General features: G+C 42.8%; 2 protein-coding genes across 21 annotated transcripts; one reads left to right on the plus strand and one right to left on the minus strand.

The window, feature by feature from the left end:
* The first annotated feature begins 26980 nt into the window (after nt 1-26980).
* PHACTR1 (phosphatase and actin regulator 1) lies at nt 26981-453255 on the plus strand. 12 transcript variants are annotated; one of them, XR_005594204.1, is made up of 17 exons: nt 26981-27034; nt 29138-29264; nt 41220-41366; nt 157101-157169; nt 284015-284179; nt 353856-353936; nt 369653-369817; nt 373123-373329; nt 385178-385508; nt 399248-399456; nt 402872-403028; nt 420196-420251; nt 426164-426225; nt 438052-438192; nt 443323-443399; nt 448236-448306; nt 452627-453255. XR_005594204.1 is itself a non-coding variant. In XM_039525218.1 (16 exons), the coding sequence occupies exons 2-16, from the start codon at nt 29201-29203 to the stop codon at nt 448249-448251; spliced, it is 1947 nt and encodes a 648-aa protein (XP_039381152.1). In that variant the 5' UTR covers nt 26981-27034; nt 29138-29200; the 3' UTR covers nt 448252-453255. The 12 variants fall into 12 exon arrangements, 11 of the variants coding, with proteins under 11 accessions (XP_039381152.1, XP_039381154.1, XP_039381153.1 ...); XM_039525218.1 differs by having other exon boundaries at nt 448236-453255; XM_039525219.1 differs by lacking the exon at nt 26981-27034 and adding an exon at nt 27851-27911 and having other exon boundaries at nt 448236-453255.
* Nucleotides 453256-469585: 16330 nt separating this feature from the next.
* Nucleotides 469586-500051, minus strand: LOC120398677 (TBC1 domain family member 7). 9 transcript variants are annotated; one of them, XM_039526227.1, is made up of 10 exons: nt 499911-500011; nt 498511-498887; nt 498135-498236; nt 494111-494230; nt 493237-493317; nt 489505-489692; nt 488224-488361; nt 478012-478157; nt 470640-470769; nt 469586-469836 (listed from the first exon to the last, which is right to left on the minus strand). In XM_039526227.1, exons 4-10 carry the CDS (start codon nt 494220-494222, stop codon nt 469750-469752), a joined length of 882 nt encoding a protein of 293 aa, XP_039382161.1. In that variant the 5' UTR covers nt 494223-494230; nt 498135-498236; nt 498511-498887; nt 499911-500011; the 3' UTR covers nt 469586-469749. The 9 variants fall into 9 exon arrangements, with proteins under 9 accessions (XP_039382161.1, XP_039382163.1, XP_039382165.1 ...); XM_039526229.1 differs by having other exon boundaries at nt 498511-498639; nt 499911-499929; XM_039526231.1 differs by having other exon boundaries at nt 498511-498571; nt 499911-499927.
* Between the last annotated feature and the right edge of the window lie 23774 nt (nt 500052-523825).

The following is a 523825-nucleotide window of genomic DNA, read 5'->3' on the forward strand; positions in this document are numbered from 1 at the left end:
TCACAGAGAAGATAGACACTGTGCTTTCTCATTACCACTTTACTTCTGCTTGGTCTGTTGTTTCTGGTAATCCAAAATGTCTTTGGGCTTGACAGTGTGTACATTTTCTCTAAGTGTATGGGGAAAAATTAGCAGAAGACTGTCTGGAGAAAGAGAAGGAGCAATGAAGGTCTCATCTTAAAAATTATAGAAAATGACATCTGTACCCTTATGGAAAAAATACAGAAGGTTTCCAATTTATTGAAAATTAGGAAGAACTTGCAACCTATGTTTAGAAGCCAGAACATTGTTAGGCAACTGGTGTGCTGTGATGATTGTTTACTACACTAATCATAATCACCTCTGGCTACAACAAAGGAAACACCTGTTTTTTCTCATCATGCACTTAGGCTCTGATCCTGCATCACTAAAGTCAATGAGTGTCATTGACTTCAACGAGCATAGGATCAAGCCCTTAGACTGTAAACTCTTTTGGGGCAGCATCTATCTTTACATTGTGTTTGTACAGTGTCTAGCACAATGGGGCCCTAATGTCTGGTTGTGCCCTTTAAGCACTACAACAAGACAAATTCTAAAAGAGTAATAATAGTAGAACATAAACTATAAATAATAGTAGAATTTGGAGACAAACATTATTTCAAAACACCCATTTCCTAAAACTGGTGGGAAGTACCCAGAATGGCTTTGGGAAAGGGCCTTATCCATGCAACAGTGTATGTGAGCCAAAATCTGTTACTATCTAAATCAGTCAGCGTTTTGCCTCTGTCTTCAGGCAGATGAGGGTTTAATCCTATCAGTCTATCAAGTGTACAGTAAAATATAAAGATTTATACCAGTACAAACTTGACTATAATTTTCATTTAGATGACTGGACCTAAGAGAAAATGCACTTTCATGGAAACAAATGTAAAACCACAAACCTGAGGATGTGAACACAACAAAACAGAATGTACATTTTAAACAGAAGAGACATGCAGAATACTTCCCAAGAAAGGGATTACTGGAGGGAAAAAAATCTTTTTTTTTGGCATAAAAGGATGGAAGGCTCTAGGGTTAAGTGGAATTAGCTGTTGTTTGGATGGCATGCTTTATTGAAAACTGGGATAAAGATAGAGGAACAGGCTACATTTTTAAGAGGTTTGGAAAAAACTTTAAAACCTGGTTCGTACAGTTAGAATAATGTGCCTCCTTCCAGAATCAAGCTGCTCATTTCGGGGATAACACAGAAGCAGATGGGATGCATGTCTCAAAAGGGAAAATGAGTCATTTAAAATGTGGCTATAACTCTGAATAGACTGAAAACTTTTTTGACAGTGTTAAACTATTAGGGAAGACTTATTTTTCATTCCAAATTTATCAACAGTAGTTAGTCAAGTGTCTGCATCCTTAAGAAAAAATGTGAAAGGGCTTTAGATCAGAAGCAAAAGCAAAACTCACTGGTTCTAAAGTCATGATGCATTTAGAGCAACATTTCTCAAATATCAACAGGGTAGCCATGTTAGTCTGGATCTGTAAAAAGCAACAAAGAGTCCTGTGGCACCTTACAGACTAACAGAAGTATTGGAGCATAAGTTTTCATGGGTGAATACCCACTTCGTCAGACACAAAGTGGGTATTCACCCATGAAAGCTCATGCTCCAATACTTCTGTTAGTCTATAAGGTGCCACAGGACTCTTTGTCGCATTTCTCAAATGCGGCCACTAGGGACTTTTTGTGAGGCCATGACAGCATCCTGGCCAATGACGGGGAGGGGGTGGGCAAAGCATCGGCCCCTCCCTCTCCCCCTCCCCCTCCCTGCTTGTTACTCCTGGATGTACCGCCCTGCACTGCCCCTGGAGAGAGGTGGGGCACAATGCTGCAGGAGCAAGGTGAGTTCTTGACTCACCTTGGGGGGAGTGGCTTGGGTGGCAGGCTCCAGCAGCGGAACTTCAGGAACCTGGCCATGTGGCCCCAGGCTCCGACCACAGGGCAGCGGGTACTGACCCCCCCAGCTCTGGCCATGCGGCCCTGGCCTCCAGCTGCGGGGCTTCAGCCTCCGGCCCCTGGTTCCAGCTGCATGGAAGCAGGCACTGGTTCCCAGCTCCAATCCCGGGCTTCGGCTGCAGAGTGGCAAGTGCTGGCCACAGGCGCTGACCCCCAGCCGCACGGCAGCAGGCTCCAACTGTGGAGCTTTGGGCACCAACCCCTTGCTCTGGCTGCAGGGGTAGCAGGTTCTGACCTCCAGCCACGGAGCTTCAGTCGGCCTCTGGTCCCCAGTTCTGGCCATGTGGTGGTGAACGCTGACCCCAGGCTCCAGCCACACAGTCCCAACTCCTGGTGCTGATCCTCTGCCCCAGCTGCACAGCAGCAGGTGCCTACCCACAGCTCTGGCTGTGTGGCCCTAGCCCCTGTCACTGATCCCGATCCCCAGCTGCATGGCAGCAGGCACCAACCCACAGTTCTGTTCCCAGGCTCTGGCCACACGGTGGCGGGAGCTGGCCCCGGGTGCCAACCCCTGGCTCCGGCCGCACAGCAGTGAGTGCTGGCTCTGGCCATGCAGCAGCGAGCACTGGCTCTGGCCGTGCACCCCTGGGCTATTGCACCCACCTCCAGACTCTGGTTGTGCTGTGGTAGGCACTGGCCTCGGGTGCTAACCCACAGCTCCAGCTCTGCGGCAGCAAGCTCCAATCCCTGGCTCTGGCTACGCAGTTCCTGGCTCTGGCTCCTGGTTCCGGCCATGGGCACTGAGCCCTGGCCCATGGCAGCAGACACCAGGCCCTGGCTCTGACCACATGACAGTGAAGCTCATCACCCACCCCCATCGCCCCTGGATCCTGCTGCCTCCCCCAACCCCACATCCATCCCACCATTGCCTCTAGCCCCTCTGCCTCCCCCTTCACACCCCCTCCAGGGCTTAATAGGTCCTGGGGCTTGCTGAGAAAAGTTGTTGTACTTAAAGTACTGCACAGGATCTTTTCAGGGGGGGAATAAGGCAAAGCGCCATATTTATTGGTAATACATGTATCAATCAACACTGTATCATATGCATATGATATATATTCCACTCATGCACTCACATACACACACAAGCATACTCCGTCTTGTTGTTGTTACCAATTAGTTGCTCCCCTTAACTTCACTGGCCAGGTGAGTTAGATGGGGGAGGGGTGGAGCCGGGCTTCTGCCGATCCAGATCGATGCTCCCATGTTGACAAGATGAGACACAGGGTCCTCTGCAAGACACCTCACATTTATAGCAGCTTCCCTCTCATGCAAATCTATACCAGATTCAAAATCTGTATCTGTGTCCATTGGTCCTTTGTGCTGCTTCTTTCTGGGTGTTGTCCCAATGCTGCTCAAAGAGGGTGTTTTCAAAAGAAGGTGCTCGCTTCTAACCCCCAAGGCCCTCAATATGTCTGCTCTTCTTTAGTGAGCCCACTTGACAAGTGTTATTGTTCTTGGGTCTGGCTTCCATCCCCTTTCCAACTGTAGCAGCTGTCTGGAGGTGCTTGCCTTCCATGCCTTTACTCATTCACCTCCTGTTCATTCAACAGGGCAATTGATTAAAAGGGAGATGGGGAGATCTTATTCTACTCCTAGCAAAAAGACTTTTTTTAACATTATACCAAGGCTCAGTACAAAGTTTTCTATATAAGGATCTGATACAAAGTTGTATGAAAATAGAGGTATACTACCAAGTCATATGAAAGTTATGTGAAGATGCTTAATGCAGAGATTTATCTACAAAGTGATATTAACAAACATGCAAGTATCTCTCTTCACAGCAGACTTACTAGCTATCTGTGAAAAGTTATACTTGTATGTTTGTTGATATCACTTATCATAGCCTCCCAGGTAGCTACTAAGTGCTACAATATTAACAAATATACAAATATCACTTTTCACAGCAAGCCCCAGAACCTACTAAGCCCTGAATGGGGGGAGGGGGGCTGAAGCAGGAGGCAGCATTGTTTTTTTTTTTACTGAGTCTGCCAAAAAAACTACAAATATACATTTCAATGATTTGGATGTGAATCTGTGCATATTTAATTGTTTTTCCTAAAGTTAATTAAGTATTTTAGAGGAAAAAGTGTCAGTGCAGCCATCAGTGAGAGTTGGTGGCCGTACTCTGAGGCCACCAAAAAATTTGTTGCGAGAACCCATGATTTAGAGTTTTCCTTACTGTTAGTATGCAATGTCTCCATCATGGAAGGAGAGTGCTGTGGCTTCACACTCATGTAAAGATGGGGAGACAAGCTTCACTCTATTTGTTTCCTAAAGACTATTAAAGGCAGAGATGCAGCGCACTGAGTGAAATCTCTCTGAAAAACCCAGATCTACTGAAACTGAAAAGAATACTACTGAGATAGATTTGTCTCTGCCCATCACAGAGCAGGGAATCCACCCACTTAGTTATTTCTCAGTTACGCAATTCCCTGCACTCTGGCTGTGGGAGTGTGGTTTGCATAATGACAATAAGAGCGTTTCTCAACAATAGTATAATATGCAAATCTCTTTACCCTGTCTCAGGGCCTTTATTAGCCAATCAGAGATTTGAACAATTATTGTATGGCTATTTCTCCAGGGCCGGTGCAAGGATGTTTCGCGCCCTAGGTGAAACTTCCACCTTGCACCCTCCTCCATCCCCGAGCCCCCACCCTGAGATGCCTCCTCCCCCCGCAGCAGCTCCCCCCCCCGCCTTGAGGCACACACCCCCTGCGGCAGGTCCCCACCCCTCACCCTCTGCCCTGAGGCACCCCCCAGCCCCAGCTCACTCCTGCTCCCTGCACAAGCATTCTGAGCATGCCATCGCTGCTTCACTTCTCCCGCCTCTCAGGCTTGCGGTGCCTAAGCTGATTGGCACTGCAAGCCTGAGAGGTGGGAGAAGTGAAGCAGTTCACCCCTGCTTCACCTCCTCCCCGAGCTCGCCGACACTGCTTCACTTCTCCTGCCTCCCAGGCTTGCAGCGCCAATCAGCTTAGGCGCCGCGGTTGCTGCCAAAGAAAATGCTGCCCTAGGCGACCGCCTAGGTTGCCTAAATGGTTGCACCGGCCCTGTATTTCTCCAGTGTACAGGTATTTTCCTTTCACTCTGACTGTCTACAGCTCACTGAACTCTGGATCTATCTGTCCCCTTCAAACATGGCTGCCTTAATTTCTGATTCTGTGACACCCAACCCTGTCACCCTACCTTAACTTCAGATATGGAATATACTTGAATAAATAAATTACTTCAGGGAGGGGAGAAGGGGAAAGAAGCCATCTGCAAAAGGAAAGAGGAGACGATATTGACAAGTCTTGGTTAAATGAGGGGTTTGAAAGGTGAAAAGGCCTTGTTTCATATGGACCTGTAGAGGTGGAGTCCTGTGAGCAGTAGACAAGCAAAGTCCCTAGTGTGAGGATGGAAAGCACATTTCATTATTACAGTAATAATACTTTGTAGTAACAGAAGTGTTCTTTAAATTAAATCAGTAGGAGTGGTATCTTGGTCTAATGAGCTCTTTGGCCATATTAATGAGGAGCAGCCCAACACATTTAGTATTTAAATAAACTGTGTTAAAAACTTCATCGTCAAAGTGGAGAGACATAAGTAAAAGTTTAGAGGGAGAAAGACAAGGTTGGGAGAACAGAAACCTGAAGAGTCTAGAAAAGTATTTACTCAATCTTTACATGCTTCTCAGTGGCCAGTATGTGGCCTTTGTGCCACATCTAGTTCAGAGTCTGTGGAGTTACATGTATTGAAACCAGCTGAGGATCCCAATGTGTATGATGAGCATTTTCAGCATGTGTAATTGCTCATCTCAAAAAGGTTTCTTCACCAGGAAGAGTTAAGTCAGCCTTTCAACCTTTTCCCTCTATTTCCTCCCTCCCAAAAAAATCTCGGGTCATTGTGGGTGCCTGTTTTTTTGAAGAGTCTGAATACATTATTTCAAGATGAACAAATGACTTGTACAATAGCATCATGTCTTTTGATTGGTATGCTGCCCTTTTATTGATGTATGCCAGCATGCTGCTTGCCTTTCATCCTTTTATGCCTTCAAAGATTTTTTCCCCTCAAGTAATCCCTTTCTTGGGAAGTATTCTGCATCTCTCTTCTGTTTAAAATGTGCATTCTGTTTTGGTGTGTTCACATCCTCAGGTTTGTGGTTTTACATTTGTTTCCATGAAAGTGCATTTTCTCTTAGGTCCAGTCATCTAAATGAAAATTGTAGTCAAGTTTGTATTGGTATAAATCTTTGATATCTTACTGTACACTTGATAGACTGATAGGATTAAATCCTGGTCTGCCTGAAGACAGAGGCAAAACGCTGACTGATTTAGATAGTACCAGATTTTGGCTCACATACACTGTTGTATGGATAAGGCCCTTTCCCAAAGCTATTCTGGGTACTTCCTGGCTAGGAATCTTTCTAGTAAGGGCCATTAGTATGTACAACCACCCAGTGCTTCCTGTTTTCAAGCCAAATGAGGTCAAGTATAAAGCTCTCTTTTGATTGGATAATATTCGCTTAAGGTGGGCTCCATTATGGTTTTGCCATGAGCTGCTAGTAAAGGGCAGGACATAGCTGCCCTGCCCCTTGTGCAGCCCGAGAACCAGTTTGTGACTGAGTCACAATCTGATCCACAGTTACCCTTTGGGTTGGACTGGCACTGCAGAGAGAGGGAGGCAATCTGTGCTGGCCCTATTCTTGGCAGAAATTACTTTTCCTGTTTCACTGTATCAGCTGCTCTAGCCTGTGAGCTGGGAAGGCACAGCAGACTCAACTCCCACCCCACTCCTTGGGAGTAAGGGGGCACCTTTGTAACATGTTTTTGTATAAAAACAACAAGGAATCTGGTGGCACCTTAAAGACTAACAGATTTATTTGGGCATAAGTTTTCGTGGGTAAAAAACCTCACTTCTTCAGAAGCATGGAGTGAAAATTACAGAGTGAAGCATTATTATACTGACACATGAAAGGAAAGGAGTTACCTCACAAGTGGAGAACCAGTGCTGACAGGGCCAATTCACTCAGGGTGGATGTAGTCCACTCCCAATAATAGATGAGGAGGTGTCAATTCCAGGAGACAGAAAGTTGCTTTTGTAGTGAGCCAGCCACTCCCAGTCTCTATTCAAGCCCAAATTAATGGTGTTAAATTTGCAAATGAATTTTAGTTCTGCAGTTTCTCTTTGAAGTCTGTTTCTGAAGTTTTTTTGTTCAATACAGACTAACATGGCTATCCCCTGATGTTTTGGTATATTAAATAGCGATTATAAGTTGTTTTGAGCTTTAAAATTATGGATAAGTTATTCTTTATGCCTTTACATTTGATTAAGGTATTTGACCACGTATTAGATATGGAGTCTGAAGTTCAAAATGGCATGCCTGCAAAACAACAGCTCGACTCCATCTTTGTTTAACTTCTTGTTGAAGTTTTCGCGCCCTTTTGGAACTTTGGTGGGAAAAGCAGCTAGCGGTCAGCACGGAACTGGTTCAAACAGGTTCCAGCAAGGGAGCTGCCAGTTTTACCTCAGAACCTTGGCGTGCTTGTGCCTATATAAACTCTGAGCGCCCACTGCCTAGTCACTGTCCGTCCTAGAGACAGCCACAGTACCGTTGTATTTGCTCGGCAATGAGAACCAGAAGATCAGCATCTGAAGAGATCAGCATTATGAACTGTAACTGTGCTTACCAATCCCTGAACCCCACATCATTTTCAGTGAGAGGTACAGAGGTCCTGTTGATCTCCGTTTAAGAAGTGGTTGAGACCCAGGATCCATCATTTGCCTGTGACAATGGTGTTGTACCATCTACTGCCTATCAACACCAAGAAATGGTGCAGTATCTGGGGTATTTTTGTTTTAGGTTTATTTGTTTATTGCCAGAGTACCTATTTGGTTGAGCCTGGGTTAAACCCCAAACTTCCAAACCACATCTCACTTTTGTTTCTTATTAAGTTATCTGTTTAAATAAAAGCTGTTATATATTTACTTTATTCTTTTCTCTTCTTTATCCATTTGCATCACGGAATACGGAGGTACAGTATCTTTCCCTTCTAACCCCCTGGTGATAGATACCAAATAAGGGTCCAAGATCTTGCTAATTAGCTGCAAGGTATAGCTGGCCTATACCATCCTCACCAACATAGTTAACCTTACAGGGTTAACACCTTCTGCATGTTTACTCATCCTTGCAGGTGCATAGCCAGTGGTACAATCTGGCCCTATGCTCTTTGGCAAATATTGCTGGGTTTTGTCAAATTTATTAGACAGTTTTTCTGGTGGCATTCAGTTAACTGTGTATCTGTCTGAATCCTATTTGTCTCATAACTTATTTGGCAGAAGATTTTTTTATTCAACTGTCCTTAATCAAGACCTTTTACCCTACCCGGTAAACTTCAATCTGGGACTCAATCAAATAAGGATTTGTTGTATCTTCCATTTGTCTTCATTCTGTATACAAATCAGGCCATGTGGACAGTATTCAGATACCAGTATGAACTAAAATACAAACCAAAACCCAAATCCAAATAGCAGATACTGAAGATGGACACATCATATTGGGGAGAGGGGAGAAAGGGTCAGCTGTTTTAAAAGAGAGCCGTCCCTATCCACCACTCCCACCACATACAAAGTCCCACCTCTTGCCTTAGCCCGTTCCTTCCTTTACCTCTTGTGTTCACCATCTGTCTGCTGTGGAGAGACATTTTCCAAATTAGTCCTTTCTTAAAGGCTGAGTCCCACAAGGTACCAAGCACACATTAATTTCCCACTGAGTTCAGTAGAAAATTCAGCTGCTTAGCAGGAAGGGGTCTTTGTTAAAACTAGGACCTCAGAATCTTTGAGCCACACCATGGTGGTATATCTGCTTGCATGATGGTGTAAGAGATATTGTGGGTGACAGAAAACTTACACAAGAAAGTTTTAAAACAGATTCTTGTATGAAAATCTAAATATTTAGGGCCAGATTCTCAGCAGGGTAAATCAGTGTAGTCACACATACATCAATGTATGCCACTTGTGGAAGCTGCACTTCCCTGGCCAATCCTGGCAGAAATATAACAGATACACCAAACCCAAAATGACCCAAGTGTTCATCTCAAGTACCCCAAGAAGTGTTAGAACAATATGGGGACTGTTTACAACAGGAGAGGGCCACCCTTTCGGTAGGTCAGAGGTATGGCTCTAAATTAAATACCTACACAGGGACAGGCCATTTCATAAATTGGCCCCTACTGAGTTTGCCAACAAATTAACCCAGTCACCTTTGAACTCAACTTAAGCAGTTCTCTCCAAATATACCCTCTTTTGCATATATCATTCCTGAAGCCCCAGGTTCAGGACCCATTTCCTCACCGTTCCCAGTAGGGTTATCAGACATCCTGATATTATCAGAACAGTCCTGTTATTTGGGACTTTGTTTTATACAGGCACCTATAACACACACACACCCTGATTTTTCACACTTGCCATCTGGTCACCCTAGTTCCCAGGCACACACCTCTACTGGTATGCATTCAAGATCACAATGAGCATATTGTCCATGGGATCCCTGACACCAGAATAAGATGAGATAGACTCTGGTATCTCATGGATTGGAAAGATTATGGCCCTGAAAAGAACTCCTGGAAATGTACGGAGAATGTGCATGTTCCTGCCTGGTAAACTCTTTCCACAAAAATCACCCCAGAAAACCTGGCCCACCACCGCCCAGAACGTGGGGGGACTAATGGACCTGGTAGCTCACCAAGGGCAAAGCTCCCAATTGGGAGAGATCTCTGGTCCCATCAATTGGCCCAGACACATTACTTAAGCCAGAAGGAGGCACTGGATGGTGTCTGAGCAACTAGGTGAATCCCTGGCTGGCTGCCGTTATGGACTCTGCCTACTCACCTGACTTTTGGGCCCTGCCTCCTAGCCTGCTGGTGGTTCTTGCCCTCCTTATCCCAGATCCCTGCCCACCCCGGTTCCCAATTTTCTGATGCTAACCATTAAGCATGACCACCCACGCCCCAGTCTGTACATGGCATTGCTACAGTATATTAATGAAGATGCACAGTACTTCAATTGCATGGATCCCATTTTAAATATAGTACATATTGACTTTTTTATTTTAGTAATTTAAATGAAATCAATCTCCCTTCATATGTTACATTCCAGCTGAATTGTGTCACTCTCAAAAAACTCTTATCAGCATCAAGGGGGATTTTCAGACTTGCTCAATACTGGTTTTTATGACTGACTTCACTGGAAGCAGAATTCGACCAACACTGAATAATCTTGAAAGCCCTACTATTTGAGTCTATTTGTTGTGCTGCCCTGGGGTCACTGCAGAATCCTCTTCCTCATTAGCATCTGCATTTGTGGCTATGAATATTAAATATGAGCATACATTTAACAAAACTGAGCAGAATTACCCAAACTCAGATACTATTGTATGCATATTACCATATTTTGCAAGTGGATTTAGACTCAGTTTTGTATACAAGATTTATAACTGACTTTAGATTGAATTATTTATGTGCTAAGGTTCCCTTGGATTTTTAGTGACTTGGAAGCTGGCTGGTACCATATGCTTAAAATCTGTCCAAGTTTTTAGACTGTGGAGTGTTCATATAGAAACTCATCAATGCTTCCTGTACATGTGTCTGTGCAATAGTAGTTCACTATATTGCCTCATCTCTGAATAGCTTTCAATGCTTCATTAAAGGGCTTGATCCTGCACTGTGCATATAAGTGCCATGTAAAAAATGATGAACAAGATATAGTGCCAGGATAACTCACTCCTTCATTAATGACAGTGTTGCTGCACAGCTGTCAAATTACTTCTGCCTGGTAGCAGAAGTATGGCCTAAGAGGGGAATATATATTATAGCTAAGGGTTCTCTTAGCATGGGGAGGATTGCACTTAGGGTACGTCTATACTACCCGCCGGATCGGCAGTTAGTGTTCGATGTATCAGGGATTGATTTATCGCATCTTGTCTGGACGCGATAAATCAATCCGCTAATCGACATCTGTACTCCACCTCGGCAGGAGGAGTAAGTGCAGTTGACGGGGGCACCGCGGCAGTCAACTCACCGCCATGAGGACGGCCAGGTAAGTTGAACTAAGATACTTCAAATTCAGCTACGCAAATAGCGTAGCTGAAGTTGTGTATCTTAGTTCAAATGCCCCAGTGTAGACCAGCCCTTACTTTCATGTCTCCTCAGACATGCTTATTCTCTGTCCACAGCCTGCTCCTTTTTTACTCTACACATTAAAGGGTGTGGGAAGCTCAGTGCAGAGGGCTATGTGTAGTGTTTAACCTTGCTTTGGCTTTCAAATCACCTCTACTTACTTTGAAATACAACTATCTTGTAAATTGTGCAAGGACTTGTAGGCTCAAGGCCTAATTGAAGTTTCATTGTGGAAGATCTAATCTTCATTCTCTCCTCCAGTTCCCTTAACTTTATAGTAGCTCAGTCTTTTAGACGGTACAGCAGCATGGAAATTGTTTCCAGAGAACACTGTTAGCATATGTCAAGTACATTATGTTGCATGGCTTGGGTTTGTTAGTTTGTTTAAATTTAAACAAACAATCAGAAAAAAAACAAAGCATGTATGCTACATCTTGAGTTTACAAAGTTGTTAGAGACACAAGAATTGTATTACTGATATGTATTCCCATGAACTCTGACATAATAAAATGCACATGATGACTGTAGTGTTATTTGACAAGACAAATATTTACTAGCAAAGACTTTATAGTCTATGGGCAGCATTATCTAAATAATATCCAATGTTTGCTGAGACTTCAGGATCCCCAAAGCGAATAACCTTGAATTCCAAATGCTCATTATTTTTTGAGGGACACAAAAACAAATAAAAATGCCATCATGTGTAGTTAGCCTAAAATGCTGGAATGGGACGGGGGGTTGTTAGTTTCCAGGGCTTGTTCCTAACCCACAAAGGCAACAAAAAGATTCTCATTGACATTGGTGACTTTTGGATCAGACCCCAAGAATACGTAGAGAGTTCCATACATGTTTCTAGTGTGCCAGATCCTGCTCTTATGGAAGTTAATGGGAAAACGTTAATGGTGCAGAATCAAGTCCTTTGTCAGGAGTCATTTGTATGTTGTACAGTAGTCACTTCTGAAATGCTAACATTTTTGGTTACCAAAGTTATCCAGTGGCCCTTTGTATTGAATGATCTGTAATCAATTCTTCAAGGGACAGGAGGCTGGCAAACAGTATAGCTGGCATCCTTCTCACTCTTAGGCTTGACATGCACAATGCTCCCAGCATCTGATAGCCCTAGGCCTGGATCACATACTGTGATATGGCACTTGTGTCTCTGGGATTTGTAAGTTAAAAAAAACAAACAAAACACTGGATTGACTGTAAAACAGGGACTTGTTTTAAATTAACTTCTGCTATTTCCACTAACTATGTATAAAAATGAAACTGACCTGAAAAAGTAGGTCTAACCAGTTTTATTTTATTTATTTAAAATATGTGCAATGATACTTGCAGGAAACAAGTTACCACTGGTTACTATCACTGATGGTTTTTAAGCTCTTGCTGGGGATGGGGAGAGATGGAAGAAGCTGGCCTCATAATGTTGCACAACTGGAAAAGGTGAAGCTCGGAGCAGCTGTGGGATTACAAATCCTGGAGTTGCAAAGACAAATGTATTGTAGAGGTGGAAGTGAAGGTGTTGACTGCTCTGTTAACAGCCTCCTTTGTCTGCTAGAGAAATATCACTTTAATTTTTTCTTCCTTTTCTATTTAAAAAAGTCTTCAAGAGCAATAACAACTCTCCACAATGTTTTCTTTTTAACACATCCAAAGTATTAGAAAAAGATGTCATTTAAGACAAATTCTGCCCATCCCTATGGCAACTAATGGAAGCATTTAATACTATATATACAAAATGTAATATGCTTCCCCGTCATTCCTAGCTATACTTTTCTTTTTATGCTAAAATTGCTCCATGCCACCCACAATGTTTTGAAAATGCTCCTGAAGTGACATACATCAGAGGTGCAGCGTCACAAAAAGAGAGATCAAATGACCAATTAGAAAATGAAATACTGATCTTGAAAAAGCAGTTGAGGAAATTAACAAGTGCTAGAAACATATACATCTGAGGGGTCATATTTGTAATTTTAGAAGACTCAATATTAAAAACCAGTGTTATTTCTGTGTGAAAAAGGTATCTAATGCTAAAGATCAAGTCAGTAAAAATGACAGTATTGAAAATATTCCTATTCAGAAATCAGATCAGTGTGCCCTGGCAGGTAAAGAGTAATAATCTTTAAAAGCTACTGTACAGTATAATTCTTTGGTTGCAGCCTCCTGAAACCCCTTCTCTTTCAGCACAGTACAAAATAGCACTAGAACTTGAATTCAGCTGAATTAGGTTATGGCTTAAATATGAAAATGGAAGTGTGAAGGTAACGTGGCTGTTTCATCTCCCTTCCCAGATTGAGAGAGATGAGGAGTATTCATTATGTATAGTTAAGTGTTGTGAAGCCACTGGTGTAAAGAATACAATGAAAATTAGTGCTCAACCATGCAAAATATATGCCTTTTATATTGTTGCTCTCTGTATCTTATCTGTACCTGTTTCTGATTCAGGCTGATGCTATTTGTTTCGCAATATACAGTAGAACGTATAATTATTTAATTCAAGCACATAATGAAATAATTCCTCCTACATCCCTCCACTTGAAATTGTGCAACATGCACAAAAAGCAGAAACCCAATTTCAAGTTGGGGTAGATTTAAAAAGAAGGCATGACAGTGGTCAAGGAGCTATCATAGCATTGTTAAGAATAGGAAGATTTTGCAGTAATGGCCTTTAGTACATTGTTGCAATGATGAAAACATATATAGATATTTTTAGGAGTGGGTTCTTTGTCTGTTAGTGTGGCGTTATCTTAACTGAAGCATCCCAGGCATCAGAGAAGTTCATCCCAGTAATTTTTGAGCATATTGTGCCACTGTTGCCTAGATTCCTAAGTTCTTTTTCAGAACATTGTGCTCTCTAAACAGGAGGTCTTGTGTAATCACCAGCTAGCAGGACATCCCACCACTCCACAAAGGACCGCAAAGCAAGAAGCTACAGAATGGTTAGCTTAATAGCAGACAGAGTAAGTAAGTAATTAGGGACATACAATACAGGCTAGTGAGAGTAAGGTATTAACAACTAATTTCATGGAAGTTTTCTGCCAGTTCAGGGTTGCTGGATTGTGGGAAGTTGCAGGTAGCTCTGGGTAAAACTGAGGGTGGAACCGATATTTTGAAGAGTAAAAAAGGGCTTTTCCCTATAGAGTCATGTTCTGCATTATTGTACATAAACTGTTTCTGAGGTGTTCTGGTGGAAGTTTATGTAGCACTGAAGATACTGCTCCAGAATGTGGTTGGTTCTCTCTGCTTGACAGTTTGTCTGAGGGTAATAGGCAGAGGAGAGACAGAAGCAGATGCCCAAAATCTGGTGAGCTTCTTGCCAGAAGTGGGGGAGAAATTGCTCACCACTGTTGGAGGTGATGCACTCCAGGAGGCCATGAAAGCGGATGACTTGATCCACCCAGAGCCAGGCAGTTTTCTGGCAGGAGAGTGGGTCAATGCAGGCAATGTGAGTGATCTACACCTGTCAGAAAGGTTTCAAACCCATGGGGCTTGGGTAGTTCTACAACAAAATCTAGGGCAATGACTGTCCAGGGTCTAGGTGGAATCTCGATGGGTTGCAGAACTCCAAGGGTTTAGTGTGCGGTATGTTGGAGCAAGCACGTACATTGCCAGAGGTCACATAGGCCTACACTGTGACCTGCATGTGTAGCCAGAAGAGACGAGAGTAGGCCTTGATTTTTAAAGCAGCCAAAATATCCTGCCAGTAGAATGGAGTGATGACACACGAGTAGGGCTGTACTCCTTGGTGGTCCCAGGAGAACGTATATATGCCCTTTCACATAGGTTTTCCTAGCTCGGACATCATGGGGTTCCCTCCTTGTGGCTTCCTGCTGATCAGAAGGGATCTTATGGGCCAAGACTGATAACATGAGGGTGAGCAAGTCTTCTTGGGGAGCTGCACCCATAGACTCAGAGACTTTAAGGCCAGAAGGGGCCATCATGATCATCTAGGCCACATTGCAGGTCACAGAATCGCACCCACCCACTTCTATAATAGACCCACAGGCCCTGGCTGAGTTACAGATGTCCTCAAATCATGATTTAAAGGCTTAAAGTAACAGAGAATCTACCATTTACTCTAGTTTAAACCTGCAAGTGACTCATGCTCCATGTTGCAGGGAAAGGCAAACCCCCGCCAAGATTTCTGCTAATCTGATGTGGGGGGAAATTCCTTCCCAACCAAAGTACGGTGATCTGTTGGACCTTGAGCATGTCAGCAAGATCTAACAAGCAGGCACCTCAGAGGGAAACTCAGAGCCCTCCCCATCTAGTGTCCCATCTCCGGCTGTTGCGGATATTTGCTACTAGGACTCACAGATGGGCCACCAGCCATTGTAGGCAATCTCATCATACTTCCCCTCCATACACTTATTAAGCTTATTCTTGAAGCCAGTTAGGTTTTTTTGGGGCCCCACTACTCCCCTTGCAAGGCTTTTCCAGAACTTCGTTCCTCTGATGGTTAGAAATCTTTGTTCTTTGCCCAGAAAGTTATGAGGCTTGAGGCTCCAGGAGGTTTTAGGGTCCTTTAAATCAGCGTAATAGTCTCACTTCTGGGACAGAGCATCAACCGTGCTATTTTTGATTCCTCAATGATAGGAGGTTACGAAATCAAAGCGGAAAAAGAGTATGTGATCCTTGGTTAAAGGCCTTGGCTTTATGCAAATATTCTAGGTCTTATGATTGATGTACACCAGGCCTCTTCTGGATAGTAGTGTCACTTTTTGAAGGTGGTCTTAATTGCCAGGAGTTCTGTCTCCAAAATTCATAAGGTGTGAGTTTACTAGAGTAAAAGGTGCATGGATGTAACAACTTTTAAAGGACTGTGCCTTTTGGATAGCACTGCTCCAGTCACCAAGTGGAAAGCCTTTTGGTGATGAAGGCTTGCATGATATCTAGGTGGACCAAATGGGACTGGTGATAAATGCGAGTTTTAATTGCTGGAAGACCTGCTGAGCCTCAGGAGACTAGAGGAATCTGGTGTTTTTGTGAAGAAGGGCAGTGAGAGGAGTGGTCCACTTCCAAAACCCCAGAATGAACCACTGATAGAAGTTTGACAACTCTAGGAAATGTAGCGCATGAATGTTCCGTAGCATTGCCCACTTGAGGACTGCCTTTACCTTGCATGGATCCATTTCAGTACCCGCAGGGGATAGGATGATCCCCAGGAATTCTATGGTGAACTAATTAAAGGTGCATTTTACTAGTTTAGCATAGAGGCCATGTCAGCATAGCTTCTTCAGACATGCATGGTGTGGTGTTTGGCATTGTCCAAAAAAAGTGTCACCCAGGTAAACTACCACGTTGGTCCAGAATGTCCCAGAATACTTTATTAATAAATGATGTTATGGGTGTGTTTTTCAAACCAAAAGGCATCACAAGATAATCAAAGTTGCTGTGATAAAGGCGGTTTTCATTTGTCCCCAGCTCTCACACATACTAGGTTGTATGCCCCCACCATAGATCTAGTTTTATGTATAAACTGAGCAGCAACCATGCTGTCCATTAGCTCAGGGATTAGTAGTAGTTACCATATGTCGGTTTCTAATAGTGACCTGATTCACCGCCTGATAGTTCACACATAGTTGGAGGCTGCCATCTTTTTTTTTTTTTAACAAAGAGGACCGGCGTCCCGGTGGGTAAGATGGATTTGTGAATAAACACTTTAGCTAAGTTCTCCTGAAGGTACGTGTGTGGAGTGGCTAGTTTGTGTTTGGATATGGCCTGAAAAGAATGTTTGCCCCAGGTTGTAGCTCAACTGGGTAATCATAGTCCCTGTTAGGGATGTGGGGGTGACATGTTGTCAGTGGATGGCACTGACTAGGTTCCATCAAAGAGAGACTCTTTGATCATCTCTACTAGGTCTGGAATGGGCTTGAGCTGCAGGAGAATCTACAGTGCCTGGGCACCAATAAAGTTGTCTGCTGTACCTGAGTCAATGAGGGCCTGCTGTGGAGGGAGTGGTTGGAGGTGGCTGGGATTCATAACTCAACTGGCACTTGTGAGTGCTGGTTAACAGGAACTGGCGTGTGTTCCAGTCAGGACCTCAGTTTGCGGTTCAGGGGAACACTGTCAGAACACCCAGATTATCCCCCTTCACCAAGCAGGTCTGACTTGTTTTCCAGGTTCCTTCAAGATGGGTTCCTTTTGGGGCAACTGGAGATAACATGGCCTAGCTCACCACAATAGTAACACAGATTAAGTTATCACTGGCACTCTAACTCATCAAAGGTGAGTTGCCAGCAGGCCAGGTCTAACCTCCATCAGCTCAGTTGGTGGAGTGGAATGAAATAGCAGGGGCACAGTTGTGATGTCCCTTTTCTTTCGTCCCATTGCTCACATATATCATATGTCGATCCAGATAATAAGATCTATGAAGGTGTCCATAACCTTTGGTCTCATCTTGGGCCAGTTCATCCTTGACCTCATCTCACAAACTCCATCAAACCTGAAATAACTGGGCCGCCTCATTCAGTTCCATGTCCAAAACGAGACAGCAGAAGTGAGCAGCATAAAAAGTTGGAGGGGTTGGAGTTTCTGTTGTTTCTGCAAGGCAGCATCAATGGAGCAGGGTGGTTGAAGATGGTTGATATCACCTTTTGGAAGGCATCCCAACAGGGCAGAAGGCCTATTCCAACTCCTCCCCAATCAGCAAGCAGACTAACAGGCCTACCTTGCCCTGAATGGAAGAGTGTGTCTAAGGTTAAAGCAATAACAAGAGGTGGCACTGGTTCAGGAAGCCTGGGAATTAGGAGCAGCTCGCATCAAAGTGCCTGGGCAGAGGAATAGCAGGTCCCAGCTCAGATGACAGCACGGCTGAATGGGACAGGTACACAATGCTGTCTTCTTGGAGTTGATGGGCTTTCTCCCACAACATCTGATTCTCAGCAATCAGCTGTGTGTTCTGTGCCTGCAGTGGTCTGTTGTCCGCCTGGAGTCAGCACACCTGATCATGCAGCACTGATGCCCCTGGGGGTACAGGGAACTCTGCAGAGTCCAGCCTCAGCTGGGCACACTCAGAGGAACAGGTAGTGGTCCAAGAATGCTGTAAGGACTAGGGCATAGGTGGTCATGCCTAATGGTTAGAGTTGGGAATCCACACTGGAGACAGAGTCAGGAGTCAGGCCAAGGGTCAAAGCTTAAGTCAGAGTTAGGGGGCAAGCCAAGGGGCAAACCAGAGTCAGAGTCGGGATTAAGCCAAGTGTCGGAGCCAGAGTCAGTAGCCAGGGGTAGGGCAAAGAAGTAGGGATCTGGAGCAAGGCAGGGAAGCAAAAACTGGGGCCAGAAAGGAATCTTGGATAAGGAGGGCAAGGAGCAGGCTGAGAAGCAGGAACCAGGAGTCAGGCAAGTAGACAGGGTCCACAGTGCCAACCAGTCAGGGATTCACCTAGTTGCTTGGACAGCTTCCTTTGCCTTGTTCTGGCTTAAGTACTGCATCCAAGCCAATTGCTGGACATCTCCCATAGTCAGGAGCTTTGTAGGCAGAGACATTGGTGGGGATAGAGCTCCACTAGCCCCCTTCTCCATTGCTTGAAGTGGGCTGCTGGGTGATGGCTGCAGTCTGAGCACTGCCCAGTTTGAGGCCCACAATCCCTCACATGCTGCTGCATTGCTGAAAGCCAGACTGTAAGAATCTCTTTATTTTTTTCTAACCAGATTGCAATTTGTAGATTATCAAACGTAAGCATGTTACAGTACTTATGTCCAGATGCTCAGTCATTTCAAAATTGCTTATCCTGTGTACTACAGGCCACTTGCTAAAACCAGAACTGTGCACATTGTAGCTTGTCATATATGTCATTTGGACCCTTCTGATGCCATATTTCTACTGTACTTCATTGTGTTCCCTCCGGTGTGAAGATGAAGATTGTGATCATTAATAATTGCCTTGGTATATTTACTAATGTCAAATTAAAGGCATCAGTGTATTGTATTATTTCATAAAATGATGTCTCAGTCTCATCTACAGACAGGAAGAGTCTGCAGATGAGACTGAGATCCAGTGACTCTCTCTCAGTAAGGCATGGAGGTGGGGATCTGTGGCTTCATAGGTTGTCTCCAGCTCCCCACGTTCCCTAGGAAACGTCTGAAGTGTCTCTGCTAGAGAATGAGCTCCAAGAGGCTTGCAGAAGGGCATAGAGCAGCGGTTCTCAAACTGTGGGTCAGGACCCCAAAGCGGGTCGCAACCCTGTTTTAATCGACAGGGCTAGTGTTAGATTTACTGGGGTCTGGGGCTGAAGCCAAAGTCAAAGCCTCACTGCCCAGGGCTGAAGCCGAAGCCGAAGCCCGAGGGCTTCAACCCTGGGCAGCATGGGTCAGGCTTTAGCTTCAGCCCTGGGCAGCGGGACTCAGGTTACAGTCCCCCTGACCTGGGCTGAAGCATTCAAGTTTCTTCTTCAAGTTCTGTCCCTGTGTGTGCTCCACTTCAGGTGACGGTGCGTCCCGACGCCATTGATCGGAGATCTTGGGTAGCAGTGCCTGGTCGGGACGCATGCACTCAGCTGCTGTCTAGCGGTCTCGTTAGGGTATGCATGCACCTCCCGCACCCCCCTCAGTTCCTTCTCAACTGTCCTCGGCTGAAGACGGGACTCTGGGCAGTGCTGATCTTCTTCCCTGGTCTCTGAAGGAAACAAATACAAAGACATAGAAATAGTTAGTTAGTAACATCCTAGTAATTTCCCTTCCTTTAGAATAGTTACATAGTTTAAAAAAAAATTTAAAAAAAACTTTTTTCAAGTTTGTCTCCCGTTGAGACACTCTCCTAGTGCAATAATGCCAGGGTCTTCAGGATTTCAGAAATGTGCTTCCTGTCAAGACTCTATACCACGGTCCGACGGACACTCACGCTGTGTGAAGTGCCTTGGCGAGACACACATCCCTGCCAAGTGTGTCCATTGTACCAGCCTCAAAACCAGGGCTCGTTGTGACAGGGACCTGCGGCTGAAAATGATCCTGATGGAGAAATCCCTACAGGCATCTATGGAGACGGGCAAAAGCAAACCCTTTCCCTCACGCTCCCTGGCCAGGTCTGAACCGATCGGGAGCGCGGCTTCACTCTCTCATGCAAAGAGGCAGGAAGCCCAACTGTCTCCATCCAGAGACTTTCAAAAGGGTAAAGGGTCTCCTGCGAGATCCTTACCCTCAGTGCTGACAGCGCCGAAGGCAGGTGCCTCCGACCGTCCCAGCACCTCAACCATGGCTCCCGCAGAGCGCAGAGGCAGGGACCCGACTTCCCAGCAAGGTCTCCTCGGCACTGGTCCCCTCAGCACCAAAAATAGACCTGGTGCCGACAAGAACATTGGCACCGAGCCTGCATGGCACTCCAGCAGCAGCACCGGACCCTCCCTCAGGGCACCTACCAATGGCCTGCGGCACCAGAGAAAGCAAAACAGGAGTCAGTGCATGCTTCTGAGCACAGATCACGCTCAGCAGGATCACAGCACAGGGAGCAGCAGCAGCAGCAATTCTTAAGTCAGGATGACATCTCAGTGGCCCCTCAGCCTGACTCTCTGCTCCTTGACACACAGTGCTCACTCTTTGACCAGCCGCTTTCCCCACCTGACCTGGCTACCTTCTCTGACAGTGAGCCTGATATGCAGCAGCAGGTGGAGTTAACCCCACCTGCCTCTCCTCCTCCACCGGAACCTTTTGCACCTCAGGTCACGGCTCACAACCACCAGCTTCAGTTTCCTTACTTTGCTCCCCCATGGGCAGACCTAACTTCTCTTACCCCATGCCTTGGCGTCAGTGGTACCCTTGGCCAGCTCCTGCTGCCACTTAACCTCATGCTTCTTCCACCAGACCACAAGCTTCTTCTGTGCCTCTATCTCCATCTCCGTCTACTTCTAGAGTACCTGAACCTCACCCCCCGAAGAGGTGGGCTATGGACCATACCCTGATTAACAGACTCCTAACTCCATCAGCTACAGATAGAGTCCTCATGCCTCCGCCTCCACAGAATATGGACGACTTTAAACAATTCCAAGAACTTTTCAAGAGGGTGGCACTCAGCCAGGACATCCCTTTAGAGGAGGTCCAGGAGACACAACACAGACTCCTCAAAATCCTCCAACCCTCTGCGCCCTCAAAGATCACGCTCCCCATAACTGAAGCACTCCTAGAACCAGCTAACACCCTCTGGCAGACCCCAGATAAAGTTACCCTGCGACCCCACCCTAAATTTCTCCCTAAGGTGGTGTCCACCTTCCACCTTAACCCACCAATATACTTACCTGCATTCTATCTCAAACCTCATGAGACTCCACATGAAGCAGCTCTACATACCCTCAACATCAGACAAGCAATCACCTTTTATCTAGACAGGACTAAACCATTTTGTAAATCCCAACGGCTATTTGTCTCCACTACTGAGAGATCGAAGGGTGCGGCTATCTCTAAGCAACGCCTTTCCAAGTGGATCTTTGACTGCATCAGATCCTGTTACCGCATTCAGAATGCCCAACCACCCAAATAGGGGTAGCCTAGTTAGTTCTGATTGTTAGTCAGAGAATCTTTGCCACCTTATAGACTAACAGACGTTTAACAGCATGAGCTTGTGTGGTGAAAACCCACTCTTCGATGCATGAATACCCATACCTTGCACCGAAAAGAAGTGGTTCACCACCGAAAAGCTGCATGCTGCAAAACGTCTGTTAGTCTATAAGGTGCCACAGGATTCTTTGTTGCAACCACCCAAAGGCATCAGAACTCATTCTACTCGAGCTATGTCAATATCTGTTGCCTTCTTCCATAACGTACCTATTCCTGATATCTGTAAGGCGACTACATGGACATCTGAACACACATTTACCAAACATTATGCTATCACGCAGGATACCAAGGCAGACACCATAGTAGGCCACACAGTACTGTCTACAGTCATCACTGCCGCAATTCCAAAGTCCCACTAACCATAGTGGGTACTGCTTCACATTCACCTGGAGTGAAGCACCCACAGGGACAGCACTCAAAGAAGAAGAGAAGGTTACTCACCTTGCAGTAACTGAGGTTCTTTAAGATGTGTCCCCCTGTGGGTGCTCCACTCCCCGCCCTCCTCCCCTCTACTTTGGAGCACCATTCTGACTTCTCCACAGTAGAGAAGGAACTGAGGGAGGTGCAGGACACACACGCTCAGGCAGACTCTAATGAGACCGCGAGACAGCAGTTGAGCGCATGCGTCCCAACCAGGCACTGCTACCGAAGATCTCCGATCAACGGCGCCGGGACGCACCATCACTTGAAGTGGAGCACCCACAGGGACACACATCTTGAAGAACCTCAGTTACTGAAAGGTTAGTAACCTTCTCTTCGGCTTTGGCCCTCCTCCTGGCTTTGACCCCCACCATCAGCCTGGGCAGCAGGGTTTGGGTTTTAATCCCTCTTCCTGGGATTATCTAGTAATTTTTGCTGTCAGAAGGGGGTCATGGTGCAATGAAGTTTGAGAAACCCTGGCACAGAGCAAGGATTCAGCTGCTGTATGTAGCCCTCTATGGTTGCTATGTGTTGCTTGGGGGAGTGCCGCCCTTCCCATGGACCCTGCTGTCTCACGCTGGTCAGGTTTAATCACCACCTAATCAATCTGCATCCCCCACCACCACAAACACCCCAATATTCATTTGTGGGGGTGAGTTAGATGAAACTTGTGGAGTTGTCTGTCTCCTCAGGCCCTCTCCTGCATGTTTCTTTCTGGGAGAGAATGATCTGACCCTATGATTATGATGATGAAGAGACCTTTGAATTCAAAATAACTTCTGCCTGCATAAGGACTGCAGGATTTGGTTTATTAGCATAGTGCACACCATGTGAACTTCCCCAGAATCTCTCCACACTAATGAGTTTATCAGATACACATCTCTTCAGCCTCAGTTCACGAAAATAAAAGTACACTACACTGCCACATATCACTGTAGCCTGGACGGCTCTCAGACAGAATATCTACTGCCATAGGACCTCTTGGGTTACTGAGACCTTTCCCTGCTGTCACACGCAACCCGGTCATATAATCCCATTCATTGCCCTACAGTCTCCATCTCAAGTATTTTAAGATCTTTTGAGACATCATCAGGACTAAACTATAGGGATGAAGTCCTGACCCGACTGAACTGAATGGCAAAACTCCTATTGACTTCAGTGGGGCCAGAATGTCACCCAAGATATTTTTATAGTTGAATGTTTACAGGCTATTGACTTTATGGTTAAGGTTTCAGAAGTATCTACAAATTTTGGAGGCCTCCAATTTTAGCTAACCATCTTGAAACTCACAGTTGCCTTGAGCAGGGCATCCCGACTGGAATCATCCAAAATTCATGGACACTTTTGAAAACATTGTCGGTAATATTTTATATAATTGTAAAGTGCTGTGAGACACTGTTGTTTGAACAGTTCTATGTATTTTATTGCATCCTTTATTTATTGTAATGTCTCTCTTGTGTTAGGGCAGGGATGGCCAACCTGAGTCTGAGAAGGAGCCAGAATTTAACAATGTACATTGCCAAAGAGCCATAGTAATACGTCAGCAGCCCCCCATCAGTTCCCCCACCCCCGCTCCCAGTGCCTCCCATCCACCAGCAGCCCCACCAATCAGCACCTCCCCCTCCACTCCCCACACCTCCTGATCAGCTGTTTCGTGGTGTGCAGGAGGCTCAGGGGAGGCAGGGAGAAGGGGTAGGAGCGAGGGCATGGCAGGCTCAGAGAAGGGGGTGGGAAGGGGTGGAGTGGGGGCAGGGTCTGTGGCAGAGCCAGGGGTGGAGCAGTGAGCACCCCCTGGAACATTGGAAAGTTGGCACCTGTAGCTCCAGCCCCGGAGTCGGTGCCTATACAAGGAGCCACATATTAACTTCTGAAGAGCCGCATGTGGCTCCAGAGCTACAGGTTGGCCACCCCTGTGTTAGGGGATCAAAAACAGAGAACATATCCCAATTTTGTTACTAGTTCTTTCTTTTTAGTCCATCTAAGCCCAAGGTTAATAATTATAATAAAAAACTATTCTTCATAGCTTAGTGGCTTTAAACTTTTATATTTTTCCTTTATTCTGAATGTATCCCTCAGGAAACAACTCCCTGTAATAATCACCTTGCCTACACTTTCTTCAGTCACACATTACATTCTCTCTCCCACTTTCTTTTGGGTTAATATTAGTGTTTGTCAGCAGCAGATTTTTTTTCAGCCTGTGAGTCATTACATTCGCAGTTATGCTCACAATAGAGAGTTCAGAGTGGGGGGAGGGGGTAAGCTCTGTTGCCTACATGTATCTGACTGCTAGAAAACCATAAGGCTACTCTTGTCTTGTAAATGCCAAGTGTTCAATTATTCTCATGTTCTTGCCTTTGGAAAAAAAATCAAATGTGATGTAGTAGGTTATTTAAACTTAACATTTAGAAGCCTGGACTCAGATTTTTCCAAGTATACAAATTTTTATCAAGTATCTCTCTAACATAGGTTTTAAAAAAAGTGTCACAAATGAAGTGAGTTTCCTGGTTTCCTCTAGTCCTGGGGATACATTTGTGCACATTACAAAACCGTTGCATTGATTATCATGATTAGAAATCTGTGCTCAGAAAAGGTCCAGTACTTCCATAATAAGTATTTTGCTGGTTGCATTGATAGAGCTGTGGGGATAAGTTTGCCTATTGCCTTCCTGCACTGTTATGGCTCTGTCATTTTATCCCGGGGGCGCCCTCTGAAACTATCATCCCTGACAACAAACAAATTCAGAGTATTTCCTTCATTAGCACAACAGCTGTGCAGATCTTTTGTTATGAGTTTCCAGACCACACAAAATTACTGAGTTTTGGGTTCACACACAAACTAGAACCAGTCCTTTTACAGTTAAACATTTTTCTAAGCCTGCAAGCCTTTCAGCTGAGCTAGAGATAATTTTTCCCCCTCTTAGTGCAGAGAGGTCTATCTCGCTAAACTGAGGGTCAGATCTTGGCCCATGCTATAGCTCAGGGTCCTAAAGCTGCCTAACAGGGCAGGTGAAGATTCTCCTAGAATAATAGGTGCCATATAACAATCTAGATAGATAGATGTATTAGCTATAGATAGGTACCATTATCTTCCTTGCTGCTGCCCAACTCCAAATTGGACAGTTCTTTTTCCAGTTGTCACAACTTTTGCATTGCAATTTAAAGTCAACTTCAAAACCCCAAGAGGGACTAAGCTCTCATGAAAGGTGCTCGATGCCAATGCACTGGTCAACAGAAGTGATGATGAGTCAAGTAACTATACTTCTTGTCACTCAATATAGATAAGGACTATGAAGTTAGTGAAAGTCATGAGAAGGAGGAGGAGGAAGACATATTAAAATCTGATGAGGAGGTGTTAATATATTATTCTTAAGCAGGAATGGGGCAGAGTTTGCCATGTTTTCCTTCTCGCCCATGTACATTCAGAGTTGTGCTGCAGATGAGGAATTCAGGAATTGCTATACCAGACCTGGCTAGTGATCCAACTAGTACAAGATCTTGTCTCCGACTGTGGCCAGTATCAGATACTTCAGGTGAATGTGTAAGAAACCATGAAATGGAAAATTATGCAATAACCTGCCCTTCGGGGAAGTTAACTTCTAACTATGAGAGTTAGAAAGTAGCTTATGCCCTGTAGCATCCATAGTGAGTGACAAGAAGTACTATCACTTGAATCATCGTCTCTGTTGACGAGTGCATTGGCATTGAGTTCCTTTCCTGATAGCTTAGTCCCTCATGGGATTTTAAAGTTCATTTTATTCCCCTCCTGAAAATGTTATGCTATCCAGTGTAACGATCGAGCTTCTCATTATCCAAATAAATGTCTAATCCTTTTGTGAATCCCAAGTACTGAGCATCAGTGATATTTTGTAGCATTGAGTTTCAGAGGTTATACCTGCTTCCTTGAACAGAATTTCTGTGGATATAGGAAGAGTAGGCTTGACCATGTTTCCTGACCTTCCTCCCACCTTAAAGTGCAGGAAGAAGAAGGGTGAAAATGTAGAGTCTACCAGTCACCCCTTTCTCCTCTCATAGATCAGAAGCAACAGGAGGATCCCAAGACTTGTTGGAAGGAGTGGGGTCCTGACTTAGGTTCTGGGGACAAAACCAGGTGAAACTCAACAGCATTGGCTAAGTTTCCCTTTCGTTCCCTGGCTTCATTTGAACCTCAAACTTTGTGAAGATTCCCCAGGGGGATTAAACAATATGAACTGGAACCAATCAAAATGTATTTTACAATATCTCTACTAAATATGTAAGTCCATTTCAAAAACAGAAATAGCCTAATATTATTGAAAAAACATACAGTGGAAAAAATATTCAGTTTCCAATGTACATGGATTTGAATATTGAAGTTATCAGGAGATGAAATAGTGCCATTTGAGTTGATATATTTATGCAAGCTTTGACTGAGCAGTTTTGCTACAGTGCACTGCTATTTGGAGGAAAAATCTGAAACTGCATCAGACAACCACTCTATTTCGTTCTAGAAAATAACTAGCAATTATAATTATTCACAATGTTTTCTGGCTCAGAATAAAAGTGGCATTGCACAAAATCATACTGAACATTCATCGTGATTAGAAAATACTCCACACCTTGAAGAGCAGTGAAGCCATAAGAATAATTTTAAATGCAAATTAAATTGAGGGGGTAGCAAAGGGAACAGAGAAAAGACAGTAAAACAAAGCCTTTCAATTTCCTCAAATTAGCAGGCTAATGTAATATAAAAAGCAGTTCCACTCAGATCTGTACTAAGACGTTTCATTTCATCATAATATAAAACAGCAGATCTATCACCTTTCTCTACTCTGTACTCTTGATTTCGAGGTTGAAGTGACAATTTGAAGCTGTTCGCTCTGGCTCACCAACTGGTTACATTGCTTAGTCTTATTTCAAGCCAGTAGGATGGAAAGAGATCAGTAATATTGGTAAGTACCTATCTGCTAACCTGAGCTTTTATTTTTATTTTTAATTCTTTTATATAGTGCCTTTGCTCTTTAGCAATGTACATCTACTGGGAAAAGCTTCATCATGTATTTTGCACAAAGCTACATACTATATAGAAATGTGATGATTCCTAGAGACTATTATATGCATATATCCCACAGAGAGTTAATACAAAAAAGTAGGAATATCACAGTGTGAGAGGCTTCTGGATAACTTGTGGCTTTTATGGCATCCTTGGAATATTTAATGCATTTAGTGCCTTTCTGAACTGTGCAAAACAGCCTTACCCAACACACAGCACCAGATAAAAATAGGAGTGATCTCTGAACAGTCTCATTATGACATTATTATTCATCTTACATTTACTGTAAAATACTTCATAGTCTCATTACTCTTGTGGTAAATAGTGAAAGGGGGTCCAGGTCAGTAAAAGTAAATTATTAGACAAAACAAAATGCTTCAATGAATCATTACAACACAATTCAGGTTTTCTGAGCTTCTGAAGGGGAAAGTGATCAAGATAAGAGCAAAAACCAAATTAATAAAGGAACTTGATATAGGATTGGGGTTTTTTTTGCTTTTTTTCCTTGGGAAAGTTTTATCAGGGGTTTATTCCTTCAGTGTTGAGGGTGTGGGGGAGTTGATAGTAGTGTCACCTTCTGTTGCTAAGTAACAACACCTCCTGGCCATTTTTATCAGATAAAGGAAGTCCAGTTGACGTTATGCATTATTCATCAGAGTTCCAATCAAACAATAAAAATTGTTTGCTTACACTGGGGACATTTTAGTAAGATCAAGGAAGCCCTCCCTGAAACTACAGGAGCTTCCACCACTGGCAGGCAGCTCTTGTTATTTGCAGTAAGTATCATTTGTTGTTCAGAATACTCCAATGAAGTGATATGTTGAAGAATTTTAGAAGTTTTCTCATTAGTATAGGTTTGTAAATTGAAAATGATTTCACATGTTGTTCCAAACAAATAGATTTATACTTTGGAATTCAAGACATTGCATGAAGTGAGGATCATTCTTTCACATCACCCTAAAAGAAATGCTCTGAAAGAGGAAGGACTATTGATCTCTTTTTTTAAAAAATGAAGGTTATTGGTGATATTTATATAGCTGCTTATACATCTATGCACACATGCTGGGAAAGATGCAAAGAAATGCCAGTGTATATATTTTCTGTACTGCTGGACTTTAAATATACAATATATATAATTGCTGTGTGAAGTGAAAGAAAATGCAGGAGGCAACAGGAAGGTAGGGAAAGGTTCATGATAATTGACATGTCAATGTGTGTCACACAAGAAACACCGTATTGCAGAGGAGAGGTTAACTCATAGACTACATACCATAAATGGGTTCAAGGGAATACTGCAATGAAAGGGTCAGCCAAGAATCAATGCTAAGAGTGCTTGACATTACACTGACAATACCTGTTATCAAACATGTTAAAAGCTGATGGTGTGAAGTTCTGCTGCTACTTTAAGTCAATGTAAGAAGGGGGCCAGGGGGAAGAGTTGGTTTTCTTGCCTTTCGGTGGAATGGCATACCTGCTGAAGTGCAATCTCTTTCCGTCCTGTCTGGTGAAATGTTTGTGTTTTAAACATAAATATTATTATCATTTGTTTTACTGTAGTGCCTAGAGGCCCTAATCAGGTTGGGATCTTGTTGCGCTAGGCATTATACAGCCATAAAGTAAAAGACGGCCACTGCCCCAAAGTCCTTACAATCTTAGCTTAAGACAGGATGCATCAGGTGGGTAAAACAAGTGTATGTTGTGGCGGGATGGAGGCTGTGGATGGGATATCACTGATAATTCTAGGAATCTTGTTTGTGTTTGGTATTTCTATTTTCCTCATATTTTCTTCAGCTGGGGATATGAAAAATTATTCTTTGAAACTAAAATCTGTGGTTTAAAAATATTCTATGCATGATGGTTTTAAATGCTTTTCCCCAGATGCACTCTGATATGCCAGATTGGGATGTTTTTTAAATACTGCATACAGAATTCTTTACTCAGAAAAAATCTGTGATTTTTATTTATATTTGTATGTTTGATATTTAGTTGTTTCCCCCCCCAGGAATTTGATTGATCACATCGCTTTGAAAAGAAAGGCGTATTGGCAACAAAAAGTTCCTCCAAGATGGACTATTTTTTGGATGTTGAGTCTGCTCACAGACTGATGTTATACAATCAAGGAGCTCAAGGTAAAAAACTTGAGATAGAAAATCAGAAATATAATTGTGTTACATATACCTCTATCCCGAAATAACGCGACCCAATATAACACGAATTCGGATACAATGTGGTAAAGCAGTGCTCGGGGAGGTGGGGCAGGGCTGAGCACTCCAGTGGATCAAAGCAAGTTTGATATAACATGGTTTCACCTATAACACGGTAAGATTTTTTGGCTCCCGAGGACAGCATTATATCGAGGTAGAGGTGTATATGGGGTCAAATTATGGCTGTTCGCTTGTAGGTGAACTGTTGAAGGGTAAGAAAGCACAGGGACACAAGACAGCCCCAAAACAGCGACACAAGAAGCCCAGGAAACAGTAAGTGGGTTGATTTTCTCCCTCTGAGCCTAAGAGCGATCCATTAAAGCAGCTGGCAGCACCATCAAAACCAAAGGGTTGAACATGTTTGGTGATGAGAGATCTCTCCCTTGGCACAACAGGTAGTGCAGGGAAGGTAGGGCTGAGATTTGTGCTACACCTCTTGTACAGATGCATCAAGTCCAGCTGCTGTGTATGGCTTTCTCTGGTCCCTTGGACTCATGAATAATAGCCTCCTCCACTCACTTCTTAGGCGTGACAAGTGCTTTCCCTCTAAAAGTGCCTCCTTCCTTCCAGTGCTCCAAATGCTATGCGATTAATACTTTGGTGCATAATCTTATTTCTAAGGCTCTAGCTGAGTAGCACAAATTATATAGGAAAACTCCAAAGTGTTCCACTGTACAACTTCCAAACAACATATTTGTACTAGTTCATTAACATCCGTTACAAAATGTGGGCCCAATAGCATAGCGACAGTAGAATAGATACAGGAGTTGGGTAACATTTTTCAAATAGATGTTTTAGTTGAAAAAAATTACTTTTTTTTTCAAAAGCAAAAACTTTTTAATTAAAAAACATTTTTTCTTAATTTTCTGCATTTTCTATGATACCTTAAAATTAAAAATTGGGGGTGATTTTAGTTTATACCTTTTTCCCCTTTTTGTCAGTGGCAAAATGGAAAACGGGGGGGAGGCAGAAAGAAGGAAAAAAGTAAAAGGGGAAGGAAGAGGGAGGAAATAAAACAAATAACTCAGGAGATGTTCCTTTTTGAAATCTAGGGTGAAAAAAGAACACTTTGAAATGTTTTGTGAAAAAACATCACCATTTTCCCACCATCTCTAATTTTTGGGAATCCAATGAGGATACCAAAGAAAGCCATTTACTGGGGAGGGACGGGGGAAGTGAAGGGGCGAGAGGCAAAAATATCTTCAGGAATAATATTTTAATAGTATAACTTAAAGGCATTATAAAAAACTGTGAGGTTGGTAAATGTAAGGTCCAAATCAGTGGTTCTCAACCTATTTACCATTGTGGGCCGCATATGCTACTCTCTTTGTGTTATGTGGGCTGCATCCACACACTATATATACCTCCTGTACGGCCCTGATGATGTCACATTGGCCCAGATGTGTGCTGATTTGGCTGCAAGCAGCTCACAAGCCACAGGTTGAGAACCCATGGTCCAAATAGCTCCATCCAGTTTCAGCCTTATTTTCATGTATTGCACTTTCACTTGAAAAGAAAGTCCAGGTTTTCTGTAACAAACTTTGTTCAGCTGCTAATCAAATGTACAGTTGTCAGGGTTCCCCACCCACTCTGAACGCTGGGGTACAGAGGTGGGGACCTGCATGAAAGACCCCCTACACTTATATTCTACCAGCTTAAGTTAAAACTTCCCCAAGGCACAAATTCCTTTCCTTGTCCTTGAACGGTATTGCTGCCACCACCAAGTGACTTACATAAAAATTCAGGGACGGGTCACTTGGAATCCCTATTTCCCCAAAATATCCCCCCAAGCCACTTCACCCCCTTTCCTGGAGAGGCTTGAGAATAATATACCAACTAATTGCCTTAGTAATGTGAGCACAGACCAGACCCTTTGTCTTCAGGACACTGAAATCAATTAGGTTCTTAAAAGAAGAACTTTATTATAAAGAAAAAAGTAAAATAATCACACCTTGAAAATAGGACGGAAGGTAACTTTACAGGGTAATAAAAAGATTTAAAACACAGAGGATTCCCCTCTGGGCTCAGCTTCACAGTTACAAAAAAGGAATAAAACTACCTCTGTAGCATAGGAAAAATTCACAAGCAAAAACAAAAGATAACCTAATGCATTTCCTTGCCCTACTTACAATTTCCATGGTTTTAGATGGATTATTCCAGATATATTTTCAGGAGATGTTATACCTGCTTGGCTTCTCCCTCCATCTGGAGAGGGAACAAACAAAGAGAACAACAAACAAATCCTCCCCCCCCCAGATTTGAAAGTATCTTCTTTCATCATTGGTCCTTCTGATCAGGTGCCAACTAGGTTATTTGAACTGCTTAACACCTTACAGGTAAGGTGATTCAGTACAGCTGCCAAGGAGGGATTTTATGCTACTGCATATATAAAGGTTGTTACCCTTCCCTCTATATTTATGACAATAGTCAAACTAATAGACACTGTACGCCACACCAGGTTAGATTTTTTAAGGTGAAATGCACTTTCCACCTGCATAAAACCCAAGCATTCGTGCTGTACACAGATGTGCACTACCCTCACCCCAGGATGTAAGTGTGGCACTGCTGCACAGCCAATTGCAGCTGCTATTCCAGTCAATGGGCTAGAATTTCATCTGCACGCCACCTACACAAGATGCACAGGGAAACCATTTAAAGGTAGATCTGCAGCTGTTCCCTTGTCCCATTGTAGCCTTCTGCATCAAACAGTGGTAATTCGGGATCTTAAGCACCTAGTAGGACCAAGCAAATAGATTGAAAGCTCCAAGGGCCAGAGGCCTGTTTTGTTGTGCTTTTAATTACTTCATCTCTAAAGTGCTATGCACACCTGAGTACTGTGATAGAAATAATAATAATAATAAATCATCCTGCATCAGTATGAGGACAGACCCCTTATGACTCCACAGAAAGGAAAACTGAAATTCAGAAATCTGTAACTTGCCTGACTTATTATCTTAGATTTCCATACCAATTGACAAACATCCCATGCACTGAATGGGGCAGATGTTCTGTGGAAAACAGTGTATCATAATGTATATGCACAAGAGGACCAAATTAAGATAGCACAGGCATTTCTTAGCTTCTGAGTGCTTGATTTTGAAATCTTAACTTTCCTTTAACATAGATTTTGTATGTAATTTTCTAACTTTTTAAAAAACAAACTAAAAAACCAGAACTTCCATCATGAAGAATTATCACCACATGGATCATCAGCAGGGTGGTGACCTTTAGACCCACCACACAGACCTCTATCCTTGAATTAAGGAAGGAACTGGTAGTGGTAGTAGGGTGTCTTCCTCTTTGTGGACAAGCACCAGTGGATTTCACAGCTATGTAATGACGGTAGAGGTATTGCGAGACTCAGGAATTCTGGGTTCAATGCCAGGTTCTGACAGGAGTGTGCTGATATATAGTGGTTATAGAACCTTCTGCCCTCTCCCCACCAGATCTCTGCCCTATTCTCCTTCCTAGACCCATGTCCCTTTGTCTGTCTGCTTTTATGCACCTCCTTGGTACCTGTCCCTTTCCTTCTCCACTTCTATTCCACTTGTTCCCCTCTGCTCCTATCTCCACCCTTCACCCAGGCTCCTGTCCTTATTATCTGTCTTCCACCCCATGCTCGTCAGATCTCTTCCCCACAGCTTTTGTAACCCTTTCCCCACCACCACCACCACCAACTTTTCCTCTATATTTGTGTAAGGCTGCTTGCTCCTGCTCCTCCTTTTCCCTGCCTGAGTTCCAGTAGGGGGAGCAGTGAAAGCACAACAGAAACAGTCTTGCCACTCTCGGTTCCAGTGACTGGGGCCACAGCAGTCTCTGGCAATAGCAGGGGCAGCCCTTGCCACTCTGGGCTGGAGCATGCTCCATCACTCTGTGGGGATGGTGCATACACATTCTGGTCAGCAATAGGAGCTGAGGGATGGAGCATTCCAGGTGCAGACAGAATCCTCGGAGAATTTAGCTGCCAGCCTTTAACAAGCTGCTATTGAGCATGAGTGAACTGAGATTTTCAGAGGTTCTAAATGTTGCCAATCTGGGCATATTGCCACAAACGGCAAAGAGAACATTCCCAGCACTAGGGTACCCCTTGCCAAATTTCAAGTCTGTCCTTCAAAGCATGGAGGCACTAGAGTTTCTCAATGTTACAGTTGTATGGTTTGGGTTTTGGTTTAATCCTGGGCAAAATAATGTATTTTTCCTTTACCTCATTCTTGGAAATGGCTAAGCCATTTTAACTGAAACTTTCTTTAAAAATTCAACCTGAAGCAGGCACCTAGCGTGAACATTTTAGTTCAAACAGTTAAAGTTTGGCAAAGTTATAAGCAACTGAAAACAGAATCTTATAATGGAAAACATTACACAACTTTAACTAGAGGTGTTGCTGCCAAATTCACCTAGAATGATTGCACGATGTTAAAATTTTGTCTCAAATCATACAATCAAAGAGTGTATTTGTATTTTTTTTAAACTGCATTTTGGTCAAGTCAAAAAGAGATGGCCATATTCTGTCAATAAATACACAGTGATCACAAATTAAATTATTACAGGTATTATTTTATTATTATTATTTTGTCTTATTTAAGTTATTACATTATAAACTGTAAATGGAGCGTACTATAGAATCAGGGCTTATTACTGTGAGAATATACGGTATTTATCCAGGAATCTTATGTATGTAAAACATTACTCACATATGACCAGTTATGCTCCTTTCTAATGCTCATACACATTCTCACTCTTTCTTCCCCTGTTAACTGCCCCTATTTCTCTAATCCTTAACATATTGTTCTTCAGAATTTGATTTTAAAAAGGAAATTAAAGTGAAAAGACAATAAATCAGTCATTCCACTCTCCATAATCCACATGCACATATAATCAGCAACTAATTGAACCCATAGCTTGCATGTGGCCATAGAAAAATACTCATAATTTGTATCTTTAATTTTTAAGTTCTTTTTAGAAATTCTTAGATCAAAACACAAAGAAAACTTCTGTCTGTGCTATGTACAGCTATTGTGAACTCTACACAAGGGGGAAAAGTGGCAAAAGGAGAGAATGCCAGTGATGAAACGCAGTCTAAGTGCAGCCAAACAGTTAATAGGCTCTTATTCTTACCTAATGAAAATTAGTAGATAATTATCCCATTCAATCAGCATCAGCTATATCCCAATTAAAATCAATTCATATATGTTCCCAAAGAAAAACTTATTTAAAATTTGCCCTACAAAATCTGTTTTTCCTCAAAAACTTAAGACTTCAACACAAAATATCATATATTTAGGGCAATTTCCAGATCACTGAAGTTTCTTTCAGTTATATACATCAAAAACACATCACTTTCTGTACAGTTAAAACTACACGGTTCAAGCTAAATATGTTAGTACATTGAGAAAATATTAGAAAATAAACAAAACAACTCAAGTAAGCTCCTCTGCCATTAGGAGATAACACAGCATTTTGCAAGTAATGATTCCTGAAGTCTTGTTGGAACAGAAATCAGAATGGTAGGTGTATTGCAAATAAATATTCATCTTTAAAATATTGTTATTAGAGCTGGTTAAAAATGAAAAAAAAAAGCAGTTTCACAAGAAACTTCAAACTTGTTTTCATTTCAAAAGGCTTGAAATGGATTGATGACTTTGGTGGGTGGTAGGAAATTTTTGTGATTTTTGTTTTTTAATTCCTAAAATTTGTCTAAAAAAATAGCAAAAATGTTATCAACGTGAGTATTAAAATTTTGTGTTGATCAAACACCAAGTTTTCAGTAAACAAAAAACCCAATAACATTTTGATAATTTCTAATTACAGTTTTGAAAAAGTCAAAAAGGCACAGCATTTTTCATGGAAAATGAAAATTTCAACAAGTCAACAACATTTTACAAAACAAACAAAAAATTGTAAAGGCCATTTATCTGTCAGTTCAAATAGATTGGTAAAACAAATCTGACCAGCTCTAATTGTAATTTAACATACTGAATTTAATCTTTTAAGTAACCATGAATGTGCAATATCTAGTTTCAAATATGTCCCTCTGCCCTTCCCAATGTTTCTATGTGAAGTGCTTTGAAATCATGGAGGAAAGAGTCCATCTAATTTCTAACTATATATGTCCTGGATATAGGGACATTTTTATTTAGAAAACTACTAGCATTTATTAATTTAAAAATTGCTCCCTATGAATATTTTCCAATATTTAATTAAATGCCATTGTTTCCATGAATGTTCCTGTCAGTAAATTTGTTTACAAAAATTTGCACAGAAGAGCTGGAAACATGGTAGATGCAAACCATTTAAAAATTTGAATAAATAGTCAAGGAAACATTTTTTGTAGTATTTACCCAGCTGTAGTCAAAGTGAATATGCGCCAGACACAAGGATTTAGAGCTAGCTAGGCAAAAATTGAATTCCAAACAAGTGAGCAGAAAAGCCCACATTTTATTCTTTGTTTACAATAAATACAAACTCATCTTTGGACACATCTTTCCACCTCCATCCATCACTCAGTATGTTAACTGCAGCAAACAGATTCCATCTTTCAGCTCTGTAAGGATGGCATCAGCAGGAAATTATTTAATGAAGGGTCTGATTCTGGAAGATGCTGAATGTCCTCAACTCCCACTGAAATCAAAGTTGCAGGCTCAGGCCACTAAGTTGAACCTTTGTTTAGTGTGTTGTTTCACCAGATGAAACTATGCTTACTATAAAATAAAAGTTTTCAATGGTCTCTAAGAATGTGATCCAACTCCCACTGAAGTGAATGGGAATAATTCTACTCACTTTCCAAAAGTCATGCCCTAAATTTGTTTTAATGACTATTTTTACAATGTTTATTTTGCAAATGAAAAATGCTTTCCTAACTGAAGAACTGATGATACTGTATACAATATTTCCAGCGCAGAGGGTAATTTTCTTTCATCCTCATTACTGTTAATTCCTGTTGATTGGCTGTTACAGTTTACAGTCCACTACAAATGTTTGCTTTATCATAATCTAAATGTTTGAAATTACTAAATATATTCCAACTCTTGACTTATGCTTTGATCTTACAAATCAAAATGCTCGATTAAAAATTGGCATGAAATTTGAAAAGAACATATTTTTTAAAAAACAGCTCGGCCCATAACAGAAATAGATGCTACTTTCATTGTGGTCGGCCATATGATTCTGTAAAATGAACTTATACTGTAGCAGCTTTTGTTAAATTTAGTTAATAATGTACTGTCATGGCTAAACCTGATAGTTATTGGACATTTGAGACTTGCTGATTGACAGACATTAAATAGAAACCTAGCATTAACTGCTGAAGGAAATAATATCAGCTAGAGGACTACAGAATTGGCCCTAAATTGCTAGTGATCACATTCTCAACCAGCCAGTAGAAAAATGCAGTTTTATTATTAGTCATTTGTAATATGGTAGCACCTAGGTACTCCAGCCAAGATGGAAGAGGACAAGTGGTGGGTACATTGTATTAGGCTTTGTCCATACATACAGCAAGAGTCATCTCAGACCTGAAGTGTTTAGAATCTAAATAGACAAGACAGGAAGGGTCAGAGGGAAAAAAGTATCATTATCCATATTTTAGAGATGGGAAACTGAAGCACAGATAGATTATATGACTTGCCTTGGTCATATCAGCATCAGGGCAGCATCAAGAATCTCCACCCAGGCCACCAGGTCAGGCTCTTAGGGACAAGATGGATAATGGGTTTTCCCTAATATATATATTATGGAATTCATGGTGTTGGTTTGTTTTTTTAATCCCCTAAATGATTTTGGATTTTGTTACCTATATGCATCTCTCCCCAGGATATCCTGAGATCAGCAGAGACACTCAAGCTGGAGTTCCCTCAATATATACAAGAGTTAATCTTCTTCTGACTTTTTTTATTCTCTGTTTTGCTTTGCTGCTAAAGAAAAAAGGGGGCTGAGGTACATGTATTTCTGGTATGTTATCAGTGTTGTATTTGATTTTTTATTTGATGATTGATTGAAGAGAGGATAGGCACTGCATCTTATATGTGCATTAATAATGATAAAATGACATTAAAAGTATTATTATTAAAGTTATAAATCAAGTTTTGAGTTAGCTTGTGCAACCTTAATTTGATTCTCTTGTGCATGTGCATTATAATACAGTCTTTATTAACGTGATCACATACTATTTTTCCACATTTTCCCACCCCACCTGCATCTCTACAATCAGTGCACACACAGGACAGACAGTGCTCAATGAGCAGCTATTCAATTTTTGTGTTCTCCTCATTGTTTTGTTAATTATGCCTTATTTATTATTATTATATTATATTCAAGCCCTGCTTTGATATTAATTATTAATATCCTCATGGGCTTTGGCACATTACTATTACTATAGTAGAGTCCTTCCTTCCCATTAAAAAAAAATAATTTTTTTCAATTGTCCCTGTTAGGGTATATATTATTATTCCCAGTTTATAGATTGGAAACTGAGGCACAGAGAGTAAGATCCAAGTATTCACTAATTTTGGGGGCCCAATTTGAAACAATTGGGATGTGATTTTTCAGAGTGCTTAGCATTATATAGCATTCTATATCTTCAAAGCACAGCCCCTACTGACTTCCATTTCAGCTCTGAGTGCTCAGGGCTTCTACAAATCAGACCCCGGGGTACCAAATTGGGGACCCTCAAAATGAGGAACACCGAATTAGTGACCATGTCTGAAAAGTTGTGTCAAATGACTTACCCAGCATCACACAGGAACTCTGTTGCAGAGGCAGGGACAGAATCCAATTCTTTGGCACAGCTTTCAACTGTCTTAACCGTGAGAGCATCTTTTCTCTTCCCCTGCCTCATTTACTACTATACATGTTCCAAATTCAACATCAAATGAGGCAGAGGTTCTACTGAGAATAGCCTCCTTCTCTGCACAACCTTGCTCTACCCCCAGAGCAGATCTGTCCTGTGCACTGAATGAGACAGGGCCAACTTCTACTGGCGAAAGAGACACCAGCATATTAGCGAGACAAGGTGTCTCTTTCGCCAGTAGAAGTTGGCCCAATAAAAAATATTATCTCACCCACGTCGTCTCCCTGATTAGCTAGTGAGAGTCGATAGGATCACAGTCTAAGATAATATGGTTGCACGCATTGTCAGATAATACCACTAAACCACCTCAGAAATATTAAAGCTCTGTGTCAACATTTATTAGATTTAAGACTATAAGATAGTCAAATATCTCTTGACTATACCTAACAGTACAACCATGGAAAAGTGTTCAGAGTGCCTCAGCATATTAATAGCATCTACTGCCATGAAGCGTAACAGACAAGAACAGTTTGTATTTTCAGGGGTGAGTGAAGGAACTGTCCTAAAATAACTTAACCCTGCTAAAGTCATAATGGCTGCCCATAGAGCTACTGCTACCCTGACATCTTTTGGAATTGCTGTCACAAAGAGCAATCTTTAGAACTACAGATGGGCACAAGCTGTGAAAGTTGGCATCTGGTTCTGAACTTCCCAAAAGTTCAGGAGCATTCAGACTTGGGTTCGATTTTCAGCCAATTATATAGATAGGCTTGAGCCACAAAGAGAGATTCAGATTTCTGTCTAGGCTCAAACTTCCCAATAATTTAGGAGTAGGTGAGTTTCAGATCTGAAGTTCAGGTACATGCCCATCTCTATTTTCAAATTCCTGTGCATTTTGAACAGAAGGAAACTGAACAGCACGACTTGTTCTATGACATTGGTATTTGGATAAACTATCCTTGTCCTACCTCACTGCTTTGGAAGGGATGGGGGAGACTTAAAACACAACAGGAAAGTAGGTTTTTGTTTGGTCAACCATACCAATGACTAATTCAGAATAAAATAATTTAGAGAAATGAACAACTTACTGGCTACAAGTAGTTCAGATACTTTCTTTGAGGAAAGATGGGTCGATTGGAATGAACTGACCCAATAAATAATAATATACACCTCTACCCAGCTATAACGCTGTCCTCGGGAGCCAAAAAATCTTAGTGCATTATAGATGAAACTGCGTTATATCGAACTTGCTTTGATACGCCCAAGTGCGCAGCCCCACCCCACCTGGGACATTGCTTTACCGTGTTATATCCGAATTCATGTTATATCGGGTCGTGTTATATCAGGGTAGAGGTGTACATTTTATAATAACCATGTGGATACCTACTGTAACTCAATTCAACTCCACTGAATTCCCTCATCTTTCATATTTCTCATCTCTTTTACTATTTATGTGAGAAAATAATTTGTGTGGTCTATTATTCTGTTTATCTTTAATGATGTTAGCATTTGTTATTATTATTATTTTGTTTAAAAGTACCATATAGAGATTCCAACTGAGATTGGAGAACCAATGTGCTAAACAGTCTAAGAGACAGCCCCTGCCATTTAAATAGACAAGACAGAAAAGAGAAGGAGACAGGAAGTATTCTCTTTATTTTACAGCTGGAGAACTGGGTCACCGATATTTGCCCCCCGCCACAGAGAATGTTTGCAGCAAAACTAGCAATTAAACCTAGATCTCCTGAGTCCCAGTCCAATGCCTTAACCACAAAACCATTTGTTGTTTCTAAAAATAAGATTAAGGGCATTTATGCTTTATAGATACAGAGCAAAATATTCAAAAGTGCCAAAAGGCTGTAGAAGCCTATATCCCAAGCTATTAGACCCAAATCCCAAAATGTATTTAGGCACCTAATTCCCATTGATTTCAATGGGAGTTAGGCATCCAAATACCTTTGAAGATCTGGGCCTAAGTCACTTTTATAAATGAAACTGAGGCTCCTAGGTCACTTAGGCACTTAAAAATATATTACCTATAAATGGTTCCATTTTTGTCAGTGTGTTTGTCCACAGAAAGGAAAATTTATGCATACATAGAGGTTGGGGAGTTAAGCAGTTCAGTCTTGTGGCAGCCTTTCCAACAATGAAGAGGGTCTTAGTTCGATATTCCCCAAATCTGACCTTATAAACAGAACTTTCAAGGAGCTTTGCACATCCCAAAATACTGTCAAAAGTTTTCAACTACTCTAGGAGCTGGTGCATGTTGTGGTTGGTCCTCACATTGCTGCTTTTTCTTTCCCCACTTACAGGAAGGGGGGCGGGGAGGTGTGGAAGAAGCAAAGTTTTCTTTTCATATTGAGGATTATATGGAACGAGCATAAATATTAGAACACGAACTGATTAAGAGGAAAAGCGAGTCCCTCTCCAGCAATTGTAATGTCAGGTCCCCTTAGAGTCACAGCCTGTCCTGTTTCACCGCCTCCTCAAAGCTGTACTAGCAGCCACCGGTGCTGTCATTCCCACCTCCGCGTGCCTCAGCAGCCTGGCCGCTTGCCCGGGGAAGAGGGGTGTGTGTGTGTGTGTGTGTGTGTGTGTGTGTGTGTGTGTGTGTGTGTGTGTGTGTGTGTGTCTCCCACACTTGCACCCCCTCGCTCCCCCAAGCAGACACTTCCGTCACACAACGCTCCCAGCCCCGAATCAATGGGGCGGTGCTGAGGTTCCCTCGCTACCCCACTGGCCATTCCAGTCACCAGCCAGTAATTGTTGGCGATAATCAGCTCACGGTAGCCCTGGGACATTGCCCTCCCCGCTGGGGGGGCGCTGTGCGGCGCCTGCAGGTGACCCCTGGCCCTGCCCCCTCCGCCTGTGCTGGGGCTGCAGGGAGAGGGGCTGGCAGGGCAGCGTTTCCCGATCTCGCTGCTCCAGTCCAGAGATCCTTAACGGGTTTTCCCTCCCTCTCCCTCTTTCTCTCTTTTCCTCTCTTTCCCCTTCCTCTGCTCCCCCTCCCCCTCCTCTGTGTGTGCGCCTCTTCCTCTTCCCTCCCTCCTTCTCCTCTTTCCCACCCCACCTCGCTCGCCTTTCTCCCTCGCCAGCTCGCCGGGCGACCCTGCTCACCGTACCCACATTAATGGCGGCATCTTCCGAGGAGGAGATAGACCGGAGACCCATCAGGAGAGTCAGGTCCAAGAGTGACACCCCTTACCTCGCAGAGGCCAGGATCTCCTTCAATCTTGGGAGAGGTAAGAGCGACCCCTCTCCCTGTCCATCCCCCCTCCCGTGCACACACACCGACACACGCCCCAATGCTCATCCCTTCCCTGGCACCCACCCCTTCCCATCCTGCTGCTGCTGCTGCTGCTCTCCACTCTGCCTCTTTGTGTCTGCTGGGTGCAGGGCGCTGCCGAAGGTATGTGAAACCCTGACATGTCACGGTCACACAAGCATTTCTCCCCTCCCTTCGCTCCCCAGCTGCAAGATACTGGTGCAATACAAAATGAACTGGCGGGAGGGGGCAGCATGCATGGGCAGGAGGGGAGGACTAAGACGTGGTGGTGGCAGCGTTCAGTTCCTGTCATGGAGTAAGCAAGCAGTGCAGTAATTTCCCCCTCGAAGTTTTTTTTTGGGGGAGGGGGGAGGGAAAAGAGACCTACACCGTACCACAATCACCCCTAATATATCTTTCCTCATTTATCTCCCATTTGGGTCTAGATACCTAACTCTCCCCAGACATTCCCTCCATCTATCCTCCTCCCAGCTTTCCAGAATGTCCTCTCTTTTCACACCTCATTCTTTCCCCAGACTCTTCATTCTCTCTTCCCTTTCCCCCAAAGACCTTATTCCCCACCCCTTTCCTCAAACTCTTCCCTTTTCCTCTATGCCCCTTATTCTCCCTCCAAACCTCTCACTTGGCCCCTCAAACCACTTAGTCTCCCTATCCTCTGCCTCCAAACTACTCTCCCCGCAAAAGCTGCCTCCTCTTTCTCTACCAAATAGCCCTACATCCCTCATTCTTTCTTCCTTTCCTTTCCCCAAACATCCCTCCTCCTATTACCATGCTCCTCCTTCCCCATCTGTCCTCCAACCCTCTTTACTCCCAAATCCCCCTTTCCTCTTCCCTGTCCCCAACACCTATTTCCCTCCTCCCAAATTTCCTTCTCACCTCCCTCTCCCTGCAAACTCTCATTCTCCCTTCCCTCAAGCCCCTAATTCTCTTTCTGTCCTCTCCAATAATACTCTCTCTCCCCGCAACCCTACATCTCTCTCTGCAGACTCTTCATTCTATTCTTCCTTTCCTCAACCCCTAGAATCCCTTCCCTTTCTCATAGCCCATCATTCTTTTCCCTCCCCGTCAAACTACTTTTCCTTCCGCCTTCTCACCAGTCTCCTCTTCTGCCCAAATGCATTCATTCCTCCCCTGAAATCACCCCCATTGTCCCATTTATAATTCCTCCAGTCTTTCCTCCCATGCCTCTGTCCCCAAGATTAGTCTGAAACTTACACTTATATCCTTCCCACTCTCTCTGCCCCATGAGATCCCATGTTCTCTCACAATCACCCTGACATTCCCTCTCTCTGCCCCTCAATGTGTCACATCCTTCCTATTTGCTCCACCTTTCCCAGGTCTTCTCTCATCCCTCCAGCTCCCCAAATTCACCCCTCTTCTTTCTGCATCCATCCTTCATCTCTTCCCCCCACCCCCGCCACATAGACACTGCCCCCAGAGCTGCCCTCCAGCTCCTTTTTCACCTCTCTTCTTTCTGTCTCCCTGTCCTTGAGGTCCTCCAACATTATGCCTGTTCCCTCCCAGATCCCCTTTCACATTACTCCTGCCATCCTCAAGGTCCTTTCCCACCAGGCCTGTTCCCCTCCCCTCTCCATTGGGCCATTCCTCTCCTCAGGGTCTCCTGCCCATGGTGATCCTCCCTTTACCTGCCCTCAAAAGTGAGGAAAGGAGGAGACAGCTGCTCCTGGGTGGTTACTCAGTTTCCTCCAGACCAGACCAGGCTCCCCTTGCATAGGAGAGAGGGAATTGAGATAACTTTAGAGAGGAATCTCAGCTTCAGTCTCCTGACTTTCCCACCAGGGTACACTGAAGTAACCCTACTGGCAGGATCCGACAATGCAACTCCCTTTTTCAGAAGAGTCCCTCAATTCAACAGCTCACTGTGGGAAGAGAGTTTGACTGAGAGCTCCTGCTTCCTATGTTGCAGTCTCTCTCCCTTCCTCCTCAGCAGGTTGCAAATTGGAGGTGATAAAGATGTAGTTGTTTTCTCCTCCAGACTGAAAGTTGGTGCGGGACAGATTCATCCACTTTGTCCTCACTATAATTACACCCTTGGTAACTAGTAATATGCAGGTTGTGTTTACCATTGACTGTGACTGGTTGATTATGTTGTTTGCAGTATGATTATCCCTTTCTGGTCATGATTAGTTTTTAAAAAAATATTATTCAAGCTTTAGGTTGGCTGGGTGACATTTCAAGGCAGGAGTTAGAAAGTGATGCCAGTAGGTGGCATTGATTTTAAGGAACTGAAAGTGAAAACAGACAAGACGTAGGGGTGTGGGGAGGGGTTGGTGGAGTGTAGGAAGTGATGAAGTGTAAATGAAAACAGGCTGTGCATGGTTACTTGATTTCTGAAAGTAACTCCATGTTGGCCTTCACTGTCACATAGATAGATTATCAGTTGAGAGGAAGGTACCTTCAGGTCACCTAGTGCCTCACATTTCTACACAGAGTTGGACTTGCAGTCATTACTACAGCAAGTCCTGGAAGGTCAGGTAGAATGCTACTCTTTCTTTCTTCTGTAATTCCTATGAAAACTGGATAAGTACATTTAGTTCCCTTTTTAATTTCTGTGTTTTAAAGCTCCATTTCTAACATCTCAGGAATGGACTTCCTTTAAAGGGAATAATTCAAAGAAGTAGCACTGGAAAGATTTGTGAAGAAACAGAATAAAACTGTTTAAAGCACTGCGAGTGGATGTTTTCATTAATCCATCTGGCACTGGGTAGTTTGAGTGTGTGTTTAAAAAAAAATTGCTTAGCAACCCATGTTTAAGTTAGTGAGCTAACTCAGTGAAATATGCCAGTGATATCTGCTCCATTGTTGAGCTTTTGGTTTTATTTTTGTGACTGTTTTCCAAGAATGCATAAACCAAGGGCCCTTAATTTCAGAAGGACCCGTACTCCAAAGAACCAGTTTTATTTTAAAGATGGTTAAACTTCTCCTGGATCTGATTATGTTGTATGGTGTAGGGTTAGGTTTTGAAAACTTCTTGTTTATAAGGAATGGTGTGTTTGTATATTTTTAAGGTTCATATAAATTGTTTGTGGCGAAAAGTATTTCTGAACTTGTCTGCTGAATTTTAGGTTTAGCAAACAAACTTTGTGTGCATTTTATTAAGAATTACTTTGAATATTTTATATTTTTAGAAAGTATTGATACAATAGTTATCCCTTAAATTATTGTATGTGTAGCTTGCATGAAACAATTAAAGATGCAATTAAACAAGAACACTTAATTCATAGCTGGCCCCCCAATGAACCTTTACTTTGTATACTTATTGCTTATTCAGGGTAAGAGCTGTGCTCTCTGGTATCAAATGGTATTCACTGCAGAAAGTAGAAGCACTTACTGTATGTTGGATGGAGCTCATTTGGTATCTATCTGGAAATAGATTCCCCATTCTGTATCTCTTCTCTTTGTGTCCATTGTTAGTACTGTTTCTTAATTGTGAAACTACCAGATATTACTTTTTTCTTATTTAAAATGTAATTACTGCACTGGTGTAGAGCTGAGAGGTTTAGGGTCAGGGAAAGACTCCAGAGCACATATGAACATGAGGAGCTGTTCATTCCAGGTGGTGCTGAATAGAATGTCTGTGTCTTACCAAGAAAAATGGACTCTAATAATTCATTGTTTAGAGTCTCTCTCTCTCTCTCTCTCTCTCTCTGCTTTGTATCTGCTGTGTTTTCCTGTATGTCCATGTGTGTGAGCTGTGTGTTTCTGTGCGAGTGCGTATATAACTGCGTCCGTGTATATGGAGAGGGGAAGCGAGGTGGAAATGAGGAAGGAATGTCATTTCCCCTGCTCAGTGATGCAGTCAGGACTAAAGTGATGCTTAAGGCACAGGAAATATCTCTTTCCCTACACACCTATGGGTTACCTCCCATTTAATGCATTTCATGTGTACACTCCTGCTGCTCAAACACAGCCTATAGTGTTTTTCCTGCCAGCTGCTACAAGCAGGGTTGCATCCCCTTTTGATCCGGTTATTGTCTTGTTCCAGGATACTCACTGGGATAGGATGCAGAGTGCTGCTGCTTTGCTTTATTTGAAGTTTAAATCCATTATTATTATCTATATGCAGATGGAGTTAGTGCTACACTTCTCCACCCTTAAATTTAATGGCAACCACTAGTTAACAGCAAACAGTCTTATTTATCTACTTCAGCTGCAAGTTATAATTATACCATTACTGCTGTTATCTGTATTGTTGCCAGATTGCACACACAGGCAATTACATAATTTGGGTAGAGCAAGGAGTTGGTATGTTTCTCAAAAACAATTTATAAACAATGAAGCAAGGCGAACTTTATCTGCCCCTCCAATCAGATTATATTAATCGTTTATTTTTCACATTACTTTCTTTAATTAGTTTTCAAATAAATATTTGTTTATTATGTTTGTTTCCAAATACTGATCAATTATAGTATTATAAATATTCCTTACTGTGAATTTCCAAATGCTGTTCAATTAGTATACTCTATCATATATCTTATTCAAGCCTTCTTGGACTGATTAAAAAGAAACAACGCTGTTTTCCAAACTAAGAGGACTATTCTCCCTACTGATGTACACATGCCAATCCTAGTAATCACAGGTTTCAGAGTAGCAGCCGTGTTAGTCTGTATCCACAAAAAGAACAGGAGTACTTGTGGCACCTTAGAGACTAACAAATTTATTTCACCATAAGCTTTCGTGGGCTACAGCTCACTTCTTCAGATGCATAGAATGGAACACACAGACAGAAGATATTTATACATATAGAGAACATGAAAAGGTGGAAGTACCCATACCAACTGTAAGAGGCCAATCAATTGAGATGAGCTATCCTCAGCAGAAAAAAAACCTTTGAAGTGATAATCGTGATGACCCATAGAAGGTGTGAGGAGAACTTAACATGGGGAAATAGATTCAATTAGTGTAATGACCCAACCATTCCCAGTCTCTGTTTAAACCTAAGTTAATTGTATCTAATTTGCATATTAATTCGAGTTCAGCAGCCTCTCTTTAGAGTCTGTTTTTGAATTTTTTTTGTTGCAAAATTGCCACCCGCAGGTCTGTCACTGAATGACCAGACAGGTTAAAGTGTTCTTCCACTGGTTTTTGAATGTTATGATTCCTGATGTCAGATTTGTGTCCATTTATTCTTTTGCGTAGAGACTGCGTATAGAGATTGGTTTGGCCAATGTACATGGCAGAGGGGCATTCCTGGCACATGATGGCATATATTACTTTGGTAGATGTGCAGGTGAACAAGCCCCTGATAGCTTGGCTGATGTGGTTAGCTTCTATGATGGTGTCACTTGAATAGATATGTGGACAGAGCTGGCATCGGGCTTTGTTGCAAGGATAGGTTCCTGGGTTAGTGTTTATGTTGTATGGTGTGCGGTTGCTGGTGAGTATTTGCTTCAGGTTGGGAGGCTGTCTGTAAGCAAGGACTGGCCTGTCTCCCAAGATTTGTGAGAGTGAGGGATCATCTTTCAGGATAGGTTGTAGATCTTTGATGTGCTGGAGAGGCTTTAGTTGGGGGCTGAAGGTGATGGCTAGTGGCGTTCTGTTATTTTCTTTGCTGGGCCTGTCCTGTAGCAGGTGGCTTCTGGGTACTCTTCTGGCTCTGTCAATCTGTTTTTTCACTTCAGCAGGTGGGTATTGTAGTTTTTAAGAATGCTTGATTGAGAACTTGTAGGTGTTTATCTCTGTCTGAAGGATTGGAGCAAATGCGGTTGTATCTTAGAGCTTGGCTGTAGACAGTGGATCGTGTGGTGTGTCCTGGATGGAAGCTGGAGGCATGTAAGTAAGTATAGCAGTCAGTAGGTTTCCGGTATAGGGTGGTGTTTATGTGACCATCGCTTATTAGCACAGTAGTGTCTAGGAAATGGACCGCTTGTGTGGATTGGTCTAGGCTGACCAAAAATCCATAATATTACTGACTGCAAAGAAAAGTGGGTTTGGTCTCTGGACAGATATGTGGAGTCAGCAGGTGCTGCTCTTGAAATAGTGATTAACTCACACAAAAAAGCAGCATTAAATCACAATTTGCAGGGATTGGAGAGGTCAGGATAAGGAGGCTGATGAACAGCTAAAGGAGCCAGAAAATTCTCAGAAGAAGCTGTTTCTGTGGTGAAGAGACCGGGGATGGGACATGAAGTGGAACAGCAGTGAGTGTTGGCCCATCCTTCTTCAACTGAATCCTTCTTTAGTTGAAACCAAAGGGATCTTATGTTTTCACATGCAGTGGCATCTTTCCCACAAACTTGGGCGAACAACTGATTATTTTGGTTCTCTGGAAGTTCTGAAAAACCATGGAGAAAGAATTGTTTAACCCCAAAATTTTGGCACATCAAAAATTCTAGTTTGGGTGTCATTTGACCTGAAACGTTTTGTTTGGAGGCATTTTTAAACAGCTAGATTAAAAAAAAGGCTGGAGAAGGAAAGTTCCATCTCATAATTTTTAGCCAGTAGGAGAAGGATGGTGGTGGTCTCCTTATAATTGTTAGTGTAGTGATTATAATGTTCACCTGGGATGTGGGAAACCTGGGTTCAATTCCTCTCCTTTGCCTGATGTGGAAAAGAGACTTTAACTTGTGTTGCAAATACTGTAGGTGAGTGCCCTAACCACTGGGCTATTCTGGTGTGGGTCTCTCTTGTTGAAGCTATTCCACTTCTTATAAATAACTAATTAGTCATTAGAGCAGGGACTTCAGCTTGGGTCTCCCACATCCTGAGTGAGTGCCCTAACCCCACTAAGTAATTCTCACTGTCTCTTTCTCTGACAAAAGGGCTATTCTTTGTCATTTTGTGGGCTACTGGGAAGGGCACTATGAATGATGTTTTTCAGAGGCTAAGTTGATGTACAGTTTTTTTTCTTTTCCAGTGAGAGGGTAGGCTTTTCCCATGGCATCCCCCTGCACATCGAATTATATAGAAGGATATGATATGATTTTCTGTAGTGGTCAAGGAACAAGTTTCAATAATTATTTTCAGGTACTTATCTTTTCATTCTGTAAAATAAGTCATATTGTTTATGAAACCATTTCAAAGGCTGTTTAAAAAAATGAAGTGGCTTGATGAAATTATTGGATTTTCCTGGGGAAATCTGCATCCCATTCATTTTTAATTCTTTCTAAAGCTCATCACTTGATTTGAAAACCTTGTTTGAAGTCTTTTGAATTTACCCTTTGGCCACCCTTAAATACAGCATTAGGCCACTAACCCAATTAATCAACACCTTAGCTATTTAAAATGTTATTAAATGTCCTCTTTTGGGTTGTTGTAAAATGTAAAATCCCCAAATACTATATAGGAATATAAAATACCCTGGATTCAGGGTGTTAACAGATTAGAAATGAGATAAAGGGGTAACCTAAAGGCCAGATTTATGTTTTTCAAGCTACTGTAACTGTAATCTTAGGGAGATTGGGGTTCATGAGAACAATGAAGAAGTAGCTAAAATAATGCCCAAGTAAAGGCTTTGCGGGGTGTGGGGAGGTGTTAATATGTATTCAGTTTTGTTTCTTTCTTAAGCAATATTAGGCAAGAATTCCTACCTGGACAAATTCCACTTACTTTGCCACAATTTCCACACTCTCTCCTGGCTTTACTGCCATGGAGATCCTCATGAGCCCAAATGACAGCATTTGACTACACATTACTGTAAGAGATATATTTGTTAAAGGGCTTGTGTGAATGGCCACTCCTTTGCCATCACAACTTGCATCAGCAAAATTCATGCCTGCATTTTTGCATCTTCAATTGATTTATAAATCCAGTCTTAGTACTTCTGCCTTTAACTGTCTAATTTGGAGCACGACTAAAGGTGCAAACTCTGAAATTTGCATGCACAATTCATTTTTTGTGTCTGTTTCACACCAATAAACAGGAAGACAAGTCCCTGGTCTACTGAAAATATACACCTAAATTCAGGATAAATATCATAGGGAGAATATGCCTTTTATGATTAAGGACTATTGGCCATATCCAGAGCTCCGTGAAGTAAATAGAAATACTCCAATTGACTTCAGCAGTATTTGGATCAAGTCCTATATTCTGTTCTGTGGCGAGGAAAGCTCCAGAGGGGCAAAAGGTCATGGGGCGCATGTAAAGGGAAGATTTGCCTGTGCTATATCAGTTCATATAAAAATAACAACTCATCATCCAGGCCTTATGCCATGTGCTGGGAGAGCAGGGTGTGGCTTTTCAGAAGTGGAGAAACATGAAGAAAAATTACACACAGTAAGTTCCCCCTCAAAGTCCTGAAAATGTCGGTGGAAATAGCTTAAAGCAGCTTTAACTTTCACTACATTCCTGTAGCACTCCATCAGAGGGGTCCTGTGAGAATGTCAAATAGTACTCCACCCTAGGGGGTGTGAGCTACTCCATCGACATGGTCATGTGAGCATATTCATGGGGCAGTGAGTCTATAGAATGAAGTGGGTATTCACCCACGAAAGCTCATGCTCCAAAACATCTGTTAGTCTATAAAGTGCCACAGGACTCTTTGTTGCTTTTATAGAAGTATGGTTACTGAGCTGCCATTGCTGTAGACTAGGGGTGCTGGGAATCATGAGGAAGCAGGACACACACACACCTATGGTCAAGAGCCACAAATTTGATGGCTTTTACTACAGCTGTCTGGTTTACACATGATTTTCAGGGTACAGTTCTGCTCCACTGCTGCTCTCATGCTTCCAGGAAGATGTGGCAAAATTTGTCTCTTTAAGAAACCAGAGTATCCAGCTGTAAATGCCCACTTTCTATGCTTTTATGTGGAAAGGGGTGATATGACTCTATATGATCCCTTGGCACAAAATGAGTACAGATGTATCAGTTAAAACTTATAAAATTATTTGTGCAACAGTTAAAACCCAGTGCTTTGGAAAAATGGCTTAAAAATCATTAGATTTAAAAAAATACATTTGGGGATTCTATTTACTTGACTTCTGTTTTATGAGCCTTTGGGGTTCATGTTTTCAAATGTATCTCTGCAACCATGAAGACAAACTTTTTTTTTTTTTAAATGGAAGCTGAAATTTTCACATAATCACTTGCTTCCAAGAACTGGGACACCAAACACACCAAAAATCATGAGACTCCCAATAATATTGTTAGAATTGGCAATACTGTTAAATTGTGCATATTAACAATAAGTTGGGAGGTAATTCTTAGCAACACTTATTGTTGAGCATAATGCGTAACTACTCTGAGCAGACTTATTTGTTTAATGGGGTCTACTCATAGTGATACCCACTGTACCTGACAGTAGGTGTAGCATCAGGCCTAAAATGTGTAAGCTTTTCTAAATATACCTGAAAATTATTGATGTTGAAAGAATATCTCGGGTCATCTACCATCAGATCACATACACTTTTGGTACTAATGAGGTTTGCCGTGATTATGTGTATGATAACCAGTTCATTATGCTTAAAAGTTGTAATTTTAAAATGTTAATCATTTCTAACTTAATGGCAAAACAAAAACAGATTTAATTTTATACTGTCTTGGTAATGAATATTCATGGCAGAACATTTCTCATGTATAAAATGCATCAAATCTCAGCAAAGTGTCATTTGTGACATTTAAATTACATTAATTTAAAATAGATTTTACATTATGTCAGGAATCTCAAAAATCTTTAAAATTATATTGTCATAGTTAACAAGAATGTTTTCTATATCCAGAATATTTTAAAGGTAAAATTCTTTCCTTAGTTATAATCACGCAATTCCATTGAAATCATTGGGATTGTAGTGATATATCTGAGGTAGAAATTGGTCCTTAATATATGCCTTCATACATTCACAGATTCCAAGGCCAGAAATGACCACTGTATCACACAGGCCACAGAACTTGCCCAAAATAATTCCTAGAAAGAGGTTACTTAGAAAAACAACCAATCTTGATTTTTAAAATTGTCAATGATGGAGAATCCACGATGACCCTGAGTAAATTGTTCCAATGCTTATTCCTTTCCTTCAACTAGATTTCATTTGGGTGCTATTATTGGATACCTTAATAAACATAAGTATTTGCATGTAGTGCAGACATTGCACATGGCATCATAATAGTTTCCATTGCTTGAAATTACAGTTTAATCTATATGAAATGAAATAAATCAAATGAGATGAAGATGGTTCCTGCACCAGAATTTTAATGAGTAGCACATTGAGAAAGAAAAAAGGAAGCGCACTTGAAAACTAAATTGACTTTGGGCTAGAGCTTGTATTCCTTGTGCACCCCAAAGGCATATTAATTTCACTTGGTTTATTGGGTGTACAAGAAATGCAAGAGTGAGTCCCAATTGTTCGTATGTTGATATATTATATTAACACCTACAAATGTACCTGACATTGTAACTATTATGGATGACAAGAACATACCCCAGTACATTTCAGTTAATGATGGAATTATGCATAATTTATAATACAATATGACTTTCTGAATGTAACTTGCATTATTTGGACACAGATATTTGGTTAACAGATTTTAAGCAAACTAAATATCTGATACATTATTAAAATGATATTAAAACTTTGTTATGTCCAAGTCTGCATATACCTAATGGTAGAATGCTTGAAATAGTTTCCCCATTTGTTTTATAACAATAAACATTACATTTGTAACACAAATAGATCAGGGTTTAAATTTGTAAAAATTGTAAATAATGTTTATGTTAAGAGTCAGAAGAACGTTCACTTACTCAGAAAGAAACAATATTAATCACATGGGGCTCAATCCTGTGAGATGCCTGGTGCCTTTAACTCACACTGATTTTGATGTGAATGAGGGTACTCAGCCCCCTACAGCTTAGGGACTTTGCTGAGAAAATATTTCCAGCTCTGTTAGTCTAGCTCCAGTTCTGTTAAATAGCTAGACTAAGTTTTAAAATGGAAATCGAAATGATCTTTAAATGTTGTTAGTTTTGTTAAAAATGCATCCCCTACATTTCAGCTCTTATTTTGTAACCTTCTTTCTGGGTCTGAATGCCTTTCATAAGCGTTTAAGTACAAGTTCAAATACAAAGCTACTATAAGGGGATCTTGCCACATACAGAACTCTCTTTGAAGTCCATGGGCATGTTGTTTATGTGAATCAGTCAATCTGGCCTAAGTGCTAAAATAACATTAGGGACAAGGTTAAACCATCAAAGCACCCTTAAATTCAGCCTAAAAAGTCTAAAGCTTGTCCTATTATGCCAGAGCTTTGCAGTATAATCTATGGGGTTTTTGTCAACTCAGAGTAAGATATGTCAAAAATTATGACGGAACAAGAAATGAGCAATTGCATCATACTGTTCCTTGAAAAAGAGAGTACTCTGATTCCATGCCATGCTCTCCTCTCTGACGGCATATATCAGTGCAGTTTTCATATATAATTGTCTTCCCTAACTTCCTTTGCTAGAAAAATACAGAAAAGAAATGCGGAGATTTGACATAACTATGTTTAGCTGTTAAGGAATCCTCTGAGCCTCTGGCGGCCCTTCTTCACACAGAGCCTTCAGTCACTGGCATCCCACAGCACATGAGCCCACGGAACTTATTTTGTAGCTTGTTTCCCTCAACAATATTGACCAGTAATGTTGCTATTGATATCTCTTGTTTAGGTGATGTGGCCAGCTTGCAAATCTTCTATTTTCACTTTTTTCCATTATCCAATTGTGCTGCCATTTCTCCAGAGTTTTCCACAACATACCCTGAATTACCCTAAGGTTCAAGTATCAGAGCAGTAGCCGTGTTAGTCTGGATCTGTAAAAGCAGCAAAGAGTCCTGTGGCACCTTATAGACTAACAGACGTATTGGAGCATGAGCTTTCGTGGGTGAATACCCACTTCGTCAGATGCATGTCGACGAAGCTCATGCTCCAATACGTCTGTTAGTCTATAAGGTGCCATAGGACTCTTTGCTGCTCCTAAGGTTCAAGACTTTTGGGGCCTGACTTTCTCTGCTTTGTTCCTGACCACTCCACCATTTCAACAGAGTGCAGATGTCACGTGTTGCTGTTATACTGCAATGTTTCTCCTGATGGTAGCATGCTGCTTGCACATTTGTAAACAGTGCATGGGGTTTGCTGCCTTTTTTTGTTTTAACTTACTAGATACATATTCTGCTTGTGCTCAGCTGATATGAACATATAGCCCTAAGTGATCATCCTGTGTTTTAAGGCCCCATGATAAAGAGCCATATAATCTACAAGATCCTTTCAAGAACCCAGTTAAGTGAATAATTCCACAGAGTGATTACTTCTACTGTCTGCATTCTGACTGCTCTCTGTTTCCACATTATTAAAGATGGTTTAGTGGAAACGTTGGGGTGGAAAGGTAAGAATAGACTGATTTTAACTAGTACTGAACAGTGCATCACTTCTATTTAAAACAGTCTGGCGTGTTCATCCAATCATGAACAATTTTCATTTTGTCTTATCACCATGTTTGTTCATCAGGGCATTCCATAAGGTTTGTTCTAGTGCAATCTGAAAGGAGCCTCCATCGGCAGAGCTGTGAATAATTTTCAAACAATGTAACAGCTTGTTTCAGAAGCAGTGCATTATATAGAGTTGTATGTCACAGTGTGGTATATTATTTATACCTATGTCAATCAATCACTTTGACTTACTGTGTACAGACCATGATAATAGCTTGGACCACTTTAAAATTAAAATTATTAAACCAACATATAATTTAAAAGACTATGGAAAACAAGTGTTTAGATTTGCTTTAATCTGAGCCAAAGGCCCAAAGCAACAAATATTTCTACCAATTGAATGATGGGTAATTTAGGACTGAGAAAGCATCATGAACAAACTAAACTGTGAATGTTGCTTTTAAAAAGTACATGAGTGGTTGCTGGACATAATGGCCCAATCCTGGAAACATTTATTTGTGGAAATACACCTCTACCCCAATATAACGCGACCCGATATAACACGAATTTGGATATAATGTGGTAAAACAGCACTCCGGAGGGGGGGGGGCAGGGCTGCACACTCCGGCGGATCAAAGCAAGTTCGATATAACGCGGTTTCACCTATAACGCGATAAGATTTTTTTGGCTCCCAAGGACAGCGTTATATCAGGGTAGAGGTGTAGTCCTTATTCGTATGAACAGTCTCATTGACTTCAGTGAGGTCACTCGCATAAGACTAACTGTGTGAGTGAAGATGTACAGATTTGGACCCTTAGGCATGTTTAGGGAATATAGTCCCCATTAATAGCAAGGAGTGCTTTAAAAGTATACATTGAAAGTTGTTACTGCTTTAAAGCAGTAATGCTATACAAGTTACTGTCTAATGACATTTTCTGGGAACTGTTTTATAATGCTTCATAGAGTTAAGTAGCACCATGGACATAAACCACAGAAAGCAGTGGTTTAAAGATATTGGGTCATTGTGATGCATACTATCTATAGCAGACCAGTCACACAGGACTTGTTAAAATTTTGGGTGCAGTATCTGAGCAAAAGTTGCTACATTGTAATAAATATTTGGTTTGTAAATGTAATTACAATTATGGCATGCAGCTTTTACTTTATAGTCTAAATAAGACACATGGTCTGGGAAAAAGAGGAGGACCCAAGATTAAAGCAACCTAAGCCCCAGGATGCCATCAAAACAGCATGGCTTATTGTAAAAGAACTGATTCGTCAGTTACGGTTGCCCTAGACATCAGTAACCTACTCTCAGCAGGCTACTCACCTAAGTATGCTACAGATAAATAGATAAATAGATATGTGTCATTAGCTTTAGGAGCATGCAGGGACCATCTGTTACCAGTGTGGGTTTGAAGGGCTCAGCATGGACTGGAAGGGGGTCATATTTAGAAGATCTATACTTACTAACTCCTGGCTGTCTAAGCCCATAGCAGATACGCATGTCGGAGCAGTGCTACATGGCTCTCCCAACATTGATTAATTTAACCATGCTTACTGTCATTTTTGACTAACTGGGTTGTGAGCTGGTGCCATGGTGTTTCACAGAGCACCTCATTTCATATAACCTTTCATAGATATGTCCTCCTTGTGCACTACCTGACCCCACTCAGGAAAGGATATCATCATATAGTCCATTGTGTGGTGAATAAATGAAGGCACTCAGTAAAGCTAATAACAAGAGGTAGAAGAATTAACAGTAGGCAAAGTGGAGAAAGGTATGTACATTACGCAGGCAAATTCAGCATCAGTACTAGGTGCAGTAAATCCAATATCTTTTTAGCAAAGAAAATAGTGTTCAGTGTAATGAAATTGATATATCACTATAGAAAGTTACATAGAAACACAGAAATGCATTTGTTCCTCCCCTCCTCACTGAAGTTTTTATGAAGCAAAAGCATTTACATCTAATAAATGTGCTAATGCCCTTAATGTATACATTTCTTCTGTGGTTGCCTTGTATCGTAGGTGGCTTAAATTGATAACCAAATGTTTTATCACCTTTAAGACTTTGTGCCGAACTTAAGCCACAGTCTTAAAGTGGATTAAGCATGGAAGCGTCAGCTGCGTCTCAAATGAGATGTTTCCTTCAGCATAAATTAATATTCACGTTTCTGCTGAGTTGGTGGTTCCTTCTTAGCAAAGGGCCAGCACTGAACAAAAGGGAGGCTGCATTACAACTCATCTGTCCATAGTGTAGTTTAAAAAAAAATAGTGTCCTTAACTAATATGGCACTCTATAAACACAGGAGCAGACCCTAAAGTGGTCACTCTGGCTCCAACCATGTACTTGAAAATGTATGAGTGAAGAAAGTCCTTTTGTGCATGTATACTCTTTCCGCAAGGAAAAGGACCTCAGGAGTTAGATCGGAACAGAAACTTTATATACCCAGTGTTAGATAACCCCCCTTTTAGGGGGATTCCAAAGAAAGCCATTATTTTGGGGGAAGCCCTGGCAGGGAGAGGCATATGACCATGGGTTCTTGCTGATTCCTGTGAGTCTGTGGGCTGGTCTGTTCCTATGGCAGGATACTCACCTCCATGATGGAATGACTGGAGAGAGAACTCCATGAAGGGGACCATACAGGGATTTTTCTACCCTTCAGCCCCCTCTCATGGTGGGTTTTTTTGTTTGTTGGTTAGTTTCCTGGAGAGGATGATCCATTCTTATTCAGTCTTTAGGCAAGACTCTCAGTCCAGTTAATAAGCTATTCCCCAAGTAGGGACAGAGCTAAGACCTCTAGATTTGACCCAAAGATTACCTATCTCGGAGCTTACTATGCCAGCCATCACTGTAGTATCCAACAGTCAAACCCTGTAAAATCAACTTGCAGGGCATTGCCCATATTCGACTCAATAACTAAGATACATTTATTTCTCCCAGAAAGAACAGTGACAGATTGAGGAAAGATGTTTGTTTGCCCTGGAGTCGAATATGGTTTGTTTTTTCTGCCTGCTGAGTTTTAGAGGACTTTATTTTTATTTCTTGTCTCTTAAAACTGCACATAAAACATTAGCCAAAACCTTGCTATCAGTCTACACACACAATGTTTTATCTAAGTCATAACTTTTTGATGGAACTTTTGTACCTTCTTGGTACAGCTGTACAGATATTTATGTACATCCATAAAAGCATTTATTTTCTATCAGCTAAAACGAGCCTGCTCTTGGATACTAAGTACTTTTCTCCTAGCTGAGTTCTTTGTGCTCCTTACAGATTCCCCAGGAATCCCCATCTTATTTTTCACTTCACTCCCTGTTCTTTTCCCCTCCACACCTAAAAGTCCATGTCATATTGATCATTCTTCTAAAAGGGGAGGACAAGATGCTGTTTCTAATAGAGGCTGGAAATGTCACTCCTTGAGCTGGTCAGAGAAGTGACTCTAAAGCATTATAAGATTTTCTTTCAACCCAGCAGCCTGTAAACTGACTCCTCAATACTCCCAGCCCACACTGGCCCAAGTCTAAGGGATCAAGCTTTTGTTTCATACTCAGAAACTCTGTGATTTTCCATTAACTTGTCAATGTAGTGGCATGGTTGGTCCTGGGAAAGTTATGAAGATCTGCTCATTATCATGAGTACAGTTGGTCAAAGTTTTGCTAAAATTTCAAAATTATATATAAAAAAAGATTTTTTTTGCAAATTATTTAATTTCTCCCATTAAGAGAAGCTCTGATAAATCAAAATTTATCATGTCCTTATCTCATTAACACAATTTTAATAAGTTTAGTGTAATCTGAATACAGAAAAAAAATTCAGAATCGATTTGTCTGACTAATTTCATTTTATGACATTGCATTTAAACTAGGCATATGTCAAAAGGCCACTTGATATAACTAATTCACATCTATTGGAAAAATAGCCTCTGAAGCTCTAGTTACTTTAAAACTATATCAGAAATAGTCTCCTATAAAACTTTTAAAGGGGTAGAGGAAAATTAAGGTTCACTGATATCAAGTGAACTTATATGGCTTATTTAAATAATTTCTCTCTAAGAAAGGACTGCTGCATCATATTTTAAATCCCCTCGGAGGAAGATAATAAAATGTATTTTACAGCAACTTTCATATGATAGGTAGGCTGGTGAATATTTCTAAAAGATAACACCATACTGATAAATCACCAGTTAGGTATCCTGCTTCAGCTAAATAAATACATATTCTATTACAGTGTTATAGCTAGCCATGGAAAAGCTATAAAACCATAAAAACTACTATGCTGAATTCCCAGCCATTTCCTGCTTTGTCTCACTTTAAGCTCCTGCAACTTTAGGCCCCAGTTCAGAAAATATTTAAGAGTGTATTTAAGTCCAGCCCTCTTCAAGACAGCATTTAAAAACATGTCTTGGGTAGTGGTGCGTCCTGGATCTGGGCTTTATTTGCATATGAAATTCAACTTTACTGAAAATGTCAGACAGAGAAAATCTTCTGTATCATATTTCTGTTTCAGAAAAGATTTTCAAACCAGTGGCTTTTGCAAACAAACAAACAAAAAGTTTGGTCAGAGTCACCCTTGCTGCAACTGCAAAACAGGCTGTTGTTTTTCATTGCCATTAAAATTATTTCATAAAAAGTAGTGGTTTAGAGGGAGACAGTGCAGAAGATGAGAACAGCCTCCTTAACAATTTATATTTCTTATCACAACAATAAACTTAGGTACCCTGATCAGGATCAGGTTTGTGTGTTCATGCACAAAAGAATCAGACAAAATAAACTCAGGAAGTCAGTCATGAAGGAGGACAGCCGCTCTCCCCTTTCTGTTGTTTCCCACAAGCATCCTGTTTTCCCCTGTTATGTTAGGCCTATTTTAAAAACAAACAAACAAAAAAAAACCTAAGGAAATCTCCAAAGTGAAATTAAGTTTGAAAGCATTTATTGGTAACATATGGTTGAAAACTAAAGCCAATGGAAAACTGGGAAACCAATTTAGTGAAAACTTCTGAAGTTTTCATTTTGCAGAGTTTGAAATTGACCCATTTTTTGGGAAGGTTGACAAATTTTTCATGACTTTTTAATCAAAAAATTATCCCAATTGTATTTAAATTATCAAAAATTCTAAAACCAGATTATAGACTCCTTTGTGATTGCCGGATGGTGGGCTGCTCTAGCAGAGGTATGGGCCCCTGCTTGCTCTAATTTATACACCCCTCCCCCTTCCTGGTCTCTGCTTATGGACTGTTCCATGGTTCTCCCCCTCTGAGAATCCCTGTAAATTGCATATGCTATGGGGGCTCCCCTCCTCCTCCACCACAACCTCTTTTGATTTGGCTGTAGCCCTGGCATGCACTGACAAACCTCAGCAGGGCAGCCTATGCCTGACTTATGCAGTGTCTGCAATGGGAGAGATTTTCCCAGACTAATTAGGGTTTTTTATGGCCCCTATTCACTGCTATGGCTGCATACAGTCAGCATAGCAGGAGGGAGAAACTCCCCACTGTTTCTCCTCATGTGCATACTAATAAATGAATGTATTAGTAGAGATTGCTGGGTTAAATTGAAACCAACTACTATAAAAGTCCCTTATTATATAGGAATTACCATATTGGATCAGACCAGCAGTCCATCTAGTCCAGTATCCTGCTTCTGATAGTGGCTAGAACCAGGGACTTCAGAGAATGGCATAAGAACACTTCAGGAGGAAGATGTAATTATTTGGTAATATTAATCTCAAGTCCACATGACCTATATTTAGCATTTTGTTGAAAGTTCAGAGGCATAAAATGTCATAAGTAAGGGCTGTATATTTGCCATGGAAATCATGGACACTGATTTTTTTTGTGTGTGGTTTTTTCTTCATACGTTCCAGACTCCTGAAATGTTGGGACTTTGCATTTGGGCAGACGAATGTGATAGTAACAGGTGAGCCAGTTACATTGAGGAACTGAAGAGCTGCCAAGTTTAAAACCTGCAAGGCCTCCAAATCTATAAGAGATCAGGAACTCCACTAATCAGGACAACTGATTTGTCGCAGGGTGATGGATTCTGCTGTTTCCCTACTTTTATTAGGTTGGGGAAATAGCATGGCTTACGCTGATGGTTTATAGCCTAATTAAAAGCCCTTTCAAGTCAATAGAAAAGCACCCCGGTCCTAATTCAGCATGATACTTCAGCAGGTGCCTAGCTTTAAGCATGTGAGTAGTCCCATTGATTTCAATGAGGCTACTCACATGCTTCAAGCTAAATGCTGATTTGGGGCCCCCCACTGATTTAATTGGGCTTTGGATCAGGCCCTTAGCATAGTCTATATAGTGCTGCTGCTTTTGCAAAGGCTGAGGCAGGAAAGCAAAACTGAAGAAGGCAGCAATGCCTCTCTCCAACCCACTTCTTGAATGGTTGCTGTTGTGGCTCTGAACTGACAGACACTGAGACTGTGATTTTTAAATGGGGTTGAAGCCAGACTCTGTTTTTTCCCTAATAATTTGTAGTGGGAAGCCCATAGCCCTTGCCATGAAAAAAAAATTTGTTTTTTACTAATCTTCACTGTTCAAGAAACACTTTCAAAGATTTTAAGCTCCAAGCATTATGTACTTCCAAAGTTATTTGTCATTATGAACTTGGAGGTCAGAATTCCAACAGCTTTTTTTCTTTTAAAGTAATAGTGATTGACAGGGAATGCATTACATGGCAGCTAAGGGCCTGTTGTAGTAGCAGAGGATCCAAAACAAAATTATTAACTGCCAATAAATGTCAAACCCCACTAGTTGTTACCACTTGCATACACTCTGAAAAAGTAAAAACAGGAAGATAAAACTAAGGGCCAGATTTTGCTATCCTTACTTGTATCGAGCAGCACCTGTCTCCCTATGCAGTCCTATTGAAGTCAGTGAGGCTGATCGCAGGGTGAGGTACTATTCAACATGAGTAAGGCTGGCAGAATCTAAACCTAAGTCATTACAGTACTTTCTGTATGCTGCCTTGAGAACTGTGGGCAGCGTGCTTGGTTCCTGCCCCTCCTCCGTCCCTCCCTCCCTGCCCAGGATCAGCTGATGGCCCTTGCGAGGGTGGGGTAGGAGCAGAGTCAGGATGCTTGCTGCTCCTAGCAGAGGAAGAGAAGAAGCGGGGGCAGGGCCTTGGGGAAGGGGGTGGTGGAATTGGGGCATATCCCCTCCAGCCCCCTACTCTGAGAACCCCCTGACCCCAGCCCACACCCCCAGCCCTCTGCCCTGACCCCCCTCACACACATGCAGGCCCCTGCTCTGAGCCCTGCAGCCCCACACACACCCCGAGGCCCTGTCCTGAGCCCTGTACCCTGCTCACACACACCCAGCCCTCTGCTTAACTCCTTCACCCCCCACCCAACCCCAGCCCTGACTCTGGCACCCCCACACATACCCAGGCTGCCCACACCCCATGCCCTGACACCTGCACCCCCACACATGATCCCAGCCCTCTGCCCTGACTCTTGCACACACCCCACATACCCAGTCCCCCGTGCACCCCCCACATCCCCACCCTGAGCACCAAACAGGAGCTCCTGCCCCCACCACACACATTCCCACCTGCACCCCTCGCACCAAATGAGAGCTTCCCAGGTAAGTGCTCCACACCCAAATCTCCTACTCCAACTCTGAGCCCCCTCCCTCATTCTAGCTCCTGGCCAGACCCTACACCCCAACCCCCAGCCTGCTCCTTTACCCCCAGCCCTGTGCTCAGTGCACTCCCACCCTCAGCTCAGTGCAGAGAGAGAGGAAGAGAATGAGTCAGAACCAGGGAAAAGGTAGGTACCCACTGTATGTGGGCAGGGCCGGGACCCCAGGCTGAGCGGCTCAGCCTACTGCTGGTCTGGGGTCCCGGTCGCTGGCCCCGCACAGCCTGCTGCCGGTCTGGGGTTCTGGCTGCCAGCCCCTTGCCAGCCAGGGTCCCGCCGCAGGCGCCGCTCAGCCTGCTGCCGGCGTAAGATCAACATTTTAATTTAATTTTAAATTAAGCTTCTTAAACATTTTGAAAACCTTGTTTATTTTACAATACAATAGTTTAGTTATATAATATAGAGACTTATAGAGAGACCTTCTAAAAAACATTAAAATGTATTACTGGCAAGTGAAACCTTAAATTAAAGTGAATAAATGAAGACTCGGCACAGCACTTCTGAAAGGTTGCCGACCCCTGCTCTAAAGTATCATAGCAGCAGACACACTCTTCTTATGTGTCAAGGAGGAATTTCCCCTGGTGTGATGCCAGGTTGTACTGCTACCAACATCCTAATTATGTCTTGAAACCACAATTTTGAACTGTAAAGTACAGTAACTCCTCACTTAACGTTGTAGTTATGTTCCTGAAAAATGCGACTTTAAGCAAAACGATGCTAAGTGAATCCAATTTCCCCATAAGATTTAATGTAAATGAGGGGGTTAGGTTCCAGGGAATTTTTTTTCACCACACAAAAGACTAAACACAGTGTGTATATATACACACACGCAGTATAAGTTTTAAACAAACAATTTAATACTGGTACACAGCGATGGTGATTGTGAAGCTGGGTTGAGGCAGTGAAGTCAGAGGGTGGGATATTTTGCAAGGAATGCCTTACTGCTAAAAGATGAACTAGCATTTGGCTGAGCCCTCAAGGATTAACCAGGTGTTTATGTAGCCTCACTCTACAAGGCAGCAGGCAGGGAGAGAGCATAGGAGACAGAGACACACACGGTGTGTCTGAGAGTGAGAGATGCACATTTCCCCTTTAAGTAGCTGACCCCAGTCTTAAGTACACTGCCTTGTTAATTAGATCAGTTTGCTGAGACAGCAGCTGCTGCCTGGAAGCTCCCTCCCTCCTGAACCCTGTTGTGTGTAGCCCCTGCTCTATGGAAATGGGGTAAGCAGGGTGCAGGAGCAGGGGGGGAGGGGGACACCCTGACATTAGCCCCCCACTTCCTGCCTTCCCTCATACAGCAAGCAGGAGTCTCTGGGAGCAGCTCCAAGGCAGAGGGCAGGAGCAGCACATGGCAGTGGGGGAGGGACAGCTCAATGCCGGAAATGGCTAGCCTGCTGGGCAGCTGCAGCACAGGGAACTTAGGGGAGTGGGAAGCTGTTGGGGGGCTGCCGGTCCACCCTGATTCCAAGCCCCCACCAGCTAGCTGCAACGGGCTGCTCTTCCTGCAAGCAGTGGACAAAGCAGGAGGCTGCCAAATGACGTTAGAAGGGAGCATTGACCAACTTTAAATGAGCATGTTCCCTAATTGATCAGCAATGTAACAACGAAACAACGTTAACCGAGACAACTTTAAGTGAGGAGTTACTGTATAAAATATCACCCTAAATATTAATTTGGCCATCGGTTTGGAAAATGCTAGTGTTTTAAGGGCCAGATTCTGTTCTTAGTTAATTGATGCAAATCAGGAGCAACTCCACCGCGTTTAAACCAGTGTAAGTGAGATTAGAATCAGACCAGCAGAATTTGCATGTGCACTCTGGAGAGCTGAAACCTCCTTCCATCCTGTTGGTGTGCAGATGAGACTGAGTGACCAAGATAGGTGATGTGCAAGGTTCTTTTGTATGCACAGTCCATAAGGTGAAATAAACTGAATGTTGCAAGTTATGCAGGTTGTCAAGCTAATAAGAATACTCTCCAATACACATCATGCAGCACTGAGCAGCTGGCTGTGAAAGATTGTGTTCTCTTCCCTCACAAGAATGTCTGTGTCAGCACGGTGACCCTGCTCTCACTTTTTCTAAGTGCAGCTTTTAAGCGCACTCGGGTGAGCCACTATTCCTCACTGGCAATAGGAACAACTGAAAATCCTATAATCCACCATTTACATTCACTGAATTGCATTTGAATGGCCCAGTTTTATGTGCACTCCTGCATGCCACTTTGTCTTCTACTTGCTTATTCTCAGTTCAGTACATGTGTAGTTTCTTGTTGCTCTGCTACCTGTGAGCTCCTTTGCGTAGGTGCTGAGGCAATGCATAGCACTGATCATTAGCATTCTGGTATCACAAAGAAGGAGGGGGCTCATTGGATCTTCTTTCAGTAGCAATCGGCAGCTTGCAAGATGAAGTCCCAAAGTGCATTCACAAATCTAGAGGTCAGATTTGAAAATTTGGCCTTGAACATCATGAATGAATACTAAAATTTTGAGTTTCCAAATTCAGCCACTACTGTGTGTCGCAGTACTATAGTATTGCCAGTTATTACCACTACATTTAACAGTATATCACTATTTACAGAATAAATTCCCAGATTTTGGCCATCTTATAAAATTCAGGTCATTCCCCCCCCCCAGCTAAAATGGCAGTTTTCTGTTTCTTCCTGAACTTTAGGGTATGGCTACACTTACAAATCTGCAGCACTGGTCGTCCAGCTGTGCAGGGCCAGCGCTGGTGTGTGGCCACACTCACAGCTACCAGCGCTGGTGTGTGGCCGCATTTGCAGCACTGTTGGAAGTGATGCATTATGGGCAGCTATCCCAGCAGTCAAGTGGCAGCAACGGTGCTTTTCAAAAGAGGGGGGTGGGGTGGGGTGGGGTGGGGCGTAGTGTGACAGGGAGCGGGGGGAGAGAGAGAGAGGGGATTTTTGGAGCCAACACTGTGTGTTACCTTCCTGCCTTGAAAAATCAGAACATGTTCCCGATCCCTTACCCTTAACTCTTAACTGCAAACAGCCTGCAGCCAACACAACTCCCTCTCTCCCCTCTGCCCCCGCTGTTTCTGTCAAGCAAACACTCACTCCCTGCCTGCCTCATTATCTCATTTGATTGTTCACAGATTGATCACAGCAAACAGGAGCTGTGTTTGTAGATAAGCAGCTCCGGGATCAACTACGGAGCTCGGAGTTCACAACAAAACAAAGAGAGGCTGCATAACAAAACAAAGAGAGTAATTTATAAAAGCATTCTGGGATACATCCTTATACCCTGGAGGCCAATCACAGCGCTGGTGTGTGGCCACACTTGATGACCAGCGCTGCAGCACCAGCGCTGGAATCCTTATTCCCCATGCTGAGCCAGGTGTACGGCCAGCGCTGCAGCCAGGGAGTTGCAGCGCTGGAAGTGCCCTGCAGGTGTGGCCACTTACTAATTGCAGCGCTGGTGGAGGCTTTCCAGCGCTGCAACTCGCCAGTGTAGCCATACCCCTAGTTATCTGTGCAGCTCTCTCGTGGTGGGTGCTGCAATCTGAATGCCAACTGCAAAAGTCTCTCCCTGTGTCTCACAGCTTCCTACGTTTCTGTCTGAAGTTGCTTCCTCTGGGGACTGTAAAAGAAAGTTACTAAAAATGATTGGTGTGTGAACACAGTAGAGGAGGCCAGATGAAGGTGAAGATAAGTTACTCATGAAGGAAAGAAGAGTGGGGCAGAGCCACTGGGGAGTCAGGAGGGAAAGAGGTAAATCAGAGCAGGCTATTGATTCAGCTCCTGCTTGTTTTAAAAGTGAAAAAATGTCAGGGGACAGTATTAATTTTTCAACCTGGCAAAAGAAAATGCAGAAACAATCTATAGAAATTGTAGACACCTGGAAATTAACATATTTAGTGAAAATGTATTGTGTTTAATGAATGTATGTGCTAAAACATTATCATAGCCCTAACCTGTAGATCCTAACCTTGGAATAACCCTTTAGGACTCCACTCAGGGGTCTTGGATGTGACCAAATCATTGACAAAAAAAACTTCTGCTCCAACCTCTCTTTTAACCATGGCTTCCCAGACATGCACAGAAGTGCAATCATCAGGCAGATTTCGCCTCTAGCCCATTTGCTAGACATTTTTCAGTGTGTGTCATGATGGTGCTGAGTTTATTGTTATCAAAATGAAGAGAGAATGTGTTTTCACCCCCTATTTAATGTGATTTTATTCCTAGAATATTAATACAACATGAACTTTTGGAAAGTATTTTATCTTCTTCAGAGCCATATGCCAATAACAAGTTATAAAACAACCAACTCACACGTTATCATTTTGATACATGGAGCTTCCCAACCTTTAAAGTTTTTATAATGGAATAGAGTCTTATTATTGGAGACATTTTAGTATTCGGTGGGGGTGGGGGGGTGGGAAAGAACATTCCTCCCTTTATTACAAATGTTTAAACACTAAAAAAACAAATATTATTGAATATGAGCAGTTCAGGCCTCTCCATCTCTTGGGAATATAGCAAATATGATATTAATGAATGCATATTTGACCAATCAATTAAATAAGTAATTAGTCTCATGCATTTCCATGTTGCTGTTAAATAGCCTATCACTGATAAGTGGAACTGATGGTAAACTGTTAAAATATCATTTTGAATGTTTTTCTTTCAAAAGTTTAAAAGTGGCAAAACACTGGCAAGTTATCTTGAATAATTTGAAATTTGGTTTGTTACTCTGAGTAGAAGAATTTTCTGTAACACAGTATTTATTTTTCTCTAGAAAACTGAAATATAAAATGATACGCTTCTTTGGAAACCTGTTAACTTCCTGAAATAAGTATTTGATGCTTCTTTAAATGAAACATGCTGCTGCTTTTAATATATTTCTTTGAAAGCACATTTAGTTCTGGTGAGACATGCTGGATTGACATTTCTGTAGATCCAAGGCCCTTATTTTAATACAAAAAACATAAGCACAGTGTGGGTAGCTCACCTACTTGACAGGACCACTTGTAAGGTGAGAAGGGAGTTCAGTCTCCGTGGTCATTCAATTCTTAGCCTATCCATTGATAACTCCCATCAAGGCTATCATTTACTGCCCCCCCCACCCAAAATAAGCAGGGCTTTAGTATAACTTTTTTAAATGTACTCAATCAGAGTTGTTTTGTGTATGATACCAATATCACTGCTCCATTGGATTTTAAGAAAGGAGATAATAAGGAACTGTCAAAAGCTTCACTAAAATCAGGATATGTCACGGCTATAGATTCCCTACCATCCACTAGATTATTGGCCTGGTCTAGTGAAAGACTAAATTCAAAGAGTAATTATTAATGGTTAGCTGTCAAACAGGAACAACATATCTAGTGGAGTCCCACAGGGGTCTGTCCTGTGTTCAGTACTGGTCAATATATTCATTAATGACTTGGATGATGGAGTAGAGAGTAGGCCTATAAAATTTTTGGATGACTCCAAGCTGGTAGGGGTTGCTACTGGTTTGGAGGACAGGATCAGAATTCAAAATGACCTTGATAAATTGGTGAATTGGGCTAAAATCCACAAGATGAAATTCAAGAAATCAAATGCAAAGTACTACACTCACAAAGAAAAATCAAATACACAACTACAAAATGGGGAATAACTGCATAGGCAAGAATCTGGGGGTTATCATGGATCACAAATTCAATATGAACCAATAATGTGATGCAATTGTGAAAATGGTTAATAGCATTCTGGGGTGTATTAAAAGGAGTGTAATATGTAAGACACGGGATGTAATTGCCTCACGCTTCTTGGCACTGATGAGGCCTCAGCTAGAGTACTGTGTCCTGCTCTTAATATCATGCTTTCAGAAAGATGTGGACAAATTGGAGAGAGTCTAGAGGAGAGCTAGGGTTGCCAACACTCCAGGCTGCTACTCTGAAACCAAAAATTTATTTAAGATTTAGAAAACCTGACTTATAACCTGATCTATAACCTGAAAAGGTTATAAAAACTGAGGATGTTTGGCATTGAGATAAACAGCTGGGTTGTAGGGGAGGGGGACACATCAGTTATTCTCCGTGTCCACTGAAGGTAGGACAGGAAGAAATGGGGGCTTAATCTGCAGCAAGGGAGATTTAGGTTAAATACTGTATTAGGAGAAACTTTCTAACTATATGAATACTGAAGCACTGGAATGGGTTTCCAAGGGAGGTTGTGGAATCCCTGTTATTGGAGCTTTTTAAGAACAGCTTGAACAAACACCAGTCAACAATGGTCTAGTTATACTTGATCCTGCCTCAGCACAGGCCCCTCTCAAAGCTACCTCTCAAGGTTCCTTCCAGCCCTACATTTCTATGATTCTATGATCCAGAGCTTTAATTTGAAAAACTCTGTTTTGCTGTTCTTCACCTTTTTCTTCTTGGTCCCAAGATGCCAAATATTGAAAAGTGAACATGTTTCATACCTTTTTGATGAAACCACAAACAACAGAACACACATAAAAGTTCCTAGGGGTTTCCATGTTCAGTCACTGAAAATCTTGGCTTTTCATTCTATTTCATGTGCCTGTTCCAGTCAAAACAGCACACCATTTCAGATGGAGCTCACTTACTTTACACCTGTGTGGCTGAATTTTGTTGTTTTAATTACTACATATCAGATGCACTTCATTTATGTTAAAATCTGTTTGTTTATTCTGTATGGAGATGCTGGAGATTAATGTTCTCCCTGCCCTCCTGAAACCTTTAGCTTAGACAGGAGTTTCTTCTGCTATGACCTCTCGCTCTAGTCAGCAAAAGGAAATTGGTTTCACATCTAGTTCATCTTTCATAGCTAATTAATATTGTCTTTCTGCTGTTTCATTCTGAGAAAGAACTCATTTTTTGTCTTGTTCATATCGTGGTATGTCACTTTTAGTAGATTTCTGAATGGTATGATGATTTTCTAATGTATATGCATCACTGCATTTGCTCTGTAAAATCCATTGCAAACTGTTATCCTCAAAGGAAAAATAAGATCTAATAAGAAGATAATTCTTCAGTTCCACTGCCCTACCAGTTGATTCTAGAGAATTTCTTCTTGGCACTTCCCTGAATAATATACCAGTGCTGTGTCCTATCATAGGACCTGACCCCAAACCCATCATAGTCAATGAAAAGACTCCCATTGACTTCCTTGATCTTTGGATGAGGCCCATAAGTTGGATTTTATCATGTGTCTCCAGGAAACCAGTGGGGCAGGAGCCCCTCGAACAAGGTTTAATAAGATAGAATTCTGGGCTTGTGGCAGAAGATTTTAACTGATACATAAACTGTTTGGTTTTTTTTAAACTGGACAAATTTCTATCCAGCCTTATACTAGACACTACCATCAAAGTGCAGTTGTAGCTGGAAAAGTGATTTTGTAAAAATTGAGTTTCCAGTATTTATTATTGCTTATTTGCTCTCAAGGACTACAATAAAAAGCCCATTCAGTTTATAAATCAAGAGATGATTTTTATATTTGGGTACTGCAAAGTCAAACAAGGAGCAGAAAGCAATGCTGGGATCTTTCTGTTTCTCACATCATCACCAACGGTAAAGATGCTGCAGTTGGAGCTTAACTGTCAGTCTGTCAACACATGAGGCACAGTAGATGTAGCTCATTATTTTGTGGTTTTATCAGCTTTTTATTGGCCTGGTAACTCAAGTGATCTGTGCTTGTCTACACTACCCACTGGATCGGCGGGCAGCGATGGATCTAGCAGGGGTCGATTTATCGTGTCTAGTATAGACGCGATAAATCGACCGCTGAGCGCTCTCCCGTCAACTCTAGTACTCCACCAGAACAAGTAGTGCAAATGGAGTCAACAGGAGAGTGTCAGCTGTTGACTTACCGCAGTGAAGACACTGTAAGTAGAGCTAAGTACGTCGACTTCAGCCCCGCTATTCACATAGCTGAAGTTGCATATCTTAGATCGACCCCGCGTGATACTGTAGACAAGCCCAAAGTAAACACACATATGCACGTATTTGTGGGAGTGAGAGCTGCAGCATCAGTGCTATAGTGTGGGCCAAATATTGAAAAAGTATGGGCAAAGCTATGCACGCCCAACTTAAACACACAAATGTTTCAATGTGAGCACATACGTTCAGTCCGATTTATACACGTGCATTGAGGTCTCTGGGCACCTAACATGGATGTGTTCAAATGTGCATATGCATTTTTGTGTCTCCACTTGTGAAGATTTGGCTCTTTTTAAGATGGTGCTGTTTTCATGGTGCACATTTACTCTTCTGATTCTAAATTTATTTGTTAATCTATCAGTGAGTCTGATTACACTCAGAAGTCTTTGTCTACAAAAACCCCATCAGGTATCCATTAGCAGAATATAGTTTATGGTGATAGGGCAAATGTGTATTTTCATTATTAGAAAGAACGTTGCTAAGTATATAAAAATGACCTGCTTGATTATAATGAGAAACAAAAGACAAAGTTAAAAATTTGATAGATGTGAGAAAGGGAGCCCAGGGTCTAAGCAAAGTATCAGTTAAGCAGAGCTAAAGACGCCATGAAGACTGCAGTTAGGATCTGTACACAGGCCACTGTTTCCCAAATGGCTTATCGGATTTCTTCTTCCAGGACTGCAGCCTTTGTGCAAAGCGTCTGTTTAATCTTCCTGTTGAACTTGCAGATTTTTCTGTTTTGGAAATAGTGTTGATCAAAGAAGATACTGAGACAGTTAAAGCTGTTAAATCTATACCATCACCTAGTGTTTCACCGGCCTTGGGCAGCTTCTCCAATGCTCAAAACAACATACTTTTACAGTTTGCTGTTATCTGTTTCAGTGGAAAGGCTTCCCTCTTCCCTATGTCTAGTTGGCAGCCGGTATCAAGCAGAGTGCCCCAGGGGTCAGTCCTGGGGCCGGTTTTGTTCACCATCTTTATTAATGATCTGGATGATGGGATTGATTGCACCCTCATCGGGTTAGCAGATGACACTGAGCTGGCGGGATAGATAGATATGCTGGAGGGTAGGGATAGGGTCCAGAGTGACCTAGACAAATTGGAGGATTGGGCCAAAAGAAATCCAATGAGGTTCAACAAGGACAAGTGCAGAGTCCTGCGTTTGGGAAGGAAGAATTCCAAGCACCGCTACAGGCTGGGGACCGACTGGCTAAGCAGCAGTTTTGCAGAAAAGGACCTGGGGATTACAGTGGACGAGAAGCTGGGTATGAGTCAGCTGTGTGCCCTTGTTGCCAAGAAGGCCAACAGCATATTGGGCTGTATTAGTAGGAGCATTGCCAGCAGATCGAGGGAAGTGATTATTCCCCTCTATTTGGCACTGGTATTGCATCCTTTTTTGGTCCCCCCACTACAGAAGGGATGTGGACAATTTGGAGAGAGTCCAGCGGAGGGCAACAAAAATGATTAGGGGGCTGGGGCACGTGACTTACGAGGAGAGGCTGAGGGAACTGGGGTTATTTAGTCTGCAGAAGAGAAGAGTGAGGGGGGATTTGATAGCAGCCTTCAACTACCCAAAGGGGGATTCCAAAGAGGTTGGAGCTAGGCTGTTCTCAATGGTGGCAGATGACAGAACAAGAAGCAATGGTCTTAAGTTGCAATGGGGGAGGTCTAGGTGGGATATTAGGAAACACTATTTCACTAGGAGTGTGGTGAAGCACTGGAATGGGTTCCCTAGGGAGGTGGTGGAATTTCCATCCTTAGAGGTTTTTAAGGCCCGGCTTGACAAAGCCTTGTCTGGGATGATTTAGTTGGTATTTGGTCCTGCTTTGAGCAGGGGATTGGACTAGATGACCTCCTGAGGGCTCTTCCAACCCTAATATTCTATGATTCTATGTAGATTATTTGAATTGCAGGGTTCTTGAAAGCTGCTCATTGATGGAAGCTGTACCTCCAGTGTTCCACTCTTTTCACTGCAAACATCATAATGATATCCTGGACCAGTGCTACATCTCCCTTAAGAGGAATGTGATGTCTGCCATCTCATTAACCCAGAATTAATAACAAATACATGTATTTTTGACTTTCATGAAAACATTATATTCATGGAATTAAAAATAATAATTTTCTTTCTTTCTGGAAAAGAAATATTTCTATGAAGGAAAGTTAATTTACTCCCAGTATTTTTAAATCTGGAAAATTACTCGCCTCTTTTTTTCAACCTGATTAAACCTTCCTGAAATATTGCAACAGTGGGAGCTTGCCTTACTTGTTCCATAGTTAAATGGAGGTGGAAAAAAAATTCCCCCAAACAGCATGAGGCTTGAATTCATGCAATAAATCCTGAAATTTAAACCTTTTAATTGACATATAATCATTGCTGAAAATGAGATATATTTGTGTTTCAGGATACACTATTCAAATTGAAGCCTAATACTCATATTTGTTAGATAAGGCAAGCTTTCTTTAGTAAAGCTTTTCAGAATTAAAATTAAATAAATTAAATTTAAATAAAGAATTGTGGAGTCTGGCTTAAAAAAAATTGTTTCAAAACCTAAATCCTTGAGGGACTGTGGGTTAGAATTAAGTCATAAAACCATGACAATTCTTCTACATACAAGTGGAAATGTACTCTTAACTCTGTAACTTGTGAAATCTGATGTGAAGCTGGCTGTAATCTCTCTCTCTCTCTCTCTCTCTCTCTCTCTCTGCTGTGGTACAAGAGACCAGATTTGGACCAAGGTCACATTGGTGTTAACACAGAGTAATTCAACTGACTTTATTTGATTTGATATAGATTTACACTAGTGTAATTGAGGTCACAATCTCGGCCAAGATGGATAGAAAGATATAACAGCACCAGTTACTATGTAAAAAGTAGCTATAGTGGTATATTCTTTCATAAGATATAGGCAACAGTGTGGTTATTAAATGAATAATTAAACCATACCATACTGGGAATCTGATTTTTTTTTTTTTTTGGTCTCCCTGGATCAGACCCAAAAGGCCTGATTTGGGTATCATACCAATTTTATCCCACTGTAACACCATTGATTTGAATGGCATTACACCTATTTTAAACCAATGAGATCAGAATCAGGGACAAGTGTTCAGATTAATCCTTTATGTAACTCCATTGACTTCCAAAGAGGGTGCAATTTGAGAAGATATATCTAAATTATGCAAACATAATCCACAAATAGACTTGAAATTAAAAATAACGTACATAACAGTTATCTGCATCATTTCATATACAGTAATATAATACTGCATTAAAAAACTTATGAAGGGTTTCTGGTGGCAATGTTAAACCACAGAGCAGAATTATATAATCTGGGCTACTAAATATAGCCTCTCTAATTCATCAGCGGGTACCACATATCCAGTAGTGGCAATAATATTTGTTGATACTTTTATCAATATGTTTTACACAATCTCTTCTGAGCAGGTTTCTTAAGTAAACCTAAATATTCTTCAACTGTTACTCCATGCAGGATGTTAAACTGACCTTAAGGCCCAGATTCAGCACAGTGCTTATAGAAATATTTTTATAAATGTTGGTAATTGTGGAAATCAATAGTTAAGGAATCCAGACACTACTTTCCCCTGCTGTCACATAATTATTTATCTCTTGCTAGCACCTGATCTATTTTTTACACTTCAAGCAGATGCTTAACTCCCATTGACTTCTATAGGATTGAAGCACATACTTAGGGCAAATAGCAAGGTCACAATCTAACCCTTGAGTGAAGGAGCAGCATGTAGTTGTGCTTCCCAGAAGCAGAACTTCGTCTCCTTCCCGATCACCCTTGAATTAAGCTGCACCAGCGATCAGCCCTTTTCTTGGAACAACTTACTCCCCTTCCCTGTCAGCTCATGTGGGATGATTGACATGCTGGGAAAAGGGGAGACACTCCTTGCTCCTGTCCATTCACTCCCCATCCACCAGCATAGGAGGAAGGAGGAATAGCCCCAGGGAGGCCAATGTGCCCTGTTATTCCTCTGAATGGGCATGTACGTCAGCTCATGATTGAGCCTTACATGCTTTGCTGAATAGACAGAGACTTACATCTGGTCTAAGCGTTACAAGTTATACTGGCATAATGACCTTGGTTAGGGATGTGATTTTTACTTTTATTTTATTTTTTTTATTTTTTTTGCCAACATAGTTATAGCAGAAAAAGCCTTAGTGTAACTGCAGTTATACCCGTATCAAGGTGCCTTATATCAGTATAGCTTAGTTTGCTCCTTAGCTGGAATAAGCTGTGCAGGTATAAGCGCTTTTATGCTGCATCCACACTAGGGGGATTTTGCTGCTTTGACTTGGTCACCACACTTAAAGGCCTGGTCTACACTAGGGGGCGGGGTCGATGTAAGATACGCAACTTCAGCTACATGAATAGCATAGCTGAAGTCGAAGTATCTTATTTCGACTTACCTCCCGTCCTCACTGTGCGGGATCGATGGCCGCGGCTCCCTCTGTCAACTCCGCTACCGCCGCTTGCTCTGGTGGAGTTCCAGAGTCGACGGGAGTGCGTTCGGGGATTGATATATCACGTCTAGATGAGACGCGATATATCGATCCCTGATAAACCGATCGCTACCCGCCGATCCGGTGGGTAGTGTAGACATACCCTTTAAGTGGCAAAACTTTTAGGCATAGACAAGCCCTTAAGGATGTGCTTATGTGTTTTGCTGAATCAAGATCCAAAGACTGTAATCTTGCCGCAACCTCAACTTTTAATTAACTAATTATGTAGAACATTTTATATAATTTCCAAGCAAAAAAAAAAAAATGCTAAAGAATGGAGCCCAGTTAACCATCCTGCATGCACCACACTCCAAATACACTTTTTAAACAAAAATTATGTCTATTTTTATAAATGTTGGAAATTCTGGAAATCAAGAATTAAGGAATCCAGACATTTCACTTCCCCACTGTTATATAATCATTCTTTCCTCATTATCACCCCATCTGTTTTCCAGCCCTAACAACCCAACCTTATATTGCTCTCTAGGTGTGATTTGTAAAGGTAATGTGCTTTTGGATGTATCCTCTTGTTTTTCTGTATTGTTTATTATTGGTGGGATTTTCAAAAGCAATCAGCGTTGACACACTGTACAAAACTCGCATTGACTTCAACTAAAGCAGTTGAGCCTGTGCTAGGTGGCTTTGAAAATCCCAAACTAAATGTGTAGTAAAGATTTTGAAAGGACTGTAGTCTCAGAGGACATTGTGATGTGAGAATTCTATGTTTTTTTAACAGTGTGATGTGTTTGGTGAACTAGAAAAATAGTTTTATGAATTCAAATGAAATAATTGACCAAATGGTGCTATGAAACGTTCTGATGATGGGCTGTTTAGAATCAGATTAATTAGAAGAAAATCTTCTTTTATGTTACAGATTTAGTATAAATTAGGGCAGTTATTCCCAGTATTTGTGTTTGATGTTTGAGACAGTAACAGGCCCACGCTCTCCTACCTTACACCCTAAGTCATCAAGGTACTTTAGCAAGTGCCTAACTTTAGGCCTGTGAGTAATTGCATTGAACTCAGTATATATAATCTCACCTGTAACATCAGTTTGGCTGCTCCGAACTTGTCTTAGGCTACATCTACACTACAAGCTAGGGCTGTGATTCAAAGCTCGTGTAGCCATACTCATGCTAGCTCTCATTCAGCTAGGACACTAAAAAGAGAACTGTAGCTGCAGTACCATGGGCAGTGGTAGCGATGGCACAGGCTAGCCATTCCAAGTAGGGACCCGTGGGGGTCAGGTGGGTTTGAATTCAGGGCAACTAGTCAGTGCTGTTGCTGCTCGTGATGCCATGGGTACAGGGGCGGCTCTAGAAATTCCGCCGCCCCAAGCAGGGCGGCGCGCTGTGCCGCTTGCGCCGCCCTTCCCCGGTCCCGCAGCCGGGGCAGAAGTGCCTGAGGACGGTCCCGTGGTCCCGCGGCTCCGGTGGAGCATCTGCAGGCATGCCTGTGGGAGCTCCGTCTGACCCGCGGGACCAGCGCACCCGCCGCAGTCATGCCTGTGGGAGCTCAAGCGGAACCGCGGGAAGAGGGGAACCTCCGCAGTCATGCCTGCGGCAGGTTCGCTCGTCCCGGGGCTCCGGTGGACCTCCCGCAGCCATGACTGCGGAAGGTCCGCCGGAGCCAAATGCCGCCCTGCCAGAACAATGCCGCCTCACGCGCCTGCTTGGCGCACTGGGGTCTGGAGCTGGCCCTGCATGGGTATGCTACTACTTTTTAGCATGCTAGCTTAAATGAGAGCTAGCTACATGAGCTGGGAATCACAGCCCTACTTTGTAGCATAGATGTAGCCTGAGAGTCCAGTTTTACTGCAGGTTACAACATGTACTATTGAATATAAGGCAGTGGGAAATGGCTGGTATTGCTGAGATATTAATCTGGGGAAATTATGCAATTGTCTGAAAAGATTTCAAAACATTGTATTAAGAGGAAGTCTGTAAACTTCTTGGGTCTAGGGCCATGTCTTTCTATCTGTCTAGAAAGCAATGAGCACAGAATTCACATTCAAATAATAAAGTTAACAAACTATATAATATACAGGTCACCACTATAGTAAAAGTTGTCAAACAGTTTGTTAAAAACCTCTGTTTTAAATTACACAAAACTTTTCAGTAAATTTGCCATTTGGATCATAACCTTTTCCTAAAGCTGATTTATTTTATTTTTTAAATTGGAGCCAATTTTCAGGCATTTTCCAGTTGTAGGAGGGTGCAAATGCAGCCTGTTTCCTATTCTGTCCACCAGGATTTGTAAATGCAGAGAACTAAACTATGGTAGAACTTTAATACCCATATCATGGGATTACTGTGTCTTCACTGAACTGTGTGGGGACTTGCTAGGTTTAAAAAATTAGTTTTTGACATTATAAAGTTATGACTGAACAGAAGTGTTTTCGTGAGCTGAAATTTTCTCTGGTGCTAAGGCCCCCACAAAAATCTATGCACTATTTCATTCTCTTGCTGCTGAGAATGAGAAAGGAAGGACAAGAAATATCAATTTTACTCATTGTAGACTATTCTTCATTTCTCCTCCTGAGCATCTCTCCCTTCTTACTTACATAAACAGATACAATCCCACCTAGGCTTGCCAACATCTGAAAGTTATAAAAAGGGACATTTGTGAAGAAAAAATAGGGGCAGAGGTCCAGATTTTTAGTTAGTCTTGTAAATACCTGATTGCATTTACTGAGCAATTACTCATGTGTGTCAGTAGGGCTACCTAAATATATGTATGCCACTGTGCAAACCTAACTTTGAAAATCTACCCTGCACCTTTCAACTCTAGGGAAATATATTGGACTATGGGAGATTTTTGAAAGGACCAAGTATAAATAATTTTGCTGAAAATGCCTTCTAATTAGGAATGATTAGCAGGTATGTCTCACACACCAGGTTTTTTTTGCCCCTGACCAGATGCTGGTGAAGGAAAGGTATCCTAGTCACTGTTCCAATTAAGAATTTTAAGAGCTTTAGTTAAAAAACAAAACAAAACACTGACAAGGCTAAATTATCCACTAAAATGAATGGTAATTATTTTTTACCCAGAAGGAAAGCCAAAATCGGTAACAACCTCATTGTAAATAGTGCCTTATCGTGCCAGCTTATCATGAAGCACATAACAAAAATATATATAATAGTTACTGATATAGTTTGCAGTGCCAGGCTAATGACTGAAAGCAGAGGGAAAACAAGTGAGTCTTCAGTTTTCATTTAAATAGTTGTTTGTTTTTTGTTTTTTGTTTTGATTCAGAGAAATCTTGAGTCTCGCAGTTAAATGGAGAGACTGAAAATTATACCAGTGGTTTTGTTGGTTCATTTAGGACAGCCCAACCAAGGGCTACATTGGCAATCTGGCAGGAGCTGGAGCACTGCACCTGATTCTTTAAATTGGGGCAGATTACAGCCACTGTTATCTTTAGTATGGAGGTGCAGCCTATGGAGACTCTGTAACATGCTTGCGAAGTGTGTTGCATGTCCACTCCTGGCTGATGCACAGAGGATATCGGTCTTCTACTAGTGCTATATATAATGAAGTTATTCCATTAGCACAAGTGGTAGAAGTCTGTGCTTTGAAATTGGAGGACTCAAGTATAACTGATAATCCCAGCATGGGTTATTGTAACTACAGTACAAGTATGGAACTAATAATTAATATATAGATATATCAACTCCTAGAGAACTGAAGGACCTGAGGTTATCAAGTCAGCCCCTGCCCCTGCTAGCAGGAGGAATTTTTTTTTGCCCCAGATCCCCTAAGGCCCCCCCCTCATTTGACTCACAACCCTGGGTTTAGCAGGCCAATGCTCAAACCACTGAGCTATCCCTCCCCCCAACTACAGTAGAGGTCCAAATAGCCAACTTCCTATATCAAGATGGAGCGCTGGTATCTGGGATTTACTTGGACAGCATGTCCATCTTATATATAACAGCAGCTCAGGTTACATTTTATAATTCTATATGGCACACCCCTCATCTATACATCAATCCAATTTACTCCCAACTTTATAGTAAGTACATTAAGAAAACAAGGTTTCTGCTACTAAGCGATTGGTATCAGAAGACAAATATTCCATATTTTGAGTTTAACAGCCTATTTTAGGCTCGTCAGCAAAAGCATCTGGCAGTGCTCAAAGTTAAAAAAAAAATTATCACTTCTGTTTAGAAAATGCCTCTTGAAAAGATACTAGGGTTTCAATAACAGTATACAGAATGAGGGAGCAGCAGTGGTGGCATGCCTGCTGGTGGGAACAGAGAATTAGCCGTCCGGACTCCTGGGTTCTGTTCTTGCCCAAAGCCTCACAGCAAATCAGAAGAGACAAGTCATCTGAGTCCTGATTCCCCTAACTTTGGTGTAATAGCAGTATGACTTTGTCAGCTTCATTGTAGTTACTCCTGATAGACACAACTGTGAGACCCAAATCTCTGCCTCAATGCATCCAAGAGCTAATAATACTTATCCATAGATTTGGGCCATGTTCATGTTTGTTGTATTCATGAACATCAGCACAGGGCTGCAAAAATGTCTGAATATGAGCTTTGACATTCCTAAATTTACACAGCTCTCCTGAAGCCAAACCCAGGGCTCAGCTACATTGCCCAGGGGCTGCTCCATCCAGATCGATAATTCACCAATTTTCAGAGTCCACCAGGTAGCCACTTCCCCTTGCAGCAGATTCTTCAAGTGTCTGTCCAATAAGGTCTACTATCCCCTCCCCACCATTCTGCTAGGGGCTTCTGAGAATCAGAATGCGGTGAACCAAGAATCTCAGTGCAGCAGACGCCAGAGAAACCCTCCCACTTCCTTTGTTAGCTAGCTCCCTTAATGAACTAAGACAGAAAGAGTCCTAATTCCTACCACTTGATCTAAATAAGAGACTAGGCCCCATATTAACTGGACATTGTTTCCATAGCCCTACAACACTAGCAATCTTGGAGCATCTGTCAGCCCCTGGTCACAGAAGAAGCTCCTTGATAGCAAGGGTTTCCCCCATTGGTGCATAGTGCCTACAGAAGACCTAACTGATTGAGGACAAACCCAAAGATCCTGCTGGAGGGACACCCTGAAGGTACGGAAGGGGCCATACTTGTGCCAGGTTGGAGCCAGAGGGGCTGGGACAATCAGACTGCCTTCCCCCCTCATCACCTTTGATGTCTTCAGGGGAGAGGGCTGGCTGTGATTAGCTGGCTAGAGGGGAAAGGATTGAAATGTTCCCCATGGAAATTCACATTAATTTAATCTGATCTTCTAAAGTGAACATGCAGGGGGTGGTTTGCTGTCAGCCCCTTCAAATCAAGCTGTAAGGATCAGTTCATAAACCTCCCACGCTAGCTCTGCTCAGAGATCTCACAATAGCGATGTGAACCTTTAACCAGTGTTTGTGAAGTGCTTCAAGATCCTCAAATGAAAGGTGCTGTAGACATGCAAAAGATAATCTTTATTACATTTTTATGAGAAATAAAATGTTTTTTCTTACATTTGCCATGCAGTGAAACCTTCCGAATATAGTGCTCAGAAATTAGGCATGATCCAGAAGCCAAGAAATCACAGGGCTGCTGCTGGCTGCCACTCAGATAATTTTGTGTGATTTAAAATTAAAGAAAATGTATGTCAAGTGGAACTAGTGAGTCAGAATGTGGATGACTCATTTCTGTGAGAGGTATTAAATGACAGGCCAGTGCAGCTCTGGTGCTGCACATCTCTAAGTGACAAGGAGAGCTGAAATATTATCGGCATGATGAAGTGAAATTTAAATTTACATTAGCTAGGTGAGGAACAATAAGTGAAACTTTCATTGATTGTCCAATTCCACTTTTAGCCTGGCAATATTGCACTGGACTCTTGTTATATCCTCCCATTGGTTTGCTTTGGGTCTAGTAGCGTTTTACATAGTACACTAGTTTTCTGAAATTTGAAAATTCTAGTGGTTTTTATTTTTTTAAGAACTGGTTTAACTCTGTCTTTAAACATAGAATCAAGCACTGAAATGTACCACTGTTACTGTGAGGGATATCTAGATAATGAATTGTTTAGCATGTACACATATTGCTGCCCTCTACTGGATGGAATCAGACCTGTTCAGCTGCATGTCATGGACTCTGCATAGGAGATTCTCCTTTTTCTCAAGCGCTAGGCAGTTGTGCTTTTGGAGCAGGAGGATCTGAGTATTATCGCTGTGGTCACCAAAGTTCCAAATAGCCATAAGTACAAATGTGAAGTCTAACAGGCCTTAGCTTTAGTTACAAGATTTTTTTCCCGCAGGCAGGAGAAACAGTTATAAAAGAGGGAATGAAAGGGAAAAGAAACAGCCCTTCTGATTCAGCTTTTTAAAAAGAACATCAGAAAGCAATTTGGATGCGATCACAAGGACAAGGCTATGGGAACCTGTTAGCCAGTGATGCAGGCAGAATGAAAAGAAAGAGAAATCACCACCCACCCAAGCCTTTTGTTGGTTGCTTCCAATCTAAAATAATAATCCAATCAAATCACCTTTTCTGTTTTCTGATGGAAATGTTTGAATTGGTCTCGCCTGGCAAGCTGTTGCACAATGTGAAGGATTCTAATTCAAGTCCCCAAAATGATTCCTTGGCTCTGAATTGTGTGAGCTAGTACATGCTGCCGAGGAAGTGCACTCAGCTCCCTGCAGCAAATTCATAAAATGGGGAAACCTCACAAAGGACTTCAAACAGCAATCCAGACATTGTAACATATTTAACAAATGCTAATTCAAACAGCGGGAAAGTATATGACAGGTTCTGTTCAGGCTGGGAAATTGAGTATTTAGACCCAGAATGCAGTTTAAAGAGGGGCAGATTTCTCTGGCTTTTCTATCTGCTAATCACTGGCTGTCAAATGATCCATTCAAACTAATCCAGGAGCAATTTGGGGTGGCCAAATTTCCAATGGCTGGACTCTAAGTTACTCCTGTAAATTTTGTCCATGCTGCTGCTGTGTGTGCCTGTTTCACACAGGAGTGAATGCTTACATTTTTGTATATGGAATTACCCATGCTCTTTATACCAACTCTGTGGATTTTCTAAGACTCCTATCACCATAGAATCTCAATGCCTGTTTGGGTACCCAAAATTACATGACAGTGCACATCCAATTTTTGGAGGCAGTTTAAGCACCAGTCTTTGAGCAAATGTGATTTAATGTGACTGCCAGTGTCTAGGTGGACGTGATATTCATGCTTTAGCCTTGTGCATAATAAAACACCCAAAGTGTGGCAGTAATACAGCCACAACGCATTCACTGTGGGTTTACCTAAATACTAAGGGCTCTATCCTGGGAGCTGCCAATCACTTGTGGAAGTCAATGGGAGGTGCAAGTGCTCAGTACCTTTAAAGGTTTGGCCCACAGAATTTTACAAAAAGAGCATCTTCTAGAAGGCAAAGGGATGCAGGATTAGCCATGGCCGAGCAGATCTTTGATCCATCTAATCCAACATCATTCTTTTTGCACTAGTTGATAGGGGGATTTAAAAAAACAAAAATAAAAATGTATAATGCCTCATCTAATTGTGCAATGGTGTACATGGGGGATGGAAATCCTTCCTGAGCCTGCAATCTACTGGCCTCGACCTTAACACATGATTCTATTTATGACTGTTTGCTTAACAACATTTTTTTTTTTGGCCAACAGATTTAATACAAATATTGTTCTTGCTAAACTCTTCTGCATGCTATATCAATCCACACACTAACTAGATATATACCTATACATCTGGAATTTTTATGATATCACAAGCCATCAAAGCACCTCTGACTACTTGGCCTTTTCCCCATAATGCATAGCCTCAATAAGTGCTTCTCTGAAGAAGCCAGCAGTCAAAGCATTTCAGAAACTTTCAGCCTTGACTGTTCCTACTCATTTGCTATTCTTAGCAAGCACTATCTTGCAGTCAAGGATCTAGCTGAACTTCTCACTTACAGACAATTTTTAAAGATTTCTTTGATTTATTTTTAGAGCTTCATTTTCTTGTTATAATCACATACCCTCTTTTTTTCTGGAGAAAAGTGTGATTGTTAAATACTGTAAAAACTATGGTATTCAAGTGGCTTGCTGACAGATTGTATTTCATGAACGCATTAGGCTTGAGAATGAACTTTTCCTACTGTTCTTAAGCTGCACAGAGGGCAATGTTGTTAATACAGTAGAATTTCACTCAGTTTCTTCAATAGCATTATGAACACACAATGTTATGCCCGTGCTTAAATGCTTTGCTGGATGGGGGCCTACTCTGCAGTAATGACTGGGAAACCTGTTGCAAATTGCTGAAATTTACATGAGTGAGTGAACCAACACCATCGCAGAAACAAGCACATTGCATCACAAAATGGCTCCTTCATTATTGGAAAATCCTAGTTTGGTTTTCATAATTGGTCACAGTATTCCATAATGTACTAGTGAGGGCTTGATCCTGCACAGCATAGGGAAGAAATGCGCATGTATAAACACAAGGGAGAAAAATGACAAGCAAGTGAGACAAGAGAACATAGGGAAACCTGTTCCTGCCTTAACGAGACCGTTGCTGCTGGCTGTAGAGATAGGGCTGACAACTTTCTAATTGCTGACAGATGGAACTCCGAGGCCCCGCCCGCTGCTCTGCCTCTTCCTTGAGGCCCTGCCCCAGCTCACTCCTTCCCCCTCCTCCCATCACTTTTTGCTTATCCTTCCCCCTCCCTCATAGCTCCATCCTCTCCCTTCTTCCCCCTGCTGGGCTCCCTCTGCTTCAGAGCTGCAGCCTGACATAGAACCTGCCTGCCCATAAGATGTAGGTAGGAGGCAGCTGCGGCTGAGCAGATGCTGGCACGGATTGCTCACCCAGCAAGCTCCCTCCCACTCCCATCCACGGTAACCAGACTTTTGGTGTCCAGTCAGTACATCTGATCAGACACTGTCAGGTTCCCTTTTCAACCGGACTTTCCGGTCAAAAACTGGGTCCTTGGCCACCCTAATGGTTGCTGGCTCCCCTGCGTAGTAGCTGGAGTAGGTCAAAAGGGGGCATATAGCATTTATTATGAGTATACAGCTGGCAGTGGTACATGCTCAGCAATGTACAAGACATAAAGATCAAGACAATTCTTCCCCTGAAGCTCTTGTGATTTTTAAATGTCAGCCAAAGAAAAGACAGGAGACCCAGAGAAAGGAATAATGTAAATTTTTTATTGTTTGTATTTTATTTACTGCTAGCAGCAGAAGTGAATTTTATACTCTGGGGAAGAGAGAGAGGTTGCGGGGGAGAGGAAAGTTCTGCAAGGATCACCTTGTGGTGGTTTCCACATACTGTTCCTGGGGTTTTAGCTCTTACAGAACCTAAATGGCACTTCCGGAAGCTGTGTATCTGAGGAAATCTGCAACAGATTAGGATCATCTACACGAAGTCCCTTTTCCTCTTTTCTGTGACGGTCCCTGGCTCCCTTTAACTCTTGGACATTGTGGTTTCATTTGCTGCTAATGGTTACAGACAGTCTCCTCACCTTAATGGGATTTGTCAGTGCAAAAAGGCAGGACCAGTGCAAAAGTCAGTGTTTCTGAACTGGATTTTCTGTGCAGTTTTTGGGGAGGAGGCGGCTGGGCTGGGCTGATGCCTATCTCCTAGCTCTCCCCCCAACACTGTAGAAGACTTTCTGCAGCATCTGAGGCAGGAGGCGACAGTTTCAAAGAGGCAGCTGGCCCATCTGCCTCATGCATCAAACATTAGAGCAACTGTTGGACCCTGCAGGCCTGATTCTCACACCTGAACTGTCTCCTTTGCACTACTTGAGTGACACAGGGGAGGCAGATTCTGGCCATAACTGTTCATTTGAGAATTCTGTAGCCCAAATGACTGAGCTGACAGTAAAGCTATTCTGAATGTTCTGAACAGGGTCTGCTTGTGCTGCTAAGTCATATACTGATGCGGGTGAGAGCTGACTCTTGCACCAGTTGCTTCCATCCCCATATGTAGCAGATGAGTCAAAGCTCCACTCTACCAATCCCCTGCCTAGGGAGTGTGTTTTGAGGTGTGCCAAACCCATCCCCAGCACGGGGATTATTGTGGAGCTTCGCTAATTCAATCTCCAGCTGATGTATGGAAGTTTAGGAAATAAGTTAGAGCTGCCCTTATGCTACTCTGACTCATGCCAGAGTTGGGGCTTGAGCAGAGCTGAGCAGACCAGAGATATTCTAGTTTGATTGAATGCACTACAGAAGTGCAATGGTACCTTGTAATCAAGAAGCTAGCATTAATCCATTACCACTTATGTTTATTTTGCTAAGACATCATGTAGCACAAAGCAGGGCCAGGGCAGCCAGGCCTCCTGTGGCTGTTCTGTTCCCTGATAGTTTTCTGATTTACCTAAAAGATGCAGTAATTCAGGTAAAAATCATCAACCTGGGTTTAGTGCTATGGAGTAAATGTGACCTGATATGAAAATGAGCTGGGTATTAGGACAACTGCCAAATCAATGATAAAAGGATTAGATATGTTGGGAATACAAGGGGCACTACATGCATCTGAGACTATTGAGAGTGAGTGATAAAATGCGTAAACTTTTAATAGATCCCTTTAAAATGTGTACTACTTTTGGAATGTTTAAAGATTAGAGCATGGCAGGTTTAAATTATTTTTTAAAAGCATAACGAGACTAAGCAGGAAACTATAAAATGATCCCTATCCTGCACTCTGCATATAGGCCAGTAAGTTTGAAGAAAATATTAAAAGCATAGGCTGATTAAAGAAAGACGGCATGAAGTCAGACCAAGATGGTCATTCAGGCTAAACTAGCCTGCTGAAGTTCTTTGAAGATCTCACTGCCATAATACAGTGGGTGTTAGTATGCTTAGCGATGGGTCCCTGGCTACTGAGAAGCTACTAAAATCAAAGCGCCAAGACTCAATATCCCTCTCCCACACTGCTTCCTGCCGCCACCAAACTGTCCCGACTCACCAGAGTGCTTACCCTGGCGAGCCGCGTGCCAGAGGTTGCTGACCCCTGAACTAGGGTTTTATTGATCATGCCTGCACCATATGAGTATTCACACAACACTGATCATACTGCTCAAAGTCCTGTCCTGGAATGAATTGGGATCAGTGTAAAACCTGGGATGGATTCCATAGGGGCCACTTGTCTTTGGTTATTCTCATCAGGAATCTAGAAGCAATACATTATTTATTAATATATTTAACAATGTTCCTCATCAGTATATGACTCAGCAATATAAAAAGACCCTATTCAGAAAACTGAGAATGTCTTTGTCTGCTCAGTTACTTGTGCTTCAGACTAGCTACTGAAAATATGATTGCAGCAAATATTATGCCCATAAGCAACTAATATTCCATGCTAAAATGTACTTGATAGTATTATATTAAACATACTAATACCTCTGGTTTTATGCCCAGAAAAAAATCAAGAGAAGGAGGTGCAGTGCATAGTGTGCACATATTTTGTAAGTAAAACTGAGTGGTCATTCTGACTAGCCAGTCCTGGAAAATGAAATCCTGTATTCACCCAGAGAACAGGCATACCATGTGAAGTGGCAGTGTAGCCCCTTCCAAATGTGTCTCAGTCCTGACCTGGAAGGACTACCTCTAGGGGCAAAAGGGAGGTTTAGCGTCAGTGCCCATTAAATCCTGAGCACCTCTGTTGAGACTGCAAACAAGGCTGACGTGGATGGGATGGAGATGCAGACATCTCTCCAAGCTAGCAAGTAGACTGAGACCACCAACTCCTTTCACATAAGCTGATGAAAAGCCACTAGATCAGTGGTTCTTAACTTGGGGTGCACGCACCCCCTGGGGTGAAAGATGCCCTTTCTGGGGGTGCGAGACAGGCCAGATTTTTTTAGAAGGTACATCATCGAAAACACAAATTAAGCACAGGCACATAAGTACAACTACTTTGTTTCATCAAACCTGTGTACTAACATTATACATTTGTAATGATTACTGTAATATACAGACAAATATATCTAGGTTTAAAGAACTGATCTACTTCAACGATTTTTGATAAGGGGTACGAGAATATATTTTGAGAACCAAAGGGGTGCAGGCTGCAGACAAGGTTAAGAACCAGTGCACTAGATGGTAATGACTTTTAGTCACTGCTGTTAAACTAGAATGGATCTGAACTGGTGCCCTTCTGGTGAAAGGCTCTGTATACCATTTCCAGTCCTCTGAACATCATTTTGTTTCCATGGCCATGCATTTACTGAGTAGCCTATACAACAATCTTGGTGAATTGTTACTAGAAGAAGTCTTTTAAAATGTATGAAGTGCTACTTTGCTATCTGCTGTAGATTATTCTGCATGTGGCCCATATGTCTTACGGGCTGGTGTCTGCACAGCCAGCCTTAGAAATGATGTCTACCAGAATTGCATAATGATCCAACAGCCACAGATCTGCTGAACTTAAACATCTGTATCTTGCATTGTTATATGCAAACACAGCTAAACACAGCTAAAACAAAGTATGGAATAATTCATGTCCTACTGTTTGCATTTCCCAGTCATATTGGCATGTTATTTCTTTAGATGCCTGATAATGACTGTGTTATAGGTGTTTGGAATACACCAACCCTGCTGACTTACCTCCACTTCAGTTCTTCATAAGCCTCAAAAGAGGTGCCACTTTCAATTAAGCATCAGAAGCTCAGCAGTGTTTTGAGCAAATTGAATAAATAGCTGTTTGCATCCCAGTGCTTGCTGCATTTGACCCTTCACTGTCAACTATTGTCTGTTAACTAAGGCCCTGTCTACACTACAAACACAACCTTAGTAGCAAACCAAGTTACAACATGATTGTGCCCTCATAAGATTACAAATAGGGTTCCAATTTGTATTATAGATTGGAACTTAACTATGTTTCATTATCTGTCAAAGTATTACTGCCTGACACACTCTGTGGACCTGGAAAGAAAATCAAAGGAAATCTGAAGCATGGATATGTGTGTATGCAAATTGAAATATCCTTTTATGAGAAATAATAGTGAACAGGAATTCCTGTTCACAGGGTGGCGCGCTGCGCTGCTCGCGCCGTCCTTCCCCGGTCCCGCGGACGGGGCAGAAGTGGCTGTGGACGGTCCCGTGGTTCCGTGGCTCCGGTGGAGCATCCGCAGGCATGCCTGCGGGAGCTCAAGCGGAGTCGCGGGAAGAGGGGACCCTCCGCAGTCATGCCTGCGGCAGGTCCGTTCCTCCCAGGGCTCCCGCCGGAGCCAAATGCTGCCCTGCCAGGACAATGCCGCCCCACGCGCCTGCTTGGCGTGCTGGGGTCTGGAGCCGGCCCTGATAGTGAATATATTAAATCACATGTTAAATGAAGTAAAGTTTATGCTAGGGAGGCAGATCATTCAACTACAGACACTGTTCAGCTTGTTGAAGAGAGAAGGGGTAGGAAAGAGAAAGCAATTAATCAGCTGGCATTTGCAGACCATATATTTTATCTGAGGCTTGTTATAGACCGAAATGTGATTAAGTACAATAGATTGCCTGGATTTACTTTAGACATCAAAAAATATGTGAAGCAGTGGCAACTGGAGCAGAGGAGGATAGTTATTAAAGCCAATGATGGTTTGGCTATGCCCAACGTTTAGCGCTCTGCTCTGTGTAGCACCAGCCATTCTGTTAAATCTGTGCAAAGTCTTGTCTACTACTGCTTTCTAAACACCTGAGACCCATTATCTGTAAGGCAGCTAAAATGCAAAAGAAAACATTTTAGGGCTACATTTAAAATAAAATAGATTACTATGTTACACACAAAATATGTGCACATGGGCCCAGAGCGATCAATGTAAGCACAGAATATTCACTCCTACCAGTGAGTGGCTTGCCATTTTGCTTTTTTCACAAAAGCTGCTGTACTGCCAGCTCTGGAGAATGAAGTCCTCTCTATTCACAGAGGACTGTACAGCATTAGTAGCAGCAGTGCAGACTTACCCAAATCTGTCTCCCCCCTGACCTGGAAGGGACTATTTCTAGGGACAAGAGGGTAATTGAGCTGCATACTTTTTGCTTGAAATTATTGGCTTGCACCCACTCTCCTATATTTAGTGGTTTGACTGTTTTGTTCAACTGTACTTTTAAATTCACATTTCCCATTTGTTAATTTCAAAATCTTGTGGAAATGAAATACCAAGTTATCACACTCCTCCCCCATTAGTCATTTTGTTTCTTCCTTATTTTAGCAATGTGTTAAGCAGACAAATTCGCCATAGGTGGAAAGCAGGTGCCGTTTGATTGATGTTAAGCCTCTGTAACTCCACTATGCCAGTTGCGAATTTAAACATTCAGGAGTAGATTGCAGCTTTACAGTGTGCCCTGCCCTGAGGAAAAGGCAGCATGTAACCACACTGACTCAAGAGCAGATCACACAAAAAAGTGTGACTCAAGCAATCAGTATTCCTTCCCCGCTCCCCACTCACTCAGAGATTGGAATAAGTTACTTTACCACTTTTCATGGAGCAATTTACTCCCCAGAGCTAGCTACTCTGGCCAGTTAACAGGAGTGTGAAGTCATGGCTCCTCACACTGCCTTTCCTTACCCACACTCTCCCCATCCATTTGCTTTGGCCAGCTAGTGGTGCTATGGGGAGCTAAGGCTCCCTCCATTCCCTGCCCCACCCCCCCGTCCCATTTGCTTGGAGGGGCAGTACCAGGTGTTTTGTTCCTCATGTCAGGGCAGGAGTCACAGTCTGAGTAGGGATGGGGATAATGGGTCCTGATCCCCTCTGACTTCCCAGTTAAGGGCTGTGACATTTTAGTCCTCAGAGAAAACTTGGTTTCCAATTGTGCAAGGTGCTGAGTGCCCCCTGAGACGTGGTGACTTCAGGGGGAATGGAAGCCCTCAGCACTACTCGGGAGGTGCTAAGCAGGATCAGGTCATTGCTATCAACATAAAGAAGATTATAAAGGTTCTCTTGGCTATGCATTCAAATGTATGCTCTTATACAGTACTGTATGGCATTCACCCAAGAGTTCTGAAAGAACTCAAATGTGAAGTTGTGGAACTATTAACTAAGATTTGTAACCTATCCTTTAAATTGGCTTCGGTACCCAATGACTGGAAGTTAGCTAATGTAATGCCAATATTTAAAAAGGGCTCTAGAGGTGATCCCAGCAATTACAGATCAGTAAGTCTAACGTCAGTACCGGGCAAATTAGTCGAAACAATAGTTAAGAATAAAATTGTCAGACACATAGAAAAACATAAACTGTTGAGCAATAGTCAACATGGTTTCGGTAAAGGTCGTGTCTTACTAATCTATTAGAGTTCTTTGAAGGGGTCAACAAACATGTGGACAAGGGGGATCCAGTGGACATAGTATACTTAGATTTCCAGAAAGCCTTTGACAAGGTCCCTCACCAAAGGCTGTTACGTAAATTAAGCTGTCATGGGATAAAAGGGAAGGTCCTTTCATGGATTGAGAACTGGTTAAAAGACAGGGAACAAAGGGTAGGAATTAATGGTAAACTCTCAGAATGGAGAGGGGAAACTAGTGGTGTTCCCCAAGGGTCAGTCCTAGGACCAATCCTATTCAATTTATTCATAAATGATCTGGAGAAAGGGGTAAACAGTGAGGTGGCAAAGTTTGCAGATGATACTAAACTGCTCAAGATAGTTAAGACCAAAGCAGACTGTGAAGAACTTCAAAAAGATCTCACAAAACTAAGTGATTGGGCAACAAAATGGCAAATGAAATTTAATGTGGATAAAAGTAAAGTAATGCACTTTGGAAAAAATAACCCCAGCTATACATACAATATGATGGGGGCTAATTTAGCTACAACGAGTCAGGAAAAAGATCTTGGAGTCATCGTGGACAGTTCTCTGAAGATGTCCATGCAGTGTGCAGAGGCGGTCAAAAAAGCAAACAGGATGTTAGGAATCATTAAAAAGGGGATAGAGAATAAGACTGAGAATATATTATTGCCCTTATATAAATCCATGGTACGCCCACATCTCAAATACTGTGTACAGATGTGGTCTCCTCACCTCCAAAAAGATATACCGGCACTAGAAAAGGTTCAGAAAAGGGCAACTAAAATGATTAGGGGTTTGGAGAGGGTCCCATATGAGGAAAGATTAGAGGCTAGGACTCTTCAGCTTGGAAAAGAGGAGACTAATGGGGGATATGATAGAGGTATATAAAATCATGAGTGATGTGGAGAAAGTGGATAAGGAAAAGTTATTTACTTATTCCCATAGTACAAGAACTAGGGGTCACCAAATGAAATTAATAGGCAGCAGGTTTAAAACAAATAAAAGGAAGTTCTTCTTCACGCAGCGCACAGTCAACTTGTGGAACTCCTTACCTGAGGAGGTTGTGAAGGCTAGGACTATAACAGCGTTTAAAAGAGAACTGGATAAATTCATGGTGGTTAAGTCCATAAATGGCTATTAGCCAGGATGGGTAAGGAATGGTGTCCCTAGCCTCTGTTTGTCAGAGTATGGAGATGGATGGCAGGAGAGAGATCACTTGATCATTGCCTGTTAGGTTCACTCCCTCTGGGGCACCTGGCATTGGCCACTGTCGGTAGACAGATACTGGGCTAGATGGACCTTTGGTCTGACCCGGTACGGCCGTTCTTATGTTCTTATTTCAAAAGATTATTTTCTTTAATATTTGCCTGATGCTGTTTAATGGTTCAAAATCAGGGGTCCTTCCCCTCCAACCCTAATTAATATGCTGCCATTCACAATCAGAAAAACATTCATACACCTTTGCATAAATATTGATAGTACTTTTGCCTTGCAGATCAAACTGAAAATATTTCTTAGCTTGTGTGTTGTTAATATATTTCAAATATAGGCTGGATGACAAATCCATACTTTGCCGTACACACACCTGTTTTTTAAAAGGTAATATTCCTTTTTTTTTCTATGTAATTTTGCATTCTGAAATCAAACATGAACATTCTACCTTCTTACTGTTCTTCACATTTAAATGTCACTGAAGCAGACCTTAAAGCCTCAGGGATTAAACCTATTAGAATATATAAAATATTTATTAACTAGTGGAAGTGGTACCCATTTCTGGAATGGGTATAATAGAAACAATGGACGTTAGTGTGGGTTTTGCCAGTATCTGGTCAGTTATGTTTTGAATTTATAGAGTTGGAATATAGAGTATATTTTTAAGTTTTTCCCTGCTTACTTTGATAGCACTCAGAAATAAATATATGAGGCTTTTGATAGTTTATGTAATTCTTGTTCTGCTTCCAAGCTTACAGGGGAAATAAGAATTTACTGTCCCAAATTGGTTTGTTTGTGTGTGTGTGTGTCTGTCTCTCTCTCTCTCTCTCATTCATATATGTATAACCATCCACAAAGCCAGCACAAACATATTAAAAACTAGTAATGATAGACCCTCTACAAGGTTTGGAGTTGTGGTTTGATTTGGAAAAGCGTCTCGAACTCTGGATGCTTATCCACCTGTTGCAACCTTTGAAGACCGCAGGCAAGCTCCTCAATGGAGCTATCCTGATTAACATTAGTAAAAGTTCTGGCTGTCACAATTCCACCTGTGCCAGTAGGATTCATTTTCTCTTCCTAAACAGGCCATAAAACCAGGCACAGCTCACAGACCACTATGTGTCACTGGCATTCCCATACCAAAGCAGGGTGATTGATGGTCTTGGAGCTCTGTTAGATGAAAATCCTTGTGCTTTTCAGGCTCAAGATTTATGTTCTCTCCCTACCTGTCCCCCGTTTGTAGGGTGGAATGTAGACGGGGCAGGTTTGGTCCATCTTCTATATCTTTAAAATGCCCAGTAAAAGATTAAAATCTGAGATCTAATTGCTAGTCTAATGACAATGAGTAATCTTTGCAATAACATGTGGCACAGTATGCAATTAATCATATGTTCATACAGTATGTTTCAGAATCTTGAAATTAGATGCTGTATTTTATCAGTAACTTCTGGAATTGAATCAAAATTTATATGTATAATGCTTGGGTGACTGTCCTCCCTAAACAAATAGAAATTTGAAGTCCCTTAAATATAATCTAGTTTTCCTCTATTTTTTCTTTTCTCTTTCTCGCGCTCTCTCATGGGATAATTTCTTTGTTTCCAGTATTCACGTGCAAAATTAACATGGTAATCACATTTACAATCAGGTGAACAAAAGACCCCAGAGGACATCAGGCTACATCTCCGAGATCATATAATGTCTTGCACTAATGCCTGCCAGATTGCTAATTTTTAATTCCAGTAAAATTTCACTGCAACTGGCCCAATTTGGGGTAGGACTGAAAGTGAATGAATTAACTCTTATAACCTATAGAGATCTGATATTGGATTTTCTGCTTGTCATTGAGAAACTTCTGTACTGCCTCAGCTGTGCCTCACTGTTGGATTGATAAAGGATTTCAGTTTCCAAGATCAATTGCATACATTCAAAATGCACAAACATGAATTCTCACAAATATTAATTGATGAAGGTGTCATGGAAGATGAACTCTCCAGGGAGAGCATCAGAACTTTGTCAGTTTGCAGATTACGTGGACACCTCCCAACCATCTCCCCCAAATTCCTAGTTTAAAGCTCTCTTAATCAGTTGTGCCAGCCTCCATCCTAGAAAGTCTATTTCCCGCCCTACTCAGGTGAAGTCGATCCCCAGAGAACAGTCCTCTGTCCATGAATGCCTCTCAGTGGCTATACATCCCAAAGCCCTCCTTATAGCATCACTGCCTGAGCCATCTGTTGATCATCATCATCTTGTCACACCTTTGTTGCCCTTCTCTAGGAACAGGCAGAATCCCACTGAAGATCACCTGAGCCTTGAATTCCTTAAATGTCTTCCCCAGCATGGCATAGTCTCCCTTGATATGTTCCAGTGAGAATCTAGCCGTTATCATTTGTTCCCACATGAAGGACAATCAGTGGATTCTTTCCCGCTCCCGTTAGAATCCTCTTCAGCTTCAGGTCCACATCCCATATCTTAGCACCCAGCAGACAGCACACCCTTCTGTTCTCTGGATCAGCTCTGGTTACAGCCCTGTCTGTTCTTCCCAGTAAGGAGTCCCCAGTCATGTAGACCTGCCTTTTCCTGGTGATGGTGCGATTCTCCGTTCTATTCCCTGTTCCCTCTGACTGCAAGTCCTCTCAATTCCTATTCTCTCTTGCAATCCTCTGCAACCCATCCTGTATCCTTCTGGGGCTCATATTTGGTGGTATTATCTCCATTGACTCTTCCCCTCTTCCTATAGGACTTGCTGCTCTTCTCTTCTTCCTTGCCCTCTCACCTTCAGTGACCACCTGCTGTGCCCCTTCTTCATTTTCCAACTCCGCAAACCTGTTCCTGAGTTGTATTTCTCCTTCACTAGCCCGTCTTTTCCTCTGCCTGGTTCTCTTAGTCACATGCTTCCATCGTCCACTTTCCTCACCCAGCAGTCTTCCCTCAGAGTTCTTTGGTCCTGCTTCCATCTGCAAGTCTGAGGTTTTCTTCTCAGCCTCCTCATGTCTTTGCTCCATCATCTGCTCGAACCCTCTTCTAAACTCAACCAGAGTTTCCACCTGCATCTCCAATCCTTGGATCTTTTCTTCCATCACCTCTATCAGGAGGCACTTCATGCAGACGAAACTCTTTTCAGGTACCCCCTCCAGGATAATGTACATACCGCAGCTTCGTCATTCAATCATCATCATTGTGTCTCCCACTGCTTGGATTACTACCACTGCTGCCTCTGTATCTGTCATAGACTTCCCATCTAAGTCCTGTTAGTCCGGGAAACACAAACCAAACCAAAACACCGCCACCCACAGCAAAACAAACCCACATCGAGCACCACAACACTGCCAGAATACTACACAATCCCTTCACTAGCCTGTCTGTTCCTCTGCCTGCCTCTTCTAGTCTTCCCCCCAAACTCCCTTTGCAAACTCCCCTGTTTACAGCTCTGTTTGCTGGCTCCTGTGCCACCAGATTTTAACACTGAGAGGGAAAAAAATGAAGTAAGAAAGGATACAGCCGTGAGTAGGAGACTGGACATAAGGAGGAAGGGTAGTGTAGATACCAGTCTAATAGGTGATACTAGTGGTAGAATGTCTGTGCCTAATCGGGTAAAGAATGTAAGCGAAGCAAAATAGCAAAAATTAAGATGTTTGTACACCAATGCAAGGAGTCTAGGGATCAAAATGGAGGAACTAGAGTTACAGGAAGTGAAACCAGATATTATAGGGATTACAGAAACATGGTGGAATAGTAGTCATGACTGGAGTACTGGTATTGAAGGGTATGTGCTGTTTAGGAAAGACAGAAATAAAGGCAAAGGTTGTGGAGTATCATTGTATATCAATGATGAGGTAGACTGTAAAGAAATAAGAAGGGATGGAATGGATAAGACAGAGTCTGTCTGGGCAAAAATCATATTGGGAAAGAAAGCTACTAGAGCCTCCCCTGAGATAGTGCTTGGGGCGTGCTACAGACCGCCAGGATCTGATTTGAATATGGATAGAGACCTCTTCAATGTTTTTAATGAAGTAAATACTAATGGGAATTGTGTGATCATGGGAGACTTTAACTTCCCAGATATAGACTGGAGGACAAGTGCTAGTAGTAATAATAGGGCTCAGATTTTCCTGGATGTGATAGCTGATGGATTTCTTCACCAAGTAGTTGCTGAACTAACAAGAGGGGATGCCATTTTAGATTTGTTTTTGGTGAGTAGTGAGGACCTCATAGAAGAAATGGTTGTAGGGGACAACTTTGGTTTGAGTGATCATGAGCTAATTCAGTTCAAACTAAATGGAAGAATAAACACAAATAGATCTGTGACTAGGGTTTTTGATTTCAAAAGGGCTAACTTTAAAAAAATTAAGGAAATTAGTTAGGGAAGTGGATTAGACTGAAGAACTTGTGGATCTAAAGACGGAGGAGGCCTGGAATTACTTCAAGTCAAAGTTGCAGAAACTATCAGAAGCCTGCATCCCAAGAAAGGGGAAAAAATTCATAGGCAGGAGTTGTAGACCAAGCTGGATGAGCAAGTATCTCAGAGAGGTGATTAAGAAAAAGCAGAAAGGCTACAGGGAGTGGAAGATGAGAGAGATCAGCAAGGAAAGCTACCTTATTGAGGTCAGAACATGTAGGGATAAAGTGAAAAAGGCCAAAAGCCATATAGAGTTGGACCTTGCAAAGGGAATTACAACCTATAGTGAAAGGTTCTGTAGCCATATAAATACGAAGAAAACAAAGAAAGAAGAAGTGGGACCACTAAACACTGAGGATGGAGTGGAGGTTAAGGATAATCTAGGCATGGCCCAATATCTAAACAAATACTTTGCCTCAGTCTTTAATGAGGGTAATGAGGAGCTTAAGGATAATGGTAGGATGACAAATGGGAGTGAGGCTATGGAGGTAGATATTACCACATCCGAGGTAGAAGCCAAACTCGAACAGCTTGATGGGACTAAATCGGGGGGCCCAGATAATCTTCATCCAAGAATATTAAAGGAACTGGCACATGAAATTGCAAGCCCATTAGCAACAATGTTTAATAAATCAGAAAACTCAGGGGTTGTAACATATGACTGGAGAATTGCTAACATAGTTCCTATTTTTAAGAAAGTGGGGGGGGGAAAGTGATCCGGGTAACTACAGGCCCATTAGTTTGACATCTGTAGTATGCAAGGTCTTGGAAAAATTTTTGAAGGAGAAAGTAGTTAAGGACATTGAGGTCAATGGTAATTGGGACAAAATGACAACATGGTTTTGCAAAAGGTAGATCGTGCCAAACCAACCTGATCTCCTTCTTTGGGAAGGTAACAGTTTTTAGACAAAGGAAACGCAGTGGATCTAATTTACCTCGATTTCAGTAAGGCATTTGATACACTTCCACATTGGGAATTATTAGCTACATTGAAAAAGATGGGGATCAATATGAAAATTGAAAGGTGGATAAGGAACTGGTTAAAGGGGAGACTACAACGGGTTGTACTGAAAGGTGAACTGTCAGGCTGGATGGAGGTTTCTAGTGGAGTTCCTCAGGGATCAGTTTTGGGACCAATCTTATTTAATCTTTTTATTACTGACCTTGGCACAAAAAGTGGGAATGTGCTAATAAAGTTTGTGGATAACACAAAGCTGGGAGGTATTGCTAACACAGAGAAGGACCGGGATATCATACAGGAAGATCTGGATGACCTTGTGAACTGGAGTAAAAGTAATAGGATGAAGTTTAATAGTGAAAAGTGAAAAGTCATGCATTTAGGGATTAAGAACAAGAATTTTTGTTATACGTGGGGGACGCATCAGTTGGAAGTAACAGAGGAGGAGAAGGACCTTGGAGTATTGGTTGATCACAGGATGACTATGAGTTGCCAATGTGATATGGCCGTGAAAAAAGCTAACGCGGTCTTGAGATGCATCAGGCGAGGTATTTCCAGAAGAGATAAGGAGGTGTTAGTACCATTGTACAAGGCACTGGTGAGACCTCATCTGGAATACTGTGTGCAGTTCTGGTCTCCCATGTTTAAGAAGGATGAATTCAAACTGGAACAGGTACAGAGAAGGGCTAATAGGATGATCCGAGGAATGGAAAACCTGTCTTATGAAAGGAGACTCAAAGAGCTTGGTTTGTTTAGCCTAACCAAAAGAAGGCTGAGGGGAGATATGATTGCTCTCTATAAATATATCAGAGGGATAAATATCAGGGAGGGAAAGGAATTATTTAAGCTAAGTACCAATATGGACACAAGAACAAATGGATATAAACTGGCCATCAGGAAGTTTAGATTTGAAATTAGATTAAGGTTTCTAACCATCAGAGGAGTGAAGTTCTGGAACAGCCTTCCAAGGGGAGTGGTGGCAGCAGAAGACATATCTGGCTTCAAGACTAAGCTTGATAAGTTTATGGAGGGGATGGTATGATGGGATAGCCTAATTTTGGCAATTAATTGATCTTTGACTATTAGCAGTAAATATGCCCAATGGCCTGTGATGGGATGTTAGATGGGGTGGGATCTGAGTTACTACAGAGAATTCTTTCCTGGGTGTCTGGCTGGTGAGTCTTGCTCACATGCTCAGCATTTAGCTGATCGCCATATGTGGGGTCAGGAAGGAATTTTCCTCCAGGGCAGATTGGCAGAGGCCCTGGGGGGTTTTCGCCTTCCTCTGCAGCATGGGACACGGGTCACTTGCTGCAGGATTCTCTGCACCTTGAAGTCTTTAAACCATGATTTGAGTACTTCAGTAGCTCAGACATAGGTTAGGGGTTTGTTACAGGAGTGGGTGGGTGAGATTCTGTGTCCTGCGTTGTGCAGGAGCTCAGACTGGACGATCATAATGGTCCCTTCTCACCTTAAAGTCTATGATTCTATGAGTAGAGAATTCTCCCATTAGGATTGTGCTTTGCCAGACACTGAGTTTAGGGGCCTTCAGAGGAAAATGTAGGACATATTTACTTGGTTTGGCATTAGATTTCGTTTGTGTTTCATTGTGGGTAGTACTGTATTGATTTTTCATTTGTATTTGGATTCCAAGATAAAAGATCATGTGTACATTAATTAAAAATAAATTAACAGCAATAAAAGTGTGCTTTAGATTTAATGAGCTCAGAAGTAACACGTCCTTCTTCTGAATCAGAAGTTAGCTGTAACACGCCTTTGCAGATTCATGAATACCATCCCACACACTTAAAGTATAACATCTGGTGATTAAGTGGAGAAAAGATTATAAGTTTTGAGCAGTGAGTCAAACATAAAGATGAGAAAAATCTAGGGTACCAATTTAAACCGATAGGGAGGAATGCTGGAGGGAGAAATACACTGATGCAAAATCTGTGCAATAAGATATCCTGTCTAGGTATTTCAATGCAAGCCCTACTTTTCTGGATGTGTTGCAAAGCCATAGCAAACTGCTAAGTGTCTTCTTCAGTTCATTCTTCTGGAGTATACATAAGGCTATACATTTGCCTCAGCTATCACAGGACTCAAGTTGCAGATTCTCAGATTTATGTTTATTTGGGTTTTTTTTTAATATATCCAAGACTTTTGACATTGGAAGTTACCTAGTATGAGTGGATAGGTAAAATGATGAGCACTTGAATTAAATACACTGATAACCTTGAGAGATGACTAGTTAAACCTTGGGTAGCATACAAGGCAAATAGAGAAGAAGAGCTCAGTAACAATACTGTGGTGATGCAGAGGAACAGAGTAGTGTTGGAACTGAACCAGAGCCCCAAAACCAAATTCCTCCAAACTTTCAGAAGATTTCAAACTTGGACCATCTGTGACGTGCACAACTGGTCCCTAACTGTGAAACAGGCCAAACCAAAACTCTGAATCCCATGCAAAGTGTTGATCACAATTCAGATCCAAACTTTGCAGTTTTTGCCCACCTCTAGACAAGGCCAACAAGTTCTCAGATTCATAGCTTCTTAGATTCCAAGGCCAGAAGGGACCACTGTGATCATGTAGTCTGACCTCCTGTATAACAAAGGCCATAGAACTTCCTCAGTATAGAGTATATTTTTTAGAAAAATATCTACTCTCGATTTAAAAATGGTCAGTGATGGAGAATCCATCCCAACACTTGGTAAATTGTTACAAGGGGTAATTATTCTCACTGTTAAATCTACATTTTATTTTCATTCTGAACAAGGCTTGGACTTCCAGCCGTTTTCACTGAGAATTGTATTCTGCGGAGGGGTAATGAGGGTTTTGCCTCTTCAATTTTCTCTTTTTCCCTATTTGGAGAGTTAAAGTAGGCTTAAAATGACATTTCTGGCATGTGCACGAATCAAGTTAATATCTTCCATGTTATCACAGCACAAAGAAAGTTCTAGCTGTTTGCACTAACAAGAGGAATAAAGAGTATTTGAAATGCAAACCGATGTCTGACACTACATAGTTCTTAATACTGTGTTTGCATGGCACTTTCCATTTTTATATTGATCACCCAGTGATTCTTCCTTAAAAAAAAAAAACCCTGCTAAAAATAGCTCTACTTACTGCATGTAAATAACTTGCAAAATTTATTTTGACTTCTCATTAAATGCAGGAGATGGGTAGTGGTTTGAATTACCCAGACTTCCTGGAACCGTAAGGTTTGAATCTCAGCAATGTTGACCTAGTACTTTATCCTAAGAAATATAAATTGAGATCCACGTACTTTAGTATGTTCAAGTCTATCAGATAAGATCTTAGAAATCAAGATCCTATCTAGAACTGGGAAAACACCACTTTAAAAAGCATTTGTTGGAATAAAAGCCACAAATTTCCTTTGATGCTATTCTTGATGCTTTACATTCATTTTTCTTGAATATCATACAAGTGATGTTTTGCCTGCAAGCATATTTTGTATAAGTAATCTGATTTGTGTTTCCTCAATAGTATTTTAAACACAATAACAATTGCTAGTGCAAACAAGCTCTAAGATTTCTCTACTACATTTTATAAAAGGTTTATCATCTAGTCAAGGAACAGATAGAGTGACCAAAGTACACCACAAACACTCAGACAATGTAAATAAATAGTTTACAGGCTATTCATATACTGAATGGTGCTTGTATTTGAACAATTTTGAATAAAAAACTAGGAAAAATCAGTCTGCTTACAAACAAAACTTTTTCAAAATACTTGCAAAAAATAGCTCCACACACTTCTGTTTCTGTGTGGTTTAAATGGGTATTAAAATCTAACAGTATTTTTTGAAAGTGTAGTGTTTTGTAGAGACATGTGAATAACCGATTTTTTCAGTCGAGTGGCCAAACCGAAAAATCAGGAGGAAAATTTCATTTTTTGAGTTAACCCAAAATTAAAATGTTTTGAGTTTTTCAGCAAACTGAAAAGGTAAGAAAAAAAATCATTTCAGGTCTTTTGTTTGACCAAAACAAATCATTTGTGTTGTCTTTGAGGGGTGTTTTACTCTTCTGAAAAACAAAAGTAAAATTCAAAATGAAAAATTCTGGATTGAATAGTCAAAAACTTTGACTAAATGAAACATTTATACTTTTCAGAATTGTTCTGTTCTAACATAATTTGTATACAAATTTGCCAAATGTTTCAGTCAATCCAAATCTGTATTTTTTTTTGTCAAAAATAGTTTTGTCCAAAAAATACTGTGGTTCATCACTGTCCTTTACAGAAATTCACTCCCCACTTGCCATTTTCATACTGTGAGGTAGTTGGTTGCTATAGTCTATCCCAGGGGCGGGCAAACTTTTTGGCCTGAGGCCCACATCGGGTTTCTGAAATTGTATGGAGGGCCGGTTAGGGGAGGCTGTGCCTCCCCAAACAGCCAGGCGTGGCCCGGCCCCTACCCCTATCCGACCCCCCCTGCTTCTCACCCCCTGATGGCCCCCCTGGGACTCCTGCCCCATCCAACCTCCTCTGTCCCCTGATGGCCCCCCTAGACTCCTGTCCCATCCACCCCTCTCTGTCCCTGGACTCCCTGCCCCTGACTGCCCCCCCCCACTGCCCCATCCAACACCTCCTCTCATTCCTGACTGCCCCCCCCAGGACTCCCGCCCCATCCAACCTCCCCTTCTACCTGACCACCCCCAGAACCCCTGCCCCTGACTGCCCCCGCCGCCCCATCCAACCCCCATCTCCTTCCTGACTGCCCCCCGGAACCCCTGCACCCATTCAACCCCCCTGTTCCCCGCCCTCTGACTGCCCTGCCCATGACCACCACCCCGAACTCCCCTGCCCTCTATCCAACCCTTCCCCTGCTCCCTGACCCCTTACCGCGCTGCCTGGAGAACCGGTGGCTGGTGGCACTACAGCTGTGCCGCCCAGAGCACCAAGACAGGCAGCCCTGCCACCCGGCTGGAGCCAGCCACGCCACCGCGCAGCACAGAGCACCGGGTCAGGCCGTGGCTCTGCAGCTGCACTGCCTGGCAAGAGTGCGCAGCCCCACCACCCAGAGCATTGCACCGGCGGCGCAGTGAGCTGAGGCTGCAGGGGAGGGAAAACAGGACGGGAGGGGCGGGGGGCTAGCCTCCCAGGCCAGGAGCTCAGGGCCAGGCAGGAGGGGTCCGCGGGCTGGATGTGGCCTGTGGGCCGTAGTTTGCACACCTCTGGTCTATCCCCATTTCAGTGCTACTCAGTACAGTAACTCCTCGCTTAATGTTGTAGTTCCTGAAAAATGCAACTTTAAGTGAAACGATGTTAAGCAAATCCAATTTCCCCATAAGAATTAATGTAAATGGGGGGGGGTTAGGTTCCAGGAAAAAAATTTCACCAGACAAAAAACTATATTATATAGATATACACACTGTATACATTTTAAACAAACAATTTAATACTGTTCACAGCTATGATGATTGTGAAGCTTGGTTGAGGTGGTGAAGTTGGAGGGTGGAAGAGCGAAGGATATTTCCCAGGGAGTGCCTTGCTGCTAAATGATGAACTCGGCTGAGCCCTCAAGGGTTAGCACATTGTTGTTAATATAGCCTCTCATCAAGGCAGCACGAACAAGAGGGAGGGGCGACAACATGGCAGACAGACAGACACACACCTTGTGTGTGGGAGAGAGAGAGAAATGCACACTGCCCCTTTAAGTAAGCTGACCCACTCGTAAGTGCATTATATTTTTAAGTGGATCAGGCAGGTGAGGCAGCAGCTGCTGCCCCAAGCTCTCTCTGTTTCTCTCTGTCCGTCTCCCGTCCCTGCTCTATATGGAGAAGGGATAAGTGGGGTGCAGGAGCAGGGGGGAGGGGCACACCCTGACATTAGCCCCCTCCTTCCCCCCCCCTTCACACAAAGCAGGAGTCTCTGGGAGCAGCTCCAAGGCAGAGTGCAGGAGCAGCACATGGCAGTGGGGGAAGGGACACCTGGCACAGCCAAACCAGGGGATAGACACTATGTCAGGTATGGGACTAGTGCAGGGGAGGAAGGGACAGCTGAACTGCTGGGTGGCTGCAGCACAGAGAACTTAGGGGAGCAGGGAGCTGATAGCGGGAGCTGATGAGGGGCTGCCGGTCCACCTGGGTTACAAGCCCTCACCAGCTAGCTCCAACGGGCTGCTCTTTCTGCAAGCAGTGGACAAAGCAGGCGGCTTCCAAACGACATTAGAAGGGAGCATTGCACAACTTTAAACGAGCATGTTCCCTAATTGATCAGCAATGTAACAGCGACACAATGTTAACCGGGACAACTTTAAGTGAGGAGTTACTGTATTTTCTGTTTAGGTTCTTATGCCATAACCATCACCACTGTATACCTGAGTGCATTCCAATGATACACTAAGCAATATATACAGTTTATTTCAAATATTAAGTGACAGTTTCATGTTTCTTCAGTGTCTTGAAATAAATACACTTCTAGCACAAGTGATTAAAAGCTGAATGAAGTTCAGATGCTTAATTGTCAGATTCTTTGGCACTTCCATGGTGTTTTCTCTCACTGGATTTTATGACTCTGTGTGTGCTGCCCTCTAACAGCATATATTGTATTCCAGCTACTGTGTTTAAGTGCTTTGATAACACAGTACAATCTATAAATACATCAGATGCCTGGCAAACAAAAATTCTTGAGAGAGAAAATCATTCCGTTTGTGGTTGAGCTCCTTACTCTTGGTATCATTCAGAGCCTCTTCAGCTGCATTCCTAGCAAACCACTAATATTCTCCCCCTCTTTATTTGTGCATTTGTTGCTGGATAGATTTTTTTGTAGTGTTGGGGGGGGGGAGAGGCTTTTATTTGTTTATTTTTTGGAAATGTCAAGTAGACCATCAGCTATGCGTCTGTTGAGTGTGTTTTGTTTTTTTTTAAAACAATTGAGCTCTTCTCTCTGCAGGCTTCTGCTGCACATATGTATTGCACTCTGGCTCCCGTTCTGCAGCCGCCTGCTCATATCTTTGAAAATGGAGGGCACTCCAGGTATTGCAAGATCAGGCACTGAACTATGACACTGCAGTCTTTATCTTAACTACATCTCCCATATTGTAGCTCTCATCTCACACTGGAACCTACTTCTTGCATTCCAGCTGATCTCTCTTTGTATTAGACTGCTTAGACTTCACAGTGCAAAGTGCTCCTTAACACTTTGCCCAGCCAGGCTGACATCTTCCTTTCTTGACCTAAGTTCCTGTGAGCTGAGGTACTCTCAACCCCCTTGAAACCAATCACATTTTGTAGGAACATGCAAACATTCACTACTGGGATTAGTGCTCGCACTCATGGTAGTAAGCTCTAAGCCCCATAGGTTAGCAAAATCAGGATCTCAGTGAACAGACCATCAATAGAGCCAAAATGCTAGTATGTAGCTTCCATGTGGCTATGAAGGACTCTCTGAGAGTTGCACATAATTCAAAAGAGTTCAGAAACAGCATAGACACTTGCAATACTTTACTTCCCTATGGTGTAAGTAAAGATCATGTGAGCCAGCTTTCAATGTGACGTATTTGGCATCTCACACATTGCCAACATGTTTCCTTCTAAAAGTGAGTCTTGCAATTTCATGCCAAATTTTAACGTCTCTCTCTACTACACAAGTGAAATACTGATTAAAAAATCATCTATATTTGACAAGGTGCCTCTCTGAAAATGTAACTTGGCTCTTGGAAAACTTATAACTTATGTCATTTATAACTAAACAGATTGAAATCCTTTTTAAAATAAAAAATCATCTCATCAGACAGGAACCAAATGCCCAGTTTTCAGGTTTTTTCATTCAGATTTGGTTTTTAAGAGTTCTTTTAAAAAAAACAAAAAACAAAAAAAACTAAGGATGTTTTTTTTTCCCCAACTGAATACACCTCTACCCCGATATAACGCTGTCCTCGGGAGCCAAAAAAATCTCACCACGTTATAGGTGAAACCGCATTATATCGAACTTGCTTTGATCTGCCAGAGCACATTGCCCTGCCCACGCAGAGCGCTGCTTTACCGCGTTATATCCGAATTCATGTTATATCGGGTCACGTTATATCAGGGTAGAGGCGTGCTACTTATTATTATTATTATCTAGCAGCCCTGCATTTTATCTGTACTGGGAGTCTGTCTTTTTGTTTTACATAATACAGTAAAGATGGGTATTGATGCTGGAGCTACAGCACTGAGTGTGCTAGAATTGTTCTGAACAGAGGAAGGCCAAATGATGGCTGGGATATGTGGGGGGGACAGAGAGAACCCTCCTCTCTCTAGTCACAGCGCATCTGCTCAGGAAGCAGCCGTAGTTAGGCACCAGCTGTTGGGTGTATAGCCAGCTAGTGCTGCCAGCTCCAGAGATGGAGTGTCTGGGCTGGGAGGGCCCCTGTGCTCCAGCAGCACGGCTACTTAGGAAGCATTGGCTACACCTATTTGTTCGTGCCGCTCAGTGCTCCCCTCCCCAATGCTTTTGGGGAGGCGTGAGTGCAGGCTCTGCAGCTTGGGAGGCACACCTCCTGCTCCCTTCTCCAGCTCAGCCTCCGCAGAGGTATAATTGTGTGGCAAGCCTTCAGAGGATACTGTAAAACTACTGTATAACATGTAATTGCAGTCTTTTGACAGGATGCTGCCTGATCTTTCTATTGCTGAAGGTTGCCTTCATTTGCTCCTATTATTGTGTCAGTTACTCATGTTTTTCTTGTTTTTAAAGTACTTCATTTAAAAAAAACCCAGCTTTGCTCTATGAAAAGGTAAAGTTGCTGTTCCCCATCCTAATTTTTATTGTAAGGAGCTGAGCACCCTCCCCCTGACATCACCCAGCTTGTTGCAAGAGGTGCTGTGCATTTCAAAGTATCAATCCTCTGTGACTGTCACACAGTCTAAGACTTTATTTGAAACCAAATTAGGCAAATACTGATTGCCAATTACAACACACATCCTGGAAAACTAGCTGTTGTGAGTAATTCAGGTTCATGTAGGTAAAATGCAGAGTGACAGGACTTGAGTTTCTTTTCAATGTCCTTCAAAGGGGCATTAGGTCCATTGCTAGCATGAATCTTGTTTTCTCTTTTGCCCCAGTCATCCAAGCCAGTGTTTCTCAAACTGGGGTTGCCGCTTGTGTCAGGAAAGCCCCTGGCGGGCTGGGCCGGTTTGTTTACCTGCCCCGTCCGCAGGTCCAGCCGATCACGGCTCCCACTGGCCATGGTTTACTGCTGCAGGCCAATGGGAGCTGCTGGAAGTGGCGTGGGCCGAGGGATGTACTGGCCGCCACTTCCAGCAGCTCCCATTGGCCTGCAGCAGCTAACTGTGGCCAGTGGGAGCCATGATCGGTCAGACCTGCGGACGGGGCAGGTAAACAAACTGGCCCGGCCTGCCAGGGGCTTTCCTTACACAAGTGGTGACCCCAGTTTGAGAAACACTGATCTAAGCTGTTATGAAGCTTTGTCTCCTCTTCTTCCACATCATCAAAAATAATCCTGTCCTTTGTAAGAACATAAAGGTGAAAAATGTATTAATATTGAACAAGGACTTTTTGATAAATTGTTATATAGCACTTTTAATCAGTAGATCTCAGTGCTTTACAAAGAAAATCAGTATCATTCTCCCCATTTTACAAATGGAGACACTGAAGCCCGGGTCGGATTAACTTTTTGTGGGCCCAGTGCCAAAAATATTTGTGGGCCCCCCGGGGAATGATTTTAAAGGGGGCTGGGGGCAAAAGCACAGTGGGGCGGGGGCTAGAGTTGGTCCTTGGAGCAAGAGATGGGCCAGGGGTAAACTGCAAGCACAGCAGGGCTGGGGAGGGGATAACAGGATACCCCCCCTGCCCCTGTCCACATAGAGCGGGTACCTGCCTGGTTCTAGCCCATTCTCTTTGTCTCTCTCTGCACTGAGCTGCCCCTCCTCCCGCAGCAGCAGGACAGGTTCTCTTGCAGCCCTCTGGGGTGGGTGTTGAGAGTGGGAGGAGCAGAGGCGAATGTGGTTACTCCTATAACCGGACTTTTAGTTTCCAGTCAGCACGGCTAACCGGACTCTTAGGTCCTGGTTTCTACTAGAGTTTCCAGTCTAAAACTGGGTACCTGGCAACAGGGCTGCTGGAAAAGCCTGGCGGGAGGGAGGACAAGCAATCATTTTTTAAGTGTTGGGGGGGGCAAGTGGTGGGTGGGCTAGGGAGTGGAGAGGAGCTAGTGGGCAGGGCCATGTCTGCTGTACTGCCCAGGTAGGTTGGAGACTGTGGGGATCAGTCAACACAGCCCAGGTGACGTGACAGCCAGTGGTGGATTTAGAGTTAGTGGGGCCCCCCGGCCCTGTGCTCAGCTTCATTTTTGGGGCCCCTCCTTGGGAACCAGCCAAGAAAAAGAACATTCTCTCTTATCTCCCTCCATCCCTGTTTTTCATTCTTTTCTTCCTCCTCCTATAAGTAAAAGCAAGTAAATGAAAATAAAGTGAGGTATCTTGATTGTTCTTGTAGTCTAACTTATTTTTCCACAGACCACTTGAAAATTGCGGAGGGTCTCAACTGACCACTTAATTATCTTTCTAAATATTGTTTGTACTGTTAGCTAACTATTGTAAAGCGCTTTGTGAGGAAGGTGCAGGGGCTGAGTGTGTGTGTGGGGGGGGTGTGCGGAAGTCAGGGCCAGGGGCTGGGGAGGTGTGAGGGGGGTGCCGGGGTCAGGGTGGGCAGGGGGCTGGGGGTATGGACTGGAGTCATGGGGGTGCTCATGGCAGGGGGCTGGAGGGGGTATGCCCCAATTCCAGCCCCTTCCCCAAGGTCCGCTCCCACCTCTTCTCCTCCTTCCCAGAGTGGCGAGCGTGCTGAGGCTCCACTCTTCCCCCTCCCCCCTGCCAGCAAACAGCTGATCGGTGGCAGGGGGAGGGGAGGGAACATGGCACCTTCCGGGGGCGGAGCTTGGCTGCCAGCAGAGCCTGCCCTGCTGCAGCAGGAGCCAGTTGCATCAAGCTTTTGCCCCCACAGGAGAGAGCAGGGGGAGGCGGAGAAGAGCAGGCCAGGGCCCCTTTGGACTGTGCGCCCGGCACCATGGTAAATCTGATACTGACTGAAGCATGGAGTGGTGAAGTGGCTGGCTCAAAAACACCTACCAAGCTAAAGGCAGTGCTAGGAGTAGAGTCCAGATCTCCTGAGTCCCAATCCAGTGATCTATCCAGTAGGCCACATTGCCTCCCTTTTTAACTAACAAATTTCCCATACCGTATTTTCCATGAGCTTAGGAATACTTAGGTTGCTTTACCAAAATGCAGATTTGGCAATTCTACATTATGTTAATCAAAAAAGAAATAAACAATGAAATTTCAGAAAAGTTTAAATGACACTATTTGACAAAGTATCACTGAATTTATCTTACAGTAATGTATTTACCACAGAATGTTAAAATTTAAACAATCAGAGTAACAGCTTGAAATCGATGGCTTAGAACTAAGTGGATATGTATGTGAGTTCCATAGTATTCTGGGTAGGTAATTTTGATGGTTAACATGGAATTATTGTGGATCTTTTATCAGTTTGTCACTGAAGCTTGCCTGTCAGTTAATGCTTGTACAAATTAAGGTTTTTGGAAGTGGCAGTTCAACCCAGGTAATTCTAAAATTATAAAGTTTAGGAATTTGCATAATTGCTCAATTATTCAATTTGATATTCAAAATGCTTTCCCGGGGAAAAAATCTATAATCTCTGGCCAAATCTTTTTCTCACACAAACAAATGACTTCATCTGAAATATGCAATCAACTAGTTCCAAAATTATTCTAATTTATTTTGAATTTCCAGCTGATACTCACTGATAACTTATCATTTTAACCCTAGTTTTAATATAAATTACACAGTTATTTCAAGTGATGTTAACCCAGTGGTAAATTTTCTTATCATAAAATCCATTAACATCAATTCCAGAAACTATCTGTTCCTGGATAGCAATAATGTGGCTGATCATTACCTTTGGTCATGGTACTTGGTTGTCAGGCATGTAATAACATTTTAATAGGTAGTTGCTGTTGCTGCATGTAAACAAGGTTTGTTTCTGTGCTAAAATGAATTAATCACTAAAACATTGGTATCTTCAGCCTCACCACTCTTAGCCACCCTTTGACTTTAAAACTGAAGCTGAAACTTATTTCCAAAACACGAGTAAGCCTGTAACCTTAGGTATACGCTTTCAGAGGACTACATTTTGGCTTTGTCGCAATCCCTGTGGATGGGACAACATGTAGCTGTGCTGCCCCAGCAAACGGACAGTGATTCAGAGAGTTTTCCCCCTGCTGTGGGGGAGATACCCTGCACTAGTCCCATACCTGCCATAGCGTCTGTCCCCTGGTTTGGCTGTGCCAGGTGGCATGTCAGTGGGGGAGAACTCTTAACTCCACCCATTCCCTGTGCATTTATACAGGAGGGGAAATAGCAGTTCTGTGAAGGCTGCCCCTAATGAGGGTAGCGTTGAGTCCTCTTCCTCCCATATGCAGCAACAGTAGATAAGCCATGAACTGGCGCTAAGAATTTAAATTAGAATAACCCAGTCATTGCTTGAATTAAAAAAACTACCTGTGAAGAATGTTTCTATTACTTTGCTAGTGAACAGCACAGGTTCCAGCCCAGGTTAGCCAATGCCTGTGATATTCACGTAGGAGATAAGAAATGTTTCAGTTCAGCACTGGTACAGTACAGCTGCCTGTCTTTACTTTCTCCTTGGTAATGCAACAGACCTTTTCCTTTTTTGTTCTTAAAAAACAGGGAGTATTAATAATTCTGGCTTTGGAATCTATGAATAATGCTTAATTTTGGTAAATTTTAGGATTTTCTAGTGTTCAGTTTCTCCAGTCATGGCCAGCATTTGGTGGGTCCTGGTGACCTTTTTTTCAACATTATATTACAAATTTGCAAACATGTTAACTCAACGTAATTAACATACACGTTAGAAAAAGAGCCGTCAGTTTATTTTTCCCTACCTATCCTTCTTTGGGAACACAAATTAACAAGCTTCATGTTCGATTTGTTTGTTTTTGAATGTGTGGTGCCAATAAATTCTACATGCTTGGCATTAATATAAACGCCTATGGGACAAATGCTCAAAAGAGATTTTGAAAATTCAGTTCTGCTAGCTGATCTACCTAGGGGGCTTTATGTGGACACAGAGGTTGCCTCTGAAAACCACTTTTTCAGCATGAGGGCCAAAATTTGTATGCAATTGAATTACGTAAACCCACTTTTTGGTTCCTGAGTTTTTGTGCTTCTGAAAACCCATATCTGAATATACCAAATACCATTTCCTTGGACATATTGAATAATTAGATATCTAACCAGCCAATTTCCATGCATAAAACAATATTTTTATCATGCATAAACTTGGGTGCTCAAAGGTACATACACATAAAATTTTAGCATACAAATTCAGAACCTATTTTGAACATTCAGCATTGAGTTATGATATCTATAAATGCACTTAATTCCATTTCACATGTATAGTTTGTTGCCACATTTTCACAGTGTGTCTCCCCTAGGGAAAAGGGCTTGATAGTCAGAAGAGTGCTAATACTGTAGTTCAAAAAATATTGCCATCAGCTCTGAAACAGCTGTTACTATTTTGAGCAAATCAATCTAAAATATCATGCCAACCTCTTAAATTGTTTTTTATTGCTACTTTTTATTCTATAGATAAAACTGAAGAGCAGGGTTTTCGAACATGAGTGCCTTAAACTGGTTGCTAAATCCTTATTTTTAGGCACTGAGATTTGAAAGTTTTGGCTCAGATATGTAGGTTGCATGTGTATAGGGTTGGTTTTTTTCATGCATAAAGGATTGCTAGCAAATCTCATATATTAAGCAGTGATGGTTCCCCTGAGTATTACTAATTCACTCACACATACAGGATTATATTGGTGGAAAAAAGAAAGCAGAATTAATAAAATTGCTATCTGTTGCTCAGATCGCATGGCTATAGGGTGTTTCTTGTGATGATATGGAAGTGATCATTCTTCTTTACTCATCTTTTTGTGAAAGTACAAACAGAATCTTATATCTGAGCTGAATATTGCAAAATGGAATTGTAATTTTAGTGACAAGGCAAATTCTGAAGTGATGTCCTATGAAGTGATTGAACAAGCTTAGGTATTTGAGGCCATTTAGTTTGCTCTTTTTGAAACATGTGGCTACTGCTCTCCCCTCCCCGCCCCAGCCCCCTTAGTTAGCCATATAACGTTTTGCCACCTGCACCATTTTGAACTCGTAGGTGAGTTTTATGCTGTGTGTACAGTAATGGAATAGAGAAGTATTGCTGTTTCCTGTAATTATCTCAAATGAAGATGTTTGTAAATAGGCTACGTGCATTTAAAAAATGCTCCTATGTAAAGACAGATCAGGATAAGTCCTTACATAGATGCACAAGGAAATTACTTCTGGTGGTCACCAAATTCCTATTGAAGTCCCGAGTATCTCAATGACCTGTGAGCCAGAGATGTGAGAAGAAGATTCACTGACTCTGGCAGTAGCTACGATTGCATCAACGAACCCTCTAGGCCTTGTCTTCAGTTCACATTGGGAGCACTATGGGGAGTGTTGACAAACAAACAAACATTTTAATCACTATGCCACTTAGACCCGCTATGAGCAGGATTAGATAACATGCTGGTTAACAATGCCAGCACCTGCCTGGAACTTTGTCTACACTAGCGCTCTCACTGGCAGAGCTATAGTAGTGGTAGCAATAATTGTGGTGGTGGGGGAGGTGGGGGGGAGTTTAGCGTAGAAACAGATGTATTTTTAGCTTTTCTGTAAATTTCACAAAGCCCAACACAAATATCATAACTGAATCTGCTTAGTATGATACAACCATGTTTATGCAATGAAGGAAAAGCTATAAGAAAGGCACACACAGCTAGGAAATGTTAAATACTTGTGTTACAAACTGAAGTGTGTGCTTAGTATTTACAATCAGCAAAATGTTCACGGACATGTAAAGTTAGGTCTGATCAACACACAGTTGATTTAATTAATGGTGTGATTTTTTTTTTAACCAGCATAATTAAACAGGTGCAAAACTAGCATTGCAGTGCAAAACTGATTTAGGGGCATAAGTCTCATTTTGAAAAGTGACGTAGGAGCCTAAAGGACTGTCTACACACTGGTGTAATGCACACTATGGGAGAGTAATTTCTAAAACTCAGTAACATGATGTTTAATTGAGTTTGAAATGGGGCTTTTATAGTTCTGAGAGCAAAGTACAATCTTCTTTGGCTAGAAAACTGCTTAGTTTACACGCAGAAGTTACACCAGTTTACTGAAATAAGTTCAAAAAGTGTTTTTACTTAAAGCATGGACACACTACATTAGTTTAAAACAGGTTACATGAGTTTAGTTTGCTTTTGTAAATTTACCAACCAAATTAATAAACCAGGTTTGAATTAAATTAAGAGTGAACACATAGAGCTTTGCACTGATTTAACTATATTGGTTTAAAATCACACCATTAGTTAAACCAATCAGGCCTACTTTAAGATTCTTTTTGGTAAGGGATTTGAAAGAGGACAGTGAAATTGCATGGTATATAGGATCAGGAAAAATATTCCTGGACTTAGGGTCAGCATCGTCAAAGGCGTGCAGCTGCTTGTGAAAGGACACTAAGCGAGCATTGAGGGGCACAATGTTGACAAAGCAAAGGTTGCAAGCAGAAGAATGGCAAGTGATGAGATATAAAAATAGTTCCTTCCATGCTGCTTTATTTTGGTAAATGAACTTCCATGTTTCAAAACAATAAACTTAAAATTATACTTGTTACAAGCGTTTTTCTATCACCTTTCTGCCACTTAATTATATCGGCAGCCATATTAACGTGTCACTTTTTTGTATTTGAAAAACTACCTTGCATTTGACTTAGAGAGGAGGGAATATTTAGGTATGCAAACTGCCTCTTCAACAAATGATTTTTCAGGGGGAACAGCAGAAATGAGCAGAAGTAAAGTACATTTATTAGTGATTTGACTGACATTTCCCTCCAGGCCCCAAATGGTTGCTAAACTTCTGCTCACTTTCATAGGCATATGCTATAGCTGTCTAGAGCTCATATATTATACGCAACGTTACTGACTATGGAGAGCAGCAGTAGAGCAAGCTTCTTCAGAGCTTTTGAAGTAAATGCTCAATAAGGATAGATTCTACACATGTGAATGTGCCCATTTTATGCTGTAAATCAGAGTTTGTGCTCTAATACTGTACATAGTGAAGATTCTGGAAGCACAGCAATGATACAAGATGTAAGGACAGTTAGATCTACGTGGTTACCCTGGGTTCTGAGAATAACCTCAATGTTTTGGTAATGATTTGTTATCTCATTGCAGTGAAGTTAGGTTTATTACAAGAATCCTAGAGATTTTGAACCTCAGATTTTATCCCATGGAAGTTTTAATCTTGTTTAAAAACCATTGTTCTACTCTGTTTAATAGAACTATTGACATTTCTTCCACTTTCTCTATAGCTGTGTTTCCCAAACTTGGGATGCCGCTTGTTTAGGGAAAGTCCCTGGCGGGCCGGGCCGGTTTGTTTACCTGCCGCATCTGCAGGTCCGGCCAATCGCGGCTCCCACTGGCCGCGGTTCACCACTCCAGGTCAATGGGAGCTGCTAGAAGCGGTGCAGGCCACGGGATGTGCTGGCCACCCTTCCTGCAGCTCCCATTGGCCTGGAGCAGCGAACTGCAGCCAGTGGGAGTCGCAATTGGCCAGACCTGTGGACGGGGCAGGTAAACAAACCGGCCTGGCCTGCCAGGGGCTTTCCCTGCACAAGCAGCGTCCCAAGTTTGGGAAACACTGCTCTATAGCGTTCTTAGGAACAAATACACATTAAGAGCTAAAACCTGCTCTCACTCAAGGATCTGGAAAAACTCTCATTAACTTTACTGGTGCAGGAATCACAGGTACTGTGACTTCTCTGTCCTATTTCACACTTCCAACAATCAACTTTTAAATGGTTCAAATCCAGAATAGTCAGTAGAAGTCTTGCCAGTGATTGTAATGTGAGTAGAACAGATTCTGTGTGCAGAACAGCTGCTGATTTCAATAGGCGCTCTGAGCGGAGAGTTCTGTAGGCAACATCTGAGCCTAGTCCATTAAAGTTGTTGCCAAAATTCTCCATGGTCTTTTCTGATGTAGCATCAAGTCCATAGGGCATTTTCAAGAACCATCTCAAAAGATGTAACATAAATTCACACTTCCACAAAGGTATAGAGCATCTATTTTTTGCTCTTCTCTAGGTAGGTGCACTGGTTAGCAAATCTTCATTTTCAGGTTCCCAAGTCAGAATTGTTTTAAGGTATACAGTTCTGATCTCCATCACTACTTTTATAGAAGCTTCTTCAAATTATCTTAACTGATTACAGAGTACTCTTTTTGTAATCAGATCAAGTTGAACAGAAAATCCTAACTCAGCACTGGTTCTCATTAAAAAATTATGGTACAAATACTTTAAATAAATTGCTCACAATTCCATTCCCAGTGATATTGATACTCACTATCAGGATGTTCAATTGACTTTTTTTGTGTCAGATTTAACAGACTGCAATAATGAATAGTGAAGTGGCTGAAATCAAAGCACTGTTTGTTTTGCTTTAAAGCCTGTGTAAGGGTTTTTCATAAAGAGCCTCCTCAGAAATCAGAAAGAAAAGAAGAATAATTAAGGCTGAAGCTATATAACTTAAAATATTATAAATTATATTTTCCTGAAGGGTAAAAATCTCATTTTGTGGTTCTTGATTTTTTTGTTGTGAATATGTTGCATAATCTTAACACATACTTCAACTTGTTCTACAAGGTATCATTACACATATTTACATAAAATCTAAAGATTAAAAACCTCATCATTGTTTTTTGTATTGTTTTGTTTTTAAATGGAGATAATTTAAACAGTATAGAGAAAGTATGTGTTACACAGATGAATGTGGATTTACTTTAAGTAGGAGGAAAACCTCTTTCAAGCTTTTTTTTAAACTATTGATGAGACACCCTGTTTAGAATATTCATGAGGATTATTGAGGAACTGCAACAGAGACAGATTTAATAATTAATTCATCAGGTCTATTTATTTCTCTAATATATTGCAAAGCTTTGTCATCTAGATAGTAAAAAACAGTCTTGATTTTGTAAAGGCCTGTTTATCACTTAATAGGTGATTTTCATTATAAACTTTAAAGCTTATTCTGGACACTAAATATCTAACCGTTCTACTTTTTCGTAATTGAAGCTTAATTAAGATTTAAATGGGTCTTTGTTAAAGTATTGAGAACAGAGTGCAAGCTTCTTTAAGTAGAAGGCTATTTTAAAAGACCATCTCTATTACATGATTTATTCAGCACCTGGTGCTATAGGACAGCATTATAAACTCTCCCATTTTAACATGCACTGTTGTATAATGTATACACACAGAGATATGCTTTGCTGAAGTAGAAATAATATTTGAGATGTGTGTATGTGTACCTGTTTTATAATTGCTGGGAGGAAAAGAAGAAATGTTTTAGTCAATGAATACAGTGTATTGAAGAATCAGAAAGTACCCACTTGGGTTTCATTAGCTAAATATTCCAATGAGTCAGAATTGCCAACTTTCAGACTTTGTCCTCCTAGACAAAGTCATAAAAACATGATGTGGTGATATTTGCAGCATAATGTCTTGACATCCCAGGGTTGTGACTCAACATCATGATATCACAGTTAAGAGTATTTTTCATAATACACAGTTTTGCATGGTGTTTTATTAAGTTTACAAAGTAAGGGAACCAGGTCAACCTCAAAGATGTCAGGACTCTGTTTTTCTGAAGTTTGGTAAACCCTACTGACTGGAAGCAGGGGGATGACCCCAAAATTAACATTGTCCCCAGAAAGGGTCCAGTCTGATTTCTAGCCTTCCTTTGGAGATTCTGATTTTTATCATCATGAAAGATCTCCAGGTGGGTTAAGGATGCGATCAGCTGGCCCTTTATTCATGCTGGGGATCTTATCCATTTTTGATTGATCATGGGTTGTTTGTTTCAGTAACTACTTGTTGGTGTGTCTGGAGCTATCCTACAGTAGCATCATAGAAGATGGGACTCAATCAGTAGTGATGTGTGTCTATGTGAATGTGTCATTATCAAGGGTTTTAAATGCAGCACCATTCAATGATCTGTCCTCTCTCCCATATTGCTCACTGTATATGAAATCTCTTGCTGAGCTGCTGTCTGAACACTGACTATAGTATCACCAGTGTGCTGAGAAGTAAGGGTCCATCTTCTCTTCCTGGAACCTGGAGTTTTATTTTTTCGTTACTTGAATGGTATTGTCAGCTGGATGCAGCCAAACTACCTCATACTCAGACCCCAGAAAACTGAGATCCTATTGACTGGTGGCTATTATTAGCAAGGAGGCTCTCTCCTCTTTTGCTTCCCAACTTATTGAAAGAGATTCATCTGGAGTCAGTTAAAGAATCTTGGGGCCTGTCTCTATACCAGTAACATTTTCTAACTGGTTTTAAGTCTTGTCCGGGTCAATTGATTTTAAAGTAACCTGATCCTTTTTTTAAATTATTATTTATTTATTTATTTATTTATTTTTACTCAAACTGCTTTCAAATCAGTTAGAAAATTTCTCTAGTACAGACTTTGGGGTTTCTTTCAACTGTGCCTGCCTATAGGGGAAAAATGTTTGAGATGTAGTTCAAAGGATTTTTTGTTTATTTGTGCAGTTTGTGCTGGTTTCACCCTTATTTAGCCCACAATATCCTTGCAAAGTAACATATATGCCCTCTTGATGACGAAGCCTGTGTACTGTGTAATTGCCTTTAGCAGAGCTCCCAGTGATGCTTCTCCATTTACTGTAATTTGTTCGGAATGAAGCAGAGCACTTGCTCATAGTTGGAACAACTGAGATCATGTTACGCTTACATTCCATTCTTTGTTGCCTATAGAGTGGTGGATTGCTTTAAATTCCCACTGTCTACTTTTAAGTCCTTTAATGCCACAGGCCCTGACTGTGTTTGAGGCCTCCTTGAGCAATGTCCTGAAGGATATATGTGCTCATATACCATCCATCTTTTAATGATCCTACTGTAGTGTCTTAGGTCAGCAGAAGACTGGTCTCAATTAATCTCTCCTCTCTTTTAGACTCTTTTAGATTCACAAAAACTGTGAATGGCTAGCCAACTACAAAAGCAGTTTCTCCTTCCTTTGGTGTTCACACCTCAACTGCTAGTAGAGGGCCTCACCCTTCCTGATTGAACTGACCTCATTTTCTCCAGACTGATTCTTGCCTGTATATTTATACTCGGCTCTGGAAATTTCCATTACATGCATCTGACAAAGTGGGTATTCACCCACAAAAGCTTATGCTCCAATACATCTGTTAGTCTTTAAGGTGCCACAGGACTCTATGTTGCTTTTTACAGATCCAGACTAACATGGCTACCCCTCTGATACTTCCTCTCTTTTAGTCTCTTTAAAAGTCTCACTTTTTTTCCCCAGAGGGGTTTCAATATGATCACTGTTGGTCCCATATCTATTACTTTTATTCCCACTCCCACTGTCTTCTTTTTATAGCCAAACCCTCAACTTGTTTTGTTTTCAATGCTAATAATTATTAAATGCAGGAAACTTTAATTAATAGAACATTAAGGTTACTTATATAAATACACTTTTCCCATAGCAATGTTACCTTGACCACACTGCACAGAGTGCATGAACACATGTGGTAGCATTACTGATGTGTGTTAGTAATGTCTCCATCTTAAAGATGGAGAACCTGAAGCAAACCTGCCTCCAAAATCTACTGTTTTTAAATGAGCAAACTTCCATTGAAGCCGATAGACTTTTTGCTCACATAGAGAATTTAATACTTAGCTCATATATATACTGCCCTTGTGAGTTGTTGAAAACATAAAGGAAATCTCGTGCAGAGCCAGAAATAGAACCCATGTCTATTTATTCTCAGTCCTATAATCTAAACACAAGCTGATCCATTCCCTTTCCTTGATTTTTTTATTATACTATTGTGCTGTATTTTAGAATACACCACCCAATGTGCTTTATAAATATAGTTATTGGCCCTGACTCAGGAAACACTTGTGCACATGCTTAAATCCACCTCGATTAAATCTATTTAAGGCTTAAGTCCTACAACCCAAAGATGTCTTCAATTTCAAGGGGGAAATTAACAAATAATATAAATCCAATTTTGCAAGCTTTACTCCCTATGTAGTCTATTGGTTTCAACTGGAAAAAAAACCCATTGGCTCCACTTAGCTGAAATTTTTATTTATTTATTTATTTTTACTTTGCTATTGGGCAGCTCTCAGTTTTCTGTCTGTGAAATGAGGAAGATTTATGTGTGATTTATCTGCTTTAACTATTATTATTGAAATAACTTGAAACTATATGGGATCTTGAGATTTTGAAAAGGTTACAGCTTATGTAAAATACATTTACAGATTTTGTATTCTGCATGGTACAATAACAGCACAAGTGATACCCAGTCTTTTTGCCAAATTATATATTTACCCGAAAGGCTACAATGGACCATTCAGGTCTTTTTGTAAATATTATGCACTTCATATGCAGCAATAAAAGATGTACTAGTCATTATCTAAGTTACAAGCACATCTGAAAGCATTCTTGATGCTTGTAATAAATTGCTCTTAAAATTTAAAATACATGTCTCTTTAAAGGTGATTTCAAAATAAATGGAAGTGCTGAAATACTCCAAGGAAAGCAGTTCTTGTGGAGTTTTGGCTGAATCTGTGAAATTTCCAGCCACATTTTGCAGGGTCGAGGACCTTACCTACACTAAGAAATCTTGTATAAAATTCTCCTGCAGTTGCAGCTCCACCAGTGATAGCAATGTTAAGAGTGCTAAGCTGAGCAATGGTGGGAAATTTTAGAAAAAATCCCTGTGTGTATACAGCCAAGAAGTTCTAATCATTTTTGTTGAGATGTGGAGAAGAATGAAGACTTTCAGATGCTTCCAGCCCTTCAAGTGAACTTGCAAACCTCTAATGTTTGCCTATCAGCAGCATAGGTAGTTTAAACCAGTAAATTTGATTCAAGTGCACATAAAAAGAAAGAAGTTTTGTGCTATTCTGAAAGCTTCAAGGGAGGAAATTAAACAGCCACAGGAAAGACTTAATTAAAACTATCTGCCAGCTGTTACTTTCTTCCTAGTTAAAAATGTCTGCATTTAAAACATAACAAAATGCAGTTTTGAGTGTGAGCAAATGCAGGGTAGCTCATTACTGGTCATCAGTTTTAGTATCTCATATAATCGTGGGTGGACATTATTTAATTTCTCTTTAATGGACCAATATCTTGTTCTCATTTACTTCTAAGGCAGTGATGTGCTGTCAGTATTTTAACAAGGGGCCCCCACAAAAATGTTTCCTTCGGCTGTAATTAAGCTCCAGGTACTCACAAAGAGGAGGATGAGGAATCCATTAACTTGTTTTCCCATTTAAACAAAAATCCTTTCTCCTAACCATAAACCAAAGAGGGAGACTGCAGCACTGTGCAAATGAACATATTAAATGTGTGTCCTAGAAATGCTTATTCTGCAGTACTGAAAATGTGTGGTGAGCAAGTTAAGAAACAGTGTAAAGTAAAGTAAACAGTGTTCAGCTTGTGGAATTAGAAATGCAGCATAGGGCTGAAAGTGAGACCATAACCTCCTAAGCCATTAAAAAATATTTCTGACTAAACGTTCTGAGTGTGTTTACACACAACTGTATACACCTGAAGAATATTTTGTTCAAATAAGTATTTAATTTTTTTCTTTTTACATTCAGACATGTGTAAGAGCCCTGGTGATTATTTAGCAATATCCAGCAAGGGGGTGAACTTCCCCAGGGGCAGGGAAGCATCTAAACTCCCCTTTCAGTTTGGCGGCAGAATTTTGAGCAAGCAGCTCCCTGGAGCCCTCTCAGCACATTACTGTGCTAAGGGCCATCCCAACACATGCACAAATTGCATAGCACACACCTACAAAACCTTCTGGCTCTGGCCAAGTAGTGAATCAAAACTGTTACATCTCTCCTGCTCTGCGCCTGTGGCACACAATAGTTTAATGTCCTGAGAGTTGTGGTTGTTGGGCTTTGTATGGAGGTGGCTGGCTCATGTTGAGTGGTCTTTGATATACAGGAGGTCAGACTAGATGATCCGTGGTCCCTTCTGGCCTTGAACTCTATGACAATTTAGGCTCACTTCTAAGTGAGCTTATCCATATTCACACTCTCTCACTGCTGCCCTTCCCTCATCTCTGCATATTGCCAACTCTCCTACCCCTATTTCAGAAAGAGCTGGGATGTCAGATAGGGCAATACTGAGCTTTGGGTAGGAAGAAAAAAACTGCTGCTAATATAGTAGTTTCAGCAGAGTCAGGACTTATCCACATAGCCAAATATGTCGGGAGACCCCTTTACTACCTTGTTGTCCCTTAACACAGTTTGATCTTGCAGTGTAGATGGATGGGTTCAAGACATGTTTTTACTGGGCCCCTGAATTGTATTATAGCCCCAGACCAGGGGCGGCTCTAGCTTTTTTGCCGCCCCAAGCACGGCAGTCAGGCTGCCTTCAGCAGCGTGCCTGCAGGAGGTCCTCCAGTCCCACGGCTTCAGCATACCCGCCGCCGAATTACCGCTGAAACCGCGGGACCGGCGGACCTGCCACAGGCATGCCGCTGAAGGCTGCCTGACTGCCCCCCTCGCAGGGACCGACAGGCTGCCCCCGCGGCTTGCCACCCCAGGCATGCGCTTGGTGCGTTGGTGCCTGGAGCTGCCACTGCCCCAGACAGAGCCGGGTTGTGTGGGGTGCAGTGATATGGTTAAACTATGGTTCTGCCTTGCCTATGCTGCAAGACCAATCAGTTTTTCAACCATCTTGAACAGCCATGTTGTAACCAGGTCTGTTGACCAGGTTGTTTTTATAATGTAGATGGGCCCTAAAAGAGTGAAACAAATGAGATTCTGGAGGATGCTGATCTGGGGTTACAAAGGGATTTCACAAAACTGCATGACTGGGCAACAAAATGGCAGATGAAATTCGGTATTGATAAATGCAAAGTAATGCAGATTGGAAAACATAATCCCAACTAAACATACAAAACAATGGGGGTCTAAATTAGCTGTTACCACCAAGAAAAAGATCTTGGCATTGTTTGGGTAGTTCTTTTGGAAACATCTACTCAGTGTGCAGCGACAGTCAAAAAAGCTAGCACAATGTTAGGAACCGTTAGGAAAGGGATAGATAATAAGACAGTAAATATCATAATGCTACTACATAAATCAATGGTACGGCCACACTTTAAATATTGTGTGCAGTTCTGGTGACACCGTCTCAAAAAAGACATACTAGGATTGGAAAACATACAGAGAAGGGCAACAAAATTTTTAGAGATATGGAACAGCTTCCTTATGAAGAGAGATGAAAAAGACTGGGACTGTTCAGCTTGGAAAAGAGATGACTAAGTGGGGGCATACGGTAGAGATCTATAAAATCATGAATGGGGTGGAGAAAGTGTTATTTATCCCTTTGCATAACACAAGAACCAGGGGTCACTCAATGAAATTAATAGGCATCACATTTCAAACAAACACAATGCACAGTCAGCCTGTGGAATTCATTGCCAGGAGATGTTGTGAAGGCCAAAAGTATAACTGGCTTCAAAAAATTAGTTAATGGAAGTTAGGTTCATCAGTGGCTATTGGCCAAGATAGTCAGGGATGTGACCCTATGTTCTGGGTGCCCCTAAGCTTCTGACTGCCAGATGCTTGGACTGGATGACAGGGAATGGATCACTCAGTAGTTGCCATGTTCTGCTCATTCTCTCTGAAGAATCTGGCATCGGCCATTGTTGGAAGATAGGACACTGGGCTAGACTGACCATTGGTTTCGCCAAATATAGCCATTCTATGTTCTTTGACAGATTCATCAAAATCCTAGCAACTTTCTGTTCACAGGTTGTTTTGAGTCTTCAAGCGGTGGCAGCCCTCACAGGAATAAATATAAGCTTCATAGATCAATGGTCAGGGATGAGGGAAATCAGCTTTGGGTCCCTCATGAATGTAGGGACCCAAAGCTTATAAGTATATACTTTTTTCATCACTTCCTTTTTCTGATTGGTGTAATTGCAGTTTTTTATTATATCTTTCTACCTTAGGAATCAATCTTAAGCTTCCTCTCTACTGGATCTGCATTGAAGTGACACGGAGAACAATGGACTCTTAATCATTTTGTTTCATTATCTCATTAAGAGATTTTTAAACGTGTTTTTCTGTCATAGCTTTGGATTCCTATGTAATAGTTTAATCACATTGTGTGGGCTTTTTTGTTTAGTTGTGGGGCGAGAGCCGTTTGATGATCAAAATTTGCAAATATAGCACTTTCCATCTCAAAATGCTTCACAGACATTATTTCTCTCCTCCTCCTCCTCCCTGCAAATAAGATAAATAGAATCATCTCTGTGACACAGATTGGGAGTGCTGAAACACAGAAAAATTAGCATACTGCCCACAGTTGCACAGAAAGTCAGTGGTAGAGCTGAGAGCAGAGAATCCAGGTGTCTAGACTCCCAGTCCTGTGATTTAACAACTGGGTTCCACTCCCTCCCTTATAAATAGTTAAAAACACTCAGACCTACTTAGCTCTCGTTCATCTTGCTCTTTATTACTTTACAAACGTATATATGTTCCTAAATACATTGATTATGTGTGTATAATTTGCTCATTTTATTTAATTTTTTTCATCCCAAGTTGACATTATTTTCATTTGATGTATCATTTGCTTTGAACTCCTCCTTCCCAGTGTGGTTTGTTTTACTAATAATTGGAATTAGTTTACCCACCTGGCTTCACCATCACATGTGCATATTTGGCAAAGTAGAAATAACTGATTCGTGGAATGCCACAACACTTTTTCTGTTCCATGATTTCCCTTCTGCGATGTGGATGGTATTTTTACTTCCATGGTTAGGACAATCTTTCCTTTTTCGCGTCATTTAAAAAAATCTATTTTAGCTTAATTAATGTGCTTTTGTATTCTGGAATCTGCTAGTGAGCTCTCCTCAAATGTTTGCTATGACCAAACTCTAATCTCAGTTAAGCCTCTCTAGTGTTATTGAATTCAACCCTATTGAACTCAGTAGGACTGAACTGGAGTAAATGACAACATCATTTGGCCTAGTGTCACTATACTTTGTTGAAATGTAAGACTAACAATGGGTACCACATTGACCAACGGAGGGCTCCAGAGATCTATACTAATATGGATGTTATTGAATATATTTATTAGCGAGCTGGAAAAAATGGAATACAGCAAGATGGGAAAACTTGCAGATATCTTCATTATATGTAGGTTAGTAAAGACTAGCAAGGCGGGGTGGGGGGGAGGGACTGAAGGGACATAAGAATGGCCGTACTGGGTCAGACCAAAGGTCCATCTAGCCCAGTATCCTGACTTCCGACAGTGATCAATGCCAGGTGCCCCAGAGGGAATGAATAGAACAGGTAATCATCAAGTGATCCATCCCCTGCTGCCCACTTCCAGCCTCTTGCAAACAGAAGCTAGGGACACCCTCCCTGCCCATCTTGACTAATAGCCATTGATGGATCTATCCTCCATGAATGTATCTACTTCTTTTATGAACCCTATTATAGTCTTGGCCTTCACAACATTCTCTGGCAAAAGGTTCCACAGGTTGACTGTGTGTTGTGTGAAGAAATGCTTCCTTTTGTTTGAAACATGCTGCCTATTACTTTCATTTGGTGACCCTTAGTTCTTGTGTTAAGGAAGTGTTATTTACTCGTTCTCATATTTACTTTCTCCACAGCAGTCATGATTTTCTAGAACTCTATCATATCCTCCCTTTCCAAATTGAGAAGTCCCAGTCTTATTAATCTCTCCTCATATGGAAACTGTTCCATACCCCTAATCATTTTGTTGCCCTTTTCTGTAGCTTTTCCAATTCATATATAATAATATAACAAAGCTAGCTGAATTGGCAGCACAATGGTAAATGACATTCAATGTTGGCAAATGCAAGGTAACGCAAATGGAAAGAGAACATTTGAACTACTGGTATACATAGTGCTGGATTAAAAATTAGCTGTATCAACTCAAGAAAAAGACATGGGTGTCATGGTGGAGAGCTCAATGAAAACTTCTGCTTGTGCAGTTGTGGTCAAATGAGTAAACCAAATTTTCGGAAGTAGAAAGAATGAGATAGAAAATAATACTGAAAATATAATGCCATTGTATAATATCGATAGTGCATCCTAACTTGGAATACTATGTACAGTTCTGGATTCCCCATCTCAAAAAAATTAAAGCTGATATCAGAGATGATCCAGAGATGGGAGGAGAAATGGATGGAGAGACTTTTGTATGAGAAAATATTGAAAAGATTAAGATTAGGTCTCTTTTTAGCTTAGAGAGGAAATGAATAAATAAACAAATAAAAGGGCATGTGACAGAGCTATATCAAATACTGAAAGGTATAAAGTAAATTGGGTATGTCAGTTTACTCATAAAACAAGAACAAGGAGACATCCAGTGAAATTGAAAGGCAACGTGTTTAAAACTGATAAAAGGAAATATTTTCTTACAATAAATCATTAAGCTGTGGAACTCATTGCCACAAGATACTGAGTCCTAGAACTTAGCAGGATTTGAAAAGAAGTAAATATTAATATGGTATTGAAATGATCCATAGCTCAATTCTGAGAGGACAAAAATTGGCAAAGGCTATAAATTCTCCTGTTATACCACATAAACCAACCATTAATTGATGAAGGTTAGAAACTTCCCCACTGGGCAGATTCCTCAATAATTATCCACTACGTGCTGTTTTGCACCTTCCTTTGAAGCATTTGGTACTGGCTACTCTCAGAAACAAGGTACAATACTAGATGGACAACTGGTCCATTGATTATGGATACAGCTGAAATTCATATGCATTCATTCATAATCATTCATGTATAAATTTTCAAACTGAGATGGCCCTGGAAATTTGTTGACTTTGACTTTACTTAAGTAAAGGTCCTAACCAAAAGCTGATTAAACAACATAGAAAGACTCCCATAGACTTCAATGGCTTTAGATCAGGACTTAACTCATCATACATGCTGTATGTTTGCTATTTTTATTCTGTTGCAGTTGTGCGCTTCAGATTTTATAAAGGGAGGGGCACAGTAGTTGGAACCAGATATATGATGTGCTGTGCAAATAGTGATTAGTATGCAAACAAATGCCAAAGAGAAAAGCATAATTCTTAAAAGTGAATAAACTATTTTTTGCCAAGAAGTCTTTTTTTTTAAAGAAACTAAAAAATTTCACAACTTTTTTTGCTTTGTTGTTTTTTTATTTACAAGGTCTTCTCTTGTACCTTATTTCTCAACGTCCTTTTATTTCCATTTTGTAGAGTCTTTTGGAATTGTTTAATCTCTTCTAAATTTAAGGGAGGACCAAAACAGGTTCTCTGCAAATCCCAAACTTTCATTATCTCCCCGATCTTGTGCTAAATTGAAAGTCTCCTAGAATTTGTAGAGAGTTTACAGGCTGATGCATCTACCACCACTGAATCCATCTGCATCCAAACATTTTTACCTCTTTTTTTTTTTTTAACCTATTTACATTTTTACCCATTTACATCTACCACCATCTGCATCCAAACATTTTTAAAGGATAAATCTCCAAATAAGACATAAGGCTGAGAGTCCCGCTAACATCAGGTTCTGAGTGCATTCTGGTGAATTTTAGTTTTTTTCCTTGTATGAATATCAATTATAAGAGCCTCATCACTGATTTTTTCGAACTCTTCTTGCTCTCTTTTTGTTTGCTCCATGTAGCAGTGCTATAGATAGCTCCAAGCCCCAAAAGTCTACATATGGATTTTGAATACCCCCAAAGACTGGGATTTGAATTTGATTCATTATAACTTTTTTTACAAAGTTGTAATCTTCCCAGGCAAACTTAATTGCTCTTTTTTAGACAGCATTGCAACACAAGTGGATGAAAGGCTTGATCTTATTTAACATCTTTGTTGTTAATGACCTAGAACAGGGAATAATTTAAAGTAATTAGATGATACTAAACTGGGATGAGTTATAAAAACAAGTAAGGACAGAGAACTAATACAAAGGAAATCAAAGCAATTAGAAAGATAGTCAGAAAATAATAAATTTGTTCTAGTGTGCCAGGTTTGGTTGACAATTAGGTTCTCAGTGCAAAAAGATTTTGACCAGATGGATTTCCTTTGGAAAGATTTCATATTGTTTCATCATTTTTTTTATAAATTGGATGTCAGTGTGTGTAACAGACCTTTTTGTAATAGAAAGATATAATACCTGAGTGTGTGTGTGTGTATATGTATGCACACACATACACATCTGTCATCAGTTGCTTATACAGGACAGTTAACAAAACAACTAGCCTTTCTGTATTAATAATATCCTAAAACATTGTACTGATATATCATCATTCATCTACGTGTCTCTAAGTGCTATTAAAATAAATGAGCCTTGCAGTGTATTTAATGGTGGTATTATACCCACTTAGAGCGTAAAATGAGGTACTAAGAGATAAAGTGATTATCTAGGTCACACAGTATGTCAGTAGGAAGAGAACCCTTTAGTTTAACTCCTTGGTATGGGCTGTTTCAGTGCACCTAATCCCCAAAATGAAAGCTGCAAATGGAAATCCAACCCTAGACTTAGAGATGTTAAAGTGAGAATTAATTACAGTAAAGAAAGACCATAAGGGGATTTTTCATTCATGTGAAATAAATCCTCCTCGCAGTGGCTGATCTAGCTTGATAAGCTTATCAGAGTGTCTGCTGAACAAGCACACTCACTGTTGAGGCATTTCCAAAGCAGTTTAATTTTGTCACTGGGTCTATGGAATAAAAGGCCAAAAGACACCTATCATCTCTTTCTTGAAAAGACTGTCACTCAAACAATGGACATCTTTCTGCAGCACGTACAAGCATAATGAGGCTGTCAGATTTCTGTCCATAACAGTGCAAAATAAAAATTAACCAAAAGTCACCTTTTTATGCTTGAGAGGCTTGTACAGGAGAGGCCTTCGAATGATGTCAGTAGGATGTTCTTAGGTTATCGCATGTAATACAGTAGTAATAATAATTAGCACCCAGAGAGTGCTTTTCATCTTCATAGTGCTTTACAAACAGTTAATGTGTTGTCCTGTTTTAGTTCAGCTGTCATTAATTTGCCTCTTTAGAAGGGGGAAACTTAATTTTCAAATATGGTGGTCAGCTTAATAAGAGCTAGAATTATCTGTACAAAGAAATAGCTGTAGGTTTTGGCTAATTAACTCAAATTGCCCAATGACAGTATGCTGAGTAGTCATGCAGTACAGTTGCAGTTCTGTGATTGTGACACTACATGTGATGGCAATGCAGCAAAGAGATGTGTTTGCAGAAGATTATTAAGATGTTGTGTGGTAGGAGGATTTAAGATTCTGCCTTTTCTTGGAGGTTCTAAATAGGAATTATTGGCATCTTTTGAAATGTAATTATATTTAAAATAGGTAATACAAGCTTATAGTACAACCTATGTATCAGTCTGTGTGTGTTTATCGACAATGCACAGAACCCTTCACTGCTATTGAGATTAGTCCTGGAGGCTCTTTCCACTTCGCAGGATCAGGGGCATACTGAATAAGAGCAAGTAGACGTGTATATATGTGCATTACTATACAGAGAGTGAGCAAGCTGTATAACTTTTATGTGTACGTCAGTCACATGCTCCCCTTTTGAAAAAGTCCCAAGGAGTGGAACAGAGAGAGGAAATCTTTCCATAGTGGATTATTTTGGTGTGGGTGTGGGGGTTTCTGTAGTATTTTTTTAAAATATCATATACGATTGAATAGTGAATTATATTCCTGAGGTAGACTTCTAGAGGGTACTCCAAAAGCATATAGAAAAGATATCCTTCTCTACTGAATTCTATGAGCAGATCTCCACCAGCTGGTTTAAATTGGCATAGCTCCATTGACAGATAGTGCTATTCCAATTTACACCAGCTGAGGATCTGGCTCCAACAGGCTTTTGCAGTCATTTCTGTCAAATCTTATTGGGTTTTGTAGTTCTTTTCCATAAGGGAATATTGGGGAAAGAATGAATACCTGTGTAATTAAACAGTCATTATTTCAACTAGGAAACATTTTTTCCCCCATTTTCTCAAGGAGCAATGTTTTTCTATCAGATCCTGAACACTCAGGTTGACAACTGATTGATTAAACTCTTTAGAGAGCTTGAATTCTGCTGGCCCAGCATAGACAAGAGAAGATTGTATGACAGTGTGTGTATTTGTGCATGTCTTTAGCTCCTAACATAAATGTAAATTTAATTGATTTGACCTAATTTGATGAAAGTCTTTCTGCCTGGGAGTCTGAGATGGTTTGGTGCAAAGATGAGGCTTGACTCAATGCAGCTTACTGATGGGGCCCATGATTACCAGGAGAGAAAGTGTGAAATGCTCACAGTATAAGAAAATGTGCAGCTATCTAACAGAGCAAAATTGATTTTTTGCCATGAATATTTAATGTATAATAGAAGGGAGCTCTGTTTTATAGCGAGAGAATCTGGTTCCCAAGTGGATAAACTGCAAGACTCAGCAATTTATCCCACTAAGGAATCAGATGTGTGGATTACTAGTGAAGCAAATGGAACAAATCTTCAGTAATAATGATAATTAATAACAATTTGTACTTCAATATCATCTTTCATATGATGGTACCAAACAGGTTTACAAATATCTAATGAATTTGCTGAACACCCATGAGAAACGGGGAACTGATATTAGGCCTATTATACTGATGAGGAAACTGAGGCACAGGTACAGTAAGTCACTATCCATAAGTGCAATAGCAGTTTTTATTTGATCACACTCATAGCAATGCCTTCTCACTTACCTCAACTCACTGTTCCCTCAATCTTGTTAAACCCAGTTACTTTATTTCTCTTTATAAATAGACTAAAATTCCTCTTCTTTCCCGGTCTTTATATAACATGTTTCTGAAACCAGTTTATACAATTCTAAACCACTCTGTCTTCCATTGTCACTAGCCCTGCACCACGTTCAATTTATCTTTGTGCTTCATCACTGAGCTAGCTCAGAATCATGTTAAGGTTCTCTGTTTATTCACCCCAGGGATCCTTGTTAGTCTGGGACCTCTCATCAGACTTAAACTCTCTCAAAATTCAAAAAGAGCTTTCTCCATTTCTCTGGTATCTGCTCTAATGAGGTTTTTAACTATACCTGCTAAAGGTTTCCAGTCTCCATGAGCACCTGGACTTAGTGGTGGATTCTGTCTGGCCCTAGTGTCTTTTTGATTCTCAGTCAGAACATATTCTGACTTAGCATTCGCTAATTCTAGCTTGTTTCTGATTTCCTTCAGCGTCTCTTCTTCTCCTGGGAACTGTACGTCTGCTTCTGGCATCTGTCCCCTTTTCCACTGTGAAACAGTGAGGCAAATAATCCATTTGTAATTTTTTTTTTAACGGTGCTTGCCACTTCTGTCAATAAATGCCTTTGCTGAGCCGTAAAGGTTCTGCATTCCGAGAACCTTAAGATTCCTAAAGGAAAGGAGTGTATTTTCATATGAATCTGTGCTGTCTAATGGAATTCACACTGCAGGGCAATAAATATCTCTCAGAACAATGGTGATTTTCAGGATCCAGGTTCCATCACTTACAATGATTTCTCTTTATCTTATGTTTGTATCCAGTTGAAGATCCTCTGGAGATTAGGTAGGAACATTGCCAGGTTTTTGCAGAGAAAATGTGGCACTGTTCAGTTAGTAAATGTTAGGAGAAGAGTCTAGTTGTCTTGAAAAGACAAGTTCATGATTTCTGTGCATCTCATTAAGTTAGATGTGCTAATCCTGGTACAAAGGTGTTTTGTTTTTGTTTGTGGAACTTTGCTCATGCACTGTGCTTAGCCTGTTTTGACCTTGTAGCAGAAACACATGTCCTCATGATCACAAGGTTTGTGATCACAAGGTTTGGTTACTGTAATTCTCTCTCTCTCACACTAGGGCTATCCTTAGGGGCGCTCCATCAGTTGAAGGTTGTTCAGAATGTAGCTGCTTATGTATTCACTGGTTGGAGTCACACACTAGCTGGCTGTAGAGTGAGTGACCTGAGTTTATTCTGGCACTGTTGCTTTTCAGAATAGGTCCTGGCGCTATTCAAGATGTCGTCGTCGTCCTCCTCCTCCTAGTACCTTTTCCTGAAGGCTATCTGCACACAGCCATCATATACTTTTAGGAGATTGCATCACTGTCAGCAAACATACATGCTGAAGAGAAGACTTCTGCAGTGGGTTTCAGAAATGTAATGCACATGGGGATAACAACGGTGTGTTGCCCACAAACAGGGTCATGGGCAATGGATTGATGTACAGATGTGGCCCAAAATCAGCATAAGAGCTAAGTAGCTCTGTCCTTGGGACAGATCTGATTGCAACTACCAGGGCAAGGTCACAGAGAAAGGAATGAATAATCAAGTAGTTAGGAACTACATTCTGAAGGATTTATTATACATATCTCTTTTAGGGATGAAAGCATATAAGGAGACCTGGGTTTTATTCCTTGTGCTGTTACAATCATGAGTCAGTCATTTAATCCCCTGATTTAAAAATGAAGATAATACATGCATCATAGGGATATTGTGCTAGTGTTGCAATTGACTAATGTTTGAAACTGCTTTGAGATCTTCAGTTGGAAGCCATAGTATTATTTTACACTTAGGCCACAAATTTTATCCTTTGGCATTATTATGAATATGCTGGACTCTTGTTTTAGAGAATCAATCTAATTGCTGCACATCTAACAGTTGAGTCTGAGATGAGAACTCAGAAAATAAAGCAAAGAGAAAAGTTGCCCTAGAACAGTAGCTTTCAACCATTTTCATTTGCGGACACCTAGAAATTTTCAAATCGAGGTGGGGATACTTTTGGAAATCTTAGACATAGTCTGCAAACCCCCAAGGGTTCATGGACCACAGTTTGAAAACTGCTGCCCTAGAAAGAACATTTGAAATGGTGAACATTAAAAATACTGCCAATCGACTGTATCCACTTAAAATCAATCTCCTAAGGATGTTAGGACGTTGCTTTTCATTTGGTAGTGTTACTTATGACAAGTTAGATTGTTAGAAGACTTAGATTTGTCTCAAATTATGATTTTATTGCTAGCTATTCAACTGTTCATTAATATCTGGAAGCTCTTGCCATGAAGAAATAGTTTAATTTTAGAAAATGTCACAGGAGTAAAATTTCAAGCTATTCTTTTATAAGAGTTAGTTTGCGACATGGCAGTTGACAAATGGCTCCCTGGATTGTGGAAGTTAAACCCATTCATTAAAATATCTCTGGAGACGCTTCTCATTTTAGGAGAATCAGTTTCTCTAGTCAAATACTTACTGCTCATTTTAAAAATGATAACTGTTCCTTAATCCAGTTTGGGTTTTAAATAGTGTAAGTATGAAAATTGTATGTACGCACTAGCTCCATTTCCATGTGTTTTGGTATTAGGCCTCACCAATACCAGAATCAGAGCACAAATATCCTTATGGCTAAATCTGGTCATGATATGTAGATAGTGGCATGACATCAAAGACAGAATCTTATGTGGAAAACAGCTATTACAGTTGGCACTATCACTGTTAATCATTGGCATTCCAGTAGCACATAGATACCCAAACCACGATCAGAGCCCCACTGTGCTAGGTTCTGAGTGAACATATAGTGGAAAAAACAGTCCCTGCCCCAAAAAGCTTGTAATCTAAGTAGACAAGACAGAGAAAGGGTGGGAGAAAGGAAGTGCTATTACTCCCATTTTATGGTTGGGGAACTGAAGCACAGAGATCAGGGCCCAGATTCTTTAAGATATTTAGGCATTCCTGTGCTCAGCTTTTCAATGGGATTTTGACTCTAAAGTATCTACACCCTATCTACACTCCTACATCAGTTAAGTATTGAAACACAGTGCAGCAACACTTTTTTTAATACCTTGAAATATCTGGGCCTAAGTGATTAGTCCAAATTCTAGCAGGCAGTCTCTGGCAGAACCAGGAATTGAAGTCAGACATCCTGAATCCCATCCCGCTGCATTAGCCGCAAGATTATCTTTCTTCCTTGGTGTCCATGGGGTTACTCATATATGTAAAGTTAAGCATATGCATAAGTCTTTGCAGGATCAGAGCCATACACTGCCACTGCCCATGCTATACGTGTCCTAAGGATTACTTAGTCATCATCAATTTATTACTTTTCACCAGCACTCAGCTAACTTAAAAAATTTTAAAAGATAATTAAGTACTTAGATTCCTTTATATTACTTGCTTTTGTCAAGTAAAGTTTAAAATACTAGGGTCTGCGCATATCAAACTAAGGGGTGAAATTCTAGTTCTACTGAAGTCAATGGCAAAACTCACATTGATTTCAGTAGGGCCAGAATTTCACCCAAGATCTTTTATAGAGCTGGCTGGGGAAGGTGACAATTCCCTCTGACAACTTTTGAGGTTCAAACTTTTCTTTTCCTTCCATAATTCAATGTTTCCACAAACTGAAATTTTGTCAAAATATCCATATTCTAATCAAAATGGTCAGGCAGGCTTGCGCGCTTGCTCTCCAAAAAGTCTGCTCTGGACCTGAGAAACGGCCTCATTGAAACTGCTGTCCAAATCAGTCTGTCTTTTTGAAATGTTTGTGTCACTGAAACTGCACAGTTTGATACAGAAATGTTTAATTAAAAAGTTTCCAACAGCTCTAGTCTTTTTCCTCCACACCCAAATAGTTTTCATATTAATAGAATACTTATTACAAGTTGAAAACGCTAAAAAAGAAAGAGTTGTAAACTACTTTTTTACCTTATTGTGACACTGCTAATGTAGATACTGGAGCTTTGGTTTCTATATGAGTTATGTTATGAAACCTACAATAAAGGAAACAGTTGTAACCCAGTCTTAATGGAACCTGAAAGAACATTAATGGTAAACTGTTGTATTTTTAAGTGAATTTCATGCTAATGAAAGATGCAAGTTTGACAGCTCTGGATATTTAAGCTCTTTTATTTATCCATAGATTAGATATAACAGAATAGACAGCGGCGGTAAATGCTTACCTGCAGTTCTGTGCCGATATGTTTCAATCCTAGCCTGGAAGAGCCACCTCTTAGGGTGAGAGGTTAGTTCAGCATCTGCACACACAAAATTCTTGTCTATGCTTGTCATGTTTTGCAGAAGCTTTCTCACTGTTGCTGCTGCCAGTTTTGTTCCTCTAGTCCGTATCAGAGGTGGGAGCACAATTGTTGATCGGACACCAGGCTGTTTTTTTGTTTTTGTTTTGTTTTTGTTTTTGTTTACCAGTGTATCACATGCAAAGTTGAATCAGTGATGGCAATGGTGGGAATTTTAACTGTTATTTTTGTATCATTGGCCAATGTAGACAAGTCCTCTTGTTACTGGCATCTAGCCTAAGATTTCCAAAGAGTATTAATTAGTGCAAAGTATGGTGGTGATTTTTGGTTTTATGTGCTGTTCTTAACAAGCAATGCAAACCCTTTTCTATCTCTTCCTCCTACCTCCTTAATCCAAATCTTTCTCTCTCTTTGGTGAAAACACTTTGTCCTTTCTGTTTGACTAAAATAAAAGCTAGCGGAGCAGCAGAGGATAAAAATCAGAATGTGAGTACATTTTGCCAATTAAAAAGACTTCCATTTACACAAATTGGCAATATTAGTTGGATGGAGAGATCTATTCTCCTTAGTCTGCTTTACCTTAAGTCTGTAGTTGAACCAATTCCAAAGGGACTAATTTAATCAAATTACATGCTGAGTTTAAGCTCAATTATGTACCTGAGCTAGCTTCAATCCAGCTGACTCAAATAACAGTAGCAATGAAGCTGTGGCAGCACAGGATAGGCTCTATAGTACATACCCAGGGTATTAGGCAGGTGCTGTCACAGCTTCATTGCTATTATTATTCAAGCCAACTAGGTCAAAGCTAGCTCAGGTTTATCTTTACATGCTGCAGTTACACCTTTGATTGCAGTGTAGACATACCCAAAGTGCCCAGACTATGTCCTAGCTGGACCCTGAGAAATGATATTGAGGAGGAACTGCTTCCTCACCTCCACATTAGCATAGGTTTCCTGGTAAGGTGTTACTCCACTTGACTAAGGGTATCTCAATATTGTGCTAAATAGACAAGTCAGACAAAGAATAATAGACAGGTAAGGCATCAACAAAATGTCAGTGTGTTCTTAGCGCTCTTGTTTTTTGGAGTCATACGAAAGGGACATAACAGCTAAGATGTCAGGTTTTCTTGAGTTGTGTGCATTTGGGGAAGGCAAGATTTTTATACAAAACCATAAGAGATCAGTTCATATTAAATTGTCACCTTTTTCTAAATCTTGTACCTACTTTTTAGGAGCCTAGTGGCCTTCAAATATGAGCACCTTATAAATATATATATATATTGTTAATTCAATATATCTACAGCGTACCATAGCCACATCCTAATAGAAAATCTTTTCCTTAAATCTTTATAGGTAGTCTCTTTTACTCCCAGCAAGTCACAGGGGAGCAGGGGGAGGGGTGAATTTGCTTGTTTGTTTTTAAATCTGAGCAGGTAAAGAAATACTTTCATGAACCTTGATATATTGGTTATCATAATATATCATATAGATATAAATAGTATCATATAGAACTAATAGAGAACTCATGAATAGTACCTACTAGAAATCCTAGAAATGCTACTATTTTTCACTGGTTTAATGGTTAAAAAATAGCTCTATGTTTCACTGCGGAGCCTTACAGTCAGACGGTTGCCTCTTTGACAAGGTGCAGAAAGCTGTCAAGCAACATGGCATAACTGTATTTCAGGACCCCAAAATTCTACTGTGACACATTTCAAAATGATTTTTTCTAGCAGAGAATTGTATCATATTTGTATGCTAAGCCTGTTGTTTGGAGAGAAGAAAAGATAAGCCCAATGGCTAGGGAGAGCAGTAGCACTCCACTATTGATCAGCAATGTTCTTCTTTGCAGCATTTATTATAATTGCAGTAAAAAAGAACAATTGCTGTACAGCTGCCTGCTTTGACTTTCATCTGTGCAACATGAAATACTGAGTGACAGGATAACATCATAAAGTATGAATTACAAACTAACTCAGAAAGAATGAAGCATCCTTTACGAAGCATTATTTATTTATTTGTTCATTAATTGCAGTTTAGACTTTTGGGGTCAGCCTTCAGCCCGGGCTCTAGGACCCTGCAAGGTGGGAGAGTCCTAGAGCTCGGGCTGCAGCCTTAGCTAAATTGTCTACACCGCAATTAAACAGCCCCTTAACCAGGGCAGGCTCCAGGCACCAGCAAAGGAAGCAGGTGCCTGGAGTGGCCAATGGAAAGGGGCAGCACGTCCGTCCATTGTTGGGGCGGCTCGTCCGGGTCTGCGGCAGCAATTCAGCAGCGGGTCGTTCACTCCTTCCCTCCTCTTCGGCAATTCAGTGGCAGCTCAATTGAATTTCTCTCTCTCTCTCTCTCTCTCTTTTTTTTTTTTCTTTGCCGTTTGGGGTGGCAAAAAAGCTGGAGCCAGCCCTGTCCTTAACCCAAGCCCTGTGAGCCCAAGTCAGCTGGCACAGGCCTGCAGCAGGTGTCTAATTTCAGTGTAGACATACCCTCAGTTACCAGGAGCCCAGTTCCTCAGAGGGAGAGGAAAATTCAAACTAACACCTTGAAAAATGATGGAAAACCCACAACCCTTAAGATACTCAAGTGCTTTCCGTATTTATGCAGTTACTAAAAAACAGTGACATAACCAGTGAAGGCAAATTATCATCCATAATGACTCCCAACTCACAGGTCTTACCCCCATAACACCCACACCCACGCCCGCAGACTCCTAATTTCTACTCCGTATCATATTTAGCGTATTACTTTGCATAAAGCACACTCCCAATTCATCAGCATCTCAATCAAATATACAACTCTGAGTTCAGTGAAAAGAAAATATCTTCCTGAGAGGCATACTTTTATTTTAACCTGGCATATTTTGTTATTTCCATCTAAACAATTCTGAGGTCAGAGTCAAGAATGTGGTAGAGGTGGGCAGCCTGTGAGTGTGTGGGTGTTCTGCTGCTTGGGTGCTGAGATGTGTGCATGGTTTCAGGTGGCTGTAGCTATTAGTGTTATCTTTACTGGTGGTTTCTTGAATCATCGGTGATTGCACTGACAGGAAAGACGTTGTACTACACAGCCCCCAGAGAGACTTATTAATTGGCAGCAGTCACAGCTGGGGTTGCAATGGAGACAAAACCCAGCATTGAAAGGAGACTGGATGTAGTTGTAGAACAGTGTCACTCTGCTAACTTGTTTGATTTTATGCTGTTACTTTGTATCTCTTATACTTTAGTTTGTTCATAATAAATAAATATTAAAGTTAATTAAAAAGCCACATTTAACTAATTTCAGGAGTGGGAGATGTGACATGTCGTGTATTAAAGCCAAGTCCTGCAGCCCTTATACTTGTCCAACTCCCATAGATGGTGATGTGAGTTTTGAGTGTGCACTGTACTCATTGCAGGATTTAGTCCTGAAAGCTGCAAATATAAATGAAGGGAAGACTGGTCTGCTTCCTTCTTTGGCCTTGTCTACAAATGAAAATTATACAGAGTTAGCTAAATTGGATCATTATCATTTATTTATTAGTTGTATTGCGGTAGTGCCTGGGAGCCCCAGCTATCGATCAGGAAACCAGAGTGCTAGGTGCTGTACAAACACAGAACAAAAATTCAGTCCCTGTCCCAAAGAGCTTACAGTAAACTGAAATAGTTTATCAATGCAACTGTCTTGTGTTGATACTCTTATCTCAATTTAAGTGGCCCTTATATTGATTTGATTCCTTAGCAACTTAGGCTAAATCAACATAAGGCATTCTTAAGCTGAAATAAGAGTTTTGCGCATAAGAAGGTTGCATTCATTTAACTAATTCAGTTACTATAAATCAGTTTAGTTAAATTTGGTACAATTTTCTCAAGTAGATAAGGCTTCAGTCTCCTTTTTAATAACTTTACTGTACAAAATGTCATTCTAGCACACGAATGTCCATTGGACAAAAGACTCCTACATCAAGGATTTGGTATACTAGAAACACAACCATCAGAGCAGCACAGTAAAAAAACCAACACTGCCTCAAACATCTCCAAACATCTCAGCTTTGCACTGATGTTTCATTTTGATAAATACTCTGCTTTATCTCGCCATTTTTCCATGAATAGGAAATCATTATCATGTGTCAGTGTGCTCTTCTGCTGACATCATAGTTTTTTTCTGCTTGAGTTTGTTTCAAATATCTGTGGTTTTTAGGGCTTCATTCCAGAAATGGAGGCAGTCTCTTAAAACCACAGGTGTGTTGTCCTAGTGAGATCTACTTCAGGCACTTGACTACATGAAGCAGATAAGGACTTAGGGCTTGGCTACACTTGAAAGTTGCAGCGCTGGGAATTACAGCGCTGGTCGTGCAGCTGTGTTGGGACAGCGCTGGTGTGTGGCCACACTGACAGCTACCAGCGCTGCATTGTGGTTACATTTGCAGCATTTGCAGTGCTGTTGGGAGCAGTGCATTATGGGCAGCTATCCCAGCGTTCAAGTGGCAGCAACGTGCTTTTCAAAAGAGGGGGGTGGGGTGGGGTGTAGTGTGACAGGGGGTGGGGGAGAGAGAGAGAGTGGATTTTTGGAGCCAACACTGTATGTTAGCTTCCTGACTTGCAAAATCAGAAAATGTTCCTGACCCCTTAATCTTAACTGCAAACAGCCTGCATCCAATGGACTCCTGTTCTCCCCTCTGCCCCCACTGTTCCTCATCAAGCAAACACTCAACCCCTGTGAATGAGACAGGCAGGGGGGTTTCTCATTTGATTGTTCACAGTCAGGTACAGATTGATCACAGCAAACAGGAGCTGTGTTTGTTTTTTAGATAAGCAGCTCCCTGTGCTCCGGAGCACCGCGGAGCTCCGAGTTCACAACAAAACAAAGAGAGTAATTTAGTTAAAAGCATTCTGGGATATCTCCTAATACCCTGGAGGCCAATAACAGCGCTGGTGTGTGGCCACACTTGACGAGCAGCGCTGGATCACCAGTGCTGCACTCGTTATACCCCAAGCAGACCAGGTGTACAGCCAGTGCTGCAGCCAGGGAGTTGCAGCGCTGGATGTGCCTTGCAGGTGTGGACAGTTACTAATTGCAGCGCTGGAAAGCCTCCACCAGCGCTGCAACTATCAAGTGTAGCCAAGCCCTTAAACTGATTGTGTAGCACTTTAAAACCAAGGTTTTCCCATTGTTCTTCAGTTGGAATCATTTGTACCTTTCCTGCATTCCCACAGGGTGAGAGAATGCTTACTTAATGATCTGATAATTAGAGTACAATGCTGTAATAGCACCATAGAAAAATGTGCAAAAATGAACTGCTGTAGCAAGAGTTAAATACATATCGATAAGAATGCAAACCTTTCCCTTTGTACAGCATCGAGTATAAACCAGAGAACCCTGGGGCCAGATCCTCAGCTGACATAAGTCAGTGGAGATCTGTTGATTTACACAAGCTGAATATCTGGCCCCTCATCATTTTGAGGATGGAATTGGATAGAGGGAAACTAGAGATGGATGGCTAGATGCCTCAAGAGACTGGAAAGGCCTGGCACAGAGTGAACTTTGCTTCTAGGTCATTGATTTAAATCCAGTTCAGGTTGGAAGTGACTGAAAGCTGTTTCTATTTGATGACTATACAAGAGTTTGTTTTTCTTAATCCAGCTCCCAGTGGACAAATCCACTTACTCCTACTATGCCCATATGTCACAAATCACCGGCAATTGGCACCATTGTAATGGCGTTCTCAGCAGAAAGACCAAGACCTAAATGAACATGTAAACCAAACTACATTTCGCCTCTAGAATGATTCCTCCAGCTCAACCCTGAGGGACATTGGTGGGAAAGTTTTGGACTGCTTCTGTGGATGCTGTGACTACTCTGAGAACGGAGTATTTCAGTCTCCAGAGCTGCTAATCTGGTACCTTTTCAGAAGCCATAAATTCCCCCATGAATTTGTATGGTGATGCGGAGAAATGTATTGATATTAAAACATGCTTTCCTGAAGAGCTTACCACTCTGAGTGAGAATTAACCTGAAAGTATAAAACACAAAAAAAAAGTTTTAGGGGAAAAACAATTGCACTAAAACATGGCATCCCTCACTGTATGCAGCTATGTATAAATCAACTAAGGAAAACTCTCTAGCTTTGTTGTTTCCTGTTTGTTGCCTTGTTTTGTAGGTACTGAAAACGCTGCATAATTAGTGCTGTGATGGTATGAGTTAATTTAATTCCAGTCACTAGATTTCATACTGTGGATCGTGTTTCAGGTGCTTTTGCCACCATATGCAGTACGTATTTTCCCAACTAATTGTGTACACCTCAGCTTGATATTAACTGAAGTTTGCACACTAGAAGAGAAATTCAGGAAAGACTGCCTATTTGGGAAAGCATTAAGACAAGTGTATAGCATTGTGGATGTGCTTGACTCCTGTCCTGAAAAAAGCATGGCTTTAAGCACATGCTTAAGTGCTTTCCTTAATTGGAGTCTTTATGAGGAATGAAATATTTTTATTTTAGGAAAATATGGATATTTTTAGAATTTTTACACATCGTCATCTTCGCTTGTGCATGTGTGAGCATAGATCTGAATAATCTTGAGGGTACTGTTCTTGTTCAGTTGGAGACGTAGCACTCCGATGTGCAATGACTTGAACTTGCAGAAGATGATTTTTGAAGACCATTCCTTGATGATGATTAAGCCGATTCCTCCAATAGTTCCTGCCCCTATGGAAGAATTCTATCAGGATCTCAAGGAAATCCTTCCTCAAAAATCCACATAAACAATTGTGATGGGAGATTTCAATGCCGAAGTTGGAAGAGGGAAAGAAGGTGAAAAGTTAATTGGAAGGTATGGCATTGGTGAATGGAATCCAGGAGGAGAGCGACTGGCAACTCTGGCAGAGATGAAAGAAATGTTCATTGGTAACACCTGGTTTAAGAAGAAGGCCACGAGGAAGTGGACATGGATTTTGCCCAATGTGAAGAACAAGAATGAGATTGACTATATTCTGATTGATAAGCAGCGCATTGTACAAGACATCTCAGTAGTACCATCGTTTAACTTTGGTAATGACCATCACTTGCTCAGAGCATGGCTTAACTTCAATGAAAAGGTGGAGAAGAAAGTGCTACAGATGGCAAATCAGACACAGGAGCCAAAAATATTCAATGAGACCGTCTTGAAAGCGAACATTTCCAAGGAAGACTGGAGTCTTATAGATAACTGTGATGAGGTTTATAAAAACTTCACCGATAAATTGAGGCAATGTATGGCATTAGCTGAGAAAGAAAGACCAAAGGGAAGAATCTCAGAGAAAATGTGGAACTTGCTAGAGAAGCGGAGGAATATGGAGCAAAATGATGGTGACAAACTTGAGTACTCCCTCCTCTGCATGTTGATAAGAAGACTAAAGGAGGACTTTAAGAAGTATCAAAAAGAAAGGCTCTTAAAGACAGTTGAAGATCACAGAAAACTCAAAAACTGCAAAAGGGAATTGCCACTGTACAGGTCAACAGTAATGGTGCTGAAGAACAGGGACAGAAAACCAGTAATTGACAGAACAGGGTTGGAAGCGGTCTGCAAAGATTTCAACATTGAACTGTTCGCATCTCAGATAAATGTCCCAGTAACAACACTTCAATAGACCAACAAGCATATGCTCCCAGTCCCTGTCAGCAAAGTTCAACATGCAGTTCACCAAATGAAGGAAGGGAGATGGACTGACAATCAAAATAAGAGCTAGAGGCCAAGACCTCTGGGAGGTTTGCTCAGAGGTTTAGCCATTACTTGGAAATGCAGAAGATACCATCTGGCTGAAAGGAGTCCAACACTATTCTGCTGTACAAGAAGGGAGATTGTGAAAATCTGAAGAACTATCGTCCAATATGCCTGTTCTCACATGTCTACAAGCTGTTCACCAAAATAATAAACTGACTCTCACAGAGTCTGGACGAGCATCAGCCGAGAGAGCAGGCAGGCTTTCAAAGGAATTTCAGCACAATGGACCATATTTTCACTATAAACCAGCTATTGGAATGCTCAAGGGAATACAAATTCCCTTTATGTATTGCCTTCATCAACTGTGAAAAAGCATTAGACAGTGTAGAGATCAATGCAGTGTTGAAAGCTCTTGCAAAGCAGGGTATCAACACAAACTAAATCAAACTATTAAAGGAAGCAAATTCTGACTGCAGTACAGATATAACTTTATTTAATACCCCTCTTCGCATCCCAGTTAACAAAGGTTTGAAACAAGGAGACACAGTTTCACTGGAACTCTTCACAGCCTGCATCAAAATGATGATGAGGCATATGAAATTGAAGGGTGGAAGCAACATCAATGGAAAGCAGTTAAACCATCTCAGATTCGTGGATGATATTGTGTTGATTGCCAAAAATACTATCAAACTGCAGAAAATGCTGCGAGAACTCAACACAAAAAGCAGCCAAGTCGGACTGAAAACTAACCGTTCCAAAACGAAATGTATGTGGTCTGATACCTGGCCAAAAGCCCAAATAACAATCAAGGGAGAACAAATAGAAGAAGTTGAGTAATATGTTTATTTGGGCCAAAAATTAACATGCGCCACAATCAGAAAAGTGAACTCTTGTGAAGAAAGTAAGCAGGTTGGTGTGCATTCAATTCTGTCAAGGATATTCTCCAAGGAAAAATCAACAAGGCAACACGTGCCAGCCTCTTCAAATCAACAGTACTACGAGCAATTTTGTACAGCAGCGAAACATGGCCACACATGGAGAAGGAAGACCAGGATACGAGAATAATGGAAGACGTGTTGTGATCAGTGCAATCTATACGGGGGCTGAAGGACCAATCAATCAAGGTGATGGATATTTGTTTAATGGTACAACTTTACCCAAAATGGAATGCTGGTGTCTTTTGAGCAATTAAGACATAAGTATGGTGTTCCCAACAACTGTTTTGTCAGAATTTTTCAGGTTATATATATGCTGCAGTGCAGCATTGAATGAGGGATTATCTGTCACCGTTAAGTGGGAATACTGGACAGAGTTAATTTTTGGTATTATCGTTGGGATTGCTGAATATGTTTCATATTTTGGATCATTGACTTTCTTCTAAATCCAATTATTAGTCAATCCTATTTTAAGTGTATGGATTAAAGAATTTTCTGACACTACAATTTAATATTAATGACTTTACCAGTTTCATTTCTGAACTTTTAAATGAAATAGTCTTTCCAGAATCCTGTTTCTATCTGAAAAGGACAGGGCATTTACTTTAGAACTTCTGTGCGGGCTCTTTCTATCAACTAATTTGTATTTTTGTTTGAGGGGTCAGGTGTTTTCTTTCCTGTCCATTTTAAATGAAAACCCCCTGTTCTTTCTGGCTTAGGAATGTGTATATGACAGTGAGAAGAGGTATGTGACAGTGATGGGGAGCTAAAATAATCCTAGCAACAGCATGTGACCCAAAACAGGACATTCCCCCTTCTATAAGACAATCACAAAACTAGCCTCCAGCAGCCAACCTACCTGCTTCTATGAGGTGACTTTAGCACTAGGGCACCATTTATATACGCCAGGCTGGCCTAAAAAAATAACCACATAAATGCTTAAGAAACTATGTATAGACAGAACTAAATTTAACATATACTCTGGAGAGAGAGTGCACTTTTCACCCACCACATCAGATGTACTACTGGTGTCTCCAGAGAAAAGCTAACCAAAAGTGATTCAGTAAATAGACCTCAAGTATTTTATTTGATCATGCCCTTTTGATTCCTAGATGGCTCCAGAACTCTGACAAAGCCCCCAAAAGTGGAGCTTGTTTACAAAGCTTGTTTGTATGAGAAAACTGTTGGGTTTTAGATGAATCCAAAGATACTACAATGACTGTTAGCCATTCCACACACATTATAGGAACAGGACCTATTTAAACTTACATACAGAAGGTGGGCAATAGCTCATTTTGCAAAGAGAGGAAGAATGTTTGTTTGAAAATGAATATAAGAACTGAATGCACATTGATAGGCACGTGAGTAGTGTGCTGCCCCACTAAAATAATACTAGCTCACGTATTACAATCCAGAGGAAAACTAACCACAAAAAGCACCATCAGTGTTTGAAAGAAAGACTATGCCTGCTGAGAGTTCTCCAGAAACTGTGATCATAAAGGGTGAGAGGATTACTGGAAAAAATGGTAAAAGAGCAAGGAGAGAAAAATCAACATTTTCACTGTGCAAATGAAAAGAAGGAAAAGAAACAGCAAACTGAATAAAATTAATGACTAATTGAAGGAATGCTGTCAAAAATTCTATGCTGAATCTCAGAACCATTAAAAAGGTCTAGCAGCTCTGAAACAGTACATGCACATACTGCAATTAACAGTGCTAGAGAAATAACAAAATCCATTACACCCTCCACACACCCCAAACCTGCCCCCAAAAAAAACCCCAGTGCACACACCCTGGAGAAAATGGACTTCTAGTTGTGTTCTACAAAATAATCATAGAAAACTGGCCCCCATGCTGTCAGATACCTTAAATATGCCATGAATCAAGGTCACCTACAGTGTCATTGCTTATGAAAAATGCTATAATAGCATCCAACTTTTAAAAAGCAGGAGACCCTGAATTAGAGGGTTGCTGAACTGTGATTTTAAGATTCTAACCAAGGCTGATAGTGTGCTGAAGTGGAGTCGGGGGGCTCCTGGGAGCCCCTTGTTAAAATGTTGTCCAGAAGCTGAAGAGAGGATGGAGTGCTCTGATGGAGTTCATTCGCCTGTCTGGAGACTGCTAAATCATCGCAGACAGATGACAGCCCTGAAATTCATATAAATACTTCTGAAGAGCAACCTTTGTCTTTGCAAAGGACCAGCAGGTTCCAAAAGGCCAAATGTTTTCAAAATATTCCCAGGTAAGGAGACCTCCAGACTCCTCTGACATCTTGACTGTGATATGTGAATGGCAGTCTAAATATATTCAGCACATTATTAATTTATTATGTAATATATGCATTACAGTCAGGACTTTGGACATAATCCAGATCAGCACCCCATAGGGCTAGCTCTGTAGAAACACATAATAGGAGACCACCCCCTGCCCTCTTCCCCTCCAAGAGCTTACAATCTGTGAGGCCCTTATTTTGTTTATCAAATGGGTTAGCCACCATCCTGGATCTTGATCGTAAGAATGTTTGTTTAAATGGGGAACAAATTAATAATTTTTTTAGCCTCTTGCTCTTGGTCTCTGCAGCATATACGCTTATAGGATTTATCTTGGATAAAGCGGAAAATATTTGTGGACAACCCTTGTCAAAATATTGATAGCCCATCACTGGCTAAGCTCTGTGGCCTTTTTATACCACACTGTAAATGAAGTGGGTTTAGATGAAAGAAAGCCTTTTTTTGTCTTTTTTTAAGAAAGTACTTGCAAATTACTAAATAGATTATCATTGGCATAAGACCTGTATTGCTTTGAATTTGTCTCCTTTGCTAAACAAGGAATACCTTTCATTTATCTTGCTGTATGCTTCTCCCTAGACAAAATATGGCCTGGAAAAGGAATGTATAGAACTGATTACAATTTACAGTTTCCCACCTCTGCAACAGCTTATTGTTCAACAATAACCCTTTATGCTGAAGAGGAACAGGCTAGTCTTCCCCTTAGCCCCAGAAGATTGTGTGTGCTAGCTATAGAACCTCTGGTACAATACTAAAACAAAAGCAGATCTACAGAAAATATCTACTGGGATGAAACAATATAAACTCAGCATGTATCTCAGCATGTTTGTGCAAGACAGACAATGTTAACAAATGATGGAAAGGAGACCTGACAGGTGGAAATGTCATTTCTGAATGCCCCATCAAAGTAAGCCTCTCTGGAGACCTGTATCCATAATGCTAAATAAGATGTTTGTTAAACAAGTTGCAAATTCCTAGCACAATACAAATTGCCAAGCAAAGGAAATGAACTTACCCATGCTGCAGCTGGATACATAGCAAAGACCTGAAAAAGCTTCTGATGTCGTAGACTGATACAGACACTTGATATAGTTAGAGACTGTGGGCTTATCTGTGTCTCGCTTACTTATTTGACACTAGTTTCACTGCATTGACTTCTTTGGAGTTCAGTGTTGCCCAACCCTCATGATTTTATCATGTGTCTAGAGATAGTTGGAGTTTTTCTAACAGGACCAGCTCCTGCATTTGAGAGTCTCTCAGCTTTCATTTTAAAAAAAAATGTTTCCAGCCCTAGTGGCTGCAGAGACAAGGTTGAAATCATGCACTTTAAAGGCTCAAAAGCTAAAAGACAAATAAAAAGAATCCAAAATTCATAAGATTTTAAATAATCTCCTTAGTTTCAGGCTGGGATTTGCAGTACAGGGAGTTACGCCTGATCAATGCCAGTGTCACTCAGCATAGAATCAAGTCCTCTCATTCAAACTCTGCTTGCAGTTAGGCTGGTGTAACTCCAAAGTAGTAGTAGTAGTTATTATTTGTATTGCAATAGCACCTAGGCGCTCCAGTGATGGATCAGGCCCCCACTGTTTGGCACTGTACAAATACATAAAAAGACAGTTCCTGCCTGGAAGAGCTTCCAGTCTGAGTAACTCCATTGACTTATGAGTACCACTGAGTTTCTCTGGGTTTACACTGATGTAATTGAGAGCAGAATTTGGTCTTCTAGCTAAAGCACTGAACTTGGAAAAATTTAATGTCAAAAGCAGAAATGGAATACTGGTTTTGTACAGTGCCTAGAATAATGGCGTCCTAGTCTGGGACTTGGGCCCATAGGTGCTACAATAATACAAATAATAAATATTAATGAAAGGAATGAATAAGATTACATGCAAGACAAGAAATCAATGGCCAAAGGCCTGAAAAAGTTACCTGAAAGCTAGCGGTAACAAATATTTCATATAAAGTTTGTTCAGTGTAGGAATCTTCAATATGAAGCCCTCTTTGTTGAAACAATAAAAATGATGTTCCCTCTTCTTGAATTTAAACCCCCCCCCCCCGCTTCTAGGAAAATCTGCATCTCCGTTTTATTAGCAGTCAGTCCTGAATTAAATCAGCCTTCTCATAAATGGAATATACAGAAAAATTATCCATGAGGTTGTAAGATTAGATGGTGTGATTTGTATAGGAGCTTTAGTAAAGTACCATCACATTTCTTCCCCAGTCTGATGATGCCTGTGCAGCTGCATTGGACATTGTGACCAAAACAGTTAATATCAGCACTCAGCCAGATTGTATGGGGTGCTTGCGAGCACTGCTCTTTGTAATCAGGAACTTTAAAACCAGCAGAATCAAAAGGAAAGGGTGTATTCCCTTTTTGCCTCACAGCTGGTCAGATTGTGGTGACAGAGTTACAGGGTATAGTTACATATTGTTTTGCTCTTAATGCATTGTAGTCTGTTGCATTTTCAACTGAAAAGTTTTTAAAATATAATATAAATCAAACAAAAGTAAACAGACTGCTTTTTTAACATTTTATTAAAAAAAAGTTTCAAAGTAGGAAAGAATTCATTATTTTGTTTCATTCCTAAAAATTTTCCCAGGGGAGAATATCCTCAGAACTCTCCTAAACTAGCTATTGCTTTTGGCACTCAGCATGACCGGCCATTCAGATGCCTGAGGGTGAGAACATATGACATGCCATTGTACCTCTGCTCTATCAACCCATTGTTTTTCCATAAATAAACTAACAGCTTTAAGATCTCTCATATTTGCTGCAAGAAGGGAAGAAAATCCCAGCATGTATTGGGTAAACATGTTAGCATGGCATGAGATTTTGTTCTAACAGTCTGAGGATGCTATAGTTCATAACCCACAGCAACAAGAAGATAAAAGTAATTTTTAGTGTGCCTCTGAACACCCCAAGGTGCTCTCTTCACTTGACATATATTGCACTGAAATTTGATCAAATATACTGAGCCAGCAGATGCTAAAGCACAACCCTACAGGCTACTGGGTATATAAAGTGATGGCTTTCCAAAAATAAACACAGACAGTAACAGTTGCATGTTTGCACAAGTGTGTATGTGACAGAGAGATGTGTCTTATAAGTCAGTTTCATTAATAAGAAATTGGTATGCCCATGTTCCATATTTTATCTGTTATGTTTATAAACCATTAGTAGATTGGGATTGATTTTTTTTTAATACACAGATTAGGCCTGGCATTGTCCTAGAGAAGGAAGTAAATTATCTGTAAATGTAAATTAATATTATTGCCATATTTAGGCTGGGCATGCAGGCAAACATAGAACAGCATTCCACCACTGATTATTTAATCTCTATGACCAGGGCAGGGGAACTTTGGGGTGAACCTGAACCCTGGTGATCAATGATTTGATTCTGTTCTATCTAGGTTATTCTTTCAGACATTTCAAACAAAAAAAAGTAAAAAGTATTAAATTATGGCTCCATGACATCATCTTCATTAGGCCACTGTTTCGTGTTTTTAGGTAGCTACTTTGGCACTGATCCAGAATGTCAGTTGTTCAAGTTACTATGACACAGTACTAAATTCAGAGCTGAAAGCACATTCTAGGGTGGTGGTGATGACACATAGTAAGTCTCTTCTCACCCCCTGCCCTTCATCAGCCCATTTATCATGTCACTAATGACAATGTAAAATGATCATTTTATCCAAGTAGAGGAGCGCTGCTGCTGCTGTGGGATGTGAACTTGTTTCTTTATGACCTGCTAAAGACAAAGAGCCACATTATCATAGCTCCAGTGGGCTTGATCTACCCAAGATGAAGATCTGACCCAAAGGATCCAGCCAGCAAGATAAGACTTTTCTAAAGCTACTTATCCCTTTAAAATTTATTTTTGAATATTTTAAAACTACAGATATAGAATCTAAAATAAATAGTGGACATCACTTCAGATTCTCCCTTAACAACAACAAAGGAATAATAAGTGGTTACAATGGGCCCACATAACAAGCCCAGGAAACAGTAATGAACAGAATGAAGACATGACAAGACAATATGCACTGGATGATGGTTACTGAAGAGAGGCCATGGAAGTAAGGAGTTGCTGTAGTGCCTAGGATACTTTAAAGTAATTTCTTTTACAGTGGCAGATGCTTTTGTATAGCTCAGATGGCTTTGTTTTGCATTTCCTATTTGTGAAGATGAGTGCACACCAATTCCTCAATTTGGGTTGAATTTCTTAACAATAAGCTCTGCATACTGCATCAAATGTTTCTTTGTATTTGCTGGCATAGTTTAGTTCTGATCCTAATGAAGCTCAAGTCAGCAGAGTGGGATCATGTTAGCTTAGGGAGTTTTATGACTGCATTTCAGGTGTGAACCCAGAGATAAAAGGACTGAAGAAGAACTGTTTATCATGACTAATGGCACTTAACAATTGAATTAGTGAGAGATGCAGTTTTCGTTCATCTTCAAACTTTTTCCTGGTGTGAAAGCTTGTTATTTTCAACATTTTTTGAATAGCTCCAATAGATTTGCTCAGGGCATTGTATTAACTGGGATTCAAGAGTTTGATTGACACCCTAGTGAGAATAAGCTGTGCCACAAATGACGAGCTTGAGACATAGCTGGCTAAAATAGACCTTCTTTGTGAAGTACAAAAACAAGCATTCTGCTACTCAAATGAAGCAATCACCACAAGAAATAAAGATGTATCCCTCCATAGGTGGAGTAGTGTAAGAAAATATGATGGTGCTTTCGTAATGGAAAAGGGCATCTGCTTGTGTGCATTGTGCCTGTGTCTTTTAAAGGCTTTTTAAAAGATCAGCATGAGCAGTCAAGTGGCATGGAGATGTATTGAGAATGAAATACCTCTAGCCTTGTTCCAGGCATGGATGCCCCAGCAGCATCAGGGAGCTAGTATTTTTGAAAACCGGAGAATGGCAGGGAGCAGTGACATTCTCACCTGTTGTAAATAGGTCCAGTTCCATTGAAGGCAAGAGGGATGAGCCAATTTATACCAAGTGAGGATCTGGCCCAAAAGTTCCAAAATTAAGTCATGATGTTACTTAATCATTATCCTTGCTACAAAATATATTCCCGAATATGTTCAAAACTCTGATTTCTATCTTCCCACCAACCCACCCCAGTAAAGTCATCTTCCAGGGCAAAGTGCACTCCAACTCATTTTCAGTGGTTAAAAAAGCAGGTGTTCCTTGATGAAGGGTTTATTTCCCCTATGCCATTTTTGACCAAGCTTTTGCTAACTCGCTTGGAGCTCTGTACAAGACAATCATTCATCTGCATTTGATGTCCTGTTTGAATAGCTGGGGTGTTCCATGGGCAATGAGTAATCAGCTTTTTTTTTTCTTGCATCTATCTTTTCCAAGTAGGGATGAATAGGTAGCTTATAAAATTCACTTGCCCGTATCTCTCTCCTTCCACTATACATCCCATCATGCCATCTAAACCCCAGTCAATAACATTTTGAAACTTTTTTTCCCCTCATTTTTTCTCTCCAAAAATGGGGAGTCTGCAACATTAAAACTAGTTTCAGCCTGTTTTTTAATTGTGAGTGTACAACTGTGTACCTACTTTATGTGCACACCGCTACATAAAAGTACAGAGATCACTGCCCATCTGGGTGTGCACAATCATTAGTACAATCACAGAATAGGTTCCATTGTGGTCATGCAGTTACACACACACACACATTCACACACATAATAGTGGTTTTGAAAAATCAGGCTAATTTTTTCCACAATAATAATGAAAAAGTCACATCTGGACTCAGTCCTGGAGTCATTCCAGGCTGATGTGGTTTAAAAGAGTTGATATTGGAGACACCAGAAAAATCAGGATAATAACTAGAAATACAAGTTCAGTTGCAAGTAGCATTGAAACAGTATGAACCTTCTTGACAAGTATAATTATCCAGTGCATTACAGTGGCAAAGTCTTATTTCCATTCTTTCCTTCAGCAGACAAGGCAGGCTGTGTGTCTTGCCACAGGAAAGGGGGGTGGTTCATTATCACCACTTCATCTGTCAAGCATTCCAGCAGTGCTCGCACACTTCAGTTTCATAAAAGTTGTCTGCAGGGATTATATACAATATATTCTGGAAAGCAGACATCCAGTGGCTTGTTGGTTTCAGAGGGAGATTTTCAAAGGTATACATAGGAGGTAGGTGTGCAACTTCCACTGACTTTCAGCGGGAGCTGGGCACCTAACTGCCCTTTATGTCTTTTGTAAATCCCCCTGGCAGCCCATAGAGACCAAATCAGAATTTCTTTATCCAAACATTATTTGTGATTATTTATTGGAACTTGCATCAGAAACTTCCTATAACCTCTGTGCTGGTGGACAGAATAGATTCTGAACCTGCAGTAGGTATAAAAATGTCAAAGATGAAGCTGCCTTTAAAAACTGAAATGACATTAAATAATTGTCAGAGAAAATGTGGCAATACTTTGTGACTGATCTATGGTTATTAGCTATTCATATTTTATTTTATTGATAATCCACTGTAATTTTTAAGCTGATGTTTCTTTCAAAATAGCTTCAAGGGAGAAGTACTTCAGTCACAGTGCTTTGATTTAAATCACTAATTTTAATCATGATATAAATCAGTAAGCAAGAAACATGGATTTCAATAATTGATTTTAATCTTGGTTTGTATTTGTACTTTAGCTATTTTCCTAAAGAAAGTTTAATTCTCATTGGTTGGTATAACCATTAAAATGTGTCCGCTTGCAACTAAATACAGCCTTTAAACTAAATTTTGTACTTCTTTTTGCTAACCAGAATATGCTATATCTATAGGTGTTTATTTAAGTAATTATATAGGTTAGCATATTTATTCAGATCCTTAATTGCTACAGTATTATGTTAGAAAATGGTGAATGACACATTTCCTGTTAGTGGTTTATGAAGATAATTTAGTGGTGATTTGATAAAGTTTTTGGCAGAAAATTGGAATTCATTAAAAATGCACAAAAGCAGCTTTTTAAAATTGTTGATTAGTTACATAAAACTACCTTAAATTCCAGGGTATGTGGGGGAAAAAAAGGTTGTTAATCAAAACATGCTTTGCATTTTAAACTAATTGAATCATTAAACAAAGGAAGCATTAACTGTAGTTAGTGGATTGTTTCTGGTTGCTATGGTCGCGAGACGCCTATCTTCATCTTTAGGTGCCTAAATACCTTTGAAAATTTGTTCCCATGTCCAGCAAGTGTTTAGAAATAGTAGATCTCATCTTCTCCTGCATTATTTTTATTCCTAGATTGGAAAATAAATACATGCTTTCTTGCTTTTTCAACTCCCAATTGGTTTCTCAATATTGAATGAATTAATCCTGGATTGCAGTGGAGAAGTGCACATTTCTAATTACCAATGCTGAGTTTAAATGAAATACTACATTTTTTAAGTCTTGCTGTGCAGCATCTGGTGCTGGCAAGTGTTGGGGTACGTCTACACTACGGGATTATTCCGATTTTACATAAACCGGTTTAGTAAAACAGATTGTATAAAATCAAGTGCACGCGGCCACACTAAGCACATTAATTCGGTGGTGTGCGTCCACAGTCCGAGGCTAGCATCGATTTCTGGAGCGTTGCACTGTGGGTAGCTATTCCATAGCTATCCCATAGTTCCTGCAGTCTCCCCTGCCCCTTGGAATTCTGGGTTGAGATCCCAGTGCCTAATGGGGCAAAAATCATTGTCGCGGGTGGTTCTGGGTAAATGTCGTCAGTCACTCCTTCCTCTGGGAAAGCAACGGCAGACAATCATTTCGTGCCCTTTTTCCCTGGATTGCCTTGGCAGACGCCATTAGCATGGCAACCACGGAGCCTGTTTTGCCTTTGTCACTGTCACCGTATGTGTACTAGATGCCGCTGACAGAGGCGATTTCAGCAGCGCTACACAGCAGCATTCATTTGCTTTTGCATGATAGCAGAGATGGTTATCAGCCATTCTGTACCATCTACCATGCCATTGTAAATTGGCAATGAGATGACGGTTACCAGTCCTTCTGTGCTGTACCATCTACTGCTGTCATAGGTGCCCCTGGCTGAGATCGGCCGGGGGCGCAAAAGACAAAAATGGGAATGACTCCCCGAGTCAATCCCTCCTTTATGGTACCTAAAAATAGAATCAGTCCTGCCTAGAATATGGGGCAAGTGTACTAGAGAACCAGTGTATCAGAGAACCAGAGAGCACAGCCGCTCCGTGTCAGATCCCGCAGAAATGATGAGCTGCATGCCATTCACAGGGGGTGGCCCTGCAACAACCCCACCTTTTGATTCCCTCCTCCCCCAGCCTTCCTGGGCTACCGTTGCAGTGTCCCCCCATTTGTGTGATGGAGTAATAAAGAATTCAGGAATAAGAAACAGTGACTTGTTACTGAGATAAAATGAGGGGAAGGCAGCCTCCAGCTGCTATGATAGTCCAGACAGGACATTAAGCAGTGTGGGGGAGAGGAGCCCAGCATCCCGCTGCTATGATAGTCCAGGCAGAACAGAATATTTTCTTTACACATGAAGGGCGGGGGCTGATGGAGCTCAGCCCCCTGTTGCTATGATGAAGATGGTTACCAGCCGTTCTGTACCATCTACTGGGAATGATCAGGAGTTTTTTACCCAGGCGCCCCCGGCCGACCTCACCGGAGGCCAGCCAGGAGCACTCACGGGCTGATGATGAGGACAGATACCAGTCCTACTACACTGCACCATCTGCCACAAGGCTGATGATGACAATGGATATCAGCCATATTGTACCATCAGCCACCAAGGAGGGGGGGCGAGGATGCTGCAGTTGACTGCTGCAGCATCGCGTCTATCAGCAGCATTCAGTAAACATAGGGTGACATTTAAAAGAGTCAAGAGAGGATTTTTTTCCCTTTTACTTCTGGGCGTAGGTGAGGGGGGTAAATTGACGAGCTATGCCCTGAACCACCACGGACAATGTGTTTGAGACTACAGGCATTGGGAGCTCAGCCAAGAATGCAAATGCTTTTCAGAGACTGCAGGAACTGTGGGATAGCTTAAGTCCTCAGTCCCGCCTCCCTCCCTCCATGAGCGTCCATTTGATTCTTTGGCTTTCCATTATGTTTGTCACGCAGCAGTGTGCTGAGTCCCTGCTGTGGCCTCTGTCTGGAGATTTTTTAAAAATGCTTTGGAATTTCGTCTTCTGTAATGGAGCTCTGACAGAACAGATTTGCCTGCCCATACAGCGATCACATCCGTACGGTCCATGCTGGAGCTCTTTTTGGATTTTGATTTCGGACTGAATTGCCACCCGTGCTGATCGGAGCTCCATGCTGGGCAAACAGGAAATGATATTCAAAAGTTTGCGGGGCTTTTCCTGTCTACCTGGCCACTGCATCCGAGTTCAGATTGCTGTCCAGAGCGTTCAGGGGTGCACTGTGGGATACCGCCCGGAGGCCAATACCGTCGATTTGCGGCCACACTAACCCTAATCCGATATGGTAATACTGATATTAGCGCTACTCCTCTCGTTAGGGAGGAATACAGAAACTGGTTTAAAGAGCCCTTTATATCGATATAAAGTGCCTCTTAGTGTGGACAGGTGTGGCGTTAAATCGGTTTAACGCTCCTAAAACCGGTTTAAACGCGTAGTGTAGACCAGGCCTTGGAGACAATATACTGGACAACATGGACTTTCGGTCTGATCTGTTCTGACAATTCCTATGTTCCTGTCATCAGTACAGATTTCTTTCTCCCCCCTGTATGCATGTACACACACATGTATAAACACACTTTTCATTTAAAGGTTAAAAATGTCAGAAATTCTTTCAACTAAAGCCTGAAGTTGTTGGTCAATATTTTTAATAGTGCAATATTAATAACTCTGTATTAATTTATCCACTTGTTCTTCATGTCTGCACTCTTTTAAACCATTAGGATTTTGGTGCCTATAAATGTCAGTGTTGATAAAATATGTAACATTTATTTTGGCCCATAATAGTAACATAAAATATTAAATGTTTCTGGCATTAAGACTCAGACTTAGGGCTAGTCTACACTTACCTGCCGGGTCGACGCGGTGAGTTCGACTTCTCGGAGTTCGAACTATCGCGTCTAATCTGGACGCGATAGTTCAAACTCCCCGCGCACTCCGGTCGACTCCGGTACTCCACCACTGCAAACGGCGGTGGCGGAGTCGACCTTGGAGCCGCGGACTTCGATCCCACGGCATCTGGACAGGTAAGTAGTTCGAACTAGGGTACTTTGAGTTCAGCTACGCTATTCACGTAGCTGAACTTGCGTACCCTAGTTCGACCCCCGCCCTTAATATAGACCTGCCCTTAGTAAAAATAAGATAATCTCTCAAGCTTCATATACATCCCACTCACTTGTAATGTCACAGTAGATTTTTTTGCAAACCTTTGTAATAGGTCATCCTTTTTTGCAAGTTTTGATCATTGGTGAAATCAGGTTCTTTGCAGAGAAGATATAGATAGGCTCTGTTGGTTTATCCAGGATTCTTGATTATAGCAACCATAGTCTCCCAATGGCCTGTGAGTCACAGGTTGTATGTAATAAGGCTATAATCTGGTTTTGTACATACCCAGAGGTCCACCACTTGTGGTTCTGACCCACATGCATCTTGATTGCTTATGGCAAGGGATAGCTCAGTGGTTTGAGCATTGGCCTGCTAAACCCAGGGTTGTGAGTTCAGTCCTTAAGGAGGCTGTTTGGGGCAAAAATCTGTCTGGGGATTGGTCCTGCTTTGAGCAGGGGGCTGGACTAGATGACCTCCTGAGGTCCCTTCCAACCCTGATGGTCTATGGGCACCTGTGATTGCAGCCATGCAATTAATGATAGCATTATCATTGCCTTACTTAATAAAGGGAGGTTGCAAGCCATTCTCAATAAAATCATTGTTTATCCTATGTATTATTGTGTTAAACTAATTAAAATTGTGGCAAACAAACCAGATTTGGCCCAGTCATCCCATAAGACTTAAATGGGAATTCCACACACATGCATCTCAGGTGGCAGTTGGACCGATACAGCCAGATGTTTAGCTAGTGGAAATCAACATTGACTTCAATGTAGCTCCACTGATTTACATCAACTGAGTGTCTAACCCATTGTTTCTGTATTTGTACAACTACTACACATATAATTTCTCAGCAAACAACCTAACTTCCTGAGCTCCAAGTAGTATGTCAATTGCTCAGAGCAGGCTACCACAAATATTAATTTTGCTGTTGTCAGACTGTAGAGAGTGTAAAATCAACAATATGGGTAAATGTCATGTTTGACAGTAATAGTTAAATGATCTCCCCACTTTCTCTTTAATGTAAAACCTGATGGTAGCTGTGTTTAACTGTTCTGGGAATTGTGCCCAGAAGGACTCATTATGTGAGTAAAGGACTTTTAAAATACAAAAGCACTAAACATCTATTTTCCTGAATAAAATTCTAGAAGGAGGAACATTGCAGAGGAGCAAATTCAACCTTGACTTCAAATAAAACTTTGTGATAAGTACAAAGCTATACTGGAGCATTTCAGCATGTTTTTATGTCTTCACCATGTTGTATTTCACGAATGCTTTCTCTTTTCTGCTTGATTGTATTGCTATGGTGTGATCTTGAACCTTACCTGGAGATTTGATGACATTGTGGAGAGGTCCTGGATGTACATCCCATCTGCTCTGGGATCACCCTATATAATGAGGGTAGTTAGCTGTAGACTGAATAGATGGGAAACAACACAATGAGGCATTGCTAACCTACTGAATCAGGATTACAAACACACGTCAAATGTTCGGTGAAGAGGGTTTTCAAAGGTTTTAGAGACAGACGCTGTACAATATGCCAGATGAAATACCTGATTTTGTTTCATTCCTTTTTCTCATTGCAAGAGTATGTAATCAGATCTGTGTTTATTGTACTGAAAAAGATTAGAAGACTCCAGCTGCCTATTTCTAAAACAATGTGGAGAAACTTTGAGGTTCATGATTCCATTTATGTATATCGGGGAAGGCAGGTATTATTATTGGGTGGACGGAGCAATTGGGGGTGGGGAGGAACCAAGAAACCCATGACCTCTTGATTCTGAAATCTATACAGACTTTTGCATTGACTTGAGCGTCCTGCCCCTTTCCAGGGATACCATAACATGACATTGTTGCATATGTGATCTCTATAAGACTAAAGCAGCACAGAGCTTTCAAACTACATTTTAAGATGTTGATGTGAAATCAAGGGTCAGACAGACTAGTTAGATAGCCTCATAATTAATTTGGATCATTAGGACTTTAATTCTTCAGTGTTCTCCAAATCCTTTACCTGAAATACAAATATTTCCCTTATTTATGCTCCCCCGATTTCAGACTTTCTACCATTTGTAATTTATGGGGATACCTGAATCTCACCTCAGCAGTACAGGCAGGAAGCTGGTAGAGACTAACTCTTCACTGCAGAGTTAACTCAAACTCTAACTCAGGTGTTGTCCGTAACCCGCATTCTGCCAACACACACAAACTGTCTCGCCCAAGTTCATTGGAGCTAGCTAGAAGATGTACTAGCACATGGGTGCCACTTTAACTCCGGCTGATAATCTATCTCCTTTCTAGTAAGGATGTAAGATAAGGGAACGGCAGAAGTTGCACAATGGGTCAAATTCATTTCTGGCATAACTCTAGTTCACGGAGATCCACCAGAGATGAATTCTCATTGCCTCCATGTAAAAGTATTGATGGTTGGACAGTGGCTGACACAGCCTGCAATCCTGGCTTTTTCTTACTGACTTCAAGTAAAGCTATCGGGCCAGTACTAATGAGGCAGCCTCCTGCCCAGTCCTATTGTCCATATCAATACTTGGTTAGCTATGTAATGGAAGGAAAATGAAAAACCAAAAGAAATGAGAGGGAAGGAGCAAATTAGCTGGCTGAATGATCATTATCATTATTATTAGTCAAAATTACAGCTCTTCAGGATCCAATCTCACATTTTTAAGGTGTACCAAACAAATGACGATGATAAACAGTGTGAGATTCAATGCTGTGAAAGAGTCTTCCTCATTCTTAAAAGGAAGCATAAATTTACTTACACATTGTAAAACAGAAAAAAAATAGACTCCATAGTGTCTTTGGCTCTGGACACAAATGCCCAGATACCATGATGTTGGCTGCAAGAGGGATGGATAGGAAATTTGATATAGAGTTATGTATGTTTATTTGTTTTTCAGTTTCAGATTAGATGTCATTGGATGGTGGGGGGGGTGTCATTAAAGGTATGTGGAAAAACAATTTGATATATTACACTAATAAATACAGGACATTAATTAATTAGGCCTGATACTATAATGGGTCTCAGTGTGGGGTACAAGGCTCTGCCCATACAGAGCTCCTGGCAGGATCATGATCTTAGTAACTAACAATAGTAAAATGTATATTTAAATGAGAACTAACTGTCACAGGCCCATTCAGTTGGAATTTTTCATTTTCTATGCAGCAATCTCTCCTATTAACTAGAAGATTTAATAAGGCACAATATTACCCTATTCATTCTTGTATATGTAACCCACATACCTCCTGGTGAAGTGTTCTGTCCCATCTAGTGGCACTGAGACCACTTAGAGAGAGAGAGATTAATAAATCGGCTTAACAGGCATATGGCTTTTAGCTCATGCAGTAGGGGTTTCATGCACTAAGCTCCACAGGTGCTAGGTTTGATCCCACCTGCCGATGACCAGGGTCTGTAGGTGTTACATATAATTATCATGATATTGTGTAATATGTTAAATTCTACTATACAACAAGGATGGAATTTTAGCAAATGATAGCGCAGAAAAATCTAATCTTGTTTCCTTCACGTTAACATTGTGAACTGAAAACATTGTTCATCTCGGAGCTCCTCTGGTTTGTCTATGCCCTTCTGGTAGTGGTATGCTCCATAATGAATGCAGTAGTCCTGGTACAGTCTCAAAGGAATTGTACACAAAGGAACTATCACCCCTCCACTCTGTGCAGATGGTGCATTTACAGGCCTAAATCACATCGGCCTTTTTTGCTCCTCACTGTCAACCCTAGTCTCTTTTACGATTACTGCTTTCCAGATTTCTCCCTCAGTGAGTTGGGTTATTTTTACCCAGGTGTACTACATTAATTTGCATTTTTCCAGCATGAATTACATTGAGTCATTTCCTACCCATATTTCTAACTGCTGTAGGTAACTTTGCAGAATTTCTCTGTCCTCACTGATATTTGCAACAACTTCCAGTTTAATGCCGTCCACAAATTGAATTAATGTGCTTTTTGCTCCAACTTCCAGACCATTAACAAAGATGATAAAAATATTTCCTGTGATTTCAGAGAGATCATATGAAGCAGAGATGGGAAACGACCTTCTAAGTTATCTGCTCCATTCCCCTTTCAATGAAGGTGCGTTCCATTCATTATATCATTTGTATTGCCTGCAGCATGATACACCTAATTTAAGTCAAAAATCTTGTACTGTGTGGTTTGTCCAGCCAATCAGCTTTCATTTGTGGTAGGCTTTAACTCATCGTAGGACTTGGGAAAGAGACACATGATTCCATTACATTGATAAACAGTGTGAGATTCAATGCTGTGAAAGAGTCTTCCTCATTCTTAAACGGAAGCATAAATTTACTTACACATTGTAAAATAGAAAAAAAATAGACTCCATAGTGTCTTTGGCTCTGGACACAAATTCCCAGATACCATGATGTTGGCTGCAAGAGGGATGGATAGGAAATTTGATATAGGGTTATGTATGTTTATTTGTTTTTCACTTTCAAATAAGGGCTTATTCATTCTTCTAGGCATTTTATGATCTTGAAACAGAGTTGGGCTCTAGTGGGCCAAGAACTAGAGCAAATTGCAGAGATGAAGAACCCATATAGGAAAAAGTCTTGCCAGCAGCCACCCATCATTTAAATCAAGGTGATTGTATCTTGAGCCTGTGAGGGGTTAAACCCCACACCAGATAGGAAATGGTTGAAGAGCAGCCTTGAGGTCAGTTAACCTCACTCTACTATACCTGTTCTGAGTGTTAGATTTAAATGAAGAAAGCCCAGAAATTGAGGGCTGTTGGAAAAGGAGAGCAGATAGGCTGTTCCTCTGTGGGGCAAGGAGCTTGGCTCAGACCACGGGTGCTGGAACAATTTGTATAGTGGGGATGCTGACTGAGAGCCATTGAACCAAACCGTAAACCCTTTATATAATGGAAACCATTTCAAGCCAGGGGGTGCGGGAGCACCCCTAGTTCTAGCACCTATGGCCCAGACCAGGGATTGTAGGAGGACTATGGCTTGCTAGAGCCTTTGCAAAGAGGGTAGGCCTGGCCTGGCCTGGATAACTGATTAGAGAAGAGCCAAGGATCCAGTCTCTAAGTGGGAAAGCAAGCTGTTATAGCTAGGAGCCTGCCTGTGAGGGCTGAAGGCTGGGCCTCGCTGGACTGTTTTGTATGTTTTGTTTTGTATGTTTGTTTGGCTTTGAACTAAGTGACTCTGTTACCCCAAAAGGGGTTGAGTGCTTTAAAGTAGGCTTGGCTGGAAAGCCAAGCTCACCTGTGTGGCTGGAGCAGGCCAAAGAGTATTGTGCGGAAACTGATGCCTGGTCGCAGCAAATATTGCACCCGTCACAAAGGGACACTGAGGGACAAAGAGAAACTATCCCAGAGCTCCTCACCTGGCCCAGCTGATTCATTGCCACACAAGGAAGGAAGCAGTCTCTTAGGCTGCGTGGTTCTAAACCACAAATGGTTAAAACTGACACTTTGGATTCCACCTGGAAACTAACAACCAGCTAGTACAGTCTATGAAGTACTGGTGGTCTATGATCTTGATATGATGCTCCACTCAATAAGTTATTAGCTGCATTCTGCACTCGCTTCACTTTCTGAGCCATCTCTGTGTGTAGCTCCATATCAATCACATTGCAATAGTCTAGTCTTGGTGTAACAAAGGCTATTGTTCACCTCTAGGCTGTCTGTTCTAATTCATCTCAAGTTGGTAGCCATTATTGTTTGATGGTTGGTCAATGGGCCTGTTCTGAGATATATTAAAGGTCTCATTCCAGAGGACCAGCCAGGGGCGGCTCTAGCTTTTTTGCCGCCCCAAGCACAGCAGTCAGGCTGCCTTCAGCAGCTTGCCTGCGGGAGGTCCCCAGTCACGCGGATTCGGCATACCTGCCGCTGAATTGCTGCCAAATCCACGGGACCGGCAGACCTCCCGCAGGCAAGCCACCGAAGGCAGCCTGACGCAGGGACTGGCAGGGCGCCCCCCGCGGCTTGCCGCCCCAGGCACGCGCTTGGAGCGCTGGTGCCTGGAGCCGCTGCTGGGACCAGCATCCTCTTCCTCTAAACCAACATTTTAATTGTCACTCTTGTTGGCAGTTTCAATAGCGAGGTCAGGGACCGAATGGATGTGGAGACTGAACTTTTCTCTCTCTTTAAAACTATGCTTGCTTGCTTGCTGATTGACTGATTGATAGCACCTAGGAGTCTTTACTTTGCTTCTCTTACTGTTTCCAATCAGGAGAGGGAGCAAAAGTATCAAAATATTGTGGAAGAACTTCTCTTGTTTTATTTCACACTCAACTCAAACTAGGAAAACTGGTAATCCAGCTCACATGCTCTCACATGCATACACAAGCCACATTCTTGCATGTTTTCCAATCTGTTTTCTTGAACCAAGAAAGAGGGATAGACTGAAATAAACTCCTATACTCTTATCTAGACTGAACAGCTAAGTCTTCTGAGATTTATTTTAGTCATATCTCCCCTCAATAGTCTATGTCCAAGTTAACATGCTTCATAATCTAATCATATACACCTGTGCTATCGAAAGTGCCAATTTTTGAAAGGTTAGATCAAATAACTAATACTTTTTTGAGCAAATTGCATTTCTCTCCATTTACTTTCCGTTTGCTTTATGTTGTAAAAGCTTTCAAAGTCATCTAACAGCTACTCAGGCAAGGAGATGGCTTATCTGGTTGTTAATAGGGTTGTCACTCAAACACTTAGGAAAAGCAAGTTTAGCAGCAATGTTAGCATTTAAATAATGCTGGAAAATAAAAGGTGCAAAGCCATCAGATCACTGGAGCACATGACTATGTAAAAGCTGTACATTTAGGAAGATCATAAGCAGTGGTGCAAGTAGAAATCATTTCTTGCCGGGGCACTGCACTCATGGGAGGGACACAAAGGGGAGGGGTGTGACCCCCCACATAACTCCTCCCAGCCCTGGGCCCCGCGCTCTCCCCATTCCCTCCCCATGATCCACATCCATCTCACGTTACCGGAGGGGGAGGGGGAAGCTCTGTCCTCCTCCTGCTGCGCTGGAGACTTCTGCTGTACAGACCCCAAGCAGGAGGATTCAGGAGACGCGGCTGCATGGAAGGGCTGTGGGTGGGGCTGGAGGCAGTACAGCAGCCACGCCGGAGGAGCTGCTGGCATTCTGCTTCTTTCTCCGCTGCGGTTCCCAGTGGGGAAAGGAGCAGAGCACTGGCAGCTCCTGCAGCGTGGCTGCTATACTGCCCCCAGCCCTGTTTTCCAGTGGGGCTGCTGTACAGATGGAGGAAATGCAGCTCTGTGGAAGGGCAAGGAGCAGGGCGGGGATGTGGCTCCTCCTCCGTCTTTTTGGTACCTCATACCAGCTATAAATGTCTTACTGGTACGATGTACTGACCATACCACCGTACTTGCACCACTGATCATCAGTGTTTAATGTTAGAAGATGGCTTACGTGTTTGTCAGTGTCAAATGTTTGTTCTTTGCTGTTTCTACAAAATAGATCCATTTGAAGGCATATAGCTGCAAAAACAGCTGATTTTGTAGCTATCTTGACAACTTAAAAACAACGTTGAGACTCTTCTCCATTGAGAACTAACAAGTGGGAATGGGTGGGCGGGCGGCGGGGGTATATTTAAAGATTCTTCCTTATCCCTAATAGATTCTGGATCCCTATCTAATCTAGTGCTGCTTTCTGGTACGAGGGAACAGTGGCCTACGGACACCACCGTAGTTAAGGAGAGAGGACAACTGACTCCCTCCCATCCTGGGATCTCCAAGGTCTGGCAAATTCTCCTCATCATGAGTCTTTGCTTTGCTCCTCCTAGCCTTCAGGCTACTACCCTCCCCTTTCTGCAATATCAGGGTCAAGAAAGACTCTTCTGAGCTCCATAAGGGCTAGGTGTACATTATTGCTATTGCATTATACTGGTGCAGCTGGCCACCACCGGAAGGCTCTGTGCATGGGAGGGAGTCAGCCAGTTGCCCCTTGATGCCTCAAAGAGGTCACAGGCCACTGCCACCAGCTGCTCAGAAAAGAGCACTAGATAGGGAGAGGATTGGTGTAGTTATGCATCAAGAAGTTATGGGGAGGAAAGATCTCACTCCCTTTCTAGAGATTTGTGAACTTCAGCCTAACATTTGTATGCACTAACATTTGCTTACGTGACGCAATCTGAAATCAGGTAAGTTGTATAATGCTCAGTAAGCAGTCAGGTCTGTCAGGAGAAGGCAGCACAGCATTGTATTAGCACTGAGTCTGCTCCAGATGCTGAAAATATTGGCTTCACACTGAACATGCTCACCATAAACATTAGCATAGTCACAGCCCGAGCAACATTGCTTCATCTCATTTGTGTGGTCATTCCTCCACTAGTAACTTGATACTTACCCTCACCAGCTTTGCCTGATCTTAGATTGCATTCCTAAAGTAATGCTGATATATATTTTTAGACTTCTAGCCCCTAGCGGCTGAAACCAACACAATACAAAAACCAGCACTCCAGCATGTACTAACAGAACAAAAAACTGAATGAACAATCTGTATGTAAACTGCTTTAAATGTAATATTTTCACAGCAAATACTGTTTCCAATAATTGTGTTACTTTTTGTGGACCTTAGCTCTAAAATACCCACCTGAGAGCATTTTCTCTTCCATTCCTCCTATTTAGTCCTATTTTTCTGTAGGGAGTCTAATTGGTACAATACCTGTAGCACTCTGGCAGTGCACTTCATCTTCCCCAATACGCCCACCCTTTGTCATTTGTATGGCTAGAATTATTCCATCCTGCAGCTCATTACCAAATATGGTGTCAAATGTAAAGCTCTCTGAAGAAACAAAAATAGCACATGCAGTGGGCCCACACCGAACCCTGACAAGCAAAATACATGTTTTTTTTCTTTCCCCACGCCATCTTCAAAATGTTTCTGTAAAAATGTAAAGGCTCATTAGGATTAAAAAAGACTGTGGAATTTTCTACTGCAGTAATAAAGGAGAACATTTTGATTTGAAGTCGTACAGCTTTTGTGTGAATGTAGCATGCACACAACCTACAAGATTGCTAGCGCTGGAGATTAAAATCCTCTCTCCATAAAGTAGTAGTGCAAGCGTCCTCACTCTATCCAGGTGATGTTTATGAGCGGGATCATCTCTAAGATTGAGAGGATCATTCTGTATGAGTGCTAGTTCGCTGCCAGTTGTGAGGGTGTTTCTGACCCATAGTGGGAGGGCTGAGTCTCTGGCCCACACATAGTAGGTGGATAAGTGTTTCATCTGCCAGCATGCATATGGTGTTTATAAATCATCTGTGGCCCATATTATAAATGTTAGATGGGTTAAGGTAAGGACTGTCTAGAGTATAGGTGAAGGATGGGGAAGGATACAAGAGCAGAGTTAAGGCTGATGTTGGAACCATCTTCTAGTGTCTAGAGGTTGCTGGTGGTGTGGGATTGTTACATTCCATAAGCATTGTTTTAATGGGCAATATGTTCCCAACACTGACTTTCTTAATCAAGTCTTTTATCTGGGAATTTCATCCTTATTTTTAAGTGGGGGCAGGGGGAGAACTACTCATAACTCAAAACTTGTTGAATGGATTTTGCGTGTTGACTTCGTAAGACCAGTGTTTCAGAAATACTGCTCGGGAGAGTTGGAAGTTGTGCTAGAAGAATTTGTAACTTCCATAAAGCGTCCAGTGTTGTTGCTGGGACATTACAAGGGGTTACAAGTAACTGGTTTGAGCAGAGCCATATTTCAAACATCACTGAAATTACATGTACCACCATCATCATCTGAAGAGGCCCGTTTTAATACTTTATGTTCACCATTGTATCCTGAAGTGTGGAGACTCTAAAAGTGGGTAGGCAAAACTGACACCTCATACCACGAGCAGATTCTCCAGGCAAACATTTGTAATTTTTAATTACTATATTTGTTTTAACCATGTTCTAAAACTAAGTGAATCTTGGATCATTCTATGTAAGTTTATATACAAATAGGCCAGGTCTGTTGCAAAAGCCATAAAGTCTGACAGTCATGCCACCATATCTCCATAAACATAGTTGGAGTTCCTTGCTGGGGTCCAGTGATGTGAGCTGCCACCTCATCCCTAATAGGTTTAACATGGTAGTGCATTCAAAATTTCTAGTCTTCAGTCATCAGCAGGGAAGAACATTTACCAGGATAGTCACAGAAACAACAGTAGTTTTGTATCTTGAGCCACGAGCTATATTACTTCATTTTTCCCTTGGTGTTGAAGAATCGCCACTGGGGAGATGAAATTCACCCCCCCCCACACACACACACACACTATGTCCAGCTTGGGATAAGCTTGGCAAAAGAGAGTAGTTCTGGGAAGAATGGATGGATGATCTGTCAATTTTCTTATGTGTTTTAAAGCAAAAATCCCAGTGACAAAAAGCTCTAATAATGGATTTACATTTTGTAGTGTCTCCACACAAAGAATTTTTTTTTTAATGTAAGCGTAGATAGGGTGGAGCTTAACTGTCACAGGATTTAAACAGAGATACTACAATTGCCATGGAATATATAAGTCCTCTCAACATTAAAGAATTTGACTTTGGCTAACATTTTTTAAATTATTCAATGTTCCTACTAGTGACCCAATGTATGAGTTTTCCATGAGGCCTGACTATTAGCATTATTTTGACCTCTATTGACAATGTAGTTTCTGAGTTATGAAGGTGAATTTTTTGAAAAGTGAAAGGTCGCTATTTTCCTCCCTGAAGTCCTGTCATTTGAAAACTCCCTTCCCATGCTATGTCCCCCCCCCCCCACCAACTTGCCTCACACTAACCAGGAGATATTCAACATATTATAATAATAAAGAAGAGGAGAAGGGAGGGATTTCTAATCAGGCTTGCAATAGAAACGGGTTCAGCTTTAATGGTAGAATCACTAGCACTTTTCGTCTCTAGGTCTCAGTGCTCTTTACAAAGCATTATTCCTGTTTTACAGAGGAGAAACAGATGCAATATCTTTCCTAAGGCCACACATCGAGTCAGTGAGAACAGAGAACAGAATTGGGGCTCCTGACTCTGTCTTGGGACACTATCCATTGGACCACACTGTAGCGTCACTATAACCCAGCATTCATGGCGTGGGGGCGAGAGGAAGCTATTATCACTTTAGTTAATGGTATCAAACAGTTTCATCCACTTGAAATAAGTCAGATAACAAAAAAAGAGGGTGTCTATTTAATTAATTCATTAGCCTGGACATAATGAGGCTGGTAGATGTACATCCAGCTCAGACCAAGTTAAGATGATTTATAGCACTTATGCAGTGTAAAGCTCTTTAAATCACCTTATTTAAAGGTAAGGTCAGACAGACCCATAGTAGCTGCCAATCACTAATCATACATTGACATGGGCAGTGCCCCTCACAGGTTGTTATCATCGCATGCTGGAGTTATGAGAGGGGGAACTTGACAGGCTGACTCCATGCAAGTCCCTGGATTTTTTCAGACTGGAAACAAAGAGAACATTTCAACAAGTTCTCAGATAATTAGTGAGAATAATGAGAATTAGTGAGAATAATTTTCTAGAAGCAGATGGGGGGGAAAAAGCTCAAAAATCCTTCCATTAAAAATAATCACATGGGAATTTTTTACAGGGATGTGCTAAGATTTTAATTATAAATGTCCTTGTCTACAGCAAAGCTATTATGGCCCAGCAAAGCTTCCTGATGTATTGAGGAATCAAACCTCTGTGGCCCTCTCTGGGTCAAGCTGCCCTCCCTAAACCTACAATAGCAAAGATTAAAACAAAGAACTCCTGTGGTTCTGTAAGGGGCATAAACCAATCTTTAATTCAGGGGGTTAGGGATGAACTTTCCCTGGCAACAGGAGATCCCATAACTCCTCATTCCTGCTCCAGCTCGCACTGTGGATCCCACAGGGCTGCTCCTCCTTCTCCCTCTATGCCCTGTTTCTGGGCAATCTCATTTGTAAACACAGCTTCCGCTGTCCCCTTTGACTCATCCCTCTCTCTAGACCCACACAGCCAGGCCATATCTGAATCTTGCTACTCCTTTCTACACAACATCTTTCTCATCTGGCCTTTCCTTTTTGCCCATGTAGGTAAAACTCTGGTTCAGACCCTCATTATCTCATCTCTGGACTGCTGACCATGACAAATGCCTTCTATCTGTTGAAAAAATGGTTGCAAAGACAATTTACCTGGCTCATTGCCTTGACCATGTCTCTCTCACACACATCCCTTTGCAACTTTGCCCTGGCTCATCCTTCTCAAACAATTTATCTTCATTGTTAAGGTCCTTCCTGGCTTAGACCCACCCTCTGATATGGTACAGAGCTATCAACTCCATCCCAGCTCTGTAAATAATGCTGCCTTTATCACCCGTTAGTCCAATTTTTCATCAAACACCTTTCTGCTTTCCTCTCTGCGGCCCTTATTCATTGGAGGAGCTCCCAGCAAGGAGCCAGAAAGCCACTACATAATCTTCCTTCAAAACTCTCCTTAAAACTCGTCTTTGCTGTGATGCCCACAAAACACTTGATAATTGTTAGGCAACTGGTGTGCAATGGCCTCTGTTAAGAACACTGTTAGTAATGATCTCACTGTTCCCATATTCTTTCCACCGTCTGTCTTTTATACCCATCTGTTGTTCATCTTCTTACTTAAGATTGTAAGCACTTTGGGCCCAGAACAGTGTTTGCTACACATGAATACAGTGACCAGCACAGTGAGATCCAAATTGCTAATGCAATACAAACGAGAAATAACCATAAGAAATGCACACTTGCAATTCCCTGTGAAGCAGCTCTTAATGACCACTCTTGGAGACAGGCTAGATGGGCCACTGATCTGATCCAATATGGCAAATGATATGCATTGTTAGCTGGACTGCCTCTCCTTTTCATTGTACAGATGGAATAGATTCTCTTCCTGTTTTTAACTCCCTGTTTTTCTCTTAGTTTCTCTCTCATTTTCCCATCCCTCTTTGCATCCTTCTTGGGATGGGAGGAGAGGTTCTTATTTTTAAGATTGTTTGCAAAGTCTCTCTGATGTAATCTTCACTTTGACTTTCCGTTGCTTGTATCATGCTGGCTGTCTTGCTGCTGATCCATTAGCCTGTCTCCCCAGCTCAGAGGGCCATTTTTGGATCCTAGTTGATGACCAGCCTTATCAATAATGCAGAAGCAGCAATGTCAAGTATACACTGTTCCCCACAACCAGACTATGCCTCACACCCAAACAGGGCATATAATAAAGAATAATCCTTTCATCCTTTGCTGACATGGCCTTTAAGATTTGTGTGCTGGGTTTAAATGCTTTATATGAGAATTTTATGCTCGATCATCTGTACGATAATCTCTTCCAGATTCTTGAACTGCTGATGAATGTATTTGCTTAGGTAGTTAATCCATGCAATTTTCATTTTTAAATAACTAGAGGACTCTTTCAGTTGCAGTCTATATACTTTCTCTGGTCAAAAAAGCCCCCTTATCTGAAAACTTGTTTTTCAAATCGAATATAAGTACAATTTTTGGCTTTGAAGTTTTAAATTACATCCTATCCTATAAATATCAAGATTTTTTTTTCTGGCTTCCTTCTCTCCCACCAAGACCTATTTGGTGAACAAGTTCCCCTGATTTTTAACAACTTCCCAAGAAATTCACTTTTCCTGTACCAATTCCCCAGATACTGGTAATCACCTAATTTCAGCAAAAGGGAATCGTGATCAATGACCATACACAACATTCAACAACAAGATTCTGCATTGTGATCCACATGGGAGTTCAGCTGTCTCACTCCAGTGGGGCTCTATGCAGGCTCTCTAATTTGCTTGTACAAACTAAAATGCAGGCTGGGGGCCATAACGTTAGAAGGCTGGTCCTGCAGCCTTTACTCAAGGAAAACTCTTTTTTTTTTCCCCCTGTGGGAATTTTCTTGAGAATAGTGTCACGCACTAGATGTCAGAGTTGCTAACAAAATTTGTATTCAAGTTTTCAACACTGGAGTGATGTTTTGCTGAGCAAACTTAAGATTCAGACAAACTGTGAAATATTTGAATGATAACGCCTTTCAATCTAAAGAATCCCAGAACAGTTAAACTGTAACTGCTTCTGTGGAGGAGGGGAGGATACTACAAGCACATGTTACAGGGCATGACAGTGGAGAAGGGGATATGTTGCCTAAGGATACTGCTGCCCTTCCTCTTACATAAAGAGCCACAGGATCCTTACTGTTCATACAGAGTCGAGAGGATCTCAGTGTTCCAGCTCTTCTCTAAAAGACACACACACCGGGCCAGATTCTTTTTCTCTCTCTGGTTTTGCACCAGTATAATTCCATTAACTTCAGGGGAGCCAGTCCTCATTCACACCAGTGTAAGGGAGAAGAGAATAAGCCCCTAGTAAACTGCATGAAATGGAACAAAGGGTTGAGTTCATTCTACTTGGATATGAACTTGCGATTGCAGGTAATCAAGTTCTTCTATTCCTGAGGCTTAAATCCACTCCAGATTTTTATGAATAATTAATACTGGTATTGCAGCTTCTTATTTCAGTATAATTTTAAATGGAATATAAAATGGTATGGGCCACTGCTTCCTATTGCGGAACCAAAAAAAATCTGATAGGCACTGTTATGGTTGCTAGACCCCCCAAGTTGGCTCTCACCCCCCATAAAAATTGCATATCCTTGTTCTCAAATAACCCCCCGTGGAGAAAACTATTAGCCTTCCAGCATGAGGGCTTATCTCAGTACTGAAATCACAGCTCCAAGGCTGGCAGCCTATCAACAAATAAACCCAGGGTGCTGAGTTAAAATATAATGTACTATGACATCTCTATTTAATAAGCTCTCTTTATTTGGTTTTTATTGGAAGGAATGGAGAGGGAGACATTCTAGCTTAACTGACCAAGACATGTTTTGGATGCATTTCATTAGTGTTCTCATGCGCAGACTGACGGCTCACATAAAGTCATCCTATTCTCAGGTTGCAAGCAATATTTCCAGGAGGCTTCTCCTAACTAAAAGCTGCTTTTAAACTTAAACAAAATGAGCCTTTTAATATGCATACGCTGCATGATAGGGAGGGAAAGGGTACTTACATACAAAATAATGGCACATTTTAAACAGGGAGGTGTGTGCTACGTGTTTCTCTCTCAAGTTTTTTGAATTGCTCTGAAATGCTGATGGTCATCTTCCAATAATGCAATGACAGAGGTGATGTTAAATTTCAGATGGGTCCAAATGAGTACACCAGATATGAAGCCCACTGAACTTTGGGGATGCTCACAGCTAGATCAAAACGGCCTGGCTGAGGCTCGTTGATTGTTAAATTAGACCTCACATTAATTTTGAAAATACCAAGTGACTTTTAATATGAGCTTCTAATGCCAGGCATAGCGGCCTTCATTTTTACTGTCTGATCTAGCACCATGGGATGCACTGGGCAAACATTCCAGCCCTGCTTACTTTTAGGCCAGCCAGAGTAATGCAAAAAACAAAATGCTTTTTCATATTGGAGGGTTTTCTTTCACAAACTGCTGATGCTCAGAATCAACAAACAGTTCTGAAATTATAATAGCTTCATAAATGATAGCATTGTACCTTGCTTGCATAAACAGGGAGCACTGCTGATGCAATTGTTCTCTGACTAAATGAAAGGATTTTGTCTTTCTTAAACTCATTAAGGGCTCAGTCCTGCTCCCATTAAATTAGTAGCAAAATTTCCATTGACTTCATGTCAAGCTGGTCCCAATCAGTTACAGTTGAAACCCAAAACTCCATGCAAAATTTGAACTGGAGGCAGGAGTATGAACCCTGGTAATCAGACCCTAGTCATTTTGATTCACCATAAACATGAAAACCAAATCTAACATTTTTTTTTCATAGCCATGATCTCTTAGCTCTTCCTTTCCATCATCCCTCTCCATCTGACTCTCAAATACAGTGCATTGAATATTTTTCATATAGAGATGGGTAAATTGGTTCAGATAGGAAAAAAAAGACCCAAATGAAAGCATTCCCCAAGACCTGAACAGAATCTTCCTTGAGGGCTGTACCTATTGGGTTCCGGGAAGTGGGCGGGCGGCCCACTCCAGCAGGGGGTGGGGCAGAAGCAGATAGGGAGGCTGTGGAAACCTGCAGCTAATTAGGGCAAGGCTTGAAAGGAGCCAGACAGGAGGCAGCTGCTGGGGCAGCCCAGATATAAGGAGCTGCCCAAAGAGAAGTGGTTTCTCCCTGACAAGCAAGGGAGGAGGCCTGGCTCCCAGGGATAGCACCTGAGATAGAGTAATGCTGGGTAGGCTCAGGGGAGCAGAGGGTGAGCTCTGGCCTGTTACCTGCTAGGCTGCAGGCCCCTGCCAGAAAGGGCCAAGAAGGTGCAAGGGCCAAGGGGGAGTGGCCCAGGGATGATAGGCAGACAAGGGGAGAGAAGGAGGGCAGAGAGGCTGCTGCTAGAGGGGCCCTGGGTTGGGACCCAGAGTAGTGGGTGGGCCTGGGTCCCTCTCTTTGTACTGCACCTGGCCATGGAAGAGCAGGGCCAATACAGACTGCAACTTGCCCCTGAAGTGAGGGGGTTGACTTTGGGTTGTGGTTGGCCTCAGCGGTGGATGCAAGCCAAAGGACTGCTGTGACCCCCTGGAAGGGGGGTGAGAAAGAAGTAGTGGGCACTGCTGGAGGGCAGTGTCCTGAAGAGGACCCCGCCAAGTGAGGGAGCAACGTGGGTCTCAAACAGCAGAATATTGCAGACAGTGGGCAAGACACCACCTGCAGGGGGCACTCTGGAGTTGGAATGAGCTAATTCCTGGACTAACCAGCAGGAAGCACCAGTGGTGGTGAGTGCAAGCCATTATGAGGGACAGTTCCCCATCCGACTCCCCCATTTTGTTTGCCTTGTTTATGGCAATGCTTTTCATTTAGCCAGTAATAGGAAATACTGGAAATCTCATGGAAGCCTTTTTTGCACCCTAGGTTTGAATAATATAGCATACACATTTTTGGGGGCCCATTCCACTTGAATCTTTTGGAGTTCATGACTCCCCTGCTTGAACAGCAGTCAGGTCTGAAGATTTATGTCAGTGAGTGGTTACATTCCCCTAGCCTAGCTTGAGAGACTGAAGTGCAGTAACTATGTACATTTTTTTTCTGTGACCGATGACTGATTTGGAGCATGTCAAACAAGTTAGTTATTATGAAGTGTAGTTGATGTACCATACTCGTATCATTACCCATACTTTAGATGCAATCACCTAATGATTTTTTTAGCTATAACTAGCCAAGCAGAGCCAGTGGCGTCACTCTGGACACGTATGCAGAAGATTCCTGAGTTTTTGAGGGTTGTTTTCTTGCCAAGAAAATGAGCAGATTTTACAAACAATGTACTTTGTAAAGCTTTAACCCCTGCCTAGCCCACTTACTATTTAATGAGGTCATCACCTGAAACAAATAATATACCATACATCTACTAGTCTACATACTTGTGACTTAAATAGATAGCAGCAGTAGTTCCAATATATTTTAATCTCAGCTGGGTTAAATGCAATAAACCACAATTATTGCACAAAGTATAGGTGGAGCTGGGGTCATAGGGATACATGTCCCTTTGCCACTGATGGCTATGCAACCAAATCATCCCATATTTTGGTGGGCCGTGGGTGGGAAATTAAGGAAAAAATACTTCAGATAAGGAGGTGGTCCTCCATTGAAGACCTTCTAGCTATTTAGTCTATAGGTTTTTCTCTAAATACACTGGACAGAATTACAAAGGGAACTGTGCTCCCAACTTCTGCGGGTGGTAAAATAGGTTATTTTTTCTAGATGATGGATAACATTTCTCTTAAACTTTTGGATTGGGACTTAGTGGTGCTGGGAAATAACTATTACTGTTCCAAAAATACCTTCTCTGATTACTATGCTACTTGGCATCACCAAGATGAGGAAGACCATTCTCTGTTCAAAAATCCCAAGGTATGTTACAATTTTGATTGTCTGAGATATTTATCACTGTACATAGATTACCATGTATAGGAATTCAGATTTGTGGACAGTGGACACTTTAACAACTCCCTGCTCCCTGTGGCTTAGAGCATCTAAAATATTTTTGACTCCATGGAATTAAAATATTCTTGATCCCATGAAGTGGTTATGCATGTTGTTTACCTGATGGGATTTATTTCCTGAGTTTCGTGCAGCTCTGTGTCAGTGAAAATTCCCCCCACTCTGGGGAAGACCTCCACTTGCAATCTTTGGCTGGTTTAAGGCCACTTTGTACTGCTCAAAGGAGAATCCATCCCAATGTCTCCATTCATGCTTTTTAGTTTTGGTGTATTAGGACAAATACTAATTGCATGGTTTTCAAGAAATTAAACAAAATAAGATTTTAAAGAGAGCTTTTAGCTATCAAAAATGGACAGATATCTGGAAGGATGTTCTGTGCAAAGAAAACTCCATTCAGCTCTTGCATCAACACTGACACACCTATGAAGGCTACTACTGGTCTGTTATCCAAGAAGTGTTGCTAATAGACAGTTATTCTACATGGCTGAACCGCCTCTTAAATCAACAATCTAGGATAAAGAGCAGTTCAACACTTTTTTTTCATATTTTCCATCTTTCTAACCTTTGCTTATTTTATACTGTAAGATTCTGTGCTAACGCTTTACTTCATGTATTATTTCCTGTTCAGTACTATAAGGATGAGCTCTGGGCAATGAAAGTATCTGTTTATAAAAGGACGAGGAGTCCAGTGGTACCTTAAAGACTAACAGATTTATTTGGGCATACGTTTTTGTGGGTAAAAAACCCACTTCTTCAGATGTATGGAGTGAAAATTACAGATGCAGGCATAAATATATATTGGCACATGAAGAGAAGGGAGTTACCGTTTCTTCATGTGAGGTTACACTTCATTCTCCCTGGACACTCAATAACTGATTTAAAAGTAGCCATTCTTCAACAAAAAACTTCAAAAATAGACTTCAAAGAGAAACTGCAATTCATTTGCAACTATTAACACCATCAATTTGGGCTTGAATAAGGAATGAGAGTGGCTGGCTCACTACAAAAGCAATTTTCCCTCTCAGTATTGACACCTCCTCATCAATTATTGGGAGTGGACCACATCCACCCTGACTGAATTGGCCTTCAACTTTTGTTCTCAACTCGTAAGGTAACTCCCTTCTCTTCATGTGCCAATATATATTTATGCCTGTATCTGTAATTTTCACTCCATGCATCTGAAGAAGTGGGATTTTTACTCACAAAAGTTTATGGCCAAATAAATCTGTTAGTCTTTAAGGTACCACTGGACTCCTCGTTGTTTTTGTGGATGCAGACTAACATGGGTACCCCTCAGATACTTCCTTATAAAAAGATAATATAGTTGAATATAGTTTCTTCATTCTAGAGGGTGCAGTACCTATAGTCACCACATGCTCAGGGAGTGTAGTTTAGTGGTTAGAACAGACTTTGGAATCAGGTCTCCTCAGTTGTAAACTGGCTGTACCAGGCACTGTGTGTCCTTGGTAAATCATTTAACCTCTGTGCCTCGTTTTCTCCATCCGTTAAATGTGTATAATAATACTTGGCCTCTCAATACCTCAAGGAGATAGGTAAGGTTTTTGTAATGTTTGTAAAGCACTTTGAGATCTTAAGGAAGAAGTATTACTGTGCTTGTGAAGCAACCCACCACAACAATTTGCATTGTTTCTGAATTACAGCTGTAGTAGGTTAAGTTGTCATATTTCACAAAAGGGATATAAAAATTCTCTTCCTCTGTTCGAATACCTGTTTAATGTGGGTCAGCATTCACAGCTTTCCAGGGCTGTACATAGTAATACTGTCCATTGCATCCAACTCCAGTTTCCTTTTCTGGTAACTTGTTGACTAGTTACTTTATTCCTTGGATAGTACAGCATTTATGATGCACAGATTTAAATCAGGTTGATAAGTATTAGATTCCCCACCTCCCCCATTTTCATCTACCAAATAACTTTCAACAGTAATTGTCCCCCAGAGCCAGACTTGGAGAAACATCACTGAGCACATGTGGCTTTTCATCCTGTACCAGCCCTGAATTCAAGGCTAGATCAGAGACTCCTCTTCACAGGGCTCTGTAAATCCTTTCTTCCATCAGAGGAAATCCCACTGTGGTAAGCCAGTGCAATATTTACTTTGTGCTGATTGCATACCAGACTACTGAGAAGAGATCGGAGAACTAAGAAATCCCCATGTTGATTATAATATTTGCCATCAATTAAATAATAACGGTGACTGCACATTAATGCATCTCACCACTGTGAGCTGTTTGTATTTTAATTTTTAAACTTTACCTCCATCTTGTGGTCTTCCTAAATATTGCACCATGTGTGTTTGAACCTCTCCTACCTTGGCATTTTTATGTCTCCATTAGAAGGCCTGGTCTAAACACAGTTTGGTTCAAGTATAACTATATCAGTTTGGAATATTTTGTTTGTTTTGTTTTTCTTAACTGAATAGTTACATGGGCACAGTTATATTGGTATAATAGTACTTTATACTGGTGTAGCTTATTTCTCTTCCTGTACAGGAATGGCTATACTGGTATAAAGCACTTTTATACTAAAACAGCTATGCCCACACTAGGGGCGCTATGGTACAGTGAAAGCTGTACAACTTTTGTGGGCAGCTGAGCCTGCAGTGTTCAGGTTATCATTCTTGCTGCTCATGATTATGACTGTGCAACACTTTTTATGTTACTTACATGAAACAGCCTAGATTTACTGAAAGGATCTCTGAGAATCTCTGATCTCTTGTGAAAACCTGGGCCATGTTTCAAGTAGTCCCAAGGTGGGATTCGATTAAACCCAGGCCAAGTTTTGCATGAGCATGGGCCAATTTTGGCTTTGTATCCAACTCATGACTTCTGAATAAAATCTTTCTTTACAAAAATATGGCCACAATCCTGCAATCAAACCTACATAAGATAACCCTTGTGTCCACTCAGAACGCCACTGGAAGTCAAAGGGGCTCCACACACTTATTCAGCTGCAGGATGGAGACCTGTAATGTTACAACATGTCATTATAAGGACTGCATTTTCAAAGGAACCTCAACCCAGGCCCATATTTGCACATGCCAACTCTACTACATATATTCTGAGCGTGTGATAGAATGGTCACTGTCCTTTAAGATGATTCCACTTGTTCTTCCATACAAAAATGAATATTAGATTTCTCAAAATGAGGTCCAGTTTTGCTCCCCTTGAAGTCAATGTCAAAACTCCCACTGACTACAGTAATGTAGCATCAAACCCTATGTTACAGGCAGATTGTTAGCACCATCCATTGTTAAGGTTGTCTGATAATTCCCATTACAAGACCCTGTTTTCAGTTATAAATAACTTTGCCAAAGTTTAACCATTTGCACGTACAGTTAAACCTCTGAGTTACCAACACTTCGGTAATGGAGGTTGTTTGTAACTCTGAAAGATTCGTAATTCTGAACAAAATGTTATGACTGTTCTTTCAAAAGTTTACAACTGAACATTGACTTAATACAGCTTTGAAACTTTACAATGCAGAAGAAAAATGCTGCTTTCCGGTTTTTTAGTAGTTTACATTTAACACAGTACTGTACTGTGTTTGCTTTTTTTGTGTGTCTCTGCTGCTGCCTGATTGTGTATTTCCAGTTCCAAATGAGGTGTGTGGTTGGCTGGTCAGTTTGTAACTCTATGGTTCATAACTCTGAGGTTCTACTCTAAATTTTTTGTGCTGGTGGTCTGACTCTAGGACTAATTTGTTCTTGAAAAAGTCAGCCAAAGTTGTTCAATTGTTTCCAAGAAAGAGGCTTGCTTTGTCACTTTTTAAAAAATCCCAGTGATCTTTTATTTGAAAAGTTCCAGCAACCCGGTGCTTTGGAGCAGGGATTTGAAATTTTGATAGGGAGTGGTCTGTGTCAGGGATGTGCCTTTTGCCATCTCTGTGAAAAATTCATCCAAATATGTCCAAATTATAAGACTGAAAAAAATCTCAGTTTGTACATGTTCGGTAAAGACGTCTTTGAGTTTAGCAACTAAAATCGCCAAAGATTCCATATTCATTGTGCATGCTCGAGCTTCTCACTACTCCTAGTGATAACGAGACTCTGCATGTGCCCTCCATGCAGTGACTGGGCATGGTCCAGCCCAGGGTCACAAGGGCAAAGCTGGACTTCACCTGTAACTGCTTCTCCTAGCTACTGGGGGTGGGCGGGGAGAGATGAGTACTAGAACCGAGAGCAGGGAGCCTGTCCGTGCTTTTAATGATTCCTTGGCTGGTGCCCAGGCAGTATGAAGGGGAAGCCACCCACTTTGAATGCAGAGGGGACAAAAGCTGTGTGTGGGGGGAAACGAGTAGATTGGGACAAGGGAGTCTGGTGAGACCGGAACTGGTGGTGTAAGGAAAAAAAATCTGTTACTGGGAGTTGAGTTGGGACTGGAACTGGTTGGGCAAGGAGATGGGAATGGGCGCTAGGGGGATAGTCTGGGAGTGGGTAGGCAAGGAAGCTGGTTGCCGGGAAAGAGGAGACTGAGGCTGGGAACTGGTGAGGGAAATGGGTGGAGACTGGGAACCAGTTGGGGCGGGGGGATCACTGAGACTGGACAAGAAGCTGGGGATTTGGAGGAGACTGGGACTAGAAATCAGTGAGGGGGGGTGGGTGAGAATATGGCAGGAATGGAAGCAGATCCTTGCAGAAGGATTGGAAAGACTTAGGCCTAGTAGGGCCCCATAAGACAGACTGGTGACCTCTGGTGTGAGCTTTTAGAAGGAATATAGGAACCTTTATTGTTTTAAAAATACTTTCTCTGTGATGCTTTTACCTAAGAATAAATGTGCTTGCTTAGAAGTAGCTGCATGGTAACTTGAAACTGCAGGCAATACATTGACCATAGGCCTTAGAGAAAAGGCAAAGCACAGGCACTGGCGTGTAGGTAGACTGGCTTGCTGAAGATATTGCAGTATAAGTGAGAAAGCTGTGCAGCCCTAAAACCCTGGCCAGAAGGGAGAATTGCCTCTCCACCCAAAAGAGGCAATTGCCGAGAGCCAGAAACCTTAAATGGGTCCCCTTGAGGGACAATGGAGGGGAGTACAGGTGCAGTCACCCTGAAACTGTGACACCACCCTCTTACCTCCCAGGGATATTGTGAAGAATAATTAATACATCCTGTACTGATAAACATCAGAGAACAGCCCATGAGGAAGTTAAGTCTATACGCAGAGCAGGGCAGATTGATTTAAATCACTAATTTTAACCATGATCTAAATCAGCAAGTAGGAAACCTTTATTTCAATTGGCAATTTTAAACTTGTTTTGCATTTGTACTTTTTAGTATTTTTTTCCTAATACTCATTTTCTGATATAACCATTAAAACATGTTGCTGTGCAACTAAATGTAGCCTTTCCACTAAATCTGATGCTGCTTTTTGCTAACCAGGATACTGTATTTAGATATATAATTGCTTAAATAAATTTAGCTTAGCATATATTTAGATTTTTATTTTTATTTTTTATCATGTTAGAAAATGTCTTATTTACTAGGTGATGACTATAAACTTGTGATAAGTTGCATTTGGATGGAAACTGGAATTTAATTAAAATGCACAAAAACAGCATTCTAAAATAGTTTTAAATGTGAAAAATTTTTGATAAGGGAAAAGTTTATGTATACAGAACATTTCAGTAAGATTTATTTAACAAAACTAACTGGTTTATTAAACAAAAGAAATATCTTATGAAGTTAATTGAACTGATTGTGTCTGTTTACCGTGTCCTTCAAGATTTTAGAATTAGTAGATCTCATCTTCTCACACCATGTTTTATTCATAGATTAGACTAATTACTCCTGGGGGAATTCTGCTCATATACAGAATTTGTACCCCACCCAGATTTCTTTGCTTTCCCACAGAAAAATGACTTTGACAGGTAAGCAAAGGGAAGCCACCAGAGCACTCATGAGACCCTCTGCCCCAGTATGTTTTGGGTGCCCAGGGCAGCAAACAGAGGTAAATCACTGTGGGATATGAGGCGGTACTGAGGAAGACCTAGCTGGTGGCTCCTACCCTGCACTGGGCTCAGCTGTTAGTCCCGGCTGGGCTGGGGAGGACAGGACTTCCTCTTTCCCTGCACGGCATCTGGATCATGTCAGACCCACCCCCAAATTTCTTCCCTGACTGTAAGAAGCTCTGCAAACTTTTCCCCCTTGTCACCTCCTGCACCCATCGCTCCTCAGCTGCAGGGGGAGGGATCACTGTACAGGGAGCTGCTCCCTTATCCATCCAACCCCTGTGCATCCAGACCCCCTCATACCCCAATCCTCCTGCTGAGCCTCACCCACTCTCCCTGCACCCAGAACTCCCCCTGATGAGTCCCACTCCCCCTGTACCTGGACCATCCAGGTGAGCCACCTGGGTCCTCACCCTACTGAGCCCCAAACAGCTGCATCTGGACCCCCCCACACCCAGTCCCCCACCCCGCTGAGCTCTATCCCTACCACAACCACACACGCCCACTAAGCCCCAACCACGTTCACCTGGACCCCCCTACAGAGTCCCATTACCATTGCACCCAGAACCATCCAACAAGCCCCTGTGAACCCAGATCCCCCATTGAGCTGCCCACACCCAGATTGCCCCACACAGAGACCTCTCAACCCACACCTGGATCCCTCCACACTTGGATCCTGCTTGCCCACACCAGGTGCACCTGGCATGGGGCAGGACCCTGAGGTGTTTCTGGGGCAGGCCTGGTCCTTGTGCTGTGAAAGGGTTGGGTGCACACTCACTGCTGAGTCCATGTCCCAGGGAGAACTGCAATTTTCAACAACTGAATAAATGGCAGTATTTTCAAAAGATCACACTGGCATGAAGTAAATGCTGAAAATACATCACATTACACAACCAGATAGTTGTATCTGGAGTGCTCCACAGGGCCGCCCAGAGGATTCCGGGGGCCCGGGGTCTTCAGCGGCGGGGGGCCCTGCTTCGGCAGTAAGTCGGCGGCGGGGGGTCCTTCCGTTCCGGGACCCGCTGCCAAAGTGCCCCAAAGACCCACGGCGGGGACCCCCCTCCGCCAAATTACCGCCGAAACGGGACCCGCCGCCGAAGTGCAGCCCCCACTGCGGGTCTTCGGGGCACTTTGGCGGCGGGTCCCGGAACGGAAGGACCCCCCTCCCCGGCTGCTGAATTACCGCCGAAGACCCGGCTGCACTCCGGCGGCGGGTCCCGCTTCGGCTGTAATTCGGCGGCAGGGGGACCTTCTATCCCGGAGAGGAAGGACCCCCTGCCAGCGAAGACCGGGAGCGAAGAAGCTCCAGGGGCCCGGGCCCCGCGAGAGTTTTCCGGGGCCCCCGGAGCGAGTGAAGGACCCCGCTCCAGGGGCCCCGAAAAACTCTTGTGGATCACCAGCTTAAGGTGCTGGGCACTCTCCCAGGAGGCTCTCAGAAGCTTGAGGTTCAAATGTCTACTGTCCAGATTCTTTTCAAACATAGCCGTACGCTTCTGCTAGAATCAATTGGCATGGAATGGACTATCTGATAGCAGGAAGTTTCCAAAACTATCTTCTGGGGCTGCTGTGTTTTTGTGAATGACATGGTAGTTATGAAACTGCTTATAATGTACAAAATGTTAGTTACAAATTAAATGTAACTTCCGAACACAGAGCCTGATTTCCATGGAATTACCTAATTTTCAGCTTAAAGTGAATTTGCAGAAATGTAAAGCTACAAATAGCCATATTACTTTAGAAGCTGTTTTAGAGCTAGTGTGAGTCAAATTTCCTCTAGGGTTCTGTTAAATAACAGAAAATTATGCCTCTCCATACAGTGGGATACTTTGATTGGTAATTTTGGAACTAAACACAGAAGATAAAAGCAATTTTTCCCATCAGAAAATTTGAGAATGTAGGAAGAGAAGAGATCAATTAACTTCTTGTGACTGTAATGATCCAGAAAATAAGATTTAATTAAATCAGTCTATCCCTTCCATTGGTCCTGATCTTGCACAACTCAGTTCAGTGGGAGTTTTGACACTGACTTCACTTGGGGGCAGGATGAAATTCAATATTGCAGTAGTGAATTGCAGTATAACAGAATCTTAATATTGTAAAGAACTCACTAACTTAGAGTAGTGCCAATCTAAGCAATGTAGTCAAGGTTGATAAAGCTTTCCATTATGAGTATTTTTCGCCAGAAGTTTGTAATTCAGCCATGAAAATTCCCACCTGACTCTTGTCTTGAAAATTACAGTGTAAAATCTCTGATCACACAACTTATAGCCACTTCATTTTTAAATGTAAATGCTAATGTTTCAAGCTGTGTGTAAGATATCGTATTGCATTTAGGTTTATCTACTTGTACTGCTCTATTTATCCATCTAGTTTCTTTCATTGGCACTCATCACAGTAGAATCTGTGTGTCTGTTCTGTATACACAGTGCTCTCCTGTACTCATTCCCCTGCTGCATTACAGAGCTCTGCTATTGGTATCTCATTTTGCCAGGAACTTCAGGCAAATCTGATCCCATTTTAGTGGTGTCACCTGTATTTCTTCAGAACACAATAATCCAGTTCAGGTTTTACCTTTACAAAATCTACACTAGAGTAAGATGGTGTTTCCTTTCTCAGTTTGAGCCACATAATGAAAGGGAGTTAAAATCTGAAGTGGCTTTCTTGACCTATGTGAATGTAGAACCTGGAAGTAGCCATTTTATTTAATTTGTGTAGCTGCATCTTGTGTGCAACAAAATGTTTAACCATGGTTTCAGAATGAAAAAAACACTCTAATATAATATATGCTCTGCCTTTAAAATTCTTAAAACTATTTCACCATTTACAAAAAGGCTGTTCTAAAATTAGCTTTTGTGCCCACATCAAGGTTTAATTATCTTGAAACAACATTTTTGTTACTAATTACAGAATAGCACTATCCATCCGTTACTGCAATTAAGCTTGCAGTGCCTATTGGAAAATGTATTGTCATAATAAGTATGGTTTTCTTTATTTGCTTATGCTGAGATGCAGAATCTATAATTATATGCAGGATCATCAATTTGAGGCTTGTTTCTATAATTATATTAACTGGAGCATGGAAGTGACTTAGAAATACTAGATTTTTAAGGCATTGTGTCTAGTGCAGAGTTGGAATATATAGTAGATTAGAGGGATGATATTAGTTAGAGGGTTTCACAATTGTATAGTAATTAAATATAAACACAGGTCCATATATCCCTTTTTGAGTTCAATAGTAGCTTAACTCGTTTGCAAGTACTGAGAACCCAGATTTTCAAAGGCACCTTAAGATGCAGATAGGGGCCTAGTGGGATTTTCATAAGCATCCTAGCAGGTTATTGAAATAAATTAGTGTAGTAATTTCTTTATGTAGTATAAATGAGCTTTTATGTGCTAGAAGTACTTTTTATAAACAAGTTTGATACAGAAATCAATGAGGGAAACATCCAATAAAACACTTTACATATCAATGTATATTTTGACCAAAAGGTTTGCTAAGGGAAATTTTAGAGAAATAGATGAGAAATTTTCATAGATGAAGCAGGTGCAGGAGGAAACTGAAGTTTTTGAATACACCAAAAATTAATGACATCACTAATGTTCTAGTATCAGGAGGTGTTAGTCTGTCTCTGTCTCAGCAACAAACAAAAAAAAAGCTGGCTAGACAGACACTTTGCACGTTGCAGCAGTTTGTGATGGGTGAGAAGTGGAGATTCAGTGGGTATTCACACTGCTCATGCTGCAAGCTTAGTCTCGTCTCTGCCACAGGATTCTTTGTTGCTTTTACTAATGTTCTAGTTTCACAAAAGACCATATTTGAGATGGGCCCAAATCACAACCATGGACCTGATTTTCCATTTCAAACCTGTTTTGCTAAAGAACTGATTCTTTGAACGTGGGGGAGGTTCCGATTTGGAAGCAGATTTTTGAACTCGATCATTCAGGATTATTCGGATCTGGGTGTTTGGCTAGGCCTCTTAAGTCTACAGTACTACAATTAAAAAAAAACCACAGCACCAAGTCTGTGAGCCCAGGTCAATTCGCTCAGGCTGTGAGGCGAAAAATTGCAGTGCAGACATTCAGGCTCGGGCTGGAGCCCAGCCTCTAAGGGGGAGGGTCTCAGAGTCTGGGCTTCAGCCCAAGCCCAAATGTTTACAATGCAATTTTTATTCTCAGGATCCCGAGTCCTGCAAGGCCCAGTCAGTAGACCCAGGCCAGCCACTGCCATGCTGCAGCCCTTTTATTGCAGGGTAGAAGTGCCCTCAGCGAGAGAAGGCTGATTCTGATCTCACTCATGGTGTTGCTCATCAAGAGTAACTGCAGTAGGCCCAATGGAGCAAAACGAGCACATGTGAGATCATGCTAGCAACTACAACTAGAACAGAGGTGCCCAAACTGTAGGGTGTGCCCCCCTAGAAGGGCACAGAGGAATGTTTGGGAGGGTAGGGCTGGGGCCTGGACCAGCCCCACACCTGGGGCTCCGCCTGGGGCCCCAGCTGCTAGCCTGCTGGCTGAGGCTCCACCCCTGCCCCTGCCCCCAGCTGTGGCCCCAGGCTTTCCCCCCCTTGCCCTGTCCATATCTCCTCCCCTCTCCCCCCGACCCTGGAGCCATGGCCCTGCTCCCGGCCCCACCTCTGGGGGTGGGTGTGTGGACAGGGGCAAGAGGGGAGTGTGAGGTAAAAAGTTGGGGGACCACTCAACTAGAATAAACTGCCTAGAGAGCTGACTTTATATTTCTCCAGCCATTGAAAGAAGTGATTAAAGGCAGGAGTCTTGGGTTCAACTCTTGGCAGCACCACTGACGTTTTGTGTGGCCATGGATAAGTTGCCTCAACGCTCTGTGCCTGTTTGCTCATATCTGGACTGGATGTAATTATTATTCTACTTTCCTCCCACAGATGTGAAGCTTAACACTTAAGACACTGAATGGTTTCAACAAACCAGTTTTCTACTTGTGGAGGGTGCAGGGAGGGTGGCTGCCAAGGTATGCTGTATCAGCAAGGAATGGCTGGGTATGGATTCCTGTATGGAATCCTCCCCCAAACTGGGATTCTCACGCCATCCCCAGATCTGCCCTCCTCTTGCTGCTGCTGATGCTGCCTGTTTTATCTTTTGCCTCTTTCTGGGAAGAACCAGGAAATAGGATGCTCTCAGCATCATCAACAACCAGGGGCTGAGAACTGATAGCAAAGAATTCAGAGTCCCTCCATGCTGAAGAACAGCTGACTAGAGTATTATGGAAGCTCTCTCCCTGCTGAGAAGTAGGAATGGGCTCTCGCTGCTTTCAGAACAGACCACACTGAGCTTATTTTAAAAAAAAAAGGTAATAATTGGAGGTATACCAATCTCCTAGAACTGGAAGGGACCTTGAAAGGTCATTGAGTCCCGCCCCCTGCCTTCACTAGCAGGACCAATTTTTGCCCCAGATCCCTCTCAAGGATTGAACTCACAACCCTGGGTTTAGCAGGCCAATGCTCAAACCACTGAGCTATCCCTTCCTCCCCCCCCTTGGAGTGGCACTAGTGTAACTTAGAAAAAAAATTGGTTGTATGCCACATTTGCCTATGGTTTTTCTGTTCTAGGGCTTCTATCAACAGAGAACGAAGGGCAGAACTCAGCAGCCAAAAGAGTACCTAGAATATTTTCTGTGGAATATGGAGGGGGGGTCTATTTTTTTGTGAACCTTTTCCCTGTTTTATTTGCTTACATTTTGTCCCCCTTAAGCCGAAATCAGACTGGATATAAGTGGGAGAAGGCCTGCAGATTCCAGTGGACTTGTATCTGCTTATTCTAGGTTTGAATTTGACCCTTTTAGTTTTGTATTCAAATGAAACTAAAACCACTGAATTTTGACCAAGTTTAACGTGGTCTCCACTATAAATCAGCAATCAGGTTTGCTTGCAACTTGACCCTGGGCTATATTTCATGTTGGTGATGACACCTTAAACCGTGCCTAATCCTGGGTATATTAAGGATATACCTACGTCTGAGGTGGAAGGTGTAACTTCCAGCTTGAGAAGGTATACCACACTAGCTCTGATCAAGCTAGCTCACTAGAAATAGAAGGGTAGCCATGACAGCAGGAGACGTTAGCCAAGTACAATTCTGACTGCTCTTGCTGCTAGCCTCTCCCATTGAGCCGCCATGACTACCCTTCTATTTTTAGAGTGTTAGCTGAGCTAGTTTTGATTGAGCTATGTTTCCTGAAGCTGGAAATCACACCCTCCAGCTCCCCGGTGGACATGTCCTGAAATATTCCTACAGTTCTGCTAGCTTCCCTTAGGTTACATAGTGCTGACATCTGGTGGCAAGAGACAATATAAACTCTGAAATTACATTCAAACAAACATCATTATGACAAGTATCAGAGGGGTAGCCGTGTTAGTCTGGATCTGTAAAAAGCAACAAAGAGTCCTGTGGAACCTTATAGACTAACAGATGTATTGGGCATTCATGGGCATTCACCCACGAAAGCTTATGCTCCAATACATCTGTTAGTCTTTAAGGTGCCACAGGACTCTTTATCGTTGTGACAGTTGGCACAATCTTTCCATTTTGATATTGCTTAAATGATATTTTACAATAAGCACAACATACAGGAAAAATAAACAACCGAAGAAAAATTAGGGCTCCTGGGTGCTACCATATTATACAGATTAAATAATACCTTTTTTTTAATCATTTGTATCAGCTGCCAAGGTATCATTTAAGGCCAAGAGTTTAATAGGATTTGAAAAAGGATTAGACTTTTATATGGCTATTGAGAACATTGCCAGTTACATTAGTTTAGGGGGTTGTTTTGTTTTGATTTTTGTTTAGAAGAGATGTTAACCCTCTTGCTGCAGAGTATTAGCCACCCACTAACTGATAGGGGAAACTGCTTTTTAATCCTCATGTGCAGATTATTCCATAATTGTCTATAATGTGTTCTTGCACCTGCACCTTCAGCATCTGGAACTGGTACCTGTCAGACAGGATACTGTGCTACATGGTCCACTGTCTGAACTGGTATAGCAATTTTTGTTCCTAGCTATTGTTGCCCCCTTTTCCCCCCACCCCACCAAAGGATGCCATAATCCAGATAGTAGTTGGAAAGATCAAATGCATCAAGCAATGGCTTCTTAACTATTGCTCAGTACCCATCCTTTAAGACTGAGGAGTGCCAAAAGGGCCAGGACACAGGTCATACATATATATGAGAAAAGAGGGGCAAGTGCAAAGGGGTAAGTGTGTAATGTCGTGGGGATATCTCCAATAGATTTCTGAGTAGGCCGTTGGAGCAACCAAAGAAGAGACCATCCCAGTTAGTACAGCTGAGGATTTACACCGAGGGCAGGGTATGGTGAGACAGAACTCTGGGCGTTTAGTCTGGCCTGTGGGGCTATCCATGCAGTACAGATATTATCAATAAAACTCAGGACTGTGTACCTGAATATAAAGTTTCAGTGCTTTAATTTAAGAAGCTTCCTAGGGACATGGGGCTCTTGGACAGAGCTGCACAAAAGGATACAATTCAACACATGAGGAATCCTAGAAATGTAGGGCTGGAAATGGAAGGGACCTCAAGAGGTCATGTAGTCCATCCCTCTGTGCTGAGGCAGAACCAAATAGACCTAGACAATCACTGACAGCTGTTTGTCTAACATGTTCTAAATCTACAGTGACAGGGATTCTTGAGGAAACCTACTCCTGTGCTTAACTATCCTTATAGTTAGGTTTTCCTAATATCTAACCTGAATCTCTCTTGCTGAAGAAAGGGACAGCAGAAGTTAGAAAATATGAAAAAAGAAAACAAAGTAGACAATAAAAGAGAGAAAAATCTATCGAGCCAGAAAAGACTCTTCCTGTCTGTCCTAAATAGGAAAGGTAGCTTTCAGAAAAGCCATTTTATGCTTTGGCAAGAAGCTCAAGAGGGATAGTGGATTACTGAGTCATCTGATCAAAAGTAGGAATTTTTTTTAAATTGAAAAAACAAAATCAGAAGAAGGAAAAATGAAGCATCATATTCCTTCAAGCTATAGCATCTTTCCAAAGTCATTCACACAACTAAATTCATATATATGCAAATATAATTATTAAAAATTCATTACTCTGTTGCTTTTAAATTGCATCTATTTTTATAAATGTCCCAGGGGATAGCTCCCACCTCCTTCCTCTAGTTCAAAATGTTCAACCAATACATCTTCTTTCCTTGCTATCTGCTTTATTGCCTTTCTTCTTTTCTGTGAATGAGAGTCCTGGGCCCTGCAGCTGGGTTTCATTAAGGAACTCAGAAAACCGCAACAGCATACCAACTCTAAGAGTTCAAAATTCATGAGTCAGGCCCTCAAAAGCCACTGGGTTCACTTAAAAATTGAGATTTTTCTTAAAATAATAAATTTGAGGTCCTTTGTATTTGTCTTCAAGCTTGAGACAATTAGGGTTCACACTTTCTTGCTTTTCTGTGCAACCATGAGAGCTGGAAGCTTACAGTATTTTGTGTTAATGAAAGCGGAGAGTCCCAAGTATTCACATGACTCCAGGAGCTGGAATTTTAAGAAAAACCCAAATAGTGTGAGACTCATGATCAATAAGTGAGACCTAGCGACATTGTGGCTCTGTAGCTGCAGTCATCTCCACACAGACCAGCGTCCTCCAGGGAATTCCATGCAGGGGCAAGCATATGTTTAGCTCAGTGCAGAAAGAGTGCCCCAAGCCCCTCTAAAGGTTATATCACTTGACAGCTCCTGCCTGAAATTTTTGCCCATGTGCGTATACAGCCACACTTAATACTTCCCTTTATATAAGGAAAATATCCCAAGATCTGTGCAATGATGGAGAAGCTTGAGGTTGAAATTAGAATATTTTTTTCACATTTTTAAATAAAGACCTTTAATCTGTACTGTTTAAAAGTGAAATCTATGGTCACTCCAATATAGCCGTGTTATTACAGATAGGATTTGTTTGCCTGAAACATGTGATCAAAGATTTTGAAATCTATGTAAGAGTATGTCTACACAGCAAAAAACAAAAAACAAAAAACACTGCAGCAAGTCTCAGAGCCTGAACCAACTGACTCTGGCTTGTGCTATGGGGCAGAAAATAACAGTGTAGACATTTCCACTTGGGTTGGAGCCTGGACTCTGAAGTCTCAGAGCCAGGGCTCCAGCCCAAGCGGCAACGTCTACACTGCTATTTTTAGTCTGGTAGTGTGAACCTTGCAAACCCAAATCTGTTGACTTAGGTTCTGAAACTGGCTCTCCTGGGTGGGTTTTTTTTTTTCCCCAGTGTGGAGGTATTTTCGTGTCCCCCCCCCCCCCCCCCCCATTTCTGTGATATCTGAATACCTCACAATCTTTAATGTATTTATCCTCACAATACCCCCGCTACATAGGGAAGTGCTACTATCCTCATTGTTTTGGATGGGAATCTAAGTTACTTGTGCAAGATCACACAGGTAACTCAGTGGCACAGCAGGGAAATGAACTCATCTTCTTGTGATTCTGCTGCTAACACCCTAATCACTGAATCATCCTTCCTCTCTGGTTGTAGTCTCAATTTTATATTTTATGATCTCCCCTCAGAGATGTTCACCTCTAGATGAACCGTGAGGTACATTGGTGTGACAACAGCCAGAGGGAAAAATTCTTCATGCAGACCTAGATCTTATAGTGCTGGAGCTCCCCCAGGGAAAGCATGTTTTGTGTAATATCTATTATCATTGTCCTCAACAGAGGATAATTTATAAACTCTCTGTGAACCTGACAGTTTTCAAAGGCAAAAACTGTTTCTTAAATGGAGCTTGCAGTACTTTCACATCTACTAGAGGGCAACATCTGTTAATTAATATTTTTTCTATGTGAATAAAACTCAAATGTCTGACAATCACTCTCACTCTCTCTCTCTCTCTCTCTCAGACAGACAGATTCTTCACAATATTTTCTCTTGTAGCAGGGTTGGTGTTTTATTTTATTTTATTTTAACCAATGTGTCCAAAGCATCAAGAAAGAAGAATATGGACCAGATCCTAGACTAGGCCTATGGGGAATGACAGACATTAGTTTGCAGATTTGAAAGCATGGGCCTCAGTGCTGCAAGCACTTACACAAGTGCTTAATGCTACATACACAAGTAGGTTGATATCAAAGGGACTGCATATGGAAGCAGGCCCACAGAGAAAAATTTGGGACCCGGTATATCGTTTTCCCTGGGACCCCACCCCTTCCCATTTCACTTTATCTACACACCTGTTGTAGATGTTTTGTGGAGGACTTTAATTCAAGACTGCATTACAATTGTCTCCCTGTCCCCCTTTCATCAGCCCTGTGTGTGAGTATAATTTTATGCACATGTGTAACTGTTTTCAGGCGTGGGGCCAAAGTGAGTTTAGATTTCCTGGTTGGTATCCTCCCCTCCGTCCACTCACCCCCCCCCCCCAAAATAATGCTTCCAACATTAATTCAGGGTGAAATTCAGCCTGTGCAGGTGAAAAGGCAAACAAGAACCATGTACCACTTGAATCCTGTTTTGATTGGGACTTAAACCATGTTCAGGAGGGTAAATTTCACCCTTAGTTAGCTTCACTATGGCCTCAAATTGATAAAATATTAAGGGCCTGATCCTGTAGCCCTTCCTCACATGTAAAACTCCAACTGAAAACCAGTTTTGGCACCTTTATTATAATGGTACAAATATTCATTGGATAATTAAAATATAGCTAGAGACATTATTTCCCCAAAATCATAAGAATAAATTTTCTGTGTTCTTATATATTCCTCCTATCAAATGAAAAACATGCTGTAACATTAATGAATTAAGCCTTTCAACACCACAGTGAAATTAGGGTTGCCAACCTTCCAAGATTGGCCTGGAATCAGCATCAATCTCTCGGTGACTACTGAAAGTAATCCGGGAGATTTTAAGAGATATTTTAAGAAAATGACATTGAATCATGTTGGGAAAAACTCCCAAAATAGCTTCAGTCAGAGTTGGCAACCCTAAGTGAAATAAGTACTCTGATTTCTATTTTACAAATGGGTAAACTGAGGCACGGATAAGTTATGTTACTTGTGTAAGATCACATAACAAGTTAGTGATGGGACCAGAAGGCAGATGTCCTAGCAACCAGTTTTGTACTTCACCACTGGATCACATTTCCTACTTCCATCATGTTTTAGAGCCTCCCAATTGAAGTTTAATGTAATTTTTCCATTGATAGCAGTGAATCAAGTCTTTAAATGATGAACCAATGTAAAACTGTTTCGGAAACTTTTTTTAAAATCACTTAGAAATGTTCTGTTTTCCAATCTGCAAAAGGAATATCTCTTTCCAGCATTCTGTGACGTGGAGCCATGTACAATATCATAGAACAAAAAGATCTGCTCTAAGCATTATTTTTTCATATCGCCCCCCCCCCCCCCGCCCCGAAAACTTGAATCCAGTTTAAAATACTCTCATGACCGAACCATTTCTATAAACAGCAATGCAATTTTGGGATCTTGTGCTTGCCATAGTAAATCACTAGATTGTCCTTCTCCAACACATTTGGATAAATAAACTAATTGACTAAATCCAGGGGCTGCTCGTGCCCAAAATGACTAGTGGGGTACATGTAGCCAGCTGCCCTCTGCCTCCTCTGCAGGTTGGTCATATTTTCATTGGATAAACTTGGTCACTGTAGTTCAAGGTGTCACAGGGAAGTAGGTTGGCTGGTGATCAGAGAAGTTGGAGGGGAAGTTGGACTCAAAATGGTTGCCCTCTTCTATCTCTCACCTCCCCACTCCACCTTTCGGACTGCAATGCTGTGACTGAACAGGCAGGATGGGAGAAAATGTTTGTTGCTCTGTCACTCCTTCACTGATCTCACCTTGTTTCTCTCTTCAATCTAGCTTTTTCCCTTCCACCTCTATTTTCTACACACACACACCCCTTCACTAATTGACTCCACTCCCCCTTCACTCAACCTTTCCAAGCCCCGTTAGCTCCCTCTCGCCCATCCCCTATTAACTCTAAAACTGTATCGCTCAGAATGAGAACCTCTCTTCTTCCTACCCAACTTCTCAGCTCAGAATCCCCACCTCACTTCTGAATTCTCGCTTACCCTGATACCGCCCCAGCTCAGAACACCTCCCTGCCCACACACTTACAACCCTCCAGGCTCAGAACAGGCATCCTCCACTCACAACACCCCTCCCTGACTTCCAGCCCCACACTGTAAACAGAAGGGAAGGAGGTGGCTGCAGCTGACAGAGCACGTATACAGATAATTATATACTCTGATTTAGCCTTAAGGAAAACGTGCGCCCTGCTTCATGCCTCCTCCTGCTACTTGACGCTCCACCCTGTACTGCAGGGACTCCTGAGGAAAGATGCTGCATGGAGCCTGTAGAGATAACCCTACACTCTGCCTCCGTAGGTCAGATTTAAATTAGTCAACAGAAGCCTGTATTCCCTATTGTGTGCAGGTATTGTTTCTATTGCCTGCAGCTCATGTACTGCAATGACTCCAGGCACTGAATGCTCCAGGGAACTATGCAGAGAGTCCCATACTCTGCGCTCTGTGGGACATATGCCAATTATCCCCAGAAAAGCTTGCATTTTCTGCGCTGTGCCACCTCTAGCTGCAGCCTTCCATTTATGTGCTCCAGTTCCAGTCTCACCAGGAATCCCTAGTGGCAGACTGGTGTTCTGCAGCCGCCAGAGCCTGAAGCCACTTTGGCACCGCAAAGATTTCCCAGTGACACCTCATCCTGCCGTACGTCTGCCACACTATACCATTGTGACATTAGTGGGGGGGACTAGCTCCTAATGACCAACAGCCCCTTGTTTAAATTCAATCATTTGCAATAGTCATTAGTACAAATTAAAATGGTTCATTGTAAGTTGTTATTCATAATTACATTAAGGCACCACACTAAAATGGCACCGGAAAATACCCATTGTGCACTGATGCAAGCCTGATGGAAGTTTTTGAGATCAAGCCAGATATATCTAGACCAGCTAACCTGTGCCTAGATTTAACCAGAGCATAGATTTCATGCTGAGTTCAAGATTAACTATCTTGATGCAAAAGAAAGATAAGAAGAATAGTAAGAGTCCACTATGGTTCCATCAGAAGCACTATATGTCCTGAAAATCAAAAAGGAATCCTGAAAAAAAGTGGAAATGTTGAAGTACTAAGAAGTACAAAAGAATAGCACAGGAATGTAGTGACAAAATCAGGAAGGCTAAGGCACAACATGAGTTACACATAGCAATGGACATAAAAGACAATAAGAGGGGGTTCTTTAAATACATTAGGAGCAAGAGAAATATGAAGGCAAGTGTAGGTCCTCTACTTGGGAGAGCTAATAACTTATTATATTATGAAGACTAAGGTGCTTAATGCCTATTTCAGTCTTCACTAAAAAGGTTAATGGTGACCAAATATGTAACAACATTAATATTAACAACAAGAGGGAAGGAACGCAAGCCAAAATAGGGAAAGAACAAGTTTAAAATGTTTAGATAAGCTAGATGTATTCAAGTCATCATGGCCTGATGAAATTCATCCTAGGGTATTTAAAGAACTAGCTGAAGTAATCTCGGAACCATTAGCAATTATCTTCAAGAACTCGTGGAGAATGGATGAGATCCCAGCAGACTGGGGAAGGCAAACATAGTACCTATCTTTAAAAAATGGACTAAAGAGGACCTGGGAAATTATAGACCAGTCAACCTAACTTCAATACCTGGAAAGATACTAGAATAAATTATTTTAAAATGAATTTGTAAGTACCTAGAGGATAATAGTGTTATAAGGAATAGCTAGCATGGATTTTTCAAGAACAGATCATGCCAGACCAAGCTAATTTCCTTCTTTGACATGGCTACTGGCCTAGTGAATGGGGGGAAGCAGTAAACATGATATATCTTGATTTTAGTAAGACTTCTTCCAATCCCACATGGCAGTCTCATAAGCAAACTAGGGAAATGTAGTCTGGATGAAATTACTATAAGGTGGGCACATAACTGATTGAAAGACCACACTTAAAGAGTAGTTGTCAATGGTTTGCTGTCCTGGGTCCACTACTAATCAAAAAATTTCATTAATGACTAGGGCATTGGAGTTGAGTGTAGACTTCTAAAATCTACGGATGACACCAAGTTGGGAGGGATTGCAACCACTTTGGAGGACAGGATAGAATCCAAAATAACCTGACAATTTGGAGTATTGGTCTGAATTCAACAAGGTGAAATTCAATAAAGATAAGTGCAAAGTACTTCATATGGGAGGGAAAAATCAAATGTACAACTGCAAAATGGGAATAACTGGCTAGGTGGAAGTACTGCTGAAAAGGATCTGGGGGTTACAATAGATCACAAATTGAACATGAGTCAACAATGTGATGCAGTTGTGAAAAAGACTAATATAATTCTGGAGTGTTTTTAACAGGAGTGTTGTATGTAAGACATGGAAGGTAATTGTCCTGCTCTAACTCATCACTGGAGAGGTCCCAGCTGAATTCTGCATCCAATTCTGGGTATCACAATTTAGGATGGATGTGAACAAATTGGAGAGAGTCCAGAGAAAAGCAACAAAATGATAAAAGGTTTAGAAAACCTGGCCTATGAGGAAAAGTTATAAAAAACTGAGCATATTTACTCTTGAGAAAAGAAGTTGGGGGGTCGGGGGGGGAAGAGAGTCCTGATACATCTTCAAATAGGCTAAAGGCTGTTTTAAAGAGCACATGTTGATCAATTGTTCTCCATGTTCACTGAACGTAGGACAAAAAGCAATAGGCTTAATCTGCAGCAAGGGAGATTTAGGTTAGATATCAGTAAAAGATTTCTAACTAGAAGGGTAGTTAAGCTCTGGAATAGGCTTCCAAGGGAGGTTGTGTCATCCCCACCACTGTAGGTTTTTAAGAACATGTTGGACAAACACCTGTCAGGGATCATCTAGGTTTAGTTGGTCCTGCCTCAGCACAGGACACTAAACTTGACTTCTCAAGATCCCTTCCAGCCCTGCATTTCTATGATTCTATGAGGAAAAAAAGATTTAAATACTGAAAGTCCTTCTGAATTCCTTAAACCATGTATACAATAGGCTGTAACAAATGTGAATTAATTAATTCAATACCTTGCTATCCTCATTAATATCTTTGTCTTGAAAATAGCTGGATGTTGTATCATTTCTATTTTTATGATGTTCCAAAAATGGTAACATCTATTAATTTTAGACATTTCTATTCATGTAAAACCCTAGTGCATTTCACTTACAAGAAACTCATACATGAGTAACTGACTTAGTATGGTCAGGTTGCATTGTTCATTTGATATTTGATCTTTTCTGAGATTCAATAATATAGGTAACATATTTATTCTAGCACATGCTAACATGTTGGCAGACTGCTAGTATACCCACAGGAAACATATATCTTAATTGTATTTATACCATCTTGGCAAGTGAGGAAGAAATTCAACATAAAAATAATTCAGTTTCCTTTATTAAAAACCATTTATCATCACAGTTTCCATAAAAATAGGTTTCTGTTTGTTTGTTTTAATGAATATCCAAAAGTACCATAGAGATTGTTAGTACATCTGCTAGGAACTGCATTTTACAAGGGGCCAAGTCTGCAAAGATCTAAGCATGTGAGTAACTTTACTCACCTGTGTATGATCCCATTGAGTTCTTTACCAGATCAGAGCTGGAGGGAGTGTACAATGAAAGGAATAGTTAATATTAGACCATTATATCTAACCAAGGATTTCACTTTAAACTGTCACAAACAAAATGTATTTTTTCAGGTATTAATTAATGGGGATATTCTTAATGATGTCTTATGGTTTGTAAGAGCAAAAATGTATTTATTTACTTTTTAAATTTTCCAAAATGCTTCTCCTACACCGATACATTTAAACCCAAGATTCAAAGTAGAGCAAATTCTATGAACCAGTTTATAAAAACCTAAAATTAAGTGGTCATACTAAAAGTCACATTATATACTTACATTTGGCACTGCTAACAGGAAAAAGGAGCTAATGGGTATCTCTCTACCAGCTGGTAACCTTAGCTGATGAGTGGTGCTAAAATTATTAGCAAAGTAGCCAGGAGTCTGTGGTTATCCCTATGGTCAAAGCAACTGTAGTGTGTTTATCATGACTTTCCTAACGAGTGTGTGTTATAACTGTGCACAAGGCACACACATGCCAACCAGGAATGAAATCAAGTCAGAGCTGCTGTACAAGCAATCTTGAGTTTTTAATACATTTTTCCTGGTCATTTCCACTGAAACAATTGGTTTACACTCTTGTATCTTCTTTCTGCTGAGCAGATCTTATCCCAGAAAACTAAAGACCTTTTAATCTCTTTCAAAATCCATTTGTTCTAAATAGCTTTGATCAATTTAGAAGGAGAACAAACAAAAAAAACCCTGTTACTATGCTGTGATTCCTGATTAGATGTGAAGGAAAGTAAGAGAAAAATAACAGTCTTCATCACCTTCTACACAAAACAAAGGGAACAGATTTCAGGCTAGATTCTCTAGTGTGTTAACATTGGGCTGTTACTGTGGTGCAAAGCTGCCCAAATCTCAGAAAGTCTAGCCCAGGGGTGGCCAACCTGAGCCTAAGAAGGAGCCAGAATTTACTGATGTACATTGCCAAAAAGCCACCGTAATACGTTAGCATCCCCACATCAGCTACCCTCACTCCTCCCAGCGCCTCCCACCCACTGGTCAGCGCCTCCCCCTCCTGCCCCTGGCACACCCGGCACACCCCCGGCACACTGGAAAGTTGGCGCCTGTAGCTCCGGCCCCAGAGTCGTTGCCTATACAAGGAGCTGCATATTAACTTCTGAAGAGTGGCACGTGGCTCCGGAACCACAGGCTGGCCACCCCTTGTCTAGCCTCTGGAGGATTCCAGTGTGTAGGGAGATCATTGAAGGTGCAGAGCTGCCATAGCAATGGTTATACCATGCGCCCTCCCATCTACAAAAACAGGGTGTGGCTAGGCCCATACACCCAGCTAATTTTCTCCCTATCCACCTAGCCACCCACCCCCGCTGCTGGAATCCTCCTTGTGACAAGGTTATAAATTGCAGAACCTATGATAAAATTATATTTATCACGCTCCTTTGGCAGCCTCACCTATGTTCTGACTATTGATTCATATTATCATAAGAGCTGACGTACCAGATCAAACCAGTGGTTCATCTTGTCCAGTGTCCTGTCTCCAACTACGGCCAACACCAGATGCTTCAGAGGCAAAGCCATGTTAAGGCAATCTGGGACCCTATGCACACAATGACATGAGACCCTCCCATGGCCCCATCCCAAAGCTGTGGCCCTGAAGTCCACTTGGAATGGTATCAGCAGGGGCCTCCTACCAAGAGAAGCAGGAGGGTAACAGCATGACATCCCCTTCTTCCAGTATTTTCCCTAGGAACTGGATTGTATCTCTTGGATGAGTGGGCAAGGCCTGCTCCACTCTTCATCTGCTACAGACACAGCCCTGAGCTGCAATGGTGTTTGTGGGGGCCCCTAGAGCAGAGGATCATGGAACTAATGCCCTATTGAGGTGTGTGTGGAAGTTCACACCTCTCAGCTATCATTTCAGACTGTCCGAAGGCTCAGGCAGACTTCAATTTATTGGTTACATATTTGGGTCATATTTTCAAGTTTTCCTCCTCAGCCATAAAGGCTAGAAATGTGCATTATTTTTACATGAAAACTGAGATTCTGATGTACTCATGTGGCTCCCTTAACCTGGCCCTGTTCAGAGGAAGGTGCAAGAAACCCCACAGTAGTCAGAGGTAATCTGAGCCTCAGGGAAGTCTCTAGTCACAGCTAGAAAATGGCCTAAACCCTAAACCATGAGGTTTTATTTTCTTTAAAATAAATAAATAAACATTTGCTTTAGTATTTTCTGTTATAACTCTGGATAGCCTTGTTAGCAATATAAATGACCAAGTCGTCTTCTCCTGTCGTTATTACCAGATAAATGCTTCCTTCTTTACCTGAAATATGGCATTGCCCCTCAAAATTACATTGAACTGACATGCCAAACTGGCAGCTTTCAATCTTTACTGTGAGCAGTAGTAGTGTTACAGCAGTGCCCAGATGCTCCAGCCAACACTGGGGCCACTTGGGCAAGGTATTGTACAACACAGTGCCTGCCCCAAAGAGCTTGAAATCTAAAAAGGGAAGATTGATACTGAGCAAGAGGAGAAATATAGGCACAGACAGGGTAAGTGACTTATACAAAGTCACCAGCTCATCTCTGGTAGAGCTGAGAATAGCATCTAGGTTTTCTTACTTCCAGTCCAGTGTCCTGTCTGCTAGACCATGCTGTCCTAAACAGTGACAGATTTAAGGTCAGATATCTAACAGCTCTTCTGGGCTATCAGGGTTCACAGCTCTCCACTATCATTTACAGCATTTGCTTCTAGCCTTTCAGATCTGAGATATCAGATCTGAAAACCACAACATTTTAATGTATGGAAAGCTATTATAGGGCATTTTTAGATGTTTCTAACATTTAGTTAGTTATTTTTCTCCTATTTACCTAAAATAGGATACGTAATTGTTTAAGAAAAACACCTCTCTAAAATGTTTCTAAAATAGCTTTTCTGTAAAATATATGTGGATTGCACAATACTTGGTGATGTTGCTTGGCATTTGTGTTTGGGGTGATCGGCTAAAATCACTGGAGTGATGCAGCCATCCCAGGCTCATGACTATGAAACCTTTATATTAGAGCTGGTCAGAAATTTTCCAATGGAATGTTCTCACAGGGGCCTGGGAACGTCAAAACCCTTGCTCCTAAGTTGCAAGGCTGCTCAGCAGCTTGCCAGATGAGCTGAGGAGTCTGGAAGTCCTGGGAGCACTGACTCCCCAGCTCCTAGACTCGTGATTCCTGGAATATAAACATTGTACTTACATTTCAGCGTATAGTATATAGAGCAGTATAAACAAGTCATTGTCTGTATGAAATTTTAATTTGTACTGACTTTGCTAGCGCTTTTTACGTAGCCAGTTGTAAAACTAGGGAAATATCTAGATGAATTGATGTACCCCCTGGAAGACTTCTGAGTATCCCCGTGGGTACATGAACCCCTGGTTGAGAAGCACTGGTCTAGGAGACCTCACAGCTTCTAGACCATGGTGCTGGACCAGGAAGACTGCCCCAGAGTCACAGATCCCATGGCTTTGCCCTTTACCGAGAATTTTGAAATGTTTTGGTTTCCATTCCAAATCAGAATGAAACCACATTTTGAAATATGGAAATTCTCTACAAAACAGCATTACCTTTCTGCACATAACCTTGCTTTCAACACACTAGTGTAGTCCATAGACAGCTATAACCAGTTCTGATATCTCTTTGCTCGTGTTGAGTAACTTCTATTCCTTAGGCATGAAGGCCTAAATTATATCAAACCCTTCAGGATGAACGGTGCTATATATTTGCTATGTTTTGATTTGGAGACTAATTTCAAATATATATATATTTATATATAATAGCACAAATTTCTGGTATAAAACCTAAATCTTTCAGGTTAGACCCTGCTGCTTTACACCAGCTATGACAGATGAAGCTGCATAAATGGTCCCTGTTATCTGGCTGGGGAAGGATTTTCCCAAGCACCGGGGTGTAGAAAACAGCTATTGGGTGTAGAAAACAGCTAAAGGAACCCTTTGGAAGCCCTTGCACAGGGGATGGAGCCAGGGGCAGGAATGGCATGGCAGGGATAAGGCCATGGCATGTAGCTCTGCAGAGATTCCAGACAGTCCAAGGATGCTGATGTAACTCAGATAGGCCCCCAGTGCTGTCTAATTTATGCCATGGGCCTATCTAGCCCCCAGCACAGCCCTGGATTGGGAGGGTGCCAAGGTTGCAAAAAACCATCTTCACCACTCCCCCCCATCTCCCTTGGCTACAAGTCCAGTACCGTGCCTCTTAGAAGCACAGCAGAAAATCTAACCATTAGTCTCTTGGATATGTTTTTGCTTTAATCTCCTTTGATTTTTTTTATCTCAGTGACAAGAGAGAGAAAATGTTCTGGTCTTATGGAATTATTTAAATTCCAGGTAATACAATGTTATGCTAACTTTACTGTACATTCTGTCACAGTTTTTGGAAACCATGTGATATCTGCACCTCTTCTGGTGTTAAGAAATCTAGCCCTGTGTTTTATTAGTAACAAAGTGATCTGTTCTCTTTTGTCACAAGAATATGAATTTAGAAATGTATACATTCGGAATTGATGTTGACAGTGGAGGAGGAAAGATCCTTATGTTGGCGTGGATAAGGAGGTAGCCCCTATTGTGTCGAGTTTGGCATCTGTGTTGCAATGAAAATTTATTAAGAAGGGTGTGTCATGTTGTCATGAGTGGCTCACAACCGTGAGTGCCTACCTTAGGGCAGACTGTGAGAAAACAGGGCAGCCCAAACTAGATTTCACCAAGGCAGTAACAAATGAGAACTCCTGTCTTACGATGGAGACCCAGTCATACTATGGAGTTCCAGACAGTCCCCTTGGACTCTCCAGGCAAACCAGACTTTGTGATAAAAGGTCACTTGCACCAAAATCACACCACATCAGGTTGCTCCCTGTCGCAAGACACCAGTCACTTACCCAGATCAATTGGTAACCTAGGTCTTACACCAAAGACAACGCTAGTAGCCAATTCTATAGTAAATGAACTAAAGGTTTATTAGCTAAGAAAAGGAAGTGAGAGTTATCGAAAGGCTAAAGAAGGTGAGTCACAGTTTGTAATTCCAAATGGTGACAGTGACATAATAAACTGCCAGTTTTGCAAAAACCTTCTCTCCCTCAACGTGGAGGGGGATATGCACAGCTTTTTGCCCCTCCCCCGATACGAATTGCACAAACTGGGTTTTGAAATAAACAAGAAATAAGTTTATTAACTACAAAAGGTAAATTTTAAGTGATTATAGGAGATAGCAAACAGAACAAAGCAGATTACTGAGCAAATAAAACAAAACACGAAAACTAAGCTTAATACAATGTAACAAGAAACAGGTTACAAAATGTAATTTCTCATCCTAAGTGTTGTTTTAGGCAGGTTGCAGAGTTTCTGTTGCTTAGAGTTCCAGTTATTTCTCTTTATAGACTGGACTCTTGTCTCAGCCTGGACTCAGCCCCTGCCTTTCCGCTCAGGTGTTTTTAGCAATCTTCCTTCTTGGACGGGGAGGCAATGGAGAAGAGCCTTGATTGCCTTACTACCCAGCCTTAAGTAGAATTTACATAAGGCGGGAATCTTTTGTTTCCCAGACTGACCTCCCCATCCCCTCTTAATGGAAAAACACTGAAAGCCCAAGATGGGGTTCTAGTACCACATGACATGATCACATGTCCCTGTAGTGTCAAAGCAGCAATGCTGGGAGCTTCTCAGGAAGGCGGGAGATTACTATCTTCCAAGTCTTATTGTTCTTCCTAAAGGCCCATTGAGGCTGATTGCCTACTGTCTGGTGGGCGTTCCTCCAAGTACACACACAGTTGTAATTGTTACATAGTCAATATACCTAACTTCAGATACAGAAATGATACATGCATACAAATTGGTAAACACATTCAATAGATCATAACCTTTTCAATGATACCTCGGCTGAGCCATCTTGCATAAAACATATCTTAGTTATGCCATATTCATATTAGAAAAATATTTCTATGAAGAATATGGAGTGTAAGTCACACCCCTTTCCTCCAGAAAAGAAGCCTAGGGAATATTCCCCTTAATTTTACAGTTCTCCTGGGGCTTCTCCCAGTGGCCTGCAATTTCCTATTTCTATTGCAGCTGAAAGTGTGAACATGTGGCATGCCAAATACATGAGTAGCAGATGAGATGTCCCTGTGGGACACAGTGTAAAATTGTTAGGACAGGCCCCCAAAACAAGGCCATTCCTGTTTTTCATAGATACTCTGTTGGGGCATAAAATCCCTTGAGTCATAAAATTTCACATTGTCTTTGCAACCTGAATTTCTGTAACCGTCCCTCATTTTAAAAACAATGACGCTAGTGTATTCTACAGTAATGGTCTGAAACGCAGCAACTTACAATAATTTTCCTGCAGAACGTGGATATCAGATTTTTTCCTTACTAGAAAGGAGTTCTGTATCCATGAACTTATTGATATTATCCACCAAATATGAACTGCATGTAAGACATTGAAACACTTACACCTCATCTGACACAAATCAATTCCTAGAGTTAGACAACAGTTTTGACCACTCTTCTATGGTGATCTTTGGGAATCAGATTCTGTCACCCTTACATTGAACGGTTAGCCCCATTGAGTAAGGGTGGCAGAATCAAGCCCTTGGTGAATAGATAACTGCATTGTTCTCCCCTCAAGTGGAGTATGATATTGATTTTTATGTAACATCCTGGGCCAGATTCTCTACTGTGTAAATTGGCATAGCTCCGCTGGCCTCAAGGAAGCTGCCATTTTACAGCAACTGAGGACCTGGCCGCCTCCTGTTCTAGCCCTTCTGAGGGAATTTAAGATCAGGCATTTGAAGAAAGCAAGAAACTTATCAAAGAATTGTTTTGATCACAAACAAGCAACCCATGGGGAAACGAAACAACCACTGCATTTTGTTTCGCAGTACAGATAAAAAAAATGAATTTTGAGTAGCTCAATGACTGTTTTTTTTCTTTGCTTGCTTTATTTGCTTTTTTCTTCCCTATATCGTTAATACTTTTGATTCTATCAGCCATCCTTCTATGAAGATGACTGTCAGATGATATTAGCAGTTGCTGTGGAAGTGTGACATTTTTTCCTGCTAGTGATAGTTTGAGAATTGTTTGCATTTGTAGTCCTTAATTTTATGGCATATGAGAAATCATCTCTCTGGCTGTATTTTAATGGGATGGTTTATTGTTTATATTTGAGGTTTAAACTAAAAATCAACTAGGAGCAATGCAAAAATTAAAAAAAAAGCTACTGTGTTTGTGTTTGAGAGCAGAGGAGTGAAAGTGTCCTGGTTTCTGGAATTCTGAGAAAGGAAAGGGCTTGCAGTATTGCTAGGCAGATTTATGAACAAAATGGTGAGGTCTGTGCACCAGACAGTTCAGCAGACTTCAATGTTTTCCAAGTGCCATCCTATTCATGGGGTGATCGTTGATGTGATGAGTGGAGGCCTGCTGATGCTAGAGCAATAAAGGCTTCAAAAGAGTCACAGAAGAAGATTGTGGATTGTGTGCTGTACAAGTGTACAAAGCAGATAAGGGAGACTGGATTGCTTTAGACAGTGTTTCACAATGGTACACGTAGCTTCAAAGTCTGAAGATGCTTCCTCAAAAGGCTATGGACCAAAGGGTTTGATTCTGAATGAAAATATGCCAGAGCAGAACAAAAAGGCACCTTGGCTTCTGTACGTTCAATGGGGTTTCCAAGAATTGAACTGACTCCAGAGAAGTGCCTTTAAAGAAGTTCACAAATACAGGGGAGGTGCTGGGAGAGTGATTTCCCGTGTAAAGAATTTTATCATCTCAGTGCAGGTTGCTCCAACTGTATTACATTATGCTAGAATGACTTCTTTGTATGAGTCAGGGTTTTGTAGTTACTAGGGAAATGCTTGCATGTGTTCTTACAGTTGTTACTTATAAGCGGTATGAATAGATTTGCTCTTAAATTCTGTGGACATGCTTGAATAATGCATTCCATGCTCCCTCAAACATTAAAGCAGAAATATTTTTTCATTGGTTTGTATGCATACAGGGAAATTGATGTTTACCTACATTTACAGAGTAAAAATCTAATCCTCCCAAACCTAAACATAAGTCTAGCAAAACGGTACCTACAATGGTATTTACTAATGCATCAGCAATAATTGGTAGTTACAAAAATGCCTGGCAACAAATGCGGTGGCAAAGAGCTCATCCCCTTCTCACTGTTTTCAGTTTAGTCCCGTAGTCTCTGTTTCACATGCTTCCTGGTGTTTTCTGTGGATATACTATTATCAGATTGTGGGTTTTTTTCTTTATTTTCATCCTTTCTTATGCTCCTGTGACCATGTTGCACTGAAGGTTTCATTGCACACATCAATGCTTGTGAACTATGCCTTATTTAGGGTGGGTTAACACTTCCCTGTGTTTCTTGTTTACTTCCTTCACAAAAATGACATTGTGATTGGTCATAATTATCACAGGGAGAAAGACATGTAGGAAGGCTCATTATCTGGGGACCCTTTTGATGAGCATAGTATGAAGAGTTAAGCCTCAGGTTTCTTCTGCCTGTGTCAGATTTAATACAGTGGAAATCATTTATAACGGACACTTCACTATGGTTTCATAGGTGGTATGTTCATGATCCTGAAAGCAATCTCAAATGCTCATTAGTTGATGAGTCCTTCAGTGTAAGTCAAGAAGTTTATTAAGATCTAGATTCCTCTGCACTAAATTCAAACCAGCTGAGCAGGATGGAACGACGACATTCTGGTTTATTCCAGAAATCCACCTACATCTTTCCTCAGCAGGATGTTGACTGACAATTAGGAATGGGCCCAAGCCATGGAATTAGATCTTGATTTAAACCCAAACTTCCACAGATTGTGTCAAAGCCAGCATTCCGGTTTAGGACTATCACTTGTGTCCAAAAAAAAATGAGGTAATGACAAGCAAGTTAAAAGCACTGCAACATTTGAACAAACTTTTATTGGCTGAACCTATTCCAAAAGCAGGACATTTCTGGAAAATGGCTTTCCAAATTGACTCTTTCGTAGATGTCACATGCACCACAGTCATTTTTCTCCTGTCAATGATTGCTATATTTTGGTACTGGAAAAAGGAGTTTGCGATCAACGCTTTACCCCCAGAAATACTGAAAAGCTTGCAAAAATATTTCTGGCCAGCAATCTGGATGTCCGTGGATAGGTTCCCGTTCTACAAGAACACAAGAGTTGAGCTGTTTGGATGAGGCCTCCTTTAACCTCATCTTTTTCTAATGGTTCTTTCTGCTGTACCCACATAACCCCCTTTCTCTTGTGATATTCACTATGGAAAAGCTGACATCCCTGGTGCCCACAACTCTGCCTCTCAATTCAGGACTCAATTCAGGAAACAGTGTTTGTTCAGGATAGCATATAAGCACATGCTTAACTTGAGGCACACACTTGACTCCCATTGACATCAAGGAGACTTAAACAGATGATTAAAGTTCAGCACATGCTTATGTCCTGTCCTGAATAGAGATGGATTTAAAAACAAATTGAAGTGTTTTCCTGAGTTGAGATCGAAGTCATCTCTGCGGTTTTCTAAGCCCTGTGGTATGAGCTCATTCTCTATCATATGAGGCCATATTTTGCCTTGACATGCAGTTTATGTGTTCACTGGTTTTGCCTGTGGGGCTTATTGGTTTGAATGGAGTTACATCAGGGATGATTTTGGAACACTGTGGTATATTGTTCCTCTCCTGATTCATGTGTCCAGAACTTCTGAAATGTAACATTAAAAACTCTACTTATCATTGTCACTGCTATCTAATTTAATTCTCTGAGCTGCTTTACCTCACCCTTCATTCTATTTTAAGTATCCTTACTTGAAAATACAATCGATTTTCAGAACATACACATTTTAATTCCTTTTTACCTCCTTCCCTTGGGTTCTCCTTTTTTCCCATCCCTTTATCTCCCCGGCAGCTCATTTCCATCAACAGTCTCACACAGAGGAGCCATTGTTTAGTACCAAACTGTTTTATGGGTAAAAGCATGTTTCTGCTAGCCATAGGGAACTGGAATTGTACTCTCTAGTTCCTTATATAAAATTCCCTTTTCCTATTGTCTGTCAAACAAACAGGGGAAAAGCCCTTCAGTTGAGACAGTGATTAACTATTTTAAAAGGATTTGAGACATCTTTCTGTTTCAGTCCCTTTGCGGAAGCCACTGAGGCTAAAGCGTTCACTACACTTCAGGTGACCCCGGGACTTAAGATCCATTTCAAATCAGACGCTGGCTTTGTCATGATAGACAATCTATACACTCTCTGCTTTAGCTGTCTTTGACAGTTCGCATTGACCTCGCATGAAGCCAAGTCCTGCACACCTTACTCCCTTGCATAGTCCCAGACTTAATGAGACTACTTATGGGAGTATGGCAAGAAGGATTTGACCCATGATTTTTTACATATGCTATCACAGGACTTCCATGATAGACGAGAAGAACAAGCTGATCTATGTTTAGATTCGATGTTAGTGTTATGTGGATTTTATCTAACTTCCTCTCCTTACAAAGAGCTTTAGTTAAGCAGCTCAGAGATTTTACTTAGGGATAAAGAAGCTTACTCACTAAAGATACCAGGCTAAAGCAGTGGACCCATAAAGGGACAAATCTAGTTTCCAGCAACTAGACAGCATAACTGGTCTGGGCACTGGAGGTCTCCATGGGAATAAAGGAAGGAATCCTTCTTTTTAAACCTGGAGTTGCTTCACTGCCATCTCTTTAGCCCTGATGCTGAGGCCTCCATGCTGACTAGCCAGTGGGCAATGGCTCCATGTAGTGGTGAATCAAGCAGCTCTACCTCCACATAGCCCCATGATACATCCAAGATGCTTGTTCCCTGCACAGCCTCCTTAAAGTCTTCCCTGTCCCCACCAGACAGCAGAATGACTCTGGTTCTGATGCATGTGAATCCCTCCATCACCATTGGGAAGGATGAAGAATTTGTCCCAAAATGGATAGTCCTGTGCTTTTAAAGTCTGATGACGTATTTGTACTGGATTTGACAGTCCTTGACATATGGTTACACATGTATTCTGTGTGTTGTTGTACAAGACATACACATGCACAAGTCATCCATCCCTGGTCTAAGCAAGGTCATTGACTGCAGGTCATGTGGTAGTGTGTCCATTCCCTGAGTGGATGACTGGGCACTAGGCGGGCTCCGTGCCTGCTGGGAACAGAGAACACCATGCTCGCAGCCTGAGTTCTCCATCCCCGGCGTGGCTTCTCTCCCCTCCTGGGCACTAGGCGGGTGCACATAAATGCCCCGATGGGCGCCATGGTGCCCACGGGCACCACGTTGGGGACCACTGCCCTAACCTATGTCTGAGTTACTAAAGGCCTCAAATCATGGTTTGAAGACCTCAGGGTGCAGAGAATCTTCCAGCAATGATCCGTGCCCCATGCTGCAGAGGAAGGCGAAAAACCTCCAGGGCCTCTGCCAATCTGCCCTGGAGAAAAATTCCTTCCCGACCCCAAATATGGCGATCAGTTAAACCCTAAGCATGTGGGCAAGAATCACCAGTCAGCACCCAGGAAAGAATTCTCTGTAGTACTCAGATCCCACTCCATCTAACATCCCATCACAGACCATTGGGCATATTTACCTGCTAATAATCAAAGATCAATTAATTGCCAAAATTAGGCTATCCCATCATACCATCCCCTCCATAAACTTATCAAGCTTAGTCTTGAAGCCAGATATGTCTTTTGCCCTCACTACTCCCCTTGGAAGGCTTTTCCAGAACTTCACTCCTCTAATGGTTAGAAACCTTCATCTAGTTTCAAGTCTAAACTTCCTAGTGTCCAGTTTATATCCATTTGTTCTTGTGTCCACATTGGTACTAAGCGTAAATAATTCCTCTTCCTCCCTGATATTTATCCCTCTGATATATTTATAAAGAGCAATCATATCTCCCCTCAGCCTTCTTTTGGTTAGGCTAAACAAGCCAAGCTCTTTGAGTCTCCTTTCATAAGACAGGTTTTCCATTCCTCAGATCATCCTAGTAGCCCTTCTCTGTACCTGTTCCAGTTTGAATTCATCCTTCTTAAACATGGGAGACCAGAACTGCACACAATATTCCAGAATAGGTCTCACCAGTGCCTTGTATAACGGTACTAACACCTCCTTATCTTTACTGGAAATCCTTGCCTGATGCATCCTAAGACCGCATTAGCTTTTTTAAAGGCCATATCACATTGGCGACTCATAGTCGTCCGGTGATCAATCCGAGGTCCTTCTCCTCCTCTGTTACTTCCAACTGATGTGTCCCCAATTTATAACCAAAATTCTTGTTATTAATCCCTAAATGCATGACCTTGCACTTTTCACTATTAAATTTCATCCTATTACTATTACTCCAGTTTACAAGGTTGGGGGATGGATAGCTCAGTGGTTTGAGCATTGGCCTGCTAAACCCAGGGTTGTGAGTTCAATCCTTGAGGGGGCCACTTAGTGATCTGGGGCAAAAATCAGTACTTGCTCCTGCTAGTGAAGGCAAGGGGCTGGACTTGATGACCTTTCAGGGTCCCTTCCAGTTCTATGAGATAGGTATATCTCCATATTATTTTTTATCTAGATCTTCCTATATGATATCCCAGTCCTTAGCAATACCTCCCAGCTTCATGTCATCTGCAAACTTTATTAGCACATTCCCACTTTTTGTGCCAAGGTCAGTAATAAAAAGATTAAATAAGATTGGTCCCAAAACTGATCCCTGAGGAACTCCACTAGTAACCTCCTTCCAGCCTGACAGTTCACCTTTCAGTATGACCCATTGCAGTCTCCCCTTTAACCAGTTCCTTATCCACCTTTCAATTTTCATATTGATCCCCATCTTTTACAATATAATTAATAATTCCCCATGTGGAACCATATCAAATGCCTTATTGAAATCAAGGTAAATTAGATCCACTGCATTTCCTTGGTCTAAAAAATCTGTTACCTTCTCAAAGAAGGAGATCAGGTTGGTTTGGCATGATCTACCTTTTGTAAAACCATGTTGTATTTTGTCCCAATTACCATTGACCTCAATGTCCTTAACTACTTTCTCCTTCAACATTTTTTCCAAGACCTTGCATACTACAGATGTCAAACTACCAGGCCTATAGTTACTCAGATCACTTTTTTTTCCTTTCTTAAAAATAGGAACAATGTTAGTAATTCTCCAGTCATACGGTACGACCCCTGAGTTTACAGATTCATTAAACATTGTTGCTAATGGGCTTGCAATTTCATGTGCCAGTTCCTTTAATATTCTTGGATGAAGATTATTTGGGCCCCCCCGATTTAGTCTCATTAAGCTGTTCAAGTTTGGCTTCTACCTCGGATGTGGTAATATCTACCTCCATAGCCTCATTCCCATTTGTCATCCTACCATTATCCCTAAGCTCCTCATTAACCTCATTAAAGACTGAGGCAAAGTATTTGTTTAGATATTGGGCCATGCCTAGATTATCCTTAACCTCCACTCCATCTTCAGTGCTTAGCGGTCCCACTTCTTTCTTTGTTTTCTTCTCATTTATATGGCTATAGAACCTTTTACTGTTGGTTTTAATTCCCTTTGCAAGGTCCAACTCTACATGGCTTTTGGCTTTTCTCACTTTATCCCTACATGTTCTGACCTCAATAAGGTAGCTTTCCTTTCTAATCCCTCCCATCTTCCACTCCTTGTAGGCTTTCTGCTTTTTCTTAATCACCTCTCTGAGATGCTTGCTCATCCAGCTTGGTCTACAACTCCTGCCTATGAATTTTTTCCACTTTCTTGGGATGCAGGCTTCTGATAGTTTCTGCAACTTTGACTTGAAGTAATTCCAGGCCTCCTCCGCCTTTAGATCCACAAGTTCTTCAGTCCAATCCACTTCCCTAACTAATTTCCTTAATTCTTTAAAGTTAGCCCTTTTGAAATAAAAAACCCTAGTCCCAGATCTATTTTTGTTTATCCTTCCATTGAGTTTGAACTGAATTACCTCATGATCACTAGAACCAAGATTGTCCCCTACAACCATTTCTTCTATGAGGTCCTCACTACTCACCAAAAACAAATCTAAAATGGCATCCCCTCTTGTTGGTTCTTCAATTACTTGGTGAAAGAATCCATCAGCTATCACATCCAGGAAAATCTGAGTCCTATTATTATTACTAGCACTTGTCCTCCAGTCTATATCTGGGAAGTTAAAGTCTCCCATGATCACACATAAACCTTTCAGAATGGTGCAGTTTAAGAAAAGATTCCCATTAGTGTTTACTTCATTAAAAACATTAAAGAGGTCTCTATCGATATCCAAATTGGATCCCGGCGGTCTGTAGCACACCCCAAGCACTATCTCAGGGGAGGCTCCAGTAGCTTTCTTCCCCAATGTGATTTTTGCCCAGACAGACTCTGTCTTATCCATTCCATCACTTCTTATTTCTTTACAGTCTACCTCAACACTGATATACAATGCTACTCCACCATCTTTGCCTTTATTTCTGTCTTTCCTAAACAGCACATAGCCTTCAATACCTGTACTCCAGTCATGACTACTATTCCACCATGTTTGTGTTATCCCTATAATATCCGGTTTCACTTCCTGCACCAGTAGCTGTAGTTCCTCCATTTTGTTACCTAGGCTCCTCGCATTAGTGTACAAACATCTTAATTTTTGCTGTTTGGCTTCACTCACATTCTTTACCCGATTAGGCACAGACATTCTACCACCAGTATCACCTATTAGACTGGTATCTACACTACCCTTCCTCCTTATGTCCAGTCTCCTACCCACGGCTGTATCCTCTCTTACTTTGTTTTCTTCCCTCTCAATGTTAAATTCCGGCATGGAGATTACCTGGACATCTCCCAACCATCTCCCCTAAATTCCTAGTTTAAAGCTCTCTTAATCAGTTGTGCCAGCCTCCATCCTAAAGTCTATTTCCCTCCTTACTCAGGTGAAGTCCATCCCAAGAGAACAGTCCTCTGTCCATAAATGCTTCCCAGTGGCCAAACATCCCAAAGCCCTCTTTATAGCACCACTGCCTGAGCCATCTGTTGATCACCATAATCTTGTCACACCTTTGTTGCCCTTCTCTAGGAACAGGCAGAATCCCACTGAAGATCACCTGAGCCTCAATTTCTTTAAGCATCTTCCCCAGTCTGGTATAGTCTCCCTTGATACGTTCCAGCGAGAATCTAGCCATATCATTCATTCCCACATGAAGGACAATCAGTGGATTCTTTCCCGCTCCCCTTAGGATCCTTTTCAGCCTCAGGTCCACATCCGGTATCTTAGCACCCAGCAGACAGCACACCCTTCTGTTCTCCGGATCAATTCTAGTTACAGGCCTGTCTATTCTTCTCAGTAAGGAGTCCCCAATCACGTAGACCTGCCTTTTCCTGGTGATGGTGCGATTCTCCGGTCTATCGCCTGTTCTCTCTGGCTGCAAGTCCTCTCGATTTCTGTTGTCCCTTGCAATCCTCTGCAACCCATTCTGTTTCCTCCTGGGGCTCATATTTGGTGTTGTCTCCATTGACTCGTCCCCTCTTCCTATAGGACTAGCTGCTCTTCTCTTCTTCCTTGCCTTCTCACCTTCAGTGACCACCTGCTGTGCCCCTTCTTCATTTTCCAACTCTGTAAACCTGTTCCTGAGCTCTATTTCTCCTTTACTGGCCCGTCTTTTCCTCTGCCTGGTTCTCTTAGTCACATGCTTCCACCGTCTACTTTCCTCACCCAATAGTCTCCCCTCAGAGTTCTTTGGTCCTGCTTCCATCTGCAAGTCTGAGCTTTTCCATTCAGACTCCTCATGTCTCTGCTCCATCATCTGCTCGGACCCCCTTCTAAACTCAACCAGAGTTTCCACCTGCATCTCCAATCCTTAGATCTTTTCTTCCATCAGCTCTATCAGGCGGCACTTCATACAGAGAAAACTATTTTCAGGTACCCCCTCCAGGATCATGTACATGCCGCAGCTTCCACATCCATTCATCCTCATTGTGTCTTCCACTGCTGCCTCTGTATTGGTTATAGCCTTCCCACCTAAAACCTGTTAGTCCAGGAAACACAAACCAAAGCAAACCACCACCACCTACAGCAAAACAAACCCCCAACGGGCACCAGAACACCGGCAGAACACCACCTACTCTTTTCACTGGCCTGTCTATTCCTCTGCCTAGCTCTCTTAGTCTTCCTCGCAAACTCCACTTGCAAACTCCCAATGAAACTCCCCTGTTTACAGCTCTGTTTGCTGGCTCCAGTTTTAGGGGTTTATTCTGCCACCTATCACTAGAGGCACCTTCCATGTAAAATCAATAGCAATAACAAAGACTCCTGTGGATTTCCTGGGGTCTGTGGCTTATCTCCCTGTTCAGAGTAAATGCTTTGCCTGGGGTAGGATTTGTTGTTGTTAATTCTTTTTTTATTATTATTCCCCTCTCTTTCTTGCTTGATAGGGATTTATGGGGTGGAAGAGGGTGGCAGTGGCATGAGTGTCATTCTCAAGGTGGGGAAACGCTTTTTCAAAAAGGGAAGTGTTGCAACATTTCTTAAAGATAATCAGACTCTAGAATAGATTCACTTGATCTTCTCTAGAAGTTTGGTGCATAGACAGTTCCCTCAATTGAAAATGCTACCAGCTCAGAATGAACAAAACAGCAATGTGAGTGGTGAGGTTATGCATCCACCTTATTCCCAGTAGTTCCACTTTTTTGTTGCATTTTGTTATTATGATTTTCAGCCATTCATTAGCTAACTTCGCAGCAGGGGATGAAGGTACATAATGGCTTATAAACCTTTCAGAATGGTGCAGTTTAAGGAAAGATTGGGAGGAGAGAGAGTGCTCCAGCTGGATCTAGTAAGAAGAGCATGTTCCAGGTGAGAAGAAAGCCTGGAGATGAACATGAAGGAAAGACATGAGGGAACTGATTTTTACCTATAGGTTTGTATAGCACCTACTACAATGGGGCTCTGGTCCTTGCCTGGGGCACTACTGCCGTACAAATAATAATAATAATAATAATTAATGGCAATAATAAGTAGGAGCTAGGGCCTTGAATGCAAAGCTAAAGAGCTCATTATTATTATATACTATTGTTATTTATTAGTATAAATTTGATGTGGGAACTGTGGGGGACCCCATGAAAGGATCTGGAGAAAGAAAGGGACAAATTAAATTAAGGGCAGTCTATGAATTAGTAAAATGTAATCCATTAGTCAGATCAAATAGATAAAAGTCAATCAATGAAGTAAATCCAGGAACAGATAAAATAGTGTAACCCATTAGCTGAAAGCATTTGGAAATAAATGGGCAGCAATCAATCAGATGAAATAAACAAGGCGTCAAACAGTCAAATGGGGCAACATATGAAGTAGTCCAAGCATAGTGGTGCTATCAGTGGAAGGGCAGAAGTGACAGCTTTCTTCTTTACACCAGACCCGTTGGCAAGGCAGCACCTTGAGTTGGGTCTGAACCAAAGTACTGGCTCAGATCCACGGCACCTTCTGGCCAAACTATGAAGAAGTTCAAATCCAAATCCATATCTTTGCTCCAGGCCTGTCACTATAACAGGACAAACCAAAGCACTGAATCTAAATGTTCCTGACCCATCTGTAGAAAGGCCAAATGTTTCTTTGATATATTTATTTGTGTTTATAAGTAGCTCCATGTGATAGAGTAATATGACTATGTTCTGTGTGACATTTTCCATTGTATTATATAGTAGAGAAGGGCCTGATCCAAAACCCTCAGATTCACACACTTCCTTTGGAGGAGTGTGGATCTGGATCTGACTCTCATGACTAACCCCTGTTTGTATAAATGCCTGAATCAACCCTTTTGGATTGGAACAGCCCTAACTCTGGAGAAGGGCTTAACTGGATCCAGATCTGCATCTGAACTTTACAGCTAGGACCTATCTCTAAATTTCCTGCCCCCCAATATAGGTAGTTAACGCATATACGTCTTCTGATACCTAGAGCCCTTTCCCCTAAAGGAACTGTTAGTAGCCAGTTTGGTTACTCCTTCAGAAGTCCATGTGCTACTTGACTCCCTTCTAATTCAGGTAGGGGTGTTGAACTACAGCAGAGCCCTCCTTGGTGTCCTGTGTAACAGCAAACACACATAAACATGCATGCTAGAAATACAGGCTCCTGATCAGAGAGAGCATGGATTTCCATGTCATTGGCTCTTGTTTGTTTCTCTCTTCATGGGTGTGATTTCCAAATCAAAACCCTGAATAGCCTTAGCACAGTTTGAATTATATAATTGTGCTGCTGAGAGTCACATGACTTGCTGTCTGAGTAATTCCCTGCAGAAGGAGACAAGCTGCATGTTAAAAAGCTCAACAAATAGTGTTTAAAACAAAAAGTATATAGCATAGAATTTCCATAGTACTTCAACTGAAATCATCTACTGCTGCAACAGCCACATGTATTTCTGGTTCAAAGCTTAGGGATTTGATGGGTAGAGGACGAGTGGGGATGCTGGTGGGGCATTAGCTGGACCTGTGGTTTGTTTTCTGTTCCCTTCAATAACATCCCTGCCTTCAAAACTGGGTGCATCCGATGTTGAACAAAATGAGTGGCTCACTGGAGACCTCAACAAGCAGCTAGGAATCATTGCCTTGTGGAGGTAAGAAGCAATCACATTCCTAATAGTCTGTGTAAAACCCATTATTACTTTTCTGTGACTGTGTAAGATAGAAGAAGAGAGAGTAAACAACTGGCACCTCTGTAAACTGGCAGGGGTCTGCTGAAGATATATTTATAGGAAACGTAATGGGGAGGAGAAAGAGGTACAAACTGAATGTAACCTTTTATTATCACATAAATTCCTTGGTGCTGTTTTCAGGACTGTTAATTGGATTGATTGTTCTGAACTCTCTATCTCCCTTTCACATGTGAGTTGGCCAGTGAATTGTAACTTGTTTCGACTGGCTGAATCAAAAGGAGAAGGGGTTGTCTGGCACTGCAAGGCTGTATTGGGGGGGGGGAGAGTGTATTTTCAGACCACAACACTTAAGGAGACTGTTGCTCAGTTTCAGAAAGCACAGCTGTTGCAGAGAGAGAGAGGCAGGAAGTGTGAAAGCAGCTTTGTGATCTCTAACAGGTAGGCAAGAGCATAAACCATATGTTTGTTCCTGGATATTCTTCTCTCTCAAAGAACTGGTAATATAGATCTATATATATTGTTTGGGTTTGCAAAGTCCTTTTGTCTGTTTGTGTTCGTTAGACATGGTTGATGATAGCAGCTGCATGTGTATACCCAAAAGCCAGTGTATGTGTGAATGAGAGATCACTAGGTCTTCTGAAAATCAGTGAGGTATCTGGGATTTGCAGACTAGGGGGGATTCACTTGAAAATCCTACTGCAGTTGAGACATGTGATCAATGCAGGACCACAGCAGGTGATTGTTTGAGGAACCCAAAAAAGTTAATTTAGAAGACCTAAAAAGCCTAGGCATTACCTTCCTGAGCAGCCTCTGTTGCAAACAAGGGAGAGAGTTAGAAAAAGCTGAGAGAGGGAATTTGATCTTCTCTGTTGATTTCTCCTTTGATCCAGTTACTGACATGTGAAAAGAATAATGGAATTGTCCTACCATCTGGTAGCTATCACAGGAAATCCCTGCACACATATATGCAAAGTGGGCAAACCCAAAACCAGGGAGTTGGGGAGAAGGCTTGCCCTTGTTGTGTTTGATTGTTCTCTGTTATATAGGTATGTTGAAATATAATATAGCAACTTTCAGACTGAAAGAAGGGGTTAGGTGGAATTAAGATTTGAGATTGCAAAGAAAAAATGTAAGCATAAGCATTGGTCAGGAGGTGAGGGCAATATGTCTATAATCATTACGAAATACATAACAATATGTTGCTCTTCTGTAATCCCTTCCTTCCTAAGAGTGCAATATTAATTGAGCTTCCTAATGTGCCTGTGAGGTAGGCATTAGTATTCCTGTTTTTTCAGGTGGGGACACTGAGGCACAGAGCTTGTGGGCTCATTTATGCTACAAGTCTAACTGCCAGAACATGATCAGGGGTATTTGTGTTGGCAGCTTTTGTAGGACAACATGTTTATAGAGCTGTGTGACAGCCTAAGCCATGATACAGTGATTTAGAGTGTAGCACCATGCTATACTCCTATTCCTGCATTCACACTATGGACAAAATAAAGGGTTAGAACACAGACGTACATGCTTGATAACTATACAGTGAAATAGTAAAATGTACATTGTAGACAGGCCCTGAATAATTTGACCGAGATCAAACTAGTTTGTAGCACAGCTTGGAACAGCCTTGTGCTTTAACCACTCAACTGTTTCAGTTAGACAAAATAGTGCGCTTTTTTTTTTTTCTTGGCATGACCCAACCATATGTTAACTTGGGTAATTACATTCTGCTTACATAAAATTCCCAATGTAGTTTCAACTGGTTATAGTGTTATGTTGTAGATTTGCTGTGTGGAAATCTTCCGCACTGGAGAAGGCAGCGTTTCAGCAGTAGGGGATATAATCCCTGAACTGTATATATAGTAGTTTGTAAATTTATGAATCAGCATTTTTTGGATCTCTATATAAAAAGTACTACATGAATGTCAGCCTATTTTTAATAACAATATTTCTCACAGTACTCTAGATTACAGGTTGGTAAGCATTTGCTTTATTTATTGAATTTTTGTTTTCTAAGTCTGCTGTCAGTGGAGATGTTTATGGTAAAAAGATTGTAGTTAAAAACTGAAAATCTGTACACATGCTATCAGATCTGTTGTTCCCATTGTACAGGAGCTGCATGTTTCACACAACAGATGTGATTAGTGTTCAGTTTCTGCCACCCTTGCTCATTTTGAGCAGTACAGTATCTTACTCATGACCCAAAGATTCCCAGGGACACAGAGCCAGACCCTATATATATTGAATACATTGGGTGCTAGGACTAGAAATACTGGTCTGTCAGCTCCAAAAATGCAGGCCTCTACTACTTGAGCTAAAGAAGAAATTTCATACTATTGATATTGGTAGCTGCAGCCACTAGAGAGCATCACCACTCACTAGTTTATATGCACAAAGCCAGTGAATTATATCATCTTGCAATATAATCTCCCAAGGCAGATACATTTGGCCAGATTGATCCTTGTATAAATCCACTGATTTTGATAGAGTTACAGTAGGGATCTGTTTGGTCAAATAGGATCACAGTGATAGCTGGTACTGTTAGATATTTTATTAACATAACTGTTAGATATCTATATCTGCTGAAGGACCAAAAAAAAAAATCCACCTGTCTCCATAAAAAATGCTCACCGCTTCAAGAAATAGAAATTGAAGACTATGATATGTTTCATGTTTATCCGTCTACTGCCATGCAGTACAGCCATTGATGACAGTGAGAGTTATGTGTAGATAACCTGGGGAGTACATACCCATTCATTTTTATGAGTGATGGTCAGACTGACAATAGATTAAACCATCAATCTCTCTGTAAGAACCATCATGCTCTGTGGATAGACATCTGCATATTAGAACTTCTCCAAGGAGACTGGATGTGATACACAATGATGACTCTGAATGATCTGGTACAATCTTTCGTTTCATGCATTGATCAGATAAATAATATTGGCTCCAAAAGAATAATTATGGTCAAATAAGGGTGATTTATCAACAGATTAAAACTTATCTGATTTGGCCTTGACCTATAGTAATAGATGGTAACTGGTCTGAACCAAGAGCAGATTCCATATTGCCCAAACTTTCTGATTACACTAGTTATGAGATAGTCCATAAAAACTGTGACGCAGCCTTTCAGGCTCACCTTTGAGTTCATTAAGGAATTATTAAAAAGCTTATTAGAAAAATCTGTGTTTTTAATACTAACCTAAATAAACTACTGAGGACTAAATGTAAATTATATCAGTAGTTTGAATGAATCCAGAAGCTGTGAAACTAATTTAAGGATGAAAATCGAGGCTAATTCTCCAACCTTATCTGTGAGTTTGACTGGCTTGGTAGTACTCTTGCCCTTAGATCAATCACCTAGATTTTACCCAAAGTTTTTGCAATAGAGGTATGCAAAATGTTTACAATAAACCCTGAAACCACATAAAACTTCCCTGGTTTCTAGTTTTCTTACAAGCTCATACCTCAACTCACATTTGTTAAATTGTTCACAAAATGTGAGACTTTGTCATTGTTCTGTCCTTTTTTGTGTTTCATTGTATATTTATTGTTTCTAAAGGAAAAAAATATTTCTAGCTATGCTCTGGGGCCTTTAAAGTTCCTTCTTTTCAACATGAAGGGAGCAGCTTTTTAAGAGAATTTTAGGGTATGTCTACACTACCCGCCGCATTGGCGGGCAGCGATTGATCTAGTGGGGATCAATTTATCGCATCTAGTCTAGTCGATTTCTGCCTGCCCCCCCCCCCCCCCAGTGTAGACAAGGCCTTAGTATTATATAATAGAGATTTCCTCCTCTGCAGGATGAAATCTTTCAGGACAGGTAGAATTTTAAACAGCCAGGGTTTCTGCTATCTGACAATGAATGTTCTTGTTTTGAAAGTAATTCTTGTCCTGCTTCTATGATTACTAGGAGAATAACATAAACTAACAACAAAAAAATGCAGCCATCCAGAACTCGTATTGTACCAAAGCAAAATGGAACACGATTCTCAAATGTTTCCAGTTTTTTCTAAATATAGAACCTGCATTCTTCAAGGTGGTTCCATATTGGGCAAAACATTGGGCAAAATATTTGGCCATAATTATTTTCCTGCATATCTGAACTAACTTTTGGGAAACCCAGGACCAGTTTATAGTTTTACAGCAAAGTCATGCAAAATTTTGCATACATTTAACAAAAAAAAAATAGGTGAAACTCAACAACAGTTTCAGAGCTTTGAGATGTTCACTCTTCCAAGCTCTGAGATCTTGATCCAACATCTGAGGATCATCTGTGTAAACCTATGTGGACAGAACTAATTATAATGTTTCCATTAACCTCTATGAAACAAAACTGCTGAGTTTTGCCCAGGTCTCCACAGCCATGTCTTCCTAGGGAGGAGCTGTGTTGTCAAAAAAAGCACATTGCCTTTTATGGCATGTAATAGTGATGTGCCTTTTTTTTCTTCTTCTTCTTTCTCCTCTTTTGCCCACAATGGCTGGAATTCAGATTTGAGTGTCTGGGTTTAACTCAGTTCCAAAATGTACTTAAGCATGTGGCTTTTGTTTTTCAATAGAATATATCCACTTACAGCTGTAATGCATAGCACTTTAGAAAATAACAGTCCATGATTATGATTTCCTACTGAGAAAGTGGGAGTCGCACAGATATCCTTTACTTGTTAGCAACATTGTGGTAGATCTTGGCGCAAGCTAACTTCTGGTGTGGTTCTATCATCGGAGTCAATAGAATTGTACCAGGGATGAACTTGTCCCCCTCTTTATATCTTTCTCACCTTTTGCTTTAATGAAGTGCAATGAATTTTTAACTTTACCTGGAACTGTGTTCTACAAGTCTGTAATTGAAAATATCTGCTGATTGATCAGGCTGCTGTGTTCAACATTTAAATTTGCTTATTATGAATGACTGCTATGTCATGGTAATGAGATTTCCTCCAGTTTTACAGCCTGAATCTTGCTGATACATGCAGCCAGGGTTTTTAGTGGTATATTACATTCACCCATTCTTTACTAAACTATTTTAAAGTCATTTGGGTGAAAAATGGTGACCTCTTGGTGACCTTTTGATGTTCCTTTGAACAAGTGAATATGAGGGACAGGGAGGGATGTGTTGAAGCAGGCTTTCCTCATACAGTACATTCAGTGCCTGGGTACTTAATTAAGGAAAACCAAAGAGTGGGAGAATCCTAACACTGCTAAATTTTCACTACCTCACCCATCTTGTCTCTCATTTCATACTTGGGCCATTTAATCTCTTTTAGACAAGCTTTCTGACTTTACACAAAGTTGCATAGGAGGAGGAGGGGAGAGAGAGAGAGAGAGAGAGTGTGCTCTGGGTAAGCTCAAAAGCTTGTTTCTCTCACCAACAGAAGTTGGTCCAGTAAAAGATATTACCTCACCCACTTTGTCTCTCTAATAGCCTGGGACCAACACAGCTAGAACAACACTCCAAGTATAAAATAGCAGATTAGAAAGAAGAACAAAAGATAAATAAGCCATTTGGGAGTTAAAGAAACAGTAGTGTCGTCCCTCACCCTCCCTCTATTTTTGTCATTAATAGAAACATGTTATGGATGAAGAGATCTGTACAATACAGTTGACTAACTCTACTCTATCCCTTGCCCCAAGGCAGGAATAATCCAGTCAGTAGAGACTCTATATGGATAAATAGTATCTCCCTCCCAGTCTTAAAATTAGAGTTACAGGAGTTAGATAAGATCCCTAGTCAAAGTTCATGGCTCTCCAGGTATCCCATTTGGGAGTAGAAATTGACGGTAGCCAGGTATTTCTTTGTACATTCCTTTTAAATAAATAAGAGTGCAGAGTCCTTAGGGTGACCAGATGCCCTGATTTTTTTTTTGATTTTTTTATTTTTTATAGGGACAGTCCCGATATTTGGGGTTGTGTCTTATATAGGCGCCTATTACCCACCCACCCCATCCCGATTTTTCACACTTGCTGTGTGGTCACTCTAAGAGTCCTGTGTCTCTGAATACAGACGGAACCAGGAACAAAAAAGAGCAGTACCAGCTCCCTAAGCTTCTTTACCAAACACCAGATCCAAAAGCTGGCTTGTCTTTAGCTTTTTCCAGAGCCACATTGTTCTAAGTTACAGGCTCCTGCTTCAGTTTTTTCTTGCCTCTTTTCCTCGGCCCCTCTCTTTAGTCTTGTCTGTGACCTCAGTATCTGCATGTTTTCTCTCACACACTCCCCTACCCAAAACAATACTCAGCCCAAAGCTCCTTGGATGGTTCACACACTCCTTTTTGTCTTAGGTGGGGGTTATGTTATTTGAAGGGTGAGTTCACACCTATCAGCCTCAATGGGCTTTAACCTAATCCATAACAAAGTTTTATCCAGCTCATAATAATACATATCATGACATTATGATCCCTGCTCCAAAGAGTTTACAAGCTGAGTAATACGGCAAGCTTTCTCACACTGGGCCTCCCAGTGGTGTGACCTGGAGAGGCCACTGATCTGGTCTACACTGATTGCCATGGCTACTGTCATCGATCCATAGATCCAGTGCTCTTGAATGGCTCTGGAATAATGCCTGTGAAGACCCCCTTCAGTGTGTCAGCCCCCTTAGGGTCACACTCTCTCTCCCTGGGGTAAGCCCTGCGGTTTCACCTCCTCCTGGGACTGAACCACAGAGCCTTCGGCGCCCCTGCTTTGCGCCATGAGCTCCCCTCAGCCAGTCCCCCTGCATTTGGACACCTGGGGAAGACTTACACACTCAAAGGGAACAATGCCCCCCCAGCTTCTTGACTCTGGAGTGGCTCGTAGTCAGCATTGTACAAACAGAAGGATTTATTAGATGTCTGAAACACAGTGTAGAAAGTCCTTAGGTTAATACAGAGATCAGAAAGTTACAGCAAAGTCCATCTGGGTCAGTCCTGAGCCCAGAGCTCTCTCTGATCTCCCCCCTTGAGCCCCTGTCCAGAAGTGTCATGCTTCCAGCGGCCCATACATAACAACCCCCAAGGGTACCTCCTCCATCCTTTGTTCTGGTTTCCAGGGCTAAAATGGTCACTTAGCCATCTTCCTTAGTTCTTTTGTTCTCCAGCCAGTCACAGCTGGCTGGCTTCCTGCAGAGGGTGGGCTCTGCTTATCATTAGTTGCTAGGTGCCAAATGGGGACCTTGTCTGGGCCCAGGCCCCAGATAGCTAGGCAACAGTCGCATGTGGATCTCTGAGTCTCTGCAAAGAGCAAACAACCTTTTCCCACCACCGAGTTTAACCATGCACCACATGGGGAAACTGAGGCACACATAGACTTCATACAAAATATTACAGGCAATTCCCACTCTGTCACAGCTATGTCACCCAGGGTGTGAAAATTCCACACCCCTGAGGGACATAGCTATGTCAGCGTAACCCCTGATGTAGACAGCGCTAGGTCGATGGAAGCACTCTTCCATCGACCTAGCTACCACCTCTCGGGGAAGTAGATTCACTACAGCGACAGGAGAGCCCTTCCCATCACTGTAGTGAGTGTCTACACTGAAGTGCTACAGCAGCAGCTGCAGTGCTGCAGCTGTGCCACTGCAGCAGTTTGAGTGTAGATATACCCTAGAACTGAGAAGGTAGTTTGGTCCTGTTGCCAAAATTATAACCCCTCCGCAGAGACAGTTATATTACCACAGTTCCTAAGAACCCTAGTGATGGACCAGAACCCCACTATCACTAAATTATATTACAGTGGTGCCTAGAGGCATCTAGTCGGGACACTTTAGGCATTGTACAAACAAAACCAAGTCCCTGCCTCCAGAGAGCTCACAGGCTAGGATTTTGACAAGATACAAACTGGTGGCTAACCAGACAAACCAGGGATGCTAACAGCTATCTACTAGGAGGTGAACTGAGACCAGAAACTCATTTCACACAGGATACCAAACAACTATCCAAAGCTAACAACTTTGGATCATTACAATCCTTGATTGTATTTGAACCACTGCTCTAGAGGTGAAAAGCACCATATCTATTTACCAATTCCAGAAGCTGGAAGTACTCTTTTTATCTGACTGGCTTTATACTGCAGATATCAAATTCACACCCTTTGATTGTATGTGGATATCAGGCTGTGTTATGTATATTAGACAGAAGCTTGTTCGAAATGCGATAAACTTTGGCATTCAGCACTGCATGCATTTGGTTTCTTTTGGTCAAAAGCATAGTTTTTGGAAACGTGGGTGCTGACTTTTGGTTTTGCTGGTAGGTGCCCCATCCTGGCTCCACCCACTTCCCCAAGGCCCCGCCGTTACTCTGCCCCACTCCACCTCTTCCTGCCCCCTCTCCTTAGGTCCTCTCCCCTGAACATCTCCTGCCCACTGCTTACTCCTTTCTTCCCCCTCTTGCCTTAACGGCGAGGTGTGTTTGGTGGGGCGGGGGGGCTCAGCCTCCCCCCAAAACTGGCAATTTTCAGCATATTTATACACTGATTTCATATTCTAGTTATTGAATGTGTGTCTATCATTGGCATCTTAACAATATAATCATTATTAAAATAGTAATGAAATATATCATTACATTGTCATGAATTACAGTATATTAAAATCATTACACTCAGCTACAAGCTGTCTTCACTAACATCCCAGTTTAAAGACATGTTCGCTCTGGGCTTCACACCTGCTTAGGGCTTGTTTGGGAGCCGAGGACCACTGATGGCTGTGGGAAGAAGATGGATGGGAGGGACAAGCAGTGGAGAGTCTTTCCCCTCTCTCTTCCTCTTTCTTCTCTCCCTGCCTCTTTCCCTTTCTCTTGTTTCTTCTCTAAGTCCTTGCTCCCCTTCCTGATGTTTCCCCCTTCTTGCTTCCCTCCCATGTCCCTTTTCCCATCTCTCTCTCTCTCTGCTCCCCACCTCCTAGTGGCTCTGTCTAGTGCCTGCTCCCACCCACACATTCAAAGTGGCAGAGGAAGTTCCCCTTCCCCGGGAGGAAAGGGTTGCCTAGTGGTTAAGGCACAGGCCTGAGGCTCAGCTGTTCTGGGTTGGATTCTCTGCTCTGCCACAGACTCCCTGCTTAGCCTTGGGAAAGTCACTTCACCTCTGTGTGCCCCAGATCCTACCTGCTAAATGGGGCTAATCCTGACCCTGCCTCCTAGGCTAAATCCAGTCATGGCTGTGTGATGATGGGGGAAATGGAGATACCAAGGTGGGTAGATTTGGGCAGAATTTCTCCACAGCCTGAGAGTGAGAGCCAGCTCCGTTCAAGGGGGACGGGGGAGAGAGGGGCTCAGGCCAGCTCCGCACGGAGTGGGGTTGGGGCTTCAGCCTTGCAGCTTCTGCCACTAGGATGGTTGGGGCCCCCGAGCTGGGGGCTTCAGCCCCACATCTTCTGCCAGGATCCGGGGCATCTCCTCTCGCCCACACCCAGTGCAGCTCCTGACGGGGTCCGGGGCTTCTCCTCCCCCTAATCCACCACTGCACCCACCCCCTGCACTAGCCCTAGCCTAGCTGGGCTCCCTTGGGTCACCTGATGCCTGCTCGGGGGAGGTGACTGTGTCTGCCCGGCAGAGCTGGCAGTGCAGCCAGAGCTGGTCCCATGGCCGGGAATCGCTCCAGCCCCTCGGGAGTGGCGTGATCAGCCAGGTCAGGACCTGCCCTGGCCGGGGTCCCTCAAGACGCACTTGCCTGGAGCGGCCCAGCCAAGCCCTCTGCACTGTCTCCTCTTCCACCTGGCTGAGACTGGCCAGGCTTCTGCATCAGTCCCAGGCGGCTCAGCTCCGGGAAAACAGGTGGGTCCCCACAGATGGTGGGAAGCAGAGACTGCCCAGAGCTGGAGGTGGACTGGGGTCCAGCCAGGGGGCTGAGAGGAGCAGGGGGTTGGGCCAGGGGGCAGAGAGGAGCTCTCGGTCAGCTAGCCGAGAGGAGCCGAGTGGTGGGTGGGGGAGCCAGCGGGGTCTTGGGGCGCAGTGCAAGTGGAGCAGGCCGGGGCCCCTTTTGAGCATGGGCCTGGCTCCATGGAGCCACTGTAAACTCAGCACCGCCCATGCTCAAAAGAGATTCACTCAGCCCCTGCCGGAGCAGGGAGGCACAGAACAGTTGATCTGAGCCTGCCCACCAAACAGCTGATCGCAGCTGCACGCAGGCTACCCATATGAAACCGCTCATCTGCAGAGGCACCCGCAAAACAGTTCATCTCTGGCCGCCAACAGCTGGTCATCCCAGTGCGTGCTGAGCACCCCCTTTTTTTTTTCCATGGGTGCTCCAGCCCCAGAGCACCCACAGAGTCAGTGCCTATGTTTGGAAATAATTTTTCACTTTTAGTAAACAAAAACCTGATCTTCAGTCTGAAGAAGGCCCGTCTTAAGGTAACAGAAGCAAACAAAAATCTTTAGTTTTACTTTTCAAGCCAAAATCCTATTTTATTCTTGGAAGCTAAACTCTTTAATTTGTATTTGGGAAATAATGTAATCTGTAGGTCATACTTGGCTACTTTCCAAATAAAAAATTCTGAACAGTTTGAGGAGAAGATACAGCAAAGTATTGAGCTGAATTGCCTAGGTGTGGGAGAGCTGGGGGTGACATTCAGATAGGGGCTTTTGTGTAGACAGAAATATCATTTAGACCAGGGGCTCTCAAACTGGGAGTTGTGACCCCTTAGGGGGTTGCGAGGTTATTACATGGGGGGTCGCAAGCTGTCCGCCTTCACCGCAAACCACGCTTCACCCCCAGCATTTATAATAGTGTTAAATATTTTTAAAAGTGTTTTTAATTTATAAGGGGGGGGGTCTCACTTAAAGGTTTGCTGTGTGAAATGGGTCACCAATACAGAAGGCTCAACCACTGATTTAGATGCCTTTGTACAGACAGTAAATCCAGTTGCTGTTTTTAAGTCTTTGAGACCTCTCTGTCACTTTGGACTGGTTATGGCCACTTCTGTATCTGAGCTTTCCTGCTTAGAGGCTGCTTTTCCAGAAAGACAAAATATGTGTTAATAGAATCATTGCACTGCTCACCTTCCCATTGCTGCTTGCATTGTTCATTATGTCCAGATTCATGCTCAGTTGAAATAAATGCACCATTTTGATGTTAACTATGTGACTCTAAATTCCATAGCTTCAGTTTAAGATAAAAACAAACAAACAAACCTAGGATGAAATAGTTTGTTCTGTTTTAGGCCTAAAAATAGCTAGTGATTTTGGATGCCCACTTGGAGATACCTTTATAGGGGCCTGATTTTCAAAAAGTGCCAAGCACCCACCCTTTGAAAATCAGGCACTTTAAACGTGTCTCAAATCAGGCACCCAAAATCACTAGTCAGCCTTGAAAATATAGGCCTTAAAGTTTACTCCATTGACTTATTATTTTAAATAGCCTCTCTTTGACCCTTCAAGGGAAGGGGAAGTAAACACAACCTAATGGCATTCTGTTAGGAAAGCAAAATTATTTTGAAGTGTATATCCAATTACATGTTCTGTTCAAGGGTAACTTTCAGCATGTCAAAATCTCAGAGCTTAAATGTGGTAGTGGAATAAGAAACCTTGCCCAACTCAGGCTAAAAGTGAATGCAACAAAATGTTATGTTCACAGCAGCGTGTGACATACTTTCCTTTTTTTAAAATGTATTTATAACCCATGAGTGCCTCAGTAAGCACAAGGCATCTGTCAGTGCTTCCCACCATCTCTTTATGTTGTGTGGGTGTCTTTGTTTGGTTAAGAACACACGAACTGTGCCCTTGCTGTGCTCACAGCATCTGTATGTTATAATTGCCAGCTCACTGGAGAAGACACCTAACAGCTAATGTTGAAGAGTGATAGAGTACCTCTGGAGAATAGAAGGTTCAGTTCTGCACTAAGGTTGGCATTTATGGATAGCAGGAGTCTAGTGAGAGTGGCTTTTACTGGGGTGCCAGGTGCAGGTGTAACGCCGACAGACCCCGGTCGTTGGTGGGTGGGATCAAACCGGACACTTCTGGAGCTTAGTGTATGAGCCTCTACTGCAGGGGTGGGCAAACTATGACCTGGGGGCTGCATCCGGCCCTCAAGTTCCTGCCGGGGAGCAGGGTCTAGGGCTTACCCTACTCCGCTTATGCCATGGCTCCGCACAGCTCCCGGAAGTAGCGGCATGTCCCCCCCTCCGGCTCCTATGTGTAGAGGCAGCCAGGGGGCTCCGCACGCTACTCCTGCCCTAAGTGCCACCCCCACAGCTCCCATTGGCCGGGTACCAAGGCTGATGGGAGCTGCAGGGGCAGCGCCTGTGGATGGGGCAGCACGCAGAGCCGCCTTGCTGCACCTCCGCATAGGAGCCAGAGGGGAGACATGCCGCTACTTCTGGGAGCTGCTTGAGGTAAGCGCCATCCGGAGCCTGTGCCCCTGACCCCCTCCAGTGACCCAACCCCCTGTCCCAGCCCTGATCCCTCTCCCACCCTACAAACGCCTTGGTCCCACCCTCCTGCACCCCAGAGCCTGCCCTCCCAGCTGGAGCCCTCATTCCCCCACTTGCTCCCCAACTCCCTCCCCAGACCAGAGCCCCCTCCTACACCCTGAACTCCTCATTTCTGGCCCCACCTCAGAGCCTGCACCCCCAGCCGGAGCCCTCACCCCCTTCCACACCCCAACACCCAATTTCGTAAGCATTCATGGCCCGCCATACAATTTCCATACCCAGATGTGGCCCTCGGGCCAAAAAGTTTGCCCACCCACTGGCTGTTAGCTAAGGCTGTAGAGCAGACTCATTTTCTCTCTCTCTAAATGGTCTCAGTGCCACTAGATGGGACAGAACACCACACCCAGGAGGTGTGTGGGTTACACAGGCTTCCAAAGGGGCTTTGTTTCATCCCGTTCACCCAGGCCAGGGATTAGAAGAGTTAGGGAGCTCTCTTCTCCAGAAGGTGGTGATAGCTTGCCATTAGTAAGTCCAGTTTGGGGCTATGGGGCAGAAAGAGTCAATCCTATTGCTTTCACCCACCCTTTCCTAATATAGTCCATCCCTTTCTATATATTGATTTAAGATTCTTGCATTCTCTGTAAGAATGAGTCAGAGGCCGCCTCCTCTGAGTCTGCAACTACCCATAGAGTGGAGTACAAATAATGCATGTTCCCAGCACCTAGAGCAGGGGTGGGAAAACTTTTTGGCCCGAGGGCCACATTGGGGTTGCAAAACTGTATGGAGGGCCAGGTAGGGAAGGCTGTGCCTCCCCAAACAGCCTGGCCCCCACCCCCATCCAACCCCTCCCACTTCCCGCCCCCTGACTGCCCCCCTCAGGGCCCCTGCCCCCTGACTGCCCCCACCCCAACCACCTCCGGGACCCCACCCCCTATCCAACCCACCTGTTCCCAGTCCCCTGACTGCTCTGACCCCTATCCACACCCCTGCCCCTTGACAGGCCCCCAGGACCCCATGCCTATCCAACCCCCCCAGTCCCCTGACCACCCCCCAGAACCTCCGCTCCCTGTCCCCTGACTTCCCCTTGGGATCCCCTGCCCCTTATCCAACCCCCCAGCCCCTTTACCATGCAGCTCAGAGCAGCATGTCTGGCAGCCACGCCACCCCGCCGGAGCCAGACACACTGGTGCCGTTCTGCTTGGCAGGAGCGCGCAACCCCACCGCCCAGAGTGCTGCCCACGCGGCGGCATGGCTGCAGGGGAGGAGGGACAGTGCGGGAGGGGCGGGGGGCTAGCCTCCCCAGCTGGGAGCTCAAGGGCTGGGCAGGACAGTCCCGCAGGCCGTAGTTTGCCCACCTCTGATCTAGAGGGTGAGGGTAGCACCTCTGTGACACACCTAGACCCTGACAGCCTCAAGAAGGAGTGATCCTCAGATACAAAGGAGACTTACTTGCATTGCTGCATGTTTATCAAAAGCAATACAATTTCTGATAACAGTTGTGTTGATGGCTGTGAAAGAGTTCCAATAACATAAGCCTCTGAATCTTTCAGTGAAGCTCCTGGCTGCCAAAAGAGTAGAGAAAACTAAGGATTGGCCTTATTGAAACCAATGGGAGTATTGTTGTTGGCTTAAGTATGGCTCTAAGAGTCTAGGCCCATTTCTTGAATATGAATGTACATTCTGTCAATGTATAATTAAATCTAGACTCTAGAGTACTGGTGAGATCATAATTAACCACAAAAGTTTGAGGAACCAGAATCTGTTACTCTCATAGCTCTGATAATGAGTTATCAGTTTAACATTATCACTCTATATACGAACATACTGTACTCCATATATGTAAACTCTACCGTGATTGAGTGGCTGCAGCAAATCATAGGCATTAAACTGTTTAAAAAAAAAAATCAGCAATCCTTAGCTGGCTTCTCTTTCCTCTGTCCACCCACCTTGTCTTTTCTTTTGTTATGGAGAGGTTTAACACAGCTTAATGGCATTAACAAGAGCCATCAAAAAAGCAAAAGAAAGTATGAGGAAAAATAAACTGAAGTGAGGTGAAGAGGAGGACTATAGCTTCAGGCTTCCTGTGGGCCCTTGGTTGAGTCCCTTATGATACATCTTCACTGCAGAATTAACGTAGGGCCATGTCTATGCTACAAAGTTTTGCCAACAAAAATTTTGTTGGCTTACAGGTGCCAATGTTGCTATGTCACTATAGTATATGCAGGCTTGACTGCTTTGTTGGTGCTGCACGTCCTCCCCATTAGAAGCTGTCGGCAGAAGACCTGGTGCTCTGTCTCAAATGGCATCCCAGTGTCCCAAATGCCACCATCTGGTGCAATGCCTCGCAGTGCATTATGGGATATCACTGCACCCAGGGAATGATGGGAGCAGAAGTCAAGTTCTCACACATCCCTTACTTCCATCTCATAATGTTTATTCCATCCCATAATTTGTGTGACTTTTTACAATTCTCACAGTTCATTGTGCTGCTTTTTCATTCTCTCTGCCAGGTCTCTGGCAGAATCATCAACACAGCACAGCTAAGCTGAGTTCTGGTGTCTGTTTTAGGGATAAGATGTATGATTCTCCTATATTTGCAAAACATCAGCAACTACTGCTTCCACAGCAGTAGGTAACTGCAACCCTTGTTGTTCAGTGGGCAATTAGTTCATGATTGAAAAATCCATGTGGGGGGGCAGCTATCATGTAGGTGTGCAAGACCTACATGTAGGTGTGCAAGCCATTAAGTGTCTCTTTCTGCACAAGACTGTTACTCTCGGCAATGTGCAGCGAATAGTTGAGGGCTTTGAAGCAATGGGCTTCCTGAACTGCTGTGGGACAATAGATAAGACACCCCACCCCAGATTGTTACTGAGTATATAAACAGAAAGGAGTACTTTTCCATGATTATGCAAGTGCTGATGGATCATCATGGACATTTGACTGGCATTAACGTTGGGTGGTCTGACAAGGTGCTTGATACTTGTGTTTTGAGGAACACAGGGCCTTTCTAAAAGCTCTATCCAGGGACATTCTTCCCAGACTGGCACATTGGCATTGGTGGAGTCAAAATGCCGATAGTGATTCTGGGGAACTTGGCCTACCATTTGCATCAATGGCTCATGGTCCCATACACTGGGCACCTAGACAGCACTGAGGAGAGATTTAACGATAGTCTGAGCAGATACATGATGACTGTTGAATGTGCATTTGGTAGCAATGTCTCATGGCTAGGCTGGATCTTAGGCTATGGCTATACTAGAGACCTTACAGCAGCACAGCTGCATTGATGCAGGTGCACCAGTGTAAGCTCTTGAATGTAGCTGCTCTAAGCTGCTGTGAAAGCTGTCCCATTGGCTTAACTACTCCATCCCCCGCAAGTGACAGTAGCTATGTCGGTGGGAGAAGCTCTCCCATTGATATAGTTCTGACCACACTGGCACTTTTGTTGGTGTAACTTTTATGTCACTCAGGGGGTGGTTTATTCACTCCCCTGAGTGTCGTAAGTTATGCCGACAGAAGCTTCAGTGAGGTAAATATTCCTGACGTTTTTGCTGCATGCTGTGTCTTGCATAATATTTTTGAAACAAAGGGGGAATTACTACAAAAGGGTGGAGGGGTGAATTGGAAAGACTGTCTGCTGACTTACAAGAGTCAGACGCCAGGTCAATTACAAAAGTCCATCGAGGAGCTGTGTGGTTGAGAGAGGCCTTAGCAGATCTCTTTAATATGTGCCATAGTATTGCCGTGTGATGCTTCTGTGTACTACTTTGTGTAGTTGGCTTGGATGAGGAATTTACATGATTTATAAACTGTTATGAATTTGGGAGACTGGCATTTCTGTTTGGTGATACCCAATAACATACAGTCTTTTTAAAAAAACATAAATTTATTGGGTGCAAATACACAATGAACAACTGTACTGACAATGGTAAACTCTGAAGGCATCAACACTTACCAAACCTTTATTACACGTATTAAAAAAGCAAAGTGCCAGGTGCTTGCTGACTGAACCTGAAGTAATCCTAGATCATTGCATGAATAATCATAGTTCTCCTTGGTTTCCACTGCCATGATAAGGGATAGAGTAGGCAATACTCAAACAAGGTGCCAGGAGGAATGTAGGTTCCTGTGTACGTTGAATTATCCAGGGAGTGTGAAAGCTGCTGTGGAGGAGTTCTTTGAGCATTTTGCTCCATATTATTCTGCAACACCTGTATTTGCTGCTTGAGCAGAGTTATGATGTCCTGGTGCACTTGTCAGTGCATCTCTTGGTCTCTCTGACTTTCCTCTTGGTCCGTCGTCTTTTCCTCACACATGCATTTCTTCCAGTCCTAGTCCTTCTGTTTGGTCTCTATCACGTGGTCCCTCCAATCTCTATTCTCCTGGTCAGCAGCACCTGAAGACTGGAAAAGCTCTGAAAACGTCTTCTCTCGTCTGCTTCTTTCTTCTTCTGATCTGGGTCAGTCTTTCATTGGGTGGGGAGGGAGCCCCTGGCAGAGGCAGCTGATAAAGATAGACATTGTTAGATTTACAGTGGTAGCAGAAATGAAAAGTCTCACAACTCCCCTAAAATTTTCCCATAAAGCTCCTCATAAAAATATACAAAGGGTCAGACTTGTTTCAGGACACTCTGCAGCACCAGGCATAGTGAGTAGCGAGGGGGGTCCTGTGATAAGCCCAGAGCTGTAAGTTGCTGGGAGCCACTGGAGGCCCCAGGATATGAGTGTAGGGACAGTGCAGCAAATACGGTGAAAATTGTTGCAGGCAGGGGTGATTATGGCTGAAGGTGACAAAGGCCCAGAGAAGGCAGCTGCTCTAGATGGCTCAAGATCATCCTGGCCTGTATGCTGCCATGCCGTTTATAGTAACGGTGTCTGTAGAACTCATCGCGGAGGACTGTGGGAAAGGTTTGTATTGGGGCAGACAAAACAAGGCTGTATTTCCTAGAAAAGTCCGGGAAAGGATCAAAGAGTATTTCCTAGAAAATTTCATCCAGATTATTCCACAGGACAAAAAGGGCATCCATGTACAGACAAAATACTCCCCAGGGGAAGAAGCACTGCCTAGCACCACAAGCCAAAGAAAAGTGATCGCCCTGAGTCAAGAACTCTGCATCTAACTCGTTCCTGTCCAAGCATGGCATGAGTGATTTGTTTTGAATTGGAGAAATTGGGCTGCCAAACCAAAGCACTGTTTGTATGTGTCTCTTGTATATGTTTACTCTTAAAAATCAGGTAATCAGTCTGGACAGTCACTGATGATTGCTTGCAAGGGATATTTTTCATATCTTCTTTGCTTTATTTTTATGCTCAGGTATCAGTGCCAATATCTTTCTCTTTGATTGTAAAGAACTGATTTTCCAATACTACGTATGTTTAATTATAGCTGAAATTCTATCTTGATGCCAAAAGATGCTGGCTACAAAGTGATTTTAGTAGTAGATGAGTTGTGCTACCTCAAGTTTTAGCCTACATCCCCAACAGGCCAGCCAGCTCAAGTTACAAGCACCACCACATTTGAATTAAGGGCTTTTGTGTTTGGACAGGACTCCAGTTGGGGCAATATGTGGAGTTATAACTTAAGTTAACTTTGCAGTGAAGACAAACTCTGAATCTCTCTGCCTCAGTTCCCCATCAGCAAAATGGGATAATGGCATATCCCTATCCCACAGGGGAGAGTGTTGTAAGGATAAATGCATTAAAAACTGAGGTTTTTAGGTGAGGTGTTCAGATATTCTGGTAATAGGGGCCACCTCAGAGATCTAGATAGGAGGACAATGACAGGAGGTTTTCTTATTTTTTTGTAATTAAAAAAAAAAAATAGGGCCAAAGTCTGCTCTCATGGTAAATCTAGAATAATTCCATTGATTTCAACATGGATGTTCTCTGAATTTACAGCTAAATAGGTGAAAGCAGAATTTTGGCCTTCCCCACCCAGAAAAGCCATAGTAAATAGGAGCATCCTGCCCCCCCACCCCAAAAAAATAGGTCACTAATTAGGTGTTCACAGAACTCACAAATTAAACATTTGAAATCAAAAGCTAGAATCAGCCACAGCTAGGAGCATCAAGCTCTTTAGGGCCACCCCAAACTGTATTGTTAAAAATAGGAGTACAGTTGTTTTAAAGTCATATTTCAATTTATTTTTATTTTTTTTGTGAAAAGAGCAAGGAAGTGTGGGTTGTGTGTTTTGGCTGCTCACTTGAAGGCATCATTTATATTCTAGATGGGAGAGGGATAAATTTTCAGCCTGGTGAGGCCCAGTTTTCCTTATGTTAGCACAACTTGCACCCCAGGGGAAATTGACCTTCTAACAATGTGCCATGTAGTGCACATACTTACCCAGAGGAGCTAGGAATTACTCATGGTTTTAGTAACAGTGAGCTGTAAAAGTAGGCATGAGAGTGACACAGAATTGCACTGCATACACTGCCTTTGTTTCAGCTAGTCTGGTGCAGAAGGCACTGCTTGTTGTTTGGATTTTTAAAGTCTTCCATCATGTGATACTTTTTCCCTATTAAATCTAGTGGAAAGTCCTTGCTATGCATGGTTATGTTTACAGTAATTGAACCAAGCTTGAAAGCTGCGAGCATTTGGCTGTTGTTAATGCACATGAAAAATTATTCTTTTTTTTTTTTTTCCCCACACAAAAAACATCTTTTTTTGGTGGGCTTTCATTTCTGGCCTGCTAACTTTCACTTATCCTGAATAACACTCAGTCCAGTCGGGAGGAAGAGGGACTAAGACATTTCAAACCTCAATAACTCTGTTTTCTTAGGGAAATACTAGGCAATCGGTATATTCCTTTTTCAGATGTAATACATTGAGGTTCCTACAAAGCTGTGAAAAACTTAGGTCTGTGCAATAGCACAGGAACCCCTATGTCACAGGATTCATCATCTTCTAGAATCCTTTCCTATGTACTATGAAGAGTTTTTACAGAGTATGGGTCAGATTTATAAAATATGGGAAGCCTCCTTTACCCTGCTGTCTCTACAGTGTTTGCATACACAGCCTGCTGCAGCTGACACACACAATGTCCTTATTTTTAAATGGTTGGAAGATTATCCCTATCCCTAACACAGCTGCATACAGGACTGGGATAGTATGGTTTCCCCAACTCCACTGTATGTGGCCACTTTAGGGTTACACAGATCTTGGGCCTGGTTCCTGTGTGGAATACAAGGGCTGTGTAGCCACTGCTCCCCATGACGGGGTGGGCTCCGAGTGAGCAGTAATGGCACTGTCCAGCAGATCTGGCTGGACTCACAGGAGGAAACAAGCTATGCCCTTTCAGGGCTGCAGGAAATTACTCTCCCTGACAAACACACTCCCAGTGCAAGACAAGTACCCTGTGTCAGCCGGTCTCAGTTAGTCGTGGGGCAGTGCACTTGTCCGCTGCCCCTTACTTCGGGCTGTGGCTGAATGCCACAAAGTAGTTTATTGAATGTAATAATTATAAAACAGCTTTAAAAGGAAGGATGGTCTTGCGGTTAAAAGCCCTGGGTTAGAGCTCAGGAGATGTGAATTCAGTTCCTAGTCCCGCCATAGACTTCCTGTGTGACCTTGTTCAGGTCATCTAATCTCTCTGAACCTCAATTCCCTATCTGTAAAACGGTGGTGATAATACTTCAGTTTCTTTCTTGTCTATTCATACTGTAAGCTCTCTGGGACAGGGACTGTCTCCTACTATGTTTGTTTGTTTGTTTGTTTTTACAGTGTCAAGCACAACTGAGCCCTGATCTCAGTTGGGGCCCTTAGGGAAAAATACGGTTACTGCTAATAATAGAAGATTGTCTCCAATGGCTACATATTTATGTATACAGGTATTCTGTAGTTATAAATATTATACACGCTTCATTTTTGAGTATTTTAAAAGATTATCACAGCATCACTGAGGTAGATCAGTCTCACACTGGCTAGGCATATGTGCTGCTTAAGGACCGGATCCTGTCATCCCTAATCTCATGAAAAGCAGCTTTCTCTATGAGTTGTCCTACTGATTCACATGGAGTTTTCCAGAATAATGTACTGTTCACCATGACTATAGGTAGCAAAATATGGCCTTAAATGACTATCATTAGCACATGAAAATCTTTCCTTTCGATTGGTTCATTCTGCCACTCTTACTCTCACTATTTACTACCTTCTTCACATGAGTAGTCCCACTGAAGTCCGCAGGACTATACACATGAGGAAGGTATTAGTAAGGACAGCAAAACCTGTGGTGTGTATGTGAGATAAATTTGTGGACAAAGATTATCACTTTTGCATGTGAATGCGACTCCACTGACTTCAGTGGTGATCAGAACCTATAACATATTACAAGGACGCAGATAGAGGGTGGAGTTGCACTTGCTTACACCAGCAGTGAATTTAGTTTTTTGGCTCTAAATCTAAAAAAAAAAACAACCAGCATTTACCTGTAAACCAAATAATATTGATGTTCCTGAGATAATTTTTTTCATAATGTTAAAACTGGAGACGTTGTTGTTGTTGTTTTGTTTTTTAAATCCACTGTCAAATTGCTCCTAAATAATACCCTTTATTTTGAATGATTGATGACGGGAATCCTGCTCACACAACCATAAATATGACATTTCGAATCACGTTTTGTTTTCATTTGTGAAGAATGAAATGATTTTCAGATTTTGATACAATTTATCATTGGAAGCGGGAGAGAGAGAGAGCACGCTACAGTACATAGGTTCAGGGCAGAGCTCCTTCAACTGCTAGTGTATTAACTTGTCTTATTAAAATCCTGCATGGTTTATTGGTGTAGCTGTATGTCAAAATGAAAGCAAATATTAGGCCATATCTGCAAATTGAGCACAGAACCTGAGTTAAATGCACTGTGTGCTAAGGAGAATGCATTAAGAAGGGGTGGGGCTGAGGGACAGGACCTTCATCCCTGGATACCCTGCATGTAGGGCCATAACTATCATTGGGCCGGACACAGGATCTAACCGCAGGATAATGGGAGGCAGTGGCATCTGGTGAGATTTTTCAAAAGCATCTAAGGGCGTTAGGTAGTGAGACATAGTAGAAACATGTTCCCCAAGTATCAGTCCACAAAGACTTAATCCAAACCCAGACCTGTCACATGGGTGATGAAGATGGGGGGATATAAAAACAGAGGGTAAGTGGTAGCGGTGGGGCTTTCTTAGGGGGTGGACGTGCTGTCTCCTAGATGCAAAGTCTATGGCAACTGGAACCCACTGTTCCGAGTGCTTTGTTTCAGTTTGGAATCCTTTTGTTTATAAATCAGTAAAAGAAGGCCCTGGGGAAAAGGACTGCAACTCTGATCGAGTGTTGTTTATCTTCCACAGCTGTCAGCTGGTGGTTCTGCCTACCAGCTACAGCTCCCATTGGCTTTCACTGGCAATTAGGAGTGAAATCCTGGTCGCACTAGAGTTGGTGGGAGTTTTGCCATTGATACTGAGGCCAGGATTTCACCTTAGGTGCCTAATTTCCTTAGCAGTTTTTGCCTACTGTAGCCCACTGCTACTGCCCCTCCCCCCACCCCCAACAGGCTTTGGCCATGTGGACCTGTACTGTTCTTGGACTCCTGGGCTATGTCCAAGTGCATCCATTCCCTCCTCCGTGTTTCAGTGGCGAGACCTCGGTAAGGGCTGGGCAGTGCACAAAAGGCTTCCTGACTGGTTCTCAGTTCTTCCACTGCATTTCAGAGCCTTACCTGGCCCCATAAGGACCACTCAAGATTTTCTTCTCTACCATTAGCATTCTGTTTATATTTCTGTTACAGAAAATTTTTTTTCTGATTTACAGGTACACTATAGATCGTGTATCCTCAATGTTTTTTACAGTAATCTCAGATGGCATTTTGTATTTGTTTAGACCTTCCAAAGGAACAAGTTATATAAAAAAAAAAGAATGTCCATTGTCTGTTTTATTTTATTTGAATTATAGATCAATTTCTATTGTATTAATCCCAACATAGTTTGTTTCATGACATATTGGTCCCTGACCTTCCAGCCTTAGAATAATTTTAACAGCTAAAATGAGTGATTCCTAATGTAATTTATACTTTCCCTATTTCAGGTTCTCATACATTTAGCTGGCTGGATTGTAAAATGCTTTCTTTGAAAACTGCAGTTGTGCAACTATATTCGTAGCTTCACCCACCCTCCTCTCACTTTGAGGAATGCAGAATAAATAGTTCAGTGATGCTTGCATGTATTTGCATGCAATTGAACACGTCACAAGCGTTTAGCTCCATGCACAGTAATTGGGGCAATGACTTGCATGTGCAATTCTTAGCTTTATTAGGATGAGGCGAAGCCGCTCAGGTAACAAAAGAGTCAGTACATGATAGGGTGCTATCCCTTAAGAAGCAGTGAGAACTGGAGATGAACCAAGGGGACCAATCCGAGGATTGTACCTGACCTCTACGAAACTGTGAACCTTCTCTAGACTATAAAATAAGAGTGTTACCAGAGGGAAATCAGCCCAGGGCAGGATCTGGTGTAGGAAAGGCCTGGAAGAGATGCAATGAGGCAGTGGCTCTCAACCTTTCCAAACTACTTTCAGGAGTCTGATTTGTCTTGTGTTACTCCCAAGTTTCACCTCACTTAAAAATTGCTTGCTTACAAAATCAGACATAAAAATACAAAGGTGTCTCAGCACACTATTACTAAAAAAATACTTACTTTCTCCTTTTACATTTTGGTGTATAGTATACAGAGCAGTATAAACAAGTCATTGTCTGTATGAAATTTTAGTTTGTACTGACTTGGCTACTGCTTTTTATGTAGTCTGATGTAAAACTAGGAAAAATATCAAGTTGAATTGATGTACCCCCTGGAAGATCTCTGCATACGCCCAGGGTTACACATACTGCTGGTTGAGAGCCACTGCAATAAGGGAACCCATTTTGAGGTATGGACTGTGCCAGGTTTTCTTTTTATTATTTGTTTCTTGTGGTGAATAAACTGGCCTCATATGCTGTGAGTCATTGACCCTGCCTCTCTCTCACTCAGACTAAAAATGTTTGCCCCTAGGATTTGCCAGGGCCGAGAGAGGAAAAATTGAAATACTGCAAGAAAGGTTGCTTGTCTGCTGTTTTGGCAGTGCTAGCAATCTTCTAAGAAAGGCTTTTCTCTGAAGATTTCAAGTCTGATTTGTCTAGAAAATGGGTTTGGATAAAGCTCAAATTAAACATCTAAACTTTTGGACGCTTATCTGCATTGCTTTGAACTTCTGGCCTTTTTGATATTCACCCCTTACTTAGTTTTAAGTACACTTACAAGTGCCCCCGTATGCACTATGCTGATGCTATCTTAGATATTTATTGAGCATGAAAATGGCATATGAGGAGAGGAAGTCTTCTCTGTTGTTGTTACTATTTGTATGTCAGGAATGCCTAGAGGCCTCAGTTGATTTCAGTGCCCCATTGTACTAGGTGCTGTATGACATATGCATAGTAAGAGACAGTCCCTGTCAAGAAATTCTTAGGGTACGTCTACACTAGGGGATTATTCCGAATTTGCATAAACCGGTTTTGTAAAACAGAATTTATAAAATCAGGTGTATCCCATATTGAGATCCCAGTGCCTGATGGGGCAAAAATCATTGGTTCTGGGTAAATGTGGCAGATGCCATAGCATGGCAATCATGGAGCTTGTTTCGATTCAGCAGCGCTACACAGAAGCATGCTTTTGCTTTTGCATGACAGCAGAGATGGTTACTAGCCATATTGCACCATCCAAACCCTTCCATAAATTGGAACTGAGGATGATCATGGCTACCAGTCCTTTTGTACCATTTGCTGCGGGAATGACTCCTGAGTCAATCCATCTAAAAATAGAATCAGTGCTGCCTAATATAGGCAAGTGTACTAGAGAACCACCGTATCATAGAACCAGAGAGCACAGCTGCTCTGTGTCAGAGCCTGCAGAAATTATGATCTGTATGCTATTCACAGGGGTGCTCCTGTAACAACCCCACCTGTTGATTCTGTTCTTCCCACTTGTGTGATGAATTAATAAAGAATGCAGGAATAAGACACACTGACTTGTTAGTGAGAAATGAGTGGAAAGGCAGCTCCAGCTGCTATGATAGTCCAGACAGGACATTAAGCAGTGTGTAGGAGAGAAGCCCAGCATCCACTGCTAGTCCAGGGCAACTGAATCTTTCTTTACACATGAAGGGTAGGGGCTGATGGAGCTCAGCCCCTATTGCTATGATGAGGATGGTTACCAGCCATATTGCACCATCCATCCACCAGAAAAAAGTCCTTTTGTACCATCAGCTGAGGCTGATGATGAGGATGGATTTCCCATCAGCCACCCATGGGGGGGGGCAAGGATGTTGGTGTTGAGTGCTGCACTATCGCGTCTATCTGCAGCATTCAGTACAGATAGGGTGACATGTAAAAGAGTCAGGACACTGTGTTTGACCCTAGAAGCATTTGGAGCTCAGCCAAGAATGCAAATACAGGTTGCAGGAACTGTGGGATAGCTTCAGTCCTCCAGTCCATGAGCATCCATTTGATTCTCGCTGAGTCCCTGCTATGGCGTCTGTCTGGAGATTTTTAAAAAGGATTCTGAATTTCATCTTGCGGTCACTGGTGCACTGTAGGCCTTAGTCTAAAGAGAGAAGTCAGAGAAAGGAAGTATTACTATCCCTATGTTACAGCTGAGAATGGAGGCACAGAAAAATGAAGTGACTTATCCAAAACCACACACACAGCCTGTGGAAGAATCAGGCATTGAACTCTGCTCTTTAGAATCTCAGTTCAATGTCTTAAACACAAAACCATCCCTCCTCCAAGTCTTATGCTCTAAATCTCTCTCTCTAGTCTAACATTTGTAAGATAGTAAAACATTATTATTGTAGATTTTAACAGTTGCAAAATTGCACATTATAGCAGTCAAATAGCACTTATCTGGCATCCCTATAGAAGTCAGCTTCATGCTCCAATGGAGTTTTCCAGTTGATATGACACAATCAACGTAATGAATGCTAGGGCATCATATTGGAGGAGGAGCTAGCAACAGGAGAAGGGATGGAGGTTGTAGGATTTAAGAATTTCTTTTAAAAACTGTTTTAAACTAATAATAGACCTGATCAAATGGGAATTGAAGGAGCTCAGGACCTGGCAGGCTCAAGGCCACTGTGCTGAATGCCCCTCTTAGCCATAACTATTCAGCACACAGCTATCTCTGAGAAGATTTTGTAAAATGAATTTCAGGAATGGAATCCATACAATTTTATATACAAATAGTCTGTCTTTTATGCCTACTCCAGTTTGAATAACACTCTTTGAAAAGCCAAGTGACCATCCTTGAACCTGCTTACACCAATTCTGCACCGTACCTTTATATTTTTATATATTGAATGTTTAATGTCAAATGTAAACCTCCTGGAATGACACCAACACCTATGAAAATGAGAAAGCAGGGTAAGCTATGAATGAATTTCAGAACTCACTGACTAAGAGCCCAGTCCTAGAATGCCTATTTAGACAAAACTCCTATGAAATCAGTGGGAGTGCTGCTTGAATTAGGATTTCAGTGTCAGGCCCTGGGAAGCTATTTTGTGTGGGAGGAAAGAGGAAAAGGGAGGAAGCTGCAAGCAAATAGGGCAGTTAGTGAAGGAACAACTGCGGGAGTTAGTGTTGTGAAATGTCATTTGCTCCGTCTTATAATTAAAGGGAATCTTAAAGAAATGAAGTGAAAACTGCAGCACAGGAAAAAAAAATCCTAGATTTATAATGCTCCAGATGTTTTGCTCAGAATAAGCTTCATTGACCTGAAATATTAAAGTGTGCCAGAATGCTCACTGGAGCATAGTTAATGACTCTGGTAGGGTTTGTTTCAGGATGTTTGGTTTCAATTTCAATATATTTTGCATTGTGAGCACAATGATCTGCAAAGAACATTTAAAGCTATATTGTATTTTAAACCTACATATACTGAGTCTTGAAAGAGTGCCTTTTCCTTTTGATTTTTAAAAAAAAAAGTCATTCAAAAATGTGCGTATCCACTTGTTTCCTGAAATGTTATTCTTGTAGGACTTGCTTTATCAAAAATCATTGTTCGGACATATGCGTTTAAAGGGTCATTTAATTTTTTAAGTGGTATATCTAGACCGTCTTCCTCATGATTTAAAAAACGCTGTACTGCTTCCCTCAGATCTGATCCAAAGGCAGCCTCAATCACATCCGCTTGATCAACATAAAATGACCCAAACATGGAGCATTTTTTTTCTTTTTTTTTCTTTTTTTGATGTGTTTGAAGTGGCACCCTGGACTTCAGAACATCACTCATGCAGTAGGAAGATGTATACACCTCTACCTCGATATAATGCTTCTTGGGAGCCAAAAAATCTTACCGCGTTATAGGTGAAATAGTGTTATATTGAACTTGCTTTGATCCACCGGAATGCACAGCCTTGCCCCCCCCGGAGCACTGCTTTACCGCGTTATATCCAAATTCATGTTATATTGGGTGGTGTTATATCGAGGTAGCGGTGTACTTGAAATGTGAAGTAACTGAATACTGTACTTTCCTTAATTGCAAAGCTGAATTTAAAAATCTATACATTTTAACAACTGTCACCACATCGATTGTAGTTACACCAGTGCAATTTCTTGAAGTTAGACAGAGCCAAAGTGTATCTTTCTTCCATCCTGTCTCAGTTCTTTTCTTGTCCACTTGAGTCGCAACCTTTTGTCCTCTCCTTCCTTCTATCTTTCCCATCAGTACAGTTCCTCCTGTTAACCCTCCCACTCTCCATTCTCCACTAACCCTAAATACACTCCTCCTCAGTGTGTGAGCTCTTCCCACGTACACTCCTCTCATTGTTCCAAAGATGTAAAAGGGCAAGAAAGATTCTTACTTTGTTCATTTGATCTTAGGCTCCCTGTACAAGTATATGCTAACCACTCTACATATGGAAGGGCAAAGAAACAGACATGACCCACCCGCACTGATGTATTTAAAATATTGCCCTAACATCAACTTCATAAATATATAGGTCCAATAGAGTAGTTACAGTAAATCCTCAATAGGAGATTGTTTTTTTTAAAAACAGTGGGCCATATTCTCTCCTGCAAGGTATGTTTGGTGCAGGAGAGAGGAGGGGGCTGTCAGGGAACTGGCTGCTGCTCCCTAATTCTCAAGCTGCTCCAGCCCTGGTCCTGGCCCTGATGTAAGTTAGAGCAGCCTTTAGGCTGCTCTAATTTACAACAACTGGCTGTGGTCCTGAGAGAGCCCTAGCCAGCTGAGAATTGTTATAGGGGAGCTCAGCTATGCTACACAGCTTTTTATATCCCCTCCCTCCCACACCACTACACCTTTGGTAAAGATGGAGGGCTGCCTTGGGTGGCCTCTTCTGAAGAATTGCCCAATGAGTGGGTATAATGTCACCTTCTTCCCTTGATGCAGGCAGCATTAAGGTTCTGGCTGCTTACCTGCTCCTTCCCTTGGTGGTTGCATCAGGTCTCACCAGCTAACCTCTGTTCTCCTGCTCACCAGGGGACCTGGTGAGAACTGGAAGGGAGCAACTGAAATGTGCTGCAGCTGCCATTTGAAAGAAGCTGCTTAAAGCCAATTGCTATTTATTGTTTATTATCTATACTGCAGTAGTGTCCAAGATGTGCTGGGCACTTTCCAAACACAGAGGTAAGTACAGTACAGTTATACACAGAAAGGATGGCCTTGTAATTAAGGCACTCCTGAGAACTGATTCAAATTCTAGCTGTGCTAGAGACACCTTGTTTGGCCTTGGGCAAGTTACTTAATCTCTCTCTCTGCCACCATTTTCCATCTATAAGTGGAGATGATAGTACTTCTTTTCTCCTGCTCTCTCTGTCTTGTCTGTTTAAATTATAAGCCTTTCAGATCTCTCACTGTGTTTGAATAGCACCTAATACAAAGAGGCCCCAAGTACAGTTAGGGCCTCTAGGCATTACTGTGATCCAAATAATTATTGATGATTCTAAGAAGACCTTGCCTCAAAGAGCTTACACTGGAAACAAGACTGAGACCATCAAACTCCTTTCACATGGGCTGCTGAAATCTATCAGGCAGCATCAGCTTTCAGTCCGGACTGACCTCGCCTGTCTTCGATCTGCGGTTTTAGGGATAAAAGTCTCCTTGTATCCGTGTGAAACCCATCAGCCAACCATCCTCTACCTCTTATTGCTAACTTCAGTAGTGCCTAAACACCAGGGCAACTACTCACAATAGCTGCTGCTTCTTTTCCTGCTCTTGTTCCTACTTGATCACCCTCTTCCTTTCTAGCTCTCCTAGGGTGGATGGGTGAGAGTGGTGGAACCATCTTTTCCCCTCTCACAGGTCTCCCAACTTCCATTTTGATGCCTGATTAGCTGAGCTGGCATGAGCTGCTACCAGCCAGTCACTCCCAGATTGGCTCCAATATTCTAAACGGTGACAGCTGGAGATCCCAGCTGGCACCTCCCAGCAGTTTACTAGCCCTGGAGTAGCAGAAGTAGGCTTGTCTGCCTCGCATATACCTCCCACCTCGCCTTACCCTCATTCTCCTCCTCAGACCCTCTGAAGGCTGCCACTGAATTATATTCCTGTGCTGCTGTCAAGTGGGTGATGCCTCCGCTGGGCATCCCCCACACAGCTGGGTCAGCCCCATCACCTGTGATTATCACCGTGCCTCAGGCCCTTTGCCGCCTGTTGACCCAGCAGACAATGGTGTGGTGGAGGTCCCTTCACAGGGAATGGAGTCAGCCTGGAAGAATTGGCATGAATGATGAAGGACTCTAAGGTGGAACAGACACATCACTGAAATTCAGGATATCCCTAAGAACCTAGGAGCGTTGAGAGGTACGGCCAGGTGGGAGGGGAACCATGGTAGTGACCTGAATGCCTAGGGCTTGATTATGGCTCTTATTACACAGGAAAAGGGTTGTTTGTAACTCCCACTGTTGCAGCCCTCTAGCTTCTTATCGATCCCTAGCAGGTTCTGGGGAGGGAACTTTACATTCTGGGAGCACAGGTATCCACATTATGGCTGTGTTTCCTCAGGAGTGACAACAGGGAAGAGGCTTCCTGCACCTGCTCCCGTGGTAGTGCATTAGTGCTGTGGAAGTAATAATTTGGTTCTTAGCTGCCTTTAGTTGTTGACACAGAGTGGTGTCTGAGTTAGATCAAGGTGTTGTTTATTCATAGGCTGCTATACCCGTGATGAGTAATCAATAATATTACTTTTAGTTTGCCTATGAAGAAACAACAACAACAGCATCTTCTGCACAAAAGAAGTGTTTACTACAGAGCAAACAACTTGAAGCACTGTGAAGGCTACATTTTCCCCCTGATGTTTGCACAAAACTCCCATTGAACACAGCCCTCAAACAATGACAGTGTTCTACATATTGATGCAAAGAAATATTTTTTTTTTGCCTTGTACTGTGAATTTCATAGCCCTGGTAAATTTTCAGGCCTGATCCTGCAGAATGACTGAAGGCCCCCTCGCTGTCATTGGAAATTGGGAGTGTTCTGCATCTTGCAGGATGCACTAGTACATTGTAAGATCAGGTCCTTGGGTCCTGAAGCTTGAATGTTTTCAGCTCAGAGGATTATTATGCTAGAGAAAACTTGAAAGAAAAGATCATTAGGACAAAAAGTCCATCCCTATGTTTATGTACAGAGAATTGCCCAATACTGCCCTGATCTCAGCTGGGGCCTGTTGACACTATGGTAATACAAACCAAGAGTAATTTAAAAAAAAAAAAAAAAGGCAGTGTGTAATGCCAGGATTTTTCTGCACTCCCACTACTCTGGTTGAAAATGTATGTTTTACTGAGGACTTTCTTCTGAAAGCTTATGTCCCGGCTTCTTCTGCTTTTTGAACTTTCAGTGACATTGTAAACTTCTGGTTATGTATTACTGCAGTCTGTAGTTGCACAAAAACTGTGATCTCACAAATGGAGTATTATGATTTCACTGCAATGTCATACAGGTGGAGCAACTGGGCTTGTGAGGGAGGAAATTCCTAACTGAAATATCAAGAGATATGATAATTAACAAATAGTAAGAGCAACTGTTACTCTACTCTCCCTCACTAACATCATTATTAATAATTACCACATACTACATGTGAGGATTGCAAAGAGCTTTAAAACATAAGGGGGTAAATTATTTAAAATATGCATGAGAAAGTTGACTACATTTAGGTATGCTTGCTATCTTTTAAAATTTCCTTTCTATATGAAAAGACTCTCTTTCAAACACAACTCGCTCAAACACAACTCTGGATCTCTGGACTTTATAATTATCCAAGGACAGATGTTAAAATGCTTTGCAAATTTTATTTTAAAATACCAGGATTTCAGAAGAACCTGATTATGCAGCTATTTCTTTAGACCCATTAGCTTACTCCAGCTTCTTTTGTTGATTGCTATTCAGGGCTTTAAAAAGGCAAACAATACTTGCTATTTCTTTTGTCAGTGAGCTCGATTGATGGCACGTGTATTGTCTGTTGGTATTATTGAGACTAGCCTAGCTTTGCTAAACTCTGGGACAGTAAGGGAACAATGACATGGGGCTGACGCACAGTGAGACTTTTCATATATGCTTTGTGCACCGTACCAATCCACAGTGAAAGCATGAGCAGCCGCTAAGGAGCGGAGAGTCTGACACTGAAAAATGAGTGAGCTGCAATGAGAAGAGGGGGATGGGCAGAGGAGAGGAAGAATCCTTTTCTGTTTTTTTTTTCTTGGAGAAAGTGAAAGGCTCCTCATGCAGATTTCAGTGCTGTTCAGAGGAGCCTGTGTCTGTGCAGAAGGAGAGCAAGATCCAGAAAGACATTAATTATGCTGTCAAAAGCTGCTTGTTTAATTTCAGGCTTTCCATTAAGTAAACTGGAGCTGCATGCTGTCCTAGGAATTTTTGTCCTTTTTTTTTTTTTATTTTAATTGAGAATTTTAGTTCTTATTAAAGTGAGAGGTTGACGTTGTGTGCCTCAGTCAGGCATAATGTGGGCAGATCCTGTGAATGCTTCCGTCTGCAGCTCCTCCAATGTACCCTTAGTCTTTATCACTAGCAGCCCCGAATCCCATATTGTCCATGCCAAATTGCAAGGTGCTCTTTGGCTATGGGGAAACCTCTGAAGTTTGGGAGGATCAGTCAATTTAATTAAACCCTGGATATTTTGAACATCTATTCACAACTTTCCTTCTGCTCCTCCCCTTTCTCTGCTTTCCCTCCCTATCTGATACTTCTTCCTTGCACCTCAAATTCCCTCTTTCTGGCCCCAATACCTCACCTCATCTTTGCTGCTTCTTGTCCTCCCAAACTTTTATCTCAGTCTCTCTCTTCCAACAGATCCCTTTCCTTGAGTGCTCTTCCATCATGGTTCTTTCAAGCCTTGAACTCTCACTGACTGGATGATTTCTTTTCAGGTCCATGTTTTCTGACATCCTCGGGTCCAAGGTTCCTCAAAATGCATCATCCAGCGTAGAGACTGGAAAGGTCCTAAAACACACTGGTTATGGCAGAGTTTGCTAGACAACCTTTGACCAAAGAAGTATTTCAGCACAGGCAGAGGATAGAGGCCAATTAGAAAACAGGGGAAAGAATGTACTCCAATACTACATGAGATAGATCAACTCTGTCAGGTTATGCACTGAAACAGGAGAGATGAATAGCCACATTGTATTTTTCATGATTAGAAAAACAAACTATGAATGATTTTTAAAGAGAGAGAATTTTATGACCATTATTAACATTTGCAATGCCTACTCTTGTTATAGGAAATCCACAGCAGGGAATTCTTTCTATCTTCTGTTTTTCATGCTTCGCCTAAACCCATATTGACAGCGAAAATATATGTGACTATGTAAAACTGAGCCAGCTCAAATGACTTTGTTCTGGGGTAACTCCAGAAAACTTATTTTCTAAATTCCCAACTGCTTGTCTTGAGAGAACCATCTAAGTGAATGCGTTTAATGCACTGTAATATTCCTGGTCTTCAGGTAAAATGTTTTAAACTACTAGCACTTGAGCCACTTATAAAAACAAAAAATCTAGTCTATCCCATTACATTTACTATTATAAGTTATCACTATGGTCTTGTGATCCCGCTAGCCAGTGGAGAACTTTTTAGATAATAGCTATTCATGTATTTGCTTTGTATTAATTCTTTTTTTATTCTGTTTAGCAGGCATGAATCTTATTCTAGTTTACTTTAGGTGTATGACTTTATTAGAGATTTCAGCAGGCTGATCCTCCAAACTTTGTCTATCTGGAAAAGTGGCAATAGATCTATGGATTATCAACAGGGGATCGTATATATATTTTTTCCAGGCAACCATGTTGGCTGATATTGCCAGAAACAAATTTGATTAGCCATGTAGACAGAGTTGTGAGGCCAAATTCTGCTTTGAGCTACCATGTGCAATCTGACTGCCTTCAGAAGAATTGTACTGATGTGAGTGAAAGCAGAATTTTGGTCTATTTTTCTCAAATCTTCTCCCAAAGGAGGTGGTGGAAGATCTTTTTTAAAATGGGCCAGGCAAAACACTAGACAATGTACAGAGCAATTGTGCATTGTAAGGGAGTGGAAATGGATAGTCTGATGGGTCTTTCCATCTATAACTTATATGGCTAAAATTTTTAAAAGTGACTAGTGGTTTTGGGTGTCTCCATTTTAAGTGTCCAGCTTGAGACTTCTTAAAGAGGGCTGACTTCCAGAAAGTGCAGAGCGCCCTCCCTTGTGAATATCAGCCCCTTCAAGGGGCTCAAGTTGAGCACCCAAAAAGTGAGGCAGCAGAAATCACTAGTTACATTTTTGAAAATCTTAGCCTATATTTCTATAAATTCCCTTTTAAAGCATGTGAAAATCCTGAAAGAATAATGTTGTGATACCATTATCTTAAAGAATGATAATTGAGATGTACAACAAACTTATCTTAATATTTGGTTACCCTGCCTACTATAGCTGCTGATGGAAGTTTGATATGGTTATATAGGAGTCATAGGCAATGTGGTTTTTTCCCCTTGATTTTGACATTTGAGGTATTTATATGGGAGTCAGTAGCCGCTGGCAGGTCAGTGGTGAGGAGTGAGTGGATGAGTGAATGAGAAGGTAAACACCTGTACAAATTTTACGGGGAATCTCAGGAGAAGAACACATAGCACTTGCCTTCAAAAGAGGCTATTAGAAAGCAATAACTGCAGGAAAAAAATTAACCAAAGCTATGGACTTGCCATGATTACTTCAATGGAGCTATGCTGATTTATATCTGGTGCCTTGTAGGTCACCCAAAATGAAGACTAGGTTCATATAGGTTGTTTGCAAGCCCTAACCAATCTTTAAACAGGTTTGCTCTGAATTCTGAGTTTGTAACAACACTGGAAACCTGGCAAGTTTCACATCATTTCAGGTTGCAGTGCAATGGTTGCACATTGCTCTAGTAATTATGACTATTCCTTGGTCTGTATTTACTGTGTCATCCTAAAACATATCCTCAAACACATTCAAATTAACATGAATTAAATGAAACAATTGCAAAAAGTAATACTGAAATTCTCCCAGCAGCTCGCACTTGTGCCTTGTTTGCAATACCTGTTGGTCATAGGTAGTTTTACTTACTCATATATTTTTGCTGGCTCAAATATCCATTTCTTGGCAGCAGGGAGGCCAAAAAAACCCTGAAAATGAAGCAATCCTGCATGCGTCCCTCACAGAGTTGGCTGAGTACTTTAGCCTCATGTCTACCGTATGTTCAAGCTATTCATCTGGTCTCTATCCCTTCCTCCTTGCCTCACAGGTCTTGTCTGAGTATTCTGTAGAAGAGTGTAACCTTGTAAAGAATTATAAATCCAAATGGGTACACAACTGTGTTCCTACGCTTTTCCTGGTCTTGTAGCAGCAGACTCTCCCTCTGGTGGGCAAGAAGCAGGAGGTGGGGAGCTAACTTTATTTTATGAGCAGAGGGAAGAGGTGTTTTTGGAAAAAGCTGTGATATGTGTATCACTTTGTATTCATTCCACTTCAGGCAGTACATAATTGGTTGGGAAACTGACAAGTGTTTGTGAGTCTAGAAATTGCCACTGCCTTTGCATTTTTGTGGCTTTGGTTTACAACAGCAGTGTTTATACATTGTTAAACTGACTACAGCAGTGGTGGGCAAACTACAGCCTGGGGGCTGCATCTGGCCCTCCAGATGTTTTAATCTGGCCCTCAAGCTCCAGCCGGGGAGTGGAGTGGAGGGCTTGCCCCGCTCCACACGGCTCCTCGAAGCAGTGGCATGTCCCTCCTACGCGAAGGGGTAGCCAAGGGGCTCTGCACAGTGCCTCTGCAGTGCCCATTGGCTGGGAACCATGGCCCATGAGAGCTGCAGGGGCGGCGCCTGCAGACAGGGTGGTACACAGAGCCACCTGGCCACACCTCTGCATAGAAGCCAGAGTGGGTACATGCCGCTGCTGCTTGAGGTAAGAGCTGCCCAGCCCTGATCCCCCTCCCTCCCTCTGAACCCCTCAGTCCCAGCCCAGAGCACCCTCCTGCACCCCCAACCCTTCCTCCCCAGCCAGAGCCCCGCCCCCCTTCTCCCCCTCACCCCATCCCCAACTTTGTGAGCAGTCATGGACTGCCATACAATTTCCATACCCAGTTGTGGCCCTCGGGCCAAAAAGTTTGCCCACCCTGGATTATAGACTTGATTCTGATTTCTCATCAGCATTAGAGTGTTGCAATTTCATCAACTTCATTTGTGTCACTGCTGACTAACTCTGGTATCATAGAGATCTGAATCAGGTCCAAAGACTTAGGGGGAAATCCTGGCCCTACTGAAGTCCTTGGGAATTTTTCTATTGACTTCAATAGAGCCAGAATTTCACCTTTTAATATTTTCTATATTCCTTCCTGCTCAGAACACCACCTGGCTCTAATATTAGTTCTGCCCTCTTATGACCCCACCTCCATATTGGTTCGTTACATGTGTTCACTTAGGCTATGTCTACACTACAAGCTGAGGTGTGATGCATTGTAATCATGGTAGCACCAGTAGTGGCAGCGTAGGCCTGCCTGAGCTGTGCCAAGTACAAACCCATCTGAAATTGGTAGGCATATCCTCGGCATGACTCAGCCATGCATCCACTGCCGCTGTCCTTGCTACTGCAGCTACACTGTTATTTATACTCACGCTAACTTGATGAGAACTAACACAAGCATGTGTACAAAAAGCAGGGGAATTGCATCTCTACCTCATAATGGAAACAGCCTTATAGCCACGTCCAGCTTTCATTCACCTCTTACGGGTGTAGGTTTGGCATTGTGTGTGTTACTCAGCATTCAAATGGCAGCTCAGCAGTCTTTCCCCTGCACTTGTGGATGATGGATAGGCTGATACACACCTCCTTTTTTTCCATAAGTATATTTTACCACCAGCAGTTAGTCACAGTGCAGCAAACAGGTGTTCCCAAGCTGTCCTCTTTGTGGGTAACTTTTTCAGGTAGGCTTTATGCACCATATGGTGGTGTGTCAAAATAGAGCAGGGCTTCTCCTAAGTGAAGGAATGACTGTGTAACAACACAGCATGCACCTGGGACTTCGTGGGCCCAGCGAGAAGAACAAGAAGTTCCACATGGGTTGTTAATCGGAGTTTAAAAACATGGGGGAAACCAAGAAAGGGCGATTCCATTCCCTTCTCCTTGTATGTTTCTGTAACATTTGTGCTCTCCTGACTCTTGGGCTCTGTGTGGAGCAGCTGTGATTGTTGTGGAAAGACATGGGTGTGTCTGCAGAAACCAAAGGTTGCCCTCAATTTCAGGAGGTGGGGTTCTGCACTGCAGGGAGTCGCAAGCTGTGGTCTACACCAGGCTCTGGTTGCTCTGTTGGGCTGGAGTTTATGTAATATTTAAATTTTAAAAAGTAAGTGTTAAACACACACACTCCGTATCTAAAAAACCTGTTGGTTATTATTTGTATTGCAGAAGTGCTTAGGAGCCCCAGTCATGGACCCAGATCCCATTGTGCTTGGCACTGTGTGCACGCGCACACACACACGCACGCACACACACCTACCTACCTACCTACCTTTACCATTAGATAGCTGCTGGCAAGGAATTCTCAATGAGGGATTCTCCACTCTTTGCAACTTTCTGGTTCCCTAAAAGGATCATCTGGTTTTCTAGGCTTTTCCCAGGTGATAAGTAGAGGGTGCTGTTGAATGGGATGTTATGTTGATGGTTGATCGGTCTTTTGCTCTCATTGGGTATGAGAAAAATACATATTTTCTCAATTTGGCGATTGTTGATTTTAGATATTTAAATAGTACAATAAAATACATAAATATAGTCTACCTTGTAGTACTTGATAGCACATGTATCTAGTTAGTCATTGCACACAGCCTGTAGTATTTGATTGTATACTTCCATTTACTGGGCTGGGCTGTTTGTGATGGAATAATTGCCTATAAGACACACCACCAGACCAGATTCTGGTTCAGCTTGGCACTTTCTTGTCATCGCCATCCCTAACAATGGTTTCTGCACTGGGGTGGGAGGAGGGACAGCATTGTAATTAATTCCAGCTGTAAAAACCTAGAAGTCAATTCCCTTCTCCCCCTGATGCCATGACAAGGTTTAGCAGAGCTGCAGCAATAGTACACTGTTGATGAGCTTTCTCTGAAATAGTCTGATGGAGAAAGCACTGCAGGCTCCCTATTTGTTAACTAGAGTGGGTCAAAATATTTTGAAATATATTGGGGGAAAAAAATCTGCTGACATTTCGAATTGCATCAAAAAAATGGGAGAAAAGTTTTGGTTAAATGTTAAAGGGGGTTTCCTCATTTTAAGACCTGCCCTAGTTCTAACTATACTTTTATAGTCTTGTCCTGCCCTGAATGGCAGTACGGTACAATGTTTATATATACTGTGCCCATTGATAACTAGCTGCACTATAGTATACAGTTCATAGTAAAAAGGGAAGAGGAAACAAAAAGGGAAAAGTTATACAATATTTGCCACACACAAAGAGATCCCAAATGTAGATCAGCAGGTAGATATTAAAACAAATAGGTCAAGTGAACAAAATTAGCCTTATTTACTGAATAAGTATTTAAGAGCTATGCAAAGTACGGGTTTAGTATAATGTTGCAGGATCACTAACCTTTCAGCTAGCAGCCACTGACATGGCCTCAGCCTATGACCTAAAATCTATGGGGATACAGATCCTTAACCCCAGTATACATCATTTGTGCCAATCTGCTGCTGTAAAGAGGACCTGGTGGGAAGCTTTCTTACAATCCCAACACCTGCTCCTCTGCATAAAGAGCAGGAGAGGGCATGGCCAAAGTGTACAGTGCTCCAGCTGATTTCAAGCCTCTGAGTTGCTCTGAGCCCCATGGGACTGGAGAAGGTGGGCAGAAAACCCTCTTTTAACCACTCTCCAGTGGAACTGAGTACTGGTCTGGGGCACCTGAAAATCTGAGCCTGTGTGGTTTTAGCTGACTGGTTCCATTGCTTCTTTCTGCCTTTACAGGAATAATTTGAAAACCACTAAACAGTGTCATAAAGAGGAAGTTCCCAGCCAGGTAATCTTGAGATATGAGGAAATGAGTTCCGGGGGGAAGAAGAGCCGGAGCTCAAAGTTTGGATCTGAATGTGAATCTTGATCTGAGCTATCATCAGGTTTCATGGTATTCAGATCTGGGTTTCTGGTTTGGAGACTTCTTTATTCCAAATTGGTGGTGAAGGTGATATTTGTATTATAGCTGGCCTAGGGCCACAACTGAGATTCTAAACCCATTGTTCTAGACAAAGAGATTATAAAAGACAGTTCCTGTCCTGAGGCGTTTACAGCAAAAGGAGGAGAAGGAAAATGGAAACACAGAGAGGTGAAATGACTTGCCCAAGGTAACATAGAAAGTCAGTTGCAGAGGTTGGAATAGAACACAGGTTTCCTGATGCCCAGTCCAAAAGATCACTCTGTCTCTGTCATCTTTTAGGTGCCACAATGTAGTAAGGAGTGCTAGGTTTGCAAACACATATTCAGGCAGTGAACAGAAAGGGTTGTTATGGCTTTGGCTTTTGTTAAAAACAAGACAAAGTGAGTTATTTCCTGTAGGAATACTGCAGTATGTTCATCTTCCATTATTTGTGCTAGAAATGATTAGCAGCGGCAGCTTTTACCGTAATTACACAGATCATAATTAAAACATATTTTTGTCTTATGAGCTGTGGCAAATTCAGACTTTCTATAAGGCAGCTCTTGGGAATGAAAGCAGTTTGCATGTTATAGTGGAGTGCATGTTACAAAAGAAGTATTGGCAGATGGGTTCAGGACTTGTTTGCATGCCAAACTTTCTCATGGATAATCTGGGTTCAGATCTTAATGGAATCTGTGTTGCCCATTGGGCAAGCTTGTTACCATACATGCTTCCCAAAACACCACAGAATAGCTGGGACTCCACTGTCCAGTGGGAAAGGCCTGCAGGTGCACACTGTGGGGCAGCATCCTATGGTGGTGTCCTCCACAACAGCGTGAAGGGTCATGGAGGTATGACGATGGGTAAACCAACAGAGAGGTGTAGGCATGGCCATGGGTGTAATTAAATAGATACAGTAGTTGGCATCCCTGGCTAATGGAGGGGTGGGTAGCAAGTGCAGCCTCTACTACTGCCTGTCTGTTTATATTGCCTCAGTCTCTGTGTGTTTTTCTGAGCACTTCTTAGACATCTATGAATTTTTTCTCATAACACTTTTGTGTGAACTAGAGAAATATTCTCATCCCTATTCTATAGACAAAGAACTGAGACAGAGCAATCTTAAGTGACTTATCCAAGGTCACACAAGAAGCCTGTGGTAGTCAGGAATTGAACTACATTCTCCTGAGACCTAGCCCAGTGCCTTAACCACAAAACCATTTGCCCCCATCTAGCAGCAGCTATATGAGTACTCTGCACTTCCAGTCTCCTTCAGAGGCCTACCATGCAAGGCTTGTTTACTCAAGCCTTGTGCAGTACTCCAGGATTGGTCAGCAGGGAGCAGATATGTTGAATAAAAAGTTAGACCAAACCAGAGGGCTAGATCTGAAACCCTCTACACTTTGGGAAAGCTCACATCTGGAGTTACTTTGCCTCTCTTGACCTACTTCTCCATTGTGGCAATGTAAAACTCCAACTGTACGCATCCCTGAACTTTGAGAAGTTCATGACGTAGCTTGTGGCTACCCTAATGTTTACAGAACTACTTTTTGATTTATAACCGTGTTTTACCCAATTTGAGGAGTTAGCGAGATGGTGGTAGAGGAAATCCAGACCTGAGCTCCTATTTAGGCCAATGAATGAAGAAGCAACTAATTTTCAGCTGTTTTCTTTTGAAATTTTTAATTTAACATACATGTTTGCTGAGTGACTTAATCTCAATCCCAGTTAACGAGAGTACTTTTTAAAATGCATTCACCCTTATAAATGGGATGCACATCTATTATCACATCTATCTGTTTGCTTGCTATTGAGACTCTAATCCTGCATTTCTTGTGCCCCCAAAACTCCCACTAAAGTCAATGGGGAACTTTAGATGAGCAACTAATGCAGGATCAAACCTTGTGTGATGCTAGTGATGTAGCTAACCTGAAGTGACTGACTCCATTTGACACAAACACACCCGCAGGGTGATGTGTAGGCTGTGTTGCATGGCTGAGTAAATGGCATGATTCTACTGGGAGCATTTTTCAGCCCATGTTGCAGTGAGATCTAACAGTATCTAATCTGACTGCGAACCATGCCCAGAAAAATGAAGCATTGCAATTTTTGCTGTAAAAGGCATCTCAAGGTTCAGTTCCCAGTGCTGCCAGGGGAGAAGTGACACCTGCGTCAGAACAATGCATGGTAAGCAGGGCAGCAGTTCATCATGTGTGTTTTTATTTATTCATTTATTTTGAAAAATCATGGAAGAGGGACAGAAAATATTAATTAAAAACATCGGGCAAAATCCTGAAGTCTGCCTCAGTTTCCCTCCTTGATCAGGCAAAACTCCTCTTGGTTTCAATGATAGTTGTGGGTAAGAATGGAATGAAAACTGATAGGGCTTAGGGACAGTCTCGTTTAGCCTATGGAGTGTATTAGAATATGTCATGTGACAATGGCAAAGAATTGCAGAGTGAGTCACTTTCTTCTATCACTGAACAGGGAACTTTATTAAAAATAAAGGTACCAGCACTATCCCTAAAATTACTCTCTGTCTCAGCTACATTGTAGAGCTTCAGCCTAGAATGCACCCAACCTCTTTCCAGCTACAGATTTACAGGAACAGTGCTCCCTCTTCATGTGATTTTTCTCATCTCTCCCTTCCCCTGTTCTCCTATACTTCTTTCCCCAGGCCTTGCAGGACCCAAGTCTCCCTCGCTTCCCCCCCTCCTCTCCCCCCCATTCTCCCCCCCCCCCCCCCCGCAAAGTACATCTCTGTTCAGTGTTCCAGGTCCTTCCCTGAAGCACTGCTTCAGCAGAGGGTCAGACAATTTGAAGCTGCTTGGTATCTTTACAGAACTCTGAATCTGGGCAATGTTGTTTTTTCCTATGGGGCAGTCAGTCAGCAAAGGGGATGACAGATCATATGACATTAGATAAATATTCCCCTATAAGCCAGGAGCTTTGTGAGGGCCTTTGAAAAGCCACTGCCCTGACTACAAGTATCCAGAGATGGTATTGCAGCTCTCCAGAGCAGCTGCAGTTTAGGAAAGGAGGTGAAGAGACAAAGAGAGGGTATTCATCCTGAGATCAGTAGTCTGAACAGACCCACAGTGGCTGCCCTCCTCCTTGGTGAGCCATGGTCAGGGTTGGTCTAGGAAGAGCAATTCCATTCCAGAGAAGCCTGTGTTGATGTCACCAGTCATTGCCAGCTAGTATCAATGGCTGTCATTGAGAACCACCAGACAGATGCCTCCTCTGTATTTTAAGAGTCAAACAGAATTTGGAAAAGCCAGAGTGAAAGAGGACTATTTAAAAAAAGAGAAGAGCCAAACTGGCTGTGATAGGTGCATATAGTCCAATGGTCTTTAGTTCTCAAATAGCCAAGGGAGTATGCAGAGGAGCAGTAAAGGGGGAGCCTATATCAATATACTGAATGATTTTCCTTTGTGTGTAAAATATTAATTATAATGGAACAGGCTGTGGTGCTGACTGAGAACAGGCAATGTTGTTGTGTTCCGTGGGCTGGAGAATTGCAGCTTGTCCTGCAGAAGGAACACAGCATTGACTGTCCCTGCGCGCACAGTACCAAAGGTTTCCAAGAACACTGATACTCTGTATGGTAATTCTCACATTTGTTCACCAGAGGAGGGGGTGAAAGAAAGGGAGGAGGTGTTGTGGGGGGAGCATGGGGGCAGCTCTGCACTCATGGGAAGCATGCAGCAAGCAAGGTAGCTGAAAATAATTAAGCTCTGATTTGCTGATGAAGCTGTTTAGAATCCATGGCTGAGGAGTATCACAGGTATGGATAGAGGAGCGACATGCTGAGAGCATCCTCCAGCCAAGATCATTTGGATTGGTTAAGGCAGCTGGGTCACAGAGGCCACCAAGGCTCAGGCAGTGCTTCTCCCTGCTCGCTCTCCCCCCTCCCACTCCCCTTCCCTCTTCTCCTTAATCCTTGGTGTGTGTGTGGCAGATAAACGCTAAGGCGAGAGTGAACGGATGGCGGATTCCACACACATCGGGCAGCCTGGGATGCTTGCTTTTTCTTCTTCGGGCTGCAGGGAGGGCTCTGTTCCAGACATGAGTGGGGAGAAACCTAAAAAAAAGGCTTTCTATCTAGTGAGGATGAAGCCGCTGAAGGAGCCTGCTACCAACAACAACAATGTATCTTTTGTGATACACTGTCACATAGGCAAGGAGATCAAACACATATGCAGCAACTGCAGTCGCGGGGAGGCAGCCCGTGACGGTGAGTGCTGTGATTTTGTGTGTGTGAGAGACAGAAAAGTATGTTTGCATGTAGGGTATGCGTGCACTACTGTCAGATGCTTGATGCTTAGCTTGCTACTTAATGGACTGCAGGAAAATAGAACAGGAGACACAGAATGGATGTAATGAGCAAGTATTCAGCATAGTGACCAGAGAGAAGCCAGGAGGACAGTTACCTTAATGACCACGTGTTAACAGCTAGTGGGGAAAACTCTCTCTAGTTGCCATAGAAATTAGTGCATATATTCATTGGTTTCACCGTCGTTGCTATGAATTGATTAGACCGGTGTTTCTGCCTTGGTGCATCAACTTTTTCTTCACTGTGCAGCAGTAGAGTTTGCCTGACTTAATTATCGGTATTTGGAAGAGTGTGTTACGTGGAATCAATCTTGTGTGATATTTCGCCATGCTGTCAGCAACAAATCACTGGGGGGTGTTTGTGGTTATATTGGAATTAATATAGTGTCCTTCAGCAGACAACTGCTATCACATCCTCCCCCCCACTCCTTTTGGGATTGAGCAAAACCGCAAAAGGTATTCCAGGAGAGTGACAATAAAATCACAGGTGTTTGTACTGGTAAGTATACGCTTTTTATGTTCTGTAAAAGCAGTGTATACAGAGAGAGATGACAAATTGTTTGGATATTGCTAGAGTCAGCAATTAGGAGAAGGAGAGAACTAGAAGAGGCATAAAACCATCCATGCAGAAATAGCCTCACAGATGGTACCCCACGTCCTTGTTTAATATGAGTTTGTTTTGTTGTGTTGCTTTACATTTTACTTCAGATTTGAAGGTTTTTTAATTAGAGCTAGTTAAAACTGATACAGTAGGCAGAGCTCATTTCCTGAAGGTCAGAGAGAGGTTTTTGACTGAAAATGTAATAACTCTCTCAGGGGCTGCTCACTGTTTGTGGTGCTTGCCACTTTATTTCACAGCTTTTGACACTCAGGCAGGTTCTTGAATTAACAAAAGTCTGCTTAGTTTGCTCTCAGCAGAGGAGCAAAATATTATTTGGGATCTGCTAGTCCTTTGTCAGCCACTGGTCTACAGCTTAATGAAGTAACTATGGTTTTGCTAATGTCTCTTCAAAATTAGAGCCCTGATAGTGTAATTATAGTTGCCTTTGATTAAATTGTAAGTGAAGCCGAATGGAATTCCTTTCGGTGTGGAGTATGGAGATAGCCTTGGAATCCTGGAAATACACATTGGGTTAAACTCCCTATTGGTTACACCGGTGCAATGGAGAGAAGAAATCAGGCCATGCTATGTACCTTTTAAAAAGTGCTTCTCTCCCCCACACACACACACTGCTAGTGACAGCAAGCCCCATGAAAATTAAATTAAGAGATCTGCAAAGAAGTCGCAGGTACTTTACAGTATTAGCATGATTCATTTATCCCTAAAAACAGACTAAGCCACTTTTTAAAAATATGCATTGCCAGTTTAATTGACTTGATGTGTAAATAGATTACATCAACATCCTTTTTTCAGTTTCCACAGCCTTGTGTGTATATATAATTGCAAGCACAGTAAGAAGAGATTGTAGGTGCCTTTTTCTTTTAACAAACGTGTATGTGTGTGCTTATGTGTAGAACCTCAGTTGCATGTACCCTTTAGCAGACTCTCAGACGCATAGTACTGTAATCTCCCTTCCTTTTTATGTTAGTCTGTTCAATCTCTAATTTTCAGTGGGGTACAGACTAATAGCAATATCCTACTAGTTATGAGATAACCCAGTAACCCCAGAAATACAAAAGCACAAACAAGGCAGGCTTTCAGTTTACAGACCTTTGGGACATACCAGAATTCTGATTTTTACCTTGTGGTACAGTGGTATATTTCAGTCTTCCTCATTTTAAATGGTCTTTGACCACAATAATTTTAAAAGAATAGAGCTTGATTTACAACTATTAACTCTTTTCTTGCTACAGGTGCCATAAATTTCTTATGGAATGCTAGGAAGTAATGAAACTGTATTTCCAGCTGTGTTGGCTGAGCTTAATGCAGAAAGTGAGAAGTCAGTGAAGGAACTTGAGCACGTAGATGGGCATGGTCAGACCCAGGAGAGAGGAATTCATTTTAGCGGCTGCATTTTGGGGTGGACTGATGAAGTGGGAAGTAAGCAGTCCAAAGAGTGAGAGGTTGCAGTACTCAAGGTGGAAAGTGAAGAAAGGTTTTAGCAGTAGCATGGAGAGTAGAGGATGAATTTAGAGCTGGTGTAGTCTGAGAATTAAAAAGATCTGAAAAAGAGGAGTGTAAAACACTAAGGCTGCCTGTCTGGGTGACTGAGAGGATAGTGGTGGAAATGGAAGGGGCACAGAACTGTTTGTGAGGCGAGAGGAGTTCAGTTTTCACCCTCTGAAGTTTGAGTTGGCATCTGGACATCCAGGATGGAATGTCCCGGAGGCAGTCAGATATGCAAGACTGAACAGATAGGAAGAGGTCAAGGAGGGACAGGTATGAATCATCATCTTAGAGATGATAACTGAAGCCATGAGAGCTGATGAGGTCACCTAGGCATAGAGTCAAAAGAAAAGAGGAGAGGCGTGAGGACCGAACCCTGAAGAATGCCAGTAGGGAGCTGAAGAAGGATGGGAGGCAGGAGAACCAGGAGAGAATAGAGTCTCAAAAGCCCCAGGAAGAGAGCAGAAGTGGAGCGACAGTGTTTGTTTTGAAAATGGCAGAAAGATCAAAGAGAATGAAGATATGCCTGATACTTAACCAGGAGGACACTTGGTAAGAGGAGATTCGCAAGGGGTAGAGAAGGGGTGGAATTGGATTACAGCAGATCCAAGTGCTCTGGCAGTTGAGGTGATGAGCATATTCTGGGACATGCTGAGTACCTTCAAATCACATTGATTTCAGTAGCTGCTGAGAGTGATCCTGGTGGGACTGGGCCTGAGTAGACTCCATGCTTGAGGATCTCAGAGGCAATGAATTGGTAGTTGGAGAGGCAAGTATGGAGAGAGGAGATTTTGGTTGTTTTTTATTTAGGCGAAAGGGTGTGTTCTTACCACAGGTTAACTAATGCAGGGTAAAATCCTAATGAAGATTTTTTGTTTTCACACGTGTTAGCAATTCGAGGTAAATGCTAGGCTCCCCCATGGGGTATATCTACACTTTAGTCGCAGGTGCAATTGCAGCTCAAGCAGACATACCCACGTTATCTTTAATCTAACTACCGCAGGGACCCGCAGCAGTGAACCTGCATCAGCATGTGCTTCAGGGCAGGCTATACAAACCAACCTGGAACCCTGGGTAATTATTCACACAGCGAGCCTACACGGGCCTGCACGCTGCCATGGCTTCACTGTTCCGGGACTTGAGTGAGCTAGCTAGACTACAGCTAGATCAGGTATGTGTACTTGATTTGCATTCACACCCTATGGTTGCAGTCTAGACATGCCCATAGCCTTTACCTCAGCCTCCTCACATGGGAGAAAGCTACAGTCTTGTCTTTACGAGGGTTTTTACCAGTGCTAGTTACCAAGTTAGCTAACGTGCAGTAAAAAAACCCACCTTTTTTTTCCTAGTGTGGATGCATCGTAAATTAAAGAAACATCGGTGGCCCAGATCGTGTACCTTTTGTACCCAACCCTGTTCTAGAAGTATTGTGGGGTTACATTATCCCCAGGGGAGTTCTGGGAGCTCCTGCAAGCACAGAGTGTGCACTATTATTTGATGCAACCACCATCTCTTTGGGTCCCTTCTGCACAGCTGGTTAATTCTGCTGGCCAGAATATAGCGCGTAGCTAGAATCTCATCCCTTCATTCACTTTAGAGTGTTTTGCACACCAGGGAGTAACAAAAAGAGCTGTCCTTGTGCTGATGGAGCACAGGGATTGCTGTTGGGCCTGGCCCTTGCACAGAGACATAGGATCAGGCAGGATTGTGTGTGACATAACACATAGGTATTTTTGTGGTACCTATTTTAAGGAATGCAAATTCAAAGGGCTATGGTAGCAAGCTGATGATTTACATGATGCTTTCCTTAAACATTGGACATTGACACAGTTTCAATTGGCAAGTCTGAAGTTAAAGAAAAAGGGGGAAAATCACACCTTCAATCTTTAGGTGCTGAAATAAGGTCAAATGAACTTCCTTACCCAAAACTTAATTTCTCTGCCTGGGGCAAGTAATTAACTACATTTGTATAGCTCTGTAAGGAATCATTCATATTCCGCTAAACTGCTTGTGGCAGAAATCTTTAGCCCCAAAATAAAATGGTTGTACACAATCAAAGATCTTTGCAAGCCTTGGCTAACCATGAGAGGTTCACTGGCAAGACTGTACAGAACAGCACTCAGGAGAGCATTGGGCTTGTTATAGAGAGTCCTGGCAATCATTTAGACATAAGGCCCTGTAGAACTCCCAGTATCGACTCAGGTCTTTGAGGAAATTACAGATGACAAGCGGGGAACCCTATTGGGGAAATTAGATAACAGAGCAAAAAAAGTCACTGCCTCCCAAGGCAAGGCCCAAAGATCAGAGTTCCAGGTCTTTGCACCCTGCCCCCAGGAGTGTGAGTAATTCCCTTTTTCTCCAATGAAAGTTAGTGGTAACCTGGAGGAGAAAATGCAGCAGGCTTCCCTGTTTGGATAATTGTTTTCAGTTTTAAAACTGGGAGGGGAGGAAGAGAAAAGAATACTTCTGGGAAATGGGAGTGGGAAAGGCAAAAACTGGTGGGCTTGGTATTTTTTTAAATCATTTTTTTTGTGCTTGTGACATTTTGATCATCTTATCTCATTCTCTTTAGACACTACTGATGCAGAGGTGTACTGTAGAGAGTGTTATTAGGGGAAAGACCCATCAGTCTGCCATCACCTTCCAGTTTCAGTGTCTTTAGGGAGTAGCCAAGTGGTCTGCTCCAATCTTGCTTCTCTCTGTGGACTCTGCTGTCTTTTAAGCTTAGATGCCATCTTTTGAGGTGACATGGCTTCCTGCTCTCACATGCTGAAGATCAAATTGGAAAATATTGTTATTTAAGCCTGTCAAAGAGAGAGGCCTGGGCGGGCAACACTGAATGCTCGCCATTAAAACTTCGGTGATGGCGGTCGTCCAAAAAGCAAACAAAAATGTTAGGAAGTATAAAGGCTGGGATAGCAAATAAAGTTGAAATTACTGAAACTCAATTACTATAACTCAGTGGTTGTCATCACCTTGGATGCTTTGTTGAGTTCTGGTCATTCTGTCCCAAAATCGATAGAGCAGAAATAGAGGGAGTTCAGAGAAAAGTGATCAAAATGATTAAAGGCAATGAAATACTTCCACATGAAGGGAGATGGTGAGTAAAAAGGGACGTGATAGAGGTGTGCAAAATAATGAATAGTATAGAGATGGTAAAGCAGGTGCTTCTATTTAAGTCTTCTCTTGCTGCAAAAACCTGGGGACATTTCATGAAATGATAAAAGAAAATATTTTTGTACATAATGTAGAATTAACCAGTGACACTCATTACCACAAGATTATCAGTGAGGACAAGACCTTAGTGAGATTTTTTTTTAAAGGGATTAGATGTTTGTTTGGATAATGAGAACTTCTATAGTTAGAATTTTAAAATATTTTATAAGGACTGCACTGTGAATTCTTATGCTTCAGAGCAATACCCCACAACTAAATGATAGGATTGAGGAAGAAACTTTCCCTGGGGACAGGTTATTCCATAATTATCCACTAGAGATTATTGCACCTTCTTCCAAAGCATCTGGTGCTGGCCATCGTAAGAGAGAGAGATACCAAACTGGATGGACCATTGGTCTGAACAAGCATGTTGTTCCTTATTCTTGTATATGGTTCATACGTTTGCCTCCTTAATTTTATTATTTGATCCGTGTTTATATCTCAGCCACAGATATGATCAGTAGTTAGTTTTCTCATCTCTCCTTTTTGCATTTTCAAGTATTGTCCCTTTACTTATTTGTCCCTCCTTAGTGAAGTTCTCCATAGCAGGGTGTTTTGCATGGCTGACTGTTTCTTATGTAATACAAAACTTCTGATTTTTTTTTAATGGAAAACATGATCTGTGGGAGCAGCATACCTTAAATCAGGTATTATTACTGTTTATTAATAATAATACCATGGCACGAATCTGAGTAAGGAGCTGAGCACAGGCGGATATTGGGAAGGTAGAAAAGAGATCAGAAGAGTAGATCCAATCCAGTCTTCAAATGAATGGTTCAGTTTCCTTCCTTTCTCCTTTTGTCTTTTTCATTCACATTTTATTTCTTATGTATTTTTGCATCTTTGTTCAGGCAAAATGATATGCTTTTTGTCTAGAGTCAGAAGTAGTAAGTGCTGGTACTTGGTTCCTGCAAAGCAAAAAAGCATCAGGGTACAGCTGTTATGAGTTCCTGCTTGACTGGCAAAACATTGCAAAACCCTATTTTTTTAAATGTACTGTTGGATGTTTAATATTGTTGCATTCTGCTGTTTGATCAGAGAGGGAGGCAAATATTCCTCACCATTTTAATTTTTATAGCAATAACATTTTATGTCTTGCTCTATTTCAGTGCCTTGTAATAGATGTATACCTATTATTTGTTACATCAGCATGTCTCATTTGTAGTCAGACAGCATAGAAGAACGTGCCTTCATGCTGTGGCCTTCTTATCCACCCCACTTATTAATCAAAGCATAATTTCAGGAGCACAGTATAAATGTACATGGTGATATCTTGCTAAGGGTCTGTCAGGATTTCCAGGAGTAATTGGATGAAGTTAAGCAAAAGAAAATTTAGCTTCTTGTCTATGAAATCTAGTAGACTAGGTCTTGCAAAACTCACTGAACACCTGCTAACTGGATTAACCCACTAGGGAGAGACTGATATAAAAGATGAGGGCTGGGGGGCACAGGCCAGGGTTAAAGGCAGTTTTGTAGTATGTGATGTCTAAGAAGCCCAGTCTTCATGCCAGCACCATAAGTTTGGAAGTGGGAGGGTGCTGTGATTTTTTTTTTATTATTATTATTTTTTTAAACCAGACTCTGCGTGGGCTGGGGTGGAGGTTGAGAGGAGAATGGAATATATTTGGAGGCTCCATCTTTTGTATCTATCTGTAGCTAGTAGGAGTCTGATTTAAAGCTCCTCCTCTGTTTTAGCTCCTGGGGAAAAGGAGGCTCTTTCATTCTCTTGTTCCTCTCCAGAGTTTTCTGGCTGCTGTGAGAGGGATGGGCCTCTACAACACTATTCCTTTCACAGCCTCTTGGCCACAGCAAGGACAAGGAGAGGGGAAGAAAAAAAGCCTTTGGTCCTATCTCTTTTCCCCTTCCCCCATCTCTGTCTTTGGCCTCACCTTATAGTAGGAGAGATGTCTGAAAGAGTCTTTGTGTTTGAAAAGCACCTAGCGTATTGTAGGCGCTAACACAATATAAAGAACAACCACACACGCACACCCCAGTGACGTTGCATGTACTTAAATGTTGCATACACTGAGGTAGGTAATTCTGACTAGATTAAGAATAACAATTGCATGCAATGTCTTATTGCCTTGGTCTTTAGTAGGATTCTAATAAAATGTAAGGCCTGACATTGGCTTTCTGAAAAGTCCAAAAGAAGTAGATTCCTCACACCACCAGATGTGCTCCTTTGTTCGCTCTCTGTAGCTGAGATTGCAGGAACACTGAGGCAACATTTAACATATAAGGTGTCAGCTCAGAAACAAATTTATTTTGCAGTTTAAAAGGATGTATAAATGGTACATTGCATAGACATCTGATGCCTTTTTCAGCACGCCTAGAGCACGACACTTAAGGGAAGGATTTTGCCCTTAACCATCTTTTGCCTGACATTTTTTAGGCCAATAGTCTAATGGATTTGTGCAAAATTAGTGCAACTTTTGAATATGTCTTGGGAGACTGTGGCAGCTGAGAATGATTTCTGTTTCACCTCATATCACAAAAGAAATTGCATTGTCTGTTTGAAGAACAGAAGTAAAGGTATTTTAAAGTTATTCAGTTTAAAATGTCTAGAAATGTAAATGTGCAGTAATTGCAAGAAGGACTTTTTGAATGCAAATGTGCAATAATTGAAATTCAGGATATATGAAGATGTACTTGGGTCCAGCAAAGATCTGTTAACTCATTGCAACATAATATGGACTTCATGTACAAAGGAGTGCATAGGTTGTGACATGGAGATACTGTGCTGTCTGGTGAGTCAAGAATCTACAGATTAAAATGTTGCTAAGTAGACCGTTGTGCTTTAGAGTTTTTACAGTCAGAATTTACATATTCTAGAGTCCCTAAATACATATTGACAAGATAAACTGGTTCTGGAAATGCCACTGTGGTCTATTATGTCCATGGTCCATGTATTAGAAAGCTTCTTTGGGGCACTTGTGGGCTGTAATGTCAGTGATCCCTGTCATAAGGAGGCCCTAAGAACTCGTTAACAATGTCTCCTGCACAACTATTAAGGCACAGCTGCCTTGAAATTTGCCAAATTAGGAGAGGTATTCAATATAGGACAAGCAGAGTGTGTGTGGTGGGGCAGGGGAATAATTTCCAACATGGAGACTTTGTCAGTTTGCTTAATTTTTAGACCGTAATTTTTTTCTGTAGAAACATTATTTATTCTCCATCAGCTGCAGTTAAAACAATGCAAAGAGGATTTATGTCGTCTTCAAATTTATCATTTCTTGTCTTCCTGATGCTACCCTACAGTCTGTTTTTAAAATTGCAAAGGTTACTAAAAAGCAGAGAAACAAGGATGGATGTTGTGAGTTTGCTGTATTTAAGCGCACAGGAGTGTGTGTGTGTGTGCGCGCGCGTGCGCAGGTGGCGTGGGGAGAATAGGGCTCACAAGTAAAACAATCTCTTTCCCCTCCCCAAAACTTACCCATGTAGCAGCAGGACAGGATACTCTCTTCACCCTAGTGCACTTACTTTCCTAAGCTATGGATGGGGGGGATTGACTAAAGCTCTCCTCAGTATTCACCATCCCCAGAGGAATTGGTCGCTGGCTTGTGGATGTGAGGGCTAGGAACCTGACCCAGTATATATACCACAGCCAACGCAAGGCACTAGATGGGAGCTCATGAAGCTCTGGTGTGTAGCCTAATTTAGGCATATTCCAGAAGGCATCTTCCCCATTTTCCAGAACTGGCCTCTCTAAACATTCCTGCCCTGTACTACCAAGATGGCTCAGGGACCCTCTGCTCCTCCCATCCTTGTATGTCTAATGAAAGCTAAAGACAGTATTGTGTACTTGTAGTTGGATTCCCAAAATACGTCCAGTAATTCTAAAGTGTAAAAATGTGAGTGGCTTTTTATGCATTTGTACTGGCCATGATGAGTGGAAATAAATATGAACACAGCTTTATCTTACTCATGCAATGTGTACACATCACAACATAAAATCATAACATGTGCGTCCCTAACCATTAAAGAAAGAATGGAGAACCTGTAATTCCTAACTTACTCTTCTCCCTTTCCCATACTTGGCGTGGTTTTGCCAGAGTGGCAAGTTCAGCTCTTTATCTGATACTGCATGCTGCCACTAAAAAGTCATTCCCCCCCACCCTTTTTTTTCCTTCCCCACAGTCTGCCATGGGCAATGGGTCCATATATGATGGAAATGATAAGAAATGCAAGTCCATATTGTGGGTGGGAGGTAGGTAGTTATGTTAGAAATCAGCTGACTTGAGATAGTAGAGCTGCTCCACAAATTCAGTTGGCAAACCAGGATTGCTCATTAATTTCACTATTTTGTGCTGTTGTTGCAGAGTTTTACAAGTCTCCATTTGTGTATGTTTGTAATAGAAATGGGCCTATCACATCCACACCAGACATCTGAACCTGGAAACAGATTTTTATTTTTTTTTAAACTGATTCCCCCTCTTTTTACAGAGGGCCAATCTGAAACCACTAGTTCTAAGCACCCTCGCAAATTTTGGGAAGTCTGAAATCTGGATCCAAATATTGACATTTAGGCTGTTCTCTATTGAAATATAAATCAAATATTTCTCCTGCTTTTTTGCTTTGAGATTTTTGTAATAATCCCTTTTTGCCAATTCCAGTTTAGTTGAGAGCTTTTATGAATGCAGCAATTTTGCTTAGCCAAAATTTCAAGACCCTGCTGAAAAATGTTTATGGAACTTGTAGAATATTGCAAAAATATTCTGATCATAAAAATTCAGCATGAAAGCAAGTGCACATCTCCTCTCCAAGTAGCCCCGAGATTCACAACGTATAGTTTTCCTTACTGCAGAAATAGATCGGAAGGAGTTTTTGCTGATGGTAACTCTAGTTATGTATTTCTGTATAAAAGAATAATTTTGTGAAGCCTATATGATAAAACCTTTGGAAAGTCATAATTCACCATTTCTCATATATGTGCAGATTCTTTTGCACAGGCATACTGCATGGTGCCAAATGCACAGCAGATAGTGGGTGAAAGGAAGATAGCTTTGTTGCGTTGTAAGAATGGACTGATTGTGATTCTTTATTTTTTCCACCTGCAGCATTGAAATAAAATCTACTGCAAATACGTACTGTTGTGATCCTAATAATATTACACAATGAAATTATTGTCAATTTCATGGACAAGTGGCTTTGTATAGGTAGGCCCAATGTGTGCGTGCTGCCAGAATGCTTTTTTTTGCAATAATGGCTCAGAACAGGCCATCGGTTTCTTCCTCAAACATCCTTGGAGGGTTGTTATTACAAAAGAATGCATTAGATTAAGAGGGCCAAGCTGAAGTGCTTTCTCTGCTGATTTATATTCCTGGATATGAATTCTAGTGCTGAGGAAAGGTGTCAAAATGTCAGCACAGGGCACTAAAGTCCTCTCTCCACAGGATAGGCTGCAGCAGTGCAGGCTTCCTGTTTTGTTCTGTCAGCGTGCTTCAGCCTGACCTGGAGAGGACCACATATATGGGTGAGAGAACTGTTCACTCCCTCACACTCACTCCATGCCTGATGTTTAGATCTGTCAGATCAGTGGCAGACACAGGAAGAGGATACGGGGGTCAGATTCTACCCTAATTTACATGTCAATTGGATTGCATGGGTGAAAGAAAGGGCAAAATTTACCCACAAGTCCTGACTCCCAGCCCAACTAATCTAATCACTAGATGTACTGGGTAAAAATCTGTCTCCACTGAAGTCAATGGGAACTTTGCCAATGACTTCCATGGGGTCAGGATTTCACCAGCTATCTCGTACTTACATGCATAACACTGTTTGATATGAGTATTCTGATAACTTTTTAATCTATAGTGGTTTCTAGGTTCCCTGTACTGGTTTTTTTTCTACGTCTGACCTAAACTCCTTCAAACTAGTTAGGCTATTTCTGATTGATAGACTCAGACTTCTTCATGAATTTGACGCTATGACCATAAAAAACAATCTATGACTTTAATGTTTCCTAATGGTATGCAGTAATTTGTTTGACTCTATTTTATTTTTTTTTAAGGCAGGAAGAGGATATTTCTCTGGTGCTCACAATAGCTGTCATGAATCAAAAAAATGGATGCTGTCATCTAAATCTAGTGAGCAAGCAGGAAAAATACACCAGACTGTAATAGCCCAATGAGAGATCCTAAAAAAACCCATGAAAATACTAGAGATTTTGGCCAAAAAAAAAAGGAACTTTAATTATCCAGGATTGCAAAAGGAGATGTGGGTATTCTGCGCCTCTGTGGGTACTCATCACTCCTCAAATTAAAGTCACTTACTAAGGTGAATTATCCAGCTTCTCTATTGACTTTAATGGGAGTTAGACCAGATCATAAATGCCTGACTTTGGGTATCTTAACTTGAAAGACTTCACCTTTCCTTCTAACTCCTTGCACTGAAATTGATAGATACAAACTGGCTCCTCTCAATTAGAGTCCACTGAAACAGATTTTTGCTCCTTTTTTTTTTTTTTTTAAACTTGCATTCAGGCTTCATTATAATTGTACCATTTGGTCTAATTACTCTTTTTCCTCTTGGCCAGCTTCCTGTCAACTTCTTTAAAGGACAGAAATAGTAGTTTATTCTTCCCAAGAGAAGCAAACTACAGATTAAAAGGGATAGTTTGGGCAATTTAGCTCTTAAACTAGTTACTTTGCCTTTTCTCCTGGCTATTATGGTGATCATAGAAGACTGGGGTTGAAGAGACCTCAGGAGGTCATCTAGTCCAACCCCCTGCTCAAAGCAGTACTAATCCCCAACTAAATCATCCCAGCCAGGGCTTTGTCAAGCCAGGCCTTAAAAACCTCTAAAGATGGAGATTTCACCACCTCCCTAGGCAACCGATTCCAGTAGTTCACCTCCCTCCTAGTGACATAGTTTTTCCTAATATCCAACCTAGACCTCCCCCACTGCAACTTGAGACCATTGCTCCTTATTCTGTCATCTGCCACCACTGAGAACAGCCTAGCTCCACCCTCTTTGGAACCCCCCTTTAGGTAGTTGAAGGCTGCTATCAAATCCCCCCTCACTCTTCTCTTCTGCAGACTAAATAACCCCAATTCCCTCAGCCTCTCCTCATAAGTCGTGTGCCCCAGCCCTCTAATGATTTTCGTTGCCCTCTGCTGGACTCTCTCCAGTTTGTCCACATCCTTTCTGTAGTGGGGGGCCCAAAACTGGACACAATACTCCAGATGTGGCCTCACCAGTGCCGAATAGAGGGGAATAATCACTTCCCTCGATCTGCTGGCAATGCTCCTACTAAGGCAGCCCAATATGCCGTTAGCCTTCTTGGCAAGAAGGGCACACTGTTGACTTATATCCAGCTTCTTGTCCACTGTAATCCCCAGGTCCTTTTCTGTGAACTGCTGCTTAGCCAGTCAGTCCCCAGCCTGTAGCAGTGCATTGGATTCTTCCATCTTAAGTGCAGGACTCTGCACTTGTCCTTGTTGAACCTCTTCAGATTTCTTTTGGTCTAATCCTCCAATTTGTCTAGGTCGCTCTGGACCCTATCCCTGCCCTCCAGTGTATCTACCTCTCCCCCCAGTTTAGTGTCATCCATGAACCTGCTGAGGGTGAAATCCATCCCATCATCCAGATCATTAATGAGGATGTTGAACAAAACCTCTGGACCCAGGACTGACCTCTGGGGCACTCCGCTTGATAGCGGCTGCCAACTAGACAGTGAGCCATTGATCACTACCCGCTGAGCCTGACGATCTAGCCAGCTTTCTATCCACCTTATAGTCCATTCATCTGATCCATACTTCTTTAACTTCCTGGCAAGAATACTGTGGGAGACTGTATCAAAAGCTTTGCTAAAGTCAAGGTCTGTTGTGTCCACCGCTTTCCCTGTGTCCACAGAGACAGTTATCTCATCAAAGAAGGCAATCATGTTGGTCAAGCATGACGTGCCCTTGGTGAATCCATGTTGACTGTTCCTGATCACCTTCCTCTCCTCCAAGTGCTTCAAAATGGATGCCTTGAGGACCTGCTTCATGATTTTTCCAGGGACTGAGATGAGGCTGTAGTTCCCTGGATTCTCCTCCTTCGCTTTCTTAAAGATGGGCACTAGATTTGCCTTTTTCCAGTCGTCCGGGACCTCCCCTGATTACCATGAGTTTTCAGAGATAATGGCCAATGGCTGTGCAATCATATCAGCCAGCACCCTCTGATCCATTGCATGGCCTTGTGCATGTCCAGCTTTTTTAAAAAGGGGAGGGATAGCTCAGTGGTTTGAGCATTGGCCTGCTAAACCCAGGGTTGTGAGTTCAATCCTTGAGGGGGGCCACTTAGGGATCTGGGGCAAAAATCAGTACTTGGTCCTGCTAGTGAAGGCAAGGGGCTGGACTCAATGACCTTTCAAGGTCCCTTCCAGTTCTAGGAGATTGGTATATCTCCTATTATTATTAAATAGTCCTTAACCTGCTCTTTCATGACTGAGGGCTGCTCATCTCCTCCCCCTACTGTGCTGCCCAGTGCAGCAATCTGGGAGCTGACCTTGTCTGTGAAGATTGAGGTAAAAAAAGCACTGAGTACTTTAGCTTTTTCCACATCATCTGTCACTAGGTTGCCTCCCCCATTCAGTAAGGATCCCACATTTTCCCTGACAACCTTGTTGCTAACATACTTATAGAAACCCTTCTTGTTACTCTTCACATCCCTTGCTAGCTGCAACTCCAGTTGTGTTTTGGCCTTCCTGATTACATCCCTGCATGCTCAAGCAATATTTTTATACCCCTCCCTTTCCTAGTCATCTGTGCAAATTTCCATTTCTTGTAAGCTTCCTTTTTGTGTTTAAGATCACTGAAGATTTCTCTGTTAAGCCAAGATGGTCACCTTTCATATTTGCTGTTCTTTCTGCATATTGGGATGCTTTGTTCTTACGCCCTCAATAAAATACAGCCAGCAATCCTGGACTCCTTTCCCTGTCATATTAGCCTCCCAGGGGATCCTGCCCATCAGTTCCTTAAGGGAGTCAAAGTCTGATTTTCTGAAGTCCAGGGTCTATATTTTGCTGCTCTCCTGTCTTTCTTTTGTCAGGATCCTGAACGTGACCATCTCATGGTCACTGCTGCCCAGGCTGCCACCCACTTCTACTTCCCCTACCAATTCTCCTCTGTTTGTGAGCAGCAGATCAAGAGGAGCATGGCGCCTAGTTGGTTCCTCCAGCACTTGCACCAGGAAGTTGTCCCCAGAACTTCCTGGATTGTCTGTGCACTGCTGTATTACTCTCCCAGCAGATGTCAGGGTGATTGAAGTCCTCCATGAGAACCAGGGCCTGTGATCTGGAAACTTCTGTTAGTTGTCCGAAGAAAGCCTCGTCTCTCTCATCCTCCTAGTCTGGTGGTCTATAGCGGATGCCCACCACGACATCACCTTTGTTGCTGTCACCTCTAAACTTACCTCAAAGACTCTCAACATTTCTCTAGTTTCATACTGGATGGAAACCCCAGTGGCACAGCTATATTTAAAAAGGGTATTTACAGAATCCTTTCTCATTATCAAAAGTACCTCTTTTTTTTAAATGGGTGACGTGGCATTGTCTGTACACTGCAGCTTTTGGTTGACATTACAGTCTCATCTGGTTTCTGAATAATTTAAGGATTTGTGATGTAGAAGGCCCCTTTTTATAAAAACTATTATTGGATAATCATACCTACAGCATCTGCAAAAGGGGGTCAGATATTTCTTTTAGTTGACGAAGAGTTTCCTAAGAAGTCTCTCACAATTTTGATATTTATCAGAGCATCTCAAAATAGGCAACATTCAAAGCTAGTTGTCCATTCATTAAAGGCCAGATTTTACACACTATAAGAAGTTTTTAATTAAACTATTTGTAGAACAAGGTATTATTCAATGTGTGTGTGTCAGAATCTGGCCCTTCTGGATCATTATGATAAATGGTGAAGTTGTAATCCGGTACATACAATTAATGGTAACACGTTTTTGATCAAAGGTATCATCACTATCTGTGGACCTGATTGTCTTCTCACACCAGCTTTGCATTATTGTAATCCAGTGGAATTACTCCCCAATTTACATCATTATCAGAGAAGAATCAGACCCTGAGAACTTAGTTAATACCAGCACCTGACTGATGATGGTTTTAATGCAGTTGGTAACTGGTCTTTCACAGAAACAATATATTTGATAAAAATTAATTACCTCATTCTCGACTGAAGGAAATTTTAGGAATGGAATGATCTTGGAATCCAATTCTGTTTTTCATGCCAAACAAGTCATTGCTAAGCATTTGAAGATTTGCCTAAAGGAAGCTATGGTTATCTGTCTTCCACATCCTTGGGCATCAAAGGGTACTTCAACTATGGTTAATGAACTTGAACTCCAGTTTTGATCAGTCAAGGCATGACTCAAATGAAAGTGAGGCTTGTCTTCATCTGATCTAACAAGCTAATAGTATCAAGAGATACTATCCCAAGATTATAGCTATGGGACTTGATTCCTCCCTCAGTTACACAGATCCAGTCACCATTTACATCAATGGGAGTTGCCATCATGTAGGGACATGATCTCAAAATCCAATGAAAATCTTTTGCTTGTGACTTCTTGTGGCTATTTCATTTAAGACCAGAGCCCTAGATTAGAGAGAACCCTATGTGTGTGTGATTTTACTTGGCTGTTTTCAATGTTGTGGGATTGAACCTTATTCTCATAGGCAACTGCAAAGTAAATGCTAACATTTATTTTAAGAGAGAGTGACTGAGTCTGCATAGTGTTATGAACTTGCTGCCATGAACATTGTTTTTCCAATAGCTTAGGTATCAAGAAAGACCAAAATAATTGTTTGTGTGGATCACTCGCCTTCAGTCTCAGAAACTATGGTTGTATTTACATGTGTTCTGAAGTGTTGGAGGGCGTCTGGTTGAATGGTGCTGAACATAGATAAGAGTATGGTGTGGAAATGAGAGTGGACATGGCGTATAAGGTATATTGAGTGTGATAAGTAGGGTTGGGGGATATATCTGTAGTAGTGTGTTTTGCACATTGATGCTATTCCACTTGTAGGTTGCATGTAATAGAAATAAAGTGCTTCTGTGCTTTCTAAGGGTCTGATCCTGCAATGCTTACGTGCAAAGGGCTAAATTGGGTCATTAACAGAGCTTTGAGTAAGGGACTGCACATGAAGGCACCATTCCATGGGGAAGCATCATGCTTCAGAGACATCCCCCATTCCTCCTGGAGCCTCCTGGTTGCTGTAGCAGTGTTAGTAATTTGTGGCACCTCTTTGCAGGGTGCAACATATCCTTCAGTTCCTCCTGCATGACCAGCCAGCTCCATTGGTCGGCATGTGTGGGGGCGGAGTCATGGCTCAACCTACTCCCACCCTGTCTTGCCACTTGCTTCATAGGGATGGCATCTTTCATAAGGCCCCTGAGCTCTCTTCTGGGACCTGGACCTAAGATCTGGGAGCCCAAATGCTGGCACACGGTGGTGGTGGTGTGATAATCTTTACTCTCCTCCTCTTGTGGCTAATCGAGCCCCAAAGTAGTCTTACTGATGTCAGTTGGCTTACTTGTCTGGGGGAGGCTTTTATGAAAGGGCCTTAAGAAAGATAAGGAAAGGTAAAGGGGATTCATAGTGATTTAGGAGCCTAAGTTGTAATGACTTTTGAAAATGAGGCTTAAAGTCCTAACTCATTTAGATGCTTTAGACAAATTTACCCCTAGAAAATTATCAAATACTTGATCTAACTTCAATAGCAGGTTTTTGTGACCAATAAGAAGAAAATCTATATGTGATAAACACTTCAGTGGTGAAGAATGTGTTGAGCAGTGAAAGTCACATTGTGGATAACGCATAGCTCAGATTAGTCAAACCTAATATTCTTTATTTTTTATCATTACAGGCTTGGTGAGTAAAGTAACCATTCCAAATGAATAAAAAACCAATCTTGGAGATTAGAATGATTTTGTATCAATGAAAACCACTGCAGCATAGTGTCGATTTTAAAGAAATTGTCTGACCTGTTGCAATCAGCCATTAATTATTAACAAATTTAACCTCAAAAGGTGGGGGAGGTATGAAGTGAGGTCTTGCACAGCTCAGTCTTTAAACTTGTAGTTTTCAATTATATACCTTAATCAAGAGGAAAATGTATATATGCCACATTGATTAAACCTACAGATGATATAAAATTTAGAAAGGGATTATAAACACCATGCAGGAAAAATCAGAATTGCAGAGTGATCTGACAGGTGTATCGAGATGGGTAAATGAGATGAGATTCTGTTTGCAGATAAAATGTAAAGTAATACACCTAGAGAGAAATCATCATCATCAGAGAAATGAGCAAGTGCTACTTACAATGCAGAGCAGTGAAGCTGTGGACCTTATAAGGGATCATAAACTGGATATGAACTCACAATTCAGTGCCATTGCAAAAATGGCAAATGCTATCCTAAAGCATATTTTTACTAGGATTTCTTAGAAAGCAAATGAGGTAATAATCCAGTCTTGTTAAACAGGTGCTTGGAATACTGCATGAAGCATTGGGCCTGTCCTTGTAAAACGGACACTGAAAAGCCTTAAAGAAGGTTCAAATGGCCATCGAAAATAATAAAGGTACTAGAAGGCGGAGGACCAATAGAACTTAATTCCTGAAGAAAAGGAAATTAAGGGGCGATAACACTACAAAAATATCAGGTGTTAATAGGGCCACCAGACAGCAAGTGTGAAAAATCGGGACAGGGGGTGGGGGGTAATAGGCGCCTATATAAGAGACAGCCCCAAATATCGGGACTGTCCCTATAAAATTGGGACATCTGGTCACCCTAGGTGTTAATAGGAAAGCAGGAAAGGACCAGCTTTCCTACAGAATAAGGAAAAATGAGATAATCTGAAATTAGATTTAAAATGATCAAATTCAGGTAAAGAGAACAAAAAAAGTTTCAACAGTTATGGTGGTTGTTACTGGTTGTTATAATGTTGGCTGGATGCTCTGAAGACAGTCTGAAAAGGGGTGTACTTTCACAATAACGCCACTGAGTTTTGAGGTGTATGGAGCTTTTAAGAACTGACTGTGTGTGTAGTTTAAGTTCTGGAACATTCTGGATCTAGAATGCAAAAGAAGTCTTGACAGCTAGAAGCAATTGCAGCTGAAATTGGTTAGAGACTGAACCTAAGAATGAAGTGAGGATAGATGTAGCTTGTAAACAAATTGACAACTTTTATTATTTTGTTGTTACTCTTCTCACGTATTTAAGGTCCTGTAGTTAAAGTCAGGACCTGAAGAAGAGTTCTATGGAGCTCAAAAGCTTGTCTCTCTTGGTCCAATAAAAGATATTACCTCACCCACCTTGTCTCTCTCCTATCCTGGGACCAACATGGCTACAACAGCATTGCAAACTGCATAAATGAGGTTAGATAAAGTACTAGTGGAGTTACTGAAGAAGAAGCTGCTGTTTGATGCGAAGGGGTTGGTGTGCATGACCTGATAGCTGAATGGCTGAAAATCAGCTATGATGTAGTTCCCTGTACCTGAATGCAGAGATGCAACCATATTGATTTTTAAAATGAAATCTGGGATAGTCTTTACCTCAGCAATTGGTATGATGCCCACCTAGACATCTCCCAACCAAAAATGGGGCTGCTTACCATTTTTTGAGGGTCATTGATCCATGTTTTGCAGCTCCCAAAGCTTTGGAAGTAGGTCACCGCAGCATCCAGCTGATTTTCAGAGAGGGTGAGGCAAACAGACATGCAGAAAGGCTTTGTACTGAACGAGGCAGAAAACTCAGAAGTATGTAATACAAGGTTTTCAGTCCTCTTTTTTTTTTTTTCCCCCTTCCTGGGCTTCACTGATCCACCTACAGTACTAGGGTACTGTTTTGCAAACAGTTCTTTGTCCTGACTATTCTACATATCCAGCCGTGTAGCATCTGTGGTGCCTCTACATCATATTGCCAACTCATGTATTGAAAAATCATGAGTCATGACCCAAAATAACATGAGATTGTCTTCACAATCATGGGACAAAATAGTACATTTGTGGTTCTTTTGATTAGTTTTTAGTCTTTGGGGGAGCATTATAGTCGGGTTTTCAAGTTTTTCTCTATAACCATGAGGACTAGAAACTCTCTTTTTTTTTTTTTTAATAGAACCTGAGATTCTCACCTAGTCCCTTGATCTGGGACTTTATGAAGAATACCAAGTTTTGCTAGATTTGTGATTTAAAATCCTGAGTTGGCAACACTATTATCAGCAGATACTTGTGAAACACTGTTCTTTGAGTGATTGCTCATATCAATTCCAGTTAGGGGTGTGCACGTGCTGCGTGCATGGAAGTTGGAAACTTTCCCTAGCAGCTACCTGTTGGGCCGGCTGGGGAGCCCCCTGGAGTGGCATCAATATGGCGTTCTGTATAAGACCCTGCCGGCCCAATCCCACTTCAGTTCCTTCTTACCACCCCTGACAGTTGTTGGAACATTGGTCTCTTGTTTCTCAAGTGCTCCACTAATCTCTAGCTTTCTCTTAGTAGTTCGTTAATTGTTGATAGTTATCTTTGTGTTAAATGTAGTTTAGTCGTTGAGGGCAGTTTTGCATTCAATGACTGCCCTGCGGGGCTCTGGGGCATGCCGTCCCAGGGCTTCAAACCTTGCACTTCTTGCAACAAGCCCATGCCTACGGGCGATTCCCCACGACCCCTGCCTTAGGTGTCTGGGGGAGGGCCATCAAGCTGACAAGTGTAAAATCTGTAAGGCATTCAAGCCTCGAACAAGAAAAGAGAGGGAAATCTGACTCAAGCAACTTCTCATGGAGTCCGCATTGCATCCCTCTCAAGACGCGGGACCGAGCACCTGGGTGCGCAGTGCTCCCCCAGCAGTACTGGCCACGGCACCGCAGAGGATCCCGCGCCCACCTCGAGACCAATGATCTCCCAGGCCCCGGAGATGCCCACCCTGGCACCGTTCCCTCTCCCCAGTCACTCGAAAGAAACAAGCCTTGGGAGGACCCTCTGTTAGGCCCGAAGCGGTCGCTCCGGCCCCAACCGAGCAGGCTTTGGACCAGGCCTCTGAGCCTGACAAGACCGCTAGGCCCAGGTCTCCTCGTGCCAGCCCCGCGCAAGGGACTGCGCAAGTGGAAGAGGTTACATTGCTTTCCACTCCAGATACCTTTTGAGGCTGCCAGAGGGCTCTGGTCCCGCAGCCCCGATCCTCGGAGCCGTTCACGCTTGAGGTCGCTGTCAACTGCTGGAACATGGTCCTGCTCGAGGTCCAGGTCATGTTCGGCAACCTTGCAGCACCGTTCGGACCGATGCCGTTCGGAGCACCGATCCCCGCATCGTTGTCGCCACGGCACCGGGCCGCGACTCATCACCAAGCCTCATCACGCTGCCGATCCTCATCATGGCACCGCTCCCCGGCACATCATGCTGCCGATCTTCATCGTGGCACCGCTCTCCAACACGGCATCGGTCACAGTCATGATCAGCTCTATGACTCCGATCTCCGTATGACCCTCGTCTGTCAAGGGACTCAGAGCTCCCCCTTGCTCCATTCGCGCACCGCTCCTTCTTGGCTGTCGCGATCCCAATCCCCTCCCGACAGATCGGGGAGAGCTTCAGGGGTTTCGGACATTCCCCAGTCAGGTCCAGGAAGCCTCAGTTATGACCCCTGGCGCCCAACTGGCAACCTCAGTGGCAATTTTGGACCCCCTGGGCATATCATCAGGCCCAGATCCCCCTCACCCCCCAGTTGCCTGGCTGTCGTCACACTCAGACACCGACTCTCAGCCGCCCCCCTCCAGACCCAGAGCAATCTGCGGAGTCAGCACCTGTGGTAGGGGCTACCCCAGGCGCCCAGGAAGAGCTACCCACAGCTGACCAAGGAGCCACCTCCGTCCCGGCTCTCCCGGTGGAGTCATCTTCATCCTCCCTGATGAGGCTGTGGCTGGCATGTCCATGTCTGGTCCACCTCCGATGGACTTTAGAGTCTTACAAGAACTGCTTAGGCGCGTAGCCTTTAATATGAACCTCCAAGTTGAGGAGGTTGTGGAGGAGGAGGATCCTATGGTGGACATTTTAGGCCCAGAAGGGCCTTCCAGGGTGGCCCTCCTCATGAATAAAACTATTCAAACCAATGCCAAAACTCTCTGGCAAACCCCGGCCTCCATTCCCCCCACAGCCAAAGGGGTGGAAAGAAAATACTTTGTCCCCACCAGGGGATACGAATACCTTTTCACCCACCCCGCCCCATGCTCACTAGTGGTGGACACAGTGAACATAAAAGAAAGACAAGGCCAACAAGGGCCCAATCCCAAATCAAAGGATGCCAAAAGGCTGGACCTTTTCAGAGGAAAAGCTTATTCTACTGGTGGTCTCTCGCTACGGATCGCAAACCAGCTGGCGATCCTCAGTAGATAAAATTTTAATTCCTGGTCTGCGGTCCTTAGGTTCCAAAACCTTCTCCCAGCAGAGGCTCGTACGGAACTGGGGGCCATTGCTGAGGAGGGAAAATTTGGTAGCTCGAACCTCCCTTCAGGGTTCCCTCGATGCAGCAGACACGGCTGCATGCACTCTGGCATCCGGCATCACCATGCGGCGGAACGTCTGGCTCCAGTCTTTGGGATTTCCGCCTGAGGTGCACCACACCCTCCAAGATCTCCCCTTTGATGGTCAGAGCCTGTTTGCGGAGCAAACCGATTCCTGCCTACATACCTTAAAGGACACAAGAAACACTACTAAATCCTTGGGCATGCATACCCCAGCTAACCAAAGAGAGCCATTTAAACCCCAGACCACCCAGCAACGCCCCTTCCCACCTAGACCCAAGCAGGACTTCTCCCATCGGAGAAGTAGGTACTCTCGGCGTAGACCGTCATGTACCCCCTCCAGACAGGGTCAAGGACAATCCAAGCCACCCCCTGGCCCTAAGCATCCATTTTGAAGGTGCGCTCGAGGACAGACTACCAGCTCACACCCCGAACAATTATCCCTTTCTGAACCGTCTATCCCATTTTTACCATGCCTGGTCCCATATTACATTGGACCGTTGGGTCCTCCGCACGGTGCAGACGGGATAGCCTATTCACTTCTGCTCCATCCCACCCTCCTTCCCCATCCCTCTTCAGGGACCCTTCTCATGAGCAGCTCCTCGCCCAGGAGGTACAATCCCTCCTTGCCGTAGGGGCAGTGGAGGAAGTGCCTCAGGGGAAAGGGGAGGCCTAAGACACATTCTGGACCTCAGGGAGCTCAACAAGCACATTGTCAACCTGAAGTTCCTCATGGTCTCCTTAGCCACTATTATTCCCTCACGATCTGGGAGACTGGTATGCCGCCCTCGATATGAAAGACGTGTACTTTCACATTTCAATTACTCCACCTCACAGAGGTTTCCTCTGTTTCATGGTGAACAAGGTGCACTATCAGTTCACAGCCCTCCCATTTGGCTTGTGCACAACCCCTCACGTCTTTATCAAGTGCATTGCGGTCGTGGCAGCTTTTCTTCGCCAACACAATGTGCACGTCTTCCCATACCGCAACGACTGGCTTATACGGGGCCGGTCTCACCAACAAATCCAGTCTCAAGTACAACTGGTCATGGACACATTCAGTCGCTTGGGCATGATGCTGAACATCAGCAAATCTGTCCTCTCCCCTACTCAAACAGGAGAGTTCATCGGGGGAGTCCTGGACGCAAACCAAGTGAGGGCTTTCCTCCTGGACGCCCGGCATCTGGCTATAGCAAGCATAATTACCAGCATCTGCAAGTTTCCCACCACCACAGCAAGGCAGTGTCTCAGGTTGCTGGGTCACATGGCGTCCTGTACCTACGTGGTGCCAGGTTACGACTCAGGCCTTTACAGACGTGGTTGGTGTCAGCTTATCGACTGGCCACAACAGTCTAGATATGGTGCTCGCAGTCCCAAAGCGCACACTCGACTCCCTACTCTGGTGGCTGGATCCCCGTATGGTGGGTGCCGGGGTCCCATTCCATCCCCGTCAACCCACCCTGACCCTGATTACAGATGCATTTTCCCTGGGATGGGGGGCCCACCTCAGGAGCCTGGCAACGCAGGGCTTATGGCACAAAACCAAGCTGTCATTACACATCAATATCTAAGAGCTCAGGGCAATTCGCCTCGCGTGCCAAGCATTCCTTCCTCACTTACAAGGCCACTGCGTAGTAGTCCTAACGGACAACACCACGGCCATATTCTATCTGAACAAACAAGGTGGAGCCCGGTCATCGCCGCTCTGCCAAGAAGCCCTCCTTCTGTGGGAATTCTGTTTAGCCCACTCCATCACCCTTGAGGCCTCGTACCTGCCAAGTGTCCAGAAGGTATTGTCAGACAGCTTGAGTAGGCGTTTCCTCACACACGAATGGTTGATCCACTCGGACATCATTCACTCTGGTTTTTCCACATCTGGGGGTTTTCCCAAGTCGACTTGTTCGCTTCGTGGACCAACAGGAAGTGCCCAGCCTTCTCTCCTTCCGGGGTCACAGCCCGGGCTTGATAGTGGACACCTTCCTGATCACGTGGTCGGACCAACTGCTTTACACCTTCCCACCATTCCCGCGGTCCACAAAGTGCTCCTCAAGGTCCGCCGGGACAAGGCAGATGTCATACTGGTGGCCCCTGCCTGGCCGCACCAGTGTTGGTACCTGGTCCTGCTTGACCTGTCAATTCGAGCTCCCCTACGCCTACCTCTCAGCCCCGACCTCATCTCACAGAACCACGGTTGTCTCCTACACCTGGACCTTCAGTCGCTCCACCTCACAGCCTGGAGGATCCGTGGCTGAGCCAGGCTGAACATGCCTGTTCAGACTTGGTAAGGTGGGTGCTCCTGGAAAGTTGCAAGCCGTCGACTAGGCTTACCTACGAGGCTAAGTGGAAGAGGTTTTCCTGCTGGTGTGTTCAGCAGCAGGTGCCCCCACTCCAGGCTTCAATCCCTTGCATCTTGGACTACCTGAAGTTCTTGAAGGACCAGCACCTAGCCTTTGGATCCTTTAACGTTCACCTTGCAGCCATTTCTGCGTTCCCTCAGGTGCGGCTGGGCGCGCGCTGTTTGCGCATCCGGTCATGAGGCATTTCCTCAAAGGCTTGGAAAAAATCCACCCTCCAATAAAGCCGCCCGTGCCTGCTTGGGACCTTAACTTGGTCCTCTCCTGCCTTATGGGCCCCCGTTTCAAGCCGCTGGCCTCCTGCTCACTCCTCTATCTCTCCTGGAAAGTTGCGTTCCTAGTGGCCATCACTTCCGCATGACGGGTGTCCAAACTACAGGCTCTCATGTGTGAACCGCCCTATACCATTTTTCATAAAGATAAAGTTCAACTAAGACCTCACCCAGCTTTTCTGCCAAAAGTGGTGTCCCGTTTCCATGTGAATCAGGATATCTTCCTGCCGATTTTCTACCCAAAACCTCATGCTGATCTTCGTGAACAGCACCTCCATTCTCTGGATGTTTAGAGGGGCATTCGCCGCCTTTATAGACTGAACAAAGCCCTTCCGTAAAACAACCCAGTTATTTATCACCATCGTGGAGCAGATGAAAGGCACTCCGGTTTCCTCTCAGCTAATATCTTTGTGGATCACCAGGTGTATTCATACTTGCTACAACTTGGCAAATGTCCCTCCGCCTGCTGTCGCGGCTCACTCCACGAGAGCTCAGGCATCGTCAGCTACCTTTCTGGCACACGTTCCCCTCCAGGAAATCTGCAGGACTGCCACGTGGGCCTTGGTGCACACTTTCACGTCCCACTATGCCATCGTTCAGCACTCTCGGGATGATGCGGCCTTTGGCAGAGCAATTCTTCAATCTGCGGTTCCTTGACTCCGACCCCACCTCCAAGGTAAGGCTTGGGAGTCACCTAACTGGAATTGATATGAGCAATCACTCGAAGAAGAAAAAATGGTTACTTACCTTTTTGTAACTGTTGTTCTTCGAGATGTGTTGCTCATATCTATTCCATTTCCCCCCGCCAACCTTCCCCTCTGTTGGAGTAGCTGGCAAGAAAGAACTGTAGTGGGGTCGGGCCGGCAGGGTCTTGTATAGAACGCCATGTCGGCGCCACTCCAGGGGGCTCCCCAGCCAGCCCGACAGGCAGCTGCTAGGGTAAAAGTTTCCGACTTCTGTGCACGCGGTGCGTGCACAAACCTAACTGAAATAAATATGAGCAACACATCTCAAAGAACAACAGTTACAGAAAGGTAAGTAACTGTTATTTTTATTTAGTCTTGTCATTTCTCCTGCAAGGCATTAGTGAGGAGGAAGATGATGAGTGGGAAGTGGGTCATCCTCCTGCCCTAGTTTCAAGTCATGTTGAAATCTCGCAGTGTCTTTCCATTTGTTCAGGAAGAGCCTATCTGTCAAACGTATGTGTATTTCAGTTCATGTGGTGTCCCATTCACCAACAGTATTGTGTGCTTTACATTCCTGGAATATAAGGTGAACACCACTTGTACGTGCTGAGTATTTATCATTATGGTGATGGTTATAAACATCATCTTGGATTTGTTGTACCAGTCAAAGGACAAAATTGCAATACTGTGATGAAAGGCCCCAAAACACATAGCAGTTTAACAGTATCAGTATAGCAAACTGGTAAGCACTGACCTGCTTTTCTCTCCCAAAGGCAATAAATATGTAAGTCTGGATTAGTTTACAGTCTTGAAAGCACCACCTTCTTTGGGAACAGGAAGAGTGTGAAAACCGCCTACAAAGCCTGCTGTCATTAGTGGGTGTTAAAGCCCACAGCTAGTCAATCATGAGAAGCCAAAAAGGCAGCGGGAACATGGCTAATTGAAGCAAAAGAGACACCAGAAAACGGGAGTGAAGTATGGCTTTTACTCTCTTTTATCTTTACTCTTTTTTTAGGAAGATTGTAGTGTATATGGTTCTAATTCAGTCATTCCTCTACAGTGATCATGATATTTGAGTTGCTAGTACATTTGGAAGTATATTTCATGAAATGTGAAGTAGACTTTTTTTTTTTTAAAAAAAGAGAGAGAGAGAGAGAGAGAAGTGCTGTTACTTGCATTAGTTCAGGCCAATGTTTATTTGGAAAGGATGGAGGAGAAGAGCTCCCGGCTGATGGGATGCACAGCAGGACTCCTGGAACACAGTTCTGCATGAGACAAGATACTGAAATTCAATGAAAGAAAATCAAAATATGGAAATGGTTTTGACACTCTGACAATTTCTAGTTCTTTATGGACCCAATCTTTACTTGGGTAATTTCCCTTTGACTTCAGTGAGAGATTTGCTTGCGTATAGACCCTTAGGAATTGGCCCTAAAAGAGGAAGTGTTCTTAAGGGGAGAAAAGCACATTTTGTAACTTATAAAGAGGCGGTGTATTGTGAAGAGAGGAGATCTATAATGGATATCAATTCAAACAGGACTAGCCATGGCCTCAGTGATGCCCCAAATTAGAGCAGTCTTACAAAGAGGGAGTACTGCAACTCTGGTGCAATTTAGTAATCAAGAATGATTTGTAGCAGTAATTGTGGCTCATTGAGGAGCCCAGGAGAGTGGGGGGAGGTGGGTTGGAGGGATTTATTTTGAGTTCATTTGCAGTTTTGTTTGTCACACAGCTGTGTGTTTTCATTGTGAAAGTCAGGCTGAATAAGAAGCCTCACGGTGTCCTTCCCAGTTGGTTCAGCAGAATGCTTTTATACTCTGCACAATTTCCAGTCAAGTATCACAGTGGTGTCCAGAGACCTGCCCATCTCTTTAGTAGAAGCTCTTAAAAGCAACAGCAGTGGAAAACATTGAGTCAGGGCATGGTCGGTTAGATGTGCCTTAGCCCCAGGCACTTTAAAAAAAAAAAAAAAGGGTGCAGGAGGGTTTCCTTTGATTCATGATTTCTTGAATGGAAAGTGAAAACCATTTTGTTCTTCAAAACAGAGCAACTTCCAGTGAAGTTAGAGGGTATAAGGAGTTTTCTGGTTTCTTCTTTGTTCCTCTCACGGATTTGCTCTGCACAACCATGCAATGTCTAGCCTTGATTCAGCAATCCCCAGGCTTTGTATCTGGCAGCACATCACACTGAGCATTTCTCTAGGCAGTCAGCTCTGTGTGCCATCCTGTGAAGAGCCACATGCCTTAACCAGGCTACCTTTCTTTCTCTGCCTTTATGGCAAAGCAAATGTTCTCATAAGCACCCCCACCTACTCCAAAGTAGATTACTGTGCTCCTCCAGCCTGCGCTTTTCTGCTTTTCCGCTTCTTCAGCAAAGCGCAGTGAAACATACGCCTAACTCCATTTTTTTTCCCCCACTTGAGCTTTTGTTATAATAGCTCAGTGGTGTAATGAGGAACATATTTTAACAGATGTGCCACATTTTATACTCGATGAGATTTTTTTTTTAAAGAATCAGTGACTTATTTTTTTCACAATAAATTGATTAAACTTATGTGCTTCAGTAGAAAAACATTGTAGAAATGCAGACAGAGCTGGAGATTAGAAAGTGTCATGGAATTTGAAACTTTCAAACTATTTTGGGAGTCTTGGAAAGTAGTTCAAGTTTGTGAGCTATTTTTTCCTGTAATTTAAATCCCCCCCCCCCCGCCCGAAGACTGATTCAGTTAATTAGGGTAGAAAAACAAGCTGTGTTTGTAGCTAAAAGGAAACTTGTTCTGTATATTTCAAAAAGGAAAAATAGCTCCCCACCTACCATATCCTTCAAAATATCTAGGTGGGCAGTCTGTGTATATAGGCAGCACCACCTGTACTTAAGGTTGCTTTTATTACAAGACTCTCTGTTTCCAATTGCTTATAACTTTGCCAGATTTAAACCATTTGGGCTGAAATTTTCCATGATGACTGTCTGCCTCCGGCTGAATCTTCCCTTTTTCTTCCCTCCCTCCCCCCATCACACCCTTAGGAAAGTTTTAAACAAAAGCCATTCAGGCATTTCTAGGAAGAAGATTTTAGAAAAAAAATACTATTAGAATTGTTACATTATTATTAGAATTTGACAGCTAAAATCTACAGAGATTCTGTCAGCACTGAGCATGCTCCATCCCCTCACAACTCCTACCTGCTGACTTGGACTGCATGTGTACCATCCCTACAGAGCAACTGAGTGTGCTCCAGCCCAGGGCTTCAGGGGCTGAGCAGGACTTTGCCTACAACTGCTGCTCCCAGATGCAGGGGATTGTGGTGGCACCACACACAGGAACTGACAGCAGGGAACTTGTCTCCTGTCCTCTCAATTACTCCCTGTCCCCCATTCCCCACTGATACCCCAGCAGCATGGAGGAGAAAACAGCCTTACTTGTATGAAGAAGGGGACAAGAGCTGGACTGGGTGGTAAAGAGGGGGGAAAGAGGGTCAGCAGTGTTGGAAATAGATTGGGACACAGAGTCGGGGGGAAATGGGGAGGGTCAAGTGTTAGTGGGGATGAGGGAAAACTTAGATTTGATGTGGAGCAGGGTGGGTGGGAGGAAACTGTCACTGGCTGAGCAAACAGACTGGGATTGGGAGCCGTTTGGATGGGGTAAAGACGGATTGGACTGAGTTGCTCTAAACGGCAATTGAGGCACTTGGCTGCAGATACCAGAGTCATGGGAATAAAGGAATTGTGAAGCCATCTTCTCCTCCACCCACCCTGTGCTGAGCAGAGCTCAGCCAGATTGTAGAACCTGGGTTGGCTCTTAGTTTGTTGATACTGAATAATTCTACTGTTTTTTGTCTTTTTAAAACTGCTAATGGGAATTATAGTTAGACTGGGAGACATAAATCCAGGTCTTTGGCTGTATTTTATAAAGCATAAATGGAGAGAGAGACCAAGCTTTGCTCTTTCCACTGAGGCACTATAGACCTTGGGGGAACATAGTGGGATGCAGAGGAGCAAAATGGCAGAAGGATGGGAAACCGTTACTTCACCTTTCATATTGGGAAAGCACATTTGATTGCAGTTTATTCTGCTTGGCTTATTTTATTTTAAAAGGAGCCTGAATCAAATGCCCTTAAATTTTGGGGAGGTTTAGATCTGATCTATGTGGTTCAGATCCATCTCTAATTTTTGTGAAATATTGATAATTTGATCACAAATGTATTAATTTGTAAAAAATACCAGCATAAAGTTTTGCCTGTAAAAGTGTCCCCTACAGATCACTATGCATGAAAAAATCCCCAAAATTTGCAAATATGATTAATCATCTTGCACCAAAACCAGTATAATGCTGCACGCACTGTTGACTCTTGCACTCACTTGCATGTGTTGTGGGTGCAGTTTAGATAGATATATATTTTAAGTTTTGACCAACATAAAGATTACTTGTTGCAACTATTCAACTTCTGAAAATCTGCATTAGAAATACTTTAACATAACAAACTCAATGCAAATTGTGACCATGCTAGGAAATTCACTGCAAAAGCTTCTGTGTTTAAAGGAAAGAAATTTCAGAACATACTCATAATCACTGTGATGCCAGATGTTGATAAGCTTGAACGCTATCAGATTTCCAGTGTTCCTTGGTTGAAAGAAAGGCATGGGAGGGGAAAAGAATGAGATGTTAACTGAGGCAGTAATGGCCCCCAAGGAATTTTTAGTCCTTACTACTTATCAAATAATCTTTCACATACATTGTGGTAAAGAGCTGCAATATTTCTCTTAAAACAGTAATGTGTTGTTCCTTTGCTCCTCTCTTTCTCTCTGTCCCTGATAAACATCAAAACTGTGAATGGAAACACCACCAAAAATAATCAGTGCTTTTGTAGTCTCCCTGGAGAAAAATCTCTCTCAAGCTCCTTCGCCAACACTGGCTGGGTGATGGATTACCCAGAACCAAAGCATCTCCTCCGATTAATTTGTTAATAATATTATTAATATTGACGTTTGTAACAGGGCTTGGATTCCATTTAAAGTTTTAAATAAACAAAACCTTTGTCACATTATTTGACTGCTATCCGTAACCATGAAAACGTTGACCATCTGTGCGATTCTACACGATGTTATTAACACATCCTTCTTTTTCTTCTCCTCCTCTTCCTCCTCTTGGGGAAAAATAGCTGACGAAGTGGAAAGACTGGCTGCAATGCGTTCAGACTCTCTAGTACCAGGCACCCACACTCCTCCAATCAGGCGAAGAAGTAAGTTTGCCAATATAGGAAGGATTTTCAAGCCATGGAAATGGAGGAAGAAGAAGAGTGAAAAGTTCAAACACACTTCTGCAGGTAATAAACATGCGTTGGTTGACTGTTTTTAAATTGTTCAAATGGGCTCAAAACAGTACAGAGTCATTAATAAGTAATGTAGGCACAAATAGTGATCAACTTAAAAATATTATAACTTTGTTGGAAATGTCCTCCAAATTCTAAAAAGATGTATCACTTTTTTGCTGGGCATTTTTTTTAAAATCCCACTTTTGTGTGATGCATTAAAAAACAATGAAACAATTTTGAGGTGCCAAAACTTGCCAGAGCTGGGTACGCAACCTCTGATATTAGTGAAGCTCAGAAAAAGAAGTAAACCAAATGAAGTCATGTTGGCTTCTGTTCTATGAGAAACATAGAGGGAGAGAGGTCAGAGTAACTGGTAAAATCAAGAGAGAACATCAGGGGAGAATGCAGTTACTTTCAAATGTTGTAAACGTTTTTACAGATAATGAATAATTAAAATAATAACCGGGAAAAAGCAGTTAAGACAATTTACTTTTATATAACTGATATAATAACAAATTCTTAATTCCACTGGACTGGAATGACCAGTATCCCTTCTTGAGCCATTCTCAGATTCCTACTCTTGGACATTTTTATAAAAAGGTATTGAAAATTGCAAAAGCATGTTTTCGTATCTCAGAGAGGGCTGAGCCAATACCTCAGATCCAAACACTAACTTTGAGGAAGTGTGGATCTGGATTTGAACTAAGACCCTTCTCCATTTTGTATCTATGAACCTTCTCCCTACTGCCCCTACGATGATTTTGAGATGGCTGTGGCAAAATAAGAATTTTCACCTCAGACCTCTTTATGAAGATAGACTCAGAAACAGAATACTATGGATCTCACACTTTGAGATGCCAACAGTGATTCTGGATATCTCACACTTGACCCCTCCCCTGTCTACAATACGGTGAAAGTTTATAGTGTAGACAGGACTTAACTGTGCACTCTGATCCTGCAGGCCCTTACTTGTGTCAGTGGTCCTTACTCACCAACAAGCAGTATTTAATTAAGAGGTAATTCTCACATGAGTATGAAGTAATAGGACAAGTTAGGGTTTGCAGGGTGAGCGCCTAAAACCACTCTTCAGCTACATGGCTTTACAACTTCTGCCTGTCAGACAGGCAGAGACGAATTGGAATAAGTGGCTGTGTTGCTCTGAGTGACTATCTTTTTTTTGGGGGGGGAGGGAGCTTGACAGTTGTCAAAGTGACATGATTTTGCAAAACAAATGGCCTGCCCTTCATGTTCTATCAGTCATCACTGTAGTTCTCTGTAGCACAATTTCTGTGAGACTCTCATAGCTCTTTTGAAACCCAATTACTAAAACATTTTAGTAACCACACAGAAAATAAAAACACAGTAAAAATTTTATATATTTCCCTCTCATTTTTTTGTAGAATAAAGGACGATACATAATAGGAAAGCCATCACACGTTAAGTCTCCATTGATGATGATAAGAGAGACTGATCTAGTGTCTGATGCCTTGAATCTCACAAGGGTGATCCCTTTAATTTTTATGGTAAATCAAAAGACAAACGCTTGAAATGGCATAATGAGAGCCAGTAAGCAACTTCCTATTATAACAGGTTATCTGTCTCTGGTGCATTGATAAATGTGACTTTAAAAAAAAGCAATTAATCTCCTAGGGGAATCCACTCCAGCTTTTCACAAAATCACTAATTATAAAAAGATATCTTACTCTGCCTCTTCTAGCTGCAGCAATAGATTCCAATGTTTTCAGTCTCCAAGTTGGTGATAGATTGTTATGGACCAAATCCTTAAGTCCCCTTACTCAGCTCTAGCTTCCAATGAGGTTAAAGGAAGTTTTGCCTAGGAAAGGACTGATTTTTAAGGACTAAGATTTGGCTCTGTTGGAGGTGCCCAAGGCTAATCACTTATACCTATATTTTAATTATTTAGATTTAAAACTCCATGCCAAAGAATTCCCAGCCAGAGAGCAGAGATCCCTCAAAATATATTTAAAAGCACAATAAAGAAAAGTTACTTTATTTAGAAAGAAAAGGTTTTGTTAACTGATTCATGATAGGATTAAATAATTAGAGAAGCCCTAGCTTGAGTTATATGTTTCTTACACATGGCGTATCTCAATACACCAATATTCACCTTGTGGTGCTTATCATTTCATGGTCTCTATCTTCATTGCTAAGGTATCTCCGGGAATCGAAGGTGAAGCGGGTTTGTGTGTTTCTGTAATCCCTGCCCACACAATGTGGCTGTTTGTCTCCTCTCAGTGACTGGACCATACGCAGCAGTTTATGAATTTGCTACTGCCTCTGTGCTAATGTACCTGGTCCTTTAGCTAAGCGGTAGAGCAGGGCTAGGCAACCTATGGCACGCCAAGCTGATTTTCAGTGGCACTCACGCTGCCCGGGTCCTGGCCACCATTCCGGGGGGCTCTGCATTTTTATTTAATTTTAAATGAAGCTTCTTAAACATCTTAAAAACCTTATTTACTTTATACAACAATAGTTTAGTTATATATTATAGACTTATAGAAAGAGACCTTCTAAAAACGTTAAAATGTATTACTGGCAAAACCTTAAATTAGAGTGAATAAATGAAGACTCGGCACACCACTTCTGAAAGGTTGCCGACCCCTGCAGTAGAGGCTCATGTTTTTTGATCTAGAGGCCTAGGGTTCTTTCCCTGCAGGTAACCCATCCATGGGCATCCTTGCACTTCCTATAGTTTAAAGTGAATGTGAAAGAGAACACATTTTAAAATTATTCATTGTTGTAAGCGTAAATATTAGATTGGCCCAAACATGCTCTTTGATCAAGCGCTGGATCCAGATCAGGAGTTCGGATGACATACACATTTGCAGATGATACAAAAATTGGGGGAGTGATAAATAATGCAGAAGATCAGTCACTGGTATAAAGCAATCTGGCTAGCTGGGCTCAAGCAAACCATACATGTTTTAATATGGCTAAATGTGAACATATAGGAGAGAGAGAGAGAGAGAGCTGGGATATAAAATCCTTTACAGTAGAAATTTCTACTGGAATTTCTTTGACAGACACTGTTACCAGGCTAGAACATAAATATTTATAGCAGAGCCATACTAGAAAGTTATAACATATAGGATTCTCTGCAGCTTGAGGTCTTCAAACCACAATTTGAAGACTTCAATAACTCAGACATAGGTTAGGGGTTTGTTATAGAAGTGGATGGGTAAGATTCTGTGGCCTGCTTTGTGCAGGAGGTCAGACTAGATGATCATAATGGTCCCTTCTGACCTTAAAGTCTATGAGTCTATACATCTAGGAACAAAGAATGTAGGCTATACTGATAGGATGGGGGATTCTATCCTGGGAAGTAGTGATTCTGAAAAGATTTGGGAGTCATAGTGAGTAATCTGATGAACATGAGCTCCCAGTGCAACACTATGGCCAATCCTTGGATGCATTAACAGGGGAATCTGGACTATAAATAGAGAGGTTATTTTACCTCTGAATTTGGCACTGGTGCTCCGATTACTGGAATACATTTCCCATTCCGGTGTCCACGGTTCAAAGGTTGTGATAAATTGGAGAGGGTTTACAGAAGAGCAATGAGAATGATTGAAGGATTAGAAAACACACATTATTATTGACTCCAGGAGCTCTGTCTATTTAGTTTAACTAAGAGAAGGTTAAGGGTGACTTGATTAAGGTTCATAAGTATCTACATGGGGAACAAATATTTAAAAATGGGCTCTTCAGTCTAGCAGAGAACAGTGTGATGTAATTCAATGGCTGGAGATTGAAGTTAGACAAATTCAGACTGGAAATAAGGCATAACTTTTTAAAAGTGAGTGTAATTAATCATTGGAACAATTTACCAGGAGTTGTGATGGATTCTCCATCACTGACAATTTTTTTCCCTAAAAGGTCTGTTGTAGGAATTATTTTGGGAAGTTCTATGCCCTGTGTTATACAGAAAGTCAAATTAAATTATCACAATGGTCCCATCTGGCCTTGAAATCTATGACTATGGGATTTGATTTGTGTGCACCTCATGTTTTAAAATAAACAGTGCTGAGGGGATTTTCAAAACAACATACAGCAAGTTATAGGGGGAAAAAGTGTAATTCTTTCCAGAGCAATTATTTTCAACAGCTGGGATATAAAACCCTTTACAGTAGAAATTTCTACTGGAATTTCTTTGACAGACACTGTTACCAGGCTGGAACATAAATATTTATAGCAGCGCCATACTAGAAAGTTATAACATGAAATTAGACTCGGCCACACTTAAACTACAGCACAAATAAAAGTTTTAAAAAATAAAATGAAGCTTTTAATAAATGGTTTAAACTTTATCTTCTCCAGAAAGCATTATAACCTTAATTACCATGAGGGGTGAAGGCCTTTAGCAGCAGTCAGCAGTTGGATACAGTTGGCAGTCATAGCTGGGAACCAGGGCTGCCGAGAGCGGGTTCGGGCCCTGGTGAAAAAAAATTTTCAGGCCCCCCAACAAGGGTGGACTGGCTAAACAGGGCCGACGAAGCTGGGCCCCAGGCCCCCTTACGGACCGCCGGGCCCTGGTAATTTGTACCAGCTTCCCCTCTGCCCCTCCCCCCCGTCGGCCCTGCTGGGAACATAATAAAATTCTAAATGGCAAACTTGTAACACTTGTTTGGGCTGTTTCTTTTAACTTATAAGAAGCAGTCTAACTGATGGCTAAAGTTAAGATTTTGTCAGATATTTTTACTAAAAGTCATAGACAGGTCAAGGGCAATAAACAAAAATTCATGGAAGCCTGTCCTTGACTCTTAAATTAAAAAAAAAAAATACCCTGTGGGGGGATTAACTGTGGGAGTCCTGCTGGGGGCTGACCTCCAGCCCCCGGGGGCTGCTGCTCCTGCGCTGGTCCCCAGGCAGCTGCCCCATTCCCCCAGGGAGCCACTGCTCCTGCACTCCTGAGTGGAGACTTACAGGTGCTTCAGCCCTACTGCTGCAGCAGTCTGAAGCGGAGGAAGTCATGGAATCTGTGACCACCATGACAGAATCAATCCTTACTCATGGCAAAAGAAGCCAACAATGAATCTTATCCCCTCTGACAAAGTTCCTCTGCTGGATTGTGCCTGTTGCTACCTTAATTTGCATCCACACAAGGGGGCCATTTTGATACAGTCTTTATTTAAATGATCACTTGCTATTTTTTTCCATTTGTTGAAACTTGGCATTTAGTCTTCCAGACCAGAAAAAAATTCTTCTACAAAATATGATTCAAGTCAGTTGGATTATTTAAGTTGTCTCCCAAAATTCAATTGGCCAATGTGTCTTTTAATTTAACATGTACATTAAGTTAAATGTAAAGGCTTTAATTGGATAATAAAGTCAGCCCAGTGAGAGGGACCATTGTTTATATGCTATATCAAGCTCACTTTATCCCAGTAGTTGGTTACCTCTAACCAGACCCCTCTGCAACTGGCTAATCTTTTGAACTCTGCATTTCAGTATCTTCCAGTCTTTAACTAGTAACTAGACAGTATTGCCATGGTTCTGACAGATCTCATCCCACAGTGCCATTTGTAAAATGATAAATGTAGTCTTGTGAAAGGCTACAATTCTAAGAGTGTCTGTGAGAAAGTTGATGCTTACTCCTTAAGTTCCTTCTTTGCTTCCTCTGCAGATTCAGTTTGGACAATAATATTTGCACTGCTATCACTGTGCTAGTTAACAAAGATAACAGTCCTAGTTTTAATCAGCTATATGGTTCCATTCTCTTTCCCTGAAATTTCATCTTAAAACAACTGGCCAATATGTTTCTTCATCATTTCTCCATATACTTCAAACACATATGACATTTGTACTAATATTTTAATTATAATATTGTTTCCCTTCCTTCCTTCCTTCCCTGTAATTTCAAACCAGTACCTCGTGGCCTTGGCATAAAAACCAAGCATTGTTATTTTGTGGGTTTCTTACTCTGTACTCTTTCTCATCTAATTATTTTGCTTAAATCTGATCTAATCAAATTAAATGTAATTCTTAATTGGCATTTAAGAAGTTATTCTGCTGAAGTTTCCTCTGCAGTGTAGGCTAATGTGTGTGATGAAAAAAGCGTGCAATGCAGTGTTTAACGGGTCTGTCCTCACTCTTGATTAATCGTTTTAAGAGTCTGTACAAAACATTCTGCTAACATATTTGAAGCCAGGTGATACGCAGCCAAGATACCCCTGATTCTGCAGTCAGAATTGTGTGGAGTGTTAGAACTAAAATGTGGATAGAGAAACCCAAGATCTTTTTCAGTCTTTCCAGGGATGTAGAAAGCAAAGGCATTGGATGAAAAGGCCCAGATTTTCAAAAGTGGCCTTTAATTTTGGGTGCCTCCATTTTTGGGTGCTAGGTGACGGAACTGATTTTCAGAGATGTTAAGCACCCACACAATTTCACCTGATGGCACTGGCAGTTGCAAGTGCTCAGCACCTTTTGAAAATTAGACCATAACCAAAAAACTGGTTAGTTATTTTGTTTGTTTGTTTGTTTTTTAAGAATCCACTCTTGAAAATTTTACCCATTGTTTTTATGGGAGTGAATAAGGACAGACCGTGGATCTCTCACCTGTTTACTCCTGTTGGACCCAAGTTCCATGGAGACTTTAAAATCAAAGACCATTTTCAACCAAGCAAACAGACTAGCATCCAAAAATGTACTGCAGTAAATTATCCTGCTTCACAATACAGGTACAAGATGATGTACTAGGCCTTTTCCATCTCTATTTTCTGTGGTTTGGGAGTTACATGTTATGTATCATTTTTAAATTTGGCATTTCAAATGGACTAAAAATCATAAAAGTTCTAAATCGTGTACAGAAGATACAGCCAGGGGCGGCTCCAGGCACCAGCACAGCAAGCGTGTGCCTGGCACGGCAAGCCGTGGGGGGCGCCCTGCCGGTCGCTGTGAGGGCGGCTGTCAGGCCGCCTTTGTCAGCGTTTCTGCGGGAGATCCGCCGGTCCCACGGTTTTGGCGGTAATTTGATGGCGGGTACGTTGAAGGCGCGGGACTGGCGGACCTCCCACAGAACCGCCGCCGAATCCGTGGGACCGGGGCAGACCTCCTGTAGAAACGCCGCCAAAGGCTGCCTGGCTGCCGTGCTTGGCGCGGCAAAAAACATAGAGCCACCCCTGGATACAGCTATGACTTTCACACTGAGGACAATTGTAGCATTTGTCTATTTTTATGAATGAATTGCCATAGGGGCGTTTCTGAAGAAAATGGATGTTTATTCCACTCTATAGCAGCATCTTTGAGCCTTCTTGAAATCTGCTACATAATATATTTCTTGGCTTTAAGAAGCAGGCTTTGCCTAGCTGGAGTCAAAAGGCTTTTTGAGACTGTACTAACCCCCTTGCCAGCACTACATATTGCTTTAATGGGACATTTGTGAAAAGGGCCCTTAAATGTATCCCGTCTTACAAGAAAGGAATGTTTAATGAGGCCATTTGGTTTTTATGCTAATTACACTTCCAGCTGCTGTGAAAATTATATGATGAAGCCACCCCAAACAGTAATACTGCAGCATAACTCTGCAATAATGTATTCCTGCAAAAAATAATGTAATACAATCAATCTATTAGAGAGAGGATTTACAATACGTGTTTCAAGGCGTGAAGAAGACTTGCAGTGAAATGCACTATTAATATCTTAATCCTCTTCTTTTTATGAGGGTTAGGGAACATCATTAGCCAGATGTGTCAAGAAATGTTTCACCAACAAAATTAGTAATAATGAAATCTCTAGTTTTGGGGAGACGGAACAAGAGTGCCTGTCTGAAAAAGCTGATCCTCTTGTGTAATAATCTGTTCTCTAGCATTAGCTGCTATCACAGTGATACATGAATGGACAACCAGCCTCAAAACAGACTGGTTCTTGAAGACTAGCCCTTTTCGGGTGTCTTTGTTTAATGACAGAACACACTTAGGTTTATTTTTATTTTAGATTGCATCTGACCTGTGGAAACTAATGACCATTCTTCGTACGCTATTGGCCTCCATTTGTGCTCTTAGTGGTTTTTTCTGTCCTTGTATAGAGGTGGAGAAAAATAACGAGATCATTCTAACGTAAAATGGAGTCATGGGGGGCATCACTATGTAACAGGAAAGAAGAACACTGCATGATTCCAAAGCACAGGTGTCCAGAGTGCAGCCCAAATGCCAGATATAGGGCTGGATACCTGGCCCATTGGCCACCTTTTCGCTTTACCTAAAGGATGCTTATCAACAGTTCTACTTTTGGTGAGCTCATGCAGTGAACAATTTCTAATATTCACAGTTGTGTGTATTAATAATAAATAGCTGGGTCCCTTGGAATGCAGGCAAGCTTCAGTCCTTAGTATTACAGAGTTTACTGTAGGAAACATATATCCCCAGTGTAACTCCATTGACTTTCTTGGAATTACACTAGAGTTGAATTTGGCACTTGAGATTCAGAGCAACAAAGTATAAATATTACAGTGTCATTTGAATGGAACAATAGGTTAACCTCTACAAGGGAAAGCTGTTAGGTGTCTTCACTAAGTATTGATGGTGAAGGCGTTTTATTTCTGTTGGGGATCCAACTCAACCAGCATTTCCAACAGTGGGATAAATAAAGCAAGAATCCCTCAGGCTGGAGTGGCAGTATATTGATTGAGTGCTATTGTATCAGTGACCTGCTGCATGGCTGACCCATATTTTACTTCTGCTACTTGTCATAGTATTGTGAGCACATAGTTCAGTGACTCAAGTCTCATAGGTTCTTTTAATTATTAGAGTGGCTGCCCAGTATTTGGCTATCTTAGAATCATGGTAAAAATGCCAAATGAGTAAAATATTGTGAATGTGAATTATAATCCTATGACAAATGTGACCTGTAAATATGATTAACCTAGACCAGAGGTGGGCAAACTACGGCCTGTGGTACCCTCCTGCCCAGCCCCTGAGTTCCTGGCCTGAGAGGCCGGCCTCCAGCCCTTCCCCTGCTCTTCCTCCTCCCCCACAGCCTCAGCTCACTGCACCACCGGCACAATGCTCTCGGTGGCGGGGCTGTGAGCTTCTGGGGCAGCGCAGCTGCCGAGCCCGGCCTGACCCAGTGCTCTGTGCTGCACGGTGGCATGGCTAGCTCCACCCGGACAGCAGAAGCAGGGAGGGTTGGATAGGGAGCAGGGCAGAGCTGGGCCATGCCTGGCTGTTTGGGGAGGCACAGCCTCCCCTAACCGGCCCACCATACAATTTCCAAAACTTGATGTGGTCCTCAGGCCAAAGAGTTTGCCCGCCCCTGACCTAGACAAAGAAATAGCTCCATTGGGTCAGTCTAAGTCTGTGGAGTGGAGGATTGCAAACCTCTGTGGGTGGGTGGATGGATGGCTGTATTGTATACTAAATTGTTGCAAGAAAGAGAATCAATTTGTAAAGAAGGGTTTAAAATGGAAAATCAGAAGATGAATAAGAATCAGACTTAGCCTGATGTATAGTAATGCACAGAGGTGAGAATTTGTCTCTCTTCTTAGGAATCTTAGTCTAAGAGCTACAAAGCAGAAAAGGTGCAGAATATGATCATATCACATATCTGCTTTAACTGGAAATTAGGGGTGGACTCTAAGGGCCAAATTCAGTGAAATCTGCACCTTGTTAGTTCAGGACTTAATTTGGAAACTAAACAGAAGTGCAGTGATTAGAGCAGGAAATGAAAAGACAAGCATATTGGGTTCTCTTCCGAGTTCTGCTATTGATCCGAGTCCCAATCCTGCTCCCATTGAAGTCAGTGATGATAATATTGGGGTACTGTGGAACTAAAATAGTGTTTCACTAACTCTGGCAATTTTATCACAAGTCTCTCAATATTTAGTGTTTTTTTTTCCCCTTAAAGCTCCAGCTTATGGAATCAAGTGATTAGGTGAAAATTTCAGCTTTAAAAAAAAAGAAAAACAACCCTTGCTATTTCAGGAAAAATAGCTTGAAAATGTGAAGCAAGTGCATCTTAAAGGCTTAGAAATCAGAAGGCAGATAAAAAAGGACCCCAACTTTTTTTTTTTTAATCTAGCTATTTTCAGGGCAATCTGATCTATTTGAGGCCTGACTTGTAATATTTGAACTTTAGAGTTGGCAATACCGTACTAAAACCAAGTAATGATTGTAATGGGACCATAATGCGGTATGTATTTAAAGAGCAATAGAGACAGTTGCAGTTAAGATTCATAACGGTTTGCATTGATTTGTATACACTGACACAATTTAAACCTTTTGTTAAATGTATTTGAGTAGCCTGGTATTTACAGGATGTACTTTAGAAAAGAGCAATTGCAAAATAGATCAGTGACAGCTAAACCTTATTAACTACTTCTATATTTCTTCATAGAGTGGCAGGTACTTCGTACCTGATTGGAACATGGCCTTGCATGGTTAAGCTCTGATTCTGCAATTGGATGCACACATGCAGCTCCGATTGCAGGACTGGGGTCTGAGATTGTCTTTGAGTTTTAATTTGGCAGGTGTAGTTCTCTAAAATCAATAACACATTTAAACAGCAGGGCCGGATTAACGCAGGGGCTTTAGGGGCTGCAGCCCAGGGCCTTGGGTTAAGGGGGGCCCTACAGGCCAGATGCAGCCTGCTGCTTCTTTTCCTCTGGCTCGCGGCAAGTCTCCACACCGCAGGTCAGATACCGGTCCCCGAGCCTCAGCGCCCCACCCCGTGGGGCTGGAGCCGTGAGTGCCAGCTCATTGATGTGCCCCTGCGGCTCCTAGACGAGGGGCATTCAGGGAATCTCTGCACACTGCCCCCTCCCCCAGTGCTGGCTCCACAGCTCCCATTGGCCAGGAATCGCGGCCAATTGGAGCTATGGGGGCAGTGCCTGCGGGCACGGGCAGCATGCACCGCGCAGAGCAGCCTGGCCCCTCCACCTAGGGGCTGGACATGCCGGCCACCTCAGGGAGCAGAGCAGCATGGAGCCAGGGCAGGTAGGGATCCTGCCTTAGACCCGCTGCACCACTGATGAGGAGCCGGCCAGAGCCTGCACCCCTGCTCCAGCCCGGAGCCCCCTCCCACACCCAAACTCCCACCCGGAGCCCATACCCCAAACATCTTACCACACCCCAACCCCCTGTACCCATCCCTGCCCCTCCCCCAGATGGAGCTGCACCTCTCCCGCACCGCAATCCGCTGCCCCAGTCCCGAGCCCACTCCCGCACTCCAAACCCCCGGGGGCCCACAAAATCTAATAGCCCCGGGCTCACAGGAGAGTTAATCTGGCCCTGTTAAAAAGTAACCAGTCTGTTTACTGCAGTAGGCAGTATAAATTCAGCTCTTTTACTTACTTGAAATTGTTAGCACTTTTTCAATTTAACCAATGGTGGTACCATTCACCAGCTTTTTAAAAAAGTTACTACAGAGTTCACATTTACCAATGGCTCCTGGTTGAATCTGAAGACACAAATCCACACCACCTCCCTGCGTTTTGCAGGACATTCTCAGTCACAAAATGCTCCTCATTAATTCTTCAATTAAAAGTAGTACAGGGCCGACAGCTGGAAGTGCATAGATAAGGCATGCTCTGAATAAGGGCCGAACAGAGCCCAGAAATACTGCTGCTTCATGTTGTCATGTAGATATGCTGAAAATCCCTCACAGCAAGCCTGATTCTGCTCCCACTGAGGAACTGTTCTGCCCTTGATTTCAATGGGTGGAGTGCCTTGCAGTCAGATACTGATACTAGAAGCCCAGGCCTGTGAGCCCTGTCACAGCTATGAGCTTGATCCTGTGTGATGCTGAGCACCCTTAACTCCCACTGAAGTCAGTGGAACATAAGAGGTGATCAATACAGTGCAAGATCAAGTCCTGCGTCCCCGCTTCAGGACCCAGTGGGTTGCTAGGACACAGATGTGGGCTTTGACATTTTAAAATGTGTACTTAAGGCTTTATTTTTGTTAGGTATATGCCGAAGGAAACATTTCAAAGCCCCTGAATTCTCTATTGTTGCTACCTAGAATCAGAACTTCATGTAGAATTGTATACAGGGACTTCATTAAAAAACAAACAAACTGTAAGTCCTACACCAACTAACCTCAGTGCTTTATGGGCCTGATCCAAAGCCCATGGGATGCAATGGTAAGACTCCTGTTGAATTTAGTGGGCCTTGGATCAACTCAAGCCATATATTAAGTGTGATTGATACATGCCATTTCTTCCACAATTCTAGGCCTAATGTAATTGAGAAGATCTACTACTACAAACCAGTTAAAAATTCAGTTGGGTACCTTGGATGTAAGTGTCATACTCTTGGTAAAAATTTTGGCTAATGTGTATGTATATTTGGATATGTCGTAATTGGCCACATGGCTAGCAACTTTTCCAGAGTTGATCTCTTTAGGAGGATTTCATTTTACATTTTTTAATAATCCAGTCTGAATTATTTTCAGCAGCTCATTTTGGAGGTTCTTTTTTCCCCGTGGATGGAAATGATTCTCCTGCATTTTAAAATAGGTGCAATGTAATATTAATGTGCCTGGTGCTCAGGAGATGTGACTGGCCAAAGCAGTAGCACAACAGCTCACTAGTGCAATAGTAATAATAGCTCCGGAAGCTAAGGAATTTAGTTCAGTCCTTGCAGAAATCAGCCTACGCAATTCTCCATGTACGCCTTTGTCCACAGGCCAGTATTTCCCAAACGACATATCAATGCTAGTGCTGGAGGTTTTTGGGACGGGTACTGCAGGCACCATCTTAGACCACAGGCTTTTTTGCTGAGCCATTATACTGCCACTGACCAGCTCTGTCAGCTTTGTGCATCCGAACTCACCTTAGAGTTTGGGCTGCTCAAAAACCGAGTCTTGTCTTGGCAAAATTGGATTTCAAGTTACACTGCAGCACAACTGAATGGAAGAGAACAGGCTGACTGGTGTCGCTGGGGGTTACAAATAAATCATCCCTTATGATTTTAGATGGGGAGAGAATTAATGGCCCACAAACAATATGTAAAATTGGTTGGTAATCACAGTAAAGGGGAGCGGCAGTTCAAAATCTATCTTTTTCCAGCTCCTAACGCCATTCCCAAATGTACAGTAGTCCTGTACTCAGATATGTTTGGGGCTATGCAGGTTTTGAGGGCGTGACCATTAGAAGGAAGAGAACAAAGGAGTGGCTGCTCTAGGTGGCATCCTCCTCCTGCTCACCTCTAGAAATGCACAGAGAAATTGTTTGATCCTCTGATCTCTGATGATCATGAAACCCCCATTCTCTCTCTCATCCTTCTGAAAAGGAGGCTAGGGTGCAGTCAGCTGGGGACGGGAATGTGTTAACAAGAACACATCTCCTAAGCAAGCCATGTTGCCAGAAAAGAGAAGTAGGGGGCAGGGAAGCATGAGGGGGCAGGAGAAAGCCCACAGGTGACCCTGCCTGCCGCACTCAGGCCATCAAGATCTGTCAGGATCAGACATGACAAAGGGATAGAAAATCATTCATGGTTTAGAAGTGGTCAGTTTAGAGCTCCTATTTACCCTCCTAATACAAGAACGAGGGGATAGCCAATGAAATGAAAAAGCAACATATTTAAAGTCAATAGAGGGAAATGCCCAGTTAGTCTGCGGAACTCACTATCCCATTACATTATTGAAACAAAGGAAAGAGATTAGTAGGTTTCAACCAGAATTTGCCTCACCGCACCCTTTACGTGGCTGTAAAAGGGCCTCCTGCGATAGCAGTCCTTGGGTTCCCTGAAGAGTGCAGGGACTTCTGTGCTCCTGCTGTGCCCTGGGAGATGAGGAAGAGGCAGAGTCATGATACCCATCACCAGCAGTGCAAAAATACATCCCAAATACATTGATTAATAACTTTTTTCCAGCTTGTTTATCATGTTAAAGATATTATTTGCCAGCAGAGTGAGACTGGCTTGCCAGGGTGATGGAGTAGATTGCAGAGTCCCAGTGTTCACAGAGAAGCTGGGAAGAAATTGTGCCTCAAGCAGGCACAATTTCTCTGGCGCTCCACCTGGGGTGGTGCAGATCTGCACTGCCCTCTACCCATGGCTGTGGTGTAAATGCCGCCGTCTGTTACTTAGTGGACGTCTAGAAGCATGAGAAATTATATCCCATCTTTGACTCTGCTCCAAAGCCTATGGAAGTCAGAGACATCACCAGACTGGGTCAGAGCAGTGTCTGGTATCCTCTCTGACAGTGGTTAGCACCATAATGTTTCACAGGAAGGTACAAAACGCCAACAATAGACCATTTTTATAATGTGCCTACAAGGAAAGTTCTATCCTAACCCCAGGCTGTTAGGGCCTGATCCAGAGCCCACTGCTAGCAATGACTTTTCATTGACTTCTGCAGAGATCTTAGGGAACACTGATAGAGTTAGAGAACCTCACCCATTATCCTTTTTTGGCTATGAAAACCGCAGTCTCCCACTTGGGATGATCTGTGAGAGAGAGTGCGTGGAGTTTCCTTTTATCTTTGGCCTTCCTGGTAGTTTTTATGGAGGAGGCACGATTTGGTCCTTAGTGTGGTAACCTGGTACAGTTTCCCCCAAAGTCTGGGAAAACTGTTATAGACTGTCCCATTTATTTTAAAGTATTCCCCTCCCTCCCATTAACTGAAAAATATACAAAGTTAGTGCAGCTCTAAAGATCTGATTTACACTAATAAATGTCATTATGGATGTTGTCGTATTTGATATCAGAAAACCAAAGCTTCAGTAATGAGCCATTCGCTCATTGAACCTTGGCTTATTCAATCCATGAAATGAGAACAGTATTGAAAATTTCAGGATGGCTTAATTAGCTGGGAATGGACAACATCAAAAAAGAAAAGTCTATTGCAATGTCCATATAAATAAATAATACGCTTTTTGTTCATGGGTCAGTTGAACCCCTTTCACCTCTTACAGAGAGTATCTTTCTAATACGCAGATCGTTTTCTTTGACAATGATCTGATAATTGAAGATTTGATATGAGGATTATTTTTACAAGAGGATACATCTAATGCTGTGCCTATTTAATCTCAGTGATCTTTTATTACAGCTGCTCATCTCTTCTGGCTGAAAGTAATTAGAGTAGGGATGAACTCTTGGACCCCTACACCAGGAATGGGGTATATAGTATAGTTCCCTTCATTTAGATGGTCTCAGTCTCTTCTGAAGATATAGCTGGGAACCTGCAAACCTTAAATATTGTTAGACTGCCAGGACGGGATAGTGCATCTTGGTCAAGCAAAACAAAATTATGAATGACAGTAGTGCCCTATGGTCCTAACCAGGATCAAGTCCCTGTTGTATCACACATTGTACAAGCACATAGGAAGACAAGGGGTCCAAGAAGCCATAAATATAGAGTGTATTTATGTGTGTACATATGCATGTATATATAAAATACCTTTCATTAGATGTCTTCATAGCTTCATAGAAGATCATTGCACGACAATTGAGGAAAATGGGAGTTTTATCTGAGTAAGATCTAATGGATTTCTTTCTCCCTTTGAGACAACATGCCACGTCCAAGAAAATGATTTTTGTGTGTGCATGTCTGTTCTCTTTCAAGCATATTTTCATCCAGGAAATACAGTATGTTATCATGTTATGCACTGTTTTTGAAAGTGCTCACCAGCATGAGTCACGGTTCTATAACCGAACTTTCTATGGAGTGGGGAGGAATACTTTATACCATGAGGTGCTGTGTGATTTACAGAATCCTCTTTTGTTTCTCTGTGTTTGTGAAGATGGTGACCACCCTAATTAGGTGCTGAGAATGGGTATTTAAAACTTTATAGGAAAGCTAGAAAGAAAATAGAATTCTACAGCAAAAATCTACAACAAGGCAGAGTAAAGGTTGCTTAGTAGTAGGTCATCCCCTTGAAGAACACTGAGTTGAGCAAATACCAAACTTCTGAAAACCAGGAAATTCACAGTAAAGGTTGCCCATGCAGACTTAACGCTGTCCTCTTTCAGCAAAGCCCCAATATGCCCTGTTATCACACATACCTTTATTTTGCCAACCCCAAAGTTGCTAAAAGCTCTTCGTACTCACACACAGGATTCCATCTCTAGCACTGCACACAAAAAAACAAACCCCAAAGCCCCCCATATCTGGGTACAAACATGGGAGGGGAGAATACAAGTCTGACAGGTGCCCTGCCCCTATTTTGCTCTAGTCCCTTTCCCATTGTTCCACCCTTCCACTCCCTCTTAAACCCCATACCCCCCTCACCTGAGTCCCAGGCCTCTCTCCCCTCCACTTCCATCTATTCCCATCTCCCCTTTATTCTCCCATTTCTCCATCCCCTAATTATCCCTTCTGTTACCAGATTTGCCCATTACTTTGGGGTATACTCATTTATTAGGGTTACTCTTCTGGAGCTATCCTGCAGGGCCTAGGTTCTCCCTGCTGCAAGTCCCGTCCCCCCCCCCCCCGCAATCCCCCATGGAGCTATCCTGCAGGACCTAGGTTCCCCAGGGCTGGGTTCTTCCAGCCCCAGAATCAGACGTGCTCATACATTAACAGGACCCGGTTAATCAGCACTCCCAAGCTGACCCCTTATATGTCCCTGGACTCATTAGGCTGGCTCGAGCAGCATTTCCAAGCTGTCACCCTCATAGGCCCTTGGATTCAGCAGGCTGGGTCGAACAGCACCTCCAAGCTGTCACCCTCATATGCCATGGGCACTGCACTGGAATAGAGTATGCCTGAGCAGGCTGGGTCGAGCAGCACTTTCAATCTGCCACCATATATGCCCCAGGCCCAGCACATCCCCATCCCCACTTTCACGTTCCAATTGTTCTGGTAGCAACCCATTTGATGAGCAAACTCCACAGCATTTTGGGGTGCTGCAGCGATCTTTTAGCATAGGTACAAGGAGTGTTGCTTCAGAGTGAATGAGGAAGCCAAAAAAATACCCATGAGGGGGAGAGAGAGAGAAGTAACCAGCTTAACCATGAAAGTTATTTATTGCCAGGTAATAACCATAGGGAAGCCAAACAAACAAAACAGTTATAATATTAAATCTAACTTAAATTTGATTATAAAAGTCAGGTTTAGAGAACTATAACTGCTCACACAAGTCAGGGTCAGAAGTCTACACCCAGAGAAAGAGAGCTGGATTCTCACCACTCCCTGAAGTTTGAATCGATCAGAGGTCCCAGGTGGTGGTGGTAGCTGAGGGGCCGGAGTGCTGGAGACAGGCAGAGCCCCAAGCATGATCAGTCAGGAGAAGATGAAGTCCCAATGGAACTGATGTAGATTTTGGAGCAGAGATCCCCCATCATGCAGTGCTTCCCTGCTTTTCTTGTCCCAGAGTTCCATGCGGTTCCTGCCATGGAATCTCTGTTCTCCATTCTATATGCTAATGGGGATGCCTCCCTGTCCCATCTTTGATGCAAATGAGGCTACAGGAGTTTCCTTAATCCTGTCACCCTTGTCTGGAGGGGTTTACGTGTGTCTCCCACTGCCTTTTCATTGCTTTTGTAAGTATTTCATCTGATCGGTTTTGGTTCAAGCAGAGGCTAAGGCGGGGAGGTCTTTCATAAGTCAGACAGGCTGGGTACTGTGCCCTGGTTCCCCAAGAACACAGAGCTGACAGGTAACACTTCCTTTCCAGAAAGCATTCACATGTGTAACTTCCATTCATGACTCACAAATTGTAGCAATCTCCAGCCACTTAATCGAAAACTTCTTTGTATCTCAGGAGGGGGGTTGTGATTAATTTATCCTTAGATATGTTAACTGAAGGGTGAATTCACAGCCACCAAGAGGTTTGTGATTCATCCAGTCATTATTACCTCTCAGTTTAACAGTACAAAATGAAGGAAATCATTTTTGGGGCGAGCCTGTAACTCGGGAACCTCTCTATCAAATGACTTCAAATTGGGAACACTATCTTTGCCCCATGTCCCCATGAGGCACACCAAATTTTGAAGCAATCTATTTAACCATTTGAATTTTAGAGCACTTACAAGAGTCAAGATTAAAGGGTATAAAATGGCAGGAATAGAAACCTTCCAGCCTTTTTTCTATATTGGTGCTTGTGCGGTGTAACAAAATGTGTATTTTCTTAAATACTGTTCTCAGTTTGCATCCTTCAAAGACTTGGTGGGTGTCATGCACTACCTTAGGTAAAATCTGACAGATTGAGGCCATTTTGACCTGCATCACTTCAGTAAATTGATCTCTTGTGCTGAGCAAAAAGGAAAAAAACCCACCTACAAACTATTTTTTTTAAGTAGCTGTTTTTTCTGGGGCTTATATCTCCAAAACCCTGGCTCAAATTATTCCAAATTTGGGTCACTAACCCTACCCTGAACCCACTTGAGGCTCACCAAATTTCAAAGAAATCCAACTCAGTATGTTGATTTTAGAGCACTTAGAAGAATGTCTCTCAAACTTTTTTACTGGTGACCCCTTTCACATAGCAAGTCTCTGAGTGCAACCCCCCCCCCCTTATAAATTAAAAACACTTTTTTGTATATTTAACACCCTTATAAATGCTGGAGGCAAAGCGGGGTTTGGGGTGGAGGTTGACAGCTCATGACCCCCTTCCCCCCCCATGTAATAACCTCATGACCCCTGAGGGGTCCCAACCCCCAGTTTGAGAACCCCTGACTTAGAAAGCTCAACTTTTAAACAGATATTGTGACAGAAGCTCATCTATAGCAATCCTGCTGCACCACTCTAATATGATATCCTCTTTTTCCGTACTAGTTGCAAATTGGCCTCTAATGCCAGACCTTGTGCATGGATGGCTTTGGCGGATTGTATTGTTAAATAAAACTCCTTCTTATCTCCAGCTAAACAAGTGCTAGGGCAAAAGTAGCACTGAAATGCCCCTTATGGATTATTTGATATGTGTACTTGGTCTGAAACTCTCCACAGAAAGGGTTAAACAAATAAATGGCTGGTTGCTGTGATCAGACATGGATGCTAAGGGTATTGTATGGGGTAAGTTCCCTTTTGTCTGGATGGCGACTGAAGCCAGCTCCAATGAACACTAAATATAGCATATAGTTGAACCTTTCTGAGGATGTATTTGTGCTGCAGAGCAGCAGAACAAAAGGAGGGGTAATGATCAGGATGCCCAATCCCACTTTAGTATTGAGTACAGTGAGCTCAATCTGGTCACATCATGTGGTCTAAGGAGTTTCTCAGTTGAGAGTAAAAGGGAACAGTACACTAGGAACAATGTGTTGAAGGCAGGAAATAAAGACCATGGGTCAGAGAGGAAGTTACTTTCTGGCTGCAGGGCTGGACACGATGTCTTAGCTGGAGGTTCTGCATATGAAATTGCCTGAGTGTTGTTTTACAAACTGCAAAATGTTACGTCTCAACCCAAGAGCAAATGGGTGACTGGTGGAGGAGGGGATTACTGGGGAGGGGCACCAGCTACTGGTGAGGACACATGACCTCCCCACATGACTCCTCCCCAGCTGATCGATAAAAAGCTGGGAAGAGTACTTTTCGCTATTTAAGAGCACCGTGTACTACACAAGAAATATTAGTTATTCTTTTCTCCTCCTCCTCCCAATGAAATACATTATTGGAGCACAATGAAATAAGGGATGGACAAACAAATCAGGTTAAAAATAAGAACCTCTCTCCCCAGTCCTTCCCTTACACAGCCTGAAAAACTTCACCTATCAATCTAAAATAAACTCATTTGCATTATTCAGAAATGTATGGTTAAAGAGTTCCTCAAGGCTCCTGGCCCCTGCTTCCTCTCCCTCACCCCCCCCCATCTCCCCTCTCATCCCCACTGTCTCCCTGGGCTCCCCTCCCCAACCCAAACACCCATCTCCCTTCCTTGCTCCCACTGCTTCCCCCAGGCCACATGGCTGCTGGCCTCTGCTGCCTCCCCCAGCCCCCCCCCCCCAATCCCTCCCATCCCCTATAGGTCCTGCCCTCCTCTGGATCCCCTTCCTTCCCTCCCAAATACCCTGACCCCACAAGCTCCCTTTGCTTACCCCAGGCAGTGGCAATCAGGAAGGCTAGTCCAGGCAACCATGTACCTGAGCAGCAGGTAACAGAAAGGGACACACAGAAAAGCTTCCCCATGCCTCCTCTGGCAGAGAGCTGGGCTGACAGCCCCGTCTTCCTTCCTTGCTGTAGGTGCCATAGAGTGTGGATCAGCGGGATTGCTAGCTGCTGGTGCCTCTTCCATGCACATGTGTCTGCAGCTGCACTCCGACTTCAAGTGGCAGAAATGTTTTTCCCACCCCCCAGGAGTCTGGAGAGGGGCATGTGACACTTCTTGCCCCTCCCAGACATTGCCTAGTGATTTGATTTCCTTTTAGAAAAGGCCATAAATCCAACAGTCAGGTGAAAGGATTAGGAGAACATAATAATTTCAGTTAACACTGGAATACATGCAAACAAGGAATAGGAAAATGTCACCTGGAAAACACTATCTGCTCTTTCCTAGGCGTATAGTAGAATGTTGCTTTTGCATGTGGGGGTTATGTAAGTCCACTGAGATACCAGGACTGACCAACTTGGCATAAGTGAAGAATGTGACTCTGTACTGTCTGGTTAAAAGTCCCCACTTTGTTTCATCCACAAAGTTTGTGTTTCCAGGCAACTGTAGGGAATGGAAGATTGTGCGTGACTGCTTAACAGTATCTCTGATTTTTTTTCACCTCAGCCGCTGTGGTTCATTATGTCCACTCCTTCTGTCAAAGCAATGGATGTTAAATCTCCCTTTGAGTAAACCTGTTCTGTTAAACTTCTAAACCATGGACTACTTGCTCTGTTTCTCAGTTGGCATGTACTGGAGGGCTACAGAGTTTTGTCATTTTCGTGGTCAAAGAATAGAGAAGGAAGCACTTCAGGAGACAAGGGACGGGAATGGAAAGGTTTCTCTCTGTGATCCTGTATAAATGTTTTCTTCTTCCTAAAGCTCTGTCTGTACTATGTAATCTGCATTGGTTGCTAGATATTTTCAGGATCATGTGATCTCAGTAACACACAGTTATACATTTTGTGTGTCACTATGGTGTGTAGTTGCTGAGGCCCTGATTCAGGACTGCAATTAAGGAACTCAAGACAGGAGTTAAGCATGTGATTAAATCCTATAACTTCGCTGGAATTTTTGTACATGCTTAAGTGCTTTCCTGGACAGGGGTGCATTCTTGAATCAGGATGAGGAAGCAAATCCTACCTCTATTAAAATAACTGCCAAAATTCTATTGACTTCAATGGGTCCTGATCTGGCCTGGTATGAAAAGTGAATAAAGTCAGACAGCTTTATTTTTAAAATCTTAGTAATGCCAGATAATTAAAAGACCATTTAAAGTGACACTCTCAGGTTAAAATTGTGTATTTAAAAAGAGGTTATACTAAAACAGACAAATTCAGACTAATTTTCTTTTTGTCTCCATTTATGCTATTTGTTTAATTTTTTAACTTCACTCTGCTCGGATAAGGAAAACACACTAGTCAGGTTAGTCTCTAGTCAGTTTCATTTTTTGGTTCTTATGCACTAGCACAGTGGTCCCCAACGCGGAATTCCAGTGGCATTTCGGCGGTGACGCCTCTCGATGATGACGCTTTTCGCCAACAAGTGATGTCATCGAGAGGCGTCGCCCCTGAATTTCGGCAGGGACGCCTCTCGATGGCAAGCGGCAAGCGGTGCCATTGAGAGGTGTCGCCGCCAAAATGCTGCCGAATTTCGGCGGCATTTCGGCGGGTGCTCCACCGCCGCAGTGGTCCTTTGGCTGGTGCCTGCCAGCCAAAAAGGTTGGGGACCACTGCGCTAGCAAAAGAGTTCTCAAACTTTTTTTCAGTATGGAGCACATGTTAGCAGAGAGATTGCCTCATGCACCAACTCCTCTTCCATTCATGATCACGTTAACAACCCTGCGGCAACTGCAGCAACTGCTTAAGAAATAAGAGGAAAGCATTTAGGCAATTTTAGCTGTACTTTTACAAAACCTAGCAGCTGGAAACAAGGAATACTCAGCATCTTGTGGCCAATCAATTTTCTGTGGGCAAGCAGCAAGTGCTCAGTTAGGAAGCCTCTACATTAGCATATTGCTACAGTGATTGGGTTGCTAATGCTGCAGAAGAATGTTACATCTAAACAAAACTATCTTTGAATTTTTCCAGCTGTTGGGTTTCAAAAGTTTCTTCAGCAACCAGATAAAATTTAAAAATTCAGATATGGTGTGAGCTCACTGACTTACTTTCATTCATTTACAAATGGGTTGGACTGGTTCTATTCTATTATGATTATGCAGCAGGCGGGACTAGAAGACCTCTTGAGGTCCCTTCTAGTCCTGTGAATCTATGATTTTATGATACTGTACCAGTTACCATGTCATCTAGCGTACTTTCCAGTGGTTTATTATATTTCATCAAAACTCAGACTGCCACATACTTTTTCTGTATTTCCTGCCCCAGCATTGCTGACTATATTTAGGACATTTATACTTATGCTTTGGATTTAATTTTCCTATGTTCTCCATATCATTGAAAATATATATAATTGGATAGTAGTTTCTCTTTGACACAGCCCAGGTTATATCTGCGCTTACTCCTGCAGAGAAGTCACAGTCTGATGTTAATGACATCACAAGCTACTAGTGCTGAAATTGTGACATTGCAGTCACAGCATGATTTCAACACAAGCACACACAGAAGGAGAAGATTGTACCTAGTTGCCATGATGACAGAAATGCTAAAATAGCCTCAACAAACTAGGCGTGAGATCCTCATTCTCATTCCAGTCCATTTATGCTGGGTAAAGGGGCTCTAACAGCCCTGGATCTGGCCAGGAGAGAATTCCCCCAGTGCAGGAACTGCAGAAGTTAGCTATAAAGATGTCTTCTGAGGACTCCTGCACGTTAAGTCCTGGCATGGGGGTTGTGGCAGGGGGATATCAAGGACAAAAAGGGCATTAGGGGCAGGGCCACAGCATGCAGCACTGAGGAGATTCTAAGCAGTATTACTGTCTGCAGGACAGCCCAGGAGGCTTCCATAACTTACACAGGTCCCCAGGGATCAGGAGGAGGGTGCAAAGTTGACTTAAAGCCATGTTAGTCCCCTCTTATTCCTGGGCTGTGTGTTCTGTGCTGTGCCTCTTAGAGTATGTCTACACTACGAAATTAGGTCGATTTAATAGAAGTTGATTTTTTTAGAAATTGATTTGATACAGTCAATTGTGTGTGTGTCCCCACTTAAGACCATTAAGTCGGCGGAGTGCGTCCACAGTACCGAGGCTAGCGTCGACTTCTGGAGTGTTGCACTGTGGGTAGCTATCCCACAGTTCCCGCAGTCTCCACCACCCACTGGAATTCTGGGTTGAGTTCCCAATGTCTGATGGGGCAAAAACATTGTCGTGGGTGGTTCTGGGCACATGTCATCAGGCCCTTCCCCTCCCCCCGTGACAGCAACGGCAAAAGATCATTTCTTGCCTTTTTTCCCTTGATTACGACATACCACAGCAAGCATGGAGCCCACTCAACTCACTGTCACCGTATGTCTCCTGGGTGCTGCTGGCAGATGCGGCTCCTTGCCTTTGCAATTTTGCAAAGATGGTTAGCAGCCATATTGTACCATCTGCTGCTGTCTCCTGGTTCCTCCTGGCCGGCCTTGGTGAGGTTGGTCGGGGGCTCTTGGGCAGACATGGGTGCTCTTGGCCGGCCTCGGTGAGGTCGGTCGAGGGCGCCTGACCAGACATGGGTGCTCCTGGCTGGCCTTGGTGAGGTCAGTCAGGGGCACCTGGACATAAATGGGAGTGACTGCAGGTCATAGAAGAAATGGTTGTAGGGGACAACCTTGATTCGAGTGATCATGAGCTAATTCAGTTCAAACTAGATGGAAGGATAAACAAAAATGGATCTGGGACTAGAGTTTTTGATTTCAAATGGGCTAACTTTAAAGAATTAAGGAAATTAGTTAGGGAAGTGGATTGGACTGAAGAACTTGTGGATCTAAAGGCGGAGGAGGCCTAGAATTACTTCAAGTCAAAGTTGCAGAAACTATCAGAAGCCTGCATCCCAAGAAAGGGGGAAAAAATTCATAGGCATGGCCCAATATCTAAACAAATACTTTGCCTCAGTCTTTAATGAGGCTAATGAGGAGCTTAGGGATAATGGTAGGATGACAAATGGGAATGAGGCTATGGAGGTAGATATTACCACATCCGAGGTAGAAGCCAAACTCAAACAGCTTAATGGGACAAAATCGGAGGGCCCAGATAATCTTCATCCAAGAATATGAAAGGAACTGGCACATAAAATTGCAAGCCCATTAGCAAGAATTTTTAATGAATCAGTAAACTCAGGGGTTGTACCGTACGACTGGAGAATTGCTAACATAGTTCCTATTTTTAAGAAAGGGAAAAAAAGTGATCTGAGTAACTATAGGCCTGGTAGTTTGACATCTGTAGTATGTAAGGTCTTTGAAAAAATTTTGAAGGAGAAAGTAGTTAAGGACATTGAGGTCAATAGTAATTGGGACAAAATACAACAGGGTTTTACAAAAGGTAGATCGTGCCAAACCAACCTGATCTCCTTCTTTGAGAAGGTAACAGATTTTTTAGACAAAGGAAATGCAGTGGATCTAATTTACCTCGATTTCAGTAAGATATTTGATACACTTCCACATGGGGAATTATTAGTTATATTGGAAAAGATGGGGATCAATATGAAAATTGAAAGGTGGATAAGGAACTGGTTAAAGGGGAGACTACAGCGTGTCGTACTGAAAGGTGAATTGTCAGGCTGGAAGGAGGCTACCAGTGGAGTTCCTCAGGGATCAGTTTTGGGACCAATCTTAATCTTTTTATTACTGACTTTGGCACAAAAAGTGGGAATGTGCTAATAAAGTTTGCGGATGACACAAAGCTGGGAGGTATTGCTAACACAGAGAAGGACCGGAATATCATACAGGAAGATCTGGATGAACTTGTAAACTGGAGCAATAGTAACAGGATGAAATTTAATAGTGAAAAGGGCAAGGTCATGCATTTAGGGAGTAATAACAAGAATTTTAGTTATAAATTGGGGACACATCAATTGGAAGTAACAGAGGAGGAGAAGGACCTTGGAGTATTGGTTGATCACAGGATGACTATGAGCCGCCAATGTGATATGGCCATTAAAAAAGCTAATGCGGTCTTAGGATGCATCAGGCAAGGTATTGCCAGCAAAGATAAGGAGGTGTTAGTACTGTTATACAAGGCACTGGTGAGACCTCATCTGGAATACTGTGTGCAGTTCTGGTCTCCCATGTTTAAGAAGGATAAATTCAAACTGGAACAGGTACAGAGAAGGGCTACTAGGATGATCCGAGGAATGAAAACCTATCTTATGAAAGGAGACTCAAAGAGCTTGGCTTGTTTAGCCTAACCAAAAGAAGGTTTAGGGGGGATATGATTGCTCTTTATAAATATATCAGAGGGATAAATATTAGGGAGGGAGAGGAATTATTTAAGCTTAGTACCAATGTAGACACAAGAACAAATGGATATAAACTGGACACTAGGAAGTTTAGACTTGAAACTAGATGAAGGTTTCTAACCATGAGAGGAGTGAAGTTCTGGAACAGCCTTCCAAGGGGAGTAGTGAGGGCAAAAGACATATCTGGCTTTAAGACTAAGCTTGATAACTTTATGGAGGGGATGGTATGATGGGATAGCCTAATTTTGGCAATTAATTTGGCAATTGATCTTTGATTATCAGCAGGTAAGTATGCCCAGTGGTCTGTGATGGGATGTTAAATGGGATGGGATCTGAGTTACTACAGAGAATTCTTTCCTGGGTGCTGGCTGGTGAGTCTTGCCCATATGCTCAGGGTTTAACTGATCGCCATATTTGGGGTCGGGAAGGAATTTTCCTCCAGGGCAGATTGGCAGAGGCCCTGGAGGTTTTTTGCCTTCCTCTGCAGCATGGGACACGGGTCACTTGCTGGAGGATTCTCTGCAGCTTGAGGTCTTCAAACCACAATTTGAGGACTTCAGTAACTCAGACATAGGTTAGGGGTTTGTTACAGGAGTGGGTGGGTGAGATTCTGTGGCCTGCATTGTGCAGGAGGTCAGACTAGATGATCATAATGGTCTCTTCTGACCTTAAAGTCTATGAGTCTATTCCCTTCTTTAAGTTTCGTCTAATGGAGATTCAGTCCTGCCTGGAATATCAGGCAAGCCTACCAAAGAACCAGAGAGGCAAACAGCTGCTCTGGGTCAGAGCCCCAGACATCCCACTTCTATGATGAGCTCATGCCATTCTAGGGGGTGCCCCTACAACTACCCCACACCTGTACTTCCCTCATCCCACACCCCTCACGGGCTACCTTGGCAGTTATCCCCCCATTTGTGTGATGAATCAATAAAGAATGCATGAATTAGAAACAATGACTTTATTGCATCTGCAAGCGGAGATCAAAGGGGGGAGGGGAGGGCGGTTGGCTTACAGGGAACTAGTGTGAACCAAGAGGCTGGGTTTTCATCAAGGAGAAACAAACAGAACTTTCATACTATAGGCTGGCCAGTCATGAAACTGGTTTTCAAAGCTTCTCTGATGCTCAGCATGCCCTGCTGTGCTCTTCTAACCGCCCTGGTGTCTGGCTGCGCTCAGTCATTTCGTCTTTTAGAACAGAGTTCTGATAGCACTGATTCGTCTCCCCATACAGCGATCAGATCTCGTGCCTCCTGTTCGGTCCATGCTGGAGCTCTTTTGCGATTCTGGGACTCCATGGTTACCTGTGCTGATGAGCTCTGCATGGTAACCTGTGCTGATCAGTTCGCCACGGTGGCCAAACAGGAAATGAAATTCAAAAGTTCCCGGGGCTTTTCCTGTCTACCTGGCCAGTGCATCTGAGTTGAGAGTGCTGTCCAGAGTGGTCACAATGGAGCACTCTGGGATAGCTCCCAGAGGCCAATGCCGTCAAATTGCGTCCACACTACCCCAAATTTGACCCAGCCGGATCGATTTCAGTGCTAATCCCATCGTCGGGAAGGAGTACAGAAATCGATTTTAAGAGCCCTTTAAGTCAACAAAAATGGCTTCACCGTGTGGACAGGTGCAGGGTTAAATCGATCTAATGCTGCTAAATTCGACCGAAAGTCGTAGTATAGACCAAGGCTTAGAGGTACAATGTAGAAGCTCATTCAAAGAGATGAGGTAGGAAGAAGCTAACCCTTAACTTTTATAAGAAAATGTTCATAGACAATTAAGAAAAATGGTGAAACCCACATGAAAAGCAATGGCTTTATATTTAGAATATGATTAATAGTAACGTTTTCTGTTATGTGCAAGGTTGTTGTTTTTTAAATTAGTGCTATGATACCATCTGGATACCTTGAAACGGGAGGGGAGGAGGGACTTCTTGATGTTCTTTAGGGATATTATTCTTTGATTTGCACCCTCATTTCAAATACCTGAGAGAAAGTATACTCTGTTATGCCTGTGTGTTCCTACTGAAGCCAGCTGGCCAATTGTCTTGTCTCTTGTGCATATGTAATTTCCATGTTTCTTTCTTTCGTCTCCTTCAGTCAAACCATGGGCTAGCTTCAGTCTCTTCACACTATAGTTATCCATTTATTTATATGACTTATTTACCAGTATTAATCCAGAGCTAACATTCTAAACTGAAAGCTGATCCTGTTTTCAGTATCTGAAGTTTAAAACACAGTGTGAAAGACTACAGAGATTTGGTTTCCGAGATTTCATTATTTCATTATTGTGTCTGTGCCTTATTTTCTAACTAGAGTAGTTTTAAATGACTAAAAAGAGTGGAAGATGGGGAAAGTGGGAAGACAAACAAAAATAATGAAGGTCTGAAGTATATTTACATCCTTATCACTCAGAATACTTAGAGTTTTTTCCTTTTTAAAAAACCTGGTGAAAATCCATAAATTGACACATCTGAGGGATAGTAAATTCAATTCTGGTGACACTGGTAGCCAAGGGACAGATTGATGTAAACAATTACACTGCGAGGTTAAACTTAGTAAAGAAACATTTTAATCTCTGAGTGTAGGAAAAGAGCCATCCAGAACAGCCTGCTCGAGGGCAAAAAAAAAAAAAAAAATTATACTGCATAGCCCAGTAAACTGAAATGAGTTAAACAGACATAAAATGATGCAAGCTTTTTTGTTCGTTTCTATATTTTGTTTTAGTTTGTTAATTTTGCTGTATCATTTAAATGTCATTCCAGTTCTTAAAATATAAAACCATCTCTAGCTTTATTTATGTAAATGTAAACATATTTTTATATTGTTATTTCAAAAAGAAACATAGATTTGAATTGGTTGCTTCAGAACAACAAGCAAAGGCAGCGGGGCACATCAATAATATATTTCTGTTTTCAGTTTCTCCCAACCTTGGAACAAGATGTTAGAAATTATAGAGACAAGGTGAATGAGGTAATATCTTTTATTGGACCAACTTCTGTTGGTGAAGGAGACAATCTTTCAAGCTTACATAGAGCTCTTCTTCAGGTCTGGGAAGTACAAGGTGGAACAGATTATTTAGTGTAAGTAGTTAGCACAAACTATGAGACCATTCAGGGTAAATTGACCCATTAACATGGGTCTTATACATACCTATCACAACATGTGGTGTATCTCATCTAGTACACTGAATGACCCAATATGGGTGAAACAGAACAATCACTATGCTCTGGAGTGAACTCACACAGAAAAATGATAAAAGACAAAAATACTTTATCATCTGTGGATGAACACTTTTCACAAAGCAATCACTCCATATCTAATCTTTCAGTTCTCATCCTCAAAGAAAACTTCCACCGTTCCTTCAAAAGATGTTCTTGGAAGCTTAAATTCATAATTTTGCTAGATGCTAAAAATCATGGATTTAATAAAGATACTGAATTTAGGGTTGTTTATAACAATCTGTAACCCATTAATCCCCCTTTTTTGTCATATGTCTGCAGAAGTGTTAACTGGCCTCTTCGCCTTGAATAGTCTCCTACAATATGTTCATTACTTATGCTAAACAATCTTTTCCACCTTGTATTTAGCTGTCACACTGAGTACTTCCCAGACCTGAAGAAAAGCTCTGTGCAGCTTCAAAGTGGTCTCTCTCACCGGCAGAAGTTGGTCCAATAAAAGATATTACTTCACCCACCTTGTGTCTCTCATATCCTGGGACCAACAAGGCTACAACAACACTGTAAACAGAAATTATTGATTCAGGCCATGTCTACGCTACTACTTATGTTTGCAAAACTTATGTTGCTCAGGGGTGTGGAAAAAACATACCCCGGAGCAACATAAGTTTTGCCAGCATAAGTGGTATTGTACACAGCACTGTATTGGCGGAGAGCGTCTCCAGCTGACATAGCTAACGCCACTTGTTGGAGGTGGTTCATTTATGTCAACAAAGAGAGCTCTCTTCTGTCCTCATAGAGTGGCTACAGGAGAGATCTTAAAGCATCAATACAGCTGTGCCACTTTAAGTTCTCTAGTGTAGACATAGCCTCCATTATATGTCTTATTTGACCATTGCTCAATATAAAAAAATACAAGATGGATCTAGGTGGGCAGGTGTGGTGTGGGATGCAGAGTGACTGACTGTGTAGTGTACAGGCCCATGAAAGAACCTTTATAATTCTTCCCATTTCATCTTATTTTGATGTGTAACTCCAGATGGACTTTGCATTCTGTCCAACTGCATGCAAATATGCGTATATATATTGAGTATACTGTATATACTCTAAGGATTTTATACCTGCAAGTCCTATGAGAATGAATGGGAACTGGATGTCCTAATGTCCAAGGATCCTATGCGGCTTTGAAAATCCTTGTCACAATTTACAACATTCTGTCTTTCCGTCTGGATCCAAAAGTTGCCTATTCTTGCTCTTAGTTCACAGTGGGGCATTGAAAGATGGCCACTGTTCCCTACTGTCATTTTCAAGCGAAACTGAATGAAACCCATAAGTAGAAAGCATAATGAAACTTCCCAGGTTCATATTTTATTTCCTCTATATCACACTGAGTTTGAATGAACCCAAGGCTTTGTGAAATTCAAGGGATACAATACCACACAAACCAGAACTGACAAAAGAGCTGAAAATTGTGAACAGAAAATGGCACATTTCCCACAGCTCTAGATGTGAAGGCTTTTAATACATAGTAGTATGAAGGCAAATGGAAGAGATACATGGTAACGATTCAGTAGAAAGAACAGACAGATACTGCATTTCCAATATTGTCAAAATCAATCACTATACAGATGTAGATGGGAAAGTCACACTGAACAATGACTTTCTTGGGAGTATAAACTCTGACAAATCTAATTTAGAGCAGCTCAGACTATTTACAACATAAGAGTGTTTGCAGGCCCTGTTTCAGCTACTATGTGATGTTTCTGGTAAAACATCAGCTTAAAGTAATGCCATTATATTGACTTTCCAACTGTCCAAAAACATTTTCTGACTATGCCAGGGGGTAAATTAACAAAGCATTGGTTTTTGAAGAAAAACCAAGGCAGCCACGTTTTCAGAAGTGACCACTTATTCAGTCATTTTTAAGAATGTTGGTCTTACTATTCAAAACTGTTGAGTCCCAAAAGGCATAACTTAATTTTTAATCTTTTCATGTGTCTTTATTACGCTATTTCCTACTTCAGCCTATTGAATATATATCTAATTTAATCAGTTTAATATTGTTAAGGGGCTTTTCAAGTTCTTAGCAAGCCTTCTCAACGGCATTTCCAGTAGAGTCTGGGGTCAATCAGATGTATTAAAATGGTGGTTATTAATTCTGACCTGCCATCAATGACAAAGTAGACCAAATTTTCTCTTCTAGTGCTATGGTTATCACTGTGGTATCAGAGCACTCTACAAGCTTTTAAACATTTTAACAAGGTTCTTAAGTTTCTCATTTCGCCTCCCACATAGTTTTTAATGTGGTTGTTATTATTATTTTTTATTTTTAATCTTGTGGGAAAGCTAAGTAGAAATTTTGCCTAAGGTATAATTGAGCACACAATTTGACCCAGAATGACAATAATACCACTAGTTAATTAGAGGACTAATCAGAATCATGGCAACATCCACCACTAATTAGAGCATCTTGTTCAGTAGAGTCTGAGAAAGGACTGTAAATGGAACATTCTTACCTCTAGACTAACAAGTTGCATGGGTTGTTTTCAGACAGCTGTTAATTAAAATAGAATTTAGGCTTATATCTATTGGTGATGTCAGAGCCCAGGTCTGAAAAGCATTACTGATAAAAGATGCCAGTCTTCTCACCTGAGATATGCTAAAGACAGAGAGAACTCTTGCACTTCTTTTCTATACAAATGCAACTCCCAGCAACCAGTAAGAGGGAATTCATATTTAAGTTTGTGTGAATTCCCTCTTGCTGATTGCTGGGAGTTGCAGTTATCTAGAAAAGAAGTGCCTTCTGTCTGACTTTCTCGTGTATGTAGCAGAATATATTTATCAGTACTAATAAAAGACAATTGCAGCTACTATAGTCTTGGATGAGATGTAGAAGATTTGGTCCCAACCACTGGTGGTCATTAAAGATCTTATGACATTTTGTGCAAGAGTAAAGGCATTATTTCCTGTGTCCTGGTTAATTTACCTCCTGGATAATTAAATCCTACCTACCCAACATTCAGACTGAAATTTCAGTTGGAGTATTTTTCACTTTCTATTTTGAACAGTAGATGCATTCCCAAGCTGAAAAATTTAGATTTAATATCCACATAGGTATCTCATCAAAACCCTGCAGTATTCAGATCTAGGGTTCAAGCTCATCTCTACAACATAATTGTGCATTTTTACCGTGCACTGTTAAACAGATTTTCTGTGCCGTCCTGGCTGTGATTCCACTTCAGTGGTGAGTAAAGTGATTCCTAAATATCTTATCATTTGATTTATTTTTTAATCTGCGAACTTTGCACCTTTTTTGCAACCACAGACAGGCAGCCACAATTTAACTAATAAAGTTTGTGCCAGTGATTCATTGCTGATGCAGTCCTGTGGGCCATATAAAGGCTAGGCAGACACTTGGCCGAAAATCTAGTCCAAGAGATCCTTAATAAAGGTATTATTATTACTATGTGTTTCATAAATGACTAAGCACATTTTAAACATACATCACAAAATATTAAATTTCATCTTTTGTAACGTAGGAAATTTAGATCTTAAAATAGTATAGGAATTTTACACTTGTACCGGATTTCAGTGTGATTCTTTATTATGTGCACTACGGGAAACTGACCACACACTCCTCCTGCTACAGATGTGCAATCCAGGTGATAGATCATGAATTCAGAGAGAATTTAACAGTCAGAATTGAGCCTGGATTGTGCAGCACATGCTCTTCCAGTTAAGCTAAAAGAGCAGAGTCAGCATAGTCTCATTTACATGTTATCCACAGTTCTTCTGCATCAGCAGTATCCCGCTGGGCAGTGACAGCAGTGTTTGAGAAAAGGAATGAAAACAATATTTCAATGTCTTTCTGAACAGCACAATAAGATCACGGACGTTCAAGGTTTCCATACAACAGAAACATGCAGAAGTATTTATAATTATTCTGAGTATTATATTGTTTTTCAACTATTATCTACAAATGGGCCTGAATCAAAATCTTGTATAGAAATATTCCCCGAGCCTTGGTGAAAAACTCAAACTATATTCATCTTAATGAATTCTTAGATAGGTTCCTCAGTTAGGTTTGGAACATATGACAGTGCTGTCTATTCAGTTACGATAAAGCTGCCATGGCTGCCTGCATGTTACTACTGCTCCTAAACTAAAGAGCTAGTATTTTCAAACTGCACACTTCAAGTTAGGCTCCTACATCCTTACATAGACAACCAAATAAATAGCCTGGTTTTCAGAAGAAATTATTTCAGTGGGATCTGCTGAACGCTCAGAACTTTGGAAAATCAGGCCATTTACTTAATATCTAAATATGGACTTGGGAGCTTACCTTTAGGCATTTAGTTTTGAAAATCTTGTCCAGGATATATATCCTTTCATTCTTCTGGAAAGTATTGTTAAACTGTATCATTATAAAGCCACCCCTTATAGGAAGATCACATGGAGGCCAATTTTTCTTGGTGCCTTTGAATCATGCTGTTTTACTTGTTCTTTACTAGAACCTACTAGGCCTCTGTTATAATTATAAACTGCTCCTTTTCCCCGGCTGTATAATCAGGATAATGCAGACTTTGCAGAGAAAAATACAGTACCTGATGCTCTGTATAGCAATCCATCTAGAAGTGGTATGGTCCAAACAGAAACAAGTACTATTAGGTTTCAGACACTGAGCATTATCCATGAAAAAACATTTTTAAATAAAGAAGCAGCAGTGTTAATCTGCAGTTTCAAAAGATAACAGCGTTCCTGGTGTCCTATACTTGTAACATCTGCACTCCCACTTATATTCTTGGGAGCCAATGTAAATAGGTTTGCTAAAAATACAATACGAGTATTGTGTAAAGAGTATTTATCTTGGATATCCATGGAACTGAGAGTCAAATGCATCAACCTTTATAGCATTTTCTAGACTTTAGGAATAAATTAAACATAGCAGTAACTATTGGAGTCAGTGGATACTGACTCCACAATGCCATCAGTTTTTAAACAAAAATCTCTATTGAAACCAATTAGGAATTTTGCTTTTTATTTTTTTATTTTAAGCAGTACCAGATAACCTTTGTCCCTGTAAGGCACTAGCCTGGGACTCAAGAAGTCTGGGCTCAACTCCCAGCTCTGCCATAGATTTTCTGTGTGACCTTGGGAAAGTCATTCACATTTATTGATGGGTGTGAGGTGCGTATATACTACAGTGGGAGCCAGCTAGACAGAGATTAAAATGCTTTGTGTGCGTATTTGTATTTCATTTTTTTCCACTGATAAATAATATTGTGTTGGTATTTACTAGCAAAATGCAGAAAAATAACAGATGTTGCACAGGCAAGTGTCAGAGCTCTGCACTAGGACTGTATGAAGAGCTTGAGGATATACATGAAACTAAGGCATGGGAAAAATGTTTCCGTGTAAAGGAATGACATTTGATCCTGTGTAATCAAAGGATTGGTGCTATACATGGAACAGAAACTTCCTAGACATTGCATGGATTTTGTATCAATAATGTATAATTCAGTATGCAGACTGGAAAAAGATGGATGGATGGGACAGCACAGAACAATTTGTCAGCTGTCTGCTGCTCACGGGAAAGGCAGTTCATTAAAAAGAAAAGAAAGTTTGGGACCACTTATATTATGTTTTTGCAAGCTGGAGGAAAAAAACTAAAATTGTATGTATATTACTTATTTAAGTATGATTAGTATCAAGAGCTGGATGGAAATACCATATGGATTACAAAGTATGACACCTGTCACTTGCCTCTCATCACTCTCAAGGCTTGTCATAAGTATCCTTTTAATACGTGTGCTTCAGTTTGCTGCACAGATAATACTGGCCTCAGCCTTACAAAGAGAGAGCTTATTCTTAATATTTGATTACATTATCGATTAGCACATTAGTATTCGGCAAAAGTGATGTCAGAACATGTCGTATTCTGTGTGTTTGTGGCATATAATGGATCTCAACAATATTTGTTTTGCTGGGCTACTGTAAGTCCAGTTGCAGTAAAATGAAATTTAAAGGAAAACGGATATTCCAGAGTGGATATATTACTGTAGAGCTATGTCCCCAAAAGCTTCTCCCTCCACTTTATTATTTCCTTGACACAGATGGTTAGGCTCTTTGGGGATGTAGTAGAACCTTTACTGAACCTGCTCATCTGTGACATTCTGTTCTGTGGCACAAAGGAAATTAAGACATCATGACACACCAATCTGATTTCTCTTAGGAGTCTGGAGCAGTGAACAGGTTACTGCAATTACCATTTGGTTCTTTCTTGCACAACTCTTCAGGAATCTTTTATCGAGGAGCAAAGAATGAAGAGAGAAGAAAGGGTGCCTGGTCCTTAAGTCACTCCTACTGGCTCTTTTTCCCCATACAGAAGCACTGACCCATTACTCTAACTCTAAAATTCAGCACATCTGATTGTAATAAATATTAGTCTTGGGAAGACCCCACACAGTGCAGTGAGGTGGCAGCGACCAGCGTGACTGCGGCACACAGCCGCAGCCACACCAACTCCACGGGAAGGAGGAGGTGATCAGAGTTGACCTAACCCAAGCCCAAGAGACTCTGGTTGTTTTTAGACCTGACCCAACCCGACACTTGTTGTCAGGTCCCATCAGCTTTGGGGTAGGTTGCTGGGTTTTGCATCTCTCTTCAAGATGGTCTTTGCCTGCAGAGAAACTTTGTTACTCTGTGCTGGAGAGGCAGCCTCCAAGATTTGAGATGCAGCAGAACTACTACCGGAAGCACTTGCACCTGGTGCTTAACAAAAGAAATTATGCAGAAGCAAATCTCATTTCTCACATCCAGATAGGCCTCTAATCAAATGACTGACAAACCCAATCCTCATGAAGGCCACAGGGGCTTCCTTACTGAAATTATTACTACTAAGAAGGAACCTATCCATAGTCAACCACCTATAAATAATATGAAGGACAAATCCATTGACTCAGTAGTTATTCCTGCTCATTCCCTATATAAAATGATTAAAATGGAATAGAGATCTACTGAGGTTAAAAAAAACTATTTCAAAAGCTAAGTTAATCAAAAATAGCTATAGCCTAAGATATTTGGTATGACCATATTCTGTACCTCATTTCATGAATAATTCTGACAGGATAGGGAAAACTTGAAAAGATTTGGAGGTTTGGAGCCTAAAGTCTCAGTTTAAAAAAAAAATCTTTCTAATACAGGATATGCTAAAGTCAAACAGATTCCACGCAACAGCTCCATTTGTGCTATTTATCATAACCAACAGGGAATGTTCTCTGCCTTTTTAGATGTAAATTTAATACCATGTTAAGACAATTATGTACCCCCCACCTCCGCTTTTCATAAGCCTACTAAACCTCTAGCCATGTTCTTGGATTTTCCATGCTTCTGTGGCAGTAGAATAAATTATTCTGCCAGAGAATCCTCAGGTGGTCACAAAAATAAATAAAATTTATAAAGTAAAATCCTTCCCAGCTCCATTCTGCACACAAAACAAACACGGCATTTCAGATTCAGAGTTCTGCTTTCAGCTTTTGCTTGTAGACTAGCATCTGACTCCAGTATTCGAATGACTTGAGATGCAAGCCGATCACATGCCACTTTGCCTCCTTTTTGGAGTGGGTAGACCGAGATTGTCAAAAAGAAAATTGTTATGTTAAAGACTTAGGCAGTTTGGGAGGATGGGAAGAAATTGTGCCTTTTTGAAAGGATGTACAAATAAAGTAGTTGTATTGAACATTTTCTAAGGCACTTCTTGAAGAAGGAAAAGGATTTTTATAGACCTCAGTTATAGTTGTTTTATAGACCTCTGTACTGTGATGGCAGGTAAAAAAAACCCTCTGGAGGAAAGATTTTGGAAGAGTCTAATGGGGCGGGGAGTGGAAGGGAATGAACATTTTAAAGAACTTTAGTTCATGCTTCCAAACTCTAATAACTCACCATCTGTGCCAAGTATCAAAGGGGTAGCCGTGTTAGTCTGTATCCACAAAAACAACGAGGAGTCTCGTGGCACCTTAAAGACTAACAGATTTATTAATAATTATAATTATATAAAATAATTAATAATAATAGATTTAGTCTTTAAGGTGCCACCGAACTCCTCACCATCTGTGTTTGTTTCACAGTAGCAGCCTGAATAGGGATATGGATAAAACACCTGAGTGACCTCCTTCAGGCACTCACCATGCTAAAGTTGGGCTTTACTTACACAAAACACTTCTTCGAGTTCGCAGGATTCACAGATGCCATTGCACCATTATTCTTTTCATCGTCATCTTTGGGAAATTCACCATTCAGCAACCTTGTGCATTGCTTTTCACATAAAATCTGGGGAAAACAGAGGTACAGATTATGAACAGCAGAAATCGATAGTATTACTTGAGTTAGTTTTTTGAGACGTTTCGGTGGCATTTTAATTGAATGTGAGAACAGAACAGCATGCTCAGTGCAGGGCTGCCAGCAAAGAGGTTAAATACACGTTCTCTCATCACGTCACATTGGGCCATGTTTTCCTCTTTGGCTCTCACTCTTGCTTTCTGTCTCTTCACTGTTTCCTCCTCCTTGAACTGCCTTCCTCAGTTTCTATCTTCCTTCATTAGTCCCTAGACATTACACTGCTTCCTTTCTCATGCCGTTCTTTTTTCCTTGGCTGTTTTGGATGACAGTGCTGCTTTTCCCTGGTGACTCCCATTTTAGTCGAAAAACTGGCTGTGCATCTTCCTGATTCTTTTTCTGAAGAAACTATTAAACCAACAGCAAAATTAGAGTACCAGTATTTATTTAGGCATGAGACTGGGGTAGCGATCGATTTTTTCGTATCTATATCGTCGCTCATGATTCATCGAGGATATAATCATCTCTCTCGCGCCTTTCCGAACTCCTCGAACTCCACCGCCCCTGGCGGGCGGTGCGGGAGAGCCCGGGAGCCCGATCGATCGATCTCACCCGTGAGTTATCGATATATCGATATAAAAGACTTCTTCTTCACGTCGTTCACGAGCGTGCTGAGCGCATGATCTTATCGATTTTTCCCCTTAGTGTAGACCAGCCCTGGGTCATCCCTCTGTGTGCCTGTGAGGCATGTTCCTTGGTGAGTTGCACAGCTGATCTATGAATGCCCAGAAGAGTGGATTCATAAGAATATGAAGATCCTCTAATAAGTTGCATTTGTAGTTTAATAAATTTGACTGACTAGATATACTCCTAACAGCTTCTAGCTGAGCAAGGGGCAGTGAATATAAAGACAACAGTTTTGAGGACACACAGCACTTTCCACTTTGTCTGTCATTAACTCTTAATTTCCTACACCGATATATGCATAGCATAGTAGCACCCAGTCGAGTGACTTGACTGTCCTTTTTTGCTTTACTTTACTTTTTAATTAAGAACTTGCATACAGAAGGGGAAACAATAGGCCTGTTGCTTCTTTCTCATGGTTCTATGCAGGTGAAACTCCATCAGAGTCAAAGGAATTAGTCATGATTTACATCCTTGTGAAAGAAAAATCAGGCCTTTATGTGTAACCTGAATGCATCTGTAGGTGTCACAGCTCTGTTCTCCTTGGAGACATAAGCTCCTATTGTTATCAAAATAATTACTTACACAGCATGATAAGTGCTGCAAGGTGTCAGCATTAAATCCTGTGGCTGAAATAAATGACATGCATAAAACAATAGTAGCAGTGTAAATAAGCCTAGGTGTTTTTCTTCAGTTTATCCTCTCGCGCCCACCCCACCCCCCATAGATCCCCCCCCCTTTAAAATTAAAATGAAATCTACTTCATCTAAGGTGCTGTGGGCTACATTTCCAAAAGTGACTAGTAAGTTTGTGTACTTCCGTTTTTGGGTGCCAATTTGAGACACCTTAAAAACTTGTCAGAATATAGGTGCTTAGTACTTTCTGAAAATTGAGCACTTTTAAGGTATCTCAGGTTGAGAACACCACAAATTGAAGCACCCAGAATCACTTGACACTTTTGAAAATGCAGGCCTATATTTTCAGTGGAATGAGCTGATGGCTAAATAACCATAATTTTAGATGATAGCTTTTGATTAAAGAGCAAATAGTTACTATATTACAGTAGCAAACAGTAAAATGAGACTTTCTCTCTTGAAAGGAATACTTATGTGCAGTTTATTAACTGAAAACTATTAGATGGAAATAAAACTTTAAAAAATTCTTCTTAAATAGCTATGCAAGTACTTGGTACATATTTTTCTCTTATTAAAACTGAACCTTTTCTGTTGTCTAAATTTATCTTTAATTAGGATTATGTAACCTTGCAAGAAAACTGCAGATGATTAAAACTAGCAACCACATTCAGTTTGTGGCTTTAATTAGATTAAGCTTTTCATTGCCAGAAGTAAGTGATGGTGTAATAGATGGTGCAATTTAATCTGGAGGTTGTTTTGCAATTATATTTCACACTGTAAGACAAAAGTTTAAAGGGGAAGAAAAATGAAAGGGGTTGGTCATTGTATTTTTATATAATTTTTGCATTGTTGTCTGTCACATTTTAAAGACAGACTGTTTTAGGAAGCAGATTAACACAGAAGTGTCACAGAAAACAGTCCTTCTTATTTATAAAACCTCCTATCTGTTGCTTGAGCAAGTTCAACATGACAATAACAGAGAAAACGTTTTCTCTGTTAGAGTTTCATTCTAATCCTCATTATTCACCCCACATCTATTTTGCAGATTATTTCTCTGTGATTCTTAGAAACATGGTGACCAGCAAGTTTCCAGATCTTTAAACAGCTGATTCTTGAAGTAGAAGAGCATGTAGAGAGAGAGACTATTTAAGAGAATTTGTTAGCAGTATCTCTGATATTGATTCAAACCTGGGATACTGACCAAAATATTTTCCCACTACTACAACTTTACCATATATGCCCCATTTATTGAATGGACTGAAGTACTTTTAAGTATTTGTTTTGGTGCTGGTGATTCAGCAAGTGGGGCTCTTCCCTCTAAAGGTATGTTTACACTGCACACTTCTTATTGTGGTGTATAGAGTACATGCATGGATAAACCCCCCTCCCCCCCCCCCAGCATGGCTATAAATGGCAGTGTAGACAGTGAGATGCATCTTAGGTGAGTAAAGAGTCACCTGAAGCCTGTGGGTATGTACCTGGGTATATACCCACATGGCTCTCTGCATGCCCAAGCAGTGCCCCCCCTCCATCTACATTGTTATTTTTAGCAGTGTAATGGCATGCTGCTTCCCCCTGCCAGAGCCTTTTCTTGCTGCAGTGAAAGGCTTGGGCATTGGAGCTGCTGAAGTCTGTCCCTGCTGCCTCTCACCAACATGTGAAGCTGCACACTACAGTGTGGACACTTTCACTGCAGCATGTAGCTGCACATACCCTATACACCAACGCCGCGGGTGTGCAGTGTAGACATAGCCTAAGTTAGAACTGGAACAATACTCTAGCATGGAGCCAGATCCATAGCCCCACTCTGCTCTGCATTGTTCCTACCTAGGGAGATCTCCGATGGCATACAGCTGCCGTGGTGACTCCTCTGTCACCCGCTTCCTGACCCCAGGGGAAGGAGCATGTCCAGAAAAGAGGACACAGCTGGATACCCCTGCATCCCAGTGATCCCAGCTGTTAGAACAGTTCTTTAGGGCCATAGACACCTTGGCATAAGTAAGAGCAACCTTCAAGCTTTCTCAGTTAAATCAGGTATTTGGCTGGCCACCAGCCAGCCACAGGATCATGGGAGCATAAAGAAGGTTCAAAGCCATCTTTCCCCTCTGCCACCTGTCCCAAATCACGTTCTAAGCACACTTCAGCCAGGCCAGAAAATAAGCCACATGGTGTTAAAGGGCTGAAGGAAGGTGCTGTGTTTCAGATGAGATGTGAAAACAGGGTCCCGACCATTCATTCAGTCAGTCACTACAAATCTTGTTTCAAGTTTTTGGTTTTTTGCAGGGGTGTTTCTCTGGAATACTAGCAAACGTCCAACTTCTGGTTACTTAAGTTCTCTTAGGATTTCCATTGGATACACTTTCTAATCTAAACTACTACTGTATTTATGTGAACTCTTAAACAGCTGCTTCACTTCAGAAAGTGGCTGCATTTCTGTGGTGGGTATAATAGTTTGGTAAAGCAATGTAAGGTCCTTCAGGTTTAAAGGTAATATACACATTTAAGATATTAATATTATTATTATTATGGGGAATGGCTCTGGGATATCCATGCATACTCAAGGCTACATTTCGCAGTTCTTTATTGCGAGAAACTGTAAGTGTAGTATTTTTTGAACTCAGTTTTTTCTAAATGGTGGTGCTCTAGTGCTGGGCTGGCCCCTGTTTAACTCATATTTAACGTTACTAAAGTATCCCTATTAATCTTTCTTCACTATATTAAAAATACAGTTATTAAGATAATTAGTTACTCTTTCCATGTGTTAAAGTCAATGGGTGTTTTGCTCAATCAAGGACCACACAGTTTGTTGCTCAGGGATTGGCCCCAGTTTAAAAATGTCAATGGTGAACAGTCACACATGGCTACCTTACTGTGCAGTGATTTTGCTGGACTAATTAAAAAAAAATGCAGGTCTTCTCTCCATAAATCCACTCATAGGTTTCACTGCGGACACGTTTACCATAGCGATCATACATAAGTTTGCAACATCATAAAAAGTAAATTCTGTAACATGCTCTTTAAAATTCATACATTACACAAAGATGAATAGCTCGCAAGGAAGAACAATTAATTAATGTTTTACAGTAGTCTACTCTATCACAAGTCTTATAATAGCCAGGCTCATATTTTCTCATTACAAACATACTGGACAGTAATCACCATGATAACTGTGCTTATTTCCATGAGGAAAGGTTAATATTTTTAATTAGAAGGACACTGTGCTACGGTACTTTACAATCAAATTTCTTCATTGTTGCTCATGGTGGCTTCTTCTAAGTTTGAAGGATTTTCTTCCTGAAATGTTTGTTCCTGAATTTATACTACTCAGGAAGAAGCAAGGAGACAGGAGGACAGGAGATATGATTTCTGTTCCTGCATCTGTCCTACTTGCTGTGCCATGTTGGATAAATCACTCAACTTCTCTTTGCCTTAGGGCTGGTCTACACTAGAAAGTTAGATCAACCCATCTATGTCATGCTGGCGTGTGAAAAATCAACACCCCTGAGCGAAGTAGTTAAGCCAACTTTAGTCCCTGTGTTGACAGCATTAGGTCGATGGAAGAATTCTTCTGTCAACCTACGTACTGCCTCTCGGGGAGGTAGATTAACTACAGCCCCTTTCATCATTGCAGTAAGTATCTGTGCTGCAGTTGTGCCAATGTAGTGTTTCAAATGGCACTTATACCTACTTTGCAACATGTTTTGAGGCTCATTTAATTAATGTTTGTTAAGCCCCAGGGCCAGCCTTGGGTAGGGGGATTAGATCAGGTGCATCAAACCATTGCATTCAGAAGTGCCAAATCCTCGGGCATGGGGGAGATAGGGGAGGCAGAGTGTTGTTTGGGGTGGGAGGAGTGTTTGTATTTTTTGTATGGGAGAAGGTGCCGAAAACATTTTCCAAAAAAACACCTGTTAAGCCTTTTGATCCTCTTGAATGGAAGCTACTATAGAAGTGTAAAGTGTGTGTGTGTGTGAGAGAGAGAGGGGAAAATATATGCCCTCATGAGATGGGAGGAAGGCGTTGTATACTGAGAAAATTGGAAAGGAACTCAGGGGACTCTGGCCCAGATTCAGCAAAGCACGTAAGCACACGCTTAACTTCAAGCATGTGAGTAGCCCCATTTAAGCCAACTGGGCTAATGATACTTAAAATTAAGCATGTGCTTAAATGCTTTTCTGACTAGGGGTCTCTATCATGAGCACAAAGGGGCCCTTCTATAGAAAACTGAATACAAAAATGGAGCAAAACAAAAATGAAACCACATGCATTTCTGTGTTTCAAAATTGCAAATTTTCTGAGGCATGTGAAAATCTACAAAATTCAATTGAAAAAATAGTCATTAATTCAGTTCAGGTAAAGAAAATGTTAGCCATTGCTTATCCTGTCAAAATGACATGCCCGTTCCTAATGAAGGTATTTCCTGTTTTGCCGCTTGGTGGCGGGGAATGTATTAATGGAAATCAAAAGACACGTCAGTGACAAGTTTCCTAAAAAGGCAAAAATAGAGCAAATTGGAAATGATAAGAATGCTTATCAGATGTGGTCACGTGTCCTGATAAAATGACACCAGCAGCAATAGTAACATGAATCCTGCTAATTCTATTACAATCATTAGCATCTGAGCCAGACTAAACCCATAGGAAAGGCCGTCATAAGTTCCCAAGACTACAGTCCTCTGCAGTTTAATAGATGTATTTTATTTTGTTTATAAAAGTGGGCTCAGAAGATTTATTGTAGCAAGATTCTGAATGAACTATCATCACAGCTCTTAAGTATTCTTACAGAAAAATACAGGGCATCCCTATTCTCAGAGACTTTGTTATAAGACCATCACTGTTATAAGGATTCATAGCTCTTTTCATGTGCATAACTTCCATTAAAGAAGACAGGGTGGTCTGGTCTGGTGTAGAGGGTATGGGACCAGAAATAGAGAGACTTAGGCTGACCTAGGGGGGTATGTCTACACTTCGAGCTGGAAGTGTGAATTCCATCATGAGGGGACACACCTAAAATTGCTCCAGTCAAGCTGGCATGCTAAAAACAGAAGTATAGCTGCAGGAGTATGAATGGTGGGAGGGACTAGGTGCCCCAAGTATGATCCCATCCAGGATGCTAGGTACATACTCGTCTGGCTAGCCCATCCTGATGCTCATGTCGCTGTGGCAACACTTCTATTTTTAGTGCACTAGCTTGATTGGAGCTAGTGTGAGTGCGTATACCTGAGCTGGAAATTACACCTTTAGTGGGGTCTTGGACAAGTCCCTCACATTCCCTTTGCCTTACTGTCCGCTTTTGTAAAATAGGGAAATTAATTTTCACCCATTCAAGTGAAGCCCCTTGAGAGCTACAGATGAACACTATATAAGTGCTAAGTAGTATCAATATTTATTAATTATTACTCATAATGCTAATGGTGCATATGAATGGGAGAGGGCCCAGTAGTACTATAGTTATGCAAAAAAAGAAAATCTTACTGCTAGCAAAATTGGTTAGAAGAAAAATCACTTCTTTTTAACTTGTGAAAAACTAAATTATTTCTCATTTTCCCCCCTCACACTTTTTGTGAAAAGCAAAGGCAGACTTTCACATCACCAAGTTGTTCTCATAGCAAACATACTGAAATGGATGAATTCCCACTTAGGACAAATTGATAAAAATTCAGGATTTCACCTAACAGACTGAATTTCTCCATTTTCTTTGTGACTATCCACGTTCAACTCCATATTTTGGAGGATTCACAAAAATACCAAAGCAAGCACTGGAAGTCTTTCACATCTCTGCTCTCTGTTCTGTGCGTTACCTTCTAGTGCCATTTAGCTCCATTAGAAAGCTTTCCTGCTGCCTCCTGTCAATATGCAAGTTGTCTCTCAAGAATAGATTTATTGATGGCCAGCCAGGGTACAGTGGGAAGTGTTGGTGGTAACTGATTAGGATGCACTCTTTTCTCTAATTCAATACAGTCATGCTGCTGCTGATGGCATGTTTTGAATGAAGCAAAAACAAGACAAAAAGGGCACTGACCATTTGCAATCCCTTGGCAGTTTCACAAGAGCAGGGGCATTAACTGTGGTATCTAGACCAAATTTCAACTTGGATCTCATATTCTCCCCTAAATTCCCTTCCGTGTTAAATTTCAAATGGAGTTGTTCTTACCATCCTCTTAAGAGCTGTTGTATAATGTTGCTAGCCCAGCATGATTACAGCTTCCCAGCCCAGCAGTGGTTGCATTTCAGTGGTAGGCGAATAATCTGTTTATGTGGTCTACTAAGTGCTTTATCATCCTTCTGGGTGAAAGATGTAATGTAAATATACGTTGCTGCTATTTTGCTTTCAACTTCCCACTGCTTTTGTTAACAAATACAAAAAGTGTGATTTTAGTGTAAAAGTCTATATCTAATTTTTATGTTATTGTGATTGTTTCTGTTCTAACATGCCTGCTAGCACAAAGGGATGGAACATAGCACTTTAACCCTGCCACCAGGAAAAAAAAAAACTTTTTTTGTTATTGGCCCTAAAAACTGCTCTGCATTAAAAATTACCACCACCCATGGAAAAAAGGACTTGTACTTTTTTTTTGTTTTGTTTTGTTTTTTGTTTCTTTGCCTTATAAAGAAGACCTGAAGGGTGGGGATTTTTATGTATATATGTATTAGGTTACATTCAGTTCTTGTCTGTACTGACAGACTTTTAATATGATTAATTGAAATGATGCCAAAACAGAGTCAAGAGTGAAAGATGAAGAAGGGAGAAGGGGGGGGAATTTTTGGTCAGGTTGTTTAAAAGACTTTGTTTTTGTTAATGGCTATTAAACTTGAATTAACACTTTAGAGAACGGACAACTTTGTTAAAGGTTCAGTATCTCACGCACTTCAATTAGGTTGTTAGAGCTCGCAATAGATGTCATCAGAGTTCCTCAAGAGCTCTTCCAGCAAAACAAGGGAAGACCAAAGTTGACATTCCTGATATTTTTAAGGTTAAAAAAAAAAATTAAGGAAAAAATAATCATCTCTGCCATCTTTCTGGCCTTTTTTATTCTCCTAAAAAAGCAAAAAACAGAAACACATAGACCAATGTGTTTTTTTTTTTAAATAGTGAATTAAAATATGTAAAAAATTATTTGGCAAATTCTACTTTCAATTACTCAGTTTAAATCCGCAATAATTCCATTGACCTCAGTGGAATGTTGCTCAAGATTTAAACCAGTGTAACTGAGAGAAGAATTTGGCTTTGTGTTTGTGGTAACTGGATATCTACACTGGACAGCTTATTGTTTTTGTGAGGTTTTTTACTCTTCCAAAATGAGGATGGAAGGAAACCATCTGGTTTGTCTATATCTGTCCATTGAATGAATAAGTAAATACATAATACAATCATTTTGACTTTATATTCGCTACAGAATCGTTTAAAGAAATTATCTCCTGTGCTTTGCAAAGGCATGATTCCTGTTGTGAATATGCTTCACTGCACTTCCCTACATAATGATAGATGAATAGTTTCCTCCAATAGTGCACAGCAGTGACACACCTCCCTAACTCCCCCTTGGTGTATAAAAGAGAAGATAAAAGGCCATTTGATCTCAAAAATATTGAACATAGTTCTAAGCAGATTTTAAGTCCTTAAGGGTGCACTTTCTGAGCATTACACAAGAGATGCCTGCAAGAAGGAACCCACCAGGTGATTGCTCATTGACTCTTTGTGCGCACACCCTCTGTGCAATGTTGAAGAAATTTTAGCACTTGGCTTTTTTTTAGATACAGTCTTCAAAAACCCTAACTTGTCACCTAAATCCCTGGCAAAGTCATTTGGTTCAATTTGTTATTTTTCCCCCTTTTTATTTTATTTTTTGGTTGATTTTCATTCTGTTACCTCTTATTTGATGGCTTTGTGAATAATCACGTATTCCTGTGGTTTGTCAATGTATATAATTATGAAAATTATATCAGAAGCCACAAAGCCTTCTGGAAGTGTTCTCCAAATCCATGGTGCTATCAAAGCTGTTTGGCTGAGCTTGTATATTAGAAAGTCTAGAAAAACTATGAAGTGTTGACATGTTCAGATTTTGAGACCAACCATTAGCCTTCAGTTAAATACATTACAGCAAAACAAGGTGAAGAAAACCTGACAATTGCATCCAGTTTATTCTACTCTGCTGATGAAACCAATAAATAGATCCCATTCCCATTCTCTTTTGAGGGCCTGAAACTGTGATGACCTAAGCACTGTTTACAGTATTCAGTGGGAATTTTAAGATCTTGTAAGATCCGATTCTGAGAGAATTCCTTGAAGACCATGGTTCTATCTTAGGGACCAGGGTTGTTTAAAATTTTAGTTACATCTATTTGTTCAGTCCATGGAGTCATGGTCACAATTCTGCAGGCCTTCAGAACTCCAGCTGAAGTCACTGGGATAGTTGCCTGAAAAAGGACTGCAGGAAAGAGCCTCTTCGCCCACCCACTCCCCACGCCTGTAATGTGTGCTTGTCCACCAGTAACGTGTGCACACTAGACATGGGTAAACCATTTACAATAAAATAATAGCCAACTTTAAACTTCCTGCAAAACTCAAACCAAACCCAAACCGTGCTTTTTCTTTTCCTTTGAGTTTCGAGTAAAGTCAGATAATGTTTTCCATCATGAACATCCCTGATCCTTGGAAGTGAAAGTGCCAGAATCACACAAGTTGAGACTGTTCTCCTGAGATTTCAGGTTCAATTTTGTAACCTCAATCAGTTCCGAGTTTAGTGTATTAACTTTGGGGTGATTATCTGAACATCCAAACTTAAAACTCTGTTTTGCCAAGATTTAAGCATGCGGGTAACTATTTGTGTGATGTCAGTGGAACTGCTCACACAAATAATGTTACATATATGAATAAGTGCAGGATCAGGCTGCTACAGAGGTTTATCCATCACTAGCAGACTTCAATAAAGGAGACATTATTCCCGCACTGCTGTAGAAGGCAGACATTCAGGCAACTCCAATTCTGAGACAATGGGGATCCCCCTCTCTCTGCCCCTCCACAGCTTGATAATCATGGATGAGAGTATTGGAAAGAACCTTTCGGTATATCTAGTGTAAGCCCCTACCACTTGCATCACACAACACTAATCATGCAAGACATTTGTCAATGTTGATCTTGACAACTTCGAGTGATTAAGGAAAATCATGCAATAAACTGTTAAAATGTTAACTTGTTCCTCCTACATGTGAGAGACTAATCATGGTTCTAACTTGATTTAAAATTAAGATCTGTAATGTTTGAATTGGAAGTTGTTTTTCATTGTTTAGCAGTCTGCATATTCTGCTGCAAAATTTGTGAATTTGGGTTCTCTCCAAAATTGGATTCCACTGAGTTCCATATTCTCACTCCTCTTGTTCGAGAAGCTGTTGAAGGGATAGAGAAAAGGTGTAGGATCAGTGATGAGCTCCTAAAATCCTAAGAACCGGGTCCTCGGTGGCACTTCGGTGGCGGCAGCGGGGTCTTCACTCGCTCCGGGTTTTCGGCAGCATTTCGGTGGCGGGTCCTTCACCTGGAGCAAGACAAAGATTTCTAACCATTAGAGGAGTGAAGTTCTGGAACAGCCTTCCAAGGGGAGTAGTGGGGGCAAAAGACGTATCTGGCTTTAAGACTAAGCTTGATAACTTTATGGAGGGGATGGTATGATGGGATAGCCTAATTTTGGCAATTAATCTGGCAATTGATCTTTGATTATCAGCAGGTAAGTATGCCCAGTGGTCTGTGATGGGATGTTAGATGGGATGGGATCTGAGTTACTACAGAGAATTCTTTCCTGGGTGCTGGCTGGTGAGTCTTGCCCACATGCTCAGGGTTTAACTGATCGCCATATTTGGGGTCGGGAAGGAATTTTCCTCCAGGGCAGATTGGCAGAGGCCCTGGAGGTTGTTTGCCTTCCTCTGCAGCATGGGACACGGGTCACTTGCTGGAGGATTCTCTGCAGCTTGAGGTCTTCAAACCACAATTTGAGGACTTCAGTAACTCAGACATAGGTTAGGGGTTTGTTACAGGAGTGGGTGGATGAGATTCTGTGGCCTGCATTGTGCAGGAGGTCAGACTAGATGATCATAATGGTCCCTTCTGACCTTAAAGTCTATGAGTCTATGACCCACCACCGAAGTGCCACCGAAGACCCAGTAGGGAACTGTGCAGTGAGTACAAGCCCCACGTGCCTGTCTCCCACCCCCATCCGACCCCAACCCACATCCTACCCCCGACTGCCCGCTCTCAGAACCCACAACCCATAAACCCCCCCCGCTCCTTGTCCCCTGACCACCCCCTACCCAACTCGCCCTGCTTCCTGTCCCCTGACTGCCCCAACCCCATCCACCATCACCCTGACAGAGCCCCGGAACTCCCATGCCCACCCAACCCCCCCTTCCTCATCCCCTGACCACCACCCCCCCAGAACCTCTGCCTCATCCAACCCCCTCCCCCCATTCCCTGTCCCTGGGACTCCCTGCCCCTTATCCAACCTCCCTGGCCCCGGGAGTGGGCCTGAGCTCCTGCCGGTCGGACCGCAACTTGCAGCCCCGCCCCCTTACTACACGGTTCTGAGCAGGAGAAGCTCAGGTCCCGCTGGAGCCAGGCCACTGCAGCGCTGTCCAGGACTGCTCCTGGACGTGGCACGCTGAGGCTCCGGGAGAGGGGGGAGGTGGGGGTAAGTGGCATGGTAAGGGGTTGGGGCCGGGGGGGGGGTTGGATAAGGGGCAGGGAATCCTGGGGACAGGGAGCCTGGGTGGGGGGTTGGATGGGGCAGAGGTTCTTGGGGGGGCAGGCAGGGGATGGGGAATGGGGTGGTTGGGTAGGGGGGAAGGCGGAGGTAGGGCCGTGGGGGAGCCTCAGATTCTTGGGGGGGCCCTGCGGAGCCTGGGGCAGCCCCCGGGTGGCCCTGCCAACCCCTCCTCCCAGGCCCAGCCCGGCCCCCTTACCATGCTGCTCAAAGTGGCAGGAGCTGCGGAGCTGCATTGGTGTCAGCAGCTTAGCATGCTGCGGCTCTGCAAGGGGGAGGGGCCAGGGGATCCTCCCCAGTTTGTCCGCCCGCCCCTTTAGCAACCGGTTCTACACTGGTTTCTAAATTTAGCAACCAGTTCATGCGAACCGGCTCTAGCTCACCACTGTGTAGGATGCATTGCCTGCATTATGTTCATGATACCCACCACTAAGGACCAACTCTAAGAAAGCACTTGCTTAATTTTAAATACATGAATAATCCAGTTGATTTCAGATGGAACTACTAGTGCTTAAAGCTATAGCTTACGTTTGTTTAAACACACACACACACACACACACACACACACACACACACACACACACACACACACACACGTGTGTTAGGGCCAGGGCTTCTATAAACCAAGCTTACTATGGGTATCTGGTCAACCTGTAGCTTGACCAGCTCATATTGTTCACTGCACTAGGTTTTCTTAGGCTTTGGAATCCATGTTGCTTATTGGAAAAAAAATTGATACATGAGTTAACTTTTCCCCTCAAATACCACCAGTGTTCCAGTTCAGACACCATTTATGGGAGGACTGTGAAGGCAGTGCTATAGCACACCCCTATCTGGATCACAGAGTTGCCTCTTATTTACTCTGAGGAATCCAAACATCCAAACCACATGTTGCCAATTGTATGTATTTTATTAAGTAAACTAAATAATTAAGCAAAAGCATGAAATACATATAAACAGATCAAATTGAAAGAAAGTGAGTTAATATAAGTTCATTAAATTAATTTGATCATCAAGTTGAATAAATCATATCAAGTAAATCAACAAGTCCTTATAAACTTTATATAATAATTTGGGAAGGCAAATTGTTTAGCTGTCTGACCCAAATTAGTAGGGTCTTGTTTAGCTACCTGACCCAAATTAATAGGGCTTTATCCATCTCGGTGTCAATCGATGTATTTAGGTTCCAGCCAAACAGATGATACAAGGAGGGTCAAATCATTCCCAGGTGGAAGCTAATGTTGAGACTACAGCTCTAATCAGGGGCGGCTCTAGGTATTTTGCCACCCCAAGCATGGCAGGCAGGCTGCCTTCAGCGGCACGCCTGCGGGAGGTCTGCCGAAGCCACGGGACCAGTGGACCCTCCGCAGGCCCAAAGGCAGCCTGCCTGCCGCCCTCGCGGCGTTCAGCAAAGCGCCCCCCATGGCTTGCCGCCCCAGGCACATGCTTGGCATGCTGGTGCCTGGAGCCGCCCCTGGCTCTAATGCCAATTAAGGTAGCCTGCCCAAATTGTGGGTTATAGATGGATAGCCAGTCTCTTCTCCCTGCCATCCCCACCTCTATCATAGGGTTACAGTGAAACATTCAAATACAATAAAAGATAACACTGCTTATTTTCTCATGACTAATCATACAGCTCCTAACCCATAAAATATGTGTGTGAGAGAGAGAGAGAGCTTTTAGACAGCAAAGTTGTTTAACCTACAGCTGTCTTAGATATTTGGAGAACTCTATTGCAGGTACCATTCTCAAATACATTCTATGTGTTCTATACACACACACACACACACTTGCACACTCATGACCGGCCATCTTTTGGAATTAAAAAAAGTGCAAGATTGCTGAAGTAGGAGTGTCACACTACTAATGAAGATTGGAAAACCAAACCAAAGAGATTGATACATATACAGTTTGGTTCTAGCATCTGGTGGTTTCATTCATAGTCAGGAAGCTGGTATGTGGTTGAAAAGATTAGCTAGTGGTCTTGTTGGCTCCAGGTTTTAACATCGGTGAACTTGCTGGCTAACTAGAGGTTACTTGTGGATGTGAATCTTAGATGTTGCATGTTGCCAGGCTCCTGCCTGTTGATGGAAGGTCACAAGGGCAAGGAAGCATAGGCTTCTTTGTCAGGCATGGTGCCATTGCATAGCCAGAGGCCAACAGCTGCTGCAGCAGCCACTGCATGCAAACAAGCTCAAGCAAGCAAGCCAAGCAGTAGCAAAGCTTCTTCCTTTCATTCTGTTTTTGAAGGTGGTGCCTGGGTGTTTCCTCCCCCTTGGAATGCCTCAGGAGCTTCTTGGCAAATCAGAAGGCACTCATCTTCTGAGGTTACTGGCACGACCAAATAAGATCCAATTAGGGTACCTCTGTGCAAATGAAGAACCTCTCTATTCTAGTAACTTTGGTCTCAGAAAGTTCATGGATCCAAAAATATACTTAGTCATTTAGCAGATCTGTAGGCATTTTGAGGTGTTTGAGGATCTGGGTCAACCCAGAGACATTATCTCACCCATCCTAAAAAGTCATAACTCAAAAATAGTTTTAAAAATCTAAAGCTAGCTAAAAGTTGGAACTGAAATCATAAGAATTCACCAATCATCCACTCACTGAGCCAGCAAAGGACATTTCCTGTTTTACAGGCAAATGCGTATAACTTTACCTTTGTTTTGGTACTCAGCAGCTCAGCTTTGAGCATCATTTTTTGTCACACAAAATCCAGAAGAAAAGTTAGACTATAACTCAGAGTAGAAAGTCTTTTCCGCCTGAAATCACAATTTTGGGTTCAATTTTTATATGCAGGCCTAGCTGCCTCGTACAATTGATGCAAGAAAAGCAAAGATGCAGGGCCGGTGCAACCATTAGGCAAACTAGCGGCCGCCTAGGGCTCCAAGATTTGAGGGCGCCAAAAAGCGGTGCCCAAAATGTCTGGGATGCTCACCCGGCACTGCGGCTTTGATCAGCTCCGGCCGGCCAGGAAGTGATGTCATTCCTCCTCCAGCTGCCGGGGGTGCTGCGCTGCTCCCTGCTGCTCTGGCTCTGCCCCAGGGCCCCCGCCCCTGCTCAGCCTGCCCCCGAACTATGCCTGCCACCACTTCCAGCAGCTCCCATTGGCCTGGAGTAACAAACCGTGGCCACTGGGAGCCACGATGGGCCGAACCTGCAGATGCGGCAGGTAAACAAACCGGCCCGGCCCCCCCAGGGGCTTTCCCTGCACAAGCGGCGGAACATGTTTGGGAAACACTGCTTTAGGGTATCTCATTAGATACCCAGAGTCAGTGATTATGTTTGGAAATCTTGGCCATAATATCTCTGAATTTCTAGCCATTCTGAAAAAGCTTCCTCCTACCCATCATTTTTATTACTTTTTGCGAGAAACCCTTGGAGATCATATTGGTTTTGGAATAAAGAGAGAGAGGCTCTTGGACCTGGTTTATAAAATGAACTGTCTCTGGAAGGAGCTATGGATATAGCTTTAGGGCCTTTGTCTCAGCTAGTGTAAAATAAGCAATTTAGTGAGTGTGTGGCAATTTACAAAAACTAAGAATCTGGCCCTTAACGTTATCTCTAAGGAAAGATTATTTTATGTCTTAGCTTATACATGATTTTGAAGCCACTTATACCCAAATATTGGTATATTGGTTAATTTTTAAAAAAATGTTACTGTCTTCTGACTTAAGTGCAGAAAAAGACTAAATTAAGCACAGTTGTCCACTTCTAGTGAACCAGTAAATCTACATGGGAATGGTTAGGAACCGCTTTAGTTCTGCTGTGAAACATTAGTCAAAATCTACAGACAGCTGGCCTTCCTTCTCTCTCCTAGGAAAACAAGCAGCAGCTCGGGCACTAACCTGTGCTGGGCAAAATTTCAGATTCCAGTTTCTCATTTCTTTGGTGCTTCAGGCATTGCTCTTCCATCATAAAACAATCAATAACAATTAGGAGCTGTCGGAAGTGAAATACAGTTTACCGTCATGTTTCCTAAAGCGGGAAGAAGAAACTAGTTTAACTTTCTTCAAATCAATGAATGGATAACCCTGAAGGCTACGAGGCCCATGGTGAAAAAATTTCTGCCCTAGGATCACACAACAGCTAGAAATGTGACATGCTGTTTGACAACTAATGCAATAAGTGTATAGAAGTTGATGTATTAGTAACTTTAGATGCAAGTACACAGCATTATATATTACTCAACATACATTGTGTGATCAGGTAAGAATAATAGAATATCAGGGTTGGAAGGGACCTCAGGAGATCATCTAGTCCAACCCCCCAGGTCAAAGCAGGACCAATCCCCAGATTTTTACCCCAGTTCCCTAAATGGCCCCCTCAAGGATTGAATTCACAACCCTGGGTTTAGCAGGCCAATGCTCAAACCACTGAGCTAAGAATGATCCCATGTAATGCATACACACAAGGATGCAAGATTAAAATTCCTTTGTTTGTAAATACAGATTAAGTGGCCCCATGTTCCTGAACAATCAGATAACCAGGGCCATCCTTACCCATACACAAAGTATGCGGCTGCGCAGGGCACCAGGAAATATGGTGCCCCAAATTTCCTGGTGCCCTGCGTGCTGCTCCAACCCCTGCTCTGGCTCTTCCCCAGGACCCCTGCCTCTTCCCACCCCCACTCCCCTGAAGACTCCAGAAGCGGTCGGGCCTGCACTCGCCACGTGGTAAGTGGAGCAACCCGTCCCCAGCCTGCTCTGCTCCCCTGGCTCCCAGTGGCGCTACTGGCGAGTGCTGAGGGGCGGTTTCCCCCTCCCCACAAGCCTGAGAGCCAGGAGAGCAGAGGAGGCTGGGGCCGGGTCACTCCACTCCCCTCCTCCCCCATGGAGGCCTGGGGCAGGGCCCCACACAGCCCTTCCCCCCCCCCCATGTAGGCCTGGGGCCAGCCTCCCCCCGCTCCTTCCCACGGAGGCCTGGGGCCCCGCTGGGGGGCTGTGTAGGACACCAAAATAGCTAGGGATGGCCCTGCAGATAACTGAATAAAATATGGAGTTAAAAAACACAAACGTAACATTTAATTTCCTAAACCACAAAATCTAACATTTAAATTACATACTGTTAAGTTCTGAACCAACAGGGAAACTGTTCCATTTGGGACTCTGTTAGAGTACAGTTATTTTGTACAATATTATCTCCAGTTATATTTGTACAGTTACTATCTACAGATATTTCTAAACTGTTGCTATGCCCCCTTCCTCTATGTACATCAATCATTATTTTTTTTTCTGTTCTAAGATTTCTTTATAGGTCAGTGCCTTCAGCTTCCGTTCAATGTTTAGTCTCTAAACTTGCTCCAGTTTCTTCAAAAGACTCCCAACATAGTGGATAAGCACATTAGCTGGATGTTTCTACAAAAATGATATTCAGTGAAGCAGTAAAGAGTGTTAACATTAAAGTCCTCAATCTTCTGTCACAATTTTAACACCACACCTGCCTGAGGAGAGCATTAGGCCCCAGATTGTCATCATTAGGTTTGTAAGATTAACATCCCATTTTGATTAATGGGACAGTTCATGCTGTCCTTAGAGCTGTTGGGCGACATTCTGATGGAGTTACTCTGGATTTACATGGGTTTAACTTAGATTGGTCCAACTGGCCCATGGTTTATTTCTGCAGATTCCAGAAGATAGCACTGCATTGGTTCAAGTTGGGAAAGTTATCTATGCAACCAAATGAGCAAACCCAGAGAAAGAACCAAAATCTGTGAAATATGCTAAAATTCCACATGTATCAATTTCCAGTACCCCAACTGCCATCACATGTTAGATTCCAAAATGATGAAGTAGCGATTGCACCATTTTGTGTCATGAGGCAACGATGTGCAAGAAAAATTACCATTTAATCTGGGGTTGGTCTATGCCAACCTGTTTGTGCCGGGCCACAAGATAGGAGTGTCATGACAAAGCCAATCACTAGATGATGTGATCAGGAAACTGCCATATTTTGGATGAGACTTTTCTCTCTGTGTTACTTGATCATTTGATCAAGCATTAAATATACAGCTTCCAATTTGGCTTCTCACTGAAGCTCTGCATTTAGGGGATGATACCGGTTCATTTGTGTGTTTCTGAGTTTATCATTCTCAGCTATGAGTCGTTTGATGTTTCTAAGAGGTGATTTAAGGATTATTGCTCTAGGTACAATTTCCTTTGGTTAGGCATGAAACACTTGGGAGCTGGATTATATATCTTTCACAAACTGCCAAACCAATTTTATGGCTTATTGGAAGACCTATCCTTTAGGGCCTGTTCAAAATCAATTAGATAGTCCTACTGTTAGGTTTGGTTTGCTTTGCTGCCTTTCTTTTAATAGATATACGAGTGGCTGTAGATATACTGTCCATCCATTTGCCTTGTCCGTCTGGGTTTAGACACTTAAATCCCAATTTAGGCTTCACTGAGATGCACAAAACTGCTGCCAAATCCTGTAGGTGCCTAAATTCACTCAGCACCTATGTTTCCAGAGTGAAAGTTCCCTTTGTGCCTAATTTCTGCCTTTGGATATGTACACTGCTGCCTCAGTCTAGGCATCTGGACACCTATCTCCTATCTAAGCTGCAGAGTGATTAAGAACCCAGGGATAGATAGGCGTTCATCCGCCTAAGTCACCTGCGGGTCTGATCCAATAGACCTGTTTGGACCACAGGGGGTCTCATTCAAAATCTGGCAGGAGGAGGTGGGGTTGGTGGAAGTGCCATCCACCTTCTTACTTTTAGCTCAGTGGTTAGAGCACTCACCTGGGATGTGGGCCAGGTTCCATTCCTCCCCAGTCCCCCGCCAGAGAGGAAGAAAGGATTTGACCAGGGTCCCTCACCTCCCAGGAGAAGGCTCTAGCCACTGAGCTATGGGCTATTCTGATGTGGGGCTCCTTCAGTCTCTCCGGTTTCTCACAAAACTGAGTGACTGGACAATAAAATGCCAGATGAAATCCAATGCTGATAAAAGCAAAGTAATGCACATTGGAAAACATAATCCCAACTGGATAATAGACTTCAGCGTAGCAGCGCTTTGTGCTTAAAAATGCCCTTTTGGACAGCTGTTTGTCCTAATTTGCAGGGATTTTGCAGCCAATGCAAATCCTTATTTGGTATATGGAAGTATCTTGCAAATTAACCTTTCCACATTGCAGCAAAGATGAGTTTTCATAGGTGGTAATGTATTAATTTTGTGTGTTAGCCTGGCTATTAGAACCATGCAATGCATTCTGGTAAATCTAAAGTTTAGCACTTTATTTTGCTGTTTACCATTAAGATGTAAAAGTTAGTCATTTTCATTGTAAATGTAGCTTTTCTATCAGCTGAGTTATCTATCCTCCTGGCTGGCAGACTAAGTGGCTAAACTGTTCTGATTGGCTAGCAGATTGGTTGTCTTCTCCTTATCTTGACTATCCAAGCATTCCTCCTTCATTCTCACCTTCCACTCACTTTTTCTCCCCCCACCCCATCTCCTTTTGTGACCAGAAAACTGGCAGGTGAACCTGTCAAATTGCAATGCAGGGGCGGTAGGGTTGGATTGTTGGTTTTGCTGCTTTCAGGATGTAGGAGTTATACTGGAAGATCCAGTCTAATGACATCTGTTAGACTCATTTCTGAAAACTGTGGTCTGTATTTTGCCATCTGGCTATGTTGTCTAATGGTGAGAATATCTGAAAGTGTCAGCTTGCTAGTTATTTGCATCTCATATGTAAACTCTATTTTGGAGTGGGTTGTCTTCAGCTGCGAGAAGTCATGAAAGTGTTTTCTCGTTATGATGATGTCACTGACATGAATGGCTTAGTTTTGGTTTGAAAAGGATTAGTTGCACTATTATGTATCAATGTTGCAGATATATTTCTGCAATTACAGATGACACTGCTGATCCCCATTGCTGAGCCATCTGTTTGCTTATCGTCCTCTTGCTGTCAAAGAAGCTCATTGTGGTGAGACATACACTGGCTGGTAGTACAATGAGGTTGTAAGGATTAATTATCTTACCAGACTATTAACTGTTTTCTTCTAGCAGCATCTTTATTTCTTTTGAAGCCTCCTTTACTGGCCCTGCAGAATGCATAAAGAAAGTTGAGTTGGTGAAAACATGTACAGTTGACTGGGCTGTAAGACTGCTCTCTAGAGAATGATATTCTGTGCCAGATTCCGCTTTCCTTTACAGTGATCTCAGATGACGGTAGTGGTGTTTTGTGGTTGTGAACACTTGATGTATTGAACCCACAGTTTCAGTTTATTGTTTATAGTTCATAGTTTATTGCATTTCCTTATGAATTTCTGTATGCTGTTACACCACATTGTAGGAGAAAACATCAGTTTATCTTTTACTTGTGTTCCATCTACAGTCTGAAACATCTTTGGGGTCTTTCACTTTGTAGATTGTGTGAAATCTGCACAAGTCTGGCAACTCCTACCAGTTTGAGAGTTTCTTGAACTAAACCACAACCATTTCTTATTAAGTTGCTGTCAACTTTATTGAACATGTCTACCTGCCTGAGTATCCCAGAGTACTTCTGACTGAACCCTCACATTCCTGACAAAGCATACCCTGGGTCCGATGTAAATCCTGGGATGGATTCTTCTGCAGGTGGTAGTTTCTCTTCAGTTCTTCCAAAGTCCTGGTCAGGTTTCTGAACAACTTCTTAGGACATTTTATGTTACTTCTCAAGGTGGCAAGAAAATAGGTTGGAGGGGTGTGTGTGTGTGTGAGAATATATATTGATCAATCTTGCACACTTTTGGCAGGACCTCAAATCTCTTTCCTATGCAGGAGTCGATGGGTCTTAGTTGCTGCTGCTGATACAAAGGATACAAACTGTCCCAGCACCAATGGGGCAGCTATACTCCATAAAGTATGCATCTCTGAGGGAAGACAGACAGTATTTGCACCACACCCTTTCTCGCTCAGCAGCGTTAATTTACATCCAGGGGTCCAGAGAAGCCACACCAGTGAAGACTGTCTAGGGAATTTGCTGGATCAGAATATCTTTCAGCTGCCCTGGCCCTGCCCCTTGGCAGCACTATCCATGTTTGAGGCTCTTCTAGCTGGTACCAGGCCATCAGAAGACTAGAGCAGATAGAAATGAAACCAGATATTATAGGGATAACATAAACGTGATGGAATAGTACTCATGACAGGAGTACTGATATTGAAGGGTATGTATTGTTCAGGAAAGACAGGAAAAAAAGGTAAAGGTGGTGGAGTAGCATTGTATATTATTGATGAGATAGACTATAAAGAAATTAGAAGTGATGGAATGGATAAGTCACTTTGGGGAAGAAAGCTACCAGAGGGATAGTGCTTGGGGTATGATACAGACCCCCAGGATCCACTTTGGGGGACCCAGATAATCCCCATCCAAGAATATTAAAGGAACTGGCACATGAAGTTGCAAGCACAATAGAAACAACTTTTATTGAATCTGTAAACTCGGGGGTCATATCCTATTACTGGAGAATTGCTCATATAGTATCTATTTTTAAGAAAGGGGTGGGGGAGTGAACTAGGAAACTACAGGCCTGTTAATTTGACTCAATTGTATGCAAGGTCTTAAAATAAATTTTGAGAGAGAAAGTAGTTTAGGACATAACAGTAAACGGTAATTGGGATAAAATACAACATGGTTTTACAAAAGGTAGATTGCGCCACACCAATCTGATCCTTTCTTTGAGAAGATAACTGATTTTCTAGATAAAGGAAATGCATCAGATCTAATCTACCTGGATTTCAGTAAGGCATTAGATACAGTTCCACATGGGAATTCTAGTTACAGTGGAGAAGATGGCGATTAATATTAGAATTGAAAGATGAGTAAGGAATTGGTTAAAGGGGAGACTACCACTGAAAGGTGAACTGTCAGGCTGGAGGAAGGTTCCTCACAGACAGGTCTTGGGACCTATCTTTTTAACATTTGTATTGATGACCTTGGCATAAAAAGTGAGCGTGTGCTAATAAAATTTGCAGGTGACACAAAGTTGGGAGCTATTGCCAATATGGAGGAGGACCAGAATATCATACAAGAATAGGGTTGCCAACTTTCTACTCGCACAAAACGGAACACCCTTGACACACGCCCCCAACCCGCCCCTCCTCTGAGGCCCTGCCCCGTCCCGCCCCTTCTCCAAGGCCCCAACCTCCCACTCGCTCCATCCCCCATCCCTCTGTCACTCACTGTCCCCACCCTCACTGACTCCTTCATTTTCACCAGGCTGACTCAGGAGATTGGGGTGAGGGAGGGAGATGGGGGCTCCAGCTGCAGGTGCGGGCTCTGGGTTGGGGCCAGAAATGAGGAGTTCAGAGTGCGGGAGGGGGCCCCAGGCTGGGACTGAGGGGTTTGGAGGGTGGAAGGGGGATCAGGGCTGGGGCAGAGGATTGAGGCACTGGGGGTGGGGTGATGGTTCTGGCTGGGGGTGCAGGCTCTGGGGTGGGGCTTGGGATGAGGTATTTGGGGTTCAGGAGGGGGCTCCAGGGTGGGAGTGAGGGGTTCGAAGGATGGGAGGGGGATAAGGGCTGCAGTAGGGTGTTGGGGCACAGGGGAGTGTAGGGGCGCAGGCTCCGGGCGGTGCTTACCTCAAGTACTAATCAATTGAGATGATTAGACTCTTCCTGTTGGTATGGCTACTTCCACCTTTTCATGTTCTCTGTATGTATAAATATCTCCTGTCTGTGTGTTCCATTCTATGCATCCGAAGAAGTGAGCTGTAGCCCACGAAAGCTCATGCTGAAATAAATTTGTTAGTCTCTAAGGTGCCACAAGGACTCCTGTTCTTTTTGCGGATACAGACTAACACGGCCGCTACTCTGAAACCTATGTAACTTGAGTCTTTTTAAATCATTATTTGAGAACTTCAGTAACTCAGCCAGAGATTATGGGTCTATTACAGGAGTGGGTGAATCAGGTTCTGTGGCCTGCAAGGTGCAGGAAGTCAGACTAGATGATCATGACAATCTCTTCTTGCCTTAAAGTCTATGAGACACCTTTCACTGATGCAAACATCTCCTCAGGTGGACTTGATACTGCCACGAGGGGTCCTGTACTATGGTCTGAGCCTATGAAAGCAAGGGCAGACCTAGGGTTAATAGAGACACTTCCATGTGCTTTTGGCAAAACCCTGGCAGTGTGTTCTATTTCTTCACCAGTCTGTGTAGTTTGCTGTTGCTGCTGTTACTATCTGATTGTTGCATGATATCTACTCATGAAGATTGTGGGTCTCTGTTTATCAGCTGGAGAGATGAGGATGGTGACACCTTTTGTCAGAGGTATGTGGGTTTGCATTCATTCAGAGTAGGGTCACCAGACAGCAAATGTGAAAAATCGGGACAGGGGTGGGAGGTAATAGGAGTCTATATAAGATAAAGACCCCAAAATCGGGACCGTCCCTGTAAAATCGGGGCATCTGGTCACCCTAGTTCAGAGTTACGTTCTCTTTGATTTTCCTCCTGACAGTTCCTTCCACTGTTTTGCTTGAGATGTCCTGTTTTATTTCTTGTCTGTTCATTTATTCATCTTCTGTCAGGCTTCCTCTGTTTGGTCTGTGAAATCCATTATGTTGAGTTACTTTGCAGCTGGCTGGAAATTTAGCCCTTTTCCTAGAATGGCTTCTTCTTTGATTGCTTTTCAATCCTGCTATAGGAGAGTAGAAGTGGTTGCAATTTTTCAAATTTTGACATTTCAGTTTAAAAAAAAAAAAAGCCAAGGGTTTTGTTTTTTGTTTTTTTCCGATAAAATGTTATGATTGCTGATTTGACCAGCTCTAGATGAGAGGGAACTTACTGATGGTGCTGAGCTGGATGTGACTGACCAGAGTTTTCAGCCCACTATGGAGTGTTCAGTAGTCAGAATGTCATAGGGGATGAAAAGAGACACAAACTAGATGTGCTCCTTGATCCCGATTTCTATGAAAACAAGAAGCACTGCTAGGTTCTCCCCCATGACTTAAGTGAGTCACTGTCTACAGTAAAGCCAGTTTCAGTACAAAACTGGGAATAACATGAGCAAGGTTCATTCTGCCTTCTAGTTGATTTTTAATCAATTATTTCAATTGTCTTAATCAGTCATAGATTTATTGATAGATTTTAAGACTAGAAGGGATGATTGTGACCATCTTCTAGTGCAGGGGTGGGCAAACTTTGTGGCCTGATGACCACATCTGGGTATGGAAATTGTATGCCGGGCCATGAATGCTCACAAAATTGGGGTGCGGGAGGGGCTGAGGGCTCCAGCTGGGGGTGCGGGCTCTGAGGTGGGGCTAGAAATGAGGAGTTCAGGGTGCGGGAGGGGACTCTGGGCTAGGGCAGGGGATTAGGGTGTGGGGTGGGCAGGGGGTGAGGGCTCCGGCTGGGGGTGCAGGCTCTGGGTGCAGCTGGGGATGAGGGGTTTGGGGTGCAGGATGTTGCTCCAGGCGGGGACCGAGGGGGTTTGGAGGGGCATGGGAGGAGGTCGGGGTGCAGGCTCTGGCTGGCTGGCTGGCATTTACCTCAAGCAGCAGCTTGTCCTCCCTCTGGCTCCTATGCGGAGGTGCAGCCAGGCAGTTCTGCATGCTGCCCTGTCCACAGGCATCGGCCCTGCAGCTCCCATTGGCTGTGGAGCCTCCAGTTGCCCTTACACATAGGAGCCAAAGGGGGAACATGCCACTGCTTCTGGGAGCTGTGTGGAGCTACAGCATGCACAGAGCAGGGCAAGCCCCCAACCCCACTCCCCAGCTGGAGCACCGAAGCAGGGAAAGCCCCAGACTCTGCTCCCTGGTGGGAGCTTGAGGGCCAGAGTAAAATATCTGACAGGCCAGCCGCGGCCCGCAGGCCATAGTTTGCCCACCCCTGTTCTCGTGGATAGGGCACTGGAATGGGACTCAGGGAGCCTAGATTCTATTCCTGCTCCTGCCACTGATCTGTTGGGGTGACCTTGGATAAGTCTTCACCGCTCTGTGCCTCAGTTTCCCCAGCTGTAAAATAGGGATAATTATTATGGTCTCCTTTGGAAAATATTTTAAGATTTACTGATGAGAATTGCTAGATAAGAGTTAGGTGGTATTGTTGTTGTTTATTCTTAGTCTCTCCTCTATAACATAAATCATATAACTTCACTTAGTAATTGCTGCAGTGGAGGGAATTACTCTTCTCTGTCATTTAAGTGTCAACGGATTTGGAAATGCAGTTCACTCTTTTGCCATTTGTATAAGATCAGCAAATTAAAAAAAAAACCCACACAACTTCATACACCCCCATCTCTGTCCTTCACTGACTCACATGTTTTATAACATTGCAGTGTGGCAGCACAGGCTGTGGCTGGGACCGGAAAGTTGTTCTCCTATGTGACACCACAAAGAAATAATGACTCCTGCTTTTGTATGTAATTGTAAACGTGGTCCAGGTTTGCCAAAAGCCTCTCTGTAATTCGCAAACCTTTTGAACACTCTCCCCTTCTCACAGGTTCTGGGGAGTGATTGTATGGGTTTGATTTGTAATCATGCAAAACTGGGTGGGTTTGTTCACTTTCACTTCTAAACAAGACAAAATTCAGTAGTTCACCTGAGTTTCACTTTGACTTTAAAGTTCATCCAAACTCCAGACTCAAAGCAAAGCTCAGGGATGTCAACTCGTGAAATGAAACTAGGATGATCAGATGTCCCGCTGTTGTCAATAATCCCAGTAGTAGAAGCTTTGTCTTATATAGGGAACTATTACCCTACCCCACCCCCTCCATCCCAATTTTTCACACTTGCCACTTGGTCACCCTAAATGGAACAAACCAAAAATTAATTGAGCCTCCTGTGAACTGGAACCTGTGAGTTTTGCCCTGCTCTGTCTGAGACTTTCATCCACGTTATTTCTCTTTTCAAAACTACTCATTTAAATCAAGTAGAGTACCAGTTGACTACCGAGAAACTCCATGTGTTTGAAAAACAAGTTTCAGGATGTCTTAATACACCATTTACTGGTGGCTCTCATGTGAGTATCTCACGAAAATACCTCTCTCTCCTCCGTAATTCTAAAGGGAATGGTGCATGTTTGTGTATCTTCACACCATGGAGCCAGTAACTTACATGTATTTCCTAACTATCCATATCTGGAATATTAGAAAAGCAAATTCTGAATATTGATTCCAGATTATAGTTTACAAAATAGAGAGCTCTTGCCATGTTGTAGTGACCTCTGTTGACTACATGACCAATGAAAAATACAGTGGTCTTTAAAAGGAAGAATTCAGACTAAGCATGCCACAGTGTTCTCTTAGAGGAAAGCCAAGGGGGCAGCCGCACACAAGAGCAAGATTAAGATCCATCTGACGAGGGCAGATTATTTTGAGTGTTGATTGTCATCCCAGTAGTTTAATCAGTAGCATGGCATGTTGTGCAAAGGGTGGCAATCTTCTCTCATATATGTGTTGGGGGTGCTGACGTGCTACAGAGTTTGGTCTGTGAGAGATGGGTAGGTAGGGTTGATAGGCTGATGTTTCCTCACTACATAAATGTCTCTGGGGTGGTTTAATGCAGCAGCTTAAGCACTGGGCCCACAGGCAGCCGTATGCTTCACCTTCTCAGCTGGAAACAGACCATGATCGCTGTTATCATGGAGCACAAGGGTTTATTAAAGGAATAAAGACAATATAGTGGTATGTTTCCAGGATGAGAGGGCAGGAAATCCTTGTGACCTTGTCTAGACTGTTCTAATTTTCATGGACCAGACACTGAGAAAAGCGCTACTTGAATAACAGAGGGATGACCCTGCTTTAAAAAGGCTCAAAAACACTGGCTCAGAAATGTAAATAAAAATATTTATCTTTAATTTTATCAAACCAGATAAGAAACTGTATACTGTAGATCAGCGTAGCAAAATATACTCTCTCTCTCTGTGTCCATGTATGTGTCCTCTTTGTCTAGAAACCAGCAACTGAAAATTGGTTTATTTAAAAACTAGTTCATTTATTTTGATAGCAGAATATAGTTTTAAAACTTAATTAATTCCTATAGCAAGAGTTTGCAATTGATTTCTATCCTCCTGGAAAAGGAAGTATGTTATATGAATGGACAAAACAAGGTTAATCGATATCACTAGTAAAAATCCCAATGGAAGGAATACATCTTAAATATTAATTATACTTAATTTTCCCCATCACTGAAGTTACAAGGTTCTCAAGAATCAAAGGTTAATTCATAAAGGTCTTTATTTTTCTTCTCTTATGAATAGATCCCTTCTAAGTACATAGTGAATAAATGTATGCTGTACCAGTAGGGTGACCAGACAGCCAGGTATGAAAAATCAGGACAGGGGGTAGGGGATAATAGGTGCCTATGTAAGAAAAAGCTCCAAAAATTGACTGTCCCTATAAAATCGGGACATCTGGTCACCCTATGTACCAGCTTCCTCCTTAGAAAGAAAATCCTTAGCAAAAGAGCTTTCAGTCTTTGTCAGAGTAATTCTGAGCTCTGCAGGTAGTTCACATTGTTCAAGCTGTTAGTTCGCTATGAATTTTACAGATAGGCTTTATGAACTGTAAGTTGGGCATTTGTGATTATCTCACCCTGATTCCACAGCACCTTCAGAGGACACGCACATAAATATACAGGACTTGTTTGGTGGGGAGAAGAGTCCTAATAAAGAAAAATGATTGATTCTTAGAGTTTTAATATCATCAGCTCCTGCTGTCACTCAGTGCTGTCCTTAGATGAACAGCCTGAGAAGCCCTTCCTGTAGATATTTTGGTAACTCTGAAACTCTGGTTCAGTAGGGTAAGTGATTAATTCTTTGAGTGTAGCTGCCAAATCCTTTCTAAGTGGACACAGGAGACTTTTTTTTAAAAAAAAAAAAGCAAAGTCCTTGTTTTTAGCCCAAGCTATGAACAGAAGTTTTTGTGTCATCATCTGATGTGATGTCTGTGACAGGCACAGCTTTTCTACAGGGACCATGAAGAAGCTGGTGTGCAGACAATCATCCTAAACAATCTATGTTTAGAACTCTACATAATTGAGCCTAAAAAAATAGTCAGTGTGTCTGTGTGAGAAGCATTTCTCTCTACTTAGCTGTCTGGCTATCCAATTATTTTGAAGAGGGGACTCTGTCTACTGTGATTTTTTTTTCATTACTTCTTGTCTTTCCAATTAGGACTGTCTGACTGAAATGTAATGTCTGCCTCTCTGAAAAGTTGACTTCTCTCCATGAAATTAGCTTATCCCTTACCACTGGTTTTGATTCTGCAGGGTGTAGAGTGGTGTGGGCTGAAGCTCTTCATTTATGCTTCTTCCTGACTATAAAAGAAATGCTACTTGTAATACCTTACGTAGTGAACTATATAGGAGTGGACTAAATAAGAGTGCATGTGCGCGTGCGCGCACACATATTCCTGTGTGTATGCATGGGTTATCTAGCTGCCTAAGGTACAGTTTAGTATATTAATTTTCAAAATACCTTTTAGCAATACTTGACACTCTCAGTATCTCCATTCAGTGAACAGTGCTGCTGCCTGTAAGCAGGTGTGGTTATTTTGGTGATATTTCTTCCAACTTGGTTTCCTGTAGAGAGGTACTGTTAGGCAGAGTGAATGCACTTCACTGTTTGAATGAATGGGAAATGAGAGATTTTCTCAGAGTTGTTGAAAAAACAGTTCAACAGGTTCAAGTTTTTCCTGTTTACTTAAGAACAGGTCCTGCACCACTGAAGTCAGGAAGAGTTTTATCATTTAGTTCAATGGGGGCAGGCTCAGGACCTTACTGTGCTGAGTGTAAGAACAAAGCTTTAAAAGCAATGCCAAAATGGGGCAGCATAAAATTCCATCTAATCCAAGGAAATATAAAATGACCAGATCTTAAAGCATTTACTCAGGCAGACTTCCACTGAAACCAGTGGGAATTTACCCTAAAGAGGACTGCAAGATTTGGTCTAGTTTGAGCAGCAATTTCTGGGTGTAGTTTCAGCGAGTGAGGAAGTTCCAGATACGGAAAGTCTGAGGTTATTTCCAAGCAATTGGGGTTATCAGAATTTGTTGCCTTTGCAAATGCAAACTGTATGGAGTCATAGACCTGTGCTCATAAGTTAGGCTCTGTGTCCGTCACAGAAGTCACGGATTCTGTGACTTTCCGTGACTTCTGCAGCAGCCCGTGCGACTGGCCCGGAAGCCGCATAAGCAGCTCGTACACCTGGATACTCCTGCTGCTGGGGCAGTCTCCCCCCCACCCCAGCAGCAGGAGTTTGGGTGTGGGGGGGGCTCAGGGCTAGGGATTGGGGTGTGGGGTGGTTCTTACCTGGGGGAAGGGCTCCCCAGAAGGGTGACAGGAACTCCCCACCATCAGCTCCTAGCTCCAGTTGCTGCCTCCACCTACAGGCACAGCCCCCGCACCTCCCATTGGCCATGGTTCCCAGCCAGTGGGAGCTGCAGAACCAGGGCTTGGGGCGGAGCGGAGGCAGCATATAGAACTAGGAGCTGGAGGTTGCTGCTTCCCAGGGGCCAGGTAGGGAACCTGCCCTAGCCCCCACAACCACACCCCTGAGTATCTGCAGTGCCCCCCCTGGCCTGCACCGCTCCCCTACATATCTGTGGTGCCCCCCTGAAGCGCTCCCCTGAGTACCCACCGCGCCCCCTCGGGCCACGCCCTGGCAGCCCCAAGACTTCTCCCCCAAGCTCCCAAGTTTTAGTAAGGGGTATATGGTAAAAGTCATGGACAGGTCACGAGGAGTAAACAAAAATTCATGGTCTGTGACCTGTCCGCGACTTTTACTAAAAATACCTGTGATTAAAATCTTGTCTTACTCATAAGCAATGGAACTTCTGCTAGTGATGAAAATCTGTAGGAGTTGTGCTCATTACCCTCCTTTAGGGTGACCAGATGTCCCAATTTTATAGGGACAATCCAGATACTTGGGGCTTTTAGGCACCGATAACCCCCCCAACCCCATCCCGATTTTTCACATTGGCCATCTGGTCACCCTACCCTCCTTAGAGTCCAAGGGTGAACTCCTGGGCCCATTGAAGTCAATTGCAAAACTGCCTATCACCCCGAGGGGATAAAAGACCCAACTGTCCCTCAGTTCCTCTCTTCTCGCAGCTGGGAAGCCTCTCCATGCTTCATGTATCTTGCAAAGTTAAGTTTGCTGTTTTTATTGTTCTGGTAGTTAATAACAGTTCATCATTAGAGAACCTGTTGAACTGTTAATTTGGCTTCTTGATGCTTCTTATGGGATCTATTGAATTACTTTTTTAGCCCATGTAATCATTTTCTGGTGCTTGTTGGTCTATTTGGGCTTCATTTACTGTTTACTGTCTTGTCAGATAATCAAGACAAATAACCAGTCTTTCAAAAATGCAATGCCCTTGATAGCAATATGTGTGTTACAGCTTATTTAGACGCAATACTCAGCAAAATGCACAAAGTGTAAAATTTTCAAAAGGGCTAAAGTGACTAAGGGTATGTTTTTACACTTTGAGCTGCAGACATAAATTTCAGCTCGAGGAGATATATTCTCGCTAGCTTGAGCAAGTTAGTTCATCAAAAATAGAGAGTAGCCACAACAGCGCAATCAGTGGCCGAAGGACTTCCTGTCCTGAGAACATACCAGTCAAAGATGCTGCGCATGTACTCAGGGCGGCTAGCCCCTCTTTCCACTGCTATACTCTATTTTTACCATGCTTGTTTGATCAGAGCTAGCACAGGTATGTTTCCTTGAGCTGGAATTTATTCCTCCAGCTCAAAGTGTAGATGTACTCTAAATCTCATTTCAAAAGTGCTTAGGTACTTAGGAGTCTAAATCTCACTGAAAGTCAGTGGGACGTAGGCTTCTAAATATGGAAGTCACTTTTGAAAATGTTATCCATATTGTATAGCTATTAGGTCTCTTGTAAGAGATTTGTTATGTTAAATGTAGAGAGTGATCAAAGCAGAAGATAATATCTGAAACATACATATAGACATAAAACTATAGAAGATGATTGGGTATTGGGTCTGAAGCCTTCTATTCCGGGTTAGAGAACAGCCCTTAAGCCCTAATTGACATTAGAGGTCAATTGGACATGTTCAAGATGATATGATGATCATTCTGGGATTTCAGGTGTATGAGGAAATGCAAATGTATTTAATATATACAACTGTTCATATATTGCTTTTTGTGAGACATTAGATGTTGACTACTTGTTTTTACTTTATCTTTAGAAATATATAATCAAATCTAAGAATTAGATAAAAAAGAAGAGACAGAAATTACTTCCATCAGACACAATACCTTTTATAAGCAGAGTTATAATAGACACCAGGGCCCAGGCCTTAGTATCTTAAAATTGATCATCACACAGTATATATCTAATAGCAAACAAGTTGCATGATGTCGATATAAAGCTCGCCCATCCTCCAAGTACTCAGTATCTCCTGACTTGAGGAACAGAGAATTGGCAGCAGCACAACCAGTGGTTATGTTCTCATGTTTGGAGGGGAGGAAAAAGTCATTTCAGGGACCGTTTTGCTTTAAATCTGCCTTGTTCCGCTTGAAGTTGCTTCCTCCTGGTTCATTTTTTGTGTGCTGCAGCTGACAGGAGAGCATATGGCACTAGGGATTTGCCCTTGACTGTGCTTCCTTTTTGGCAAGCTATGCCTTGGTTTCTCACAGAGCACACAAAATCTCAGCAAACCCTATGCATCGTTTTATGTACCCCTTGCTCACTCTCCGATACATGCCTGAATGGACAGATAAGGCCAATTACTTTTTGATGTTTTGGTTAACTGGACATTGCTTTAAAATTGCTGTTGCACTAATCAAACAGCATAATTCTATCTGTCTTTCTGGTGCCCTGATCACCATGGTATCTAGGCACCAAAATAAGAATTATAACGTGTTTGGCCAGAACCTTAGCTGATGTAGACTTTAATGGAACTTCTCTGACTTACACCAGATGAGGACATGGCTCTCTGTCATCCTGAATATAGCATATTCTCCACTCCCCCTTCATGTGTACCTCCCTTCTCTTCATGTGTCAGTATATTTATGCCTGCATCTATAATTTTTACTCCATGCATCTGAAGAAGTGGGGTTTTTACCCATGAAAGCTTATGCCCAAATCAATTGGTTAGTCTTTAAGATGCCACCAGACTCCTCGTTGTTTTTGTGAGTACAGTCTAACACTGTGACCCTTCTGATTCATGAGGGGTGTATTTCACAAGATTCCTTTCTTTGGGAAGAAATCTATATGAGGAAGGGGACTTGCCAACATAAATGTCACTGCCTCCTTTGAGGAAAGGTCTCTTCAGATGTGTCTTGCATTGTGCCCTAAGGGTTTGAATTTATTCCCACTGAAGTTAATGACAAAATTCCCATTGTCTTCAAAGGTGCAGGTTCAGGTCCTTTACAGGAGATAAGTCATGAGCTCATCCTGATCTGGTATGGGAAGGTTTCACAGCCAAATGCTGTGCTCCTTCAAATCTCTTTCTGTCTTCCCTTCCCCCCTCCACATGAATTATACCCCATTCTTCTCATCCTTTCTAATTCTCCCCAAAACACTTGGCTCATGTGTTTGATGAAGCAGTGAGAGTACAGAAGTGCACCCCAATAAATCAGTCTATCCATTTGTATCAACAGTCATGTTACAACAAGTGGAAATCTACAGAGTTGTGGCTCTCTTGGTTTTCAGATACTAATGGGACTTTTGCCATTGACTTCAGTGGGAAAAAGATTGGGCCCAGAGAGTAAAAATAAATGCTATAAAAGGCACATGACCTTTCAAAATTGTCTTGGCATTTATTTTTGTATTTAATCGTACTTTTTGTCCTTACATTGTAGCTCTGGAAAGAAAAATATCAATGAGGCAAAGCAGAGAGGAGCTGATAAAACGAGGCGTCTTGAAGGAAATCTATGATAAAGGTAAGAGATACCTGTCTACTCAACTTTAAAGTGACAATACTGTAAGTACAGTCTTATGGCCTGATCTTGTAATGTTATAATCCCAGTAACTTCAATGGTATTAACTCGTGGTTTACCTAATGAGATCCAAATCAGGCCTTCATACTTCTGTTTTAATTTTACTTAGGTTTGTCACTTTGAATAATTGTAAAAATCATCTAATGAGAGTTAATAATTAAACATATGTAAAGTAGCTGAAGGATAAATTATTGCAGTATATGGCAATCACTCTTCTCTTGATAACAAGGACATAATGAAGAAAAATGGAATGACCCCATGTTGGCTCTTGATATCAGCATTCTGGTTGAGTCACTGCTGGATTAACTATTGTGGAAAGGGAAATCATTTACATTGCTTTGGATTGCTTAGAGCACAGGGCACCACAGATTCCTATGGCATATCTGAAAATCCATAATACTCATGACCTGGACACTTCACAAATGTGACAAGAAAAATAACATTCACACCCAAGAATGAAATTTCATTGCTTTATGTCATCCCATGTAAGTAAGGCAACAAATACACATTGCCTATTACCTATTTGTCAGTCATCTAACCTCTCCTTCAGTTTGTTCTGTTGTTTCCTGTGTAAAGAGCACAAAGGCAATAATTCAGCCAAGCACTTAAACCCAGATCCACAAAGGTACTTAGTTGCCTAAACCCCAGATTTAGGCCCCTAATTTCTCTCATCCTGTGGTGCCTTTAGGTGCCTACATCCCAGTTTTGGCTCCACTGTGCCTATGGGAGGCCCAGGTTCAATTCTCCTCTCTTCTTGATGGAGAGAGAGGTTTTGAACAGGAGTCTCCCACCTGTTAGAAAAGTGGTCTAGCAACTGGGGATCTCTCTGTCTCTCCAGTTGAAGCTTTTCAATCACTCTTTCATTATTTATCCACAATGGGGGTGGGGGAACTGGACCCTGGGTTTTCAGCGTCCCAGGTGGATGCCTTAACCACCGGACTGCAGAATTGTTCTCTCTCTCTCTGGCCCAATAGCTGTTCCACTGTGATAAATACTTAAATAGGCCACCTCATCCTCCTCCTGTCATCGTTTTGTGTAGAGTCAGTCAGGCGCCTAACTCATTCCCATCCCACAGATTGCAACCATTTAAATGAATTCAAAAAGTACAGTGTTTGTAATTAAATTACAAATTTTAGCTTGTTCATTTTAGCCGCTTTTTAACACTTTATTTCTAGCAGTTCTTCTGCTCTACTATTTGCCCTTATTTCTGTGAAGTCAGCTCAGATGCTACTTCACTGTGGAAGCTTGCAATTCTTGTCCACTTACCTAATTTTATATATAGCCTTGGGTGTTCCACATGGCAGAATGATTTGATTTAAATGTCACCAAGAAACGTGACTAACTCCTTCCAATGATTAAAAAAATAGTCTATTAGACTAAATATGTCAACAGACTAATTTCTATGTGAACGGAAGAGGGGCTTGAGTCTCAGCCGAGGCTTAGTGTGCTGTGTAGACATACACTAAATTGATCTGTCTAAGAGATCTCTTCTCTCACCATGGTACAGAGCTGTAACTAAGATAAGCAGAAGCACTAGAGCTGGAATCCAATTGAATTAGGACCCCTCTGCCTCAGAACTTACTCCCCACCTTGCTCCAGGATAGGCTGAATCTGATGACCTTTAAGGCATGTTGCAGAGCTCATCTTTTTTTTCCCCTGTACGTTTGAAATGGGCAGGGGAGACTGGTGAGGGTGATTTACTGTTGAAGAGGAAAGGTAGTATCAACTGTTAATTTGCCTGGTTTGCTAGTTGGGGATGGTTATAAGGGCTGGAATTACTGCAGTCTAGTTATAATGGAGTGCATTTTTATTTGTATTTTAAGTTATCTCAAGGGGTCTGGCAAGGCTGATTCCCGACTCTGGCACTTCGAGTGCGGAAGGTGGGGCCCTCAAGGACTCTAAAAATTAATACTGGCCACTCCAGGCTGATATTATACTCCCAAGATTACAGCTTCTCTCTGACCTTGGATGGGTGGCTACTGCCACCACCCAAGTGTAAAAACCCCCTTGGACCTAGGAAGGCACACTTGGGAATTCCTCCCTGTGGGGTACCCTCAAGCACTTTTAACGCTTCCCCCCCTTCGCCCCCGGAAAGAGCTGAGAAAGAAAACAAAGGAAATCAGCTGTTGCCACCAGCTAATTAAACAACATATGCACAAACCTCTTAGGACACAAAAACCCCAATCCTGTTCTTAAAAAAAGGTAAATTTTATTAAAAAACAAGAGAGAGAAAATACATCTGGAACTTAGGCTTTTGCTAGATTTAAAAAGAGCAAATATACTAATTAAGCATCAAGAATGGTTTTCTTGAGGTCCAGCTTAAAGATTACAAGCAAAACAAACGCCTCTGGGGTTAGCACAGAGGAGTCCACAAGCCATAAAGAAATAAGAGAGAAACCTAATCGTGTCTTCCTAGACATTCCCTGATCTACTTACATATCTGGGTTTCAGATAAGTAGTTTCAAGGTATGATTTGATGATTTTTCATACCTGGTTTAAAGCTTCTTACAGCATCATTGCTCTGTGTCTCCTCTCTCTGGAGAACAACAGATAGACAGACAAAGGGAAAGCTTTTTCCCAATTTTAAAAAGTTCTAGCCTTCCCATTGGCTCTTTTGGTCAGGTGCCCACTCCCTTCCCTTTACCTCTGGGCTTTTTTTAATCCTTTACAGGTAAAGCAAGTAGAGAACAGCTACTAACGAGGATTTTGTAGCTAACTGGCTGGCTGTCCATAAAAGGGAGTCCCCCATCCCCCTCAGTTCATTTATCACAGGGTCTTAGAGCAAATGGATGGTGGGTGCTCTTTTTATAGGCCCCGATTCAGGAAAACACTTGAGCATATGCTTAAATCCATCCCTGTGAAGTACAGCATTTCAGCTTGTGCTCAGTGCTGTCCTGAATAGGTATGCTTTCCTGAATTGGGACCATAGTACATGGATCTAAATAAACAAACAAACATGTAGGTATATAGAGCCAATAAAGAGGGCTCTCTCTCTACACTGATAGCAAGAAAATCAAAGTGCAGAAGGAAAATCCCCTTCCACACATACTTATGTGACACTGTCTTCTGTAATGAAATACTATATCATCAAACACTACGACTATCATTAGGAACTGCATCCCACCACCTCTGAAAATCGGACTACTTTTATATGTCCCCAAATATGGATTTGGGTGCCTAAAATAGGGCACCTAAGTCTGAAAATATATGCAATTGTGAGGAAAAAGAAATAATACATGGTATTAAAGTAATGACACACTGCACTTTGAAATACAGAATTATGAAAAACTCTGTGTGTGTGACAGAGAGAGCGCGTGCGTGTTTACTGTACATGGTGGTGTGTGGTGGTAAACAGTTTTATTGGCATGAGTTTGCAATACCTGCTCACTATCCTGTATTGTACTACTACCGGAGGCTGGTAAAAGGGGAATTCAGGACAAAGAGGATTACATGAAATCCAGGGGCTACTGGAATCATTTATCTGTTCATAAGGTAACTAGTTGTTTGACTATATTGTTTGTCCTGGCAGAAGCCAGAAGTGAGTTATTGTAGGTCATCACAAACCTGTCCAATAAAACCATTTTTAACACCAAACAACATTGTTCATTTCCCCACATGCACATTTTAAAGAAAAAGATATTGGATTGTCATTTAAAGCTGTACAATATTCCCTGGTTGCAATTTTTTTTTTTTTGCATCCCTCTGTCTCCTTAGTAAGATTACTTTCGTTACCATGGACAGATTTCACAGTGGCTGAAATATTAGAATAAGGCTCCGTTTCTGCAAACACTTACATACGTGCTTGGCTTTATGTGCATGAACAGTCCCAGTGACTTCTGCTTCTGTCATTTGACATCAATGGAACTATTCACCTGCATAAAGATAAGCATTTCTCTGTGGGCTTGGAGGCTTAATTTTTCAAAGTCCAAAAACTCTAAAATACCTTTCCTATTTATCAAGATATCATGTGACCTGCCAGGGACAGGTAAAAATATGAGCCTCAGACCTGCAAGTTTTCTAGGGGAAGATTTCCCATTGACTTTAATGGAAATGCAACACAGGAAACAATTTCAGAATTTAATCACTAGAATGTCATTGGAAAGCCAAGATTCCTTTAAATTAATTATATATCTTTTAAATTCACTTTTCCAAGACTAAATATACTTTACCATATTAGAATTTTTAAATATGTCCGAATGACATTTGTGAGGAAAGATGGTTTTCAGTATTTATGCTTTGTAATTTGGTGTGAGTAGAAAATGCAGAATCACTGTAATCCCATTACCCATTTCAACCCTTGCTCCAGCCAATTTTCTGATCTTCACGTCAGATTTTCTGTGCCAGTCGTCAGCCTGAAGAGAATTTTTACAGTCTGGAAATCAAAATTCCTATCTGTGCAAACAGCATCACTGCTGCATCTCCATATTTAGTCATCTACAGTTTGTTATAGTGTTAGAATGGTTTAATATAAAACATGGTATAATAGATTTTAAAACTGCAAAAATAAGCCATGATCAATACATTCTACATCTGTAGAGAAGATTTTTAAAAAGAGAGCCAAAATTTTAAGTTTATACACAGAGAGAGAGAGAGAGAGAGAGAAATTGTGTATGTGTAGCCTGATCCAGCTTCCATTGAAATCAATGAGAAGACTCTTTCTGGCTTCAGTTGAAGCTGGACCACAGTCACTTTAATAAAAGTGGCCTGGTTTTCAGAGGTGTTAAACACCCACAATTCCCAGTGAAGCCTAGATTTTGTCTGGAGAGAGGAGTGCATTGTGGGGAAAGGGAAGAACAGTAACAATCAAACTCATGCATTTTGCTGCAGTAAAATGCAGTGACTAATAAGTCTCAACTCTCATAGAAAGTATGGTAGTTGCCTGTATCAGTGTGCTGGTAGAGAAATGTTTGTAAACCCTGCATTGAAGAGGAAACCTCTTACATGGGAGAACTTTACAGTGGATATTTTTAGCTATAAGTTACTGACAATGAAAATGTTTAGTGCCAACATAGGAAATTGATGAAAACTTCCAACTCTGGCCTCTGCAATTAATTTATCGACACACACGGCCAAATTCTCTGCAGGTGTAGATTGGCACTGCTCCGTTTATTTTAGTGGAGCTATGCTAATTTACATCAGCAGAGAATTTGGTTGGTTAGTGAAAAGGAATAGGTTTTAAAAATTATTTTAAAAAACCATACCCATATGTGGGTGTTTTTTCTCTACAGCTCGATGTACTTAAAAAGAAAAAGAGAAAGGTGTTGATATATTAGTAACCTGTCCATTTTAAGTTAGAAGAGCAGGAAATTTTTTTTAACAATCAAATGTACAAAGAGGCTAATTTTAAATAGCACTGTTTAAACCATTTTTAAAAGTGACTGTAAATTAAAACAAAACAAAACAAAAAAAACAATACTTTTTCTCTGTTCTGACGATAACCATAAATCTTTTGAGACAAAAATCCTTTCGTGGTCCTGACTTAGAGATGTGTGTGGAAAATGGCCTTATAATGGAAGCCTTGTTGATCATCTCTATGTAACATAATAAAGGAACAGGAATCAAAATGAAGCCATGTTCTTCATTGCAGTTTAACAAAACTGATGTTTAGCCAAATGAAAAGACTTAGGAAAAGGTCCCTGAGATATTACTGAAAACAAGTTAGGACGTTGCCTAAAAGATTTGTGCAGTTTTTTAGGCTGATCGGCTGAAACTCTGCTGTCAGTTTTGTTGGCCAATGAAGGCAAGAAAGAAAAGCAACAAGGTGTCTGACTGTGGAAAATGAACCTGTGCTTTCATGCTGATGTGTCAAATTAGGCACCCGGGTCAGGGCTTAAATATTAGATCTCCTGGAATTTTGGTAACACCAAGGCAGAAAACAAAAAGCTGTCATAGTTAAGCCTCACAAGGCATCAAGATAGAAGCTGGTGTACCATGCTGAATAATCGCCCCCATCATGTGATAATGTTCTGGCTCGTAATAGGATAGTGACCTTCAAGAAGTAGATGAAAAGTTGTCCAGAGTTCCTCACTTGAAAACAAGCTGTGGAAATTCTGTTCTTCCTCTGTATTTATTTTTAGCTTTTCATGTCAAGAACGGCTGAGGCAGCATATAAAAACTTGGTTGTATATCTCTCTTCTCCCATCCTACAAAACAGACATTGGCCTTTGGTGTTATATGATTCTGCCTATCAGGAGGCAGGATGCAAAAGAATGAGTCTTCCTCTATGCAAGCTCCAGTTTCCCCACCACCTCCATCTTCTTCTGGTTAAAAAAACAGGAGTATGAGAATTGGCACCAGTCCTTGAAAGAAAAAAGGGGAGGTTGTAAGATGAGAGAACATGAAATGACAACAAATGGAATTACTAATGAGTAATTTTCTGTTGTATGTTCCTTTTCTCCAATCCTGTGGGACAGTCAGAAGGAATTGGTGGTGGACCTGGCAAACTCATAAAGGAGGACCTTATTGTCCTAATTGTAGTGCTGCTTTCCCAAAGTAAGCATCTTGTGCAGACAGTAGGTCCCTGCCTCCCTCTTTCATAGGATGAGAGCAGAACAGACAGCAACAAGTAGAATCAACAAGTGAATGAGTATTTTTCCCTTTTATATTAATTAAAAAGACTCATACTTAGCAAAGTAAACATAATATGGATAAACTGAACTGAGTACCTAAAATGCTGGATCCACAGCATGCTTCTGCCTTAATATTATCCTGGATGAAGAAAAAGCAGAATTATAGAGCTGGCTTCTCGCCTTTGTCTCACAGTCTTTCAAGATGTCTCTCTCCTCCTGTCCCATTGAGTGCTTGGTGACTTTTTCGATGATGTAGTGTCATCTGGCAGGTGAAATTTGACAAGACACAGTACATCACAGTGCGACATTCCAGATGCAACATTCATGGAACAAGAAAGGTGTTCATCACAACACTGGCTCCGTATCTTAAATCATTACAAGTGAAATCACTCACGAATACACTGCATGGAATGACCAGGCATTGGCAAGGAGCTGACTAAACAGCTTAATAGGTTTTGGTCATCTTCGGTTTCTAGGGTTCTGTGATTGAATCTATGAAAGTACAAGCCAGGGTTTGCAAGTACTGTATATTTAAAAAACAACAACACAACTATGTTTGATTAGGTTCCTACTGCTCTAAATGGTTTGTGGCAGATAGTGCTGTGAGTTTTAAAGTATAGCCTCTATCTGCAATGCAGCATTTAAAATAACTCATTTTTTCCTAAACCAATCATTAAACATCTTAAAATGATTATCTGATGTCTGCAACTACACACAGATACACACTCATCTCAGACCTGATTCCCACTGCCTTGCAACTTGTGTAGTGAGTTTAAAACATTATCAAATAGAATTCCCCCATGGTACAATTTTATACCCACTCTTCACTCACCCTGTGCAGTAATAAATTGCTTCACAAGGCAGTAAAAATCAGTACCTAAGAGTCCAAGGGCCAGATTGTCTTACAAAGATTTGGTTGCACTGGCTATGGAGTAATTGTGGTCATGGCAACACATTCCCCCAACAGCCATCAGCGAGTCTCCTGTGTAGGGTTTAGTTTAAATTAAAGCTGCTATCTTGAGCAGCAACACTTGCCATCCCTTGGGTGACTTGGCCTGAGGGCACAATGGGCCAGATTGTGCAGAGAGAAGAAATTTTTGCACCCATTTATGTCAACACATGTGAGTCTGACCAGTTGATTCTATTGACAGGCACATTTCAAACATTTCTGATGTTTGCTCCTGGTCGGATAAGCATCCAAAATGTAAGAACTTATCTTTTAAAATGTCCATTGTTCCATGGTTTCAGCCCCAGGAGTAACCTTTCTCATAGTATTTTTATACCATTTTTGTCTTCACTACCAACATTAAAGTGCTGCCACAGCAGCGCTTTAACATGGCTGTGTGGTCGCAGCACCGGCTGTGGGAGAGAGCTCTCCCAGCACTGTTTAAAAAAAAAAAGAAAAACAAAAAAAAACAACCCCCCCCTCCCCCACGAGGGGAGTTGCTCCCAGCCAGCGCAGTGGCACTGTCTACACTGCCACTTTACAGCGCTGAAACTTGCAGCACTCAGGGGAGTAGTTTTTCACACCCTTGAATGAGAAAGTTTCAGCACTGTAAAGTGGCAGTGTAGATAAGGTTAATCTAGGGGCTTGGCTACACTTGAGAGTTGCAGCACTGGTGGAGGCTTTCCAGCGCTGCAACTTAGTAACTGTCCACACCTGCAAGGCACATCCAGTGCTGCAACTCCCTGGCTGCAGCGCTGGCCGAACACCTGGTCTGCTTGGGGTGTAACAAGTGCAGCGCTGGTGATGCAGCGCTGCTCGTCAGGTGTGGCCACACACCAGCGCTGTTATTGGCCTCCAGGGTATTAGGAGATATCCCAGAATGCTTTTAACTGATTACTCTCTTTGTTTTATTATGCAGCCTCTCTTTGTTTTGTTGTGAACTCCGGGAGCTGCTTATCTAAAAAACAAACACAGCTCCTGTTTGCTGTGATCAATCTGTAACTGACTGAACAATCAACTGAGTTAACCCACTACCTTGCTGTGAATGAGGCAGGCAGGGGGATGAGTGTTTTTGCTTGAGGATAGAAACAGCGGGGGCAGGGCAGAGAAAGGGAGTCCGTTGGAGCAGCTGCTTATCTGGTCTGCAGGCTGTTTGCAATTAAGAGTAAGGGGTTGGGAAAATTTTCTGATTTTGCAAGGCAGGGAGCTGATACACAGTGTCGGCTCCAAAAATCCACTCTCTCTCCCCCGCTCCCTGTCATACTACACCCCACCCCCCTCTTTTGAAAAGCACATTGCTGCCACTTGAACGCTGGGATAGCTGCCCATAATGCATCACTCCCAACAGCGCTGCAAATGCTGCAAATGTGGCCACACTGCAGCGCTGGTAGCTGTGAGTGTGGCCACACACCAGCGCTTTCCCTACACAGCTGTACGACCAGCGCTGTAACTCCCAGCGCTGCAACTCTCAAGTGTAGCCAAGCCCTAGGTGAGATTGTTAGTGACGAGGAATGTATTGAACTTGAGGCTAACAATTGTGATTACAATGGCTTCATTAGAGAAGTGGTGGCTATCTCCACCTTCTATAGACTCAGTGTCTTCCTGCTGGTTTTAACAATATGAGGGACATTGATCCAAATTTCTGTTTGTAGCCCAAAATGCCTTGAGGATTTACAGACCTTGAGTGTGTGAAACCTGCTGAAACTTGTGGAGAGAAGGTGCTGTGCCTCCTCCTACCAGGGGCAGCTCCAGGCCCCAGCATGCCAAGTGTGTGCTTGGGGCAGCATGCCACGGGGGGCGCTTTGCCGGTCGCCGGGAGGGCGGCGGGTGGCTCCGGTGGACCTCCCACAGACGTGCCTGCGGAGGGTCCACCGGTCCTGCGGCTTCGGTGGAGCATCCGCAGAGCGCCCCCCGCGGCGTGCCGCCGTGCTTGGGGCAGCGAAATGGCTAGAGCCACCCCTGCCTCCTACTAGGACAAGTGGTTGTGCTTTGTGTTTGCGTGTGGTGGAAGGGGGAGCCTCAGTACTGCAGCAAGGAGGAGGGAATGTGATCAGCTGGACAGCTTGGTCACCTGCAATATACCACTGTCAGCTAGAGTATTGAGCTCAGAATACATTTCAGAACCCAAGGAAGTATTCAAAAGTTTAAAAAAAAACAAAAACAGGAGAAAAGGATGAAATTGAGTGTATACGCTGGAGATGGTGTGTCCCAATTATTAAATGTAAATATTTGTAGGATAATAGTTCTAAGTCTACAACAGAAAACGGTTTATTCAAATGAAAAGTTTTATTTGGGGATTAGAGATTTATTGTTTTCTTAAACTCAGAGGTGGCACTGTGTTTTGAGTTCTGTTTTAGTTCTTCAGCAAACCACATTGATGAACAGAATTCAAAGCATTAATCTACTGAATACTTTTTTCTACTGTCTTTCCACCAAAATAGACCCTGACATTTACCCAGAAAAATGAGTAGTAGGTTTTTTGCACTGATTTTCACCTGTTTTTGTGGTAATAAATACTGATAAATTCCTGGGGAAAATTAAATAAAATTAAAACTAAAAATGAAGGGCCCTATTCATCCCTAATAAATATGAGTAGACAAAGCAATCATGGGCCAGAGAGCAATCTCAGACATTTAAGATATTTCTTGCTCTCCAAAGTATAGTATAGTACATGATATTTCAACAGACATGACAGAGTGCACCTTTCTGTCTGAGAAAAGGATTGAGCTCTGACCTTAGAAATTCCATTAATTACTCATTTGTAATCAGTAGCCAAGATTTATTTATAATAGATTTTGCTGTCTGCCCAAAGAGTAATAAGAGTGATTCCCTGGGAAGTAATGAAATAAATTAAAGTTTCCTTTTGTTTTTAATGTGACATTGAAATCTTTAGAGCACATCGCTGAAAAAATAAGTCTAGCTGCTTCCTAAACAGTATTGCATTCCTCAGAACCAGCCACACCCCAATGAGTGTCCTTGCCTGGACACAGATTACCTGCGAGGAGGAAAATTTTCAAAGAGAAAACTGATATAGATCTAAATAATCCAGTATACAGAATTATTACTTTTATTATTTCATTATTTGTTAGTGGATAGCACTCAAACATATAAGGTCCCTGCCCTGCAGCACTCAGAGTCTAAAGAAAGACAGAGAGGTAGTCAGAGTTCCAGGAAGGCAAACAACAACAAGAGTTTTCTATAAAGATCAACAAGATTTTGCTAGAGGTAGCTCAGTAGAAGTATGTTTTCAAAAGTCACACAAAAGTGGAGATGGTAGGGGCAGTGTGGATTTGTTCAGGAGGATTAAACCATGCTTAGGAGGCCATGTCTTCCCAATATCTGTTATACATACTTAAATTTTCAGCCACATGGTGTTACTTTTACAGGCTATGATGAATGAGACTGTCAGTGTATCATCTTCCATGTTATCATCTTCCAGTGTATCATGGTCGTAGCTGTTTTTTTTTTTTTAAATGACTATTGGTGTGCTATACCTCCTAATTAGCAGAGAACAGTAGCCCTCGTGCTCCTGTTGTAGAATAAATGTAAGTTATACTGTTCATTCCCATTTAGCTAGAGTTCATTTATATTCAATGTGCATTTCCAAAAGCTCATGTGACGTTGGGGAAAGTAATTCTGCAGTATGTAACAACGTGCTCCATGCAAATACTGCAAAGGATTTTGCAAATGCATGGAGAAACGAGTATGTGTATTATCTTTATGCCAAAATTAACTCTAAACTCATACTTCTTCAGGACTAAATCATTTTATACTTTGTAATTGGATTACTAGAGTCTAACTATGCTGAGTTTAGATTCTTTTCATTTGTATTTCATTTATCCAGAGTAGCTTTCAATACGCTTTAAAAAAAAAAAATTTGACTTTTATATCTGGTTGTCAAGCATGCCTGTGAGCCAGGATTAATTCATGCTGGGATATTCTTGACTCTACAAATGACCATTGTATCCAAGCCTTTGATCTCTCCCTGTGCTGTTAACTAGCAGCCTTTTATGTTGCTCTGCTTTAAACAAGATCAAATTTTGGGCATACTGTTCCACAATGGTCCCTAAATGTCAAAAGGCTGCAGCACAATGCAAGCACCAAAGGGCTATTATTGGGTTTTAGAATTTAAACGAAGATGAATTCAAAATAAATAAATCTTACCACCAGCAAAAAGACTTGTGTTTTGCTGCTATGGGAAAAAACATTAAAATAAAAAGCAAAAGTATTGGTGTTGTCATCTTAATATTTTTTCAAACATGCTTCAAACGGTAAATTTTAATACTGCCTCTTAGTAGGCGTTGAACACCTACAGATACATGCTAAAAGCATGAAGTCAGTAGGACCTGAGGGTGCTTAGCTCTGGTAGAGCTGGTTGGGAATTATCCAACGAAACATTTTTTTTCTATGGAAAATGCCAATTAGAAAGGGTCAGTTTCGACAGTCTCCCAATTGAACAAAATGTTGAAAATGACTTTGTTTCAAAATTTCAGCTTATTTGTACTAAAAATAAAGGTTACAAATGGCAATCTAAATGAGAAATTTTGACTGACCCAATTCAAATATTTTTCAGATTCTCACTTTGGAAAAAAATGAGAGATTTTGATTTTTCACCCCAATTTGGGACAAGAAAAAATATCAAAAGCTCAAAAACTGTGCCAGGATGGGAAAACATTTACTATCCGACTCTACTCAGCACCTCAGGATTAGGGCCCAGATTTATTTTACAGTGTATCGTTTTTCCTCAAGCAAGCAAGTTTTGCTATTTTCATAGTACAAACTTTGTTACCGGATCTGGTCAAATTTAGCTCTAGATGAAATGAATGAATATACACCTCTACCCCGATATAACACCACCCGATATAACACGAATTCGGATATAACATGGTAAAGCAGTGCTCTGGTGGGGGCAGGGCTGCGCACTCTGATGGATCAAAGCAAGTTAGATATAACGCAGTTTCACCTATAACGCGGTAAGATTTTTTGGCTCCTGAGGACAGCGTAATATTGAAGTAGAGGTTTATATTGAAATACTGTGTTTCAAATTGGAAATAATTGCATGGAAGAGCTGAGAACCCTGACTCTGTTTTCAGATCAACAGAAGTAACTGTGCTGCCGTCAACAGAATTACAGCAGTGTAAAATCAGGGCAAGTGAGATCAAAATCACGCCACTGAGTTACCAACTGACTGAAACCTACAGGTTTCATTAATATTCTCTCCCCTTTCCAACTCAGCTAAATGCTGAGAAAACTACTATTCAGGTTTCATCTTATTGTGATGTCATTGTCCCATGCCCCTTATCATGCTTTGTCATGCTAGTCCTCCAAAAATCCTCCACCAAAAACAAGGAAGTCAAGACCCTGATATTCCTAATAATTCCAAGGTTAAAAATAAGCAGAAGGTCATCTTCATATTTCATAAAGGAGTCTTAAAGGTCACAAACATGATTTTGAATTCTTTGCTGCTAATCTACCTTCAGACATATTAATTGCCATTGTCCTGAGGCTGAATTAATGAATTTATGCTTTTCATCTCTTTCCAAACTGATATGCACATCTTAGCCTTCTGAGCTCGGAATGTACTTGTCAGATGATTCCTCTCACTTTGATGATGGTACATCTCTGTTTGGGGAATTGGAATGTAACAGTGCCAACCCCAAGTGTTCAAAAATCATAAGTCATAAATAATAAGATTTGGGTTCTTTCTATTTGCCTTCTGGCTTCTGAACCATTAGGGTGCACTGGGGTCATGTATGACACTACACCCCATATGCATCATGGGGGTATGGTTATGATATGATTCTGAAATAATTATGATGCAATTTGCACAAGATGAGTCATGTAAGACGTCATTGGAAAAGTTATGATTTGCTGAATATGATTATCCTATTTGTATGCATGTATCCTTTTTGGACCTGAAGTTATGAATTTTGAATTTATGCTTTTCATCTCTTTCCAAATACAGATTCCAGCCAGAATCTGTATTTCAAATGTGATTACACCTGGGTAACACTCACTAGGCAAAATGCTTCCAGCCTAGACAGCTGGTTGTGAAGGGTCTGTTCAGAGTAATAGGCCATTAGGAAAAACAATAGGCCTTAGGATAAGTTTATCTCCCGCCTAGTGAGCCTTCCTGAGAATGCTCCAGACAGCCTGTAAGTAATGGCTTCTATAACTCTGCAAGGGCATGTGACCAGACCACATGACTCTGGACTCCATTTTGGGTACCTGTATTTTTCAACAAACTGGTCTGGGAACAAATTTTTTTAAAGCATTCCCACAGTATGGAAAAGCTGTATAAGGTAGGGAGAGACATCATCCGTGGTTCCTTACCTCCCCACAACTCAACACCTGAGAGAAGCTCTGGAGGGGAAAAAAAAAAAAAGGACTTGAATGGGGGTGGGGAGCCCAAGCTGCAAAGCAAATGCAGCTTTTGCCTTGAGAATCTCCAAGCCTGCTTGTGTGTGTCAGGGTGAGAAATTGCTAATTCATATCACATCTTTCTAGTATTTTAGGCTTAGTTTGTGGTTTTGTTTAATTACAAGGTAATCTGCTTTGATCTGTTTATCACTTATAATCACTTAAAATCTATCTTTTTGTAGTTAATAAACTTATTTTATATTTCAATCTAAACTAGTGTGCCTTTAGGTCAAGTGTCTGGGGAAAAATCTTACCTTGGTTGGCACAAGTTTGTGGCATATTCCTCTCCACATTGAGGGAGAGGCAAACTGGGTAATGAATTCATGCTGGTCAGGGTTTCAGTCAGGGCAGCTCTGGGGTCTTAGGCTGGGGAACTGGGGGGTTATCTTGGCTGTAGCCTCTCTGTTGTTGGTTTGTGCAGTGCCTAGTTGGTGCCTCCATGTAACTGCAGCTGGGTGTGTCCCTGCCTGTGTACATCAGTCTACAGCTTGTCCCAGCAGTACAGTGTGAGAGGGAGCCCAGGCTGGTGGGTCAGAGGGCTCAGTATAACCTCCGTTCCAGCTGGCACCCGGGGGAAACCCATCACATCAGGTTTTCAGGCTTTCATTTTTCCACAACCACCAGGGGTAGAACCTTACTGGTTGTATTTGTTTTAATAAAAGCTGAGATGCTCATGCCTCCAACAGCTGAGATGTTAGGGAAAACACCAATCAAATCACAAGAGTTGACACCATTGAGAATAATAGTAACTCTCTCTCTCTCCTGTCCTGATGTTTTTAGTCCTGGCTAGTGTTTGATGGGAAAAAGAAATCTGTTGCTGCTACAGAAATTGGTACAGATAAAGGAGAGATTTTTAAGGATTTTATAGGTGGGTTTTCCAGCCAGAATTTGCTACATGCCAATATTAAGGCCTTATACCAACTGGCCATAAAAGTTAGTCATCACTTTACTTAAACTCTTGGTCATGCTGGGAGCTTTAATGGTTTTAGTGGTGTGTGAAATAGGGATATATGTCTGTGATGTTATTTATATGTCTCCTATGTCATAAAAACAAGTGGAGAGGAAACAAAATTAATACAAAAGCTTCATAGCATCAATTCAAGCACATTCTCCTCCCCCGCTTCGCAGGTTTGGCAGAGGTGCAATACAACTAGGTTTTTGGACCATATAAATGTAGAGAAGGAATGGGGATCATTCACATTTGACCTCATTTCCCATTATCATAATTATTTTCTTGCCATAATCCCATGTCCAACAAGAACATTTTTCAGGATGTTCCCAAATCTTGAAACCACTTTTGAAGTGAGTGAAATGCTATTAGGTTGCAAAATTGCATGTCATTATGTTGCAACGAGACATCTCAACCTGACATTGCAGAAAATTGTCATTGCAATATACCCAGCTTGTAACACTATGATACAAACACCATGACATTGTGAAGGGGGCATTTATTCTGCTGGAGGAACTAAGAAAGATTTCTGGGGAATGTAAATAAGGCTGCTGTAAATACAGGCCATGCCTAAATAAATGTTACATAAACTGTTAGATTGTATGCTGTGTCTGTTGGATGTGTAGTCACCATTTAGGTACTTGAGCCATGAATAACCCAGAGGAAACCACAGCTTTAGGGCAGTCTCTTTGCAGACACTGTTTTATTTAAATTCTTGTAATATCTTACTTTTTCTTGATCTATTATCATTGTGCTTTCTTCCAAATGCTATCAGATGGGGAGCTTTCCATACCAAATGAAGGATCATTGGAGAATGGGCAGGCTCTGAGCTCCAGCCAGATTTCACTACCAGGCCTAGCAGAACTGGAATCAGTTTCCGCGTCTGGGGAACCCTGTTCATATGAGGTGCACCCAACCACAGATATCATGGATGGGACAGGTAACATTTCTATTTTCATTCTAAGATACAAAATATAGAATTTTTTCAACATTATGCTCTTTAAAGCTTTTTAAAATTGGCTTCTGGTGGTTTTTGGTCTTGAATACTTAATGTTTAACACACAGGAACGCTCTTGACATACAGGAGTAGATATAAGCCAGAACCAGAACCTCAGATCCAAACACTTCAGAACTTGGGGAAAGTTTGGATTCAGGTCCAACTTCGTAACTCGGTCCCAGCTGTATGCAAGGCTACAGACTGTGGTTACCGTCTTTCTGTAAATATACTACTAGTGAGTAACACACACAAATCAGAATGCAAAGTAAAATCTTTGTATGTTTCAAGTCTGGAAACTGTAGAGATTTAATTTCATTTTCTCATTGATATTCTGTGTTCTTTGCTATTTGGAAAGAAGATTTTGTAATGAAAGCAGAAACCTAGCAAGTCTTGCATACTTTCAGATTTAGAGAGGAGGGTTTTATGTTTCACTGTTGTAACAAAGCAAATAGCTTGGTAGGTAATGCTGAGGCCCTAACATGCAGGGGGACTGTGATAAGGAGTTCTGAGGGATTCTCACATCTAGAGCAGAATGAGAACATAGTTAAGATAAAAGAAAAGGCAGACAATTTATCATATGGACACAGTTTAGACATTGTATAGCTCAGAAGTAACCTTCTGCTTTCCAGTTCACAAGGTTAGTGCCTCAAGAGCAGCTGCTCAATAAGGAAAGTTCATCACAGGAGCTGTGATATCAGATCTTAGGGTAAATTGATAAGGCAGAAAAGTCTACTCATACCCATTGGGTCACCGAGTGACAAAAGAGCTATCTTCACATAAGGAGTGTAAAACCTAGTTGTGGATGAGTGAGTGACAATGTTCAAATTAGCTTTGGGCATCTCTTAAAAGATTTGGAGTTTCTGTTTAGATAAGGAACAACCTCCAAAAATCTAGGTACTTAAGCAAACTGAACTCTTTATCTCATGATATTTCAGCACACGTGCTGCTGGTCCTGGAGAGGCACCGGCATGAAAATATGGGGGGGTTGAAGGAAGCAACCATGTTATTATTTGTATTAACATCAGAAAGGTTCGGTTTAAGTCTTGGACCAAAGTTAATTTAACTTCTTATTTTATCTGACTAATACCCCTGTCCCTGGTGCAGATGCCTAGACCCATCCATTCACCAGCTCAAATAGAGAACCTTATGTAAAGAAGTTCTGACTTTGGGAATCTAAAACCTGATCATTCTAAAGAGGCCACTGGTAGCAATCCCTTTCACAGCTTCAGGATGGCTGGCCAGAACCTCCTGTTGAAGAGCACCTGCTTTAGTGTTCAATTTCTGCTTTTGTTGTCCTTGAGAAAGTTAAATGAGGTGTCTCTGGTGAGAAACAACGGTCCACTTGAGCTGCATCTGATTGAATCAGAAGTAACACCTTTGGTTTCAGTAGAATGCCACTCAAATCACAAAAAGAACAGGAGTACTTGTGGCACCTTAAAGACTAACAGCCAGTCTAGACAGCCTTAAAGACTAACAGCCAGTCTAGACAGCCTCCCAACCTGAAGCAAATACTCACCAGCAACCGCACACCATACAACATAAACACTAACCCAGGAACCTATCCTTGCAACAAAGCCCGATGCCAGCTCTGTCCACATATCCATTCAAGTGACACCATCATAGGACCTAATCACATCAGACACGCCATCAGGGGCTCGTACACCTGCACATCTACCAACGTGATATATGCCATCATGTGCCAGCAATGCCCCTCTGCCATGTACATTGGCCAAACCGGACAGTCTCTACGCAAAAGAATAAATGGACACAAATCTGACATCAGGAATCATAACATTCAAAAACCAGTGGGAGAACACTTCAACCTCTCTAACCACTCAGTGACAGACTTGAAGGTGGCAATTTTGCAACAAAAAAACTTCAAAAACAGACTCCAAAGAGAAACTGCTGAACTTGAATTAATATGCAAACTAGATACTATTAACTGTGGCCTAAACAAAGACTGGGAATGGTTGGGTCATTACACCAATTGAATCTATTTCCCTATGTTAAGTTCTCCTCACACCTTCTATGGGCCATCTTAATTATCACTTCAAAAAGTTTTTTTTCCTCCTGCTAACGATAGCTCATCTCAATTGATTAGACTCTGCCTGTTGGTATGCATACTTCCACCTTTTCATGTTCTCTGTATGTATAAATGTCCCCTGTCTGTGCGTTCCATTCTATGCATCCGAAGAAGTGAGCTGCAGCTCACGAAAGCTCATGCTAAAATAAATTTGTTAGTCTTTAAGGTGCCACAAGTACTCCTGTTCTTTTTGCGGATACAGACTAACACGGCTGCTACTCTGAAACCTCTCAAATCACAGTTTGACAAGAAAGGGGTCACAGTCTTCATACCTGGGTTGCCAAGATGTGGATCAGTTAGGCCTTGCACCTTTTGAAGAAAAAGGTCAATTATACTGTGCAACAGCAACAACATAACAATTTCCATGTCTGTTATTTTGAGAGAGAGGGGGAATTGGATGGAAACCACAATACCATTCAAATAGTAATGGGAGAAATTCAGCCCCGCTGTAAAAGGCATAGCTTCAGAGAAGAAACTGCTACATAAGAAAATAACATTCTTAAGAACCAAGATGATTGACTCTGGTGTTGCTTTTCAGCTGTACCACTCAGTTCTACAGCAGACTTCAGAAAGCATTTTTGAGGCACGTGGCACAAAATGTGCCTTTCACCAGCTGTGTGGCGACTATTGCACATTGCTCCAAAGAGGAAGAATGAAAAGGAATGTGTAATTGGTATAACTGCATATCTGTGATCCTGCACAACTGTGTGGTCTTCTGAAAATATAATAGACCCTGCCAGAGAGATGGGCAGGATGCCATTGTGTGGACACGTAAACCTGTCAACTAGCTACTTGTTTATTGATTGTGTATTGTTACCTATCTGGAGGGTCTGGGGTTTGAAATTTCAAGGCTCTTGATTGTGTTAAAGGTGTGTGGGACTAAATTCAACTCTGGTGTCAGGGAGAGATGCTCCATTGGTTTTAATGGAGAATGACCCAGTGCTGAAATGGCCTGTGGTGTGGCGTGTGGGGGTGGGGGTGTATGTATGTCTCTTTCCTTCTTTCTTTCTCTCTCTCTCTTTGTGTTTTACGATGTTTGAGTAAAATCTATTAGTCATGTTTTTAATCTGCATCTCTGTGCTGCTTTTCTTCTCTTACTATTACTGTACCTGCTGCCACTCTGCTTGTAACGTTGTTGCGTCTATGATGTGGTTGTGTCCTCCAGTGTCTGAAGAGAGCCCCAGATCCAATGAGTCTGGAGTCCTCCTGTCCCAAGATCCTTCAGCTAAACCAGTCCTGCTACTTCCCCCCAAAAAATCTGCTGCTTTCCCTGGAGACCATGAGGACACCCCAGTGAAACAGCTGTCCCTCCTCAAACAGCCCCCTGCCCTGCCTCCTAAACCCATTGCCAGGATTGCCAACCACTTCACTGGTAAGTAGGTGTTCCTGAATGCTCTGCACCACTACTTCCCTTAAAGGAACAGTCCACTCCTGTACTGAGAGTCTCAATGTCTTTCTTTGGTAAAGCTGCTGTGTAGATGTTTGCATGTGTATCGATATTGTTTGTGTGTGTGTCATGGCTGTACTGATACAGCAGGGCAGGGGCTCTCAAACTATTTCATAGTGTAGATGACATCTTGATAGAGATGGATACCTCCGTCTCATCCACAGTCACATAGACTGCCACTCCTCCCAGCCTCCTAATCATGACCCTGATCACCAACATGCAACCTCACCTTAGCAAATACAGCAGTGACTTGGATGGAAAAATAATGATAGGAAAGTACTTTCATATCTTGAATCATGTTTCATAAGATAAGCCCTTTGTTCTTTTTTGGGGGGGGGGAAATTAATCAGATTCTCTCCCTTTGCTCTTTGTTACATCTCCTCCAGCTTCCATGAGTGCTGTTCTCCCCACTTTTTCCCTCCATTTCTCTGCACATGCTTCTCTTAGACTCATACAGACGCCCCCGGGTTACGTAAACCCGACTTACGAAAATCAGCACTTACGGAAAAAGTTCCGTAAGCTAGAAATGGTTTTTTTGTTTGTTTGTTTTTTTGCGTAATGGTCGGGTATATGTTTCTGACTTACACAAAATTTGAGTTATGCAAGGCATTCCGGAGCGGAATGCTTGCGTAAATCGGGGAGCATCTGTAGACTCTAAGGCCAGAAGGGACTGTCATGATCATTTAATCTGACCTTCTGCACATTGCAGGCCACAGAACCTCACCCACCTATTTCTGTAATAGACCCATAGCCTTTGGCTGAGTTACTGAAGTCCTCAAATCATGATTAAAGACTTCATGTTACAGAGAAGCCCCCATTTACACTAGTTTAAACCTGCAAGTGACCCGTGCCCCATGCTTCAGAGGAAGGCGAAAAACCTCCAGGGTCTCTGCCAATCTGACCCGACTCCAAATATAACATTCAGTTAGACCCTGAGCATGTGGGCAAGATTCACCAGCCAGACACCTGGGAAAGAATTCTCTGTAGTAACTCAGAGCCCTCTACATCCACTGTCCTGTCACCAGCCATTGGAGATATTTGCTGCAGGCAGTCACAACTCAGCCTTAAAGGCAGTCTCATCATACCACCCCCTCCATAAACTTATCAAGCTCAGTCCCCTTCTTTCCCAATTACTCTCCCCTCTGGTTTCTTGCTCCTCTGGTTCCTTCCTCATGATCGCTGGCTACCCAGTCCCCTTCTCCATGGCTTCCCACTGGTGGATGCTAGTGGAGACTGACAACTCCAATTCCCCAATTGCTCTGCTCCTGCTCCAGTCCCTGAAGGATGCTCCGGTTTCCCTTCCTGCTGTGTTAGAGACTGCAATGGAGGCAGGTTATGCAATCTTCCCTGCCTGGTTTCCAGCTGCTTCTACATGTATCAAGGCTCTTCCTTGCAATTAAGAGCCCATTATCTGTAAAAGCTATTAGAAGCAAGGAGGAACAGTCAGCCGTATGTGACCAGTCAACCCTCCCTGAACTACCATCAGACCACTGCTGTAGAGAAATATTACAGACGCACACACAAGGACCATGAACTGTTTAAATATTCCTAAAATACATGTCTGTACCTTTTGAGATGTGTGTGTGCACAATTCCCTTTGCTTTCAGAGAGAGCAGCACAGGTTAGGAGGCTATGAACTCCTGGGTTTTAAACCAGTTCTGATAGTAACTCCCTAGGTAACTTGGGCAGGTTGCAGTCATTTTCCCTCAGTTACCCCTCTGATATTAGTACTTCCCTGCCTCAGAGTGGTGTGGTGAGGATGATCACTTCCTGTTTATACAATGCTACGTGTTACTATTTTTTTGCCAGCTCATTTTCTTTTATTTTGACTATTATAAAATAAAATAATCTTTATGAAAGAGCATATATTGCTTTTCTCACCTGTTTCTACATAGCATTCTATCTAGAGAGCCAACTGATTTGTGCTTTATTTACTTTTGTTCACTTTTATTTGACATTTATATGGGATTTCTTCATTTTTGCCGCCTGCCACAATCAACTCTAAATTGATTTATTTTTTGCCTAAAACTGTAAACCAAAGTGGCAAAAGCAGGCACCATTCTTATTTACTTCATTTGGGGCTACAGTTGCTTACACCAGCTCAGAATTTGTTTCCTATCCATTCTTGTAATTTAGTTTACCTCGTGAGTTATTGCTCACAAATGAAGACGCAATGAAGAAACTAACATAAAGGAAAACATCTTCTGCAAACTGTGCATTGTACAGAAACATGAGGGGGAAGAGAGAGACTACCCTGCTCTTTGTTAGATGAAAAACAAACAATGGATGGAGATTGGTGTCTGCTTCTATGTATTTTGTAAATCAATTTTTTATATAGAGTGAAATCTGTCTTAAGTAACCATTCAAGGGATCAGCATGTGTCAGTTGTTTAACAGAGATGACCTTCCAATAAAGGTGATGCAGAATTGTACTCTGTACTTCTGGGGCTACTTTGGAATGGTCTTTAAAGACAGATGGTTGCCTAGTTAGGGTGATTGCTCAGCTCGCTCTCTCCCACTCGGGCACACACTCACTTGCATGTAGACATGATGACATACACTCTCACACATAGACAAGATTCACACACATGCACATGTCTCTGTGGGAGAGGGGGTACAATTTCAGAATTAGTCACAAGGCCCTAGTTTAGCTGGTAGTTGCCTCTTGGTAGAGCTGACAGCTTCACCCATATATACCCTTATAAACATTAAAATCTCAGACCAATAGGTTTGACTTTTTCTTACTGGGAGGGTCTAGGGCAGGGGTGGGCAAACTTTTTGGGCCGAGGGCCACATCTGGGTGGGGAAATTGTATGCAGGGCGGGGGTTGGGGTGCAAGAGGGAGTATGGGATGTGGGAGGGGGTGTGGTGTGCAGGAAGGGGCTCAGGGCAAAGAATTGGGGCAGAGGAGGGGTGCAGGGCATATGAGGGAGCTCGGAAGGCTCAGGGCAGGGGTAGGGGTGCAGGAGGGTGGGAGGTGCAGGCAGAGGGCTTAGGACAGGGAGTTGGGGCGGGGTGCAGGAGGGGTTCAGGCTCCGGCCTGTGCCACTTACCTAAAGCGGCTCTGGGGTGGCAGCGGTGCGATCCGGGGCCAGGGCGGGCTCCCTGCACGCCTGCCCTGCCGCGCGCGCCCGTCCAGAAAGCGGCCCCTGGGGGAAGAGGGATGGAGGGCTCCGCATGCGCTGCCCTTGCCGCGCCTCCAGGTACCTCCTCCAAAGCTCCCATTGGCCGTGGTTCCCCGTTCCCAACCAATGGGAGCTGCGGGAGGCAGTGCCTGGCGGCAAGGGCAACACATGGAGCCCTCTGCCCCCCCGCCCCTGGGGGGCTGCAGAGAAGTGGTGCCGGCCACTTCTGAGACCGGTGTGGGGCCTGCAGCACCACGGGGGACAATCCCACAGGCTGGATCCAAAGCCCTGAGGGGCCGGATCCGGCCCGTGGGCCATGGTTTGCCCACCCCTGGTCTAGGGACATACAGAAATATATGCCTTATGCTACCCTTTTAGATTATAGTAGACTTGCATAATCCCTGAAAATGAGCAGTGTGTCTTAATGAATCACCCTTACCATGAGAGAGCTAAATTAACCCTATTATTTTACTAATTACTCCAGAGACATCCTTAGTTTGTGTGTGAGAGAATTAATAAAATCAGACTTCTGGCACTCCAAATGAAGATTTTTCAGGATTTCATTGCACTTTCAGTGTCTGTTTTTCTATTGAGGATTTTGTGAGGAGAGTGAAGGACAAATTAAGACATACCATGCATGACTAATAGAGAGTGACAGTAGTTAATGTCTGGTCGATCTGTTCAAGAAGGATATGAGAGGAAACGTGGTCTTGGAATGAGTTTCATTTCAGGTATAGTGCTGATGTGGAGCTTGCAGAATGCTTCTGATCTTTTATCTTGTTTGTTTATTAAATCAAATACAAGAATACCTGAGCATATATAATTACAAAATCTCCACAGGCCTGGTCAGCAGAGAAAAAAACCCAGATAAATACCTCAAATAGTGTGACGGTTCAGTGCCTTAAAAATCAGACCATCTTCTTGTCAGGAAACTCTGGGCCAAATCCTCATTACCTGCATGAAGAATGACTAAAGGGGTATACAGAAGGGACCTTGTGCAGATCGGGCAGGACTTGGGAGAAAGAATCCTCCCCTCCAACAAGATCTAGGATCCATCTCACACATCACCACTTTCTGTTCAAGTGCAAGACTATTTGTGACTGAGGCAAGGTCAAACTCCTAGCAGAGCAGGTATAAAGTAAACAAAAATAAATGCAATTAAATTTGGAAAAACAAAGAAACCCTCAGTTTTACTGTGGGAGTGAAAAGGGAGAAAAAGAATTGCACGTGGCAATTTCTAATCACATAGATTAGTGCTGTTTTGGTAGGCTCTCGGGTACTGTGAAGATGAGGAGGATATAAAAGAACCTGAATAGAAGAGAAACCAGAGGAGGCTGGGAGTGAGACTGCCTCCTCTGGAGTCTTTTACTGGTACGGGGCTTGACATCTTTGTAGTTCACAGACCAATGTTCCTGCCCCATCCACCCCAAAACCATCCATCTTGCTTTTATGGAAGGAGCAGCCAGAGAGGACTTCTCTACAGTATGTGAAGGGTGTTGGAATCCCCTGAGCAGCCTTTCTGTTGCCCATTCTCTGTCTTGCATGCTCATAACCTGAACAGGAAAAAGCAGCATTTGCCCTGTAATCATCTATCCATCTCTACATAGTACAAAGCAGTCAGCCCTAGAAAAAGAACATGTCTTGTTATTGCTTCAATACAATTTCACCACTCAGCATTCCTCACTAGCCAATTATTTTACAACAATCCTTCTGCCAATTGTTAAATAATGATCATTAATAATAAGCCATCCTTCATTTATAAAGCCCCTTTCATCCACCAGAGTCCTAAGGCTCTGATATACCAACTTTACACAAGACTCATGTTCACCCACCCGAAAAGGCAGATATCTCTGGGGTGGAAGATAGCAGTGTACAGCAGCGTTACACAACCATTTTGGACAAGAATTGCAAAATACCATATCTGGTTGAAATTGTGGGGGGAATTTCAATAACCATCTGAGACTGAATTTGGCTGGGGCCTTGGGATTAATTGCCAGGAGATCTTTAATGACCAGAAGAGGCCAGGACATTGGTTTTATATCTTCTTTGAAAAGCAACACTCCCAGTATCACAGTGCCCCTTTGTCCCATTGTCCATTAATCCATTACTTCTCAGTACCAAACTTGAGTTTTTCTGGCCACATTCAGATCAAAAGGATGAACTGCCAGTTATCTATGAAATTCTCTTTAAAATCTGTGAGGGAAACATTTGGGGCATAACTGTTACACTGTGTAAATCCAGAGTCAGTGAGATTACTTCAGTTTTACATTTGGTGTAACCAAACAGAATCTGGCCCTTTAATTCAGCAATCATATTAGAGCTTTTAAAAATCCTTTTAGCATCTTTTCAGTTGTTTCATTCCCGGCATTGGAAGGAGAAAGTTTGTCCCGTTTTTAGTTCTAAGAACACACAATCTAGTTATGCCTATACAGTAAGATTCAAACTATCGTCTGGCTGAATAACAGCGATGACTCAAATATAGAGCAACTAGCCATGGTTAGAAGTGAACATTTAACAGGGAAGGAAGTGTTGTAAGCCCATAAAAATAACTACTGATAATGTGGACCTGCCAGGATTGAATTCCAGAACAATGGATGTAAGGCCTCTTGAAACATAGTTGATTACTGGTTACAACATTAAAAAACTATTTAGAACTACAAGTTCATCTGTCAGATAATCTCCACAGCCTGCAGTATGTTCTAATCCAGCATTTACATAGAATATCAGGGTTGGAAGGGACCTCAGGAGGTCATCTAGTCCAACCCCCTGCTCAAAGCAGGACCAATCCCCAGACAGATATTTGCCCCAGATCCCTAAATGGCCCCCTCAAGGATTGAACTCACAACCTTGGGTTTAGCAGGCCAATGCCCATGTCTGGGGTGGCTCCTCTGTAGATGAGCCCATTGCAGTAGGCGTGAGCCCACTGCTCTGTCATACCTCCTCCTGCTTTCTGCACCAGTATGCACATGGCTTATTCAGTTTGAGGTAAATTCTCTCCCCAGTGCACACTCTGAGTACTCATGCTGAGCTCTTGAGGAGGATACAGCAGCCCAGGAGCAGAGGGAATGGATCATTTCTCCCAGTCTGCAGAATGGCAGTGGGCTGGACCCTGGGATTGTAGTTGCTTCCACAGGTCCTGTGACTCCTGCTATCTGGAGAGCAATAGCCAATTGATCAAGGTAACAGCAGAATGCCTGGCCCTGCCCTTAATGCCTGCTGTGATACTATGCAAAGAGTCCCTGAAAAGTTGGGCTTTGTGGCATTCAGGGCGTGCACACCCTCTATGTGCACTCCCAAGTCCTTCCCCTATCTTTGCTGTACACATTGTGCAGAAGAACAGCAAAAGATGTGGGAGCCAAAATTGGCCTAAGATGCGCATGTGCAATGCCCACTGCAGTCAGTAGGCAATGCTTGTCTCACAATTATTGGGCATCTCTGACCCCTCTGGGGCTTTTTGAGTGTACTCCCTCTCCACAGGCCTTGAGTTGTCACCTCTTGTTAGGTGGAATCACATGCTTCTCCCACTCTTAGGCCAGGCCTTGGTTTGCTGTCCCCTGGAACTAAATGTGATTGCCTCAGCAAGCCCACTTTAGCCTCAGTACCTGCAATTCTGGTCCTTGGGAGCTATGTCCCAGTGGCATCCAGAGATCAGCCAGCCTTCTTAAAGCTGTGTTGTTTATTTTCAACCAAAGGATTTCAGAGAAAAAAATCTTAAAATGGTAAACAGATTGTATGCGTGTCTTGCTTACCTGGTGTCTATCCATTTTCCATGTGGGTTTAAGCTTCCTACAAACCGTCCAAGACCTTTGTTGTCTTGGTGACCGTCCCCATGGAATTAAAGCAGTATAGATCTATAATAAGCATTCCGCTAACTAATACGGTTATACAGAATATCTCAATAACTAGCTTACATACAGCAGTCATAAAATTATGACATAGCAGCTCCATGTCCAACACAGCATGCACTTATCTGAGAACAGAATTTGACCCTTCATTATGGACCTGATCAAAGCCCACTGAAGTCAGTGGAAAGACTGCTATTATTTTCAATAGGCTTTTGGATCAGTTCCTCTTAGGCCTTGTCTACGCTGGCAGTGGCATGTACAGTATGAAGGCTGAGTCCACATTGCGGTGAGTAGCTACATGCATCAGGGAAAGGCTCTGGTGGGAGAAGGTAGTGGGGAAAATCTCCAGCAGCTCCCCATTGCTGGAGCCTTTCCACACTGAAGGGAGCAGCCAGAGCCTTACCCTGCGGTGGGGAAAGAGTCCAAGGCAGCAGGGCGGCAGTGGGACACTACATTGTTAAAAGTAGCAGTGTAGATGTGGAAGGCTCTGCTTGGGTGAGTAGAGAGCCATGTAGGATCTGTACCCTAAGATTCTGGCATGTCTTTACTCATCTAAGCAGCACCTCGCTGGCTACACTGCTATGTGTACCCATGCTAGGGTTGTATGCACTATATGTATTCTACACACCTCTGTAAGTGTAGTCCTAGCCTTAGAGGATCTGGGAACTAGGGATAGAAAAGTCAAATGGTTTGCCCAAATTCATACAGTGAATTAAGGACAGTGCGAGGAATATAACTCAGATTTCCTGAATCCCATTTCAGGGTCCTGCCCACTGGGCAACACTGCCTCCTAAATACATGCAGACTTTTACAGACTATAGAATTCACTACTACAATAGGTCACAGTTAGCCACTGGAATAGGATTTAAAAGGGAACTGGATACTCGTAACAAGTAGTTACATTTGTAATTATATGTACTTCAACAAGGGTAATAAAAACTGATGCTTTGGGGCATCAGCTGGTCACCATAGGAGTCAGAAGGAATTTTTCCTCCCATGTACAGGATGGTCACTTGGCCAGGTACATTGTGGAGAAGAGGAAGGGGCTGCCGTCCTCATGGATCAGTGCCCTAGTCTGGTGTAGCAAATTTTATCTTCTAGTTATATATTTGTATATAACTATAGTATATTGTCATAAACAGGGATAAGGTTTAATTTTCTAGCATTATTTGCATTCAATCCAGCATAACTAGGACCTGATCAAGCAAAATGCTGAACAACCTCAACTCTCACTAGTGCCAGGGGAAGTTGAGCTTGTTCAGCATCTTGCAGAACTAGCCCCATTATACATAATAGTGGATACAAGGGTCCTCAGCCAGAAAAGATTAATCTCCAGGCCTATTTGCTACTATCCTGTCATTTCAGTGCTTTGTGCAAAGATTTAAAACTGCAGTAACATTCCACGGGGAGGACTTATAGCATTGATTTTTTTTTTTTGTTCATCCTTTCCCCTTCCCTGCTTGTTAATCACCTAGTCATGTATACATATGATGGTTATTCCCTTCTAAGGGCTGGACGTCTCCCCAAGTGCTGTCCATATGCCTTATGGAAAAAAACAGTGGAGTTAAAAAAAAAAATCTATAGAATATGATTGTCCCAATCTAATATATCAATTATAACCTCTTACACACATGGGTCAAATTTTCCTCTCATTTACACTAGATGAGATCCGCTGTAGACCATGAAGTTTCCACTGGTTTGATTGGAGAGGGAAAATTTGCTCATAAGTTTGGACCATGTTCTAGAACCTTACTCATTCAGAACCGCCACTGAACTGACCGCTTAGTCAGATTTTCAGGACAATGCCCGTTGTCACCAAGTGACCAGCTCTAAAGCGCCTTTCTGTTGTACTAATGCTCCTTTGGGTAATTTTCATTGATAGACAAAAGTTGTTACGGTAAAGGGTAGACAAATAAATTTTGTTTCTGTGCTAGTAGATTTTCATGAGTTTTTTTTCAAAGCTGTGTGGACACGAGGTGAAAAATCATGGGCCATATCCTTAGCTGGTGTAAATTGGCATCCTTCCGTTTCTGAAGGCAATGAAAGTATGCTAATGTACTCTAGCCCCAGATGTTTAAACAAATGTCCTGACCTGTGTTATGAATAATATTTTAGACAATTTAGACTGATTTTACAAATCTCACTCACTCTTTATGCTTTTTTGCCTTTTGCTGACCAATGAAAATAAACTAGTGAATTTTACATTCTAGTTCTGATACGCTACCCCAAGCTACAGTCCCCCAAAGCAACAGTTTTGGGGCTGCAAACCTAGGAGGTGAATATTTTCATTTAAAAAGAAAAATATCCTTTTCCTTTTAATGCTTTTTTTTTTTTTAAATGGAAGCATTTCTATCTATTTTGTGTGTCAATCAACCTCACAAATTCCACTGGCTCCCAACAGAAAATCAGCTTTTTTAGTACTTCAGAAACACAGGAAGTTGCAAAATCAGTTGTCCCTTCCAGCTTTTCTTCAGCCAGGAGCATGAGTGAGCAGCTCTGGTGGATGGTATCACTTTGAGCCCTCCATTGCAGATGTCTCCTCATACGTCTTCATATGCAGAGCGAAGGTCTGGGACTAGGACAGCACTCCCTTCCAGAATACCACCACCTCTGTGAACTTAAAGCTGTTACTTGAAGTACAACAGAGATTGGACCAAACCAAACACCCAGGTCTGGCTACAGCAGAAGTTTAGGGAGGTGCAGATCTGGATCCCAGCTTTGTAGCTCAGGCTCATCTTTTAGTAGAAATAATGTATAAAAATGTTTTGTTACAACACATTGCATAAGAGCCTTATTCTCAGGGTTTTATTCAATTTACTCTTTGTCTCTTAAATTTTCTTGAAGACAGTATATAGGGTACAAAGATAAAACATAGCTACTGAGCATGTATGTGCATAAGAGACATGACAGCTCAACCTGTTCTGTGTTTGGGTAAACAAAACCCATAAAAATTCAAATTGCAAAAAATGAAAACCGGTCCGCTTTAGAAGAGTGTAGGGAATGGCAGAGGGGAGTTTCATGTTTGCTGGCAAATCCAAGGGCCGTATTTGGTTCTGCATAAGGGGGTGCAACAGGCATTGGCTTTAGTGGAGAGAGTATAGCCTAGCGGATAGGACATGCTGGATGGAGAGGCAAAAGATTTGGATTCTATCCTAGCTGGCTGTTTAGATTGTACGTTCATTGGGACAGGGTCTGTCTCTTACCATATGCATGTTCAATGCCTAGCATAATAAGGCCCTTACCTCAGCTGGGACCTTTAGGTGCTATTGTAGAGCTACTCTAATAATAATTAATAGTAATGTCAGACTTGAATTTGGTCCCTGTCGTCTTCTAGCTTAGTGTCTTTTTTCAGTTTGATCTTTCTGGAGAAGTGTTGCAACTGGGAGCCATCTGAACTCTAGCTAGTAGGTTTGGCCCCACTGCTGGCGAATAAATACCCAGGCCAGAGATTATGGATAGCTAGTGCAAACATGAAAATTTATAGAAGTGCTTTTAAAAATTGTGGTGCAGCTCACAAACATGTGATGGCCTTTGAAACCTCAGCAGCAGCTTATCTACTGGGCTTTGTCAAGTCCCAAGAAGCTGTTGGCACTTTTATCTCTTCATTGTATTTTAGTAAGGTGCATGAACTCAAATAAGAGAGGCTAAATATGTTATGCTGCCAGAATTCCTTTACAGAACCCGAATGCCAGAGGTTTGCCAGATTTGAAAGGGTTCGTTGAGGTCACTCCTTCTTCCAACCTCAGGAGGCCTGTCTAGCTCCTTCCTTCCCTGTAACTTCAAACAACATCAGTCCATAATGTAAACTCCCATCTTCTCTTATCCCCCAACCCCAAGTGGCTACTTCTCCATGGCCTTCCTCATTCTCAAATCTCCAGCTCCTCTCATTGGCTCGCCGACCTTTTAGAAATTTTCATAATGCAGCCAAGCACATCTCCTTCCCATTGCTGAGCTCAGGTAGCCAATGCATTGAAATTCCATCTGCTTATAGATGTCACCATTATATGCACCTCTGAGGCCTTATCCAGTTCCCATGGAAGTCAACAGGAATCTTTCCCCCATGGGTAAACCCCACAAAATTATGTATTTTTGAGGAATCCTGCATGGAGCTAAAAAGGTTAAAATCCACAGCATGGGAATCCAGAACAGTTTGTTTGCCAGGTGTTTTATAAAAGAATAAATTAATCCTACCATTTCCCTTCATTTTTGCTGGATTATCCTTATACCTCATTCATGATTTTTTTTTATTAGCATAATTGTGCTGCACCAAATGTTCTGCAGGTCCACAAAAATGTGAGATGTGATGTGCAGTAGTCAGACCGTAGCAGTGGGAGCCAGAAATTCCTGAGTTTTAATCCCCACTGTGGTGATAATGATTCATTCTGTGACTTTGGGCACCTGATCACTTTACCTCAGGTTACTCCTTAAACGGGGGATAACAACACAGAGCTCACAGGTATGTTGTCAGTGTTAGTCCCTGGTAGAAAGTGCTTTGAAGATGAAAAGCACTACATAGATCTTGTGATTACATGAACTATTGTTTAAGGCATTTCTTACTGAGAGTCCTCAAATGTTTCTATGAGGCTCAAAAATGTTGTGACATGAAAACTTCCCTTCTGAAAACCATTCAGAGTGTTATAGGTACAGTATATTCCATCACCAGCAGGAAAGGGGTAAGTCTAATGCAGACTCATCTTCTTGTCTTTACTGGCAACCTTTGTGCCCGATTACCTAAGTAGATATTGTGGTCTTCTTTTTAATGCCATGGAAACTTATGTCTGTGCCTCTCGTTCTTGTGTTTTAGATCCTGGCGGTCCTATGAAACTGCCTTGTATGCCAGTTAAACTGTCGCCTCCGCTACCTCCAAAGAAAGTCATGATTTGCATGCCTTTAGGGGGGCCAGACCTCTCTCTTGCATCCTATTCCATGCAGAAGAGTTCCCAGCAGCCTTTGGCTCCACACCACCACTCTGTACTGCCATCCCAATTAGCAGCACACCAGCACCAGCTTCCATATGGCAGCCACAGCCAGCATCTGCCTTCTGGATCCAGCTCATTACCTATTCACCCTTCAGGGTGCCGGATGATAGATGAATTGAACAAGACACTGGCCATGACCATGCAGAGGCTAGAAAGGTAATGGTTGATTTTTAAAAATATTAATTTATGTTGTGTCATTACAGCATCCGAACATAACATTGTACAATAATACATTGCACTTACAGAGGGCCTTTCATCTGAAGATCCAAAATCTTTTACAAAGCTAAGTCAGTATTGGGGAAACTGAAGCTCAGAGAGATTAAGTGACTTGCCCAAGTTGATGCAGTGAGTTAGTAGCAGAATCAGGAATAAACCTCAAGTGTCCTGAATCACAGTCTCCTGCTCTAGCCATTAGATTTTGATAGAAGGAATGAGGAGTACTCATGGCACCTTAGAGACAAACAAATTTATTTGGGCATAAGCTTTCATGGGCTACAGCCCACTTCATCAGATATATGCAGTGGAAAATACAGTAGGAAGATATATATACACAGAGAACATGAAAAAATGGGTGTTGCCATACCAACTCTAATGAGACTAATCAATTAAGGTGGGCTGTTAGCAGCAGGAGGAAAAAAAAACTTTTGTAATGATAATCAGGATGGCCCATTCAAACAGTTGACAAGAAGGTGTGAGTAACAGTAGGGGTTCTTAATCTTTCCCTGTTTGCTGTATAGAATGTTGATTAGGTGGTTCCGCAGTTTCTTTGAGTGTGTGTGGCACAATCTCTCAGCATAGTCTGTGTGGTATGTAGATTGTAATGGATTTTTTTTACCTTCAGTCCTTTTGGTATGATGTCTATCTGTTTGCATTTGGAAAGGAAGATGATGTCTGTCTGTATCTGTATGAATTTTTTTCATGAAGTTGATGGATTTCCACTTCATACGGCTAAATTCAGTGCCCTTGCATGGCTACTCTCAGGAGCCTCCTGTTTTGCAACAACATAACACCAGGTTTTCAAGTAAAGCTTTGGTTACATGGAAGACCAAAGAAAAAAAATTTAAAAAAAAATGGAGGATTTAGAAAAGAACAATAAAGACCAAATGTGTTGCCCCCACCAAAGCAATCTACATGCCACTTATGAGCTGGAGGGAGCACATGGTGATTTGCATAAGCTATTTAGGTTTTTAATGTAATCTAAAATGCATCTGAGAATAAAATAAAATAAATGTGTGCCGGGGGTGGAATGTGTGTGTACACAAACGCAACCTAATTGTCACAGCTGTTTTGTAGCAATCCCCAGTTGTAGACTGCAAAGGGGATAGGGAAAATTAATGTCATTCCACACAAGATTCCACACATATTTTGTAAAGTGAGTCAATTGAATGCGGGATGTATCCCAATATATTGACTTCCTTGCAGAGATTCCACCAACTTGTCTCTGGTCAAAAGCACAGGCTTCTGAACAGCAGTCCTTAGGCTTTCACCAGGACACCTGGATTAACTGTAGCCTTGCGGGGGCTCTCAGGGAGGGTAGATCCAATACCAAAGTATACGACCGAGAAACAGCCTCTACACCCTGTAGTGCAGAACATAGTCCCCTGCAGGAATTTTTACACTGAATGCCTATAGTCCGAAGGAATCAATAAATACAGGTGCCCAGTTCTCAGTGCTCAAAGTAGCTCAAGAGGAGCAGTGGAAATATGGCCTAAGGCCTGGCCCTGCGGTTTTTGTTGGTGCCAGACCCGTCCCCAGTATGAATTAGAGCAATCTGAATGTTGCTGTAATTTATATACAGGAGAATCAGCTAAATGGACAGTGAAAACTCAAGGAGATAGCTGGGCAGTTCACCACCGACAGTTTTATTGAAACTGACATGGTGATAGGAAAATAGAAAATTGTAGAGAAAGCCAAACATGTGCCATTTAAATAGACAAGAGACCAGATTCTGCCCCGTGCTACTAGCCCTTTGCACTGCCAGAGTAATAAAAAGAGACCTTTATAGCTGCTCTGAAAGGGCCACTGTAGATTTTCCCAGTGTAAGGGAATCCTCAGCTGGTGAGAAGTTGGCTAGCTTGTAGTGGGAGGTTCCTGTTGCCACAGATAAGGGGCTCCAGTGGTGAGACAGGAGGTAGCATACTATGGGCATAACAAAGGTAGAGAATTGATGGGACCACAGTCCTGCCACCTTTCACGTAGGCCAGCACAGCCTGGCACGTGCACTTTGCAGAACTAGCTGCATCATCCTGAGATACAATGTACTGTGCACACCCCTGAGTGCTGGGGAGTGTCTAGAGCAGCGCAGCTCCACACCATTCCTAGCACAAGTCTGGGTGTTAATTGCACAATCTGGCCCATGGTACATGCAAGCTGCACTTCATCATTCTAAATCCAATGATATTTCTCTTCATATGACTTCATAGTGGCATCTGTTCTCCCCTTCCCCCAGCAATGGATGTTCCAGTTTCTAAGCTTCCATCAAGTCTGTGTTTACAAGTATGTTTAATTGGTTTAAAGAAGGTGATGTAAAGATTGGGGGGGGGGTATTTTTGTTAATTTTTAACATTTACCAGAAGCTGAAACTGAACAAGCAAGAATCCAGTTCTCAGAATGAAGCAATTGTCTCCCAGCACAGAAGAGCATAATTTTTAAAAATGGGATTAATATTGATTTCACTTTTAAGGGACTCCTAGCTCTCATTAATATACAGAACAGATTTTTTTATTGTTTCTTTTCAGTCGATTAACTGTTTTTTTTTGTGCCTCAGTGGATATTTCAGTCATGGAATAATGTATCAAGTATTTCAGTTATGCTCATTGTCCAGTAAGTTAGTAATGTTTGTGGTACTTGAGGAAAAAAAAATTGATGGTGGTTTCTTCTGGAAAGGCAGTCACTAGTTTCATAATGTATGTGGACTGTAAAGTCGACATGTGCTGTTAAATTTTTAAGTTACACTTCCAAGGGACTCTGTTTTTAGCAAATGTGCTAATGTCTCCAAGGAGACTAGTGTAGGTTTTCAGAATAGATTTGATTTGGGAGGGGATTAGGTACACCAAGTGGTATCTTTTCCTGATATTAGTTTGACAGTAGTGCTTTCTTTTCTCCCTAATTGTACAAAAAAACAGGTTTAAACCTTAATTACATCACTCTGCAGTGTTTGTTATAGGAAGCTTCAGCTCAGAAGCCTTGAAAGCCTTGTAAGTTGCTTATATTTGAGATCTATTTTTTCTTCTATATAAAATTTAGCTGTGTGATCATGTCTGTCAAATATGTAGGATCTGAGATTGGTTCCTAAGCTTTTCTGCTGCTTCCAAAATAGCATGCTGCTGGGCCCCTGCTCCCAGGCCAGCAACTGTGGAGAAGAATGTAGAACATAGAGGCCTGGAAAAGTAGGATGGCTAATGGGAATGAGTGTATGAAAATGGAAATGATCACATCCAAAATAGAAACAAAGCTCAAAGAGTTTAATGCTCCCAAACTGGGGGGGACCAGATAATCTCCAACCCAGAATACTGAAAGAACTGGCACATGAAATTGCAAGTCAGGTAGCAAGATACCATATGACCGGAAAATAGCAAACATAGTTATCTGTATTTAAGAAAGGGGAGGAAAGTAGTCCAGGCAACTACAGATCTGTTTGTCTGATCTCAATAGTATACAAGATTTTAGAACAAGTTTTGTAGGAAAGAATAATTAAAGACTGGAGGTAAATGAAAATGGGATAAAATCCAACCCGGGATTATCAAAGATAGATCTTCCTTTGATAAAATAACTGATTTCTTAGACAAAGGACATGCAGTGAATGAAATCTATCTAAAATTCAATAAAGCATTTGGCATGGTACTAGATGGGGATTTATTAGTGAAATGAGGTTTAATACAGGAACTGTAAGGAGGGTAAGGAAACCATGTAAAGGGGAGAGGTCAGTGGGTTGTGCTGAAAGGAGAACTGTTCGACTGGAGGGAGGTTACTAATGGCATTCTTCAAGGATCACTCTTGGGACCGATCGTATTTAATATTTTAATTAATGACCTTGGCACAAAAAGTAGGACTGCACTAATTAAATTTGCTGATGACAAAAAGTGGGAGTCATCATCCATGCAGAGGAGGATCAGAATATTATACAGGAAGAACTGGATGAGCTAGAGGCCTGAAATACAGAAATGGGGTAAAATTAAATGGTACGAAGTATAAGGTCATGCACTCAGGGACTAAAACCAAGAATTTCTGCTATCACTATGAGAAAAGGGGGTATCTAACATCACAAAGGAATAATAACATCACTAGGTAGCACCCATTTCAGCTGATCCCAAACCTTATCTATAAAAATGTAATACTAAAGTATTCTAGAATAATCACCCCAAATACTGCTAGTTCTATTGTCAAGTGATGTGAAGCATTACTAAAGAACACTGTAGTATTTTTTTATAAGGGATACTGACAAGCCCCAGTAATAACCAGCCCTCTTCAGCCAAAAGGGTACCTTTTTTTTCCCCCCAATTATTTAAAGAAAAGGCCTATTTCTTGTTGCTTTCTTCCTGAGTCAGTGGGATTTCCTCGTTCTGGTAAATTCACCTGGTGTGGGTTGATCCCTGTGCCCGTCTGTAATCTTCTCCCTAAACTCTCCAGCATTCTTTTCTTATACCTCACACCCCCAAACTATTCCCTCCCACCCACCTCTGCTCCTGTGGCCAAGAATAGGGAAAGAAAGAACATGCAATCCCCTTCTTTTAACAACGTAGATTTTTTGTTTTAAAAGACCTGGTTTCCAGAGTCCTGACTGTCTAACAACATGTAAAGGCAGGGAAAAGGTATGAGCTATGTTAAAGGAAGTTAGAAATGATTTGCCAATGAGTTAGAAGCATGCCAAAGAAAAATGAGGAATTCCTGATCACCGGAGTAGGAGCCAGGAACCACGTTATTTTGTGTGACCTTGATCAAGTTACTTAACTTCCATGCCTCTGTTTTCCTCTCTGTAAAATGGGTGATAACACTTACCTGCTTCATGAGAGTATTGTGAGCATTAACAGAGCAATATTTTAAAAGCATTTTAAAAATAGAAATTGCTATGTAAGAGCCAAGTGTTGTTATGATTTTAAGTGACACATTCCTAACTCTCAGAAAGGATCTGCACTCACTAGGCAGCAATTTTCCTACATGAGGATAACAGTGTGTCACAATTTAAACAAAGGGATAATTTATGCGGCCAACTTCTTTAAAATTCAAGAAAATTGTGGATTCCAGAATGTAGATTTGCTATCAGGGTACCTCTCACGGGAGCTCTTTTCCCTGACCGCAGTATGGCTTTTCTGACATATAGTTTGTCCCCTTCCTTAACATTGACTTGGAGGGGCAGCTTCTTGGCATGACATGCTAGTCTAATCTCCAGCCATGCGCCCAATCAGTCTCTCTGATGAGGCTGCCAATTAGTGTCAATCGTGATGCATACTCTTGTAAGCTCGCAACTGGGATCAGACCACAACTTATTTCTTATAGGATACTAAACAGCTATCAGACGGTAATGACTTCCAGTTACCAATGCCCTGCCCTGGGATAGATTTGAACAAATGACATCAAAAGTGAAAACCACTGTATCAGAAAGTTTCTGTAACCAATTGCCCTTAGACATCCAGTTCCCTCAGACTTAAAATTTATAAATTAAATCATATCAGACCTACCTAGCAGATGTCTTGTAATTCTTATTAAATGCATTTCAGGGCTTGGCTACACTTACAAGTTGCAGCGCTGGTGGAGGCTTTCCAGCGCTGCACCAGCGCTGCAACTCCTGGTGCAGCGCTGGCTGAAAACCCCATCGGGTGGGGGTATAGGAGTGCAGCGCTGGTGATCCAGCGCTGCTCAGCAGGTGTGGACACTCACCAGCACTTTAATTGTCCTCCAGGGAATAAGGAGTTATCCCAGAATTCCTGTTCAGCCACTCTGCTCATCAGTTTGCACTCTACTGCTCTTGCCTCAGGTGACCTTTAAATGCCCGGGAATTTTAAAAATCTCCTTCCTGTTTGCTGCAGCCAGGTGTGTGTGGAGTGCAATCAGTTAATCTTTACAGGTGACCATGCCTCTGCAGGATCTCATTAGTGTTTGGGAGGAAGCTGTGCAGTCCCAGCTGCGCATATCTTTGAGCAGGTATCAAGGTCCATGCTGGATAGACAATGCAGGGTGAAAGTTAAAGAGAATCCCAGGACAACGATGGACACTTCTGAGCAGGCTGGGGACAGGAGGAGGCGGAGGCGGAGGCAGAGGCGGTGGGGAGTGAAGCTACTGGGATGGGGAAGACACCCCAGATTTCCAGGAGGCATGCAGCCAGGAGCTCTTCTCAAGTCAGGAGAAAGTGCAGCCAGCAGTTGCAGAAGGACAAGCAGAGGAGCGGCTTTTATTTTCTGGGTGGAAATGTTTCTGGAGAGGAAGGGGGTTATGGCTGCATGCATGCCAGCCTAGATGTGGAATAGCCCATTGATGTGGTCTATCTAATCTCCTCAAAAGTTTCAGCCAGAGCATGGGCAATGTGAGGTTTATAGGAGAGCCACTGTGTTCCTTGTCCCAGTCACGCTGTGGGGACCATTTCTGAACACAGGCAAGCCGATAGGGGCCAGGCGGAATCCACATTGCTGTAAAGAGCCTCCCGCTGTTCCCTAGTGACTGCAGCAGGAGACATCTTGCAGGATTAACTCCTGTGAAAAATGTTGGGAGACTCTTTAGTGAAGAGATAGGGAGATAGTGAAGATCACCCCTGCAGCTGCATCTTCACTCAACCCCTCTATCACTCCAGATTACCCGAAGCAACCAGCTCCCCTCTATCAATCAAGCCCCACTTCTCCCTCTATAAGCACCCCTCACTCACCATTTTGTGGCTTCTGTTGTGTTATGTGTGTGGTAAAAGAATGCTAAACTGAGGACTAAGAATGTCTGGAGATAGTGAATACAATGATGCCCTGTTAAATGTTGTCATTTCTGGCTTTCTACAGTGACCTTGACTGCTGGGCTGAGCAGATGCACCACGGCACAGAGGCTGCACAATTTGAGGAAAAATCCCCGAAAGAGCAAGGAGGACATGTTGAAAACTGTTCTTCATCAGTCTGCTAGAGAGAGTAAAGAATTGAAGGAGTGGAGAGAGAAGGAAAGCATGATCCGCCAGAGACATGAGGAAAAGCACAAACCAGCTGCTAGAGATCCTGTCGGGACTCTCTCCAGGCTATCGTAGCCATGCAGGCAGAGCAGTCGGTCCCAAAGCTTTTTGCCTTGTGCCCCAATGTCAGCTCAAACCACCTTTTCCCAGCATCCAGGTTCTTACCACCACCAGCTGCCTCCAACACCTGTACGTTCACCAACCAGCCCTGATACCTACCACCACCCTTACCCTCTGCACTCAACCCCCATCACCATGCAGTATATGCACCCTGAAGTGCAGGATTCATTAAACAGCACTCCAGACAGGACATATGCAAACTTGTGACTGTACAGTTCACCAACCCACACCCCTGCCCTCTTGTGTTCATGAAATGTTGTGTGTCTGTCTGTCTGTCAAGGAAGTTTTTTTCTTTTCAATAAAACAATTCTTGGCTTTGAAAACAGTCTTTATTATAGCAGATAGTGAAAGATACCTTAGCCCAGTAAAGAAAGAGGCACTGCAAATCATTTTAGGGATAATAGAATAACAGTGTAAACAGTGCAATTCACTCCCATGCAAGGCAGCAAACATTACTGTTGGCTTTCAGCCTCAAATTCTTCCCTCAAGGCATCCCTAATCCTTGAAGCCCTGTGCTGGGCCTCTATTAGCCCTGCTCTCTGGCTGTGCAAATTCAGCCTCCAGGACTTGAACCTTGGTGGTCCATGCCTGACTGAATGTTTCACCCTTCCCTTCACAAATATTATGGAGGGGGATGCTGCTTTCCCCAAGTCTAGCTTCCCATACAGACATCTCCAGCGAGCTTGCACACTCCACAGTCATCCGGCACGGCTCACCCTGTAGTTGAACCGGTCCTTGCTCCTGTCAAGCTTCCCTGTATAGGGTTTCATGAGCCAAGGCAGAAGGATCACAATGGGCATTTACTGTGATCTTCCTGTCTGGGAAATGCCTGCATCTTCCTGAACAGGCCACTGTTCCGAAGATGCGTGCATCATGCACCTTTCCAGGCCAGCCTGTGTAAATGTCAATGAAACACCCGCGGTGATCCACAAGCGCCTGGAGAACCATTGATGCCAGGTGGGGGCCAGAATAGGAATATCGTCCCCATCTCGCCCTCCACAGTTAGGGAAACCCATTTGTGCAAAGCCATCCACAATGTCCTGCACGCTCCCAGAGTCACGGTCTTTCTTAGCAGGATGCGATTAATTGCCTTGCAAACTTGCATCAAAACGATTCGACTTTCCCACTCCAAACTGGTTCCTAGCTGTCTGGAGTTGCCAGCTTCCAGATTGCAATAGCCACCCGCTTCACACCGTCAGCAGCTCTCAATCTTGTGTCCTAGCTCAGCACACAGTCCCATGAAAGTGGCTTTGTTCTGCAGCCACTGCTCGTCATCCCAGACTTCCATGACGATGTGATCCCACCACTCAGTGCTTGTTCGGTGCTGAGCATTTCCGTGAATGCCACAAGCACTTTGGTGTCACAGGAGAATCGATATCGATATCATCGTCAGACTCCTCACTGTCACTTTGGAGCTGAAGGAATAGCGTTGTGCTGGCGACACTCATCAGCACAGTCCTCAACAGCTCGGGCTCCATTTGCCACAGAAATCGCGATTCACACAGAGAGTAAAACAGAAAGACACTCACAATGGCGGAAAGAGTGAATGCTGGGATGTGAGCGATGCACACGGGGCGTTGGCACAGGAAGTGGAATGACCCGCACACTTCCTTCCCCTTCCCACAATACTCAGCGCCAAAATGGGACGAGGTGCTCTGTGGGATAGCTGCCCACAATGCACCTCTCAATACAGCGCTGCAAGTGTGGCCACACTGCAGCGCTGGTGCTGTCAGTGTGGCCACACTGCAGCGCTGGCCCTACACAGCTGCATGACCAGCGCTGTAACTCCCAGCGCTGCAACTTGTAAGTGTAGCCAAGCCCTCAGTCTATAAGACTTTTCAAGATAACTACTTTTGTCTAATACCTTCCCCACGCTCATCCCAGCGTAGTATTATATTAATGAATGTACAGTGATCTGAAGTGTTTCTATTTTTAGTTTAATTGATAAGCAACAACACAAGATACTATTGATCTGACAATATTTCGATAGAATCTTTTTTGGTAACTCTTCATTCTGTTATCAAAGAAGAAGAGGTGATAGTTTGTGAGGATATGTTTTATCCCACTAGATTTTTACAGGAGTGATTTCCCCTGTTCTATTTAGAGTACACCCTTGAGTAACAAGAATATCAGAAGTTGTCTATATAATCTTTAAATTCTGACTTCTTATGAAAATCTTTTCTTAATAGCAGCACTGTAATTTACATGTTAAGATAAATTCTTTTTGAAAACAAGTGCCCGCATAGCCATTGTCTTGATCTCTAAACAACCAAAGCAACGAAATCTGAAACAGCTTTTAAAACTGATATGAAACATTTAGTAGTGTAATTGTTCAGTACATAATACTACTACTAGCCCAACAGCCTTTACAAATAATTTTGTAGTAGACCACATGACAGTGAGTATTTCCTACCAACAAAGAGGAAATCTATGCACAGTAGAATTACTCGTGTCCTTGATTGTTTTTCATAAGTACACTGCAGTACTGCAGGTAGGGCAAAAGTGCACACCACCTTGTCAGCTGACTTAGGGAATGAAATTAATAGTGTGGAACAGAAATCAAGAAATACATAAAATAGCAGGGAAAAAATAGAGCTTAAAATAGAAAGTGGTATTATTGGTGGACTGATTAACTGAGAGAAGTTGTAAAGAGATAGAGATTCTTCCACTGCTAAGACACCAGTTCAAATCAAGCCTGTGTGATAGGGATTGAAACTTGTGATTACCATCTAACTGCTGTATAGTAACTTAAATTGTTGAAATGGACAGAGGGCCTCAGGAATGAATAGCCCCAGCCTCCCTTTTTCCCCCCTCTCCCCCCAAAAATACTCTGTCACAATTAGCACCTGGTTGGTAACTCCAGCAGAGAGGTAAAGGCAGACTGAATGGGCATAAAGACTGAGTTACCCTCCCACCTCTTCTCTTACTTGGTGGACTTGTACTGTGCCTGATTGTGCTGTTTTTAAACTGAGCTGAATGATTTTACTGCATAGCGTTCACTGTTTTATACAGAACAGCTTTGTGCTGAGTTTTATCATCTCTAAGATATTAGATCTGAGTCTTCGGGGTTTCCTATATCTGCCACTGAAGAGTTACACAGAATAATAGATAATCGGGAAAAAGAGAGATTTAAAAAAAGTTAATTGAATTTAAATTATTAAAGTATATCAATAAAATAAAAGTTAATTGAAAGTTTTTAAAGAATGTAATGCATTTATATATCCTTAGAAGAATTCAGCTGATGCATCCGAAAATTACTTCTTGGATAAAAATAGTATAATGTAAAATTCATTGAAATCTAATAGAGAAATTCACAACCTAATTCTTCATGAATCTTTAATACTTTGTACTACAAAATGTAGAATATCTCTAGGCAAATAAATTCCTTTCTTTTATATGTCCAGTCAGTAAATATATGCAATATAAGCTGCAATTACCAAATGATCTTTTTGTGGCCTAACATAATTATAACAAGTGGTATCACTCACTTATAGTATGTAGGGCCTTTTATCCCTATAAATCCCAAAGCACTTTATGGGATAACAGTTCACGCCCCCCTTGAAAATGCAGTCATTTCTGGGGTGGAACTTGGCAACTGTTTAATGGTCCTCATCAACACCACACAACAAGTGTGGGCAGAACGTTAAGATAACTTCTCCAACTGACATAGTGGAAGGTGATTTAAATAGTTAAAGGGCCCAGTCCTCCCAGGGTGCTGTGGAGTGTCTCCTGCGGTTCTGCACATCCTAGACTCCCTAAAGGAGTTGCAGTTGCTTTGCAGGATCATATCCAAATTTGATAGTTGCCTCAAATGGAATGTGGCCAGGACAGCTGGATTAACGTCCATATTCATGTGGAAAGGAGCATGAGAACTTTAACAATTGCACAGTCAGGAACTCCAATTTACTTCTCATCCAAAGAGCAGCATCTCCAACAGCACAGAGCCTCCTAATTTCACACAATTACTGTTTCGGAAAGAAGAGCACCTACTACTGAATCACTGACACCACTGTAACACCCAGGATTTTTTCTGGCAGTCTCTGATCTTAGTAGAGGGAGGCAAGATGGTCTGGTGAATAGGGCACATGGATGGGAGTTAGGAAATCTCAGTTCTTTTCCTGGCTCTGCTCTTCACCTGCTGTGTGACATTGGACTTCAACTCTCCCATTCTCAGTTTCCCTGTCTGTAAAACTGTACCTGCCTTGATACTTACATTCCCTTATAACGTGCTTTGAGATCTACATGTGAAGAGAGCTAAACAGTAGTAATAAAGACCAGGTTTGAACCTATTAGGTTGTGGGAAGTGATGAGCTCAGAACCTAAGATACTATATGGCAGCAGAAATAGGACTGAATATTTAGAGAGTAAAAGCAAATTGCTCCTCGGTGTCTGGCTTTTTGGGCTATTGCACAGACAATTCATGTGTCTTGGTGTATCCCATTTAGGAGCTCTCTCAAAATAAAAAATGACCACTGGCGCTCCCAAGTCAGTTTGTAGACAGACAGCTCTAATGCACATTTCCATTTATTTTTGATTCCTGTAGGACCCCTTGCCTGACATTCACAAATTAAGCACAACCTTGATCGTATATTTAATCTGAGACACAGCTCATCTGCAGATAATGTATCCCCATTCATCTTTTGTACCGTTCTATTGTAAATGAGGGGAAGAAAAAAATCTCAGGACTTACATTTCGCTTCAACTTACCTTCTTCCTGGAGGAGAAGATATGAAATGCCAAAATAACAAAAGAAATTATAAAACCATCTGTTAGTCCAAGTTATTTGGCAAGTTTGGAATGGTTTAGTTAATCTCTCCTGGCTCAGTAAAGATTCCTGTGCTGTATTTATATTTCCCAAGGATTTAAAGTTTCTCGGGGCAAGGGGAGATTGGGAAGCCCATGCAGTCACATAGTGTGGCAGTTTGGCCAGTTAATCCACTATCTGTGCAGTCTCCTTACAACTAATGAAAGCTTTGCATGCAAATTAGCTGTAGAGTAAGGATGGTAATTGGCTTTGATATCACAGTGCTCTAGGACTGTTAGCATGGTGTAGATATATGCCTTGCTGTAGCTGGGTGCAGCACACGTGTAATCGGTGCAGTCAAAATGGCTGAGAACTTAAAAATTGAATAATAACAGACTGAGTATTCTAGAGATGATTGAACTTTGTGATATTCTAACCAAAAAGAGGTCTCAACCATGCTTGTAGCTGTTTGCATATTTCACTTTCATCCTAGGCTTCAGAGTGACAATCCTGGAATTTGAGAGAGATGTGTGTGTATATATTACAAACACAAACCCACGTTAAAAGAATATTATTAAGGTTAAGCCAAGCACTCAGGAATAAGATTGTATACGCAACCTTCATTCTTCCCCTTTGAGCTTAGAAATGCATGATCACATACTATTTTTTTTCCACAGGAGCCCTGCCTCATTCAGTGCACAGGATGGAGGTGCTCAGAGAGCCGGCTCCAGTGTTTTTGCTGCCCCAAGTGGCGCCAAAAAAAAAAATAGCGTGATCGGCAGCACTTCGGCAGCAGCTCTGCCGCCGCTGCTTCATTTTTCGGCGGCAGGCCCTTCCCTCTGAGAGGGACTGAGGGATCCGCCGCTGAATTGCCGGACATGCTGCCCCTTTCCGTTGGCTGCCTTTAGCACCTGCTTGCTGCACTGGTGCCTGGAGCCAGCCCTGGGTGCTCACTTAATGAATAGCTGTTCAATATTTGGTTTTCTCATTGTTCAATATGTGACCCTAGCAATTGTTTACTGGACCCTGTTCAAACTCTGCTCTGAAGACAGAATTATTAATTTCCCCATGTTTTTTTCTATGGCGCTTATCACTGTAGTATCGAGTGCTTCACAAACATTAGTCAGTTGAGAGGTAGTGTGATTCTTCTGTAAGGCTCAGCAAGAGTTGAACCAGGAAAGCCGGGCTACCAGGCAGCTGAATCCCCACATTGCTGCTTGACAGCAGCTGTGACCTGGCCACTCCCTGCAACTCTCAGTCTACAGAGGTTCAATGGCATGACAAGGTTCACCTCGAGTGATCTGACTGACAGTGGTCTTAGCGAGCCCTGATTGGCTTCTTGTCCCTATAGAAGCCTAGGGGGCATACCAGGAAGTGTCCAGGCAACAATGCAGATCCCTAGCTACCTGCCATGACCACTCTGCTTCTCTGTTCCTGAATGCCTGGTACTGACCATGGCTCTGATTTGGATTCTGACTCCCAGTTGACCCCCTGGAACTTCAGAATGAACCTTGATACATGGTATTGACTGTCAGCCTGATTTCTGACTGTCGCTCTGATCCTCAGCTTGACCCTGATACTGGCTCTGACCCTAGCTTCAGTTCTGGGATCTCAGGCTCCTGCCACTAGTCCTGCCTCCCTGCACCCAGAATCTGACACCTTGGAATATTGAGTAGAGGCTGATACAGACTAACACAGCTACCCCTCTGAAACCTAATTTCTCCTGTTTACCATGTTTTAACCCATTCTTGTTGGTAACTATAATCCTTCCATCTTCCCCTCTTAAAAAAAAATGTCTGCAGTATAAAAAAAGCACTCGTGCTCTGACTGCTGCTGAGCAATTTTCTCTAATTTTCTTAATTTCTCTTTTTAATTCTTCTTTTCCAATAGCTCTGGTTTACACCCGGGTGACAGTGTCACGAAAACAGGACCTGGAGGCCTTTCAGACATGAGACAAGTGCCAACCGTTGTGATCGAATGTGATGACGATAAAGAAAATGTGCCTCATGAATCTGATTATGAAGATTCTTCCTGCCTTTACTCAAGAGAGGAAGAGGATGATGAGGAAGATGAGGAGGATGATAGCTCATTATTCACAAGTAAGACTCATCCTTCCCTCCCCCCTTTTTATTTTATTTATTTATATTTTAATTTATCCTCAAAGCACAAGGGAAACTCAAGCGAACTGGATATCTTGGGCCTGATTTTCATGTCACTTACACTGGCATAAATTAGAATAAACTCCATTGAATACAACAGAGTAACAGCAGCTTAAAATTGATGATTATGAGAGGACAATCGGGTGCTTTATACTTAATAAGTACAAAGTCATGTCAGAATATTTACATAGAGGTTTTTTTTTTTAAACGTGTCGTCAAGTCAAGAAGGCAATGGGAATTTTACCAACGACTGCAATAGGATCAGAATGAGCCCAGTACTGAGCAGTTTTGAAACAATACTAAAGTATGGCCAGATCCGGAGATCTTGACTCAGTTTTTATTCAATACTTTTTTAAGAAAAACTCCCATTTAAGTCAGTGTGAATATTTGGCCCCTGAACTTTTGTCCAAGTCAGAATTGGATACAAAACGAGGAAGGACTTCAAGATTGGCCGCTAAATTATTGCTGGGCATGTGCTCTTTATTTTAAATACCACCCTTAATAGACAAGTGGTAGTTTTTTAAATGGATCCTTCCAGCACTGACTGGCATGTCTGGTTTGTACGGTGTGGACTAAACACATAGAGAAAGCTCAGCATGTTCACTAAGAACAGAATAACACAGGCACACCATTTTTTGTTAGGATCAGTGTCCACGGGGGAGGAGCAGGGGGGGCAATTCTGCTCGCATACTTACTGAGCCCATTGAGTACTTATATGAGTAAGGTGGGCAGTATTTAGCTCTCTGTGTGCTGTGCTCGCATTTTTCTTAGCTATTTAGTCCTTACTGATTTAAAAATCAAGGGCCTGAATATGACCTTGCTTACAGCGCTCTTACTCCAGTGTAACCCTGCTGACTTCTGTGGAGTTACTCCTGGTTTACACCAGTATAAATGAGTTCAGAATCAGACTCCAGAACCCTAAGTTACCATAAGAAGTGTAATTACCAGGGCCGGCACAACCCATTAGGCAACCTAGGTGGTCGCCTAGGGCACTAACATTTGGGGGGCGGCTACCGCAGTGGCCAGATCTTCGGCCGCCCTGGTTGTCGGCGGTATTTCGGGGGTGGGACCTTCCACCGCCTCCGCTGGGGGCGGCATTTCGGGGACAGGACCTTCCGCCGTCTAAGGCAGCAAAAAAGCTGGTGGCGCTCCTGGTAATTACTACTAAAAACATGGACCTCATTCTCCACTACCCTGCACAGTGTAGAGTAATTTACATCTGTACAAATGCTATCATCTCATTTGGTATCATTTTACTCCCACTCCACATGGTGCAAAGCAGCAAAGAATCAGGCCCACAAATGACAACTCTAAGCTAAATTTGAGACCTACGGTTACAGGGTTAGCTGCACCTCTTCCCCCTTTCTGGTTGCTCTCTGAGTGCACCCCCTTCCAGTATTTGGCCTCTTGTCCATAGCTGTCTCTAGGTGAAATCTCGCAATTCTTCTACTTTTTGACCAGAAGGAGAGTCCGCTACCCTGTGTACAGCACCTGTATATCACCCTGAAGGTCTGAATGAGTTTGTCACCTACATTTCCTCCCTTCGGGATCCTGTGACCAGCAATATTGACCAACAACCTTCTTAAAACAAAGCATTTTTATTTAGCACTTAGAACAAAGAATTAAAGGCACAAGATTTTAAAATAACAAACATCCTACATGCATATTTAGTGTAATCTAATCTTATGCTTCACTACAAGCTAAGTTAGATAGGCTTTCCTCTTAAATTACAAGAACAGAACAGAGCCACCTCTCAAAGCCCTGATCCTCCTGTGTCTGTGGGACCCTCAATCTGGTTCTCTCAGTCAGTTGGGAGCATGCCTCCCAGCCTGTCAGTGGCACCAATTCAAATATTTCTTGGAAGGTGAAAATTCCGGTCCCTCTATCCAACCCCTTGGCAAGGGACCCCATTCCAGTCTATCTTCATCCCCACCCTCCTCCTGTAGGAACCCCAGGTCTCCCTCAGCTCGTGAGCCTGCCTCCCTCACACTGCATGAGCTGGTTCTGACAAGAGTCAAGTTCCTGGCAGACTCCCCTGCACTCTGCTGTATATGAACACACTTCGCATGTGCCAGTCACAGTACCAATTGGGTTGGCCACCCCTCTGCACCCGGGCCAAATTTGAGTAGTATTGCAACCACAAGCCAGAGCGATGCTCTGGGCTGCGCTAGCAGCAGCCATACTGATTTAGAATGGGATCACTGCTTAAAAGTGGTCAGGCCATGGGCCCTGCAGCTCCACAACCTATGCAACTTTGAGCAATTGAAAAATCCTTGGAGAGAGGTTCATTCCCCTCCAGCCTCCCCTCCCACCCTACAGACTGGTGCCACTGCAACCCACACAGACAGACTCGCACTGGCTCTTCTTGTAGCAGTGTGGATGTTGCAGAACGGGTGGCAGCTCAGGCTGGCCAGCCAAGCTCAGACCCAGAGGGACATGAGTAGTTAGCCTGAGCCACCACTGGTGCCACAGCACCACACTGCTATTTTTAGCATGCTAGCACAAGTCTGTCTATCTGGGCTGGGAGAGACACTCCCAGCTGCGGTGTAGACAGACCTATTCTGACACTCACTGTTCAAAGTGGTTCAGGTGTTGCCCGAGGACAGCAGGCTTGACTCATTAAGGCTACATACTCTGGCATTGTCTCTTCTTGAACCTTAAGTGTAAGCTGTCGGGTGACTAGGAGAAAAGACCTTCTCCCTCTTTCTCTAGGTGGACAGGCCCTGCTACCCAGTCAGACGCTGAGGGTGAAATATCCATTCTGTTATATGGCACAGAAACCCCATGCTAGTGGCAGATTCAGATACAATATTAATCATTCTCAAAAAACACCCCCACATTTGACACATCTGCATCTTATTCTCTTTACCAGTTGGACCAAATTCTGTCCTTCCCTGTAATGATGTAAATTGAAAGTGACTCCACTGAAGCTAATAAACTGGTGTAAATCTGGAAAAAATTCTATCTAAGGCTACCCCTAAAAGTTAGATCGACCTAGGTGCATCACTCAGGGCTTTGAAAAATGTCACTCTCTTTGCGACATATTTAGGTCGATGTAACCCCCACTGTAGATGCAGCTAGATTAGTGGAATAATTATTTTGTCAATTTAGCTACCGCCTCGTGAGGTGGCAGTTTAATTACATCGATGGAAAAACCCCTTCCATCAATGTAAGAAGTATTTACACTACAACACCGCAACAGTACAGCTGTAGCGGCATAACTGTGCCACTGTAGTGTAGACTAGAATCTTAGTTCACTCTGCTTATCCTCTCCTGACTGTTACTTCTTTGCCTGCTGTATGATATGGTATAATCCTGACATCCCCTTTGGCAAGACCTCTCCCTTCTTCCATAGGTTCTCTGGCAATGAAAATCTGCAGGCAGGATTCTTTAGCAATCAAACTTAGCAACAGGCCTTCCAAACGAGAGCTGGAGGAAAAGAACATCCTCCCAAAGCAGACTGATGAGGAGAGACTTGAACTGAGGCAGCAGATTGGAACAAAGCTAACAAGGTAAGACCCAAACACTTTCCTAAAGTTTACCATCAAGCAATGGGTTGCTGGGAGAGTGGACTGCAAGATACAACTTTTATCCTTGGGCTGTGGAGATTTAAGGTCCTCTATTCGCAATGCTCTATGTGAGAAGTCACCCAACAGGATGAAGAAAACCAACGGCTCTAGGCTTTGCCCCTGCTTCAGTATAATTTCCCATACACAACCCTATCTGACCCTCGGGGGTCCTTTGCTATAGAAGGGCCCGTGGAAATGTGCTTTCTGCGTTGGTGCTCATTTTCTACTCCCAAATAAAAAGGTGCAGCTTTGGGGATATCCCGGGCTGCAGCATGTTGAACCCTCTTTATGTACCCTTTGGTGAAACCATTGGTGCTACTAAATGAGTGATATGAAGCCCCCTCCTAACTGAGTTACCTTTGGAGCAGCTAAATATATTCCTATCCAGCAACACTCCTACCTATCACACACAACCTGATTTGGGTGGGTCAGGCTTGAGCAGGGTTTTTCCTATTGAAGACTCGTTCATCTCTCTAATCTTATTCCTTTCCACTTGATTTTATTTTTGCCATGATAGATGTGGGGTAGGGTAGAGAGGTGATTGATAAACATGAAGGATAGAATTTATTACCTCGCTTCCTCTCAGCAATTAGTTGCATTCAGAATAGTTAGCATTCCTGGGTGAAATATGTAAGATGTTCAAGTGCTTTCCTGTATACTTTTTACCTGTGCTTTCTATATTAAATCTAATGCTCCAACTAGCCTGTGGGATCTGGGAGTATTATGCAGAAGTAGGCAGTAATAATGCTTTATGAATGAAAATTTTCAACTGTACAGCTCACTTAGTAGCTTGGCATAGTGTATTTGCACAAAAAGATCCAAATTGATAGTGAGCTAAAAATAGAAGTGTCAGGAAGAGAAGTGTGTATCTATATGCAACATCTGCTTCGTCACATACAGTACTCGGGAGTTTCCCTCAGTGAACCCTGTGTTATTGCTACACGTCAGATTGTTTCTACCGAGTGACTCTTAACTTGCATATAGGAACATAGGATGCTCTGTTGAATCTGACCAAGGCTCACCTAATTCAGTATCCTGTTTCTGACAATGGTCCACACCAAATGCTTCAGAGAAAGGTACATGAAACCTTGCAGTAAGCAGCTGTAAGATTATTTGCCTCCCCACATTAGGTATCCTTATAATCCCTATTAGTTAGAGATTGGCTTAAACCCTGAAGTATGTGGTTAAATATCTCTCCGGAATGTATATTAATATTAACCATTACAACATAGAATAATCTGTTTTTATATATAATATATTATGTCCGATCACTTTTTGAATGCTACTATGTTTTTGGCCTCAACATCCTATGGCCATGAGTTCCACAGATTACTTACATGCTGTGTGAAAAAATATTTCCTTTTATTGGTTTGGAATTTGCCACCGTTTAATTTTAATGAATGTTGTTTTGCTGTTGTGTTATCAGACAGGGAGAATAGAAGCTTCTAATGTACCTTCTCTATCTCATTCATTATTTATATAGTATCAGAGGGGTAGCCGTGTTAGTCTGGATCTGTAAAAGCAGCAAAGAGTCCTGTGGCACCTTATAGACTAACAGACGAATAAGTACATTATTTATATACTTATTCCATGTCCCCTCTTACTCATCTCCTTTGTAAGGTAAACAATTCCAGTCTTTTCAATCTCTTTTTATGCCCCTAATCAGTTTTGACACCTTTCTCTGAAATCCCTTTAATTCTGCCATATCTTTGTTGTGATGGGTGAGCAGTATTGCTCACAGTATTCCAGACGAAACTGCACCATTAAATTATATCATGGTATTATAATATTTTTGACATTATTCTCCATCCTACTCCTTATTCATCATAACTTCTTTTTTGACTGCAGCTGCATACTGAGTTGAGGTGTCCAGAGTGGCACCCAGATCATTTTTTTTACTTGATACCGTTACTTTAGAGCCCTGCAAGGTATCTGAGTGATTTAATTTTTCCCTCCCCAATGTGCATTACTTTGAATTTGTTGATATTGAACTTCATTTGCCATCATGTTGCCCATTCACCTAGATTGGTTAGGTCCTTCTGAAGTTTTACACTCCTCTCTGGACTTCTCTAATGTAAAAAAGTTTGTGTCATCTGCAACTTTTGCCACCTCCTTACTCATTCCCCTTTCCAGATGATTAATATATATATTAAACAACACTGCTCCAACTGATTTAATGTCCCTGTGGGAACAAGGTGTTTCTGCAGTTTGATTTTCAACTAGGTAAACCAATTTTGACAATAACTGGAGCATTTCTTAGTTAGGCCTCATGTTCTCAGAACATCGCTGCCTTTTTCTCCAGTGCATTCATCTTGCTATTTGTGCTCCTTTACTGTCGGAGGTATGAAACTGGATATTGTCTTCTATTGTAGCCATGGGTTGGATAGTGAAAATCCTAAAAGTTTAGAATGATAAAATATCTGAGCTGAGAAAAATACAGGACCTGATTCATCACTGCATTACTCTAGTTTTATACCAGTGTAACTTCACTGAAGTTCATGGAGTCACAATAGGAGTAACAGAGTGGTGAATCAGGCTCTGTTACAATTGGAATTTAGAGTTTTGCATCTCCCTGTGCTGAGTAGAGTTAGAAGAAGAGTTAAGAAACTTAGGTAATACGGACGTCGCCGCGACGATCGATCAGAAGGCCATCGATCTATCGCCTGATCTAGACCGCCAGTTCTCGACGCCCCGCGCGCGCTCGCCGTACTCACACGCGCCGCAGGGAGGAGCAGGAGCCCGAGGAGCGTCTGGAGAGCTCGCCCGCTGCCTGACCTCGACAGTCGAACTAGGTAATTCGAATTCAGCGCCACGTACACGCTGTAGCTGAATCGCGCACTCTAGTTCGACTTTCGAGCAGTGTAGACCAGGGCTTAGGGAGAAAGATACTTCCTCAGCCAGGCTCCAAATACAATGTCACAAATGTTGCAAAACTAGACAGGGTTACAGGTCTTAGCAGTAAAAACCTAGAATGTGTCTTACATTTAAATACAAAATATCAGAGTATAAATCCAAGCTGTCTACGGCTAGCCTGTAGGCTGATAGATATTATATTTTTTGGCTGGAAATGTCTCGAGTTTGGTGTGCAAAAATGTACCATTTCCATGGCTTGCCGAATAAGTTTCAGAAAACTCAAGTTGATAATTTTTCTGTTGTGTAAATAACATTTCAGAATCTCATTACTGCACCCATACTTTGTTGCCACATAATGATGAAAATCTCAAGCAAAATTAAAGGCGTACAGGATTTATAGTCCTCGGGGAAGAACTGAGATTCAGACTATGATTGCAGTTGGCAAGTTTAATAATATTTCTGAGGAATTTGTACCATTCCAGCAATGGGTCCCAAAGGTTTGAAATAACCAGCCAATTAAATCACATACATTAGTTGCAGAAGAAATATAAAATACAGAATAAAAACTTCAGCAGACAGTTATTATTATCAGCAGTGAACGGGATCAATTCATTTTCACTAGAACGCTGATTAGGACACTTCAGTATTTACATGCATTCTTCACTATACTTAGTTAAGGAGAGATCATTAGCTGCAGTATTTGGCAGATCAGAATTTAGATATAAAAAGACAGTGTTATTTAAAAAAGAAGCTTATGGGCAGACATGCTAAGATTTCGATCTCTGACCTACTGCACAGGGGCAAATTGACCCCTGTGTCATTCCACTGACTCAGAAGTGTCTGTTCATATTGTATTTAAATGTTGCTAGAAACAACTAAATCTCAGATCGTTCTCAGAAAATGCTTGTGACTCTATTATTGTGTCTGCCAACTCCTAGCCTCTTTCTGAGTTGGCCTGTCTCCCTAGATAGCTGCAGACAAGTAACTCCTCTGGTCCCCCGGAGAAAGGCTTTTTAACTTCGTAGTGTTCTTTTGATCTCTAGCCTCCTAGCTTTGACAAAATAAGGCTTGCAACTTACTAGAGATCAGACACAGGAATCTTGATGCTAATAGTGTGACCCATTGTCTTTCAAGTGTGTGTTGAGGTATCTTTATCTAGATATATTGTGTTGCTATCCTGTTTGCTATTCCAACAGTCCCGTGTTAAAATAGATCAATACAGGGTAATCTACTAACCCAATATACCATAACTCCCCTTCCCGACCAGCTCACATACAATGTTAGTAAAATGGTTACATCTCTGTACGCATAACATCATTACATATCCGCTCTTTCTGTCACAAACTCATCCTCAGAGTAGTGGTGTTGCAGCACTGTGTGGTATATGCAAATATTGACCTCAGGAGTGCCACACCATCTTCCAGACAATGTGCATATGCTGTAGGCATTTTGGCTGGGTGCCCATTAGGCCTGCAGGGAGCAGATATAAATTACCATCCCTTCTGCAGCAATATTTGGAGCGTGTGCTGTGCCCCTGCCACACACCGTTATTTGCAAAGCTATGTCTAAGCATTGCCGTGCTCAAAATGTCCTTTGAAACCAGGGCTGGCTCCAGCTTTTTTGCCGCCTCAAGCGGCGAAGTGGGGGGGAAAAAAAAGATAAAGACACGATTGGTGGCACTTCGGCGGCAGCTCTGCTGCACCGCTTCATTCTTTGGCAGCAGGTCCTTTGCTCCGAGAGGGACTGAGGGACCCGCCGCCGAAAACCTGGACGTGCCACCCCTTCCGCTTGGCCGCCCCAAGCACCTGCTTCCTTGGCTTGTGCCTGGAGCCAGCCCTGTTTGAAACCCATCAAAAGTAGCATGGGGGAACCATGACTCCCATCCTGTCTCCATCCACACATTTAAGAATTAAAAGGATTCAGTTAAATAACAAACAAGGGAGTCCCTTTGCAACACATATGCATTCTCTTTTGTCATCTGCCCCCATCCTCACATATCTGAGTAAGGGGCAACTAGATATTGTGATGAGATCTGCAATGTAAATAAGACCGTGTTAACCAGCACATACTTCAGTAACATGCTCCAGAGAAAGGTGTAAGAGGATAGTGCTCTGCGTTATATTTTGTTCTATATTCCTAAATTTATTCATTCTGCAAAAACACTGCAGAGCACTGTCTATACCACCGCATCTGGAAAATCTGATTTGAGGCAATGCAGATAATACACTGCATGTATCACAAGACAAATATGATGTATGAGACTAGTCTATTGAAACACAATACGTATAATATATCAGTAAAACCAGGTGTGACACAGTACAATCCCACAGATTATTAAAAAATAAGAAGGAAGTATTTGTGGTTTGGCAATATTGTGGTAAAAATCACACATCAAATCTGTTATTGAATAGCAGACTTGACAGGTGGTGGTCTCCCACTGTTTTATTGGGGAAGATAATCTCTTCTGAACACACCCTACCTATGCTGTGTCTGCCTTGACTGTGCTGAAAAACCTTGCCTAGGAACAGAGGCATCAGCTTATCCATGGAATTCCCATGGAGGTAAAAGATCACCATACAATTCTGAAACGTCACGTATCTGTTGTGGGATTTTATGTCCGTTCAAATCAAGTTCTGATTGCCTATGTGTGTGAGAGAGTGTGTGTGCATGCACACAGGGGAGAAAGGGGGAAGAGCGGACAGATGAAATGGAGTGAAGAGGAAAGAGAACTGGGCAGGTAGGAAAAAGGTGGAAGGGAAACTATGTCATCAGTTCAGATATGATTTGACCATAAGGCTGGCATAAATGTCATAAGTATTAAAGTACTGTAAATCTGCAGTGTTTGCATAAGAGCAAGCACCATGGCTATTTGGATAGTCAAGTTGTCTTCAGATAATTTGACTTGTCTGAAATTTGCTTCACTGTTAAATGTAATGCAATAAAATACAATCAAATTATTTAAGTTAGCTGCATTTTTCAGGTTGACAGATCCTTATAGAGAATGATGTGTTCAGAGGAGATATTATTAGCCCATTGGCAGAGACAGTACTTGGTGGAAAGATGTCCAAAAGAATTTATTTTTAACAATAAAATTTGACAAATATTTCTATAAGGGACCATGGCATCTTTTATGCCTGAAAAAGTAGACCAGCAATTGTTGAACATGCCATTCAGAGGATGGCTTGCTGGCACCTTCAGGAACATCATGCCATGGTGTTGACAGATGGAGCAAGGACTGCAACCGTGATCTCTATTCCTAAAACAGCACTAGTGATACTGATCAACCAATTGTCACATCAGCAGGTTTTTCGTTTCAGGCTCTAAATATGAACTTTGAGAGACAAAGTCAGTTGGTTGTAACGTGGGGAAAATGCTAAATATCCCTCAGAATCACTGCCATGGCCACACACACATTATTCAGCGATAGAGTAATTGCGGTTGTACTGTACTACATGTCTTCACCAACTAGCCCATGAATTGCTCAATGTTTTTAAGTGCACAAAGGCTCTTTAAAAGGCCTGCAAGAAACAGCCAAAAGTGATCATTTTTGTTTACTAAAAGTTTTCTGCTATGAGGACAGAGACAGCTTTTTTAAATGATTTATTATTTAACCAATCCCACTGAGGGTGCACAGGCTTTATTCAGCCACAGACTGGCTGCAAGATGGCCCCCGCTGATCACGACTGAATGATTGTTCTGGACCCAGTTCTCAAGATTTTCATTCTCTCACTATCTCAGAATCATTTAGGGATAACTAGGCAGTGAGACTGGGCTTTGCTCAAAGATTTTATTTGAGTTCTTTAATGTGAAATCATTTCTTCCTAATTACCTCTGAGGTCTGCAATTCTACCATTGATCGTTAGGCTTCGGTAATGAGAGAGAAACATTCCTTAAGGCAACGCCTCACCCTTAGTGGCAGCAGAGTGTTTGGAGCCTGCCTCCTCACATTTTGCATATTAAGGGAAAAACTACGTGGAAAATAGAATTGTGGCAAACAAGCTCCTCTAAATCCTGGATTCAAGGGGCAGGTCCAGCAGAACTAGATGTCTGAGAGTTGTCTGGTGAAGAAAAGCTGAAGAGAGCTGAGCCTGTGTTTTCACGATGATGGTTAAACCGAGTGTAACAGGGCGTGCCTTCTCTCCTGACATCTTGACCCACAGAAACTGCCTAGACTCCCACTAGCTATACATTCACAGTGCTATTTATTTTGAGTTCCCTCCACCAATAGCAGAACAGTCCCTGTGCAACAGTCTGTTTACAGTATCTTCTGTGCTTTTGACCCTCTCATCAGGACTTGACTAACTAGCCCTCCCTGTCCTCCCTGCATCCCGCTTCCTTCCTGTGCCTTTTGATCAGATTTGGGATGATGGGCTAATTGGCTCTCTGTCCCCACCAGCCTGATTATCTAATTACCTCAGTCAGCTTTCCCTGGGAAACTAATTGGCATCTAAAGGTTATGTCTACACAGCAAATTAAAATCCACAGCTGGCCCGTACCAGCTGACTCGGGCTCTGGGTCTGTTTCTGAGCCCGGAAGGTTACACAGCAATGAAACAGCCTTGCAGCCCAAGCCCTGTGAGCCCAAGTCAGCTGGCTTGGGACAGCCGTGGGTTTTTCTTTGCTGTGTTGACGTACCGTAACTGATGAGAGTGCAGGCTCACCTGTTCATTCCCTGCATCCAAGATCAATGGCATTTTTTCTTCCTGTCAGAGCTTGATGAAGGAAATCATATTTTTCTGGACACCCCTGGTTATTACTGCTATTATCATCAGGTGGGATGCTGTCAGAGAGTTATTGTGAGAGGCAAGATAATGGCAAACTGAGCTGAGTAATTATTGCACCTTTGAGGCCTAATCCTGCCTCCCTGAACTCCGTGTGAGCTTGGTTGGGTTGAAAGGAAGGATGGCCTTTTGCAATTAAAGAACTGAACTGGGTCTCAGGAGATGAGGGTTCAGTTCCTGGGGCTGGCACAGACTTTCTGTGTGACCTTGGGCAAGTCATTTAGAGCTAGATTTATAAAGGTATTTTGGTGTCTAAATATGCAGATAAGTGTCTAGTGGGAATTTCAAAAGCATCTAGGTGCCTAACTCCCATAAATTTCAATGGCAAGGTGCTTTTGGAAATTCTTCTAGATGCCTGTCTCCATCTTTAGATGCCTAAATACCCTTACAAATCTGGCCCTTGGCATACTGAGGTCTTCATCAAGGTACTGAGGCCCTGAATTCCCATTGAAATCAGTGGCAGTTAGGTGTCTAAATACCTTTGTGAATCCCACCTTTAGTCTCTCAGTGCCTCGGTTCCCTATCTGTAAAATGGGATTCTGATTTGTCCATGTAGATTTTAAGCTTTTGGGGACAGAGACTGTCTTACTATGCATTTTCAGTACTAAGCAAAATGAGGCCATGAACTCAGGGGTGGAGGGTGGGGCTGTAGGTGCCACTGTAATGCAAATAAAAATAGGATTGTTCCCTATATCAGGAATGAGGTTCCCCTCTTAATAATATACGGAGATATACCAATCTCCTAGAACTGGAAGGGACTCTGAAGGGTCATTGAGTCCAGCCCCCTGCCTTCACTAGCAGGACCAAGTACTGATTTTGCCCCAGATCCCTAAGTGGCCCCCTCAGGGATTGAAGTCACAACCCTGGGTTTAGCAGGCCAATGCTCAAACCACTGAGCTATCCCTCCCCAAAAAGGAGGAGGGATAACTCAGTGGTAAAGCAGAGATCCAACCCCTTACACCATGTATGAATTAATACATTAATAATTTGTTCAATATTTTTAAGAGTTAGAGTTCTTAATATATTAGGCTCCTAAGGGGTCAATTCAGACCAGAAAGGATATGGAGCAGGCCAGGAAGAGGGAAGGGGTCATACCCAGTGTCGCCACAGAATGCACTGATTCAGCACATCCCCTCATCAGGTTCCCTTATCTGCAAACTAAAGCTCCCCACCCCAAGTAGAACTCGAAGAATTGGTAGCAGGTGCATCATCCTCTGCCCTCCAAATGGGGAAACCCCCACCCCAGGATGAAATTTATACCTCCCTGTGCCAGTTTCAGCAAATCTAGTCTAGTGGATGTTGTGCCATGTATTTGAGAGCAGACGTGTATGAGTGGAGATATATACTAGTTAACTGTAGTCTGTCCTTTTGGCAGACATGACTGTGTCAGAGCCTGACTTCTAAATGTGTCAAGATTATTTATTTTTGTTGTTTTAAATTATGAGACTAAAGGGATGCTCTTGTCTTAATCATAGACAACTGTGACTTGAAAGTGGAATTTAAGGACAAAATCTCCCGAAAGACATCAGCCTGGTCACTCGTTAAATGGAAAGTGTTTGTGTTGCATTAAAGATTTGTATTTCAGTCAGAGGTGCTACCAATCATTGAACAAGTCTATTATTCCTCTGACCTCTCAGAACTCCTGCTGTCTGCAGTGATAGAATCAGTACAAGTCACTCTACAGTCTCATTATGGTGCATGTTTCTCCAGTCCTTTCCTTGTGGAAACCAAATTAGTGAATACAACTGGGTTGCCAATTCCATCCCCACCCCATTCATTTTTATACAAATCTAGATACATTTGCCCAAATAAAGGCCTGAGACATGTTCTTAGCACTGCAGAGACTAATCTACTTTGTCTACTTAACTTTCCTCTGCAATTTCAATGGGATGTGGTGTCCTTTGTTTCCCACTCTAAATTGTTGTGTGGTGGTGGTGTTACTTGTTAAACAACTAACAGTTTCCATCCAGAAACAGCTGCATTTCAGCATTGGGTGAAATCATTCCTGATACGCAGAATATAATGTGAGCTTGCAGTAGGAATAATAAAAAAGGATATGTCACTATTAAAATTAGTCTTTATGTCACTGCAATAAATAGGAGCACCACAAAGAATCCAGACAGTTTTTTACTTGGCTAAAGAATTATGTATTTAAATTTAAAAAATGGTGACATAATCTGGAACTAAAACAAGGAAATGGCTGTTTACAAATTTAATGCCCTAGATCTAAAACAAGAAAATAGCTTTTTTTTCTTGTTATACTGAATGCTGACAAATATAGGGCAGCTCCACTAAGAACCAGGTCATAAATTTCCACCTTGAAAAATTTCATCATAAATCTTTTCGTTTTGTGTCTGCTGATTGTAGGGAGTTAATCACAAGAACAATTGTTGTACAGATTGGATGACCTTGTAAATTCTGTAAAGGAAACAAATCAGAAAGCAATGCAAGTAGATAAAGGAAGCAGACTGACAGGAATAAATTTCATTTTTTTAGGCTGATGATTATAAAATGAAGAAATTGCTTTTTTGGTCAAAGAATTTAACTTCTCTTAGTTTCTCCTTTTTTCTCAACATGTTATGGCCTGCTTGACAATTGATATGTGGTAACTCCCATAAAGCAGTCAACATGCAAGGCCAATTCTTTAGCCAGCCTTTAAATAGGCATGAACATGTTCGTGAGCACAAGCTGGATTTTTGGACTTGTAACAATCCAGTTTGCATGCGTGATCACCTATTTGTGTGTATAAACATGATAATTTCATGTGCAAGTTGTTGTATGTGAATAATTAAAGGTAACTTTTTAAACATTTGGCCTGTATTCGGTCTGTGGTAAGTATTGCTTCATGACTTTCACATTGCAATTTAAGGGAATTGAGTGATTTTTGGATAGTCAGATCAGTTTCAAGAAAACTACTATATCTTCCATTACGTGCGATAAAACTATACAAGCTAGAAATATTGCACATTCTTCCTGAAAGACTGTGGAGAACCTCAAGGGTCACTTTGAGGTCAAGAGAGAGGTGTTTTATTTGCATGCCTAGTCACAACTATTTATTTTACAGGAAACATGGCTAAGAGGTATGCTCACATCTCATTGCACTGGGATTTATGTGCACAGTTCACACCATATGTGGAGATTAAAATATACCCTGCTAGGCTATGCACCTTGATATGTGGAATTATAAATCACATTAATAATGTTAATTAATAGAAACATGCTTTGGTCCACAGTGAAGAGAATGAGTGCTAGACCAGATCTCAGTGTCCTTTAAATCCATAGCTGTAATACTTGCTGCAAATATTGGGCTCACAATGGAGATTTCTAATAATCTGCAACATAGCAGACTACAGGGAAACCACATATCTATGTGGCACATCCAGTTAATTTAGTAACCTAGCATTTTCGATAACCCAACTCTTAACTGAAATCACTGAATTTAGTAGACAGTGATGCCACTGATGAATTATATATCATAGGAATAAGCATTCAGGATGTTACTTTTACCCTAAGAGTGGATGTGTTTAGAGTAGGTTTGGAACAGTGATCCAAAAAATACCTATATTCTTCAATCTGTCAGCAAAATCTTCAACAAGTTTTCTTTTGTTACAATAATAAAAGTGGACACACTCTGCTTATTTCTTCCTGCTGACAACTGTCCGGATTGAAAACTAGCCCTGAAAATTTGGAAATCCTAGTCCAGTATGGTAGGGGTTGGAGGGCTGGAGTGGTGCACTGGTGTTTCAGTAATCATGCTGCATGCATTCTTTATTGGGCTGTTGGTGATAAAAGTATTTGAAGAGATTCTGGATTTCTTGCTCTCTTGGCCTACAAAGGGCAAGGTGCTCCACCAATCAGCAGGATTGTGCATCACTCAGCAATGATATCTCAGCTTTTTAAGGAGCAGCATCGACTGGTTCAAAGGCAAGCCTCTCCAGGCCTCCTCCACCAGAAGGATAGTGGCTAGCAGGGCCTTGTGCAAGGGGACGAATTTACCTGTGTAAAGCAGGTAGATTATTATCCGGGGGTCATCAAAGAAGCATAAAGCCCCTCACCTTCTCTCTCAGAATAGTTAAGAGATTATACTAATATTTTTACACTGTTTAAGCCATGACAGAGCCCCGATTTTTTTTTTTAATGTCATATGAGAGCAGAGAAGAGACTCTACAGCAATGGAAGGTTCTGGCTTTGTCTCTAGAAACTACAACAGAATAACTACTAAGCCTTTTGAAAAGATATGGCATGCATTTGTTTCCCCTTCTTCTGTTTCTCCACTTCCACTTTATTATGACTTATTTGTATTGCAGTAGTCCTAAGGAATCCCAGTAATGGACCAGACCCCCTTGTGCTAGGCACTGAACAAACACAAAAAAGATGGTCCCTACCCCAAAAGAGTTTACAGTTTAAGACCAAACGGGCGGATATAGAGAAATATGGGAAGCACAAGGAAACAATGAGACAATATTGGTCAGCATGATAGACAGTGGTGTCAGCGCACCAGTTGCCTAACATTGTCCCATTTACTTTGTCAGCTTTGATCTTTTGACTTGCGTTCCATGTGCCCTGTCCCTTCCCGCATCTTTGTGTATCTGCACTAGATCAACCACAATCTGGCCTAAAATGTTAAATGCCAATATTAAAATAAACAAGAATGAAAATCCTCTATTATTGTTATTATTAAATGTAAATATGCATTTTCATGCATGAAACTGCAGGAGCCAGCCAGCAGCATAAAGGATTTAGCATTATACTTCTTTTCTTAAAAGTTGCTTTTAAATACTAATCAGATAATTATAAACATGAGCACTGAGAACAATTTACAACCTCATTAGCATTAGCTCTTGGCCAAAATCATCATGCCAGTGCTTTTGTTGTTGGAGGGGTTGTTTGTTGGGCTTTTGTTCTTACGCGGTGTGTATGACAGTATGTAGTTCTTTGGATGACTGAGTAACGTTCCAGTTCAGTATTCAGGACCCTGCTATCCAAATAAACCCTGCCTCAAAAAAATCTAAAGAGAGGTCCTTAGGAGTGTGCGGTGTGAAACTAGTGTGATGTAAGTAAAACTAACTCCTGCTTTGTAGGGTTACTCGGTCAATGTGAGCCCTTCAAGATTGGGCTGGAAGGGAGCAAGTGCTTTAATTTTTGACATGTCTGTGGAAGACTGATGAATGTGAAATAGCAGGTTTTGTAGTAATGGATAAAGTTAAGCATAAATATGGAACAGGCTTTGTGCATGGTTTCCCCATCCATTTCTGACAGTGCTTTTTAACACTGGCTTGCAGTCTATTTACTAGCTTAGTCCTGGGCCAGCTGTACAGTGGGCTCTTTTGGTAATGTCAACAGACACTCATTAGGGACTAGGCTGAGACTACCACACTTACTTCATTTGTTACCTCCCAAAGACAAATTTGAAGCCAGGTCCCCAGTACCTACCTGCACAGCAGTCAAGAGAGTATCCCTTGTAGCAAGAGTTCCAAATTACAGGGGCAAATATTTCACGGCTGGCAGCCCTACTACATGTAGGACAGATCTGCAGGACTCTAGAGGGAAATCCAGGACTCTCCTGTGGAATGTAGACCAGTAAACTGCCATGAACTCACCCGTTTTAGCTCTTGCATACAGAACATTCTGTAATACGTCTATTCGGCTTCAGATTCTGAGCATCATCCAAATAATCTATTCATTCTAGTGAAAAACTCAAAACACAATTTTTACTTAACTTTTTTTTACATTTCTTTAGAGAGCAAACAAAAACAATTTGTCATTTTTACCAGTCTCCTCTTTTGCAATGTCCTTGTCGCGTTTTAATTTATGACAGAGTCCCAGTGGGGCTTAAAGATCAGAGTATTTTAAAGTGTAAAGGGATAATGATTCTTTAGACCAGTTAGGCCAGGATTATATCTCCTGTTCTATTTTGCAGAAAGGAAAAGGTTGTCAGGCCTCCCCCCTCCACTTTCTTTGTTTAACATCCATTCTAATTAGGAAATATTCCTTATGAAAAGGTTAATAGTCCCCCAGAGACCATTACACTTGGATTGAGATAATAAAGCAGGCTTCTAGTTTGGTGAAGTTTCTTCAGCCTTCAAAATACAGCCTGAATGCTACTGGTGAAGAGGGGTGGGTGTGCAGGAGGAGGTGGTGGTATGTGCATGGGTATTTTAGAAGGTGATCTGTGAAAGGATGTCTGTGAGCACTGGGCTGAGTCCTTGAAAATTCATGGAGAATGTAAAAAGCTAATGTAAAATATTATTGTCTAGAGACAATACTGCTAACATACCATGTTGGTTTTTTATATCCCTCTGCATGTTTTTTCTTTGTGTGCTCATGTTTTGTTCCCACCTCCTCCTCTTCCCCCCCGCCCCGTTTTTTTTATTATTTTTTTTTTAAGGATATTTGTATGGAAACAGAATCTTTGCTACTTTAGAGATTATCAATTCCTGCTGCTAATTCCTCATTTGAAATAATAATCCTCTTTGCAACATTACATTTGTTTGCTGTGGAAATAGTTATGATGCAACAAAGAAGGATTGTGACTTTCTGGCCCAAATTCAGCACAAGTGTAAACGGGTGCAACTCCCTGGCCCTAAGTGAGGAAGTAAGTCCAACAGAGGAAAGACATTTTGTTGCAAATCCAGCATAACTCTACTGAGGTCATTGCAATTAACTCCCAATACGCTGGTGTGACTGACACAAAACTGTCCTTTGACCTCTAAAATGATGATGATAATTTCAAAGTTTTGCAAGAGGCAAAAGGCATCTGTGTCTTTAACTGTTGCACTTCTGCTTAGTGAACCAGATTTATCAGAGTAAACACTTCCAGTATTGCATGCATCTGGTACAGCATGTTTTCACTGAACTTCCAGGGAAATGCTATCAGTTAAAAGATTACTCCTGTGCTTTGCTAATGTGAAATCTAAGAATGGGAAGGGGTTGTGAATGTACCGGTAGCTAAATGGGAATAAGTAGTTGTTGAGACTGTTAGAGGACAGGAGACATACATGTTGAATAAGTAATGGCTAAACCCAAAATTCATTAAGACATTAAAAAAAGATGAGGGGTGATTTTAAATGTGGTGACACACATGTGGTGACATGTGGGGCCCATCTCAGTACAATGATCTTTGAAGTTTTTATACACTCAAGGGCTGGCTCGAGCTTACATATAATCTTACATTAAATACACTGTAAATACAATAGTATTAGGATAGGCCTTTGCTCATCCTAGCTGTCACAAGGTAATCTAAACTACAGAAGAGGTTGCATAGTGCTCATGACTCCATTTAGATTTTTCTTATGGTCTTGTCAGGGGATAAAGCCAAGGGGACAGGCTGTCAGCTGGTATAAATCAGTGTAGCTCTATTGGTTCAGTGAAGCTCCATTGATTTATGCCAGTTGAGGATTTGCCCTAGAGAGTACATTTTTCATTATGAGCTAAATGCTTACGTGCTTAAATCAGTTTTTACTCATTCCTCACTCAGACGAAAACAGAAGTTTCAGGATTTGGCCCTGTGTTCGGAAATGGCCAGCAGTCACTTACTCTGATGTCTGAAAAATAAGAGATTTTTAGCTGATCCTTTTTAATCCCATTTTGTTTTTTTACTGCGGGCAAAAGGCCCTTGATAGTAACATCTTTCTCTTAAAGTCACACAGATTGGTCCTTTTTTCTTACTGTGTGCTGTTTGTCCCTGTGGAAATGGTCACATGCTCAGTGGCTGGAATCTGGCCTCAGCATTCCTCTGATGCATCTTTCTGAGAACTCTCACAATGTGATGCACAAGAAGCATTATGTAACTCAGTCACTAGAGCTACATATTGCCAAGTTAAACTGTGTGATTTTTATTCTTTGATTCCCATACACTGTTAGTAACAAAATGCTTTTAATGGCCTCCTAACAATAAGGTGAACTATCTAAGCATCCCATTAGCAACAGTTACTGTATCTTAAGGATAATAATAATAAATAATAATGTTTGAATAGCACATTCCATCTTCAGAGTGCTTTACAAACATTCATTCATTCTGAATTAAGGATGAGTTTCTGTCATTTTCAGCACTTTTCCAATGAAGTAATTGTCCAGTCAACCATAGCAAAGAGACCATGCTAATGGTCCTAATTCTCTACTGCATTAAGGTCACTCTTTGCTGCTGGAGTGGTGTAAATGAATCGTAAAACCAGCATATCTGGCCATGGGATTATACTCCCTGCTAAGCATCTGGTGTAGGGTGTATTCCCAGAGGAAGTCCCAGCATTGCTGTGAATCCCAGCTGCTGTAACAACTCCTTGAGGCCATAGGGAATGAGCACAATGTAGAGCAGTCCTCAGGCTGCTGTAATTTATGCCTGGGTACCAGACTGGCACACAGTAGCTCCAGGATCAGGGGAATGCAAAGATGATTTGAAGAAACTGCTGCACTTCCCTCCTGTGATGTGATGTGATGTGCATTCTTTGGCTGCAGCTGCGGATTGGGGCCAGTGTGTTCTGAGAAGCCTGAAATCATTTCCTAAACTTTGTCAGACAGTAGCCCTGATCCTACACCACATCAGGCGGCCTCAGCTTCCATTTATTTAAATGAGCGTCATCAACTTCCCTGATGTAAATGACTGCATTGTGTGCGGAGGGTACTCAGCACAGAATCAGGCCCCAAATTCATGTTTTGGATGGTGATTAATGTTCTGTTACTGCTCCCATTGAAAGCAATGACAAAACTCCCATTGACTTCAATGGGTGTAAGAGCAGGCTCAACAAATGTTAACTTCTGAGGTCATCTTGCTGCTTTTCTTTGTTTTTCTAATACCCCTTTCTGCTACTCTCTCTTGCTTTCTAGTCGGAGTTCTCTGATTGTTTCTGTTTGCAGTCCCCTTTTGTAATTAGATCTTATTTGTTGTGACTGTATTACGTACAGGTTGACTGCCAAGTGATTTCAATTCATGTTCATTTGTAATTAGTACATTTAATAAAGCTGTCCAAGAGGGGAGTGAGAATGGAGGAGGAGGAGGAGAAGAAGAGCTGCTATTGTTCCGCAGTCTGCAAAGCCTAACCAGGCCTCCTTGTTACTGTGGACTGGCTTTGTGTTCAAACTCTGTTTGGACAAGTTGGGTACAGTCGGGAGGCTCACACACAGCAGAGGGGAGGGAGCTAGAACTAAACTTTTCATACTTGTGAAAGTCAGGAAACAGGCATGAAAGGAAGGAAATTAAGTGAAGAAATCTGCACAGCCTAACTTTTAGCAGATTAGCCCGGGGTGGGAGTGGGAGGGTCATGTCTAACATGACACAAGACATTTTGGTTTTTGTGGGTTGGAAATAGAAGAGCAAAGTATAGTCCATAATGCCACGCACAGTGTGGACATACTGTATACATAATGGAGCGATGGCATTGTCTCACTCTCTGCCTTTTGTGCCGCAAAGTCGCTCTTATACACATTGAACTAAGGAGGATGTGATATGGTCCAAAAACTGATCCTGGATTTTTTTCGCAGGCGACTGAGCCAGAGGCCCACTGCTGAGGAACTGGAGCAGAGGAACATTCTGAAACGTAAGTATTTGTACCATTCAGAATTCAACTTGTTAGCTGCTCTGTGTCTTTTATAAAGCACCAAATACAAGTCTGTAGCTATATCACAAATAAGTAATAATATATATAGGAGCTATGTTTGGGTGGGAATGACTGTGGAAAATCACATTCAGTAAGATAACCAATACAAACAGTCTGGGAAGAAAATTCAAACTGAGGGTCGTCTTCCAAAGTTTTCACACAGGCAAACCTCCCATTGAAATCCAATAAAGACTTCAGGATTTAGCCCACAGTTTCTAAACTCTAATCTGTATTGTTCCTTTCAACAAACAAACCTATGGGGAGTTGCAACATCCCTAAAGTAGTTGTTGATATTTTAAAGCCACAAAAATCTACCCAGACAGCCTGATCCTGTTCCAGTCCGTATGAGTTTTACCACTGATTTCAAGGAGAGGAAGATTGAATCTGAAATAAGTTATTCTAATGAACAAATCAGATATTGGAAAAGTATGGCAGTTATTTTTTATCAAATCAAAATGGTTTTAAATATGAAAAAGATAAAGCTGTTTATTTGAAGATAACTAGTCAGAAAGCAGAGAACAGCGGGAATACAATTTTTACTGACACTCTTGCGTGGGTGATGTATCCTACATCCTTTCAGGAGCATGGAACTAGAGTATTAAAAAAAAAAGCTACAAGAAAAAATAGTCTACAATATCGTGTTTAAATTCCATAGTGTGTCTTTAGGTCGGATCCCATTCTTAAAAATTGTATATTTGTTGTTGTTGGTTTTTTTATTTCTACATTGAACAGAATCCTAGAGGCATGAAATAGGTGATTAGCTCTCTAGAAATTAGTAAAATTAATTGATTAAATAACATGAAATCAAATTTCTAACATGTTTCAGTGGTGTGGTTAGGGAATAAAATGTGCTGGCACTGCAGTAGTTGGTTTTCTGTAAATATGGCACATCAATAGACAGGTAGCTATAGATATAGATAAGATTAGATTAGCTATCAGAGCCAATTTAAGCAGATATGGGGCTATCATTCACTTATGAGTGTGTCATCTCCTACTATATTCTCTAAACTTCTATGCCATGTCAGGTGGAGGGAGTCATTCTCCTGGGGGAAATTATTGGAAAAAGAGGCGATGTGTCCAGAACCAGATTCTCCAAACAGCTCATGTTGTCACCCCAGAATTCCCAGTCAGCATGAGCCATCTGGTACCGCACATCACCTGGCACTGGAGCATAACCAGTAACCACCACACTGGTACTGGTGCAGCTTTGGCAGCATTGTCTGAACCATAGACTTAATGGCCAACATTTTAAAACCTAGGTTTCTAAAGATAGGCTGTTACAAGTAAAATTTTCAAACATGTCCAAGTCACTTAGGAACCTAAGTCTCATTGAGACTCAGCCTCATGAGTCATTTAGGGCTTTTCTTTTAAAATGGGACTTAGCTCCTAAGTGACTAAGTGTATTTGAAACCATTACCCTAAATCTAGAACTACATTTTGGCACCTAAATAAAACATAGATCTAAACATAGATCTGCCATAGAACTCCATATGTCTTGGTAAATGAAAATTTCCTAAATACTGGGGGAAAAAATTGTTACATAATAATTGTATTTATAAGCCACCCCACGCCTTTGCTGAAGCACCTACATGATGAGTAAATTATTGAAATATTATGTAATGAAAACATCAAATATTAAAAATCCAAACTAAGGACCATCAGATTCCAGTATGGTTCAGCATTATAAGACAGCATTGTTCACTCCCCCTTCAATAGTTCAGTGATGCAATTTAAATATATATCTAAGAACATAGCTAGATGGACAGATGGATGGAGGATGTGAAACAAGAAAATTAAGTCCAAAGATCTTATTCCAAACAAGTGGAACTATTTTTATTAGCCCAATTCACAGTACAGTAAATGAGCCCATGGTGTTTTTCAAAGTAGGTAGGTTTTCCTCTGTGGCTAGAGCTGAAATTTCCTTGATGCACTTGTCACATTTGACATCACCGTGTTCTTATATCAAATGCAATTGTGTCAGTATCAGTTCCATGGGTGGGAAACAAAATGAGGCAAAATGTATTTACTCAGCCAGTCTTTGCTCATGCAAAGATCACCTGTCCATTTCCTAGCCCCACTATGGTGGAATGAATAAGATAGTCTTGCTGATTGAATTCCAAAAGCACAGGTACTCATAGCACAAAATCCACTGCCACAGATGGCACTAGTAAACTAATGGTTGTCTCAAAAGAGGAGCTGAGGGCCTACTGCTGGAAGGTGCTGAGTACTTCCCGTGAGATGCAACATGCCCTCAACTCCCATTGACTAAAATAGGAGTCAAGAGCAGGAAGCAGTTTGGGTGAGGAAACACAGCACCCTGCAGTTTTGTATGCTGGATAAGCATGAAGACTGAACTGCTCACCCATGCAGAGAGTCCTTCCAAAGCATGAGTGAGGCACATTAGTTTGTGAGGAAACTTGCATGGTAACTGCATCTGTGATGAAGAGAGGACTTCAGCTTTTAAGGTTGACACCTTCAATGAGCAAAATGCTGTAAAAAGGCAAGGAGATTGGATCTGATGGGTCTGACACAATTTCAGTTGAAATGTCAGACTGGCACTGACGTCAGGCCTGAAAATTCCAGTTCTTTTCACACAAAGAGGCTAGAGAGAAAGAGGGGATCTCCTGACCACTTAAAACAAAACACACAAAGCAACAGTTTTGTAACCTCTCTAGTTCTAAAAGGACTTCATCAATTTTAGCCATGTTTTAAATAAAGAAATCACTTTCTGGCTTCAGATAAGGACAACTGCTAATGACCAGCTTTCACTTGGTAAAGGTTTCACCCTACCCGGTTGTCTCTAAAGCTTGGTAACTGGGCTGAAGGAAACAAGGAGACAGGAAAAATAGTGCAGTTGTTAGGAAGCCTCATTTCTGCCCTTTCAGACACTTATTTGTAGCCTTTCAGCCAATTTGTTCTATTCTGAACCCTGTTAGAAGCTGTTTACCTCTCCCAATTAACAGCCTGATCCTTCAAAGATTTACTCATTGGCACTGTTCCCATGAGTAAACTGTTGACAGGATCAGCTCCTTAGATTCTGTGTGGAACGATAAATCAGTGTGATTGGGGACTGATTGGAGGGAGAACCTATTCAGGGAACTTAAAAAAACTAAGAAAAAGAGAAACAATTTAGCAATACATGTATTCCAAATAGTATAGAAAAGGTGCTTGGGATGTGTCCCCTGCTGTCTTCTTATCCTTCTGCTATAGCATGAAATTCCTTCCTCCAGAAAATTTTATTTTAAAAGTATTACTGGAAATCTGTCATTTGAAATTAAAGGGCCCTATTATAATAGGAGACAATCATGCGCAGCATGTATTGAATTGGTGGATTTTTAGTGAGAAATCCTGGTCCCACTGAAGTCAGTGAGAGTTTTGCAGTTGACTTCACTGAGGCCAGGATTTCACCTCTACTGATTAGTGCCTCAGACTGGGAATCAGGAGACCTAGCTCTGCCTCCAATTTGCTCTGTGATCGTGGACAAGTCAAATCACTTCTTTGTGCTGTACGGCTGGTCTATGCCCACTTGGAACACCAGTTTAACTGCCTCATTTTTAAATAAACTCCTGGTGTGGACACTTTTAGATCAGTTTGAGTGCCTTAAATTGGCTTAACTTAATTCAGTTGGTAACTGAAAGTTTTAAGAATACCCACAGTAGGGATTTGCCCGGATTGAGCAACATTGGTTCCAGCACCAGTTCAGTTAAATCGGTGCTTCAGCTGTGTGTAGAACAGCCCTTAGTTTCCCTTTCTCTAAAACAGGGGTAATATTTACCCACCATTGTAAAATACTTTGAGATCCTTGGATGAAAGGATCTGTATACAATAGACTGTATGTGTAAAGTAATAGTATATTATTATTTATTTCTTGACTCACTGAAGGTACTCTCGCCTTAGGAGCCCGCTCCAGCAGCTCAGTAATGAACACTTTGTTGTGGCTTATTGCTTAGTTAGCTCAGCTATCTGTGTATTATGATTGTGCCTAGACAATGGGGTAAACTTTTCAAAAAGAGTCTAAATAAGGATATGGCTTCACTGCAGAGTTAACTCCTCTCGAGTTAGTCTAGCTTAAGTGAGAGCCAGACACACAGTGAAATAACACTCGAGCTACACAAACTAATTGTGTTAGCAGTGACAAGTGGGGCTGATTCTAACTGGTATCCCCTCATGGGTCAGCCAACACTCAAGTTATTCTCGGGTTAACTCTGCAGTGAAGACAAGCCCTAACTGACTTAGGAGCCAACATCCCATTGTTTAAATTCCTACATCTCACTGACTTTCAATGAGATTTAGACTTGTAAGTGCCTAAGTCACTTTTGAAACTGTGACTTTTAAGAGCTTTGGAAAGTTTTGCCCTGAGCCTGTTTTTTACGTTTAGGAATCAATGAGGCTTGTGAAAGTTTAATAGAGCTGGCAGTGCTAGATATTACTTTCCTGAGCCTTTGTGATACAGGCTTGTCTTGGTAAGAAACTGCCATGTGGCCTATTTGGTTTTAGTTTGTGAAGCATGTTGCCCCCAGTATTGGCTGTTGTGCTCCTGTGCTGTGCTATGCAAGGCCCGTATCAGAAGGACCTTCTCACCACTCTGTTAGACAACAGCTCAGATAATGGCAGGCTGAGTCTGGGACTTTACCCACTACCCCTGTTGTGAGGTTTGTTTCCAGACCCTCCACTGAGTAGCTGTGGACAAATTATCCTGTGGCCAGGGAAAAAATACTTCTGCTTCTTCCCGAGCTCCTGCCCTCTCAGCCTGTTCTTCTCAGAGGCTAGCTGTATTATCACTGTCCACCGCTGGGCCACCAGAATGCAGACAATGGTTTCTGAAGCACTGGCTGTCTGCCTGGTAATGCTAAAAAGTGAAACACACACAGAAGTAAAATTCATACTGATACTGAGGCAGAAGATGTGGATATTTCATGAGGCATAGAAGAAAGTGCAGTAGCAAATGAGTAGGGAAGTTTGCTGTTCCCAGAAGGACTTTCTCTGCATCTGACAAGCCCTGAAACATAAGTAGGGCCCTACCCAAATTCACGGTCATGAGAAACACCTCACAGACTGGGAAATCTGGTTTCCCCCCATGAAATCTGGTCTTTTGTGCGCTTTTACCCTATATTATACAGATTTCATGGAGGAGACAAGCGTTTCTCAAATTGGAGGTCCTGACCCAAAAAAGTGGCAGGGGGGGTCACAAGATTATTTTAAGGGGGTCACAGTATTGCCAACCTTACTTCTGCACTGCCTGCAGAGCTAGGCGGTCAGAGAGCAGTGGTTGCTGGCCTGGCACCCAGCCAATAGCAGCGCAAAAGTAAGGGTGGCAATACCATACTATGCCATCCTTCCTTCTGTGCTGCCGTCTTCAGAGCTGGGCGGCCAGAGAGTGGCGGCTGCTGACCAAGGGCCCAGCTCTGAAGGCAGCAGCGCAGAGGGTGGCAATGCCATACCATGCCATCCTTTCTTCCATGCTGCTGCTGGTGGTGACTCTGCCTTCAGAACTGGGATCCCAGCCAGCAGCTGCCACACTCTGGCTGCCCAGCTCTGATGGCAGTGCCACCACCAGCAGCAGCACAAAAGGGTAGCTGTACCGCAATCCCCGCTACAATAACCTTGCGACACCCTCCCCCCCCACACACACACACACACGCCTTTTTGGGTCAGGATCCCTACAATTACAATACTGTGACATTTCAGATTTAAATAGCTGAAATCAAGAAATTAACTATTTTAAAATCCTATGACCATGAAATTAACCAAAATGGACCATGAATTTGGTATACTGATGTAGAGGCTTATTTGTTTTATACTGTGCATTTTGATCATGCCAACAGTCTAGAATTATGTAAATCTTTTTCTAGCTCGGAATGAGCAAGAGGAGCAGGAGGAAAAACGGGAGATAAAGAGAAGATTAACACGCAAGGTGAGAGGCAACTTTTATACTGTTATAGTCCAGGAACTTTCTACTGACTGCATAAACCTTTGCCTTTTTCTTTTCCAGAGCACCCTTTTTAAAAAGAGAACTTAAAATATTATTGAACAAAATCTTAAACAACTGTCTCTGCATTTTAAGGGCGAAAACCCAGGGGAAAGAGAGGAGCATCTCTGGGGACTTCCAGGGCAATTATTAGAAATAATGGAATGAAAATGAGCAAAGGAAAATTTAGGCTCAAGAGCAGGAAAGCATTTCTTAAGAGTAGCCTGTAAGAGTAAAGGCTTAACATTGATTGAATGCTATTTCCATTGAAGTCAGTGGCTCCCAATGATTTCTATGGAGCAGAGTTAAGACCATGCTGAGTGCTTTTGAAAATCCTACTGAAGACACATTATACTGGGGAATGGACTTTTAATGGAAGAGAACTGGTACCTTAACATTTAAAACTAGATAGGAACAAAGCAGTGGAGAATAGTGTCTAATGCAGGAAAGGGAACAATCCTGTCTTGGCAGAAGAGGATGGACTAGATGACCTAATAGGTCTTTGCCATCGATGATTTTTCTACTCTTAAGGTTATTGAGTAGTAATTTTATATATGCTTGGTGAGCTGGTGTGAATCATCATAGAGCAGTGGTGGGCAGCCTGCAGTCCTCCGCTGCTTCCCGCAGCTCCCATTGGCCACTGGGAGCTGTGGGTGGCCGTGTCTGCGGACGGTCAATGTAAACAGTCTTGCGGCTCGCCGGCAGATTACCCCGACAGGCCACAGGTTGCCCATCACTGTCATAGAGCCACTGATTTCAGCGGCATTATACTAATTTATATTTGTTAAGGACCTTGCTTGTTTGCCAATTATATCAATATTTCCCATATGAGGAGAGCGATGGAAGAAGCACTACTGTGAACTCATACCATTAAATAATTCTCTTGTCCAAACAATTTTATAAACACCAAGAAGTTGAATAGAGCGTTGTAAAATATATAAATAATAAAACTGATAAAGGACTATAAACAGGATATATGTTGTAATATTGAAAAAAAGTTTTAATTCCAGGCTAATATTTGGGTCAGTTCATCTTCTGTCCAACCTGGCTTCTTTCATCCTTAGAAATAATGGCCCAGAGTCTGTCTATAGCTCTATCTTGTCAATGGAGCTATGCCAATTTACAGATGAGGATCTGGCCCACTGAGCTATAATGTTTAAAAAAAACAAAACCATGAATTCCTGACAAGACTAAGCACACTTCCACTGCCATCCTGTTATACCGATGTTTGAGAAAAATAATCAATTCACACTGCACCTACTTTAAGGCAAAGCTCAGGTTAATCTCTGCACAGAAATTGCAAATATCATTTTGCAAGTCTTTCATTCTTGTTGTATTTACACAGGCAAACATGTACAGAAATCCAGTCCAAATGGTAGTGCTATTTGCTAAACAAACATGCATGATAGAAACATTACACACACACACACACACACACACACACACACACACACAAATAATTGCAAAGAATCTGGCTTTCATAAACCAACCTGCCCTGTCACTGTACAGTTCCCCACCGCACACCCGCCCTTCAGGAAATGCAGAAGGCAAGAGCAGCTTCTTGCACTGAAGAGGTCACCACTACAAGGACTAAAGTGTTCTGTCTACTGCAGTGGTCTCCAACCTTTTTACACCCAAGATCACTTTTTGAATTTAAGGGCAACCCAGGATAAACCTGGCCCCTTCCCCGAAGCCCTGCACCACTCACTTTCCCCCACCCTCACTCACTTTCACCGGGCTGGGGTAGGGGGTGCAGGCTCTGGTCTGGAGCCAAGGGGTTTGCAGTGTGGGGGGGCTCTGGGCTGAGCCTGGGGCAGGGGGTTGGGGTGCAGGAGGGGTACGGGGTGCTGGCTCTGGGAGGTGGGTCAGGGATGGGGCAGAGTGTTAGGGTGCAGTCTCCAGGAGGGGGCTCAGGGCTGGTTTGAGGTGCTGGCTCTGGGAGGGGACTCAGAGTTGGGGCTTGGGGTGCTGTGGGGGCAGTGCTTGCTGGCAGGAGCTGCGAGCAGAGGGAGACCCCCACCCCCAGACACGCGCTGCCCACTTCCGGGGGCGGCATGGGGCCGGGACAGGCAGGGAGCTTGTCTTAGCGGCAGCCCCCTGTGCCACCAGAGATCGCGATCGACTGAGAGATCCTCTAGGATCGACCGTCGATCGCAATTGACCAATTGGTGACCATGGGTCTACTATATAACTGCAACTATACCTGTGATCCTGAAGATTTCAGTTACTTGACAGGCAATTCCTGTTTGCACTTGCAAACAATAGCAACAGTTGAGCCTGTTACTGCACACCCTCCGTTCCCATTAAACTAGGTTCTTTGACTCTCATATCACACTCTAGACACGTTCCTTTTGGCCATTTTTGAACTTTTACTAAATAAGGATATGGTCTCATGAGCCCTACACGTACTATAATCACACTGAATTTCAGTGGGAGCTTTGTGCATGGAAAGCTCCTGGGATCAAGCCCTAAGTGGATACATGGCTTAGGTTGTTTATCTGTTTTCAATTTTTAAACTAATTGTTCTAGTGACAGCTTCTAATTGTCTGTAATTATACAGAAAGAACCATGGTACTTCACTACTATTGGATTTTGCTGTGATTTACGAATGTACTGTGTCCCTGCAGATAAAAAAGGCTCAGAAATCACTAGAGAGAAGGAATGAATAAAGTTTGAAAGTTGACAAATAACAATTAGGAATGCCAAGTACCTGGTGAATTTCAGAAAGATTACAATTATTCCCCAAGCTCTCACTTTCATGAATATGGCCCAATGTGTCTCTGCATCTTGAGTACTGTGACAGGTTCTCTCTGCCCAGCTGTACTGGAGTCTTATTAGCAAAAGATGTTAAACCTGAGATCAGGGACAAAGCTAACTGGTCTTTCCAAACGTTTGCTCCGCTGTACCTGCCTGTTTCTGGGTGGTATTTAATGTACACACACACAGAGCAAATTCAAGGTGATGTAATATATGCAGAGCTTTATTCAAGTGGCATTGTATGTTTAACAACAACAGGGAAAGATGGTTCTGTAGTGTCCATTCTAAAGTCTCTTAACCGTAAAAACATTAAACAACACAAATTGTTACCCATCTGATTTTGTGAGACCATCCTGCCTTCAATGGAACAGTTGTGCTTCAGTGACCGGGGGCGCCTCCAGAAATTCTTCACGTGAATCACGCTCACTTTGCGGCGGCTGGGTGCCTGTCCCATGGGGCTGGGCCCTGTTCCCGGCTCTGGGCATTGCAAATTGACATACAGGGTCGCAACCGCCCTCAGGTTTGCCCAGCAGCCACTTCATGCAGGAGCTACTGAGCGAAATCTGAGTGGCGTTGTGACCTCCCATGCCAGGTCGCAATGCCATTTGATTTGGGGGGGCCCCCTCTCAAATGGGAGGCTACGGCAAACTGCCCCTTTCCCTTCCCCCCACCACCTCTGGGCAAACCTGCTGTCCAATTGGTACCCCTGCCAATGCTATGAACCATGCATAATACATGTGTGGCTGCGGGCACCACTGACAGTGTCCTTGAAAATCTTCTAGTGCTGGCCTTGTGTCACACCATGATGATGTATTGAAATACGACGCATTATAATGACATGAGATTTTACCCCACGGGCAAACTGTTAAAAGTTACATTTTTAATACAGACATCCAAATGGAGACCTCTTCAAAGCCCAGAAAGGATTGGAAAGGAGCTGTTGATGATTTCGTAAGCTCCATTACACAGAAATCTTCAGTGCTATTCAAAGAGCAACTTGGATTTACTGTAAATCTGAAACCTGAAATAAATCTCTCACGGACCCCACATTCCTGGGGTGTGTGTGGAACTCCTAAAGAATGGATCAATGGTCTGAGGGCACTGTAGATGGATCAGAAACTTCATAGTAGGGGAAGCATTGGCGAGACAGGGGGAGAGAGAGTGGGTCAGCAGGATGCATCAAGGAGTTTCAGGATGGTGAGGGAAGACGGCCAAGGCTGCAGATGAACATCACAGTGGTTGTTGGGGAGTCTGTACAAATTGTTTCCTCTTCCTTCTTTCGTATGGCAACTTAAAATGTAACAGTTGTTTCCTGTATGGCTCAAATACTGATAGCCGAACCCACAGAAAGTTCAGTTTGGTTTTGTAAACTCGTTTTTTGCCTGTGTTGTCCTGGAAGTCTAATTCCAGCTTCTGTGGATTTCACTATGTACATACATCTCTCTCTAGTTATTTACATAGCGCTCATCGCTATGCAGGCTTTCTTGGCCCGTGAGAGTGTGAATACAGTGCCCAGCTGTCGTGCCTCAGCCTTCTCTGCAGCTTCTTACTGAAAATAGGGCCAAAACTACATGTTCTTCTTCAGGTGGCCTCTGCACATTCCCACTCTTGGGATGAACTGACAGTGCATCCTGAATGAGCAGAACCTTCTGTTAGCAGTTCCCGCTGGGGAGCACTCTCCTGGCCCCCGCTCCTCCCCTTGCAGCTCCGAATGTCAGGGCATGGCACACAGACAGCCTTCGTTCCTTCCAACCACGGGAGCAGATGGACCAGGAGCCTTGCCAGGTCTTTGGATCGTTCCCTGTGCAGCAGCCTTCAATTAGATTTTAATTAGTTCTACATTATCCTTTTCTTTTTTCTTTTCTTTTCTAACTAAGGATCTGATGTATCAGAATTAACGACAGCAAAGAAACCAGGGTCCAGGAGGGGGTGTCTCTTGCCTTGCCGTTTTTCTAAACTCTCCCTTTGGTAACCTTAGAAATGACACACCTGGTTTTCAGTGTTCTGGGTTCACTTTCTAGGAGTACGATTACCCTGCCAGCTCTCCATGGTTTATTAGTGTCAGCAGTAAATACCTGGCTAATCCATCATCTGGACAGACAATTTAAAAGAATCAGACAAGCTATACCAGCTGCATCCTGCCAGTTCCCATCCTGCCAGATGCATCCTGCTTCAGATTCATTGGTGGTGGTGGTAGTGGCTGCTGCTCAAAGAGCAAGAGGAAGTAAAGTCCACAATCTGGTAACGCCGTATGACAATCTCTGTTTAAGCAAGGCAGCTCATCACACTGTCCAGAGAGAAAAATGCTGCTTGACAAACTCCCCAGATGTGCAGAGACCACTTGAAGAAGAATGAAGTTTACTCACCTGTAACCTGAGTTCTTCAGGGTGGACTCTGCACATTTGCACTCCCTGCCCACCTCCCTCTCTTCCTCAGAATCCTAATTTCAATTTTGTACCTGCGGGGGGAGGGGGGGGTATGAAAAGAACTGAGGTGGTTGGCCCATCAGGCACCCATGGCATAGCCCTGCCCTCCAACCATTCAGAGCCACAAGGAAGGGGGCACTCCAACAGACGCTGCTACTAGAAGCTACCCCAGTATGACCTGCACCACTGGCATATCCGAAGTGTGTGACCGTGCAGAGTCCATCTTGAAGAATTCTGATTACAGATGAGTAACCATCCTTGCATCCGAAGAAGTGGGTATTCACCCACGAAAGCTCATGCTGCAAAACGTCTGTTAGTCTATAAGGTGCCACAGGATTCTTTGTTGCTTTTACAGATCCAGACTAACACAGCTACCCCTCTGATACTTAACCTTCCTTTAGAGATTCTGAGTCATCGGGAAATGCTGCAAGGAATTCATCGTCTGTTACCGGTGCATGACTTTTGATGGAAACTGGGGTGGATAGTATAAGAGTAAATTCCCCATTAGAACTTCCATAGAACCCTAAGAAGATGATGAATAAGTGACGGGATACAGCAACATCTTAGGGCTTGTCTGCGTGTGGCGAAAAGCCCATAATAGCTAGTACAGAAGAGCTATTCTGCACTAGCTTCCCATGTGGACACTCTTACTCCTCACTAACAATTCCTTGGTTGATATAGGTTTAACCACTTTGGAAGTGGATTAATCTAAACCCCACAAAGGCACTCTTAGTGCAGAGTAAGAGTGTACACGGGGAGCTAGTGCAGAATAGCTATTGCACTTTAAATTCACATCCTTGCTATTTCACACTGACTTCCCCATGAATTCCCTGTATAGACAAGCCCTCAGCTGCTGTCACAGTAGAACTTCAGAGCAAGTTCTGCATTTAGTTGCATACCCAGTAACATGCCCAGGACAGATTGCTGAACCCTACGTTATTCTTGGCTATACAGGGGATCGGTGGTTTGGTTTGCCAACCTGAGGAGACAGCACTTTGGTTTGTTTTAGCTTGCAAAGGGGGTTGTTATCAAAGGTTGAAATTAGCTGCTGTTTTATCTCCAGAGTTCCTGACAACATTGAAAGAAATCTCCTTCTTTCCCCGCCCCTGCTTCCATACAGAGGTCTGGTTCTGATCTCGTTTACACTGATGAAACTCTATTGACTTCAGGAGAGTTCCTCCTGATTTCCCTATTGTGAGACCAATATCCAGCCCAAGGGATTATACTCCCCAATATTCACACACACACACACCCTGTATACATCAGAAGGAGGAAAAGATACATGCATTTCTCATTGGCATCACAAATGGGAGCAATGAGAATTCCCTCTGCCCATATTTTATGTTGCTTTAAAAATATTAGGGCTCATTCCAGATATTGACACTGAAACCTGTACTAGTGAACACCAGCTTTTTTAGGAAACTTCCCATCCTAAAACACTGCCCCAAAGCATCCCTAAGCACACTGGGAGAAAGCTTAGCTTCATTAAAGTCTGTAGCAAAACTTTCATTGACTTGATGAAGCCAGGACTCCATCCACTGGATACAATTCTTCTCCATCTTTTTTCGTAGCCCACCTTCATTAAGCAACCAGTTTTGTCAGGCTCTTGACTGAATATTTGAGGCAGGTTTCACTGTTTTTATAATGGTCACGTAACCCCCTGACCATTATGAGGAGGCAGTCATCAGTTTTGCTAGTTGTCCACTAAGTAGTTATTTTTGACCCAAGATACTGTAGCTCATGAGATATAAACTAAATTCCCAGCAAAGGTCTCAGAGCAAATCACCTGAATGTCCTTGCCATGAACAAACACTGAAGTGGTATATACTGTTTTTCTGCTTAAGGACACAGTCTTGCAAAGTACTGAGCATCCTGAACTGCCACTGAGGTCAGTAGGATTTGAGGCTTCTCTGCATCTTGGAGAATCAGACCCACTGGGAGCTGAGGATGCTTAGCAGTGCACAAGAGGTGCAGTACTGGACCCAAAGAGAGACTGTATATAACAGGACTTAATCGAAATAGAGAACCAAAATGAATTGCTAACAGATCAGTATGTTAACTATGTAAATAACAGCCGTATTTATTGCTGCCTATCTAAAGCACACACAGTAGTGGTCTCTTATTTTATTTATTATTATCAGATCCTTATTTGGTTTAACATACTGAGTATTTAGTGTATGTAAATATGATTTTTATTATAAAAATTATATATGTGAATATGTATAATTATTAATATTCTTCGTATTACCATAGCACCTATGAGCCCTACTCCTAAGCTGTTCAAGCCTTTGTTGCAATTTTGAGCTAACGCACCTCAATGAAATAAAGTTCAAAGTTCCATGGCATTGAAGCCGCTTGGCGCCTGTGCCTCCTGGACATGTAAGAAGCACCACCCATATACCCACACACCAGCTTGGCGCTGTATGCCACGGTGCATCAGACAGCATCCTCGTGTCTACCTCCTGCAGGGAAAATAAGCAAATTACTTAGTATAGCAACATCGCCCAAATATTAAACCAGGTTAAATGTGGGAAATGGGCAAGGAGCTATGAAAGAAAAACAAGTGTATAAAAAAAACCAACCTTCCCTCACCCCAAAACGACTGCAGTAATTTATCAGTCAGAGTCTGTAAAAATTGACTTCAATGTTTCCTTTGAATCCATCTTTTAAAAACTGCATTTAGTTTACAGGCTTTCATCTTTTTGATCAAATGTCCTCACCTACTATATAAATAGGGTATTAAATACCAAAAAAAAAATCTTACTTTTAAATAACGACCAGGGTCTGTCATGAACTGACAAGAGCTCAGAAATGAAAAGATAACACTGACACTTCATCCTTAATTCATGTTGTGGGGAAAAGAGGCACTTGAGGCTAATAAAAAATGGAGTGTCAACCTTATCTTTGAATGTCCTGGCTTTTCGTTCCAGCCTTGATGTTATTTAAATGTAGCGGTGGTTTGGATATTTTCTTACTGGTTCATTTGCGGTTTAGATAAAAATTTAGAGGCGAGAGAATCATGTTTAACTGCTGCAGAGCTGCCTGAACAGCAGTGCTGTAATGTTAACAGAGTTGACAGCATTTGTTTTTCTATTATTTTAACAGGTAGATAACACCTAATACATAATTTACAATCATATTTGATGTGAGCTGTAATACACAGAGAGAAGGACCATCTACAAGATAAAAATTACCATGGTTACAGCCCAAACATGTTTTGTTTTTCTTGCTTTTGAGGACAGAAAAAAACATGTTCAAGAACCATGTATTAACCCTGATATGGGCTCTAAATGGCTCCTTACCATGTTTTGCAGGTGGTTATTTTGCTTTTTCTGCCCTGATAAGTAATAAGAGAGTGTGTTTATAACATAATCATGTTTCAGCCAACTTTATTGGTTGTGGTTATCTCTATTGTGTGGACAGAACCACAGAGACAGTTGTACTTTATACACATTTCTCTTTTCAGCTTGACTGACGAAGTACTGTGTATCCCAGAGATAGCTTTGTATTATTATCTGGAACAAATAGTTCACAAAAGTAGCAAAAAATATTGTACAAGCCAAGATGCACTGGTTTCAAAAAAACAAAATGGCCTGCGATGTTATTAGCAGAGTTTAGTGAAGCCCCACTTTGACATCACAATGTACATTTTCCCCGCCCAACCCAGCATGCTCAGTGTCTGCAGTTTTTCCTGAGCGTGGGATTGGGCATAGGCAGTAGCTACTGTTCTCAGGCCACTGTTAGTACAGTTAGCGTAAAAGCGATTGAATTGTTTTAATTAAATACACACCACAAAATCCTCCCATAAAACTCTGACTTCATATCAAAGATGGTGTGAGAGAAAATAGCTGCTTTTAGGATCTCTGCAATTTTGGCTGCATCAGCAATATTCTGCAAATAGTAATCTTTCTTTTTTCTGTTGTAAACCAATAAGGTCCTTCCCTGTTAAATCAGCCTTGCATAAAACTATTTTCATCCATACAGTAGCAGCAGCCTAATTGGGACCATTGAAATGGTATCATTATTAAGTATGGGCTTTTTTTTTATCTTTGTTCCTTTAAAAAGCTTAGGAAATGTAACATTGAGGAAAAATGTTAATGTAACATTGGAGTTGCACAGAAATCACAAAGGGTAAATTTTCAAACATCTAAGTGATTTTCAAAAACAATTTAGGCACATAGGAGCCTAAAGCTCATTGAAAGTCACTAGAATTTAAACGGGGAGGTCTGTACGGCCCAGATCCTCAAAGGAATTTAGGCACCTAACTCATATTGATTGATGGCCTGAATACCTTTGAGGATCTGGGCCTGTCAGTTTTGAATATGGGACTAAGGCTCCTAAGTCACTTAGACATTTTTTAAAATGTTGCTCTTCATCTTATTTGAAACTTTTAATCAAAATTAAGAAATGCAAAAGTTAAGATTATCCCAGCACTATTAGCTTAGCTATGTTGCACACGTGTAGTATTTACCATTTCTGGTTAACTGGGTAGCATTATATGTTATGTATATAAAATGTTGAATGGCTTACTCAATCCATTTTCCATTTTAATGCAGCATTTTGAGTTGGTGTAGAATGCCTTCATAATGTTGATTAATTTTGTTGGAATTCCATATTGTTTCACAATTTTCCACATTGTTTCTCCATTTATACTATCAAATGCCTTTTGAAAGTCCACAAAATTGATGGCAAGACTGCCTTGGAATTCAACTGTGGTCTCAGTAATCCATCTCAGGGTGAAAATAGGGTCTGTGCACAATCTCCCTTGTCTAAATCCAGATTGTTGTTCATGTAGGATGGTATCCATCTTTCCTTTCATTCTGTTCAGGAGGACTGCTGCTAATACTTTTCCTGTGACAGATAGAAGTGTTACTCCCCTCCAATTTGAATAATTGTTTAGATCACCTTTCTTTGGTACCTTGATTATGATACCGAGGGTCCATTCTTCCGGCACTTTCTCCTCAATCCATATTTTGTTACATTTCATCACAAATGTCTGAGAAGAATATTGGGAATAACATATAGAGATAGGCAGACAAATGAAGAAGTCAGAAAAATTATTGGACAAGGCACCCTCTCACAAGTAATCTATAAAAGAAAACATCAGTGGCTGGGACATATGCTGAGAATGGAAAAAGAACGCTTACCAAATACCACCCTTGAATGGAAGCCAGAAAACACAAGAAGAAAGAGAGAGAGGAAGACTGCGAATAACATGGAAATGAACAGTTCTGAACGACATCAAGCATCTCAACATGAAATGGGAAGATTTGGAGAGAAGGGCAGTTGACAGGCAAGGATGGCAAATGTTGGTAGCCCGATGTACAGCAAAGCACGGGATGGACTAAGGTCTAAGGTCTATAAAATGTATTTTGTGCCATAAGGCTTATTGTATGGGCAACATGGCCAAGTTAAAATTGCTATTGGAACTTTAACTTTTGCAGTTTCTTGCATACTGTGAGTTTAACTGTTCAGCCATAATGCTGGATTAATGGAACTGTTTGCATCGAATAGGTATATATAGTCTCTTTAGAAAAGTACATATAATTCCAATTGACAGTAATGGGAATTCTGTGCATTCAAAGAGAATAAATCCCTTACAGCCAAATTCTGCCCTTCGATACATGCACATAGCTGACTACGGTATATGTGGACTATGGGCATATTATTTCTGATTTGTGTTTTTAAGCATGGTTGGCCTACATTTCTGCAAAACGCAGAAAAATTGCTTTGGAACAATGAAGATGGTTTCTTGACATGATGCAATATGTGCTTGAAATTTTTTCTTGTACTCAATATAATCTGTTAAAAATCCAATATACTGTGACATAAAATCAAACTAAAGCATAAAGTGAAAAGCTAAATGAGCAAAAGCCATCCTGCCTTCCTTTCCATGGGGTATTACAATGGTAAGTAATGGTGCTTTGTCACCTTTAGCTCATAATTCAGAAGGGGATAGGCTCACTTCCTCAGTCTGCAGCCTCCAGTGCAGCAAAAGAGCACACATCACATCCCAGGAGTGGCCGTGGGGGGTGGGGAGGTGCTAGGGTGACCAAATAACAAATGTCAAAAATCGGGACACTTTTTGGGGGGTGGGGGAGAATATAGTTGCCTATATTAAACAAAGCCCCTAATATTGCAACAGTGCCAATAATATCGAGACGTCTGGTCTCCCTAGGAGGTGCGTGAAGGTGGCTAGTCACCTTTGTGTTCTCCTGATCTGACTCTGCCTGTGCCTGTGGTTCCAGCCACAGTCCCTCCCCAACCTACTGCCCCTACTCCAGCCGTAGGGGGGATGGCATATAAGTTGCTATGCCGGCTCTGTGCCACTGAAGGATCTTCCTGCAACCAGCTACTCCTACTCTAGGGCCTTTTTGCACCCTCATATCTGGTATTCAGAAGGCAAAACAGTGGCTTGTCTTCCAGCCACTGAATATGCAGAAGGTAATTAAAACCAATGAATCCGGCCATGTTACCTTTGGGACCTACTATCATTATGATCATTCTGCCTGTAAAATAACTCAAAGAATAGCACTGGCGGGCGGGGAGAAATTAAGTTTCGGTGCCCTTTCTCCCCCTGTACCTGCAGCTGAGCCAAAGGCCCACAGTGGAAGAGCTGCGTGAGAAAAAGATCCTCATCCGCTTCAGTGACTACGTGGAAGTGGCAGATGCTCAGGACTATGACAGGAGGGCGGACAAACCCTGGACACGACTCTCAGCCGCCGACAAAGTAAGCCCAATGAGCTTAGGATCTGGTAGCAGCTGTGTATTGATCACAAGGTTCAGTAATGCTGGTGTGACACGACACTGCGAACAAGGGCCTAACCTCAATTCAGTTTCCTTCCAAAGGTGGCCAGGGGAAAGGCTATAATGGCTGGTCTGCCCACAGATTTTGTACCTGCATAACTATGCTGGTTAGGAATGTGATTGTAATGAATATAGTTATGCCAGAACATTCTCTAGCGTGGATGCAGATATACCTATATAAAGGTGCTTTATATCAGTATAACTTTTTCCCCTTCTATACAGGAATAACCTATACTGGTGTAACCTCTTTTATACTGGCATATAACTGCATCAACATTAGAGGGATTGTACTGCTTTATCTATACCTGTAGAGTTAAAATAGGACGACTTTTGTATGTAGACAAGACCTAAGAGCGGCTGGCTGAAAGGTAGAGGGTGAAATGCCTTTGGGAGGGTACTGATTATCCAGGGTTGCAAGGCTGTGTTGAACCCCAAGCAGATGAGTTTTCTGTTTCTTTTCTGCCAATGTATTTTGTTTTCATGTTCATAGAATCATAGATTATTAGGGACCTCAGGAGATCATCTAGTCCAACCCCCTGCTCAAAGCAGGACCAATCCCCAAATGGCCCCCTCAAGGATTGAACTCACAACCCTGGGTTCAGCAGGCCAATGCTCAAACCACTGAGCTATCCTTCAACATTGTAAATATTGAGCCTCATTTGCCAATCCCAGTAAATCAGGACTAATCCCAGTGAAATCAATGGAGTTACACTGGCATAAAATCAGCATTAGAGGGGAATCAGGCCCTCTGAGGAAGAGACCTTCCTGACTGCCCTTGTATTTGCATGTGTGTTGGTTGGTTGCGCTGAGTAATTCTACCAGTTTATGGGTGGGGAGCTCCTACAAGCAAGGTTGCACATGATACCTGGAGACAGAATTAATGAACCAGTACTGCACTGGCACTCACTAAAACTTTAGTCACATAATCAATCAGTCCTTGGGTGCAAAATGTCAATGGATAAAATTGTCAAAAGCACCTGTCCAATAGAAAGCCACTGGGTCTCAGTTGCTTTTGAAAATTTTACCCAGTATCTTTATCTTAAGACAGGAGGGATAGAACATGATTTTGGATCACTTGATGATTGCCCTGTTCTGTTTGTTCCCTTTGAAGCACCTGGCATTGGCCACTGCCATAAGACAGGATACTGGGCTAGATGGACCATTGGTCTGACCCAGTATGGCTGTTCTTATATGTTCTTTTCTGCTCCCCAAAGGTTTTTTAACCACCTAATTATTGTCTTATGCGCCATATATATTGAGAAAAGCGGTTCTCTGTATCAAGTACACCTTTTTTTGAGTGTTAGTGGAGTTTGGCACATCAGTTATTCCTATACTGTACCACCACATTGAGTCTGTGGTGGGAACTAGCAGCAAAGGGCTTAATGCCCTGACATTATATAAATAACACTGAGGTTGCAGAAAGAAGGTGGACTGTATTCACACTTCAAGCTGTTTCCACTTGTTTCTTTGTCCTACTACGTAGAGTGCAATGTCTGCCTCAAGCAGAGACAAGGTGATAGCGTCCACAAAGTGAGAGAGAGAGAGATTTAAACTTTTTATCGCAGTTCTCAAGACAGACAAGACTATGGGCCTGAGAAATGTTACACCCACTCTTTGGCCCCTTTACATTACCACTGTGATTTAAAGGGTCCATAGTGTAAATGAAAATCAAGATCTAAATTTCTTTTTTAATGTGGAACTGTGTCAGCCTAGCATGTTATCACCAGGCTGTGTAGTCCAGTGGACAGGAAATAAGACTGGGAGCCCTGATTTCTATTCCTGGCCCTACAGCTGACTAACTGCAATTAAGGCTTGTCTACACGGGCATGTGTTAGCACTTATACCAGTATAGCTAAGCCAGTATAGTTATATCAGTATAGCTATCCAAGGGGACATTCTTATTCTAGTATAAGAGTGACTTTCTTCAGTTTAGCTTTAATCCCTTCCAAAGCAATGAAAACCAAACCAAAACAAGCCTTACTTATTCCAGACTAAGACTGTCCATCCTGGGTATTATGTTGAGCTACGGTAACTATATCAATTTCAATTCACATCTTGGCTTATTCTAATATAACTTTCCTTTGTGGACAAGCCCTTAGTCAAGTAACTTAACCAATCCCTGCTTTATTTTTTCTCATCTATAAAACAGAGATGATAATGCCTGTCCAGCCCTGTAAAGTGTTTGGAGATCTCTGACTACGTACCAGTGCTAAAGTGCTACGTACCAGTGTTAAAAAGAAAGTAAATATGGGGGCGGGGGAATGGAGCTTGGACCCTTATTTATGGTGTACGTTGAAGGCCAGTCTGTATTACTGAGTTCTGGCGGTTGCTGATCAAGACCTCCAGCAAAACAGAGGAAACAAGACTCGATGTTCCTTCTGCATGTATAAAGGAGCAAAAAAAAGTGCACAAATCTATTTTTCCCTCTTGAGGTCAGGTCCTATGGAAAATATCCTGATTGCTGGCATCTGCCGTGCCTGCGTTTCTACGTCATCATTTGCACCATTTAAACAAAAAATAGAAAAACAAATGGAAACCATCTCTGACAAAACCAAAACTCCCCTATTGAAGATTATTCCCCTCCACAGCTACTGTTCAATAACTTTCTGTCTTCACGGACCAGGGCGAAGATTTATTGCAAAAATAAATTTTTCTAATGGATTTTCTGTTTGTCAAATTAATCTTGCTCTCCATGTTCTGGATGTGCGGAATTGTGTTCAGTCTGACTTCATCTTTACCAACTGTAATGGTTTGAGGAATAAAAAGGGCATGTTAAAATCTCACCAATAGATCAGGAATGCATGGGGTAATAGATTTCAGACCTTGTGGGAGTCAGCCGCCTGTGTGGCCCTTCACAGTCACTTAGGCCTCGTCTACACTGTGGCGGGGGAGATCAATCTAAGATACGCAACTTCAGCTAATAGCGTAACTGAAGTTGATGTATCTTAGATCAAATTAAAATGACTTACTTTGCGTCCGCAGCTCCCCCGTCGACTTTGCTTCTGCCTCTTGCCGAGCTGGAGTTCAGCAGTCGACGGGAGAGCGATTGGGGATCGATTTATTGCATCTACACTATATGCGATAAATCAATCCACGATAGATCGATCGCTACCCGCCAATCCGGCGAGTAGTGTAGACGTACCCTTAGGCAGCAAATCTATCTGCTGAGGGCAGACCCTTGAGCTGCTGCATAAACAGTCAGTCTTTTCAGTGATAGATAAGGCACAGCCTGACAGTCATTTCCAAAGTAAATACAGCAACAACACTGTATGGAAAGAGCACAAAGGGCCCAGTTCTGCAGCCCATGCAAAGAGTCGTGCTTAGGGCTTGTCTAGATCAGAGGCAGTGCTAGCCCATTGGGGGCCCTCAGCAGGAATATTTTGAGGACCCTTAAGCTGCTCAGGGCCCTAAGCAATTGTTAGGCTATGTCTACACTGCGCACCTTACAACGGCATGGCTGTGCCTCTGCAGCCACATCATGTAATGTGTGCTGTGTAGCCGCTCCGGCGACAAAATAAACCCACCTCCAATGAGGGGCGGTTAGCTTCGTTGTGGGAAACACGGCTGCTGCCGACGAAGCGCTGTCCACATCGGCGCTTTTCATCCTTAAAACTTTTGTCCTTTAGGGGGGCGGTTTTTTTTCACACCCCTGAGCGACAAAAGTTTTAACGATGAAAGTGCCAGTGTAGACAAAGCCTTAGTCTGCTTATGCCTGGCGTCCGCTCTGGTCTAGATGAAGGCAGTTTGCTCCTGGATAAATCACACTGGCACATATCCCCTTTTGCACTGATGTAATTTATCTGTATTAGGAGGTTATACCAGTGCAGATTTCCTTAGACATAGCCCCTCCTCCCATGAGTAGCACTTACCGGTGGGACTACTCACATGAGTAAAAGGTTTCATAATCAGGCAGTAAGGTAGAAGCATAAACAGAAGACCAGCAGGGGGAAAAAAGTCAAAGTTAAAGGTTTTTCGATCTTCGGCTAAACCATCAACAGTGAGGCTGCTTGGAGGCTAGACGTTCCTCACTCTGGGCCCAGCCCTGACCCCCGGAAGTTGCAGGATTGAGACTTCAGTGATTTGGGTGAAATACTATCCAGTTACTCTAGCTATTTTAGGATTTGGTGCTATTTCCGTTGCTTAGTGCCATCCCCTGCTGGGAGTTCTTTTGGCAGAAAGAATATTGTTTTAAATAAGGAATGAAGCAATCCAAACTGTAAGATGTGTTGGGCTCCAGGATCATCAAGCCTCATTGAAAGTCAATGGGACTTAGGAACTTTTGAAAATGTTTCCTTGGGCCACAGTTGCCCATGCCTTTGGCACTTCTACACTGGAAACTGCTATGTGCTCTACGTAGGACCACCCTTGCAGATCACTCTGAATTTTCTGCTAGTGCAGAATGCGGCCATCTGCCTGTTAAGCAACAGGCCAATATGAGCATTTGGCAGTCATGCTTTTTGCCCTGCATTGGCTTCCAGTCTGCTGTGGGTGCTGCAATTCAAGGTGCTGGCATTTCTTTCTTCTTACTTATATGCCCTGCTGCAGCAGTTGACTGGAATGGTCTTGCTGTCCAGAGGTTGACTTAATAGGGATAAGCAGCAGGGCATTCTGTGTGAAAGGCATTCAGCTCTGGTACTCTCTCCCTTATGGTCAGGAATAGTCAAAGTCTGGAAGCCATTCATCTGTTCCATATGGCTTTTTGTTCATTTTGCTTTTGCAACATATATGTGCACCCATTTGGGGGGTATTTATTTGAGGGACCAGAACTAGGACCTATGTCAGCATTGTTTACAAATAAGCTCCCCTTCTAATAGATACAGCTCACTGAAACATTCTTCTGCTCTTGTCTTCATGTGGTTTTTAGATTGGGTTTCTCTCTCTTTTTTTTAAGAAATATTTTAAAGAGCCTTGTATATGCTTTCTCCTCTACCTGTGAGAACGTCGTTTATGGCCTCTTTCCTGCTTGTTAAGCAAATATACCATTTTGAATAAAAAGTGAGCTTATTTTGATCTCTTTTATTTGCATATTTACTGGTTTCTTTGTCATTTGCAGGCAGCCATTCGAAAAGAGCTCAATGAATTTAAAAGCACTGAAATGGAGGTTCATGAATTAAGCAAGCATCTAACAAGGTTGGATGAGACTTTTCTGTTTGTTTGTTTTAAGAGTAACAATTAATAGTTCTGATTTCCAAAACATATAGGCATCCTCTTTCCCAAACACGCACACACCAAATACATAGCCACACACAAACAGCATTCACAATCAACCACCACTCAAGACATACGCCTGTCAAGATTACAGGCTTGTATGCAGTTGTGTGTCATTTCTGTAACAATATATAATCTCTTTTTTTATTTTGCTTGTTTAGCAGGCTGGTCATTTTGCATTTCACTTGTTCTGGTATCTAAAATAAATGGTGTTTGTGTCTGGAAGGAAAAGGAAAGCAGAAAGGTTATAACAGCATTTCCTGTTGCAGAGCTCATATATTGTAGGATGCTAATGCACTGCAATGTGAACACAAATCATATAGAATGCTCAGGTTATTCTATTACTGTGTTTCAGTTCTTTCCATAGGCAATTTAGGAGGAAATATCAAACTCAGCGTTATAACTGGCACCCGTTCATATCCTTGTAGGCAGTGTGGGCAGAAAAGCCCTGAACTGAATGAGCCAGGAACCTGAACTAACACGCTCATCCATAACAATTCAGGGTTGAAGCACATTGGTGGATTGGGACGCTTGCCTCACCATTGTCCATGCTGCTTCTATTCTGTAATTTTCAGAGGTGTTAAGTCCCTGGAAATCCAGCTGAAGTCAATGAGAGCTGCAGGTGCTCAGCACCTCTGAAAATCAGGCTCTCTGTGGTTAGTAAAGTCTTACACTAGATTCACTTACATTTATTTTTCATAGATTTTTTTTTCAAATAACCATTGTAGGAATTCATTTCAAGAAAGAGGTCTCATGCAAATCTCTTTCAGTTAATACTTTAGGAATGCCCTGGAAAAGCATAAGGCTGAATTAATTTTGCATCATGTGGATCTTTATTTACATACATTATAATTGTGTTAAAATTTATTGCATAGTTTGTGCACACATTCATTTGCAGAAATGATCCACCAGCTAGCACCACATTATTTAAAGATGTGGAAAAAGGAGTCAAATAGTAACAAATAAGAATGTATGTGAGTGTTGTCTGGCTATGCCTAAAGAAGAAGAGGAGACATTTGACATGGGTTTAATCAGGCCACAACTTTATTATTAAATGTCTGAGACTACCTGGTAGATAACAGTGTACAGTGCAGGTAACTCCATGTTTATTCTGTAATTAGCTGGGGGGCTTTTACCAGCTCCCCCGCTTTTTCCCTCCAGGTCCCTCCAGCAAATCCATTTCTGGGACCTTACCATCCACACACACCCCTCGTAGGAGGGTTAAGGTGGGCTATAATGGGAGGTTGGCTCCCTGCCGTACCAATCATAGGAGTCCCCAACCTCTCCCTGTTCGTTCCTTTAATGAACACCTCTTTTGAAGTTCTTTTCCAAGCCATTTATCCTGTCACTGTATACCTTTTCTATGGAGTACCTGCACTGGACATCCGCCCTACACTTAAATAATGAGTTGTGACATATAGCCTACTGCTCATCACACCATGCATGATTAGACCTCTTCCTGAAACCCACTGTGGGGAAGGTGAAAAAAAACCCAACTACACCCAAGCCAATATGGTGGTAAGGGAAATATTCCTTCCCAGCCCCCCTAAAAAAGGGGTGGCTAGCATAATGCCCACAGCAGGTGTTGACCAAACCGGGTATTTTACCACCTAAAAGGGAGGAAGGGTGGGTCCTACTTCAGCCTTAGTCTGTGTAAAAAGGAAGGCTTCAGGTGCTGAGCTGCCCCTTTTAAAGGTGCAGGGCAGTCATTTGCAAGAGACAAGCAGCTGCCTTTGAAGCAGGGCCGGCTCCAGACCCCAGCGCGCCAAGCGTGCACTTGGGGCGGCATGCCGCGGGGGGCGCTCTGCCTGTCGCCGGGAGGGCGGCAGGCGACTCCGGTGGACCTCCCGCAGGGATGCCTGCGGAGGGTCCGCTGGTCCCGTAGCTAGGGTGGACCTCCTGCAGGCATGCCTGAGGATGCTCCACCGGAGGCACGGGACCAGCGGACCCTCCGCAGGCACGTCTGCAGGAGGTCCACTAGAGCCGCAGGACCTGCAACCGCCAGAGCGCCCCCCGCGGCGTGCCGCCGTGCTTGGGGCGGCGAAATCACTAGAGCCGTCCCTGCTTTGAAGCACGAAATCTTAGGCCAGTTCCAGTTTAGTAGTTGCACACAACGGTCCATAATCATCTCTGACCTAATCTTTTGACATCTCAATGGATTTACACTAGAGTTGAGTTTGTCCTGCTAAATTCAGCCTCCAGATGTGAGATACCTGTAACTGGTTACGGTTCTAACTGATGCCAAGCGCTGTCAGCTTCCATTGAGTGCTCAGCAACTCACAAGATCAGGCATTAAGTCTAGAAGCATGTGGCTTCATCTACACCTAAAACTTAGGTTCACCTAGGTACATCGCTCAGATTTGTGAAAAATTTCTAACCCGCAGTGTAGACACAGCTAGATCAGAAGAAGGATTCTACTATCCAGCTACTGCTTCTTGAGGGGGTGGATTTACTACAGCGGTGGAAAAACCCCCTTCCATCGCTGTAGTAAGTGTTTATCCTACAGAACTACAATGGCACAGCAGCAGCGCACTGGAGTGCAGACATACCTGTGAAACTTAGCAATTTTAGTTTGCAGGGGGATCTGCGTGAGCCTTCTTTCAGGTGGGTTCCTGTGGTTTTGCATCCAGAATTTTGCTTTATTTCCAAATCTTGAGGAGACCATTCATCTGAAATCTCTTGAATTTTGTCTGATTTCCATTTGAATCCATAAGCTGGGTCTGATTCATTCAAATCTAGCCCTGGGCTCACTGAAAGCTAAGCCCAGCATACTGGAAGCTGGAGAAAGGTTCATCTAAAGTTCAACAGGGTTGTTGGAGCTGTTTGTCTAACCAAAAAATATCCACATAAATGAAACACACTGACATGAAAGAGTAATTCTCTTAAACTCAGATAAGTCACCATTATAAAATCATTAGCAGGGTAATGATCTATTTTTGTCATTACGATAATGACACACATGCTGGGTAAAGGATATGAGTGTTGCTCTTCTAGAAGGATGGATACTTTAGCTGATGGTAGAGTTAAAGACCAACACTTAAAAAAACAAACATACATAACTGGAAACAAAAGCCTCTGGAATAGGGTGACCAGATGGGATGAAGAAAATATCGGGACACATTGGGGGGGGGGGGAGAAAGGAAAAAAAGCGGAGTCCCGCCGGCAGAGAGAGAGAGAGAGCAGAGTCCCACCGGCAGAGCAAAAAAAAAAAGTGCGGAGTCCTGCCGGCAGGGGGGAGGGGAAGGAACGGAGTCCCGGAGTCCCACCAGCAGGGGACAAAAAAAAACAGGAGTGCGAAATATCGGGACAAATTGCATCCCGACCAAACATCAATCGGGATGCAGGACAAACGCCTAAAAATCGGAACAGTCCCGATTTTATTGGGATGTCTGGTCACCCTACTCTGGATACATTGCAAAACAGTCCCTGCAGAGAAGCTGCACATTTAACTTCAAATGTCTCTTTAAACTTAAACGTTAATGAATAATAATTCAGGCTGTGAGTCTGTCACGGAACTCATGGATTTCATGACTTTCTGGGACCTCTGGGCCTTCTGCAGTGGCCGGTGCAGGTGGCCCAGGGGCTGCCCGAGCTGCTCAGGCAGCCCCCGGGCCAGCTGCTGCTGGAGCAGTCTTGGGCCACCGTGTCCCCAGCAGCAGCAGGAGTTTGGGTGTTCGAGGGGGCTCAGGGCTGGGAGTTGGGGCACGGGAGGGAGTGAAGGCTCTGGGCGGCACTTACCTTGTGGGGGAGGCTCCACGGAAGCGGCGACATCCCTCATCTCCTAGGAAGAGGTGTGGCCAGGCAGCTCTGCATGCTGCCTCTGCCTGCAGACACTGCCCGCAGCTCCCATTGGCCACGGTTCCCAGTCAATGGGAGCTGCAGAGCCGGCACTCAGGGTAGAGGCAGTGCGCAGAGTGCCTGGCCACGCCTCCGCCTAGGAGTTGAGGGAGGAGGATGTTGCCTCTTCCGAGGAGGCACGAAGCCAGACAGGGAGCCTGCTGGCCCCGCCAACTCCCCCCACCCCTGAGCACCAGTAGGGGTCCTGGGCTACCTGACCCCAGCACCCGTGGCCCCCTCCCACCCCCAGGATTTAGTCAGGGGTATATAGTACAAGTCATGGACAGGTCATGTGCCGTGAATTTTTGTTTACTACCCGTAACCTGTCCATGACTTTTACTAAAAATATCTGTGACTAAAATATAGCCTTAATAATACTTTGAATTGATGTCAAGTCTATTATTTGAAGATCTGAGGGCTTGCCTGCAAATGAAAATTATTCTGGAGTAAGGTAGGCCGAGAATTTAAAGTGGAATAGCTATTTTGGAATAACTACGTGTTAACACGCTTATTCTGGAATAAGTGTGTCCACAATGAGGAGTTATTCTGGAATAGCTATTCTGGAATAATTGGTGTGTAAATAGGCCCTAAAGTTCTGATCCAAAAATGCTCATTGACTTCAGTGGGCTTTGCATCAGGCCCTGAAAGCCTTATAACAACTCGGTGAGTTGGGTAAGTGTTAATGTTGCTAAACCCCTTTTTTCAGATAGATAAATTGAGGAACAGGGAAGTTTAAATGACTTTTCCAAGGTCACATAGTGAGTCAGTAGCTGAGCTGAAAACAGAGCCCAGGAATCCTGGTGTCCAATGCCATTGCCCTAAACCACTAAATAATGCCACCTCTTTGATGACATATAATATGTATGTGAGAACAAGCTTGTTGCAAAGTATTGAATTTTTCATTCATCCTTTCTCTTTTAGGTTTCATAGACCGTAGCAGTTCAATTCTACTTGACTACTATGCCATCTTTAAAACCTAACTAAAAAGAACCGTAAGTGCTGGTATTATTCACTTCCTGTTACGTACAATGTAAATCTTCTGAACTGCCTTTTTAAAATAATTAAATTAAAGAGATAAATGAAAATAAGAGGGGGAGAAGCAAAAATGGAAATTGTACTTACATGTGATGGGTACTGCTACATCATCAGACCTGCTGGCACAAGCTTCGATAATAGAAAATACCCCTGGTGGGCATCATACCAAGAGCTGGCATCTATGTTTATGACTTCCTGGCATGTGGATTCACCATATTTGTCCAAGCCCAGCTGGTAATGCGTCCATTCTGTCTTCAGTCACCCCCATCCTTGCAAGCATCTGTCGCCTGACTCCAAAGAAAACTGAGGCACTTGGTGGTGGTCTGGGAATGACTGTGCTGGGTGAAGCCTCCAAGAGGCCTGCAACCACGTTAAAGCACTTTTAGTCCAAACACTTCATTCAGTTTAGGAGCACCTTAGAAGGACAATGAGGGAGGAGAACTGCTCTCAGGACCTGCCCACTTTCCAAGTACAAAGAAATTCACTTTCCCTGGAGGAGTTTGTGACTGGTTGATGATCACCATTTTGGTTCACAAGAACAAGAACAGCATTCCTTACTGAAGGGTGGCTTCGCTCAATCAACTTTTTGTTTTCCAAACCTAATTATGACTCCACAAACATTAAGTAACAATAATATTGGTAAATAACAAGCAAAAGGCACCGCCTTGACCTTGTGTACTCATTTGCACCTGTGCCTAGTAATTGTAAAGGCGTGTAGAGCACAATCAAATCAGAATAGCTGGGTTTTCCCTCCAGTTCACACAGGTGTAAGGCAGCAGTGAATCAGGTCAAAGGTCTGGATTCCGATAAGGTATCCATGGGATATGTATTATTCTGTATGTATGAGATTTTTAAAGGGCAGATTGGGCATGTAAAGGCCTGCACTTCAATCATATTGAGAATAATCTTTTCTTGGTTCTGGTGTAACAAAAACATACTATTGTATTGTTATGGATGGCTCAGAATTGTCTGCAGTATTTAGAACCAAGGCAATAGGCAAAAGCCCAGAGGCTTTTTTACACTGGCATGCTTTTAACTGTTAAAATGGCCACTTACGGCTCAGTACTGCAAGGGGATGATCACTCTAGCCCTGGCCCAGCAAAGCACTTAGGCATTTGCTTAACTTTAATTAAACATGGGAGTTGTCACTTTGAAACCAGTGAGATTATTCAGATGCTTAATTAAAGTCAAGCACATGCTGAAGTGCTTTGCTGGATCAGGACCAGAGGGTTCAGCCCCTTGCAGCATCCAGCCCTGACACAATATAAACCTAACAAGCTGGAAACAAATGTCTGTGATTCCATCCCTTATGAGAAAATATACTGCTGCACTCTATATAAATGGGCCAAAACGCTGAAGTAACATTACTGTAAATTGCAATGCTCTGGATCATGACTGTGGAATAATATCAAATGTTGTTTTGCTTTTGAAAGTCTGTGCAGGGAGGCCAAGGTTTTCTATGACAACGGTATCTTTTGCAGGAGTTCACGTGCATGCACAACCACTCACCCTTCCTCCCATTCTTCCCTGGAGTGCCCTGGTAATACAGTACCCACCCCCTCCACTGATTTCAGACTAGCATCAGATTGAGGTTGCTTTAACAGGTGTATATTATGTGTCCAGTTATGTGCAGAGCACACTCAGCTCCTCTTGGACCTGTTTCTCATCCCACTGGCCCTGGTGTAAATCAGCAGCAACCCCATCTAACTCAGTGAAGTTACATTAGTATAAAGCCTGTGTAAATGACATCAAAATAATGCCTATTGATTTCATTAAGGAACTGAGGCTGATCAGCACCTGCCAGGATTGGGCCGTATCTGAGAAGAGTGGAAGTGTTTCAGTCTCATCTGAGGTCACCCATGTGACTTATGAGTGAGCATTTGGGGAACAGTGAACATCTGTTACAGGGTGGAGGGCAAAGAGCACCTCAGCCATTCCCACAGGAGCCAAAGTACTGACTGTTGCCCTTTTGCCTCGTTTCTATTTGAGGTAATAGGTCTTTGAAGTTATTACCTGGCACTGTTTAGTGGTTTCACAAGAGCCTAAAAATAAAGGTGAATCCTGCATCCTCATCACACGTACAGGATATACTTACCCAGACTTGTCAAAAGAAAATAATAATCCCAATACGCTCTGGGAGAAGATGATTTATCTTAGACAGAGGAAGCCCTGCCTTCTGTATAAATATGATCTGCCAGTGACCAGTTCTAACTGACTTGACTGCAGGACATTGCAGATTAAAGTTAGTGGGGAAGTACAATGCAGTTCCTCAGACAAGAGTTCACCAGCAGTGAGAACCTGATGTTCAGCATTATCAGCACAGTGCAGGAACAGCAGAGCAGGTATCCGCCTAGCACATATTGCTGCAGGGTTTTTTTCCCTGAAACCACAGGTGTGCATATTATTAAATTCACTCTCTCACATGGCTTGAAAGAAGAAAACAAAGGTGTTGGCATTTGTATGTGCACATTGCATTATGAAATGGCCCGGTGACATGGCTGCTTCAAACAGCTGCAAGCCCCGGGATTCAAAATGTGACCTCCCACGGCTGCCCACATGTCCTGGCTTCTCTGCCTGGTTGTCTGAGGTTGAGTCAGATGGGAGGGCCGAGGAAGCAGCAGCGACAGAAATCGGAGTATTCAGAACTTGTGTGTTGGTGGGAGGCAATAAGGAACGGGTGGATTTGGGTTTCTTGATAAACAGGAGGAATGAGAGGCTGAGATAAGGGGATAGGCATCAAGCTGTTGCTATCACTGCAGACCTCTCAGGCAACACTAAGCTGCTGGTGGAGGAGCGCACACAGGAAATGCCACTGTAGCAATACAACCTGTCCCGTTTGTGTCAGGGCCATGCCGCAACCCCCGGTACACCTGCAGGTCAGGCAGCCGGACTGAACTGGCCCTGCTCAGTGGTTTTCTAGTTTACAGTAGAGACCTCGCTCTGGATATGGTCATAATATTGCTGGAGATAAGGAATAAAGCCAGATCCCACTGAACTCCCAGGAAGTTTTTTTCAGGATTTGCTTGGCACTGAGACAAGATGTGGAAGGCGCTTGAGGTATTATTCCATTTGCCTGATATTCTAGCAGAAGACATTGCAGTTCCGCTCTGATCTGAAACAGTGGAACTGCCATATTTCTCATGAGCAGCACATTGCAGGGGAATCCAGGTGAAATGCCCAGCGTAGCAGCATCAGTCCATGCTACACAGCTGACATTTCTTCTCCCCTGAGCCTAAGGATGTTTGGGTGTTTAGCAGGAGTGATGCACTGACAAGGCATCTTCCTGAAAGATGACTTGTTGGTGACTGAACACTGCATTGTGCCCTCAGTTTACTTACATCACTCCGATTGACATTCATGGACGTTTAAGAGAAAAACGAGGGCAGACTATTTTTTTTTAAAAAATCTATTTTCTGCAGAAGTTGAAATGCTTTTCCCATCAATACTCTGCTAAAGCCATGTCCACTGAGTTACTGTATTTGGGATTCCATCTGAAAAAAGGAGTGAGCTTTTCTTAAAAAAAAAAAAATTGGCCAAGTAGAGCTAATAATAAAGCAGATAATTTTTCTACTGAACGTTCAGTTATCAGCAATGAGTTTCATTTGTATTAGAAGGATTTATAATCATAATAACACACACTTCACTTTAACTGGCTTAAAGAAACAAAAATAGGTTGGTGAGAGCAAAATTTTCATCTACTCATCATTGATTGCTAAAAACTATGTGGAGGAAAAAATGCCAATGGTGAAAAAGAAAATATATTGGTAATAATCTAATGAATCAGTGTTAATACTTACAAGGTGTAATGCAACATCTGCTCTAGAACTTATGGAAATATTAGTGGAAAATTGAAGGGGAAAACACAAGGAGTTGTGGTAAAAATCATAAAACTTCTAACTAAATGTTTTGCTTAGTTTGAGAAAGTCGCACAAACTACTGAGAAGTGATGGTGACGTCTATTCCTCCACCTCCAGGCCGGAAATAGTGTAAAATAGAGCTGAGTGAACTATTCATAGTGAACAATGTACTGTGCATTATCCATTTCAGATCGGAGTTGGTTTCAGGGTATATATAAACTCTTTGGGGCAGGGCCTGTACCATCTTTGTGCATCTGGTCCCTAGGATGCACTACCAGGAAAAATAGTGAATAATAATAATAGGCTTCTATTTTTACTAATTTATTTATTTGTAGTTGTTCAATGAACCCTTGAGAGGTTTCAACCTCAGGGTTACATGCAAGCACTTCACTTTGTCATTGACTATTCTCTCTTCATCAGGTGTGATTGGTCACCTGAATAACATGTTACTGCTTCTGCATGCCGACTGGACAGCTGAAACTTTATAAACAGAAGGAGAGCACTTCCAAAAATGACCAGCAAATACTTACATTCAAACACAGACACCCAGGTTCACATGCAAATAGGGTTATGACACGCAGAACATCCATCCCCCAATGTTCCTGCAAATAAACCCACTTTGTACAAATATCCATTGAAGAAAAGGATGAAAACTTGGCCAACAGAAATTGTTATAAATGATCTTTCCCACTGCTCACCCAGTGATTTAGTATCACTTCTATAAAAACAAAGTATGTGAAGGGTACATTAACTGCTTTTCCATGCGTCTCACATACTCCAGAACCAGTTGCATTTTCCAGCTGATATCCAGGTGTATGTACATAGTTTGTCTTTGTATAGGAGTGAATGTGGTGACTGTCAATCATGTGCTCTTCCAGTATTGTAATTTAACAGATTATGACTGTATGAAAACAGTGTAAATAACTAGAAGAAAAAGTAAACTGGATCTCTATGTCCTAGATTTTGTACATACTGAAACTGCATGGTATTTAAATTATTGTTTGTCTCTGATGTATGCAGTTTCTTTAAAAAAAATCATTTTAAAAAACCTTTCCTGATCTTGTGTATTTTATTCACCTCCTGTTATATTCTTTGCCAGATATTCCCCCCCCCCCCCCCCAAAAAAAAAAAGTACTTTAAGTTACCAGTCCTGGGGCTGTAAGCACTCAGCACCTCACAGTGTTAGGCCTGTGAGGGAAAAACAATTGTAATCAGGATGACAGATCCTCAGAGGGTGTAAATTGGCATGGCCCTACTGACTTCAGTGGAGCTATGCCAGTTTACAACAGCTGAGGATCTAGTCCACCATCTCTGGGAAGGCTCAGCAAAGAAGACTGAAGAAGATTGGCTGTTCACTCTGCAGCCACAATTGTCCCAAACACCAATCTAATAAACACTGGTCTTCACTGCAGAAATATCCCACTCAGCATGTTTTTTGCTTTCCTTCGAGTGCAGGAGTCACATCTGTAGTGGTCTCCCCGTTCTGGAAATCTCACACACACACACAAGTTTGGTATTAGATAGTATTAGAGCAGATCTTGATCAGACAAGCGCAATCAGCAGCAAAGGCTCATTACAATTGAGCAAAAGCCACAGGAAGAGAAATACTCATTCAGTCTCTTGCAAGTGCCTTTATTCTTTATAAAGGTTGCCGGCTTGACAGCACTGCAGAGGGAAATTTCCTATCCATGAAGGGAGAACAACTTGAGGTGCTGAAGTACAAGCTTCCCCACACTTCACTATTAATATTCTTCTGTACACGGATGTGACGGTAACACCCCCACCATGCCCATGCAGTCCAGGGTAATTTGTGATGGGAACTAGTGTCCCCAGAGAGCTGGGCTAAAACCATCCAGGATAAAATCCACAAAGGTATTTAGGCGCTGAACCACCACTTTGTGCCCCTGAGATTCTTAAAGCCCGTTCAGTTGCTGCCTAACCCTCTAGGCACCTAAATGTCTGCTAGTAAAATCCCTTAGTTGCCTCAGTTTCCGCCAGTGGGCATACACAAAACTGCCTAAATCCCGATGACACCAAGCTTCTTGGTACTGTAGTGGGATGCCTAAGACCTGGTTGGATTCTCAAACTGGGTGTTTCCCTGCCAGTCTTGCCTGCAGGGCCTGATCCAGTAGGCATTCTCAGAGCATGCCTCACCGGCACAAAAGAAAACAAGGGTGACCAGATGAGCAATTTTTGGGGCAGGCTGACTGGCTGGCACGTGTACTACAATAACCAATAGCTCAGTAGCTGGGACACTCACCTGGGATGTGGGACACCTGTTTTCAAATCCCCCTGCTGCTGGATTTGGAGCAGGGACTTGAAACGTTGTGTCCCGGGTGCATGCCTTTAACTCCTACCCTATTGGATATTCTGGGGTGAGGCTCTTTCAGCCTCTCCTGTTGGAGTTGTTGCTGGCTTTTGTGAATCCCATTTTTAGGCACCTAATTCAAGGCTGTGAATTCCACAGGGCAGCAGGACACCTGCCAGTTAGGCATGCAATGCTTCACTCCCTGTGACAAATTAAACAAGGCAGCTGTAGGTAGTCTAGCTGGCTCTAATAAACTACAGTCCCCTCAGAGGCTGTTGGGAATGGTAGGGGGCTGGGTGGAGAGGTCTCACATGTGGAAGAGAGTGTTTGCTGCTGCTGTTTTTCTGAGGCTGGCTTAGAGAAAGTGTGGAGAGTGACAAGTATCAAAGGAAGGCTAGACAGAGCCTGAGAGCAGAGTATGGGAGAATGACAGACCATTGGAAATGAAGGTACTGTAGTGGGCATAAGCTGGGCTTGGGTTCCTGAAAGGGAAAAAAGTCTTTGATTGCACTTGTGGAACCCAGAATGTGCAGCATTTATAGTATCTGTGTCTGAAGAACTGCTGTGTTCTGTCTCCTCCCCTCCCTCATGTCTGTGGTAGTCAGGTCATCCAGGTCTACCAGGCAATAACCTGTCCTGTTGACAGTGCCTTTGTGGATTTTAGTCCCGATCTGCTTCACGTTGGTCTCTGAATAACTCTCAGATGGCAATAGCATTGCTCTCTAAAAAGCCAGGTGGCTTTGGATTGCTCAGGTACAACAGGGAGTTCTATATATTTTACCAGTCCCAATTGTGCTCTGCCTCCTCTCTGTTGCTGATGGGTTCTATAGCAGACCAAACATGGTAATTCTGCCAGCATTTTCAAATGCTTATGTTTTTAGCAATCCCTTTTTCCTTATCATAAAATGGGGGAGGGGGGAATCCATTTACTTTGACTAAACAGCAACAAGATAGTATGTGTTTTAACTACAGACCCATGAGTTACCACCATTGCTGAGTTACAGCTTGGCAAGGCTGCCTGCATTGCAGGCTTGGTTTATACACAACTTGCTATTACCCATCAAGTATGGGGCTAGATTTTCTACTTTTAAATAAACATTTGCTCTCTTCTATTAGTTGCTTTCTGTCTCTTCCTTCCCACCTCTCTCCCCACACACTTCTCAGCATCTTGTATTGCCTCAGCCTCCTTGGCCAACTTCCACATTCATCTGTGCAGCTGTACTGCCTACCTGAGTTATTAAGTACAGTAAGCAAAAAAAAGCCTATTCAAAACTTCCAGTGATTAAAAAATTAGGAGGAACATCTGGATTTGCCATTAGTTCAGAAAAGATGAGCCCAGCTGCTACAAGTGTCTGATTTATACTCAGTTGCTGTAGACTGACTGCTCTCTGACAGACTAATGTAACCTTCCTGAACCAGCTGCTTCTTTCAAACTTTAAAAGCTAAAGTAGTGCTCCAGACTGGACTAATGAAGGAGAGGCCTGTGCTTTCATTAAGGTTAGTTTATTACCAGCACGTGGATTGTAATCTTGCTCAGTCTGGAGGAAGGGGGTTCTCCTAATCTCCATTGAAAGGTACACTCTGGTGGCCAGTTTGGGAACAGCTTTAGTGCCATGTGCAGAAGCACCAATTTTAGACCAGCTTTGTTTAATGCTTGATTAGTCTAAGTGCTATAAAATCTGTACAGTTAATTGCACTGTCTTGATATTTGGCATGCCTCATGGAGGTGCTGGTGAGAGTTAGTAAACCAAATTTAGGACCATTTGACAAAGGGGTTCCCAAGATACAGCCCCCTGTAAAAGTGTTTCTTAAGGTTTATGCAAAAAGAACAGGAGTACTTGTGGCACCTTAGAGACTAACAAATTTATTTGAACATAAGCTTTTGTGGTCTACAGCCCACTTCATCGGATGCATGCAGTAGAAAATACAGTAGGAAGATGAGATATATATATATATATATATACACACACACACACACACAGAGAGAGAACATGAAACAATGGGTGTTACCACACACACACTAACGAGAGTGATCAGTTAAGGTGAGCTATTATCAGCAGGAGAGAAAAAGAACTGTTTGTAGTGGTAATTACTGCATGCATCCCATGAAGTGGGCTGTAGCTGATGAAAGCTTATGCTCAAATAAATGTGTTAGTCTCTAAGGTGCCACAAGTACTCCTGTTCTTTTTGCGGATACAGACTAACACGGCTGCTACACTGAAACCTGTCATTAGGGTTTATGGATTCTTCTAACTTCTTTCTGTGCAGATAGGAATGGAAACAAGTCTGTGATCGCTGCTCCAGGGACTCAGTCACTCAAGTGTTATCCCTAGAGAGGGAATGGCACCCACAAGCCTTCTGGGGACTAAAATTCAGATCAGTCTTAGCCCAAGAGTCTGTCTCTCAATTTAGGTGCATGCCTAAAACTTCTAAGACTAGGGTGACCAGATGTCCTGTTTTTAAAGGGACAGTCCCATATTTAAGCCCTCCTGCAGGTGTCCTGACTTTTTTCTAAAAAAACAGGCAAATTGTCCCATATTTTCTGTCTCCCCCACCCCCATCAGTACTAGTAAGTCCTGCTGCTGGCCGGATCCCTGCTTACCAGCCACCCACCCACCAGGGAGGGGCGGTCAGGGCCGCCCAGAGGATTCCGGGGTCTTCGGCGGCGGGGGGCCCTTCTGTTCCGGGACCCGCCGCGGAAGTGCCCCGAAGACCCGCGGCGGGGGCCCCCCGCCGCCAAAGCGGGACCCGCCGCTGAAGTGCAGCCCGGTCTCGGCGGTAATTCGGCGGAACGGAAGGGCCCCCCGCCGCCGAATTACCGCCGAGACCGGGCTGCGCCGCGGCGGCCCCGCTTCCCGCCCGCCCCAACCTCTTACCCCCGGCTCCCTCCTCACCCGGAGTCTCAGCGCCTCGCCGGAACAGCCGCAGCGTGTGGCCGGCGGGGCCTGAGCTCCGCCCCACTCAGAGCCGCTTGGTGAGGGGGCGGGGCTGGGAGCTCCACGCCGAGCGGAGGGAGCCGAGCTCAGCCCAGAGCTCCCAGCCCCACCCCCTGACGACGCGGCTCTGAGCGGGGCGGGGCTCAGGGGCCCCGGCGGAGACTCGGCGTTTGATGCGCTGAGGCTCCAGGAGAGGGGCGGAGGCGGGAGCCCCCGCTGTTCTCTTGGGGGCCCCTGCGGAGCCCGGGGCCCGGGGCAAATTGCCCCCTTTGCCCCCCCCTCTGGGCGGCCCTGGGGTCGGTGCAAGGCTGGTAGCTGAGCAAAGCTGCAGTGTGTGGAGCCAGCCGCTCCCCCTGCTGGTCCGTCAGCACAGCCCCTGCTGTGTGCTGGCTTTCAGACTGCAGGTCCCTGCCTCCCATCCCATTTCCGGCCAGCACTGGCTGCATGCTGTGAGCTGTGGTGACTGGTGAGTGTGGGGCTCTGGCCAGGAGGAGCCAATGCCTGTGTGTGCCAAAGCCCTGCACAGCTCTGGCATGGGGAAGCCTCTCTGCCCCTCAGCTAAGCTCTGGAGTGGCTGGGGGGGATGCAATTTCCAGCTTGGTCGTGCCCTGAACCCCCAGGGGCTTTGCTCTATCTTCGCTTTCCACCCACCCCAGGTCCTGCGGCTCTGTCCTCTAGACACCCTCCCCTGCTGAGCTACCCCTCTGGCCTGGTTCGCGGACGCTCCTGCAGTCAGGTTCCCTGGGCCCTGGTGCCCAATGCATCCTTGAGGCTTAACCCCTTCCTGCCCACGCTGTAGCAAGGGGGCAGGAGGCGGCTGGGTTATGTCCAGTGGTGAGCTGGAGCCGGTTCGCAAGAACTGGCTGTTTAATTTAGAAACGGGTGTAGAACTGGTTACTAAAGGGGCGGGCGGGTGGACAAACTCTGGTCAGCCCGTGGGACCATCCTGTCTGGCCCTCCTGAGCTCCCAGCTGGGGAGGCTCCCCCAGCCCCTCCCCCGCTTCCCCTCCCCCCTTGCAGAGCCGCAGCGTACTGAGCCGCCAGCACCAACACAGCTCTGCAGCTCCTGCGGCTTTGAGCTGCATGGTAAGGGGGCTGGGCTGGGGCTGGGAGGAGGGGTTGGCAGGGCTGCCTAGAGGTGGGGCAAGTGGGGCAATTTGCCCCGGGCCCCACAGGGGCCCCCACGACAATCTCTGAGGCTCCCACCCTGGCCCCGCCTCTGCCTCCCCCCCCCAATCCTCCCGTTCCCCCTCCCCGGCCGCCCCCCCAAAACCTCTGCCCCATCCAACCCCCTCCCCCTGCTCCCTGTCCCTGGGACTCCTGCCCTTATCCAAACCCCGCAGCCCCTTACCATGCCACTTACCCCTGGCCCCCCGTCTCCCGGAGCCTCAGCGCGCCACGTCCAGGAGTGGCCCTGGGCAGCGCTGCAGTGGCCTGGCTCCAGCAGGACCTGAGCTGCTCCTGCTCAGAGCTGCGTGGTAAGGGGGCAGGGCCGCTCCTGGATGTGGCATGCTGAGGCTCCGGGGGCAGGGATAAGCGGCATGGTAAGGGGCCGGGGCTGGGGGGGGTTGGATAAGGGGCAGGGAGTTGCAGGAGGAGGGAGTTGGATGGGGCAGAGGTTCTGGGGGGGTGTTGGGATGGGGAATGGAGGGGTTGGGTAAGCGTGGGATTACTAGGGCTCTGTTGGGGTGGTGGTGAATGGGGTCGGGGCAGTCAGGGAGCAGAGCAGTTAGGGTGGAGGGTCTCGGGAGGGGGTGGTCAGGGGACAAAGAGTGGGGGGGATTGATGGGTTGTGGGTTCTGAGGGGGGGCAGTCGGGGACAGGACATGGGTTGGTGTCGGATGTGGGTGGGAGACAGACACGTGGGGCTTGTACTCACCACACGGTTCCCTACCGGGTCTTCGATGGCACTTCGGCAGCGGGTCCTTCACTCGCTCTGGGTGAAGGACCCGCCACCGAAAACCCGGAGCGAGTGAAGACCCCGTCACTGCTGCTGCCGAAGTGCCGACGAGGACCTGGTAGGGAACCGGTTCTTAGGATTTTGGGAGCTCATCACTGGTTATGCAGGTGGCCAGCAGCAGCCTGGAGGTGTTAGCTGCCTTTCCACACTGTGCAGGCAGGGAGGGACAAGCTGCTTCCAGCCATGGCGGGGGGGGAGGGGGGAGAGAGGACTTGAGCTCTGCCAAGACTTGGACCAGATCATCCCTTTCCTGCCCCTCCTCCTCCTCCTCCCCTGTGGCGGGGAGCAGTTTCCATCCTCATTCCTCCTGCACAGTGCCAAAAGGCTGCTGCTGGCCACATTCTGGTGTGAACCCTGGCAGAAATCAGGGTGGGCAAATGTGACCCTGAGTGCCCCCCCTGTCACACACACATGTGCTGCCTTGGGAAGATGCAGCGCCAAGTATCAGGAGAGGCAGGTCCATCCTGGAGGCCCAGCCAGGCATGGTGGGTGGAGAGCCCTGGGCGGGGAGGGGTGGGTCAGTTGGTCGCCCCCGCCCCCACGTGAGAGAGGTATACGGGAGTGTGTGTATATGTCACCCCTCCCTGTGTTGTGGTGGGGGTTAAGGGGTGTTTGTGTCACCTCTCCCTGTGTGAACCCTAAAGATCAGAAGGTAAATTAAAAAAGAATCCAACTACACAGTCTTCCCTTTTAATAGGGGCTCAGTTAACTTGATGTTAATTTGAACATTTGTACTGCATAGTTCTGACTGATTGCCATGGAATTCACTTGAATATGAGTAATTTTACCAGCTGTCCCGTATTCAGCATAGGGAAATATGGTCACCCCACTTAAGGCGCATGGGCCAAACTGATTACACTGGGCATGTGTAGCCTCACAATAGCCAGGTGACTCTTTTTGTGTCCGATTTCTGCTACAATCTGCCTCTGGCAAAGGACTTTTTTTATTTTGCAGGGAGGGATGTAATCTGAGTGCAGCAGAAAAGTCAGAGGGTGCTCAAGCTCTTACACATGTGAATGCTTGCTGGGGGAGAGGCTTGGGGGGCCGCACAAGGAATGGGGGCATTTCGGGCTGGGTAATAGGAGTGGAGCGGTGTTGTGGGAAGGGTGGCTCAGCTCAGAGGGGGGGGAGGTGGAGATTAGGGAAGGGATGGGATATTGGGGTTGGGGGGACATGCGGGTGGGTGCCAGGGTGAGTGGGAGGGATTGGCATGGGAGGCACCTGTCAGCCTCATTCTCGCCTCCCATGTGTGCACCAGGATGTGGGTGAGGCATGGCTATGCCCCTTTGGTATGTATGTGAGATGCTGCTGTCTCTTGGGAGCTGGGATGTTGGGGGGGGGGGCTTGTCTTTCCAGGTGGATTACAGCCCCTCTCCATGTCCCCTCATGTGAGTCCCTGTGGGTGGCCAGCTGAGAACAGGCACACTCAGGGCATGCTTCAAGAGAACACACTGCTGACACTGGTGTGAGGCTTGATGGTATCACAGGCTTTCAAGTACGCATTGGAGACGTGAAGGCACCCACTGAAGTAGTTCACATGTCTCAGCTATTGTTTCAGGCTGTATTCATCTCCATAGGGTGTTCTCCTTCACATAACACTGAGTGACAATGGAATGGGCCACTTCATACATCTCGGAGCCTCCCGTGCTGTCGATTTGGATATAGAAAATCCATTGGTGTGGATTAACTTCCTTAAAGCAGGGCACCAACCTCTGCCTTAGCTGAGGTTAAGACGTGCTTTCTGTTAAGGCTCAGCTAAGTACTGCATGGTTACTCAGGGTGCCTCTGGGGGACACACGGTAGGGTTAGTGAGCCAAATTGGGGGCCAGTTGAGTGTGACACTCAAGATGCAGCTTTTTCTTAAAGTTCAGAGTCTGACCACTTTTCATGCACAGCTGGTGTCTAAAGTGCTTATGGGCCAGGAAGGGAGGGGTGAGCGGGAAATGGGGAGAGGAGTACTATATGTTGCAGGGGACATGGGAGAGAAAAAAACAGTCTTCTCGCCCATGACGGATAGCATAATTTTAAGCAAGTAATAGTGTCAAGTTTGGGGACATAGATCATGTCTGTGGCCTGGCAGCGGAAGCCCAGCTCACTGGCTACTGGGCAGATGGCTAAGGAAAGTGCCTGCGCCCGCCACCCCCCCGCCCCAACCCCATCCCTGGCAGAAGCCGCGGGACCAGGAAAGCGCCCATGTGTCAAGGTAGTGCAAGTAGCAAAGTGGATTTTAGAAGTACTTCCAGTCAGGCTTTAATCAGAACGTTCACCTTAATCTTAAATGTAGCACAGCCCACTATCACTATCTGCACCAATCTTGCTGTGTCTTGAGGGTGTTCTGGCTGCATGGAAAGGTACACTCTGGTGGCCAGTTTGGGAACAGCACTGGCAGCTTGTGTAGAGCAGCAGCTACCTTGAGGCTTTTTCTAACAACTCTCGCTTCATAGACTTAAGGACTGAGGGACCCGCCTAGCTTTGTCTTCCCGTTTGACAGAGGTAAGAAGGGGAAAGCAGAGACAAGGTGTCTCTTTGGAGTTGTCCCTTTTTTAAATATAAACACTGTAGGTTTAAGTGCAACCAACAAAGCTAACAGGTGCAGAGTTTCGCCTGTAACTACTCCATTGCAAAATGTTTTGTTAGCAGGGCATAAAGCCTGATGTGGGTGTCACTATAACACTTGTTTCTCATAGGGGGAAATGAGGCACAGAGTAGGGGGCTAGATTTATGAAGGAACTTAGGTGCCTAAAGGCCAATGTTTAGGCACCACTGTCCAAATGACTGCTCAGCTGCTGCCTAACCATCTAAGCACCTAAATCCCCACAGGGATTAAAATTTCTGCCAGTGGGCATGTACCAAACTGTGGGGCAATGTCAAGACTTAGGTGGTTAATGAGCTGCTCAGAACCCTTCTAATGCCAAATGTTACCAGCTTTCTCCATTACTTTGGGGTAGGCTCATTTATTAGGGTTACTCTTTGGGGAGGGGGGTGGTTTCTGTACTTCTATCAATGTACTGCTTGTGTCACTTGTGTTATACTTCTCCCTTCTGCAAGTTCCCTCCCAATGGAGCTATCCTGCAGGACCTAGGCTCCCCAAGGCTGGGTTCTTCCAGCCCCAGAATTAGATGAACATACATACACATTAACAGAGCATATCTGCAAGGACTGGGTCGGTCAGCACTCCCAAACTGACCCCTTATATGTCCTTGGACTCAGCAGATTGGGTCAAGCAGCACTTCCAAGCTGACACCCTCATCTGTCCCAGGTTCAGCATGTCCCTAACCCCACTTTCACATTACAGTTGTTCTGGTAGTAACCCACTTGATGAGCAAACCCCACAGGATTTTTGGGTGCTGCAGCAATCTTTTAGCTTAGATACAAGGAGCATTGCTGCAGAGTGAATGAAGAAACTTAAAAAAAAACAACCCGAGGGGGAGCGAGAAAAGCAACCACTTAATTATGAAAGTTATTTATTGCCAGGTAACAACCAGAGGGGAGTGAAATAAACAAAACAGTTATAATATTAAATCTAACTTAAACTTGATTATAAAAGTCAGGTTTAGAAAACTATAACTGCTCACACAAGTCAGGGTCAGAAGTCTACACCAAGAGAGAGAGCTGGTTCTCACCACTCCATGAAGCTTGAATTGATCAGGCATCCCACGTGGTGGTGGTAGCTGAGGGGCCGGAGTGCTGGAGACGGGTGGCTCTAGGCATTTTGCCATCCCAAGCATGGCAGGCAGGCTTCAGCAAACCAGCGGACCCTCTGCAGGCAGCCTGCCTGCCACCCTCACGGCGACCGGCAGAGCGCCCCTAGTGGCTTGCTGCCCCAAGCACGCGCTTGGCGTGCTGGTGCCTGGAGCTGCCCCTGGCTGGAGCCAGGCAGAGCCCCCAGCACAATCAGTTAGGAGAAGATGACGTACCAATGGAACTGAGAATTGCTCCTGCCCCCGCATTAGTGTCGTCCTCTGCTGGCTAGCATTGTCTTTAGCAGCGGGAGTCTTTGTTCAAGTGCCACAGTCATACATTTGGATGCTGCCAGTGTAAGAACTACAACAGGCAACATGGGCTCAGCTAGAGCCAGGGCATCTTTTTAAGCCTCTGGAGGAAGAACAACTGCTTTTGGGTACACCCGGACTACATCAAGATGGTGTGACTCGCTTGGCAGATCAATGGAGTTGTTGTCCAGGAGGGGTTCCCCCTCCAAAATGGATGTTTCAATGCTCTTTCTGTTGGCCTTGTAAAAACCATTCCTGTAGTCTTACACTCACAATCATCCAGTCACCAGACTCATGCCTGGCTAAGGGAGGAGAAATAATGCACCTGACAGTTCAGTTTCAAGCATCCAAGGGGTGAGGGGGTGGGTAGTTTAAATTACTATGAGCAAATGACTTCGTAGCTCTTGCACAGTGCCAGGGAGCTAACAGAAACTGTGATAGCAAAGGAAATCCTTTTTTGCCCCTGTGGGTTAAGGGCCAAATTTAGACCTGCTCTAAGCTACTATTACTCCTTTGCCCAAACACCTTCTTATATGTATTTAGCACTATTCAGTTCAAAGGATTCCAAATTGCTTTCAACAGTCCATGTACTTCAACGAGGTAGGACAGGAGTACATTGCCAAGCACAGCCCAGGCCTGTATTTTACACAGTAACATAGAGCAGATGGTGTCTATACCATCCTGCCACTGCAAAACATCCTCAGCTGCATGACCTCAGCTGGCAAACCACAGCCGGCGCCCTACCTGAGGCACAAGCCAGCCAAACAGAGCTGGTAGCCATCCAGCTAGCGGCCCTTCCACCTCCCCTGCTTACATCAAAAACAAGTGCTACCCCCAGCTTAGTTCCTCCAGCCCATGCACCAATCTACATGTAGTTCAGTGTCTGAATATCCCAATTTGATGAAGTACACCTGTGGGCACTGACCTTTATTTTTCCTGGTGCATGCACCACCCCTGCTCTGCCCCCAAGGCCCCACCTTCGCTTTGCCTTGTCCCATCCCTGCTCTGCCCCCTTCTGCAAGATCCCCTCCCGCAGCATGCTGTTCTCTTCCCTCCCCTGAGCACCCCCTGCCAGCAAGCTAGGACGGGTGGGTGCTGAGTCCATGGGTGCTTGAGCCCCAGAGCACCCATAGAATCACCAGCTAGGCCTGTGCGTGTTTACGCACGCCCCCACCCCTGGGATGTGTGCAGCTGGGCTGGAGTGCATTTCCAGCAGGGGTGAACCGTAATGGGAAATAATGGATGTGTGTGACAGGGCAGAGATGGTCCCTTGCCTCCCTAATGGTAATCTCCCTCTGCTCTTTGATGCAGCCTTTCTGCCTTCATGCCATTGTCCTATGTGAAGCCCCCAAACAGCCCTAGTGTCAATCTGCCCAGCTATTAACAGGGATTTCCCTCAGCTCTCTCATCACATCCCTGCTCAACTCCCATCAGCCTCTGACAAGCCTGCTTGCCACTCATCCTCCCCCGTGTCTCCACACTTCCTTCTCACCTCACCCCTCCCCTTTATCTTCCAGTCTTCTTCCCTGGCTCAGTGCTGAGCGCAGCAGGGCACTGACAAGTAGCTCAGGAAAGAGATGATCAGCTCCAGTGGCTCACTCCGGGCATTACTCCTTTGAGGTATGATTCATTACCAACTATCTGACATTAGCCTTCCAGTGTAGGACACTGGTCACCCCTGGGTGTGCAGAGCTGGGGTGTAGCAGCAGTGAAACTTTATAAAGTGGACACACTTAGAACCTTCTTTTGTCACAGTAACTAACTGCGTGTTCTCGCTCTCTATATCAAACCATTTAATAGACATCAAGACTCAGTATGACAAAACTCACTCATTCATGTGTAAAAAAAAAAAAGTCAAAGTGAAAAGCTCAACACTTTAACTGTGGCATCACTAACTAATAGCTCCATAACACAGAGCTTATTTCAATTAAAAACATTGTTGCAGTCTTACTCAGATCTAAGGGACCAAATTAGCAATCAACACTACCCAAAAGAGCCACAGTACTGGGAATTCAGTGTTTAATATATAGTAAATTATTCTCACAGCAAAATGACTAAGTATTATTATTTTATTACCTACCGTTGGTTAAATCACATTTTTTTAAGATCATGTGCTGCAAAGAGCCACTTGAAGCTCATAAACAAGTTTATCACTGCTTTGTTGGAATTTTAAACTAGCTAAACTTGCATGTTTTTAATCTTATTCCCAATGTTTAGGGACCAACAGGTCCATTTGCAGCATAATTCCCCTGACTTCAGAGACATTATACCCAGCGTAACAAGTGAACCAGGCACTCGTGTGCACACGTGGGAGGGAAAATTGGTCTCCACCTATTGATTTCAGGCAGAGGGCCACATGTGGACAGAGACATGAGTACATTTATGGAGCTGCTGGTCCACAGTTGATACATAAAACAGAAGTGGGCCTGACCCAGATCCTGTGAGGAAGCTCAGATCTGTTGCTAAACTTTCTGACATGAGGCATACACCTCACCAATGGACAATGAAATCCCCAGTTTAGTCCAGTTCTAAAATAAACTAACCTCTCATAACCAGACGGTAGGGAAGGGTGCATGGAACTGAACCAACTTTTCTGGCAAAACTAGGCCCAATCCTGCCTGAAGAAAAATCAACTAATGAGCCTGCCAGAGCATGAATAATGCACTTAGTTCTGCTCCCTCTTACTAGATGTGCCTAAGATTGCAAATGATTTTTTTGGCTGACATTTTAAACAGTGGTGTTGGAATGGAATCCCGACAGCGTGTGAAGATCCATTCAGTGTTTATTAAAATGTTAACAATAGCAATTTTATGTAAACATGAGAAGTTCAAAACCATCTGTTTGTATTGCTCGTCACAGCACCCTTTGGGACATGCCTGTCCTAGTAAGGCATTTTGTTTGTATTTGGTTAAGTAGTGAGTTAAAGAACATTCGCCTGCAAACCTGAAAGCAGTCTGCAGTAGTGGGCACTTCTGATTAAACAAGCCCCTCTTCCCAGTCTACCAGTTGTTGATTCCTTGTCACCACAGAACACACTTTCTATTATAAAAAAAAATTCCAAATCTAATCTGCAGTCCAAAGGCTTAGAAATTTATTCTATGCATCCCTGAGCTATGCAGTTAACTGTTTTTAATATTAGACTATAATTCTGAATCAGTCATCTTTTCACTGACGACTCCATTTCAGAGGAATTGCTCTAAATAGGTGCTGCATCCCAATGGACCTTTTACGGAAGGAGGTCTACAGCCATTCCATGGAGTACTTTGCCCTTGAGATACTTCAAAGTGCTGCTGGCCTCCATTTAAACATAAAGGATTTATTTGTTATGAAGGTCTAAGTAAGCCATGAGAGGCAAGCAATGGTAAAGACTCTTTACTGTTGTCTTTCTGTTCCATGACTCCAGCTGGAATGTCTCAGGATTCAGTAGGTTGGTTAGAGATCTGAGCCTCTCTCCCAGAACAATGACCAGGGCACCAGGAGAACTCACGCTCCTTGGGAGTTGGAAGTATTCTATCTGTAATGATCCCACACCCTACTGACCACTCAGTGAAAGTCGAAGGCCTGAATTTTGCTACTGCATTATTGCAGCATCAAGAACCAAGTTAGAATCTTTTAAAAATAAAAAGGCAAATTAGTGCAGGGTGATACCCACCTAAAATGTATATTAATGGAACCAGAGTTTTAGGTACTACTCCTGCCCAAGACCCCTTGACTATGTATATGGTTTTATAATCATACGTTAGTAACGTGCTCTTCCCTGTTGCTGAGGGAAAGACCCACACAAACACTGGGGGGAAAAAAGAGTGTGTACTAAGTGCCAACTGCACAAAGGAGGACAGAATTTTTCCCCTTTTGTGATCTTAGTTGTTACAAGAGAAAGTACACCCCCCTTTTTATGCTGAAGGTTTTTGAGATTTAGTAAAGGGGGATGTGCTGTCTCTGGCCAATGTTAAAGCATGTCTAAATTTCATTTAAGTATTTAAGAATAGTTTTTTCTATATTCAGAGCTGCACCCTTGTTCCAAAAATCCTTTTTTAGCAACATGGATTATTTGAAGCACCAAGCAGGAAACACTGATGTCAGTCCATCACTTTTACTCTTGTTCTGCATTCTTAAAAATAGGTTGTTTTTTTCCTTTTCCCCACCCCAGTTGGCTGGTAGCCCTTAACATGTTGACTTACATTTACACTAAATTTGATGCTTTTTTGCTAACCAGGAGGCTATAGAGAGCATATTAATTCAGATTCTTAAACACCAAATGACTTATTTGTGACTTGTATCAAGCTCTAGTTGGATGGAAAAAGTTAAACAAAAATGGCACTTTTAAATTATTTTTAAAAAACTTTCATATATAAAAATATCCAGCAGCTAAAGTAGTTTTAGCAAAACATGTTTTGCATTTGAAATTGATTAAAGGAATAGAGTGAGCAAATAACTGACCCTTTTTTGTTTGAAACAGCTGAAACAAATCCCCTTTCAAATTTTCTTCCTTATCTCAACTGAATCTATTTGAAGTTGACCACAATTTGTTTGTGCCCCCACCAAGCCTCCCGCCCCCCCCCCCAAAAAAACCTCACCCCACTCTACACAAAGGAAATATTTTACTTTGCAGTTAGAGAATTGAACTGAATTTTTGTTTTTGTTTACCATATCTTTCAGAGCTATTTTCATATCTAGTTTACTAATAGATTGGGAACTAAACAAAGCAGAAAAGTTTGTTTTCTTCTTCCAAACAGTTTGGATGAACTAGCTGAATAAACTGAAGTGAAGAAAATATTCTCTACAGCTGCAAAAGAGGCCACTACTCTCAAAAGCTGATTTAGCACTCTCACTCTGGTTCCAGGTGCTTACACACAGACTTTCATTAAAACTTGGCAGCAAAAACAATCCATGTTAAACAGGATTATTTAAATACTCAATTTTTTTTAAATCCACCTCATGTGATAGGAGAGATCTGTTTATTACTTGCTCAAACCTGTACACCTTGATCCTGCAATACAGTGAGAGCCTGGTTCTCAAGAGGCAATCTTCAACTTCCACTGGCTTGAAGGAGAGATGAGGTGCTCCTCACTCTACTGTATTGAACCCATAAGGAAAGGTCTTGGCTTGGATGAGATTAAAGCAACCAAATACAATTTTGGTAAAGCATTTCAACCATGGCTACTGATCTGTCTCAGTGTCTAACCTGAATTAGAAGGGAGGATCTTGGAGATGGCAGTGGTAGCAAAATCACTTTCTTCTGTTAAGTTCTCTATAAATGCCATTTTTAAAAAATCCACCTGTTTCTACATTCCAGAACAAGACACAATAATTCACAATTTTATACAGTTTTTAGCAAGCTGCTTATTTACCATAGTCTAATGCACTGCTGCCACTGTTCTTAACCATAAATTGAGGTATTACCTAATAACCATTAACATTTTAAAGTCTGTTCCCTTCTGTGTTCAAAACACACTATCACTTGTTTCAGACTACCTACTAATATGTAATTCAATGCTGTAACAAGTTTTTTCCCTTAGAACTTGATTTAACAATTTTAATCCCATGTCACTAAAAGGCTGTCATTTTATTAGTGTGTATATATAAACCACCAAAGGACAGCTTCCTTTAACTGTCTTATATAGACACAAAATGTAACTAGTTTAGTGTGGCATAAAGAGACATGCAAATCTGGTCTTGCATTGTGTATTAGATCTTCTCCTGCTAAACAACTTACGTTAATGCTACAATTCAGAGGACCCTAGCCCAGTGGTTCTCAACCAAGGAGATGCCTATCCCTGGGGTATATCAGCTCATCTACATGTTTGCCTAGTTTTACAACAGGCTACATAAAAAGTAGTAGACAAGTCAATACAAACTAAAATAATTCATACAATAACTTGTTCATATTACTCTCTATACTAAACAAGGAATGTAAGTACAATATTTATATTCCAATCCATTTATTTTACAATTATATGGTAAAAAGGAGAAAGTAAGCAGTTTTCACTATTTTTTGTAACTGTGCTGTGACACTTTTTTATTTTTATGTTTGATTTTGTAAGCAAGTAGTTAAGTGAGGTGAAACTTGGGGTACGCAAGACAAATCAGACTCCTAAAAGGGGTACAGCAATCTGGAAAGATTGAGAGCCACTGCACTATCCCATTTGAATTTTGCAACTATATTACCAAAATTACTGCTCATCATAGCACAACTCAGTTTTTATTTTTACTGCAACAGTTTAAAAATTAATCAGCATGATATTTACAGCAAAAAACGTGAAACAATTTAACATCTAAAGATACTAATCTAGGGAAGGACCATCAGAAGGTATGGCCTTCCAAACCATGAGGACTGCAGCACGTTCTCATACCAAATGTACCGGCGTCCCACAATGTTTGTGCCACAAATCAATAGCTTTGCTCACTATTGCATCAGTGTTATCTTGAGGAATCTACAAAAGATCAGGAGAAAGGTTTGTGTTAAATTTAACAAGGTAGTCAAAGAGCCTAAAACAAAATAGCCAGTCACTCACAGCAATATTTCTGTTCTCCATTCTGTTTATTTCCCTTTCAAAAATTGTCCCTAATCAAAATATTTATTTTGGGCATAGGTAGGAGCTGCCTTTGGATGGAGCCCATGTGTTCAGGCATGGCCAGACTGGCACCCAGCTCTCAGAGAAACAATCTCATTGTTTCCACATAAATGGAGGTGGAGGGCAGTGTTTCAGTCACCTCCACAGTGAGCACTCTTTGGAGAGGGAGCAGGCCAGGGCCAGGTAGCATTGTGCCATCAACCTTGTAAGGAATTTCAAAAAATTAACACAGCTTGAAGCTACACTAACTTTTCCACAGAAATCTCTCAGTACCACATGAGCATGAGTAGGATTCAATGCCAGGATACAACAAGTCCTAGCAAGATGGCTCAAGGCAGTGCTGAGGCATTGATGGTCCATGCAGAGAGCCTGTTGCCTCCATGGATGTCTGGAAAGTTCCACTCATTCAGTGTGGGGGAGGAAGAGAAGCCCAAATCACCCCCAACAGAACAATTTGGGGAGACTTAAAGGACAGTGGGTTCTCCCCATAATCCCTCCGATGGATTTTTCTGAAGGCGGTTATCAATTTGGCCTCTAATGGTAAAAGCCTACATCAGCCATTCCTAAAACCCTGGGACCAGCCACCCTACGGTTTTTTTTTTTAAACCTGAAAATATTTGCTATACCACCAAAAACAATGCACAGCTAGGTTGAGTACTTACATTTTCCAGAAACTGCGTGATCTTCTCTGCATTAGTCAGGGCCATTACCTTCATTTTAAAGGTTAATAAAATCTCCAGAGCAACAAAAACAAGAATTTTGCAGGATCCACTAATAACTTTGTCCCAAACCCTAAAATAGTAAGTAACAAAGTCAACAAACCATACTAATCTGTTCTAAACTTTTATTCATTGCAACAAATCTCTTTTTCATATAATTTCCATGAATGGAGCAATGTACTAAATTATACATGCAGTACCTGTACCAGTACCATCTATATTCAAAGTAAGGAAATCAAATGTTACAAGTTAATGACTTCTTCTAAATCTCTAACTATGATGGATTAAGGGCAGAACAGTACAGTAGCAGTGCCTACTGCTGCCAACCTTACACAAAGACCCCAATTAGAAATAAAACACATACAGATGTTCTGCATTGTTAGATGACTATAAGCTAAAATTTAACAAGCAGATCTTGTTCTAGTAAGCTTAATTATTACACATGGATGACTGTCATAACAGTATCAGTGACAATGAGATTTTTTTCCTGGTGCCAAGAAAAAGGAATACAATTAGCATATCTGTAAAGACATTTGTCAAATAGTTAACCAACTGAAACTAAAAGTTCAGAAGGAATAAAGTGCTAAGCTAAACAAGTATACCCACTGTGACCAAATATTCCATCTTATTGTATGAGAAGTGTAACTGATATCAACATGGTATCACCAATTATGTTTCTGTAAATAATTATACACAGATCACATCTACTGACCCTTCCAACCCACTTTCTTCCTCACATCCACCCCCCTAGTATGCTGCACAAAGCTATAGATGTACTAATGACAACTTTAGACTGGAACCTGAATGGTAAATTTCCAAAGGCTGCAAGTAGTTTTACTACATGACTCCTTATTAAAAAATAATCCCTCCCTCTTTTAATTCTTCAACCTTCATTATCATAGCTCTTGATGTCGCCATTTGTGCTCATTCTCCAATCATTGTAAAATCTACACAGGACGTGAATGTCTAAAAAACCACAAAACCCTCAGGCCTACTTTATACATCACATCACAAGTCAAGAAGAAAAGGCACAAGCCAAATGATAGTGCCCAGACAACGTTTACTTCCCAGACACTAGAAGTATAACTTGTAGTGACTGCACAAATAATTATAATCCTAAAGAGATCAGGGCAAGAGTCTTTCCAACATGTATTAAAACTAAGATGCTGTGACACACCCAGCCTTCTTTCATGATTCTGCTGCCAGATTTAATTGGGAACCACATAGGTTTTAAAAAAAACCAAAACATTTCCATTGATACTCAACCTGTTCCCAAACAAGCATTTCAGTTGTTTCATTTTAATGCTCGTATTAAAACAACTACAATTAGTTAACTAATCCCCAGTTCACACCACCCAGGAGAATCTTTATTAAGGAAAGGAGTGGAGACAAAAGCAGGGCTACACTTAAAATGCTGCAACAGCACAGCTGCACCAATGTAGCACTTAAGTGAAGATGCTCCTACACCAACAGGAGAGAGCTCTCCCATCAGCATAGTTAATCCACCTCCTCAAAAGGCGGATTACATGGGGGGGGGGGGTTAAGTTCAGTATAACTACATCGCTCAGGGGTGTGGATTTTTCAAACCCCGAGAGACGTAGTTGTAACACCAGAGGTGTAAGAACATAAGAACATAAGAACATAAGAAAGGCCGTACCGGGTCAGACCAAAGGTCCATCTAGCCCAGTATCTGTCTACCGACAGTGGCCAATGCCAGGTGCCCCTGAGGGAGTGAACCTAACAGGCAATGATCAAGTGATCTCTCTCCTGCCATCCATCTCCATCCTCTGACGAACAGAGGATGGGGACACCATTCTTACCCATCCTGGCTAATAGCCATTTATGGACTTAGCCACCATGAATTTATCCAGTCCCCTTTTAAACATTGTTATAGTCCTAGCCTTCACAACCTCCTCAGGAAAGTAGTTCCACAAGTTGACTGGTGAAGAAGAACTTCCTTTTATTTGTTTTAAACCTGCTGCCTATTAATTTCATTTGGTGACCCCTAGTTCTTGTATTATGGGAATAAGTAAATAACTTCTCTTTATCCACTTTCTCAACATCACTCATGATTTTATATACCTCTATCATGTCCCCCCTTAGTCTCCTCTTTTCCAAACTGAAGAGTCCTAGCCTCTTTAATCTTTCCTCATATGGGACCCTCTCTAAACCCCTAATCATTTTAGTTGCTCTTTTCTGAACCTTTTCTAGTGCTAGAATATCTTTTTTGAGGTGAGGAGACCACATCTGTACACAGTATTCGAGATGTGGGCGTACCATGGATTTATATAAGGGCAATAATATATTCTCAGTCTTATTCTCTATCCCCTTTTTAATTATTCCCAACATCCTGTTTGCTTTTTTGACCGCCTCTGCACACTGCGTGGACATCTTCAGAGAACTATCCACGATAACGCCAAGATCTTTTTCCTGACTCGTTGTAGCTAAATTAGCCCCCATCATGTTGTATGTATAGTTGGGGTTATTTTTTCCAATGTGTAGCGTAGACCTGGCCAATGTTAACACTAACCAGCTGTCTCCTCTTGTCCTCTCTCCGTAACTTCCAGCTATTGTTACTGCCCATGCAGCTCAATTAATTTAAAACAATAATGGGAATGTGAGTGTATGACGTGATAAATACACTAGCAGTTGTCAGTGCCTTGTCTATGCTAGTGACAATACTTCATTCATTACTACGAAGTCTGTACAAATATGCACCTATAATCTCCTGGTTGTATCCAGCATAAATACACATTTAAGCATAAAAAACGGTTACCTACCTTTCATAACTGTTGCTCTTCAAGAGGTGTTGCTCTTCAGAGGTGTTGCTCATGTCGTTTCCATGTTAGGTGTGTACGCACCCATGTGCACGGCTGCTGGAGATTTTTCCCTTCGTGGTATCTGTAGGGCCAGGTCTGGAGTCCCCTGGAGCCCCTGCGCTCGTGTCAGTATATGGCAGGGATTGGCAACCTCTGGTACACGGCTCACCAGGGTAAGAACCCTGGCCGGCTGGGCCAAGCACCCTGTGGGCTGGGCCAGTTTGTTTACCTGCCACATCGGCAGGTTCGGCTGATCGCGGCTCCCACTGGCCACAGTTCGCCGTCCCAGGCCAATGGGGGCGGCAGGAAGCCACAGCCAGCACATCCCTCGGCCCACAGCGTTTCCCAACCCCAACCACATCTGCAGGGGTCTGAGGCACAGCCGCGTATGCCAGACTATGTAAGTACATGCTGCCATGTGACCTAGTAGCCCGAGGCAAACCTGAGCAGTCGTGAGCAGATGGGCTCTGATGCTTGCAATGAGCTCTGACATAGCTTGGAATTGGGTCTCCGGCAGGTAGGCTTTGGCCTTGGTAGAGTCGAGCACTGTGCCTATGAACTCTATTCTCTGGATTAGGGTCAGAGTTGATTTCTGTCCCTTTATAAGCAGGCCCAGCACCTGACAGGTGGCTCGTATCAAGTCAAGGCTATGTTGGACCTGGGCTTGAGACATGCCTCTGATAAGCCAGTTGTCAAGGTATGGGTAAAATCTGCATGCTCGACACCTCAGGTAAGCTGCCATCACTGTCATGCACTTTGTGAAAACTCTCAGAGCAGACAATAGGCCAAAGGGCAGAGCCGTGAACTGACAATGGTGCTGGCCTACATCAAATCAGAGGAATCTCCTGTATCTGCAGAAAACAGAAATTTGGAAATAGGTGTCCTTCAAGTCGAGGGCAGCGTACCAGTCTCCTGGATCCAGGGCGGGAATGAGAGAGGTCAGGGAGACTATGCAGAACTTCAACTTCTTGAAGTATTTGTTGAGGCAGCGCAGGTCTAAGATGGGCCTGAGGCCCCCCCCGCCCCATTGCCCTTCAGGATTAGGAAATACCAGGAGTAAAACCCCTTTCCTCTCAGCTCTTGTGGAACATGCTCCATGGACCCTACATGTAGGAGGAATTCCATCTCCTAGATGAGAAGCTGCCCATGAGAAGGGTCCCTGAGAAGGGACGGGGAAAGGGGGTGAGAGGGAGGGGTTGAAGAAAACTTGTGTAACCAGCTGTTATGATATTGAACACCCAACCGTCCGAGAGAGTCTGGGCCCATGCAGTAAGAAAGGGGGACAAACAGTCCAGAAATAAAAGGGGGAGGGGGATCCTGAGGTAACTCCGGTACGCCATTCTCGGGCACACCCTCAAAATGCCTGTCTCAGCCCATCAGAGTGGATGCAGGACCCAACTAGGGGGTCGAGGACAATGGGGCAGACTGGTGGCATTTGAAGCCTCTGTCTTTTCTCCTCTAGAGTCCCTGCTGAGGTGGACCTGAGAGCCTGGGTGGTGGCTAGAAGCGTCTTCTCAAGACCGGCGGTGTATACAGCCCCAGGGAGCATTGGGTGGCCCTGAAGTCCTTCAGGCCATGCAGCCTGGTGTCTGTCTGCTCCGAAAACAGAGCATTGCCCGCAAAGGGGAGGTCCTGGATGGATTGCTGCACCTTGTGGGACAACCCCGAGGACTGCAGCCACGAACTGTGCCACATGGAGACCACTGACGCCATCAGCCACATCCAATGCCGCCTGAAGGAAGGCCCTGGCCACTGCTTTCCCCTCTTCCATGATGGCCAAGAATTCCTGCCTTGACTCTTGGAGCAGTGAGTCCTTGCATTTGGCCATCAAATCCCATATATTGTATTCGTATCGCCCCAGCAAAGCTTGCTGGTTGGCGATATGCAGCTATAGGCTGGCAGTAGAATACACCTTCCTACAGAAAAGATCCAGTTTCTTAGTGTCTTTATTTTTAGTGGTTGTGCTAGATTGCCCATCTGTTCTGTTCATTTGTGGCTGAGACCACCAGTGACCCTGGGGATGGGTGTGAATACATGTACTCAAAGCCCTGGGCAGGGACATGATACTTTTTCTCTGCCTTTTTAGATGTTGGGGGCACAGAAGATGGAGTTTGTCACAGTGCTTTGACAAGCTTCAGAACTCCGTCATGCACTGGTAGGGCCACCTTGGAGACAGCCACTGCAGCCAGAATGTCAAAGAGGCCGTTGGTAGGCTCCTCGAGCTCCTCCACCTCCAACCCCAAGTTCGAGGCAACTCACTTGAGGAGTTCCTGGTGGGACCTAAAATCATCTGGTGGCAACAGGCTGGCAGGTCCCGCGAAGGATCAGGGGAAGACGAGGAGGCAGCTGTCACTGCTGGTGTGTCTGGCTCTCCATCCACTGCTGGTACTGACTGCGCCGGAACTGCTGGGTTTCAGTACCAGGATCTGGTTCTGAGTTGAGCCAGTCACATCAGAGCCAGGGTCCGTCCTTCGGAAACTACCGAGGATGCCTGCTGGGAATATGGTCCCAGCATGGGAGGGAACCCCCTTCAGGGGTTCCAACAGTGCCACTGGGCCAGCCACCGAACCAATGGCCATGGCCCCAATGACAGACCTGCAGTGAAATCCAGCCTGTAAGAATGATGTCATGGCTGTCTCGGAGGAGAGCTGGGTTTGCTCTCGGACCCCAAGGAGGACTCCTCCCTCGGAGATCAAGGAGGAGCTGTCGCTGCCACTTGCTGAAGGTATGGCAGTGAGCCAGAGAACGGTGTCACACTGGGGAGCGATGGTGCAGGGCCAGTGCCTCAGTGCTAGAGACACTCAACACAGTCTGGAGATCGGGGGGGAGGGGGGCGGATGGATGATGACTGAGACCAGGAAGCCGGCGAACGGCGCTGCGGTCCGTAGTTGAGCGGGCAACCATTGCAGCGACGGTGATCGGCACCGGGTTGAAGGCCACCTTCGAGGATTCCCTAGAGTCGGGCCTGGGTCTCGAGGTGTAGGCAGCACTGGGAGAGACGTCAGGGTCCCTAGCCGCCTGACTGTCCGTGGTACGGGAGAGCGCCCCCTGTCAGCCCATTGATTCTTGTGCCTCTTCTTGGGCACAGGTGAAGGGAATGGTGCCGGGAAGGGCATGGTGTCAGTGGAGCACTCCACACCAAGGCAGGCGTGCTCAGTGCCAAATCAGAATGGGACAGCTCTGAAGCTGGGCGGAGGGCGGCTTCCATCAATAGGGCTTTCTGCCAAATGTCTCTGTCCTTGAGAGGGCACAGCCTGAAGCCCCTGCAGATCCTGCACTTCTCTTTGACGTACCTCACCGAGGCCCTTAAGGCAGCTCACGTGCGGGTCACTCACTGGCCTAGGTTTGTGACAGGCAGCACGCAGCTTAAAGCCCAGGGACCGGGGCATGCCCCATCCCCTGGGACAATGTCCTAGTTAGGACTCTAACTAAACAACTATTTTAACTATTTACAAGAGAAAAGTCTAAAACAGTCCAAGAAAACCACAAGGGAACTTGCAATCACAAGAAGCATTCCTGCAACTGTCACGGGCAGTAAGAACGGACTGAGAGGGTGTATGGCTGGTGGCACCCCACATACCAGTGCTTGAGCGCGAGGCTCCAGTGGGCACCAGAGCCAGCCCTACTGATACCACTAAGGAAAAAATGTCCAGCAACTGTGCACTTGGGCACAGACACACCTAACATAGAAAAGGCACGAGCAAGCACTCGAAGAAGAAGAATTAATTCTCAGAGTGAAATGAAGAGGAAACAATTATATTAAAATAAATAGGTTTGGTTCAGGTTTTTTGGTTTGTCTTTTGTTTCTGAGACATTGACAGAACAAGAATGCCACCTACCATGAGTGACTTATGCATTTTAAAGTAAATATTTTAAAAAAAAACCACTTAGCTACTACAGTGATAAACAGGCTCCGATCCTTCAAGCTGGTATCTCCACTAGGGACTCTGCTGGTATTACTATACTTATATAGCTGTATTGGCAAAGCCTATGTAGTGTAGACTAGCCCAGAGTATGCTTTATTTTCATGAACTTTGTCATGCTTAACATATCAAGTGCTATATTTGTAAACAAACTCTCCCACTACATTTTAAAATTCAATGATAATCAAGAGTAAACATTCACTTAGTAAAACAGTAACTGCAACTAAAACATCTGAAAATTCAGGTGCCTTTAGCTGTATGTCACAAAATAGGGATCTGGGGTTTTAAATACTAAGAAGCTGAAAGTGATATTAGCACACGCAGCCAAAATTCTTACATTTTAACCTCATCTTTTTTAAATACCAAAAAATCCACACTTTTAACAAGATCTTATATCTGTAATAAGCGGAGTCGCCTCAAATTTTGTTACGATTCCTAATTCAGTGCTACTTTAAAATCAGTTTTCCTCAAATCTAGTTCATATTCTGGGTGATGAAATAAGAAAAGTTATCTTGTACTAGCAGCTATACAACACTGAAATTCCTAAACAAACACACACAAGAGAACACTTGCCTCTGTAAACTGGATTCAGGTAAACAGCCTGCAAAACACTTCTTAAACCAAAGATTGTAAGGAAGTTTGCTCACTGCAGAACATGCCTTCAGATGCGCCAGAAGTCTGTTATCTTCAACATTCAAATACTGTTCAAGAACTTTTGGCTGTAGAAAGAACAGGGAAAGCAGAGTTTTAAATACCTCACATCAAATGGAACTCAGAGTTGATTCTCACTTTAAGAGAAGTGTCTCAAAATTAAACACATGTAAAAAGCAAATGCTAAAATATTAATATTAGATAATGTACTGCAAGATCACATTCACCTACGGCAAGGGTTATTGAACTCTGCAATTTGGCTGATAGCATATTTGCTAAACCAACTTCTGTTCCCCACTCCTAAAAAAAATCACCTACCATTATGAGGGCTTCTAAATACTGTATGTTACCCCCAATGACACAATAACTGTCACTTCAAACACTTTGTATCGTTTATTTTAAATATTCTCTAATAAAATTTAAATTTGTTCGTTTGTGTAGTAAGGAGTCAGAATTTCAGGTGGTGCAGAGGATTATACCTGCACTAAACTTTCACCATTTGGGGACCAGCGTTTAATTGCTGCTACCATCACAAGTAAAACTGAGTTTCGTTCATCACAAACCTAGCTCCATTTGAGCACATCACAAAACCAACACACAATGCAGCAAAATAGGAGAAATCACACCTCAGAGCAAATCACTATGCAACTTATTAAAAGCATTGTTTGCTGTTTAAAAAAAAGCCTGTCAGAAGTGTTTTTAGAAAGGCCAGCAGAAGAGTATATAATGGTGGGGTTTAAAAAAGAGTGAATTTAAAAATCATCATTATGCATTTATAATTCCTATCTTTTTATATAAAAAACACAAAAAAGTTTCACTATTTTCTGACAGCTGGACTAATGACTTATTTTACAGTTGTCAAAGGACAAAGATATTCCTGTGGCTGTATTCCAAAATTCCTATTTTTGGTAGAATACATAAACTATTGAAAAAAAATCTGGGAGTGAAGGATCTATGGTCCCCTCTCTTGCTAATGGGAACACTTGTGAAAACACCCCTTCAGGAATGCAAACACTAATAATTATGGCAATTGATGTAGTTGAGTGTATTAATTCCAGTAACAGATGGCGGGTTTACAAAACAACTATTTTATAATAGGAACGTATCTACATTAAGGGTTTGAGCTTCCACTCATTGACTTCAATTGTGCAGGATCAGGCCCCCAGGTATGTATTTACATGAATGGACCCTGTTTATGAACAGGTTTCCTACTGTAATGTTATTTGACAAATTAGAAAGGTCTAGATAAAGCAACAGATTTCTTATAAATGCTAGTAAATCTAAAAAAAAAAAATTTTCAAGTTGCCTTTACCAAAGAAATTCTGCAGAAATTCAACATTACCTGCTTTAAATGTCCACTAACAAAAGAACTCAACCTACTAAACTGACATTTTATTGCAATCTGATTCAAAAAGTATTGTTTTCCTAAAACAAAATAACCTGCTCTCGGTTCAAAACCAGCACCAGCAACTGTTGCCTGAATATCAGCTAATGAAAGATATGTGATACGCAGTGGTAGAGACAGAACAATTTAAACAGCTCTACAAGTGGTCTGATGCAAAGTACAGAATTGTCAGTGTAATCAGGCTTGTGACAGATTTTGTTTAAAATCAAAATAATTTTTTAAAAAGTGACTGCAGTTGTAGGAATTCAAGTAGAGCTTGGATACTGTGACCCTCGGCATCCCTGTGTTTACACCCTACACACCACTGCAATAACATTTGTACAAAATATGCCTTATGAGGTATCATATGAAAGCTAAAAACATTTTGATTACTAAGATTATTATAAAATGCATGTGTTAATCTTATATGCAAAGTTATGAATTCCCTCTGTATAATATTACAGTAACTCCTCACTTAACATTGTAGTTATGTTCCTGAAAAATACAACTTTAAGTTAAACGAATCCAATTTTCCCATAAGATTTAATGTAAATGCAGGGGTTAGGTTCCAAGGACATTTTTGGGGGAAGACAAAAGGCATTATATACTGTACAGTATAGTACTGTACTGTGGTTGGGAAGTGCCCCTGGCTTACCCCACACAGGCATAGCCCGCTGCAGGCAAGGACACTAGGAAGCACCTTGTGCAGCAGCAGTGGCAGCTTCCCCCCAGAAGAACAGGCACCAACTTTGCCGGGGGATACCTACCTTTTCCCGTCCCCGCTCCACTCCAGGCCCACCTCTTCTCACCCCCTACTCCACCTCCTCCCTGGAGCATGCCTTGTCCCCACTCCTCCCCCTTCTTCCCAGCTGTTTGGCGGTGCTGAGGACTTTCTGGGAGGGAGAGGGAGGAGCGGAAACACAGCACTTCCCCGCTCCCTCCCTCCCAGAAAGTCCTAAGCTGAAGCGCTGGGAGGGAGGGAGGGGGAGGCGGCAGCAAAGAGGAACTTGTGCAATGTTTCCTTGTAAAGTCTCTACTCTTCCACAGAATCCTACAAGCAGTGGACAGAGCAGGCAGCCAAACGACGTTATAAGAGAGCATTACACAATTTTAAACAAGCTTGTTCCCTAACAGAGCAGTGATGTAACTTCAAAACAACATTAAGCGGGAGGATGTTAAGTGAGGAGTTACTGTACTAGAACATGTTTAAGAGCTGGTCTACGCTAGAAAACTAGGTCAGTTTAAATAGGTCCATCAAAGGTGTGAAAAATCCACACCACTGAGCAACATGGTTCCATCAACCTAGCTACCGCCTCTCGGGGAAGTGGATTACCTATGACAATGGGAGAACCCCTCCCATCAGTGTAGGTAGTGTCTACGTTAAAGTGCTGCAGCGTTTTAAATGTAGACAATCCTTAAGGCAAAGACAGTTTAGCCTAGGTAAAGGTGATAAACAGGTCTATCTTAGACAAAGGAATGTGGGCTTACCTTGATTTACACATTAGCCGAAAACAAAGCTGCTAAGCCATTGGGGGTTATCTTGAGTCTGAACTCAAGGGACAGAGAATTAACATGGCTCCTGCATCTCAGAGAGACACAAGAGACTGAATACCCAGGAGGTCTTTCTGATTTGTAAGACAAAGACATCTCTTTGGGGATATAGGGAACAGAGAGATACTATAGGGGCTCCTTCACTTTAAGGAGACAAATTTGATCTCTGTGATAGGTCTTGGCAAGGAAACTCAGGGTGAGAGAAACCATCTTGAACAAAGACTATATCTTGCTAGATTAAATTTTAGATTTTTTGATGTGCGTTTTCACTTGTATTTGCTTGTAACCATTTCTTCCTTTATCTCTTATACATGGTATCACTTAATCCATGTTTTTCTATTAATAAACTTGTTTTACTTTTACGATAAACCAACTCAGTGCTGTTTGAAAAGACGGGTGTATTTACTCCAGTTAGATTAATAAACCTGTGATGTACTGACTCTTTTAACAGAGTGGCAAACTTAGTATCTTCTGTGAATGCAGAGTGGTAAGGGCTGCACATTGCAGAGAAACATCTCTGAGGAGCTCAGGGGTAACTGTTACCTGCTAGGCAAGGTCTGGCCAGGAGAGCCTTGAGGACCTAGCTGATGAGGAAGACTGGGCTGGTGTGGCAGAGAGCTGAGACACAGTCTAGTCGCCAGCAAAACTCACTCTCGCTGAGGCAGAGGGTAAAAGACGGTTACTCACCTGTAGTAACTGTTGTTCTTCGAGATGTGTTGCTCCTATCCATTCCAGTTAGGTGTGTGCGCGCCGCGCGTGCACGGCATCTCGGAACTTTTTTCCCCTAGCAACACCGGTGGGCCGGCTGGCGCCCCCTGGAGTGGCGCCGCTATGGCGCTAGTTATATACCCCAGCCGGCCCGTCCGCTCCTCAGTTCCTTCTTGCCGGCTACTCCGACAGTGGGGAAGGAGGGCGGGTCTGGAATGGATAGGAGCAACACATCTCGAAGAACAACAGTTACTACAGGTGAGTAACCGTCTTTTCTTCTTCGAGTGATTGCTCCTATGCATTCCAGTTAGGTGATTCCCAAGCCTTACCTAGGCGGTGGGGTCGGAGTGAGACGTGGCGGAGTACAATACCGCGGAGCCGAAGGCTGCGTCGTCTCGAGACTGCTGCACCAACGCGTAATGGGAGGCGAAGGTGTGGACCGAAGACCAGGTGGCCGCTCGACAGATGTCCTGGATCGGAACGTTGGCCAGGAAGGCAACAGATGAGGCGTGCGCCCTCGTCGAGTGTGCAGTGACGCGGCCTGGTGGTACGCGAGCCAGCTCATAGCAGGTCCTGATACACGCAGTGACCCAGGAGGAAATCCGTTGGGAGGATATCGGCTCTCCCTTCATGCGGTCGGCAACCGCTACAAACAGCTGGGATGAACGCCGGAAGGGCTTCGTCCGCTCGATGTAGAAAGCGAGCGCTCTGCGGACGTCGAGGGTATGCAGCTGCTGTTCCCGAGGCGAGGCATGCGGCTTCGGGAAGAACACCGGGAGGAAGATCTCCTGGTTGAGATGGAAAGCTGACACTACCTTCGGGAGGAAGGCCGGATGAGGGAGAAGCTGCACCTTGTCCCCATGGAAGACCGTGTATGGCGGGTCGATCGTCAAAGCGCGAAGCTCAGAGACTCGTCTCGCTGATGTAATGGCGACGAGGAAGGCCGCCTTCCAAGAGAGGTAGAGCAGGGAGCACGTGGCTAAGGGCTCAAACGGAGGACCCATTAGTTTGGCCAAGACGAGATTCAAATCACAGGTCGGGGCCGGGCGCCGCACCGGCGGGTACAAGCGGTCCAGGCCCTTGAGGAAGCGGGAAACCATCTGGTTCGAGAAGATGGACTGACCTTCCACAGAGGGAAGGAAGGCTGATACCGCTGCCAGATGAACTCTCAAGGAGGAGACCGCCAGACCTTGCTCCTTAAGGTGCCAGAGGTAGTCCAGGATGGTAGGGACCGGGACCAGGAATGGATTAAGACCTCGATGATCACACCGAGTGCAAACCTCTTCCACTTCGCTAGGTAAGTGGAGCGAGTGGAAGGCTTTCTGCTCTCGAGCAGGACCTGTTGAACCGCTGCAGAACAGGCCCTTTCCGCGTGGGTCAGCCACTCAGGTACCAAGCTGTAAGATGGAGGGACTGCAGGTTCGGATGGTGGAGCCTGCCGAAATCCTGGGTGATGAGGTCCGGCCACAACGGGAGGAGGATGGGTTCCCGAACGGAGAGCTCGAGCAGCAGGGTGTACCAGTGCTGCCTCGGCCAGGCCGGCGCGATTAGAATGACGTGGGCTCTGTCCCTCCGAAGCTTCAGGAGCACTCGGTGCACGAGCGGGAACGGAGGGAAGGCGTAGAGGAGGCGATCCGTCCAGGGATACAGGAAGGCGTCCAACAGGGAGCCCGGCGAGCGACCCTGGAACGAGCAAAATAGGTGGCACTTCCTGTTCTCTTTGGAGGCGAATAGGTCTACTTGGGGAAACCCCCACCTCCGGAAGATTGTGTGGATGACATCGGGACGGAGGGACCACTCGTGGGAGAGGAACGACCTGCTGAGATGGTCGGCCAGCGTGTTCTGCACTCCCGGAAGAAAAGATGCTTCCAGGAGAATTGAGTGGGTCACGCAGAAGTCCCACAGGAGCATCGCTTCCTTGCACAGGGGGGAGGAGCGGGCTCCGCCCTGCTTGTTCACATAGAACATTGCGGTGGTGTTGTCCGTGAACACTGTCGCACAACGGCCTTGCAGGTGGGTGCAGAAGGTGCGACAGGCCAGGCGGATGGCGCATAGCTCGCGAACATTGATGTGCAGGGCGAGCTCCTGGGCCGACCACTGGCCCTGCGTGTGGAGATCACCCAGGTGTGCCCCCCAACCGAGTGCTGAGGCGTCCGTGGTCAGAGTGACGGACGGGCGAGGAGGGTGGAACAGAACTCCGGCACACACGACCTCTGGGTTGAGCCACCAGTTGAGGGACTCGAGGGTCGTCCTGGTGACCGTGACCACCATGTCGATGGGGTCTCGATGTGGCCGATACACCGACGCGAGCCACGACTGGAACGGACGAAGGTGGAGCCGCGCGTACTCGGTGACATACGTGCACGAAGCCATGTGGCCCAGGAGACGGAGGCAAGAGCGCACCGTCGTGGTAGGGAAGGCGGCGAGGTCCCGGATGATGGAGGCCATCGTCTGGTGCCGAGCGCGAGGGAGGCAGGCTCTGGCCACTGTGGAGTCGAGGACCGCTCCGATGAACTCCACCCGCTGTGTCAGAATCAAAGTGGACTTCTCGGTATTGATGAGAAGACCGAGCCGATGAAAGAGAGACATGATTTCTGACATCTGGTTCATCACAAGTTGCCGGGACTGACCTCGAACCAGCCAGTCGTCGAGATACGGGTAAACGTGCATCTGACGACGGCGGAGGGCTGCGGCGACTACCGCCATGCATTTGGTAAACACCCTCGGGGCAGTGGACAGTCCGAACGGCAACACGGCGAACTGGTAGTGAGTGTCGTTGACCACAAACCGAAGGTAACGACGATGGGGAGGATAGATTGCGACATGGAAGTACGCGTCCTTCATGTCGAGGGCGGCAAACCAGTCTCCCAGATCCAGAGAGGGAATGATGGTCCCCAAGGTGACCATACGAAACTTGGGCTTGAGCAGGTACTTGTTCAGCTCGCGAAGGTCCAGGATAGGACGCAGCCCGCCTTTCGTCTTGGGGATGAGAAAATAACGGGAGTAGAATCCCCTGCCCCGTCTGTCCTGAGGCACTGCTTCTATGGCACCCACGCTCAACAGAGTCTGGACCTCTTGTAAGAGGACTTGCTCGTGAGAGGGGTCCCTGAAGAGGGACAGGGAGGGTGGGTGGGAAGGTGGGGGCGAAACAAATTGCAGGCGGTATCCCGACTGGACTGTTTGGAGCACCCAGTTGTCTGATGTTAATTGGGACCACGCCGAAAAGAAATGGGAAAGGCGGTTGTAAAATAAAGGGGAAGGATCCGGTGGGGAGAGTGATGGGCCGTCCTCGAGCGTCCCATCAAAAGGCCTGCTTGGCCCCCTGAGGGGCCTTAGAAGCGGCCTGGCCCTGGTTCCGGCGGTTGCCGGATGGACGACGGCGATTTTGGGCCGGACGCCGGCTGTTGTAAGGACGATACCGGGACTGGTAGGCCGGTCGGGAGGGCTGTGGACGGAATGGCCTGCGCTGCGTCGCTGGCGTATGCATGCCTAACGTACGTTTCGCGATATGGCCGTCCTTCAAAGTTTGGATCCGAGAATCCGTCTTCTCCGAGAACAGCCCTTTTGTATCAAACGGTAGGTCCTGTAGCATATATTGGACATCCGGCGGCAGGGTGGAAGACTGCAGCCAGGCGATACGCCGCATCGTGACACCGGAGGCCAAGGTCCTCGCACCCGAGTCCGCAGCGTCGAGGGCGGCTGTGATGGAGGATCCAGACGACCTCCTCCCTTCCTCCAACATGGCTGCGAACTCCTGGCGGGAGGCTGTCGGCAGGAGCTCAGTAAATTTCGCCAGGGACGTCAAGATGTCAAAGACGTACCCGGCGAGGAGGACCATCTGGTTGGCAATCCTCATTTGCAGGCCTCCTGCGGAATAGACCTTTCGGCCTAGCAGGTCCATACGGTTCGCGTCCTTTGACTTGGACGCAGGAGCCGGTTGGCCGTGCCGCTCCCTGTCATTAACCGACTGGACTACCAGGGAGTCCGGGGTCGGATGTGTATACAAATATTCATAGCCCGTGGGAGGGACAGAGTACTTTCGTTCAACACCACGGGCTGTAGGGGGCACGGACACTGGCGTCTGCCAGATAGTGGTGGCATTCTTCTGCACCGTCCGTACAAAAGGAAGCGCAACTCGCACCGGCATGTCCGCCCCGACAACGTTCGTAATAGGGTCCTCGTCTTCCTGCACCTCCTCTATGGGCAAGGCCATAGCCGTCGCCACACGACGAAGGAGGTCCTGGTGAGCCTTTACATCAATGGGAGGAGGCTCCTTAGTCGCTGCGCCGGCCACAGCCTCATCAGGCGAGGACGAGGAGGACAACCCCTGGACGACCGCCTCCAAAGAGGGGTCCGCCACCTGCTCGTCGGGGGGTGCGGGCTGCGCGTGGCCCTGGGACTCCGACGCTATAGCATCCGCCGCCGGTAGCGAAGGGGCCGGTCGGGATATCGTCGCCTCTGGGACCCTGCGCTCGGACGCAGGAGGCCTTGGTGGAAAAGGCACCCCCTGGGCCTCATACTGGGCCCATGGAACCCAGAAGCCCCACGGTTGTGCCCCTTGAGGATGGCCTTGTGGGGTAGGTGGCAGGAGTCCGTATCCGTCCGTGCCGGAAGCGACCGATGCGGGTCGAGATGGCCATGGCGGTGCCGAGGCGCTCGCAGAGTGCGCTGCCAAATGGGGCAGTCCGTCCCCGGATGGCAAAGAAGCGCGATGTTGCTCCGGTCGGTACCGGGAAGGCGACCGGGAGTGACGTCCACCACGGTGCCGGGAGCTCGACCGGTGCCGGGAGCTCAACCGGGACTGAGACCGCCGGTGCCATGAACGCCCGCGCGAGTCGCGGTGCCGGGAGCGGTGCCGGGACGGCGATCTCTGATGGTGCCGACGCGATGGCGACCTGGAGCTCGTGCGGCGTCGGGAGTACGACCGGTACCGCGATGACGAGCGGTACCGGGACTGCGACCGACGTTTTGATGGCGATCGGTACCGCGAAGGCGAGCGGTGCCGAGATCGCGAGCGCCGGGATGGAGACCTGCCGCGGGACCGGGAACGGGACCGGGAACGGGTGCGTCGTCCATGTCGCCTGTCCAGGGACGGTGGCCGGGTCATTCTAGCCGGCTTCCCCGCCGACACGACAGCCCGCACTGGCGGTGCCGGGGGCCGGAGGCCTGGCGCCTCTATGAGCTGGATCAGCTCTCTTGCGGAAGCGAATGTCTCCGGCGTTGATGGCAGCCGGGGCTCAACCGCGGATGGCACCGGGGAGCGTGGCGGCGCCGGACTCGACGGGCCTTGCGGCGCCGGAGTCAAGGGTCCGGTGCACGGCTTGTGCACGGGCACCGCGGGGGCCGCAGGCTGCGCAACCGCTCTTGCAGAGTCCTCAGAGCGAACCTGAGCCAGTGCCTTCGCCAGTCTCTGCTTCTTCGCGGGCGAAAGCGAGCGGTGCCGCGACTTTGCAGCCGCTTTCTGTATCGGCGGCGCCGCGGAGGTGGAGCGGCTCGGTGCCGCCGGTGCGCTCTGCACCGAGGCAGTTCGCGGTGCCGGCGCGGACGGTGCCGGTGGTTGAAGCGACGCTTCCATTAAGATCTGCTTCAAGCGGATATCCCGCTCTTTCCGGGTCCGCGGTTTAAAAGTCGCGCAGATCGAACACTTGTCTGTTCTGTGCCCTTCGCCCAGGCAACGGAGACAGGCGTCGTGCGGGTCTCCGATGGGCATAGGCCTCTGGCACGCCGCGCAGGGCTTAAAGCCCGGTGCCTTGGGCATGAGCCCGCACCGGGTGAGGTAAAAGGGGAAACCCCCCCCCTTTTACCTTATCAATATACACTAACTAACTATCTAAGAAACTGTCAAACTAACTACTAAACTAACTATATACAAAAAGAGATGCGAAAGCTAGGGTCGTGGAGAACGAAGAGCACTCCACAGTTCCAACTGGCCGTCACGGGCGGTAAGAAGGAACTGAGGAGCGGACGGGCCGGCTGGGGTATATAACTAGCGCCATAGCGGCGCCACTCCAGGGGGCGCCAGCCGGCCCGCCGGTGTTGCTAGGGGAAAAAAGTTCCGAGATGCCGTGCACGCGCGGCGCGCACACACCTAACTGGAATGCATAGGAGCAATCACTCGAAGAAGAACCCAGTGGCTCATAGCTCTGGATATCCGCGGCAGCGGGTTACAGATACAAAAGCTAAAACATATCTCTGCTCATTTTTTGTGTACATTTTTGTTTAACTTAAAAGTCTAAAAATTCAAAATGCTATGGAAACATGTTTTAGCAAACAAGATCAATTTCTTATACCACAAAGTTCCAGGGAATTTACAAAGCACAACTGGAGGCTTATATTATTATTTTATAGTAGCTAGCAGCAGAATAGAACCAGGTCTACTGACTTCCAGTCCCTTGCTAGCTCCTAGACGTAGCTCCCAAGATGTTCAGTGCATACCAAGTCACATCTCCCCCCCACTCCACCCAGTGTCTCTTTTCACAAACAATACTTACCAGCTGTGGTAACGAATCTTTGTATTTGTTGTTTAACTGATTCACAAAACTACTGACAAGCCAGTAGCAGTCGATATTATCCTCCACCACTTCCTCCATGGCTTTAGCTATGGCAAGAAACACTTCGTCTTCTGGTTCCTAGAAAACAAAACAGAAAATTGGGATCCACAGAATTGTTGGGCTGCCCGTGTAAGTTATTGTGATTCCCTGACCCTGTAATTTTGATAGATGAACTGAACAAATATGTGAAACGAGAAATGGTACTGACAAAATTCAAGCATTTGGCACTAACTGCACAACTGTATTTTCTATAAAAACGGAATAAATAAAATAAATAAAAGGGGTTTATATTTTTAAATCAAGTGACAGAAGTTTGGTGTGTCTCAGTGGTATAATAGAAATAAAAAGTTATCAGTATCAGGTGACATGAGTCAATATTAATGGTGTGTGTTCTATCAAATAAATGGGGCCATCCTCCTCCCTTTTACACCACAATGTTTGCTAGTTTATAGAATTGCTCTTTGCTTATAGATGTTGTGTACAGAATGATTTTGTTTTAGATAAAAGGCCACTTCTGTAGACTTTTAATTACCTGGATACTAGTAAACTCTCCCTCATGGGACAAGGCACCTTATTCTCAAAGTACAACTCAATATGTACTTGAGATGCATGCTGTCTTCCTTTCACTAAATGTTAGATTTCCCTGTCACCAAGATTATATCATGCTCTCTGCTTTGAAACACAGAAAGGAAATAGAAGTCATGGAAATTAACTATTAGAGAGCAGAACTCCCATAATCAATGGTCAGGTAGTCCTGTAGCAGCACTAAATACTTGAATAAAACCCCCAAACAGCTCAGGTTAACAAAAATGCAAGGTTAGTAAATTGCATTATTTAGGAACACAATGTAAGTTGCACTAAATCACTGCTTTTAGTGGCCCAGCCCCAAGACATTCAGGAATCTCTGCTGCAGCACGATTCTCATTTGCATTAAGGCATTTCAGACAAAAAGAAATGAAGGTAGGAGCTAGAATACAAAAGGCAACAAAGCCCAGAAAAAAAAAATATAGAAAAGGTTTTAAGGCATAAAAGCTTATGCAAGAATTTGTGGGAAATGAACGAATTTACAGTTTGAGTAAAACCTAGAATTTGATATTAGTATCCTGTCTTACACTCACTTCATTTTGTCTCTGTATATCTTTCACGCTATTAATAGTTTCAGTGTAATGTTTCTTTTGTCTGAAAGAATTCTGTTGAAAGTCAAAAGAAACAATGACTGACCAGAGGAAAAGCCAGATTTCGAGGCAACCTTCCTGACTCCAGTTGATGCATGCGAAGGAAAACTTCAACCTGTGGGGTAGAATCCTTGATAAACCGAATTACTTGGAGGGCATGATACACATCCCTATATTGTTCCGTTCGGTACTTCATCACCAGAGTATGAGATTCATGGTGAGGAGGAATAATTCCTAAAAAAAAAAAAAAAGAGAGAGAGAGAGAGAAGGAAAGCAGTGAATCCCCTTTCTAAGGGGCTATGCTTACTTCAATATGTACTAATATACACCCTGCAAAAGATGTAGGTCCCAATCATGCAGCTCTTACTCATGTGAGCTTGGGTAAAGTTACAGTATAGAATCCTATAAAGTCAAGACGACACAGACCAAGCAAATAATAGTATTTATTAAAACTGAAGGTCATGTGTTGACTGAATGCAGGAATGATTTATTCACAGACTTGGTTTACTGATCCCCTTTTAGGCCTCAGCATCTGGCTGATCATTTTTTGTCCATGAGGTCACTGGAGGCTGGTATGTTGAGAAGAGGTTTCATTGTTTGGAATGAGGAGGAATTAGTTTAATGATGTAAATGCATTTAAAAAAAATCAAAACTGCCATTGGCTTGGATTTATCTGCAGCATTTACTATATTGCGTTTCCTGTGTATTTGTGCTGAGTCTTCCTTTCGTTTTGGAGATAAACGTAGATGCCGAACAAATATTTTATTCCTTAGCAATAAAGACATTCATGGTCTCATAGAAAAAACAAAATGGGCACTTCCTATACAAATACCTTACCAACAGCATAACAAATCAGCAGCAGCTTAGATTGAAGAGCAGTTATACAAAAACAGAACAGTTCCCTTTCCAAAATTCTATAGTCCCTCTAAGAATATCAGGGTTGTGTGTGCGCATATAAGTAACACAAAGGTACTGTGCAACTTTCTTATTTAATTTACATTACCCATAGTGGAACCTTCTTTACTACACCTTGGCAGGAGGAGTAAGCGGAGTCGACAGGGGAGCCGCAGCAGTCGACTCGCCACCATGAGGACAGCCAGGTAAGTCGAACTAAGATACTTCGACTTCAGCTACGTGAATAGCGTAGTTGAAGTTGCATATCTTAGTTCGAAACCCGCCCCCCCCCCCCGCTAGTGTAGCCCAGGCCAGAGAGATCAATCCTCCTCTGAATCAGTGGTGGGAAGTAATTTCAGTAACACAGGATGAATCAATTTCAGGTAGAGGCCCCATAACCATGTCAACCAAAGAAGCATGTAACACACTAAATTTTCCTCACATAACACAGCTGATTATGTTAAACGCCTATCTTTCTACCACCATTACAAGAAGGATAAGTTATCTTTCCACTGTCCCAATAAATGATTTATGATATCCATAACAGACAGCAAGTGTGAAAAATCGGGACGGGGTGGGGGGTAATAGGAGCCTATATAAGAAAAAGACCCAAAAATCAGGACTACCCCTATAAAAATCGGGACATCTGGTCGCCCTATAACAGACTCATATGACATCTTTCCTCTAGTGCGCTCTTAACTGAGCACTTTCCTTCATCCTAATGACTTCACCTCACTTAGGACTTTATCTTGCTACCACTGAAGTTAACAACAAAACTGTCAGTGACTTCAACAAAAGTAAGATCTCAATGAGGCCAAAGCAGAAATGCTCCTATGTATCACTAATGGTGTAAAACTAATCACTAGTTTTGTAGGAACTAATCAGAAGGCGGCACTCTTCAAAATTAGTCTTGAATCAGATTAATCTGCTGCTTTTGCCTCTCTTTAAATGAAGGAGAATAGTACTCCCAAGTGTTAACCCAGGAAATCACAGAATTTGAGTACCAAACAAAATAGATATAGACACTTTTCTTCAAACTGCCAGAGCAAATCAGGCTGCATCCTAACAGCTAGGATTGAACAAGCCATCATAACTAAGCAAGTACATGCTGCTAAATTTACAGGTTAAATCTAGAAAACTGACCCTAGGCAGACAGAGAAAAGGGAGTCACAAAAAATGCAGTGAAGTCTATAAATCATTTTAGTGCAACAGACCCTCCACTTAGCTCTAATGAGCCATACTTTGTTGAGGAAATTAAGCAGGATATATATATGGCACACTTTATAACCTGGGAAGGCATCAGCGCCTGTCATCTTTCAAATCCAATTTTAGAAGTAGAAAATTGAAAGTAGAAGTAGAAATGGAGAAGGCTGTTGTTCCAATCATCAAGGCAGAGATGTTTTGGATTGTAGTTCCTGATGAATGTTTACACTAAGAAAAATCTTTGAAGACATATTACAAGCAATCCTCCCTGCACTCAACTATTCCTTGTGCCTCAGCAGACCCAAGATGTCTGTAGAATGTTTTACCCTATTCTGGGTTGTTTAACTGAAAAGAGTTCACATATTTAAAATTTCCAGACTGAGTTCTAAAATGAGATTTGTAAACATGTTTCTTACACTTTCTATATACTCAGAATCAGACTAAGATATAAGCTGGTATATAAAAAGACACAGACGGACTCAACCTACCCAACATTTCATTGTATTATAGGGTTGTACGATTCACAAATCATGGTGTCTGAGGCAGTGAACAAATGCTACTGGCTCTAAACTGAATTACAACTTTGCACAGAAATTCCTTTGTGCCGTTAACAGTGAGGTTTTGGATGAAAGATCTTCTGCTGTTACTTCTTAACACCATCTATATTTCTTCCTCACAACATTTTAAAGGATTCTAAATCTCCACAACTTTCAGTTACCTGTCTCAAGAAATGTGTTTATCCCTAGCTTAATTCTGCTATTGCTCAGGGTTTCATTATGTATGATCATTTAATAAAAGGAACAGTATCACAAGGTTCAGAATCAACTGTTAGGTTTTGCACCCAAAAAGTGTTTACAAATCTTAACATGGACATTCATTAATTTTTAAAATAATTCACTTTTGAAATTATTTTTAAATAAAGTGAACAAAAAATGTTTAACGAGAAAAGTTTTAGACAGGATTTAAACATTCCTCTACAGTGTTTGCAACCCAGGCACTAATAAATCCAATAAACTGAAAAAGCTGTTCCGAAGCACCATTAATACTGTTGGAATTAGTAATCTGACTCACTTGCTACACAGAATCTAGGGCTTGGCCTATTTATGGTCCTGGTTTCCTTCTCCTCTCCAGTGGCAAATATCATTTAACATCAGAAGAAAAATTAGAGCTAAACTTTGTTGGAAAGCTTACTACAATAGGGAGTCTAACCACAGACATATTCTATTAAATAATCAGTTCAACACAAATCCCTAACTTTTTAAAATCTAGTTTTGATCAGAGATTCAGTTTCACTTAGATGTCTAATGTTTTTTGACAATACTGAAAACCCTGTTAGATGTCAGCTATTTATATTAAACATCTAACTTTACCCACACTAATTATTCATATCATGTCCATGACATTATAATCACATTTATAGAAGTTAAATTCAATTACCTAATTTTGTAAAACCGCATGTACATGAGTTCCCAAAATGCATGCATAAAACAAAGTCAAATTGTTGTTAACTTGCATGTGTACATTAAATGTTTTCTGTGTGAAACTTGCGAGTACGCAGAAGCGGACCCAGGTCTATCATTAGCAACTGGTCACAAAACGGAGTATTCCATGTTTTTACTATCCCCCAAACAAATGACAAAATACCCAGCTTATTCTAAAACCACAGACTCACATGTCATACCTAAAAGCACCTTCCACACCAGGATACGATACATGGATGGGAGAGGAAATCTTTGACTAAATGTGCAAAGCTTCTCAATATCTGCAAAGAAAGCAAATATTTTTCAAAACATTTTATACTTGAAATATTTTCAATAACAGGACAATTCTTTAGTTGCAGATCTACATCTGTAAATTGCACTTTAAAAGGACTATCAATAAAAGCTAATCCGTTTTGGTTCAAAATGGAGAGAAGTGTCATACAAACTGCTCCAATGATTCTACTGAAAATTTAAATCTTAACTCGATTTAAAATGAAGCCATAGGTACACTAGATCTAATCAATGGGGGAAAATGACGTTTTAGGCACTTTTGAAAAATGTGTTGCTGCCTCAAGACTACTTACAAATAAGCTCTTTGGGGCAGAGACCATGTCTATCTTTCTGTTTTCTGACAGACTTAGCACACCTCAGAGATCAGTAGAAATAATAATCATATCACAATCCATTGTGACTTTGAGGAGGAGGAATTAGCAGCAGAAGCTGAGCAACTCCTGAACAAAAATTACTTTCATACAAACATTTTCAGTTTCTTGAGCATAAAGAATAAGAAGAAAAATAAGCAAGAGGTTCTAAATAAAATATCCACTGCTTCTCAAATGCACCTATTGGAAGCTATTAGTACCACTGAAGTCTAGAATATCCCCTAGCAATTTTAAATACTACTCTTTTTGCAACATTACTATTAATATCACAGTAAAAAACATAAAAAGTTTAAAGACAAAGGATCAGAGGTGCTAAGCACCAGCAGTTACCGCTGACTTAATTTAGTTGTGGGTTTTCAGCACAACCAAAAATCATGCCCAGAAAGTACAGGAAATAGTGGGATCAACTCACCCAATCGATCATCTTTCAGTAGAATTTCCAATGATTTCTTTTCTTCAACACCACGAAATCCCACTTTTTCATAGTAGACAGAGCGGAAGTTTCTCTGAGAATCCTCAGCCATGTTTCATTCTGAAGGAGAAGGTAGGGGAGGGGGGTTCAAAAAAGTAACAACACACTGTTGGACATAATTTAGAGAAAACTGCCTTTGTATATTGATGAGAATTAAGTTCCTTCATCTCTATGGCATGAGTAACATCTAGTGAATCTGAAAGACTTTCAAGACACGTGCATCCTTAGGCAGACACCACTGAAAAATAGAGACTTTGGACTAAGTAGGGTAGATCTAACGGCGTCAGATTTCAAAGAATAAACTGGGTAATAAGTTACATTGCTTTAGAAAAATAAAGACCCTTTGTTTTGTAAAATCTATTAAAACACTATATGATTATTTTGTGAGAAATCTGACTGCTGACAACCTTGGATAAGTAGAACTACTATCCAGACAAGTAAAACTGTCAGTACCTACTACACAAGGATAACCGAGGAACCCAGAGATAGGCCAAGCTTACATCAGCCAAAAGAGCATTAAGCTCAAAGAGTACAGGTGGATGAATGCAGACCTGTCAAAGACTGTGCAGATTTCAATAAGACACTCATGTTGTCGGCATGCACAGCATCAACCACAACCCTGAGCTTGTCATTCTAGATCAAAGAAATAAATTATCCCTATCTTAAAAAATATGTTGTATATTATGCAATGTGTACATTATATTTTCTGATAGAAAATTTCCATTGTGATTGAACTCAATTTTTTACAGAGAGGATCTCTCGTAATTTGAGGATTTGCAAAAGCTAAGAAGCACTATGCTGGAACTCAGAGTAATGAAAAACAATCCTGACCTGGATGTCCAAAAATATATGGCAAATTTGACAAGATTTTTTTATTATTATTATTTGGTTTTGGAGCGAATGGCACAAGCATAGAGCCTTTTTCAGCTATGGTTCTCTAGTGGCTTGTAGGAGGACCAGGAACAAAACGTATTTATGGATATACGCAAAGCACCTGATCTTGCAAAGACTTATGAACGTGCTTAACTTCAAGCATACAATGAGACTATTTATGTTTCAAGTTAAGCCAGTGTGTAGGTCTTTGTTGTATCAGGGCCAAAATTAGCACCCAAAACCAAGTGGTAGTAAAAGATTTGGGTTTATTGTGTTTGATCAGATCACATTTAGATTTCAAACCTAGACAGACACTATTCACATTACTGGTGACATATCCCTCCTTGGGGATGATGCCAAAATGCCTCACTTACATAAACACTTTGACATATAATATTGGCCAAAACCAGCACTACCCAGCACTCCTATTCCATGCATCTATGCAGGTGAATTTAATAGTCACCACACTACGTGGGGCTATAAAACAAATGAAACCAATGGCAAAGATCTCATGGACTGGATATCTGAACAAGACTTACAACTAATCTACAAACTAAAACAACAATCAACATTCCATTCAAGCTGCTGGCAACATGGGTACAATCCAGACCTAACCTTTGTGTCTAAAGACCACATAACACTAAGTACTATCAGCATTTTCAAACAGCCAACACAGGCCTATAATGATCTACATAGGCATCCAACTTCATGTGTTCTTTCCAAAACAGGTACCATGATGAAATTTTGCTAAAACTGATTGGGATGCCTGACTGTTGAGAAAACTGTTGCAAGGATTCCAGCGAGACCAAAATGCTATCAACGGTTCACAGAGCTCCTGAAAGTAGCAGGAAAGAAGAACATTCCCCGAGGCTTCCGAAAAAAGCACACTCCCTGCTGGACGAGAGAGACACAGGAGTTTCTCCGGAAATACAATCAGACCAGGAGCTCTCATACCGCAAAAGCCCTGCTACTCTTTTGACACAGGAATACACCAGCGCTGGCTTGATTGTGTACAAAACCTTGATTTTACACATTCAAGTTGTCAAGCCTGGACACTACTGCAACGTCCTGGGGCCGCTAGTGCCAGAGTACTAGCCACCAAAAAAACAGCCAAACTCAATAGCCTCCAAACTGGTAGAGAACACAAAAGGACCACTTGATAAACACACAAGAAGAGAAGTATCAGAGGGGTAGCCGTGTTAGTCTGGATCTGTAAAAGCAGCAAAGAGTCTTGTGGCACCTTATAGACTAACAGACGTTTTAGATGCATGCATCTGACGAAGTGGGTATTCACCCACGAAAGCTCATGCTCCAAAATGTCTGTTAGTCTATAAGGTGCCACAAGACTCTTTGCTGCTTTTACAAGAAGAGAAGTGTATCAACAACTCTACCGAACACTTGCATCAATCCCCTAAGGAGAACCTGTCACTGTCAGCATTGAGGAAGTAAAAGAAGGCCTTGCCATGATGAAAAAAGGGAAGGCTGCAAGCCCTAACAGTATTCCGCCAGAATTCCTCCACCATCTCGGCCCCAAGGGACTCCAATGGCTAGCAACATTGTACTCCGTTACCTTAAGAATAGTACGGATCCCTGAAATATGGCATGAGTCAATGGTAACTGCCACTCCAAAGCCTGGAAAGCCCCGATAAAGCAGGAAGAGATAGGCCAGGGGTTCTCAAACTGAAGGTCAGGACCCCTCAGGGGGTTGCGAGGTTACTATGTGGGGGGTTGCAAGCTATCAGCCTCCACCCCAAATCCCACTTTGCCTCCAGCATTTATAATGGTGTTAAATATACAAAAAAGTGTTTTTAATTTATAAGGGGGGTTGCACTCAGAGGCTTGCTATGTGAAAGGGGTCACCAGTAAAAAAGTTTGAGAGCCACTAAGATAGTAGAGAAATTGGCCTATGTATGACCTATAAACTTCTTCAATATATCCTCCTCAAAAGAATACGCTCTTTTTCTGAGCCAATTATCCCTGTGGAACAGGCAGGCTTCCGGCCAAAACATAGTTGTTGTGACCAAGTTCTGGCACTCACAACTCACATTGAGGCTAGCTATCAAAAAAACCTTAAAGACTGCCGCAATATTTGTTGACCTCTCATCTGCGTACGATACTGTATGGATTAAGGGCCTGATGCTGAAACTTGCTAAAATTATATCTTGCTAGCAAACACTTCACCTGCTGTGGACCATGCTGAGTAACAGATGCTTACAGGGGTACCTGGGTAGTAAGAACAGCTCACCCCATGTCATAAACAACAGGCTACCACAAGGCTCTGTACTTGCGCCAGCCCTTTTAATATTTACATAAGTGACATGTCTCCAGTTAAATCATGAAAATGTGGATATGCAGATCTTTTCATGACAATCCAAGCAAACCTCCATGACATTGAGAAAGCATTAACTGAGGACTTCCAAAGTATGGAACAATATTTCTGGAAATGGAGGCTCAAACTAAACTCTGGAAAAACAATAGTAAACACATTTCATCTTGATAACAGGAGTGTCAAAAACACACAAAGTAGCTTTCTGTGGTAAAAATGTGCAACACGATTACTCTCCAACATATTTCAGAGTGAAACTCAACACCACACTCATCTTCCATGACCATCTTGAGAAAGTAGCTGCAAAGATAAAAACGAAAGCCAACATAATCCTGAAACTAGCAGGTATAACCTGGGATGCATCAGCATTGCGAACATCTGCAACACAACAGCACTTGTATATTCAGTAGCTGAATATTGTGCAGCCACACATGATTTGTAGAGACCCAGATGAATACAGTGAAGCGTTGCATCATGGGAACCCTTAAGTCAACTCCAACACCCTAACTACCTGTCCTGTCTAGCATCACTCCCCCGCCGATACACTGAACTGCTGCAACATTCCGTGAAGCTCAGCGATTCCAGGAAAACAGTTGTCTTCCTATTGACCAAAACCTTGACAACTTCTCCCACCCCCTATCCCCACCCCAACATCTTAAATCCCACAAGCCGTTCTAGGAACATTCGTTTAGCCTCATACAATCAGGCTATGATCAGGAGGCTTGGCAAGCAGATTGGACTAAAAGAGAGTTAAAAAATAAGCACCTTGTGCCAGATCCCACGCAGAAGGTTCCTGGGTTTGACCTTCCACAGTCATCTTGGTCAACTCTGAACCGAATTCAAACCAACCATGGTAGATGCAGATATCTAATGCACAGATGGAAAATCAAGGACTCCCCAATGTGCAAGTATGGTTCCCCACAACAGATCATCCAACCTATCATTACCTACTGCCCAATTTATAAATATGAAGGAGGCATTACTGCAATAAATTTTGCTACTCCTGATGTAACCATTTGGTTCCATCAACTTCAGGTGAAATTGTAGTTGCTGCTTTACACCAGACATACAAAAGAAGTAGCAAAATGACACCTTACTACACCACCTTGCTATAAAATCTTTGCAAAGAGGGAACAATCACCTTTTGGCATGCACCTTATGGAGCTGTGTGGATTAGCAAGGTTCTACAGCATACACTCACTCTGGAGAAGCAGCAAGTGACAATTCAACCGTGTTGGTCCATACACACAGCTGATATTTTGTAAGTTTTCTGCAAACATCCACATTTACAAAGGAAAAGCTTCTAGCATATATGTATTTGGGAAAGTGGGGGAGGATGAAATTAAAATTACTAAAATTCCCCTCTGTGGCACCCCAATTCACACCACTCTCCTGTCCCTACCCACCTCCTCCATTGAGGCCAGGGGTGTTTGACACCTAGCAGAGATACCAGATGCACAGAGAGAAATAATGGGGGTGCAATATAGGGCAGAAGGGAACAGCAGTCTGCTACGGGAGCTAGATGTTGACAGAGAGGAAGATAATGGGTGGATGAATGGCTGATGATGAAGGGACTAGTGGAGTGAGTGGGTGCTATAGAGGGAGGAAATGGCTGAGGGGGATTGGTAGCAGAATAACAGGGTGCTGTAGAGGGAAAGTGAGCAGATGGTGGGGTGCTATAAGGATGATGGCTACAGGCCAGTGGGGTGCTATAGGGTCTGGGTGGTGGCTAGAGATCAGTGGGGTGCTATAGGGTCTGGGTGGTGGCTAAGGCCAGTGGGGTGCTATAAGGATGATGGCTAGAGCTCAGTGGGGTGCTATAGGGTCTGGGTGGTGGCTAGAGATCAGTGGGGTGCTATAGGGGCTGGATGGTGGCTAAGACAGTGGGGTGCTATAAGGATGATGACTAGAGCTCAGTGGGGTGCTATAGGGTCTGGGTGGTGGCTAGAGATCAGTGGGGCGCTATAGGGTCTGGGTGGTGGCTACAGGCCAGTGGGGTGCTATAAGGATGATAGCTAGAGATCAGTGGGGTGCTATAGGGTCTGGGTGGTGGCTATAGGCCAGTGGGGTGCTATAAGGATGATGGCTAGAGATCAGTGGGTGCTATAGGGTCTGGGTGGTGGCTATAGGCCAGTGGGGTGCTATAAGGATGATGGCTACAGTCCAGCGGGGTGCTATAGGGTCTGGGTGGTGGCTATAGGCCAGTGGGGTGCTATAAGGATGATGGCTACAGGCCAGTGGGGTGCTATAGGGTCTGGGTGGTGGCTATAGGCCAGTGGGGTGCTATAAGGATGATGGCTACAGTCCAGCGGGGTGCTATAGGGTCTGGGTGGTGGCTACAGGCCAGTGGGGTGCTATAAGGGTGATGGCTAGAGCTCAGTGGGGGGCTCCAGGGGCTGGGGGTGGCTCCGGAGGGTCGGGGCGCTACAGGGGCTGGGGGTGGCGATAGGGGGGGTCACTGGAGCTGTAGGGCGCCGGGGCACAGGACCCGGGACTAGACTCCCCACGCCCCGGCCCCCGCGGCCCCGGCTCTTTGCAAACCCTGCGCTGGGCGGCGGCCGCTCTCTGCCCGCACCGTGGAGCCCCGGCCCGGGCACAAACACACGACGGAGGCGGAGCCCAGCCCGGCGCAGGCGCAGGCGCAGGCGGGGGGGCGGGGCCGGAGGCCGGGCCGCGGGAGCGACACGCGCTAAACTCCACCCCCGGCTGAGCGCGGGAGACAGACCCTCCCCATCCACTCCGCCTGGGCGAGGGGAAAGAGGCACACGCGCCCGCCCAGCAGATCCCGGGAGAGGGACTGAGACCCAGAGAGCAGGTCCCAGCTCCGTCCCGCGTGGGAAGAAGGAGAAGGAAACACTTGGAGCAACCTCCCAACATCCCGTGCTGCCCGGCCTGCTGCCCCCCAGCGAGAAAAACCCAAACCTTGCTCCTCAGAGCCAAGCACGCAAACCACCGCGAGATGTTTAAAAAAGGAACCGGTGGGGTCTTTTAATTTGCCGTGGAAGCTTTGAACCTTTAGGGTTTACAGCTGGAAGCTTTTCTATGCAATTAGAAGGGCTAGAAACTTTGTTTTATAGACACTCAGAGTTTCTTTAATAACGTCACTCCTGGATCTGAGTCTAAGAACAGCACCAAACACCAAGAGACTCGTGAATTGGCAACACTGAAATTTTTTTTAAAGATCTAAACTTAGGCACCTAAATCCATTTATAGGCACCTGAATTTTAGAAAGAATGAGCATCAATTTGTTTTGAATCTTGACTGGCATGTGTAAGTACATGTGTGCAAGAAGAAACCATATTATAACACCACTGGGCAACAGCTCTGCTTAAACATTATTGCTGAGCATGTATTCAGTTATTTAAGTTTATTGCAGTAATTCTATACAGCACCAGATGGCAGACTGCTGTCATTTTTTTCTGCCTTTTTTGACTGCACGGTGTCAAAGCAAGGGATGGCACTTGTCTCTGTGCATGGAGTGGTTTATGGGTTCTGTTTGAGGTGTTCCTTTATGGAAACAAGCTTATCAGTTTCACACGCTTTAGAGTACTGTTGCTGATGCTCACTCAAACCTCCATCTTACTTTTATGTTAGGCCTTGTCAACAGTCAGAGCAGAATCATGCTGAGTTTTAAGAACGTGGACAACGGGGGTGAAATAATACCTATTACTGGACCAACATCTGTTAGTGAAAGAGAGAAGGGTTGGAGCTTACGCAGAACTCTTCTTCAGAATTTCCACGAAGCTCAAAAGCTTGCCTCTTTCACCAATGGAAGTTGATCCAAGAAAAGATATTACCTCACCAACTTTGTCTCTAATAGCCTGGGACAAACACAGCTACAACACATTCTCTGAAAAAAAGGTTGCTGCCAGTGCAGTTTATTTGAGTACAGTTTCCGTGTAAAGCATCTGTACAGGATTTTTTTTTAAACTGTGGTAGCACACACTGTGCTAAGGAGCTGCAGTATACTATTGTTTATTGCATTATCTCAACATCTAGAGGCCCTAATCAAGATCTGAGCACCATAGTTTCAGGTGCTATAAAAATAAAAAGTAAAAGATAATCCCTGCCCTGAAGCCTTCACAATCTAAAGACTACCCCTACCAGCATTTCTGAATCCAGTTTGTAGTATGTTTTACAGCATATTAGGTTTAGACACAACTTACACAAGCCATGTTACAACTGTGTTTGACCATAGCTATGTTTGAAAACAGTTTAAAACATGGTTATAATAGAGCCTAGTGTGGCTATCACCTGAGGCAGGAAATTAATGCAATTAATATGGATTTTATAGACATATGGAGTTCATTCTATCCAGGTTTTTGGTTTTCCTCACTATCTAGCCTCTCTTCAGGAAAAAAAATAGCTAACCGTTAAAGTATTTAAAAAACACAAATGAAACTGAAAACATTAACCACGGATAGTCAAAATGTATCATAAGCACAATGATTTCTACTACATGTGACCATGTTACATGAGTTAGTAAAGCTGGTTGCATTTTCAGTTAAACATTTGGCTGCTAAACTGTTGAAAACCGCCAATTGATTGTGCTTTTCTGCTTTTAATAAACATTTATTTCTTCTTGTGCAATGGTGCCTAACAATTGCCTACCCTGCACATCACTGAAATGTCTTCCATTGTACACTAGTTTAGCAAAGGACACTGGTAGTCACATTAACTAAAACACCATATTATAAGCCAACCTACAGATAGTATAAGCCAAATTCTGCTCTTATTTACACTGATGCAAATCTGGACTAACTCAATTTATTTCAGTGGATTTGCCATTGTAAATAAGAGCATGCAGAACATTCTAGGTCTAGGACAATCTCCTCCAGATTCTGAATAATACTTTATAACAATTGAGGCAGAGACTTGCTACAAAAAGAACTCAACCCAAGAATGAATTCAGTGCATGCTGGGAAGAGACTTTGATAATTTTGTCCATGCAGTGTATATTTGTTCAAGAAAGCCTGTTAATAACTCACTTGACTAGGCCACTTTGCCAATCTAAGGGCTGAATCCAGCTCTTGCTGAAATCAATTGAAGGAGTCTTATTGACTTCACTGGGAGTTGGATCTGGTCCACAGTGCTTCAAGGAGCTCCCAGAAATGCAGAGCACCACCCACCGCTCCTCAGTGCTGCATACCAAGTGAACAGTCAAATAAGAAATTCAGCAAATTTGTTCTCTTTCAGTTTTAAGTGATTTGTTCATTCCTTACAGGCAGTTTTCTTAATGTTTTTTCCCCATTGTGCCTTCTTCAGGGTTCATCCCACTAAGCAATAGTGCTGGTTATAATAAAATTACAAATATATTGTATAATATATAGCAATATATCTATTAAACTACCATAGCCTAAATGTTCAATTTTTTAAAGTGTGACAGAGATATCAGGAAAGGGGACACAACAAAGAGTAAAATGGGACTTGAAATAATATGGGTGTTAGCAGCATTATAAACTGATTAATAACTAATCCCTAATAAACTACTAATTAATTTGATGGCATACTGTATCTCTTGATTCTTACTTGTTAGTTGGAATGCTAATATATTTGTCTTTTACAGTGACATGTTGTTTTGCTCAAGTTAATTACCCACTGGCTTACAAAGCAAGATGAGTATGAAGCCAACTGGTGTTAATTATTTTATTGCATAATCTGAATCACATAGTGTCCATTGTTACCCATGAAAAGAAGTGCTTTTGCTAATAAAGCCAGAACAATTTTATGGCAGCCATGTCCCCTTAAGTATTATGGCTCCTTGGAAGTGCATTGTTTTCTAGTCCCTCTTGTATCATTGCCATATCAATGGGATGACGAAAGCTTATTTTGAAGCTGCAAAGATGCATAGTAATGTCATTAAATTATCAAAGGCAGATTGAGCTGTGAAAAGGTGTATGAAACACCAATGCAGTGGAATAACATCCACCATGCACAGCACAGGCAGCTACATCTGCATTGTATCAGAGTGCATGTGATGCTGCAATGTAGCAGAGCTGAGCCAAGTAAACCAGGTCTTTGGTTTCAGTTTTGCAGAACTAAACCTGAGCTAGCTTGTATCTGTGTAGAATTTTATCTGAACCAACTATAGATGCACTGCTCATCTGTTTGCAGGCACTCAGCCTCCGTACAGCTGAGACAGTGTGTGCCAAGTGTGCACCAATAGCCTAATGCACACCCCTTGTGGCTTATTGCCACAGTGACTGGATAATACACAATAATAACTAGCATGGGGGAAGGGCGTGAATAGTTAGTTGGGTCAGTCTAGATTTTCTGCAGATATGATTTCACCTCAGCTATTTTCTTCAGGAGAGTGAACATTTATATTAAGAACTGCTGTGTGCGGGGGAGAATATACTCTATTCATATAAGCATTTCATTGTGAGTTTGAGCAGAGCTGGGAAAACTTGGCTCCATTTCCTGGCAACATCCTGGCCACAACAGGATCACTCTATTGTTTACATTCTACCTGCAGAAAGAATGCAAATGTTTTAGCCAAAAATGTTCACAAACTAAATTCCTTGTTGAAGCCAGAAGGGGAAGAAATGACAGTTTAAGGTAATAAAACATAATTAAATGGTTTGGAGCAAAAGGGAGTTTAACCTTTCTTTTTAGCATGTCAGCACAGTAAGTAGGTTTGTCTCTAAGGAGATTGTGGACAGTATTTTAATCAGGGAAGCAGTTAAATAAATACAGTAGAAAGCCCCATCATATAACAATAGGGAGGGAGCCTGATGACTCACTGGGCAGCTGCCCTTGGAAACCTGGGTTCAGAAGTGCCCCCAGTTTCCCCTTTCCTCAGGCTAGTGAAGAGTGGAAGCATTGTAGAAGTGATGTTCACAAGTCTTAAGGCAGGAAGGGTGGAGACTGCAGATTATGAAACCTAAACAATGTCCAGAAAATGACTGCATACACATGTGAACTCTGGCTTAAGCAACCACCCAAGGAACCAACAAAATTCAGTTGCTTGGTCTGTAACTAAAAAACTAGTGCTAGAAAACTTGGATGGGACCATGAAAGTACCTAGGCACCTAAACTTATTCCCAGTTTTGGCTCTGCTGCAATCCACAAAATTCCTGCTGAATACAGTAGGTGCCTAAACTCACTGAGCCCCTAAGTTTTTAGAGTAAAATTCCCTTGGCACTCACATTTCTTCCTCTGGGCATGCAGACACCTAGCTCCCACCTGAGCACCAAAGCGATTCACAAACCGGGAAAAGATAGGCATTCAGTCACCTAAACTGTATATGTGGTGCCTGATCCAAGAAGTATAGTCAAAAACTGCCCACCAGATCAGGTCCCATTCAAAATCTAGCTTGAGGCAATACCACCTTATATCCAGGTGATTAGAGCATTTGTGATAGCCAGGTTCAATTCTCCCCTCTTTTGCCAGAGGGAAAGAGAGGATTCTCCCACTTCTCAGAAGAGTGATCTAATCACTGAACTATGGGATATTCGGACAAGGGGATCCCTCAGTGTTTCCTGTTGAAGCTGTGCATGCTGGACAAATAATGGAAGAGTGGCTGGAGCCAGGGGACTGGACCCCAAGTATCCCCCTCAGTGCCCTACCCTGTGGACTGCAATATCATTCTCTCTTGTGATAAACTCAGGACAGACAGCTGCAGGGGGTGGGGGGAGAAATCAGTCTCAGAGGGTTAAAAGGCCCTCCTCCCTATCAACTGAGGTGGGGTAACTACAGGCCAGGTTCAGCTGAGAAGGGGTTACCAGAGTATCAATTAGAATCAGCTGAGAGGGAGCTGCCTGAGGTTAATTAGGATCAGCTGATTCCAACTAAGGGCTGCCTGAGATCTTTTTAAACCCTCCCCTGGGGGAAGAAGAAATATATCCTGCTGCCAGTAGGGTAGGAGCAGAAAGACAGTGAGCCTCACCAGCAGGGGATCCTGTATTCCCTTTCATAAGGGAGAAAAACAAGCTACAAAGACTGGTGAAGGGAAGGAATGGACTTCCCCTATGCCACCAAGAGGGACTCTTTTACCCAAGCCTGCCTCACCAGGGCTAAAAGCAGTGGAGGCTGGGGAAACCGAGAAGGAGCCTTGCCACACTCTCTCTATGGCCCAATGACTATTTAAGTGTTTATCCAGTCACTAAAGTCAGAGAGAGAATGACTGAGTGAGTGAGCCATTTTGTATGGAGCCAGGCAGCCAGGCATTAACTCATTCACTCAGACAAGGGTTTAGGTACCTAAGCTGCTTGACTCCAGGTTCCCATTCAGGATCGCTAAGATTAAAAAGCAACAAAGAGTCCTATGGCACCTTCTAGACTAACAGATGTATTGGAGCATAAGCTAAAATAGGCACCTCCCTGCAACCTAGATCTACATACCTATCTCTAAGAGGGGTGGGGCTTAGCATACTCCTGGTTAAGTTAGGCAGCTCTGCACTTAGTATATTGGCTTTTGTGGATCACATTCTTAGGCACCTGTCTGACCCTCATTCATTGTATAGTGAGCTTAGGTGCCTAGCTAAGGCTTTGTGGACCCCAGTGTTGTTCCTGTGATTTGCTAGGCAACCAAAGTTAGGTGCCATAAAGCTCAGCATTGCAACGCCTAAGTCTCTTTGTGTATCCTACCCCTTGAGAATATGCTCAAGTGCTCACTTAAGACAAGACAGGAGACTGGGAACCATGGTCTTCTGGATTCTATGCATAACTCAGACTTATCTGACCTCAGCAATTAAACTGTGTGCCTCAGTTCCCCACCTGTCAACCTGTATAATACCTGTATTAAAGAGGTGGGAGGTGGTGGGGATTAAAGGGGTATTATAGCACCAACATTTTTTCGCAGTAGTTTCAGTACAAATGAAAAGACTAGGCCCCTGGGCTGAAGAGTTTACAGTTCAACTTAGATGTGACACAATGAGAGGGTAACAAACAATAGAAGGCAAAAATTATTAGTCCGTTTAGGCACGGGTGCCTCTTGATGGTTGGGAGAACTGATGTACTTTGAGATCCTGAAGCAAAACGTTCTATATAAGTGCCATTTATTATAATTATTAGAGTTGATCCTATTGTCAGGCATCACTGTACTTGCGAATAAAATGCTAGTTCCTTTTGTCATTCAAATTGAATCCGATTTTGTTTTTTTTAAATATCTATGTTTCCAAAACATCAGCTCACATTTCTAAATATCTCAGAGGGTCTTAAGTCCTGACAGACAACATGCCTCTCCAACATTTTTAATGGACATTTAGCACTATGCTATAGCCACTGAGGTGTGAGAGAGGCGTGGTCTTCTTGGAACAAACAGTGGGTGAAAGAGTGCTAGCATGTAGGTGTCAGCCAAAAAAGAGCAAGATAGCTGTCTTTAGGAATGGATTTCTGGCTTTACTGCACTTATCAGTACCATAGAGCTATGCCTGTGTCCAGGGGTTATTTCACTATAGCGCAGAGGTTCTCACAACAAATCTTTTGGTGGCCGCACTCTTGCTGGTGGCCACACTGTTCGCCCAAGACAATTAAGATGAGGCTTTACTTCACAGAAGATGGGCTATCTGCAATATTTTACCCCCCTCCGCATCTATCAACGGTGTTTTAGTGTAGTTAATACACAGGCAGGTTAAGGTTGCAGACAACAAAATAGTGTTTATTGGGATACACCACAACAAATTAGGACTCCCTACAACTAAGATAACACAAAGAATAACTGCTTAGTTGTTAACACAGCATAATGGGGATGAACCCCAGAGCTCAAATCCTTGCACAGTGGGGTTTTGCAAGAATAACAGAGAAGGACTATACCACTGCTTGTTGCAGACACTGGGCAGAAGAACAGGAACGCAGACGGGAACCAGGACCTCAGGGACAAGTGGAAGGATCAGGAACCTCTGCAACAGGTAAGTAGATCTTCAGTGGGAGGTCTTCTGCCTTCTACTCTTGACCTCGATGTCCTGCATGCTGAATGTGGACACTACACAGTATGATGGTTTAATGGGTGAGTGAGGGTAAATCCAAAGGAACCTTATTAGGTGTTGCTGGTCCATCTTCGGCCTTATTCCCTCAGCTAACAGCAAGGCTGGTGCTGTGGGAGGACTTCTATGCCTCACTGGAATGACCTGTTTTCACAGCACCCAGAGACACAGAAAGAACCAATCCTCAGGGCTTGAACACACCCTTATATATGTTCCCTGTTGCTGGGCAGATTTTACTATCACGTGGCACTACCTTTCCCGCCATTCCCTCTGCTTTGGCACCAAGCTTGAAAAAGAGCACCAAAAGAACTGAAGGAGAAGGGGTGCCAAGATGGAGGACAGGTTGTCCTTTCACCAATCCAAAATGGCGACTATGTACACTTAATAAATTGAACCTTTTCTACCCAACAACACTGACACTTTTTCCTAAAATACTTCGTTAACTTTAGGAAAAATAAATAAAAATGATAAAAATGCCCAAATACACATCCAAATCACTGTAATTTATTTATGTAAGGGTTTTTCTTTTCAAACTCAATAATAAAAATAATGCTGTGAAAAGCGATATATTTGTTAATATCACTTTTTGCACGACACTTAGTAGCTCCCTGGGAGGCTGTGAAAAGTGATGTGATATTAACAAACATACAAGTACACCTCTACCTCGATATAACGCTGTCCTTGGGAGCCAAAAAACTCTTACCGCGTTATAGGTAAAACCATGTTATATTGAACTTACTTTGATCCACTAGAGTGCGCAGCCCCGCACTGCTTTATCGCGTTATATCCAAATTCGTGTTATATCGGGTGGTGTTATATTGAGGTAGTGGTGTATCACTTTTTACAGCCTCCTAGCTAGAACATAAGAACGGCCATACTGGGTCAGACCACTGGGGGTGATGGATGCAGGGCCAGGAAGGCAGCAGGGCCAGGGGCAATGGGGGGGATGGATGCGGAGCCAGGGGCGGTAGCGAGGGCCAGGAGCAATGGGGGTGGGCAGTGAGCCTTGCATCCGTGTGGCCGGAGCCTGGGGTAGGTGCCCAGGTGAGAGCCTGCTGCTGCACGGGCAGAAGTCTGGGCCAGTGCCTGTCACTGCATGACCGGAGCTGGCTTTTGCTGCTGTACGGCCAGGGGTCAGCACCTGGGACTAGCACCACTGGAGCTCGAGGTCAGCATCCACTGCTGCATGGCCAGGGCTGGGGATCAGCTCCTGGGGCCAGTGACCACTGCTACATAGCCAGCATCCAGGCTTAGTGTCCAGGGCCAGTGCCCGGGATCAGCGTCCATGGGTCTGCATCAGAGGCCAGCGTCCGCTGCCATACGGCAGGGTCCAGGGATCTGCAGCTGGGGCTGGTGCCTGCCGGTCCGGAGCCTAGGGTTGGCACCCACTGCTGAAAGCCAGGGGCTAGGGGTTGGCGGCTAGGGTCAGGGCCAGGGCCCGTGGTCAGTGGCCAGGGCTGGAGATCAGCACCCACCACCTGCAGTCAGGGCTGGGTGGGTCAGCAGCCAGGGCTGGGAAATTCGCGCTCAGGGTCAGCAGCTGGGGCTAGCACCTGGGTCAGCATAATGGGGAAACGTGCGGCTGTGGGTCAGCACCTGGGGCAGGCAGCCACCATCAGGGGTTGGCGCCGCGCAGCCAGAGTTGGGCATCGGAGCCTGCCGCTGCGTGGCCAGGGGTTGGATGGAGCCTGAAGCCCCGTGACCGAAGGCTGGGGCCGCATGGTGAGAGCTGGGGGGTCAGCCCCCAAAACACCGTGTCTGGAGCGGGGTGTTGGTGCCCAAATCCCCATGTCTGGAGCCCTGGGCCACACAGCCAGGCTCCCTAAGTCCCACTGCCGAACCCACCGCCAACCACTCCAGGGCTGAAGCCTCAGCCTCACTACACACCCCATCCCCATAGGTCGAGAACTCACCTTGCTCCTTCAGCATTGTGTCTCCAGAGGTGGTGCAGGGCGGTGCATCCAGGAGCAATAGGGAGAGTCATCAAGGTGTTGAGTCATCAAGGATTGACGAAAGCTCACAGCTAAGTTTGACAATGTATTAAAATTCTGAGCACTTAAACATGAATGACTCTTCACACAGTGCCCCCCATGGGATGGGAATAATCATACTTACCTATTTTGCAGATGGCAAAGCTGAAGTAGAAAAGTTATTTATGTTGTATGAGGCCATAGGGAAAGTCAGTATGATCACTTGGTTTAGAATTCCTAAATTCCTTGAGTCTTCTGCTCAAATGATTAGACTTCATCTCTGCCAGTGGTTCAGTCATTGGTGATACACACATGGCCTATATTGGCTGCAATTTCACAGTCAGGCACAGCTGTGCTGTCAGTAATACTAGTGCAAAGACCATTTATGAAATATTTCATTTAGGGCCTGGATCAGACCCTATTTTGTGTGTTAAAAGCCAAATTCAAGAAGAATGATCCAGAATTGTTCTTTCTTGCAGTTTATCATTATGAAATGTACATGCAACTTTAATGTCTTCATTTTAAATTAGATGCAAGCTCAACTGGTCTGTGTTTTTATTTAATATGTAATAATTCCTATTGTGTCACCCCGGGGAGTAAGAGATTCACAATCTGGCCCACAATGAAAGACTCAACAAACAAAGAAACCAGTATCTTACTAATAATTTGCATTCATGTTGTACTTTTCATCATGGGATCTCAATTGCTGCTGGCTATATAATATCCTTATTTTATACATTGGACAACGAAGGACGGGGAGGTTAACTGTCTCATCCAAGGTCACGCAGCAAGTCAGTGACAGCTGGGAACAGAAGACTGGTCTCCTAATTTCCACTCCTTTTACTCATGGTCCCTAATCTAATCATAATTAATAGAACAAATCTAGTTATCATATATAATCCATTTCTAATATGCTGTAGTATGTGAACACCTGCAAATTAGGAATGTCTGTGCACGGTTTTTGTACCATTTTAATTATATCCGTTTAGAAAAGTGCTCAAAAGGTGGTACCTATACTGCTATAAACACCTTTATAAAACTGTATCATGTGTATAATTGTGCCCACACTAAGGCATTGCACCCGTTTAACTGTATCAGCTTCTAAACCAATATAGTTAAATTGGTACAAAACCAAGGTGTAGCTCAGCTCTTACTTAAAGGAATAATCAGTATGAACAACTCCAGCTCAGTTGCCAAGACTGAGACGTCCCATAGGCTGCTAGAATAACAGATTTAAAATGTCAAGTAAAGAAACAAACATTGGAGTCTGGAGACATATGAGAAGTATTTCTCCCTGCATCCTGCAGTGCATTCTATTCATTTGGGTGACTATTTCTATTCAGAGGGCTTCACTGAAGCCGCCAGTGATTTACCACTGCACTGTTTAGATGGCAGTGGCAGCAAGCAATTACCTGGCAAGCCTGCTGACAACCACCCCAGGGTAATTCTATATGTCTCTGGGGGTGCTATTCTGTGACTTTCACAGCTCAGTATTATGCTATAAACCAACAACCAGCAGGTAAGCTGTGCTAACAAATCTGTAATGATCAAGGGAAATATGGACCTATAAGAAAAACAAGTCCAGAAAATGTGGAAAAGGAAAAAGGTATACAATGCATTCCCCATCACAAAATAAACATACCAGGTCTTCCAGTTTAACAGTGCTTGTTCTTTCATATTAAAACAAGCCTGAGACATGACAGATATAATTTGGAATAATTACTTATTTTGGGCCCAATCCTGCAAGTAAGTCTGCTAATACAGACCCTGAGCCCCACTGAAGTAAATGGGACTCTGCGTGGGTACAGGGTCCATGCTAGCGGATCTGTTTGCTGGAAGGAGCCTTAGATGGCAAAGTTCCTTGAAGATGTGAACTATTACATACATGCTAAGTATTATTTTCTTAGGATTTCATCCTTTAGCCTTTACTAACATGAGTAATCCCATTAAAGTCACCGGGCCAGATTTTTGTGTCTGCTACAGCCCTTTTTTACAGCTCTGTTAGCACAAAGGAGCTGTAAATCCACTTTACTCTGTCTCTTGAGGATTCCTCTAGCATACTCAAATATCCCCACGTAGCTAGCTATGTGCCAGGTGGTATGAAGTCCCTGGCATAAGGGCGTTGGCTATGGCAAAGGAAGCCTCCTTAGAGTGCAGCTGTACTTCAGTGACCCTGGCTGTTGGAATGACCCCTTGAAGCTGTGGGCAGCTGGGGTTCACTTTAGAAAATCTCTGGCTACTCTAAATTGTGCCAGGTACTGAACGGATCTCTTGGCTGGCACCAGGATCAGGAGAACACAGAGGTGGCATAAAACCACCTTTACCTCTTTGTTCAAATCCCATGTGGAACACAGTTTAGCCAGACTCAAGAATGGGGCCATTTGGACTACTTGTGTGAGTACAGACTGCAGAACCAGGCGTTGAGTGTTGTAGTATTGTTATCTGGGTAGTGCGCGCAGTGTTTCTCAAATATGGCCACCATGGCCAAATGCATCCACCAGGGGCTTTTCATGTAGCCACAGACCTCCTGGGGAGTGATTGAGGGGTGTGGGGGACAGCAAAGAATCACTCCCTCCTCCTCTCTCCCTATTGCTCCTGGATGCACCGCCCTGCAAACACCTCTGGAGAAACAATGCTGAAGGAGCAAGGTGAGTTCTCGACCTATGGGAATGGGGTGTCTAATGATGCTGAGGCTTCAGCCCTGGAGTGGTTGGTGGTGGGTTCGGCAGTGGGACTTAGGGAGCCTGGCTGTGTTGCCCAGGGCTCCAGACATGGGGATTTGGGCACCAACACCCCGCTCCAGACACAGTGTTTTGGGGGCTGACCCCCCAGCTCTCACCACGCGGCCCCAGCCTTCGGTCACGGGGCTTCAGGCTCCATCCAACCCCTGGCCACGCAGCGGCAGGCTCCGATGCCCAACTCTGGCTGCTTGTTTCCTCCTTTCTCCAATAGGCTAGCCCACCAGTGGCCAGACAACAGAAGTTAGTCCTACCTAGCAACTGGTATGGCTAGAAGGACCTGGCTTCCATTACTAATGCAGCAAGTTCAACTGTAGCACTGCTTTTGCAGTTGTGAAACCACAAATAGAAGTCTTAAGATAAGTGGATACAAAAGGAGGCCATTTTAAACAAAAAAATTATGTCAGACCATCTCAGCAGATGAGCTTTCAAGCGCTGGGATTGAGACCCAAGCCTCTCATCACAAACACAGTATTTTAGACTATCTGGTAATACCAGCATCACTGACCTCGGCACAGTGGTTCTGGAATCCTAGCAGCTTTTTGTAAGCTGTTGTATGTACCCAATAAATGAGTCATTAGCATATTTTAAATATTTATCTTTAATCTTTAAACACTAGCAGAATTAACAATAACACTGTATTAAAAAGGAGAAGGATAGGCTTTGTGGCTGAAGCACAGTAACGGAAGGCAAGAGATTTGTATTATGTCTGCAGACCTGAAGTAACTGCAGTGAACACATACCTGGAGTTATCTGCACTTAGGCCATATCTACACTACAAAATTATGTTGACCTACCTTATGTCTGCATACAGCCACCACAGTTATAAAGTCACTTGTGCGTGTGCACACTTGGCTGCTTGTGTGAAAGGTGTGTCTCCTCACCAGAAGCGCTCGTATCGATTGTACTGTCAGAGTGGGGCATTGTGGGATGGCTTCTGAAGGCCAGTAACAGTTGATGTAAGGAACGCAGTGGCCACACTGACATTGCATTGACCTAATTACATCAACCTTGACTCTACGCCACTCGGGGAGGTGGAGTTACTAAATCAGCATAGAGAGGCACTTACCTCATTGGGAGCCAAGTTTAAGTGAAGACACTTCCACAACTAGGTTGCTGCAAGGCAATTTATGTTGACCTAACTGTGTAGTGTAGATCAGGCCTTAGATTACATCTCTTTAGGTAGCCTTACTCCGATCAGAGAAGCCACACTGTGAAATAACATTCGAGTGGCTATGTCAGCACTGGCGCTGCACTCACTCGTGTAGCACTGAGACTTCTGGGGACATGTCCAAGGGTTCTTTGCACTGCAGCATGCTGAGTTACTCTATGCATTCTTTCCCCATGAATTGCGGAAGAACTTGACTCTCCTTTCTGGGAACGCAGGGGGATTGTGAGAAGGCATTGGAGGACTGGCAACACACGAGTGGCACTAGCCTGCATCCACATTGCAGAGGGAGTCCATTAGGAGCTAATGAGTTGTGATAACTCAAGCTTTAGCTTTATGGCCCCTGGTGGGCCAGTCATCTTGAGATCAAAGCATTACCACATTCAGTTTAAGGGGTTTTGTGTGTGGACAGGATTCGAGTTAGATGCAACACTTGTGAACTTTGCCATGAAGACAAGTCATTTAACATTTCCATTTATTCACCTGTCAGATGAGGATAATACTTACTTCTCTCGAAGGATGTTGTGAGAATTAAATCATTGACATTTACAAAGAGGTTTAAGATCCTCACGTGGAAGGTGCCAGATAAATGCAAAATATTATGCTGAAAGGGGCTCATGGCTGCCATCAAGTTGGTCTTGAATCCCAAAAATCATGGACCTCAGGAAGCCAATGGGTGTGCCAAGGGCGAGCCTAAAATCTCTTTCAGGCTCAATAAATGGAGCAACCAAGCCCCTTCATGTAGTAAAAAAAGCTACACTCACGGCCATGACCCAAGACAATAGGCTGCCTGGCAGGCCAGAGTGAGCCCAGAGAGTTTAACAGAGATTTTCCTGGTTGCAAACACAAGGGGTTAGGAAATTGGTTATAGACTGTAGGTGTCAGAAACATCTGAAAGCCAGGAAGAGTTGTGTGACTCTGAGAGGAAGACAAAACACAGGGCTTCTTGGGCACAGAGCTCACTGAAGTGGCAGACTTGGGGATTTCTGAGCAAGGAAAGTGCTTCTTGTTGTTTCTACTGAGTTCAGGGAAATAAGACTTTATGTGCACTTTTTGTAAAGTAACAAGTTTAAACCAAGAATATACTTGGAAATAACCTTGCAAGACCCTGAATATTGGCTACATAGTTGGGCCAAAGGGGCAACATTATCTTATTCTTTCTTGCTTAGATAAGAAGTTAGTTGTTTCTGGAGTGAGCTTAAATAAGTGTTAAATGAGCTGACTGGGTAGCATATGTGGGCCTTAAACATATGTACAATAGATTCATGGTTCTCTGATGCTATGTGGCAGCTCAAGATCACACTCACTCCCTCTCTTTTTTTAAAAATCCTCCAAAATCTGACCATACAATATTATTGGATTTTAAGGGGGAAAAGACTGGGGAAAGCAGACAGACATATTCATAGAAGAACAGCAGCTTAATATAAGGAAACTGACATTGCACTGAAGGAGATTAGCCACTAACATGCAAACTATTGTAGATAAGAAAACAGATGTATAAATATAAAACTAATGATGGACAACAGTGAACAACAAGGATGTTATAAATCACAAGAGCAAGTCCTAGTAGAGCTAAACAGGAAATTATAAAAGTGTCCTGAATGACTGCTGCTCTGATTTAACATTTGCACTCTCATGTAATAAGATATACACTATGGATACAGATCTCCAGTCACACTGTACTCCTGTGCTTGTGGAGTTTTTTCCTTTATTTTCTTGAGAAATAAATCATTTGGGAGGAAGTTAAGTAATATCATCCGCTGAACTTGCTTTATACTACAGAGCATACACTACAGCTCATGCATTGCTTCAATACTTTGGCCCAGTTTAAAAAAAAAAATCCCAAATTGTTCAGCAAGGGATATTTATCAGTGTTTTCTGTGAATTTACATTTTAATCCTGTTCTTGATTTTCTTCTGCACACATACATCTTTTCAATCATTTTCCTCCTAGTGCAGGACAACACTTCCTTACTGGAGTGTCAGCCAAAGTTAATTATTCTAAAAAGTTAAACAGCAGTTTTGAGTTTGGTTGGTTGTTTTTGATGCCCTGGCTGGATAGCCTGAGTACAGATTAAAGCTTTCAGACTTAACTGCCTGAAGTTAGGCACCTGAATAAGGAGCCTCATTTTCAAAGGTGATGAGCATCAGCAGCTCCCATGATTTCAATCAAAGTCTTTGAAAAGCAGGTTCCTAAATATGGATTTAGATGCCAAACTTGACCAACCCAACTTTGAAAATGCTGACCTTAGTATTTAAAAAGCTTCATTAGCATGGAATTTTGTTTAGATTTATGGTTGTATTTGTATGCACCTTTATAATTATATATTGTATGCTTACCTGTAAACTAATCATCCCACTGTATCTCTGGCAATTGTTTTCATGCTAATTTCCCCTAGGGCACAGTTGTACACGTGTTAATTAGCTTTTACCCCAGAAATAAAAGTAGGTCTCAGGTTAATGTGAAATTTCTGGGAAGGAATGAGATGCAAATTTCAGCCTTATGTAACTACTGTGGGAGGCAGCATTCTGGAAGGCTGGCTGACCAACCTAGTGATATTTTGGCCTATGTGGGGCAAACAATATTTAAAACAGAATTTGCAAAAGATATTATTTTATACTGCCTAGCACCTTGGCTCTGTTTAGACTAGGAGAAAAAGCTGTTTTAAAAAAAATGTATTAGCTAACATGCAATAATGTTGTGATATTTATAAATGTGACTGCTGTAGGTAGGTTTTCACACATTTTAAAGGTGTTAACTGGTTGTGATCCACCCTGGCCTCCCTCTGGGGTGGCTGTACTTTTTTGATGAGTGAAGTGATTTCCCTCCCACACACATGCATTGTTTATATACAGTATATAGCACTTTGGGACCCTTTAAGATGAAAGACTCAGTAGGCCAGATTTGTAAAGAAATGTAGGTGCCTCAACAAGCAGATAGGGATGTAGTGGGATTTTCAAAGTTGCCTAGGCATTTCAGGATCCTTTCTGCTTCTTCAGGTGCCTAAATACCAGTACAAATCTGGCCACATATGGTGATGTAATCATTAATGCATCGGAGTAACTGCACTTTATTCGTGGTCGGGAAGTGGGCCAGGTCTGACAGAGCAGAGTTTTAACACCTTTTTGGTGTGCTTTACTGTCAAAAGGAAATGTAACAAATACATTTGCAAATGGAAAGAATTCAAGAGGGATATTGATAAACTAGAGAGGGTTCAGAGAAGGGCCACGAGAATGATTAAAGGATTAGAAAACATGACATAGTGACAGACTCAAAGAGCTCAATCTATTTATCTTAACAAAGAGAAGTTTTAAGGGGTGACTTTGTAGGGATATTAAAGAAGGTACTAACAGTGATTCCCCCAAGTGACAGTGTCCCCCCCCCATAATCTGTCCCTCACACTTTAAAAATCCAACAGTTTCACCAAGTACAAAAATCTTTTAATTCTTCTGTTAAAACTTGTAAGCTACTGTCTGTAAAAACCATTGATTGTATCTGTCCTGTGAAAGATGCACTATTACTATGTAAAAATTACAAACAAGTTAATTGACTTTGTTCTTGAAGTAAACACTATGCTACCACCCCTGCTGTGAGCCTTAAGCTGTAATTGATACAATGTAAACAAATGCTATAAGCCCTTAAGTGACTTTCACTTCATTGTAACAGCAATGGCTCCTAGGAACAGACCACCACCCTCTATGATTAAAGGGCCGGGAGTCTCAAATGAATTAGCACACACTCCGAAAGTGGTGGAGACAGTAAATTAAAATATGGTTAAGATATGGAATGTATGTTGATGAATGGTTAGGGAGGTGCCAGCCTCGAAAGGGAGTATCCATCAGCCGAAGAATGTGTCAAGTGGACCAGCAGACAACTCCCAGAGGGTAAACTGGGATCCACCCCAACACATGAAAGGATGAGAAACACAAACTTTGGACAGTGTAGAGCCACCAGGAATGTGCCATCTGCTGACTGAGTCAGCAACAGCAGGATGAAACAGTTCCCATAGACTAACATAGGAATTTATTCCTATAAGAATGGACTCTAAAGACTGAGGACTTTGAGTCTCTGGTTCTGCTGCCAACCTTCAGGAGCATCACGTGCATCTGACACAGACTCAGCTCCATCCTCATGACCAAGATACCTGGCCAGTAACTTGGCATGAGCAACTTCTAGGCTGGTAACTATAACACCTATACAGAACTTGAATGAATATGTATGTGTGTATAAGGAATAAGTAGTAACAGGCATAAGTAGTTAAACAACGTTGTTTACTTTTATCTTTTGCTTTACTATTATATTTACAATAAATGTGGCATCTTTGCCTTACTCCTCTTAATAAGATCCTGCTGGTTTTTATTCTATTGGTATAACAACTTGATCACAGTCAATAAGTACCTACATGGGAAACAGAACATTGATAATGAGCGCTTCAGTCTAGCAGATAAAAGTATAACATGATCCAGTGGCCGGAAGCTGAAGCTAGACCAGTTCAGACTGGAAGAAGGTGTACGTTTTTAACAGTGAGGATAATTAACCATTGGAACAATTTACCAGGAGTTGTGGTGGATTCTCCATCACTAGCAATTTCTAAATCAAGATTGGATGTTTTTCTAAACGATCTGCTCTCGGAATACTTTTGGGGAAGTTCTATGGTCTGTGTTATACAGCTCAGGCTAGATGATCACAGTGGTCCCTTCTGGCCTTGGAATCTATGAAGAATACCCTACTGCTTTAACAGAAAAACACAATGGGGCTTGTAAAGTTACAAATTCCTCACTTCTTGCTGAACACTAGTACCTTGCAAATGTGGTTCTTTCCTGTGTCACAGAGAGATGCGGGGGGGGGGGGGGGAGGAGCACACGCATTTTCTGGCAGACCCTGTTTTCTGGCAGAGCCTATACACCCAGACATGGACTAGGACTACCAGGGTGTTTAAATTGCTACCCTGTCCTAAAGTGTCTTTCTGCAAACACAAGAAAATTTCTCCAGGTTAAATCATTCCAGAAGGAGTTAGTTTAAAAAACTTGCTAAAAAGTTAAATCTTCTAATATCGACTGCTCCCTTCCCTAACCCCACAATTACCTCATGCTGCTGCAAGCACAAATCTTGTGTATTTTGCTCAGACATGCTGAACGTAATCATACCAGAAGACAGAAATAACTGATGCTGTTTCACTGCACCAAACACAAGAGGCCAAGAAAAAAAAATGGCTGACAGCTGGAATTATCTCCTTTTATGTCTTTATTTGCCATTCAGGATCCTTTTATTCCATCAATGCAAATATGCAGAACAGCTAGAAACCATGTTTTAAGCAGCACATACCAGTTGGCTGAGTATAACTAACTACATTCCCCAAGCAATATAAAATGAACAATGCACATCACCTTCCAGGAGAAGAGACAGATATTGTGGCAACTGAGAAACACAGTAGGCAGCTTTCTTACAAAGTAGTTTGGCTGTTAAAATGCTAGAACTGTTACTGTCCATTTCTTTAAAAAAAAATCCTACTATAATTTAAACACTATTTTTTTGCTATCTACATTATATATAAAATATAGACTCTGTTTACTTTATAACACTTATTCTTGATAAATAGCTCTTTAAAATATCTACTGTACATATGTCCATGCACTGACATTTATATATATATACACACACACACACTTTGCATTTATGTTTGAAAAACACAATAAATATATTTAATATTGATAAAGCAAAAGTATCTTCAGTTTGTCGCTATAAGATTTGAAAAAAAAAAAACCAGACAGTACAAAGAGAAGCAATGGGCACCATTCATGAACCAGGCATAGCAGGGAGCTGCTGTCTGTCCTAGCTGGCCAATGGGAATGTAATTTATTCAAATTTAGTGGATTTTTACTAAAGCAATTTTTTGCTTTGGGATTAGCTTCAAATCAGCAATTAGCCACCTGAGCTACCCTGTGTTATATAGAGTGAGAGCAAACCTGATGAGGAAGCAAAAGATGCCTTTCTCAACAGATACCTGTCTTGATGACCTGCAATGGGATGAGAAAGAAAGTCCATACCAGTGGGCTTGATTGATGGTTAAAAAGAAACAAGGCTGTGGGAAGGACTGTAAAATCATATAAACCATATGATAAATGTGTTAATCCTTATTTTAGTGCTTCTAAAGATGATAGCTAGCACTGCACCACCAGAAGTGGAGAACCTTGATTATCTACAGCCAAGTCCATGTAATCAACCAGAGTTCCTATATAGAACAATGGCAATATATGAGTGAAACACACTGGGCCAAATTCAGACTCTGACAATACAAATCTATAGAATTGCACCTGTCTATACCAGGACTGAATCTGGTCCAGTTAAAACTAATTCAGTGCTGATCTGGCCATCATGACAATTTTGATTTAGAGGCAACATCTTCTCCAAAAGAAGAGACAATTCAGGTTCCTTGTTAACACAATGATTCTGTGTTTCAAATGCTTGGCATCAGAGCAGCAGCAAGAAAGAGACAGTTGTTCAGGTATGGGTGGGTTCATGAATGCAGCCTTATGTACAGTCCTATCTATTTAAAATTCCTCCTTTCATGCATGAAGGAAGTGAGGATTTGGGGCGGAGGGGAGGGAGTTGGATGTCATTGTTATTTAATGGAATCTACCTTGTAGGTTAAGAAATCCACAGCAAGGAGAGAATTTTAAGTGAACAGGACTAAAGATTATTCATTCATACTTCATCTGCAAAATTTACAGATTTTGCTTCCAATTTTAACAAGAACAAGAACAACAAAACCTGCTATCCTGCATAAGTCTGCCATCTCACAGCTAGTCGTAAATACCCAAAAGCCTTCTTTAGAGGTCAAACAGTTCAGTGTTGAGCTTTTCAGCTATTTAAGGGCATATCACTTGCCCATCAAGGAGGTAAGAGTGTAAAGCCAATACATTAAATAGCTGCACAAAGCCCAAAGGTCTGCTAGATGCTTTTAAACTCTTGTAGGTACAGAAATGAACAGATTACACTCAGTGTATTATACACCTGTACCCTGAAATAATGCGACCCAATATAACACGAATTCGGCTATAACGCGGTAAAGCAGTGCTCCGGGTGGGCAGGGCTGCGCACTCCGGCAGATCAAAGCAAGTTCAATATAACACAGTAAGATTTTTTTGGCTCCCGAGGACAGCGTTATATCAGGGTAGAGATGTACTTACAACATGTAGAAGTTCAGGGCTAAAAACTTCCAGTGACAAGCATTGCTGTCAGTAGTCATTTATGGATCTCTGCAAAGACGCGATGGAGATGCTAAGTTTGTCTTTTGTGGTGAAATAATATCAGCTAAGAATAATGTTAATTTTTGTACAGAACAGTCATTTTTAGTTGGTTTTTGCTATAGTTGTAAGGACATAAAAATAAATGGGATAATGCCAGAATTGAATAGTTTACGTGCCAGGACAATGTGGAGCAGAGACAGGGATACCCCTTCTCTTCTGTGGTCACAGTAATTCAAAAGCTATTGAAGAGATGAGAAAAGAAAAAGCAATTGAGTACAAAGTGGAGAGTGCCTCTGATTGCTCTAAGCTAGCTAGACAGGAATTTCTCATGCTTTCAGCCAAAGGTTAAGATGAGTTTTGCAGAAACTCATGCTGAGTCTGAGCTTGTCTGTGCATGCATTGACTCTATGCCATACAGGGATCCTGGGTAAGAAAGTATCTATACATAGGTATTTTCTAACTATACAGGTTGAATGCTACTAATCTAGCCATGTGCACGGTATGAAATAAGGGAAAGCCCAAAGCTTGAGGTTGCTAACATTGTTTAGGGCTTAACTGAGCCCTGCATTGGGGCACAGCTCCAGGGGGAGTTCTGGGAGGAATTTTGCCCTTGGGAAAACATGACTCCTTCCTGAGCTCCCTGACACACAGGCAGAGTGCACCTGTTGTTACACCCGTCCAGGGGTAACAGTATACTTCACTTGCATGGCTGGTGTATACAGGGCCATGGACCCACCTTCTCACCCACTTGGGGTATCTTGAAACTTATGGGGCACATGGAAGGACTGCAATTGTGCCTTGCTGCTACACAGGGACATGAGGAGGGGCTGCCCTCCATTTACCTCTTTGTTCATTGGAGCCCAATCCAACTCCACATGGAGTCAATGGGAATCTTTCTACTGAATTCACTGCAAGGCATAACCTGCCTCTTAATGAGCATTGCTTTGGCTCTCTGCCTCTTTGGCGGCAGATCACAATGTTTAATATCACAGGTACACAAGTAACGAATGGCAAAGGAAAGAGCCTCTCCAACAGCAGCCCTAGAAAACAAGATTATTTTTGATTTAGCAAGTGCACAAGGTTACTTCTGGGCTACTGTACATTAAATAGTAGCCTGGATTTGAATAACTGGGTCTGCACCAATTCTAGCAGGAGCTCAGATCTTGTGGCACTAGAGCAGAGGTAGGCAAACTATGGCCCGCAACTGTCCTGCCCGGCCCCTGAGCTCCTGGCCTGGGAGGCTAGCCCCCGTCCCTGTCCCTACTGTCCCCCCTCCCCCACAGCCTCAGCATGCCGCGCCGCCAGTGCTCTGGCCTGCTGCACCTGCTGGGCAGCGCAGCGGCGTGGCTGGATCCGGCATGCTAAAGGGGCAGGGAGTGGGGAGTCCCAGGGGGCAGTCAGGGGACAGGGAGTGGTTGGATGGGACAGAGGTTCTGGGGGAAGGGAGGGCCTTCAGGGGATGGAGAACGGGGGCGGAGGTTGGCTAGGCTTGGGAGTCCCAGGGGGCCTGGCAGGGGTGTGGATAAGGTTCAGGGCAGTCAGAATGGGGGAGGTGACTAGGGGGTTGGGTCCCTGGGGGGCGATTAGGGGCAGGGGACGGTCAGGGGACAAGGAGCGGGGGGGTTGGATGGGTTGGGGTTCTGAGAGGGGCAGTCAGGGGGCGGGAAATGGGAGTGGGCGGATGGGGGGCAGGGACCAGGCTGTTTGGGGAGGCACAGCCTTCCCTACCCGGCCCTCCATACAGTTTTGCAACCCCGATGTGGTCCTCGGGCCAAAAAGTTTGCCCACCCCTGCACTAGAGAAAGAGTAGCATTAAAACTGCTATTCCAAATACATTGGTACAGTACCAGGGATTCTTTTAAATTAAATACAGTAAACCTTTTTTAACCATTGGCCACATTCTTAAATGTGATGTGAACTCCAGGGGCCAGCTGCAGCATTCTGCTCAATGTACTTCAAACGGTCCCCAAAATAATGAGGGTTTGATACTGCAAATCTAAATAGCCGTAGTATAGAGTAAGTCATAATTTTATTGGAATATTATGACACATTCTACAAATAAACTAGTCACTTGTTCCTTTAATTCAGATGGCAGTTTAATATATTTGCATCTGATGCTACCAAAACCTTGCCCAGATAGCAGTATTTCATTTCACCTTACATCCTGGAAAGTACAAAAACTTAATTCAATCCTGACTGCAAGCAGTCACCAGTTGCACCCCAGTTAGAGTTAAACTCTGCAAATTGCAGTATCCAAACCGATAAGGCTAAGGAGAGGAAGGGTGATGCACAACCACCTGAAAGCTTTCAGCTCAGGGCCAGAAAAACTGAATTCAATAGGACTCTGTGTTCTGCCTGCATGGAGCTCACTGCAGGAACAAGGCCCAGGATTCCAGCACTTATGCTTTCAGCCAGAACCATAAAACTCCAGAGAGGCACAAACGTTAAAAATATAGATGGCAAAGATATTACATTTTGTGCAGCACCTGGCACAATGGGGTCCTGGTCCACGACTGGAGCTCTGTAACTCTACTGCAATGCAAATAATAAATGAAGAGAAACGAAAAAATAATTTGATTCAGATTTAATTCAGGTTTGGGGCTACAGTTTGGGATGGTGTTTTCTTTTACCAGACTTGGTTTATGGTACCTAGCTCCCTGCCATTGATTTTTCTGTACCTTAGTCATCCACTTTATCCTGCATCCATGACTCCACCTTTGTCCTCAGTAAGGAGATTACACCATACTGCATTAAAAAAAAAAAAAAAAAAAAGCAATACATGTCTCTTGACCCTCTCTGATTAATATCATTCTTTTGCTAAGAGAGATTTCGTTTGTGATCCGACTGTCCCTCTGGGTGGGTGGGTGGGTGGGTGTGTGTGTGTGTGTGTGTGTGTGTGTGTGTGTGTGTGTGTGAGAGAGAGAGAGAGAGAGATAGCAGGTTTATTTAAATAAAGGAATATTGTTATATGCAACAATGATTGTAATCTTGGCTATTTCCTATTTGCTTAATTGCTTCATTGACAATTATTTTCCAAGGAATAATTTTAAACAATTGGGAAAAAAAATTGAAACTTGAGACCCTAGCAGGAGAAGCCCTGCATCCTTGCCCAAGGCCCTAGCAGAAGCAGTAAACAACAGATACAATTGCTAGAGCTGGTCAAGCAGTAATCATCCAATAGTCTGATTCATTTCACAATATTATTTAAACAAATGTTATGACCTTTTTCCTCCATCATTCACACTATTTAAAGATCTCCGTAAAGAAGTCGTGAAAGTTCACAAATATCTAGGATTTTACAAATTTTTTCAAATAAAATTTGTACTGAGCATTGCTCTCCCAGTTCAGTAAATGCAGCACTAAAGCCTAGACAATAGCAGTCAAGAGAACAAGGTAATAAGGTAG

The sequence above is a fragment of the Mauremys reevesii genome, linkage group 2, assembly GCF_016161935.1.
Source record: "Mauremys reevesii isolate NIE-2019 linkage group 2, ASM1616193v1, whole genome shotgun sequence".
In the NCBI taxonomy this organism is placed as follows: domain Eukaryota; kingdom Metazoa; phylum Chordata; order Testudines; family Geoemydidae; genus Mauremys; species Mauremys reevesii.

Bases quoted from the DNA above. Each gene is read 5' to 3' on its own strand.
- PHACTR1 (XM_039525218.1), top strand. From the start codon at position 29,201: ATGGACTATTTTTTGGATGTTGAGTCTGCTCACAGACTGATGTTATAC. The intron at 373,330-385,177 runs GTAAGTAGGTGT...CTTGTGTTTTAG, and splicing joins GATTGCCAACCACTTCACTG to ATCCTGGCGGTCCTATGAAA. The intron at 426,226-438,051 runs GTGAGAGGCAAC...CTGTACCTGCAG, and splicing joins AGAGAAGATTAACACGCAAG to CTGAGCCAAAGGCCCACAGT.
- LOC120398677 (XM_039526233.1), bottom strand. From the start codon at position 494,222: ATGGCTGAGGATTCTCAGAGAAACTTCCGCTCTGTCTACTATGAAAAA. The intron at 470,770-478,011 runs GCAAGTGTTCTC...TTACTATTTTAG, and splicing joins CCTGAATCCAGTTTACAGAG to GGTTTGGGACAAAGTTATTA. The intron at 469,837-470,639 runs GTAAGTACTCAA...GATCTTTTGTAG, and splicing joins TCACGCAGTTTCTGGAAAAT to ATTCCTCAAGATAACACTGA.